Source organism: Rana temporaria, chromosome 7, assembly GCF_905171775.1.
Source record: "Rana temporaria chromosome 7, aRanTem1.1, whole genome shotgun sequence".
Taxonomy (NCBI): domain Eukaryota; kingdom Metazoa; phylum Chordata; class Amphibia; order Anura; family Ranidae; genus Rana; species Rana temporaria.
Genome location: NC_053495.1, coordinates 181,963,007 through 182,539,722, shown reverse-complemented (window position 1 = coordinate 182,539,722; position 576,716 = coordinate 181,963,007). Strand labels below are relative to the sequence as shown.

At 44.5% G+C, this 576,716-nt stretch overlaps 3 protein-coding genes and 1 non-coding gene across 7 annotated transcripts; 2 read left to right on the top strand and 2 right to left on the bottom strand.

The window, feature by feature from the left end:
- Positions 1 to 189,511: 189,511 nt before the first annotated feature.
- On the bottom strand, positions 189,512 to 434,983 carry TTLL7 (tubulin tyrosine ligase like 7). 2 transcript variants are annotated; one of them, XM_040360594.1, is made up of 21 exons: positions 434,762 to 434,983; positions 396,788 to 396,942; positions 389,147 to 389,284; positions 386,371 to 386,492; positions 384,879 to 384,946; positions 380,635 to 380,793; positions 376,857 to 377,073; positions 353,067 to 353,231; positions 350,398 to 350,556; positions 340,991 to 341,085; positions 336,474 to 336,621; positions 332,130 to 332,203; positions 310,372 to 310,507; positions 301,807 to 301,893; positions 277,058 to 277,232; positions 272,116 to 272,390; positions 266,577 to 266,714; positions 259,586 to 259,666; positions 248,874 to 249,034; positions 215,955 to 216,128; positions 189,512 to 190,924 (listed from the first exon to the last, which is right to left on the bottom strand). In XM_040360594.1, the coding sequence occupies exons 2-21, from the start codon at positions 396,810 to 396,812 to the stop codon at positions 190,813 to 190,815; spliced, it is 2,709 nt and encodes a 902-aa protein (XP_040216528.1). In that variant the 5' UTR covers positions 396,813 to 396,942; positions 434,762 to 434,983; the 3' UTR covers positions 189,512 to 190,812. The 2 variants fall into 2 exon arrangements, with proteins under 2 accessions (XP_040216528.1, XP_040216529.1); XM_040360595.1 differs by having other exon boundaries at positions 396,867 to 396,942.
- A 9,161-nt stretch (positions 434,984 to 444,144) lies between these two features.
- LOC120946240 (extensin-3-like) lies at positions 444,145 to 445,680 on the bottom strand. Its single transcript, XM_040361070.1, has one exon. It carries the CDS (start codon positions 445,678 to 445,680, stop codon positions 444,145 to 444,147), a length of 1,536 nt encoding a protein of 511 aa, XP_040217004.1.
- Positions 445,681 to 450,629: 4,949 nt separating this feature from the next.
- PRKACB (protein kinase cAMP-activated catalytic subunit beta) lies at positions 450,630 to 574,511 on the top strand. Of its 3 annotated transcripts, none has more exons than XM_040360590.1 (10): positions 450,630 to 450,807; positions 530,294 to 530,355; positions 545,748 to 545,876; positions 549,134 to 549,232; positions 551,813 to 551,895; positions 554,225 to 554,351; positions 555,776 to 555,871; positions 565,192 to 565,314; positions 566,549 to 566,713; positions 572,505 to 574,511. In XM_040360590.1, the coding sequence occupies exons 1-10, from the start codon at positions 450,762 to 450,764 to the stop codon at positions 572,628 to 572,630; spliced, it is 1,056 nt and encodes a 351-aa protein (XP_040216524.1). In that variant the 5' UTR covers positions 450,630 to 450,761; the 3' UTR covers positions 572,631 to 574,511. The 3 variants fall into 3 exon arrangements, with proteins under 3 accessions (XP_040216524.1, XP_040216527.1, XP_040216525.1); XM_040360593.1 differs by lacking the exon at positions 450,630 to 450,807 and adding an exon at positions 494,176 to 494,676; XM_040360591.1 differs by lacking the exon at positions 450,630 to 450,807 and adding an exon at positions 508,661 to 508,918.
- LOC120946406 lies at positions 468,884 to 469,014 on the top strand. Its single transcript, XR_005750729.1, has one exon.
- Positions 574,512 to 576,716: the final 2,205 nt, after the last annotated feature.

Below are 576,716 nucleotides of genomic sequence, written 5' to 3'. Positions count from 1 at the left end.
CAGTTAAAGCGGCGCAGTGCCGAATCGCAAAAAGTGCTCTGGTCTTTGACCAGCAATATGGTTCGGGGGTTAAGTGGTTAAACTCCCCCTACCTACTGAATGTGAGATAATACAATAATGTTCCAATATATTCTAAATGTGGCCATCTGACCACAAATCTTTGAAGATATCCATATCACTGATATACCATGTCCAACCTGTGTGGTTATTTGAGGTTGTCAATCAAGTTGTGTTCATGCATTGATTAAATGCATACATGAATGCTTACACGTTGGCAAGCCTACTTCCACAGAACTAGTCAGCCTCATTCTATCTGTTTATAGCAGGCCACACATCCTTAGTGAGATATACTGAATAAATATCATTGGGACATACAGATTTGGGGGCAGATTCACCTACAGCCGCGCAAAATTGTGCAGGCGTAACGTATCTGATTTACGTTACGCCTCCGCAACTTACACGGGCAAGTGCTGTATTCTCAAGCGTAAATCACCCGGCGGAATTCAAATTCGGCGGGTAGGGGGCGTGTATCATTTAAATCAAGCACGTCCCCGCGCCGAACGAACTGCGCATGCGCCGTCCGTAAAATATCCCAGTGTGCATTGCTCCAAATGACGTCGCAAGGACGTCATTGTTTTCGACGTGAACGTAAATGACGTCCAGCCCCATTCACGGACGACTTACGCAAACGACGTAACTTTTTCAAATTTCGATGCGGGAACAACGGCCATACTTAACATTGTTGCACCGCACTTATGCCACCATATAGCAGGGGCAACATTACGCCAGGAAAAGCATAACGTAAACGCCGTAACTTTACTGCGTCGGCCGCGCGTACGTTCGGGAATTCGCGTATCTAGCTAATTTGCATACTCAACGCGGAATTCGACGGAAGCGCCACCTAGCGGGCAAACAAAAAAAATTGCAGTTTAGATCCGACGGCGTAAGAGACTTACACCTGTCGGATCTAATGGATATCTATGCGTAACTGATTCTAATGCCGCGTACACACCATCACTTTATGTGATGAAAAAAAATGACGTTTTTAAAAACGTCACTTTAATTGACCGTGTGTGGGGGAAAACGTCGTTTTATGTCTTCTAAAAAACGACCAAAAAAAATTGAAGCATGCTTCAATTTTATGTGTCGTTTTTCAAAACGTCAACTTTTACTTCACAGAAATTGACCGTGTGTAGTAAAAAACGTCGTTTAAAACGACGTTTTTTCACCCGCGCATGCCCAGAAGCTACTTATGAAGCGAGCTTCAATGGAAAAAGTGGTGAGAACGTAACCTCGCTTTGCTAGAACATTGTGAGAAAAACGATGGTGTGTAGGCAACTTCGTCTTTGAAAATTGAAGTTTCAAAAACGTCATTTTTTACTTCACAGAAAATGTCGTTTTTTGTCATCACATAAAGTGATGGTGTGTACAGGGGCATTAGAATCAGTCGCATAGATTCGACGGGTCAGATTAGGACTTACGACGGCGTACATGGCGCTGCGCCGCCGTAAGTCCTTTGAGAATCTGGGCCCTAGATTTGTAGGGATATTGGCTAATTCTGTGTAATATTGCTGGGACATCTGTTGAATATGGCTGGATTTGAGGAAACTGCTTGGATCAGCAGTAAAATGATTGGGATATTGCAGGGATATAAATGGAATGCTTCATAAACAAAAACGTTATATCCAGAGCTATATATAAAGTGCTCTGGCTATCTTTAAATCACCTATTACATGCTCCCCCCTACCTATTGAATGTGTGATTAAAAGATAATGTCCCAATATATTTTCAACATGGTCACCTGACCACAAGCCTTTGGAGATATACATATCAATAATAACCCATGTCAGACCTGTCTGGTTATTTGAGGTTGTCAATCATGTTGTGTACATACATTGATTAAATGCTTACATGACGGGCACATTGATCTTGTATTATGGACTTATTACTGTGTGACAGGCCTCAAGTCATTCACTACATCAATTCATTTGTCACCTATTGTAATAGGTTTAAGATTTAAAAACAAACAAAATGGCTTTAGATTCAGCTAATCTTCTTTACTGATAGTTACGTTTCAGGTAACTTAAAGGGGAAATATGGTGTTTTAGGTAAGTATTCATTTTGTGTTGTAATGGCAACATTGTTATTTTCTATGGGACTTACCCATTTCTTTTGCTTATCAGCAAAGGCGGCTCTTTGATTAGGCAAATTAGGTGGTCACCTAAGGCCTCATACTCACAGGGGTCTAGCAGCCACCTAATTTCTCTCTGCTCAATCACTGTGTGATAGATCCGTGCAACTTTCTGCAGCCATTTTTATTTGCTTGAATTTTTTTACCCATTATGGGCATGGTGGGCCCCCGTGTCTAAGTTTTACTTAAGGCTTCACAAAGCCTAGAGCCGCCTCTGTTTATTAAGGAAAGTGATCAGCATTTTCAGATTAAACTGGTGCCACAACACTGTAAGCCCTCACAGTTACTCTTGGTGGGCGCAGTGAAAATACTTAATAATCAGCCACTGCTTGTGGTATTAATATTAGAACACCAGCAAATCTATTGACGTAGCTTTAGGGGCACACTGTGCAATGGACACAGTACACCACGTGAAAATACGTGCAGATTCCCTGCCTGTGGTATTAATATGAGCAGATCCCTGCCTGTAGGAATTAATATGAGAACACCAGCAAATCTACTGACGTAGCTTTAGGTGCACACTGTGCAGAGGACACAAACAGTACACCACGTGAAAATACTTGTAGAATGATCCCCTGTCTGTGGTATTAATATGAGAAGATTCCTGCCTGTAGGAATTAATATGAGAACACCAGCAAATCTATTGACATAGCTTTAGGTGCACACTGTGCAGAGGACACAGACAGTACACCAAGTGAAAATACTGCAGCTAGTACAATCACCTGCCTGCCTGTCAGTATATTAGGAAGAGCGGATCTAGCTAAACTCAATACAGTGTATAAATATATATATACAACACCTGGGATGCATATATATCCTCTACACACTGTAACTCTAACTGACTAGCCTGCCTGCCTGCCTGCTCTATCTAACTCCAAAAAATGACACTCTCTCTCTGTCTCTCTCTGTAAACCACTGCAACACACTACACAAGGCCGACTTCCAGGCAGCCTTATATAGTGTGGGGCGTGTACTAAACCCCCTGAGCCATAATTGGGCAAAGCCACCCTGGCTTTGGCCAATTATGGCTCTCCGTTTTTTGCAAGCTGTGATTGGCCAAGCATGCGGGTCATAGTGCATACTTGGCCAATCATCAGCCAGCAATGCACTGTGATGCCGCAGTGAATTATGGGCCGTGACACGCCACTAGAATTTGGCGCGAACAGCCCATAACGTTCGTAATTCGACGAACGATCGAACATACGATGTTCGAGACGAATGTGAGTTTGACTCGAACACGAAGCTCATCCCTACATGCAGGTAGTGCCATTGTTGGGACTTTGAAAAAATGACTCTAGTGCTGCTAGATGAGAGTGCTAACCACTTAGCCACTGTTCTAACTTTATCATAATTGTGATCTTTGAGGAAATTTTAAGAATGAATTATTTAACATTACATACAACTAGAGAGGTAAATAATGGCTTGTTTTAAAACTGTTAGAAATACATACATTTGTGCCTATAGTCTGTAGGATCATATGCCTGCTTCGTGACACAACAGCAAGGTTATTTTGAGCTTAGATAAGGTGTATAAAAAAATGGAACAAGAAACAATGGTTGTACTTTCATCTCATCACCTGTGCCTCTTTCATCTCCTTCCATTCGCCAACAAGAAACCTGTATTTTGTGACACTTAAACTGTGCCCCTGTAGATTGTTGCATCAGTGGCCATTTAAAAAAAAGTCACATAATGGCAAAGTGAACTTTGGTGACATCAGAAGTGCAGTCACAAAACATTGCTAGAGGATGACAGCAATTTATTACATATAAAGCTACTTTAACAAAAGAAAAACAATTTTTATACTCTAGGAACTTGAGTTAGAAGGACACAATTAAAGGGTGTTCTGTGGTGTCTCTTTTCATTTACCGATGGCTGGAGAGAAGGAGGCCGCGTATGTCATAAGGACCCTGATAAAGAAGTCTCTTTGTCTTCCATCATCAGCCTGGCGGGCTTCGAGGTCTGTCAGCCTGGCCTTGACGTTTCAGAACACTCCCAATATACAGACGACAGTTAAAGGAACAATGGCATGGCCTCTAAGCAGCACTGAATGATACTTCAAATTGGTCTTTCACTTACATTTTTCTTTATGCTATAGAAAATATTATTTTCAAAATGTTTTAATGGCCACAGACAATCTATAGTTGGTTCTGTCGATTTTCTGCATGCACTATTGTCGGTTGTGGCCATGAGTAATGGCACCATTTTTTGTGAGCCTGATGGTATTCTGGTCTGTATCCTGGTTGTTGGTATATCCTGGAGCAGTATTTGCTGCACATTTACCTTCTACTCTGCCTACAATATGGAACTGTATCTGCTAGGGATGGATAAAGGTCTGCGGAGGTCCCTGAACAAAACATTGTGTAGACCCCTGTTATGTCAAGTCATGATCCAGGAAGAAGCACGTCCAATCAGGGCTGGTGTCTTTGTATAAAACTTAACAGTTGGCATTTTCAGAGTCATCAGAGAGTGGCCTGACTCTTGTAATGCAGTGATTGTGTAGGCCTCTCTCACCCCTTTAGAGGATGGGAAAATGGAGACTTATTTTGGAGGTTATTAATTGTAACGGAATGACCCAGACAAACAGAGACTTTGTAAGGATGAGGGGTACTCCTGTACCGGCGTCACCAAGGAGTCTTATGTCTACGCTCACCTTATAGTGTGACTGAGAAATTATATCCTAAATTACAGGACAGGGGACATCACTGATAGTTCATATTGCAGGATATTGAGACATTGCAAGTTGTTGGTTAATTGTGACCCAACCAGTCAATAGTGACTCATTTCTATGATTAGCCCTGGCTAGTGAGTTGTTAATTGGGTCAGGCTTCTGGAAGAATTTTCATTGTGTGATAACACTGTTTAAAGCCTATTGATGCTCAGAGGTGTGAATACCTTTCTGTCAAGCTGTATGCAGAGACAGAACATCTATCTAACGATGTGGATTGAGAAGAAATCATTGTGTGATGGTGTTTGGTTTGAATCCTGTTAATGAAGGAATGTGACTGCTCAGATGGAGTGATTAGATCATGATAATTATAGGCCGGCGCCGACATGTCTAGAATGGTTAGCAATTAGCCATCTGAAGGTGTATTGAAACCCCCCAATCCAAGGTGTGAGGTGTGGGTGGAGAGTTTGATTGTTCCTTTCATGTTTAAACTGTATATAAGACTGAAAGCTAACCATTAAAGTTGTCTTCATTTTGAAACCAGAAAGCACAGAGCTGTGTCTCGTCTTATTCTGGGAAATGGGATGGATCGGGTCCTGTTGGTTGGAGTGTCGATAAGCTGTCGTGGGGTGATGGAAGGTCGTAAACGGTGGGGACCGTTACATTAATCATTGCCAGCATAGAATTTTTTTTGTATTTTACCAGCATTATTGCCTTCCGATTTCTTTTTTAAATGCTCCACACATCAGGGCCTCTCTGAATTTTTCAGGTTAGTGATTGTAACGGTCAGGGGTTAACGCCGTTACGATAGTCCATTCCACCAACCCAGACAGCTTCCGACACTCCACAATCCAGCAGACAGGACCCATTGGATTTTCCCCCAGAATAACGAGACACAGCTCTGTTCTCTGGTTCCAAACAGATCGACTTTAATGGTAAACTTAGGTTTCTTATATACAGTTAGAAAGCATGCTGCAGTAATTAACGGGACAATGACACACTCCACCCACAACATCACACAATGGGTGCTAACGAGTCCCCCTCAATCCACATCTTAGACAGACTTTCTGACTCCGCGATAAGCTATTCTCACCTGCAACACAATACACATTCCTTTAGTGAACATAAGTCAGACGTCTGACCTTTAGAGTGTGTTAACCTACAAGACATATTAGCATCAATAGAACTTTCACACAATACAGGGTTAGTTAGCATAGCACCATGAAATGGCTTAATTAACACAATAGACAATAGAATGCAATCACTGCTAGCTTTCATCACTACAGCCAGGTAGCTGGAGGTGATTAACATCAATTAACATCTCAACAGTCTATGTTCCACATTGAAGGAGACACTCTATTGACCTGTTGTGTTCGGAATGAACAACTTGCAATATTTCAAGATATCCTGCAATACATGAATTATCATTACTGTCCCATCTCATGTAATCCATGATATCAGTTCTCAGTCATCCTATGCCCCTAGTGGACGTAGGATGACCCTAGACACAAGAGTCATTGGTGAAGCTGATACAGGAGTACCCCACATCCTTCAAGAGCCTCTGGGTCCCACGGGCCATACCATTACAGTGATAAAATCACTAAAGTGTAATATTATGAAAATATAAATTGCAGAACAATGCAGAACAATTGCAGAACAGTTGCAGAACAATATAGTGGAACCTTGGTTTACAAGTCAAGCCCTGTGCACACGATAAGAATTACCGGTGGTAAAAAGTCCAACGGGAATCCAGGGGGGAAAACTGAGAATCTGCTCGGTAACTTTCCCCCTGTACACACCAGAGGCTTTCCTGTCGGGAAAACTGCGGTGAGAGCTTTGGCCGGAAATCCCGGCCGTGTGTGTGCTCCACCGCAGTGTTTCCCATAGGGAAACTGCAGGGAAAAAGACCGCCGGGAATCTCGGCAGGAAAAAGAGAACATGTTCTAATTTTTCCTGCCAAGATTCCCGTAGGTTTTCCTGTCTGGAAAACTGCCATGGAGCATACACACGGTCAGTTTTCCCGGCCAAAAGCTGTCATGGCAGTTTTCCCGATGGGAAAACTAGTCGTGTACACAGAGCATAACGCGTTTAACGAGCATTTTGAAAGACACGCAACTTTTTCAAAAACATTCTGAGTGTTGTCTCGCAAAACAAGCAGAATTCAAGCTAATGGGGTGTGCAGTACCGCATTTGGCCAGAGATGTGGGGGCGTCGATGACACTCGGAACAGTTCGGAACGGTTCTGAGCCGTTCAGAAATACTAGGAAATACTCTGTTCCCGGGTGTTTCCGAGCCTTTCCGAGGCTTTCCGAGGTCAGCCGAGCTGTCCCGAGCATTTCTGAGGCTCTCCGGCACCTCCCACTTCTGGTCACATGCGGTATTGCATGCCTTTGAAGTCAATGCGGAACAAATTATTTTCGTTTCCATTGACTTCTATGGGGAAACTTGCTTTGATATGTTAGTGCTTTGGATAATGAGCATTCTCTTTAAACGGATTATGCTTGTAATCCAAGGTTCCACTGTACCTGGGCATAGTCCCTGGTGTCTTACCTTTTCAAAGTTTAAGTATACTTTAAGAAAATGTATATTAACCTATCTGCCCATCCTACTGTCCTAAATTAACCCAACAAAATACAGTACAGACCAAAAGTTTGGACACACCTTCTCATTCAAAGAGTTTTCTTTATTTTCATGACTATGAAAATTGTAGATTCACACTGAAGGCTTCAAAACTATGAATTAACACATGTGGAATTATACATAACAAAAAAGTGTGAAACAACTGAAAATATATTTCATATTCTAGGTTCTTCAAAGTAGCCACCTTTTGCTTTGATTGCTGCTTGGCACACTCTTGGCATTCTCTTGATGAGCTTCAAGAGGTAGTTACCTGGCACAGCACCCCATCACTCTCCTTCTAGGCCCTTACACAGCCTGGAGGTGTGTTTGGGGTCATTGTCCTGTTGAAAAATAAATGATGGTCCAACTAAACGCAAACCGGATGGAATAGCATGCCGCTGCAAGATGCTGTGGTAGCCATGCTGGTTCAGTATGCCTTCAATTTTGAATAAATCCCCAACAGTGTCACCAGCAAAGCACCCCCACACCATCACACCTCCTCCTCCATGCTTCACGGTGGGAACCAGGCATGTAGAGTCCATCCGTTCACCTTTTCTGCGTCGCACAAAGACACGGGGGTTGGAACCAAAGATCTCAAGTTTGGACTCATCAGACCAAAGCACAGATTTCCACTGGTCTAATGTCCATCCCTTGTGTTCTTTAGCCCAAACAAGTCTCTTCTGCTTGTTGCCTTTCTTTAGCAGTGGTTTCCTAGCAGATATTCTACCATGAAGGCCTGATTCACACAGTCTCCTCTTACCAGTTCTAGAGATGTGTCTGCTGCAAAAGGTGGAAGAACCTAGAATATGAAATATATTTTCAGTTGTTTCACACTTCTTGTTATGTATAATTCCAGATGTGTTAATTCATAGTTTTGATGCCTTCAGTGTGAATCTACAATTTTCATAGTCATGAAAATAAAGAAAACTCTTTGAATGAGAAGGTGTGTCCAAACTTTTGGTCTGTACTGTACCTGAATTACGTGGCATTGGCCAGCCAAGCTGTTTACATCTTTGGGGCCAAATCTCCTTTAGACTGAAGACAATGGGGGTTATTTACGAAAGACAAATCCACTTTGCACTACAAGTGCAAAGTGCACTTGAACTTGCACTTGGAAGTGCAGGCACTGTAGATCCGAGGAAAATAAAAAACAGTTGTTAAGCTTGCACAAGATTAGATGATAAAATCAACAGCGTTTTTATCCTCATTTCAGAAATACCCCTCAGTTTTACAGTGACTGCACTTCCAAGTCCACTTTCAGTGGCGCAGGCGTACTGTGAATGCTGGTTTTCTCAATGGCTAATGCCTGCTTTGACAGCTCCTGTGCGCATTCACAAAGTGACGTCTTTGCCAATCCGGCCAATAACAGGATCGGCGATACCCGGAAGTAACCTTCCCGAGAGATGTCTGAAGCCGGAGGGGGAGACGAGGACGGTTTCAGGGGCTTCGATCTAAGGTAAGTAATTCATAATGAGCTAGTAGGCTAGTCATACTAGCTCATTATGTCTTTGTCTGGCAGGTTTTTATTTTTAAAACATTGTTTTAAAGCGGGGGTTCGGCGGGAATACGTTTTTTTTGTTATATGCATCTTCCGCTCATCCCACAGTTATTCTTGTACTCACGTGTCCTTATTTCGTAGGCCCCCGCAATGTCTTTCTGATGTCCCAGCATTCACCGCTCTATCCCGCGCACGTGCAGTGTTGACGGCGCGGCGCCGTCAACACTGGACAGTTGCCATCACAAAGGCCGGCCATTTCACCTGCTTGCCATCACTTAAAATGGCGTAATTGTATCCGCCCTCGTCACATGACCGGCTGCACGAGTCATGTGACGTAGGAAATCACGCAAGAGTTCCTCTGTTCAGCTAAGGAATCGTCTCCTGGGCAGCGTCACGCTGTGCTCCCAGGAGATATCGCAGCTACAGCGACACGCCCACTCCCGCGGGAGCCGAACCAGGAAGTGCTTGGTTCACAAAGGAGAAAAGAAGGTATGGATTTGTTTTTACATTTTTTGGACAGCGAACGCAAAATGTACACACTGATCCCATGTGATTAAGGTGGACTTTAATTTAGGGTGAACCTCCGCTTTAAACTCTCCATCATGTTATCCTGTGTCTGTGCACACATAGGCTGTTATCAGCATTTTTGAGCAGTAAAAAAACAAAAAACAAATCTAGTGGGTTCTGAGAGACGTTTTTCAGTTGTAAAAATGCTCTAATGCTGATAAATGCTGATAAACGCCGATAAATGCTTAAAAATGCATCTCACCAGCTTTTTTGGACGCTTTTGATTTATTGAAAGAAAACGATTAAAACCGCTAAAAAACCCTAAAAAAGCGCTATTGCAAAAGCGTTGAATAACTCACTGCAAAGCTACCAGCGTTATAACTTTTTTTTAACATGCAGTGTGCATGAGGCCTAATTTGTACTGCTGTTATTATTGTTTTTGTGTGTGTGTTTTACTCATTTATTCAATCTGGCAATGTCCTGATATTTTGTTGTTTTTTATTTTTATCTGGAAGCATATTTCCCAACTGTAATTAATTATACACACATGATTCATGAGCTGTTGGCATCAATTTTAAGTCTTCCAATAACCCGGCCCCCATTTCCTTGTTGCCCCACATTCTAATTATTGTTACGCTTGCGGTAAAAGTAAAGGAGATAAGAAATCAACAAGGAGTTTATGAATTTTATGATTAAGGCAGTGTTTTGTCTTAATCATATTTCCCAGTTATCTGAGGCAACTATAGATATTGTCATAACAAGTGAGAATCACTGTTCCATCTTCATTAGCTATTGTTTTACAGGTACTTATTTTCTGAATTCTAGAAACAAGAAATTGAGTTACCACAGAAGGATTATTGTGCCACTAATGACAGCCGGCATCTAATACTAGCTGGAGGAATGGGATAGATTGCATCTGTTGGGTGGAATTAGGGTTAAAGTACAATACTCTTAAAAACATATACTTAACCACTTCCATACCCAGCCTTTTCTGGCACTCCTCTCCTAAATGTAAAAATCATAATTTTTTTGCAAAAAAAATACTCAGAACCCCTAAACACTATGGGCCAGATTCCCAGAAGAGATACGACGGCGTATCTCCTGATACGCCGTCGTATCTCTGTGATCCGCCCGTCCTAACTATGCGGCTGATTCATAGAATCAGTTCCGCATAGATAGCCCTAAGATCCGACAGGTGTAATTGACTTACACCGTCGGATGGATCTTAGGATGCAATTCTAGGCCGGCCGCTAGGTGGCGATTCCATTGCGGTCGGCGTAGAATATGCAAATGACTAGTTGCGGCGATCCACGAAGATCCACATGTTCGTCGCAATCTCGTACGTCGTCGCTAGTCGGTTTTTCCCGTCGCAAAGTTACACCTGCTTTAACATGGCTTATCTTTAGAACAGCCATGTTAAAGTATGGCCGTCGTTCCTGCGTCGAATTTCAAATTTTTTTTTTTTTGCGGAAGTCGTACGGGAATAGGAAAGGACGTAACGCACGTCGCCGTTCAAAAAAATTACGTCGGTGCGATGTCATTTCGCGCAAAGCACGGCGGGAAATTACAAAACGGAGCATGCGCAGTACGTTCGGCATGGGAACGCGCCTAATTTAAATGATACAAAAAGATACTTGGTGGGCACACCCTAAAATTGCTATACAAAACAGATTATAGCGCACACATGCAAAAATGACATTTATCCTGCAAGGCTAGTTAAAAACACCTGAACATATTCAAAAATACGGGGGTTTGGTCACACTATATAGTCATATAGTGCTAAGCCCACTTACTGCGACAAAGTACCCCGAATTAGTGGGTCCTACCCTAGTAATAGAATGAAAGAACCTGGGTCTCAACCATGGGAGATATACTCCTCTATGTGGGAGAACTGAAGGGATTCTTCCTATACAATGGTGGCCACTAATGTGAGGTAATGAAGAGGGGGAGGGGTGCTCCAGCCAAGAGACCTGGTCAGGGTCTATACAAAATACAAAAAGATACTTGGTGGGCACACCCTAAAAATGCTATACATCTAAGCTGGTGCTGCTATAAGACCAAATACAGTACAAAACAGATTATAGCGCACACATGCAAAAATGACATTTATCCTGCAAGGCTAGTTAAAAACACCTGAACATATTCAAAAATACGGGGGTTTGGTCACACTATATAGTCATATAGTGCTAAGCCCACTTACTGCGACAAAGTACCCCGAATTAGTGGGTCCTACCCTAGTAATAGAATGAAAGAACCTGGGTCTCAACCATGGGAGATATACTCCTCTATGTGGGAGAACTGAAGGGATTCTTCCTATACAATGGTGGCCACTAATGTGAGGTAATGAAGAGGGGGAGGGGTGCTCCAGCCAAGAGACCTGGTCAGGGTCTATACAAAATACAAAAAGATACTTGGTGGGCACACCCTAAAAATGCTATACATCTAAGCTGGTGCTGCTATAAGACCAAATACAGTACAAAACAGATTATAGCGCACACATGCAAAAATGACATTTATCCTGCAAGGCTAGTTAAAAACACCTGAACATATTCAAAAATACGGGGGTTTGGTCACACTATATAGTCATATAGTGCTAAGCCCACTTACTGCGACAAAGTACCCCGAATTAGTGGGTCCTACCCTAGTAATAGAATGAAAGAACCTGGGTCTCAACCATGGGAGATATACTCCTCTATGTGGGAGAACTGAAGGGATTCTTCCTATACAATGGTGGCCACTAATGTGAGGTAATGAAGAGGGGGAGGGGTGCTCCAGCCAAGAGACCTGGTCAGGGTCTATACAAAATACAAAAAGATACTTGGTGGGCACACCCTAAAAATGCTATACAAATGCTATAGCAGCACCAGCTTAGATGTATAGCATTTTTAGGGTGTGCCCACCAAGTATCTTTTTGTATTTTGTATAGACCCTGACCAGGTCTCTTGGCTGGAGCACCCCTCCCCCTCTTCATTACCTCACATTAGTGGCCACCATTGTATAGGAAGAATCCCTTCAGTTCTCCCACATAGAGGAGTATATCTCCCATGGTTGAGACCCAGGTTCTTTCATTCTATTACTAGGGTAGGACCCACTAATTCGGGGTACTTTGTCGCAGTAAGTGGGCTTAGCACTATATGACTATATAGTGTGACCAAACCCCCGTATTTTTGAATATGTTCAGGTGTTTTTAACTAGCCTTGCAGGATAAATGTCATTTTTGCATGTGTGCGCTATAATCTGTTTTGTAATTTAAATGATACACGCCCCATTTGAATTAGGCGGGCTTGCGCCAGACGGATTTACGTTACGCCGCCGCAAGTTTACAGGCAAGTGCTTTGTGAATCAAGCACTTGCGCAGAAAACTTGCGGCGGTGTAACGAAAATGGGATACATTACGCCGCCGGAATTCTGCGTGAATCTGGCCCTATATGTTTTTTTTTAGCAGACACCATAGGGAATAAAATGGCAGTTGTTGCAACTTTTTATATCACACAGTATTTGCGCAACAATTTTTCAAACGCTTTTTTTTGGGGGGGGGGATACAGTTTTATGAATTAAAAAATTACAAAACACTTAAGTTAGCCCAATTTTTTTGAATAATATGAAAGATGACATTACGCTGAGTAAATAGATACCCAACGTGTCATGCTTGTTGAATGGCGGCAAAATTTGATACTTAAAAATCTCCATAGGCGACGCTTTAATTTTTTTTACAGGTTATCAGTGTAGAGTTACAGAGGAGTTCTACTACAAGAGTTGTTGCTCTCACTCTAAGGCCCCATACACACGAGAGGATTTATCCGCGAATACGGTCCAGCGGACCGTTTCAGCGGATAAATCCTCTCGAGGATTTGTGCGGATTTCCATGCGATGGAGTGTACTCACCATCGCATTGAAATCTGCGCCGAAATCCTCTGGCGATGATGTGTCGCGCCGCCGCCGCGATTATGACGCGGCGACGTGCGTGACGCTGTCATATAAGGAATTCCACGCATGCGTCGAATCATTACGACGCATGCGGGGGATCCCTTCGGACGGATGGATCCGGTGAGTCTATACAGACCAGCGGATCCATCCGTTGGGATGGATTCCAGCGGATAGATTTGTTTAGCATGTCAGCAAATATTTATCTGCTGGAATCCATCCCAGGGGAGAAATATCCGCGGAAACAGATCCGCCGGAGTGTACACACCATAGGATCTATCCGCTGAAACCCATTCGCTGGGATTTTTCAGCGGATGGATTCTATCGTGTGTATGGGGCCTTAGGGAGTTCTGTTGGAGATCCGGTGACATCACGGACACCAGCAGGGCTTGCTGTGTCCATCTGAAGGGCTCCATAGCCATATAGCCATAGCCCCATATCATTTAGTTAATTGGTTACTTGGAGGTTTATGGGATTTTTAAGGTGCATATTAAATCAAATAGTAAAAATATAAAAACATTTTCTTTATTAATACATAAAAACAATGCAATTACATTAAAGAAGACTCATACAGTACAGTCCTTTAAGGTAAAGCTCGGTCGTGTGGTTCCTAACATGTTTCGCCCTATAATGGGGCTTCCTCAGGGGTGCTGTCCAATGAATATAAACCTTCTAACAAAAATCATAGTATATACATTATCACAGTTTGATAGTTAAAATATATGTTTTATTAAAGGGTTGTAGAGGTTCGTCTTTTATTTTCTAAATTGGTTCCTTTAAGCTAGTGCATTGTTGGTTCACTTACCTTTTCCTCTGATTTCCCTTCTAACTGTTTTTTTTCTTTGTTTGAATTTCTCACTTCCTGTTTCTCCTCAGTAAGCTTTCCACCATCATCCGAGTGGTGGAAAGTCATTTAGAACAGCTTACTGAGGAGGAACAGGAAGTGAGAAACTCAGACAAAGAAAACAAAGAAAAAAAACATTTAGAAGGGAAATCGAAGGAAAAGGTAAATGCACTAGCTTAAAGTAACCTATTTAGAAAACAAAAAACAAACCTTTACAACCCCTTTAAATATATATAATGTGTGTGCATATAATTATCAAAAATTCTCCCACTTACCCCAGAATATATTGCAAAAGGTAATGGTTCATTGAGTCAAGTAGACACCATAAGACAAAACATCGGACTGCAGGCAGTCATAGGAGGCATGTAAGGACCTGCTACAAGAATAGTGTGTATTCAGTCAAAGGAGTAAATATATCATAACAGATATTGCAAAAGTGCCTCAAAATAGAATTTGCACCTACAGAGTCTAATCTGTAGAAAGGGTGAACACGAGGATGAGAAAACTCCTATTGGGGACACTCAGCACATAATCTAAAAAAGATTATATATTGTTCATATAGGCTGGTTATAAGACCAGCAGAACAAAAAATAGAGATATTAGAAAAGGATGCCTTACAGGGGATTCCATAGTCCCATGCTATAATAATAGCCACTGGGTAACATTTTATAATAGAAGATAGGAAGATATTGGTGCTAAATACTTGCGTTTCCATAGGGAGTGTATCTCTCCTCGTGGTTTCAAGCTAGTGTGATTCCAAGGAGGAGTGGCCATGAATGGCCCCCATCCGGCCGATGCCAAACACGGCCGGGTGCGGATGAAAGGTCGCGTTGCGGAGACGTCGCCATGTCATCACCCTGTCCGTCCACCCCGGGTCCCAGAACCCTAGTGTCCTGGTGAGCCTACATAACAGAAACTGAAAGGAAATCTCCCTAAAGAGACATAGATGGTAAAAAATTGACAGCACTTTTAACCCTATGTCAGGGTTGGGCCCCTGCTATTTACTAGCAGCTCTTTCTGTCAGTGCACAGAGGCTGCTCAGCTGTCAGTTAATTGCCACCCACTCGTTGTTTCCACAGTGACTCACCTGGTTACCATGTCCTGCCTTATTAGTCCAGCCTACAGACAGCCCCTTTGACTATTAAAATAGCTTTGCTCATTCCCTCCATGCCCTTGCGTGGTCAACATTTCCAGTGTGTTACTGTGTATATTGTTTATAGTGCAAAAAAAAAACAGCAGCGATCATATACTACCAAAAGAAGGCTCTATTTGTGGGAAAGGGGCATAAATTATATTTGGGTACAGTGTCTCACGACCGTGCAAATGTCAGTTAAAGTAACGCAGTGCCGCATCGCAAAAAAAATGGCCTGGTCATAAAGCAGGGTAAAACTTCCTGGGCTGAAGTGGTTAAAGAATTTTAGGGGGCAAGTAGGATAGTCCTGATATCTTGTTATTTCAATTGTGTATTTACCTATTTGCCTATATTTACAGTGTATTTCCACTTTTGCAGCCAAATTGGGACAACACCCAATTTATATTTGTTACACACACATAGCAAAGCTTAAAACAAATATTTAAAAATTGCAGCTTACATTTCTTTTTAAGATGCTCTCTTCTGGACCCTCCAGCCAGGAAAAATCCTACTTAGTTTTCTTTGTTTGTGAGGGGACTGGGCAGCTTTGCCATAATTAACCATGTCTGTACTGTGCAGGCAGATCTTCATTACCAATTGTAACTAGATTGGAACACTGTTTGTCCTATCCAAGGGTTAAAGGTGTAGGGATTCTTGCATTATATGGTATTGAGGATAGACTTATGCCGCTTACACACGATCATTTTTCGGCATTAAAAAAACGTTGTTTTAAAAAAATGTCATTTAAAATGATCGTGTGTGGGCTTCACATCATTGTTCGGGTTCTAAAAAACGACAAAAAAAATTCGAGCATGCTGCATTTTTTAACGACGTTTTAAACAATGACGTTTTTCGGGTTGTAAAAATGATCGCGTGTGGGCTAAAACGACGTTAAAAACCTGCGCATGCTCAGAAGCAAGTTATGAGACGGGAGCGCTTGTTCTGGTAAAACTACCATTCATAATAGAGTAAGCACATTCATCACGCTGTAACAGACAGAAAAGCGCGAATCATCTTTTACTAACACAGAATCAGCTAAAGCAGCCCCAAGGGTGGCGTCATTCGCATGGAACTTCCCATTTATAGTGCCGTTGTACGTGTTGTACGTCACCGCGCTTTGCTAGAGCATTTAAAAAAAATGATGGTGTGTGGGCAACGTCGTTTTAATGATGAAGTTGGAAAAACATTTTTTTCGGCGTTAAAAACGTCTTTTTTTTTCATGCCGAAAAATGATTGTGTGTACGCGGCATGAGGACAGACTCACTCTAACATTGTTCTAAAAGGTAAGAAATATAAAAAACAATTAAAAAAAAATGATGTATGTTGTGAGAATAGGAAAATCTAACAAACATATGGCGGGGTTTTATCACCTTTGGGGTAGATTCAGGTAGGGGCGCGCACTACTACGGAGGCGCAGCGTACCGTTTTTACGCTACGCCTCCGTAAATTACGTGCGCTACGCTTCATTCACGAAGCAGTAGCTCCGTAATTTGCGGGGGCGTTCCGTAAAAGTGGCCGGCGTAAGTGCGCGTAATTTAAATGATCCCGTAGGGGGCGTGGATAATTTAAATTAGGCGCGTTCCCGCGCCGAACGTAGTGCGCATGCTCCGTCGGGAAACTTTTCCCGACGTGCATTGCGGTAAATGACGTCGCAAGGACGTCATTTGCTTCAACGTGAACGTAAATGGCGTCCAGCGCCATTCACGATTCACTTATGCAAACAACGTAATTTTCAAAAATCGCGACGCGGGAACGACGGGTATACTTAGCATTGGCTGCGCCTGCTAATAGCAGGAGCAGCCTTACGCAGAAACCGACGAACGCAAACGATGTAAAATTCAAACGCCGGGCGCGCGTACGGTTGTGAATCGGTGTGAGTATGCAATTTGCATACTCTACGCTGACCACTACGGGAACGCTACCTAGCGGCCAGCGTAAGAATGCAGCCTACGATACGACGGCATAAGAGCCTTATGCCAGTCATATCTTAGGCTGCAGTCGGCGTATCAAGCTTTCTGAATACAGAAAGTCGATACGCCGGTGCTACTTAGCAATTACGCTGCGTATCTATGGATACGCAGGCGTAATTGCTACCTGAATCTACCCCTTTGACTGCAAAAGTGGAAATTCACTTTAAACTTTAAAATAAAACTGCTACAGAATCACCTATGAAAAAAATAATTCTTGCCAGGCAGCAGAGAACGTGTTAAGAATTATCAGTCGATGAATAAAACAGAAAAATCATTTTACAAAATTCCTTCTTGAAACGAATATAGATTGAGAAAAGATCAAATCCTCGCCTTACATAAATCAAGTCTTGTATTCACCGCAGGACGAAACCTCTGAGGAATAAACGATTAATATTAATGAGGACACCGGCGATTATTTGGGAATTTAAACAATTAAGTTTGACTTTTGTCTCAATCCCAAAGTAAATGAGAAGGGTGGGAGGTTTGAGCTGCAGAACTCCGAGCCGTCTCTGAATTTACTGGAAGGGGCCCGAAAGTAAATTTCAAATCCTTTCCGTTTGACAAGTTACTGTGCTATATTCCCAGCCCAACGACAAGGCGGTTATTGGGTGGACTGACACTGGCGTTTATTGTGGGACTGGGACTTTACACTTGAGCGAACAAAGTGAATTTATCAGGGAGCGGAGATCGCGAAAAGCAGCATTGGGACCTGACAAGAGATGAAAGCAAAGAGAGAGGGAGCGCAGAGTGAAGGGAGAGAAGCAATATGCGAAAATGGATTTCAGCATGCAGAAAATATAGGCGTCTTGGGCTATTTCGGCTTTTACAATAATATAAATTTGATTCATCTGAAATATTAAAGGGGATTTCCTGTGCAAAGGTTTGCTTCCGATCCCTTTTTGTAGTAACGCAGAGTAGGCTCTATTTCACTGTTTCCGTGTTGAACTGCACCACCTGCTGGTGAAATCTGGTAGTCCAGCGCAACTATGTATACAATGGCCCAGATTCAGGTAGATCGGAGCAATATTTGCGTGGGCAAAGAGCAAAGATTTTTCTCTGCGCCCACGCAAATATTTTGATTTGCCCGCGATTCACGGAGCAGTAGCTCCGTAAATTGCGCGGGCGCTATGCTAATTAGCCCTGCGTAAGGGCGCCTAATGTAAATGATCCCGCCGGGGGCGGGAATCATTTAAATTAGGCGCGCTCCCGCGCCGAGCGAACAGCGCATGCTCCGTCGGGAAACTTTCCCGACGTGCATTGCGGCAAATGACGTCGCAAGGACGTCATTTGCTTCTAAGTGAACGTGAATGGCGTCCAGCGCCATTCACGAATCACTTACGTAAACGACGTGAAATTTAAATTTCACGAGCGGGAAGTGCAGCTATACTTTAGCATTGGTTGCCCCTGCTATTAGCAGGAGCAACCTTGCGCTAAAGTTGCCGTACGGAAACTCCGTACCTTGCGTGCGCAGGGCCCGCGCAACTTTTGTGAATCGGTGGTAGTATGCAATTTGCATACTATACGCCGATCACAATGACCGCGCCCCCTAGCGGCCAACGCAAGAATGCAGCCTAGGATATGAAGGCATAAGGAGGCTTATGTCTGTCATATCCTAGGCTGCAGTCGGTGTAACGAGGTTCCTGAATCAGGAACAAATTTGGCGGGTAGGGGGCGTGTATCATTTAAATCAAGCGCGTCTCCGTGCCTAACGAACTGCGCATGCGCCGTCCGTAAAATATCCCAGTGTGCATTGCTCCAAATGATGTCGCAAGGACGTCATTGGTTTCGAAGTGAACGTAAATGACGTCCAGCCCCATTCACGGACGACTTACGCAAGCAACGTAACTTTTTAAAATTTCGACGCGGGAACGACGGCCATACTTAACATTGGCTGCGCCTCATATAGCAGGGGCAACTTTACGCTGGGAAAAGCCTGACGTAAACATCGTAACTTTACTGCGTCGGCCGCGCGTACGTTCGGGAATTCGCGTATCTAGCTAATTTGCATACTCGACGCGGAATTCGACGGAAGCGCCACCTAGCGGTCAAAAAAATGCAGTTTAGATCCGACGGTGTAAGAGACTTACGCCTGTCGGATCTAATGGATATTTATGCGTAACTGATTCTAAGAATCTGGAGATACGCCGTCGTATCTCGGTTGTGAATCTGGGCCTATGTGTCAGCAAAAATCCTGCAACAAAAACACTAAGCACTAATCTGTAAGCTTACCTCTTAGACTATTCACACCTGAGCGACAGCCGCGTTCGGCGGTAGCGGTGCATTTTGCCGCGAGTGTGAAACTTTCAATTTATTTATTTTTTTTCAAAGTCTTCCCATTGCTGTCAATGGGCAAACGCCAATGTCGCCTGAAAAAAAGGGTCCGGGACTTTTTTTCAGGCGACAGGCGTTCGGCGTCTATGAGATGTGAACCATCTCCATAGACAGCAATGGGGATTCTCCCCTCTAGCGGCAGAAGCGTCCGGCTTCGGGTGTTTTGTCGCTCAGGTGTGAATGCAGCCTAAAGCAGGAATCCTCCCAGCACAAATCCGCCTCTCTGCTGAAATCCCCCCTCTCAGCACATATCTTTGCCCCCCCCCAAAAAAAATCATTCCTCATAGTATACATCTCCCCCCCACACTTCAAATTCCCCCTTATAGCACAAATCTTCCCCCACCCTCCCTCCCAACACAAATCCTCCTAAATCACCACTCTAAGAGCCCCCCGAATTTCCTCTTTTAGAACAATGCTTACCCCTTTCAAACATAAACCCCCTTCAATCTACTTGTGGTGCCCCCCCATCTCACATAATACCACAGTGCCCAGGGCAGCCGCCCGTCCTGCCCACCCCTTGTCCCGGCCAAGAACACAGCCAACCTTATAGTTCATGAGTGATTTACCATGCTCACCCGTATATTCTGAGATTTAGGGCTCATTCACACTACCTGCACGCCAGAACGGTTTGGTGTGTGGGCAGCTCTCAGTTTCACCTGCAGTGAGTCATGCTTCGTACACACGATCGGTTTTCCCGGCGGTCAAAAGTCCGCCGGGAAAACCGAGGGGAAAACCAAGAAACCTGGTCGGTTGCTTTTCCCTGTGTACACACGGACGGTTTTCCCGACAGGAAAACTGCCATGACAGCTTTGGTCTGGAAAACCGGCCGTGTGTATGCTTCACTGCAGTGTTTCCCATAGGAAAACCGCAGAGCAAAAAAAACGCAGAGAATCGCGGCGAGAAAACAGAGAACAAGTTCTCATTTTTTAGCTCGCAGTTTTCCTGTCGGGAAAACTGCTATGGAGCATACACACGGCCGGTTTTCCCAACCAAAAGCAAACATGGCAGTTTTCCCGTCGGGAAAACCGTTCACGTGTACGAGGCATCACATTGAGGGGGTGGTGGAATGTGAGTTCACAGTTCCCTTTTTTTTTTGTTACCTTTATTTAAAGTGCACAGAGTGACACTTCATTCATGTTGGCGCACAGCAGACAACACACCACCATGCAGTGCCTACCTATGCACTGTGATAAAATGCAGCTCACTGCACCACACTTCCACACTGTGTTGCAGTGTGAATGGGGCACATAGAGAACAATTGTTCCAGTGTGGAAAATTGCCAGTGACCACTAGTCTGAACAGGACCTTAAGGTGCACGAAGCTTCCACGGGACAGTCTTTTACTCTTTTTATAACCCAGAACAACAGCAGAATCTTCAACTCTCTGCCTGACACGCTGAGGGCCACAGGAAAGTTATCTGCCCACACTGTACAAAGGGCACCACAAGGGCATTGAGACCCCTTCACGTCATACCCCACACCACAAAAATTACAGCACTGTCACTCTCAGTTTAACCAACAATCCCAAACAGATGTACACTATGGGCCAGATTTAGAAAGACTTACGCCGACGTATCTACTGATACGCCGTCGTAAGTCCAAATCTGCGCCGTCGTATCTATGCACTGATTCTCTGAATCAGATACGCCTGAATTGTGGCAAGATACGACCGACGTAAGTCTCCTATGCCGTCGTATCTTGGGTGCATATTTACGCTGACCGCAAGGGGCGCTTCCGTTGATTTACGCATCGAATATGTAAATGACCTAGATACGCCGATTCACAAACGTACTTGCGCTCGTCGCAGTAAGCTACGCCGTTTACGTAAGGCGTACGTTCGGCGTAAAGATAAACCACCAAATTGCTGGTCTAAGTCGTGTAGGGTATGGACATGGGAACTGCCGTCTGATTTAACGTCGTTTGCGTAAGTCGTACGTGAATGGGGCTGGGCGTAGGTTACGTTCACGTCGTACGCATTGAGCCGCCGTTTCTTAGGGAGTATATGCGGCATGATTCTGAGCATGCGCGCGCATATTAGATGCGCTACGCCGGCTCAAAGATGCGCCGATGTACCTGAATCTGGCCCTATATTGCTAAAAGTATTGGGATGCCTGCCTTTACAAGCACATGAACTTAAATAGCATCCCGGTCTTAGTCCGTAGTGTTCAATATTGAGTTGGCCCACCCTTTGCAGCTATAACAGCTTCAGCTCTTCTGGGAAGGCTGTTCACAAGGTTTAGGAGTGTGTCTATGGGAATGTTTGACCATTCTTCCAGAAGCGCATTTGTGAGGTCGGGCACTGATGTTGGGCAAGAAGGCCTGTCTCACAGTCTCTGCTCTAATTGATCCCAAAGATGTTCTATCGGGTTAAGGTCAGGACTCTGTGCAGGCCAGTCAAGTTCCTCCACCACAAACTCACTCGTCCATGTCTTTATGGACCTTGCTTTGTGCACTGGTGCGCAGCCATGTTGGAACAGGAAGGGGACATCCTCAAACTGTTCCCACAAAGTTGGGAGCATGAAATGTCCAAAATGTCTTGAGATGCTGACGCCTTAAGAGTTCCCTTCACTGGAACTAAGGGGCCAAGCTCAACCCCTGAAAAACAACCCCACACCATAATCCCCCCTCCACCAAATGATTTGGAGGGGTGGCCCAATACCTTTGCTAATATAGTGTGGATGAGCAAGTTTGGGGTGGAGGAACTTGACTGGCCTGCACAGAGCCCTGACCTCAACCCGATAGAACACCTTTGGGTTTATAGACACATTCCTAAGCCTTTTGGACAGCCTTCCCTGAAGAGTTGAAGCTGTTATAGCTGTAAAGGGTGGGCCAACTCAATATTGAACCCTACGGACTAAGACTGGGATGCCATTAAAGTTCATGTACGTGTAAAGGCAGGCGTCCCAATACTTTTGGCAGTATAGTGTATATGGCCACCAGTGATCCCCTCTGTTCTCCCATAGGCTACACTATCAGCTATCCTGTCATATGCTGATTTGGTTCAGCTCAAAGCAGGGGACCTGCAGACAGGAAACATGTGGGCTGCTTTCCACTATCTACTGGAACTCTCCATGGTCCTCACTGTTCCCAGCAACCATTTAACGGCTCCATCCCTAATTTATATACCCTAGCAAGGAAATGGAAGCCCTGTCCAGAATGACTGTAAACAACGGGACAACCCACACTAAAAGGGGAGCTAACCCTCCTTTACAAACCAATATATTTTTCCCATTACAGGTTTCCATTAAACTGGAGGTACAACAATCTCTGTTAAACATATGGGGCCAGATTCAGAGAGATCGGCGCATCTTTAGATAGGCGTAGCGCATCTCATATGCGCTACGCCGACTTAACATTGAGAGGCAAGCTGAGTATTCACAAAGCACTTGCTCCCATATTTACGCCGGCGTACCGTAAATGGGCCGGCGTAAGCCCGCCTAATTCAAAGTAGCAAGGCAGAGGGCGTGTAGTATTATAATGAAGCTTGACCCCATGTGAATGCATGGCCGAACGAACGGCGCATGTGCGCGCATGCTTAGAATCACGTCGCAAATACTCCCTAAGATACGTCGGCTCAATGCTATCGACATGAACGTAACCTACGCCCAGCCCCATTCTTGTACGACTTACGCAAACGACGTAAAATCCGACGGCAGTTCCGACGTCCATACCCTAAACGACTTATACCAGCTTTTGGGTGGTTTAACTTTACGCCGGAAAAACGATTTACGTAAACGACGTAGATTACCGCGACGGGCGCAAGTACGTTCGTGAATCGGTGTATCTTGCTCATTTACATATTTGATGCGTAAATCAACGGAAGCGCCCCTAGCGGCCAGCGTAAATATGCACCCAAGAAACGACGGCGTAGGAGACTTACGTTGGTCGTATCTTGACAAAATTCAGGCGTATCTCAGTTAAAGAATCAGCGCATAGATACGACGGCGCTCATTTGGACTTACGACGGCGTATCAGTAGATACGTCGGCGTAAGTCTCTGTGAATCCGGGCCATGTTATATAAAAAAACATTATTTTTAATAAGATTTAATTAACTGAAAATTTTATTCCGTCAATTAGGAGGAATGTTTTGTTGCATCTACTTCCCTTTAGGAAAAAAAGCATGAAATATCTGCAGACGGGTGCTCTTTGTCTTGCACCCTCTCTTTTCAGTTCAGAAGGTTGCTCTCCATTGCAATGCAGGACAAGAAAACCAAAACTGGAGTTTGTTTTCTATGGTGTTATTATTTAGTGTTTCTAAAACACATTTTTTTATTTTTACTAGAGTTTGGAAAGATTAGAGCCTCTATCAGGTTTCTTATTGCTGTTTGTGTTCCCTCTGGGGAGATCCACTCTATTTCTCCTGGTGATCATTGTCACCTAGACTGAAAGAGAAGGAAACTCTAAAAAGGGAAAAGAGGGCAAATCTGTCTATGAGGACACTTATTTGGATGACAACTGTCTTGGTGAGATTTCTTTATGTCCTGTTATATCAATGGGACAAGAGGTGAAAAAAAACTCCCCAATAGGATACACAAAAAAGAAATAGCAAGACTGCAAAAAACTCCACTTGTATGACTACTCTCCATCCCCAGGGCCGGCCTTTGGGGTGTGCGAGCTGTGCGGCCGCACAGGGCACCATGGGCAACAGGGGCGCTGTGCGGCTATCCAGAGGCGTACTAAAGGGGGGGCGGGCCGCCCCCAGGTACCGCACACTGGGGGGGTGTCAGACCGGCACCCCCCTCTGCGATTGTATTACACCCGCGGGTTTAGGCAGTGGCACACTGGCACAGGCAGGAGAGGCGAGCTAGCTACAGTGGCGAGGGGGAGGGGCGCTACAGTGGCGCTGGCTCTGATAGGCACTTCCGCACAGCCAACCAGCTGCCGTTATTCAGTGAGACTGAAAATGGGTAGTGAGGCTGCAGATGGGCACAGTGAGGCTGCATATAGGCATTGTTGACCCTCTTTTCCACTTACAGTAGCTGCTGCATTTCCCACCCTAGGCTTATACTCGAGTATATACGTTTTCCCAGTTTTTTTGTGGTAAAACGAGGTGCCCCGACTTATATTCGGGTCGGCTTCTTCTCGAGTATATACGGTATTCCCTAATTTGGGAAATTAATTTCTTTTTATAGCTGTCAAAACTCTTTTAATTATACTGTAGCTAAAACACATAATTATTTAATAAAGTTGGGAAAACATTTTAAGAAACGTTGCTAAGATTACCCTGCAGCTTCTCGGGCCAGTGATTCCATTATTAAATCTGGAATGAAATCCGGGAGACAGTTTTTTAACCTGATATTAAATCGGGGACATTTGTCACTACATGTCAGCATATTTCTTTTTTTTCCTTTTTGATTTAATTCCTCTTTAAGGTAAAATGGCGAGCCTCGTAGCTTTTGAAAACACATTTATTTTCACTCTCTCTCTCTAATTCCTCATCATATTCACCATCATTTCCTTTCTCTAAAAACATACAATTTGTATGTATCCAATAACTGTGCAATGCTGCCCATTAGTGCATAGAGAACCCTGAAAAGATAAAAACCTATAATGTGTGCATAAACCTAAACCTAAATGCATGCATTTGTGTATGGAAATGAAATGTTACTAGGGTAACGCAGTGAGGATTTAGCCAAGCATGTTCATTCAACAATAGCAGTTGATAAATGTATGCAAATAATTTGTTTTAGCATGCAATGCTTTCTGGATCTATACATTTCTACAAGAGAGCCGAATATTTCAATCAATACATTTTATATTGCTTGAGTCTTGAGTTTTTTTCAGCCTCTTTCCCCCATGTCAATATGGAAATCTAAATACATTACCAGATTACCACCCTTTATAAAAGTATGCATTTTTCTTCCTTTTTTTCCTTAATAGTTTCAGACCATTAATTGTTTGAGCAGTGTTGATGAATTTCGTACCTCCATAACATCACATTTATGTTCCAATATAAGCAGATACCTGTTTGGTCTCAGTATGACTAATGCCGCGTATACAAGATCGGAAAACCGTGGATTTTTTTCAGACGGAATTTTTGGCTCAAACTTGTCTTGCATACACACGGTCACACAAAATTCCGACCGGCAAGAACGCGGTGACATACAACACTACGATTAAGTTCAGTGCTTCCGAGCATGTGTCGACTTGATTCCGATCATGCGTTTTTTTTTTGTGCTTCGGAATTGCATACAGACGTTCGGAATTTCCGACCAAAACTTGTCGGAAAAATTCAGAACCAGCTCTCAAATTTTTGTTTTTGTTGGTGTGAAAAAGACCCGGGGCTTGAGCCCGAAGTCCAAGCCTGGAAGTGGGGGGGGGGGGATTGACTGCTTGGCGGGGGGCTAGGCTCACTTGCAGGTTGCTGCCTGGCTCACCGGTGCCCATCCATGCCGACCATTACACTGCCTGCCCCCTACACTGACCTATCAGACCCCTACACTGACCCCCCTGACACCTACACTGACCCCCCTGACACATACACTGACCCCCTGACACCTATATTGATTGCCCTGACACGTACACTGACTCCCCTGACACCTCATTGATCGCCTTGACGCATACACTAACCCCCCTGACACATATACTGACCCCCCTGACACATACACTGACCCCCCTGACACCTACATTGATCGCACTGACACATACACTGACCCCCTTGACACCTACATTGATCGCACTGACACATACACTGACCCCCCTGACACATACACTGACCCCCCTGACACCTATATTGATTGCCCTGACACATGCACTGACCTACACTGACCCACTTTACACATACACTGACCCCCCTGTAACAGGTGCCCTCCTGCAGCTCAGCTTTACCTGTGTAGTATAGCTCATCTCATTTATGACCACTGCGAGACAGCAGGCTGCACGCACCAGGGAGAAAGAGCCAGGATAGGAGAGCCGCTCCGCTGCCCACCAATTTACACAGAGCAAGCGGGGATCTCCCAGTGCCTAGTGTGGCCACAGTGTCATTCCCGCCTTATCCTGGTCCCGACATCGCCTATGATAGACGTCATAAGTCCCGCGGTCTCGGCATTGGACCAATGGGATGTCCAACATAGGAGCTGGGTCCAGGAGGCGGAACTTTTTGTACGTCACTTGGCGGCGCAGGATAAGCAGGAAATTGTTCCCTGTTGCCTGTGTAAACATCTCGGGGCTAATATAATGCATTTAGGAATATCAAAACCCGGGGCTTTTTGGGGGCACACTCAGGGCTCCAGCCCCCATCAGCCTCCCTCCTCCCGATGCCACTGGCATGCAGACAGGAGGTGGCTGCAAAGAGGCCCCAAGATAAGGTGACCAGATTTTTAAAATGAAATCCGGGGACATATTTTTTCTTTACTAGTAATGGCAACAATCAGCCACTCTGCCCATCTCCGCCCGCCTCACAGCCTCATAAGTCTTACTCTTCAGGCCCTGGCTACTACTGGATGGGGAGTGGAGGAAGATCAATCCGCCAGGGAAGGCAAGGAGATAGGCAGGTGGCTGGCCAGGATTTGAGCCAAGGCAGAAGAACATGCGAGCGGAGCTGAATGGGCATGCGCCCGAAACTGAAGAAATATTCCCTCCGCTCCGACCAGCACATGATCATCAGAAAGGGACCCAGATAATGGGAAAAATATAACCCCCCTATGGTAGTAGGCACGGCGGTGTAATTAATTTTTTTTTATTTTAATTCTGCACTGATTGTCTTTGAAATTGCCCCTGCCCCCTATTAAATCCAATCTGGGGACAAAACCAGAGAAAGACTTGGTCCGGGGACAGTGTCCTCAATCAGGGGACTGTCCCCTGAAACTGGGGATGTCTGGTCACCCTACCCCAAGAGATCATGCAACAATGGATAACATAAATGTTGAAAACAAATATTTTATTCCAACAAAGGCAACTGTTTTTCATACGCAGTGATCTGGCAAACAATTCAGTTAAGGTTTCCATCTACTTTACATACCAGTCTGTTGTTCAGTGTAAAATATAAAGCTGTCTTTTCCCTGGCCATACACACGTGGCCTTGACAATTCTTGATCAGGCTAGTGGGATAAACAAAAAATAACATTTGAAAGTCCTAAAAAAGAATTATTTTGTCCGATGCTTCATAATAGCAGATAACACAAAATCAGACTACCAATGCGAACCTATAAATATCTCGTCGATGATCGCCTGGCACATCACCCTCTATCACCAATCCATACATTACGCTAGACGATGACAGGCGAGAGCGGAAATACTGTGAAATGTGGAACAATGTTTCTTACAAACAAGGATTTATTAACAGATGGTTGGGTTTAGGGGCACGGCTTGTCTCTGCTGTTTCTCATTTCTTTAAATAAAGATAGTATTACCAGGATATTTTGCTGCGATTGGACAACACAAATCATTATTTAACAGTAACCATCTCCGGAGAGAATAGAACCCTGGAACATCTCTATTAGAGGATGTGGTCAGGATTAATTCAGACGTCTCCAAGTGGAAGAGAACAATGAATTATTAGGATTCTGCTTTTCATTTAGTCCTTATAGCAGCTGTATTTAACCCTTTCATACACAGTTGCTGACGCCAGGGACTCTGAAGCGCTGTATTTAACTAACGTATATAAGCTAAGGGTACTATCTCAAATTCAAATAAAGAACGAAAATAATTTAAGAGGTCTTGACAGCCTGACCCCTAGAGAATAACAGAAATTCCGACAAGAAAACCGTGGATTTTTTTCCAGCGGAATTTTGGCTCAAACTTGTGTTGCATACACCCGGTCACACAAAATTCCGACCGTCAAGAACGCGGTGATGTACAACACTACAACGAGCAGAGAAAAATTAAGTTCAATGATTTCGAGTATATGTGGAATTGATTCCGAGCATGCCTGTTTTTTTGCGCGTTGGAAATGCATACAGACGATCGAAATTTCCGACAAGAACTTTTCCCATCGGAAAATTTGAGAACCAGCTCTCAAATTCTCGCTGTCGGAAATTCGGACAGAAAAAGTCAGATGGGGCCTACACACGGTCGAAAATTCCGACAAGAAAACTGTGGATTTTTTTCCCACGGAATTTTGGCTCAAACTTGTGTTGCATACACATGGTCACACAAAATTCCGACTGTCAAGAATGCGGTGGTGTACAACACTACAACGAACAGAGAAAAATTAAGTTCAATGATTCCGGGCATGCGTCTAATTGATTCCGAGCATGCCTGATTTTTTGCATGCAGATGATTGGAATTTCCGACAAGAACTTTTCCCATCGGAAAATTTGAGAACCAGCTCTCAAATTCTCGCTGTCGAAAATTCGGATAGAAAAAGTCAGATGGGGCCTACACACGGCATACCACTTTGCTAACTACCCACATATGACCACATATCAGGTGTCTCAACTATGTATGCCTGCCATGGTTGGTAAGTCCTGCTCTCAAGAGGTCAAGCTGGAGAAGTGATTACTAGACAGACATTTAGAAAGAAATGTATCTTCTGACTTTGGACTGTGAATTTTTGTTAAAGCATGTAGGGGGTAGGGGGGTGAACGGTTGACACTTCATCCATGTTCCCCTCCTATGTTAGACACCAAGTGTGGGTCACATAGGAGGCCTAACCCAGGGTAGGTTCTTCTTGGCTATGCTAGGCACCTTGGATAGGGTCACCACCTTACACATTGGACAGACGCCTGAGCTCTAGTTGACTCCCTCGATGTTAATGTACCCCATCATGGTGACTGATGCAATTAGGAGGGACAATCTGAGCCATAGCCCTCTCCACCTGTCCAGCGTATTTCTGCTACCTCACTCACAGTAACGGAATGGGGCCCAGCCATGCACACACTCACTTAACTCTTTCTCTTCCATACCTGTGTACAAGCTATGACTAAGCACTAGATATTAGTGTGAAACGCCTCAGCTGTGTGTCCCATTTTTGCTGTGACTTGTAGTGTTTTATCCTGCTTTACCAATAAAGGCAACTAAGGCCTTGTGCACACGATCAGTCCAAACTGATGAAAATGGACTGAAGTCCAGTTTCATCAGTCCAAACCTACCATGTGTATGCCCCATCGGACTTTTGTCCTTCAGACCAAAGTTTTAGAACTTGCTTTAAAATCGGACTGATGGACGCCTGACCGTCGGTCAAAACCGATGGTTAGTACACAAAAGCATCGGTTCAAAACCTGCGCATGCTCAGAATCTAGTCGACGCATGCTTGGAAGCATTGAACTTAGTTTTTTTAAGCACGTCGTGTGTTTTACGTCACCGCGTTCTGACCCGATCAGTTTCTGAACTGATGGTGTGTACGCACATCAGACCATCAGTCTGCTTCATCGGTGAACCGATGAAACTGAACTTCAGTCCGTTTTCATCAGTTTGGACTGATCGTGTGTACAGGGCCTAAGAGTTTTTTCGGAGTGCGGCTGTCCAAGATATTTCCATATTTTTTGCTATACGCATTGTCAGCACCCGTGGTTTCTGAGAGGAGGCTAATCACCAAGCAGATCCACCTGGAGCGGTAACTCCCCTTCCCTACAATCTGAGGACCTCTGCGGTGCTGATCTGCTCCCACTGTTATGGGAGTTGGACCGTTCATGGAGAGAGTGCCAACAGCAACTCCTCCTGCAATAGGCTATTCCACCTATCACATGTACACACTTAAGACAGTCTGCTTGTGAAACCTTTGTTACTCTTCGTAACCATGTTTGTCTTTACACCGTATTAACTCTTGTACTGCTGTCTTTATACCCCAATGTATTTAACTAACCCAACTGTGAACTATGTGTGTCGGTTACTTGCATTACACCTCTTTAGTAACTTCAGACCAGGCAAGGACAAAGTTTAAAAAAAAAACTTTACAGCAGCATACGTAACTAATTTTTAAATTTGCAGCATACATAACAAATTTCACAGTCTTTTCCCAACATCCCTAACTCAGGCTTGTTAGCTACCGCAGCATACCTGCACAGGATAGAGATTATGTGGCAGAGCTCCCATATCTGGTGTCTTCAGGCAATTTTTGGATCTCATTTGTCCCCTACTCTGTAGAAGAATCTATAGGTGCTCCTGGTAGGGGGGCAGCATCACAGATTAGAGGCAGTGTCACAACAGGTGGGGGGCAGCAGAACAGGTGGGAGGCAGTGTCACAGGTGGTGAGCAGCGGGACAACTGGCCTCACCCACCCCGCACAGCCTGGCGCACATTGGTACCGGAGCGGAGCAGAGCCTGCCTGACTGTGACATCGGGCCCCGACCTGCATACACAAAAGAGCAGGGGGGCTCCTCCACCATGATGTCCTCCTCCATGGGGCCCTCCGACCTGGCAACTGACCGCCCGACAGCGGGCCCAGACCCGCACACGCATGGCATGGGATCTGCCCACCTCTCCACCCTCCCCTGCATCCTGGCAGCCAATACACTCTAACGGTAGCTGCCTCCTGTTTAAGATGGCCCAGGTTGTGACCCGTGGAAACGGGCCCCTCGGATGCCCGGGCTCCTTAATTGTGTACCGGCTGTACATCCTTGATGGCGGCCCTGGTTCCACCACAACCTTGATTGAGAAAAGTTGCTATAGACATTGGATGGAAGCTTCCCACTTAGGTGACAATGGAATGAAGCAACCAGCCAGTACAGACAGCAACATTATTACTTAGCCAATCACTGTTGTGTCCTCTAGAATGACATAGAGGTTGGATTGTCTGCATTTCTACCTCATCAATTGCCAAAACAGGAATGCCCATGCAAACAAATTTTGCCCCCTTCATCAGAAATTTGGCATGCAGACCTCATGAGGCAGATGGTACACACAGCTAACCATCCACCCATGTTTCTGGCCTTCTTAGGGACTTAACAGGCACATAAAAATGCGTGAGAACGATGGAACAGACTTTTTCAGAAAATCGTTGTAATGTGTTTTTAATATTGATGGTAAATGATAGGTGCCAGCTGTAGAGTCAGTTCATCAGATCTCCATTATTAATGAGAGATATGTATGTCTATTCCCTTAGGGCAAGTTTACAAAACTCATCAATTGTTGACAAAATAGCAAGTTTCTGGTTTCCAGATTTAATATGCTCCTTTAACTCTTTTTGGTCCCTTCCTCCCATAATGATAAAATACAGGCAAAACAAAAAAAAAAATACTAATCCTAACTGTTGCTTTTGTCTGCATTCTTTTTCATATTGTTGTTTTATGTCTGATATTAGCAAGCAATAGTGCCAATGATGAGTGTTTTGTCTTATATTCACTACCAAACTTCATGATCTGAGCCAAAAGTAGACTCACCAGAACTCAGTGCTAATAATCAGTATAGCAGCTGTGTATTTTAAGGTGCTGAAGAATTAAAGGAATACGCCCACTTTCTAACATCTGCTGGCTTACTATGGGTTAACTCCAACTAGCTGCATGCCAAATAATTGACTGATCTCTTAAGCCTGGTACACACTAATAGTTGACAGCTGCTGTACTAAGGATCCAACGTTAAAATTGTGTCCAATGTTGGAGATATTTAACGATAGATATTCTCTTGATGCTCAGTGAAAACAAAATTTGTAAATCAGAGATAAGTCCATCAAGTAATCTAGAACATTTTAGAAAGTGGTTGAATTCATGGACTTCAGCTTTAAACTTGGAGGGATCGAGGGGGGTTGCTAAGGCTGCCATCTAAAGAAAATCTGTAACTATGGCCAATTAGGGCAAAGAGACAGGTTCTTCTGAAAGCTACCACCCACACATTGATACTTGCTGCACCTTCCTTTTTTTACCTATCCTCTGTTGAAGACTTTGTAAGTACCTTGTACTTCAATGTATGAGAGTATGGCCTGGATTCACAAAGCACTTGCGCCAACGTATCTCGAGATACGCCGCGTAAGTGCAAATATGCGCTGTCGTATCTATGCGCCGTGCCCACAAACTGAGATACGCCTAAAAATAGGCTTCATTAGACCGGCGTAACTTGCCTACGCCGGCGTATCGCGGGCGCATATTTATGCTGGATGCATGTGGCGCTCCCATTGATTTCCTATTCAAATATGGAAATGAGGGAGATACGTCGAATCAACGAACGTTCTTGAGCCCGGCGCATAATATACGCGATTTGCGTAAGTCGTACGTCTGGCGTTAAGTTATTCCCCATATATGAGGCGCAACCCATGCAAAGGTATGGACCAGGGAACACAAGCCGTCGTATCTTTTGTCGTTTACGTTGTACGTAAATATGACTAGGTGTAGGTTACGTTTGCGTCGTAGGCAGTGAACGTATTTTAGGGAGTAGTTCCGACGTGATTCTGAGCATGCGCACAGGATGCGTCCACGGAACGGCGCATGCGCCGTTCGTTATTTGTATCTTTATGGCGCTCGGCCCATCATTTGCATGGAGTCACGCCTCATTTGCATGGCTCACGCCCACTTCCACTTACGACGACTTACGCATAAGAAACCCAGCGCAGATTTGGTGACAAGTGCTTTGTGAATTCGGTGCTTGCCTCTCTGCGCTGCGTCGGCGTAGCGTAAAGAAGATACGCTACGGCGGCATAAATATGCGCCAATGTATGTGAATCCAGGCCTATGTGCACGGTCTCCTACCAGGTGGTTCAATTCGCTGCTCCCTACATACAAGACACAATAGTGATATAGGGGTCATCAGATGGAACCACAGGTCGGTGCAGTAGGCAGGTCGGTGCAGTAGGCATTTGACACTCCCAGAAGTGTCGGATGTAACGATTCTGCCAGAGGCCACAGCTCTTGGGTGATGGGACTGATGAAAATAAAAGTTTTTTTTATTTTTTTGAGGTCTTTCTTTTCAGAATGGTGACACTGTTGCTTTAAATTCACTGGGACTTCACTATCACTGCTAGTTTTCTTTTATATTCACTTTTAAATCTAATTAATGTAATAATCTGCAGGACGGATGAACATTTTAGTGCAATATAAATTATTTTGGCAGTTAAAAAGTACATTTACTTATTCGGATCTGTACACCACAGCAAATAAAGATATTTGGTTCCACATGAGAGACGGATGGAAAGTATGCTGCGCCTGCCCTGAAAGCAGACTCGTGCCCTAATAAAAGCTTCCTACTGAAGGTGGATACTTTTTACGAAAGACACCTCTATACATCTTTTCTTTAAAAGACTTTCTAAAACAGCACCCGATGCATTAAGTTTCCATATTTATCTGAAATTGCAGGGAAAAGGACTGAAAAAGACAGAAAGAGGAAAGCCAAAGATTTCAATTATTATGCCTTATCTTTCAGTATGCCATTATTGACGTATACTTAGAAGTCATCTGCAGGAGACTGAAGTATACATTATTTTCTCTACAGTCTCAATAATCAGAGGGAAGCTTGGTGAAGTTTGCTTTCCTGATAAATTTACCCAGCCTGGATCTAAAAGTGCCCGCAGACATTTAACTGGCTGCTGGATTGTGCAACAGGCTGGGTGGTTCATTTTACAAGAATGCCATACATTTTTTTTTTTTGAAAAGCCTATGGCGTGTGAACACACCCAAAAACTCCACCTGGTGCAGAAAAAATGTGCACACACATAAAGGGCCAGATTCACAAAGAGATACGACGGTGTATCTCCAGATACACCGTCGTATTTCTGACTTACACTGCCTGAAATTGGTCCTATCTATGCGTCTGATTCATAGAATCAGATACGCATAGATATGGCTAAGATCCGACAGTGTTACACTGTGTTACACTGTCTGATCTTATTTTCAATTTAAAAATGGCGCCCGGTGATTTACACTGAATAATATGTAAATCAGCGAGATACGCAAATTCACGAACGTACGCGGACCCGACGCAGTCTTCTTACGACGTTTCCGTAGCGGCTTTCCCGGCGTATACTTACCCCTGCTTCTATGAGGCGCAGCCAATGGTAAGTATAGCCGTCGTTCCCGCGTCGAGTTTGATTTTTCTTACGTCGTTTGCGTACGCCGATTCACAAACACGCGCGTCGCAAGTCACGCTCACGTCGAAATCACTGACGTCCTAGCGACGTCAGTGGGAGCAATGCACGCTGGGAAATTCGGACGGCACATGCGCATTTAAATCGGCGCGGGAACGCGCCTGATTTAAATAGTACACTCCCCCTAGCCGCGGAATTTGAATTCCGCCGGGGGTTTTACGATCCGCCGCCGCAAGTTTGGAGGTAAGTGGTTTGTGAATTACCCACTTGCCTCCCAAACTTGCGGGAGCGGATCTTAAATCACGTAGATCGAGCGGATCTATAGATCCGCTGATCTACGTGAATCTGGCCCAAAGAGTGTTCACAAAAACGTGCAGACGGGTGCAACGTCAAGTGGTCCTCCTGTGAAGAGGGACCCAAACCCTGATCCCCCGGGACGTTAGGCTCCAGACGGGGACTGAGGTACTGTGGTCCGAGCAACCGAAGCCGACAAGGACCCAACTTCCTCGAAGGGACTGCCGAAACAGAACCCTCAGACCCCATGAGAGCAAGTGAACTAAGCCAGAAGGCCATGTCCACCCACTCCCAAGACGTTCAGGGCTGGCCCGAGGACCGGCACCCTAATAATCTCACAGTGAACAAAACGTGCACAAACAAAAATAAGACAAAAACGTGACAAACATAGGCTTAAATAAAAGAAAGTGGGGGAAAGGGATAGTGAAGAGGAGAGTGAAAGAAATGGTCATTGTGATTAACAATGACCAGGCCCTCCGGCCAGGAATAAAAAATTCCTCCGGTCCTAGCCAAAAGGCCCGGCCCAGGAGGCAGGTGCTAAAAAAAAGCGTGTATCTGGTGCAGTGACCGTGGTATCTTAAATCAATGTGTCCCTCACACACAGTGATCTTCAGATACCCCTGGACTGCCACTCCAGGGGCACATGCACCATAGGCTGAAAATTAGTTAATACATACAGTTGACATTGTAGCAGAGATTGACATGAAACATAATCTGAGAAACCATGTCTGTTGACATAATATATACACAGGGCCAGATTCACAGAAGAAGTACGCCGGAGTATCTACTGATACTCCGGCGTACTTTAAAATTTGCTGCATCGTATCTTTAGTTTGAATCCTCAAACCAAGATACGACGGCTTCTGGCTTCGATCCGACAGGCGTACGGCTTCGTACGCCTTCGGATCGTAGGTGCAATACTTCGGCGCCCGCTGGGTGGAGTTTGCGTCGTTTTCCGCGTCGGGTATGCTAATTAGCTTTTTCCGGCGATTCACAAAGGTACGCGCGACCATCGCTTTCTCTTACGTCATCGCTAGCCGGCTTTTCCCGGTGTATAGTTAAAGCTGCTATTTTGTGGCCCAAAGTTAGACTTGCCATGTTAAAGTATGGCCGTCGATCCCGCGGCAAATTGAATTTTTTTTTTTTTTTTTGCGTAAGTCGTCCGTGAATAGGAAAGGACAGGGCTGGACTGGGACACAAATTTGGCCCTGGACTTCATCCAGACTGGCCCACTTTGACAGGTCTCTCCCATGGCGGCCGGACAACTCCCGCACCCCCCCCCCCCCGGCCAACCAAGCCCCCTCTCCCCCCTCACTAGCCGTTCTACCTTATTAGAGTAGAATGGCTGGTACTGGTACTCTTATAGGCAGTACCAGTGGGGAAGCTAGACATTATTTCACCCAGGGCAAAGAATCAGTTTAGTGCCCGCCCTTATGGGACAAGATTAGGCAGAAGTGAGAAGCTCCCAGGCCATAGCTGTTGAGTCAGCTATCTGTCCCCTCCCACATACTCCTCTGTCACCCCCCCCCTGCTCCTCTGGTCCTCCCCCTGCTTCTTTGTCCCCCCAGGTGAGCGCTGCGGGAAGGGTGAGACAGAGGAGCGCGGCGGTCCGCTGTCACTGAAGCCGGCCCACTGAGCCATCGGCCCACCGGGAAACTCCCTGTAGTCCCAATGGCCAGTCCATCCCTGGGAAAGGATGTAACTCACGTCTACGGGAACGCGCCTAATTTAAATGATCCACGCCCCATTTGAATTAGGCGGGCTTGCGCCGGAGGGATTTACGCTACGCCGCCGCAACTTTACAGGCAAGTGCTTTGTGACTCAAGCACTTGCCCGTAAAACTTGCGGCGGTGTAACGTAAATGCGATACGTTACGCCGCCGCAGATGTCTCTGAATCTGGCCCACAGTTTTTAATTCACTAAATGTCATTCAGTTGGTGTTACTTGAATAAATGACAAAGGGTTTCCAGAGAGCTGTGGGTTAGCTATCAAGACAGCACAGCAGAACAGCTTGCTTTGTAGCTCCCTTTATCTGACTCAAATCTGTGGAACCATTTGGTAATAGATTTGTCACTGATCCTTCATTGACTTCTGGGGCTTCTTTCAATAAAGTGCCAATAAGGTGAAAAGGACTCTAGAGCTCCCCATACAGGATGGATAGCGAAATAAACAATATTACTATGCAATATTTCATAGTTACCTATATAAAAAATGAAAAACTATAAAATATTATTTATCTTTAGTCTTGACCATAATAAACAAAGAAGGAAAACAAATACAAAGCACCGTCCACTCCTATTAAAATTGCAGTCACGTATCAATTCAATCTATTTAGCTATAGCAGAAATAGTAACAGAAAGCTGCATTCTCAGAAGTCCAGTGGGATATCGACCTCACAGATATCCTAAATCAGTTCCATAATAATCTGCATTTTTCAATGTTACCCCATTAAGCCTGTAGACAAAAAGCTCACCAGACATAAAAACATTGATAGAAAACAACTGGAGGACATAATACAAGCCGTACTAATGAACAGCAGGACAATTACATACCAATTAGTTAACGGGAAATGTCATTAGCAAGACTACAATGCAGGTCTCAGGTCGGCTTCATGAGCAAATGATGTTGAAGGGGCTTAATAGGGCGCCTGAAATTAAACAAACATGATGTATCGTTCCAGAGAAACTTTTATTATTAGGCAAAACGCAAACTGAGAGCTTGCCAAACCAGCTTCAACTATACAAAGTTTACCTGCTGATAAATCATTCTGGAGGAAGCCATTTTGTACAGTAGGCATCTACTTTCCACCTGGAGAAAATATTTTCTGCTAGCACAAATGGATGATCGTTTTCTAAAATCTAAAAGAATATGGGGAAGATTCAAATAGCCCGGCGTAAATTTCTGCGGGCGTAGCGTATCTCAGATACGCTACGCCGCCGTAACTTAGTGAGGCAGGTTCTGTATTCAGAAAGAACCTGCGCCCTAAGTTAAGGCGGTGTAGTGTATGTGGTCCGGCGTAAGCCCACGGAATTCAAATTATCCATGTAGTGGGCGTGTTGTATGGTAATGAAGGCTGACCCCACGTAATTGACGTTTTTGACTAACGGCGCATGCACCGTCCGTGAACGTAACCCAGTGCGCATGCTCCAAATTAACCCGCAAAAAGCCAATGCTTTCGATGTGAACGTAAATTACGCACAGCCCTATTCGCGAACGACTTACGCAAACTACGTAATCGACAGAAAATTCGACGCTGGCCCGACGTCCATACTTAACATAGGATACGCCTCATATAGCAGGGGTAACTTTACGCCGAAAAAGCCTAACGTAAACTACGTAAAAAATGCGCCGGGCGGACGTACGTTTCTGAATCGGCGTATCTACCTAACTTGCATAATCCTCGCGGAAATCGACGGAAGCTTAAATATGCAACTAAGATACGACGGCGTAAGAGACTTACGCCAGTCGGATCTTAGCCAAATTCCGGCGTATCTTGTTTTCTGAATACAGAAAAAAGATACGCCGGAGCATCCTAGAAGTTACGCGGCGTATCAATAGATACGCCAGCGTAACTTCTTTCTGAATCTACCCCTATCAGTTTTTGGGGGGAATATGCACAATATAACCATCCTATACTCATCTACCAGAAAGACATAGACGACTCCTATGTAAGTAGAAGAGGTTGGTTCATTCTTGGCACAGCAAAGATTGTCTTGCATGGTCTGCAGAGAAACACCTTCTTTTTTATTTTTATTAAAGTTTTATGAACATACAGAACACACATACTCCAGTGCTTACAGTATATCGTGGAGAGAAGGTTGAATACAGTACATTTTGCAATGCAAACATAAGTGTGACAAAATCAACAGAGCCAGGGTACACCAATTCTTGCCCATATACCACCGAAAGACATACACATGGAGCCCTAGCTGGAACCCCCCACAGCCCCCCCACAACCACCCACAGCCCCTCTCATATCTAATGCCACCAGGAACTCGGCCACCTATCAGCAAAAGTTCAGCAATTACAGACTAATGCACACAATCATTTTCCGGGTTGTAAAAAACAACGTTTTTCAGGCTCTAGAGAATACAAAGGGCCAGATCCATAGACCGAGTACGCCGGCGTATCTACTGATACGCCGGCGTACTTTCAAATTTCCCGCGTCGTATCTTTAGTCTGAATCCTCAAACCAAGATTCGACGGCATCTGGGTTCGATCCGACAGGCGTACGGCTTCGTACGCCTTCGGATCGTAGATGCAATACTTCGGCGTCCGCTGGGTGGAGTTCGCGTCGTTTTCCGCATCGGGTATGCAAATTAGCTTTTTCCGACGATCCACGAACGTACGCGCGGCTGTCGCATTTTCTTACGTCGTCTCTAGTCAGCTTTTTCCAGCGTATAGTTAAAGCTGGTATTTTGCGGCGTATAGTTAGATTTGCCATGTTAAATCTAAATTTTAAATTTTTTTTTTTTTGCGTAAGTCGTCTGTGAATAGGGATGGACGTAATTCACGTCTAAGTTAAAAAAAAATGACGTTGTTGCGACATCATTTAGCGCAATGCACGGCGGGAAATTTAGGGACGGCGCATGCGCAGTTCATTCAGCGCGGGGACGCGCTTCATTTAAATGAAACACGCCCCCTACTCGCCGATTTGAATTACGCGCCGAGAGATACACTACGCCGCCGTAACTTACGGCGCAAATTCTTTGTGGATTCGAAGAATTCAAAAGTAAGTTACAGCGGCGTAGCGTATCTCACATACGCTGTGCCTATCTAAATGTATGTGGATCTGGCCCAAAGTTTTTTTCAACTTGATCATTAAAACGGCCTTGTCTACACACGATCGTGAAAAAAAATGCTCTAGCATAGCGCGGTGACGTACAACACGTACCACGACACTATAATGGGGAAGTTTCATTCGGATGGCGCCACCCTTGGGGCTGCTTTAGCTGATTTTGTGTTAGTAAAAGACGATTCGCGTTTTTTTGTCTGTTACAGCGTGATGAATGTGCTTACTCCATTACGAACGGTAGTTTTACCAGAACAAGCTCTCATGTCTCATAACTTGCGTCTGAGCATGCACGGATTTTTCACGTCGTTAAGGCTCCATTCACATCTAGGCAGACAAATTTGCGGCGTTTTGTCCCGCGAATTGCGGCGACAAATAGCGGCATTTTGTACCGCGATTTGCGGCGACAAAACACCGCGATTGTCCGCCTAGATGTGCCCCTAGATTGTCTCTCTATGGAGATGGTTCCCATCTCCTATGCCGAACTCCGAAAGCCGCCTGAAAAAAAGGTCCGGGACCTTTTTTCAGGCGGCAGGCGGCAGGCGTTCGGCGTGGAGATGTGAACCATCTCCATAGAGGGCAATGTTAAATCATCCCTCTGGCGGCAGCGGCGTCACACTACAGGCGACAAAATGCCTAGGTGTGAATGGGGGCTAAAGCCCACACACGGCCATTTTTTACAACCCGAAAAACTACAACGTTAAAAACGTTGTTAAAAAATACAGCATGTCACTGGATGCTGCCCGGGATAATCCTTAAAAGATGTCCTCGTTAATGGCGAATAAGACATAAAATAGATATTGTAGAGAGTAGACTCTGCAGTGCCTTATTAGGTTCATGCTCGCACTTATGGAAAAAATTCTTTACTTATTTTTTTTTATTTTTTTTTTGGGGGGGTGAATTGGCTGTATCGGACCCGATTACAAAGGGAAATAAAATGAAGATGACTAGAGAGTTTTACAGAAATAAGGGATAATGATCCACCAGTAAAACCCAGAAAGGAATGTTTTTCCTTTTTTCTTTGTCTATTTAATGGAAATACATACCAGTTTATGTAAGTCATATCCATTATAGTATTTTGGTGCAAGGGTCTGTGTGGCCTAGTCCTACTTACTTTGAATAAATAAAGAATTAAGGGATACTAGCAATTTGAACAGTCAGGAGGTCGGGCTCTTTAATTTTGTTTTGTTTATTTGTTTATTTTTTCTTATTTTATTTATATATATATATATATAATTTGGGATGTTTTATGTTTATGTAGTTCTTTATGATATTATGAAAAACATATGTTTTTGTACTTCATTCGACTGCTATGGTGAATCTCAATAAAAATGAAAAAAAAATAAAAAATAGGAGCATGTTCGAATTTTTTTTGGCTGTTTTTCAGAACCTGAATAATGCTCATAGGCCCCATACACACGAGAGGATTTATCCGCGGATACGGTTCAGCGGACCGTATCCGCGGATAAATCCTCTTGAGGATTTCAGCAGATTTCTATGCGATGGCGTGTACACACCATCGCATTGAAATCCGCGCCGAAATCCTCTGGCGATGACGTGTCGCGCCGTCGCCGCGATTATGACGCGGCGACGGGCGCGACGCTGTCATATAAGGAATTCCACGCATGCGTCAAATCATTACGACGCGTGCGGGGAATCCCTTTGGACGGATGGATCCGGTGAGTCTGTACAGACGAGCGGATCCATCCTTTGGGATGGACTTCAGCAGATGGATTTGTTGAGCTTTTTAGCAAATATTCATCTGAAAAATGATCGCGTGTACGCGGTATTAGAGTGAAATCAATTGATCCTCAACAATTAGCCAAGGCAGCGATACCTGGCAGCTACATTTAGGAGCAACTCTGCCTAAACACCAGGGACCAGATTCACATAGAGATATGATGGTGTATCTCCTGATACTCCGTCGTATCTCTGACTTAGGCCGGTCGTATCTATGCGACTGATTCATAGAATCAGTTACGCATAGATATGCCTAAGATCCGACAGGTGTAACTGTGTTACACCGTCGGATCTTAACTGCAATTTAAAAATGGCTGCGGGGGGCGTTCTCGCTGATTTACGGTGAGGAATATGTAAATCAGCGAGATACACCAATTCACGAACGTACGCGGGCCCGACGCAGTGTTGTTACGACGTTTACGTAGCGGTTTTCCTGGTGTATACTTACCCCTGATTCTATGAGGCGCAGCCAATGTTAAGTATAGCCGTCGTTCCCGCGTCAAATTTTTTTTTTTTACGTCGTTTGCGTACGCCGATTCTCAAACGCGCTGGACGCGAGTTACGCTCACGCTGAAACCAATGACGTCCTAGCGACGTCATTGGGAGCAATGCACGCCAGGAAAATTTGCGGACGGCGCATGCGCATTTAAATCGCCTGATTTAAATGCTACACTCCCCCTACCCGTGGAATTTGAATTCTGCCGGGGGATTTACGATCCGCCGCCGCAAGTTTGGAGGTAAGTGTTTTGTGAATTACCCACTTGCCTCTCAAACTTGCGGCGGCGGATCTTAAATCACATAGGTCACGCGGATCTAAAGATCCGCTGATCTATGTGAATCTAGCCCCAGGGTGCTACACTATCAAGAAGTCAGCATATGTCTAGCTTAACTGCTATAGGTACCCACTGATATTACCATGATTTTCCTTCAGACAAGGGAATCCTGCAACAAAACTCAAAAACAGTCTCTAGTATAAAACACTGGGAACATTCATAAATGTAGGGCCGAAACAACTAATCGATTAATCAACAACTAATCGATTATGAAATTAATCGATTACAATTTTCATAATCGATTAATCGGCCAGTAACATGATGGGGTTTAAAAAAAAACTAAAATTAGCCCTTTATAGTACAAAAAAGCAAATCGCTGCTGTAAATATTACTTTCACTGTCCCACAGTAAAAAAATTAACCCCTTACAGTAGGGATTATTTGCTCTTTTTGTACTTATTTTTGTTTTTTTAACACCATTATGTTACTAAACATCTCAGGCCGCGTTCACACCTCTGTTTTTTGGTGCTTTTTGCAGAAACACACTACTATGATTTTTTTCAGCTGCTGCGTATTTGGAAAGGGCAAGGACTTTTTAACGCAAAACGGTGCTATTTTGTTTTTTTTGGTTCAATATACTTCAAATCGAGAAGCTGCAGAAAAGCATGTAATGTGTTTTTGTGGCAATTTGTGTTTTGTAATCTGCCCAACAACAAATTGGCACAAAAAAAAAAAATATGCATTTTTTTTTTTAAGGCTATTATCCGATTAGTCGATTAATCGAAACAATAATCGGCCAACTAATCGATTATGAAAATAATCGTTAGTTGCAGCCCTACATAAATGTAAAAACTTAGGGCCAGATTCTCAAAGGCGTTACGACGGTGCAACACCATTTGCGCCGTCGTAAGTCCTAATCTGGCCCCGGGTATCTATGCGACTGATTCTTAGGCCCCGTACACACGAGAGGATCGATCCGCTGAAATTGATCCGCGGATCGGTTTCAGCGGATAGATCCGCTGGTGTGTACGATCCAGCGGATATTTATCCGCGGATATATTTCGGGCCGACCGATTTCCAGCGGATAAAAATTTCTTAGCATGCTAAGAAATCTATCCGCTGGAATCGGCTCCAGCGGATCGATCCGGTGGTCTGTACAGACTCACCGGATCGATCCGTCCGAACCCATCCCTCGCATGCGTCGTAATGATTTGACGCATGCGTGGAATTCCTTATATGACAGCGTCGCGCACGTCGCCGCGTCATCATCGCGGCGACGGCGCGACACGTCATCGCGATGGGAATTCGGCGCGGATTTCGATCCGATGGTGTGTACACTCCATCGGATCAAAATCCTCAGAGGATTTATCCGCGGAAACGGTCCGGAGGACCGTATCCGCGGATAAATCCTATCGTGTGTACTAGGCATTAAAATCAGTTATGCATAGATACCCATTAGATCTGACAGGCGTAAGGCTCTTACGCTGTCAGATCTTAAATGCATTTTTTTTCCCGCCGCTAGGTGTCGCCGACGTCGTTTTCCCAGTCATTTATGTAAATTAGCAAATTACGACGATTCCCGAACGTACGCGCGCTCGACGCAGAGAATTTACGTAGTTTCCGTAGCTTTTGCAACGCGTAAAGTTGCCCCTGGGTCTATGGAGGCGCAGCCAATGTTAAGTATGGCCGTCGTTCCCGCGTCAAAATTTAAAAAATCTACGTAAATGGCGCTGGACGCCATTTACGCTAACGTCTAAGCAAATGACGACGGTGCGACGTCATTTAGCGCAATGCACGTCGGGTAATTTACCCGACGGAGCATGCGCAGTACGCTCGGCTCGGGAACGCGCCCAATTTAAATGGTGCCCGCCCCATTTGAATTGGGCGGGCTTGCGCCGAGCGCTTTTACGATACACCGCCGCAAGTTTACAGGTAAGTGTTCTGAGAATCAGGCACTAACGCTGTAAACCTGCGGCGGTGTAACGTAAATCACATACGTTACGCTGCCCAGGAGCAACATAATTGTATGTGAATCTGGGCCTTTGTTTAACAGAAATAAAGACGACATTGTATTTAACCTTGTTATCCTGCCGTTGTCCTCTAACTTGCCTCTGTAGGCATTGAAATACTTCCCGCTGTGCATTGTATGTGCTTATTGACAGGGAGTCTGATGTGTACAAGGTCTTATCCATGGTCAAACCATTATCTGAAGTTCCAGAAAGTTTTGCATATATAATTGTCAGTATTAGTTGCATTGTGATTATATGAAAGGTGAATTCATGAAAGGTCTACCAATTCGTTTACCAGTCTTGAAAATCCTGTATATTACCAAGCGCAATGAAAAAAATGCTATATTGACACTGTGAATTGCATTTCCACTAATCCTGGGCAACAAGAAGGGCATACATTCTATACATTTTACGTATACATACATACAGTATCTCACAAAAGTGAGTACACCTCTCACATTTTTTGTAAATATTTTATTATACCTTTTCATGTGACAACACTGAAGAAATGACACTTTGCTACAATGTAGCAACACGCAGCCATTAATGTCTAAACCGCTAGCAACAAAAGTGAGTACACCCCTAAGTGAAAATTTCCAAATTGGGACCAAAGTGTCAATACTTTGTGTGGCCAGCATTATTTTCCAGCACTGCCTTAACCCTCTTGGGCATGGAGTTCACCAGTGCGCTCATCTATCTTTTGTTTGAGGATGCCCCACAGATGCTCAATAGGGTTTAGGTCTGAAGACATGCTTGGCCAGTCCATCACCTTTACCCTCAGCTTCTTTAGCAAGGCAGTGGTCGTCTTGGAATTCTTCCCTGCGGCCCAGTCTCTGAAGGGAGGGGATCATGCTCTGCTTCAGTATGTCACAGTACATGTTGGCATTCATGGTTCCCTCAATGAACTGTAGCTCCCCAGTGCTGGCAGCACTCATGCAGCCCCAGACCATGACACTCCCACCACCATGGTTGACTGTAGGCAAGACACACTTGTCTTTGTACTCCTCATCTGGTTACCGCCACACCATCTGAACCAAATACGTTTATCTTGGTCTCATCAGACCACAGGACATGGTTATAGTAATCCACGTCCTTTTTTTTAAATTGACGGCGGGGTTCCCCTTAATATCCATACCAGACCTAAAGGGTCTGGTTATTGAATTTGCAGGGACCTCCGCGCATTTTTTTTCCCGAACTTTTTCCAATTATTCGGGTTCGGGTCCGGGTTCGGGAAAAACCCAAAGTCCGTACCGAACCCGAACTTTACAGTTCGGGTTCGCTCAACCCTATTTGCAGGCTTTCTTGTGCATCATCTTTAGAAGAGGCTTCCTTCTGTGACGACAGCCATGCAGAACAATTCCATGCACTGTGCAGCATATGGTTTGAGCCAGTGACGGCTGGTGCTCAAAATATTTGGGGGGTGCAAACAAAGTGAAAAATTCTGAAAAAAAGCCCCCATCAATTGCAGCCTCACCATGCCCATCAAACGCAGCCACTGCGCCCATCAATCGCCGCCACTGTGCCCATAAGACGCAGGCACTGTGCCATCCAACACAGGCACACGGTATAATAGCTTATAGATAATATACAGTATATACTGATTTGGGTTATTTCTAGCAGTAAATGTAGCAGTAACTAAGAAAAATGCATTTTTCTTCAAAATTGTATTTGTAGCACAAAAAAAAAACCCCCAGTGGTGTAAACACCCACCTCCCGGTCCTGTCAGGGGGAGAAATTACTGTTCGTCTGTTCATACAATGTATGAACAGCGATCAGTCATTTCCCCTAGTCAGTCCCACCCCCCCCTTCAGTTAGAACACACCTAGGGAACATAATTAACCCCTTCCTCGCCCCCTAGTGTTAACCCCTTCCCTGCCAGTGGCATTTTTACAGTAATCAATTCATTTTTATAGCACTGATCGCTATAAAAATGCCAACGGTCCCAAAAATGTGTCAAAAGGTCGCAGTACCGATAAAAATCGCTGATCGCCGCCATTACTAGTAAAAAAAATATATTAATAAAAATGCCATAAAACTATCCCCTATAACTTTTGAGCAAACCAATCAATAAACGCTTATTGTGATTTTTTTACGAAAAATATGTAGAAGAATACGTATCGGCCTAAACTGAGGAAAAAAAATATTTTTTATATATTTTTGGGGGATATTTATTACAGCAAAAAGTAAAAAATATTATTTTTTTTTCAAAATTGTCGCTCTATTTTTGTTAATAGCGCAAAAAATAAAAACCGCAGAGGTGATAAAATACCACCAAAAGAAAGCTCTCTTTGTGGGAAAAAAAGGACGACAATTTTGTTTGGGAGCCACGTCGCACGACCGCGCAATTGTCAGTTAAAGCGACGCAGTGCCGAATCGCAAAAAGTGGCCCGGTCATTGACCAGCAAACTGGTTTGGGGCTGAAGTGGTTAATGAAATGCTGCTGTGTGACATTTAAAAAAAAAAAAAAGGTAAACAGTGTGATGTGTTAGTATTGTCTTATCAACGCTGATGTTCTGACGCTAGTGTGAACCATCCCTAAAACTAGCCATCTGACGTCAATCACTGACCTGGAACAAGCATGCAGAATAGAAAGTCAGGCCCCATACACACGACCGAGTTTCTCGGCAGAATTCAGCCAGAAACTCGGTCGGAGCTGGATTCTGGCGAGAAACTCGGTCGTGTGTACACTTTTCAGCGAGGAACCCGTCGAGGAACTCGTCGGGCCGAAAAGAGAACATGTTCTCTATTTCCTCGTTGTTCAATGAGGAAAGTCGGCCCGCCGAGCTCCTCGGCGGCTTCCACACTGAACTCGACGAGGAACTCGATGTGTTTGGCACGTCGAGTTCCTCGGTCGTGTGTACGGGGCCTCAGAGTAAAATCAGAACTCCAGAAATGCGTATTTGTCCTGGTCAGTGGCTCAGTTTCAAAGCCATTGTACATACCCCCCAACCGTCCCTGATTCCGCGGGATCCTCCCGGAATTCTAAGTGTGTCCCGGGGTCCCGCAGACTAGACTAGATTCCTGGAAAACAGGGCCCCGGGCGCGACATTACGGGGGGCGACATTCCGTGCCTCCATGTTTTATTTTTCCCGCCATGTTTGGTGTCCGGTGCCTGGCCTGTGATTGGGCGTCTTGACGTCATGTGCGTCGTGGGGCTGGCCTGTCTGCGAACGTCTCGAAGTCCCGCCTCCGCACATGACCGCTATACGCCCAATCACAGTGCGGAAAATACGGACCATGGTGGATGATGGTGGTGCAGGTGGAAGGGGGTGCTGCAGGTGATCCCCTGCCCCCCCCGCTCAACAACTCCGATCCCCCCCCCCCCCCGCTCAACAACTCTGATCCCCTCCCCGGCCCCGCTCAACAACTCTAGCCCCCCCCGGTTAACAACTTTGATCCCTGGCCCCCCCCCCGCATTGGATTTATTAAATGTAATGTTGGGAGGTATGATTGTATGAGCATAAAAGCCAGGCAGCTAGCATTTTCAGAAGGAAAGCCCATCAATGGCAACATTTGTGTTTTCATAGCACAGGTTTGCCTTAACAATAGAAAACACTGGCTTGGTGTAACTTCTGCTCCAGTATCAAGGACGGGGCACCTGAATCATCCACTTTTGACAAGTGACAAGTTTCTTCCTGATGAAATGGACAGTCAGGAGTTAGGAGATTGATCGCCACCTCTGGGGAGAAAGCTAATACTATACTAGCGATACAAAGCTGAATGCTGAAAGAGATACGGCCGGGGGCCTAAACTATATTGATGAGCAAATCAAAATGTCCATCATTGAAGTGTAAATAAGAAGCCCCTGCCGGGCACGAAACAGTCACAATGGTGCAGGGAGATGGAGCCCACCATAATCCCTATCCCGTATTAGAAATAAGTGTATTTTACATGCCATCCCCACCATGAGGGATCATTCACACGTGTCTGTTTTCCTGCAACAAATTACAGTGCAAGGGGAAATTCCATTCATTCCTAGGTGAACTCCGGAATAACGCATTTAAAGAGGCGCTGGAAACTTTCAACCTTGCAGGTGTAGTTAGATAAAGGAAAACTTTAGGCAGGCGACGAGGCACGAGGCAGCTTACTTGCGACGAGGCAGCTCACGCACAACAAGGTTGACAGTAGCTTAAACCATAGAAATGCAGAAGAAAGTGCCAGACCAAAAATATATGCAAGAGCCCAAGATCAATTTTGTTCTTAGAATTGGTCATATAAAAAATCCAAAGCATTTTTGGGGCAACACCCAGGGCTCAAGTCCTGCGGGAACGCGTGGGAACGAAGTTCCTGCACTTTTTTCACAGCAGGAACTCGGTCCCCTTTGCAGGACTAGAGCAGCCGAGCCGCCCGAGCCAATCCTTTACTAAGCGGCGATGCCCAGCTCGAGTCACTGTCAGGGGCAGGCGAACCTTAGTAATTCTTTATGTTACTGGCCGCTTCCTGTATATAGATTCATCAGGTAGTGTGCGGGTATTCCGTCACTTCCTCGATGCCGCAATGTCTCCTGGGAGGTTTTGTCATTGTTCCCAGGAGACATTGTGGAGGTTTGCCGCGAGTTATCGCAGGATTTAGAAAGAAGCAAGTTCTTTCTAAACCCCTTGATAACTCGCGGCAGACCTCTGAAATGTCTCCTGGGAACAATGACAAAAGCTCCCAGGAGACATTGCGGCATCGAGGAAGTGACGGAATACCCGCACACTCCCTGATGAATCCATATACAGGAAGCGGCCAGTAACATAAAGGATTACTAAGGTACAGTGGATCGGAAAAAAAAAAAAACATGCGGTTTAGTAATTATGAATATGAGCATATAAGTTTTGTGGATCTTGGGTGGGAGTTCCCACACTTTTTTCCCCAGGACTTGACCCCTGGCAACACCACTCCCCCTTCATCACGGCTCAATATAAAGCTTGGATGGGCTTAACAAACATTGATGTCTATATTAGGACCAGTATTAAAAGCATACTGGGCCATATTCTCAAACAAGTTACGTAGGCGTATCAACAGATACGCCTACGTAAGTCCGTTTCCTATGTTTAAGTGTATTCTCAAACTGAGATACACTTAAACATGCCTAAGATACGACAGCCTGCGCCGTTGTATCTTAGGCTGCAATATTTACGCTGACCGCTAGGTGGCGGTCAGCGTAGAATATGCAAATGACTAGTCACGCCGATTCTCGAACGTACGCTTGCCCGCCGTAGTGTTTTAACGTCGTTTCCGTAAGCGATACGCGGCGTAAAGATAAAGATGCCCCCTAGGTGGCGTACTCAATGTTAAGTATGGCCGTCGATCCCGCGTCGAAATTTCAAAATTGAACGTCGTTTACGTAAGTCGTCCGTGAATGGCGCTGGACGCCATTTACGTTACAGTCAAAACAAATGACGTCCGTGAGACGTCATTTAGCGCAATGCAAGTCGGGTAATTTACCCGACGGAGCATGCGCATTACGATCGGCGCGGGAGCGCGCCTAATTTAAATGATCCACGCCCCCTGCCTGGATCATTTGAATTAGGATGGCTTACACGGGTGGACTTTACGCGATGCCGCCGCAAGTTCACAGGTAAGTGGTTTGGGAATCCGGCACTTGCCACTTAAACTTGCGGCGGCGTAACGTAAAGTACATACGTTCCGCCGCCTGAAATGTATGAGAATATGGCCCACTATGTTTTACTATGGTACTATGGTACAATACAAAAATACTAGTTTATGGACTCAACCAGACATGGACTGTACTGTATAGTATACAATGATGTACAGTGCCCAAAAAGTAAACATATACAGACAGTAGACATTTAGAGTAACATTTTAGTCATCAAATCCTTCAAAGGGTGATAGTGCTTCAGGGTCATCAGTGTCATAATTGTAATTTAAATCACCATTAGGGTCATCAGTGTCATCATTGGAGTTACCAGCAGGGTAACTCCAGGGTAGCTCGGTTTAGGCCGATATGTATTCTTCAACATATTGGTAAAAAAAATTGCAATAAGCGTGGATTGATTGGTCTGCGCAAAAGTTATAGCGTCTACAAAATAGGGAATAGATTTATGTCATTTTTATTAATATCTTTTTTTTACTAGTAATGGCGGCGATCTGCGATTTTTATCGTGACTGCGACATTATGGCGGACACATCAGACACTTTTTTGACGCTATTTTGGGACCTTTGTCATTTATACAGCGATCAGTGCTATAAAAATGCACTGATTAATGTGTAAATGACACTGGCAGGGAAGGGGTTTAACACTAGGGGCGAAAAAGGGATTAAACGAACATTAAAGGCAAAAATGTTTTTTTTTTTAAATAACAAACATGTTATACTTGCCTCCACTGTGCAGCTCGTTTTGCACAGAGTGGCCCGAATCCGTGTCTTCTGGGGTCCCTCGGCGGCTGTCTCGGCTCCTCCTCGCAAAAGCTTTCCACCTTCATGCGAGCGAGCTCACATGGTGGAAAGATTTGGCGGGCGTGCTCCCGTGATACAGCGGCGGGCACGCTGCATCATCGGATGTGATTGACAGCAGCGCCAGCCAATGGCTGCTCTGCTATTCATCCGTCCAGCCTAGCCAATCAACAGCCAGGCTGGGAACCGAAGAGGATCACGAGGACGCGTGCAGGACTTTCGAGGGGTGGGGTAAGTAAAACGGGGGTTCGGGGGGGGGGCTGGTACCGTCGGATGTTTTTTTACCTTAAAGCGGAGGTTCACCCAAAAACACAACTATGTACCATCCAAACGAGCATACTAGCGTCAGCTATAGTATGCCTTTTTTTTTTTGCGCTGTACTTACGGTTTAATCAGTAGCTTTCGTTTCAGACTCCGGCGGGGAAAGGCGTTCCTATGAAGAGGGGAACATGATTGACGGCCGGCTATGGCGCGTCACACGTTCTGAAAATGGCCGGAGTAGGACTCGGCTCTTCACGGCGCTATACGGCGCCTGCGCACAGACTAGGAGCTGACTGCGCAGGCGCCGTATATGTCCGCGTCCTATTTTGGCTTTTTTCGGAACGTGTCAATCATGTTCCCCTCTTTATAGGAACGCCCATTTCCCCGCCGGAGTCTGAAATGAAATTTACGGATTAAACCGTAAGTACAGCGCAAAAAAAAAAGGCATACTGTAGCTGACGCTAGTATGCTCGTTTGGATGGTAGATAAAGAAACATTTTTTTTTAGGATGCATTAAGGTGAAAAAACATTTATCTTTACAACCCCTTTAAGTGTGTCCTAGGGAGTGAGTCTAACTGTGTGGGGGCTGGGCTACAAGTGACACAATGTACAGGTACGTCCCTTTGCGCAGCCGTGCCATTCTGACGATGTAAATATACAGACGGCCGTTGTCAAGTGGTTAAACATGTGACTTAGGCCCCGTACACACGACCAAACATGTATGCTGAAACTGGTCCGCGGGCCAGTTTTAGCATACATGTTCGGTCGTGTGTAGGCGCGAGCGGGCCGAATTCCAGCAAACATTTGCCCGCCGGGCCTTTTCCCAGCGGGCAAATATTCCTGGACGTGTTTTAAAACCGTCCGCTGGAATCCTGCCCGCTCGGACATGTACTGTCGTCAGTACAGACCTACCGTACATGTCCAGGCGCCCGCCGTCCCTCGCATGCGTCGAATGACTTTGACGCATGCGTGGAAGCCTTTAAATGGCAGGCCCGCCCACGTCTCCGCGTCATCGCCGCGTCATCGTCGCGGCGACGACGTGGACACGCCCCGCGTATTGTTTACGCGCGGACTTCTGTACGATGGTGTGTACAACCATCGTACAGAAGCCCTCTGGCAGGCATGTACGGTGAAAACGGTCCGACGGACCGGTTTCACCGTACATGTTTGTTCGTGTGTACCCGGCCTTACCTAAACGAGGAGTATCTGTATATAGTATTTTATAAATGTTTGTACTCCCCATAGCAACATGTTGGCAACTGTGCTTTTTTACTGAGCTTGTATAACAATTTTCAAAACAGAATCAAGCTTGAATAATGATAAAACCAGTATGCGTCGGGATTCAAGCATTTCAATTTTATTTCTACAATTGTGTTCCCCATAATGATACCCTAACAAGCATAAACACCCACACGTCATGTACACGGCACAACTACAAAAGACTTTCCAATCGTTGGCCAACAGCCAACACACACCAGACTGCCATCCTGCCCATCAACTTGTGTCATCATAGTTCTTTAATTCCAATTCTAACCCATAAAAGGATTCAGCAGTGAGAATTTACACAGACGTTATTTAATAGGATTAGAGATGAGTCTATGAAGTGTATTCTCGAGAAAAAAAAATGAACTAAATAAAAAAAAGAAGAAAAAATTCACCATTATGTCTTTGATGGCACAACACAAGATTTTCAGCTTTTATAAGCCATTTATCAACCTGGAAGTTGTTGATGAGTCGCTAAGTTTCCCAAAGATGTAAGAAGTGGCAGTTTTCAAGTCGCTAATCCAATAATAGTTGTTTCCTTCGCTTAAGATTTGTCAGAGGATTCTGATATTGTAAAGGAAGTTGTCACTTGCTGAGATGAACAATAGCTAGGATGAAACAATGGAGAAAGTGTGATTAAATAGATACTCGAGTCAAGAAAAAGAAACATATATTTTCCAGCAATCATTATTATAACGTCCTTTGCCTATCTGTAAATGTAATGTAATGTCTGTGCAGGTAGACTTCAGATCTTTTCCCATTACTTCCTCTGTATGGCTGTTTTAATCTACAGAAGAGTTGGAGAGCAGCCTTGCTGAAGCACTAAAATGAACAAGGTAGAGAGGGACTTCTAATTCCATAGGAAATTGATAAGGCAGGTAATATAAAAAAAAAAAGAATCTTGGTTGGGTTGTTGGTTATTACTCAGAAACAGTGCATCTGGAAAGTATTCAGAGCGCTTCGCTTTTCCACATTTTGTTATGTTACAGCCTTTTTTCCCAAAATGGATTAAAGGGCTTGTAAAGGAAAAAAAATGTTTTTTTTATAATAAGCATCCTTTACCTGCAGACATTCCTCTTTTCACTTCCTCATTGTTCGTTTTTGCTCAGAAGTTGCTCTATTTCTTCTCTGTTCTGTTCACTTCCTGCTTGTCTGATTTTACTGACCATGTGAAGGGAGGCTTTACTGCGGTGGTCAGTGACGTGCTCACCCCCTCCTGGGAACTACATGTGTGCGGCAGGACGCTCTCTACGGGTTAGGCTGCATTCACACCTGAGCGTTTTGTCGCCTGAAGCGCGACGCTCAAAAACGCTAGAGGGGAAAAAATACATTATTCCCTATGGAGATGGTTCACATCTCCACTCCAATACGCCTGACGCTGAACGCTTGAAGCTCAAACATGTTCCGGACCCGGGCGGTTTGGTCATTTTTGAGCATTTCCATTTCCCATAGAAAGTAATGGAAACGCTCGATTCAAGCGACTAGCGCGACAACGAGCGTTTGCTACGGCGTTTCGTCGCTTTAATCAATAGAACATTTCACCCAGGCAGAAGATTAAAAAAATCTACCAACATAGCAACAAGTGATGAAAAGATGATAATTTTTCCTATTGGCTAAAATAAAAACGCAGAAGTACAAAAACGTTGGACGATGCTGTATGCAAAGGCGCAAATAAGCATGAATACGTGCGACAAAACGCCGGGAAAAAACGCAGGAAAAAAACGCAGGAAAAAAACGCTGGAAAAAGCGACCGAACGACCGACACTCAGGTGTGAATGCAGCCTTATGCCCCGTACACACGGTCGCTTTATGTGATGTAAAAAAACGACGTTTTTAAAAACGTCATTTTAAATGACCGCGTGTGGGGAAAACGTTGTTTTATGTCTTCTGAAAAACGACAAAAAAATGCTTAAATTTTTGGTGTCGTTTTTCAAATCGTCGTTTTTTTGTGTCATAAAAAATGACCGTGTGTAGGCTAAAACGACATTTAAAACAAAGTTTTTAAACCCGCGCATGCTCAGAAGCAAGTTAGGACGCGAGTTTGAATGGAACAGAGTGCCGTCGTACGTGCTGAACGTAACCGCGCTTTGCTAGAGCTTTTGGAAAAAATTATGGTGTGTATGCTACATCGTTTTTGAAAAACGTCGTTTTTTTCTATCACAAAAAAACGACCGTCTGTACTATAGAGTAGATTTTGGCCAAAATGAGAATCACAATTTTTTTGCTTAAAATGAAGATCACGATTCTCTCACGATTCTCACGGCATAAAATCTTTTACATTTATACAAAAAAAAATGGGCTAACTTTACTGGCTATTTTTTTTATACTTTTTCCAAAAAAATTGCATTTAAAAAGACTGCTGCGCAAATACAGTGCAACATTTAGGCTCCATTTCCCATAGAAAGTAATGGAAACGCTCGATTCAAGCGACTTGCGCGACAATGGGCGTTTGCTACGGGCGTTTCGTCGCTTTAATCAATAGAACTTGTCGCCCATGCAGAAGATTAAAAAAATCTACCAACATAGCAACAAGTGATGAAAAGATGATCATTTTTCCTATTGGCTAAAATAAAAAACGTCGAAGTACAAAAATGTCGGACAACGCTGTATGCAAACGCGCAAATAAGCATTAATACGCGCGAAAAAAACGCCGGAAAAAAACGACCGACACTCAGGTGTGAATGCAGCCTGAGGCCTCGTACACACGGCCGAGGAACTCGACGTGCCAAACACATCGAGTTCCTCGGCCAGTTCAGCCCTGAAGCCGCCGAGGACCTCGGCGGGGCGAGAGCTCCCATAGAACAACGAGGAAATAGAGAACATGTTCTCTATTTCCTCGCCGAGCTCCTCGTCGGCTTCCTCGGCCGAAAGTGTACACACGGCCGGGTTTCTCGGCAGAATTCAGCCAGAAACTCGGTCGGAAGCAGAATTCTGCCGAGGAAACTGGTCGTGTGTACGGGGCCTTACAGTAGAGCTGCACGATTCTGGCCAAAATGAGAATCACAATTTTTTTGCTTAGAATGAAGATCACGGTTCTCTCATGATTCTCACGACGTAAAATCTTTTACATTTATACAAAAAAAAAAGATGGGCTAACTTTACTGGCTATTTTTTTTTTAAATTCATTAAGGTAATTTTTTCCAAAAAAATTGCATTTAAAAAGACAGTGCAACATAAAATATTGCAACAACCGCCATTTTATTCTCTAGGGTCTCTACTAAAAAATGATATAGTTTTCTAGCTAAAAAAAATAATGGGCTAGATTCAGGTACATTTGCGCAGTTCTTACGGAGGCGCAGCGCACCGATTTGCCGCTGCGCCTCCGTAAATTACCTGCGCTACGCTTGATTCACGGAGCAGTAGCTCCGTAAATTGCGTGGGCGCTCCTGAAAAATGCCCGGCGTAAGAGCGCGCAATTTAAATGATCCCATAGGGGGCGTGGATCATTTAAATTAGGCGCGTTCCCGCGCCAAACGTAGTGCGCATGCTCCCCCGTCGGGAAACTTTCCAGAAGTGCATTGCGGTAAATGACGTCGCAAGGACGTCATTCTCTTCAAAGTGAACGTGAATGGCGTCCAGCGCCATTCACGATTCACTTACGCAAACAACGTAATTTTTCAAAAACGTGACTCGGGAACGACGGGTATACGTAGCATTGGCTGCCCCTGCTAATAGCTGACCACTACAGGAACGCCCCCTAGCGGCCATCGTAAGAATGCAGCCTACGATATGACTGGCATAAGAGCCTTATGCTAGTCATATCTTAGGCTGCAGTCGGCGTAACGAGGTTCCTGAATCAGGAGCATTCGAAACGCCGGCGCAAGTAAGCAATTGCGCTGCGTAACTATGGTTACGCAGACGCAATTGCTACCTGAAACTACCCCAATGATTTTAACTTGAAAAGAGCTGTCAGAAAAAGGTTTGGTGTTTAAGTGGTTAAACGTTCCTAATTTACATACATAAGTCTATTCCTTTGATGTGATACAATATTTAGACTTAACTTTCCACTGATAAAGAATGTTTTCAAAACTTGGCAGATTGCCCAGACTTTGACTTTTGGCTGAGAGCAGAGAAGAAATTATTTGCATACCAAAGTGCAGAGAGAAAATTATTTTCATGTCAAAGATCGTGATTGTGCTTTTGCTGATTTTGTGTTAGTAAAAGTTTGGTGAGAGACGATTCACGCTTTTCAGTCAGTTACAGCGTGATGAATGTGCCATCTCCATTACAAATGCTAGTTTTACCAGAACGAGCGCTCCCGTCTCATAACTTGCTTCTGAGCATGCGCGTTTTTTTCCCTGCTGTAGCAAATTGGATCATGCTCTGCTGGGGTTTTGGGAGCAGTACATTGGGTTTTCGTACCAGGCACCCCACCGTCTCCAAATAGATTTGAAAACGTAAGGATTAACAGGCACTTTCCTGATTTCTATTATGGAAAAAACACATATAGGAGAGAAGCTGCACACCCCGAAGCATAACAATGTGATATGGGAAAGTTCCCCCCAAGGTTTTTTTTTAGCAGCAATGGTATCAAAATCAAAGGACAGTATCTATTATAAAAGTTCTTTATTCATCAAAAAGTAAAACTCCATGTCATGTTCCAATGAAAATATGAGCTCTGGTTGTGCAGAATAATAAGTATTCCATAACAGCGATGTAAACACAATCCAGCAAAACATTACATTACAGAATATCAGCCATGTATAAACCATGCCGCGTTTCGACCTGTGCAGAAGTGGTCGTCTTCAGGGGGGATAGATAATTCTATGGGAATACATCAAACAGCTCAGAATTCAAATTAATTTCATTATGTACAAGCTTCAATATATGTACACAAGAAGCATATTTACCACTGGAAAATGGAAATGGAAGAAACGATCCTGCAACCAGACATATAAAAAAACTGTTGAGTTGTCCCAAAAGTTCGACGACCTGTCCCCGCCCCTCCAAGGGAAGGAGTCCAGCCCAAAGGGGCTGGCAAAGAGCCACACTTCTTTTTTCCGTACCAGGCACTCCATTGTCTCCAAATAGATTTGAAGCTGAAAGGATTAACAGGCACCTTCCTGATCTCTAACCTATTCCTAAAGCCTGGTACACACCACTATTTCTGGTCAGAGCCGCTGTACTAACATTTGGTTGTTAGTACAGCGATCTTTCCGGCTGAGCTATTGTGTTCTGACAGTGGGACGGCCTCCACACTAGAACACTCCGGTAAGCGCTATCAGCCATTGGTTACCAACCTATCCCTTTCACGTTTATCCAAGATTAAAAAAATTAAATCTCAATATATTCTCTTTAAAAATAAGCTCATCATTTTTTTATTTAAAATGTACGTGTACTTAATGGAGATCTGTAAAATTGCCTGGAGCTCCTAAGAAGCCAGACCAGGGGACGTCTGTGTCTCTGAAAGTGCATTCCGTCAGAAGATGAGAAATGTATTGTACAGAGCAGACTTACGGATTTTGGACTCATGAAAACTCATGTTTTAATTATAGAGAGATTATTTCATTGGCTTCAATGGATCAATAGTACAATTACCAGGAGGAATGTAGACGACGATCTGACACTTTAATGGATGTTTGAGAGATACAGTAAGAGAATTATCTATATTACATGTTTATGTATTCCTGTGTATGAATATAGCATTATTAGGGGGTGTGTTTGAAATGCTATTTTCAATCAAAAGGGTTTCTCCTTAGCAACCTGAAAAAAAAATCAACTCTTAGGCCCCGTACACACGGTCGAACAAAACCGATGAGAATGGACCGAGGTTCAGTTTCATTGGTCCAAACCGACCGTGTGTATAGCCCATCGGTCTGTTTTCCTTCGGTCCAAAATTTTAAAACATGCTTCAAAATCGAACCAATGGCCCGCTGCCCGATCGGTCCAAACCGATGGTTAGTACAGAAAGCATCGGTTCAAAACCCGCGCATGCTCAGAATCAAGTCGACGCATGCTTTGAAGCATTGAACTTCGTTTTATTCAGCACGTCGTGTGTTTGACGTCACCGCGTTCTGACCCGATCGGTTTTTGGAACTTCAGTGGTGAACCGATGGAAATGGCCCGTCGGACCATTCTCATCTGTTTGGAACGACCATGTGTACACGGCCTTACAAGCCTCGTACACACGATCGGACTTCCAGCGGTCTTTTCCATGGATTTTGGCCTTAAGGTTATTGGCCGTGAACTTGTTCTGCATACACACAGCACAATTTTTCAGTCAACATTCACCAAATCCATGTGATTTTTCAGCTCTTTACCGCCACCCTTTGGGCAACTTCTGCTATTGTTGTCTGATGTTTAGCATTGGTTCCGAGCATGCTTGTTTGTACTTTGGATTTTAGTTGGATGGACATGATCGGATAAACTGACGTAACAGATTTATTGCCCAACAGTTGGTGAGCATGAACAGCCAACTTTTGTTGTCGTTAATTCAGCCACTAATTGTCTGATGGAGCATACACGCGGTCGAATTGTCTCATTATTATTAGACAATTACGGCCATAAAATTGGATCGTGTGTACGGACTTTTACATCCCAAGAATAAAGTCAATTCCTACTATGTGTATTTTGTATAAAACAAATATATAAAGAGCTTAGCTTAGATCCAGCTTGAGTGAAAAAGAATCAGTTGGGTCCTCCACCATTGCCTTAATATAAGAAAAACTGCTCCAAGCTGCTTTACTCTCCTGACCTCCAGGGCTGTCTACCAAGGACTCATCAATCAAGCATTGCATGGTTAAATTACACCCAATGTTATTCAACCCATTTTCTCTGAACTAGTGAGCCAGAGCTTGGACCCACCTCTTTACCACTAGGTCATAATTAATGTCACCAGTAGTAAGGTCCTGAAGAAGGTAAGAACAGGCCAGAGCTTAAAGCGGTTGTATACCCGCTGACACATATTTTTTTTTAACCCTGTAAGGCAAAAGGCATAATGAGCTAGTATGCACCACATACTAGCTCATTATGAAATACTTACCTTAGAACGAGGCGTCGGACACTCACCTGGTCCAAACCGAGGTAACTGACATGTTGCCTTGGCGTGTCTTCCGGGTATCGCGGCTCCAGCGCTGTAAGTGGCATGAGCCGCGATGTCGTCACTCCCGCGCATGCGTGGGAGACTTCTTCCTGGCAAGGTCCGGTGTCTGCCAGACCTTAAGCCGAGAATCCCCTATGCGCATGCGCCACTGCAGTCAATGCAAGGGGAATATCTCCTAAACCGTAAAGGTTTAGGAGATTTTTTTTTACCTACATGTAAGCCTTACTGTAGGTAAAAGTAAAAAAAGAGGGCCAGATTCTCAAAAGAATTACGCCGGTGTATCTACAGATACACCGGCGTAATTCGAAATTCCCGCCGGCGTATCATTGTTTTGTATTCTCAAAACAAGATACGCCGGAATTAGGCTAGGATCCGACTGGTGTAAGTCACTTACACCGTCGGATCCTAAATGCAATACTACGCTGGCCGCTAGGTGGCTTTTACGTCGATTTCAGCGTTGCATATGCAAATGAGCCGATATGCCGATTCCCGAACGTTTTTGCACCGCTTCGCCGCAGTTTACGTCGTTTCCGTAAGCGTAAGGTTACCCCTGCTATATGAGGGGTAACCTTACGTCGGCCCGCTGCATGCCATGTTAAGTATGGCCGTCGGGACAGCGTCGGGTTTTTCCGTTGTTTACGTTGTTTACGTAACTCGTCGCGAATAGGGCTGTGCATTAATTACGTTCACGTCACAACCAATGTATTTGCGGCGTACTACGGAGCATGCGCAGTGGCCTACGTTTAAGGCCGGCGCATGCGCAGATCGTTCGGCACGGGGGCGCGCTTAAATTAAATACAAGCCGCCCCCTTTGATTTACGCTGGGATACGCCAGGCCATTTAGACTACGCCGCCACAAATTACGGAGCAAGTGCTTGGAGAATACGGCACTTGCTCCAGTAAGTTGCGGCGGCGTAGTGTTAATGGCATACGCTACGCCCCGCTCGTAGATACGCGGATCTACGAGAATCTGGCCCAAAGACTATACAAACGCTTTAACCCTGGTCTTTTCACGCTAATCCTAGGCAATGCAGGAGCAATTTAAAACCAAGTTAAAGTAACACAATAACATGTTGCATTTTACTTGATTCTGAGCCTGATACCTGTGCACTTTAACCTCTGTAGTGACATATAATGAATCAGCACATCTGTGCCAATTGGCTCCAGTTAATTATTTTTATTTGATGGATTTCCCAAAAACTCTTTTGTCCATTTATCTTTTTTTTTTTCTTTCTTTTTTTTTTTTACTCCCCAGCCTCCAAAATAGGTGACACATTTTATTTGGCTGCTCCTTTACAAACAGACCTACATGTCTGCCCTTATGCCGCGTACACACGACCGTTTTTCATGACGTGAAAAATTAAGTTTTTTTTTAATGTCATTAAAAACGATCGTGTGTGGGCTCATGACGTGAAAAAATGGGCATTAAAAATTTAGTACATGCTCTGTTTTTTAGCGTAGTTTTTCACGGTCGTGTGTAGGCTTTAACGACGTGAAAAAAACGCGCATGCTCAGAAGCAAGTTATGAGACGAGAGCGCTCGTTCTGGTAAAAGTAGCGTTCGTAATGGAGATAGCACATTCATCACGCTGTAACAGACTGAAAAGCACGAAGACTGAAAAGAGCGAATCGTCTCTCACCAAACTTTTACTAACACAAAATCAGCAAAAGCAGCCCCAAGGGTGGCGCCATCCGCATGGAACTTCCCCTTTATAGTGCTGTCGTACGTGTAGTACGTCAACGCTCTTTGCTTTTTTTTTTTTACGATTGTGTGTAGGCAAGGCAGGCTTAACAAGAATCGGGTTGAAAAAAAGTTTTTTTCTAGACCATTAACCACTTAATCCCCCGGACCATATTGCTGGTGAAAGACCAGAGCACTTTTTGCGATTCGGCACTGCGACGCTTTAACTGACAATTGCGCGGTTGTGCGACGTGGCTCCCAAACAAAATTGGTGTCCTTTTTTTCCCCACAAATAGAGCTTTCCTTTGATGGTATTTGATCACCTCTGCGGTTTTTAGTTTTTGCGCTATAAACAAAAATACAGCGACAATTTTGAAAAAATATATTTTTTACTTTTTGCTATAATAAATATCCCCCAAAAATATATATATAAAAAAAAAATTTCCTCAGTTTAGGCCGATACGTATTCTTCTACATATTTTTCATTAAAAAAAAATCGCAATAAACTTTTATTGATTGGTTTGCGCAAAAGTTATAGGGGCAGATCCACAGAGCGAGTAAGCCGGCGTATCTACTGATACGCCGGCGTACTTTCAAATTTCCTGCGTCGTATCTTTGTTTTGATTCCTCAAAACAAGATACGACGGCATCTGGGTTAGATCCGACAGGCTTACGTTTTCGTACACCTTCGAAACTAAGATGCAATTCTTCGGCGTCCGCTGGGTGGCGTTCACGTAGTTTTCCGCGTCGAGTATGCAAATTAGCTATTTTCGGCTTTTTCCGGCGTATAGTTAAAGCTGGTATTTCGTGGTGTATAGTTAAGACCTGCCATGTTAAGTATGGCCGTCGTTCCCGCGTTTATTTTGAATTTTTTTTTTTTTTGCGTAAGTCGTCCGTGAATCGGGATGGACGTAATTCATGTCTATGTTAAAAAAAATGACGTCCTTGCGACGTCATTTAGCGCAATGCACGGCGGGAAATTTAGGGACGGCGCATGCGCAGTTCATTCGGTGCGGGGACGCGTTTCATTTAAATGAAACACGCCCCCTAATCGCCGATTTGAATTCCGCGCCGTTACGGCGCTTGAGATACACTACGCCGCCGTAACTTACGGCGCAAATTCTTTATGGATTCGATTTAAAGCCAGGTAAGGTACGGCGGCGTATCGTATCTCGGATACGATGCGCTGGGGCAGATCTTTGTGGATCTGCCCCATAGTGTTTACAAAATAGGGGGTAGTTTTATGGCATTTTTATTAATATTTTTTTTTTACTAGTAATGGCGGCAATCAGCGATTTTTTTCGGTACTGCGACATTATGGCGGACACTTCGGACACTTTTGACACATTTTTGGGACCATTGGCATTTTTATAGCGATCAGTGCTACAAAAATGCATTGGATTACTATAAAAATGCCACTGGCACGGGAGTCAGGGACGAGCGCCCCTAGTGGCTGCTTCGAGAGCCGATGTATAGCTACGGGCTCTCGCGCAGGGGAGCCGACCTGCTGTCGTATAACTGCGGCGGCTGGTCCGCAAGTAGTTAAAAATGGTCGTGTGCACGCAGCATTAGAACATCACATTCAGTTGAACAAAGGGGATGAGTTAATTTAAAATATTGTTTCTTTTTTTTTTTTCAGAGTTGAGTATAGTTTTTGAACATTTTACAAAGTGCAAGAATACATCTCCGGTATGAATTTGAGGTCAACATAAAAATGATTGCATATGTATGTGTTCATTGATCTAGGCTTCAAAAATTAGGAACGTATAATATATGCTTATAATGTTGTGCCAAGGAAAAGGAGGGAGAAAATTCCCAAGTTGAATACAAAATTATTAGATTTCTATAACAATCGTGAATTAAAAGCATCCCTAGCACTAAAGCACATGTCAACTCCTAACCTTCCCTTTGCCCTTACCATTGAAGCAACTCATAAAAAAATAAAAAAAAGCCTGTAAAAGTACAATACTTACAAGTCCCACCACCAGTGTCTATTTTGTTTAATTGTCCATTGCTCTTCTTTTTGTCAAGTAAATATGAAATATTCATATTATGTGGTCTTCTATTCAGGTACTAGGTGGCGCTGGAGACTCCTTTCAACAGTGGAAAAAATAGTGCGCTAATCCAATTTAGGCCCCTTTCACACTTATACGACTTGTCCCACGATTTGGGACTGCAAAGTACCATGACAAGTCGTTTCCCTATGATTTCCAATGACAACCATCCGTTTGCCTACTTCAAAGTAGTCCCTGCAATACTTTAGTCCGACGTTGATGCGCATTACACAGGCATTCACTGAAATCACGTAAAAAAAATGCAAAATCGTGGCAAAAACACGCGACTTTGAAATAGTGTGAAAGGGGCCTTATACATATATTCAAAATCAGTAACAAAATCTGCCACTAAGGCCGTGTACACACGATCGGTTTGTCCGATGAAAAAAGACAGATGGACTGTTTTCATCGGAAAAACCGATCGTGTGTGAGCCCCATCGGTCTTTTTTCCATCAGTGTAAAAAAATAGAACATGTTTTAAATTTTTCCTATGGATAAAAAACCCATAGGAAATTCCGATCGTCTGTGTGGAACTCCATTGGAGAAAAATCCACGCAGGCTCAGAATCAAGTCGACGCATGCTCGGAAGCATTGAACTTAATTTTTTTGGCTCGTCGTAGTGTTTTACATCACTGCGATTTGGCACGGTCGGAATTTAGTCTGATAGGGCCAGTTTCACAGATGAAATACGCCGGCGTATCTACTGATACGCCAGCGTATTTTCAAATTTCCCGCGTCGTATCTTTCGTTTGAATCCTCAAACCAATATATGACGGCATTTGGGTAAGATCCGACAGGCGTACGGCTTAGATATCAACAGAAGTAAATGGAAATTAATAGTTTGAGATGAAGCAATCAAAATCAACATTCATGTCAAATGAATAAAAAGTATTTAATTAAAAAAAAACATCTTGACTCGCTCTTACTTAAAGTGATTGTAAAGGCTTGTTTGTTTTTGTTTTTTAAATAATAAACATGTTATACTTACCTCCTCTGTGCAGTTTGGTTTTGCACAAAGCAGCCTTGATCCTTCTCTTCTCATGTCCCTCTTCGCTGCTCCTAGCCCCTCCCTCCTTTGAGTGCCCCTCGGCCAGCAGCTTGCTACAAGGGGCACCCAAGCCGAGTCAAAGCTCAAGTGTATCTATTCAGACACGGAGCCCCGACCTGGCTCCGCTTCCTCTCTCCCCTGATTGACTTTGACAGCCGCGGGAGCCAATGGCACCACTGCTCTGTCTCAACCAATCAGGAGAAGTGTCCTGGATGGTTGAGGCAGGGCTGATCCTAGGGTCACAGACACCTGGGTGCAGAAATATTTCTGGCACCCCCCACATGGTCAGAGACTGCAGACATAGTACAGGAGATGGTCAGAGACTGCAGATATAATACAGGAGATGGTCAGAGACTGCAGACATACTACAAGAGATGGTTTAGAGAATGCAGATATTATACAGGAGATGGTCAGAGACTGCTGCTATGGTCTCTGGCTGCTTCGCTCTCCTCTGACAGGAGGAGGGAGAGAGGGAGGATGGACTTGGGCAGGAAACACAGCGGCGGCACAGTCTCTCCTCCTCTAATCCACTCCTGTCAGTTTCCGGCGGACAGAGCTGCCTCTGGACATAGACAAGAAGAAGAGGAGGAGGAGGCGGAAGAGGAGCACTCTGGCACTTCAGCGCCCCCACCTCTGTGGCGCCTGGGTGCGCTGCACCCCGTGCACCTGCCCAGGATCGGCCCTGGGCTGAGGAGATCGTGGACATCTCTGGAGAGAGATGGGGCTCAGGTAGGTAATTAGGGGGTGCTAGGGGGACTGCTACACACAGAAGGTTTTTTATCTTAATGCATAGAATGCATTAAGATAAAAAATACTTCTGCCTTTACGACTCCTTTAATTCTCTGATTTTGTTACTTCCCCTCCAATGTGATTTATATTTTTCAATAGCCCCAAATTTAAGCACAGAGGGATCTGTACTGTGACATTGTGCAAAGACGCTGTGTTGGGGAAAACCTTTGCAGATCTTTTAAATGTGTTGCTTTTAGACATGTGCAATTTGTTTGGGTGCGAATTAGTTTTTTTAACGAATTTTGACAAATTCATTAATTCCGAAAAATTCGGAAATTTCAAAATGTGAAAATGTGAAAATTGGAAAATTCGAAAATTCAGAATTTGAAAATTCAAAAATTCAAAAATTCGGAATTCGAAATTTCTGAATTTGAAAATTCGAAAATTCAAAAATAGTAAATAAAAAAAATCTGAATTTGAACATTGGAGATTCAAAAATTCGAAAATCGTAAATTCGAAAATCGTAAATTTGAGAAATTCGAAAATGGTAAGTTCGGGGAAATTCAGAATTCGGAAATTTTCGATTTTACGTATTCCGAATTTACGAATTTTTGAATTTACGAATTCCAAATTTTCCAATTTACAAATTCAGAATTTTAGAATTTTCCGAATTACGAAAATTACGAATGAAACGAAAATTAACTAATTTTTCAGCAGTGCACATGTCTAGTTGCCTTATCCTTTTCCACATTGGGCTTTGGTTCTGCCTACATATTGTAGCTTGCAGGGGCATTCCAGAATGTAAGAAAATAAAATAAAAAATAAATCTGCGCTATCAAAGTAATTGAGCAGCTACATACAATCCAGTGAAAAAAAGGAAAGCAATACAAACAGAAAACAAAAAATGCAGCGCTGAAAAATAAAAAATAAACAATAATGTCTATATAAAACACTTATATGTGTGAACGTAAAGTGTATAAGTCCATAAATTAGTGGAAATAATCTTAAGTTGAAAAATGTCGATCAGTATGTATAAAACACTGTAGACGTATATTTCAATTCCATAAATTAAAAAAGTCCACAAAAATAAACGTGAAAGTAAAGGTGAGATGATCAATCAAATGACAGTGACACGACACCCACGGTGATCCAGAATGAACTGAAATATAAGTGATAACGCCCGCCACCAATGGAGGCTTACCGGATGCGATGGACCCAAATGAGCTTATGCCCAAAGGATCAATAAAGCTTATAAATCGGTTGAATATGGAAATAAACCGAACCACACCAAACGTTCGACCAGCAGACAACGATGAAGTTTTCACTTAATAACAGGTGGACAGGGTGGCTCCAGTTGGAAGATGACTCATAGAAGTGGAAGAGCTTGCACAGAGTATGTGGAGGAAAATAAAAGGCACATAGCGTAACTCCGCAAAAAAGGGGAAGTTTAATAATGGTTAAAAACACTTACAATTATGTAGGCATTAAAGGACGTCAATGTAGAATAGTGCATGGCAGCAGTAGAGTTCCGACGCGTTTCGCTACAACTAGCATCGTCTGGGGTAAGACTCTACTGTTGCTACCATGCTTAAATGTAAAATATGACCTGTTTGGGAACACTCCCCTGGGGGATCACCCAATGAGAGTGCACTTCCGGGTCAACACAGTGTCTCATACAATGCTGAGTATATAGGACCTGTATTGTGCAGAGTCTATGATAATGTAGTTTAAAAATAGAATATGGCCAGTTAAATGTTTAAAATCGACTAACCTGGTTTATATGTGATGTGTGTCTGATGGCGCCTGGTACACGAGTTAGATGGAAACACATACCATGATCACGTGTACATCTGGGGCTAGTGACCAGGACCAATAGAAAGGATCCACGTCACTGCACGGCACCACAGTATGGACGGACAGCGAATGAACGTTGCCGAGGTCCCGGTCACATGACCGTATCTAGAGGGCGCATAAACAAATCGTCACCCGGCGCGCCATTGGTCACATGGATCCGGCGTGACGTCGCATAGTGACGATCATGGTGGGCGTGTTCACAATGTTTCAGAACGTCAATGCGTGCGTGCGTGTATACGCATACACACGTTGCCTTCCAGAATGGTTAAACGTGGAACGCTGCGCTCCACTGTGCGTTCCGGAAGGTCAAAAAATGACAAACAGCATAGACGCCAAAAATAATAGATGTTTGTAATGGAACACCTAAAAAAAGAGAGTGGATTCAGATATTAACTGCCACAGCGTGTTAATATTGTATTTAAAATATTAAAAATGTATAAGATCATGTCTGCTATATTATAACTATAGCGCCAACAGGGGGACAACAAGTCTTTGTAAAGAAATGTTATATATCAGAGTACCTGGGTATTAAACATTGCGATTCCAATAAAAATGTAGTAAACATAAAAAGGGGATAGAAATTAAAAAAGGGAAATATATTTCTATCAATTAATAATTGATACTGTGTTGACCCGGAAGTGCACTCTCATTGGGTGATCGCCCAGGGGAGTGTTCCCAAACAGGTCATATTTTACATTTAAGCATGGTAGCAACAGTAGAGTCTTACCCCAGACGATGCTAGTTGTAGCGAAACGCGTCGGGACTCTACTGCTGCCATGCACTATTCTACATTGACGTCCTTTAATGCCTACATAATTGTAAGTGTTTTTAACCATTATTAAACTTCCCCTTTTTTGCGGAGTTACGCTATGTGCCTTTTATTTTCCTCCACATACTCTGTGCAAGCTCTTCCACTTCTATGAGTCATCTTCCAACTGGAGCCACCCTGTCCACCTGTTATTAAGTGAAAACTTCATCGTTGTCTGCTGGTCGAACGTTTGGTGTGGTTCGGTTTATTTCCATATTCAACCGATTTATAAGCTTTATTGATCCTTTGGGCATAAGCTCATTTGGGTCCATCGCATCCGGTAAGCCTCCATTGGTGGCGGGCGTTATCACTTATATTTCAGTTCATTCTGGATCACCGTGGGTGTCGTGTCACTGTCATTTGATTGATCATCTCACCTTTACTTTCACGTTTATTTTTGTGGACTTTTTTAATCTATGGAATTGAAATATACGTCTACAGTGTTTTATACATACTGATCGACATTTTTCAACTTAAGATTATTTCCACTAATTTATGGACTTATACACTTTACGTTCACACATATAAGTGTTTTATATAGACATTATTGTTTATTTTTTATTTTTCAGCGCTGCATTTTTTGTTTTCCGCATTCCAGAATGTAAACCACACCTTCTGTTCTACATGATATCAACGCTTTGATCAAATATTCTTTATTTTTGGTATTAGAAATACATTTCTCACATTTACGATCGTTCATATTAGTGTTTTACGGATGGCATAGCACTTCCTGCAGGGAAAGAATCCTGAAAGAAAGTGTATTGACCAGACTTATTTGGCGTGTCTGGTATATTTTTTGAAATCATCTCACGTTGGTGCTCTTCTGTAGATAAATCTTGTTTTTTCTTGAAGGATTGTATAAAGTTGTCTATCAGCTCTAAGAATTGACCAGTGCTTTCTAAACAATGTTTCTCCTTGTGAACTGTATATTATCATTTAAAATAATGGCTAGATCATATTTCTTTTCTTCGCTCCTTGGTTTATCCTTGATCAGGTCTTCTCGTTTTAGTTTAGTTACCTCCTCTATTTAGTCATGTGCAGAATGAAAATAGTTGTTTAGTTTTGTTTCGATTTGTTATTTACATAAAATTTGTTTAGTTCAAATAGTTTCATTCGTTCAATTTGCTTTTGGAATTCATTTTGTTTATTCGTTTTCAAATCTATTAAATTTTTTCTCATTTGAATTTCGGATCAATTCGAAAAGCTTTCAAATCAATTTCGAATAGTTTTCAAATATTTTTTAAATTCAAAAAGTTTTTGAATTCAAATAATTTTCCAATTTTCAACGAGAATAAAATAGAATAGAGAATAAAGGAATATAATAGAAAAATTGAATAAAATAGAAATATAACATAATACAAGAATGTAATATATTAGAGTAAAACCAAACAAAATAGGATAGGAAATAAAAGAACAGAACAGAATAGAATAGAATAAAAAAGTAATAGAATAAAGCAGAGACATTATAACTATTTTCTGAAATTCGAATAGAATAGAAACTAATAGAATTAAAAAAAAAATAGAATAGAAATAATGTAACCATTTTCCAAAATTCAAATAGACTCAATTCAAATTTGAGTAGAATAGAATAGATAATAACACAATAGTATAGAAAAAAACAACAGAATAGAATGAATTCCTATTCTAATCTATTCTATTCTATTCAAATTGATTATATTTGCATTTTGGCAAATGGTTATATTCTTTCTATTCTAAGCTATTCTATTCTATGTTTTTTTAATTACACTCTTTTTTTATTTGTTTAATCTATTCTATTATTTTAATTATTTTATATTCAATATTAATTGTTTTTGAAATTAGAATTTCGGAAGATGGTTATATTTTTTCTATTCTATTCTATCCTGTTATTTTTTACTCTATTCTAATCTATTATTTTCTATTATATTCAAATTCGAATTGATTTTATTTGAATTTTGGGAAATGGTTATATTCTTTCTATTTTATTCTATTGTATTTTTTTTTATTCTGTTTTTTTTTTTCTATTTTATTCCATTATTTTCTATTCTATTATTTTCTTATGTATTCGAATTCAAATTGATTCTATTTGAAATTTAATGGCTGCGTTTGATGGGCACAGTCAGTGCCGATCCTGACCTCCCTGGGGCCCTAAGCAAAATGGCATGGCACATTAAAAATGAGAAGCGGGGGCGCTGACGTTGTCACCTTAAAGAAAGTTGAGAAGCGGGGGGAGTTCTGCTGTCGGAAATGACTCAGCCAGCGAGTTTAGAAGCGGGGTGAGGGGGCGAAAATGACTTCTTACCAGGCGGGGCCTCTAGTAATTTGGGGGGCCCTTCGCAGCTTTGCGGGGCCCTAAGCGGCTTGCATAGTGAGCCTATAGGGAGGATCGGCCCTGGGTACAGTGGCTGCGTTTGATGGCACAGTGGCTGCGTTTGATGGCACAGTGGCTGCGTTTGATGGGCACAGTGGCTGTGTTTGATGGGCACAGCAGGGCTGTCTTTTCCATTGGGCACGCTGGGAAGTTGCCCAGGGGCCCCACTTGCCTGGGGGGCCCCCATCGGCTGCCCAGCAACCCCAGTTAAAAATGGTGGAGAGCAGCGGGTCAGAACTGTAGAACTGTATCATGTCTACAGTCTCTGAGGGAGAGTCTGAAGAGGAGTCAAGAGTGGGAGCGCCTCCGGGATGGGGGTCACGGGAGAAGTCAGACATGAGGAGACAGTAGGATAAAACCAGAGCAGCCATGCTGGAGCCATCTGACTGAGCCGTGCATGTTGCACCTGAGAGGAGGTCAGTGATAGCGCCGCCAGGCCAGTCTAAGGGGCGGGTGGTTGCTGATGTAAGGGGGGAGTGAATACAAAAATATTAGTGACCCCCCCTTACCTTAATGTATTTACTCTAAGGAAGGTGGTCTCTGGTCACCAGAGTGCCCCACACATCAGAGTTCCTGGTGTTCCCCTTTACATCAGAGTCTGCAGGATTCCCCCTTACAGTGCAAGGGCCCTGATGTAAGTGGGAACTCTGATGTAAAGAGAAAGCAGTGAACTCTGATATAAGGTAGTCTCTGGTCACCAGAGCCCCCCTCCACATCAGAGTTCCCCCCTTACATCATGATCTGCAGCGTTCCCCTTTACATAAGAGTTCCCTTTCACTGTAAGGGGGAATCCTGCAGACTCTGATGTAAGAGGAAACTCTGAGAAGGCTGGGTTATAGTAACCTAACCTTTATGTCAATGAAGAAATTTGTAAAACTGTAATTTTAGGTACTTTTTTTGCAGTGCCAGTAAAAAAATGTGGTTCTGCCAGTAAATTTCATGATTTTTGTCAGTAAATGCACGATTGTGTAGACAGGGCCCCAGTGCACTGTATTGCCCGTGGGCCTATAATGCTCTTAAGATGCCACTGGGGCACAGTGACTGCGTTTGATGGCATAGTGGCTGCAATTGATTTTTTATTTTATTTTTTCAGTTTGTTTGCCCCCTTTTAAAATTTGGAGCACCAGCCGCCACTGATAACAACCCTCTTAGTGCCCATTCACACCTAGGCGTATATACGCCTGTAGCGCGACGCCGCAGCAGCCCCTGATACGCTGGAGGGGTGAGTTTACATTGTCGGCTATGGAGATGGTTCACATCTCCACGCCGAACGCCGAACGCTGTACGCCTGCCGCCTGAAAACAAGTCCCGGACCTTTTGTTCAGGCGGCTTTCGGCGTTCGGCCATAGCTGACAATGTTCTCACCTCTCCTGTGTATGTTACCGCGGCGTATTTTACTGCGTTTTGTCGCGGCAAATCGCGGGACAAAACGCCGCAATTTGTCGCGGCAACATGCGTCTAGGTGTGCTGTTCAAACTATTAGAGAAATAGGTTATTAAGCAATAAAGAATGTGATTCAAGGGGAAGACTCACAGAGACACAATGTCGGTCCGCTCTGAGCCTTTACACGGCATGAAATATCTTTGAGGTTAAAAAGTCATAAACGTTTTCCTTTGATCTGATTCTTAAAATCCAACATGTTCACATTTTTCTGTATTATTATTATACAAAAGTCAAACAGCAACAATTTGCACAGCACTTCTATATTGTTCTGATATCTCCAGCCTAGACAAAAGTAAACCACGATGTTGGTTAAGAAATAAAAAACATTTTCCTTGACTTGAATCTTAAAATCCAACCTGCTCACATTTTTCTACATTGTTCCCGACTTGTTGAAAACATTTTCTTTCTTTCTTTTTTTCCCTTTGTCGTCTGAATTCTTTCTGAACTGGTAGGTGTAGCTGTGACATCTAGTTCAAGGTAGAGCAAGAGGTTTTATGTAATGCAGGAAAATCTGAATAAAAGACCAACATGTTTCCCCATCTGGACCCGCATTCCAGTGATCAGCCGACTTTACTGGCTTTGGGGATTAAGTACGATGACACATCTGTCAGATCATTATGTAAAAAGGACTACCGTGCTCTGCAGACCCGATGCAAGCCTATGTGCCGTTATTTAAACATCATTTTATGACATTGCATCAAAATGTCTTTATATCAGTGTTGCGAGAGTCGTTAATCGTGCTTTTTAAGTCCGATTACTGCTAGCCCCTTCTTGGCCGCCAGACTGATTTAAATGTCAGCCCCAGTAGAGTGAGGGAAAACTGTATTCGTACCGATAAAACAGCCTCTGTATACCTATAAAATCGTCTTTTTTCCCTGCGCTCCCTACAGCCAGTCATTGGCCCGGATTCACAGACAGCGGCGCACATTTATGCCCCCGTAGCGTATCTCCTGTACGCTACGCCGACGCAGCGCAGAGAGGCAAGTAGGGAATTCACAAAGCCATTGCTGGCAAATCTGCGCTGGGTTTCCTAGGCGTAAGCCGGCATAGGTGGAAGTGGGCGTAAGCCATGCAAATGAGGCGTGACCCCATGCAAATGATGGGCTGAGTCTCAGACAGATACTTAAAACGGACGCTTCCCCGTGCGCATGCTCAGAATCACGCCGGAACTACTCCCTAAGATACGTCGGATCACTGCCTACGGCGTGAACGTAACCTACGCTCAGCCATATTCACGTCCAACGTAAACTACGTAAAATACGCCGGCTTGTGTTCCCTGGTGCAGCCCTTTGCATGGATGCTGCTGAGTTACACCTCCTTTATGGGGCATAACTTTACGACGTACGTATAACTTACGCGCACTTGCGTCGGGCGCACGTACGTTCGTGAATCGCAGTATCTCCTTCATTTGCATATTTGAATAGAAAATCAATGGGAGTGCCAAATGCGTCCAGCATAAATGTGCACCCACGCCGGCGTAGGCAAGTTACGTCGGTGGGATGAAGCCTGTTTTTAGGCGTATCTTAGTTTGTTGGTCCGGCGCATAGATACGACGGCGCATATTTGCACTTACTGGAGATACGTCGGCGCAAGTGCTTTGTGAATCCGGGCCATTGCTTCAAACAGCAACTCCGGTGCTATAGTGTTACTTGTATCTGACATGTGTTATAATATTTTCTAAACCTACTGTTAAAGGAGCAGTATAGCCATAGCTTTTATAGCTGCAGACTGTCCATTAGGGGCGCAGGGGCACTGCCCCCCCTAATCCATGTGCCCAGCCCCTAATTTCCATGCAGGGTCCCAGACACATTGATTTCAATGTGTGTGTGTGTGTGTTTTTTTTTTAAGCACATGATTAGATCCGGAGGCTCTATTTGGTTTAAAAAAGGATGGGCTCAGGGGGCAGAGCACTGCGCCCCCGAGCCCACCTACTTTTGTGACATTAGCAAATTAATATTCGCTAATGACTTCCTGCTTCTCCTCCCGGCCAATCAGAAAGCGGCTCCTGAGACACGGTAATTGGGTCTCAGGACCCACTTCCTGTTCGGCCGGGAGGAGAAGCAACAGCCCCGGCAGCAACAGCCTCTTTCAGGAGCCCTAACCCTGATTCAGCAGTGCACCACCACCTCATACTCCTCCGTCGCAACTGTACCACAGCATAAGGTAAGGCAATGGATCTTGCAGGGGGGGCAGCGATAGTGCGAGTGGATCGCCGCCTATCGAACACCGGGTGATGTAGTGCAAGTGGATCGTCACTTTGATTGATCAAGAACCTCGGGGGGTAGTGCGAGTGAGGGGGCCTCAAGCATCACCCCTAGCTAGCTCCCTGGCTTGGCACTCACTGATACTCCTTAAGCATCACCCCTGCTGACCCGCTAGGTCCCTGGCTTGGCACTCACTGATGCTCCTCAAGCGTCACCCCTGCTGACCCGCTAGGTCCCTGGCTTGGCACTCACTGATGCTCCTCAAGCGTCACCCCTGCTGACCTGCTAGGTCCCTGGCTTGGCACTCACTGATGGTCCTCAAGCGTCACCCCTGCTGACCCACTGGGTCCCTGGCTTGGCACTTGCTGAAGTTTTCCCACTTCTTCACCGCCTTGGCTGGTGAGAACACTGCTCTGGTACTGACTCCAGCTTACTCACAGTGGTCTCCAGTAACAAGGTGGATGGTAACAAATGGAAAAAGAAAATATGGACAGCCGCACTCCAAAAAACCTTGATGGTTGTCTTTATTTAAAAAAGGAAAAATGCACTACAAGTCACAGCACAGAACACAGGAGTAAAACAGCTGACGAGTTTCGCACGATAAATTAGTGCTTAATCATAGCTAAGGTGGATGGTCCCTTAGTGGCAACAACTTCCCCTCTGCCTCCGACCACAACTGGTTCCCTGCTGAACCGTTACTTTCAGTTGGACTCCAATCCTGCAGTCCCAACCCTGCACTGCTTCTCCTGTTTCTGGATAAGCCCCAGACAGCCTAGCAGCCAGATGTCCCCATGATAGGAATCAGGCATCCAGCAGCATAACACACGTCCACCCAGACATCCATCCGGGTGGCACAGAACCCCGATCACCTGACTCCACCCAAATAAATAGGCTCTCCCAACAGGCCAAGGGACTAAAGAAACCCAATTGGCTGAGACACTCCATCCATTCATAACCTGACCTTGCTAAGCTTTTGTCTATCTAATGTCACAAGCATAATGCCACCTAGCGACAGAAGAGAGAGAAGGTGCAGCAAATCCAGAGCTAGAGAGGAATCAGTGTGTTCTACCAACAATTAACCAGGGCCACTACAGTTAGTAATCCCGTGATAGTGGTAATGATAGTTTCATGGTAGTTAAAAAAAAAGCATGAAAAAAGCATTTATGTAGTGGAGTGTGAATGCCAGGACATATGAGACACAATAATCTGAGCTAGATATGAATAAATAAGGAAAAGTGGGGGATTTTCCTGTCAGCAGGTCTAGTAAGGAAAGTAACCCCTTCGCTTTTGCGTCATTACCAAAAGAATCAAGCCTGAACGGCGAGCAGCGAAGAGACGTGAGGTCCACAGGGCTGTAATAGAGAACAAAGATCTCTTAATAGGTTCCAGATTTCTCAAGAATAACAGCTCATGTGTAATAGCAAGCAGACAAATCCCAATAAATGTATTATACAGTGTGCTGCATAAACCTTTCTTAAGGAGAGAAGGAATGGAATAAAGTGAAAAGGAATCAGTGAAGCGCTCAGTAGGGATCTCGCTAGATATACGAAACATCATTATTCACACAGATGAAAGATCCTAAATAATCAGGATTTAAGCCAGCGTGCACACACAGCTTCCAGGCTGTAAACCTGAATTATAACAAATCTGTCCACCCTTTGGGCTGCTGTACAACCCCAGTACAAAATACTAGAGCTTGTAGTTTGGGGACGCAGATCAGATGTCGGCTATCAGGCTTTTAATTTAAAGCCCTGAAGTTTGATCAAATAAATAAATCTAAGGTGCAGTAAAACAAAAGGTGTGTAAATACACAGTAATACTGTTTATTCTCTCTGGAAAATAGCCACAGCCTGTGTAGAAAAGCCTGTCTTCTGCCAGCATAGTTTACAGAAGAACTCTTGCTCTATATAGGGAAGTAGTAGTGTGACACACCCCCTGCTTAGTCAGAGCTAGAGCTGTCCAATCAGCTGTCCAATCAGTGCAGAGCTATTAGTCCAACTCAACAGAGAGTGTGTCGGAGCTCTGTGTCATGGATATGCAATAGTCTGGCAGCTTACCTGTTTCCATCCGATCATTAGAGGCCTGACTCTGTTCTGGTTACCTTCTTATTTCCTCTCGATCCTGTATGGCCCCACCCAGGCCATCCCAGGAAGTCTATATTAACTGTTGCACTACAGGCCTGCAGTGCTGTTCAACAGTGTTGTTTGCTTAAGTTCCTGTCTGCAGTGTGCTACGATTACCTACCTATGTACCGTTTTTGGCTCGTCTCTGACTTCTCCTGTTTGCCTGTGCCCTTGACCTTTTGCCTGTGCCTCGGGAACCCTAGTCTGCCTGTTGCCCTGATCTCGGCTTACCCATCACTACCGTTTGTCCTGCTTGCTGCTTCCCCTCTCTCTCTCTCTGCGGAGCCTGACCTAGGGGATCCCAGGGGTCGCGACCTGAATCCAGCTGCGGTGAAGGCCATCCTCACCACTAGAGGCTCTGGTGAACACAAAATTGGGTCTTAGACTCGGCGCCCTGGGCGATCTTGAGTTCACGCTTCCTCTCTGATAGCAGCAGTCGGCTATAGGGTTCACTACCTTGTGGTGCATCCCTGACCCCAACAGGGTGCACTTGTCACCTGGCAACAGGTGACCTGACACTCTGAAGTATGCTGGCAAGAGACAGGCTTGTACTCCTTTACATACTGTCACTTTCACTATCACTTTTTCTGGTATAGTATTTGCACAGTGTGTGTAAATATGTCTGCTCAGTCCAGTAGGCACTAGAGCAGTGGTTCTCATCCATTCTAGTTCCATGAACCCTTGATAAAAATTACCCAAGTTGTGGGGACCCCTAGGCTTCAGGAACAGCCCAGGATTTGGTGACACCTGACACATCGTCATTCGACCCCCAGGTTGAGAACCACTGCACTAGAGATTGACCACTCTTGACAGTGCACTTTGTAATCTTATAGACCTGGTCAAACATACCCCCTCTCTTCCTTCTCGCTATAAATTTGCATAAGGATTGCAGAGCTATACGTTTGAGTCAGCAGGACACTGGACCTGTTCAGAGAGGCCACTGCTTCCATACAGAAAGCAAGGGTCTTTCTCTATAGCATGCTTACAGGGGACAGGCTTTCATTCTCAGGCTGTGGGTATTTTGTTAAAGTGGTTGTAAACCCACTATTTGGACTTTTACCTACAGGTAAGCCTACAACAAGGCTTACCTGTAGGTAAGGAGAATATCTCCTAAACCTGCACGGTTTAGGAGATATTACCCCCGCAATGCGGGCGGCGCATGCGCAGGGGGGACTCCACGGCTGAAGGACCGGCATCGCCGGACCCTGACGATTTTAAATCTCCCGCGCGCACGCGCGGGAGTGACATCATCGCCGCTCCAGCCAATCACAGCGCTGGAGCGGCGATACCCTGAAGACACGCCGGAGCAAGATGACATCCTGCTCGGCGTGGACCAGGTAAGTGGTACACACCTCGTTCCGAGGTAAGTATTTCATAATAGGCTAGTATGCGATGCATACTAGCCTATTATGCCTTTTGCATTGCAGGTTTGGGGAAAAAAAAAAAAAGTTTATGCGGTTTACAACCGCTTTAATAGAAAACCAACTGGTACACACCTTTTGTTCTGATACAATTAGAATATTTTAAACTGGTTGAAAATGAAACATCAATTTGACGTTAAACATTTTTGTGATTACAGTGTATGTATAGCCTTATATTTTTTTTCAGTGTAGGGATCTACTGTCCTCTACTGTCAGCTGCTAGTATCACATTGTAATGTATAATTATGTATGTTACTTCCTGACCCTGGAGGGTTTGGAAAAGATCCTGGAAGGAGGAAGTGGAGAGAGAGAAGGTCTCAGCTACATTCTATACAGGCTACTCATACCAGGTCAGAAGAGAAGATTATTGCCAGATAACTAGGACTGCATTCCGGGCTGGTTGGGTAATGGCTGGAGGGTCTTCTTATCACCACAGATCTTATCTTCGGGTCTCAGACACAACAACAGGTTGTGCATCATTCTCAGGGGGCCCCTACAACTGGACTTTGCTGCAACATTTATCTGGAAGTATTTCTATTAATAACTATATACACCGGGTTTCCACCAGGACTCCCATCAAGCCCTTCGCTGATAGTATCTGTTTGTACATTGAACGTATGTACTGTTATTAAACTCTTCTTATGTAAAGCTTGTATTATTTCTATACTGGTGTACATTTATAATACCTTATGGTTAATGGTATGTGCTTGCTGCAGTAGTTCTTCTGCTTCCAATTACTTTGATTAGATTACTGGTTATTTCCCAGGAAGGGAACCCCCTCTTCTCACAAAGGCCCTGTCCTGGGTAGAGGCACTGACAACATCATTTTCTATTCCAAGCTTCCACTTAGCGAAGGTTCATGTTTAGGTTTAGTGCAATATCCAGTTTGGGGAGGGAATTTCTCATAACCCCTCCAAAATTTTTGAATTAACATCATCTTTCGTCTTTCGACAAATAGAGAGGGTTAATCTCTCCAGTGGACACAGACAGGGGTCCTAGCCCTTCTCTAATTCATTAAAAAGAAAAGTGCTATGAATACACTTTTAAATTCAGGAACTGTTGTAAGCCCAGTCTGGTTTCTGTGCTTTACCATACCTGAAACTAAATAAACTAGCATGCATGGGTCCCAGTCTACAGAGGTCCCTTGTTGTGGCAGGGTGAATTCACATATATTTGTGTAGGGTAGGGGCACAAAAGTACCTGGTGTAGTTCCCCAAATTGGTCACCAGTTGTTATTCTAGTTTGGGTTGGAAACCCTTTAGTGAAGAGTAGGCAGTGTGGGTGCCTAGAAAGCCACTGGGAGTCCCAAGAGTAGTGAGTGGGGTGTACCGTAGAGAGTCCGGTAGTGCCGGTCCTATCATTGTCAGTATGGGGCATCTTGGGTAAAAGGCTCTGTATATATTGTATGTCACGAGTCCAACTGGTAGTTGGTCATGGGAAAAATGGCAAGGACTAAGGCATGGCAAAGATGTAATTTTTTGAGGCTCCAGGTTCTTGGAGTTTCCCCTTATAAGGAGGGAAGCAATGAAGGAGGAGTGCAGGATTTACTGTATAGGACTACTCACATCTCACTGGCTTGCTATAGACTACCTCTTGGCTCAGCTTTCATCTCTCATGTTCTCTACCTATTTGCAACTAAGGTATGTGCCATCACCATTGGGATGACTAAAAGGATATACAGTATATGTAAATCAACAGTAAAGAATTAAAAGTCTATTTGTATTGTGTTGTTTTGATCAAGCTATTGGGTGGCGCTAGTTAGGCCAGGGTTTCCCAAGGTGCTTCTGATTGGTACTCAGCGGCGAATACTGTGCCCATTTCTCATAGAGTCTAAGAGGACCAATGCTAGGCAGGAATGAGTTAAAGAGTACAGGTAGCCCACCACATGGATGTACACATGGACAGGGCTTTTTTTCAGCTGGAACTTCAGTTCCACCACATTTGGCTTAGGCCTTCATCTCTCTACTCACCACTGTCACATGTCCGGCTTCTGTGTTTACAAGTGACAGCTCATCTCCCAACAATTTGTTCCCCTGAGCAGCTCTCATGAAGTGCAGGATGGGGAAAAGGGAGATGCAGGTGTCCAGGGTGCAGTATGGATGTCTACACCCCTACTGGTCTGGATAATCTCACTGCAAGTGAGAGAGCCGGAGCCACCTACAGTGTGCGAGAGGTACTACTAGAGCTGGCTGGGTGCTTCAGCCTAATACAGCAACAAAGGTATATTGAAGATGGTGGTGCTCTTAAGGAGGGGAGAATATGGGGCATTAGAGGGAGTTGCACATAGAGGTCTGAGCTGAAGGGGGGATGAACGTGAGATGTGGAAGAAGGCTGAACTCTGTACTCTGTATGCAGAGCACCCCTGAACTCTGCACTATGTGCATAGCGCACTCCCAAACTCTGCACTCAGTACCTACTTGTAATGCACTCCTGGTATTTATTGCCCCTTTAAGATCCTCCTACTGTTAGTAAAATTTGGTAAAATTTGGTACAGTTTGGAGGGTGTGGGGGGGGGGGTTTGGGAAGTTGTGGTCGAGTTCCTGCACCTATTTTCTGAGAAAAGAAAAGAAGGACATGCAGCCCAGCATGCAGCTAAGTCACCGCACAGCATTTGCATCTTGATTCACAACTTGTTTCACAACTGCTTGCCATCAGATCGCATGTTTAAGAATGCATGCAGAAACATTACTAATGCTGCCACATCCAATTAATACCCTCTGAATTTCAATATATTTACAGTATAGAAGCCCAGAGATTTATCTTCATGCAACATGCCTCTAAAATTGCCATAATCCAGGCCCTCCACCAATTGCTGTGATTCCATCCAACGGCTCCTGCATCACTGCAGGACATAGTAGTGAGTGACGTAAGTGCCAGTAAATGGAACCAATAGCACTAATAGGGGGACTAGGAATCCCACACAACTGGAAGTATGTGGTATGATAAGGATTCTCAGAGAACTGTAACTCTTGAAGATAATGAAGATCACTTCCGTTGTTGGCAGGACAGGAGTCTGCATCCATGGTCAATTTCCTGTAGACTTTGAATATCTGTTAGGGTCCTTTCACACTAGCGGACCGTTCGTCCGCTCATTACAAGTCCGTTAACGGACTTGTAATGAAGCCCTATGGGGACGCGTCCCTTAGCGGATGGAGCATCCGCTAGCGTCCGCGTCAGTCGGGATCCGCTTTTCCGAACGGAAGAAACCCTATTTTTCTTCCGTTCGGCGGAGCGGAACTGATGCAGACGGACAGACGGTCCGTCTGCATCAGGTTCCCCATAGGGCAGAGCGGAGCAGAGACAGGGCGGTCCCTGCACTATCCGCCGCCAGCTGAGCGGGGATCCCCGCTGAGCTGACGGAGACACACGGAGGGGACCCGGAAACAGTCCGCTCCGTGTAAAAGAGCCCTTAGGGTACATTCACACAGGTGATGTAGGCCGGTGCAAGTTGCAGTGGCAGGAATCTTCCTGATTCCTACCGCATCTGTGCAGCCACTGGCCCTCTTCACTATAATGACAGCTCACCAGTGGCGGCTCTCTGCACAGCCAGTGATTAATATCGGTGCACAAAATGCATCCAGCTTTCACCACAGGTAGTCGCTGACTGTGCAGACAGCTGCAAATAGCTGTAGCTGCCAGCTATGTAGATAGATGGATAGATAGATAGATAGATAGATAGATAGATAGATAGATAGATAGATAGATAGATAGATAGATAGATAGATAGATAGATAATAGATAGATAGATAGATAGATAGATAGATAGATAATAGATAGATAGATAGATAGATAGATAGATAGATAGATAGATAGATAGATAGATAGATAGATAGAATGCCCAGAGGGAACCAGCCAAGATTCAAACCATGTATGTGCAGGCTGAATGTACCTAAACTGATCGATCAATCAACTTAGCCTGTCAGATTGTTCAACCGATTATTTCCAGTGGCTATAATTGTGGCTATAATAGGTTGATTTACTAAAACTGGACAGCGCAAAATCTGTTGCCGTTTGGCATATAAACCAAAAAAAATTGAACAAGCTGAAATTAAATGGTTGGCTACCATGCACAGCTGCACCAGATTTTGCTGTTTTTTTGTAAATCAACCCCTGTGAGTTTTGTGGCTCCCCGCACAAGACAGGACACAGTGGTAAGGTATGGACTGGTGGGAGGAACCACAGCATCATGAACATTTGTTACAGGACAGATAGATAGATAGATAGATAGATAGATAGATAGATAGATAGATAGATAGATAGATAGATAGATAGATAGATAGATAGATAGATAGATAGACAGTGACCAGAGAATCGTCTTCATCCGATATACTTCTAGGAGTGTCATATTCCTGGTCCCCCACTAATGGCTGTGGTTCCATCCATAAATAGACAGATACATACATAGTCAGTGGTGGCCTGTCCATTAGGGGCGCACAGGCGCTGCCCCCCATCCATGCGACCGGCCCCCAAATCTACATTTGGAGCACCGAATGCATGGATTCTAATGGGGGGTTTCGAAGCATGTGATTAGAGCCAGAGGCTTTAATAGGTTTTAAAATAGGGTGAGCTCAGGGCGCTGAGCACTGTGCTCCGAGCATGAGCGTCCGCTCCTTTGGGCAAGGGGGGTCGTTTGCCCCGCCCTGGAATCGCCAGGGAGAGCCAGGAGCAGGGCCGAACTGGCCCTGGGGCCGCTTTAAGCGGCGACTGCTGCGCTCTCCTCCTTCTGTCCTCCGGCACTCGTATCGTATGTCATGGAGCTGGGTCTGTGTGCAAGGTCCCGCCCCCCTAGTTCGGCTCGTCTGATAGTCTTCTAGTATTCCGCCTATTACACGAGCCGAACTAGGGGGGGCGGGACCTTGCACACAGACCTAGCTCTGTGACATACGATACAAGTACCAGAGGACAGAGGGAGGGGAGCGCCGTTTTATATCGTTTACCAGGGCTGTGCTTTGTTTGTGCCAACATCTGTTGCCACAGGTAACACTAGACTATTTTCTGATGTGTTTTTAGCAAGTCTGGAAACGCAGAGAAAACACAACACAGAGTTGTAGCCTACGGCATCGTTTCTAGTTGTCCCTTATTTAGAGTGCCTGTCCCTCGTCTGGAATCAAATCCATTTGTCCCTCATTCCAAAAGGTTCCTCTTTTAGACCTGAAATAAATATACTGTCAATATAGTGTAGTGTTTCAGTCAAGGGAAAGGGGTGCTATGTAATGTAAAGGGGTCCAGTAATGCAGGGTGCTGTGTAATGTAAAGGGGTCCAGTGATGCAGGGTGCTGTGTAATATAAAGGGGGCCAGTGATGCAGGGTGCTGTGTTATGTAAAGAGGTCCAGAGCTGTGGGGTGCTGTGTAATGTAAAGGGGTCCAGAGCTGTGGGGTGCTGTGTAATGTAAAGGGGTCCAGTGATGCAGGGTGCTGTGTAATGTAAAGGTGTCCAGAGCTGTGGGGTGCTGTGTTATGTAAAGGGGTCCAATGATGCAGGGGGCTGTGTAATGTAAATGGGTCCAGTGGTGCAGGGTGCTGTGTAATGTAAAGGGGTCCAGTGATGCAGGGTGCTGTGTATTGTAAAGGGGGCCAGTGATGCAGGGTGCTGTGTATTGTAAAGGGGGCCAGTGATGCAGGGTGCTGTGTAATGTAAAGAGGTCCAGAGCTGTGGGGTGCTTTGTAATGTAAAGGGGTCCAGAGCTATGGGGTGCTGTGTAATGTAAAGGGGTCAAGAGCTGTGAGGTGCTGTGTAATGTAAAGGGGTACAGAGGTGCAGTTGTGGAGAGGGGGTACACAGTAGTGACAAAGAGATATTTAAGATGCAGGGGGCACAGTGGGGTGTTTTTACATTTTAACGTGGGGGGCACTTTTAACCCCCGCTAGCGGTTGAAGAAAGGGTAACATGTGTATTGCCGATGCCGAAGCGCACCCCCCCCCCCCTGAAAAAATTTCAGCGGACGCCCATGGCTCTGAGCACCTAGTAGTGTGACACTATTCGCTATTGTCACACTAATTATCCTCCCAGGAAGCAAGTCTGAGACCCGTTTACCGATTGGCCGAAAGGAGAAGCTACGCTGACCGCCGGGACGAGGAAGGAGATGCAGGGAGAGGAGACGAGACACAGGGGAAGCTATCCGGCCGCCCGCCTGGGGTTAGTGTTGCGGCCGGGTGGTCAACCGACCGGGGAGGAGGGGAAGGTGCGGGTGGCTGGCTGTGCACTGTTTGCCACCCCCCCAAAAAAAAAATACCACTGGCCGCCACTCTACATAGTATATCTTGTCTTCCATTTTAGCAGAGACATAGTTAGGAAGGTTTGCAACATGAATGCTTTTCTTTGTGCTGCATAAGAACTCTTGGAACTGATATTTTTGTGACACCGGTGGAAACATTACTTTTGTTAGGAGCCCCTGGATTCTTCTCTTGACTTCTCGTTTGCCTTTGACAACTAAGATAATAAATAAAGCACTGGGGCTCAATGGCAGACCAGTGGGGTTCAGAATTTTTTTTCGCCCTCCTTGAACCCCAGTCTCCAGCATACTTGTCCTTATTATCATTCATGTTAAAGTGAATGTGACACTCGAAGAAAAAGGGGGAGAGTGGGAGCAAGGGAATAGTAGCTGAAGCTAAAACCCAACGTTACCCACTCAGTTGGTTTGAGGGGGACTATCTCGGTACTGATAGAATACAATAAACATAATAGTATAAAGGATTTATTGAAATATAAAATTGCAAAACAGAACAATTGTACAGATCCATGATTGGTCGAGGTCGACTAGTTTCGCGGGGTTGCTGCTTCGTCAGGACAGCCAATCTTTGCAGTATATAATACAATTAAAAACATGTAATATACATCAGCAAGGAATATATAATTCAAGGTAATTAATAATATAGGCTTACCCGATGGGTCAATTGTTAGTGTATGGAACCAAGCGACCCAGGGGGGTTCCCCTCGCGGCGAACAGGGGGATAATAGATCGTGGAATGTGACACTCATTGCTAATGTATTGAGTCCTGCCCAGCAAGTCAATAATGTGGGATTAATAATGGTGTATCAGGTCGCTCAGTGAAAAAGCTGTCAGCTCAGAGAGATCATTCTCATACCGGTACAGACGGCTCGGAACAAACACGAGCCAGAGGTGCTTCACCATTCCAGCTACATTTTAAGATCTGAGTTCTCATTCCAAAGCAATAGAATATTGTGTCTTATTCTAGTGCGTTCTGTGCTGTTCCCAGGAGGAAATCAATGATGGCGCCTCTTGCTGGATTACCAAAGATAGAATCTCACACCGGTGCGTTAGGGAATCCATACAAATATGCAGGGAAATAAATAAATATATAAATAGATATAAATGTATGTGTTTCATAGTCCCTGCCAGACACAAGTATAACCCTAAATGATAAGTATATTCAATTCATCAAGCACAAGACAGGCCAGAGAAAACACAGTGATCAGCAGGCCCAACGAACGCCAGTAATTTGGGAAAGACGCTATTCACTTTCTACGCGGGCTTATGTTGCCCCCTGTTGTCAAGAAGCCGTGATAACAGTTTTGTATCCAAGTCATTGCACACAGCAACCCCTGCAAGAATGTAACCACATAATTAACACATCTAAGGTTTACATGGAAACAGCTCCCTATCACACACTGTGCACATTAAGAGATGATGTGGGGAGGTTAATGGAACAAATAGATACACAGAGAGATAGTAGCGAGATAAATAGAGAGAGAAAGATAGATAGGTAGAGATAGATAGATAGATAGATAGATAGATAGATAGATAGATAGATAGATAGAAGGCTAGCAAAGCAGTAAGAGAGATAAATATGAAATAGAGAGATAAATATACAATAGAAATAGATACAAAAGTCTGTGAGTCAGAAGTCAGTTTTACTGACATTCTTTGTCTCCACAGTAAAAAAGATACCAGAGAAAAAGTGAACTATGATAGATAGATAGATAGATAGATAGATAGATAGATAGATAGATAGATAGATAGATAGATAGATAGATAGATAGATAGATAGATAGATAGATAGTTGGATGGATAGATAGCAAGGCAGTAGATTGGATGGATAATAGATAGACAGACAGATAGATAGATAGATAGATAGATAGATAGATAGATAGATAGATAGCAAGGCAGTAGATTGGCTGGATAATAGATAGATAGATAGATAGATAGATAGATAGATAGATAGATAGATGGATGGATAGATAGCAAGGCAGTAGATTGGATGGATAATAGATAGATAGATAGCAAGGCAGTAGATTGGATGGATAATAGATAGATAGCAAGGCAGTAGATTGGATGGATAATAGATACATAGATAGATAGATAGATAGATAGATAGATAGATAGATAGATAGATAGATAGATAGATAGCAAGGCAGTAAGAGGGATAAATATACAATAGAGAGATAGATACTAAAGTCAGTCCATCAGAAGTCAGAGATATTGGCATTATTTGTCCCTACAGTAAAAAATATACCAGAGAAAATGAAAACTATATAAGATAGATAGATAGATAGATAGATAGATAGATAGATAGATAGATAGATAGATAGATAGATAGACAGATAGATAGATAGATAGCAAGGCAGTAGATTGGATGGATAATAGATAGATAGATAGATAGATAGATAGATAGATAGATAGATAGATAGTTGGATGGATAGATAGCAAGGCAGTAGATTGGATGGATAATAGATAGATAGATAGATAGCAATGCAGTAGATTGGATGGATAATAGATAGATGGATAGATAGATAGATAGATAGATAGATAGATAGATAGATAGATAGATAGATAGATAGATGGATAGATAGCAAGGCAGTAGATTGGATGGATAATAGATAGATAGATAGATAGATAGATAGATAGATAGATAGATAGATAGATAGATAGGCAGTAGATTGGATGGATAATAGATAGATAGATAGATAGATAGATAGATAGATAGATAGATAGATAGATAGATAGATAGCAAGGCAGTAAGAGGGATAAATATACAATAGAGAGATAGATACTAAAGTCAGTCCATCAGAAGTCAGAGATATTGACATTCTTTGTCCCTACAGTAAAAAATATACCAGAGAAAATGAAAACTATATAAGATAGATAGATAGATAGATAGATAGATAGATAGATAGATAGATAGATAGATAGATAGATAGATAGATAGATAGATAGATAGATAGATAGATACTGTATCTACACCGCTCATTTGGTAGGAAGAAAAAGATTGAAATAGTTAATTCCTGAATGTATTTCTGTGTATTTGGTAAGTACAATGGTTGTTTGTCATGTACCTTTATTAGATCATGTCACACACACACATGTACATTTCTGTCACTCGAAGTGAAGCTGTCACATATGAAGGAAGATCCCAGCTTTCCAGAGCCGGCTGACCCACTATGGAAATTCCGTTTAGTTTTTTTACATGTGTTCTGTCATTGCCAAGTGACTTTGACATTCTTTGTCTCTACAGTAAAAAAGATACAGGAGAAAAAGAGAGCTATGTAAGATAGACAGATAGATAGATAGATAGATAGATAGATAGATAGATAGATAGATAGATAGATAGATAGATAGATAGATAGATAGATAGGTATAGCAATCTCCCCCATCCATGTCTTCATGCTTTATTTTTCTGAGCAATAATTGTAACCACTTGCCAACCAGCGCACGCCGATATACGTCGGCAGAATTGCTCTCACAGGGAAGGAGACACATATCGTCTGTTCCTACTGAGTAGGAACAACAATCTGGCTCATCCTCTAGTCAGTCCCATCCCACCACAGTTAGAAACACCTCCCAGGGAATACATTTAACCCCTTGATCGGCCCCTGGTGTTAACCCCTTCCCTGCCAGTGTCATTTGCACAGTAATCAGTGGCATTTGTATAGCACTGATCGCTGTATAAATATCAATGGTCCCCAAAAAAGTGTCAAACGTGTTCGATCTGTCCGCCATAATGTCGTAGTTCCGATAAAAATCACTGATCACCGCCATTACTAGTAAAAAATGACATAAATCTTGTCCCTATTTTATAGACGCTATAACTTTTGCACAACCCAATCAATATACACGTATTGTGATTGGTGTTAGGTTTAGGGTTAGGGTTAGGGATTGGAATAGGGACCTCCCTCAAAGGTGAAAGGTCAGGAGGCAGGTCAAGAGGCGTGGCTGACGCACCCCCACCAAAGTGTACCGCCTACCCCAACTAAGTCGGGGATTGAACAAGTCGGGGAAAGCACTTAGCGTTCATTGGGGTTAGGGTTAGTGTAAATTTTAGGATTAGGGTTCGGGTTAGGGTTGGGGTTATGGTTGGGTTAGGGTTAGTGTTAGGTTTAGGGTTGGGGTTAGGGTTTTCCCTTAGGCCTCATTCACACAGACGGACCGTTCAGGTCCGCCTGTCAGTTTTGACGGCGGACCTGAACGGCCGCTCCATGCATCCCTATGGAGCATCAGATGTCAGCGGAGACATGTCCGCTGACATCCTACCAGATCCGATCCGCTAAAAACAGACTTATGGGGACACGTCCCCATCCATCCATGGTGGATCTGATCGGGTAAGATCTGATGAAAACGGACATGCTGTCCGTTTTCATGAGATCGCTCCATAGGAGACAGCGGTGCCCGACAAGCCCCTCCCCGCTCAGTGAGCAGAGAGGAGCTTGTCATCCGTCGGCTCAGCGGAGATCTGCGGACAGATCTCCCACTGAGCTGGTGGGAGCAGGCGGAGTCCGCCTGTGTGAATGAGGCCTTAAAAAAAAAAGGCTAGGACTCAGGGATTGGAATAGGAACCTCCCCCAAAGGTGAAAGGTCAGGTGGCGGGTCCCCAAAGGTCGATGGTCAAGAGGCGTGGCTGATCCACCACCCACCAAAGTGTACCGTCTACCCCAACTAAGTCGGGGAATGAACAAGTCGGGAAAAGCACTTAGCGTGCTTTAGGGTTAGGGTTGGGGTTAGGGTTGGGTTAGGGTTAGTGTTAGGTTTAGGGTTATGGTTAGGGTTAGTGTTAGGTTTAGGGTTAGGGTTGGGGTTAGGGTTGGGGTTAGGGTTTTCCCTTAAAGAACAAGGCTAGGACTCAGGGTTTGGAATAGGAACCTCCCCCAAAGGTGAAAGGTCAGGAGGCGGGTGCCCAGAGGTCGATGGTCAAAAGGCGTGGCTGCCCCCCCCCCCACCAAAGTGTACCGCCTACCCCAACTAAGTCAGGGAATAAACAAGTCGGAGAATGAACAAGTCGGGGAAAGCACTTAGCTATAAGGCAGAAGGAGCCAGGAGCACAGGCAGGGAACCCAAGAAGGGGAGGATCAGGGTTGCAGGTAAGTATAACATGCTTGTTATTTTTTTAATTAAAAAACAGACTTTAAAATTCCTTTAAGTGCCATTTCTGTTCCTAAAGTGGTATTAATGATAAGCAGTTTAATATATAAATGCCTCAGTTCCATTTTGTGCTACCTGTCCCCAAACAGTTACCTGAGGTTTATGTTCATCTCTGCTGGGATCTCCCTGATCTGCTCAACTTCTCCAACGTTCCAGGTTGCAGAGAGGGTACTGAGAACAGGGAAGTAATAGGTTCCTACTGTTGTCAAATTAGTGGGAGAAGAAAATGGGGAGATGATGGTGGGCCAGATCCACATAGAAATGGATCGGCGCAGCGTATCAGAGATACGCTACGCCGCCGTACCTTACCTGGCGTTCTTTCAAATCTTCAAAGATTTTGCGCCGTAAGTTACAGCGGCGTAGTGTATTTCTGGCGGCGGATTTCAAATTGGGCGGGTAGGGGGCATGTTTCATTTAAATGAAGCGCGTCCCCGTGCCGAATGAACTATGCATGCATTTTTTAACTTAGATGGGACTTACGTACATTCTGATTCACTGTCGACTTACGCAAAAAAAAAATTCAAATTTTGACGCGGGAACGACGGCCTCACTTAACATGGCAAATCTAACTATATGCCGCAAAATACCAGCTTTAACTATACGCCGGAAAAAGCCAACTAGAGACGACGTAAGAGAATGCGATGGCCGCGAGTACGTTCGTGGATCGACGGAAAAAGCTAATTTGCATACCCGACGCGGAAAACGACGAGAACTCCACCCAGCGGACGCCAAAGTATTGCATCTACGATCCGAAGGCATACGAAGCCGTACGCCTGTCAGATCGAACCCAGATGCCGTCGTATCTTGGTTTGAGGATTCAAACTAAAGATACGATGTGGGAAATTTGAAAGTACGCTGGCGTATCAGTAGATACGCTGGCGTACTCTCACTGTGGATCTGGCCCTGTGTGTCTATGGATATACACAGCAATGGTTAGGAGCACACCCACATGGGTGTTTCCTTAGCAGCCAGCTATCTAAGGAGGCAACCGCAAACAGGTAGTGACTTGGGGACAGGACAGAGGAGAAATAAAGGGACAGTTTAAAAAAAGAGGGACATTTAAAGCATAACTATAGGCATACCTCGTTTGTCTATCTACACGAGCCCCACGGCTTCCAGTGCTATTTCCAGAAAGGTTTCCCCACCATAAATTTTCCAGGAGCTGCTTAGATTGTGTGAAGTGTGGGGAGAACCCAGGGCCATGATGGGAGCTGCAAGAGGCAACGGGCTAATCCTATATGCCTTCTGCAATGCAGCAGCCATAGAAACAGGGAGGTGACACTGGTTGCTGCCATGTTGGTCTAAGCTGTGAAGTTCTGTTCTTATTGAAGTTCCCGAAGGGTGACAAACTGTTCAAATAAGTGAAGTAGCAATTCAGACTGTGAGAAACATTTATAGAAGTGATACTGCTCAAATCCTTTGAACAAGACCTATTATTCTGTGATAGCAGCAGACCAACTGCAGAGGCACCCAAATCCCGCCGTCTCTACATTGTAGTAGAAAAGCTGACTGTGATGAAGCCAGTGCAGTCTTTCAGTATTCTAAAAAAATGGGGTCATATTAATTGTGGAGGCATCTGCTAAATAAAGGATTGACTCAAATTGTGGTCATGCGGCAGTACCATTTGTAAAGCAATTAGCTGAAATATAGCTGGTTGACCGAGGAAATTTTTAATCTATATGTCATGTTCTAAAGGGATAAGGTATCCAATTATGATACAAACTGGTTGGACAACTTTGTAAATTTATATTCCACAATTTACTGGAAAATCCTAATCACATACATGTATGCTACGCTGTATATAAATATCAGGATTATTCTACCCTGAGGAAGAAATACATTTATCACATAAAAAAAAGCTAATTTTAACATGTTTCGTGGCTGGCTCCACTTCTTCAGGACAGAGCCAAGGCACAGTGTGGTGCAAAGTAATTTAAGGGTTGATTCCTAGGGTTGTTCAGACATTTGGTGCTCTCTGTTGGGCCCCCATTTAGATCACTCTTCAGAGAGCATTCAAACCCTACCCCAGCACACTGAATCACGTGCATTGCAGGGCAGTTGTTGGGCACCCCCATTCAGTTAAATGGGTTGCGCTCGACTGTTCCTAGCCCTAGCCCTGACTGTCCTTAGCCTTCCCTTTCATTTACTTGATTCCATTTCTTTCAATCATGGAAGCTCAGCATAGCATGTGGGCATTCGACAAAACCTGCATAGGAATGCCCAATCCTCCTAACTGACACCCACCTATCAGGGCTTTTTGAAATGTACATAACTCCTTCCAGGATCCAGTCCAATTCTTTCAACAGGGACGAGGGCTCCTGAGACAGGGTGCTGTGAAGTTTTCAGAAAGCTATGTACAGCACCCTGCCAGCCCTTCCCACCAACCACAACCTCCCTGCATTGTGTAGAGTAGCACATAGACCCAGTGGCGATGTCACTGGGTTTTAAAGAAGGTACAGTAAAACCTTGGATTGCAAGCATAATTTGTTTTCCGGAAGCATGCTTGTAATCCAAAGCACTTGTATATCAAAGCAAATGTTCCCATAAGAAATAATGGAAACTCAAATGATTCGTTCCACAACCAATCATTCATAAGTCCTTCAGTCTATAGTCCATATAAAAAGGTTATAGCAATGTGATAGATTGTGTAACGATAAAATGTCCATCCACAAATGGCAGCCTCCCCAAGGGGATTAGAAGCAAAATCCAGCAAGAGCTACAAAGTATAAAAGAGAAGAGAGGTGGCTCTAATGCCCTGTACACACAAACGTTTTTTCCATCTGAATAAACTTGGATGTTTTTTCCGACGGAATTCCAATGGAATTCCGCTCAAGCTGTCTTGCATAGACATGGTCACACCAAATTCCGACCGTCAAGAACGCGATGACGAGCTGAGGAAAATGAAGTTTAATGCTTCCGAGCATGCGTCGACTTGATTCTGAGCATGCATGGTTTTTAGTGCGTCGGAATTCCATATAGACGAACGGATTTTCAGATAGGAATTCTCTATCTAAATCCGTTGGAACTTCGGACGGAAATAGTCAGATTGGGCATACACACGGCCGGAATATCCTATGAAAAGTTCCCATCGGTTGATGATTAAAAGAGGCACATCTAAGTATGCAGGGATCTGGGGTAATGCTGTCCACATAGACCGTCCTCCTCACTGCCTGATCTCAACACTGTCAGTCTGCAATTGTGACCGAGAAGACTACCCTGCAATAGAGCGATCTGAAAGCGAGGCTTGAACCGCTCGTGGAAGGGAGGACATCAGTGGTGGTGCAGAGGACGGTCTATGTGGACAGCTTTACATCGGATGTCTGCATACTTAGATGTGCCTGTTTTAACCACTTAAGACCCGGACCTTTAGGCAGCTAAAGGACCTGGCCAGTTTTTGCGATTCGGCTTTAACTGACAATTGCGCGGTCATGCGACGTGGCTCCCAAACAAAATTGGCGTCCTTTTTTTCCCACAAATAGAGCTTTCTTTTGGTGGTATTTGATCACCTCTGCGTTTTTTATTTTTTGCGCTATAAACAAAAATAAAATATCCCCCAAAAATATATAAAACTTTTTTTTTTTCCTCAGTTTAGACCGATACGTATTCTTCTACCTATTTTTGGTAAGAAAAATTGCAATAAGCGTTTATCGATTGGTTTGAGCAAATTCTTTTTTACTACTAATGGCGGCGATCAGCGATTTTTTTCCTGACTGAGACATTATAGCGGACATTTCGGACAATTTTGACACATTTTTGGGACCATTGTCATTTTCACAGCAAAAAATGCATTAAAAATGCATTATTTACTGTGAAAATGACAATTGCAGTTTTTTGGAGTAAACCACAAGGGGGCGCTGAAGGGGTTAAGTGTGATCTCATCTGTGTTTCTAACTGTAGGGGGGTGTGGCTGTAGGTGTGACGTCATTGATTGTGTTTCCCTATATAAGGGAACACACAATCAATGACGGCGCCACAGTGAAGAACGGGGAAGCTGTTAGCTCCGGGGACCGATCGCGGGACTCCAGTGGCGATCGGGTCCGCGGGTCCCACGGCCGCGGTCACGGATCTTTGGACCGGGCCGCGTGCACAGGCCGTCGGCGCGCACACGACCCCACCGACGTATATCGGCGTGAAGGGGTCCTTAAGTGGTTAATCATCAACCATGTGAGTTTCTAAATGTTGTACCTTCATTAAATGTAACCATATTGCTACACTTAGGCCCCGTACACACGAGGAGACATGTCCGATGAAAACGGTCCGCGGACCGTTTTCATCGGACATGTCTCCTGGGAGCTTTTGGTCTGATGTGTGTACACACCATCAGACCAAAATCCCCGCGGACAGAGAACGCGGTGACGTAGAAGACACCGACATTCTCAAACACGGAAGTGCAATGCTTCCATGCATGCGTCGAATCAAGTTTCTTGCTAAGAAACTTTTGTCTGCTGGAAACCTGTCCGCTAGGCCGTACACACGGTCGGACATGTCCGCGGAAACTGGTCCGCGGACCAGTTTCAGCGGACATGTTCAACCGTGTGTACGCGGCCTTAGAGGCGCCTCTCTTCTCTTCTCTAGTTGTGACATGACGCTACTCTTATATTAAGATGTCGCTTGTATATCAAGTCAAAATGTATTAAAATATTTTGCTTGTCTTTCAAAACGCTCTCAAACCAAGTTACTCTCAAACCAAGGTTTTACTGTAATTAATAAAAATGTATTGGTTTTATTTTTTTTAAATGTTTTGGCGTGCTGAGTGAAAGGGGTGCAAGGAAAGCAGATTATAAACAGATTCGATTTCAGCTTTAAATCCACTGTGCATCTTGCAGTGAGCGAGTGTAAGAAAAATCATTTGTCCGCTCTACCCATCTCAAAGGATTTTACATCTGGGGATCTTCTTAACTAATTTAAATGAAATTTATGTAGAGCGTAAACAAAGTGGTAGGAGAGCTGTAACTGTGGTTAAACTTGGCAGCAGAAACTAAACAATCCCAGCATCGAATCTTCAATTTCTAGGCCCCCGATGGAGGAACCTTTCAGGCTGTGGAGGTACTTTGAACACTAAGATATACATCTACATATCATAGCTTGTTTTACAACACAAATGATACAACATGATACTGTAAACAGAGTCGCGTATTTAAACTAAATGGTCTGTAACGAAACCTCTTGTTCCGTGAATCATTTTCTATAAGAACAAAGACGTGAGTCCGGAACGGCTGCCATAATCCAAGTTTTATGTTACCAGCCCTTTCCCCGGCAAACACCATAGCATAACAATAAGGCATTCAATCAGAAATTGCAGCTTTGGAAACACAACCAAATTACAGTACGGAGGATGAGTGGCGTTTTGGGCCTTCCCCACAAGCTATGATTTTAAATTAGAGCAAATATGTGCTCTGAAATGTCTTATGACGGGATGGAATGTTCAAGGTCAAATCGGCAGATCAGAAAGGTAATATTACTGAGCTCTGCTCTATGGCATCATTATTTGTCATTTCACTGAAATTTGGGGGGATGGAAATTGGGACGTAATGCTATCCTGTACAGGGTCCAGAAACAAAAGTGAAGCTTGAAGATTAAATATTTTTTTTTCCACTGTTAAAAAAATAATAAATACACCCATCCTGAAAAAAAGAAACAATATACATTAAAGCGGAAGTTAGGTATGGCAATTTTAATATACACTATTTTGTCAAAAGTATTGGGACACCTGCCTTTACATGAACGTTCATGGCATCCCAGTCTAAGTCCGTAGGGTTCAATATTGAGAGTTGTCCCACCTTTTGAAGCTATAACAGCTTCAACTGCTCTGAGAAGGCTGTCCACAAGGTTTAAGAGTGTGTCGATGGTGAGTATAATTTAGGGGTCTAATAATGTTGAGATAGATATAGATATATAAATATAGATGTTCACTTTAAGGATTGATAATGCACCCTTGTTTGCTTTTTCACAGATGTTCACAGCTTCTTTGTTTTGTCCTTGGGAATCAGACACAGAATGCTGATAAGGCCTGTTTGGAATAGACTTTCTACTAAACCAGTTTGAACTGGCCAGAGACTCCTGAAAAAGTTTTTTTTTGCCAGTCACGTGATGTAACCCCCCATTTTACTGTTCCCATGCTATAAAGAAGAAATGGACTTTTGTGGTGGCAAAATTAGGCCGTACGCAGAGCACAGCGCCATTTTGCCCTGTGCTATAAAGCACAGCATCCAGTCTTAATGAAATAATCCATAATTAAACTAAATATATTCACTCACCATCATTCTCTGCCATTCATACAAAGAGACACCATCACCAGCCTGTTCTCATATCATTCTGCCAGCATGACTGCCCAAAGGCTCAGCCAAGCCCCCTTTATTTACCCAAAACAGGAAGTGCTCAATGCACCCATTAAACACCTCCCTCATGGGAGTGGTTAACACAGGATCTTCCACTGACACAGCTAACACCATATAAGGACGTTCCTTCTAACAGGAAGTCCCATAGAATACATGAATAGAATATAATACAATGGATACAATACAATGCATAGAAGTACATACAATGCTGCTAAAGGCTTATGGGCGTGGCAGGGAGTGCCCCCCCCTGCCTCTAACCGATCATAAGCTCTCATATTAATCGCCTGATAGAATACTAATCTGCGCCATTCCATAGAATAATGCATATCCAGATTATACCCTTATTAAGGTGGAAAGGAAGCTATCTACAGGCGTACGCTACGAATCGCAAGCCCTGCTGATCAGACAAGACCCAGATAAGAGCGCACATCTGTCCATAACCACTAGTGTGCCCGCGGAGTGAGCGCACCCCCTCCTCAACGATCGTCTGTGCTAAATGCACAGAGGGCCCCTCGCCGGCGGACATATGCCCACGCCGCAAACATCACACTCCAACCTCAAGACATTTTCTACTACCAGACGAGATTCAACCAGCCTCAGACTGCCCCAGTCAGTTCTATTTAGAGCGGGCTGGGGCAGTACTAAGACTGGGTGCCATTATGACAATACATATTAAATACATCTTCAAATTTCCACAACACTTTGATTGGACTATAACTATACGATCACACCTTTATCACACCTAGAATACACTTGATACACACCCATGTCTTATGAATATTCATACGTATAAATTGTTTTCCCCTGTAGTTGTAAGCTCAGAAACACTTTCACTTTTACTCACTTATATGCCGAGATCTGTGTTGTATTTCTCCATTGCAATGTTTGTATAATTAAAGCACCTTCTTATCTGGATCTACCATCTTATATGATCGTCTTAATTAAGACCCCCAAATCAGATTTAACAATGGGAAGGATTGACCATTCTTCCAGAAGCGAATTTGTCCCTGGCTCGCAGTCTCCTCTCTAATTCATCCCAAAGGTGTCCTATTGGGTTGAAGACTCTGTACAGGTCAGTCAAGTTCTTCCACCCAAAACTCGCTCATCCATGTCTTTATGGACCTTGCTTTGTGCACTGTTCCAAATCATTTGGTTGAGGGGGTTATGTTGTGGGGTTGTTTCTCAGGCATTTGGCTTGGCCCCGTAGTTCCAGTGAAGAGAACTCTTAAGGGTCAGCATACCAAGACATTTGGCTTGAGGTAGAGGAGCTTCAGGGCTTTTTTTCAGCTGGAACTTGGTGGAACTCAGTCCCACCAACTTTGGCTCAGGCCCTTTGCTCCCTGCTCACCACTATCACTTGTAAACACAGAAGTCCGGCTTCTGTGTTTACAAGTGACAGCTTGTCTTCCAATGGCTCCCACAGATCGGATCTCATGAGCGGCTCCCACTGAGTGTAGTATGGGGACCTGGGAGATGTAGGTGCCTGGGGTGCAGTGTGGATGCTGACACACCCACTGGAAGATCTCCCTGCAAATGACAGAGGTGGAGCCACCTACAGTGTGTGGGAAAGGGGGTAGGGAAAAAGAGGGGTAAAGGTGAGATGTGGATGGAGTATTCAGAGGTAAGCAGCTGTGGAAGAAGGCTCTGCACTCTGTGTTCAGCACACTCCTGAACTCTGCATTATGTGTATAGCACAACCCTAAACTCTGCACTCTGTGTGTAACCCTACCGAACTCTGCACCCTATACATAATGCAATCCTGGTATTTAATGCCCCTTTAAAACCTCCAACTATTAGTAGGATTTCACCATACCCACTAGCATTAAAATCGTGGTAAAATAGCGGTGTTTTACCGTGATTTTAACAATCCGCTATAGGTGTATCCAGTGTGAAAGGGGTCTAATGAAGAAACATCAGTGGCTGTCCTAGCTTCATTCGGCAAGAGCCCACATTGAACACATTTTATAAGTGGTCAGAAACTTGTAAATAACTCATTAAAGAATAAAGTTATGGTAAAACCAAGCACACCATTGTTTTTCTTGTGAAATTCCCAATAAGTTTGATGTGTCATATGACCCTCTTCCTATTGAAAAAACAAAAGTTGGATTCAAAATGGCCGACTTCAAAATGGCCGCCATGGTCACCACCCATCTTGAAAAGTTTCCCCCCTCACATATACTAATGTGCCACAAACAGGAAGTTAATATCACCAACCATTCCCATTTTATTAAGGTGTATCCATATAAATGGCCCACCCTGTAGATCAATGATATCAACAAGCACCCCTGCTCCTTTGTGTAAAAGCAGCTGCAGGACTGGGAAACCGCCAAGTGCAGTTCATGACCCTGACACTTAGGCCGCGTACACACGGTCGTTCCAAACCAATGAGAATGGTCCGATGGGCCATTTCCATCTGTTCACCGCTGAAGTGGCCTGATGGTCTGATGTACGTACACACCATCGTTCCAAAAACTGATCGGGTCAGAACGCGGTGACGTAAAACACAACGACGTGCTGAATAAAACGAAGTTCAATGCTTCCAAGCATGCGTCGACTTGATTCTGAGCATGTGCGGGTTTTGAACCGATGCTTTCTGTACTAACTATCAGTTTGGACCGATCGGGCATGTTTTAAAATTTTGGACCAAAGGACAACGGACCGATGGGCCGTACACACGGTCGGTTTTGACCGATGGAACTGGACTTAAGGCCGTTTTCATCGGTTTGGACCGACCGTGTGTACAAGGCCTAACAGTTTCCTTCCAGTTGCGAACCAAACCCAAGCCCATTCCTAGTGCTTAGTAGAACTGCGTAAGCAGTGTGCTTTCCTAATTATTTATTAGTTCAGATCTATGGATTGGGTCTAACTTGATGGGAAACCTCTGTGGTTCAATCTGCTCCCGTTGTTACGGGAGGCAGACCGCGGGCAGAAAGAGTGCAGACAACATCTTCCTTGCTGCTAGAGGCCGTTCCACCTATAACAGGTCCATGCTACTGTCAGGCTGCTGCTTACACTTCTGCTACTCCTGGAAACCACTTATGTCTTCATATTACTCAACTCTACACTGATGTCTTCATACCCCACAGTGTTAAGACCCACTTGTTACCTATATGAATGCCGGTTACTTGCGATACACCTCTTTAGTAATTTTAGACCAGGCAGGGACAATGTTTCAATGCTTTACTTAGAAAAATTTAAAAATAGACATTTCACGGTCCAACAGGCTACCATTGGTGCTCAACCTGTGGCTCTCCAGCTGTTGCGAAACTACAATTCCCATCATGCATCTGCCTTTGGGAGTCAAGCATGGTATACATATGAATGCTGCCTTTATTTACATATGAATGCCGCCAACATCAGCTATTTCCATATGAATGTTGCCGCTATTTACATATGAATGCTCCCAGTATTTAAATATGAATGACGGTTATTTACATGTAAACATAGGGTCTGCAGGTGAGTCATCAATAGGGCAGAGCTGGGCAGCATTACTAGCAGCACTTCACACTGAGATATCAGGACACAGCAAAGGACTAAAACTTCAAGGGACAAGGGAATTTCAACTGGGATAGTTGGCAATATGAGGCAGCTGCTTTGGGCCCCATAACAATGACAGGGAAATGTTGCAAGCAATGTAATCAATGATAGAAGTTTTCTCAATGGGGGAGGACGAAGGAGAGGGCGTATCCCCGTTGGACCATCCCTACAACTGTTCTGCCTAAAAATGCAGCTGCTAACCATTGCAGCACTAGAAGTTTAGGGACAGACACTCCTGTATTCAGGGCTGGACTGGGACAAAAATCTGGCCCTGGACCTCATCCAGACTGGCCCACTTTGACAGGTCTCTCCCATGGTGGCCGGACAACTCCTGCACTCCCCCAGCCACCCAAGCCCCCTCTCCCCCTTCACTGGCCACTAGTAGAACAGCTGGTACTGGTATGCATATAGGCAGTACCAGTGGGGAAGCTAGACATTATTTCAACCGGGGCAAAGAATTCGTTTGGTGCCCCCCCTTATGGGACAGGATTAGGCAGAAGTGAGAAGCTCCCAGGCCATAGCTGTTGAGTCAGCTGTCTGTCCCCTCCCCCATGCTCCTCTGTCGTCCCCCCTGCTCCTCTGGTCCCCCATCTGCTTCTTTGTTCACCCTAGGTGAGCGCTGCGGGAAGGGAGAGACAGAGGAGCGGAGGGGGGGGGGCGGCGGTCCGCTGTCACTGAAGCCGGCCCACTGAGCCATCGGCCCACCGGGAAACTCCCTGTAGTCCCAATGGCCAGTCCATCCCTGCCTGCATTGAATATTTCTCTAGAATCCAGTTGCCTTCACAACATGGAACACAATTCACTACAGATAAGTGATGTGAATAAATCAGATTTTTTTTTATAGCTAAACATCAGATTTAAACAACATGCTGATAGGAAGAACGGATAGTGAGATGACCTCATCCGTCTGTCACTGCATCTTCACTATGCAGTCACAGTCTGACCAAATGATATCACTCAACTGCAGCACGGAAAAGTTAGTTACCAGGCTGGTTGTATTGTCTGGTGTTGAGTAGGCAGTAAAGACAACTCCTATATCTGCATCTCACCTCCTTATTAAGCTCCTTCAAAATTATTTTCAAGTAAATGTTCCAAAAATAATTCAAAAATTGTAACCACAAAAAATACAACAACACAAAGCAAAATACGGATTTTTAACTCAGGTGGTCAATAGACAAAAGTGTCCAAAAGAAACCTTCAATGCCTAGGGTTGTCTCTAATTATGATAAGACCAGGCCTCTTAGAGGTTTGACCAGGTACCACTATAAATAAATAATGGTGGAGACTGTTGTTATAGAAGCAGCCTCTGGAGTTTGTACCTTCCACTGACATCCTGGATCTAATACAGAGCTTCCTGTCAAGAAGTTGAGGGGAAGGTTACAATAATTAACACAGGAAATGATGGATGATAGCAATTTAGAATATTACAGGATTTCTTTGGACTTTCTCACATCTGGTGTAAAAATTGAAGGAAAAAGAAAATAGCTAAAATGTTGGATTCATTTTTGGAAAATAAACAAATTCTTATCCCACGTACACACGGTTGGAATTTCCGACAAGAGAAGTTCGATGTGAGCTTTTGGTCGGAAATTCATACTGTGTGTAGGCTCCATCTGACTTTTTCTGTCGGAATTTCCGACAGAAAAAATTTGAGAGTTGGTTCTCAATTTTTCCGAAAAGTTCTTGTCGGAAATTCCAATCGTCTGTATGCAATTCCGCTGCACAAAAAACATGCATGCTCGGAATAAATTTGACGCATGCTTGGAATCATTGAACTTAATTTTGCTCGACTCGTTGTAGTGTTGTGACGGTAAGTAACTTAGACGTTACTTACGTCCATCCCTATTCACGGTCGACTTACGCAAAAAAAAAAAATTGAAATTTCAACGCGGGAACGATGGCCATACTTAACATGGCAAGTCTATCTATACGCCGCAAAATACCAGCTTTAACTATACGCCGAAAAAGCCGACTAGAGACGTCGTAAGAGAATGCGACGGCCGCGCGTACGTTCGTGGATCGTCGTAAAAAGCTAATTTGCATACCCGACGCGGAAAATGACGCAAACTCCACCCAGCGGGCGCCGAAGTATTACACCTACGATCCGAAGGCGTACAAAGCCGTACGCCTGTCGGATCGAACCCAGAAGCCGTCGTATCTTGGTTTGAGGATTCAAATTCAAGATACGACACGGGTAATTTGAAAGTAAGCCGGCGTATCAGTAGATACGCCGGCGTACTCGCTATGTGGATCTGGCCCTTTATATCTGTTTATAGTAACAAATATCTTTAAAACAGCAAAGACTACTTGACACCATAAGCTGCCTGTCTGTAGGGAAAGAGAGGGGAAAGCGCCACCTGGGTGCAGAGATTAAAAAGCTATTTAATAGCACAAGGTAATGACACTTACGCCGCGTATACACGATCAGTCCATCCGATGAGAACGGACCGATGGACCGCTTTCATCGGTTAAAAATCCGATCGTGTCCAACGCGGTGACGTAAAACACAACGACGTGCTGAGAAAAATGAAGTTCATGCGTCGACTTGATTCTGAGCATGCGTGGATTTTTAAACAATGGTTGTGCCTACTAACGATCTTTTTTTACCATCGGTTAGGAATCCATCAGTTAAATTTAAAACAAGTTGGCGCCCACACACGATCGGTTTGGACCGATAAAAACGGTCCATCAGACCATTCTCATCTGTTTAACCGATCGTGTGTACGCGGCATTACAGGATGGAAATGATTGCAGGCTCATAAGTCCAAGGGTAGGAAAGATATAGGCCTTCTGCATCCATGTGGACCCCAGCGGACCCTTTTGGGTTAACCTAGTCTACCTGTCCACAGTAATATACCATCATCTATAGTGAGAATATTGGTTACAATCTAAAGGTATGTATATATATATTTCCTAATATTTTTCCTAAAGACATGTACATAGGCAGTCATATTAATTTTAGTATAATTTTTAAGTATGAATTATTATAATGATTTGTTGCTTTTTTTTTCTATTATTTACTTATTTTACAGGAGAAAAAGAAAAAAACATAGTACAACATCTCACAATAAATCACTTCTTATGCATGACATACTCAGGATGGAGTCCTTTGTTGCTCCCCCCCCTTTTTTTTATTCCATTTTATTCCATACATTAATGTTTGTATTTTACAATGTATAATCCATATTAATTGTTACAAATTTATTTACTCCATTATCATGTTGACCATGTTTAATTTTACTTACTGTGCATGGACCTATTGTTTAAGCCTTCTTTGATCCTTTGAGCTGAAATTTGTTGTTTTATAAGAACTGTCCAAACATGGGCATGCTGGCCTCCTTAGTTCCATGGCTCCCGGTCATTTACTGTATAACCAGCCTTGGATGTCCATTTCCTCTCTAGGCCTGTAGAAGGCGCTGGAGCTCCGTAGCCTATGATCTCCACATTGGCCCAGATTCACAAAGCACTTACGCCGACGTATAACACGTTACGCCGACGTAAGTGCAAATGTGCGCCGGCGTATGTGTGCGGCAGACCCACGAACCAATATGCGCCTAAAAACAGGCTACACCCCGCCGACGTAGCTTGCACACGCCGGCGTAGGGTGGGCGCACATATGGGCTGGGCGCATGGTGCTACTCCCATTGTTTAGCCATTCAAACATGCAAATGAGGGAAATACGCCGATTCACGAACGTGCGTGCGCTAGACGCATGCTACGCGAGATGCGCGTAAGTTGTACGTCCGGCGTAAAGTTATTCTCCATAAAGGAGGTGCAACCCGGCAACAGACATGCACAGGTCTGCAACAGGGAACACAAGCCGGCGTATTGTGCGTTGGACGTGTGTCTGGCTGGGCGTACGTTATGTTTACGGTGAACGCGGTGATCCTGCGTAGCTTAGGCAGTTGTGCCGGCGTGGTTGTGAGCAGGCGCAGGGGGTGCTGTGCATGCGTCCACGTCACAGCGCATGCGCAGTTCGTAATACATACCTGTCTGGCGCTCGGCCCATCATTTGCATGGGGTCACGCCTCATTTGCATGAGTTCACGCCCACTTCCACCTACGCCGGCGTGCGCCTTCGAAACCCACGCCACGCTGGCGCAGCGTTGGGAGCACTGGCTTGCTGAATGCAATGCTTGCCTCTCCGCGCTACGTTGACGTGGCGTACAGTGTTTGCTCTACGGCAGCGTAATGTGCGCCTTGCTCTCCGTGAATCTGGGCCATAGCCTTTCCCATTCAGCCTGCTCCTCTCTCGTTCTAGTGACATCACTTTCGGCCGCTCTGGCCATGTTCCAAGCTGCTTGCTGGTTTCTGTTTCCAGATGGCCACAGGTTGCTGAATACATCCAACACCCATCCACCGGCACAGCATGGAGAGCGACATCTACACCTCCATGGACGCAGATTGAAGCCCTATATTTTTCCTACCCTTGGACTTATGAGCTTGCAATCACTTCCATCCTGTAAGTGTCATTTACCTTGCGCTATTAAATAGCTTTTTAATCTCTGTACCCTGGTGGCGCTTCCTCCTTTCTTTCACGCTTTCCTGTTTGTACAGAGCTGGCTATTACTCTGATGACAGTTGCCGCCTACCCCCTGTAATGCACACATCAACGTGTGCATTCACTCACCCTACAAACTACGAATGTACAATGGACTCATTCTTTTTTTTGGACTTTTTTCGGAATTTCTGTCAGAAAAAAGTTGGATGGTTTTTCCGATGGAATTCTGCTCAAACTTGGCTTGCATACACACGGTCACACAAAAGTTCTCTGAACTTTCGAGTGTTAAGAACGTGGTGACGTACAACACTACGACGAGGCGAGAAAAATAAGTTCGATGCTTCCGAGCATGAGTCTAATTGTTTCCGAGCATGCATGTTTTTTTCCCCGTCGGAATTGCATGAAGACAAACGGAATTTCCGATGAAAAGCTCACATCTGACTTTTGCTGTCGGAAATTCCGCTCGTGTATACAGGGCATTATATTTGTTTTTTAATGCTTTAATCATTACAACTATTTTGGATCCAGCTGTTTTTTTTTGCGCCAGATACAATTGTATATTTAAATTTTGTAGCTGCTGGCCACAGAAGTTCCTATGCAAATTCTACTTTTTTTGCGAATATTAGTATTTATATAGGCTTAGGCACCTCCCTTGCTTTTACAGTGGTAACTGTATTGTGGTACGGGACAGAGGAAGTTCCATTCCTTTGTGGTGTTTGCCACACCTGGCATATCTGGCATTGGAATTTGTATTATATGAGTGGTACAGTCATGCAGGCCATGGTGCCAATCTCTCATGCCGCGTACACACGATCATTTTTCGGCATTTAAAAAACAAAGTTTTTCAGCATGTAGAAAATGAAGTTTTTTCCAACTTCATCATTAAAACGATGTTGCCCACACACTGTCGTTTGAAAAAAAAATGCTCTAGCAAAGCGCGCGCGGTGATGTACAACACGTACGACGGCACTATAAAGGGGAAGTTCCATTCGGATGACGTCACCCTTTAGCTGATTTCGTGTTAGTAAAAGACGATTCGAGCTTTTCTGTCTGTTACAGCGTGATGAATGTGCTTACTCCATTATGAACGGTAGTTTTACCAGAACGAGCGCTCCCATCGCATAACTTGCTTCTGAGCATGCGCGGGTTTTTAACGTCGTTTTAGCCTACACACGATCATTTTTTACAACCCGAAAAACGACATTGTCGTTTTTCAGAACCTGAAAAATGATGTGAAGCCCACACACGATCATTTTAAATAAAAAAAAATTTAATTTTTTTACATGCCGAAAAATGATTGTGTGTATGCGGCATCAGTTCCATGGTTATCTTGAAATATTTGTCAGTAAGTAGTAGTTATTTAAGATTAAGGTGGCATTCTACTTACCACTGACCAATGTAGGAAGACATTCTTTCTTTCACTGACCACGAATGCAAGTGGATATTGTTCTTTCCGTTGGTTACTAATGTAAGGGGTATGTTTCTTCCTATCAACCAACAATATAAAGGGACATTTTTTCCCTCCAGCCACCAATGTAGGGAGTTATTATTCCTTTCGTAATTCACCAATGTAAGGGGGGGAAACTTCTTTCCAATGACCACCAATGAAAGGAGACATTCTTCTCCCAACTGACAACCAATGAATGAGTATCTTCTCTTCTCCGATTGACTACCAGTGTAAAGGGAAATCGTTCTTCCCTCTGACCACCAATGTTAGGCCTCGTACACACGATAGGATGGCCAGAGGACAACTATCTGAAGGACCGTTTTCATCAGTCCAAACCGATCGTGTGTAGGCCCCATAGGTTATTTAACCTTCGGTCCAAAAAATGAGAACTTGCTTTAAAATTTAACAGATGGACGCCTAACTGATAGGTCAAAACCGATGGTTAGTATGCAAAAGCATCGGTTAAAAACCCGCGCATTCTCAGAATCAAGTTGACGCATGCTTGGAAGCATTGAACTTCGTTTTTTTCAGCACGACGTTGTGTTTTTTACGTCACCGCGTTCTGACACGATCGTTTTTTTAACTAATGGTGTGTACGCACGACGGACCATCATTCAGCTTCATCGGTTAACCGATGACAACAGTCCTTCGGACCGCTCTCATCGGATGGACTGATCGTGTGTACGAGGCTTTAGAGGATATTCTTGCTCCAATGGACCACCGGTGAAGGAGAGTATTGTTCTTTCCACTGACCATCAATGTAAGGTGGTGATCTTCCCTCTTACCATTTTCAAAAAAGGGCATTATTTCTCCTACTAACCACCAATATTAAAGATTACCAGATCTTAGTTGTGGAATTTTTTCTTTTTTTCTCTGGCCTTTTCCTTTTTTTCGCCTGGTAAACCTATATGTAAAAAAATATCCTGTCCTAGGTGACAACGCTTACTCACCGCACTGTTGTGTTACCCTGGGCTGCTTCCTTCTGATTTTGACTACAGAACAACTCCCTCTCTCCTCATTCCCATAACATAGTGGAGAGATGTTCTGTCACCCAGGCCTGATAATACTGGGGTAGATTCAGAAAGCAATTACGCCTGCGTATCCATAGATACGCAGCGTAATTGCTAAGTAGCGCCGGCGTATCTACTTTCTGTATTCAGAAAGCTTGATACGCCGACTGTAGCCTAAGAGACGACTGGCATAAGTCTCTTATGCCGTCGTATCTTAGGGTGCAATCTGACGCTGGCCGCTAGGTGGCGCACCCGTAGTTGTCAGCGTAGAGTATGCAAATTGCATACTAACGCCGATTCACAAACGGCCGGCGCTCGTTTTTGACGTCGTTTGCGTACGTCGTTTTCGCCGTAAGGCTGCTCCTGCTATTAGGAGGCGCAGCCAATGGTAAGTATGGACGTCTTTCCCGCGTCGCGATTTTCAAATTTTGCGTCGTTTGCGTAACTCGTTTGTGAATGTCGCTGGACACCATTTTACGTTCACGTCGAAGCCAATGACGTCCTTGCGACGTCATTTACCGCAATGCACGTCGGGAAATTTTCCCGACGGAGCATGCGCAGTACGTTCGGCGCGGGAACGCGCCTAATTTAAATGATCCACGCCCCCTACGGGATCATTTAAATTACGCACGCTTACGCTGGCCCCTTTTACGAGACGCCGGTGCAAATTACGGAGCAAATGCTTTCTTGAATGCAGCGTAGCTCCAGTAATTTACGGAGGCGTAGCGTAAAAACGATACGCTGCGACCGCCGTATCAGTGCGCGCCCCTACCTGAATCTGGGCCACTGTTTGATTATTCAGTGCAGCAGAGCAGATTGCACAGGAAGTTTAGATCTCATTGTTTTTTTGACAGGACCAACAGTCATTATTCTTCAAGTCTATAAACAGATGTGGTCAAATGTACATGTTAAGAAGACATGTATTGAATATGTTTTTTTTTTTTTTTTGCCAAGACATGGCTTTCATTTAGTAAATAAGAAGTGATGTAAGAGAGATGTTACTGAATGTACAATCTGTTTTCTATTACACCTTTCTGACTTTGTATACATTGCATTCGCTATGGCTTTACTTGTTCCCAACAAGTGACCGTGTCATTGGAATCAGCCAGTAATACGAAGTCTTGTTTATGTCAGGGCACTAATTAGAAATAATAAGGGCATATGGAACACTAAAATGAAAAAACCACGGTCGGCATTTGTTTTCAAACAAGTGACCAGCGAGGCCTTTGATAATATACCTTGGCTGTCAATGTAAATGGCCTGAACACTATAATGTACAGTACATTAGTGAGATGGAATGCTCACCCAGTACAGCTACCATTAACACTGACCTTTGAGTCTCCATGCAGCCTCCTGCCCATTATATAATTCATTTTATTAGAGGCGTACTAATAATAGGGTGTTATTAAACCTGCTGTATTAATTGCCCTATCAAGGGCCCGCTCTTGTATGCGGCTATAACATTACTTAGGGAAATTATGAGTTTATTGAATGTAGGAAAGCAGCACTTGGTAAAAGGAATCACTTATATTGCAAACACAATGTTTCCTGGCTGGAGATTAAAGTGGAAGTATAGTTCATTTCTAGGGAGCATTTTTTCATTACTGTAGTGTTTTATGTGAATTCACATATTTAAAGCAGTGGTCTCCAAACTGCGGCCCGAGGGCCGGATGTGGCCCTTTGCTTGCCCTTATCCGGCCCTTGGGGCACTATCCCTCCTACTGATACGAGACACTTTTCTGCCATCTGACACCGACAATGGAGCACCATTTCTCCCACTGACACAACTAATAGAGCACTATTCCTCCCTATGATACCAGCAATGCGGGACTATTCCTCCCCCTAATACCAGATGTTTACTAACAATGATGCCAGGAAAATTTCCACTCCCGCTGGCCAAAGTCCGGCCCTCCAAGAGTCTGAAGGACAATAAACCGGCCCTTTGTTTAGAATGTTTGGAGACCCCTGATTTAAAGGATCAGTTCACAACAACTCATCAGAGTTTTGGTTAAAGCTGATTTGCAATAAAAACAATAAATAAATAAATAAAAAAAGATGTTCTTCAAAAAACACGGTTTAAATTTTTATCTGTTGCTATCTCCTTCCTTACCTACTGTACGCAGTTATTCCATGAATTATTCTTTACTAGATTCAGCATACTGAATTGTTCTTTCTGTTATTACAGCTTGCACTGTACTTCTGGCCCCCTACTGACACCAGCCGGGCATCAATGATTGACACCCACACTAATGATGTTGTATCTCAATTTCTGTGTTTACTTTCCCATTAACAAAAGATAAAAAAAATAATAATAATAGGTATACCTCCCTACTTTTGGGACCAAAACCCATTCCCCCGATCCCATTCCAGCTCCATCCATTCCCCTGATCCCTTTCTGGCTCCACCCATTCTCCCAATCCAATCACAACTCTGTCCATCCTCCGATCCCACCCCGGCTCCATCCTTCCCCCTGATCCCATCCTGGCTCCATCCTTCCCACTGATTTTATCCCAGCTCTATCCTTACCCCTAATCCATCCTCCCCCCCCACCCTCTTCCCCATGCCTCCCAACTCTACAAGTTTAGTGTACATGTAGCACCTATGTACCTTATAGTACTGGTGCTAGTTAAATTTAAGGGTAGATCAGAGTGTAGTTAAACTCTGATCCAGATTGTTAAATGCAAAACAGGGTCTCTGTCTCAGCTTGGCTGTGCTGTGGGTAGGGATGAGCTTCGAGTTCGACTCGAACATTGCCTGTTTGCCTGTTCGGCGAACAACGAATAATTAGGGGTGTTCGCGGCAAATTCGAAAAGCCGCGGAACACCCTGTTAAAGTCTATGGGAGAAATCTAAAGTGTTAATTTTAAAGGCTAATATGCAAGTTATTGTCCTAAAAAGTGTTTGGGGACCTGGGTCCTGTCCCAGGAAACATGTATCAATGCAAAAAAAAGTTTTAAAAACGGCTGTTTTTTCAGGAGCAGTGAATTTAATAATGCTAAATGTGAAACAATAAAAGTGTAATATTACTTTAAATTTCATACCTGGGGGGGGGGGTGTAAAGTCAGCATGTGAAAAAGCGCATGTTTCCCGTACATAGAACTGTCCCTGCACAAAGTGTCATTTCTGAAAGAAAAAAAGGCATTGAAAACCGGCTTTGCGGCTCTAATGAATTGTCGGCTCTGGCAATTCAGAGATGATTCATTCATAAAAAATAAAAAAATAAAGCGTGGGGGTCCCCCTAAATTCCATTAACAGGACCTTCAGGTCTGATATGGATATTAAGGGGAACCCCGCCGTCAATTTAAAAAAAAAATGACATGGGGTTCCCCCAAATATCCATACCAGACCCTTCAGGTCTGGTGTGGATTTTAAGGGGAACTCCACCCCAAATTTAAAAAAAAATGGCGTGGAGTTCCCCCAAAAATCCACACCAGACCCTTATCCAAGCACGTTAACCTGGCCGGCCGCAGAAAAGAGGGGGGGACAGAGTGCGGCCCCCCCCCCTCTCCTGAACCGCACCATGCCACATGCCCTCAACATGGGGAGGATGTCCCCATGTTGATGGGGACAAGGGCCTCATCCCCACAACCCTTGCCCGGTGGTTGTGGGGGTCTGCGGGTGGGGGGCTTATCAGAATCTGGAAGACCCCTTTAACAAAGGGGACCCCCAGATCCTGCCCCCCCCCCCTATGTGAATTGGTAATGGGGAACACTGTAATTATGCCTACAGCTATGATGGAAAGGGCCACAAGATCCCTGAGATGATATCAGGTACGTTTTTGCAACTGTTTATGTACCGATCGTGCTTTATTAATATGTTTTAATGAAAATTCATAATAATGTAATTGAGATTGCAAAAAATAAATAAAAAATGAATGCCCGGAACCCCACTTTGAGTTTTTCTATGAAGTTACCTGACTGCAAAGCTGCAGCTCTATCCCCTTTGTGTGGATGGTGGATGTGAAATCTCTCCTGGCTGACAACATTGTAGGGCTATGGACACATGGCAACAGTGCTCTATGGGATTCAAAAGTGTTGTTGGCTGTTCACAGACACACAGACTAAACGGAGCATTGTGGAAACGCAACTCCAGATACTGTACATGAAAAAAGAATCAACATTACAGGTACCTCCTCAGAGTTTAACAACACATGGTCAGGCCCGGATTTACTCCCTTTGCCGCCCCAAGGCCAGGTCCTTCTGCGCAGTACAGGGGGGACATTATCCACCGGGGGACTTTTTCGGCAGGACACTCAGAAGAGTGTTGCTGCCAAAAATGACATTGAGCATTGGGGGGTGCTGCTGCCGAAAATGACAAAATGACATTGAGAACCAGGAGGGGGGTTGCTGCTGCCAAGAACTATCTCACCTCCTCTTCCCTCTGTTTTTTCTCCTCTCACCATCCGCATGACAGGGGGGAACTCCCGATATGAAAGTAAAAGTGTCCTCTCCTCTCAGCCGCAGTGCCGCCCCTGCACCCACTGCCCCCCCGAGGCCTGGCCTTGTTGGCCTTGTCTGGTACCAATGGGTTACGAATCTCTATAAGAGGCTTCAGCTAGAAAACGGTGAAAAAAATGGTTGCTGTTGGCCGATTTTGTCCTATTTTCTTTATTTTAAAAAAAAGCAGCAACATACAAGGAGAACTTTTGCATATGCTTAAATGCTACCCTTTGGTGGTTAAATTGTATGTTTATTTATACAAATCCGTAAATCAAACCCAAGAGGGACAGTTATGGAGAAAAGGAGTGACAGAGGGCACTTGCCAGCTTTGAGTTTTTATATTGCAGGAACATCGCCTGAATTAATGCATATGAAATGCAGCCATAATCTAGCATGTCCTATACAAGACAGTGGCAGAAACATTTTTCTAGCCTTTCTTCGCTTCAGAAAATTTATTTCTGCTCTCCTTTATTCCATTTCAGCCACCCTACAGCACTGTGCAGTGATGTGATTGAATTTAGGGAGCTTAACCCCCTCCTACCAGTGCTTTATAACCCAGGTGCCAGGTTGATTCACAAATTGTTCTAAGCAAGCTCCTATTGTGCCAATTGATAAGATTGTGGCATCAGTGGATGTCTCCTGAGCCAGTCATACCATATACACAGAGCGGAGTCTGATCTAAAGCTGCTAGCCTAGGCACAGTGCAGCGGTATGAATATTTCAAGGAAAATGTAAATATGTTCTGCCGTGACATACTATATGAAATATGTGTCTTGTGATGAATATTAAACAGGCCTGCACTCACATCTGTACTCGAGGTATATGTTCCCTGCCGCCAATCCATATTGCTGCTTTATTTAATAGCATGCTTTGTTTTCCTGCTTCTGATAAGTAAATTATAATGCAAAATGCAAAGGGGGCCACAGCGCAACGAGGGATGAGGAACAATCAGCTTCAACTTGGCAGCAAGCGCAATAAAGTATCGGGGGCTTTGTGTTTACGCTTCCAGTGACCGCTAATACGTCATGCGGAAAATGTTGCAGGCTGGGTTGATAAAATTTTGTTTTCGTTAGAGGTACAACTGAAAAAAGGATTATTTCTCAGCAGTGTCCGATTTTATCTCTTGAGGGCCTTAAGCACATTGTCGCTAGCACTATCAAGCAGTCATGGTGTGCCCTTGCACTCTTTCCCCCTTCCTACATTCTATCCACCCAAATGGACCAGGAGGAATAGTCAATCATGCCCCCCCCCCCAAACTGTACAAGATATTATACAATTTTCCAGTACCACCACCATCTTGAACCACACAAGCCATCAAATATTGCTCCAGTACCACAACCACCCCAAACCACACAAGCCATTAAAACTTTCTTCAGCAAAACCATATCCCCAAACCACAAAAGTCATCAACTGTTTGTCCAGTTCCCCCTCCACCTTGATCCACACAAGCCATTAAACATCTCTCTAGTACCACTAATATCCTAAGGACAGATGATATATCAACCATTTCTCCTGAAACACCAATACCCCTGAACCACACAGGCCATTAACTATTTCTCCAGTACCACCACCACCTTAGGAACACACAAGCCATCAACTATTTCTTCAGAGCCACCACCACCCCAAACCACACAAGGCATCCAACATTTCTCCCATTCTACCATCCCAGGGACAGACAAGTTATCGAACATTTCTCCAGTACTATCACCACCCGGATCTACACAAGTCATCAACCATTTCTCCTGAACCATCAACACCCTGAACCACACAAACCATCAACTATTTCTACAGTATCACCATCCAGAACGACACAAGCCATTAACTATTTCTCCAGTACTACCACCACCGCAGAACCACACAAGCCATTAACTATTTCTCCAGTACCACCACCACCATAGGAACACACAAGCCATCAACTATCTCTTCAGAGGCACCACCACCCCAAACCACACAAGGCATCCAACATTTCTCCCATTCTACCATCCCAGGGACAGACAAGTTATCGAACATTTCTCCAGTACTATCACCACCCGGATCTACACAAGTCATCAACCATTTCTCCTGAACCATCAACACCCTGAACCACACAAACCATCAACTATTTCTACAGTATCACCATCCAGAACGACACAAGTCATTAACTATTTCTCCAGTACTACCACCACCGAAGAACCACACAAGCCATTAACTATTTCTCCAGTACCACCACCACCATAGGAACACACAAGCCATCAACTATCTCTTCAGAGGCACCACCACCCCAAACCACACAAGGCATCCAAACAGTTCTCCATTTCTGCCATCTTAGGGACAGAGAAGTTGTCAAACATTTCTCCAGTACTATCACCACCCTGATCTACACAAGCCATCAACAATTTCTCCTGAACCATCAACACCCTGAACCACACAAACCATCAACTATTTCTACAGTATCACCATCCAGAACGACACAAGCCATTAACTATTTCTCCAGTACTACCACCACCGCAGAACCACACAAGCCATTAACTATTTCTCCAGTACCACCGCCACCTTAGGAACACACAAGCCATCAACTATCTCTTCAGAGGCACCACTACCCCAAACCACACAAGGCATCCAAACAGTTCTCCATTTCTACAATCTTAGGCCTCGTACACACGGACGGACTGTCCGCTGAAAACGGTCCGCCGGACCATTTTCAGCGGACATGTCAGCCCGGAGATTTCTGTCTGATGGTTGTACATGCCATCAAACAGAAATCCGCGCGGACACGATACGCGGTGACGTGGCCGCGCCGTCGCCGCGACGATGACGCGGCAACGTGCGCGCCCCTGGAAGTTCAATGCTTCCACGCATGCGTCGAATCATTTCGACGCATGCGAGGGCTTTCGGCCGAACGGACATGTCCGGTGAGTCTGTACAGACGACCGAACATGTCTGACGGACAGGCTTCCAGCGGACATGTTTCAACGGACATGTTCGGTCGTGTGTACGAGGTCTTAGGGACAGAGAAGTTATCAAACATTTCTCCAGTACTATCACCACCCTGATCTACACAAGCCATTAACTCTTTCTCCTGAACCATCACCACCCTGAACCACACAAACCATCAACTATACAACATTAATATGGCAGCCCGTAGCTGGTACTCAGAAGTCCATCTAATGAGGGATATCTTGTTGGAACGGTGACAGGTGAGTTACTATGCTGGAATTGGGATAACACTGAAGAAGGTGAACCTACCATATCAATGCAATTTATGTGTCAAAAAAACAAAGAGACTGACAGAGGTTGCAGTGATGCAATAGAGGAAAGATAGGACACCTGGGCACCAAAGAGGTGAGCACATTACCTTTTCTATTGAAGGATAGTGCTGTTTTTATGTTTAGCTTTATCTTTTAAAGCATTTTTACAAGCCAAGCGTATGCAGGGATGAATAAATAAATACTGCAACTCTCACTCATATGACTAAGCATTCGTTTTAGTGCGAAATGCTTCAATTTTTGTTCCTGTTTCGACGTTTGATGTTAGAGTTTTTACTGCTCAAAAATGCCTCTCAGAACCCACTAGTTTTGGGGGTTTTTTTACAGCAAAAAAACAGTTGATAACAGCCTATGTGTGCATGGACACATAGGATAACATACTGGAGAGTTTATTGACTGTAGAAAAAAACATCTATAGCCAAAAACAGCAGCTGTAAAAACGTCTTAGATTGGAGGGGAGAAGTTTAAAGCTCAACTCTGGGATCAGCAAAAATTGTCTAAATACAAGAGCCATGTATACAGTGCCTTGAAAAAGTATTCATACCCTTTGAAATTTTTCACATTTTGTCATGTTACAACCAAAAACGTAAATTTATTTTATTGGGATTTCATGTGATAGACCAACACAAAGTGTCACATAATTGTGAAATGGAAGGAAAATGATAAATGGTTTTCAATTTTTTTCCAAATAAATATCTGAAAAGTGTGGAGTGTATTTGTATTCAGCCCCCCTGAGCCAATACTTTGTCGAACCGCCTTTCACTGCAATTACATCTGCGAGTCTTTTTGGGGATGTCTCTACCAGCTTTGTACATCTAGAGAGGGACATTTTTGCCCATTCTTCTTTGCAAAATAGCTCAAGCTCTGTCAGATTGGATACAAAGAGTCTGTAAAAAGCAATTTTCAAGTCTTACAACAGATTTTCCCTTTGATTTAGGTCTGGACTTTGACTGGGCCATTCTAACACATGAATATGCTTTGATCTAAACCATTCCATTGTAGCTCTGGCTGTATGTTTAGGGTCCTTGTCTCAAGTCTTTTGCAGACTCTAACAGGTGTTCTTCTAAGATTGTCCTGTACTTGGCTCCATCCATCTTCCCATCAACTCTGGCCAGCTTCCCTATACCTGCTGAAGAAAAGCATTCCCACAACATGATGCTGCCACCACCATGTTTCACAGTGGGGATGATGTGTTCAGGGTGATGTGCAGTGTTAGTTTTCCGCCACACCTAGTGTTTACTTTTAAAACAAAAAGTTTCATTTTGGTCTAATCTGACCAGAGCACCTTCTTCCACATGTTTGATGTGTCCCCTATATGGGACTTCTTCTGTCTTTCTTTCAACAATGGCTTTCTTCTCGCCACTCTTCCATAAAGGCCAGATTTGTAGATTGCACAACTAATAGTTGTCCCGTGGACAGATTCTCCCACCTGAGCTGTGGATCTCTGCAGATCCTCCAGCATTACCTCTTGGCTGCTTCTCTGATTAGGACAACAGATGTTAAGAATACAGAAAAAATGGACTTTATAGGCACAAATTATGAAAATACGAATACGTTTATTAACATATAACACGTGAAGGTTTGATAAAGAAAAACACATACAGTACATAAAATAAAATATTAAAAAGAGAGAACTGCAGTAGCAACTGCAGAGACCATATATTGATCCAATAAAGGTCAGTCAACACATCTCACAAGGGACGTGAAGAATAACTGCAATGCATGATACGACAACTGTTGCTTCTCTGATGAATGCTCTCCTTGCCCGGCCTGTCAGTTTAGGTGGACAGCCATGTCTTTGTAGGTTTGCAGTTGTCCCATACACTTTCTATTTTAAATCATGTATTGAACAGTGCTCTGTGAGGTGTTCAAAGCTTTGAAGAGTGGTGGTGCGTCCATAGAGGGCGCTGGAGTGCCGCCCCCTCTCGCTCTCGCACCGCCACTGATTACAATACATAGATTCATGCATTGCATGAATCTATGTATTGTTGCCGCTGCCGCCGACTATTCAGATGGCCGCCTGGATGGTAAGCGCCGGCCATCTGAATAACGGCAGCTGGTTGGCTGTGTGGAAGTGCCTATCAGAGTCAGCGGCTCTGATAGGCTTTCCGAGTAGAGCCCTCGGGCTGTATTCGGCTTCCAGATACTTATCTAAGGAATGTACGGGGGGTGCGTTCCTTGGATGAGACTGACAGGCGTCTCAGCCAATCTCAGCCAATCCGGTTCACCGGTTCTGGTTACCGGTAACCTGATTGGCTGAAGCGCCATCGAGGGCAGGAGAAGACATCGAGGGACGTGGAAGGAGGATGGTCGACCCCAGAAAGGTAAGTGCCGGGCGGGGGAGGGGCATTTTACAGGGCACAGCGGCGACAATTGGCACAGTGACAGTGGCAACAATGGGCACAGTGGCGACAATGGGCACAGTGGCAGTGGCATCAATTGGCACAGTGGCGACAATGGGCACAGTGGCGACATTTGGCACAGTGACAGTGGCATTAATTGGCACAGTATCGACTATGGGCACAGTGGTGACAATTAAAGGGCACAGTGGCATCAATTGGCACAGTGGTGACAATTGATGGGCACAGTGGCTGTGTTTCATGGCATGGCACAGTGACTGCGTTTCATGGCATGGCACAGTGGTGACAATTGATGGCACAGTGGCTGCGTTTGATGGCATGACACAGTGGTGACAATTGATGGCACAGTGGCTGCATTTGATGGGCACAGTGGCTGCATTTGATGGGCACAGTGGCTGCATTTGTAGGGCACAGTGAGGCTGCAATTTTTTTTTTTTCGTTTGCGCCCCCCCCCCAAAAAAAAATGTTGAGCACAAGCCGCCACTGGCTTTGGATATTATTTTATAACCTAACCCTGCTTTAAACTTTTCCACAGCTTTATCCCTGACCTGTCTGATGTGTTCCTTGGCCTTCATGATGCTGTTTGCTCACTAAGGTTCTCTAAAAAAAACCTTTGAGGGCTTCAAAGAACAGCTGTATTTATACTGCGTTTAAGTTACACACAGGTGAATTCTATTTTTAAATTAGGTGACTTCTGAAGGCAATTGGTTCCACTAGATTTTAGTTAGGGGTATCAGAGTAAAAGGGGGCTGAATACAAATGCCCCCCACACTTTTCAGATATTTATTTGTAAAAAAGGTTGAAAACCATGTATCATTTTCCTTCCACTTCACAATTATGTGCCACTTTGTGTTGGTCTATCACATAAAATCCCAATAAAATACATTTAAGTTTTTGGTTGCAACATGACAAAATGTGGAAAATGTCAAGGGGTATGAATACTTTTTCAAGGCGCTGAATACTCAGGGTTTTTTTTTCTCAGAGAATAGGTGCAGGTACTCCTTGCTGCTGAGTCACCCATTGTCTCTGTCCCCTACCCACCTCCAAGCACAATCCTCCACCGCCAACAATAATAGACCCCCCCCCCCAGCAACAATAGATGCCCCACAGGAACAATAGATTACCCCAAAGCAGCAATAGACCACCCACAACAATAGACCCCCCATGTAACAATACAGTAGATCTCCCTGGAGCTAGCATCAAAGGACCCTCCAGTAGCCAGCAACAATATACCCCTCCCTCAACAGTAGATCCCTTCGAGCAAAAATGTACCCCTATCAATATAAGATCCCCCCAACAAAAATAAATCTCCCACCAACAATAGACCTCCCTAGCAACAAGTGATCCCCTCCCCCAGTGATAATAGATCCCCCCACCACCCAGTATAAATAGCCCCTCCATCATACCCCATCACCTCATTCAGCGCTGGAGGTGCCGGAACTGTGTTCACCAACATTGCAGAGGAAAAAAAGCCCTGTACATACTTAAAGTGGAGGTTCACCCTATAAAAAAAATTTAACAATACATCCAGCCCAGTCCTGCCTATAAAATGACACTGACCTTTTTTTTTCCCCCCGTAGATAGCGTTTAGCTGTGGAATTCACCGCGGCTTCCGGGTAGGGAATCCCGCGGGAGTGGGTGTTCCTATTGTCATGCCAATTGATTGACATGCTAAACGACGGCGCACACATTGTGGGATGTGTAGTCTGTTTCTCCTAAGAGTCAATGGAGTCCATAGCTCCAGCTACTTGCAATCCCACAATGCATAACTCCTTAAAGTTAACTCACATATTTACAAGCGTGAATAAAGTTCCAGCGAGGATGGCCTGTCATTAGCCTCTGACAGGATGACCCTGCTACACGACAAAGACATCGGGATCTACCCGCATATCAGAACCGATACCCGACTCAGCCTCTCGGCAAGCTGCTGGGAGCGTGAGCCGGCCGCTCGCACCCCCTCCACAGCCCAATGCTCCAGTGAGAGCTGGGGGCAGAGGGCTGCTGACTGCAACCTGAAGGTTTTTACCTTTGTGCATAGAATGCATGAAGGGAAAAAACCTTTAGCGTTTACAACCACTTTGAGTAGTCTTCCCTGCAGGCACAGCCATAGAAACCTGGCAGAGCTTGAAATCCCTCTTCTTCCACTATAAAATATGTTTTTTTATTTTATTTGTGATGGTGACTCCCTGTGATAGGAATAGGAAGACATAGCAGACATAGGAAGGAGTGGAGTGTGGTCATAGAAACCAATCAACCCAACTTGCCAATCAACTGGTCCAGTAAATGGGACTGGGATTGGTCACTATGGGTTACTGCACATTGCACTCCCTTTTTACACAGTGAACGTACTCATTCATCATGAGGAAGTCATATGGAGCTGTAACTTATCCAACAGATGGTAAACAAGCTTCGCCTGTTTAAACTGTCTACATACATTATAATTATCTTTAATACTTCCTCCTCTGCAGCCAGCGCCTTGACAAATTTTATGGTGGGTTATTTTCCATATTAGTAGTTTCTTCTTTTATTTTTCCATGCGATCTCACAAATCATTTAGCACAGGGCTTGTGAAATAATCCCCATCTGTTTTTTCTTTAGAAGGAATCCTTCTAATGACAGGACGGACAGCAATTCTTAAGACACGCATGAAAACATTAATAGAGAAGGCCGGGAGCTGGAGGACAGCAAGTGTGTGGCCTCCCAATAATGCAATTGTTGGTAACTTGGCCACCAACAGAGCCTGAAGAAAGTCCAAATCATCTGGTACATAAAATTATACTGAACAGATTGTAAAGAGAACCTGTCATTGACACAAAATTGAGTCAGCCATTTTGTTACCCGAAAGCTTATCTATTTGCTTGGAATCAAATAGCTGGATTCAGAGAGAGTTAGGCCGGCGTATCAGTAGATACGCCGACCTAACTCGGAATCTGCGCCGTCCTAAGTTTAAGTGTATTCTCATACTGAGATACACTTAAAACTATGTAAGATACGACAGCCTGCGCCGTCGTATCTTAGGGTGCAATATTTAGGCTGGTCGCTAGGTGGCGCTTCCATTGAGTTCGGCGTAGAATATGTAAATGACTATATACGCCTATTCACAAACGTACGTGCGCCCGTCGCAGTAAAGATACGCCGTTTACGTAAGGCGTTTTCAGGCGTAGCTGGACTAGTCAATGTTAAGTATGGCGGTCGTTCCCGTGTCGTAATTTGCAAATTTTACGTCGTTTGCGTAAGTCGTCCGTGAATAGGGCTGGACGTAATTTACGTTCACGTCGAAACCAATACGTCCTTGCGGCGTACTTTGGAGCAATGCACACTGGGATGCGCCGTCCGTAAAAACCGTCAATCACGTCAGGTCACCCACCATTAACATAAAACACGCCCCCTCATCCTAATTTGAATTAGGCGCGCTTACGCCGGCCCTATTTACGCTACGCCGCCGTAAGTTAGGAGGCAAGTACTTTGTGAATACAATACTTGCCTCTCTGACTTAATGCGGCGTAGCGTAAATACGATACGCTACGCCGCCTTAAAGTTGCGGCGGCGTCTCTGAATACAGCTAAGTGACTTTACTTTAGCTTTATTATCCATATCAGGGGTTCTAAATAACCTGGCAAGCTCAGTAGCTCATAAAATTGCAGTCACCACTGTGATTTATAGGTTGACATAAAATCCCTTTAAAGAGGGAGAAATCTGTTTAAAATGTTTTGTTTCTAGTTTTGGATATAATGGGGATTGGTTAGAATTTCAACTCTCCATAGGATTGAGAAAAGACGTATGGCAGGCCATACAGCAAAGATCTCATGACCTGAATCTGACTTTACACCAGCCTCCTATTATCCCAGGAAAGATGGATTTACCGCCTGTGATGCAGCATGATCATCTCCACTTTTGTTACACTTATGTTAGTAGCTCAACCCCTTGCGGGTAAAATGGGTGAACATATTAACCCAGTTTGTAATTGTTAAGTAACACTTAGAGGTATTGTTCCTTCCCCAGCCTTACTTACAGTTCTTGGCCTTCCTCTAGCTTAACTTACAAGTTTTGACCCTCCTCCAACCTCACTTACAGGTCTTGACTCTCCCCTAGCCTCACATACAGGTCCTGATCCTCCCCAGCCTCACTTACAAATATTGACACTCACCCCCATCCTCTATTACAGGTCTCAATTCTCCCTTAGATTCACTTACAGGTCTCGACCCTCCTCCAGCCTCACTTACAGGTCTCGACCCTCCTCCAGCCTCACTTACAGGTTTTGACCCTCCTCCAGCCTCACTTACAGGTCTCGACCCTCCTCCAACCTCACTTACAGGTCTTGACTCTCCCCTAGCCTCACATACAGGTCCTGACCTTCCTCAGCCTCACTTACAGGTCTCAATTCTCCCCTAGACTCACTTACAGGTCTTGACTCTCCCCCAGACTCACATACAGGTCCTAACCCTCCCCAGCCTCACTTACAAATATTGACACTCAACCCCATCCTTTATTACAGCTCTCAATTCTTCCTTAGATTCACTTACAGGTCTCGACCCTCCTCCAGCCTCACTTACAGGTCTTGACTCTCCCCTAGCCTACCGTACAGGTCCTGACCTTCCTCAGCCTCACTTACAGGTCTCAATTCTCCCCTAGACTCACTTACAGGTCTTGACTCTCGCCTAGCCACACATACAGGTCCTAACCCTCCCCAGCCTCACTTACAGGTCTCAATTCTCCCCTAGACTCACTTACAGGTCTTGACTCTCGCCTAGCCTCACGTACAGGTCCTAACCCTCCCCAGCCTCACTTACAAATATTGACACTCACCCCCATCCTTTATTACAGCTCTCAATTCTTCCTTAGATTCACTTACAGGTCTCGACCCTCCTCCAGTCTCACTTACAGGTCTTGACTCTCCCCTAGCCTCACGTACAGGTCCTAACCCTCCCCAGCCTCACTTACAAATATTGACTCTCCCCCATCCTCCATTACAGGTCTCAATTCTCCCCTACGTACAGGTCCTGATCCTCCCTAGCCTTACGTACAGGTCCTGAACCTCCCCGGGCCTTACTTACAAATATTGACTCTCCCCCATCCTCTATTACAGGTCTCAATTTCCCCCTAGACTCACTTACCGGTCTTGATCCTTCCCCCAGCCTCCCTTACAGATCCTGACCCTCCCCAGCCTCACTTACAAATATTGACTCTCCCTCATCCTCTATTACAGGTCTCAATTTCCCCTCAGACTCACTTACAGGTTTTGACCCTTCCCCCAGCCTCACTTATAGGTCCTGACCCTCCCCAGTCTCACTTACAAATATTGACCCCCTCATCTTCCATTACATATCTCAATTCTCATGTACAAGTATTGATTATTTCCTTGTCTCACTTGCAGGTTTTGACCCTTCCCCCAGCCTCGCTTACAGGTCTTGACCCTATCTTAGCCTCGCTTACAGGAATTGACCCTATCTTAGCCTAGCTTACAGGTCTTGACCCTACCTTAGCCTCACTTACAGGTATTGACCCACTCCAGCCTCATTTACAGGTATTGACCCTCCGCTAGTCTCACTTAAGACCTTTCCCCCAGCCTGACTTATAGGCCTTTACCCTCCCATGGCCTCATTTACAGGTCTTGACCCCACCCAAGCCTGTGATTGGACAGTGATGGTGGAAGCAACAGACTGATAAGCTCGCCTTCCTGTCACTCTGCTCTCTCCCCTCGTTAGCATGTTCCTAACAACTTACTGGCTTCTTGCTCTGCTTTTCCCTCTCTCAATTTGAACTCGGCTGATACCAGGGCAAATTCTGATACCTTCCCTGCTTGCAATGAGAAAACATTTTTTGATTACAGAGCTGCATTACAACCCAACTCCAATTAGACAACGTGTACCCTTAAATCAGGGCCCCAACACATGGGTTAACTGTCCGTTCAACCTAGGGGTGCAGAAATTAGGAGTAATACTGAACTTACTCTTTGCTCCAGAGTCCCTCAAAACAGTATGGCCATTCCTGTTAAGTTCCTCTGAAAGGCCCTCCTGGCCATTGTGGCACACCTGCCTCCAGGGCCGGACTGGGAGTAAAAACCAGCCCTGGAAAACATTTCATACCAGCCCCATAGCATTATTATACCAGCCCAACATCATAACGTCATTATTTTCTTGTTTATAAAAGAGAAAATCATACATTTTAAAGAAACATTTAAAGAGCGTATTATATAAAGATAAGACAGATATGAAAGCAGGGGGCTGGGTGACAGCAGGGGACTGGGTGACAGCAGGGGACTGGGTGACACAGGGGACTGGGTGACACAGGGGACTGGGTGACACAGGGCTGGGTGACACAGGGCTGGGTGACACAGGGGACTGGACTCTCTCTCTCTCACCATTCCATGGTCAACCCCCCCCCCCTCCCCTCTCTCTGAGATTATTAGACAGACAGTTTACATTTTCCAGGGGCAGCAAAGGTAGGTAGGTGACAGAGAGAGGAGGGGGGTGCACCGTTATATGGTGAGAGAGAGTCGAGAGATACAGACAGTATACAGGATTTGTTCTTCACCTTGTGCTCCAAGGGTGGCCGGGCGTTCACTTATTCTCCTCTGCGGCTGAAGACACGTGACTCTGTACTGGGCGGTGCTGGCGCCGCACGGGACGATGGAACAAGATCTGACGTTCGGTTCTTCTCCTGCTCGGCTCCCCCCCTCCCACTTAGACACGTGACAGATCGCTCCAGTCCACACAGCGCGTGAAGGAAAGTGCAGCGGCGAGCATGGCGGCCGCAAACTGCCGGCGGCCGGCCGCCGCTGCTTTTATTAACATACATAATGTGATGTGACATGTGAGTGAGACATTAACATGACACTGGAGAGGGCAGGCGCATAATTGAAAAGTGCGGCCGTCGTGGCCCACAGGCAGCCGAGCTGATTAATTTTTGACTGACAGCAGGCGGCCTACCGGGAATTTTCCCGGTATCCCGGTAGGCCAGTCCGGCCCTGCCTGCCTCTTGCATGACCAGGTAATAACCCTGCATTTTATGTAATGACTCAGAGGGACTGTCCACAGACTGGAGCAACAGAGAGAGATAAGGAGGGCACTGGAGCCGGCAGGAGCAGGGGTATAGTAAGCAATGCAGCCTCTTCATCTACCCCTAGGCCTAATGAGCATTTAACCCTTGCAGATCGGGGGGGGGGGGCGCACTACAAGGATACATTTGGTCTAGTTCCTGGAGTCAGGCATTAAAATGTGTCTTTTATATGTGCCTGGAGTTCAACCTTAAAACAATACCCTGCTTTTCAATAAGACCAGTGTTCATCTATAGAGCTTAAATGGTTTTTGCATTTTTAAGCCAGTTGGCAAAAAGAAACCACAACTAATACACAAGTTGGATAATGCCTGGCTCACTCGGCCAAGCTTTCCGTCCAAGACAATAAACATGGAGTACAGAGGTTAATATCCAGTGGAAATATATATGTATTTTACGAATTGTTACATTCATCGCCGATGCTTCCAGGTTCCATAGCAGCTTAATTGGTCAATGGGGATTCATCAAACAGTCAGATAATAGCCAAGTGCAGAGTGTATGTGTGGGTGGCCCTTAAAATCCCCATGCAAAACAAAACACTTCTTAGCAATGTTTTACAATCGCCTATGTGTAAATACTAAGAAACTCCAAGCCTCTGCTATATATTTTCTATTTGTGGTGGTAACAGCACAAATACTACTTAAGCTTCTGTTCACTTCATATATAAATTCACAGCAAAAACGATATTTTGTAAAGGGGAACATAGAGCATGCATGACACGGACAGCCAATTGCTGGCAAATAAAATAAATAGAGCAGGCAGTGTTCCGTAAAGAGAATCCATCAAATGCAAAACAAGACGTATAGGAATAGAAAAAGAAACATTCATACAGTGGAACCTTGGATTATGAGCACAATCTGTTCCAGGAGAATGCTCGTAACACAAAGCACTTGCATATCAAAGCAAGTTTCCCCATAGAAGTCAATGGAAACTAAAATAATTTGTTCCGCATTGACTTCAATGGCATGCAATACCGCATATGGCCAGAGGTGAGGGGGCGCCAGAGAGCCTCGTAAATGCTTGGGGACAGCTTGGCTGACCTCAGAAACCCTTGGAAAGGCTCAGAACCATTCAGAGGGTCACCGGCGCCCCCGCACCTCTGGCCAAATGCGGTACTGCACACCCCATTAGCTTGAATTTTGCTTGTTTCGTAAGACAACACTCACAAACCGAGTCAGAATTTTAATAAAAAGTTGCTCGTCTTTCAAAATGCTCGTTAACCGCGTTACTCGTAAACCGAGGTTCCACTGTACTCACCCAGGGCCGTTTGAAGGAGTTTGGGGGCCCCAAGCAAAATGGGGGCCCCCAAGCACCCCCCCCCCTGCATGCTAAGCCTACGTTAATGCTACACAATTTTTTTTTCTATTCTTACCTCCCCTTCTTCCCTGTAGGCTGCCGCTGTAGCGTGGCCAAGATCCTCTTCCCCTTGCCTCTTCCCCAGTCCCCTATCAGATAGTGCCCGGGCCGGGTACCGTGGGGTACAGGAGATTCAGTTTCCTGTCTTCCCGGCTGGACTGAAAGGAAGTGAGCACCCAGTGTGCACTTCCTGTCAGTCCGGCCGGGAACAGGAAACTGAATCTTCTGTACCACGTGCGGTACCCGGCCGGACTGACAGGACTCCAGGTGGAGGGAAGAGGAGCTCGGCCACGCTACATCCTGGGAAGGGGAAGTTGGGGGCCCCAGGCCAGCTCGGGGCCCCAAGCAATTGTTTGTTTTGCCTGTCCTGTAGCGACGGGCCTGTACTCACCTCCATGCCATCAGCTCTAAGCCCAAGAACTGAGCAATCGCATGACCGCTAACAGTACCGGGACAAGGTCACCTAGAGCCCAGGGCAAACATGCCAAACTGTCCCCCTCCCAAGATGTATGAGCATTATGTGTAAGCAAAAATCCCCCCACAAAAACACTAAGCACTAATTTGCATGCTTATCTAAGCATAAATCCCCCCTCCTCCCAGAGTACAAATCGGCCCCCCCTGCTAAAATACCCCCTCTCAGCACAAATATTTGACCTCCCATCCCCCAAATCCCCCCCACTCAAATCCTCTACCCATATAATTTCCCCTTCTAGTACACCCCCCCACACTTCAAATCTCCCACTCCTAGCATAAATCCCCCCCCCCCCATCCCTCCTTCCAGCACAAATCCCCCTAAATAATCACTATGAGCACACGCCCCAAATTTCCCCTCCTAGAACAACCCTGCCACCCCCTAAATTTCCCCTTCCAACACAAATACCCCCCAATCTTCTTGTGGTGCCCCCCACAAACTTGCATAGTGCACAGGGCAGCTGTCCATCCTGCCCACCCCTTGTCCCAGCACTGACTGCTGATCACTCAGGCTGAGAACCTGAGCCAGTCGCTCCTGCCCCCTCTCCTGCCTGACAGTGCAGTTCTCAGTCTGATCTGAGCAGAGAGCGGTGACTGTCAGCCACCGCTCTCTGCTCTGCCCCTCTAGTGCTCCCTGGAGCACCAGGCCCGGAGAGGGGGGCGGCGGGAGCGACTGTTTCAGGCTCTCGGCAGACTCTGCCTTCTTGAATGATCCTCATGTCCATAAACAGACCAGCATCTAAACTGCATGCAGCCTCTATGCAGCTGTAAAGCTGCTCTAAGCAAAAGTGTTAGCGATTTACATAAAAGGTGTGAATAAAATTGCTGATTACATGGCAATGGCAGATTGATTTTACAAAGTAAAAGTCATTTTTGCAGTGCCTTGCTCTGTTCTACAAAGCTACAATCTTGACAAACATGTGGAAGATTCCTTTCAATAGATTTTGCTGGCAAGGATAAAAAAAAAAAAAAAATCCTTTTAAATGACTAAGGAATATTATCCTGACTGCCTACAAACAATAGACTGTGATTGCTGGGTCTATCAAACAACAGATCTTTCTACAAATATACAAATTTGCATCAGGCAAATATGTACATTTGTAGTTAGGGAGAAGGGAGATCGGCTATCTTCCAGCAAACAATTGTGATCAGTCGTGAATAATCTATCTTGGCCAATCAACTTTTCTCTGCGCAAGCTCAGCCAAGAAGAAAGTGTTCCCTATTCCGACTGTAAATGGCTTGCCCGGTCAAATGTTCTGTATTAAACCTGCCTTTTCTTTGTGCCAATGATGCCCAACGCACGGTAGGCAGGTGACGCTCATAAGGATGAGCTCCGGCGTGTTCGCATAGAACACGTGCAGAGCCCGCCAGGAAGTCGGCACCCGCGCTGCGCTAATCACAGCCAGGCAGACATTGTCCGATGCTCGGCTGCAGAGATCGGGAAATGTCTGCCTGGCTGTGATTAGCGCAGCGCGGGTGCCGACTTCCTGGCGGGCTCTGCACGTGTTCTATGCGAACACGCCGGAGCTCATCCTTAATCCACTGCAAATGGATGCAAATGGGCACAGTAAGGCATGCAGATGGGCACAGTGAGGCTGCAAATGGGCACAGTGAGGCTGCAAATGGGCAAGGTGAGGCTGCAAATGGGCACGGTGACGCTGCAGATGGGCATTGTTGACCCTCTTTTCCACTTACAGTGGCTGCTGCATTTCCCACCCTAGGCTTATACTCGAGTCAATAAGTTTTCAAATTTTTTTGTGGTAAAATTAGGTGCCTTGGCTTATATTCAGGTTGGCTTCTACTCGAGTAAATACGCTACTTTAAAGGCCAATTACACCTTTCACAACATGTTTCATGTTACACCCATATTAAGGATGTAACATATAACATCCTCCCACCCCAAACCACCCACTCAGACACTTTTACCTGAATCACATGGTTATTTTTCCAGCAGGCTTCTGTTTCATTTTGAATTTTGCACAGCGGCCTGCATCGCATACTAGCACATTATGCCTTTACAGGGAAGGGGGAAACTTTTTTTCTCCCCGCAGAGTTTACTTCCTCTTTAAAGGTTTTAATCGTCGATAACAAAAATTCCTATCTCAGAACATTGGGAGATACAGTGATGTTTGCAATCTCACTAAACTAAGATCTATAGTGTTAAATGTCTTTCCGAGGTGCACTTTATTTAAAACCTAAGAAGTAAAATAGGTGCTAAGGGTTGCATTTCTTTCTTACAGCTGTCCTCGGCTCTTCGCTTTAGCCCCGTCTTTGTTTGTCGCACACAGGCCGCACACTATCATCGCTATTTACTCACAGCCCACAGTCTGGAGTAACCTTGCATGAGGGAGCCCTGCTGTGTTAACCAATAAAGGTTATGTCCAATGATTAAAGCTGCACAGAACAGCAGTTTACACCAATGAGAGAAGGAGCTTTTCAATAACCGTCCAACTTTCTTCCCTACCGAGTCTCATTGTTGCCCATAGAATGTTGTCAATCATCCCAGTTATCTGAGGCTGCCAGTTCTTCATGGGTCTAATGTATTTGGTTGAATTAATAGCGGGAAAGCTGTACTCTCCCGGAATAAGTTATTCTCCACCAGAGAAAATTGAAATCAACCAAACCGGAGTTACTAAGAGTGTTTCACTCGATTAATGGACAAAAACATTTCAGTTGTCTTCATGTCTTTCAGACTCGGCTCTTGAGTATTTTTCATTATTCCCAAAGCAAGCTATGAGCAGACTGAAAATACAAATATATTCACTTGTTGGAGGTGTTCAGGTATATTGCCTGATTTTCATTCAAAGTCTTCCCTATAAAGAAACATTCACATTTACAGCGGGATGCCTAATGTATAGTATGCAAAATAAATTTTCTATAAAGTCGCAAACATTTTGTTTATGCGAAACATAACTTGCATGCTACATACTACTACATATAGAGCCATGTACCTCCTTCAGTAAGAAATTGGTGTATTAGATGCGTACAAAGAAGAAGTTGTGGTTATAAAGTTTATTATAGCCACATGAGTGCGCCTGGGCATTACAAATCACACTTATCATACTATTTATTGTGGTGGTGTTTCAAATAACTGATTATTTCAAAGCAGGGGTCTCCAAACTTTCTAAACAAAGAGCCAGTTTACTGAAGGTCTCTTGAGCCCCTTTGGGGAAAGAGAGCATTGACTGATGGAGGCATGGCCAGGTGCAGGGCAAGGGGACTGAGTGGTCACCAAGGATTGGTTGTTTATGGGCAGGGCCCCAAGCAAAATGGACATGGAGGCCCCCAAACCCCAGCCAACCTATGGTGGTGGGGGGTGGAATGAGTGCCAGTGGTGGGGGATGAGTGTTAGTGGTGGGGGGGTAGGGATGAGTGGCAGTGGTGGGGGGTAGGAATGAGTGGCAGTGGTGGGGGGGTAGGAATGAGTGGCAGTGGTGGGGGGTAGGAATGAGTGGCTGTGCTGGTGGTTGGTAGGGATGAGTGGCTGTGCTGGTGGGATGAGTGTCAGTGGTGGGGGGTAGGAATGAGTGGCTGTGCTGGTGGTTGGTAGGAATGAGTGGCTGCGCTGGTGGGATGAGTGTCTGTGGTGGGGGGGACTGACTGAATGGAATCAGCGGTGGTGGTGGTGGGGACTGACTGGGTACATTGGCAGCGCTGGGCGCCGGAATCAGAGACACTTACTTTCTGTCAGTGTCCTCTTGGTTTCCTATGCATGGCTTCATGTCTCTCTCGGCTCCCTCTGCTCCATGTGTCTCTGAAGCTCCTCCCCCACGACCTTCTCTCACTTGGTGTCAGCAGTGTCTGCCCCGCCTCCCTACATTCTCTATGTTCCTGGATAGGCGAGGGCGGGGCAGTCCACAGTCTCAGGCTGCCTCTGCCTTCTCTCTCTCTCCCCTCAGCAAACGAAAGCCCCCATCCCCGCGGCGGAACGAATGGGCTCCTGCTTGGGGGCCCCAGGCCAGCTCGGGGCCCCAAGCAGTTGCTTGTTTTGCCTGTCTTGTTCCGACGGGCCTGTTTATGGGGGATGAAAAAAGACAAAAGAGGTAGCCCTGGGACTTTAAATGAGGTGAGAGAGGTTTAGCCAATGTTCACAGCGAACAATGAGACAAAATCAATTTATTTGTTTCAAAAGGTTATGTAACGAAGCGGCAACAACAATGATTGTGAATTCGGCATAATAGCCAATGTACACAGCACAGATGAAAGTAAATATATAAAGATTTATTACAAATGTTATACATCAATGAGCAACAATAAAACTTGAAAGTTGCTGGGCCAGTGGATACACATATACAATAAGAAAATAAAATGTGCATACATATAAACAGGGAAATATGTGAACACAATGCAGACATCAATAATATCCAGCATGTACCGGCATAAAACAAGCATCAATAAAGTCCTACGCGTTTCGCGAGACCCTGCTCGCTTCTTCAGGGGCGGATGCCGAATGTTGTATCTGCAATGTAAGTGATAAAATCAATAGATGTATGTTGTTAATAAATGGGGGCAGGCGGAATGATTGGCAAGAGAGGTCTAATGAGGGACCTCATACTTACCGACGGGCTGAAATAAATTGCCAAACGCTGAATATCAAGATGGCAGCCTTGTAGTGCATCCAGCTCGGGAGCTGAGCAAACAAAAGCCACAACAGGGGAACATCCAGAGGATCAGCATGTTCTGGATATGTGTATTTCTCACTGCAGTCTCCACTTAGTCCCTTAAAATCATGTCTAGAAAATGTCTGCAAGGATGTACATGTATCAGAAGGCATTATAATTGCAAAATGAGCTTAATGTGTAAGGTTCTACTAGATAAAATTTCATTTATATATAAAGATGTAAATAAATGAAAGGTTGACAATAACATCATAATTAAAATAGCAACGTTTCAGGGCCATACAAGAAACCTCCATCAGGCATGTGGCATGGTCACCATGCATGTAACAATATGACAGTACAATTTTTTTTGTGTCTTCTGCCTACAATACCCATGTGATCACTGAGAGCCGAATTGATTTACTATTTTATTTTGGGATCAAGGTCTAGATTATTATGTCTGGTGGGCTACAAATGAGCTGCTCAGTCTTAAATGCCCAGGCCTGTTTTTTTGTCCCAGTCCAAGCTTGGTTTTAATGTACAGAGAGGAAGAGGTGGAGCTCTAAGAGGAAAAGGTGGAGCCTAAAGAGGAAGAGTTGTGATTTACAGATGACAGGGCGGGTCTTAAACAGGAAGGGATGTGGCCTTCACAGGAAGTGGCGGATCATATTTAAATTGGGGGGTGCACAAGTTTAGTGCACAAAACCTAAATACACCACTGTTGTGGATGTCATTCTGGAGTAGTGGGCATTCCAAAACAGTGTATTTGCATGCAGACTGCCCTACATAACACCCACGTGTCATGTTGACCTTCTGTAATTAAAATCCAATGACTGAAATGACCAGGGACAGTAAAGTTGAGAAGGAAAGTTGTAGTCGAGGATGGATTTCCTCCACCTAGGAAATGAGTTGGGCTCTTTCTGAGGTTCTGCAGCTTCTAATACACACTGTGAGATACTCACAGTGTACAGTGAAATCAGGCTAAGCATTTTCAGTACAGGAGAGGAACCTGCACAACTGTCCAAGACTGAACAGAATGCCAGTGCAGCTTTAAGATAGCAGTACAACACGGATTATGACATGCAGGGTTTCAGGTGTTTTCCTTTTAAGCATTTTTCTGGAGCACTCAGAAGGCGCACATTCCGTCCCGTTGACTCTACGCCATCTTTCAGTGAAAATAAAACAGGCTGCTGGTCTATCGATTGCCTCTCATACATTTTTCATATGGAAACAAAGTTCTCTCGGATGATCGTCAGCGAAGAGTTTAAGGACATAGCTGCTGATTTTCTGCATGGACGAAATTAAGCGGATTGAGAAGGAATTAAACTGCTAATAAAGAACCTCGGATCAGTGAAATGGATATTGTATGAGTGGCCGACTACGGAGCGGAGAGGGATGTTTTCATATTGATTGTTGCTAAGGTATATTTAAAGTGTCGGGGCGCGCGGCGTGTGTTTGGCTCTGCCTTCTGCATGCGGATTTCAGACACTGAGCCAGAAAATGTGAAAGCAATTTATTCTTAATTTTTGCTTCAGTGTTTTTCTTAAAATTTTGGGTCTTGTAAAGCCTTGGAAGCCAATGGGACCGATGCTCATAGAAACCAGCTTCCAGCTGTTATCTGTCTAGCACAGGCAAGAAAAAAAAGCCAGATTGGTTGCAATAGGCAACACAGAGACCTTTTTTTTCTATTATGCCGCGTACACACAACCGTTTTTCTGGTTCTAAAAAATTAGGTTTTTAAGGGTCTAGAAAAAACGAATTTTTTTCAACCCGATCATTAAAACAGCCTTGCCTACACACGATCGTGAAAAAAAAAATGCTCTACCAAAGCGCGGTGACGTACAACACGTACAACACAGCACTATAAAGGGGAAGTTCCATTCGGATGTCGCTACCATTGGGGCTGCTTTTGCTGATTTCGTGTGAGTAAAAGACGATTTGCACTTTTCAGTCTGTTACAGCGTGATGAATGTGCTTACTCCATTACGAACACTGGGGTGGATTCAGCAAGCAATTACGCCTGCGTATCCATAGATACGCAGCGTAATTGCTAAGTAGCGCCGGCGTATCGACTTTCTCTATTCAGAAAGCTCGATACGCCGACTGTAGCCTAAGATATGACTGGCATAAGGCTCTTATGCCGTCGTATCTTAGGCTGCATTCTTACGATGGCCGCTAGGTGGCGTTCCCGTAGTGGTCAGCGTAGAGTATGCAAATTGCATACTCACGCCGATTCACAAACGTACGCAGGCCCGGCGTTCAAGTTTTACACCGTTTGCGTTCGTTGATTTCTGCGTAAGGCTGCTCCTGCTATTAGGAGGCGCAGCCAATGCGAAGTATACACGTCGTTCCCGCGTCGCGATTTTCGAAATGTACGTCGTTTGCGTAAGTGAATAGTGAATGGCGCTGGATGCCATTTACGTTCACGTCGAAGCGACGTCATTTACCGCAATGCACGTCGGGAAATTTTACCGACGGAGCATGCACAGTACGTTCGGCGCGGGAACGCGCCTAATTTAAATGATCCACGCCCCCTACGGGATCATTTAAATTACGCGCGCTTACGCCGGGCACTTTTACGAAACGCCCCCGCAAATTACGGAGCAAATGCTTTGTGAATGAAGCGTAGCTCAAGTAATTTACGGAGGCGTAGCGTAAAAACGGTACGCTGCGCCTCCGTAGTAGTGCGCGCCCCTACCTGAATCTACCCCACTACTTTTACCAGAACGAGCGCTCCCGTCTCATAACTTGCTTTTGAGCATGCGCTGTTTTTTCATGTCGTTAAAGCCCACACACGACCATTTTTTACAACCTTAAAAACGACAACATGAAAAACGTTGTGAAAAAATAGAGCATGTTCGAAATTTTTAATGCCCATTTTTTAGATCGTGAAAAATGCTCTGGAGCCCACACACGGTCGTGTGTACGCGGCATTGGTGTCTGAACTGTTGCTATTGGTTACAAGAACACTTTCCTATAATATGGCTATACCCCCACTTCTTTAAGTGACTCTACACAATACACTCTAAAAAAAAATATATATAAAAAATATAAATATATATATATATTTAAGTATGTATTCTTATAACTCAAAAGAGTTCTATTGTTCTCGGCCTCCTCCACATTTCCAAATTCCTTTTTTTTTTATGCTGCTGTGATCTGACTTCCTGTTAGAGGGTGATTACATTCATTCTCCAATGTCCCACGGTATGTAGCAAGGTAGTCACCCTCTCTTGCTTGCTCCTGTGATGGATTATAGAGGGATACACAGAGCAATAAAAAAAATCCACTTTTGCAGCCAAAGTTGAAAACCCCTCACTACATGTTTGTTTTGTGTTCCCTATCACACGACATACCTAAAAAAGTAAAAAAAATATATTTTCTCCATTTCTAGTTGTTGCTTTTGGCTAGATCATACTTAGAACTCTACAGCTAGTTTCTGTTGTTTAGAATAGCTTGCAATAAGGGGCAAAATAGAAGATCATTTTTTTCTTTCTCAATTTAGGCCGATATGTATTCTTCTACATATAATAAGCGTATATTGATTGGTTTGCGCAAAAGTTATAGCATCTACAAAATAGGGGATAGATTTATGGCATTTTTATTCAAATTTTTTCTTTATTAGTAATGATGGCGTCTGCGATTTTTATCATGACTGCGACATTATGGCGGACACATCGGACACTTTGACACTATTTTGGGACCATTGTGATTTATACAGCGATCACTGCTATAAAATTGCACTGATTACTGTGTAAATTACACTGGCAGGGAAGGGGTTAAACACTGGGGGCGATCAAGGGGCTATGTGTGTCCTAGGGAGTGATTCTAACTGTAAGGCAGATGGTCTCGCTAGAACATGACAGAGATTACTGCTCTCCGTCGTCTTGTTTTCTTCCGATGTTGACACAACGCTCCCTCCCACTGTAATGCCGGGTGCGCGATGCGCAACGATTTATATAGGCATGGGGCGTGGTCACTGGGTGATGTCACCCGGTGACCCTGCCTCTTATGTCGTCACCACCCGGAGCATGATGGGACTGTGACGTCATAAGAGGCCTATATAAATCGTTGCGCACGCGGCATTACAGCGGGAGAGAGCGTTGTGTCAACATCGGAAGAAAAGAAGAGGGAAGAAGACGACGGAGAAGACCGGGCCACCGCTAGTAAAAGAGCTGGAAGTAGATCGTGGAGAAGCCCAGCAGAAGGAAGAAGGCGTCAGAGAGCGGGGAGAAGACACCGTAGAGCAGAAGAAGAGAGCGGAGAAGTCAGAAGAAGACCCCCAAAGTCAGAAGAAGACCCCCGAAGCTGCCTAATAAATGACTTTAAAAACCTGTGTAGTGTGTTTTTTTTCTTGACACTTATTTCCTCCAGGTCAATGGATAGGGGTACGATGTACTCATTCACCTAGGGTGGGGGGTCGGGATCTGGGGGCCCCCTTATTAAAGGGGGCTCCTGGTTTCCGATAAGCTCCCCTCCTGCAGACCCCGACAACCAACGGCCAGGGTTGTCGGGAAGAGGCCCTTGTTCTTGGCCTGGTATGGTTCAGGAGGGGGGCGCTCGCTCGTCCCCACCCCCCTTCCTGACCGGCGGGGCTGCGTGCTTGGATAAGGGTCTGGTATGGATTTTGGGGAAACCCACACGCCGTTTTTTTCGGCGTAGGGGGTTCCCCTTAACATCCATACCAGACCTAAGGGCCTGGTATGCCCCTGGAGGGGAACCCATGCCGTTATTTTATTTAAAATTTGGCGTGGAGTTCTCCCTCATGATTCATACCAAACACAGTGCCTGGTATTGGCGGGAATCCAAGTCGGATCCCCATCGCTTCTTTTTCGCGCTTGCGAGATGTACAGTACCTTGTCCCCGAGAACCAGCGCGATGCGATCGCGCTGGAAACACATTCTCGCAGGCAGGTACTGTACAACACTAAGCCTAGAAAAATAAAGTTCAATGCTTCCGAGCATGCGTCAAATTGTTTCCGAGCATGCATGATTTTTTCTCTGTCGGAATTCCATACAGACGAATGGAATTTCCATCGGGAAAAAAGAGAACATGTTCGAAAAGTCCGATTGGGCATACACACGGTCGGAATATCCGATAAAAAAATTCCGTCTGACCTTTTTCATCGCAAATTCTGACCATGTGTACCCAGCATAAGACTTGCAGGTTTTTTTTTTCTGAGGGTTTAATTCAATCAGTAGATGTTGATTGTCCAAAAACAAGATGGGAGGTTGGAAAATTTGTAGAACTACCCTGTTCTAGTTATATAATTCAATGCTTGGTGCCAGGAAGTGTTATTTAGATACATACATAGTCCATGGTGATTGGTTGAGGTCTGCATGGTTATAAATGCTTGAGTATCTTCATGACACACATTGGAACTGAAGAAATTGTAGTAGCTAGAAAACATCTACTTCTATACTGTATAATGACCTAAATAAATAAAGACCGTTTATAGCCATCTATCTCCCCATCTGTTCCCCAAGTCTTTGCTCTGTTCAAGAAGTATGGCTTCCACATCCAACATTTCAATGATGATGAACGCTTCAATGACATCAACCTAAACAAAACATTGTTTTTCTAGAATACAGACGATTCATCCCCTACCAAGCTTCACTCTGATATGTTTTACCCAAAAAGGGCTTGGTCTGGGCAGATACAATAGATGTCATTGCAGTGCGGCCACCTTGTTTGCTCCTCTGACCAAAAGTGTTATTAGTAGAGATTCGGCTGGAGGCCGTAGCTCCTGAACAGAGTTATTTTTGGGTCAAACATGTCAGAGTGAGATTTGGTTTGGGCAGGATCTTCTGTGTTCTGGTCCTGAAGTAATAAAACTTTGTGAAGACTGATGTCAATGTTTAGGCAGGTGCAGTCTACTTTCTCCACAGCAGGTGGCGCTTTTCTGCAGCTGTAGAGGAAGTTAAGGGAAACACAGTTCTTCTATGGTTTCCTGGGTCACTGGGGAAGTATCTGATTGGATGCTGCTACTGCCCTAGCAACCATCTTGGGTCAGGCAAAACCTACTTAAGACTCTGGCTCTCAGGCTTGGCGCACTTTCTTGAGATGGTAGGGTGGGGACAGGTTCCTTAGCCTGTTAGGGACAGTACTAACGGTAATGTAAGGCTCCTGACAAAGAGGGAAAGCATAGGGTCGCAACTCATATGGACATTTACCCGCTTGGGCATTGGACAGCCAGGCTGAATTTCCCCTCTCTTAACAGACCTGTCAATCCGGCTGATACCTGTCATCTTCACATCGTTGAAATTCATGAGTGTACCCGATTGGGCAGGCATACCTCCAGGTAGTTGTTGTTATGGGTTTTGGCGAAGATAATAATAATATATTCAATATTATTCAGCAAAAATATGAAAATGCCATTAGGCCTCAAATTTGATCGTAACTATTATATATGGAAGTCATTCAGTCAGTGAAGAAGGAACATTTGGCTCAGATGACCAAGTTCCCAATACATTAGCTATCTCTAACTTTTACAAGTTTGGGTGAAAGTCTGAACAATGGAAGCTCTCATCACAGAACAATGAAATGGCTTTCTCACCAAACAAGATGTTTAAACTAATTTCAAGTGGGAAGATATCCCCATTGTGGAGTAGCTTTCCTGGACAAGAACGTTGACTTTAGCCATCCTAACACAATGGACCATGTTGACCAGCGAAGAGTCTCTAAGGAGAGGATATTTACACAGCTGAGCTACTAAACTGTCTTCATTAAGTCCAAGCTTCACCAACATATGATACAAGTCCGAGATATTTTAAGATACACATGATATTAAAAGAATACATCGACATGAATTAAATAATAAGTAATGTTTAGATGATCAATGACATCTTTGGACCAAGGGAAATATATCCGTTAATTTAGAACTTTGTTAGAAGAAAGAATTATATGAGAAATTTGTTTTATAATTAGAAGTGCATTGAAGAAGCTAATCAATATTATGAAAGATATCACATTGTGATTATAAAAATGTGAATTAACCTGTAACACATATCCATCAAACACATATCAAAATAATTCATGTATCCACATTAATAATTATTTCGCATTGATTGAAATATAAGCCTATGCATGATTGGGGAGAATGTTGTTGGGAAATATGCGGTTATACAGGAATATAAATAAGCATATTATATCGATGCAAAGGTATACTAATTGTATTTTATGAAATATAAAGATACCAGAGTTGTATGTAGATGTGTATGGATATACATAGATGCATATAGATTATATATATATATATATATATATAGATTGTAAACTTTGGGGGTCTTTAAGCTCCGCGAGACAAGTGCGTAAAACCGTGTCAGTAAAGCAAAGGGTCTTTATTGGTGACCAAACAAAACAAAATAAAGCTTTTCTTCAGCACCCAAAACGTCACAACAAAAGTCCTGCTTGTTTCCAGCATAAATTAGGAAAAAGTCTTTCTTCAGAAAAACAACCAAAAGAAAGGCACATACGTTTTTAGTAAGAAGTTCTCCAGACCTTCCCTGCAGACACAGCTTCACTTCCAAACTACTCAAAAGTCCTCTCTGAGCAGCTAGCAGACTTCCATCTTGTCCTCACAGGTGCACTCTCCCAACTCACTCACTCCCTCCAGCATCACTTCCTGCTTTAATGGGTGGTTGTCTGTGAGATTTTAACCCCTTGTGCGCTGGCTTCCAGGGTTTAGGAGTGGAGGCTCCATCCCACCCAAATAACACTTTGGAGCCTCCAAAATTCCAGGCCCCAAACTACTTTATTAAGATAGAGAAGACTGCGAGCCAGTCCTCTCTGAATTAGCGCCTGCCTGGAACTTTTTACCCACTTTTGGGTGACCCCCTGAACCTTCTACCTCTATTTAAATGGACCATAGTCCAAACAGTGGTGCCGTATAGCACCCGTCCAGGACCCACCCCCGGTGTCCTGTACAAGATGTATATAGATTTTTTATATATATATATATATATATATATATATATATATATATAATGTCGATAGTTTACCCAAAAATATAAATATCCAACGTATAGATTATCTCACAATAAAGGTGAGACACCTAGTGGCTGGAAGTGATATTACTTGAGGTTCTCCAAGCCCAGAGAACAAGTCAATTATTAAGCTGTCAGCCAATAGAAACCAGGCACGTCTTGACAGGAACGCCCATATGTGCCACAGGCCTATGAGTGAAGGACAGTTGTCAGAGGGGCAGAACTGAGTATGATCTTTATGGTCCAATTGTTTTGATCGATATAAAGTTAGAGAGTGAGAGAGCGAAAAGGATCTTAAAAAAGGAAGAAAGGGGAAAATGAAAGAGGACCCCAAGGAAGACCCCATCAATAGGAGCGCTCCATGAGAGCAGGAATGAAGCAATGACTGAAATATGATACAGGGAGGACTGACTCCGATGGGGAGGGGGCGCATTTGCACTATGCATGAAGACTGCAACGATTTTAGCTCTGGTCACTTGCCAATAGGAAATAGCCATCTTGGGAATTTTTGTTAACTATGTCATTTTGATGTTATCTCAAATCTATTGTTGTTCCCTAGAAATGTTGAAATATTGAAGTATTGAATATCCTGCAGTGATGGTTTGTTCTCATAATCAATAACTGGTAATTTTTCCTTAAAGAGTACAATTTTAATTATATTTTAATTTTTGCGTAGTTCCAATTTTATTGACAAAACAAACGTCCAATATATTTCACATTGTTAATCACTTACTTACCTGCAGTATAGTAACGGTTGGGCATGTGAAATAGACACTTTTGTTTCATTGTCATTTACATAAAGTTATCTTGAGAAATTACCATGACACAAATCAAAGGTCCATTTTGGGGGTATTTTATTGATTTTCAAGTCGTTAATGTAACGCAACTGGTATTTTAATTTCATGTAAATATTCATAATTTGTCTACCAATAAATTAGTTATTTTGTATGATCATACGTCTCCGTGAATAAGTTTCATATTACAGACTATATCATATAGATTGTCTTGTATGTAAAAACATCTTCGTTATAAAAGAATTCAAAGTAAATTACTGTGCGGGTAAATATGACCTTAAAAAAGCACAACATTGTGAACCATTGTTGCTTTACTTCAATACACGTTTTCTATTGTACCGATTCGCATTGCAGCCGATTTGTTTGTCCATTCCATGTGATGAGCATCAATGAGGTCCATCAGATGGCACCCGATACCACAGAGATAGGCGGATTGTGAACTTTAAAGCCTCGTACACACGATTAGTCCATCCGATGAGAACGGTCCGAAGGACCGTTGTCATCGGTTAACCGATGAAGCTGACTGATGGTATGATGTGCCTACACACCATAGGTTAAATAACCGATCGTGTCAGAACGCGGTGACGTAAAACACAACGAAGTGCTGAAAAAAATGAAGTTCAATGCTTCCAAGCATGCGTCGACTTGATTCTGAGCATGCGTGGATTTTTAACCGATGGTCGTGCGTACTAACGATCGGTTTTGACCTATCGGTTAGGTGTCCATCGGTTACATTTTAAAGCAAGTTCCTATTTTTTGGACCGAAGGTTAACTAACCGATGGGGCCCACACACGATCGGTTTGGACCGATGAGAACAGTCCATCAGACCATTCTCATCGGATGGACCGATCGTGTGTACGTGGCCTTAGTGGCAGTTCTCTTTGGTACTTCCGATCAGATGCCTGCATCCCCTGCCACGCACTGTGGTTCCATCCACTGGCCCCTACAACACTACCGTGTCCAATTGTAGGAGCCAATGGGTGGAACCACAGCACGAGCCAAGGTACCAGGCTTGAAAATATGTCAGAGATATGGATTCTACCTGAGGCTGTAGCTTTTGAAAAGTGGAGGAACCTCATGAATGGGCAACGGACAGGTTAGCATAAAAGTTCTTTCTCTGTTTTTTTTTTTTGTAATTTCTAAAATGCAACAGGGTTGCTTTAAACATCAGGTAAATACCCGTACAGTAAACAAACCCTCAAACAAAAAGACGAATTCCATTTCCAGATGCACACACCTTGTTTTCCCCTTCAATTTGTTCATATTTCTGCCCTGTCCAAAGCAGTAATAAGATATATTCTTTTTTCTCATGTTCCTGTCATGTTCACAATAGCGAACTTCACTCCCATTCCTCACAGGCTGGGAATGATATTGACATTTCAATGTCTACAGGCTTCTCAGTCTGAGATATAATCTTTTTTTTTTTTTTTCTAATATTAGTAAGTCCTCATCCTTCAGAATAGAATTGCGGCCTAATGTGAGCTGCCTAGGCTTGATCTGAGATGTGTGATAGATGTGTAGTGGCAGCTTTCTTCACATCGCCTATCAACTCGGTGCTGTCTGCATTAAACCCATTCACACCTCTCTTTCTCTCTCTCTCTCCCTCTCTCCATGGCTTAGCCAGCCGGAGCTTTTCAAGCCCAGCAAAGCTCTTGAAGACGTGACATCATGGAGTGACAGTTTAGCTTCCTATACGTGTGAAGGCTCCGGGGACTTGGAAGTAAGAGACGGCCTGTCCTCTGGGAGCAAGTTATCAGTGGCGGCTTTGAAAAGAAACCTTTAAGCTTGAAAGCTGAACCGTTATGTATTACTTTTCATCCTGATAAATAAATTACTCCCCTATGCTGTATGGAATTCAGTTCTCCCCAGAGGCGAGAGGAGATAAAATATGAAAAAGACATGTGGCTACTTAAAGGGGCACCTTGGTCTGGTTATAATAGAGGAAATTGATTTGAAAGGTGGGATAAATATTACCAAGTAAAGGTAAATGAGTCTTTTCCATGTTGCTTGAAAATATGATCAGCCTCAAAAAGACAAATAGACTCCTACGTTTCAATGTGGCTAAACGCCAAATCTGGACACAGCAACAATCTGTACTATAAGGTGACCAGATGTCAGGGATCAGATGGTAGACTGATTTGATGAGGTCGGCCTCTCTTATATCTCCTGTCCTGGCTCCGCTGAAGGTGAGACAGAGGAAGCCGAAGGACAAGAGGGACACGAGTGCCTGGAGCCGGGGGTCCCGGGAGAACAGCTTGGCAGGGTTCAGCGGCCTGGAGCAGACTGTGATGAGTTGAGCAGGAACAGGTGATAGCCAGGCAGGTAACCACGGGTTAAAGCGGATGTCCGCTCAAAAAAAAATATTAAAAGCCAGCAGCTACAAATACTGCAGCTGCTGACTTTTAATATTAGGACACTTACCTGCCCAGGAGTCCAGCGGCGTCCACAGCAGAGGACGAGCGATCTCTCATCACCCTGCTGCTCCCCCCTCCATCCACGGTGAGGGAACAAGGAAGTGAAGCGCTCCGGCTTCACTGCCCGGTTCCCTACGGCGCATGCGTGAGTCACGCTGCGCCCGCCGATTGGCTCCCGCTGTGTGCTGGGAGCCGAGTGTTCCCAGCACACAACGGGGGACAGACAGGATGTCAGAAAAAACCCGTCTTTTGCCCGTGACGTGTGGCCGGAAGTGGGTGCAAATACCTGTCTTTAGACAGGTATCTGCACCCCCCTCCCCCCTGAAAGGTGTCAAATGTGACACCGGAGGGGTGGCGGGAGCTGATCAGCGCGACTTCACTTTAGGGTGGAGAGCCGCTTTAACAGCAACCAGGAAAATAGACAGGAGCAAGGTCTCAGGGATAGCCAGGTTCGTCAGCAAGCGGGCAGTGAGGTACCGAATCATAGACAGAGCCAGAGTCAGGAACGGAGCCGGGTCAGGGATGGACATCAGTACAGACAGGGACAGAACACAGAGCCAAGGTCAAGAGCAAGCCGGGTCAGAATACTGGGAAGACATACAGGATCAGAGCAGGATTCAGGAACAAGCTGAAGATCAGTCAGCAAGGCACAAGTCCAGACACCCTTTAAAAAGGCTGTCTGGCGCCAAACTGAATTAGGCTCGTACGTGTGCCCGCGTGCTCGTATCTGTGCGCATGCGTGCCCGCAACTACGAGCTATGAACCATTCTATGGCAAAGGCTATGCGCTTGCGCACGTCTATGTGCAAAACGTCTTACAGGAATTCCCTGACACCAGATTTTTAAAATGAAATCCAGGGACATACATTTTTTTTTTACTAGTAATGGCGGGAATCAGCGACTCTCTGCCCATTTCCCGCCGCCGCCCACCTCACAGCCTGTCTTACTCTCTGGGCCCCAGCTACTACTGAGTGGGAGCGGAGAACGATCACTCCGCCAAGGAAGGCAAGGATATAAGCAGGCAGGCGGCTGGCCAGGACTTGAACCAAGGCAGAAGAACATGCAAGCACAGCTACTAGCTCCTACTAGCTTAGGGGGTGTATTTTTTTTTCATTATCTGTGCCCCTTTCTAATGATCATGTACTGGTCGGAGCGGAGGGAATATTTCTTTATTTTCGGGAATTCAAAATTTGTTTTTTTAAATTCTGCACTGACTGTCTTTGAAATTGCCCCAGACCCTGTTCAAATCCAAACCAAGGACAAAACCGGGGACAGACTTGGTCCGGGGACAGTGTCCCCAATCCGGGGACTGTCCCCAGCAACCGGGGTTGACTGGTCAGTCACCCTACTGTACTATGGCCCCATTAACACATGAGGATCAGCTGTGTCGTGTTTGTATGTGGTCAGAAAACACTAGACCTAGCCAGCTCAGATGCCCTAATCAGTGCCATTGGTTTGTACAGGATATAATTCTGTTTGCACACAAAGCAGTCATTGTTTAAAAGTGGCAGGATCATTATGTATGAAGGATCCTGCACTCTCAGCCCGACCGGACAATATGAGTATACAATGGCCTCAGACAACTCTGCTCCACAAACCATGCCTCTGTGTGGTTTGTGGAGCAGAGCTATCTGAGGCAATCCTATACTGATATATATACTCCGGTCGGACCGGGAGTGTGTCTTTCTTCAAACATAATGATTCTGTAAGCTCATATTCCGGCACCTCCATCTCTGAGGACCAGGGGGATTGGATTCTCCCTTTGCTACGAGCAACGCTTCAAATTTCTTCCATGGTCACAATTGTTTAAAAGTAGCAGAGAAGAAAAATTGGGATTATAACGGTGCTAGAAATAATTAGTACATGAAAGGAATATATGTAAAACTTTTTTGTTTCTTTATTCATACAAAAGAGAGACACAGGGTTCAGTTAAAATTGGTTATATAAGCATATATTGCAATTGGTGGGTCACTGGTGTCCCAACAGAAAAGAAGGTGGTCGCAGAAGGATGTTCTATCCCTACATGTTTCGCCAAAAGTAGCTTCCTCAGGGGACCACCAAAATACAACCCAGCTCTTCAAACATCCCAGAGCAGAGGACAAAAAAATGAGATGCCCCCCAGGGAGATGAACATTTTTTACCTGATCCTTGGCTGTGATTTTCCTCTCCCTGGGGGGCAATCTCATTTGTTTATCCTCTGCTCTGGGATTGTTGAAGAGCTGGGTTGTATTTTGGTAGTCCCAGACAAATTCCCTGAGGAAGCCACCGTGGGCGAAACATGTAGGGATAGAACATTCTTCTGCGACCACCTTCTTTTCTGTTGGGACACCAGAATCCCAATTTATCTTCTCTGGTATTTTCAATAACCGGGATGAGGTGCATAACACATTAGAGTCACTCAGATCGTTCCTATTTGTCTAAATTGTTTAAAAGTGGTTGAAATGACACTCATCTTTTACATATTTTTAATTGTGAAAATCTCTATTGTAAAGGCTTGGAAGTCATCTTTGGTTGATATTGCCACAACAAAAAAAAAATTCTTAGATGATGCTTGGCGAAAAAAAAATATGTTTTTGAAAGTGTATGGAACCAATGGATAACAGTCTACCACTCAACCACCTCCAATCCGAGCCTTTCTGGCACTTTTTGTTCATATGTAACAATCAGTATTTTTTGTTAGAAAATTACTTAGAACCCCAAACATTATATATTTTTAAGGCAGCGGCCCTAGAGAATAAATTACTGGGTTTTGCAATTTTTTAATTTCACACAGTATTTACGTGGCGGTTTTTAAAATGTAATTTTTGGGGAAAGAATACACTTTTTTTAATTCTAATGCAAAAAAAAATCCAATGCATAACCCAATGTTTTTGTAAAATATAAAAGATGATGTTATGCGGAGTAAATAGATACCAAACATGTCACGCATTAAAATTCCGCACACCTTTGCAACTGCTACTGACAAACCTAAATTTTACTATCCATAGGCAACACTTTAACCACCTCAATAAAGGGCACTTAAACCCCCTTCCTGCCCAAGCCATTTTTCAGCTTTCAGCGCTGTTGCACTTTGAACAACATTTACCTCCTTTTTCCCCCACAAATAGAGCTTTCTTTTGGTGGTATTTGATCACCTCTGCATTTAAAATTTTCTGCTCTATAAACAAAAGAAGAGTGACAAGTTTGAAAAAAACACAATATTTTTTACTTTTTGCTATAATAAATATCATTTTTTTTCAGTTTAGGGCGATATATACTCTTCTACATATTTTTGGTAAATAATAAGCGTATATTGATTGGTTTGCGCAAAAGTTATAGCGTCTACAAAATAGGGGATAGAATTATGGAATTTTTCTTATTTTCTTTTTTCACTAGTAATGGCGGCGATCTGTGATTTTTATCGTGACTGTGATATTGTGGCGGACACATCCGACACTATTTTAGGACCATTCAGATTTATACAGCGATCAGTGCTATAAAAATGCACTGATTACTGTGTAAATGTGACTGTCAGGGAAGGGGTTAACACTAGGGGGCGATCAAGGGGTTAAATGTGTTACCTAGGGAGTGATTCTAACTGCAGGGGGATGGGACTCACAAGAGGAGGAGATCGACCTGTGTTCCTCTGTACTGGGAACACACCATCGGTCTCCTCTCACCTGACAGGTCGTGGATCTGTGTGTTTACACACACAGATCCATGGTCCTGCTGTGTTAACGGGCAATCGCGGGTGCCCGGCGGACATCGCGGACATCAGGCACGCGCATCTGTATCTGAGTGACACGCCCCCTAGAGAGCTGAGAAGCCGAGGACATTATATGACGCCCGGCCAGAACAAGAGCCGCACCCCCCAGCCGTCATTTGACAGGCAGCAGGTGGCAAGCGGTTAAGAGCCTTTACAGGTTACCACTTCAGACTGGCAGAGGAGGTCTGGTGCTAGAATTACCGTATTTATCGGGGTATAGCGCGCTCCCGCGTATAGCGCGCACCCCTAAAGTTGCCCCGAATTCCTGTGGAAAAGTTTTTTTGTACTTACAGTTTTGGTGTCTTGCGCGGCGGCCTCGTCGGGTCCGGCGTCCATCTGCGGCTTCGGGTGTCCTCTTCGTCGGGTCCGGCGTCCTTCTGCGGCGTCCTCCCCGCTCGTTTCCCGCACCGAGTTTGAATACTGCGCCGACTTATACAGAGCGCAGTACACTCGTGTATCGTCGGGCAGGCTCGGCAACTCTCGCGCTGACTTCCAGGACGTCAGCGCGAGTGGACCGGAGACTGCCCGACAATACACGAGTGTACTGCGCTCTGTATATGTCGGCACAGTATTCAAACTCGGCGCGGGAAAGCGGGTATCGGCGTATACCGCGCACCCACGATTTTGCCCTGATTTTCAGGGCAAAAAAGTGCGCGGTATACGCCAATAAATACGGTACTGCCCATGATCTGATGCTACTATTTTTTTATAAATACACCTTTAATGATTTAAAACATTTTCTGTGTTACCGCAGTACAACAGGGTGAACCATTCTCAGTCTAATGTATGCAAATACGAAGAGCAGTTTTTTTATTTTTTATATTTACAAAAACCACATACGAAAATTCAATGTGAGTCAGACACATTTTTTTTATTTCTAAGTGCTCAGATACTTTAGCTCTTAAGGCTCAAAAGAAAGTTTACAGCTGTTTTTAATAACACAAGTTCACTTGTAGATTCAATTATTTTGCTTTCAATGTGCTTTACTTTCTCTCCCAGAAAATTAGCTGACAATAATAGAAATGCATGAGCTCACAGTGTTTGGAAACAGTAGGGAGCTAGCAAGGGAAGGCAGACTGTCCGGCTGGATCAGGTCTAATAGAAGATGACAACAGGGTTGTAGTACTTGTACTGATACTCAGTGTGGATAAAGAAGATGCCACACAAGAACTTTAAAGGGGAAGGATCGTGTATATTCGGTGCATCAATCGTTTGAGACATTATTGTAGTGTCTTCAGGGCTGGATCTAGCTACTGTATCTATCAGATCTGGGGGTGCAGTAAAAAAAAGTCAGGGGGCACAGTGTCATCATTGTGTGTGAATCACTAACAGTCTGTCATGGCCTGGGAAACACAAGTATGTATTAGGCTGTCATTAGAATAGGGTGATTAAATAGAACCTGTGCCCCCTATAGGTGACCCTATCAGAGCCCCCCTTACATCAGAAATGCTCATTAGAGTCTCTTTACAACATGAGTACTCATCAGAGTCCCCCTTTACATCAGGTTCCCATCAGAGTGCCCCCTTACATTAGGTTTCCCCATCAGAGTGCCCCCTTACATCAGGGTCTCCATGAGAGTGCCCCTTTACCACAGGTTCCCATCAGAGTGCCACCTTACATCAGAGTCTCCATGATAGTGTCTCTTTACATCAGGGTACCCGTCAGAGTGTCTCATTGCATTAGGTTTCCCCATCAGAGTGCACCCTTACATCAAGGTCTCCATCAGAGTGCCCCTTTACATCAGGTTCTCATCAGAGTGCCCCCTTACATCAGAGTCTCCATCAGAGTGCCTCCTTACCACATGTTCCCATCAGAGTGTCTCATTACATAGTTACATAGTCAGGTTGAAAAAAGACACAAGTCCATCCAGTTCAACCACAAAAAAATACAATAAAAAAATAAACAAACAAAATAAAAAACACAATACAATCCCATACACCCAACTCCATACCCACAGTTGATCCAGAGGAAGGCAAAAAACCCCAGCAGAGCATGAGATCCAATTTGCTACAGCAGGGGAAAAAAATTCCTTCCTGATCCCCCGAGAGGCAATCGGATATTCCCTGGATCAACTTTACCTACAAATCTTAGTACTCAGTTATATTCTGTACATTTAGGAAAGAATCCAGGCCTTTCTTAAAGCAATCTACTGAGCTGGCCAGATCCACTTCTGAAGGGAGTCTGTTCCACATTTTCACAGCTCTTATTGTGAAGAAACCTTTCCGTATTTGGAGATGAAATCTCTTTTCCTCTAGATGTAAAGAGTGCCCCCTTGTCTTTTGTGTTGACCGTAAAGTGAATAACTCAACACCAAGTTCACTATATATTTGTACATGTTGGGCAGACACTGCTGGTCTTTCAGCAGAAAACAATAGTCTTTTTGATTTTCTTATCACACAGCAAAGATATCAACAACCACTTCACCTTCAGAAGTCTTCCTCCGCTCACTGCTCTCCTTAACTCAACAAGCCTCAGGATGCAGCATTCAGTAGTAATCCTCTGGAAAACTTATAGAGGCCTTAATTTTCTCATTCTGAACAGCTGAAGCTATCCAACGTCCTTAAACCTTTCTGGCTACCTCTGAAGCCGACACCTGATAGTAATTGGTGAATTTTCTAAACAAGGCAGAAATGTATCTCCCGTCTGTGACAACACCCCCAGATTTACCTGACTTCCTGTCACAAGAGACAAATGTTAAGTCGCCAAACAACAAAGGGTAGACATCTTTTGTGGGAGAGCATCCTGTTACTGTTGTGGCAAATTGGCATCCTGTTACTGTTGTGGCAAATTGTTCTACTTGGTCCCAGAAGGATGCGATGTGAGGGCATTGCCAGAGCCTGTGGAGTAGCGATGGCTTGGCCGCACAGTGGGCATAGGCGTTTAAGTGGTTATTGCGGAGAGGGGTGGGATGTACACAAGTACGTGCCGATTATCTGCCAAGAAGGGTCATCCTTGACTTGTATTGCCGCTAGCCTGACCAAGACTTGAGACCAAGAGGTATCGGCTGAGAAACTGAAGAGCTGAGATGAAAGGCGCATCCATTCAAGGACTGCACCAGTCAGGTATGCAGCTCTTGAACAGTCATTAGTGGGAATGCTTTAATAAGCATTCCCAGTATTGATATTCGTTTTTTATTATTTTTCTCCTTTATTATTATTATTCCGTATGTTTTTTGGCTCTGCGTAACTTCTGCATACTTTCAGCTATTGAGACCATTCAACTTTTAAAATGTTCATCTCGTTCAGCTAACGATGGGACTTCTTCAAGTTTTTTTGTACTATTTATACTTTTTAAAATATTAAGCTTTTAGACACTTTTTTTTTAACATTGAAGTCAATGAGAACATCCTTTTTACCGCTTAAAATGTGCTGCCAAAAGTTTCAGCTCCTTCATACTTTCACTTACAGACACCAAACAAACTTTAAAACGGTCACAAAATATTCAGCTATCCGGCTATGACTTTTCAGATTGATATCTTTTATAGTTTTTGTGAAAAAGCAATTTACGTTTAGTGATTTTTTCAGAAAATGTTATCGATTATAATGTGTTTCTATGGAGCTGCTTTAGAGTGGGTCATGTGATCATTAGAGTGCAGATCGTTGAAAAAAAATGTTATCTATAAAGAAAGGGGGAACAAATTGCTCTCACGCCCACAAGATCTACTTGTCATACACAATTTATTTATCAAAACGTAGGTATTTTTGTCTGGTTTCAGGCAATGTGGTCAGTTTTGTGATAGGCATTTTACTTTTAGTTCCTGGAGCTTCTAAAGGACAAGAGTCCCAAATTTTCTCTCATTGACTGTCATGTTAAAAAGTCTTTAAAATGTTCCAAAACGCACAAAGACGCTCTTTTCTAAATCGCTGACATGGCCACATTTTTAAGTTTATCAACTTAAATTTCATATCGATGCGTTCACAAGGGCCGTGTCTTTCAAACGGTGAAGTCGCTGTATCGATCGCATGTACAGTTGTGGATTTATTAAGGTTTGTTTGAAGGCTTATTTCATGTATTTGGTCTGTGAATTAAAAGCGTTTGTAATGTTATTTCTTTCCATAAATATCTTTCTTTACCTCAGTGCAATATTCCTCCTCACTGACCTGGGGGGGAGGGGAAACCTCTTGAGGGGGAGGGGTGACCAGGAAGTCAGGACAGATAGAGAAAGGAGCTGTGTGTCCTAAAGATAGTGTAGTGGTTATGCTGAATGGCTTTGGTGTGGGCTCAGCAATTCAGCTATTTAGCATTCCCACGCATTTTCCTCAGGAAATGCATTTTCTAGTTCTTATCGTACCCCAAGCAATAATCTGGACAGCACCCTCCCCGACTGACTGTCACATTGGTCCATCCCCATGAATCTACTACAAGTTGGGCAACCAAAGAATAAAGAAGCCGCAAGCAACTTGATCTGGATGTCTATGAACAATTTTATTATTTTTCTCTAAACTATTCAATGTTGTCATGGCATAGGAGTTTCATATTGCAGACGTTAGTTTCGCAAGGATGATATATTATTTTTTTCCCCCGGAACAAGTGTTCAGATGCATGATCCCTGGATCTGTATGCAGAGAATACCATTCCTGTGAAAACAATCTAATCCAATTGTACTGTTTTCCAACAATGGGAACTTAATCAATAACACATTGTACAGTTCAGCAGATGTCCAGAATTTCGAGTCAACGGCTAGCCACCAAGGCAGTAAATGAATGTCATAGGCTATTCATCATCAGCGAGTACAAATGAACCATGTCAGCGTTTTCCAACCTAATGATTGTTTTAAACTATGCTTTGAAGAGCGGATTAAATACCGAAATGGTGAGTCAGTTACTCGGCGAAGATTTCAATGATTCACTGTCAATTGCTGTGTTGCCCTTTTCTATTTACCATCAAATCTTGGAGAGAAATCACGAGATCAAGTGCCTTGTGCAGATCAGGATAATAATGAAGCGAATTGCAGTTCACTTAGGTGAACCGTGTTCCCAGCATGCCCCAGCTCCACGCGTCTCCATATGTTCCCCTAGACAGTGCCGCTGAAATCATTAACTTGGAATGTGAAATTTCAACTTCCAGATGCAAATTGAAGGGAGTTGCCCTAAAGGGATTTTATGGCCGATGAAGCAGATTTAAACTGGAAAAAATGAAACATCTGATTTTGTTTTTAAATGTAGCTAAATGCAAGTTTAATGTGTTTTGGATTGAGCTATGTAAGCCACTACATGCTGGAAGTTTTTCTTTGGGAGCTGTTGATCTACGATGGTGGTGGTCAACTTACTTGATAAAGGGGGCCTTAAGTGTGGCTCCTGACATCACCAAAGGGCTGCACATAATGTTCAGTGTGTGTAATGCAGGGGTGTCCAAACTTTTTTCAAAGAGGGCCAGATTTGATGAAGTGAACATGCGTGAGGGCCGACTATTTTGCCTGACATTCTTTTAACCAGGGGTTGACAAATTTGCTTGGAATCTAGGAGCCAGCTAAAAAAGTTAGGAGCCATAAAACGCTCCCCGTCGCGACGAGCTTGCGCGCAGAAGCGAACGCATACGTGAGCAGCGCCCGCATATGTAAACGGCGTTCAAACTACACATGTGAGGTATCACCGCGATTGGTAGAGCGAGAGCAATAATTCTAGCCCTAGACCTCCTCTGTAACTCAAAACATGCAACCTGTAGATTTTTTTTGAACATCGCCTATGAAGATTTTAAAAGGCTAAAAGTTTGTTGGCATTCCACGAGCGGACGTAATTTTGAAGCATGACATGTTGGGTATGAATTTACTCGGCGTAACATTATCTTTCATAATATTAAAAAAAATGGGGATAACTTTTCAGTTGTCTTATTTTTTAATTTAAAAAAGTGTAATTTTTTCCCCAAAAAGTGCGCTTGTAAGACCACTGCGCAAATACGGCATGACAGAAAGTATTGCAACGATCGCCATTTTATTCTCTAGGGTGTTAGGATAAAAAATATATATAATGTTTGGGGGTTCTAATTAGAGGGAAGAAGATGGCAGTGAAAATAGTGAAAAATGACATTAGAATTGCTGTTTAACTTGTAATGCTTAACTTGTAATACCAACGGCCACCACCAGATGGCGCCAGCTTACACATCTGGTGGTAATAACTTGTAATACCAACGGCTCACCACCAGATGGCCCCCCTTCCAAGCCAAGTCGCCAGGACCCTATTTCTAGTCGCCATGGCGACCTGGCGCCCGGGATTTGTCGAGCCGTGCTTTTAACCATTAAAATTTGGTCTAAGTGTGTTCGTTCGAGCACTAATACACTTCCCAACAAGAATTCTCTTGCCTTTGTGGCTGTGTGTGGTGAAGAGATGAGCTCGGGCGTGTTATTTGGATATACTGTATATATTTCTTTTGTGGCCCCAATGAATCCCAGAGCGCTGCTTAGGACTTAAGGATGAGCTTGGGCGTGTTATTTGGATATACCATTTTTATCGGCGTATAACACGCACAGGCTTACCATTACCATGAATGCAGCCATACCATTGCCATGAATGCAGCCTCACCATTGCCACCAATGCAGCCTTACCATTGCAACCAATGCAGCTTTACATGTGCCATAAATGCAGCCTAACACGTGCCATGAATGCAGCTTTACATGTGCCATAAGTGCAGCCTGATCGATGCCTCGGAGGGCAGAAGGAGGGGGGCGGGACGAGTGCCGACAGATTACAAACAGGAGAATCTCTTGTTTACTTTTTGGCCTCTTTAATTCAAAGTCCTGCCTCCTATGATAGACAGAATAGTTGTCCATGGCATCCCAGGAGACGGGACTTCCAATACAGACACTGCTGTAATCTGACGGCGCTCGTCCTTTCCCCTCCCTGTCCCCTCCAAGGCAGCTCCGATAAATACGGTATATATCTATATTTTGAAGCAAGTTGGCTTTTTTTTAACCAAAGGTTAACCACTTCCATACAGGGCACGTATACACCTTCCCGCCCAGACCAATTTTTAGCTTTCAGCGCTGTTGCACTTTGAATGACAATTGCCCGGTCATGCTACACTGTACCCAAACTAAATTTTTATCATTTTGTACCCACAAATAGAGCTTTCTTTTGGTGGCATTTGATCACCTCTGGGATATTTATTTTCTGCAAAAAAAAATGACCGAAAATTTAGAAAAAAAAAGTATTTTTTTGTTTCTGTTATAAAACATTGTAAATAAGTATGTCTTCTCCTCCACTGATGGGCACTGATGGTACTGCACTGACGTGCACTGATAAGGCGGCACTGATGGGCACCGATGAGGTGGCACTGATGTGGTGCCATTGATGGGCACTAATATGCGGCACTGATGGGCGGCACGGATGGGCACTGATAGGCGGCACGGATAGGCGGCATGGATGGGCTTGGATAGGCGGCACAGATGGGCACGGATAGGTGACACAGACGGGCACGGATAGGCGGCACGGACGGGCATGGATAGGCGGCACGGACAGGCACGGATAGGTGGCACAGACGGGCACGGATAGGCGGCATGGATGGGCACTGATAGGCGGCATGGATGGGCACTGATAGGTGGCACAGATGGGCATATATGGGCACTATTGTATGTGTTGTACTAATGGATGCCAATCAGTGCCAAACAATGCCTGCCAATCAGTGATGCCCATTGTGGGCACTGATTGGCATCCATTGCGGCACTGATTGGCATACATTGTGTGTCCTCCTCATCCCTGGTGGTCTAGGGTGGCATCCTTTTTTTTTTTACACTGGTGGTCTATATGGCCATCCCTGGTGGTCCAGTGGGCATCCCTGGTGGTCCAGTGGGCATCCTCGGGGGGGCTGTGCTGATGATCGATCAGCACAAACCCCCCCCCCTGTCACAAGAGCAGCCGATCGGCTCTCCTCTACTCGCGTCTGACAGACGCGAGTAAGGAAAAGCCGATTACCGGATTTTCCTATTTACATCGTGATCAGCCGTGATTGGACATGGCTGATCACGTGGTAAAGAGTCTCCGTGAGAGACTCTTTACCTTGATCGGTGTTGCAGGGTGTCAGACTGACACCCTGCAACAACGATCGCCGCGATGCGCGCCCCCGGGGGCGCGCAGCGGCTCAGAATCCTGAGGACGTCATATGACGTCCAGTCAGGATTCTACAACCACTTTGCCGACGTCAATCTGTCATTGGCGGGCAGCAAGTGGTTAAATAACCTATGGGGCCTACACACAATCGGTTTGGACCGATGAAAACGGTCCATCAGACCGTTGTCCTCTGTTTAACCAATCGTGTGTACGAGGCCTAAATGTGACCTATTGTTTCCCTAGGACTTTGGTAAGGTAGACACGGCACGCTCCCTTGTGGGTAGATGAGTTGTGGGAACTATATTAAAGAATTATAAATAAATAATACAATTGGACAAGCTAATCAGATCCTGCCACCGAAATGTAAGTTTAGCTTTTAAAGGCATTTTGTGAGCAGGCAAAAGTAATAGTATGGAATACTTTTGCAGTTCAATATTACATAGTGTCTTTTCCATTTGTACTCATTATTCATATCAAGATATCAAATCTACATTGACACTGTTCTCATTGCGACGACAGCTGAGGAAAGAGAAATTACATTAAACTGCAGCTCTGTTCATAATTTTGCCGATGAAATTCTATTGTTCTCCTGGATGCTTCATGTATAATAATTGAGAGCCATTGTACTATGCATTTAAAATGCAACACAGTTCGATTTGCGCTTAATGTGTTATTCACTGAAAACATTCTTGAATAAAATCTATGTAATCACAAAACAATGATGGATAATGTTGCCGCTTTTCCTCAAAAGAGACGATTGCAGCAATGGGAACGCGAGAAAAGGCTGTAAACTGTCATATTTTTTGAGAGGTCTATTAAGATATTAAATAATCCGTTTAAATGTGTACCCAGAGTATTAAAGGATATCTAAACCTATGAACAAAAAAAAATGTGATATATTGCAGATTACCAGGCCTTAGATGTCAGCTGCATTTGTTTTTTGTTTTTTTTCAGGCTAAGTACATTTTATGTAAGTACAGAAAAATACTTGTTGAAGAATTCTGCTGTCCATGTAATTTAATGTGCACTTGACTGACAGCTCAAACAAGGGTATCAAAGCAGGAACAAAGATTGTCTCTGGACAGCCGCACTCTGAACAAATTGTAGCCTTTTATTAACCACTTAACGCCCGCCGCACGCCTATTTACGTCCACAGAATGGCACGTACAGGCATATGGGCGTACATGTACGTCTCTGCCTTCTAGCGGGTCGGGGGTCTGATCGGGGCCCCCCCGCTGCGTGCGGCGGGCGGATTACCTCGGGGAGCGATCCGGGACGAGGGCACGGCTATTCGTTTCTTGCCGCCCCGTCGCGATCGCTCCCCGGAGCTGAAGAATGGGGAGAGCCGTATGTAAACACGGCTTCCCCGTGCTTCACTGTGGCGGCGTATCGATCGAGTGATCCCTTTTATAGGCAGACTCGATCGATGACGTCAGTCCTACAGCCACACCCCCCTACAGTTGTAAACACACACTAGGTGAACCCTAACTCCTACAGCGCCCCCTGTGGTTAACTCCCAAACTGCAACTGTCATTTTCACAATAAACAATGCAATTTAAATGCATTTTTTGCTGTGAAAATGACAATGGTCCCAAAAATGTGTCAAAATTGTCCGAAGAGTCCACCATAATGTCGCAGTCATGAAAAAAAATTTGCGCAAACCAATCGATAAACACTTATTGCTATTTTTTTTACCAAAAATAGGTAGAAGAATACGTATCGGCCTAAACTGAGGGAAAAAAAATGTTTATATATGTTTTTGGGGGATATTTATTATAGCAAAAAGTAAAAAATATTGCATTTTTTTAAAAATTGTCGCACTATTTTTGTTTATAGCGCAAAAAATAAAAACCGCAGAGGTGATCAATCACCACCAAAAGAAAGCTCTATTTGTGGGGAAAAAAGGACGCCAATTTTGTTTGGGAGCCACGTCGCACAACCGCGCAATTGTCTGTTAAAGCGACGCAGTGCCGAATCGCAAAACCTGGCCTGGGCATTTAGCAACAAAATGGTCCGGTGCTTAAGTGGTTAAAAGAAGGACAGCACTACAAGTCACAGCAAAATAAAATAAAACCTGACTCTGACGCGTTTCGCACTGAAACTAGTGCTTAGTCATATGACTAAGCACTAGTTTCAGTCAGAAGCGCGTCAGCAGTCAGGTTTTATTTTATTTTGCTGTGACTTGTAGTGCTGTCCTTCTTTTAATAAAAGGCTACAATTTGTTCAAGGTGCGGCTGTCCAGAGACAATCTTTGTTCCTGCTTTGCTAAGTGTATTGCCTGCACCTGAGTTTTCTGCAACGGAGGATATTCATCTGGGTTCCCACCTGGAGAGGGTGAGAGAGAGGGGAATGCGAGTGAGAGAGATGGAGGGTTCGAGGGAAGTGAGTGTAAAAGACAGGGGGTGAGTGTAAGACCCCTTTCACACTGAAGCGTTTTTTAGGCACTTTTGGGCTAAAAATAGCGCCTGTAAAGCGACTGAAAAACGCCTCCGCTGCAGTCCCAGTGTGAAAGCCTGAGTACTTTCACACTGGGGCGCTACCTGGGCGTTAAAAAAAGTCCTCCAAGCAGCATCTTTGGGGCGGTGGAGGAGCGGTGTACAAACTGCTCCTGCCCATTGAAATTAGTGGCCACCGCAGCTGAAGCGCCTATAAAGCACTTTGGCAGCAGCGCTACATGGGCGCATTTAACCTTGAATTCGGCTGCTAGTGGGGGTTAAAAGCGCCTGCTAGATGCCGAATAGTGCAGCTAAAACTAGATTAAAGTGCTGCTAAAACTAGCAGTGTTTTACCGTCAATGCCCGTCCCCAGTGTGAAAGCAGCCTAAGGCCGGGTACTAACGAGCAAACATGTACGGTGAAACCGGTCCGTCGGACCGTTTTCACCGTACATGCCTGCCAGAGGGCTTCTGTACGATGGTTGTACACACCATCGTACAGAAGTCCGCGCGTAAACATTACGCGGGGCGTGTCCGCGTCGTCGCCCCGATGATGACGCGGCGATGACGCGGCGACGTGGGCGGGCCTTCCATTTAAAGGCTTCCACGCATGCGTCGAAGTCATTCGACGCATGTGAGGGACGGCGGGCGCTCGGACATGTACGGTAGGTCTGTACTGACGACCGTACATGTCCGAGCGGGCAGGATTCCAGCGGACGGTTTTAAAACACGTCCAGGAATATTTGTCTGCTGGGAAAAGGCCCGGCGGGCAAATGTTTGCTGGAATTCGGGCCGCTCGCGCCTACACACGACCGAACATGTATGCTGAAACTGGCCCGCGGACCAGTTTCAGCATACATGTTTGGTCATGTGTACGGGGCCTAAGAGTCAGGGAGTGAATGAGACAGAAGAGAGAGCTGAGAGACAGAGGGGGGGAGCTGAGAGACAGAGGGGGGGAGCTGAGAGACAGAGGGGGGGGTCTGAGAGATAGAGGGGGCTGAGAGACAGAGGAGGGGGCTAAAAGAGGGGGGGACTGAGAGACAGAGGGGGGGGACTGAGAGACAGAGGGGGGGGGACTAAGAGACAGGGGGGTCTAAGAGAGTCTCCATTTTAAAAAACGGCCCACCGGGAAACTCCCTGTAGTCCCTATGGCCAGTCCATCCCTGTGCACCGCGGCTATACCGTCGGCAAAGTGCCTCTGCAGAGGCGCTTTGCGGTGGTTTTTAACCCTTTCTAGGCCACTAGCGTGGGACAAAACCGCGTCGCTAGCAGCCAAATAGTGCTGCGGAATTGACGGTAAAGCGAAATGACTTACTTTGGTCCATGTATGTGCATTGGGTCAGCACAAAACAATGGGTGCGCAAAGTGTAAATGGGCCCTAAAACAAACTGGAACAGAATGAGCGTTTCCCTTTAAATACAATCAGAGCCTTTACAAAATGTATAGTGCATGCGATGTATGACAGTGAGGGGATATTATGGATTAGACAGGCACAGCCCTTGAAGTACTTTTATCCGAAGTCTCAACTACCAGGTGAGCACATAAAATTGAACATAAATTTATGAGGGTATAAATGTATAATTAAGTTTTCACAGCATGCTTGTAGTAGCCAGATGTCCCGGGGAGATGATTTTAAATGGACTCACATATAAAATAAATCATAGATACCTTGCATACCTGACTCCCTGAGGACAAAAAAACGTGTTGCAACCAAATCAGTGATTCATATTCTTAATTTTATATTCTATATGTAGCTTTAAAGATATACTTAAGATGTTATGGAAAAGCCACGGGGGTCGTATATTCCTGCTTTACCTTTTAATATTTAAAGGAAACGTAAAGACTTAACTTTTTTTAGGTAAACCCAATACAAATAAAACCAGGGGCTTAAGAAGGCCCCATATGAGAGCTTACAATCTAAGCCCCCTTTCACACTGGGGCAGTGGCGGCGGCGGTGATAAAGTGCCGTTTTTTTAGCGCGCTTTACCGTAAATTTTGTGGCGCTATTCGGCTGCTAGCGGGGCGGTTTTGTCCCCTGCTAGCGGCCGAGAAAGGGTTAAAAACCACCGCAAAGCGCCTATGCAGAGGTGCTTTGTCGGCGGTATAGCCGCGGTGCCCATTGATTTCAATGAGCAGGAAAGGTATACACACCGCTCCTTCACTGCTCCAAAGATGCTGCTAGCAGGACTTTTTTTACATAGTTTGTAGACACAATAACTTTTGCACAAACCAATCAATATACGCTTATTAGGATTTTCTTTATCAAAAATATGTAGCGAAATACAAATTGGCCTAAAAACTGATAAAGAAATTAGATTTTTTTTTTTTTTTTATGTATTACATATGTTTTATGTCAGAAAGTAAAAAATATCGTTGTTGTTTTTTTTTCAAAAATTGTCAATCATTTTTGTTTTTATAGTGCAAAAAAAAACAACAGGAGAAACGTATAAATAAAAAAGAAAATGACATTATAATTGTAATATTACATATTGTAAACGTGTCTCATGATCTGTATCTCTACTATCTAGTGTGAAATAGAACTTGGAAATCTCCCCGTCTTGCTGGTTTCTACATTCGTTTCTAATCAGAATTGATGGTAATGAACATCCTTCCTGCCCTATTTAGGACAATAATTAGGCCAGCCACGCACCGCTTAAATTTCAGCAGATTCAGCATGAAATTCAAGATGTGGGTGGCCTATTCAGCCCCGATTTAAAAATCAACCAAGTCAGGTGGAAAATGATTGGCTGAACAGTGACTGCAGCCAATCAGATGTAGTCACCGTTCAGGTATTCAGGTAGTTGCAAGCAGTGCCGGCCCGAGACATTGTGCTGCCTGGGACCAAGATTGAAATGCTGCCCCCCCCCCCAGAAAAAAAATCACGCCAACCAAAAGGCCCCCACATTCATTATTATATATCGTGATAACTAAAGGGGACCCGTCATGGCTCTATACATGTATAAAGGAGTATAAAGAGGACCTGTCATTACTCTTTACATGTAAAGGAATATCAAGAGGACCTGTCATGGCTCTATAAATGTATATAGGACTATAAATTGTACTTGACATGGCTCTATACATGTATAAAGGAGTATAACGAGGGCCTGTCATGGCTCTATAGATGTATAAAGAGAACCTGTCATGGCTCTATACATGTATAAAGAAGTATGAAGAGGACCTGTCATTGCTCTATACATGTATATAGAGGACCTGTCGAGAATCTTTACATGTAAAGGAATATAAAGAGGACCTGGCATGGCTCTATAAATGTATAAAGGAGTATCACGAGGGCCTGTCATGGCTCTATAGATGTATAAAGAGAGCCTGTCATGGCTCTGTACATGCATATAGGCGTATAAAAGGACCTGCCATGGCTCTATACATGTATCCAGGAGTATAAAGGGACCTGTGAATTGCCGGCGGCCACAATGGCCCAGATTCAAGAAGCACTTGCGCCCGTGCAACCATAGGTTGCGCGGCGCAAGTGCTTACTTGCTCCGGTGTAACGAGTGCTCCTGATTCAGGAACCTCGTTACACCGACTGCAGCCTAGGATATGACAGACATAAGCCTCCTTATGCCTTCATATCTTTGGCTGCATTCTTGCGTTGGCCGCTAGGGGGCGCGGCCATTGTGATCGGCGTATAGTATGCAAATTGCATACTACCACCGATTCACAAAAGTTGCGCGGGCCCTGCGCACGCAAGGTACGAAGTTTCCGTACGGCGACTTTAGCGCAAGGTTGCTCCTGCTGTAGCAGGGGCAGCCAATGCTAAAGTATAGCCGCCCTTCCTGCTCGTGAAATTTAAATTTCACGTCGTTTACGTAAGTGATTCGTGAATGGCGCTGGACGCCATTCACGTTCACTTAGAAGCAAATGACGTCCTTGCGACGTCATTTGCCGCAATGCACGTCGGGAAAGTTTCCCGACGGAGCATGCGCTGTTCGCTCAGCGCGGGAGCGCGCCTAATTTAAATGATTCCCGCCCCCGGCGGGATCATTTACATTAGGCGCCCTTACTGCGGGCTATTTAGCATATCGCCCGCGCAATTTACGGAGCTACTGCTCCGTGAATCGCGGGCATTTCGAAATATTTACGTGGGCGCAGAGCAAACATCGTTGCCCTTTGCCCACGCAAATATTGCACGGATCTACCTGAATCTGGGCCAATGTCTTTTGCGCAAACTAATCAATGTACGCTAATTGTGTTTTTTTTTTTTGTACCAAAAATATGTAGAAGAATACATATTGGCCTAAACTGAAGAAAATAGTTTATTTTTCTAAATTTCGGGGATATTTATTATAGCAAAAAGTTAAAAAATATATATATTTATAGCAAAAAAAAATAAAAACCGCAGAGGTGATCAAATATCACCAAAAGAAAGCTCTATTTGTGGGGAAAAAAGGACATCAATTTTATTTGGGTTTCGGAGCTGGCGGACATCAGTATGCTGCCCCCCTAAAAGTGCTGCCTGGTACCCATGGTACCACCCAGTCCCATCATAGGGCCGGCCCTGGTTGCAAGTGTCTGAATGTATTAGCCAGCAGTGCAGGTTTCTTATGATTTTCTCCCATCCAGTCGGCAGGAATTGGTCAAAATTGAGCCTGTATGGCCCGAGGCTGCGTGGAGCGGGGCAATTATTAATCATTCCTTACAGGCAAGGATTTTCCTGTTCTTCTATTCAGATGACAACACAATACTTTGCTTAGCATATCAATATCTCACAAATTGAAGTCAAAGTGAAGCAACATTTTAAAGACTTCTATTTTTTTCTGAACCCATAAAAACCTCTTTCATAACCTTGCATATGGCTTCGTTCTGTTTAACCACTTAACCCCCGGACCATATTGCTGGTCAAAGACCAGAGCACTTTTTGCGATTCGGCACTGCGCCGCTTTAACTGACAATTGCGCGGTCGTGCGACGTGGCTCCCAAAAAATATTGGTATCCTTTTTTCCCCACAAATAGAGCTTTCTTTTGGTGGTATTTGATCACCTCTGCGTTTTTTAGTTTTTGCGCTATAAACAAAATTAGAGTGTCAATTTTGAAAAAAATGAATATTTTTTACTTTTTGCTATAATAAATATCCCCCAAAAATATATATATATATATATAAAAAAAAAATTTCCTCAGTTTAGGCCAATACGTATTCTTCTACATATTTTTAGTAAAAAAAATCGCAATAAGCGTTTATTGATTGGTTTGCGCAAAAGTTATAGCGTTTACAAAATAGGGGTTATTTTTTATGGCATTTTTATTAATATTTTTTTTTTACTTGTAATGGCGGCGATCAGCGATTTTTTTTCGGTACTGCGACATTATGGCGGACACTTCGGACACTTTTGACACATTTTTGGGACCATTGGCATTTTTATAGCAATCAGTGCTATAAAAATGCATTGGATTACTATAAAAATGCCACTGGCAGGGAAGGGGTTAACACTAGGGGGTGGGGAAGGGGTTAAGTATGTTCTCTGGGTGTGTTCTAACTGTAGGGGGGGGTGGCCTCACTAGGGGAAATGACTGATCTTCTGTTCATACATTGTATGAACAGAAGATCAGCATTTTTCTCCCTGACAGGACCGGGAGCTATGTGTTTACACACACAGCTCCCAGTCCCCGCTCTGTAACGAGCGATCGCGTGTTCCCGGCGGCGATCGCGCCTGCCGGGCACGCGCACGGGAGTCGGGGGTGAGCGGGGGGCGCACACGCGCCACTAGTGGCCGCTTCTAGAGCCGACGTATAGCTATGGGCTCTCCCGCAGGGGAGCCGACCTGCCGCCGTATAACTGCGGCGGCTGGTCGGCAAGCAGTTAATGTGTTCCCTTTCCTTTTTCCACTCTCCTTTTTCCCATTCCCCCTCTCCTTTCTTTTATTTTATTTTCCTTTCTTTTCACTTCTTTATTTTTTTCTTATTCCTTTTCTTCCCTTTTTTTTCTTTCTCCTTTTCTTCCCTTCCCTTAAGTGCCGGTTCACACTACAGCGACATAAAAGTCGGCACGACATTGCAAAGGCAACTTGAGGCAACTTCAAGTTGCCTCCAGGACAGGCAACTTTGCCAGTGGCCAATCAAACAATAATCAGCTCTGTGGGAGGGAGGGGTTTGCCTGAGAAAACAATTTCCTCTTCCTGTAAAGTTGCTTCAGTTAAGACACTGATCCGACTTTGGAGGCGACTTCCGTTGAAATCAATGGGTACAAGTCGCCTTGAAGTAGTACAGGAACCGTTTCTGAAGTCGGAGCGACTTCAGTAGTGTGTATTAAGACGGCTCTCATTCACTTTAATGTAATTTCTCATGTTGCGCTACTTGGGGTGACACAGTGTGAACGGGCACTTACCGACACAGCACCGCATTGTGACACTGTGCTGTGATATGGAGTATCACACAATATTCTGTGAAAAAACTGAGCCCTTAGTCATGTCAATGACCAAAAATAAATTTTCATTCCATTTAAAATTCATCCTTAAAAGAGAAGTATTTTTTTTTTTACTTAAAGGGGTTGTAAAGGTTCATGTTTTTTAAGGTGTTTAAGGTGAAAAAACATCTGATTACCGACCCCCAGCCCCCCGCCCAACCTGGTCTACTTAACTGAGCCCTCGAAAGTCCAGCGTCGAGAACGCGCTTGATCTCGGCCCGGTCTTCTTGGCTCTTCATTGGATAGATTGATAGCAGCGCAGTCATTGGCTCGCGCTGCTGTCAATCCACTCCAATGAAATTACGCGAGGGACGGGGGGCAGGGCCGGGTCCTGTTGCTATGGACACCGAATGCAGGACTCGGGAGAACGCCTGCAAGGTAACCCCCTTGGGAGTGCGCTTTCCAGAGGGGGTTATCAGAAGCGGGTAGAAGCCGAGACAGCTGCCAAGGGATCCCAGAAGACGTGGATCGGGCCACTTTGTGCAAAACGAGCTGCACAGTGGAGGTAAGTATGACATGTTTGTGAAGCTTTAGTATCACTTTAAAGATTCATACTTACCTAGGTCTGGTGCTGCATCTGTCCCCTGCCATCTCTGCACTGGGAACCAAGCCACCAAAACCGCTGATGGCTCGGTTTTCACAGATAGCCGAGAGGAGAGCAGCTGACTGTCAGTCAGCATCTCTCCTGCTCTGCTCCATCACGCTCATTGGAGCGCTGAGCTGTTGAGGGGTGGGTAACGACTGTCTCAGTGGCTCGCTGAGATTGCCATCAATCAAGGCAGTTGGCCAGGGCTGGACTGGGACAAAAATTTAGCCCTGGACTTCATCCAGACTGGCCCACTTTGACAGGTCTCTCCCATGGTGGCCGGACAACTCCCACACCCCCTGGCCACCCACTGCCACCCAAGCCCCCTCTCCCCCTTCACTAGCCACTAGCCGTTCTACTTTATTAGAGTAGAACGGCTGGTACTGGTACTGTTATAGGCAGTACCGTTGGGGAAGCTAGACATTATTTCACCCGGGGAAAATAATCAGTTTGGTGCCCCCCTTTATGGGACAAGATTAGGCAGAAGTGAGAAACTCCCAGGCCATAGCTGTTGAGTCAGCTGTCTGTCCCCTTCCCCATGCTCCTGTCGTCCCCCCTGCTCCTCTGGTCCTCCCCCTGCTTCTCTGTTCCCCCCAGGTGAGTGCTGCGGGGAGGGAGAGGAGGTGAGCGCTGCGGGAAGGGAGAGACAAAGGAGCGGAGGGGGGTGGCGGTCTGCTGTCACTGAAGCCGGCCCACTGAGCCATCGCCCCACCGGGAAACTCCCTGTAGTCCCAATGGCCAGTCCATCCCTGCAGTTGGCGGATCCAGACTTGAAAGTCGGGATGACACGGACCCTGGAGCGGAGAGCAGACTTCAGACCGCTCTCCGCTAAAAATGGGTCACAGGAGTGCAAAACGAATTGAACTCCTGTGACCCAAAGCACCCAAAGATACTCAACTCAAGAAATTTCCCTTGAAATGTAGTCAGGTTTGATGAAAAATGTATTTAAATTTGGTAATGGCTTGGTCACAGCAGAGTGTATTGGTGTCCCTGCACTGTTCTATGGAAGTGCATGTACAGAAGCAACCTCCGCTATCTAATATCCAGAAAGCCACGGCACAGGCTCTGACCCATTACTAGCAGCAGTTAAATTGGTTGAGTATAGGCATTGTCGGTGAATTTTTGCTGAGAATTCAAACATTTTCAAGCCTCCACCAGACGGTGGACTTCGTCTTCCAGTAATGGCTGGTCTTCCCAAAGAAAAGCAATTTCCTTGTTTGTATTACCTTCTCCGCCAATCAGTAAAAAAAATAGACCTACGGTCTTTTTAAAAAAATAATTAAAGTTGCCCTACTGCAATTACATTGGAGGGGGGTCCTGCAAATATGAATAAGCTAGTTAATGGCTTTGACATTCCCAGAAAGGAATAGTAAAGCAAACAGCTTTAGGGCACGCGGTGTAGTAAACTGTAAATGATTGATAACGCAAACACAACACAAGTCAAAGGGTCCGATTAATCATTTTTGGCTAAACCGGCAACGAGATCTGAGTGGTGGCCAGCCGGTCACTAAATGGCCCATGTAAACACGCTGTCAATCAGTCAGTAAATTGGTTAGGGAGGTATGAAAAATATTTTGCTAGACCATGTTGTATGTTTTGTTCATGTTTTCCCCTTTAAAACTAAAGGTTTTCATCAAGTTTCATTTTCTTTCTTCTTTCTGACCACCATGCCAACATGTCCAAAGTTTGCTGGTTGCTGTAACTGATCTTTACATATACACAGCCTTCTGCATACAAAAAATGTGCTTTGGAAATCCCTAAGCTGATTGTAACTGTCAGTATATAAATGCAAGGACATTTTATTCTTCAGTAAAGGCTTAGCTCACCTTTTGCAGAAAATAGTAAATGCAGCAACTTTGATGACCAAAGGTCATTGTCTACTATCAGTGCATTGTGGGTGCGATCAGGGCCACTATTAGAGATCATGGCACCCTACAACCTACCTAGCAGGGCTCCACATCCTTTTTCCTCACCCCCCCCCAATTAATTTTTACTAAAGGGTTTCTACCTATTTTATACATTTTGTAACTAGTTTCTCTGATCAATTATGAGGCCTCGTACACACGACTGAGGAACTCGTCGTAAATGGAACATCGTTTTCCTCGACGAGTTTCTTGTTTGGCTTGTCGAGGAACTCAACAAGCTTTCTTTGCGTACACACTGTCAAGACCAAATCTCCTCGTTCTCAAACGCGGTGACGTACAACACATACAACGGCAGGGGAAGTTCGATTCCACTGGCACAGACCTTGGGGCTGCTTTTGCTAATTTCATGTTACTGCGTGTTAAGTAAAAGTTTGGTAAGAGACAATTTGCACTTTTTAGACTGTTACAGCTTGACAAATGTGTTATCTCCATTACAAATGCTACTTTTACCGAAGGTGCGCTCCCGTCTCATACTTTATTCTGAGCATGCGCGGGTTTCTTGGCATACACACAAACGTGTTTCTCGTCGAAAACCAGCCCGTCGAGGAACACGACGAGGAAATTGAGACTCCCGTCGAGGAAAAAGAGAACTTGTTCTCTTTTTTTCTCGTCGAGTTCCTCGACAGTTTCCTCGATGAAAAACATACACACAACCGTTTTCCTTGGCAAAAAAGCTCTGCCACCAAGTTTCTTGATGTATTCTGTCGAGGAAAACGGTCGTGTGTACAAGGCCTCACTCCTTTTTTTCCTGGTTTCTCTGTATTTCCATTACTTCTTAAAGTGGTTGTAAACCCTTATGCCGCGTACACACGATCGGAAATTCCGACAAGAAAAGTTCAATGTGAGCTTCTGATCGGAAATTCCGACCGTGTGTAGACTCCATCTGACTTTTTCTGTCGGAATTTCCGACAGCAAAAAATTGAGATCTGGTTCTCAATTTTTCCGACGGGAAATGTTCTTGTATACAATTCCGACGCACCAAAAAACACGCAAGCTCTGAATCAATTCGACGCATGCTCAGAATCATTGAACTTCATTTTTCTCAGCTCATCGTAGTGTTGTACGTCACTGCATTCTTGACTTTCGGAATTTCCGTCAAAATTTGTGTGACCGTGTGTATGCAAGACAAGTTTGAGCCAACATTCCGTCTGAAAAAAATCCACGGTTTTGTTGTCGGAATGTCTGATCGTGTGTACGTGGAATTAGCTTGCACACACATGTACTCTCTCTGGATGAACCTTGAGCCTGCCTGGGAAGCAAGCCCCACCCCACTCCAATCTCCATGCGCAGTTCCAAGCCGAACCGATCTCGGCTATTTTTACTGGCACATTCCCGCAACCAATGACTTTTACGAACGGGGGGAAAAGTGCCAGTTTTTACAAACTGTCCGTAAAAATACGGACAGTTGGCAACACTGCTTCCCCCTCCTTTTACCCCCTCTCTCTTCCTTTCCCTCATTTTCTCCTTTGGCTTCTCTTATCTTGGTGTTATACTCATTGCCCTAAAAATCTTTAAAACTGGTGGGGTTGATCCTTTTTTGACACACCCCCCCCCCCCCCCACAGGCAACTTCCTTATATACAGATACTCCTCGTTGTATTGTACTGTACAGAATTTTTGTACTTATGCAAATTAAAACAACTTTGTTGAGCTGGAGTTTTGTGTTTAGACCTTTTTTTCACAATACAGTAGTTAAGAATGCCTAAGTATTGATTACTTGTGGCTCCTCATTTAACGACCTGGTCGTTAAGTGAGGAGAGCGTGTATTTGTATTTTTATCAGCAGAGCTATTGTCTTTGGGCATCTTAATGATATAGCTAACTAAAACGGAATTAGAGTTTTTGGTCAAACTGATGCCGCGTACACATGATCATTTTTCAGGTTGTAAAAAATGACGTTTTTTTTTTTAATGTTGTTAAAAACGATCGTGTGTGGGCTTCAGAACATTTTTTCGGGTTCTGAAAAACGGACAAAAAAAAATTCGAACATGCTCTAATTTGTTACATTCTTTTTAACTTTGTCGCTTTTCGGGTTGTAAAAAATGATCGTGTGTGCGCTAAAACGACGTTAAAAACCCGCGCATGCTCAAAAGCAAGTTATGAGACGGGAGCGCTCGTTCTGGTAAAACTGCCATTTGTAATGGAGTAAGCACATTCATCACGCTGTAACAGACAGAAAAGCGCAAATCGTCTTTTACTAACACAAAATCAGCTAAAGCAGCCTCAAGGGTGGCGCCATCCGCATGGAACTTCCCCTTTATAGTGCCGTTGTACGTGTTGTACGCCACCGCGCTTTGCTAGAGCATTTTTAAAAACGATAGTGTGTGGGCAACGTCGTTTTTTCTACATGGCGAAAAACATCGTTTTTTTTCATGCCGAAAAACTATCGTGTGTACGCGGCATTAGGCTGTTCTACAACCTTCTCTCCCCTTCCTCCCCAGAAGAAAAACATTAAAATGGGAAAAGGACTTTTCACAAACCTTTAATGGGAACAATGGCATAAAGCCCTATTGATCACAAGTAAAGCATGCTCATGTATAGAACATTGGGATAATTCACAAAAAAATCTTAACAGATGATACCTGATACCTTATAGGTTGTCCAAAATATTCACTTCCACCTCTCCCATCTGCTGGAGGTGTGAGGAATTCGTGGGAAACCTATACCATATTCTTTGGTCATGCAAGAACCTTTCAAGTTTTTGGAACTGTTTCTTCCTTTATTGCAGACCTCACAGGTAATTTGACAGAACTGACACTGGCAACAGCAATATTAGGATTAAATCTAGATATATACCCACATTGCTATAGAACAATAGTATCACACAGGGCTTTTTATTCAGCGGGAACGCGGGGGAACGCAGTTCCGGCATCTTCTGAACTGACTGTATGTAATAGCAAGGGATGCTGGGGTGTGCTGCAGGGTATTGATGCTCACTGCTGTGGATCTATTTTTGCAGGGGGGGTCTATTGTTGCTGGTGGGGGACCTGTTGTTTCTAGGGGGTCTTATGTTGCTGGGGGGGTCAGTTGTTTCTGAAAGAGATTTACTGTTGGGGGAGGGGTCTATTGTTGATGGCAGCCAGAGAGTCTATTAATGCTGGCTGTATGGAGATCTGTTGATGCTGCCGTGAGTCTATTGTTGCTGGTGGGGAAATTTTGTTGTGGGTGGTCCATTGTTGTTAGGGGGATCTATTGTTGCTGACTGCAGGGGATCTATTTTACTGCTTTTCTTGATATCATTACCAAATTCCATATAAATTACTTAGCACCACAAAATGATACTTGGTTCTATATTGTCTAAAAGGGGCGGTACTGGGAGGTGGGTAGGGGCGGAGACAAGGGGTGACTCGGAAAGGGGGAGTTCCTGCACCTATTGTCTGAGAAAAAAAGCCCTGGTATCACATATCCTAATAGCAGCAAGACTTACGATTGCCAACATATGGAAATGCACAGAAGCTCCTAACTTGTCAAATGTCATTATAAGACTAAACACTCAGGCCCAATACAAATTTATGTTAGCATTTAAAAATGTCTCTATCACTATTTAAAAAAAAAAAGGCAAGTTTGGATAAACAACCCGAGAGCCTCCAATTACTTAAAGAATAGCGATATATGATACACCAAGATAATGAATTTTTTAAAGACCCCTCTTCTTTTTTTTTATTCTTAAAAATGTGAGTATTTGACGACCAGCTTCCGCCTATAGTATGATCCCACTTGGGGTGGGTGGTAGCAGAATATCAAACTTCAGACATACTTCGGCAGAGTGGCACGGCTGGGCATATTCACATACCTGTACGTCTCCTTTAAGATGCTCAGCCGTGGGTCGTGCACGCGCCTCTGGCGGCGCGCTCGCAACCCGGTCCTGAGCTCTGTGACCGCGCCCGCATGACCCGCGGAACCGATCGCCGCCGGTGTCCCGTGATCGGGTCACAGAGCGGAAGAACGGGGAGAGGTAAGTGTAAATAAACCTTTCCCCCGTTCTTCCTAGTGGCGGTGTCAGTGATCGTCTGTTCCCTGTCAGCGGAACAGACGATCAGTGATATGTCCTGCCAGGCCACGCCCCCACACAGTAAGAATCACTTCCTATGGAACACTTAACCCCTTCAGTGCCCCCTAGTGATTAACCCCTTCACTGCCAGTGTCATTTTCACAGCAATCAGTGCATTTTTATAGCACTAATTACTGTGAAAATAACAATGGTGCCAAAATGGTGACAAAAGTGTCGCAGTCACAATAAAAATCGCGGATCACCTCCATTACTAGTAAAAAAATATATATTAATAAAAATGCCATAAAACTATCCCCTATTTTGTAGATGCTATAACTTGTGCGCAAACCGATCAATAAACGCTTATTGCGATTTTTTTTTTTTTTTTTTACCAAAAATATGTAGAAGAATACGTATGGGCCTAAACTGAGGAAAAAACTTTTTTTTAATATATATTTTTTGGGGATATTTATTATAGCAAAAATTTAAAAAATGCATTTTTTTTTTATATGTCGCTCTATTTTTGTTTATAGTGCAAGAAAATGAAAACCAAAGCTCTATTTGTGGGAAAAAAAGGACATCAATTTTGTTTGGTAGCCACGTCACACGACCGCGCAATTGTCAGTTAAAGTGACGCAGTGCCGAATCGCAAAAAGTGGCCCGGTCCTTTAGCTGCATAATGGTCCGGGGCTGAAGTGGTTAAAGTTATTATTACTTCTGATTATTCATTCCTCAATTTTTGTTATTATCTTTTCTATGCAATATGATAAGCAATACCAATTAATTGTATTCATCTATATTGGAATGTATTTTGTCAAAAATAATAAAAATTTAAAGTTTAAAAAAAAAAAACACCCAAATTGTCATGTTCCAGCAACAGGTCTGAACAGGCACTATTTACATTTTTTTCATGTTTAGCTTCAAACTACTAAATGTTCAGGTGTGAATGCTGCCTACATCCCAAAATGTGAATTTTTAGGGGGATTTAAGATTTAATACATACAGTGAAATGACCCCTTTCCTTCTTTACTTTGAGAAAAGTCTTATGCCGCGTACACACAACCGTTTTTTATGTCATGGAAAAAAACAAAGTTTTTCTCAACGTGATTCTTGTCAAGCCTTGCCGATCGTGGAAAAAAAAATGCTCGGTGACGTACAACACATAAGACGGCACTATAAAGTTCCATTCGAATGGCTCCACCCTTTGGGCTGATTATGCAAAATTCCTTTAACCTTGCTTCTGAGCATGTGCGTTTTTTCCCAGTCGTTAAAGCGTACACACGACCATTTTTCACAACGAGAAAAACGATGACGTGAAAAACTACGAGCAAAAATAAATCAGGTTCTAAATTTTTAATGCCCATTTTTCACATCGAGAAAAATGCTCATGAGCCCACACACGATCGTTTTTAATGATGAATTAAAAAAATGGCATTTTTCTCGTCATGAAAAACGGTCGCGTGTACGCGGAATCAGTCTTTCTTTTTAGAAATAAACACATTTCTAGACAAACATCAAGTAGCACTAACAGTTTATTCTGAAGTTCAAAATAATTATCTGTTTCTGTACTGAATACAGTGGTTATGTCTCATGTTATAAAAGTTCAGCGTTTATATCCTGAGGATGTTCGGTCTACTCCTAGAATGGCGTCTTCTTCATTCAGAATCATTTTGGCAAGGATGATCATCAGGACATTTCGGTGGAATACAATCATTAGAGTCCCATAAAGTGTAATATAGATTATGGCAGACAGTCAGCTCTTCCAGCAGTTCAGTCGCATCTGTAAAAAAAAAGGTGATTCCTGATTGGCTGCAATGGGTAGCTGCATTTTGCACATTGCTGATTTACAGGGGTAATACAGCTTTCCCTCTCCTGACAACATGAAACAGCAAAACACTGATATGTGTTTTGATTTTGTGCGCATTGACTTGTACAAAAAAAATGTATGGCTGGTCCACATGTATAAATGGCTATAATGTGCATTTAAAAAAAAAAAATGTGTGCGTCTGTATAAAAGGTAACATTAATTGTGTAAAAGCTGTAAAGCATGATTTCTCACATCATAATATATCTAAAACCAATGATTTTTTTTTTTGGGGGGGGGGGGGTTTTTTTTTGGATAGAGTGTAAAAGGATTTGAACCACAGTCAGGTTTTTGCTATCAATAGAGGCTCTATGAAGACAGTTTCCCTCATCATTCTTTGGACATGAAAGTATAGCAATAGAGATCCGCTACAAATGAAAACTGGGATAGAAATTGAAAGTTATGCCGCATACACACGATCGGTTCGTCTGATGGACTGTTTTCATCAGACGAAACGGTTGGAGGTGGGCCCCATCGGTTTTTTCTCCATCAGTGAAAAAACTAGGAACTTGTTTTAAAATTATCTGATGGTTAAAAAACCGATAGAAAAAAACGATCGTCTGTGGGCATGTCCATCGGTTAAAAATCCACGCATGCTCAGAATCAAGTCGACGCATGCTCGGAAGCACTGAACTTAATTTTTCTCAGCTCGTCGTTTTACGTCACCGCGTTGGACACGATCGTTTTCTTAACTGATGGAGTGTAGGCAAGACTGATGAAAGTCAGCTTCATTGGATATCTGATTAAAAAATCCATCAGACCGTTTTCATCGGATGAACCGATCGTGTGAACAGGGCATTATAGTTTCATCCTATTTAGAGTACAACGCATGCATCAGACTCCTGATGAGTGGCGGAAGGCAATGAAACGCGTAGAGTGTCCATCTAGTGATGCCCAATCATGTTTTTTTCTAATAAATCTTACTAATCATGTTCTTTGCTTGAACTCATTTTATGAATTTGTATATATTATTTATGTCTGAATTGTAAATTATCTGGTGTCATGAATTTTACTGCCTGCCGTTAATTATGCCCTAGTGATCAAATTTTTACTATTATTAAATTTATATGATTATATCAACTTGTGTTGAATTTGTGCAACTGTATTTTTACATCACGAATGCTTTATTATTATATAGCCTAAATATGTTTTCTAATTGTACTATTATGTACTGTTCCTAGGGATCTTTGGCAATTAGTTTCCTTTCATGCGACATATCCACATCATCACACATTTAAAGTCCCAATCCCACCCCTTCTGGTCTTTACACACATATATGGGAACCCTGACATAGGAGGAACTGTGGCGGGGACCCTGATGTAAGAGGGATTCTGATGGGGACTTTGATTTTAAAAAGGACTCTGAGTACCATGATGTAAGGGGGCTCTATAATATATATGATGTGATTTGTTGACCCCTGCTCTAGACTATACAAATATCTGACAATAAAGCAGCACTTTAGAGAACTGTGCTCAGTGCTATAGGGCTGGTGTCAGAGTCTGTAGGGAGGGGAGAAATGCAGCCTGGCCATTTTGTGCCCAACCTCCAAAGAGGTTGCAAACCCTACGCTTTCACTCCTCATCAGGAACCTTTCCCTACCACAAGTGCTGTCCCTACTCTACCAACATGCAAATGTGCGCCAAACCTGGGAGCCAGGACCTTAAATAGGTTCTTCCTGACCCAAGATGGCTGCCAGAATCACATGGGGCAGAAGCAATTAATTGCATGCTTCCCCAGTGACCCAGGAAACCTCTTGACTTCCTCTCCACCTGTAGTGCTGCTGCGAAGAGCCCCACCTACATTGGAGAAAGTAGACTGCACCTGCCTACAGGCACTCAGTCCTCTGATGTCACCAAGCACAACTTAGTCTATTGCTCTAGATAGGCATCCTATATTCTGTATAATACTATTTTCAGCATTCACCCAAGGAGGTGAAAACATGGAGCATTGTGCTCATAAGTGGTGTTTTCCGTGTAAGTTTGGCTATTTCTATATGACAAATACTCTGATGTGTGTATGATGTATGCTATTTTCTGTCATTTGAAATGAATATCCACACAAGCAATAAATATTCTTTGCTGTTTGGAACAATCATTTAGAAATATTTTGATACTCGCTATTGGAAACTATTCAGCAGCCTAACTACATATGAGGCAATTTACCATCTCAGAGTTTACAATTTGTGGTTTCTGAACACTGAAAATCTGGTCTTTGGAGAGAAATTTTTCAACAAATACTTCATTACAACTACCTGCATGGTGACATCTGAGAACTTAAACATTTTAAAGCACAAAGCGCTGTGCTTTATACTTAGATTTGTAGGTTAAGCTTAAAAAAACGTGCATTTTTCTTTTCTAGAGAGCTTGCAGAACATTGGACCCACAACCAGGAGATTGTCGGTGCAATCTCAGGCTCCTGCAGAAGCAGGAAAGTCAATGAACTACATGCACTGTTTAGGAGATATTGGCCCAGATTCACAAAGCACAAAGGCCTCGTACACACGAGAGGATTTATCCACAGATACGGTCCACCGGACCGTTTCCGCGGATAAATCCTCTCGAGGATTTGCGAGGATTTTGATCCGATGGAGTGTACTCACCATCGGATCGAAATCCGCGCCAAAATATCATCGCGATGACGTGTCGCGCCGTCGCCGCGATGATGACGCGGCGACGTGCGCAATGCTGTCATATAAGGAATTCCACGCATGCGTCTAATCATTACGACGCATGCGGGGGATTCATTTGGACGGATTTATCCGGTGAGTCTGTACAGACCAGCGGATCAATCCGTTGGGATGGATTCAAGCGGATAGATTTGAAAGCATGTCTTCAAATTTTTATCCGCTGGAAATCCATCCCAGGGGATAAAAATCCGCGGAAACAGATCCGCTGGATTGTACACACCAGGGGATCTATCCGCTGGAGCCGGTCCGCTGATCAATTCCAGCGGATGGATCCTCTCGTGTGTACGGGGCCTTACGCCGACGTATAACACGTTATGCCGACGTAAGTGCCAATGTGCGCCAGCGTATGTGTGTGGCAGACCCACGAACCAATATGCGCCTAAAAACAGGCTACACCCCGCCGACGTAGCTTGCAGACGCCGCCGTAGGGTGGGCGCACATATGGGCTGGGCGCATGGTGCTACTCCCATTGATTAGCCATTCAAACATGCAAATGAGGGAAATACGCCGATTCACGAATGTGCGTGTGCCCGGCGCATGCTATGCGAGATGCGCGTAAGTTGTACGTCCGCCGTAAAGTTATTCCCCATAAATGAGGTGCAACCCGGCAACAGACATGCACAGGTCTGCACCAGGGAACACAAGCCAGCGTATTGTGCGTTGGACGTGTGTCTGGCTGGGCGTACGTTATGTTCACGGCGTACACAGTACGGCGTAGCTTAGGCAATTGTGCCGGCGTGGTTGTGAGCAGGCGCAGGGGGGTGCTGTGCATGCGTCCACGGTGCATGCGCAGATACGTACCTGTCTGGCGCTCGGCCCATCATTTGCATGGGGTCACGCCCACTTCCACCTACGCCGGCGTGCGCTTTCGAAGCCAACACCACGCTGGCGCAGCGTTGGGAGCACTGGCTTGCTGAATGCAATGCTTGCCTCTCCGCGCTACGTTGGCATGGTGTACAGTGTTTGCTCTACGGCGGCGTAATGTGCGCCTTGCTCTCTGTGAATCTGGGCCATCAACTTTAGCAGTGTCGGGGATGTCACCAGCGCATGCACACTCCTCTCCTCTTTCGGCGTGCTGTCCATAGAGAGAGCGCTGTGCCGCCGCCGTGACTCCTGCGTGCATGCGTGTCATCACAGCTCAGCCAATAGAACGGTGGCTGCCTGCGAACCCAGAAGGAAGACCGGGTGAAGATGGAAGCCCTGTCAGCGGTGATGCTGTGCAGCTGGAGGGCTTCATTTAGGTAAGTCTTTCATAATGCGATGCATACTAGTACATGACATTAATTTGCAAGCGGAAGATTTTGTTGTTGTTTTTTTCAGCGATTTACTACCTCTAAATTTTAACAATGAACTTCCTTATTTGGTCCCTTTTGGTCTGTTAAATAGATCATTGAATTAAAAACGTGTTGATCTTGACAAAAATGTCCTGTTCTGACTGTTAAGCCGTGTACACACGATCGGTTTGTCCGATGAAAACAGACCGAACTCCATTTATAACATTTGTATCATGTGTTTTTTCTGTATAATGTTGAGGTTTCTGTATTACCGTATGCCTTATCCAAATAAATAATTGAAAAAAAGTAAATCAATTAAAGACCCTTTATTTCTTTGTACGTGGGCAAACTTACAAAATCTGCAGGGGATCAACTAATTATTTTCCCCACTGTAAATACCTTATTTTCCGGCGTATAAGACGACCCTTTGTGCTTAAAAACTTCCCTCAAAACTCGGGGGTCGTCTTATACGCCGGTACCTGTCTCGGCATCCATTATTCAAAAGCCGTGCCTCTTCCTTGTGCTGTTCCGTGATAGGCGGAACACTCGGTTTCCCAGCAGAGCCTCTGTTCGGTGTTCCGCCTATCACGGATGTCTTCTAATCCTCGGCTTCGGACGAGAGGACCTCCGTGATAGGTGGAACACCAAACACTGGCGCTGCTGGGAAACTGAGTGTTCCGCCTATAACGGAACAGCATGAGGAGGTGGCGCGGCTTTTTGAATAATGGACGCCCGCAGTACAGGGATAAGGTATGGCACAGTGAGGCATGTTGATGGCACAGTGAGGCATGTTGATTGCACAGTGAGGCATGGAATGGCACAGTGAGGCATGTTGATGGCATAGTGAGGCATGTTGATGGCACAGTGAGGCATGGAATGGCACAGTGAGGCATGTTGATGGCACAGTGAGGCATGGAATGGCACAGTGAGGCATGTTGATGGCATAGTGAGGCATGTTGATGGCACAGTGAGGCATGTTGATGGCACAGTGAGGCATGTTGATGGCACAGTGAGGCATGGAATGGCACAGTGAGGCATGATGATGGCACATTGAGGCATAGGATGGCACAGTGAGGCATGTTAATGGCACAGTGAGGCATGTAATGGGCACAGTGAGATTTGAAAAAAAGCTGAATAAAGCATGTTCCTGTCAGCGGTTTTTCCCATCAGCGGTTGTTCTGGCTACCCCGTTAGCTTCCAGACAGGCTAGTAGGAAGGGGGTCGTCTTATACGGGGAGTATATTCCAAAACCAAAATTTTAGCTGGAAAATTAAGGGGTCGTCTTATATGCCGCCAAATACGGTACTGATATCTGCAGGAGCACTGGAGACACCCCATGTCCTTCACTGTTATGACAGAAAGTAGGGTTTTTGTGCTGACCGTAAAATCCCTTTCTTGGTGTCCATTGAGGGAAACATGAAGGCTTTAAATACTGCCATCTGAAGGAGGATTGGAGACTTTCTGGGTCCCTCAAAGAACGAGAAAGAAAAGTAGATTTTTGCATTCGCCATAAAAACCTTTTCTTCGGAGTCCAATGAGAGACACAGAAAGTCTTTAAAAACTCGTCTACTTGAGGATTAGAGATGTCCTGTGACCCTCAATAAGAAAGAATGGAAGATTTTTCAACTCGCTGTAAAATCCTCTCCTTGGAGTACATTGAGGGTGTCCCCAATCCTCCTGTAGGCAGTGGTAAAACCCAAAGGTTAAAGACTTCCTGTGAACTTCAATGAACAAGAAAGAAATGGCATTTGTGTTTTTGGGTTTAGATATACTTTAATGTTTTTTTTTTTAACAAATACATAATTGGATTAATGTGTTTGCCTAGAGTTCAGCTGTAATATCACTACAAATATTCATTGTCTATATAGCCTTTGACTTTCATGTTTGCCCAGGCCATTATGTGCTTCTATTATTCTGTGCAAAATGCAGCCATGATCTCTACAACATGAGAACTCCTTCCCTCACTAAGGTACCAAATGTTACAATTTACATTTCAATGTTACAACAGGAAAATGGTTACAGCAATTACCACACTTCTCAATTAAAAATGCCTTAAGAAACAAATACAAAATGCAAATGAGACATTAGGCGCATTAACTCATCTACAGACAAGAAAACGCATCGTACAAAATTAAACTGAATTACAAACGTAAACAAACGAGAAAGGTTTGTGATTTCTACAGCGCCTGCAGATATTGCTAAAGTGACTTCATAATGGCACATTGTCGTAGTTTGCCACTGAACAAATGGGAAAATCAGTTAAAAACAAACATATATCCGGAGTATGTGATTTTAATAAATAAAGAACATTGAAAGGAAAAGACGTTTGGTGGATAAGATGTATGTATCAAAGTCAAACTCCAGGTACTTTTCCCAGCTTCGAATCCACAAAGAATTTGCGCCGTAAGTTACGGCGGCGTAGTGTATCTCTTGCGGCGTAATGGCGCGCAATTCAAATGCGGCGAGTAGGGGGCATGTTTCATTTAAACGAATGAACTGCGCATGTGCCGTCCCTAAAATTTCCCGACGTGCATTGCGCTAAATGACGTTGCAAGGACGTCATTGTTTTTGACGTGAACGTAAATGGCGTCCAGCCCCATTCACGGACGACGTAAAATTTAGACGCGGGAACGACGGCCATACTTAACATTGAGTACGCCACCAGATAGAAGCTTTAACTATACGCCGAAAAAAGCCGACTAGAGACGACGTAAAAGAATGCGACGGCCGCTCGTACGTTTGTGGATCGTCGGAAATAGCTAATTTGCATACTCGACGCGGAAAACGACAGGAACGCCACCCAGCGGACGCCAAAGAATTGCATCTAAGATCCGAAAGCGTACGAAGACGTACGCCTGTCGGATCTAACCCAGATGCCGTCGTATCTTGTTTTGTGGATCTGCCCCCAGGTATGGATATTTTTACACAGTTACATTGGTCTAGCTCAGCCTTTCTCAACCAGGATGCCTTGAGGTTTCTTCAGGGGTGCTTTGGCATAATGCCTAAAAATTGCCCAAAAATTGGATACAAGCCGGTGGCTGAATGAAATCTGCCTTTTTAGTTACACTAAAGCCTTGTACACACGATTGGATTTCCATCGGACATATCCGTTGATTTTTGTCTGAAGGGCGTTGGCCGTGAACTTGTTCTGCATACAGAGGGCAGAACATTTTCAGCCAACATACACCAAACTACGTGTCTTTTCAGCTCTTTAGCGCCACCCTTTGGGCAACTTCTGCTAATGTTGTCTGATGGTTAGCATTGGTTTGGAGCATGCGTGTTTTTACTTTGGATTTTCGTCCAACGAACCACATGGGATCATTTTACTATTTTTAAATGTATTATGCTGTAACAATCATTACATGTATATGGTTATCATGTGATATATGGATTAATCTGCCTGACATTTTATTATACTATTACCATGTATTGTAATGCTTTTACGCTATAATGTATTATATGTATATATATTAAATAAATGTTATTATTATGTATTACTGTCCTGTGTACTGGGTATAGAGATTCAGCTAGTACAGTTGCAATATTCATCTTACTAGTCAGACACCCATTGTCCGTTATCACTCCTTTAGTTGCATGTTTCATTCAAAGTCCCAACCTTCCTTCCAGCTTACATGGGCATCCTTGTTTGACCCTCCCCTTTCCCTCAGCATTGGGGTCACGTTAGCTGAGTGATGGAGAAAAACTGAGGGAGAAGAGAAACATTGGCTACTAGTCAGAACCAATTTGCAAAAATGTATTGGCTTTGGAAGAATAAATCACCTCTAATGTTGGGTGCCCTACTCGGACTTGTGGATGTTTCTGCATGATGTAAAAACATTTATTAGAATAGCTTTTACATTTTAAAAAGGGGTGCTTTGAGACTGTCCATAATTTTTAAACGGTGCCTCGAGACTGTCCATCATTTTTAAAGGGTGCCTTGAGATTGTCTATATATTTTAACTAGTAGCCGACCAGCCACCGTCATTATACGGCGGCAGGTCGGCTCTCCTGGGCGAGAGCCCGTAGCTATACGTCCTATCGTATAGCCGCCACTAGGGGGCGCGTGCGCGCCGCCGGAGGCGCGCGCGCGCGCTCCCCGCTCGCCCCCGACTCCCGTGCGTGTGCCCGGCGGGCGCGATCGCCGCCGGGCACACGCGATCGCTCGGTACAGAGCGGGGAACGGGAGCTGTGTGTGTAAACACACAGCTCTCGTTCCTGTCAGCAGGGGAAATGCTGATTTTCTGTTCATACAATGTATGAACAGAAAATCAGTGTTTCCCCTAGTGAGGCCACCCCCCCCCCCCACAGTAAGAACACACCCAGGCATACTTAACCCCTTCCCCGCCCCCTAGTGTTAACCCCTTCACTGCCAGTGGCATTTTTATAGTAATCTAATGCATTTTTATAGCACTGATCGCTATAAAAATGCCAATGGTCCCAAAAATGTGTCAAAAATGTCCGAAGTGTCCGCCATAATGTCGCAATACCGAAAAAAAAAATCGCTGATCGCCGCCATTACTAGTAAAAAAAATATTAATAAAAATGCCATAAAAATACCCCCTATTTTGTAAACACTATAACTTTTGCGCAAACCAATCAATAAACACTTATTGCGATTTTTTTTACGAAAAATATGTAGAAGAATACGTATCGGCCTAAACTGAGGAAAAAAAATGTTTTTTTATATATTTTTGGGGGATATTTATTACAGCAAAAAGTAAAAAATATTCATTTTTTTCAAAATTGTCGCTCTATTTTTGTTTATAGCGCAAAAAATAAAAAACGCAGAGGTGATCAAATACCACCAAAAGAAAGCTCTATTTGTGGGAAAAAAAGGACGCCAATTTTGTTTGGGAGCCACGTCGCACGACCGCGCAATTGTCTGTTAAAGCGACGCAGTCCCGAATCGCAAAAAGTACTCTGGTCTTTAGGCAGCAATATGTTCCGGGGGGTAAGTGGTTAAAGGGTGCCTTGACTGAAAAAAAGTCGAGAAACACTGGTCTAGCTACAACCAATGCAGCTATGCGTATAGCATACCTATGGTATCCCTCTAGAAGAAGGGTTCTTAACCTGGAGTCCACGAACCCCAAAGAGATCCATGGATGAGTTTCATGTCATTTACATCACTGTACAGCCTTCCCCCTTGTCCCAATCAATGGTTTTCAATTGAAAGAAAATAAACCCTGCCACTGCTTATAGTGCCGACCGCTTAGTGTCACTTGGCTCCTTGTTGGCCTATGCTTACGATTTAAATTTGTATTATCATGGGGGTATGTAGCTTTCATCATATTCTTAAAGGGGTCTGTGACTCAAAAAAGATTAAGAACCACTGCTCTAGAAGCTGGAAATTACTGTAGTAGAGACTACTACTACAGTGATCTCCACTAGCTACCGGGTCTCAAGCCAAATGGCCGCCCTGCTACTTAGAACACAGAAGGTTACCAGTTTGGTAGTCAGAGAATGCTTTACATTTTCTCAATAAATGCAAAGCACTAATTGGATGAGGTGGAGATTGTGACATCACTGCCCCACCTCTCCACCTGGTTCAATCAGCAAATACATTGCATTTATTGAGCAGTCTTTTCTCGTGGTGCCTGGATCTGGAAGCAAGTGCAGATCACTGGAGAAGTGGTGCCTACTACAGTGATTTCCAGTTTCCAGGGGAATAGGCCAGGTATGGTATATGCATAGTTACACTCATCCAAGCTGGACCAATGTAACTGTGTAAAATATCCATACCTGGAATTCTTCTTTCAAGCCCAATGGAACCCTTGTTAATTATTTATGCATGTACTGTTAATAATCAATATGGGACTCTTTTACTTTGCTGTAACTGCTACGTGCTGCCGCAAGGGGTAAAATACTCTGTACTGTCAGCACATAGGAGAGTCAGACCACCTCTGTCTCACGAAAAGCAGCAGCTAATATGGGGTTAGATGTTCAGCATGTAGTAGCAATACGTTTTCAATTCTGGTTTCCTATGAAATACTACATCTCATTACCCCTTAGATGTTCTTAATCTGAACAAGTATGTTATCTGAGATTAATTTCTTAGTGCAATAAGATGTTCTAAGCAACACAGCTATCCAATGAAGACATAACAGGGTTACCATTAGACTTATGGGCTTACTATCAGCCACATTTAATTTTAAAAAGTGTTTAAAGTGGTCTTGACAGAGCTCTAGCACTTTGCAATGGTCACTCATATCAGCAGATGGTGCTCTATGTGTGAACCTTGTGGTTAGTGAACACACTACACACAACAATGACATAATAACCACAGAGACACAGCTAACCATGATTTAAAGCTGAACTCTGGGCTGGTTCCAAAAACATTCTATCACATAGCCTATGGTGTTTTATTTTATTTTTTTACAGAGTTTCACAGGGCAGGTGGACCCTGCACCTTGGGGACCTGCTAGAGCCTGTCCTCCAAGTATTTGGTGGAAGGTTCTCCCAAAGGCCTCGTACAGACGGACGGACAGTCCGCTGAATACGGTCCGCCGGACCGTTTTCAGCGGACATGTCCACCCGGAGATTTCGGTCTGATGGTTGTACACACCATCAGACATAAATCCGCGCATACACGATACGCGGTGACGTGGCCACGCCGTCGCGGCGACGTGTGCGGCCCTGGAAGTTCAAAGCTTCCACGCATGCGTCAAATCACTTTGACGCATGCGAGGGATGGCGGCCGATCGGACATGTACGGTGAGTCTGTACAGACGACCGAACATGTCCGATGGACAGGCTTCCAGCGGCCATGTTTCTTAGCATGCTAAGAAACATTTGTCCGCCGGAAAACGGTCGGCTGGACAAATGTCCGCTGGAAACCTGTCCGGTCGGCCCTACACACGACCGAACATGTCTGCTGAAACTGGTCCGCGGACCAGTTTCAGCAGACATGTTCGGTCGTGTGTACGGGGCCTTTACTCCCCAGGTTGGAAAGAGAAAAAAGTCCTAAAGGCCACAGATCTTCTCCCTGACATCAGAGCAGACCCAGATATCCTGCAACCTCCATCTCTGTGAGAGAAAACAAAAAAACACACATGCAGAGCTAGTACCCATGATAAAAAGTGATTTTTTTTTTTACAAAAAGTGCCAAGTGCAGAAAAACGTGGCAGACCTTTTGGTCAATATAAAAATTTCCCCTGGGCTAGTCATAAGGCCTACCCAAGAGGTGTGTTAAAGAAAAGCAATAAGTGCTGTGACCAAGTGCCAGTGAAATTCTGTGGAGTCCCAAACCCAAAGTGTTTTTCTGGCGTCCCTGGGACACCACCTCCAGGGGGCATATTACCAGGAGCTCCTTGTGCCTCCCAGCCCCTGGCCAGACAAATGCAATCACATTTCTACCAGAAAGCCATTTGCATTTAGGTAGAGTTCTGGCTACAACCGGGGACAAGCCTGGAGAATCAGCCTAGATCCAACTTGGGAGGAAAAGGATCCCTCTCACTGTACCCACTCACCTGCATTGTATGTGAGAATGTCAGTGAGAGGGGCCCCAACACGACCAGAGAAGAATCGTGGCTTCGGTGTACTAGTCATTGCCCTGAAACGGATAGGGAGGAAGGCTGCAGGATCATGGATTAGGGTAAGTATTACTCTGTATTGGATTCCCTCTAGACAAACTAAATAACCGTACCATACCATGGGGGGGGGGGGGGTATTATTTTTAGTTATTACAGGTATTTATAAAGCACTGTCAATTTTAAGCAGTTCTTTACATATATTTTTTCAATCACATTACTCCCAGCCCTAAAGGAGCTTACAATCTAAGGTCCCTCACTCACAAACTAAGGTCAATTTAAAAAGGAGACAATTAACCTACCAGCATGTCTTTGGAGTATGGGAGGAAACCCTTGCAGACACAGAGAGAACATTCAGACTCTGCACACGTAATGCTGGGGTTGGGATTCAAACCAATGACCTAGTGCTGCTAGGCAGAATTGCCAACCTACGTAGCCACCCTGCTTCCCCTATATGCATTGAAAGATGACAGATTTTATAATTTGGTCCAAGCCAGAGTTGGGATTTAAAGCCTAATGGCAGTAAAAAGTAAACACCGAAATTCATACAAGTAAACTTTGCCATCTACCAAAGCTGTTCAATTGGTCCTTTTGAATCAGACATCCCTATCAGACAGCCTTGCCAGGTCCCTCTTTGCCCTCAATATAGGCTGACCTAGAACTCAGCCCAGCCTGTGACTGGACAATAAAGGAGAAGCAGGGTACTAATGAGGTTACTTCTCTTCTTTCTTTCCTGTCTAGAAGCATGCAGTGTTAAGGCCCGTACACACGATCGGATATTCTGACAATAATTGTCTGATGGACGTGTTTTGTCGAATAATCCGTCTGTATGCTCCATCGGACAATTGTTGTCGGAATTTCCAACAACAAATGTTGGATAGCCATGCTCTCAAATTGTCCGACAACTAATGTGTTCCGTCGGGCGAAAATCCAAAGTACAAACACGCATGCTCAGAACCAATGCTAACCATCAGACAACATTAGCAGAAATTGCCCAAAGGGTGGCGCTAAAGATCTGAAAAACCATGTAGTTTGGTGCATGTTGAATGAAAAAGTTCTGCCGTCTGTATGCAGAACAAGTTCACGAATAACGCCCTTCGGACAAAAATCCACAAATTTGTCTGATGGAAGTCCAATCGTGTGTACGAGGCTTAGGATGGACAGAGCAGAACAGCAGACTCTGTTGCATTCAATTACAGTAGGCTAATACATGGAGTAAAACATGGAGTAGCAGCTGTTCGCAAAAGTACATTTAATTATGTTTTATTGAATCTACAACTTGAGCATGTGGAAGTGTTTATATAAGCCTGGCAGCATTTAACATAAATTCCTCCATGTAAAGTCTTTACCACTTTTGGTTACAGTACATTAACTCATAGCAACCATTCCACTTCCAGATTTCCAGATTAAATCAATCTTATTGCACAGAGTTTCTTCATTTTGTGCAAACCACTTTGTACTATATTAAAGCGGAACTAAACCTTCCTATTCTTTACAGCTAATGAAGCTGCCATCTTAGCATCTGTTTAATCTACAGTTGCCATAGTGCTGCACATGTGATCCGTTTATCACCAGCCATTTTATGGTTTGACGGTTCAGTTAACAGCATAAGCAACTATGAAAAGTATTCAAAGTATGCCTTGAACGTAACTGTTTTGGAAACAAGTACATTGATGGGTTTAGTTCCCCTTTAATAAATGTGCTTGCTGTCAGTTCCTTGGAAATCTTTATAATATTGGCACCATCAATTCCTAATCCCATCTAGGAGGGTGCTAGAAATACCATATTACATACAATGGTCTGCATGTAATATGATGGCAGGGTTCATAGGACGTAAATCAGTTACAACAGCAAGTGATGAGAATTCTGATATCTTGACTACAACTGATGTCTGCTGCCCAGGGGCGGACTGACCATTTGGGCACTGCCCGAGGGCCCCATGCCACTAGGGGGCCCCATCAGGGTTGCCAGCCTCAGTAAAACCAGGGACAGTATGTAAAGATCTGTGTTTTAAAAAAAATCCCTAGAGTATGGCCCGGATTCTTAAAGCACTTATGCCGACGTATCTTTATATACGCCGCGTAAGTGCACTGATGCGCCGTCGTATCTATGCGCCTTATTCTTAATACTAGATACGCCTGAAATGTGGCTTCATCCGACCGATGTAAGTTTCCTACGCCATCGGAGCCTGGGCACATATTTACGCTGGCCACAAGGGGCGCTTACATTGATTTACGCGTCAAATATGCAAATGACCGGGATACGCCGATTCACGAACGTACTTGCGCCCGTCGCTGTAATCTACGCCGTTTACGTAAGGCGTACGTCCGGCGTAAAGTTATTCCACATAAAGCAGGTGTAAGTCATGTTAGGGTATGGACCAGGGAACAGCCGTTGTATTTTACGCCGTTTACGTAAGTCGTACGTGAATGGGGCTGGGCGTAGGTTATGTTCACGTCGTAGGCATTGAGCTGTCGTATCTTAGGGAGTATATGCAACGTGATTCTGATCATGCGCGCGCATGCGCCGTTCGTTCGGCCCTTCATTTACATGGGGTCATGCTTCATTTTAATAGATCACGCCCACTACCTTCCTACTTTGAATTAGGCGGGCTTACGCCGGCCAATTTACATTACGCCGGCGCAACAAAGGGAGCAAGTGCTTTGTGAATACTGTTCTTGCCTCTCTGTGTTACGTCGGCGTAGCGCATATGAGATGCGATACGCCCGCACAAATATATGCCGCTCTACGTGAATCCGGGCCTATGTGTATACTGTGTGTATGTATACTGTGTGTGTATATTGTGTGTCTGTGTGTGTGTATACTGTGTGGCCCCATAATCTATTGCCTGGGGGCCCCATAATCTCCTATTGCCCAGGGGCCCCATAATCTCCCATTGCCTGGGGGCCCCATAATCTCTTATTGCCCAGGGGCCCCATAATCTCCTATTGCGGAAAATACATTGAAGCACTGCTTGCACAGCTCCCATATGCAGTATATTATTTAAAAACAAATCTGGAGTTAGGGCCGAATCACACCAGGATTCGCACTGGAACATGCTCAATTTGAGTGAAGTGCATTTTCAGCCCTATTAATTTGAATACTCTGAAATCGCACTGCGCTGCACCAAAAGTAGTGCATGCCTTACTTTAAAAAACGCAATGCAACTGGATTGCATGGTACTTCTGTAGCATGCCATAAGGTACATGTAAATGCACTGTGTTTTTGACTTGCATTTGGAGTGCCATTGGTATTTGCATTGACCTCCGCTGCAGATCACAGGTGCAGTTCGTTTTGAACACAGTGGCCCAGATTCAAGGAGCACTTGCGCCCGCGCAACCATAGTTGCGCGGCGCAAGTGCTTACTTGCTCCGGTGTAACAAGTGCTCCTGATTCAGGAACCTCGTTACACCGAATGCAGCCTAGGATGTGACAAACATAAGCCTCCTTATGCCTTCACATCCCAGGCTGCATTCTTGCGTTGGCCGCTAGGGGGCGCGGCCTTTGTGATCGGCGTGTAGTATGCAAATTGCATACTACCACCGATTCACAAAAGTTGCGCGGGCCCTGCGTACGCAAGGTACGGAGTTTCCGTACGGCGCCTTTAGCATAAGGTTGCTCCTGCTAATAGCAGGCGCAGCCAATGCTAAAGTATAGCTGCGCCTCCCGCTCGCGACGTTCAAATTTCACGTCGTTTACGTAAGTGAACCGTGAATGGCGCTGGACGCCATTCACGTTCACTTACAAGCAAATGACGTCCTTGCGACGTCATTTGCCGCAATGCACGTCGGGAAAGTTTCCCGACGGAGCATGCGCTGTTCGCTCGGCGCGGGAGCGCGCCTAATTTAAATGATTCCCGCCCCCGGCGGGATCATTTACATTAGGCAGCCTTGCGCCCGGCTGCTTAGCATATTGCCCGCGCAATTTACGGAGCAACTGCTCCGTGAATCGCGGGCAAAGCGCAATATTTGCGTGGGCGCAGAGAAAAAAATTTGCTCTTTGCCCACGCAAATATTGCGCGATTCTACTTGAATCTGGGCCAGTGCGGAAAATGAGCACAGAATGCGGGTTTGCCACACCATGTTCTGCTGGGAACAAACCCAAACGCCGCGTACACATGATCGGAATTTCCAACAAGAAAAGTTTGATGTGAACTTTTGGTCGGAAACTCCGACTGTGTGTAGGCCCCATCGGACATTTTCTGTCTGAATTTCCGACAGCAAAAATTTGAGAGCTGGTTGTCAAATTTTCTGACGGGAAAGGTTCTTGTAGGAAATTCCGATCCCGATCGTCTGTATGCAATTCCAATGCACAAAAATCCTACGCATGCTCGGAATAATTGAACTTCATTTTTCTCGGCTCGTCGTAGTGTTGTACGTGACCGTGTTCTTGACGTTCGGAATTTCCGACAACATTTGTGTGACCGTGTGTTGCCAAGTTTGAGCCAAAAATCCGTCGGAAAAACATCCACGGTTTTCTTGTCGGAAAGTCCGATCGTGTGTACGTGGCATAACACTTTAAAGTAGAACTAAAGGCAAAAAATGTTTTTCCCTTTTTGAATAGAGTAAGGAAGGGTTATAACCCGTCAGTTTTGCTTTGTCATCTGTTTCCCCCTGGGAAGATTTCCCTTCACTTCCTTTCCTAAAGCCAAACAAAGTAAGAAGAAATTCCTCCAAAGTGACAGAATCCCTGACTAGTGTCTCCATTGGAGGATTTCCCCTTTAAAGGGGTTGTATGTTTTGTTTTTTTAAAATAAAATGTTATACTTGCCTCCACTGTGCAATTCGTTTTGCACAGAGTGGTCTTCTGGGGTCCCTCGGCAGCTGTCTCGGCTCCCCGCAAGAGCTAACCCCCTTCATGGGAAGCGCTGTCCCATGGGGGTTAAATTGCAGGCGTGCTCCTGTGATACAGTTGGCAGCTATAGCCACTGGCTGTATCACTCGGCCCTGCCCCCCATCGTGCCGCGTCATTAGATGTGATTGACAGCAGAGCGAGACAATGGCTGCGCTGTTATCAATCTATACAAACTAGCCAATGAATGGTCAGACTCCATGGAGAAGAGGAAGCCAAGGGACCCGCACAGCAGGTGAATGGGCTCAGGTAAGTAAAACGGGGGGGGGGGGCTGAGGGGGCTTAATGCATAGGGTGCATTTAGGTGAAAAAACACAAGCCTTTACAACCCCTTTAATCCTAGAAAAAAACTGAAATTATGGGATTTTTAAAGACAATTGGAAAAAGAGATAATACATTGTTTAAAAAAACATATATCATGAAATTACAAATTGAATTAGATAAAAATTCCGAAAATGGAAGCAAAAAGACAAGATAATGTAAATGTATATGTGCATGTCCATAAACGGTCAAAAATCACCTTTATATTTACGGGGGGGATCTTGTTCTGATCCGGGGCAATAGTTGGTGGTGGATTGTGGATTGAATGAGGAGCCGGGTAAGCATAATTTTCTTGGATGGCTTTAGCAGTACCCATGACCATTTAGTGGACTAATTTTCTATTTTTATTGTACTGTTTAATTTGTGTGTTGTTGCACCTTTACAGTTGTAAATATTAGCATGAACTGCCTTCGCATACCCCTGAAGAAGCTTTGTTAGCGAAACATGTCGGGATCATGTGATTTCTTCCATCTTGGCTTGACTACAACCTGCTAATTGTGATCACCATCCACTTTTCTGTGATATGCCAGTTTATGTATAGACTTATTCAGGATCAGTTTTTAAACGGTCTATATGTAAATAAAATATTTTTATACTTTTGGATTAAAACAATCTCTTTCTCATCACTACATGATTATTTCTTGCACCGTAAAAATCCCTTTTCCCTTCCCTTCCCTTTTCAAATATTTTTGCATGGTATTGTGGTGCCTAACTATTTGGGTGTTTTGCCTCTAAATGGACTTAACCATTATGACCTTTATATTTGTTTTTCTTAATATAATTATTTTTTTTCAGAAGTGGTATTAATCCCTGAAGAAGATTTTGCCTATACTTGCACATTTCGAAACACGTTGGATGTCCCCATCTACTATCTCATCAGAATCCACCGATGAAGGAACAGCAAGTAGCTTGGGAGTACCACGATATGATCATATCAATGTTTATGTAATGTGATATTATCACTTGTTGTCTTGTCTTTTTGCTTCCATTTTTGGATCCAATTCCATTTGTAATAAAATTATATATGTTTTTTAAACAATATATTATTTGTTTTTCAATTGCCTTTAACCAAATCCCATAATTTGAGGTTTATTCTTGTATTCTATTTCAAGGGATGATGGCAATTACATATATAGCCATATAAGTCTCTAATTCTTCCCCTTTAATCCTGTTTCAGTGACAATCTAAAATTACAGATTCTTTCAATTTCACTTTTCGATGATAGCAGTAAATGGGACACATAGAGAGGGTGAATCTCCCTAATGGGGCACAGACAGAAATACAAACTGACAGGTGTTCAGAGCTTTGTCTTTATATATACTTTAAAGCGGAGTTCCACCTAAAAATGGAACTTCCTCTTAACCCACTCCTCTCCCTCTTACATGCCACATTTGGCATGTAATTTTTTTGGGGGGGGGGGGTGGGGGCTTCAGGAGAAGAGGACTTCCTGTCCCACTTCCTCCTTCCGCCGAGGGGCTGGAAAGGCGATTATCTTAATCGCCTTTTCACAGCCCATCCCTGTAGGCGAGCGCCTGTCCAATCGGACGGTGCCGCGCCGCTCGCGCATGCGCAGTGGGTGCCCGGCCGTGAAGCCGAAAGCCGTCACTGCCGGGTGCCCACACTAAGAATGAAGACGCCGGCCGGCGAGGGGGGGCGAGGAGCGGAGCCCCGACCGGCGCGTCGCTGGAGCCGTGGAGCAGGTAAGTGTCTGTTTATTAAAAGCCAGCAGCTACACTTTTTGTAGCTGCTGACTTTTAATAAACTTAAAAAAAAAGGTGGAAAACCCCTTTAACTGGCTTATTCATAGAGCACTGCAATGAGCAATAAGATTTTGTGACGTGTACTAACCCATAATAATCAATCAGATTTTAGTCTAGAATGGATTGCATGGTTTATTGTGCTTAGCGTATTCCCTTTGCACTACCTTAGGCCTTTTTCAAAAGGGCATACTACTGTGTACATCCATGCAAAGGGCAGTATTTTCTGCCATGCGATGTACAGATATTCCATGTATCTGCATACAGGGCAGTCCCATTAATTAAAATTTGTCGTATTTTTTCAATTCATCCAAGAACACACTGATTTTGTCCCAATTTGACATTCGTCATGGTGCCCGGACCCGAACGCAGATAGTAAGCATTCAAAGTTGTGCAACTGCGCCCTACGTTCTGTTACACATGACATGAATTGGATGGCCTGCACATAGATGCACAGAACACCTGTACATCCCATGCAGGTAAAACATGACCCTTGTATGGGTGTATGCTGTAGTACACCCATGTCAACGATGCCTTACTGTACAAGTTCATGAGTCTATTAGGTATATGGACACAACAGCAGTTATTTTGGTGGTTGGTAAAATGGGCAGAAAATGGTATTTGGACAAGCATCTAATTTACCCAAATACTGACTGAGAGTGGTGGCATTTTTGGCACTCAGGGCCAAAGGCCTAAACCCGTAAACACCAAGCCAGTCAACAACATGAGCCGGACTGGGCATCATTTGGCCTTTTCTAAGTGAAACTGCCTGTGTTGCCCAGAACAACCTAACAGATTTATCCCTTATCACTTATAGGTAGTATGTCAAGCATGATAAAAAATTCCAGCATGTCAAACTGGTGTTTTTGTGTTTTGTGAGCAGTCCTTGGTATCTCTTCTTTGCAGTCATCAAGTAAAATGGTATTGCCAAGGAATGAGCGATAAATAGTGACTGTTCCAAACAACCTAAGATGATCAGTTTTGGTGGAAAATTATTGATCATACAGGGTCGATCATTGCCATGTTTTTGTACCCTTAGGCCTCATTTACATAGGGTGTACAATACACAATTATTCAAGAACACAGCAATTGAAATGAAAGCTGTGATGTTCCTCAGTTCTCTCATCATTCGGCCAGAAATTCCTCTCCCCCTGCACAGGTAGGCTGCACTGGGTGGACACATGCTGCACTGGGTGGATACAGGCTGCATTGGTGGACACGGGCAAGCTGCACTGGTGGACACGGACAGGCTGCATTGTTGGGCACCGGTGAGGCTGCATTGTTGGGCACAGGTGAGGCTGCATGGATAAAGTTGTTATTAATATAAATTTTTTAACTTAATTCTTCATAAAACACTTAAGTGTAATTTCATGAGATAATTTATGAGGGCGTGTTTCGGGCAGAATTACGGGCAGGGCAGGGTAGGGGTTGGGTGAGGCTACTGGCAAGTAACCCTTGAGGCCTGGCTAGTAGCTCAGGACTTTAAAATTTTGAGCCCTGCCCTATGTGAACTATGCCTTAGGCCCCGTACACACGAGGAGACATGTCCGATGAAAACCGTTTTCATCGGACATGTCTCCTGGGAGCTTTTGGTCTGATGTGTGTACACACCATCAGACCAAAATCCCCGCGGACAGAGAACGCGGTGACGTAGAAGACACCGACGTTCTCAAACACAGAAGTGCAATGCTTCCACTCATGCGTCGAATCAATTTGACGCATGCGCGGGATTTTGGGACGCTGGTTACACGTCATAACCAGCGGACATGTCCGATTAGGTGTACTAACCATCGGACATGTCCGACGGACATGTTTCCAGCGGACAAGTTTCTTAGCTTGCTAAGAAACTTTTGTCCGCTAGGCCTTACACACGGTCGGACATGTCCGCGGAAACTGGTCCGCGGACCAGTTTCAGCGGACATGTTCGACCGTGTGTACGCGGCCTAACATGTAGATTGATCATGAATCACAAAGACATAAAACACCATTGAGTGACTCTGTACCCTTTTTTCCAACACAACCGATCGATTTGGGTCAATCGAAATCATCATTATCTGTCGCTCAATGCTCAGCTGTGATATTTTGGTCTCATTCGATTGATGTCTAATTTGATTGTATTGTTGAATTGGACATCAATTGTTCAATGTCATCACACCATGTATGGTCACCACTAAATAGCTTGGATTGATACATGCGTCAAATCAATTAAACGATCGTGAACAGCTGACTGGATGAAACTGGAAGGTTTTGTTTCCCTGTCGCCATATCCTGACTGGTCACCCAAATTTTCCCAATTCAGCCAAGAACACACTGATTTTGTTAAAACGTTCAACATTTTTCATTTATAAAAAATAAACGTAACAGTTTGTGACAGCTAGGGCAATTTTTGGCAGACACAAGGCTATACACTGAAAGAATAAAATGGCAACATTTGAAATAATAAAGACACAACTGGAAATGCTGACAATCAATCAATAACAATGTTTGTGAGGTAAAACAATAATAAAAAAGGATGATATTGGGTAGGAAATTAGGTAAAATAAGAACAGAACCGAAAATGTGTCTGTTTGTTATTTTGGTATGTTTTGAAGTAGATGTTATGGAGCCAGCAAGGTCGGAGGTCATTCACAAGCAAACACGAAACAGCATCCCTCCACCATCTTCATTCTTAAATAAATGCAATATGTTCAAATAATGGATTACGTTTTGTCAAGATTTTGGCTGATAATATGTTTTTTTTTCCAAACACTGCTGCATTTTCATTATTAAGTTCCTATTGTTTTTCTACTTATCTAATTTTTTGTGCATTTCAGCTTGCTAAAGTAGCCATCAAAAACAGTGGAGATGGATATTTTGTAGGGAAGCCAAGAAAACAAAGCCTATCAATATACCATATTCTAGCGTCAAGACAAAGTGAAATGATAAACTTCAGTCACTGAGCAAAAAAAAATGGCTTCCCTTCTCGGCACACGTGTTGCCCTTATGTGTTCTATCACACAACATGGCTGTCTTCAAGCATTCCCTTGTACAAAATGGCTGGCTTTGTGTGTTCCATCACACAAAATGGCTGCCTTCAAGCATTCCCTTGTACAAAATGGCTGTGTTAGTGTGTTTCATCACACATAATGGCTGCCTTCAAGCATTCCCTTGTACAAAATTGCTGCCTTTGTGTGTTCCATCACACAAAATGGCTGCCTTCAAGCATTCCTTTTTGCACAAAATGGCTGTATGTGTTCTATGACACAAAATGGTTGCCCTTGTGTGCCTGAGAACATAAAATATCCATCTTCAATGTGTATAGATGATGTGGCACACTTTAGCATACATATTAATAAATATCACATCATTCCTTATGCAAGCAAAATAAGTTAGTATTCTATTAATTATACATTGTATACTGTGCCGAAAATTAACAAAACAAAGAGGCTTTGCCTGAATCTAGACATTCTGGGATCCTGTAAACAAATTAGCATAGTTCAAACATCTACAGTATCAGTGGATCTGTATCGGTGCAGTAGGACAGCTGTGCTTAGCACCATCAGAAAGTAGACAGGAAATTAAAATGCTATTATTTACAAGGCCCAAAAGGAAAAAAAAAAACATTCTATTCCCTCATTAATGATGAAGTCTTGAGGTAAACACATAGTTGGAACGAGGCAATCCAGACAAACCAGTGCTGGAAGATGACATTTTAATGCTGAATTGTGGGACCACCGGCAGTAAATACCTGCAACAAAAACACAGATAAAATCAACAAAATGACAAAAGCACGAATGATTAATCATATTTAGTGCCAAAATGTAAGGTAAATACTGGTTTGGCCCATACGAATATTTCCTCTGTTCTGTACTTAGTAACAGGTATGCTTTAAATCATTTCTAGGACGGCTTTGCAAAGGGATTTCATTTCCAGCTAATTATAAAACAGAAGTAAAGTTCTTCTTCTCCCTTTCACATTGTATAATTAAAAGAACTTCTCTCTTTACTGCAGCTGCGGCAGCCAATCACATAGCAGTAGGAATTCTGGCCCATATTCTTAAAGAAAGTAGGCGGGCGGCGCGTAAGCCATTTACACTCCGCCGCCCCAACCTACAGGAGCAAGTGCTGTATTCCCCAAACACTTGCTCCGTAGTTTGGGGTGGCGGAGTGTAATTGGCCCAGCGTATCCCCGCGTATATCCAAGGGGGCGGCTTCTATTTAAATTAAGCGCGCCCCGGATTCTAACGAACTGCGCATGCGCCGGGCTTAAAATAGCCCAGTGCGCATGCTCCAGTTCTCGGCGTAAAACGTCAATGACGCCGACGTGTGCGTGATTGACGTAAAGTCGTATTCAAGAACGACTTAGTAAAACGACGTACCCGGCGGGAAAACACGACGCGGACCCGACGCCATACTTATCATGGCCTACGTGGGACTGGTGTAAGGTTACCCCTCATATAGCAGGGGTAACCTTACGCCTACGCAAACGACGGTTACGCGACGCAAATTCGTTCGGGAATCGGCGTATCAGGCTCATTTGCATAAACAAATGAGACCTGAACGTAAACGCCACCTAGCGGCCGGCGGAGTAATTACATTTAAGATCCGACAGTGTAAGTGACTTACACATGTCGGATCTTCAGCGTATCTATGCGAAAATGATTCGAAGAATCACTCGCATAGATACACTGGCCAAAAAAGAGAGATACGATGGAGTATCCTGAGATACTCCATCGTAACTTTACTCAGAATATGGCCCTCTGTCAACAAATTGACAATAAAGAGTTATGTTTCATGGAGCCGATTGTCAAGAGGCAACTTATTTGTGCTTTATGATGCAACTTATCCACAAATAAAAAGAAATGAAGGGGTAGTTGTGTCAACTTCATCCAGATTCAGGGGTTCATTTACACTTACGAGTGGGGGGTGATAAAACCCCAATGTCCGGATGCATTTTTACCACCCCTCACCCCCCCCCCCCTTTAGCTAAAGGGTGTAATATGAAATATAGTGACATTCTACTACCCTCACCAAATTGCCTCTATCTACCAAAATCGCAAGGTGCTCCTGCTTATTTAGGAACTTGGTGCAGCTTTTCATGGCTCCGCCCTCACAGCGACATCATTTATTCACACAGATCTGTGAACTGAAAACTAAACATCTCATCTACCGCCATGGCAGAAAGACTTGCAGTTCTCACGAGGGCAGTGATGTCCCCATATTTGTTGTCCATTGTATACGTCCTCTTGCTCCATAACTGAAGGTCCATACCTCAGTACGGAACTGGGGCTAAAGGAAGAGTCTGCAATCCGTGCATTGCACTCCCAATCTGATTCTTTTCGGCCAAGAATTTTCCTCACGGTTCATTTAAAGCGGGAGTTCACCCTAAAAAATTTTGTTAAGATTAGATTCATGCTCATTTTGTCAAGGGGAATCAGGTAGTTTTTTTAAAAACGAAGCAGTACTTACCGTTTTAGAGAGCGATCTTCTCCGCCGTTTCCGGGTATGGTCTTCGGGACTGGGCGTTCCTTCTTGATTGACAGGCTTCCGATGGTCGCATCTATCGCGTCACGAGTAGCTGAAAGAAGCCGAACGTCAGTGCGGCTCTATTCGGAGCCTGCGCACCGATGTTCGGCTACTTTCGGAAAATCGTGACGCGAGAGATGCGTCCGTCGGAAGCCTGTCGGAAGACTGTCAATCAAGAAGGAACGCCCAGTCCCGCAGCCCATACCCGGAAGCGGCTGAGAAGATATATCTCTAAAACGGTAAGTACGGCTTTGATTTAAAAAAAACTACCCGATTCCCCTGGACAAAATGAGCATGAATCTAATCTTAAAAATTGTAATTTCCGGGTGAACCTCCACTTTAACAAAGGTCGATTGAAAAATTTACCAAATTAGATGGTGCCAACAGGGCCACCTACAGAACATTCTCGCCAGTTTAGCAGTAAGTGGCTGAAATTTGATCTGTGTATGGCCAGCTTTAGATTAGGTAAGGGGTCTAGGGAGCTAGGGAGAGGAGATGGAGAGATCTTTTTTTTTTTTAGCTCTGGCAAGGTTGCTAGGGAGAGTAGATGGAGGGTTTTTATTAAAGATTAGGTGAGGGGGTTAGGGAAAGGGGATGGAGGGTTCTTTTTTTAGATTAGGTAAGGGGTCTAGGGAGAAGGGATGGAGGTGTTTTTTTTTTTTTTAGATTAGGTAAGGGGGCTAGGGAGATTAGATGGAGGGGTCTTATTTTAGATTAGGTACGGGGGCAAGGGAGATTAGATGGAGGGGTCTTATTTTAGATTAGGTACAAGGGAGAAGGTGACGGAGAGTTCTTATTTAAGATTAGATAAGGGGGCTAGGGAGAGCGAACGGAGGGCTTTTTTTTTTTAGATTAGTTAACGGGCCTAGGGTGAGGAGATTGACGGTTCTTTTTTAGATTAGGTAAGAGTGCTAGGGACAGGGGATGGAGGGTTCTTTTTGTAGATTAGGTATAAGGGCTAGGGAGAGGAGATTAAGGGTTCTTTTTTTAGGTTAGATAAGGGGACTAGGGACGGAGGGTTATTTTTGTAGATTAGGTAAGAGGGATAGGAAGAGCAGATGGAGGGTTCTTTTTTAGGACTAGGTAAGAGGGCTAGGGACAGGGGATGGAGGGTTATTTTTGCAGATTAGGTAAGAAAGCTTGGGAGAGGAGATTAAGGGTTCTTTTTTTAGGTTGGGTAAGGGGACTAGGGACGGGGGATGGAGGGTTATTTTTGTAGATTAGGTTAGAGGGATAGGAAGAGGAGATGGAGGGTTCTTTTTTTTAGGACTAGGTAAGAGGGCTAGGGACAGGGGATGGAGGGTTCTTTTTGCAGATTAGGCAAGAGGGCTTGGGAGAGAAGATGGATGGTTCCTTTTTTAGGTTAGGTAAGGGGGCTAAGGACAGGGAATGGAAGGTCCTTTTTGTAGATTAGGTATAAGGGCTAGGGAGAGGAGATTACAGATTCTTTTTAGGTTAGGTAAGGGGACTAGGGACAGAGGATGGACGGTTATTTTTGTAGATTAGGTAAGAGGGATAGGAAGAGGAGATGGAGGGTTCTTTTTTAGGAGTGGGGGTGGCTAGGAGGGGCGGCTGCCCTGGGCGCAATGGTATACTGTAGGGGCGGAGGCACCTTCCTTCTGTTACAAGACTTAACCACTTAAAGTGGAGGTTCACCCTAAAAACGATTTTTTTACATTAATAGTACAATAGTAAGGACATTTCATTTCGGCAGGTTTTTTTTTTTTTTCTCTCTCTGTACTTACCTGTATATCCGGATTTTGTCCAGGGCTTCCGCATTCTGATGACTCCGGGACTGGGCGTTTCTATCCCAGCCTCAGGGTTCCAATGACTGCGGGACTGGGCGTTCCTATCCTTCCGTTCGATGATTGACGTCTTGTGAAACTGGTGACCTGTCGCAAAACAACGCGCGTCACCAGATTTCCGGAAATAGCCGAGCTGCGAGTCGGCACTATACGGCGCCTGCGCCCACCGTGTAGAGCTGACTGCGCAGGCGCCGTATAGTGCCGACTCGCAGCTCAGCTATTTCCAGCAATCTGGTGACGCGCGTTGTGCGACAGGTCACCTGTTTCACAAGACGTCAATCATCGAACGGAAGGATAGGAACGCCCAATCATCGGAAACCGGAAGCCCTGGACAACATCAGGATATAAAGGTATGTACCGAGAAAAAAAAAATGACCTGCCAAAATGTAATGTCCTTAGTATGCTGGCTCTGCTAGATGCAAATTAAAATTTCTTTTTTTGGGTGAACCCCTGCTTTAACCTCCCTGGCGGTATGATTCTTTCAGAAAAAACATGCTAAAAGCGGTACCATTATTTGCAAGGAAATTTGGCGTTTTATATTGTAGGTCTGTAATTTTTAGAAATAACTCACTTAAATCTGACCAAACAAGATTCTAATAGGCATCCCGTGTATTACATTTTTTTAAAAACAAAATTATAAATTATAATATATTAAATAATTATAAATAATTATAACAAATAATAATATAATTATAATAAAAATTATTCAATAATGTAATCAAATCAAAATCACTGAAATTTGCTCAGTTGCAGAATTGTCGCTGTCATTACTTTTATTTTTTTATGACGAATTTCCCCACAAATCGCTATCGCACAATTCTGCAAGTGATTATAATTTATTATCGCTGTTTTTTAGCTGATCTAAAACTATTTTTGACATAAAGGGACACTTTTGGTTGCTATGGACAATCTACAGTTTGCAGGGAGAAAAAAAGGTTTTTATTATATAAAATGACATGCAGGACACTGGGCAGACCACTAGGGACAGGGGGGGTGTGTTTTTTTTACATACAGTACTGTAATCTATAAGATTACAGTATACTGTGTGTATAGTGTTTGTTTACGTTTTTGAATTTGGCGCCGTTCTCCGTCCCCGTGCGTCGTAACGTCGCAGGGAACGGAGATCGGCGTCACACGGAGGCACTATGTGAATCGAGCGAGGTCCCGCTCGCTCACACAGCACGGTGGCATCGCTGGATCCAGGGACAAGGTAAGTAAAAAGTGCCTGTGGATCTAGCGAGGCAAGCCCGAGACTGACACGGGGTTACCGATAGTAGCAAGAAAATCTAACCCCGTGTCAGTCTCGGGAAGACCGCCAGGGAGGTTAAGGACCCGCTCACATATATATACGTCATTATTCTAAAGATGTATATCTCGGTAACGGCAGCAGCCGCTGCCACAACCGAGATATCATCTTTCCTGTGAGCGATCCTTTAAACGATAACGGTGGTCTCCGCGGCAGATTCGCCGCAAGATCACTGTTATCGGCGGCGGGACAGGGGCCCCCCTACCGCGCCTTCCACTGCTTACCGGAACCGTCGGCAGCGGCGGAGGTGATCAGGTCCTCTCTCCTGCTTGGCTGGGATACAAGTGAGGGCAAGATGGCCCCCATCCGTCTCCATAGCATAACAGGGCGGAAGCGACGTCAAAACTTCACTTTCGCCCATGCTTCTTAAAGGCATATTTTCTTGTTGTCATTTCTTCAAATGACAATTTTTTTTTTTTGCATTTTAGTCTAAATATGAGATCTGAGGTCTTTTTGACCCCAGATCTCATATTTAAGAGGACCTGTCATGCTTTTTTCTATTACAAGGGATGTTTACATCCCTTGTAATAGGAATAAAAGTGACCCATTTTTTTTTTAGTGTAAAAATTTATAAAATAAAAAGACATAAGAAAACCCCCCAATTTTTTTTTTAAAGCGCCCCGTCCCAATGAGCTTGCGCGCAGAAGCGTACGTGAGTAGCGCCCGCATATGAAAATGGTGTTCAAACCACACAAGTGAGGTATCACAGCGATCGTTAGAGCGAGAGCAATAATTCTAGTCCTAGACCTCCTCTGTAACTCAAAAGATGCAACCTATAGAATTTTTTAAACATCGCCTATGGGGATTTTTAAGGGTAAAAGTTTGACGCCATTCCACGAGCGGGCACAATTTTAAAGTGTGACATGTTGGGTATCATTTTACTCGACGTAACATTATCTTTCACAGTATAAAGAAAAATTGGGCTAACTTTACTGTTGTCTTATTTTTTAATTAAAAAAAGTGCATTTTTTACAAAAAAAAGTGCGCTTGTAAGACTGCTGCGCAAATACGGTGTGACAAAAAGTATTGCAATGACCGCCATTTTATTCTCTAGGCTGTTAGAAAAAAATATGTAATGTTTGGGGGTTTTAAGTAATTTTCTAGAAATCTTGTAAACACCAAGTCTGAAAAACAGGCAAGGTCCTTAAGTGGTTAAAGAAGTAGTGACAGCAGCAGGGATTTTGAAAAGCGAGTGATTGCTCAGCATAGGATCCCCTTAAGCTTGTACATCGTGAACGGGGGGAGGTGGCGCAAATTGGCTCTGGATGACCTGGTCACGGCACTAGGACTAGGAACAGGCGATTGCGGGTTCTTTTTGTAGTTTAGGTAAGAGGGCTAATGAGAGAGGATGGAGGGTTATGTTTTTTAGATTAGGTAAAAGGACTAGGGGAAAGGGACAGAGGGATTTTTTTTAATTAGATAAGAGGGCAAGAAAGGGGGGATGGAGGGTTCTCTTTTTGGATTAGGTAAGGGGGCTAGGCAGAGGAAATAGAGGGTTCTTTCTTAGATTGGGTAAGGGGACTATAGAGAAGGAAAGGAGGGATCTTTTTTACATTAGGTAAGAGGGCCAGGGAGAGAAGATGGTGGGTTCTATTTAAAGACCCGCTGACATTAAGAAAATATTAGAAACAGGTATACCTGTTGTACAGGACTCCATGGCTGGGTCCTGGAAGGACGTTATATTTCCCCTCTGTTTGGACTGTGGTGCCTTTAAGGGAATGGAAAGGGTTAACGCACCTGTGTAAGGAAGTAGTTTAAAGCAGACAGGAAGTGCAGGTGAGAGTGAAGGAGTGTAGGAGAGTCCAATGCATGGTGAATGGTGGACAAGGAAAGCTGTGGAAGCTATGAAAAGCTATGAAAAGCTGTGAAAGGACTTGGCAGTGTCCTGCCTAAAAACCTGCTACTGAAGGACTTACCTGGAAGGACTGTTTAACTGCGATAGCAGTTCTGAGCTGTACAAGTCGGTGAGACTGTTATTTCTTTTGTTTTTGCTGCTGCTAAGCCATTTAAGTTTAATAAACCATAGTTTTGATTTAAGAAGCCTGTGTCCTGCGATCAAGCTGGTCCCCCAAACATTACACTGGTGCTCGAATGCGGGCAGGACTGAATAACAGGCATAAGAAGAGGAAAAAAAAAAAAAAAACGTTTTTTTTTCTGTTGCATTGGACTTTATATTGAACTAACATTTAAAGAGACAGTACATTGAATTTATGTCCTGGGTTAAAGCTGCACAAACATTGAAAGTTGAAGCAATGGAGGAGCTAATTAAACAGCTGACCCTGGCTAACATACAAGCGCAAACTTACCACAAAGAGGCGCTGGCTCTGCAGCAAGAAAATACTCGCCTGTTGGTGGCCCAGTTAGCAGCCCAGCAAGCAGCCCAGCAAGGGGTTATGCAGGCTCAGGTGACTGCCTTAAAGGAAGCGGTGCAACAGCTGTCTCAGGTTCAGGAGCCAGCGGCTGTTGCCCCTGGCAACCAGGTGACTGTGAGGGCAAGCCATTTTCTACAGAAGTTGTCCCTGAGTGATGATGTAGAGGCATTTCTTGCTACGTTTGAGAGGACAGCGGAGAGAGAAGGATGGTCTCAGGACCAATGGGCCGGCCTCATTGCTCCTTTTCTCACTGGAGATCCTCAAAAAGCCTACTTTGACCTGCCACCAGATGATGCTAAAGACTATCAAAAGCTAAAGGCAGAAATTCTGGCTCGTCTGGGGGTGACTACGGCCGTTCGGGCCCAACGTGTACACCAATGGAAATATCGTCCAGATCGGCCACCCCGGTCTCAAATGCATGACCTGGTGCAACTAGTAAAAAAATGGCTGCAGCCTGAGGTGTTGTCTGGCCCCCAAATTGTGGAGCGGGTCGTGCTGGACCGATACCTGAGGTCCCTGCCAGATGACCTCCAACGGTGGGTCAGCCATGGAGACCCCAAAACAGCAAACCTCCTTGTTGAGATGGTGGAACGATATACAGTGGTGGAGGACCTGCTCGGACCTACCAAGCGCATAGGGCCTGGTCTGCCACGGCCTGTTCGACCAACTGCTGCCCTTCGAAAGGATGTTCCAAGGAGCCCTGGGACAAACACCCCGGAAGGCCAAGAGACACTCCCGGTACCTTCGCAGCGTTCTGTTCCTGTTCGGAGAGGAGGGGATGTACAATGTTGGCGATGTCATTCCTGGGGTCATACCCGGGCACACTGCCCACTGCAAGAGGAGCCCATGGAATGCGGGGTTCTTCGGAGGGGGTCTTTTTGTGCCCACAAAGTGTGCACCACACACCTCGACCTGGATGAGGAAAAGTTTGAGTGTGAAGTCCAAGTGAACCACCTCCCTGCCCGGGCTTTGTTGGACTCTGGAAGCATGGTAACCCTGGTTCATCCTAGAGTGATTGGGAAGATCGGTCCGGTAAGAAAAACTTTACGGGTGGTATGCATTCACGGGGACACTAGAGAGTACCCGCTCATCACGTTGTCTATCTCCTCAGCATGTGGCACTGTTACTCAAGAGGTGGGGGTGATAAAGAACTTGGTGCATGATGTTATAATAGGACGAGACTGTCCATTGTTTACAAAACTGTGGGAACAAGGAGAACAGTTCAGAGACTGGGGAGAAACTAGCCCCCCTGTTCCTGCTGCTGAGAGGGATAACCCTGAACTGCCAAACGTTAATGTGGACCTAGATGGGGAAAATGCTAATGATTGGGTTAATGGTGATGAAAGTAGTGTTGATACTATTGAGGATGTCAAGATATGTGGTCCACAGACCTACCAAAACACTAAGGGGGAGGAGCCTTTCCCACTTCAGGTAATGCTGGGGGAAGAGGATGAGGAAGTGGCCTCTACCCCTGCGCTGCCAGATTTGGGTGTTCCCCATGGGGCATTTGGGACTGCTCAGATGCAGGACCCCACTTTGGCCCATGCACGGGAACAAGTGGTAGTAGTAAATGGGGTTCCCCAAGAGCCAGGTGCGAATGAGAGGTGGCCACACTTTGCAATATATAATGAGTTGCTGTATCGGGTTACCAAGGAGAGAGAAAATGTGGTAGAGCAATTGTTGGTACCCCAACAATATAGACGAAAGGTTCTGGACCTGGCCCATAACGATGTGTTGGGGGGACACCTGGGAGTTGAAAAAACGGAGGCACGGATCACCGACCGGTTTTACTGGCCAGGTCTGAAAGCAGAGGTAAAGAGATACTGTACCTCTTGTCCGACCTGTCAGTTGACCGCTCCGGTGACTCATTTTCGGAGCCCTTTGGTCCCTCTGCCCATAATTGAGGTCCCATTCGAGAGGATAGCCATGGATATAGTGGGTCCCTTGGTAAAGTCAGCTCGAGGTCACTCCTACATATTGGTGATTCTTGACTATGCCACCCGATATCCTGAGGCGCTACCCCTGCGGAATACCTCCTCAAAGGCCATTGCCCGGGAATTATTCCAGATGTTTACACGGACTGGTTTCCCCAAGGAAATACTCACAGACCAGGGTACCCCGTTTATGTCAAGGGTTATGGCCGATGTGTGTAAGCTGTTCCGGATTAAACAGCTACGCACATCGGTCTACCATCCCCAAACGGACGGGTTGGTGGAACGCTTTAATAAGACCCTTAAATCTATGCTCAAGAAAGTGGTACAAAGGGATGGGAAAGATTGGGACTGCCTGTTACCAGCTCTCCTGTTTGCTATCCGGGAAGTGCCCCAGGCCTCCACGGGTTTTTCGCCCTTTGAGTTGGTATATGGGCGGAGACCTCGCGGACTTCTTGACGTGGTTAAAGAGGAGTGGGAAAGTGAACCTGTTCAGCATAAGAGTGTCCTGGAATATGTCTCCCAAATGCAGGAAAGGATCCAAACCGTGATGCCGCTAGTCAAAGAGCATTTGCAAAAAGCCCAGGAGGCTCAACGACGGGTCTATAACAGGGCTGCTAAAATAAGGCACTTCCAAGTGGGGGATCGAGTAGCGGTGCTAATTCCCACTGTGGAAAGTAAGTTCTTAGCCAGGTGGCAAGGACCCTTTGAAGTTGTGGAAAAAGTGGGAGAGGTCAATTATAGAGTCCACCAGCCAGGCAAGAGGAAACCGTATCAAATATATCATGTCAACTTGTTAAAGCCCTGGACAGACAGGGAACCGGTGACCTCCCTGGCTAGTGCAAGGCTTGAGCCACAGGTTGGGGTGGAGAGTGTCCAAGTAGCAAATACCCTATCTAAATACCAAAGTCAGCAGGCAAAGGAGTTCTTGCAGAGAAATAAGGAGAAGTTTTCAGACTTGCCGGGGTTAACTAGTATCATAGAGCATGATATTATCACGGAACCTGGAGTCAAAGTTTTTGTCAGGCCCTACCGCATCCCAGAGGCTCAAAGGAAGGCCGTTTCAGAGGAAGTAAAGAAGATGCTGGACCTGGAGATCATTGAGGAATCGCAGAGTGAGTGGTCGAGCCCGATTGTGTTGGTACCAAAGCCCAACGGGACTCTGCGATTCTGCAATGATTTCCGGAAGCTTAATGAAGTTTCACGGTTTGATGCCTACCCCATGCCCCGGGTAGATGAACTTATTGAGAGACTAGGTCCAGCTAGGTATATCACAACATTAGACCTTACCAAGGGGTATTGGCAAATCCCATTAACTAAGGCTGCTAAAAAGAAAACTGCTTTTTCTACTCCAGAGGGGAGTTTTCAGTACAAAAGAATGCCTTTTGGACTGCAAACTGCTCCAGCCACGTTCCAGCGAGCAATGGATAGGATTTTACGACCTCATCGGGAGTATGCCTCAGTGTACTTGGACGACATAGTCATTTTTAGCAGAGACTGGGAGTCACACTTGCCCAAGGTCCAGGCAGTACTGGACTCTCTCTGGAAAGAGGGGTTTACAATAAACCCTGAAAAATGTGCTTTGGGAATGGAGGAGGTGAAATACCTGGGCTATATTGTGGGTAGAGGGGTGGTGAAACCTCAGGTCAGCAAGGTAGAGGCTATAAAGAGTTGGCCCCGCCCCCTCACAAAAAAGCAGGTACGTGCATTCCTGGGCATGGTGGGATACTACAGGAGGTTCGTACCCAACTTTGCCACATTGGCGGCTCCATTGACCGATCTGACTAAGGGTCGGAAATCGGTCATGGTGGAGTGGAATGCAGACGCTGAGAAGGCTTTTTTGGTGCTCAAGTCAGCACTGTGCCAACACCCTGTCTTGATAGCGCCCAATTTTTCAGAAGAGTTTGTTGTCCAAACTGATGCTTCCGATGTAGGATTGGGAGCTGTGTTGTCACAGGTTGTTTGTGGTGAGGAACACCCAGTAGTCTTCCTCAGTAGAAAGTTGACACCAGCGGAGAAAAACTACGCTATTATTGAAAGAGAGTGTCTGGCCATTAAGTGGGCTCTGGATTCCCTCAGGTATTACCTCTTGGGGAGGAAGTTTAGGCTCATTTCTGATCATGCCCCTTTAACATGGATGAGGCAGGGTAAAGGGACTAATGCCAGGATTACACGTTGGTTCCTGGCGCTCCAAGAATTTAAGTTTGTAGTGGAGCATAGGCCCGGGAGACTGCATCAAAATGCAGATGCCCTCTCCCGAGTCCATTGTTTGAGCTCCACTGTTGCCTCCACCTCCTTGGCGTTGGGGCACAGGGGGGGGATATGTACAGGACGCCATGGCTGGGTCCTGGAAGGACGTTATATTTCCCCTCTGTTTGGACTGTGGTGCCTTTAAGGGAATGGAAAGGGTTAACGCACCTGTGTAAGGAAGTAGTTTAAAGCAGACAGGAAGTGCAGGTGAGAGTGAAGGAGTGTAGGAGAGTCCAATGCATGGTGAATGGTGGACAAGGAAAGCTGTGGAAGCTATGAAAAGCTATGAAAAGCTGTGAAAGGACTTGGCAGTGTCCTGCCTAAAAACCTGCTACTGAAGGACTTACCTGGAAGGACTGTTTAACTGCGATAGCAGTTCTGAGCTGTACAAGTCGGTGAGACTGTTATTTCTTTTGTTTTTGCTGCTGCTAAGCCATTTAAGTTTAATAAACCATAGTTTTGATTTAAGAAGCCTGTGTCCTGCGATCAAGCTGGTCCCCCAAACATTACACTGTATATGAAAAATGTAAATGCCCTCCATCTGCCCAAAACGGTGCTTCATTCACGTCAAATCCTTGGCTAAAGCCCACTGGGAACCCAACAATTTTGGGAGTGTCAGTCTTCTCAGTCTCCCCCTTTCAATTACTTGTGCCGTCAACTCAAGCAAGGAAAGGTCCATCTTACCGCCATGTTTGTTTGCTTGTTTTCACAGACTTCTAAAAGAAATAAACACTAACAGGCTACATACCGTGCTGCCTCAGACATAAGAGCATAAAAGAGATCAGAAAACTCACAGAAAAAGTGTTAGTTCCTTCTCCAATGGATTGTGATTTCTTTATGCGGACCATGGCCCTACACTAAACACTTCACACTCAATTGGAGTATTACACACACAATTGGCTTTAATGCTGACACGCCACTGGCTCCAATTACTGTTGAAATGTTTTGCAGTCCTTCATCTAGCTTGTGAGAGCCCGGTCAGAAATGACCATTTTCTCATTCCTTTGAAATGAGATATTTATTTATTAACGGAAAAGATAAGAGAGGTAGAATGACAGCATGAATTATGGCTTCTGCGCAGGTATGCTCAGATTGCAACTCTGCTAATTGTCTTGAATGAGACACTTAATAGCAATGTGCACAGTTCATGGAGCTTCTTGTTAATTGTTGGACTAATACGACAGAAAACAAAACTGCGAACCACAGGTAAAGCAAGGAAAGGGCCCTGGGGTGGAATGTTGAGTAGCTGCAATACATGTTATGGCGGCTTAAATCTGTTGCTGCTTAACCCCTTACTGCCCACCATCCCTTTAAGTCAGTCTATATCAGTCTCAACTTGGGGGTCAAATGATGATTTGCCAGGGGTCACCGAATCCTGGGCTGTTCCTGGAGCCCGCGGCCACCCACTGAGCCGCTCATTCAGTTCACGACATGGCTAGGGGGCAGAGACTAGAGGTCAGCTGACTGGTGAGGAATGTGAAGTGGGAGGGGCTGGAGGAGACCCTATCTTCTGATTTCGGCATAGGTGTCACTCCTGCGAGACACCACAAAGTCGGAGACACAGAAAATCCGAAGACACAGTGAGTAACACTACTTCTGATTAGAGTTGCCATTAAACGTCCTCACTACAGTTCTCAGATCAGCAGATGACCTTGATCAAGAGCACCTAAGTTGACTGATCCCAACTCCCCACCAGCACTGCCACTATTCCCATTAACCCCCCCCCCCCCACCACCACCACCACCACCACCAAGGAGTAAGAGAAGGAATAAAAGTAGAGAATACATGGAAGGGAGAGAAAAAGAGTGGGAGGAACAAAGAAAAAGGGAGTGAAAGGCTAGAGAGAGGGATGGGGGAAAAAAAGGGAAAGAAAGGAGCACAAAGAGAAAGAGGGGGTACATCCTCAAATGTTCCATAAGGGTTTTAATACTGTACGAGTGGAAGAGACTCGGGGGGGCGCTAAATGTCCTTGGGTTAGGGGTACAAATTACTTGTCTTGCCTCGGGTGCTGACAACCCACGCTACGAAAATAATTTTACTGTTAGGGGTCTCCACAACTTGGGAAATTTTATCAAGGGGTCACGGCACTAGAAAGGTTGAGAACCACTGGTCTATATGGATGGACGGATGGACAGACTTCCCAATCATGACTACTGTGACTGGCAGTCAGTTCTCCCGATTATAACGAGAGACCAAGGCTGTCCTGGTCACTGTGCAGCAAACATGCTATTAACACAGAAACCTCGGTCATCCATGGACACATATATGTGGCATGTGGGTGTTAAAGCAGACCCCTCTTGCTTTGTTGAAGTTTTGCTTTGGTGAAGAGTTAAGCCTCGTACACATGGCTGAGTTTTTCCCGACGAGATTCCTGGCAAGCTTTTCTTGCAAACCGAGTGTACACACGGCACATTCAAAAGAACCAGCGTTCTTTTGAATGGCAAGAACGCTGTGACGTCATCGACACGACGAGCATGCGCTCGTCACATTCGATGCCGTCGCCGCCATCTTGCTTCACCCTACAATACCCTTGTAAGCTACCGCGCATGCGTCAAAGTCCCATCGAGCATGCGCGGGCTTACAGGAGGACAGGTAAGCTTGTAGCCGCATACACACACGCGGTTTTCTCGCCGGGAAACAGGCCAACGAGAATCCAGACGAGAAAAGAGAGAGCAGATTCTCTATTTTTCTTGTCGAGATTCCAGGCAGTTTTCTCAACGAGAAAACATACACACGACTGGTTTTCTCAGCAAAAAGCTCTGCCGGCAGTTTTCTTGCCGAGAAAACCGGCCGTGTGTACGAGGCTTTACTCTTGCTAAAAAATCTTCTGCATCTGATCCATTCGGGTTGTGTTGGATGCCTGTTGGTGGTTCTATCAGCTGGCTGCTACATCACCACTGTGTTCTGCAGTGATGAAGGTTCAGATTCATAAAACCACAGCACCCAGAGAGGGACCAGGCATCCAAAGCTCTTGAAAATGTTGGATGCTGAAGTATTAGGATTGACCTTTCATAACAACAAAACTGCATTAAAGGGAACCTGTGATTTGCCCATGTAGGACAAAGCAATAGGTTTATCGAAAAGCAACCCCCCCTCTACTTGCATTATTCAGCTGCCAAGAGCAAAAAGAAAATTCAGGGATTTAAAGGGGTTGTAAAGTTTTATTTTTTTTATTTTTAAGTAACAAACATATCATTCTTACCTCCACTGTACAGCTCGTTTTGCACAGAGTGGCCCCGATCCTCGTCTTCTGGGGTACCTCGTGGCTATCTCGGCTCCTCCCCGCAAGAGCTAACCCCACTCTGGGAAGCGCTCTCCCAAGGGGGGCAGCTTGCGGAAGGGTGCTCCCATGATACAGTCGGCGGCCAAAGACACCGACTGTATCACTCGCGCCGGCCCCCTGGCGCGCAGCGTCATTGATTTGATTGACAACCATCGGAAGCCAATGGCTGCGCTGCTATCAATCATCCAATGAAGAGTTGAGAAGAGCCGAGAAGCCCAGGCCGAGAAGCCATTGTGTTCACAATGCAGGGATTTCGAGAACTCAGGTAAGTAAACGGGGGGCTGGGGGGGCTGTAAGCATCGGATGTTTTTCCACCTTCATGCATAGGATGCATGAAGGTGAAAAAACCTGAAGCTTTACAACCCCTTTAACAAAAAAGTGTCAGAAATGGCGTTTACTAATTAGATAGACCTGTTTCAGGTTTATTTGTGCCACCTGCACCAGTTTCCATTTCGGAGTGAAATAGAAACTAGTGCAAGTCCGCCCTCCATAACCGAGGGAATATGTCAGTTTTCCATATAGATTCCATATAGAATACTGCTGCAGATTCTTACTAGGTGCGACTACTAGTAGATTCCTACTAGGATGGGCCTAGAAGCAGGGCCAGAGTTACATCTCAGAAGCCTACAGGCCTAGATTTCTGAAGCCAACCGAAAAATTATCACAAACTAAAGTGAATTTTAGGGCAAACAAAAGCAATAAACTACCCACATTTTGGTAAAATATAAATATGAGGCTGCACTGAGTAAATAGATACTCAACATGTCAAACCTTAAATATGTGCGCGTCCGTGAAATGGAGACATACTTCAGTACCCTATGTTTTCCAGCAATGCTTCAAAGGCCTTATAGGTCATCAGTTTAGTGTTACGGAGAAAGTTTTGTGCTAGAATTATTTATCTCACTCTGGCGTGCGTAGCAATATGTAGCATGTGTATCGCAATCAACGTTTTCACGTGTAGGCATCCCCGACACGTGCATTTATGTCTGTACAGGCTTATATGTGGGGTGGGGCCTCAAAAAAGTAAATTGGGGGGGGGGGATTTTTTGTGCTTGGGTGTAACTTAACTTTTTCTTTCCATCACAAAAAATACATTATGTTATGGTTTTAGGGGACAGGTTCTCTTTAATGACACGTCCAGGGTCTAAAAGAGGCTTGCACCTTGGACCCTTGGTAATTAGGAGCAGCATCTGCTTCATTTTTATGTTTGGAAGAGGAATGCTTGCAGAGATCTTAATTCCCCTCTATGTGCGGTAACTGGTGGGTTCTTTTTGCACTCATTCAATGCCAGTCACTGGAAGAGTACATAGAAAACAATTGTTTACTATGTGCCCTGTTCATAAGTAGGTTGCAGTGCTCTGCAGAAAAGTGCAGGCACAGTGGCAGCATTTGATGGGCACAGTGGCAGCATTTGATGGGCGCAATGGATGGCACAGTGGCTGCATTTGATGGGCACAGTGGCGGCATTTGATGGGCACAGTGGCGGCATTTGATGGGCACAGTGGCGGCATTTGATGGCACAGTGGCGGCATTTGATGGCACAGTGGCTGCAATTGATGGGCACATTGGCTGCAATTGATGGGCACATTGGCTGCAATTAATGGCACAGTGGTTGCATTTGATGGGCACAGTGGCTGCAATTGATGGCACAGTGGCAGCATTTGATGGGCACAGTGGCTACATTTGATGGGCACAGTGGCAGCATTTGATGGGCACAGTGGCAGCATTTTATGGGCACAGTGGCTGCAATTAATGGCACAGTGGCTGCATTTGATGGGCACAGTGGCAGCATTTGATGGGCACAATGGCTGCATTTGATGGCACAGTGAGGCTGCAATTGATGGGGATTTCTTTCCAGTACTTTTCGAATTTTTCAGTTTGTTTGCGCCCCCCCAAAAAAATGTAGGCACTAGTCGCCACTGGTAAAGCTATATTTGAAAGCACATTCTGACTTCAGGAAAACAGACAGTGTTAAAAATCTATTCTATGATGCTGCCTGTTGCCTGCAGTGGATGCTGTTTCAGCAATCTATGCAACAGTGCCCCCTAGTGAGCAGTCCAGCCATGGGAGATATCCAGCTGCTCTAGGCCATCAAGATCCTCCTGGAGTGCAGATCGGAGCAGGTATCTGTTTCCCATTAGTGGTGCATGACATACGGCTCTGGCCCAGACAGGTCCCTGATGCTTGTAAATTTACAGAAAAGTAAAATGTAGTTTATTAGAGAGGAAACATCCTTGCTGCTCATCTTGCATTGTTCTGCACTTTGGGGAGGAAAAAGCAATATGTTTCCAGGCGGTGGTTTTCACCAGCAGTTTGTCAGCTTCTCTGCAAATATCTAGGATTATATAAACATATGTTCAAAGAAGGCTAAGAAGTGATTCTGGAAACACCTAATTCATTCTGGTGAACATCCAGTGTCAGCATACCTGGCATAAGAGTTGCTTATTCACAGTATAAACAGACCGCAACAGAATTTAAAGTAAAACTGTACTGTGTTCTAACACTTTAAAAGGAAAAGTTCTCTTACCTTTATTAGCAAGAAAAGTATATTATATGCACCTCCATGATTTAGTTACCCTGATTTACTGATTTATAGCTGTATTCAGGTAGGGCGGCGTATTTTTAACCCGGCGTAGCGTATCGTATCTACGCTACGCCGCCGTAAGTCAGAGAGGCAACTGCTGTATTCACAAAGCACTTGCCTCCTAAGTTACGGCGGCGTAGCGTAAATGGGCCGGCGTAAGCACACCTAATTTAAATTGTGAAGAGGTTGGCGTGTTTAATGTAAATAAACCATGACCCGACGTGATGGACGTTTTTAACGAACGGCGCATGCGCCGTCCGTGGACATATTCCAGTGTGCATTGCTCCAAAGTACGCCGCAAGGACTTATTGGTTTCGACGTTAACGTAAATTACGTCCAGCCCCATTCACGGACGACTTACGCAAACGACGTAAAATTTTCAAAATTCGACGCGGGAACGACGTCCATACTTAACATTGGCTAGGCCAGCTATTTGTTCGACTAACTTTACGCCTGAAAACGCCTTACGTAAACGGCGTATCTTTACTGCGACGGGCAAGCGTATCTAGACGTAAATCAGCGTTCACTCCCCTAGTGGCCGGCTGAACTAGACAGCTAAGATACGACGGCGCAGGCCGTCGTATCTTAGCTACATTTAAAGGGTCACTAAAGGAAAAAACATTTTTTGCTGAAATGACCGTTTACAGGGTATAGAGACATAAAAGTTAACTGATTCCTTTTAAAAATGATGAAAAATAGATTAAATTCTATCTTATAATGTGCATTTAGTTTCACTTTCGGTTTTAAACTGATTTCATGTTTATGTGAAGTAAAGAGACACACAGAACAAAAACAAACAAATCCAGGGCAGTGTTTTGTTTTTAAAATGAATCTGATTGGTTCTGAGGAGTTTTAGACACACAGCTTAGACCACAGTGAGAAGCTCCCATGAGAAATTTACTATGGAGCCAGAGAACCAGGAAGTGAGGATTTCAGCAAAGGATTACAGCTGCTTCAAAGCAAAAACGGACAATGAGGACATGAAATCAAGACTGCTATAAGGTAAAGCAAGCTATTTAGCCCAAAAAAATTTTTTGCTTAGTGATCCTTTAAGTGTATCTCAATTTGAGAATACACTTATATGTACGATGGCGCAGATTCAGAGTTACGACGGCGTATCTACTGATACGCCGGCTTAACTCTTTGTGAATCTAGCTATTAGCCATGTACACACGATCGTTTTTTCTGATGAAAACAGACCGTTGGACCGGCGGTATAGCGTAAGTGGGCAAACTTACAAAATCTGCAGGGGATCAAATAATTATTTTCCCCATTGTATGTGCTGTGAAAGGTACTGCAAGCATGGAGATGGCTACATTGATAGCTGGCACTTGTCTTGGGCTCCAATCACTTTTTCGACAAGCACCAGCAACAGGAATGCAGAGGGAAGGGAGGTTAACCCCTCCCCTCCCTCCTCTGCTTTCCCCTTGCCGGCACTTATCTAAGGAAGTGTTTGATCCCAAGCGCCCAGCTAATAATGGTCTCTTTGCTAGCTGCTTTGTCGGATGTCACATGTAAAAATGTCCAACAAATATGCTTAGGTCTTGAAGAAGTGGGCACACCCCAAAAGCTTGTCCTGAAAATTTGGATGTTAGTACAAATAAAGAAAAATGATCACAGACAGTATCAACTGTTCTTGTTGCATGCACACTAATACGGGGGAGGGCTTCTTCCACCTGTGTCAGAGTCTTTTGCCATGGAGGATTGACAGCTTTACTGCCTACAGGAGCTGGGAGAACACTCAGAAATGTGTCTTCCTTTAATGTCACAGGCTGACTATACTGTCCTACAGAAATCCCATGTATCAGCAAGAGTAGCAAGTGGGCTGACAAAGCGGCCACAGTTGTCGCACCTTGTGGTTAGTGTTGTCACCCACATAACGGAAGTTGGACATGCTGGCCTCTTTAACAGGTATTTGTATGAACTTTGTAGGTGAACAAATATGAAAAGGATATACAAATGAACTGAGTATTTAAACTGAAATAATTTGTAGAGCTCATTTAAGGCTAATGTCGCTTACACACGATAATTTTTCGGGTTCTAAAAAATTACGTTTTTTTTTATGTCATTAAAAACGATCGTGTGTGGGCTTCAGAGCATTTTTCGGCTTCTAAAAAATGTCCAAAAAAAAATTCGAACATGCTCTATTTTTTAACAACGTTTTTTACATTGTCGTTTTTTCGGGTTGTAAAAAATGGTCGTGTGTGGGCTTTAACAACGTGAAAAATCTGCGCATGCTCAGAAGCAAGTTATGAGACGGGAGCGCTCGTTCTGGTAAAACTACCGTTCGTAATGAAGTAAGCACATTCATCACGCTGTAACAGACAGAAAGGCGCGAATCGTCTTTTACTAACACAAAATCAGCTAAAGCAGCCCCAAGGGTGGCGTCATCCGCATGGAACTTCCCCTTTATGGTGCCGTCGTACGTGTTGTACGTCACCGCGCTTTACTAGAGCATTTTTTTTCACGATCGTGTGTAGGCAAGGCCGTTTTAATGATCAAGTTGAAAGAAACTTTGGAGTAGATTCAAATAGCCCGGCGTAAATTTCTGCGGGCGTAACGTATCTCAGATACATTACGGCGCCGTAACTTAGGGCGCAAGTTCCATATTCATAAAGAACTTGCGCCCTAAGTTACGGCGGCGTAGCGTATGTGGTCCGGCGTAAGCCCGCCTAATTTAAATGTGGATGATGTGGGCGTGTTTTATTTAAATTACTTGTGACCCCACGTATTTGACGTTTTTTACAAACGGCGCATGTGCCATCCGTGAAAGAATCCCAGTGCGCATGCTCGAAATTACGCCGCAAATCGTCAATGCTTTAGACGTGAACGTAACTTACGTACAGCCCTATTCGCGAACGACTTACGCAAACGACGTAATCGACGGCAAATTCTACGCTGGCCCGATGTCCATACTTAACATAGGATACCCCTCATATAGCAGGGGTAACTTTACGCCGGAAAAAGCCCAACGTAAACAAATGCGTCGGGCGTACGTACGTTTCTGAATCGGCGTATCTACCTAATTTGCATATTCCTTGCGTAAATCGACGGAAGCGCCACCTAGCGGCCAGCGTAAATATGCAACTAAGATACGACGGCGTAAGAGACTTACGCCAGTCAGATCTTAGCCAAATTCCGGCGTATCTTGTTTTCTGAATACAGAAAAAAGATACGCCGGAGCACCCTAGAAGTTACGCGGCGTATCAATAGATACGTCAGCGTAACTTCTTTCCGAATCTACCCCTTTGTTTTTTCTAGAGCCTGAAAAATTTAATTTTTTAGAACCCGAAAAATGATCGCGTGTACGTGGCATAAGACCTGGCAGGTGCCTTTTCCTCTGTCCAATAAGGTCTTATTCGGAAGAGCGAATAAGGGAGCTTAGACTGCTGTGTTCAGATACAGCTAAACATCAACTCAGTTTGTATACAGCCAGAAATGCCAGGGCTGGTCAAGTTCCTAATCACATGTAACCACACAGATCAGATGAGTGGTTACAAGAGAATAGCTGTGACGCCAGTAATTGCTTTGTACAGGTTACAAATCATTTCATGCCAATGGTGGCTGTTCGCACACACTGTGGGCATGACTTATGCCCTGTACACACGATCGGTCAATCCGATGAGAACAGTCTGATGGATTTTTCCATCAGTTAACCGATGAAGCTGACTGATGGTCAGTCGTGTCTACACACCACCAGTTAAAAAAAAGTTTGTGTCAGAACGCGGTGATGTAAAACACAACGACGTGCTGAAAAAAAAACGAAGTTCAATGCTTCCAAGCATGCGTCGACTTGATTCTGAGCATGCGTGGATTTTTAACCGATGGACGGGTCTACTAACGATCGTTTCTTTTTCTATCGGTTAGGTATCCATCGGTTAAATTTAAAACAAGTTTCACATTTTTTAACCGATGGATAAATAACCGATGGGGCCCACACACCATCGGTTTGGTCATCAGACCGTTCTCATCGGATTGACCGATCGTGTGTACGCGGCATAAATTTCCCACCGGGAAGAATCACTGATAAGAAGAGTCCAGTAGGGGAACTCTCACTGGACAGGGGTAAATGTGTTTTGCTCGTCGAGTTTCTCGGCCGCGTGTACGGGGCCTTAAATAATGGCAGCCAGAGTCATCAAGGGGCCCTTGTGTGAAACCAATTGTTCGTCGCCCCCCATACTGATCAAGTAAAGACTTGTTTGTCGAATGACAGCTACAGTAGATAAGGATGGGCCGTGCCTTGTGTCGCGTACACATGGTCGGAAATTCCGACAAGAAAAGCACGATGTGAGCTTTTGGTCGGAAATTCCGACCGTGTGTATGCTCCATCGGACTTTTTCTGTCGGAATTTTCCAACAACAAAAATTTGAGAGCTGGTTCTAAATTTTTCTGTCAAGAAAAGATCGAAAATTCCAATCGTCTGAATGCAATTCTGACGCACAGAAAAAACATGCATGCTCGGAATCAAGTCGACACATGCTTGGAAGCATTGAACTTAAAGCGGAGGTTCACCCAAATAAAATCTATATCAGACCAACTTCTTTATACTTCTAACCTGTACAGTCCGCATTTTTTTTTTTTTACTCTGTACATACCGTAAAATCTATATTTGCAATCTGGCTTCTGGGTACTTCTCCCCGCGGGAGTAGGCGTTTCTATGCTGAGGAGGAATGTCCTCTGGGAGGTCGCCCAGATGATTGACGTCCTTTCAGAAAAAGTTCCACCCGGCGGATAAGGCCCCGCCCCCCGTATTGCGTAGGCACGTCACGAGTCACGGCGTTTCCGAAAGAAGCCGAACATGAAGAAGCTCTATACGGCACCTGTGCAGTCAGCTCTACACGGCTCCTAGTCGGTGCACAGGCGCCGTATAGAGCCAACTCGCAGCTCTGCATGTTCGGGTTCTTTTGGAAACGCCGTGACTCGTGACGCGCCTACGCAATACGGGGGATGGGGCCTTATGTGCCGGGTGGAACTTTTTCTGAAAGGACGTCAATCATCTGGGCGACCTCCCAGAGGACATTCCTCCTCAGCAAAAAAAAAAATGCGGACTGTACATGTTAGAAGTATAAAGAAGTTGGTCTGATATAGATGTTATTTGGGTGAACCTCCGCTTTAATTTTTCTCGACTCATCGTAGTGTTGTACGTCACCACGTTCTTGACGTCGGAATTTTGTGTGACTGTGTATATGCAACACAAGTTTGAGCCAACATTCCTTCGGGAAAAAAAAATCAAATTTCCATTTCTTGTCGGAATTTCAGATCGTGTGTACACAGCATAAGTCTACATGGCAGTGGGAATAGTCCCTGAACCCATCTGACCCACCTCTAGTAAAATCGGACATAAATGTACTGAGGGCCCTTGTGCAGCTGCACAGTTTTCACAAATGGAATGTATGTCCCTGAACCTAATCCTTCCTCCCACACCCTGCTTGACCTCTGAGGGAGTTTTGTTACTTTCCAGGACAGCACTATAAGAACTCATCACCTTGTTTTTCCGGCTCTTCAGCTACAACATTTTCTGAACAGCACAAAAATGCAAAATGAGCATCACTGTATCCCTCTGTGTCTATACTATACTATACTATACTATACTATACTATACTATACTATACAAAACTTTACAACTTATAAAATATGCGTTTGGGAAAATCCTTCTCTTTTCTGACTGAGAAGATTGAATAAAGAAACCGATCAAGTATGTGCAGCTTATGTCTGTCCGCGAAGTGAAAGGACACATAGTGGAGGATCTGAGTGAGAGCGAAGACAGATGTCTCCCCTCCTGTCATTCTCAAGGAGATGTGTGCTTGTCTCTGACCACCCAAACTCATTGTCTTGTTTCATTGCAATTACAGAGTTTGCTAAACAATGTGACAAGACTTGGGTAAACGAGCAAATGCAGCCCCCTTGCAGGTGCATTCAGCGTACATTTGAGATCATTATGAGCTATTGGTAGGAGCTTCATAAATTCTTCTGAGCTGCTTCAAGCTTCATTGAGGTGCTTTTGCATTTCCATTGAATGTATGGTGAGAAAAAAAAGTCTTTGTACACAAACCTGGCCTTTTTCAGCTAAGGCATGTGGTAGCACTGAATCTGTGGGAACCCCCTAACCTCTACAGACTGCCATTGTCTAGGGCACAGTTGTCTCCAAACTGGGGCCTGTGGGCCAGATGCGACCCTTTGCTTGACTTTATCCAGCCCTTGGGGCACTATTCCTCCCACTAATACGAGGTGTTATTTCTCCCCACGGATGCCATTGATGAGTAGACATGTGCAATTCGTTTAGTTTCTAATTCATTTTTTAACGAAAATTCGGAAATTCGTTCATTCCGAATTTTCATATTTCCAAATTTTTCAATTTCCGAATTTTCGGACTTCCGAAATGTCAAATTTCCAATTTTTTTAATTTCTGAAATTCCGAATTTTGAATTTCCAAATTTTCGTATTTCGTTTTTTTTTTTTAATTCTCAATTTTTTTGATTTTTCTAATTTTCTAATATTTAAAATTTCTCATTTGCAAATTTTTTATTTTTTCCGAATTTTTCAATTTTTCATTTTCGAATTTTCGAATTTTTCATTTTCGAATTTCGAATTTTTTAATTTTCGAATTTTCAAATTTTTTATTTTTCGAATTTTTCATTTTCGAATTCCGAATTTTCTAATAAAAAAATAGAAAATTCGAAAATTCAAAATTCGAATATTCAAAAATGACAAGTTCGAAAATTCGAAAAATAAAAAATTCGAAAATTTGAAATTTCAAAAATTGAAAAAATCGAAAATTCGGAATTTTGAAAATTGAAAAATTCGAAAATTATAAAAACCTGAATTTTTGAAATTCGGAATTTAAGAAATTCGAAAATTAAAAGATTTGAAAATTCAAAAATCTAAAGTTCGAAAATCTAAAATTCGAAAATTGGAAATTTCCAAAGATGGGGCACTATTCCTTCCACTGATGCCAAAGATGGGGAACTATTCCTTCCACTGACACTAATGATGGAGTACTATTCCTTCCACAAATGCCAAAGATGGGGCACCTCTCTCTGTAGCTATAAGACCCGTCAGCAGAATTTTTTATGTGCGTAAAAAGTGATTTTCATTGTAAGTACCTGCTGGGCAATAAGACCCCACATCTCTCCTCCAGGCTCACAAGCATTAGATCGTGAAAAAAATTCACCGATCTAATGCCGACAGCCGTGATTGCGGCTTTGTTTACTTCCGGGTACCGGGCGTGACGTCATAACGTCGCGCCCGGACCTCCGATGGTCATAGAGATGACTGGTGACCAGATAGTCACCAGTCATCTCTATGCTTTCCCAGCTAGCGCTGGCCGATTCGCTCTCCGGGCCCCCGATGGCACGGGAGAGCCTGGAGAAGCACTGGATGTCGACGGGAGGGGGGGACATCCCCTCCCGCTGCCTATACGAATGATCAAGCGGCAGAACTGTGCACAGAATCGGTGGTTAATAAAAAAAAAGTCTAATAATTTTTACAATTATTTTAAAATAATATCTCAGCAGTGGTTCAGGAAGAATGTTAATTGCACTCTTTGACCAGACAGATCAGTACACACAAAAGAATCTATAGTTCTTCGTAAAAAAAAAAGTATGGTAGAGCAACCAAGCAAAATGTGAAATTCACATTAAAATGCCTTTCAGGTATGCTTTCAACAAGAGCTAAAAATGTGGACTGCTTTATAAACAGAAGGATTAAGAAGATAATAAATACCTTGTGTCGCTCCAGTCTGGACTCACACCCGCCAACGAGTTCCGGGAATCTGTTGCATATTTGTAAACCACGAGCAAGCAGTCCTTGCAGAGCTGGACTAATCGATGGCAGCACTGGAGCTGGTCAGGTGTCACAACCTCGGTGCTCTTGCTGAATATCGTCTCCCACGACGTACTGTTGGCAGAGGACACACAAATGACCTCATGTTTACAACCGCCAATGCCAAAATAAGAGCATTACACAAAACAGAAGGTTTAGCCATCCTGGAGTAAGAGATACAACATGCGACCTTTCCATGCTTTGTTGGAAATGTCCGGAGTATTTTAAGCCAAATGCCGACAGATGGAGAATGAATGGAGAAAAAAAAAAAAAGTTAATCTCCAAGTTTAAAACCACCCAAAACTTGTTGTTTACATGGCCCTCAAAAGATATGGCAGCTGGGATTGTGTACATGAATCAAATTGAGAGGCATTTTTGGCTGTTTGATTTAGAACTTGGGTTTAGTTCTGCAGAGTAGCAAAGGGTTACAAGGAGTTTCTATGAGTTTCTTTTTTCTCTTTGCATCCCCATCGGGAGATTTTTTCTCATTTCCTGATCCGATGACACAACAGGAAATGAAGGAGGATCCCCCAACAGGAAAACAACAATAACACATGAGAGGAGCTAAACCTTCTTTATTGTAGCCAAGAGTTTCTCTTGGCTTTACACTTTAAGGCCTCGTACACACGTCCGAGAATCTCGTCAGGAAAAACCCGTTGTTTTCCTTGATGAGATTCTTGGCAAGAAACTTATGCCGCCGGAGTGTACTGACTTTCATTTCAAAAGAACCGCGGTTCTCTTAAAAGGAAAGAACGCGGTGACGTCATCGCGTATGACGAGCATGCGCCCGTCACATTCGATGCCGTCGCCACCATCTTGCTTCACTCTACCTATGCCGTGGAAGCTACCGCGCATGCGTCAAAGTCATTTCGAGCATGTGCAGGTTTCCACGGCGACAGGTAAGTATACACACTCTCGGGTTTCTCGTCGGGAAACAGGCCGACAAGAATCTCGACGAGAAAAAAGAGAGCAGGTTCTCTTTTTTTCTCGTTGAGATTCTGGCCAGATTTCCAGACGAGAAACCTGAATGCCTCGTACACACCAACGGGAATCTCAGCAAGAAGCAGTTTTCTTGCTGGTTTTTGCCGAGAAAATCGGTCGTGTGTACGAGGCCTAAGGGTTAGGTAAAAAAAAACCTGTTAAAATTACTATAGACGTGTGTAAAGTAGTGAGTGTGGAAGGGTTAGACAAGCAGTAAGGATTTTATTTTTTCCACAGGGATCAAAACACTCTTCATCATTGCAAGAAGAAGAAAAATTGAGTGTAAATAGTATCAAATAACCAAGTCAAGAATTTTGAACAGTATTACAATACTTATACCAAAGGAAAAGGAAAATAATGTCTATGATGCTGTCGAAACCCACTACATATTGTATTCTGCATAGATTGTCGCTAATACTTTATTCACTCATTATGTTTAAAGATGTATGTGTATAAGCAAAGGCAAAATGAAAAATCCAAAAATGATTTTCAGGATCTTATATGCATATGAAAGGTTGCTGCTTTGCAGAGTGAATCTTTATGTAAAAGAAGTCGGCTCCAATTATGATGCAATATTTATTTAGTACACTTGTTGTGAGAATTGTGTCCAACCAACCTTGAACTAACCAAACTTAAGGTTTGGAGGAAAATACATGTACAACTTTTAAAAAAGCATTTTTTTTTATTATAACATTAACCCCTTTTTTTTATTGTTTTACAAATGATAACCACTTAGACTATACAAATCTTATGAATATGAACATTGCTATATTATTCTCCTTACCATTTTTAACCTAGTTTCTACAAAATGTAAAGTAATAGATTTTTTATTTTTTCCCCTTTGCTTGTATATATACAGTATATATATATATATATATATATATATATATATATATATATATATATATATATATATATATATATATATATATATAGTTGCAAGAAAAAAGTATGTGAACCCTTTTGGAATGATATGGATTTCTGCACAAATTGGTCATAAAATGTGATCTGATCTTCATCTAAGTCACAACAATAGACAATCACAGTCAGCTTAAACTAATAACACACAAAGAATTAAATGTTACCATGTTTTTATTGAACACACCATGTAAACATTCACAGTGCAAGTGGAAAAAGTATGTGAACCCATATACTAATGACAACTCCAAGAGCTAATTAGAGTGAGGTGTCAGCCAACTGGAGTCCAATCGATGAGATGAGATTGGAGGTGTTTGTTACAGCTGCCCTGTCCTATAAAAAACACACACCAGTTCTGTGTTTGCTTTTCACCTGATGTGAATGATGCCTCGCACAAAAGAGCTCTCAGAAGACCTACGATTAAGAATTGTTGACTTGCATAAAGCTGGAAAGGGTTATAAAAGTATCTCCAAAAGCCTTGCTGTTCATCAGTCCATGGTAAGAAAGTTCAGCACTGCTGCTACTCTCCCTAGGAGTGGCCATCCTGTAAAGATGACTGCAAGAGCACAGCACAGACTGCTCAATGAGGTGAAGAAGAATCCTAGAGTGTCAGCTAAAGACTTACAAAAGTCTCTGGCATATGCTAACATCCCTGTTAGCGAATCTACGATACGTAAAACACTAAACAAGAATGAATGTCTATTGCTGTGACTTAGATGAAGATCAGATGACATTTTATGACCAATTTGTGCAGAAATCCATATCATTCCAAAAGGGTTCACATACTTTTTCTTGCAACTGTATATATGAGTGAGTTTTGTCTGTGACCCTTTTCAGGCGAACCATAATAACCACATTTTTTTTTTCCAAATTTTAATGAAATGTTTTTTTTGCTATGTCCATGTTGGAGAGACATTCCTACAACCTTCTGCCTTGTACACACGACCAGTTTTCCCATCGGGAAAACTGCCATGACAGCTTTTGGCTGGGAAAACTGGTCGTGTGTATGCTCCATGGCAGTTTTCCCGACAGGAAAACCTGGCAGGAAAAATGAGAATATGTTCTATTTTTTCCTGCCACGATTCCCGGTGGTCTTTTTCCCGACAGTTTCCCTATGGGAAACACTGTGGTGAAGCAAACACACGGCCGGGATTCACAGCCAAAGCTCTGACCGCAGTTTTCCTGGCAGGAAAACATCTGGTGTGTACAGGGGGTAAGTTACCGAACAGGTTCTTGGTTTTCCCCCCGGGATTCCCAGCGGAATTTTTACCGTTGGGAATCCTGGTCATGTGTACAGGGCTTTACAGTTCTATCCCTTCCCCATTCTGTCTGAAACAGAAAAAATTAAGTTTTGGGTGCCCATGTTAGTGCTGTCAGCCCTTGGAGTGCAGTATAATCAGTGTATACTAAACCGCTGGGGAGTGGGGTGGGGCTTTCTTCCCAGGCAGGCTCAAGGTTCATACCAGAGAGAGTGCATGTGTGTGCAAGCCTAGAGTCTGCTTACTACCTTACAGAACTGCTGCCTGCTGAGCTGAAGCTGAAGGCCTTCTTGCCGAAATCAGTGCCTGACCTCACAAATGCGCTTCTGGAAGAATGGTCAAACATTCCCATAGACACACTCCTAAACCTAAGCTCTCTTGCTTCCCGGGGGTTCAGTAAGTAAACACCCCTCTGCTGCTGTGCGAGAGGACTGCGGCCTACTATGCAGCAAATCGGCGATTTCAGCTCCGACACAGGTACACGTTGATTGCTACACAGGGGGCATCACCGCAGCAACAATGTCACCAGCCAGGTTCCCCAGCCAATCAGGCCTCCCTGCCTGTTCTACAGCAGGAGGCACCAACTTGGATCGCTCTTCGGAAGACTCCTATGCTGTTCTTTAGTTTGGTGAGAGGGCATCCGGCCGCCAATACAATCTCTACCTTATCCTAGTTCATAGAACACTGTCTATAGACACCTCACACAGGGAATTGCCTTACCTTATCTCACAGAACACTGTGTACAGACACCTTACACCTGAAATTACCCCAAGGATTACAATTAGCCAGGCACAACTGCTTGCTTTGATTGTACCTCACTGTACCACACTCAGGATTCTTGTTCTATGAGCTCTAACTTGCCGGTGAGGCCTTGCATCCTGGACACTGTTATCTTATTGCTATTTAAAGGGACATACTCCTAATATCTATAATACCCAGACTCTCATTAGGATTAAAGGACCACATAGGGGTCCTCTTTTAATAGTGATAGTGTATACAGCCATTAGTAGCTTTCCCTTGGATAGTCCTTCATTTATTGCCTGTTTCTATGTACATTGCTATTTTATATCTGTGATCCCAAGCTGTTATTTACCGTATTTATCGGCGTATACCGTGCACTATTTTGCCCCGAAAATCAGGGCAAAATCGTGGGTGCGCGGTATACGCCGATACCCGCTTTCCCGCGCCGAGTTTGAATACTGCGCCGGCATATACCGAGCGCAGTACACTCGTGTATCTTCGGGCAGTCTCGGTGCCTCTCGCGCTGACGTCCTGGACGTACAGGACGTCAGCGCGAGAGTAGCCGAGACTGCCCGACGATACACGAGTGTACTGCGCTGGGTATATGTCGGCGCAGTATTCAAACTCGGCGCGGGAAACGAGCGGGGAGGACGAGAGGACGCCGAAGAAGGACGTCTGACCCGACGAAGAGGACACCGGAAGCCGCAGACGGACGCCGGACCCGACGAGGCCGCCGATGGACGCCGCGCAAGACACCAAAACTGTATGTACAAAAAAACTGTTTTCCACAGGAATTCGGGGCAACTTTAGGGGTGCACGCTATACGCGGGAGCGCGCTATACCCCGATAAATACGGTAATTGCCTCAGGCTACATTTTCAAATGATTTTTGGCTGCTTACCCAGGACTTCGCTGACTAATATCCTGTCTCAAGACAGTCCTTTTGAACAAGTAAAATCAGAGTGAGCTAATCAATATGCATTGTGTCGGTGTATTATTTAAAAGGTACATACAACATGTCTAAACCTAGAGTGTCAGGAGCGCTGGAACGTTTACAGGGTCAAAGTGGCGCAGATGAACATGCAATTCTAAGGAGGCAGTGCTACAGAGACAAAACGTGGGGAATTTTGCAAGTATTGTAGCGATATAGATGTTTTTTTTTTTGTTGTTGTCAGATTTACACTTTAATGGAATCTGATAAATCACCAGGTAAATCAGACTTGAATTAAATATGAAAGATGAGACCAAGTTAGTTGTCTGAAATGGCTTCTTATTTGCTTGAGCTTTTGTAATTCAGCCCTGCTCCCTAGCAAGTATTAACAGTCTTGATATGTTGCTGCTGTGAGGTTCTGCACTGTCTGCTGAGCCACGGATAACCAGGCACAGATCAGATGCCGCCCAAGCAGCTTGCTGTGATGTGACCTTGTCCATGCAGAAAGAGCCGCAGGCTGGCACACTGACAGCCCAAGTAGCAGGAAAGACAGATGGTGCTGTTCGGGGTTGGAGTTCAGCGCAATGATCGGCAATGAGATAAAGACAGGCCTAATGCAGGGAATATTAAACACCCCCCCCACACCCACCCAAGCTGCTTGACAAATAGAAGGTCAATATGTTAAACTCAATATAAACACAGATTTACTGGTGGCACAAGGGTCTGACAATAAGACTCTGACTTTCACATTGCCAAGATCATCTGGGGTAACAGATCTTTCTACTTTCTTACTGACTGTAAATGGCTATAGCAATGATATTATTTAAAGGAGGGCTCCGCTAAGCAGTATTTTTATCAAAATTAGCCATATAACATAATCCTAGTTCAGTTCCAGAAGCAAAACCCTTTTTTTTTATAATAAAAGCACTCTTATTTAACTGGTTAAGACCCGGACCAATATGCAGGTTAATGACCTTGCCCCTTTTTGTGCCGGTTGTGCGACGTGGCTCCCAAATAAAATTGGCGTCCTTTTTTTCCCACAAATAGAGCTTTCTTTTGGTGGTATTTGATCACCTCTGCGGTTTTTATTTTTTGCGCTATAAACAAAAATGAGTGACAATTTTGAAAAAAAATCAATATTTTTTACTTTTTGCTACAATAAATATCCCCCAAAAAAGATATACATTTTTTTCCCTCAGTTTAGGCCGATACGTATTCTTCTACCTATTTTTGGTAAAAAAAAATTGCAATAAGCGTTTATCGATTGGTTTGCGCAAAATTTATAGCGTTTTCAAAATAGGGGATAGTTTTATGGCATTTTTATTAAAAATGTTACTACTAATGCAGGCGATCAGCGATTTTTTTTCATGACTGCAACATTATGGCGGACACATCGGACACTTTTGACACATTTTTGGGACCATTGTCATTTTCACAGCAAAAAGTGCTATAAAAATGCACTGATTACTGTGAAAATGACAATGGCAGTGAAGGGGTTAACCACTAGGGGGCGCTGTAGAGGTTAAGTGTGACCTTATGTGTGTTTCTAACTGTAGGGGGGCGGGGCTGGACACGTGACATCAGTGATCGTTGTTACCTATATCAGTCAACAGACGATCACTGACATTGCCACAGAGAAGAATGGGGAAGGTTTGTTTACACTCATCTCTCCCCGTTCTTCAGCTCCTGTGACCTGATCGCGGGACACCCGTGGCGATCGGGTCCGCGGTTCCCACGGACGCGGTCCCCGCGGTCACGGAGCTTCGGACCGACTGGCGGCGCGCTCGCGACCCACGGCTGGGCTCTTAAAGGGGACATATATATACGTCCATGTGCCCAGCCGTGCCATTCTGCTGACGTATATCGTCGTGCGGCGGTCCTTAAGTGGTTAATAAAACAGTACAAGGAGCAAAGAGGTAGAGCTGGTGACAAAAAGTCAGATTTTGACACACACACGGGTACAGTGAAACCTCAGATTGCGAGTAACACGGTTGATGAGTTTTCCGCAATACGAACACTTTTATTTTTTAAATCCTGACTCGGTTTGTGAGTGTTGTCTCGCCAATGCGGTGTGCAGTACCGCATTTGGCCTGAGATGCGGGGCGCTGGAGCCAATTGGAACCGAGCAGAGCCGTTCGGAAATACTGAGTTTCCGAGTACAGCCGAGCTGTCCCGAGTATTTCCGAGGCTCTCCACCTCTCTCACCTCAAAAGTGTTGTGAAAAAAACAAAAAACTAAAACAAAACTAAACTAAAACAAAAAAATTATATAAATTAAAAAAAATAGTAAATAAAAAAAAAAAAAAATAAAAAAAAAAAAAAATACTGACACAGTCCACACCTCATCAATGCCACCCATCAGTGCTGCATATTAGTGCCACTGTCACATGACATTAAAAAAAGGTATCAGTAATCGGTATTGGCAAGTACTTGAAAAAAAAGTATTGGTGCTTGTACTTGGTCTTAAAAAAGACCAAGAGAAAGGGACTGGGGAATCTGTGCGCCGTCCCTAAATTTCCCGCCGTGCATTGCGCTAAATGACGTCGCAAGGACGTCATTGTTTTGACGTGGACGTAAATTACGTCCAGCCCGATTCACGGACAACTTACGCAATCGAAATTTTTTTTTTTTAATTATACGCGGGAACGACGGCCATACTTAACATTGCGTACGCCACCAAACAGCAGCTTTAACTATACGCCGAAAAAAGCCGACTAGAGACGACGTAAAAGAATGCGACGGCTGCTTGTACGTTCGTGGATTGTCGGAAATAGCTAATTTGCATACTCGACGCAGAAAACGACGGGAACGCCACCCAGCGGACACTGAAAAATTGCATCTTAGATCCGAAAGCCGTACGCCTGTCGGATCTAACCCAGATGCCGTCGTATCTTGTTTTGAGGATTCAAAACAAAGATACGACGCAGGAAATTTGAAAGTACGCCGGCGTATCAGTAGATGGAAATCCACCCTGAGAAATACCATGCAGACATTGCTGGAGTGCATGTTAACAAGAATTGGCTTCAAGACCAGCAGCACTCAGATGCAACAATTTCAATGGCCAGAATAAATTATTTTAACGTCCACAATAAATTATTTTAATGGCTAGAATAAATTATTTTAATGGCTAGGATAAATTATTTCAATGGCCAGAATAAATTATTACTATGGGCAATTAAATGGATTAACATAAAAGTGCTTGACGCTTCTAAACGAGCCTAAAAGCGTTATATCTGTTTAGGTGTCAGTAAAGACGTCCAGGGTGCATAGGGCCATTTGATAAAGGAGATCACTGCTCTGAGAACTTATTCCAGTTCTGTAAACAAAGCTGAAAACTAACAATGTGCACGATGTGAAAAGGAGACTAAAGCACCATCTGCTGGATGGAGAGAAAACTTGTTTTTTTTCCCCTCATCCCCCTCTCTAGCCTTCTTTCTTGTTCTCTTATTCTTTCTCTCCCTTTTTCTTTGTTCATTCTACTCTTTTCCTCTCCCTTCCATGTATTTTCTATTTTTATTCCTACTCTTACTCTTTGGCAGGGGGGTTGGGGGGAATGGAATGAGTGGCCGTTCTGGCAGGGAGTTGTGTGGTGGGGTGTGTGATCTGTGGCAGTGCTGGGAGGGGCCCCATAATTCCTGATGGAGGCCCTGGGGGCATCAGATTGGCCCGGGGGGGGGGGGGTAGCTGTGTCAGTTTTATTCCGGGACACTGTATTGTCCTGGAATTAAGGTGCCCGGGACAGACCTGCAAAATATGGGACTGTCCCGGGCAATCCGGGACACGTGGCCACCCTACTGTAGCTGTAGTGACGTCCTCAGTGGAGAAGTGGTTAAAAATGAAAATTTATGGTATTCCTAGCTATAGAAAGTGTGTAAAAAAAATTATACATTCCGTTGAAACTGTACCCAGTCTGATATACAGTACATAGGCGTGCGTACAGGGTGTGCCAGGGCACACCCTAATCATCCTGTGCTGCGCAGATTCCCCCTGCTGCTTGGCTACAGAGAAAGAGACTGGGGAATCACTGTCCTTTCTCAAAAGTGAGACATCAGGGGTCTGTTTAGACCCCTGATATTTCACCAAAGCCCTCCAAAGGGGCTCCTAAAAATTTGTTAAAAAATATATAAAATAAAATAAACTGGTAAAAGAGCAAAATAAAAAAAATATATAAAATAAAATACTGACACCAATCTCTGCCCTACTGACATCGTCCACTGCTTTACTGGCACTGTCCATTGCTATATATATATATATATACACACACACGCATATGTGTTTGAGCTTTGGGGTGCACACCTATGATACAGTATATCTAAAAATTAAAAAAAATATATAGGGCTAGATTCACAGAAGAGATACGACAGCGTTTCTCTAAAACACCGTCGTATCTCTCAGAGTATCTATGCGACTGATTCATAGAATCAGTTACGCATAGATAGCCCTTAGATCCGACAGGTGAAATTGTCTTACACCGTCGGATCTTAGGATGCAATACCGCGGCCGCCGCTGGGTGGAGTTTGCGTCGTTTTCCAGCATCGGGTATGCAAATTAGCAGTTATGGCGATCAACAACGGTTTTCGCGTTCGTTACGTCGGCGCAAGTCTTAGTTTCCCGTCGCAAAGTTAAGCAATCTTTTTCATTGCTTAACTTTACACCAGCCATGTTAAAGTATGGCCGTCGTTCCCGCGTCGATTTTGAATTTTTTTTTTCGGCGTAAGTACGTTACGCACGTGGCGATTCACAAACACGTCGCACCGCCGTAATTTCGCGCAAAGCACGTCGGGAAAATTGCGAACGGAGCATGCGCAGAACGTCCGGCGCTAATTTAAATGGTACACGCCCCATTTGAATTGGGCGGGCTTGCGCCGGACGTGTTTATGATACACCGCCTAAGTTTACAGGTAAGTGCTTTGTGGATCAGGCACTAACACTGAAAACTTGCGGCGGTGTAACGTAAACGGGTTACGTTGCGCGGCCGCAATTGTACATGAATCTGGCCCATAGTTTCCCTTTAAAAAAAGGTCAGACAAAAAGAAAAATAATTGTTTAGACCAGTTCTTATTTATATCAAGGACTTATTTCAATAAAGATGCTTACAATTTGATTGGCATCCTCCTCTTTGGATTACTTTATCAGCTTAAGAATAGTTTTTTTTTTTTCAGTTTATAGTCTGTTATATTTTGAAGTTTCCTTTAGAAAAAAAAAAAAAAAAAACCTTCCTAATCCAATCAAAACTTTAAAAAATAGACCTGTCTTTTCCATCAGCCACTTTTGTCAGGAAATATTTCTCTCTTAACCAAGCTGGCTGTTTGTATTTTCCATTGGCTGATAATTTTAAACAAGCTGCTCTTTTATAAGATGTATTCCTCTACTTCAATAGCCCAGGGTACATTTCTGATTTTAAGTTTTCCTACTGCAGCCAAAAAAAAAGAGATGAAGTTATCTGTTTCAGAAAATGGACTTCAGGTTTTAGAATCTGCATATAGCTCATCGGAGTATTTCTGCCTCCTGATAAAGAAAAAAAAAAAAAAGCCAATCCTTTAATATTCCAGGAATAAAGTCTTTGGTCTATTTGCCAAATCACTATACAAAGAGAGTCATTGAAAAGAGAATTCACATCAAAAAGCTGTGTATTATGCAGCTTGATATAAGGAAGGTAATTTTCTGGGCAACTTCCAGTGCCTTCTAATGAAAAAATGTCATGACAGCCAAGATGGGAGCTCGGAAAATGTTCCTGTTTTTGGCTATGCATTCAGCATCACAAACAAGGAAAAAAAAAAAAAAAAAGATTCTTAAAGTAAATAGTTTTCTCTTAAAAAAAAAAAAAAAAAAAATCAAAGCGCCTGGAGGTTTAGAGCTGCAGCAATACCGGCTCTGAAAACAACACAACGGAACATTACAGATGCTAAAACTTTCTCCCAGGTCTCAAATAAAAAAAAAAAAAAAATCCTCTTAACTTTCTTAATAGAATAATATGGAATAATAAGAGAATTTCATGCTGGTCGTGCTGCTGGTATTTTGTAAAAAAAAAAAATGTTGAAGGGGAATTCAACAAATTAGAAGCTACACAGAGATTACAACAAAATTCCAAGTATGTATGAATATATGGAGAATGAAGATCCAGAGGGAGGAATGAGATAAAAAGGAGGCTGGAAGTTTGCCAAAAAGCCCAAAGATGTTATTTGGAGCTCATAAAGCGTTTTTTTGGCTCGATGGGTCACCCACCTAAAATTCATGGGGGGCTGCGGCTCGACAGCTTTCGGGAAGACAATGATCAAGCAAGTTAGAAAACAATTTTCTAGTCCTCCAATCCTCCTCTACTACGTTAACCACTTCCTGCCCGGTCAATAGTAAATTGACGTCTGGGAAGTGGTTGTGAAATCCTGACTAGACGTCTATTGACGTCCTGCAGGATTACATGCCGCCCGTGGGGGCGCGGCGATCGGTGATGCGGGGTGTCACTCTGACACCCTGCATCTCCGATCTCGCTAAAGAGCCTCCGGCGGAGGCTCTTTACCATGTGATCAGCCCTGTCCAACCACAGCTGATCACGATGTAAACAGGAAGAGACGTTGATTGGCTCTTCCTCACTCGCGCCTGACACACGCGAGTAGAGGAGAGCTGATCGGCGGCCCCCCCTCGGATGCCAACACTGGACCACCAGGGAGTGCCCCCCCGGTGCTCAATAGAGCAAAGATAGGCAAAAAACAATAAAAAAAATTAACACAAATCGATGCCAATCAGTGCCCACAAATGGGCACTGACTGGCAACATGGGCACTGACTGAAATGATGCCCAGCAATGCCATCAGTGCCACCCCTCAGTGTCCATCAGTGCCACCCAGTGTCCATCAGTGCCACCTCTTAGTGCCCATCTATGCCCAGTGCCCACCTATCAGTGCCCATCTGTGCCACCAAAAAGTACCCATCAGTGCCACCCATAAGTGTCACCCATGAGTGCCCATTAGTGCCGCCAAAGAGTGCCCATCAGTGCCGCTTATGAGTGCCCATCAGTGCCGCCTATGAATGCTCATCAGTGCAGCATACCAGCGCGACGCCTATCAGTGCCCATCAGTGCCGCCTATCGGTGCCCATCAGTGCCACATCAGTGCCGCCATATCGGTGCCCATAATTGAAGAAGAAAATTTACTTATTTACAAAAAAAATTACCGAAAAAAATAAAAGCTTAATTTTTTTCAAAAATTTCGTTTTTTTTTTAGTTGGTGCGCAAAAAATAAAAATCGCAGAGGTGATCAAATACCACCATAAGAAATCTCTATTTGTGGGAACAAAATGATAAAAATTTCATTTGGGTACAGTGTAGCATGACTGCGCAATTGTCATTCAAATTGCGACAGCGCTGAAAGCTGAAAATTGGCTTGGGCAGGAAGGTGCGTAAGTGCCTGGTATGGAAGTGGTTAAAATAAACATGTCCAAGTCCAATACCCATCTCCCTGACAACGTCTATTGAGACAAAACATACAGTGCCTTGAAAAAGTATTCATACCCCTTGAAATTTTCCACGTTTTGTCATGTTACACCCAAAAATGTAAATGTATTTTATTGGGATTGTATGTGATAGACCAACACAAAGTGGCACATCATTTTAACGTGAAAGGAAAATAATAAATGTGTAGCGCCCTGCTCCCGATGACCAGGCGTCATGAGCTGATAATTAGCTCAGACTTTGTTAATTAAGGCTAAATCAGCCTCTGTTCCGGCTATGGCTGTGCTTGGAGGGATTTCCCTTTGTTTGCCTGTGGGTGGCGATACCACCACAGGCCAATGTTGGAACCAAGGCAAGCCATGGTGTATTGGGTGTCTTTCCCCGGGAACAGCCCAGTGGGAGTGGTCTCCCCGCTGGGCATGCTGGGGAAGCATACTTAAGAGGCAGACGCCATTTTTTGGGGTCCTTTTTGGCCTTGTGGCCCTCCTGGCACAAGGCATGTGTTGTGTGATTTTTAGCCTCGGGACCATGTTTGCCCGAGGCTGCATTCCTGCCTTGTAGCCACTCAATGGAGGAAACCAGGGGAGGACCTGTCCCGGACTGAGCGGAAGGCTGGTACTGTGGGAGAGGCCTGGTAACTTATTGAAGGATGCACCGTAGCCTACAATACCCAGGGCTGGACTGGGACAGAAATTTGGCCCTGGAATTCATCCAGACTGGCCCACTTTGACAGGTCTCTCCCATGGCGGCCGGACAACTCCCGCTGAAGCCGGCCCACTGAGCCATCAGCCCACCGGGAAACTTCCTGTAGTCTCAAAGGGTGAGTCCATCCCTGACAATACCTTACAGTGTGCCGGGTTGGCTTAAAGGCTCTAGAACTGCAAGTCTGGATCTCCGGGTACCAAATCCTGTGGCAGAGGATTCCGGAATCCCTCATCTGAACTTGCAACCAGTCTGTGGCAGAGACTGAGATTATTCTCGTCCGTGCATCATCCCGGCTGCTAGGGCCTATGCAGGTGAGAAGGGCCTATCCAAGTGAGAAGGGCCTATCCAGGTGAGAAGGGCCTATCCGGGTGAGAAGGGCCTATCCGGGTGAGAAGGGCCTATCCAGGTGAGAAGGGCCTATCCAGGTGAGAAGGGCCTATCCGGGTGAGAAGGGCCTATGCGGGTGAGAAGGGTCTATCCGGGTGAGAAGGGCCTATCCGGGTGAGAAGGGCCTATGCGGGTGAGAAGGGCCTATCCGGGTGAGAAGGGCCTATCCGGGTGAGAAGGGCCTATCTGGGTGAGAAGGGCCTATCCGGGTGAGAAGGGCCTATCCAGGTGAGAAGGGCCTATCCGGGTGAGAAGGGCCTATCCGGGTGAGAAGGGCCTATCCGGGTGAGAAGGGCCTATCCGGGTGAGAAGGGCCTATCCGGGTGAGAAGGGCCTATCCGGGTGAGAAGGGCCTATCCGGGTGAGCAATACCTACTCGAGAGAAAGTGGTGAGTGTGACTTTGAAGTTTAGCAATTCCCCAGTGATCTGCCTTGTGCGCCTGAACCTTCGCCTGATCCTTCATTCCTCTACTTCTACAAGTTGTTTGGAAAATAAAAGCGAAAGAAAAGGGATTTATAACTTGTGGACATTTTTACAGACTTTTTACAGACTTTCAACCCCTAGACAACGAGAAACGAGGTAACATGCAGACCCAAATCTAAACGAGCATCTCCTACAAATGTGTTTTTTTTTTTTTACAAATAAATACTAGAGTGTCGTGAATTTGTATTCAGCCCCCCTGTGGTAATGACTAAGCGTTAACATTTGTGCAAAATGCGTCTACCTCTTTGTCCCCTGCTCCATCTGCCAACCACTTGTCATATGAAGCTTCAATAAAAGGATTTTTGGAAGTGCAGCAGTTCGGAATTATTTCCTTAAGCAATTTTCAAGTCTTGCCACAGATTCTCAATTGGATTTAGGTCTGGACTTTGACTGAGCCATTCTAACACATGAATATGCTTTGATCTAAACCATTCCATTGTAGCTCTGGCTGTATGTTTGGGGTCGTTGTCCTGCTGGAAAGCAGAATACATATTGGCCTACATTGATGAAGACATTTTTAATTTTTTATTGAATATGTGTTAAAGCAGAAAGTAAAAAACATTTATTTTTTTCAAAATTGACAGTCATTTTGTTTTGTAGAGCAAAAAATACAAACCGCAGAGGTGATCAAATACCACCAAACGAAAGCTCCATTTGTGAGGAATAAAAAAAACATACATTGTATTTGGGTACAGCGTCATACGACCGCACAATTGTCAGTTAACCATTTCCTGACTGGCTAATGCCATTATACGTCAGCAAAATGGCACCGCTGTGCAAAGCAACATACCTGTACGTCGCTTTAAATTTGACGCTGTGCGGGTGCACACACGCCGCCCGCAGCACGCCCACCGCAAGCTCCGTGCCCGTGGGACCTGCGGACTCCACCGGTGTCCCGTGATCGTGTCACGGAGCTGCAGAACGGGGAGATGCCTATGTAAACAAAGCATTTCCCTGTTCTGCCTTGTGACAGGACAGTGATCTACTGCTCCCTGTCATCGTGTCACTTGTAGCCCAGCCCCCACACAGTTAGAATCACTCCCAAGGATACACTTAACCCCTTCCTTGTCCCCTAGTGTTTAACCCCTTCCCTGCCAGTGTCATTTACACAGTAATCAGTGCATTTTTATAGCACTGATCGCTGTATAAATTACAATGGTCCCAAAATAGTGTCAAAAGTGTCCAATGTGTCCGCCATGTCGCAGTCACAATAAAAAACGCTGATCGCCGCCATTACTAAAAAAAAATTATAATAAAAATGCCATAAAACTATCCCCTATTTTGTAGACGCTATGGCCCAGATTCACAAAGGATTTACGACGGCGTATCTCCAGATACGCCGTCGTAAGTCCGAATGTGAGGCGTCGTATCTGTGCGCCTGATTTAAAGAATCAGATACGCTAGAATTTGTCCAAGATACGACTGACGTAAGTCTCTTAGGCCGTCGTATCTTGGGTGCATATTTACGCTGGCCGCTAGGGGCCTTCCGTAGTTTCACACGTAGAATATGCAAATGAGCTAGATACGCTGATTCAGAAACGTGCGCCCGTCGGATTTAGCTACGCCATTTACGTAAGACGTCGATCCGGCGTAACTTTACCCCTCATAAAGCAGGGGTAAGTCATGTTAAGGTATGGACGTCGGAAACGTCGGAACAGCGTCGTATTTTACGTCGTTTGCGTAAGTCGTACGTGAATAGGGCTGGGCGTAGGTTACGTTCATGTCGACAAAGCATTGAGCCGACGTATCTTGGGGAGTATTTGCGACGTGACTCTGAGCATGCGCCGTTCGATCGGCGACTCATTTACATGGGGTCACGGCTCATTGTAATAAAACATGCCCACAGCCTTGATAATTTGAATTAGGCGGGCTTACGCCGGCCCATTTACACTACGCCGCCGTAACTTAGAGCGCAAGTTCTTTCTGAATACGGTACTCGCCTCTCTAAGTTACGGCGGCATAGCGTATATGAGATACGCTATGCCAGCAGAAACTAAGGCCATTCTTTCTGAATCCGGGCCACTAACTTTTGCGAAAACCAATCAATAAACGCTTATTGTGATTTTTTTTACCAAAAATATGTAGAAAAATATGTATCGGCCTAAACTGAGAAAGACATTTTCTTTATATATATATATATATATATATATATATATATATATATATATTTGGGGGATATTTATTATAGCAAAAAGTAAAAAATATTGCTTTTTTTTCAAAATGGTCGCCACCAATACCACCAAAAGAAAGCTCTATTTGTGTGAAAAAAAAATAACGTCAATTTTGTTTGGGTACCACGTCGCACGACCGCGCAATTGTCAGTTAAAGCAACGCAGTGCCGAATCACAAAAAGTGCTCTGGTCGGGAAGTGGGTAAATTCTTCCGGGGCTGAAGTGGTTAAAGTAACGCAATGCCTTATCGCAAGAAATGGCGTGGTCAGAAAGGGGGTAAATCTTCAGGAGGTCAAGTGGTTAAAGAAAAAAAATGGAGTTAAACATCGCTTTAATTCCACTCGTATAACTGCAGGATTATCAGCCTCCCAGTCACACATGGAAAGTACAGAATGTTACAATCCAGGCCATATTATTTGCATCATGAAAAAATAAATTAAACTTTGATTATAATCTGAAATATTTCCATCCGCCACATGACCTAATTAGAACATATGCCGATGTGATCTCATCTGCCATTTTGTCAAATGCATTACATATGAGAAGCCTGTTCACAAAGATGGACCAGACCAAGACAACATGTTTTAAGAATTTCAGAGAGGAAAATAAATTTAGAACGCTTTCATATTATCATGCAACATATGAAGGGATAAACAGTCATGTCTGTGAGCGGTTATTTCGGGATAATTATTTACATTTGTCATTTGTAGAGACAAGACACTTGTACCATGGGAAACATGGCTTATATCATAAGAAACATGTGTCAGGAGGGGGAGCTATGTGATTCACCCTCAGCAGTGGCGGCTGGTGCTCACAATTTTCAAGGGGGAGCAAACAAACTGAAAAATTCTGGGGAAAAAACATCAATTGCAGCCTCACTGTGCCCATCAATTGCAGCCACTGTGCCATCAAATGCCGCCACTGTGCCCATCAAATGCCACCACTGTGCCCATCAAATGCCACCACTGTGCCCATCAAACGCAGCCACTGTGCCATCAAATGCAGCCACTGTGCCTATCAAATGCCACCACTGTGCCCATCAAATGTCACCACTGTGCCCATCAAATGTCACCACTGTGCCCATCAAATGCCGCCATTGTGCCCATCAAACGCAGCTACTGTGCCATCAAACGCAGCCACTGTGCCCATCAAATGCCGTCACTGTGTCCATCAAATGCCGTCACTGTGCCCATCAAATGCTGTCACTGTGCCCATCAAATGCCACCACTGTGCCCATAAAATTCCGCCACTGTGCCCATCAAATGCCGCCACTGTGCCCAAACGCAGCCACTGTGCCCAAACGCAGCCACTGTGCCCATCAAATGCCACCACTGCGCCCATCAAACGCCACCACTGCGCCCATCAAATGTCACCACTATGCCCATCAAATGCCACCACTGTGCCCATCAAATGCCACCACTGCGCCCATCAAATGTCACCACTATGCCCATCAAATGCCGCCACTGTGCCCATCAAATGCTGCCACTGTTCCCCATAAAATGCAGCCACTGTGCCCATCAAATGCAGCCACTGTGCCCATCAAACGCCACCACTGTGCCCATCAAATTCAGCCACTGTGCCATCAAATTATGCAACTGTGACCAATGGCCGCTCTCCGTCTGCCCAGCATTTACCCTATATTAGTGGGAGGTCAGGCGGCGAGCTGGGGGACCTTGCAGGGGTCAGGCAGCAGCTCCTGTGTCCTTCATTCATCTCCTCCCCTCCTCCTGATAGGTGTCCAATCGCAGCGCATGTCCTTTCAGCCAATCAGGTGATGGGTATCAGACCCACACTACCTGATTGGTTGAGAGGCAGTGTCATTCGCTTTTCTAATACACCTGGGTGGACTGCAAGCACAATTCTTTTGGCACAGGTGAGGCCGCATTGCTGCATTGATGAGCACAGGTGAGACTGCATTGATGGGCACTGGTGAAGCAGCATTGATGGGCACAGGTAAAGCTGCATTGATGGGCACTGAACACGGACCAAAATCCACAGAAAAGTCCCATGGAAATCCGATCGTGTGTACGAGGCTTAACAATAATAATAATAATACTTGCTCTATGCATATATTGTACGAGTCACAAGCTCCCAGGAACATCTGATCTCCATGTGATTCTCCATGGATTGTCTCAAACCCCTGTGTATCCCATGTTTGGATCATCTAAGTAGATATTTACTGATTTGTCGGCCATGGCATCAATTGGTCACAAACAGAATGTGGTTTACCGTGTGTAATAGGCCTGCTTTGTTTATTCCTCCCAGTTCAGCTCTGAGAAGAATACATCTAAGTCCAGACTATTTCCAGCAGATTCATGTAGCTGCGCTTCTTCTTACGGCGGCGCAGCGTATCGTTTTTACGCTACGCCGCAGTAACTTACAGGAGCAAGTGCAGTATTCACAAAGCACTTGCTCCGTAAGTTGCGGCGGCGTAGTGTAAATGGGGGCGGCGTAAGCCCGCGTAATTCAAATGTGGAAGGGGGGCGTGTTTTATGCTAATGTGTGATGACCTGACGTGATTGACGTGTTTTACAAACGGCGCATGCGCCGTCCATGTACATATACCAGTGTGCATTGCTCCCAAGTACGCCGCAACGACGTATTGGTTTCCACGTGAACGTAAATTACGTCCAGCCCTATTCGCGAACAACTTACGCAAACGATGTAAAAATTTCACATTTCGAAGCGGGAACGACGTCCATACTTAACGTTGGCTGCGCTTCCTAAGAGCAGGAGCAACCTTACGCCGAAAAAGCCTAACGTAAACAACGTAAATAAATTGCGACGGCCATACGTACGTTTGTGAATCGGCGTATCTAGGAAATTTGCATATTCTACACCGAAAACAACGGAAGCGCCCCTAGCGGCCAATGTAATATTGCACACAATTCTATGCCGCCGCATTCAAGTTACGTTGGCGGAGGAAGCCTATTTTTTTTAGGGTATCTGCCTTTGAGAATCGGCGTAACGATACGCCGGCGCAGATTTGAAATTACGGCGGCGTATCTGGAGATACGCCGCCATAAAAGCTACATGAATCTACCCCTACGTATTCCATTCCATCCGGCACAACAGCAGCCTATAATACGGCATCTCATACCAGAGAGCTCCAAGGCAGCTACATTCAGGTACGGCTTATCCCACAATACATTACTGCTGCCGAAATTAGATTTCTGAGCGAACTGCGGCAATTTCGAGAGATACTTTTCATTTAGATCAGTGAAGGAAACGATCCTGAAATGAAGCCAGTCACTCTACAACTCAATATGGTTTTGTATACGGAGTGGAAAGCGTCCGTCAGATGATATTTAAGATCTCCGGGGATTCGGCATGTCGGCGCGGCATACGTTTGTTCCGCATATCATCATGCTTATTCATTAAGGCAGCGAAAGAACAATCTGTAGGTGCAAATTGCAGCAACCTAATGAATACCTGAAACCTGAATAAATCAAACCCATTTTTTTTTTCATTGTAGAGAGTTACGGTTAGAATCTGATAATGTAGAACTGATTGGCTGTGGCGGGTTATTGCAATCGGGACACTTTAATGAGATTGTCACTTAGATCACCAACGTCAACTAAAGGCAGCCTGTAAAAGAAGACATTATATTACCAAAAGTATTGGGACGCCTGCCTTTGCATGGGGCCAGATCCACATATAATTGGATAGGCGAAGCGTATCAGAGATACGCTACGCCGCCGTATCTTACCTGGCTTTAAGTCTAATCCAGGAAGATTTCACGCCGTAAGTTACGGCGGCGTAGTGTATTTCTGACGGCGGAATTCAAATCGGCTGGTAGGGGGTGTGATTCATTTAAATGAAGCGCGTCCCCGCGCCGATTGAACTGCGCATGCTCCATTTTGAAATTTCCCGCCGTGCTTTGCGCGAAATGACGTCACAACAACGTAATTTTTTTAACTTAGACGTAACTTACGTCCATCCCTATTCCCGGACGACTTACGCAAAAAAAAAAATAATTCAAATTTCGACGCGGGAACGATGGCCATACTTTAACATGGCAAGTCTATCTATACGCCGCAAAATAGCAGCTTTAACTATACGCCGGAAAAAGCCGACTAGAGACGACGTAAGAGAATGCGACAGCCGCGCGCGCGTTCGTGGATCGTCGGAAAAAGCTAATTTGCATACCCGACGCAGAAAACGACGCAAACTCCACCCAGCGGGCGCCGAAGTATTGCACCTACGATCCGAAGGCGTACGAAGCCGTACGCCTGTCGGATCGAACCCAGAAGCCGTTGTATCTTGGTTTGAGGATTCAAACTAAAGATACGACGCGGGTAATTTGAAAGTAAGCCGGCGTATCAGTAGATACGCCGGCGTACTCGCTATGTGGATCTGGCCCTAAGACTTTAGTATCACTTTTACATCTCCCTTATAGGATCCCCCTCTTGCCCCAGGCCCCATAGCAACTGATTGGACCGTTATGGCTATTGTTCTACTGCTTAGCATGACATGTAATGTAAGCTGAATTGTCCACTATAAACTTTCTCAGAAATTGGGTTTCCTAAAGTTACCCTTATTAAGTCAATTCATTAGAAAGCTCTTTTTCTATAACTCTGATGGGATACCTGAGCAGAATACTAATGGCTAAAGCGGTAGAGGATTTTCATGCAGAGCCTAATATATTTCAGCAGCTGCGCTCAATAGTCAAAGTTTAATATCTACACGGCCACAGAATTTGTAATAAAGTTTACTAATCATATTATTAATTTGTAGGGTCAGGACGGAGTGTGTGCATTTTAAAGAGTAAAACTGAAAGTCTTACTTTAAAGTATACCTGTAATTTGTTCAGGCAGGACATAGGAAACGGGTTCCTATTAAAGGGGTTGTAAAGCTTCACGTTTTTTCACCTTAAGGCCGCGTACAGACGAGCAAACATGTACAATGAAACCGGTCCGCCGGACCGTTTTCACCGTACATGTCTGCCCGGGGATTTCTGTATAATGGCTGTACTCACCATCATACAGAAATCCGCGCGTAAACAATATGCAGGGCGTGGCCGCGCCGTCGCCGCGACGATGACGCAGCGACGTGGGCGGCCCTGCCAGTTCAATGCTTCCACGCATGCATCAAAGTCATTCGACGCATGCGAGGGATGGCGGGCGCTCGGACATGTACGGTAGGTCTGTACAGACGACCGAACATGTCCGAGCGGACAGGATTCCAGCGGGCTGTTTCTAAACAAGTTTGGAAATATTTGCCCGCTGGAAAAAGGCCCGGCGGGCAAATGTACGCTGGAATCCTGTCCGCTCGGGCCTACACACGACCGAACATGTCTGCTGAAACTGGTCCGCGGACCAGTTTCAGCAGACATGTTTGGTCGTGTGTACGGGGCCTAATGCATCAAGGTAAAAAAACACCCTGCACACTCTGCCCCCCCGAGCCCCTATTTTACTTACCTGAGTCCCGAATCTCTGTGGGCGCAATCCCGTGTCGTTCTCTCCATGGCTGATCGGCTCCTCATTGGATAGATTGATAGCAGCGGAGCCATTGGCTCCCGCTGCTGTCAATCAAATCCAGTGACGCGGGCGTCGGGGGGCGGCGCCGAGTCATGCACTCGACGGCTATGCTCGCTGAGTGAGTAAAATGGGAGCGCGCCCGCAAGGTAACCGCCCTCGGGAGAGAGCTTCCCAGAGGGGGTTAGCTCTTGCGGGGAGGAGCCAAGACAGCCACCATGGGACCCCAGAAGAGGATGTTTGGGGCCACTCTGTGGAGGCAAGTATGACATGTTTGTTATTTAAAAAAAAAAATGTCAGCAGCTACAGTATTTGTAGGTGCTGACTTTTAATGCATTTTTTTTTTAGTCGGAACTCCACTTTAAGGGGGCAAAACCTTCCGGAGCTGAGAGAACCTGTTGCTCTGAAGTGCATTGGGCAAAGCACATGTTTAAAATAATGTAGAAAATGTGCGCTAGGTTAATAAATATATAAAGCAGCTTGCTAAAAGAAAATTATGATACCAATTGCTATTATAAACATAAATCAAAGCAGCGCTATAAATGTAACAAGTAAAGCGCTAAAATGCAATATGAAACATCAAACCATCAAGCGTGCAAAAGTGCAAAATTGTATTAAAATAATTATAAAATTATGAACTACAAACTGTAACAACAGCAAACTAATAAAAGTGCAACGAAAAAGTAAAGTGCATATGAGTGTCCAAACATCATACATGACATAAAAGTGCAGATGTATAGTCCATTGTGAATAGAAAAAATCACTCCATAATTGTTAAAACCCCGGACCATTTGGGTGGTCAAAGACCAGGCCACTTTTTGCGATTCGGCACTGTGTCGCTTTAACTGACAATTGCGCGGCCGTGTGATTTGGCTCCCAAACAAAATTGATGTCCTTTTTTTCCCACAAATAGAGCGTTCTTTTGGTGGTATTTGATCACCTCTGCGTTTTTTTTTTTTTTTTTGCGCTATAAACAAAAATAGACAAATTTGAAAAAAATTCAATATTTTTTACTGTTTACTATAGTAAATCACTCTCTTCAATCTGAATGCTAATCCAGCCCTCCACCGCTGTGATCAGATGATACAGGCACTCACAGACAGGGATTGCATGAAAGAAAAGAGAAAAAATCTCATTGCGCAATATTCGATGACAGATCAAAAAATGTAATCAGAGCATTGACATATGCACTCACGAATCCCGGCTTTCAGTAAAGCATGAAAACGCCACTCAGTATGTTGTTTCCTCAGCTCGATCCGATGCACTCGGATTCGATCGCAGGCTCCTCCCTACGCGTTACGTCACAGGCACGCGACTTACTCATGGGTTCATACGTTATGAGAATGGCTTGGGGTTTAGATAGCCTTCTCATTGACAGCGTTTACATTAGTGTGAGCAACCAAAGGGAAAGACAAACATCATTGCGGCAAAACTTTACTCACATAGCTGAATTCTAGTGAGATCAAATGTCGATGCATAGACACACATAATTTTAATAAACAAATTTAAAAAAATGTAATTGATATAAAACTTTAAAAACATTCTATGTTGTTTGCTATGCGAATGGTGCATTTGCATTTGCATTTGCATATGCAATCTACTGCCCTCTTGTGGCCAGATATACAACAAGCATAGAATAAGTAGATGAACATTTAAAAATACAATTAAATAGATGCATCAACACTATTCAATATTATCAATAAAACATATAAAACCATCAAAAATATGTAATAAAAATTGTACTAAAGAGTTAAAAGATTATTACTATAATAACAGTAATAAAAACCATCATAATGAATAAAAATCAATATATATTAATAAAATTAATTATTAATACAAAACCAAGAGTATGTTTACGAATTGGAAATGAAGCAATTTAAATCAAATTCGATATTAAGGCCATTGGGAGATAGAGTCTGCATCTCATGTATCCAGCGAGACTCAGTTTTACTTAATTCCCTTACTTTATGACTGCCCCTCCAGTGTGGAGTGTATTTGGCAATGGCCCAAAATTTCATTTCCTTGGGATTGTTGTGGTGGCATAGATCAAAGTGCCGAGACACATTGTGTTTGGGGAAGGCTTTTTGGATATTTTGGACATGTTCTCTGATGCGCTTCCACATTGGGCGCTTCGTGCGTCCAACATATTGGAGTGAGCAAGAGCACTCCAATACATATACTACCCCTTCAGTCCTACACGTGATCAGATCCTTTATGTTGTATTCCTTCTGAGTCACTGTAGATTTGAATTTAGAACATTTTTGTCCATTGAAATTGGTTTGCCTACACGCAAAACATCGTTTACATGGAAAAAAACCTTTTCCTTGGTAAAAAGTGAGTAAATTGTTTCTCACTGGTGGGTCAGGAATATTTTTTGCCACCAAATCCCTTAAAGTTGGTGCTCTTCTGTACACCACCCGTGGGTAACTCGGTAAAATTCCCTGTAGCTGTCTGTCTGCTTTCAAAATTGGCCAGTGTTTCTTTATAATAGCTTCAAGTTGCTTGTGTTGGGTGTTATAATTTAGAATTATGGGTAATTCAGTTTCCAGCCTTTTTGTCTTGATTTTGTCTTGTGTTAGAGAGGTACGTGGAGTTTCATACACCTTTTGTATTTGTTCCATTATAAAGTCCTTGTTATACCCTTTATCAATAAATTTTTTTCCGATCGTTTTAGCTTGATCCAAAAATACCTCAGGGTCTGAGCAATTCCTGCGAATCCTTAGCATTTGACCCTTTGGTATATTGATTAGCCACGGGTCATGGTGGCAGCTATCCACAGGGATATAGCTGTTCCTCTGGACCGGCTTAAAGTGTGTTCTAGTTTTTAGTTGTTGATTGTCTATAGTAATCTCTAAATCAAGGAACTGAATAGTAGTGTTGCTCAAAGTGTAGGTGAGTTTTATGTTCTTCTGGTTATCATTTAATTTCTCAAAAAACTGAGTTAGGGTATTCTCATCCCCCTTCCAAATGATGATACAGTCGTCTATAAATCTTCTGTAGAGTATGAGCTGCTCCGGCATACCTTCATATATGGACGACTCCTCCCACTCAGACATGTACACGTTGGCTACACTCGGTGCATATTTAGCACCCATTCCTATACCATTCAGTTGCCGGTAATACTCTGATTTATGCCAGAAGTAGTTGTGCTGTAGCCCATATGCAAGACATCTCAAAATAAACCTTTTTTGTTTCGATATGAGATGACCAAAACTGTTCAATGCCCATTTTGTGGCCCCAATGGCTTCTTCATGGTTTATCACAGTATACAATGAGGCCACATCAGCTGTGGCCAACAAGTAACCACAATTAGGTTCCAGTACTGTGCTCTCAAGGATCTGTATTAAATGCTTTGTGTCCCTGAGGTAAGCCCTAGTTTGGGGCACTAACGGCTGAATAAATCTATCCACATACTCCCCTAGGCGTGAGTTGATGGATTGAATCCCATTGATAATGGGACGTCCAGGGGGTTTCTCAGGATCCTTGTGGACTTTGGGAACAGTATATATAATGGGTACTCGGCACACCTCAGGTATTAGGTATTTAGCTTCTCTTTTGTTCAGCACTCCTTTTTCTTTTCCTCTATAGATCAAGTCAACTAGCTCCTCCTTGTATTCTCCTGTCGGATTGGAGCGTAATTTGATATAGGTATTGGTGTCCTCGAGTTGCTTGGCCAATTCTTCATAGTAATAGTCTTTGGCGAGGACCACAATGGCTCCACCCTTATCGGCTGGTCTTATTATAACCTCTTTGTTTTCTTCCAACATCTTAATACCCTTATGTATGGCCATGGGGTTCGGTAACTTCTTCACTTTAAGTTGGTCCAAATCTTTCAGTACCATCTTTGAAAAGACCTCAATATGTTGATTATTTACAACTTGCGGGTTGAACAGTGATTTGTTTCTCAACTGACTATGTTCAACCCTTCCTGGCATATTAGGTACAGCCTGATACGTTATTGGCTGTGTTAGCATGTATTTCTTGATGTTTAGTTTGCGTGTAAACTTTTTGATGTCTACATAAGTATCAAATTTGCTCAAATTCCGCTTAGGGGCAAACTTGAGACCCTTATCAAGTGTTATCAATTCTGTTGGGCTTAGGTCTATCCCACTTAGATTGATAATGCCTTCTCCTATTCTAGTTTTCTTCTTTTTGTGTCCCCCTCTGCATCCCCTCTTCGATTTGGGCTTCGGCACTCCCTTTGACGCGTGGGTGAGGACCTCTCCTCCCGGCGATACTCTAAAAAAGATGAGGAACGAGGATCCACATCCTCTCTATAACTAGATAGAGGCTCATATTGGTTGTGAGTCGGTACTGGACTTCTTCTCACATCATATTGGTGATGTTCATAATTTGGTGGTCCCCTTTGATAGTAGGCATGCGGCTGTCCCCCTGTATGATGGTATTGTGGGGGTGCATGATAATCTCTTGGATCTCTTCTATCCTGATTGTGATAGTAAGGATCATGGTGGTATCCTTGTGTGTTCCCACCCTGAGATTCCTGTTGATTTTTAGGGGGGTTAGATGGTTTTTGGTTCCCCTTATTCTTCCAATTAGGCTTTCTTGGAGATTTTGATCGGGGTTTACCATTGTTTTTATTTTTCCACCATTGTTTTGGTGTTCTTGGTTCATTATGTTCATCTCTTGGTGGTCTTGGTGGGTTAATGTGGTGATCCCTTGGATGTCTACTATGGTCATCCTCATACGATCTCCCAGGTTCAGGTGTTCTATATCTCAAATCCCTCTCAGGTGAGATAATCCGTACTTCCCTATCAGGTGAAGAGGATACTGAACCATCCCCACCTTGTTTTAAATTAAATTGCCATTTAAATGTTTGATGTAGACGATAGTCATTAGTATCTCTAAGGTATTTCCTCCTTTTTCGTTGCTTTATTTCAAGGTCTTTTTGTTCCAAGACCTTATTAAGTTGGCTCGTAAGTGTTGCAAAGGATGGAGTGTCTTTATGACTCTCCAAAGAAGTTTTGCACTCTGCTATTAATTTGTTCATATTAGCAATTTTCCGTTGTTTCCTTTTAATGAGGAATTGCAAAGCTTCCAGCCCTTTTTCATTGAAGAATTTATACCATTCCTCAATGGAATCATTATCCATTAACCCATCATTAATAGGAATATCCCATCTCAGTCTTCTTGGGACTATTCCTTCTTTAATATATTGCTCATGTGTTGTGAGATCCCACCAAGCACTAACTTTCTTCTCCATCAGGTGCCCGAATTTCCTAAAATTAGTATCCAGGTCACCCGTTTGAGAGATAGTTTTGGTGGTAAAAACTTCTTTCAGATCAATAGTACGATTTTCCATGAAATTAAAAATATCCATAATTGCTGCTAATAGTGATTGTAGGTGAAATAAACAAGTAATGTGAAAAATATACTACAGCGCTAATTAAATAATCAATTCCACGTGCACCTAAATAAAAAAACAAATATAGCTGCTATCTTGAGTGATACCAAATCCAAACAGTGAAACATATAAAATATAGATGCGCTAATATTAACTTAAAAGGTGATAAAACGTACAAAGAAAAACTAATCAGGGAGAATACTCCATAAACTGTGAATTACTAATATGTCCTTAATTAGTGCACAGTGATTAGCAGGATTCCATGCAGGGAAAAAATCACTCTCTTCAATCTGAATGCTAATCCAGCCCTCCACCGCTGTGATCAGATGATACAGGCACTCACAGACAGGGATTGCATGAAAGAAAAGAGAAAAAATCTCATTGCGCAATATTCGATGACAGATCAAAAAATGTAATCAGAGCATTGACATATGCACTCACGAATCCCGGCTTTCAGTAAAGCATGAAAACGCCACTCAGTATGTTGTTTCCTCAGCTCGATCCGATGCACTCGGATTCGATCGCAGGCTCCTCCCTACGCGTTACGTCACAGGCACGCGACTTACTCATGGGTTCATACGTTATGAGAATGGCTTGGGGTTTAGATAGCCTTCTCATTGACAGCGTTTACATTAGTGTGAGCAACCAAAGGGAAAGACAAACATCATTGCGGCAAAACTTTACTCACATAGCTGAATTCTAGTGAGATCAAATGTCGATGCATAGACACACATAATTTTAATAAACAAATTTAAAAAAATGTAATTGATATAAAACTTTAAAAACATTCTATGTTGTTTGCTATGCGAATGGTGCATTTGCATTTGCATTTGCATATGCAATCTACTGCCCTCTTGTGGCCAGATATACAACAAGCATAGAATAAGTAGATGAACATTTAAAAATACAATTAAATAGATGCATCAACACTATTCAATATTATCAATAAAACATATAAAACCATCAAAAATATGTAATAAAAATTGTACTAAAGAGTTAAAAGATTATTACTATAATAACAGTAATAAAAACCATCATAATGAATAAAAATCAATATATATTAATAAAATTAATTATTAATACAAAACCAAGAGTATGTTTACGAATTGGAAATGAAGCAATTTAAATCAAATTCGATATTAAGGCCATTGGGAGATAGAGTCTGCATCTCATGTATCAAGCGAGACTCAGTTTTACTTAATTCCCTTACTTTATGACTGCCCCTCCAGTGTGGAGTGTATTTGGCAATGGCCCAAAATTTCATTTCCTTGGGATTGTTGTGGTGGCATAGATCAAAGTGCCGAGACACATTGTGTTTGGGGAAGGCTTTTTGGATATTTTGGACATGTTCTCTGATGCGCTTCCACATTGGGCGCTTCGTGCGTCCAACATATTGGAGTGAGCAAGAGCACTCCAATACATATACTACCCCTTCAGTCCTACACGTGATCAGATCCTTTATGTTGTATTCCTTCTGAGTCACTGTAGATTTGAATTTAGAACATTTTTGTCCATTGAAATTGGTTTGCCTACACGCAAAACATCGTTTACATGGAAAAAAAGATGAGGAACGAGGATCCACATCCTCTCTATAACTAGATAGAGGCTCATATTGGTTGTGAGTCGGTACTGGACTTCTTCTCACATCATATTGGTGATGTTCATAATTTGGTGGTCCCCTTTGATAGTAGGCATGCGGCTGTCCCCCTGTATGATGGTATTGGTGGCAAAAAATATTCCTGACCCACCAGTGAGAAACAATTTACTCACTTTTTACCAAGGAAAAGGTTTTTTTCCATGTAAACGATGTTGGCCTTAATATCGAATTTGATTTAAATTGCTTCATTTCCAATTCGTAAACATACTCTTGGTTTTGTATTAATAATTAATTTTATTAATATATATTGATTTTTATTCATTATGATGGTTTTTATTACTGTTATTATAGTAATAATCTTTTAACTCTTTAGTACAATTTTTATTACATATTTTTGATGGTTTTATATGTTTTATTGATAATATTGAATAGTGTTGATGCATCTATTTAATTGTATTTTTAAATGTTCATCTACTTATTCTATGCTTGTTGTATATCTGGCCACAAGAGGGCAGTAGATTGCATATGCAAATGCAAATGCAAATGCACCATTCGCATAGCAAACAACATAGAATGTTTTTAAAGTTTTATATCAATTACATTTTTTTAAATTTGTTTATTAAAATTATGTGTGTCTATGCATCGACATTTGATCTCACTAGAATTCAGCTATGTGAGTAAAGTTTTGCCGCAATGATGTTTGTCTTTCCCTTTGGTTGCTCACACTAATGTAAACGCTGTCAATGAGAAGGCTATCTAAACCCCAAGCCATTCTCATAACGTATGAACCCATGAGTAAGTCGCGTGCCTGTGACGTAACGCGTAGGGAGGAGCCTGCGATCGAATCCGAGTGCATCGGATCGAGCTGAGGAAACAACATACTGAGTGGCGTTTTCATGCTTTACTGAAAGCCGGGATTCGTGAGTGCATATGTCAATGCTCTGATTACATTTTTTGATCTGTCATCGAATATTGCGCAATGAGATTTTTTCTCTTTTCTTTCATGCAATCCCTGTCTGTGAGTGCCTGTATCATCTGATCACAGCGGTGGAGGGCTGGATTAGCATTCAGATTGAAGAGAGTGATTTTTTCCCTGCATGGAATCCTGCTAATCACTGTGCACTAATTAAGGACATATTAGTAATTCACAGTTTATGGAGTATTCTCCCTGATTAGTTTTTCTTTGTACGTTTTATCACCTTTTAAGTTAATATTAGCGCATCTATATTTTATATGTTTCACTGTTTGGATTTGGTATCACTCAAGATAGCAGCTATATTATTTGTTTTTTTATTTAGGTGCACGTGGAATTGATTATTTAATTAGCGCTGTAGTATATTTTTCACATTACTATAGTAAATATCCCCAAAAAATCTTTAAAAACATTTTTTTCCTCAGTTTAGGCCGATACGTATTCTTCTACATATTTTTGGTAAAAAAAAAAAAAATCGCAATAAACGTTATTAAGTTATAGCATCTACAAAATAGGGGATAGTTTTATGGCATTTTTATTAATAATTATTTTTTTACTAGAAATGGCGGCGATCATTTTTATCGTGACTGTGACATTATGGCGGACACATCTGGCACATTTTTGGGACCATTGTCATTTTTACAGCGATCAGTGCTATAAAAATGCACTGGTTACAGTGAAAAAGACACTGGCAGTGAAGGGGTTAACCACTAGGTGGCGCTGTAGGGGTTAAGTGTTCCCTGCATAGTGTTTCTTACTGTGGGCTCTGTGTCACATGACACTGATCTCTGCTCCGAGTACACAGAGCCGAGATCAGTGTCATTCTCACTAGTCAGAGTGGGGAGATTCTTGTTTACACAAGCATCTCCCCGTTCTATACCTCCGTGAGACGATCGCGGGGATCCCCGCGGAGGTCGAGTTGGCGGGACCCACGGTCCGACTCACGGGGAAGGCGGCAGGGTCGGGATTTTAATACATGAATATTACACCTATGGTTTATTTCATTATTTTGTCCCCATTTAGCCCACTGTTTCATCTAAAAGTCCCAAACTGCCTTCGTTCTACTTTTCCGCATATGGGATGGAGATTGTGAAGGACTTTTATGCAATTGCCTATATGCTTCAGTTTAATTCTCTCCCTGCTATTTTAATGTCTGTGTGTGAAGAAGACCTGTGTTTACCCTTAAGAGATGTGTATTGTATCGTCAGGCTAAATGATTAGATAATTGGCTCATGTTAATTATTCTGATTGCTTCATTGTAGTAATTAACTTCACTGATGTCATTATCTAAAGAAATGTGCCTTGTCAGGGTCGGCACCAGAGTGTCTACCTATAATCTGTATGGGAGCCCCAGTGTGTGAAAAGGGGGTGGAGATTTCATTGTTCTTTGATTGATGATTAGCTTGTAAACTGTATATAACTAGCAGAATGCTGCCATTAAAGAGAGTCTTGTTCCAGCATTAAGCTTTGGCTCATGTGTGGATTATTCGGCGATTCCAGGGAGTTCTACTCGTGGAATATTGGGTGATTTTCTTTTATGGGAAGAAGGGAATGCTTGACGGGGATATGTTCTACTACCGTCACAGAGATATAGTATGGATGTAATCTCATATAAAGTCCCCACAGTGGGATGGAGATACATCACAGAGGTATTCTCATTTAAAGTCCCAAACACCTTCAGGTGTCCCCCCTTTTTTCTTATTGTACCCGGGATGGAAACAGTGGTCGTTAGCTGGTAGTGTTCCCCTGCCAGTTTTATATGGGGCTGTCCGTGCAAAGTGTGCATAATCTATCCACACAAACGGCATACTCTAATAATGGTTCATCTTGCCATTCAGGTGCTGAACACACCACTTAGTTGTTTGCAAACATTGCGCACTGTTTAGACCGGTTTCTGTCTGTATCCCGGGACCGCAATGCACTCACTGTGCTTCCCTTTCTCCCCTGTGGGGGTACGGGCGGTGACCGTCAGTGCATCGGCGTCACGTTCCGCCCATCCGGATGACGTCCTTGATGGGCGTCACCCTGTTGAGTGGTTAGCATCCATCACAGCTGATCGAGTGAGTGTGTGCAGTGTTTCTCCAGGACAGGCATTCGTGCCGTCTGATTGAGGGCCCCGCCCCCCACACTGTCCAGCTGACGTGACGTTGGGGGCAGTCTAGTGCACTTGCTGGACGCATTATTTAAGCACCTTCCCAGCCATTCAGCTAGTGGCCATTCCTTATGCAGGCCTCACAGCCGTCACTAGCTGTAGCCATCCAACTTACATACCAGGTACTCCTTGTTATTCCTCATGCATTTTTTACGCCCTTACTCCCTCACTATGTGGGTCACTGTTTGATGGACCTATTCATTCATTCATTACAGATACCTACCTGCACCATGAGGATACATTTAAATTAATTTACCTATGGTCGCCTGCTGTCTGGGAAGGATGCTTTATGCGCTCTGTTGTTTGTCTGCTTGTCTGCCACCTCTGTCCCGGGACGGGCATGTGTTTGGTCCTAGTCGCATTTACATTACAACCATGGCATACTCTGTAAGTAACCAGAATCGATTTCCTATCTTTTCTGGTGGATTTAATTTTAATACCTTGATCATTAATTTAAATCTGTATTCCAGATATCCCACTACATCCGCCCCTAAAGGGGTGTTTTCATATACACGAAATGCCGCGTCGGGCTTACAAAGATGTAGCTATACGCGTTTATGGGACTTATTCTGTTCAACCAGTACCTTTATGATCCATTTACATTTTATACTTAACTTATTGCTGTGTACTGCCCAGCCCCTATGTGGTTTTATATGTTTTTCATTGACTGGTATTTATTCAATGTATTTTTATATCAACTATTGTATCATGGATGAAATGTACCGGTATGTTCTGTACTTTTGTACAAGCTACTTGTTTTTACCATATATTCTACTCTCTCAATACATGAATATTACACCTGTGGTTTATTTCATTATTTTGTCCCCAATTAGCCCACTGTTTCATCTAAAAGTCCCAAACTCCCTTCGTTCTACAGGTCGGGATTTAAAGGGCCACATACAGGTACGTGATTACGCCTGTCCGTGCCATTCTGCCAACGTTTTATTGGGTCGGTCCACAAGTGGTTAAAAGCTTACAGATTCCAACTGACAAGATTGTTCTTACAACAGGTTGATGGTTCCAAAACATGAAGCACTAGCAGTGCCTGATAACTATTGCAGACGGACGCCATGAGTGACCACTCCCCTACACGTTTTGTCAGCAATGACCTTATAGCAATACTAAACTCTTTTATCCATGATAGCCAAGGAAGCTGCCATCTTAGCCCATTTGATCTGTAGTTGCCATGGTGCCACACATATGATGAGAACATGGACCACAAATGAGTTCAAGCTTACCTAGAATCGCAGAAACAGCTCCATAGCCCTTGCCCATGACTCCAAAGGAGACGGTTAAACACTCGGTTAAAACTTCGGTACAAGTGTAAACACTCTACATCAGACACCTTCCAAATTCGCTGAAGGACCGAGCGGACGTTTGTTCTCACTATATCTAATATCTAAGGAAATAAGAAAGTACATTTAAACCAAGATTTATACATAGTAACTTTATGAGTAGACTTACAAACAGACTAAAGTACAACATATTTACTGTTTATACTGTTAATCTATACTATAACGGGGGGGGGGGGTCAGGAACCAGTATTTTCCCCATTGATTGTGGCCATGCAACTCCATGGATCTCCCCTCTGTGCTGCTGCTGCCACTTTTCAGACCTCAGATCAGAGTGCCAATGTGAATGCAGAGCCAAAGGAAGTCCTAGGCTCCGCCTCAGCTATGACGTGACAATTGACACAGCCCAGGGAAGACCTAGGAGGATCCCCCACGCTCTGCTGGAGCTACTGCAGCTATTATAGTCTGGTGAGTGACTTCGAGAGGGAATTTGTACTTACTACTGACCTCTGCACTCTGCCTTACTACTGATCTCTGCACTCTGCCTTACTACTGATCTCTGCACTCTGCCTTACTACTGATCTCTGCACTCTGCCTTACTACTGATCTCTGCACGCTGCCTTACTACTGATCTCTGCACGCTGCCTTACTACTGATCTCTGCACGCTGCCTTACTACTGATCTCTGCACGCTGCCTTACTACTGATCTCTGCACTCTGCCTTACTACTGATCTCTGCACTCTGCATTACTTGCTACTGACCTCTGCGTTACTTACTACTGATCTCTGCACTCTGCGTTACTTACTACTGATCTCTGTACTCTGCGTTACTTACTACTGATCTCTGCAATCTGCATTACTTGCTACTGACCTCTGCGTTACTACTGATCTCTGCACTCTGCCTTACTTGCTACTGACCTCTGCGTTACTTACTACTGATCTCTGCACTTTGCAATACTTGCTACTGATCTCTGCACACTGCGTTACTTGTTACTGACCTCTGTGTTACTTATTACTGATCTGCACTCTGTGTTACTATTGATCTCTGCACTCTACGTTACTTACTACTGATCTCTTCATTCTGCATTACTTACTACTAATCTCTGCACTCTGCGTTACTTACTACCGATTTCTGCACTCTGCGTTACTACTGAACTCTGCACTTTGCGTTACTTACTACTGATCTCTGCACTCTGCCTTACTTACTACTGATCTCTGCACTTTGCGTTACTTACTGCTGATCTCTGCACTCTGCCTTACTTACTACTGATCTATGCACTTTGCGTTACTTACTGCTGATCTCTGCACTCTGCCTTACTTACTACTGATCTCTGCACTCTGCCTTACTTACTACTGATCTCTGCACTTTGCGTTACTACTGATCTCTGCACTCTGCCTTACTTACTGCTGATCTCTGCACTCTGCCTTACTTACTGCTGATCTCTGCACTCTGCCTTACTTACTGCTGATCTCTGCACTTTGCGTTACTACTGATCTCTGCACTCTGCCTTACTTACTGCTGATCTCTGCACTCTGCCTTACTTACTACTGATCTCTGAATTCTACAATACTGAACTCTTCAAACCTCCCTTCTGTTTAATGTGATACCTTTAATGTGAACCATGATAGGTTATCTCCTTGGAAAAAAAAAATGGTGCTGCATCCTGGTGATCTTTGATCTTTTCCATGTTGTTCAGGAAGATCTCAACCTCTTAAGCCCTGTACACACGATCGGATATCTGATGGAATCTAAGCCGATGGATTTTTTCGTCGGATATCCGATGAAGCTGACTTTCATCAGTCTTGCCTACACACTATCAGTCAAAAATCAGATCGTGGCAAAACGCGGTGACGTACAACACTACGACAAGTCGAAAAAAATGAAGTTCAATACTTCCGAGCATGCGTCGACTTGATTCTGAGCATGTGTAGATTTTTGTCCGATGGAGTTCCACACAGACGATCAGATTTTTCTATCAATTTTTTATCCATAGGAAAAATGTAAAACATGTTCTATTTTTTTTTTCACCGATGGAAAAAAGACCAATGGGGCCCACACACGATCGGTTTGTCCGATGAAAACGGTCCATCGGTCTGTTTTCATCGGACAAACCGATCGTGTGTACGCGGCTATAGGTTTGCCATCCCCCAATATGCAAGAATCACAAACTAAAGCTGGCCATACACTGATCGAATTCTTGGCATGTAGGCAGGTTTGCCTACTATAGTTAGTTAGCTGTTCAGCTGCCCAGGTCAGGGGGAAGGGATAAATGCTTTTGGCGCCTTTCCTCATCAAGTTTGCAGGCTCTCTGGGGTCTGGCCTCCCTTTCCTTGATACGTAAAAAGGGAAAGATTTGGGTCCTGGGGAAGCGGGCAAAAGCATGGGATTTTTGCAGAAGCTTGCTGGGACCTGCAGTCAACCTCAGGAGCACCGACTCATTGGGACCCCCTTGGCAATGGACACTCCATTTGAGATTCTCCAACTATGGACTTCATCCAAAAGGACTTTACCTGTATTAGGTACGCTGGGAAAGCCGCAGCTAGAGTTAGGGAAGGGACGTTTTATCTTGTTGCACTAGTTATGCTGAGTTTTCAGTAAAAGTTGGTCTGAAATTATTCAAAGGGGTGCATGTTGGGTTCTGGATTATCCCAAAGAACCTGGGTCAGTAATAGCACTATGGGGTACGTGCAACACCACTACAAAAGGGCAACTTGAAAAAGAAGAGGATGTTGTTGCCATGGGTAACCAAAATAAGGAACAGCTCTTGACCCAATTAATGAATGTCACCAGTGGCGGTTCGTCTATAGAGGGCGCTGAAGCGCCGCCCCCTCTGGCTCTCACCGCCACGGAGTCCAATAACATAGATTCATGCATTGCACGAATCTATGTTATTGTCGCCGCTGCGCTGTCCTATTCAGATGGCCGGACATGAGGCGCCGACCATCTGAATAACGGCAGCTGGTTGGCTGTACGGAAGAGCCTATGAGAGCCAGCGGCTCTGATAGGCTTTCCGAGTATAGCCCTCGGGTCCCCGGAAGCGTATCCTCGGAACGCACGGGGGGTGCGATCCTTGGATAAGACTGACAGGCGTCTCAGCCAATCAGGTTGGCCGGTTCTGGCTAACGGTAACCTGATTGGCTGAAGCGTCATCGAGGGCGGGAGAAGACATCGAGGGTCGAGGACGTGTAGGCTGACTCCAGTAAAGGTAAGTGCCGGGCGGGGGGAAAAAGGGGGACAGCGGCGACGAAGGGCACAGTGACATTAATGGGCACAGTGGCGACAATAGGCACAGTGGGGACAATTGGCACAGCGGCATGAATGGGCACAGTGGCGACAATTAAAGGGCACAGTGACATCAATGGGCACAGTGGCGACAATAGGCACAGTGGGGACAATGGGCACAGTGGGGACAATGGGCACAGTGGCATGAATGGGCACAGTGGCGACAATTAAAGGGCACAGTGACATCAATGGGCACAGTGGTGACAATGGACACGGTGGTGACAATGGACACAGTGGCGACAATTAAAGGGCACAGTGGTGACAATTGGCACAGTGGCTATAATTGATGGCATGGCACAGTGGTGACAATTGATCCATGGAATGTACATGACATCCAGTGGCGGCTGGTGCTCAAAATTTTTTGGGGGGCGCAAACGGAAAAAAAAAATTGCAGCCTCACTGTGCCCATCAAATGCAGCCACTGTGCCAGTGGCTGCATTTGATGGGCACAGTGAGGCTGCAATTTTTTTTTTCGTTTGCGCCCCCCCAAAAAAATTTGAGCACCAGCCGCCACTGGATGTCACGTACATTCCATGGATAAATCAATCGGCTTATTACATTCAGCGCTCACTTTATGAAGCGACCACATATTACCCCTGCATGATTTCAGAGAAGCCAAAATTCTTTCTGGCATGGATTCAATAAAGTGCTGGGAAACTTCACTAAGGATTTCTGGTCTGTGATGACTTGACAGCATGGCACAGTTCCTGTGGATTTGTTGACTGCCTGTTCATGATAAGAATCTCCCGTTCCGCCTCATTCTATACAGTTCATGCTGTGTATGCCAGTTCTGAACCTTCTGTCTGTATGTCTCAAGATTAAGATTAGTCAGAGCAGGCAACGTTTTCCCGATTTTCAGTTGTCCTGGTTTGGTGATCCTGTGCCCCCTTGTACCCTCATTCTCCTGTTCTTCTGGCTTTCTGCTGATGTATAATATTCAACAGACTTTGCATTCAGAGACCAATTATAGAGAAAGTTCTGTGTATTTTTAAGGATAGAAGTTGAGCTATTAGAAGATTTCTTACCTTTAAGTCATTTTTAATGTGACCATCAAAATTTATGGTCCACCAATTGTAAACGTAGACAGGGTAGAATATCCTGGGTCCGCAATTTCTTAGATGCTACAGACGCCTTGCCTGGTAAGAGTCCTAAAGGGCTAATAAATCATGTGATGTAAACATGACACAGGGGGGGCGCGCTTGCCCCGGCCGACTGGAAAGGGGGGGGGTGGTTGTTCACCTCCCCAAAGAAAAAAAACACCAGCCGCTGCCCTGCCTGCACGCAACCTAGATGGGGTAAGCACGGGCTGGATGACCCCCTGGGGGGGGAACGGGTGATCCGACCCACAGCGGAGAAGGGGGGGTGGGTGCCTCAGGCTAACTGTGGGGGCATTGGTGGTTGTTTGCCACCCCCCCCCCCCCCCCCAAAAAAAAAAAAAAAAACACCAGCTACGTACTGGCTTATCTAAGAAGAGAAGCACGATTTTGAAGAAGCAGCATCAGTAGCGCATGCACACCAGGTAGGTATTGAGGTAAGCTGCTGTAATTGCTTTTAATATTTTTGCGTTTAATACTACTTTAGAAGAGACACCAAAAGTATATTTACATTCTCTTTCCTATTTCTTCCTATTTCAGACGCATAGGCAAGATGTCGCCAGGACAAAAAGTGAGACGTTGTAAAAACTTCTACCAACAGGGACATGGACAGCAAAAACAACAGAAGCTTTAGCCTTTCCCTGCCCCATCAAAATAAAAAATGGTTGGCTGGAGTGGACTTTGAATTTTTACCATATATACTCAAGTATAAATTTTCAGGAATTTTTTTGGTGCTGAAAATGCCCCCCTCGGCTTACACTGGAGTCACCTTTTTGCGCCTGATCTCCAGGACTTTGGGGACCCGGTACCGGCCGGCCGTAGGTCTCCTGGACACACATGTAGCCCCACTCTTCCTCTACAAGTGTGCAAAGTTTGTTGTCTTGGGAACCTACGGCTAGGGAGCACCGATTTTTCAAAGCTGGGCACCCCTTCCATAGACTCCCATGTTAAATGTCTGTCTAGTCATGGACACAGCGAGGCATGGACACAGTGAGGCATGGGCACAGTGAGGCATGGGCACAGTCAGTGAGGCATGGTCACAGTGAGTCATGGGCACAGTGAGGCATGGTCACAGTGAGTCATGGGCACAGTGAGTCATGGGCACAGTGAGTCATGGGCACAGTAAGGGATGGGCACTTTGAGGCATGGGCACATTGAGGCATGGGCACAGTGAGGCATGGGCACAGTCAGTGAGGCATGGACACAGTCAGTGAAGCATGGACACAGTGAGGCATGGGCACAGTGAGGCATGGACACAGTGAGGCATGCACATGGACACAATGAGGCAAAGTGAGGCACAGTGAAGCATGCAGATGGACACCTTAGGCTTACACTCGAGTCAATAGGTTTTCCCATTTTTTTGTGGTAAAATTAGGTGCCTCGGCTTATATTCGGGTCGGCTTATACTCGAGTATATACGGTAGTTTGTATTTTGGAACAAAGTGCATTTACTGTATCTACTCCCATGCATGCTCTGCTCCATGACTTAGGTGTGGATCCTCGGTGTGCTGCCCACACTTGCACAATAGACTGCTATATGTCCATCTCCAAAGTGATATGTCCCTCTGAACCCTATGAGAATTTTCTGTAGAGGGAGGATGGGAGGGTCTTAACTAGCCTACTGGAGAGGAAGGGTGGTAAGTGCACCTAGTTTGAAGGTGTTCTTATCCTTTATGCATAGATTAAATGTTTGCTGGGCTGCATTCACAGTTCAGGGATTTTTTTATTTATTTTTTTGCATTGGCTCCAATTGCTCTTCTAAGCAGGTTTCAAATTGATTTAAAAACTAGTACGGCACGCTCTTGTGTAACACCCAAGACCACAATCTATTCCAATAATATGGAAAAATTGTTCCGTTTACTAAACAGTTACGGATGGATGAAAAATTAGATGACAGTTCTGGTCCTTCTGGATACATTCAATCATCCCAAATTAATTGCATGTGGCTTGTCTGCCAAACAGAGATGGCAATGGAGCAGGCTGGGATACGACGTCTCGTGTGGCACTGAGTGAGGTTGTGTTACACTTCAAATTAAACTGGAATCCATCCCGAGTTCCTGGTGGAAGGCTTTATCCTTCTTCACCACTGACTCATCCGGAGAAAAAAATATTTTCAGCTATAACTATTAGGACCATAGACATACGAAGAGGAACACTGCCTGACCAAGCTGCTTCTTGGTCAGGCAATAAGCGTATATTGATTGATTTACGCAAAAAAAATTGCATCTACAAAATAGGGGATAGATTTATGGCATTTGGCATTTATGGCCACTTGCATCGGTGTCGCGTTGCGGGCGCCCCCTAGTGGCTGACGATGTACAATGACGTTGATTCGTCCAGGGGAGCCAACCTGCCGCAGTATAACTGCGTAGCTGGTCTTTAATACTGTACCAGAACAAACATGCAGTCAGTGATATAAAAAAAATTATACTTGCTGCGCTGCTTAAAGCAGAGATAGGAATGTAACCCTGGATCCCAGAAGACAAGGTGCCGGCATGTCCTAATACCATAGGCGTGCACACAGGGTGTGCCAGGTGTGCCCAGGCACACCCTAATCACCCTGTGCAGAACAGATTCCCCCTACTGACCTGGCTTTCCCACCACAGCACTGCCAGCTTCAGCCACAGAAGCCTACAGTTTATAAACTTTAACCGCTGTTTGTGAAAAACGTCAATCACGTCGGGTCACGATTCATTAACATAAAACACGCCCCCCTGTTCCTCATTTGAATTAGGCGTGCTTACGCCGGCCCATTTACGCTACGCCAATGTAACTTAGGAGGCAAGTGCTTTGTGAATACAGTACTTGCCTCACTATCTTACGTCGGTGTAGTGCAAATGGGATGCGCTACGCCACCAGAAGGATACACCGCCGTACGTGAATCTACCCCTAAATGTAAACAAACCATCTGTCTGTTTATACTCGACTGCCATCTGATCCCATGGATCCTCAGCTGTCTGTTTTTGAAGGATCGGATTGGATGTCCGTTTACACCTGCCTCTCCATAGAGAAAAATGGAGGTTCTGATCAGGTCTGTCTGAAAAACTGACAGGCGGACCCGATCGGAACGTCCGTGTGAAAGGGGCCTATCACCTGGGGCAAGTCACTTCAGTGGGTGTATATAAGGGTTTACAACAATTTGAATATTGATGTAAATATGTACAGTTATAAATTGTGTCATGTAAGGCAATCTGACTGCTCAGTATTTATTTTTTGAGACATATAGCTCTGTGAAGACTCATAAAACTGTTAACACTGATTTACTTCCATGAGAACTGGATGGAATTAAATTAATATTACAGTGTGCGTATAATGTGACCTGACCTGGGTTATTTAGGATCGCGGTGATCTCATCAAAACTAGCAATCGCTTGGCTTCCCAAACCACCAGGAGACAGAGATACAAATATAACCCATTAAAATACAGACATGAACATGCATACAATTAATTGTTCTATCTATTATAGAAAGTTAGCACTGGCAATAAAATGATAGCTGTACTCCAGTATGGTTTTATATATATATATGATAAAACATGTCACACTGTTCTTCTGAATATTCCCTCTTGCTGTTGTACCAAGGCTAATCCTCCTGTGATCGATGGGTGCCAGGATATTTGCATATGCCCGGGCACACTGGGCCAGATCCACATAGCGAGTACGCCGGCGTATCTACTGATACGCCGGCGTACTTTTAAATTACCCGCGTCGTATCTTTAGTTTGAATCCTCAAACCAAGATACGACGGCTTCTGGGTTCGATCCGACAGGCGTACGCCTTCGTACGCCTTTGGATCGTAGGAGCAATACTTCGGCGCCCGCTGGGTGGAGTTCGCGTTGTTTTCTGTGTCGGGTATGCAAATTAGCTTTTTCCGACGATCCACGAACGTACGCGCGGCCATCGCATTCTCTTACGTCGTCTCTAGTTGGCTTTTTCCGGCGTATAGTTAAAGCTGGTATGGCCGTCGTTCCCGCGTCGAAATTCGTTTTTTTTTTTTTTTTGCGCAAGTCGTCCGTGAATAGGGATGGATGTAAGTCACGTCTAAGTTCAAAAAATGAGGTCGTTGCGACGTCATTTCGCGCAAAGCACAGCGGGATATTTCGAAACGGAGCATGCGCAGTTCAATCGGCGTGGGGACGCGCTTCATTTAAATAAATCACGCCCCCTACCCGCCAATTTGAATTCCGACACCAGAAATACACTACGCCGCTGTAACTTACGGCGCAAAATCTTTGAGGATTTGAAAGTACGCCAGGTAAGGTACGGCGGCGTAGCGTATCTCTGATACGCGGCGCAAGTGTAAATGTATGTGGATCTGGCCCACTGTGTCCAACCCCCTGGCTCCATTGCTTTCATAGCATTATAGCAGAATGATTTAGGACTCGCTCACACTAGGTCCCTTGTGCTAAGTTAATCAGCTTTGGTCAAAGCTGGCTCAATGTAAGGACACGGAAAAAACAATTAATCATTTTTAGTTGCGTTCATTCGTTTTGTCTGTTTCTTTTGTCAGTGTTGCATAGTAAGAAAATGTGAAAAATGTACCCACTTGCCTACTGGCCACATTCACCCCCTTCCTGCCCAGGACAATTTTCAGCTTTCAGCGCTGTCGCACTTTAAATGACATATGCGCGGTCATGCAACGCTGTACCCAAATTACAATCTGTTTAGTTTGGGTACAGTGTAGCATGAAGTGCAATTGTCATTCAAAGTGCAATAGCGCTGAAAGCGCGAGGGTGTATAAGTGCCCTGTATGAAAGTGGTTAATGGTTTAGCGCAGTGGTCTCCACACTGTGGCCCAGGGGCTGAATGCGGACCTTTGCTTGCTTTTATCCCACCCTTGGGGGAACTTTTCCTGCCACTGATGTAAGACACGATCATTTTTCAGCATGAAAAAAACGTTCTTTTAAAAAAACGTCATTTAAAATGATCGTGTGTGGGCTTCACATCATTTTTCGGGTTCTGAAAAACGAAAAAAAAAAAATTCCGAACATGCTGCATTTTTTAACAACGTTTTAAACGATGTCGTTTTTCGGGTTGTAAAAAAGGGTCGTGTGTGGGCTAAAACAATGTTAAAAACCAGCGCATGCTTAGAAGTAAGTCATGAGACGAGAGCGCTCGTTCTGGTAAAACTACCATTCGTAATGGAGTAAGCACATTCATCACGCTGTAACAGACAGAAAAGCGCGAATCGTCTTTTACTAACACAAAATCAGCTAAAGCAGCCCCAAGGGTGGCGTCATCCGCATGGAACTTCCCCTTTATAGTGCCGTTGTACGTGTTGTACGTCACCGCGCTTTGCTAGAGCATTTTTTAAAAACGATGGTGTGTGGGCAACGTCGTTTTAATGATGAAGTTAGAAAAACGTTGTTTTTTCTACATGCCGAAAAATGATCGTGTGTACGCGGCATAATACTCCCACTAATACCAGCAAAGGGGCATTATTACTGTTACTGATATCAACAACAGGGCACTATTCCTCCCACTGACATCAACAAGGAGGAACTATTCCTCCCACTGACACCAACGATGGGGTACTATTCCTCCCACTGACACCAACCTTGGGGGGTACTATTCCTCCCACTGACACAAACAAGGAGGTGCTATTTCTCCCACTGAGGCCAAACATGGTGCACTATTCCTCCCCCTAATGCCAAAGACGCCGCTCCCCTAAAGTCTGAGGGACAGTAAACTGGCCTTTTGGTTAGAAAGTTTGGAGACCCCTGATTTAGCAGGTACTAAAAAACATCAACAATTTATCTATAGAATATTCTTTTAGGATATTTGTCTTTCTGTTGCGCTTTCTCTTGAAAACAAGGCAGTCATTCATCCTTTCCCAGTATGAAGCTAAAAGCCTAATGCCGCGTACACACCATCACTTCATGTGATGAAAAAAACGTCATTTTTTGTGAAGTAAAAAAACAAAGTTTTTGAAACTTCAATTTTCAAAAACGACGTTGCCTACACACCATCGTTTTTTCAAAATGCTCTAGCAAAGCGCGGTTACGTTCAGCACTCTTTTCCATTGAAGATTGCTTCATAACTTGCTTCTGAGCATGCGCAGGTTTAAAAACGTTGTTTTAAAACGCCGTTTTAGCCTACACACAGTGATTTTTTGTGACACAAAAAACGACGTTTTGAAAAACGACACAAAAAATTAAAGCATGCTTCAATTTTTTTTTGTCGTTTTTCACAAGACGGTCATTCTAATTGATGTTTTTCAAAACGTAGTTTTTTTTGATGGTGTGTACGCGGCATAACAAAACAATCATACCCACGGGTCTTACCTTTTTCTGCTTCACAGAGTCAAGTTTTATCAGCCAGTAAGAAGCCACTTTGGGCTTGTGATATCGCCAATTTTCCATTATCTGTAATAGGCAGAAAATAAACGATAAAATTAAACTCTTTATAGGCCCAAATATCTTTAAATACACTTTGTGAGCATTATACAGCATTGCAAAACCCAGATATCACCTTGTACAATATCACTGCACTGCACATGTGGGAGGGATTCAGCAGCTCCACCCACTACAGGCTGCCTTAGCTATGAATAAGCACTGAAGCACAGTGCCAAACGCGTTAGCCTTTTTCCTGATTGTTTGCTGTGGCGTGTGATGTTCTGTGACCAGTTTTAATAAAAAGGAACGTTTTTGGAGTGCGGCTGTCCCAGCTTCTTCTCTTCAATTTTGCACTACAGGCTGCCTGCAGAAAACTACAGGATCCCTAAACCAGCCCAGGGAAGTAAGGCCCCTTCACAGAAAAGACAGCTGGTGGTACCTAAGAAATACCAGCTGGAGATTCTGCGAATCAGCCATGATGTACCACTAGCAGGACATCTAGGGTCCCGTCGCACAGCCCATAGGATTACACAGAATTTCTTTTGGCCCAATATTAACTAAGGATGTGCGACAATACTGCAAAACGTGTGACACATGCCAACGGGTAGGTAACAGGGGGGACCACCCTAAGGCTAGACTTATGTCTATGCCTATTAACGGGGAGCCCTTTTACCGCATAGCCGTTGACATTGTGGGCCCCTTGGCCAGACCTAGTCCATCCGGGAAGAAGTATATTCTCACCGTAGTGGACTATACCACCCGTTACCCAGAGGCAACAGCTATGTCCAACATTGAAGCACAGACAGTAGCTGATGCCCTGGTTAAGATATTCACTAGAGTGGGGTTCCCTCAGGAGATTCTCTCTGACCAAGGGAACCCAGTTTACTGCGGTGCTCACCCAGCAGTTGTGGAAGGTGTGCAATATTAAGCCCCTGCTTAGCTCACCTTACCACCCCCAGACTAATGGTCTCTGCGAGCGCTTTAACGGGACCCTCAAGCAAATGCTGAGGACCTTTTCGGATGCTTGCAGAGACTGGGAGAGATTTCTGCCGCATCTGCTATTTGCGTACAGAGAGGTACCCCAGGAATCTACTGGTTTCTCTCCGTTCGAGCTGCTCTATGGAAGAAGGGTCCGCGGACCCCTCGATCTCATTAGAGGACACTGGGAGGGAGAGACAGAACGGGAGGGGACCCCCATAGTGCCCTATGTTCTGGAACTCAGGGACCGCATGGAGCAACTGTCTCTGATGGTAAGGGAGAATCTCCAGGCGGCCCAGGGGAGACAGAAGAGATGGTATGATCGGGGGGCCCGACAGCGTATCTTCCAGGTTGGGCAGAAGGTCTTAGTGCTCAATCCGGTGAAGACAGACAAGATGCAGGCATCCTGGCAAGGCCCATATAAAGTAGTAGCCCAGGTATGTGATACTACCTATGTTATTGCCAGCTGTGCCGATGAAAGAATCCAGCGTACCTTTCATGTGAACATGCTGAAGGAGTATCAGGAACGGCAGGAGGATGTCGTATGTGCCCCTGCTGCGGACGACTCAGAAAATGTACCCCTCCCGTATTTACTAGAGAGAGACCCCCAGACTGATCTCATTAGCCTTGTACAGCTAGGGGACCGGTTAAGTCCCACAAAGAAGGAGCAGGCTAAGCGGCTTCTGTGGGAGAAACAAGCAACTTTCTCCCAAAAACCGGGCTATACGACTCTGGCGGTGCATAAGGTCGAGACCCTGGGACAAGCACCCCTTCGACAAGCCCCCTACCGTATCCCTGAATCAGTCCAAGAAGGAATGCGGAAGGAGATACAGGAGATTATTCAATTAGGAGTCATTGAGCCCTCTGACAGTCCTTGGGCCTCGCCTGTAGTCCTAGTGCCTAAGAAAGACGGGACTACCCGGTTCTGCGTGGACTACAGGCACCTCAATGAGAAGACCACCACTGACGCCTACCCGATGCCCCGGGTAGACGAACTGCTAGATCGTATAGCCAGGGGACGTTATTTATATACAATCGACCTGTGTAAAGGTTATTGGCAGATTCCCCTGGCCGAAGACGCTATCCCCAAGTCAGCATTTGTTACCCCATTCGGCCTGTACCAGTCTAAGGTCATACTATTCGGGATGAAAAACGCCCCGGCGACCTTCCAACGTATGGTGGATAGGCTCCTCGACGGCTTCCAGGATTTTGCTTGTGCATACCTGGATGACATTGCGATCTACAGTGAGTCTTGGGAGGAGCACCTGGTTCACGTAGGGGTGGTTTTTGACAAGATTCAGACCGCCGGCCTGACCCTGAAACCAGACAAGTGCCATCTTGGTATGGCAGAGGTGCAGTACCTGGGACACCGAGTAGGGTGTGGGAACCAGAGACCAGAGCCAGCCAAGGTAGAGGCAGTAGCTAACTGGCCCACACCCCGCACTAAGACCCAGGTACTGGCCTTCTTGGGGACTGCAGGGTACTACCGGCGTTTTGTCCCCGACTATAGTGCCATCGCCAAACCCCTGACTGACCTGACGAAAAAGAATTTACCTAGGCAGGTCCTGTGGTCTCCAGCTTGTGAAGCCGCGTTTCTAGCCCTCAAGCAAGCACTGGTAAATGCCCCTGTCCTGGCTGCTCCAGAACCTAACAGACATTTCCTTGCTCACACAGATGCGTCCATGTTTGGACTGGGGGCGGTGCTGAGCCAAATCGGAGAAGATGGAGGAGAACACCCTGTCGCATACTTGAGCAGAAAACTACTCCCCCGGGAAGTGAGCTATGTGGCAGTGGAGAAGGAGTATTTGGCCTTGGATTGGGCCCTTAAGAAGTTGAACCCTTACCTGTATGGACAGGAATTTTCATTAGTCACCGACCACAACCCATTGGTGTGGCTTAACCGGGTCTCAGGAGACAATGGCAGGTTGCTGCGGTGGAGCTTAGCCCTACAACCTTATAACTTCACCATCAGCTACCGACCCGGTAAGCAAAATAGCAATGCTGATGATTTATCCCGGGAAACAGACGTCATCCCGGCCTCCTAGTTCCAGACATCCCCAAGTTAACCCGAAAAGGATCAAGCCGGGTCTGCTGGAGTGTTCCACAAGGAGGGAGCCATGTAACATGAGTGACTTTTGGGCACAGATTGAGCCAGGAGATGGGGGACACATGTTGGATTGTTTTGGCGTGGACAGTGATCTACATTATATTCCTTAATGCCTGCAAAGAATATTCTATGACTCATCTCTCTGTGTAGACTGTTAACATGTTAAATAAGGCTGGCTCTTGAAAAGCCTTTAATTGTGTGATAACACTGTTTAAAGCCTATTGATGCTCAGAGGTGTGAATACCTTTCTGTCAAGCTGTATGCGGAGACAGAACGTCTGTCTAGGGATGTGGATTGAGAAGAGATCATTGTGTGATGGTGTTTTGTTTGAGTTCTGTTAATGAAGGAACGTGCAGTGATTAGGTCATGATAATTATAGCCCGGCGCCGAGATGTCTAGAATGTTTAGCAATTAGCCATCTGAAGGTGTATTGAAGCCCCCCAGGGTGTGGGTGGAGAGTTTGATTGTTCCTGTGCCTTGTATAAAAGCTGAGAGTGAACCATTAAAGTTTTTTTACATTTGAAACCAGAGAACACGGAGCAAGTCTCGTTATTCTGGGAAATGGGATGCCTGCTGGTTTGTCTGTGTGTCAGATGAGCTGTCGTAGTTGATGGAAGGTCGTAAACGGTGGTGACCGTTACATATATCAAGAAGCCCTTGCTGGATTATGGAGATTCTTAAATATTGGACTGTGTTAATTTTATATCCTAAAATGGTTGCAGTATGCCAAGCTGTGGGCCAGGAGAAGAGGTGCGTGGGATTCCATGGAACCAGATTATATCTGGTGATAGGGAAAATAGGAGACTAAGGAAATGCTTCCTCCTGCCTGCAGAAGAGTGATGGCATCTCAGCCAGGCAAGGTCACTTAACTAGGGTTTAGAGATGTCTTTCTAATGATAAAACTTACATCTTTCTTGGAAAATTATACTGCTGCTGTATATTGTGATTGTTTTTCCTACCTTTTAATCATATGCCCAGCAGGCATCTGCTGATATGAATCTACTCCAATCTACGTGACCGACTCATTTACTGCATCAGTCCTTTTTGGACATCAATCAGTTGATTTTCCAGATGTCTACTCAGTTGTTTTTTGAGTTCCGTCTGTTTCCCCTTCTTTTTCCTCTTCCACATTTATTTATTTATTCATTTACTCATATATTTATATATATTTACTTAGGTATATGTCCTTATACGTTTTACAATTATGTGTCTATTTTAAGGTTTACTGTACATGCAGTCGTCCCTTTTAAATTAGCACAATTGACACTGTCTGCCGTTTAACTTCGGCAGTACTGAATACAATGTTCTTACAGCTAAACAGCTCCTTGTAAAAGAAGGTTCTTTTTTACACAATGTCATCAGTTAGTATGAAGTAATTATGTAAACATGCATGATTGGGACATGTAATTGCTGTTTGAATCATATGTGCAGTTTTTGGAAATTTTGAACTATTATGAATTATCCCGGAGACTTGACACGGCTGACGTCCAGCCTGATTTCCGCTCCCTAATGCACCAATAGGAGCGGGCGGGCAGTGGCGTCTGATCCAAGGGCCGTGGAGGAGGGATGTTAAATAGACTGTAATCACGCTGAGTAGCCACGCCCACAGTTGAGGTCGGAAGTGACGAAACGCGTCAGGGCGTGGCTACTACGGCGTAATCAGGAAGTAACAGAAGTGTGGTGAAGATTGGGAGTTGGTGTAGGGTGCACTACTATTTCACCCCTAGAAGCACTTACCACTGTATGAACTTTGATCCACGCAACTACTTTGGGACTCTCCATCATTTATCCATTTTTTATTTACACATGTGATTTTGGACTTTATCCATTTTTAGCGCTGTTTTATCATTTTATGATCCAGTTTTGGTTATATGTGTTGAAACAATTTTTTAATTTGTATATTGTGATTTTTTTTTGCATGCAGACTTGTAAAGTTACTTGAGAGGTCCACTTTAATAAACTGCCAAAAGTAAAACAGCCTAAGAACACTGTGTATTTGGCCCACAAAGTTGTACTGAACTGGCAACGATGCCAATAAATAAACAAAATGGTTTCATGGGGCTTAGCAAACTTCGGTCATACACACAAATGCGGCTTGGTAAGTTCTGCGCGCCAACGACTCTTACTCTTGGACGGGCAGTAAAATAGACGTTCGCCAAGCTTTTGGACAAGTCCAGTTCTTGACTGATTGCAGTTGCAATTTTACGAGCCACTTTTTCCAAAAGGCAAACTCCTGAGGTGTTAAAACGTTAAGCGCCCCAGGCAGCGAGCAACGCATTACTGGTCCCCGCAGCCGCTAAAGCGTTTTCGCTCACGGCGGCTTACGGAGTACGCAGCCAATGATTTCTCAAGCAGTAACGGCTGCCTGGGAAATATTCATATTGAGTAAACGTTACCTAGAATGTAAATGGTCTCCGAGGTCCATTTCCACTGGCGTTGTAAACTATGAAAATAGTTTCCTCATATCCGTATGGTAAGTTATTTGATCACAGCAGTAGAAGCATCTCATTGCCTGCTGAGAGCTTTTCTTGAAGAACATCCAGAGGTTGTAAAAAATAGAACATAAATCTTTTCTCCTTTACTTTTTTGTGAAACGTCAGGCCCTTAACAATGTGGGCAATATAGTATATGCACAGGGTTATATCCAAGAGAAAAGATTCAGCTGTATTTTAATTGTACAAGGTCCCATGTTCCTTGTGAACGTTCTCAAAAACAAAAGAGCCACTCGGAAGGAATACAGACATTAGTAACAAAAGTGTAATTAAAATGGTTTTGTTTGGGGAGAGCATTCATTTGGTTAATCTGAACTTAATTATAGAGGTCGCAGAATGTTTAAGTGGAAAAGAATGAAAAAAAAGAAGCCCGGGTGAATCACACAATTCAGCATTTTACAGGAGGCACAATTCCCCCAGACAACAGAACGATACTTCTGTATATGTCGTATGCAACCCCTCTGAACACACGGCATGCTACGGCGATAGCGGGGTGTAATGTGTATTCCCATAATCATTTTATAATCACTACACACAGGGCCGAAACTCCTGACTGTGTCTATTAAACCCAAATTAGCTCTCTTTCATTTTTTCAAGTTCACGTTTTCCCTTTACATATTAAAAATACAAAAGATGAAAAGCTGTAAAGGAAGCAGATAGTAAAGAAAGCATTGAACCTGCTTTTTTTTTTACTTTTAAAGCCCAATTTCACCTTCCTGCCCCCTCTTTCCGAATTCCTTTCCCCATCCCCTTGGAGCACTTTCCACCATCTTTATTTCATTTTTTTTAAAGGGGTTGTAAAGGTACAAACATTTTTTTTTCCATAAATAGCTTCCTTTACCTTAGTGCAGTCGTCCTTCACTTACCTCATCCTTCCATTTTGCTTTTAAATGTCCTTATTTCTTCTGAGAAATCCTCTAGGCTCTGTTCCTGACAAAAGGGGAACCCTGGCCACTACACTAACATCACGCATAACGCGTGCCAAGTCCAGGGGCTTAAATAAGCTCTGCTCTCACCTAAGATGGCTGCAGAGATCAAACGGGGCCCCAGCGTCCAACCAGACAGCTGTTCTCCTGGTGACCACAGGAAGTCATGAAGGAACTAAATTCCTAACAACTTCCTTACCCTTCTGTATTGCCGCTTTGGATCAGCGCCAGCTACAGTGGGGAGTACAGACTGCACCTACCTACAAGTGTGGTGCCTTTTTGCAAGTTCCATATATTACCATTCATCCCTACAAAGGTGAGTTTTGCTTGACTCTGCATCAAATATGTAGAAGGCAGGCATTTATTTTTTCATCACAAGCTTTAAATAATATACTGTAGCTCTGGGTCACAATATTCAGCAAAGACAAAATACTCACTTCATCTATAATAGAGCAAGTTTCATCCTCATCCATCTTCCCTGGGAACCTGATTCTCATGTCTCTGAGAACAAGTAGGGTCTGTCGAGTTAATTCCTCCTCCTGGTCTTTTGTTAAGTGATGCAACCCGGTCTCATTCTGAAGAAAAGAATTTGCAGCAAGCCATTATTACACACGGTGACTGTAAATGACTAGAGTTAAACATTCTCAAAGTAGATCTAATTCCCCGGTACCCAACCTGTGGCCCAAAGGCGGTCCATTGTGCAGCCCTCAGGGCTTCTGCAGGATATGGCCCGGATTCACGTAGGAGATACGACGGCGTACCTCCAGATACGCCGTCGTATCTCTGAGTCTGAGGTGTCGTATCTTGGCGCCTGATTTAAAGAATCAGATACGCCAAAATTTCTCTAAGATTCGACCAGCGTAAGTCTCCTACGCCGTCGTATCTTAACTGCATATTTACGCTGGCCGCTAGGGGCGTGTACGCTGATTTACGCCTAGAAATATGTAAATCAGCTAGATACGCCTATTCACGAACGTACGCCTGGCCGACGCAGTACAGATACGCCGTTTACGTTAGGCTTTTTCCATCGTAAAGTTACCCCTGCTCTATGAGGCCTAGATGAGGCGTACCAATGTTACGTATGGACGTCGGAACAGCGTCACATTTTTCACGTTTTACGTCGTTTGCGTAAGTCGTTCGCGAATAGGGCTGCGCGTCATTTAGGTTCACGTCGAAAGCATTGGCTTTTTGCGGGTTAATTTGGAGCATGCGCACTGGGATACTTTCACGGACGGCGCATGCACCGTTCGGAGAAAGCGTCATTTACGTGGGGTCACAATACATTTACATAATACACGCCCACATCTTCCACATTTGAATTAGGCGGGCTTACGCCCTCCTATTTACGCTACGCCGCCGCAACTTTGTTTCGAGAATACTGCACTTGCCTGTCGAAGTTGCAGAGGCGTAACGTAAATAGGATACATTACGCCCGCACAAAGACGCGCTCTCCTACGTGAATCCGGGCCTTTGGCCCCATACTCACGAGCAAACATGTCTGCTGAAACTGGCCCGCAGGCCAGTTTCAGCAGACATGTTTGGTCGTGTGTGGGCGCGAGCGGGCCGAATTCCAGCAAACATTTGCCCGCCGGGCCTTTTCCCAGCAGACAAATATTCCTGGACTTGTTTTAAAACAGTCCGCTGGAATTCTGCCCGCTCGGACATGTACGGTCGTCAGTACAGACCTACCGTACATGTCCAGGCGCCCGCCGTCCCTCGCATGCGTCGAATGACTTCGACGCATGCGTGGAAGCATTTTAAAGGCGGGCCGCCCACGTCGCCGCGTCATTGTCGCGGCGACACCGCGTCATCGACGCGGCGACACCGCGGACACGCCCCGCGTATTGTTTACGCGCGGACTTCTGTACGATGGTGTGTACAACCATCGTACAGAAGCCCTCTGGCAGACATGTATGGTGAAAACGGTCCGACGGACCGCTTTCACCATACATGTTTGGTCGTGAGTACCCGGCCTTAGTCTATGTTCTTTCTCAGGCCAGTAAAGGAAAATATTCTGACTTCAAGTAGTTAAATTGCTTGGTTTATTTCCTTCACACTATCTCACTCCTTCTGTGCTGTCCATCCATTCTCACTTCTTATTTATTTTTTTATTTTTATCTTTTATAATAGATCTTGCTGAGAGAAATATTAAATGTGGCACAAGTAATTTCTAAGGGCGCTGTAGGGTGCACAAATGTGGAAACATTGATTTGTAAAGGGTCAGTAATGGCTGTAAATTGTAGCAGGATCTTGTACTGTGTCTCCAAATATATGATTGTCTCCTGAAACATATCCCCAGTCTTCAACAACTACAATAGCATGTTTGCATCAACTGACCATCACCTGAAGAATACAGCATTTCCTCAGTCTCTGACCATCACCTGAAGAATACAGCATTTCCTCAGTCTCTGACCATCTTTTTATGGAATGCCTGCAACCTTTGACCACCTCACAGAGCTCTGAGAACCGAGCAACCAGCAGTGTTAGGCCTGACTAAACTTGCGAACCCCCTAATTTATATATGACCCACCCAGGGCCGGACTGGCCTACCGGGATACCGGGAAAATTCCCGGTAGGCCGCCTGCTGTCAGTCAAAAATTAATCAGCTCAGCTGCCTGTGGGCCACGGCGGCGGCCGCCATCGCGGCCGTGGCCACACTTTTCAATTATGCGCCTGCCTCTCCAGTGTCATGTTCATGTCGCCAATTCCTCTGTCACCGAGTCCCCTGCTGTCACCAAGTCCTCTGTCACCCAGTCCCCTGCTGTCGCTCAGTCCTCTGTCACCCAGTCCCCTGCTGTCATGACATGCTGAATCTGGTGACAAGGGACAAGTGGCAAGTGACATTTCCGAGTGTCTCCGATGCTCTCCGGTGCCCCCCACCTCTGGCCACATGCGGTATTGCATGCAATTGAAGTCAATGCGGAACAAATTATTTTCGTTTCCATTAACTTCAATGGGGAAACTCACTTTGATATGTGAGTACTTTGGATTACGAGCATTCTCCTGGAACGGATTATGCTTGTAATCGGAGGTTTCACTGTAATATATATATATATATATATATATATATATATATATATATATCTCCCTAGCCCTATGTGCTTTCATATCGGTCTTATCTTTATATAATACGCTCTTTAAATGTTTCTTTAAAATGTATGAAAATAATGACGTTATGATGTTGGGCTGGTGTAATAATGCTATGGGGCTGGTATGAAATGTTTTCCAGGGCTGGTTTTTACTCCCAGTCCGGCCCTGCACCCACCCCTTCCTGTTAAGACCCACCCTGTCATCTTCCTGGGAGCAGGACAGAGGGACACCGTGGGAAGAGGACAGAGGGATACCGTGGGAAGGGGACAGAGGGACACCGTGGGATGAGGACAGATGGGTGCCGTGGGGCAGATGTCCCGGGTGCGCACGCTAGCGCATCCTTGTCTGACCAATTACCGGAGCTCAGTACCAAAACATGTTGTGGCACTGAGCACCGGGATTCAGCCCTCTGTGCGCAAGGAGAGGGGGTTCGTGCGGGGGGGGGCGTTTTTTTTGTCACCCCCCACAAAGTTCTGCCCTAGGCCTGAGCCTTGTCGCCTAGGCCATAATACAGCACTGAGGTAGACACATTCTGATTCACGCTCTGCATCATTGAAGATGTTTTTCAGCTTACCCAAGCAGCTTTCTCAGTAGGAACATACCCCAATATACAGTGCAGGAACAAAAATTGTCTCTGGACAGCCGCACTCTGAACAAATTGTAGCCTTTATTAAAAGAAGGACAGCACTACAAGTCAAAGCAAAATAAAAACCTGACCGCTGACGCATTTCGCACTGAAACTAGTGCTTAGTCATAGCGGCTGTCCAGAGACAATTTTTGTTCCTGCTTTGCTAAGTGCATTGCCTGCACCTGAGTTGTCTGCAATGGAGGATATTCATCTGGGTTCCCACCTGGAGCGGCTATTCCCTTTTCCCAATATACAGTGCACCTGGAAAGTATTTACAGTGCTTCACTTTTTGCACATTTTGTTATGTTACAACCTTATTCCAAAATGGATTAAATTCATTATTTTCCTCAATATTCTACAAGCAATACCCCATAATGACAACGTGAAAGAAGTTCGTTTTAAATCTTTCCATATTTATTAAAAATAGAAAATGGAATGTACATAAGTATTCACAGCCTTGCTCAATACTTTCTTAAAGCACCTTTGGCACCAATTGCAGCCTTGAGTCTTTTTGAGTATGATGCTACAAGTTTGGCACACCCATTTTTGGGCAGTTTCAGATGGGGAGCGTCGGTGCACATTCATTTTCAGATCTCTCCAGAGATGTTCAATCGGTTCCAAGTCTGGGCTCTGGCTGGGCCACTCAAGGACATTCACAGAGTTGTCCCATAAACCACCATTTTGTTATCTTGCTGTGTGCTTAGGGTCAATGTCCTGTTGGAAGATGACACTTTGCCCTAATCTGAGGTAAAGAGCACTCTGAAGCAGGTTTTCATCAAGGATGTCTCTGTACATTGCTGCATTCATCTTTCTCTCGATCCTGACTTGTTTCCCAGTTCCTGCTACTGAAAAACATCCCCACAGCATGATGCTGCCACCGCCATGCTTCACTGTAGGGATGATATTGGCCAGGTGATTAGCAGTGCCTGGTTTCCTTCAGGCCATTCAGGCCAAAGTGTTCAATCTTTATTTCATCAGACCAGAGAGTTTTGTTTCTCATGGTCTGAGAGTTCTTCAGGTGCCTTTTGGCAAAGTCCAGGCGGGCTGTTATGTGCCTTTTACTGAGGAGTGGCTTCTGTCTGGCCACTCTACCATACAGGCCTGATTGTTGGAGTGCTGCAGAGATGGTTGTTCTTCTGGAAGGTTCTCTTATCTCCACAGAGAAATGCTGGACCTCTGTCAGAGTGACCATCAGGTTCTTGGCCACCTCCCTAACTAAGGCCCTTCTCCTCTGTTCCAGGCGGCCCACTCTAGGAAGAGTCCTCGTGGTTTCAAAGGTCTTCCATTTACAGATGATGGAGGCCACTGCGCTCGATGGGACCTTCAATGTTGCACAAAATTTTCTGTACCCGTCCCCAGATCTGTGCCACAACGCAATCCTGTCTCAGAGGTCTACAGACAATTCCTTGGACTTCATGGCTTGGTTTGTGCTCCGACATGCACTGTTAACTTTGGGACCTTATATAGACAGGTGTGTGCCTTTCCAAATCATGTCCAATCAACTGAATTTACCACAGGTGGACGCCAATAACATTTTAGAAACATCTCAAGGATTATCAGTTGAAACAGGATGCAATTTTGAGTGTCATGGCAAAGACTGTGAATACTTATGCCGCGTACACACGATTATTTTTCGGGTTGTAAAAAACGTTGTGGGCCGGCTTCGAACCAGTTTTCTGTCTATCATAGAAGCCGATCTAGGAGGCGGGACTTTGTATTAAAGAGGCCACTGAGTAAACAGGAGATTCTCGCTGTATGTAATCTGAAGGCGCTCATCCCGCCCCCCTCCCTGAGAAGGGCATTGATCAAGCTGCATTCATGGCAATGGGGAGGCTGCAGATGGGCATTAATCAAGCTGAATTGATGGGCAATTGTGAGGCTGCAGATGGGCATTGATTAAGCTGCATTGATGGGCAATTGTGAGGCGGCAGATGGGCATTGATCAAACTGCATTGATGGCCAATTGTGAGGATGCTGATGGGCATTGATCAAGCTGCATTAATGGGCAATTGTGAAGCTGCAGATGGGCATTGATCAGGCTGCATTGATGGGCACTGACCTTTATTTGGCTTCAAAGTTCTTTATTTAAAAATGTATTTTTTTTCCTGAAACTTCCCTCTTAAAATGAAGGTGCGTGTTATACGCCTGTGTGTGTTACATGCCGATAAATACGTTACTTTTCTAGCCATGTAGTAAATACATTAACACAATATAGGTTCTCTTTATGGTAAACTCAGCCCTCTGTTTTAGTCACTCACCAGTGTTGGGTACATACTGGCACAAGTACCGGTGTGCGGAACTCTATGTGATGATGAACTGCGATTAAGAGAGTTGGTCCGGTTTCCAGAAGAGGGTCTTGAAACCTGTGCGGAGACTTTTGATGAAAGGGGTCTTTGCTCTACATGTGGCGATTGTGCATTGAGTGCAGTAATGGAACGGGGACAGCTGACAGAGCGACGAATAGGATTAGATGATGACGGAGAAGAATAAATAAAGGGTCGAGTTTTGATGGGAGGTTTGCAATGTATTCTACCTGCACAAAACATATATAAAAAAAAACATTGTTATTGCATTGGAGTAATGTTCATCATCACAGCTTTCTTCCTGTTTGGGATGATATTGTACAATACGATACTTTGGCATTTCGTTTTGCTTTTGTCAGAGTCCTTGAGATTTCAAGATCTACCCAACTCAACATTTTGAATCCAAAGACATGATTCTCCAAACCGGGTTGCCTCCGACAATAAAATATATATATTTTTTTAATGTGTTTTTTTAAGTTTTTAAAAATAGATCAAAATCCTAATGCCGCGTACACACGACCGTTTTTCGGGTTGTAAAAAATGACGTATTTTTTTTTAATGTCATTAAAAAACTATTGTGTGTGGGCTCCAGAGCATTTTTCACAATGTAAAAAATGGGTATTAAACATTTCGAACATGCTCTAATTTTTCACTACGTTTTTAATGTTGACGTTTATAGGTAACATTTATAGGTAAAGTTGATCCGGGGAATATCTGATTCCCTCTCGGGGGATCAGGAAGGATTTTTTTTCCCCTGCTGTAGCAAATTGGATCATGCTCTGCTGGGGTTTTTCGCCTTCCTCTGGATCAACTGTGGGTATAGAATTGGGTATATGGGATTGTATGATATTATTATTATTATTATTATTATTATTATTTTATTTTTTATGGTTGAACTGGATGGACTTGTGTCTTTTTTCAACCTGACTAAGATTGTAATGTCTATCTTGATTGCAATTAATAAACTATTGTCTTGTTTTAATATTGTTTCTATATTGTTTTGTAATTTGCTTGGCACCGTTATAATCCCCTCAAATTTTCCCTATCTTGTAACTGCTATATGGGATGAGGTGCCGTATCCAATAGAGGACACACCAAACACTTCCACTTTACTCTGTAATGTATGGCCTTTTAACCAGGGGTCAAGTCCTGGGGAAAAAAGTGTGGGAACTCCCACCCAAGATCCACTCCCCCACCAAAAAAAAAAAAAAATGATACGCTAATATGCATAATTACTAAACCGAATGTTTTTTTTTTTTTTGATCCACTGTACCTTAGTAATCCTTTATGTTACTGCCTGCTTCCTGTATTTGGATTCATTGGGTAGTGTGCGGGTATTCCGTCACTTCCTCGTTGCCGCAATGTCTCCTGGGAGCTTTTGTCATTGTTCCCAGGAGACATTGCGGAGGTCTGCCGCGAGTTATCGCGGAATGTAGAAAGCCGCAATGTCTCCTGGGAACAATGGCAAAAGCTCCCAGGAGACATTGCGGCATCAAGGAAGTGACGGAATACCCACACACTACCCGATGAATCCATATACAGGAAGCGGCCAGTAACATAAAGGATTACTAAGGTTCGCCTGCCCCTGACAGTGACTCGAGCTGGGCATCGCCGCTTAGTGAAGGATTGGCTCGGGTGGCTCGGCTGCTCTAGTCCTGCAAAGGGAACTGAGTTTCTGCTGTGAAAAAAGTGCAGGAACTCCGTTCCCACGCGTTCCCGCAGGACTTGAGCCCCTGCTTTTAACCATATGTTTGTGTACTTGCCTGTGAAGTCCCATGAGTGTTTTCTTTTGAAACTATTTCTGTAACACAATGCATGACGTAGCATACCTAAAACACATTGCAGCAGATCACTCTGGTGTAAATAGACTGCCAGATCAGTTGACAGTGGTTACCAGAGAGGGCAACTCGCCCCAGTGGACCCTCACAGCTATAAAAACCTGACAGGGATACAAACACATCCACACCATCCAAAACAAAAAAAGGTTTTGACTTTAGCTACAATAAGAGTCACAGATAGAATGGGAAAACCATTATGAAGTACAGCTAGCAGTCGGTACAAGAGCTTCTGACAGTCAGCCAAAAATGAAAATGAAGAAAACATGGAGGATTTCATTGTAGAAAATGAAGTGGTAATACGGTTCATGCCCGGCTGTATGACAGCTACTGTTTAGATTTACATTTCATAGGCCGGACACACAGGTTATATCATTAAAGCTAAATGAGATGTGGCGTTCCTAAACTAAGCACAAGTGCATTTGCTGTTATGATCAAAGATATCCCAGAAGCCTGATATAAAATCCAGATTGTAATCACAGGAGAGTGCGGGGAGGTTTTTTGGGATGCCAGGCGTCTCCAGTGCTGGATAAATAAATGGTCCTGACTGTGTTTGTGTAAACAGACACGCTACATTTCGCCTGCTAAGGGTTGTGGTTGATTAATGGACATGGGGATGCTGGCTGTAAGAGGGATGGCGGTTGAAACGCGAGTCTGAAGAATGCGATTAAATGGGAAACTCTTTTCAGTTAAACATGACAGATGCAGCGAATCCTGCAAGACCTCCCTTTCCATTATCTCAATTTCATTGGCCTTAAATGGCTGGCAGAGTATAAATAAAAAAATATACAGGGAAAACTGTGGTGCCGTTAACTGGCTTTAAAAAAGAATCCTTAGGGTAGCTCATGATATTTGTGAGATGCGTAAAAGGGATTATCAGTGTTGTTGAATATGGCACACATACCATATCTGGCCGATGCCCATGGAAGCTAGAAATCACTGTAGGAAATGCCAAACCCCAGTGATCTCTACTTGATTCTAGGTTCCATGCTGAGCAGCTGGCCTGATGTATTCTGAATGCAGGAAGTCAACCACTAAGCATGGGTGCAATTCAGAGAATGCAAAGCATTCTCTCATTAGACAAGGTGGGGAGATGGAGCAGTGGCATCTGTCAGAGAACTCACGCAGCAAGCGCCCATCTTCATGCAGCAGCTGCTAATTCCTGTTCCGCCAACGCCAATGTGCGGAGTCTTAGAGACTAATAAGATTCAGAACAGGCATGCGCAGTGGCGCATCCATGCGAACGCGTGCTAGTGCGCATGTGCTCGCACATACGCTCCCACAAATCCTGGCGCACGGCGCCCTATATAAACAGAGAGTCTGCCTAGAACCAGTGCTGGATCGTCTTCAGCTTCTCCCTGTGTTCCTGTTTATTACTTGCCTGACTGACCTTGCTCCTGAACACCCGGCTTACCCTGACTACTCTCTTGGATTCTCCTTGCCTGCTTACCTGCCTCTGCCACTTAACTGACCTTGGCTTGGACTTATGACTACGGCTTTGCCTTCTGATTGTGTACTTCTCTGCCAGCCTGTTGCCGACTTCCGCCTGTTCCTGATTCTGCCATTGATGCTAGTCTGGTACCTGCTGAACGAATCTTGTGACTAGTTCCTACACCTGCTCTGCGGAAGTTCCTGTGTCTTCAAGCTTCAGCCTTTGACCTGCAGGCACCTGCACCCTTTCATTGCTCCTGCACTCCCTGTATCCACCACCAGGGATGCTTGGACCGGACCCGTGCAAGAGGCCACCCTCATCCTCTCGGGCTACACTGTAAGATACGTGACAGCGTCACTTACCACAGTGGTCATCAACCTCAGGGCCCACTAACAGTATTACCTTGGGGAGATGCAGACTAGAATACTTCAATCACTGAGCAGCAAATTATATCACCTGTGATGTATTTCAGTTATCTTGCAAACCTGGCCTGTTAGTGGGCCCTGAGGACAGGGTTGTTGACCACTGACTTACCAAACCTGGAAATCACCTTTAAAAATGTCAGCAGTTGTTGTCAATGGAGCTAGCTTTTATAAAAATCTACTGGCTCCTGGTATGAACACACTTACTCCTGAATTCCATATCAGTATGTATACCCCTGTTTTATACTCATCTCTTGGACAGCCCTTGTCTCCTACCTTCCCTCAATTCCAGCACTGCAGCCTATGGCAAAGTCTTTAGCATTCAACACTTCTGCTAGTTTGGATGCTTGTGTCCTCCACCAGGCAGAGTATTTAATCCTCTCACCCATATGTTGTATAGTGATAGAGCTAGAAGAGCTTATATGGCAGCGGCTGGCTGTGCTGTTGGAGGAGCGATTAGAACACCATCTCAACATAGTGCCCTACATACTGCAGGCATCAGACCCGAGCCAAAAACAGGGTGCAAGAGTCACAGGTGACGGAGTCAGTGCTTTCCTGTGGGAATACGAGATAGAATGGTAATAAATAGGAATAAGTCTGACATTTTTGAGACTTAAGTTGGTCCTTTACCTCCCCACCCACTTTTCATCATTACATTACCCCTCTCATCTTATTCAAGCATAATTTGTTTTTTCTATTACCTTTTTAAGCAACACATACCACACTTCCTGGATTATTGCCTAGGTGAGAATGTCATATTCAGCTTCCTTCAGTCTCTTGGGATACTTACGTCATACATTCCAGGAGGCCTCAGGTACTCCACAGTGTGTGTGCCAAGGTGCATCATCAGGGGGCCAGCTGTCTCTTACTTGCTCTTGCAGCCAGCCCCCCAATGGTCATGGTTCATGTGCATTTTCAGGGGCAGTTGCAAGAACCCAGAGGAGACAGCCCTCTCTAAATGATACTGGTGGCACAGAACCATATGACAGCAGAGTGACAGATTCTTACATAACACCACAGGGTTTCCTGGGCATAAATAACCCAGCAAAAAAGGCAAGTGGAGGGAAAAAAAACATGGCGGGGGGAGAGTGAAGCTCCACTTTAAACTGATGTGTAAAGTTCTGCTTTAAACATTTCCAGATTAAATGACTTTACAGCAGCCATACTCGTTCATATCCTATTATAAAGTAACAGTAAAATGTACGTACTGGACCTTTCCAGGGATTTATATTTCTGTTCCTCCAGCTCATAGGAAACCTTCTTCTCCTTCACCAGTGGTTCTTCCTCGCTGTCTGTGCTGCTGCCTGAGCCGGAGCTGCTGCTGTTGCTGCTGTAGTTTTTCTTTTTTGAGGTCGGGGTGCATTCTGGCATGGAGGACAATGTCTGCAAGAAGAATGGCTCTGTTAACAGGACACATTGTAACTCACACAATAATAACAGCGCTAAACCAACCAATGACATATCAGATCCTGACAATGATAATTTTAGAGGGTGTTATCAGCACTAAGCTCAGGCCGGAGACAGCACAGCTTTACGGCCTATACACACGACCTGAAAATCGTACAAAAAATACAGATTTTGGCGCGATCTTTCGAGAGCCGATCACGACAGTTCATCCGATATTATTTGATTGGACATGCACAGAAATTTTCCTTGTACGATACCAGATCGTACGATTTTCGTTTAGTCAGTACAGTTGTCGTCTGAAAATACAATACAAATACACTACATAACACATGACATCACTTCCTATTTTTTTTTTTCTGTCTTACGAGAATTTTCGTGACCTTAGTAACCTATTCAATTTCTACTTGCGACTAGTAAGTGAAAAAAGTCAGATGATCTGTCGTCCAATTTTCGGATCGTGTGTATGGGGCATTACAATCTGGCATGTCTGCTTTGGCAGGGAGAGAATAAAAGTAAATAATTACACAATTAATCCATGAGAGGAGAAGCCACTTAATGCAAGAGTAGAAATGCCCATTGGTCACTGGTTTTCTTTAAGATGGCAGATTTATTTATGAGGCTAGCAATAATAATGAAGGTAAACATGTTTTGCACTATACATTTATCTCAAAGTTGGGAATTTTTTTTTTGGACAGATTTTTATCTCTTAATTAGTCACGGCTCAGACTAAACCTTGCACAGTATGTTGTTTTATTTTTTTATGTGCAGATCAATAAAGTTTATTAACGGCTGTTTCTTCATATCCGTTAAATGTGTTAATTAACGGACTGTCCTTCAAGCTTCTATTGATAACTTTTACTCAAGAAACTTTTTCCATATTATTATCTTGCAAAAGAATATTGACACGTAGAGTTCATACTAGTCAAGATGGAAGCTGCCAGTTCAGGGCCGTGAGAATTAAACAAAAATTCTGTTCAAAAATAATAATAAAAAAGTTATTATGGTCATTACCCATGTAGGTGTAAAACTTTTCTTTTTTATTTAAGAAGACAGTCCTTGGTTCTATTATAGTACTGCATGCTATAAAGCCCTTGATACTTAGGCTTAAAAGGCAAAAAAAAAAATAATGTTCTGGATTGAGTAGGGTTAAAGGGGTTGTAAAGATTCGTGTTTTTTCACCTTGCACTCTCCGGCCCCCCTGAGCCCCCGTTTTACTTACCCGAGCCCCGAATCTTCGTGGGCATGATCCGTAGTCGTTCTCTCTATGGCTGATCGCCTCCTCATTGGATAGATTGATAGCAGCGCAGCCATTTGCTCCCGCTGCTGTCAATCAAATCCAGTGACGCAGCTGCCGGGGGGCGGGGCCGAGTCATACACTCGGCGCCTATGCATACCGAGTGTATAACACGGGAGCGCACCTGCAAGGTAACCCCCTCGGGAGAGAGCTTCCCAGAGGGGGTCAGCTCTTGCGGGGAGGAGCCGAGACCTCCGCCAGTAGAGGAGGATCGGAGTCACTCTGTGCAAAACAATCTGCACAGTGGAGTTAAGTATGATATGTTTGTTATTTTTTTTGCGCTGAGCCTTTAGTGTCCCTTTAAAGGAAATCTGCCACATGTGAGGGGAATTCCCTTTTTAGACAGTTTTTAAAGCAAGTGTCCCCATTCAATAATTCTAGCTGGGTACACATGAACGTTGGCCAGTTCAGCAGGGACAAGCCACATTTTTATGTGTGTGTGTGCGTGTTTCTCCTTCAACAAAAGTCAATCAGATCACCTTCTGTTGAACAGAATTGTTGTAAATTTTTATTTCAATCAGCTTCTGCAACCATTTGGCTGCAGCACTGACCAGTATATTCTGACGACGGAGGAGTCCCTGCTGTTAGAGCGCCCCCCCCCATATGTTGTGGTATAGATCTAGAGGGGGCAATCGCCCCCACTATTATTCAGGTGATATGGATTAGAATTACTCCCCTTGCGTGTACCTATACCCGTTACTTACTATCATGTATCCCTTACATTCACTAGGGTTCCATATTGGGACTATGGACACTACTCTTGGGAGATGTCACACTGGAATACTCCATATGAGGAGGATCGAGCGGCCCTTGTAACTTGTACTATTATATCAGCACATTTGCATTGAATTGTGAATATACATAACTACAGATGCCTGAGTTAGCACCCTTGTGTTGGGGGTTTACATGTCTCATTCAATCTGGTACTATATCATGATTTATTTACCTTCCAGTATACTGACATCAGGATTTTGTCTACTAATTAATGGGCAATTAACATTCTACTCATAAGGATTGTATTCTTATGGGATCTGTTACCTACATTTGACCACACAATAATTATTCAGTATACACACTGTTATGTCCCTTCCTGGGATACAGGTTTACCACTGGTGTGTAATTATATAAAATATATTCATTTATTTTAGTGTTTGAGCCGTCATTCTGGTTATCCATTACCACTTTGATGCCTTTCCTTCCTCCCGTTCGGGGAGGGCTCTTGGTCTAGTGTGCCCCTCAGACCGCCCCGGGTGGCTAATGGGTGGATCTCCCAAACCATATGTGATTGCTGGTACTGGAACTTGCCAATAGGTCCAACATATACATTTATCACTTGTGTCTTATTTAATCATATAATACTATTTGATGCAACTAATGTCATTTTAGGCTATTTTTCACCTTGCTGTCTGGATCCTGAGGAAGGCAAGCGTTTGGCGAAACGTTGACCTTACAGAAATCTTCCATACATTACGTATGCTGGAGATCATGTTCATGCTATGAGCATACATGTTTTTATTGTACTTTGGATCACAATTTGATACCCCCGGTTTCTTGGGGCTATAGTGTCTAATATTATGTACCTTGTATTTAAAGCATTGTATAATAAAGTTAATCCTTTTATTTTAACTGTGTCTCCATCACGCTGCCGCTATAGTCCGCCATTATAAGGACTATTTCAGAAAGACTTCTATTTTTTTCTTTGTGTTTGGATGAGGCATTATCTATCCCGTTTTTAGTATATACAGTATGCGGTGCTGTGTTCCGCAATACGGGGGACTTCCCATCTGCTGTCAAGACAAAACTTAGTCAGCCTGAACACTTCTAAGCCATTCAGGGAGAGCAATGATATTTAGTTTTTTATCAATAAATACAATGCTTCTTCTGACTAGCTGAGGTGGAGAGGTGGGCGGATGACGTCACAATTTTTACCTCATAAATTATACTTTAAAGGGTCACTAAAGGAATTTTTTTTTTTAGCTAAATAGCTTCCTTTACCTTACTGCAGTACTGGTTTCATGTCCTCATTGTTCGTTTTTGCTTTCGTGTTGCTGTAAATCCTCTCTGTTCTGGACACTTCCTGGTTGCCTGTTTCCTGATAACCACAGTACTGGGAGATTTCTCACGGTGGTCACTAATCAAGGAGGTGTGATTACTGTGTGTAAAACTAAACTGGATTGGTGCTGAGGAGTTTTAGACAAAGTATCACTGCTCTCTATTGGCTGACTGCCCTCTAGTGGCTCTCTGTACATCAGAGAACCAGCAAACAACAGCAAAAACGAAACTACACTGCAGGCACATTATATGATTGTTTTTTTTATCTATTTTTAATCATTTTTAAAAGGAATCAGTTAACTATTATGTCTCTATGCCCTGTAAACAGTCATTTCAGCTAAAAAAATTTTTTCCTTTAGTGACCCTTTAAGTATGTAATAATATGTCTACCCCCATGTACATAAATTCTTACAAATTCTACATACAAATCAAGCTTTTAAAACACTAACCCATACTGATAAGCTAATCTTTTACATGAACGTGTATAAAAACATTAAATCACATATATATTCCCTTTAAAATGTCTTCCTTCTTACTTCTTAAAGCTTCAAGTGTTTTGGCTTTGAAAAGTCTGTCTGAAAGGAAGCCTCATTATTATTCTGGTCAGACATGAGGGGGGGTGAGGAAAGTATGGCTTATACATGATTAGCACCATTTCACATCCATTTAATAACCATTAAATAACTAAAGTGTTCTCAGCAGGTTACTAAAACCTGCTCCAGTCATGGATGAACTTCCAGTGAATAGACTGAATTGTGGAAACATCAGAAAAACAGTGACTAGCATGTCAGTGTCTCCTCAGAATGATCGCAGGACTTGATTGATGGCTGCTGCTTCTATTCCTGGATCAGCCGTCTGCTGAACAGGAGCCTTCAGGTGAAAGCGGTTTAATTGACCAAAGTCAACATTTCCGCACTAAAAATATACCTTAGCTCTGTCAATGTTACATTTCATCCGAGCTAGATACTGACTTCTATAGAATTGTAGTATAGAAGACGCAGGATCGTTTGTTCTAGTAACTGTTCCAATTCAATTGAAGGTCTGGTATAGAAGAAGGTTTTCTTTTAGGCAGCTCTCCAGGGAAAAATGGTTGTAGGTCGGCTTGTGTCTTGGATTGACTGGTGCACAAGGAAGAAAAAGACCCATACATGTGTATGCAAAGTCAATACACTGTTTGTATTAAAAGAGACATTCAGTTAAATCCAGCTATTTTTTTATTTTTATTTGGGGGGGGGGGGGTTCACTTCATGAGGACTTGGCAGATGCTGAAGAAAGGAAACATATTCTAGACCAGCCTTTTTCAAGCAGGGTGTCCATGCACCCTGGGTTGCCTTCAGGTTTCTTCAGGGGTGCCTTAGCAAACTGCATAAAAATTGCCCAATAATTGTATACAAGTCAGCAGGTAGATCATGTTTACCTTTTAGGTGCCAGGGATGGGCTCAGCCCTTCCTTCTCTGAGCTGGCCACTCAGCTGCAGCTAATTGACAGCTCCTATCTCTCCCCAGTGACTCACCTGTTGATGATCCTGCTCGTCCATCCTACCTACTTAAGCCTTCCAGTTGAGTTGCTCTCTGCCTTCGCCTTGGTCAACATCACAGAGACTATCTCCTGCATTCCTGTAGAAGACTTGCTTGGCTGACATCCCTTCTGGCTCCTGACATTGCTGTTCTACACATTCTTCTCTGGCTCTATGACATTTGGCTTGGCTGACTATGCGAGTTGATGCATTAAGTAAAACTATTTTGTTTTTACATTTTACAGTGTGGTGCCTTAAGATTGTGCATCATTTTAAAAGGCGCCTTGCCTGAAAAAAAAGGTTGAGAAGCACTGATCCAGACTGATATATACAGAGTGATCCTGGAGAGTAATTTCTGCAATGTTAGGTTTAAGAATCTGCTCCAGAAGCTCGTTTAGGGGCCAATGACTTGGAACTAGCTTGGAACTTTAAATCAGTGTATGGTTCGATTTGAAATCATTGTGGGATATCTTGGGTGAAGTGGGGACCACACTCTGTTGCCATGGATTTTTAACGCATACATGATACAATACCATAGGCTTTGCTTTATCAAACCATGCACTGATTCAGAGTTCAAGGCATCAAAGTAGATACCTAGCACCAAAACTCAGTAGCAAGTTTTGTATACATTTTCAAATAAGATTTTTCACAATTGTAAGGTTTTCAAGACCATCCTTCATGGTGCTCCTCACATCCATAACACCTTAAAGGGACTAATTGTCCTAGGAATCCTCCTCCTTGGGTGGAGCAGCCACAGAGAACCTGCACTACCTCACACATCCACGCACATCGGGGACAGGCAGTGATGAGAAATCTCTCCAGTCGAGACAAAGACTGCAGTAAAATACTTTTCCAGTACTTACACCCCCTGAAGCCTGACTGACCTTACTGGGCATTTTACCTTACGAATACTCAAGAGGATCTATGGGTTCGGTCACCTGGTTGCAAGAGAGGGTAATTCTGCTCCTCGTTAGATATCATCTCAGCATCGTAAAGTTTGCTCCATTATATTTTTGAGATGGAAGATAGGTTAGGCATACTGATGAAACATTTTGGATCACTTTTAAACCTATGGAGGTGACTGTAGCCATATCTTTGACTTTAATGATGTGACAATACTTTTTATATTACTTTGTCTTTTCCCTCTCATGGTCAGGTCACAGGGTTATGTCTACCTTTGTGATGCCTTTGTCTAACTTGGCTGTTTATTGTATTTTTGTAAAACAAAAAATAAAGAATTTATATTTTAAAAAAATATTCCAGTAAAACAGAGTACACACAAGCGGAATTCTCATCGAAAAAGTTGAATGGTTTTTCCAACAGAATTCCACTCAAGCATGCCTTGCATACACACGGTCACACAAAAGTTCAGTGAACTTTTGACTGCCAATAACGCGGTGGTGTAAAAGACTATGATGAGCCAAGAAAATTAAGTTCTATGCTTCTGAGCATGCGTCGATTTGTTTCCGAGCATGCGTCGGAATTTTGCGTGTCGGAATTTGTACACACCATAGTAAATTCCAAACAGATTTTTTCCTGACGGGAAAATAGAGAACCTGCTCTCTATCTTTTTCCAGCAGTTTTTCCATTGGAAAAAGTCTGATGGAGCAAACACGGTCGGGATTCCCGAACAAAAGCTCTCATCTGACTTTTTTCAACAGGAAAACCGATCATGTGTAAGGGGCATTAGACCCTCCTTTAGGGTATTATTACTGTCTGTGTCTTCTAGGCCTAGTGACATCCACTCCCCTCATGTCTTCTCCAGGAACAGGAAGTAGTCTCAATGGGTCAGGGACAGCAATAAAAAGTTGACAGAAAGATTTACTCTTCCCAAATCTATCAAAAATTTTTGGCTGCAGTTGGGCATTAATTCTCACTTACTGGTTTGCCATGTAGGGCAAAGTGGAATTGTCTCAAAAAGTCAACACCACCGCCTGGACCTCTTATACTGTACACACATTACCAATAATCCCCTGCCACTCCTTCCTCCTTTGCAGCTGTCCACAATACCCGGCACATTCATATATAGAAGTATGTAGCATCCATTCCTGTGACAATGCTCAGGTCTAGCAGCCTATCACTAGGTCTGAGCACTGTCACATCACAGAGGGAGTAAAGTCACTGCTCTGTTGGGGCACCTGTACCGGCCATTTTAAAACTGGCTAAGGGAAGGAAGATTTGGCAAGGAGTCACTGGTAAGGTGACTATAGGTGGTATGGAAGAGGGCCTTTCCAGAGCCCCATATGGACAAGGTGGGGGAAGTTTAGCAAAATCTGATGCAGCTCTGCACAGAAACCATTCAGCTTCCAGGTTTTATTGGCAAAGCTCAATTGAACAAGCTGAAGTAAGACTGGCCATACACCTATAGATTATCTGCAGATTTTCTATGGTCAGATGGAAAAAGTGGAAGAATCCTCCATCTACGCTGAATTGTGTGGATAGAAGAATCTCCCACTGGCCCAAGCTTCCATATCTTGCTAGTTGGCCCCGCTGGTTCTCACAATACCTGAACATTCAGATTGGGTGCAGGCAGCCAGCGGGACTGACTAGCAAGATACTGAAGCTTGGCCCAGTGGGAGATTCCTCCATCCACACAATTTAGTGTACATGGAGAAATCTGTAGCACTTTTTCCATCTAACCATAGGAAATCTGCAGATAATCTATAGGTGTATGGCCAGCTTTAGTAGCTGATTGGCTACCATGCACAGCTGCACCAGATTTTGTATCTCTCTGATGCTACCGATTATTTCTTGAGACCAGATGTGGACATACTGGCCCGGATTCAGATAGAGATACGACGGCGTATCTCCTGATACACCGTCGTATCTCTGAGTTCCGACGGTCGGATCTATGCGGCTGATTCATAGAATCAGGTTCCGCATAGATCTCCCTAAGATCCGACAGGTGTAAGTGACTTACACCGTCGGATCTTAGGCTGCAATCTTCCGCTGGCCGCTAGGTGGCGTTTTGTTTCTTGTACACAACGAATATGCAAATGAGGAGTTCCGCCGATTCAGAAACGAACGCCCGCCCGTCGCTTTTTTTTTTACGTCGCTTGCGTTCGGCTTTTTCCGGCATATAGTTACCCCTGCTATGTGAGGGGTATCCTATGTTAAGTATGGCCGTCGTTCCCGCGCCGAGTTTTGAATTTTTACGTCGTTTGCGCAAGTCGTTTCAGAATACGGCCGGACGCAAGTTACGCTCATGCCGAAACCAATGACGTCCTAGCGACGTCATTTGGAGCAATGCACGCTGGACGGACGACGCATGCGCTGTTGGATCGGTGCGGGGACGCGCCTGATTTAAATTGTAGATGCCCCCTAGCTGCGGAATTTGAATTCCGCCGGGGGATTTACGATACGCCGCTGCAAGTTTTGAGGTAAGTGCTTTCTGAATACAGCACTAGCCTCAAAAACTTGCGCCGGCGGATCATAAATCAGATAGATTACGCGTATCTAAAGATCCGCTAATCTATCTGAATCTACCCCAATGTCTGTTCTTCTGCACAAGAGGCCAAAAGGACAAGGGAGTTCACTGGGTTCACCGTGAAATATTTTTCTATGGTTATGGAAAATGGAAACTATTATGCCTCCTATTCAACAGTCTCTCCAAAGTCTATTTCTGAAAAAAAAGAGTATTAAGACTTGTCTTGCATCAGCAGAGATGTGAGCCCCAGCATGAGATGCCACACTGTAGCGTGTGCTCGTTAATGGATCTCGCGGCAGGCTTAGCGAGAGATGCCTAACATGCCATATTTTAAGCAGCCATATTATAATTACTGACCGATTTTCCCAGTAGATGGTTTATGGGTATTACTCGCCTTTTGTCAGGGCATTAATAACTGGAACACAGATGCTGCAGCCATATTGCAGCCGCTTCATCTTCCAATGTGTGTTGTATTTTAAATGAAGCATAAAATACGAAAATGAGCTGCCTAAATTAGTTTGTCTGTATAAGAAAGAGCAGAACATTATTGTGAATATTTTCTGTGAGTCTGGTTCCTTTATCGCAGTAGTAAATTGGAGGGAGCCTTCGGGCGCAACTACGCAACAGCAGTTCCTGTGCCATTCTTGATGCACCTGACTTTAATGTAATGTTTCTAAAATACTTCTGTTTAAAAGTACGTACACGATAAACCTGAAAATATCCAACCTGTTTTCAATGCACTGCTTTTTATTAAATTATTTTTCTAAGATATGGCTAAACCCATTCCTGAGCAGTACCTGCAGTATATAAGATCTAACAGAAAAGGGTCGGTCTACTCAAAAGTAATATTTTAGTTATGAACCCTTCATGAAATAAAAGAGAAAAGGAGAGCAATACTCAGTTATGGGGCCAGGGAAAATCTGTTCAATCTGTCTGTGAAGTTTCTCATTTATTCAGGTCATGCTATACTATATTACCAAAAGAATTGGGACGTCTGCCTTTACGCGCAAATGATCTTTAATGGCATTCCAGTCTTAGTCCGTAGGGTCCAATACTGAGTTGGCCCACCTTTTGCAGCTATAACACTTTTGGTATGAATTAGAGCAGAAACTGCGAGCCAGTCCACATCAGTGCTTGACCTCAAAAATGTGCTTCTGGAAGAATGGTCAAACATTCCAAATAGACACACTCCTACAACTTGTGGACGGCCTTTCCTAAAAGAGTTGAAGCTGTTATAGCTGCAAAGGCTGCGCCAACTCAATATTGAACCTTACGGACTAAGACTGGGATGCCATTAAAGTTCATGTGTGTGTAAAAGCAGGCGTCCCAATATTTTTGGTAATATAGTGTATATCTGGTATTAGTTAGTCACATTGAACTGGACTTATTCTGTAGATCAGGGATATGCAATTAGCGGACCTCCAGCTGTTGCAAAACTACAAGTCCCATCATGCCTCTGACTCTGGGTGTCATGCTTGTGGCTGTCAGAGTCTTGATATGCCTCATGGGAATCGTAGTTCTGCAACAGCTGGAGGTCCGCTAATTGCATATCCCCGCTGTAGATGTTGAAGATGTTTCGTAGATTAGAAGTAGAAGCCAATTTTTCAGTTTCAATGAGTGTCATGCCCCGTACACACCATCACTTTAGGTGATGAAAAAAAATGACGTTTTTAAAAACGTCACTTTAATTGACCGTGTGTGGGGGAAAACGTTGTTTTATGTGTTCTAAAAAACGACCAAAAAAAATTGAAGCATGCTTCAATTTTATGTGTCGTTTTTCAAAACGTCAACTTTTACTTCACAGAAATTGACCGTGTGTAGTAAAAAACGTCGTTTAAAACGACGTTTTTTCACCCGCGCATGCCCAGAAGCTAGTTATGAAGCGAGCTTCAATGGAAAAAAGTGGTGAGAACGTAACCTCGCTTTGCTAGAACATTGTGAGAAAAACGATGGTGTGTAGGCAACTTCGTCTTTGAAAATTGAAGTTTCAAAAACGTCATTTTTTACTTCACAGAAAATGTCGTTTCTTTTCATCACATAAAGTGATGGTGTGTACAGGGCATCAGAGTTCCATTAAACCTTTAATTTTTCTGACACTGGTTAGAGCTGAAGAAGTGGTTTGGAGATGCTATGAAATGGCTTTAATGCCAAAAAGTCGATATTTCTGAGCATGTTTCATGTTACAGAGTCCCATCTGCCACTGTGGCAGAGGAACTCATAGTTTTCAATGAAGCACAAGTGCAGTAATGTCACTCTGTAGTGCACTGACACTTTCTCCAGCCCTATAACTGAAGGGCGGCCCATACCTCGGTAAGGACCAGAGGACCAGTGGAGGCAGAAAGAGTCCACAGATGCCAGAGCATTGCACCAAGATTGCGGTGGTAATGCTTTCCAGGTTCCTAAGCAAAATAAGGCAAATGCATGGACTTTTTAGGTTTTAACTATACAAAAGAAGTCCAGTCAATGGGACCAACTACTTGATAACAGAATTCAATGAACAGGTTATCTTCAGGATCACCATGTGGGGTTGTGGGCTCCCAATAAAAAGCTCATTGCTACCAACCAGGAAACTACTAAAGGAAAATGGGATGTTCACTTTGCAAGGGAAGTTACAGTTGGCAAGGCAATTTTTCAAAAATTGTGGACAAAAAACAGTGTGGGGTCCCCCCCCCCCAGGTCCATACCAGGCCCTTGGGTCTAGTATGGATTCGGAGGGGATCCCATGCCAAAATAAAAAAAAATGGCATGGGGGTCCCCCCCCCAAAATCCATACCAGACCCTTATCCGAGCATGCAGCCCGGCAGGTCAGGAAAGGGAGGGGACGAGCGAGCGACCCCCCCCCCAAACCATACCAGGCCGCATGCTTTGGGGCGGGCTCTGCACCCCCCACCCCAAACCATGTTGATGGGGACAAGGGCCTCTTCCCGACAGCCCTTGCCCGGTGGTTGTCGGGGTCTGCAGGCGGGGGGTTTATCGGAATCTGTAAGCCCCCTTTAACAAGGGGGCCCGCAGTTCCCGCTCCCCCCTATGTGAATGAGTATGGGGTACATTGTACTCCTACTTATTCACAAAAAAAAGTAGCGTAGTGTTAAAAAATACAGTAGACAGTTTTTGACAAGTCTTTTATTAAAAATATCTTCTTCTTCGCTTCTTCCTCTGGTCTTCCACCCATCTTCTCCCACATCTTCATCCTCCGGTCTTCTCCTTCTCCCCCTGCTTCTTCTTCCGCTCTTCTTCTTTTTTCTGTCTTCTTTGTCCAGTGTTCTTCTTCTTCTCCCGGAAGAACGCATGTAAAAACGTATGTCCAAAAACGCGACAAGCACCGCAAAAAGCACTGCAGAAACGCTTAAAGCAACATGCATAGATGTGAATCGAGCCTTAGAAGTGTACAAGGCATTGTATTTATTTCACCGATTTCCCCTGGGATCAGGACATGTTCATTGGCAAGCCTTCATCCCCATGGAAAAAATTCATTGGTGAAGTCACGTTGAAGATTTCTGTAATAAAATTCTCAGTTCTTAATTACTCATCTACCTCACTCTTAACATCTTGAAAACACAAGCCTTTGAATGAGGCACTCGTATTTGTGTCCTGCCATTTACAAGGATCATACATCTTCTGAAGAACCTTCATTTTTTAATTTCACTTTCTCACAGTTTTGTGGGAGTGAGATGTTCTGAGAAGTTGGACGGGATCCGAAGTGTTGCTGAAAGGGAACATCGTTTTCAGATGCCACAAATCCTTTCAATGCGGCGTCCTCAGAGTTCCATTAAACCTTTCATTAGCGCAGATTGAGACGTGCACTACTCCAAAACACTTCGACTTACTAATAAATAACAGGTTGCGTCTCCCATGAAATAAAGACAGCATAATAACGAAGACTCAAAGCAGCAAACAGTGTTATGAATCTTCATTTTGAAATTAATTTGACATATAATTAGATTTTTATTTTTTGCCTAACTTTTAGAAGAAAAAAAAAAAACATACTGCAGTAGTTGTTAATGCAGGGACATGTAAAAATGTAAAAAGATGTAAAGGAGACTTGGAAAAATTCACTTTTTAACTAATGTAGGCACTTTAGTCAGTTATAGTACATAGTACCGGCACAGCATGCAGTGCCTTAGATTGGTCTAGAGGTCTTAGGCCACTTTCACACTGAAGCGGCGGCCGCGGTAGCGGTAAAGCGCCGCTAGTTTTAGACACGATTTACAGTTGTTTTAGCAGGGCTTTTCGGCCACTATGCGGGTGCTTTTAACCTCCGCTAGCGTCCAAAAAAGCGTTAAAATCGCCTGCAAATCGTTGCTGCCAAAGCGATTTGCAGGTGCTTTGTCAGCGCTGGCCATTGATTCCAATGGCAGGGGCGTTTTGGGCTTCCCAGTAAATGGCGGTGCAGGGGTGTGTGTCAGGACAAGCCTGATCATTGGAGGAGAGCAAGCTGAGTTCCCAGCACAGCTATAGGACTGACCACGCTGTGTTATCATGCCTATGCTATCAATAGAAAAGCAGAGGGACTGGCAGGAACACCAGGGATTAGACACAAAGGAAGCAATACAAAGAGAACAGGATATGTTTTCATACAAGTACTGCAGGCGCATATCCGGAATATAAAATCGAGGGTTTACATATTTTTTAAAGGACAAGTACACATATTTAGGGCCCCCGCACCCCCTGATCCCCCAGTTTGTTAGCAATCGGGGGATCCTCTCCCCTCACTCACTGCCACAATCTACAGAAAATGTGGGGCTCCGCAGTGTTCTGTGAATGAATGGACTACAAATACCAACAGCCATTGCGGCTGTCGGCTTGTAGTTCTCAATGCAATATCACAATGCTGTTGAGTGCTGTGGTAGTTCATTGATCCTTACTGTCACTGTGAAACTGCCTAAACGTCTGCATGAGACATGCATGGCATTAGTGATCTGCTAATCACAGGTTCAATGCTAAAAATGCAAGAAATGTAAATGCAAAAATAGTAAATGTACATTTATTTACCTGCATTTATTTTTTTATCCTGAATTTATCTTATCCTTAGAGATGCAACATTTCCTTTTCAGATATAAAGGTTTTTCAAAGATTTTTCAGATATATGCATAAAGGAGATTGTCTCATATTAATTATTGTCTGTTTTAAAAAAAAATATATTTTTTAAAATTATATTTACTTAAAGTATATGTACTTAAAGGGGTTGGAAAACCTTTGTGTTTTTTCACCTTAATGCATCTTATGCATTAAGGTGAAAAAACTTCTGACACTGACCGGCAACCTAGCCCCCCATTTTACTCACCTGAGCCCATTAGTTCCCTCGGCAGAGATGCGCTATACCTCTCTGGCCGTGGGGTTCTCGGCTCTTGATTGGATAGACTGATAGCAATGCAGCCATTGGATCCCGCTGCTGTCAATCAAATCCAATGACGCAGGCGCCAGGGGGGCGGGGCCAAGTCCGCCATTCTACGGACACAAATGCTGGACTAGGGAGCGCGCCCGCAAGGTAATCCTGAGGAGGAGGAGCCACGAGTGCCATTGGAGGACCCCCGAAGACGATGATCGGGGCCACACTGTGCAATACAAACTGCACAGTGGAGGTAAGTATGACATGTTTGTTATCTTATTTAAAAAAAAAAAAAAAAGGGGTTTACAACCCCTTTAAGGGAAGCCATGTTAGCTCAATAAATACAGTAAATCCTTGGACTGCGAGCATAATTTGTTCCAGAAACATGCTTGTAATCCAAAGCACTTGAATATCAAAGCAAATTTCCCCAAATAATGGAAACTTAAATGATTCATGCCACAACCCTTTATTTATAGCTCCTTCAGTTTATAGTCAATATAAAAACATTATAGCAGTGTGACCAGGTTGTGTAACCATAAAATGTCCTTCAACAAATGGAAGCCTCCACAAGGGGATTAGAAGCAAAATCCAACAGGAGCTACAGAGTATAAAAGAGAAGAGAGGAGCCTCTAAGTGTAGCAATATGTTGCTAAATGTTGTACCTTCATTAAATGTAACCATATTGCTACACTTAGAGGCTCCTCTCTTCTCTTTTATACTCAGAAATGGCATGACGTTACTTGTTTATCAAGACATCGCTTGTATATCAAGTCAAAATGTATTTAAAAATGTTGCTCGTCTTGCAAAACGCTCTCAAACCAAGTTACTCTCAAACCAAGGTTTTACTGTATTATTTCTTTCTTTGTGCTTTGAATGATACAAAATGGTTCTGCTTTACTGCTCTTTTCTACATTGCAAGTGTATAAGTCAGGCGTGCTGACCAAACCCAGCTAGAAGACCCTCTTGAAATGCACTGGTGGGTCTTCTTGCAAGAATTGGCCTGCTCTGCATTCCCCAGGAATGTGAAATCACACCCAGCGATATATAAAAGACGGAGGGTAAGCCAAGTACCAATTGAACCTTTTTCTTTACAGGTACCTTTTGCACACACTAAAGGGGTAGGGGGTTGGACATAGCAAGCAGATCATGCATTGTACGGAAGGTCCACTTAAACTCATTTACACCAAGCAAACACATATATGTGGCATTGCAGAAGTGAGCCTTCTTCCAGGGTGGCACATATATGTGTTCAGCGTTTGTGCTGGAAGGGTGTTCTATAGTGAGTTCCCCCAGCACACAGACCGGGCTGTCACCAACAACTCCAGGTTTTGTATTAACGACAGGGTTCCAGGAGGACCGTCTCTTGATCATATGAAAGATCAGGTTGGGAAGGAGAAGTTGAAGAGGACGGCAGGCAGGTTGAATGTTCACAAGTCAAAAAGTGATCTTTCTATGATAGTTACTCTACATTTTTTTTATATTTCACTAAATAAAAATACCACGCATGAGTGTTTAAAAATGTGAAAGTCACATAAAAGAATTTTAGAATAAAGCATGCAATAATAGCGCTCATTTAAAATACGCTTTTGGAGTTGATCTTGACGGACATTTTTCCCTTCTAAACAACTCTGAACCTATGAAACTATTATGCATGATAGCAAAGTCAACTGACGCATCCCATCTCCAGAAGTAATCCAATGTCATTATTAAAAAAACTCTGAACAAGGTCAATATTAGCTCAAAGTGTGTGTTTTTGAGTACATTATTTTTTTCCCAAATAAGCTCTTTACACTTGAAAAGCCACTCATTAGTATAATTAGCAGCGACACCCTCCTGTTCATTTCTTTTTAATTACTTTCCTAAATAGCTGCAGCTTTACTTATAGCCAATTTGTCACAAGTAGTCATGAATTGTATTAGCTATAGTTTTTAAGAATCCTGGCAAAAAAAAATGCCATGGTGGGCTGCCAGCACTACAATGGTTAATTAACACTAGCTGATTGCCATAGTCAAGTTTGATGATAAAGAATGACTTTGGTCACCCTTTGTCTGTAAACTTCTCCGAGCTCCAGTAGTTGTAGATGGGATAGGCAGGCAGAGTGAAAGGATTTCAGACAAAAAATAAAATAAAAATGGACGAAGAGGGTGCCAATAGCAACAGCACGAGGAATCGAGGATGCATGGGCTAGGCAAGCCAATAGATTGAACTTTTTTTTACAATTAGCCAGGAGGCTGATCAAAAATAAATGAATGGATTCCCCTATTCACATAAGCAAATGCATGGAGGAATCCTCTCCGCTGTGTTCTCCTGCAGCATGGACTCCTCTGCTGTCAGAATACACTAATCAGTGCTGCAGCCACTGATCAACCCCCAGGTTGAGAACCACTGCTCTAGAAAATGTCACCAGAACCCTCAAAGAGAATACAAATCTAACAAAGGTTCTAACCCTTCACAAATTTTGTATGGAGTTTCACCATACTGTTGTCATCCTAGATGTCAGTAGCTTAGTGAAGACCAACAGTCCTCCTTGGTCCCACTAACTCACCCAACACATATGTACCGCCATGTTAGTGAGTATTTGAGCTCAAAGTCCTCATTTGCATATGGCGGTATTTGGCCTTTTCACATTGGGGCAGCAAGATTCTCTAGCTCCCAGGAATAGGGTGGATAGATGCGAGCAAATGAAGTTGAATCCAAGTTCAAGAATGTGTCAGGGTTCAACATTTTATATATAAATATACCCCTAAAACCACGTACACACGATCGGTCCATCCGATGAGAACGGACTGATGGACCGTTTTCATCGGTTAACCGATGAAGCTGACTGATGGTCCGTCGCGCCTACACACCATTGGTTAAAAAAACGATCGTGTCAGAACGCGGTGACGTAAAACACAGCGACGTGCTGAAAAAAAACGAAGTTCAATGCTTCCAAGCATGCGTCGACTTGATTCTGAGCATGCTTGGATTTTTAACCGATGGTCGTGCCTACTAACGATCGGTTTTGTCCTATCTGGTAGGAATCCATCGGTTAAATTTAAAACAAGTTGGCTTTTTTTAACCAATGGTTAAATAACCTATGGGGCCTACACATGATCGGTTTTGACCGATGAAAACGGTCCATCAGAACCTTTGTCCTCTGTTTAACCTATCGTGTGTACGAGGCCTAGGTGTTAAAAAACATACTCTAGGCTGTGTGATAGCTTCTGTGCGAAAAAATAAAACAGAATCAAAATCCCATCAGCACAGAAAGTGTGTAATAAGCACTGAGAGCTCCCCCGGAGTCACATAAATAACATTCCGTATTATCCGCTCTGTACGCAAACTATTAAAAAAATACTCGATGTCACCACAGCAGGTCCTACTGTCGCTGAGATAATGACGCTGACCTTTCATGAGCCCGCTCTGGAAGACTCATCTGCCTGATTAAAGTGGTATATTTATATGGCGAGGAGAGGGGGGATTAACACATGAAAAGAGAGGCTTAATGGTCCAGACGCTGCAATGGACTGCTGGTGGGGTCCTCGTGATCTTGCAATAGGCAAAAGTTAAATTACAACCTTCAATGTTTAAAAGGACACTTTTGTTTAAAGTGTAAATGTTCCTAAAACTAAGGGGTGTAGATAATCGCATAAACTTTTAGAGCATAATGCACACTTACCAAACGTTTCCTTTTCTCCAACCAAAGTCAGAGAGCTTTATAAGATGCCCTGCAGCCTTCAGGTCTAATGTGACGTTCAGCTTCGATCAAATTCAAAAGGTAAATCAATTCCCTCTGGTAATTTATTCAGGAAAGGGAAAGGATGGGACTATAGCGGTACTTAATCACATAATGATGGAAACCCAACAACAGTAGGTAAAAGGTATATATGATTTATCTTTAACTAGCTGAATACCCGGCGTTGCCCGGTCTTCCTATCTTAACCTTTTGGGGAGAAAAATCATAGTAATATAAATATACCCATCTTTTATATAAGGGTGTAGGTAAGGGTTAATTTAACTGTCATATATTTTTATTTGGCATATAAGTAATATGTGTAGCAGGTATTATTGAAATATCTCCAGGCGTACAGAAGTTATGTGGGAACATACATTTCCCATTGATTTGCATGGGACTTTAAACAAAAACCCCGACCCTCACAAATGGGGGTAGTTAAGGGATAAATGAACTATCCTATAGTTTAAGTGGACATATAAGTAACATGTGACCAAGTGTTATCGAAATATCTACAGCCGTTTGGAAGTTATGAAGTAACATGTATTTCCCATAGAGTTGAATGGGACTTTAAAGGAAAACCCCGACCATGGCAAATGGGGGTGGTTAAGGGTTAAACCACCTATCCTATGTTTGTTGCTGACATATAAGTAACATGTGTGCCAAGTTTCATGTTAATATCTTTAGCCGTTTGGACGTGATGCTGGAACATACATACACACACACTTTGAGTTTTATATATATAGATTATACAAAAAGCAAAAATGAGTAGCAAATCACAAAAGGTCGTTTATTATGAAATAAATCCAAGGTGGTGGTTATACGTGGAGGTTTTCTGAAGGTTGAGTGATCATACGTTATCCCGACATGTTTTGCCTCTAGGCTTCATCAGGGGATGTATGTGTCAACCATAGATGGACAAAACAGCTATACAAACGTAGGGAATAGAAACAAAGGCAAAAAAATCAACAAATATATATATATATATATATATATATAATCGGGAATACAATATATATATATATAGCGGGAATTGACAAATCCACCAAGAAGCAGGGGGACTTACCACCAGGAACCCTATTCCCCCACATATATAAGTTTAAACTTGGGGGGGTAAAGAGGAGAGGGGGAGACAACCAAAGCAAGAAAGCGCCACAAGCCAAGGGCACTTAAGTGGTCATAGTGAGTACAGGGGGTTCCCGACTTATGAACGCCTGACTTACGAACCTCTCCTACTTACAGACCGGGTCTGCGGGGACCCTCTGCCGTTCTGCACGGACCACCTGCTGTTCTGCGCATGCGCGGCCAGACGGAGCCTCGGAAAATTTAAAAAATGTACGTAATTGGCCAGGCATGCGCAGAACGGCATTCGACGGAACATCGGAAAACATCGGAAATGTCCGTAATTGTCGTTCTGCGCATGCGCGGCTGACTTACGAACATTTCCGGATTACAAACAGGAGGAAGGTTCCTAATGTGTTCATAACCTGGGACCCCCTGTACGTAAACAACGGCTTAAGTGCCCTTGGCTTGTGGCGCTTTCTTTGTTTCTACCCTTTATGATTGTATAGCTGTTTTGTCCATCGATGGTTGATGCATACATCCCCTGATGAAGCCTAGAGGCGAAACATGTCGGGATAACGTAGGATCACTCTACCTTCAGAAAACCTCCACGTATAACCACCACCTTGCTACTCATTTTTAACTTTTTGTATAATTAAAGATAAATCATATATACCTTTTACCTACTGTTGTTGGGTTTCCATTATTATATGATTAAGCACCGCTATAGTCCCATGCTTTTCCTTTCCTTTTTTTAATAAATTAACTTTCAGGGGGAAAAAAACAATAAATTCCCTCTGATAATTTTGCAGATACCTACACCCTTCCTACCAAAGAGATCCCGTGCAATTGATTCCCCATAGACATGATACCAATAAGGTACAAGGGCATATAAAATCTATTAGGGACTTAAAATGTACCTATAACCAAAACGTAAAGTGTTACTAAACCCAGGACTCTGCATTCACTATATCCGGTCTTCCACATTACACAAAACATGGAAATACAATTATTTTAGTAAGTATAAACTGCTAAATACCTTTTCTCATCAGCAGTACAGTATATAGCATTCTTGTGACTTCTATGTGTCTGGTTAAAGCTAGTAGGAGGAGTTTTCATTCTCCTCTGACTGTCCTTTGAGGCTGCAGGAGCCCTCTGTCTGGACAGTGCTGATTGGCCCTGCGCTAATCACATGCACTCTGCCAAGAAAAAAAAACACAACTCTCTTGTGATACACACCAAACTGAACATGGGCAGCTTGTCCTCAAGGCTCTACTCTATCAGGAGATAGTTTGGAGACTATGGAAGAAGGGGAGGATCAGAGAAGACAGGATCAAACAGCCTTTTTACACAAGAGGATTGACCCCTTAGGTCCCACAGTGAGTATAACAGGCATACTATACTGCATATTGTTGGAAGAATAACAACGTGTAATAAGAAGTTGCTTATATAAACTGAACAGTATACACTGTATGCATTAAACCTATCTATGCAGCAGGTGGTGCTGTAGTATTATAGCGTATAGTACATGTTTTCTATGATATGACAGGATGCTTGTCTATCCTCTCGCTATGTACTTGGATTCTCCTGTGTCATGTTTCCTAATGCTGTAAGACATGCATTGCTAATCCTCCATGAAAGTAAAGTACTGTATTTATCGGCATATAGCGCGCACTATTTTCCACCTAAAATCAGGGGAAAATCGTGGGTGTGCGTTATACGCCGATTCCCGCTTTCTGAGCGTCGCTGCAGACATATACTGAGTGCAGTACACTCGGATACCCTCGGCTGGGCTCGGCCACGCTCGGCTCCGCTCGCGGTCACGACCTGTGCCGCCTCCTAGCCTTTATGCTAGAGGAGCCGAGCCTAGCCGAGTGTACTGCACTCGGTATATGTCGGCGTTCAAAAACAGCGTGGGAGAAGCGGGAAGAAGCAGGGAGGACACCACGAATGCCGCAGACAGACGCCGGACCACACAAGGCCGCCGATGGACGCCAGGCAACTGTAAGTAACTGTAAATTGTCAGTATTTCTTTTTTTTCCTTAGGATTCCCCTCTAGGTTAGGGGTGCGCACTATACGCTGGTGCCCGCTATAGGGCGATAAATACGGTATTCTCTGCATACAACAAGATTCCTGCTCATGATTTCAATACTCTGCTAATACATACAGGTGTGCTCAAAAGTTTGCATAACCTGGCAGAAATAGTGAAATTTTGGCATTTATATTGAAAATATGACTAATCATGACAAAAAAATATTTATATTTTATTCAAAGATAGTGATCACATGAAGCCATCTATTATCACATTGTTTTTTGGCTCCTTTTAAAATCATAATGATAACAGAAATCACCCAAATGGCCCTGATCAAAAGTTGACATACCCTGGAATGTTTGGCCTTGGTACAGACACAGAAGGTGGCATACACAGGTTAAAATGGCTACAAAAGGTTAATTTCCCCACAATTGTGGCTTTTTAAATTCGCAATTAGTGTCTGTGTAAAAAATAGTCAATGAGTTTGTTAGCTTTCACATGGATGCACTAAGCCATGTGGAGTAGAAAAGAACAGTCAAAAGACCTGCATAACAATGGAAAAGGATATCCAAAGCCTTGAATATGCCAGTCAATACTGTTCAATCATTTAAAAAGAAGTGGAAAATTTGGGGATCTATTGATACCAAGTCAAGTTTAGGTAGATCAAGAAAGATTTCACAACTGCCACTGTAATTTAAAAAGCCACAAATGTGAGAAATTAACCTTTAATTGCCGTTTTAACCTGTGTGTGCCAAGGCCAAACATTCCAGGGTATGTAAACTTTTGATCAGGGCCATTTGGGTGATTTCTGTTATCATTATGATTTTAAAAGGAGCCAAAAAACGATGTGATTATAAATGGCTTCATGTGATCACTATCCTTGAATAAAATATATATTTTTGGCATGATTAGTCATATTTTCAATATAAATGCCAACATTTCACAATTTCTGCCAGGGTATTCAAACTTTTGAGCACAACGGTATACAGACTGATTTTACTGTTGTGGGTTTAGCAACACTTTCAAATACTGCTAGTCCAAACAAGCAAATTAAAAAAAAAAGTGTGCGGCGCGCTGAATCCCGCACCATTCTGCCCCCTAGCCAGCTGGCAACACAGAGTGGGCGGCGTGCTGAATTGCTCTGGCTGCTCTGCAATTTCTCTGACAAGCCGTGTGAATTTGCCCTCAAACACAGGGGAAAAATAATGAGCATTATGCAGGAACACCTTTCAGGGAAAACACATGTGTAATAACATCGGGAACATTTTTACAGCTGTGTGAATAAGACTTGACAGGTGACAGAGAGCACCAAATGAAAAGTCCAAAGTCTTTATTGTTCAACTGGTTACATCAAGCAGGGCAAAGCACAGCCAACGGGTTTCGTGGACCACACAATCCCCATTCATCAGGACTGGAAGAAAAGTTTAAAATAACAGAATTCCTACATTTGAAATATCTAAAATAACAGAATTAAAATAGCAGAATTGCTACTAAAAATACACATGTATAAAAGAAAAACAATAATGACATTTCCACTGAGGGGGGAAAACATATTTTCAGAAGTGCAACACAACTAGATTATATAAAAAAAAAAAGAACAAAGGGAGTCCACATTCCACTCTATATAGCAGAGGTCCCCACCCCCGGGCTGCATACCTTTGCCACTCCGTGGACTGGTGCACCCTAGGCTCCACCTTTTGTCAGTGGCAGGGGTCTGCTGTGGGCTATCCTTGTATGTGTGTAGTGCACTGCCAACCTCCCACCACCCAGGGGCGCCTTCTCCCTTTCTCCCAGGTATACCACTCCCTTAGGTTCCACAGGGAGTATAACAAGCATGTTTTACTGCATATACTGTACAGACTGATTTTACTGTTGTACTTTACTTTAAAGTGTTTGTTATCCTACAAAAAAAAAATCCTGTACCCTTAAAACATGTTATACAGCACAGTGCTTGTGCTGTGTAATTTGGCCCCTGTATAACCTAAACTTCCTGGCTGATCCTTCCTGGTTCTGCCCTTCCCCCTGTAAACTGACCATGGTTTATCATGGCTGCTTAGCCCTGACACCGCTCAGTTTACATGCCTCTCATCCGCTTTGTCTTCCTCTGCTCTCCTCTATCCTCTGCCCCCTCCCTACCTGTCAGCTCCAGACACTGCCCACCCCCCCCCTCCTGCTGCTATAAAAAATCTATATCATCTGTATATCATCTGTTATATAATGCTATGTGTCCCAGTGCCTGTGCTATATAAAGAAAATGCAGATTATTACCTTATCTTAGAGTGTCTCCCGGCGCTCACATGACTCCTCGGCTCTCTGTTCCTCTTCCCCCCTCCTCCTGGCCGATGTCACTAGGGGATTCTCGGCCCCGCCCACTATAGCTGTCAGCTGGGGAGAGTGTAGAGCAGAGAGCCGAGGAGTCATGTGAGCGCCGGGAGACGCTTTAAGGTAAGGTAATAATCTGTATTTTTTTTTTATACAGCACAGACACTGGGACACATAGCATTATATAACAGATGGGATCATGCACAGATAATATAGTGGCTTAACAACCACTTTAACCACTTGGGATCCGCGCTATGGACGAAAGACGTCCACAGCGCGGCTCTCAAGTGCTGAGTGGACGTCTTTGGGGGCGTGCAGTGGGGAAACAACGTGCCCGGCGCATCAATATACTTTTCCCCCATGTCATTCCATTTTATTACACATAACTTAAATTCTGAACGTATTTGCTTTGGTGTCTTTATGTAAAGATTGCATGGGTTGTTACTCACATGTGGTGAAATATATTTATTTGATCCGCTGTGTATATATATATATATATATATCTATATCTATATCTATATATCTATATCTATATCTATATATATATATATGTATATATATATATATATATATATATATACACAGTATACATATAAATATATAGATATATATAGATAGATATCTATCTATCTATATATATATCTATAAATAAATAAATGAGATGGCAGCAATAAAAACTACGGGCCAAATCCTCAGAAATCTTGCCTAACTTAACTTTTCCAATTAAAGTTACACTGACTTAAAATTTCTACCTAAGTGCCCGATCCACAAAGCACTTACCTAGAAATTTCAGGCCGTGTAACTTAAATCTCTCCGGCGCAAGGCGGTCCTCTTCTGCAGGGGGCGACGACAATTTAAATGAGGCGCGCTCCCGCGCCTGCCGTACTGCGCATGCTCGTGACGTCATTTTCCCGACGGGCAGCGCGCGAAATTACGTTACGTCGGGCTTTGTGGATTGCGACGGGACAATAAAGTTGCGTCGGGTAAAAAAAAAGTTACGCGCCGAAAAAAAAAAATCAAAATTTAAAAAAAATCGCGGCGATCGAAAAAAAGATCTGTTTTCACAAGGTGTTACTAGTTTACACTTTGTAAAAGCAGAACTAATTTTACGTATGCAAACGTAAACTTACGCAGAAAACACAAAGCTGAAAAGCTTTGTGGATCTCCGTAAGTCCTCATTTGCATACGCAAAGCGGCATTTTAATGAGAAATGCCCCCAGCGGCGGATGCGGTACTGCATCCCAAGATCCGACAGTGTAAGTCTCTTACAGATGTCGGATCTTCTGCCTATCTTTGGAAAACTGCTTCTGAGGATCAGTTCCATAGATAGGCACAGGGATACGCAGGCTGAACAGCAGTTCCGCCTGCGTATCCCTTTTGAGGATTTGGCCCTACGTATGTATCTCAGTACAGGTTTCCTTTTTCAATTCTTACGAAAAAGCCATCTACTAGTCCACAGTGACAAAAATTATGGGCAAAATATTAAGGTATATTAAGGTATTACGCTGACATAGCTTCTATACAATAAAGGTAGTGCCATGAAACAATGAGACAAGGCTGTGATACCATACAATAGAAAACCGCCACTCAAGGACATTTAAAAAGTCATCATTACAAAAATATTAAAAACCTGCAAAACACACTACTTCTACCTTCTACGCATTAAAAAGAACTTTGGTACAGCAAAATGATAAGACTAAGAGCTGTTCTATGATGGAAAGGTTCAAACAATGCATTTTACCCTTATAATGATGGACCATGTCATGACCTCAAGGGCTGGCTTTCCGCTATTCTACATACCCGTGGCTCTTTGTGCCGAGTAGATTTCCCAGACAGCTTTTCATCATCTATTTCACACTGTTCAAGGAGATCCAAAATGTCTTCCTCCTGAAAATAATAATTAGAAAACAATAATGTTCTGGTGTATAATGTTATATGAACAAACACTTATGCCGCATACACACCATCACTTTATGTGATGAAAAAAAACGACACTTTCTGTGAAGTAAAAAATTACGTTTTTGAAACTTCAATTTTCAAAGACAAAGTTGCCTACACACCATCGTTTTCTCACAATGTTCTAGCAAAGTGAGGTTACGTTTCACCACGTTTTACCATTGAAGCTCGCTTCATAAGTAGCTTCTGGGCATGCGTGGATGAAAAAACGTCTTACAAAACGACGTTTTTTGCTACACACGGTCAATTTCTGTAAAGTAAAAAGTGCACTTTTGAAAAACGACACATAAAATTGAAGCATGCTTCAATTTTTTTTGGTCGTTTTTTACAAGACATAAAACGACGTTTTCCCCCACACACAGTCAATTAACCACTTGCTTACTGGGCACATATACCCCCCTCCTGCCCAGGTGAAATTTCAGCTTTCGGCACTGCATCGCTTTAACTAACAATTGCGCGGTCGTGCGACGTGGCTCCCAAACAAAATTGACGTCCTTTTTTCCCCACAAGTAGAGCTTTCTTTTGGTGGTATTTAATCGCCTGTGCGGTTTTTATTTTTTGCGCTATAAACAAAAAAGTGAGACAATTTTGAAAAAAATACAATATTTTTTACTTCTTGCTATAATAAATATCCCAATTTAAAAAAAAAATAACATTTTTTTTTCTCAGTTTAGGCCGATACGTATTCTTCTACATATTTTTGGTAAACAAAAAAAAAAAAATCGCAATAAGCGACTGGTTTGCGCAAAAGTTATAGCGCTTACAAAATAGGGGACAGAATTATTTTTTTTTAATTATTTTTTTTACTAGAAATGGCGGCGATCTGCGATTTTTAATGGACTGCGACGTTATGGCGGACACATCGGACACATTTTTGGCGCCATTCACATTTATACTGCGATCAGTGCTATAAATATGCACTAATTACAGTATAAATGTGACTGGCATTGAAGGGGTTAACACTAGGGGGTGAGGAAGGGGTTAAATGTATCCCTGCTTAGTGTTCTAACTGTAGGTGGAGGGGGGGGTGACTGGGGGGGTGACCGATCTATGTCTCTATGTACAAGAGACACAGATCGGTCTCCTCTCCAGAGACAGCACCGCTGTCTCTGTGTAAAACGGCAATGAGAGATGATCTCATATGTTTACATATGAGATCCTCTCTCATTGGCCGCACAGATCGCCTCGCGAACGGCCACTCTGATTGGCCGTTCGCGGCGATCTGTAATTGGCTGTGTCCGAGGGACACGGCCAACACAGATTTTCCCCGCAGCGCGCTCTGGAGCGCGCGCGGGGAACGCCCAAAGGGGCGGCCGTCAATTGACGGCGGTTTGGCTTTTGGGATCCGCACTGTAGCCGTCAATTGACGGCAGGCGGATCCCAAGTGGTTAAAGTGACGTTTTTAAAAACGTCATTTTTTTTCATCACATAAAGTGATGGTGTGTACGCGGCATTACACATCTATATAAAAGGCATTCATACATCAATGACTTGCAAAAAAATAAACTCGGGGGCCTATAGCTTCACTCACTGCATGTTGTTGCTAGTCAGCGGCTCACTGAGTTTTGAAGCCAGGGGATGAGCTTGAAAGCCAGGGAATACACGATCTCAGAAGGGGGCCAGCAACGGAAGCATATGTATTTCTCTCATAAAAATGTATTTTACGATGCTCAGTTATGAATGGACAGAGTCGGTGTGCATTCGGAAAAGGAAGGAGCCGGTAAATGACAGATTCTACCAAATCCTTCCTCCACTCCCCATCCTGATAGATCTTGGACGGGGGGGGGCGGAGGTGGAACACACGGAGGGGGAACGGAGGAGGACATGAGGGGGGGTGGAGGAGCACACAGAGGGGGGGACCAAAGGAGCACAAGGAGGGGGACCGGAGGAGGACAGGGGGGACCGGAGGAGCACAGAGGATACGGGGGACACTCAGGGATGATCGGTGCGGCGGCGGGGCAAGTTATAATCACCGATCTCTCTGTGTGGCTTTCAATAAAGCAGCTGACAGCCGCGGAGGGGAGAGGAGGAGAAGCGGCTGTCCAGGTATCCATGTGTTCAGGTATCGGGACAACCCTATATCCCAATAAAGGCTGCATGCAGAAAACTACAGAAGGGGGTGGAGACAAGACCGGTCACCCTGCTCAATGAGAGAGAGCAGCAGTGACCAGTCTTTATTACAGGAAGCTCCTGCAGAGAGGTAAAGTTTCATACTGGATTAGCACACCAAGATATAAGTAAAATTACACATGGCTCTTATAATTAGATGATATTTGCCTATCCCGGAGTTAAGCTTTAAAGTGATAGTCAGCACTCCCATTAAGACCTGTGTTTCACAATATGCAAAAAAATTGGGCTAACTTTACCGTTTTAGGGCTGGATTCACAAAGAGTAACTCGGAATCTAAGCCCGTCGTAAGTTTAAGTGTATGCTCAAACTGAGATAAAATTAAACCTATCTAAGATACGACAGCCTACGCCGTAAAAACATGTAAAAAACATATATAGAGTTTGGGGGTTCTATGTAATTTTCTAGCAAAAAAAATATGATTTTTACATGTAGGAGCGAAGTGTCAGAATTGGCCATGGACACCAAGTGGTTAAAAAGGAATGAGGGACAGAGGGATCTGGTTCCAAAAGCGGGAACGTCCCTTTATAATGACTGAAGCCTCGTACACACGCTCGGTTTTCTCAGCAAGAGCCAGCAAGAAAACTGCTGGCAGAGCTTTCTTGCCGAGTAAACCGAGCGTGTGTACGAGGCTTTCAGGTTTCTTGTCTGGAAATCTGGCCAGAATCTGGCCAAAAAAATCAGAGATCCTGCTCTCAATTTTCTCGTCGGCATTCTTTTCGGCCTGTTTCCCCGACGAGAAACCTGAGAGTGTGTATACTTATCTGTCGCCATGGAAACCCGCACATGCTCAAAATGACTTTGACACATGCGCGGTAGCTTCCACGGCATAGGTAGGGTGATTGGGGCGATGGCATCGAATGTGACGAGCGCATGTTCATCGTACGCGATGACGTCACTGCGACTGTGTGTACACTCGGCGGCAAAAGATTCTTGCCAAGAATCTCGTCAGGAAAAACAAAGGGCTAGATTCAGAAAAAATTTACGCCGGCGTATCTATTGATACGCCGCGTAAATTCAAATCTGCGCCGGCGTATCTTCTTTCTGTATTCAGAAAGCAAGATACGCCGAAATTAGGCTAAGATCCGACTGGCGTAAGTCTCTTACGCCGTCGTATCTTAGGGTGCATATTTACGCTGGCCGCTAGGTGGCGCTGCCGGTCGATTTCAGCGTAGAATATGCAAATGAGCAGGATACGCCGATTCAGAAACGTACGTGAGCCCACCGGATTTTTTTACGTTGTTTGCGTAAGGCTTTTTCCGGCGTAACGTTACTCCTGCTATATGAGGCATAGCCAATGTGAAGTATAGACGTCGTTCCCGCGTCGAATTAAATTTTTTTTACGTCGTTTGCCTAAGTTGTTCGCGAATAGGGCTTTGCGTAAATTACGTTCACGTCGAAAGCATTGACTATTTGCGACGTGATTAGGAGCATGCACACTGGGATACTTTCAGGGCCGGCGCATGCGCCGTTCATGAGAAACGTCATTTACATAAAACACGCCCACCTCTTGACAATTTGAATTTGGCGCGCATACGCCGGCAGATCTACGCTACGCCGCCGCAACTTACGGAGCAAGTGCTTTATGAATACTGCACTTGCCTGTCTAAGTTGCGGAGGCGTAGCGTAAATAGGATACGCTACGCCCGCACAAACTTACATCCCCCTACCTGAATCTAGCCCAAAGTTTTTTCCTGACGAGATTCTGGCGCATGTGTACGAGGCCTGACAGTTGGGAGGTATGGACTAGGTACCTAGACAGTAATGAAAATACTGACCAAGGTTCTATCCCTTTCTACTCCGCTCAGAAACGTATTTTATTGCTGTCTGTACCCGAGAATTTTCCTCACTTTTTGTCCTCGTAGTCATAATGAAAGTGGGTAAAATCGCCTTAACGAGGATACAAACGGCAACAAAAAGCGTGACGTTCTACGTTTCCCATTCCATCCATAACTAAATAAAAAAATCTTGCCTGGAGTTCCCTCTATTCCATTTGACATATCTGTTAGAGAGAATGTTGGAGATAAACTGACACACCACCAGGAGCTAAATAGTAAACTTCTTCAGCTATACAGAACTACATACCACACTAATAGTGAGAAACACAGAATGAGATCTAACTTTGTAGAAGTTGTTTGATGTACATAGACTATAACAAGCACAGTTCCATAAGTAACAACGCACAGTACATTCTCCCGCTACCGCGCATTTCTAATCTGCTGTCAAACCAGGCCATTCTACTCTGGGATCTCCACAAAGCTAAGGGGCATCTCAACTCCCTGGTAATATTATATATTCTCTGATCCTATAGCATGTCTGCCTCTGTGACTCCTGGGAAAGACATGAGACTTCTATGCTTAAATAAAATATATATATATAAAAAAAAGTCAAGCCTCATCGTTAAAGATTTCTCAGTGTCAGCCTCAGGTAAGTGTTCACAGTGCCGGTAAGGAATATCAAGCTTTTATGGTGAACAAAAACACGCTGGACAGAGGCTTTCAAAGACTTTCTGCAACAAGACAGCACAAGGAGTCAGTTATGAAAATATATCATTAACTTTACTTTAGGAAACTTTTTCACCAAGCGGAGAGGTTTTTTAGACCAGATAATCTTTGCTATTGCATATGAACAGGGCTTTTTTTTCTCAGAGAATAGGTGCAGGAACTCCCTCCTTCTGTCACCTCTTGTGTCCACCCCCTACCCACCTCCAAGCACCATTCCTTGGTTCCGCTCCCTACCCATCTCTGAGTACAGTTCCTTGGTTCCACCCCCTACCCACCTCCAAGCACCATTCCTTGGTTCCACTCCCTACCCATCTCTGAGTACAGTTCCTTGGTTCCACCCCCTACCCACCTCTGAGTACAGTTCCTTGGTTCCAATCCCTACCCACCTCCGAGCACTATTCCTTGGTTCCACCCCCTACCCACCTCCCAGCACTATTCCTAGGTTCCACTCCCTACCCACCTCTGAGTACAGTTCCTTGGTTCCACCCCCTACCCACCTCCGAGCACTATTCCTTGGTTCCACCCCCTACCCACCTCCCAGCACTATTCCTAGGTTCCACTCCCTACCCACCTCTGAGTACAGTTTCTTGGTTCCACCCCCTACCCACCTCTGAGCACTATACCTTGGTTCCACCCCCTACCCACCTCCCAGCACTATTCCTTGGTTCCACCCCCTACCCACCTCTGAGCAACATTCATTGGTTTCACCCCTACCCACCTCTGAGCACAATTTCTTGGTTCCACCCCCTACCCACCTCCGAGCACCATTCTTTGGTTCCAGCCCTCCCCACCTCCGAGCACCATTCATTTTCTCCGCCCCTACCCACCTCCGAACACCATTCCTTGGTTCCACTGACTACCCATCTCCGAGCACCGTTCCTTGGTTCCACACCCTACCCACCTCCGAGCACTATTCCTTGGTTCCACCCCCTACCCACCTCCAAGCACCATTCATTGGTTTCACCCCTACCCACCTCTGAGCACCATTCCTTGCTTCCACTCCGAACCCACCTCCGAGCACAGTTCCTTGGTTCCACCCCCTACCCACCTCCGAACACCATTCCTTGGTTCCACTGACTACCCATCTCCGAACACCATTCCTTGGTTCCACCCCCTACCCACCTCCAAGCACCATTCATTGGTTTCACCCTCTACCCACCTCTGAGCACCATTCCTTGCTTCCACTCCTAACCCACCTCCGAGCACAGTTCCTTGGTTCCACCCCCTACCCACCTCTGAGCACTATTCCTTGGTTCCACCCCCTACCCACCTCCCAGCACTATTCCTTGGTTCCACCCCCTACCCACCTCCCAGCAACATTCATTGGTTCCAGCCCTCCCCACCTCCGAGCACTATTCCTTTTCTCCGCCCCTACCCATCTCCGAACACCATTCCTTGGTTCCACTGACTACCCATCTCCGAGCACCGTTCCTTGGTTCCACACCCTACCCACCTCCAAGCACCATTCATTGGTTTCACCCCCTACCCACCTCTGAGCACCATTCCTTGGTTCCACTCCTTACCCACCTCCAAGCACCGTTCCTTGGTTCCACCCTCTACCCACCTCCGAGCACCATTACATACAAAAATAACTTTCTGATGCCGCGTACAGACAATCTGACATTCCGACAACAAAATCGTGGATTTGGCGATCGGAAATTCCGATCGCCAAGAAAGCGGTGACGTACAACACTACGATGAGCCGAGAAAAATGAAGTTCAATGATTCTGAGCATGCGTAGGATTTTTGTGTGTCGGAATTGCATACAGACGATCGGAATTTGAGAACCAGCTCTCAAACATTTGTTGTCGGAAATTCCGACAGCAAATGTCCAATGGAGCGTACACACGGTCGGAATATCCGACCAAAAGCTCACATCGAACATTTGTTGTCGGAAATTCTGATCGTGTTTACGCGGCATAAGTGTCTTATTTCTTATCCCCATAATGTTTTACTTTAAAGTGATTGTTAAAGCGGGGGTTCACCCAAAAAAAATTTTTTTAACATTACATTCAGCCGAGTTGTCATAACGACAATCGGCTGTTTTTTTTTTTATTTTATCCCCGTACATACTGTATTTTCACCGCCGCTTCCGGGTATGTCTTCTGCAGGACTGGGCGTTCCTAATTGATTGACAGGCTTCCGACCGTCGCATACTGTGCGTCACAAGTTGCCGAAAGAAGCTGAACGTGGGTGCGCAGGCGCCGTATAGAGCCGACTCGCAGTCCGGCTTCTTTCGGCAACTCGTGACGCGCTGTATGCGACGGTCGGAAGCCTGTCAATCAATTAGGAATGCCCAGTCCCGCAGAAGACATACCCGGAAGAAAATACGGTATGTATAAAATTTAACAAAACAGCCGATTGTCATTATGACAACTGACAGCTGAATGTAATGTTAAAAAAAATTTGGGGGGTGAACCCCCTCAGGCTTTTTTTGACAACATGTGTCATGCTCGCCCCCTCGCTTGGACTACAGGAGAGTCAGGATGCTCTCTATGTTGCAGATAGAGGAAGGAGCTGTGTGTTAGTGGGCGTCCTGACTCTCCTGTAGTCCAAGGGAGGGGGCGAGCACGACACTCCACACCAGGGAGAAAGCCTTGCAATTACTGTGTGTAGTTACAGACAGAAGAACAGGAAGTGAGGATTTCTCAGAAGAAATAAGGACATTTAAAAGCAAAATGGAAGGATGAGGTAAGTGAAGGAGGACTGCACTGAGGTAAAGGAAGCTATTTAGGAAAAACATTTTTTTTTACCTTTACAACCCCTTTAATCTTTTGTGCACTATGAGAATATGCCACTAACCTTAGTTGCAATCCTTTTGGGCCTTGTTTGGCTCGCAGGCCATAGTTTTGTGACCCCTGTTCAAGCAGGAATACCTTATGCCCCTTTAGGTAGGTGGTCATAATACTGTTCCTGACCAGGCCGATCTGGGGGTTAAGTGAAGTCACTTCAGCAGAGAAGTCACAGAACTGTAACTACCGTATTTATCGGCGTATATCGTGCACTTTTTTCCCCTTAAAATAAGGGTAAAATCGTGGGTGCGCGATATACGCCGATAGCCGCTTCCCACGCTCAGTTTGAATGGAGCGCCGACATATACCGAGTGCAGTACACTCGGGTACATTCGGCTTTGCTCGTGCTCACGCATAAACGTCACAGAGCGTGAGCACGAGCGAAGCCGAGCCTTGCCGAATGTACCCGAGTGTACTCGGTATATGTCGACGGAGGCGTTCGAACTGAGCACGGGAAGCGGGGACTCGACTTGAGGCGCGCGCTGGAGAAGCCGGGAGGACACCACCGAGGCCGCAGACGGACGCCGGACCGGACGATGGACGCTGGGCAAGACACCAAAACTGTAAGTAATACAATCTTATAACATTTTTTTTTACAGGAATTTCGGGGCAACTTTAGAGGTGCACACTATACGCGGGAGCGCGCTATACCCCAATAAATACAGTAGTTTATTTCTCTTGCTGGCTTTATTATCAGGAATGAAGTTCTATGAAGCTCCCCGTTGACTTTGGTGAACGTGACACTAATCCTCTCCATGCTGCACTGCGGACTCCCTCTCCTCCTCCCACCCCGATTATCTTATTTACTTATTCAACTTCCCCAGAGGACACATCCCTGCCACCAGACCACTTGAATTAATTGAATAACGGTTTAATTGTCTCGGTCGGAGGATGCGAGGTGTGACTAGTCTAAGCCCTGCAGAGGACACAACACACGGAGGACTAGAATACGCTCCAGCCTGTCAACTCTTCCACACTGGATGCACCTTCATCCTTTTCAGCGGATTATTCATCTCACGCTGCAGCGAGGCGGCCCTGCCAGCAAGGAACGTCTGGAAGGCTGTGCTCAGAAGACCCTCGTACTTTTCTAACAGCAGTTTATCCTCCGGTGGGTAGATACGCCTGAGAGAAAAGGGTAAACAAAAAAAAAAAGACACAAATACCAGGCCGTGAATAAACTTGCCATTGTCTTTGATAAAGATAACAGTCAGAATAGCATTAAAAGCAAAGTGAGGAGCAGCAGAGACATGAACAATCTTCTATGCAATGGGTACAGACGTACCGCCACAGACACGCAGGGGAGACATCTTTTATTTAGTTTTCTCCTAACAGAAAGTAAGAGATCCTGAGAAAATTAAAGGGAAATTTTCTGGATTGAAATATCGGAGCTCCTGGGTTCTGGGGCCAGATTCACAAAAGGGATACGACGGCGTATCTGCTGATACTCCGTCGTATCCCTGTTTCTTTCTATGCGACTGATTCATAGAACCAGTTACGCATAGATATCCATAAGATCCGACAGGTGTAATAGTTTTACACTGTCGGATCTTAGGATGCAGTACCGCGGCCGCCGCTGGGGGGAGTTTGCGTCGTAAACCAGCGTCGGGTATGCAAATTAGCAGTTAAGGCGATTCACAAAACTTTTTCCCATCGTTACGTCGCCGCAAGTGTTAGTTTGCCATCGCAAAGATAGGGCACCCTTTACAAAGTGTAAAATTACTACACCATGTAAAAGTATACCCGTCTTTCCCGCGTCGCTTTTGAATTTTTTTTAAAAAAAAATTTTCCCCGGCGCAAGTCTTTTTTTCACGTCGCGATTCACAAAACGTCGGCGCGTCGTAATTTCGCGCAAAGCACGTCAGGAAATTTGCGTCGGGAGCATGCGCAGTACGTCCGGCGCGGGAGCGTGCCTAATTTAAATGGTACCCGCCCCATTTGAATTGGCCCGCCTTGCGCCGGACGGATACACCGCCGCAAATTTCCAGGTAAGTGCTTTGTGGATCGGGCACTTAGACAGAAAATTTGCGGCGGTGTAACTTAAATCGGTTACGTTACGCTGCGCCCGGGCTACGTGAATCTGGCCCCTTATCCTTATCCTGGACTGGAGAAAGAAAGAAAAAATCTAGGAGCAAAACCAACGATCGTTATGGCCTGTACGGTATAGGTTGTTTACATGCACAAGACGTGAGGGCCTGAAGGGGTCCTAGGTATAGTGCCAATCAAAATATGGTACAGCAAAAAGTGAGTGATCTCCTCCAATCAGGAGGAGCAAATGTTCGATGGGAGCTTGTTGTCAGAAATTCCGACCATGTGTAGGCTCCATCGAACAATTGCTGTCGGAATTTACTACACCAAAAATTTAAGAGATGGGGGCCAGATCCACGTAGCGCGGCGCTTCTTCACATCCGGCGTAGTGTATCTCAGATACACTACGCCGCCGTAACTTACATCGTATTTCCCGTATCCACAAAGAATTTGCGCCGTAAGTTACGGCGGCGTAGTGTAACTGTGTCGGCGTAAGGGCGCGCAATTCAAATGGATGAGATGGGGGCGTGTTTTATGTTAATACGTCTTGACCCGACGTAAATGACGTTTTTTCTGAACGGCGCATGCGCCGTTCGTGGGGGTATCCCAGTGCGCATGCTCCAAATTAACCCGCAACAAGCCAATGCTTTCGACGTGAACGTCATTCTACGCAAAGCCCTATTCGCGAACGACGTACACAACGGAAAATTTGACGCTGGCCCGACGTCCATACTTAACATTGGCTACGCCTCATATACAGTAGCAGGGGTAACATTACGCCGAAAAAAGCCTTACGGAAACTACGTAAAAAAATGCGCCGGCCGGACGTACGTTTGTGGATTTGCGTATCTAGCTAATTTGCATACTCGACGCGGAAATCGACAGAAGCGCCACCTAGCGGCCAGCATGAATATGCACCTTAGATCCGACGGCGTACTAAGGCCTTGTACACACGACCGAACATGTCTGCTGAAACTGGTCCACAGACCAGTTTCAGCGGACAGATCCGACCGTGTGTACAGCCTAGCAGACAGGTTTCCAGTAGACAAAAGTTTTAACGCATGCTTTAAAACTTATCTGCTGGAAACCCGTCCGTCCGACATGCAGGTATTCTGGGAGTGTTGAATGATTAAGACTTTTCCAGAGGCTGTACTGCTTAAAGAGAGGGATTTAAAATGTTCTGCCTTCCAGAGGGGTAAGACTCCTTTTACACAGTGAAAGATATAATCCCTTGCGCTACTAAGTGAACAAAAAAACTAAAATAATTTAAATATAATAAAAACTGCCGCTAGACCTAAAAGTGTACACAGTGTACAAAAAATGGATATAAATAAAAAGTGATCAGAGCAACTTTCTTAACCTCAATATTAAAAATAAATATAGACAAATGTGGTAAATATTCAAAGTCCACAATTTCCAAGTGTGTAAAGACAATTCTTCTAAACAATGTGAAAAACAATTCTTCCGTGTTCAATCTTCATAACTATCACAATAGATTAATGCTCACAGAACTCTTACCTCAGTAAGAAGAATAATCATCCTTATCGATCTCCTAAAATGAGGGCAGATGTATGGCTCTAGATCTCCAGAAAAGTTGTCCCCTGACGAAGTCACGTGACGTGACGTAACGCGTAGGGCATGGCCGGATATACAGCATGGACGGAAGTGATGTAAGAGGCGTCTACAATGCTGTGTTTGCACTTTATCTGCTTTTATTATTGCTTTTAAATGTAATGCTCTGTACACACGATCGATCCATCTGATGAAAACGGTCTGATGGATTTTTTCCATCAGTTATCCGATGAAGCTGACTGATGATCAGTCGTGCCTACACACCATCAGTTAAAAAACCGATCGTGTCAGAACGCGGTGACGTAAAACACAACGACGTGCTGAAAAAAACGAAGTTCAATGCTTCCAAGCATGCGTCAACTTGATTCTGAGCATGCGTGGATTTTTAACCGATGGTTGTGCCTACAGACGATCGTTTTTTTCTATCGGTTTTATATCCATCAGATAATTTTAAAACAAGTTCCTAATTTTTTAACCGATGGATAAATAACCGATGGGGCCCACACACGATCGGTTTAGTCTGATGAAAACGAAAACAAACCGATCGTGTGTACACGGCATAAGAGTCCATTTGACTTTTCAAATAAATCCACTTTGTTTATACGTTTTACACTATGGGAGGCTTTTTCTTTGTCCTTATATAAAATATGAAATCTCAAGACCATTACATGATTGTGAGTCCGGAAGGCTGTCACCCACCATTGGAAGTCTTTAACCTGGTCCAACACCATCTGGTACCGGAACTTTTCTGGAGCTCTGGAGCCTGATCTGCCCTCATTTTAGGAGATCGATGAGGCCGATTATACTTCTTACTGAGGTAAGAGTTCTGTGAGCATTAAGCTATTGTGATAGTCATGAAGATTGAACACAGAAGAATTGTTTTTCACATCGTTTAGAAGAATTGTCTTTACACATTTGGAAATTGTGGACTAATCTATAAATTTTTTAATATTGAGATTAAGAAAGTTGCACTGATCACTTTTTACTTATACCCCTTTCACACGGGCTGTTTGATCAGGTCCATCTGTCAGTTTTTCAGGCGGACTTGATCAGACCCTCCTCTCCTATGGAGTGGTGAATGTCAACAGGTACATGTCTGCTGACACCCGTCACCATCCGATCTGATCCGTCATAAAACAGACGGATGGTGGTCCTATTCCCATCCATCTGGCGGATCGGATCAGATGGAAACGGACTGGCGCTTTGGAAGCGCTGCCCATTCATTGCAATGGGCAGGGCGTTTTGGGAGCGCTAAATACAGTGCTCCCAACCCGACCCAAAAAATTCTGCTTGCCGGACTTTTCGAAATGTCCCGCAAGCTCACCGCCCCAGTGTGAAAAGACACACTGCAATGAATGTTTGGCGGTTTTCAGGCGCTTTGCAGAGGCTATTTCTAGCGCTAAAGCACCTGAAAACCGCCACAGTGTGAAAGGGGTCTTACAAGGTGGCATGGCCTCTAACACTACATGAGAAAGTAAGTGGAGCGTTGCCAATGTAAAATTTTTATTCATTTGATATTTTATTCATAATCTGTAAAGATCTAAAACAGAAACAGTTATATGGCTAGAGCTGCACGATTAATCGCGGAGAGAATCGCAATCTCGATTCTCCCTGCCCACGATCTCCACACGGGATTACCAGCGATTCTTTTGTGTTACTGCCGGTTCCACGTAACCAGCGTGGAATGCAAATGGCGCCGATATCGGAACCGACGTCAGCAGCCTGCGCCGCTGGATGGATGCCTGGGCTTCTCTCACAGTTCTGTACAACTGTAGCGTGTATCCATGCGCCACCCAGTGGTTGCCGGCGGTACTGCTTCTGATGTATTAATCTTTCTCACAGTTTTGTACAACTGCGTGTATCCATGCACCACCCAGTGATTGCTGGCGGTACTGCTTCTGATGTATAAAAAAATAGACCAGTGATATGTCTATAATGTTAAAGACCATATAACTCCTATGAAAAAAGCAGAATCAAAGTTTGATTCTGCTTTTTTCATAGGAGTTATATGGGGCCAGATTCACAGCAGAAATATGCCGGCGTATCTACTGATACGCCGGCATATTTTCAAATTTGCCGCGTCGTATCTTGATTTGGAATCCTCAAACCAAGATACGACGGCTTTTGGCATAGATCCGACAGGCGTACGGCTTCCTACGACTTCGGATCGTAGGTGTAATTTTCCGGCGGCCGCTGGGTGGAGTTTGCGTCGTTTTCCAGTGTTGGGTATGCAAATTAGCTGTTTACGGCGATCCACGAAGGTATGCGCGTTCGTCGCATTCTCTTACGTCGGTTTTTCCCGTCGTAAAGTTAAGAGTGCTATTTAGATGGTGTAAAATTACACCATCCATGTTAAAGTATGGCCGTCGTTCCCGCGTCAAATTTCAATTTTAAATTTTTTTTTGCGTAAGATGTCCGGGAATACGAAAGTACGTTACGCACGTCGCTGTTCAAAAAACACGTTGGGGCGCCGTAATTTCGCGCAAAGCACGGCGGGAAATTTCCTAACGGAGCATGCGCAGAACGTTCGGTGCGGGAACGCGCCTAATTTAAATGGTACACGCCCCATTTGAATTAGGCGGGCTTGCGCCGGACAGCTTTACGCTACGACGCTGCAAGTTTACAGGCAACTGCTTTGTGAATCAAGCACTTGCGCCGAAAACTTGCGGCAGCATAACGTAAACGGGATACGTTACTCTGCCGTAAATCTACATGAATCTGGCCCGTGGTCTTTAACATTATAGACATATCACTGGTCTCTTTTTTATATATTCATATTTTCAGATAAATCACAGGTTTATTTATTTGGGGGGGTTCTGGCATCCAGTTTTTGAAAATCATGAGAGAATCGTGATCTTTAGTCTAAGCAAAAGAATCACGATTCTCATTTTGACCAGAATTGTGCAGCTCTATATATGGCTATGCCATCTTCAATAACCATCGAATGCTATTTTTAATAAAACTGACAACTTGTTGATATGGCTGCCTCTGCCTACATCCCCAACTCTACCCACCGAGGGGGCAAAGCCAATAAATCCATAATTGTTTGCAAGTATAATAGAGATAATAATGATTCTTTGCACACCGGAGATTTCTCATAGCCTTCAATGGTTTCAACACGTACTACAATACAGAGGGGGCAGCTCTGACCCGTCCTCCGTTAAGTGAAGTTATGTTTTACTATTTACAACCGCTTTCCTTTAAAATACTGACAGCAAAAAAAAAATTGGCCGCTGTTTTTAAAATGATTTACCCTCTCTTGCAGAAAAAGCCTTCTGGCAAGTTGAAGCAGTGTTGTAAGATGAAAAAAAAAGAAAAAGATGAATATTTGCCGAGAACTTGTAAGGTATATGAAAGTTTTGTCATTTTCCAAGTTTTACTCTATTTTAAAATATATGTCCTTGATAAGGTTCAATCAAGAAAGATGAGAAGCATGGGAACATTAAGAAGGAATTACTAGCTAGCAGTTCATCTGGAATCCTCAGACTTGATGGAAAGTGAACAAGGTGGGGGCTCACGTACCAAACTCATTTCCAACAAAATCTAAGAGGAGAAATACAAAGACAAGATGGTTGCCGTGTCGCTATTAATGAACGGTGCGAGCAAGACTAATGACGTAAAGATACATAGCCGCCGGCGGTCTATTAACAGTCTTTTAAAAAAGGAGATGGGAAGTTATTTGCTTCTAGGTGGCTAATTACGAAAAGCTTCAACTCAAAATCCCAATCATGCTTTATCTTCTGTTACGTTCCTCACTGGTGGTCGGCCCAGTCTAGTGTGCTATATAGGTTGGATTCCCAAACAGGAAAAAAGGCCAAGTATGTATTAGGCACACGACCGACAATCTCTTCGTAAAAGAAACGTTCTTTTCCTCGACGAGGTTCTTGTCAGGCTTTCTTTGCATACACACTGGGCCAGATTCGCGAACAATTACGGTGGCGTAACGTATCCCCTTTACGTTACTCCGCCGCAAGTGCTTGATTCACAAAGCACTTGCGTGTAAACTTGCGGCGGCGTAGCGTAAAGCCGTCTGGCGCAAGCCCGCCTAATTCAAATGGGGCGTGTACCATTTAAATTAGGCGCGTTCCGAACGTTCTGCGCATGCTCCGTTAGGAAATTTCCCGCCGTGCTTTGTACGAAATTACGGCGCCCCGACGTATTTTTTGAACGGCGACGTCGTTTCGTATTCTCGGACGTCGTAGGCAAAAAAAAATGTAAAATTCGACGTGGGAACGACAGCCATACTTTAACATGGATGGTGTAATTTTACACCACCTAAAGAGGACTCGTAACTTTGCGACGGGGAAAAGCCGACTAGCGACGACGTAAGCGAATGCGACGAACGCACGTACCTTCGTGGATCGCCGTAAACATCTAATTTGCATACCCGACGCAGGAAAACGTCGCAAACTCCACCCAGCGGGCGCCGGAGAATTACACCTACGATCCGAAGGCGTACGAAGCCGTACGCCTGTCGGATCGAAGCCTAAAGCCGTCGTAACTTGTTTTGAGGATTCAAAACAACGCTACGATGCGGCAAAATTGAAAATATGCCGGCGTATCAGTAGATACGCCGGCGTATTTCAACTGTGAATCTGGCCCACTGTCGAGACAAAATCTTGTCGTTCTCAAACGCGGTGACGTACAATACGTACGACGGCATTATAAAGGGGAAGTTTGATTCCACTGGCGCCACCCTTGGGGCTGCTTTTGCTAATCTCATGTTACTGCGTGTTAGGTAAAAGTTTGGTGAGAGACGATTCGCGCTTTTCCGTCTGTTACAGCGTGACAAATGTGCTATCTCCATTACAACTGCTACTTTTACCGAAGGTGCGCTCCCGTCTCATACTTTATTCTGAGCATGCGCGGGTTTCTAAGCATCTCGTCGTAAATCAGCCCGACGAGAAACACGACGAGGAAATTGAGACTCCAGACGAGAAAAAAGAGAGCATGTTCTCTTTTTTTCTCGTCGAGATTCACAACAGTTTTCTCGACGAAAAACATACACACGACCGGTTTTTTTGGGCAAAAAGGCTCTTAGCTGGATTCAGGTAGGGTTACGCCGGCGTATCAGTAGATACGCCGTTGTAACTCTGAATCTACGCCGGCGTAAATTTAAGCGTATTCTGGAAACCAGATACGCTTAAATTAGGCCAAGATACGAGCGGCGTAAGTCTCCTACGCCGTCATATCTTAGGGTGCAATTTTTCCGCTGGCCGCTAGGTGGCGCTTCCGCTGAGTTCGGCGTAGAATATGTAAATGACTAGATTCACGAACGTACGTGCGCCCGTCGCAGTAAAGATACGCCGTTTCCGTAAGAGGTACGCCGGCGTAAAGATAAAGCTGCCCCCTAGGTGGCCTAGCCAATGTTAAGTATGGCCGCCGTTCCCGCGTCGAAATTTGAAAATGTTATGTCGTTTGCGTAAGTCGTCCGTGAATGGGGCTGGACGTAATTTACGTTCACGTCGAAACCAATACGTCCTTGCGGCGTACTTTGGAGCAATGCACACTGGGATATGTACACGGACGGTGCATGCGCCGTTCGTAAAAAACGTCAATCACGTCGGGTCACCACCCATTTGCATAAAACACTCCCCCTCATCCTCATTTGAATTAGGCGCGCTTACGCCAGCCCCATTTACGCTACGCCGCCGTAACTTAGGAGGCAAGTGCTTTGTGAATACAGCACTTGCCTCTCTAACTTACGGCGGCGTAGCGTATATGCCATACGCTACGCCTGCCTAACGTTGCGCCCGCCTACGTGAATCTGGCTATCTGCCAGCATTTTTCTTGATGTTTTTTGCCGAGAAAAACGGTCGTGTGTACGAGGCATTACAGGAAAAGCTCCATCTGTGAACAGTCAGACTTTCATGAAAAATATAAAACCAGGCCAACATTTGAAGGTGGATCAAAGCTGAAATGAGAAATACCTTCGCAGAGCTAAATTAGAGATGTGCTGTACTCTTTTTACTAACACAGAAGGTTTTTACCTCCTTCAACGCTAATGCCGCGTGCACACGACCGTTATTCATGTCATGCAAAAAAACTACGTTTTTCTCGACGTGATTTGTCGTTATTCCTCTCAAGCCTGCCTTGCATACACACGTTCGTGAAAAAAAATCTCGAGCAAAGCGCGGTGACGTACGTGTTGTACGTCACCTCGCTTTGCTCAAGAATTTTTTTTCACGACGGCACTATAAAGGGAAAGTTCCATTCGAATGGCGCCACCCTTTGGGCTGCTTTTGCTAATTTCGTGTTACCGTGTGTTAGTAAAAGTTTGGCGAGAGACGATTCGCGCTTTTCAGTATTCATGCTTTTCAGTCTGTTACAGCGTGATGAATGTGCTATCTCCATTACGAATGCTAGTTTTACCAGAAAGAGCGCTCCCGTCTCATAACTGCGGTTTTTCCCCCTCGTAAAAGTGTACACGACCGTTTTTTACGACGTGAAAAACGACGAGAAAAAATAGAGCAGGTTCTAAAAAAAAAAATCAGGCATTTTTCTCGTCTAGGAAAATGCTCTGGAGCCTACACACGACCGTTTTTCACGACCAATTTAAAAAAAATTATTTTTCTCGTCATGAAAAACGGTCGTGTGTATGCGGCATGATATAAACACAAAGAAGTCTATTTATAAAAATTTGTTGGACGAATTAGACATGTGCACTGCCAACAAATTCGTTTTTTTCGTTTATGTTATTTTTTTTCGGAAATTCTGGGAATTAAAAAAAAAAAAAAATCCATTTTTGTTTCATTAGTTTTTTGTTTTTTTTCGGAAATTCGTAAAATTTCCCATTTTCGAATTTTAGATTTTCAAACTTTAGATTTTTGAATGTTACAATTTCGAAATTCCAATTTTTTTAATTTTTGATTTTTCGATTTTTTAATTTTCTAATTTTTTATTGTTCGAATTTTCACATTTTTCATTTCCGAAAATTCGAAAGTGAAAAATTCGTAAATTCGAAAAAAAAAATTTGAATATTCGAAATTTCGAAAATGAAAAATTTGAAAATTTCGAAATTCGAAAATTTTAAATTTCGAAATTCGAAAATTTTAAATTTCGAAATTCGAAAATTTTAAATTTCGAAATTCGAAAATTTTAAATTTCGAAATTCGAAAATTTTAAATTTCGAAATTCTAAAGTTAAAAATAAGAAAATGAAAAATTCGGAATTTCGAAAATAAAAAATTCGAAATTCCGAAAAACTTCGTAAATTCGAAAATGAAAAGGTTTGAAAATTTGAATATTCGAAATTTCGAAAAATAAAAAATTTGAAAATTCGAATATTTTAAATTTGAAAATTTTAAATTTGAAAATTCGAAATTTGAAAATTCGAAAAATAAAAAATTCGAAATTCGAAAATAAAAATTTGAAAATAAAAAAAAAGAAAAATGTTCGTATTTCCGAATTTCGGAAATACGAAAATTCGGAAATGAAAAAATCTGGAAATACGAAAATTCGGAAATTAAAAAATTCGGAAATTCGACATTTCGGAAGTCCGAAAATTCGGAAATAGAAAAATTCGGAAATACAAACATTTCGGAAATACGAAAATTGGAATTTTCGGAAATCCGAAAATTCTGATATTCGGAAATTCGAAATTTTCGGAAGTCCTAAAATTCGGAAATAACAAATTTGTTAATACGAAAATTCGGAATTAACGAATTTCTGGATTTTCGTTAAAAAACGAATTAGAAACTAAACGAATTGCACAAGTCTAGGACCAATGTCAAACACGTTGTTGCATGCCGCACAATTTTTGGCTTTAATTTCTCTAACAGAGTAATCCTTCTGATGGTAAGCTTCACCTAGTTGGCCAATTTTTTTGGTTGAGATATTTCAGAAAATTTTACCTCATTTTGGCCACTAAATGGAGCCGACGATCACAGGGATTAATCAATTAGAGAAGTTATGGTCAAAATTCCTACAGTACTGTAATGTGTTTGACATTTCTCCAACAAATGTTTTATTAATAGGCCCCGAAGAGTTACTTCAGATGTAACTCCCATCCTACTGGTGTTTTCAGAGCTTGGATGACTGATGGACGACCACAAAAAATATAAAGGCTCCCAGAATCACTGCATTTCAGATAATACCAGATTTTCTCAACAGGGGGTGCTGCTGGCAAACTAGAAAAATTTGAGGTTGCCTGGTGCCGCTAGGGCACAGGTATCAAACAGAAGGCCCTCGGCCGAATCTGGCCCTCCAGGCCATTCCATGTGGCCTTCGCACCTCTCCTGCAGCTGCAGGAGAGCTCCAGCCCTCCTCTGGTCCTCCTCCAGACCCTTACTTTCTGCATTCAAGCAATGCATCCCAGCAGCAGCATAAGGAAAGGGGGAGCACTGTGATGTAAGGGAGAGTGGGGGACTCAACTTCTGATGGTGGGGTGGCTCTTAACATCTAATGTAAGGGGAGTGGATGTGCTGGACATCTAATCTTACAGATACAACCGGCCCTTTAGAGGACAATCATAATGCTGATGTATTTTATTAACCACTTCCGGACCGCCGCATGTACATTTACATCGGCAGAATGGCAGGGACAGGCACATTGGCGTACCTGTACGTCCCTGCCTAGACGTGGGTCGGGGGTCCAATCGGGACCCCCCCCCCGTACATGCGGCGGTTTCCGTGGCTTCAGGAGCGATCCGGGACGACGGCGCGGCTATTCGTTTCTAGCCGCCCCCTCGCGATCGCTCCCCGGAGCTGAAGAACGGGGAGAGCCGTATGTTTCCCCGTGCTTCACTGTGCCGGCTGCATCGATCGAGTGATCCCTTTTATAGGGAGACTCGATCGATGACGTCAGACCTACAGCCACACCCCCCTACAGTTGTAAACACCTACTAGGTGCACCCTAACTCCTTCAGCGCCCCCTGTGGTTAACTCCCAAACTGCAACTGTCATTTTCACAATAAACAATGCAATTTAAATGCATGCTTTGCTGTGAAAATTACAATGGTCCCAAAAATGTGTCAAAATTGTCCGAAGTGTCCGCCATAATGTCACAGTCACGAAAAAAATCGCTGATCGCCGCCATTAGTAGTAAAAAAAAAAAAAAAAAAACTATCCCCTATTTTGTAAACGCTATAAATTTTGCGCAAACCAATCGATAAACGCTTATTGCGATTTTTTTCCCCAAAAATAGGTAGAAGAATATGTATCGGCCTAAACTGAGGAAAAAAAATATTTTTATATATGTTTTTGGGGGATATTTATTATAGCAAAAAGTAAAAAATATTGAATTTTTTTCAAAATTGTCGCTCTATTTTTGTTTATAGCGCAAAAAATAAAAACCGCAGAGGTGATCAAATACCACCAAAAGAAAGCTCTATTTGTGAGGAAAAAAGGACGCCAATTTTGTTTGGGAGCCACGTCGCACGACCGCGCAATTGTCTGTTAAAGCGACGCAGTGCCGAATTGTAAAAACCCCTTGGGTCATTTAGCAGCATATTGGTCCGGTCCTTAAAGCGGATGTGCCATGGGAACAAAATATTAAAAGTCAGCAGCTACAAATACTGCAGCTGCTGACTTTTAATATTAGGACACTTACCTGTCCTGGAGTCCAGCGCCGATCGCAGCAGAGCACGAGCGATCGCTCGTCACTCTGCTGCTCCCCCCGCCATCCACGCTGAGGGAACCAGGAAGTGAAGCGCTGCGGCTTCACTGCCCGGTTCCCTACGGCGCATGCGCGAGTCGCGCTGCGCCCGCCGATTGGCTCACACGCTGTGTGCTGGGAGCCGAGTGTTCCCAGCACACAACGGGCGACAGACGGGATGTGACGGAATGCCCGTCTTTCGCCCGTATCGTGTGGCCGGAAGTGGGTGCAAATACCTGTCTTTAGACAGGTGTCTGCACCCCCCTCCCCCCTGAAAGGTGTCAAATGTGACACCGGAGGGGGGGAGGGTTCCGATCAGCGGGACTCCACTTTAGGGTGGAGGACCGCTTTAAGTGGTTAAACAGTGTAGCTGTTTTGAACAGACAAACAACCATTTCAAGCCAGGAGCTTACAGAAGGCTTTATACCAAGACTATATATCAAAAAGACGAGAGAAGGAGAAATGACCCTTGGCCGTGCCACAAAGTAAGGGAACATTTTCATTCTTTTTAGTTGAAAATAGATATAAATTTGTCAGGATTTCTAAAGACTGGCTGTGACAAATATCCTATTTCCAGGCATTTGCGCTGTCTGGACAGGCGTGTACCCTGACAACTCCTCTAATCACTTCTTTCTCCATAAAGAACACACTTGGATTCAATTAATGCTTCTAATTCCTGGGATTCCGCCAAGAGAAGTTTGAGACTGTCTCGCACCCAGCTCTGCGCCAAGCTTTCTCCACTCCAGCCTAATCATCTTCATGCTTCTCTTGCTATTTATTTCACCGTATTTATTTGACGTTTAGAAGAGATTCTAAGGCTTCTTTTTTTTTTTTCATTTTGCGTTTAACTTCTGTCATCTAGCTTTAGTTCAATGTGTAAAAAAATATCATGCGTGAGAGCCTGGAGCAGGGTCTCTAAACTCTACAAGGATTGTATTTAGGATGCAGCTAGGGTCAGTGGAATGCACAGATTCAGAATAAGGGTGAGAAGAGGCTGCCTATGGTCTTCACTGCACCCTCCATCCCAAACCTGCCCCTGGGTTCTGTAAGGGGGTACTCTGATGGGAACCCTGACGTAGGGGGGACTATAATGGGGACTGTGATGTAAGGGGGTAATCTAATGGGAACCCTGATGTAAGGGGGACTATAATGGGGACTGTCATGTAAGGGCATACTCTAATGGGACCCTGATGTAAGGGGGACTATAATGGGGACTGTCATGTAAGGGCATACTCTAATGGGACCCTGATGTAAGGGGGACTATAATGGGAACGGTCATGTTAGGGGGTACTCTAATGGGACCCTGATGTAAAGGGGGACTATAATGGGGACTGTGATGTAAGGGGGTAATCTAATGGGGACTGTGATGTAAGGGGGTAATCTAATGGGACCCTGATGTAAGGGGGACTATAATGGGGACTTTCATGTAAGGGGGTACTCTAATGGGACCCTGATGTAAGGGGGACTATAATGGGAACGGTCATGTTAGGGGGTACTCTAATGGGACCCTGATGTAAAGGGGGACTATAATGGGGACTGTGATGTAAGGGGGACTATAATGGGGACTGTGATGTAAGGGGGTACTCTAATGGGACCCTGATGTAAGGGGGACTATAATGGGGACTGTGATGTAAGGGGGTACTCTAATGGGACCCTGATGTAAGGGGGACTATAATGGGGACTGTGATGTAAGGGGGTACTCTAATGGAAACCCTGATGTAAGGGGGACTATAATGGGAACTGTCATGTAAGGGGGTACTCTAATGGGACCCTGATGTAAGGGGGTACTCTAATGGGACCCTGATGTAAGGGGGACTATAATGGGGACTGTCATGTAAGGGGGTACTCTAATGGGACCCTGACGTAAGGGGTGACTCTAAATCAGAGTACCCATCAGAATCCCCCCTACATCAGGGTCCCCATTAGAGTCCCCCCTAAAGGAGAAGTATAGCCAAAGCTTTTTTGGCCCTACTTCTTCTTTGGATCACATGAGTGCACTTCATTCTGCACCCGTGACCAGGAAAAATCCAGAGGCGCAGAGAGCTTGAGCCAGCCCCTTTCGCCGCCTCCTCAACCTGGTCCTCCAGTGAGCACTGGAGGGTCACAGCAGAGAGCCATTGACTGAGTCATGCTCAGTAAAGACTGAAAACTGAGCGATCAGCAGTCTTTGATTGCTCAGTTTTCACTCTGAGGCCCCGTACACAGATTTTGTAAACGCTATAAATTTTGCGCAAACCAATCGATAAACGCTTATTGCGATTTTTTTTTACCAAAAATAGGTAGAAGAATACTGTAACGGAATGGCCTGTGGGACCCAGAGGCTCTTGAAGGGTGTGGGGTACTCCCGTTTCAGCTTCACCGATGACTCTTGTGTCTAAAGTCATCCTATGTCCATTAGGGGCATAGGATGACTGAGAAATGATATCTTGGACTACATGAGATGGGGCAGTAATGATAATTCACAATGTATTTCAGGATATCTTGAAATATTACTGTTTGTTGATTCTGAACCCAACAGGTCAATTAAAAGAGTGACTCATTCCATGTGGGAACACAGACTGTTAAGGTGTTAATATCGTCTGCTACTGTAATGTAAATTAACCTTAGTATGGCTCTTAAGAACCTTTCATGGTGTCATGCTAATTGACACTGTATTGTGTGAAAGTTCTATTGATGATAGATGTATGTTGTGAGTTAGCACAGTCTAAAGGTCAGACGCCTGACTTGTCAGCTTAGCTCCTGTAAATTATGTCTACTAAAGGAATGTGTATTGTATAGCAGGTGAGAGAAGCCAGAGTCATGATGTGTATTGGAGGCTCGTTAGTAACCATTGTATGATGTTGTGGGTGGAGTGTGTCATTGTCCCTTTGATTACTGCAGCATGCTTTTTGGTGTATATAAGAGCCTGCCTTTTCAATAAAGATTGTCTATTCGTTTTGAACCAGAGAACAGAGCTGTGTGTCTCGTTTCTGGGGGGGAAATCCGTATGGGTCCTGTTCGCCGGATTGTGGAGTCTCGATAAGTTGTCTTGGGCTTCAGAATGGAATATCTTAAACGGCGTTAACCCCTGTCCCATTTGGAGTTCCGTTACAAATACATATCTGCCTAAACTGAGGAATAAAAAGTTATTTTTTTATATATTTTTGGGGGATATTTATTACAGCAAAAAGTAAAAAATATTGCATTTTTTTCAAAATTGTCGCTCTATTTTTGTTTATAGCGCAAAAAATAAAAACTGCAGAGGTGATCAAATACCACCAAAAGAAAGCTCTATTTGTGGGAAAAAAAGGACGCCAATTTTGTTTGGGAGCCACGTCGCACGACCGCACAATTGTCATTTAAAGCGACGCAGTGCCGGATCGCAAAAAGGGGCCTGGTCCTTTACCTGCATATTGGTCCGGGTCTTAAGTGGGTAATGAACAAGCTGAAGTTAGAAAGCTGATTGGCCACCATGCAGAGCTGCACCAGATTTTGCACCCTCCAGTTTTAGTAAATCAACCCCTCTGTGTAGTCTCCCTTTTAGACTTCTGTGTCCCACCCTGTTGAAGTATGTGAATTTTTAGTGGTATACGTTTCACAGAACAGGAAACACGGCTATAAAACATCCTCCTGTTTAAAATCATCTGCTGCTTTTTCATATCAAGGTGGAATTTCTGGCAAAGCATCTAAACCGGGACTTGGGCCTTTTACCAAATACCTACTTGTCACCTAATGATTAATAACAACATTTGGAGAAGGGTCTTATTTATGGGTGCCCTTGGCTGTCTTGGTTCATCACTGTCTGCATTGTATACAGCATTATACATTTCATTTATACAATGTAGCAGTGCAAAGCCAGAATAAAATGGACATTTATCTGTGTATATGAGAAATATGATCGGTCTGATGCTCTTTAATCATTATTATTATTGTTATATTTATATATGAGGCCAAGATATTCTTCAGGGCTGGGCAATAAGCGGGTAAACATGTAGCTGTTCAAATATACAACATACAGCTGCATGTAAAAAGGCAATAAACAGTCCTTAACCTGAAACATATGGAAGTTCATAAGAGTTCACAGATTTTAAGTGTTGTGTATAATGGTGGACCTACATGGGGTAACAATGATCACAAAGGCAAAACGAGTGGATAAGATTCAATTAGCTAGATTCAGAGAGACTTAGGCTGGCGTATCAGTAGATACGCCAGCCTAAGTCTGAATTTGCGTTGGCGCTAATTTAAGCGTATTCTGGTAACCAGATACGCTTAAATTAGGCTCAGATACGAGCGGCGTAAGTGTCTTACACTGTCGTATCCTAAAGTGGAATTTTTAGGCTGACCACTAGGTGGCGCTTCCATTGCGGTCAGCGTAGAATATGTAAATGAGTAGATACGCCTATTCACGAACGTACGCCCGGCCGATGCAGTACAGATACGCAGTTTACGTAACGCATTATCAGGCCTAAAGGTATTCCATCAAATAGCTGGAATAGTAATGTTAAGTATGGCCGCCGTTCCCGCGTCGAAATTTGAAAATTTTACGTTGTTTGCGTAAGTCGTCCGTGAATAGGGTTTTACGCAATTTACATCCATGTCGAAATCAATAGGACCATGCAGCGTACTTTGCCGCATTGTACACTGTGATACGCCGTTCGTAAAATACGTCAATCACGTCAGGTCAAGCCCCATTAACATAAAACACGCCCCCTCAGTCTATTTTAAATTAGGCGCCCTTACGCCCGCTCGCTTTAGGCTACGCCGCCGTAACTTAGCAGGCAGGTACTTTGTGAATCATGTACTTGCCTCGCTAACTTACGGCGGCGTAGTGTAAACACGATACGCTACGCCGCCGCAAAGTTAGGACGCCCCTTCTGAATCTAGCTAAATGTCTGTGGATTATGAGAATGATCATAAATACAGACACAATAGTAAAATATAATGTGTGATCGTTATGAGCAAATTGTACAAATTTTAAGGCTGAACTCCAGGCAGAAAAAAAAAAAATACAATGAATTCAGCTCTACAGTAGGTAACCACTTAACCCCCGGACCATATTGCTGGTCAAAGACCAGAGCACTTTTTGCGATTCGGCACTGCGTCGCTTTAACTGACAATTGCGCGGTCGTGCGACGTGGCTCCCAAACAAAATTGGCATTTTTGTTTCCCCACAAATAGAGCTTTCTTTTGGTGGTATTTGATCACCTCTGCGGTTTTTAGTTTTACTAGTAAAAAAAAAATATTAATAAAAATGCCATAAAACTATCCCCTATTTTGTAGACGCTATAACTTTTGCGCCAACCAATCAATAAACGCTTATTGCGATTAATATGTAGAAGAATACGTATCGGCCTACACTCAGGGAAAAAAAATGTTTTATACATTTTTTGGGGGATATTTATTATAGCAAAAATTCAAAATTGTCGCTCTATTTTTGTTTATAGCGCAAAAAATAAAAACCGCAGAGGTGATCAAATACCACCAAAAGAAAGCTCTATTTGTGGGAAAAAAAGGACGCCAATTTTGTTTGGGAGTCACGCCGCACGACCACGCAATTGTCAGTTAAAGCGACGCAGTGCCGAATCGCGAAAGTGGCCCGGTCTTTGACCAGCAAAATGGTCCGGGCTGAAGTGGATAAAATGGAAGCAATGTAAGTACAAACTTTGGCTTGGTATCAGCCTCTTCCAGTCCCTGTACAGCAGCACTCAGACTTAGAGAGGCTGGGACAACAGGACCGGAAACCAATCAGGTCTCCTGCACGCAAATGTATTGACAAGGGACAAAGAGAAGAAGGAGCAGAGGAATGACCTTATCAGCCAGCTGCTGCTTTATCACTGTCCAGTCAACTGGTTGGGGGGTAAAGAAATGACACTGCTGTATTCCTTAACTGAAAGAGGTTTCATCCACCACGCTGTGTAAATCTCAGGAGTGGATAGACAGAAATATAAATCCCTGGCAAGTAAAACAACTCCCATATTCATATTTTCTCTGTATTTTTAGCTGTTTGCCTGGAGCTCAGTTTTAAAGTTAGCAGTCATTATTTTAGAAGCAGATATAATTTAGTCTGTCATTTCATTGTACCGTGACTGTTCATATTAACCACTTCAATACCGGGCACTCTCGCAACTTCCTGCCCAGGACAATTTTCAGCTTTCAGCGCTGTCGCATTTTGAATGACAATTGCGTGGTCATGCAACACTGTACCCAAACTACATTTTTATAATTTTCTTCCCACAAATAGAACTTTCTTTTGGTGGTATTTGATCACCTCTGGGGTTTTTATTTTTTGCTAAACAAACTAAAAAAGACCCTCATGTGCTAGTATCATGGAACCCAGCTGAAGGATTTGACATTTTTGCCCTAGGCACTGGATGACCCTATATAGACACTGGTTGGTAGTATTCCAATCTAGGTGTACAAGAGCCCCAGAGAGCTACAATCTAGGTGTAGTACGAGAGCCACAGAGAGCTCCAATCTAGGTGTATGAGAGCCCCAGAGAGCTCCAATCTAGGTGTACGAGAGCCCCAGAGAGCTCCAATCTAGGTGTAGTACGAGAGCCACAGAGAGCTCCAATCTAGGTGTATGAGAGCCCCAGAGAGCTCCAATCTAGGTGTACAAGAGCCCCAGAGAGCTCCAATCTAGGTGTACGAGAGCCCCAGAGAGCTCCAATCTAAGTGTACGAGAGCCCCAGAGAGCTCCAATCTAGGTGTAGTACGAGAGCCCCAGAGAGCTCCAATCTAGGTGTAGTACGAGAGCCCCAGAGAGCTCCAATCTAGGTGTACAAGAGCCCCAGAGAGCTCCAATCTAGGTGTACGAGAGCCCCAGAGAGCTCCAATCTTTGTGTACAAGAGCCCCAGAGAGCTCCAATCTTTGTGTACAAGAGCCCCAGAGAGCTCCAATCTAGGTGTATGAGAGCCCCAGAGAGCTCCAATTTAGGTGTACGAGAGCCCCAGAGAGCTCCAATCTAGGTGTACGAGAGCCACAGAGAGTTCCAATCTAGGTGTACAAGAGCCCCAGAGAGCTCCAATCTTTGTGTACAAGAGCCCCAGAGAGCTCCAATCTAGGTGTATGAGAGCCCCAGAGAGCTCCAATTTAGGTGTACGGGAGCCCCAGAGAGCTCCCATATAGGTGTACGAGAGCCCCAGAGAGCTCCAATCTAGGTGTACGAGAGCCCCAGAGAGCCACAATCTAGGTGTACGAGAGCCACAGAGAGTTCCAATCTAGGTGTACGAGAGCCACAGAGAGCTACAATCTGGGTGTACGAGAGCCCCAGAGAGCTACAATCTAGGTTTTTACGAGAGCCCCAGAGAGCTCCAATCTAGGTGTACAAGGGCCCCAGAGAGCTCCAATTTAGGTGTACGAGGGCCCCAGAGAGCTCCAATCTAGGTGTACAAGAGCCCCAGAGAGCTCCAAACTAGGTGTAAGAGAGCCCCAGAGAGCTCCAATCTAGGTGTACGAGAGCCCCAGAGAGCTCCAATCTAGGTGTACAAGGGCCCCAGAGAGCTCCAATCTAGGTGTACGAGGGCCCCAGAGAGCTACAATCTAGGTGTACAAGAGCCCCAGAGAGCTCCAAACTAGGTGTAAGAGAGCCCCAGAGAGCTCCAATCTAGGTGTACGAGAGCCCCAGAGAGCTCCAATCTAGGTGTAAGAGAGCCCCAGAGAGCTTCAATCTAGGTGTACAAGAGCCCCAGAGATCTCCAATCTAGGTGTACAAGAGCCCCAGAGAGCTCCAATCTAGGTGTACAAGAGCCCCAAAGAGCTCCAATCTAGGTGTACGAGAGCCCCAGAGAGCTCCAATCTAGGTGTACGAGAGCCCCAGTTAGCTCCAATCTAGGTGTACGAGAGCCCCAGAGAGCTCCAATCTAGGTGTACGAGAGCCCCAGAGAGCTCCAATCTAGGTGTACGAGAGCCCCAGAGAGCTCCAATCTAGGTGTACGAGAGCCCCAGAGAGCTCCAATCTATGTGTACGAGAGCCCCAGAGAGCTCCAATCTAGGTGTACGAAAGCCCCAGAGAGCTCCAATCTAGGTGTACGGGAGCCCCAGAGAGCTCCAATCTATGTGTACGAGAGCCCCAGAGAGCTCCAATCTAGGTGTACGAAAGCCCCAGAGAGCTCCAATCTAGGTGTACAAGAGCCCCAGAGAGCTACAATCTAGGTGTACAAGAGCCCCAGAGAGCTCCAATCTAGGTGTATGAGAGCCCCAGAGAGCTCCAATTTAGGTGTACGGGAGCCCCAGAGAGCTCCCATATAGGTGTACAAGAGCCCCAGAGAGCTACAATCTAGGTGTACGAGAGCCCCAAAGAGCTACAATCTAGGTGTACGAGAGCCACAGAGAGTTCCAATCTGGGTGTACGAGAGCCCCAGAGAGCTACAATCTAGGTTTTTACGAGAGCCCCAGAGAGCTCCAATCTAGGTGTACAAGGGCCCCAGAGAGCTCCAATCTAGGTGTACGAGGGCCCCAGAGAGCTCCAATCTAGGTGTACGAGAGCCCCAGAGAGCTCCAATCTAGGTGTACGAGGGCCCCAGAGAGCTCCAATCTAGGTGAACGAAAGCCGCAGAGAGCTTCAATCTAGGTGTACGAGAGCCCCAGAGAGCTCCAATCTATGTGTACGAGAGCTGCAGAGAGCTCCAATCTAGGTGTACGAGAGCCCCAGAGAGCTACAATCTAGGTGTACGAGAGCCCCAGAGAGCTCCAATCTAGGTGTACGAGAGCCCCAGAGAGCTCCAATCTAGGTGTACGAGAGCCCCAGAGAGCTCCAATCTAGGTGTACGAGAGCCCCAGAGAGCTCCAATCTAGGTGTACGAGAGCCCCAGAGAGCTACAATCTAGGTGTACGAGAGCCCCAGAGAGCTACAATCTAGGTGTACGAGAGCCCCAGAGAGCTCCAATCTAGGTGTACGAGAGCCCCAGAGAGCTCCAATCTAGGTGTACGAGAGCCCCAGAACATAAATATGGAGAGTGTTAGATCTCTCATGTTGTAGCAATCAAGTCACAAGTCCAGTTGACCAAAGACAGGTAGAAAATGCTTAACCAGAAATAATGGGTCTGCGTCATATAAAACTGTATGACCCGAGGAAGCCTATTACCTCTGATTTTACATCTGGCCTTGACACACGAATGGAGAAATTAATTACGGAAACATATTTATTGGTCACTGGGTTTCTCAGATATTCTTAAAAAGCTCTGTGAGTAATAAGGAATTCCAATGCTAACACATACCTATGATGGCTTCCATATGAACCTGTACACTGGTTTACTACGGGAAGTGATGTTCAGATTGGTCGTGTTATCACAAATGTCAGGCGTAGCATAGGTGGCTTAAGATGTTGGGATTCTGAAGCAGCTGCTTTCTGACCACACACGGAGTGCTTTGGACGATAGGGGGATTAGAGAAAGCGATAAGCTTTCCTGAACAGATGGATTTTCTGGGACAGCTTAAGTGTGGTTGGATAGTCCAAATGCAATAAGGAACGTATTTCACATGACAGGTACAACACAGAATAAATCCTGGAGATGGAACTAAGACGTGTAAATGGGTAAAAAACTGAGAAGAGTGTCTTATAAAAGTGCTGATACCTGTAGTTCCCCAGGTGTCTGTTTTCATACTCTTCCTTGGATATCTGTTTACGGACCTGAACAAGTCGTTCTTTCTAGAAAATAGAAAAGAAAAGAGATTCTCATAGCAAGATACATTATATATAATAATCAGAAAATGCTAACAATACAGCTTTCAGGAGCGAGCATTCCGCACACAACTCAAGGTGAAGAGAGTGATGTCCTGACCTAAGACTCCACTGTTACTTATGCCTTATACACACAATCGAAATTTCCAATGGAAAAAGTCAGACGCAATTCTTTCATCGGATATTCCGACTGTGTGTGTGCCCCATCTGAGTTTTTCCATCGGAAATTCCAACGGACTTAGAAAGAGAACATGTTCTCTTTTTTCCGATGAAAAAAAAATTCTATCGGAAATTCTCTTCTCCGACGGAGAAAAAAAACACGCATGCTCAGAATCAAGTTGACGCATGCTCAGAAGCATTGAACTTCATTTTTCTCGGCTCGTCGTAGTGTTGTTTGTCACCGCGTTTTGAACGGTCGGAATTTGGTGTGTATGCAAGACAGCTTGAATGGAATTCTGTCAAAAAAATCTGTGGGAGTTTATCCAGGCGGAAATTCTGATCGTGTGTACGGGGCATAACCCTCCTTGTAGCCCCAACATCAACCCTAATACTTACTCTCCCAGTAACCCTAACAGTAAGACTTAAGCCTCGTACACACGCATGGTTTTCTCGGCAAAAAAACAGCAAGAAAACTGCTGGCAGAGCTTTCTTACCGATTAAACCGTGTGTGTGTACGAGGCTTTGAGGTTTCTCGTCAAGAAAACTGCCCAGAATCTCGACGAGAAAAATAGAGAACCTACTCTCTATTTTCTCGCCGTGAGATTCTCGGCAGTGTTTACCTGCCGAGAAACCCGAGCGTGTGTATACTTACCTCTCCATGGAAACCTGCGCATGCTCAAAATGACTTTGACGGCTGTGTGGTAGCTTCTAAGGAATAGGTAGGGTGAAGCAAGATGGCGGCAACGGCGGCATTGAATCTGTAGAGCATTCGTGCCATTTAAAAGAACGGCAGTTCTTTTGAATGGTGTGTGTGTACACTCGGCCAGCAAGAGAATCTTGTCAGACATGACTCATGCAGATGGCAGAGGAACGAAAGCAGTAGACAGAAAAAACACTTAGTGCTCTTAACTGAAACACAAGCACACACTATAGATCACCTGTGGGTGTCATGCTTGTAACTGTCAGCCTTGCCATGTCTCATGGGATTTGTAGTTTTTCAACAGCTGGAGGGCCACCAGTTTGAGACCCCTGCTACAGAAGGATATGCTTTGATCATATTTCATGTCTGAGGTTTACAACCACTTTAACCTGGTCATAGATGGTGCTATGGACAGTGGGACTGTCGGAATACACTGATCAGCTGCTGAGGTCAATTAGCTGCAATCACTGATCAACAACAGTTTTCTAGCTTGTCTGTTCAACAGAAGTCGATCTAATGATCGACTTCTATTGAACAGGGATGGCCACACACAGATCAAAATTTGGCTAAACCACAATGAACCGGCCAAATTCTGATCTGCCAGCTTGGCCAGCTATGGCCAGCTTACTTACTGTAACTCTTACACCAAGAATCCCTATAACCCTAACACTAAGGCCTCGAACACACGATCAGTCCAAACCGATGAAAACGGACTGAAGTTCAGTTTCATCGGTCCAAACCAACCGTGTGTGGGCCCCATCGGTCTGTAGTCCTTCAGTCCAGAAACAGAGAACTTGCTTTAAAATTGGACCGATGGACGCCTGACCGATAGGTCAAAACCAATGGTTAGTACGCAAAAGCATCGGTTCCAAACCCGGACATGCTCAGAATCAAGTCGACGCATGCTTGGAAGCATTAAACTTCATTTTTTTCAGCACGACATTGTGTTTTACGTCACCGCGTTGGACTCGATCGGTTTTTGAACTGATGGTGTGTAGGCACATCAGACCATCAGTCTGCTTCATCGGTGAACCGATGAAACTGAACTTCAGTCCGTTTTCATCGGTTTGGACTGATCGTGTGTACAGGGCCTTAAGCTGGCCACGGAGGGATTGAAATCCGGCTGGTTCAGCAGAGATCAGCTGAATTTCGATCCATGTATGGCTTTCCCCATTTGACAGAAGCCGATTGTTAGACTGACTTCTGTTGAACGGCAATGTTGAAAAACATTTCTCAATCAGCAGTTGCAGCCGCTGATCAGCGTATTCTGACTTTCAAAATACATAGGGGTTGATTTACTAAAACTGGAGAGTGCAACATTTGGTGCAGCTGTGCATGGTAGCCAATCAGCTTCTAACTTCAGGTTGTTCAACTAAAGAGTAACTCCACTTTTGTTGAGAAAAAAAACATTCCCCGCTGGGTGATCTCTGTACATTGCAAGGATTTTAACAAACTTTGTTGCAGATTCCTTCCTTTTATTATTCTGAAGAAATCCCTATGGGCCATATTCTGAGTAAAGTTACGATGGAGTATCTCAGGATACTCCATCGTATCTCTCTTTTTTGGCCCGCGTATCTATGCGAGTGATTCTTAGAATCATTTTCGCATAGATACGCTTAAGATCCGACATGTGTAAGTCACTTACACTGTCGGATCTTAAATGTAATTACCCAGCCGGCCGCTAGGTGGCGTTTACGTTCAGGTCTCATTTGTTTATGCAAATGAGCCTGATACGCCGATTCCCGAACGAATTTGCGTCGCGTAACCGTCGCTAACGTCGTTTGCGTAAGCGTAAGGTTACCCCTGCTATATGAGGGGTAACCTTACGCCAGTCCCACGTACGCCATGTTAAGTATGGCGTCGGGTCCGCGTCGTCTTTTCCCGTCGGGTACGTCGTTTCCCTAAGTCGTCGGCGTCATTGACGTTTTACGCCGAGAACTGGAGCATGCGCACTGGGCTATTTTAAGCCCGGCGCATGCGCAGTTCGTTCGAATCGGGGGCGCGCTTAATTTAAATACAAGCCGCCCCCTTGGATTTACGCGGGGATACGCCGGGCCAATTACACTACACTGCCCCAAACTACGGAGCAAGTGTTTGGGGAATACAGCACTTGCTCCTGTAGGTTGGGGCGGCGTAGTGTAAATGGCTTACACGCCGCCCGCCGAAAATGTACAAGAATATGGCCCTGTGTGTTTGTCTGTGTCCATGTGTACAATGAGTCTGTATGAGAGTGGTTTCATAATTATCAATCAGCTGCTGCACTTGCAGGGCTCTAATAAGGAAAAATTGCAGGATCTGCATCCCTTTAGACATGATTTCCTATTGGGAGTATCTCACAAAAAAATGTTGCTGCAAGGGATGCTTGAAATCTGAATTATATCTTAGTGCCGACTTCTGGGAAAGTCAGTGAGCCAATTCACACAAGCAGGAAACTATGGCCCAGATTCACAGAGAGCAAGGTGCACATTACGCCGCCGTAGAGCAAACACCGTACGCCACGCCAACGTAGCGTGGAGAGGCAAGCATTGCATTCAGCAAGCCAGTGCTCCCAACGCTGCGCCAGCGTGGCGTGGGTTTCGAAGGCGCACGCCGGCGTAGGTGGAAGTGGGCGTGACCCCATGCAAATGAGGCGTGACCCCATGCAAATGATGGGCCGAGCGCCAGACAGGTACGTATCACGAACTGCGCATGCGCCGTGACGTGGACGCATGCACAGCACCCCCCTGCGCCTGCTCACAACCACGCCGGCACAACTGCCTAAGCTACGCCGGATCACTGCATACGCCGTGAACATAACGTACGCCCAGCCAGACACACGTCCAACGCACAATACGCCGGCTTGTGTTCCCTGGTGCAGACCTGTGCATGTCTGTTGCTGGGTTGCACCTCATTTATGGGGAATAACTTTACGCGCATCTCGCGCCGGGCACACGCAAGTTCGTGAATCGGCGTATTTCCCTCATTTGCATGTTTGAATGGCTAATCAATGGGAGCAGCACCATGCGCCCAGCCCATATGTGCGCCCACCCTACGCCGGCGTGTGCAAGCTACGTCAGCGGGGTGTAGCCTGTTTTTAGGCGCATGTTGGTTTGTGGGTCTGCCGCACACATACGCCGGCGCACATTTGCACTTATGTCGACGTAACGTGTTATACATCGGCGTAAGTGCTTTGTGAATCTGGGCCCATGTTTCTGGGGGCCGTTCTGTACAGAACAACTCCAGATAGCCATATTGCATTGCATTTTCAGAAAATCACTGCACTGCAAATTGAAAAGGAAAACTTTTTTTTAATAACAAGGCCTCATATGTATTTCACTTGCGTATTTAGCAATCCACCTGGTATTCAGTACTGGTGATCTTAGGTTAAAAAACGCTTACCAGTTCCTCCTTCCTCCTCTCCAGCGTGTGGCGCTGTTTTTCCCAATCAGACGACCCCGGCGACAGCCGTTTCATGGATCCCTGACCATAGAGTCTTTTTTGAGCCTCTGCCTTCTGTTTGGCCAAATTTTTCTTTTTATCGCTCGCTCTACAGAAAAAAAAAAAAAAAGGACAAATTGAAACTCAGTAATGAAATATTAAAACGCTTGCTCATCTAACTTTATTACCAAAAAGTGCCTGCTGAGAAAAAGTCCCATGTGTGTTTACTTTCAAGGATAAAACAATTAGCATGTTTCTGTAACAGGTTTACAAATTACCTGCAGAACAACCAACAGATGATGCTTCTCTTTGTGCAACAAGCAAATCGGAATACTAAATAATACAATACAACAAAAGGCTAATGAACCATTACTACCCCATGTGCCAATTATCTAGACGGATTTCATGAAAGGATGGCTGCGGGGAAAATGGCTGCTGATACAAATGACGAAAATCGCAGTTTCAAATGTCTTTGTGTATTAATTCATTCCTTTATTGCTGTATCTTTTCTATATTCAAAGTGTAAACTTAACTCTGCAACTCAAAAAAACTAACACACATACTGATGCTGATACAATTTTTTTTTTTAAATAAATTCTTAAAGGGGTTGTAAAGGTAATTTTCTTTCCCTTAATAGCTTCCTTTACCTTAGTGCAGTCCTCCTTCACTTACCTCATTCTTCCATTTTGCTTTTAAATGTCCTTATTTTTTCTGAGAAATCCTCACTTCCTGTTCTTCTGTCTGTAACTCCACACAGTAATGCAAGACTTTCTCCCTGGTGTGGAGTGTCGTGCTCGCCCCCCTCCCTTGGACTACAGGAGAGTCAGCGACTGCTGTGCTCTGATGAAGAGGCCTCTGTAGCCTTGAAACGAGTCAGCCGGCAGTGACGCACCTCGTTTCCCCCCCCTTCTGGGATTGTGGCTCGAGGGGTATTCATCACCATACCGTTGTTGACAAGCTTTTTACACTATCTCGTTTGTGAGTAGTTTTATGTTTTCTTATTCATTTATTAAACTGTCAAACGGTAATGCACGAGGCTGGTGCGCCTTTCTTTCTCTTCTCTTTGTTCTCTGCTAGTGGAAAAAGTGAAGCGAATTCTAGGATGCATCACTAGAGGGATCACCAGCAGGAGGGAGGAGATCCTGATTCCCCTATATAGATCTTTAGTGATCAATGATAGGATCACCAGTAGGAGGAAGGAAGTCCTGATTCCCCTATATAGATCTTTAGTGATCAATGATAGGATCACTAGTAGGAGGAAGCAAGTCCAGATTCCCCTATATAGAACTGTAGTTATCAGTAGAGGAATCACCAGCAGGGGGAAAGAGTTCCTGAATCCTCTATATGTATTTTCAGTGATCACAAGAGGGATTACCAGCAGGAGGATTGAGGTCCTGATTTCCCTATATACTGTAGATTTTCAGTTACCACTAATAGGGTCACCAGCAGAAGCAAGGGGTTCCTGATTCCCTTATATACAGTAGATCTTCGGTAATCAATAATATGATCACCAGTAGGAGGAAGGAAGTCATGATTCCTCTATATAGATCTTTAGTTATCATTAGAGGGATCACCAGTAGTAGGAAGGAGGTCATGATTCCTCTATATAGAACTTTACATTAAAGTGGAGTTCCACCCATAAATATAACATTACATCAGTAGTTTTAAAAAAATGTCATTAGTCCTTTAAGAAAAAAAAAACATTTTTTAGATGCCTTCAAAGTGTTGTTTCTAGGCAGAATAGTTAATCTTCCCTCTTCCTGCACCTAGGTGCTTAAGCTTCACCGCACAGACTCCTGGGAATGTAGTGGGTGTAACTTTCCAGGAGTCTGTGCACTCCCCAGTCTCGAAGAATCATGTGACTTGCACAGTACAGGTGCTGAAACCTGATCTGAAAACTATTACATTGCTTGTGCAGCACTGAGCATGTGCGAGATCTGCAAGGCTGAAATCCAGGAAGTCATACAGTCTGGCTTCATGATGCCCACACTTAAGATGGCCCCAGTCAATTTCTATTTTATAAAGTGTCTAAATGCTGTAACAACCTAACAAAACGGACCTTAGTTTACAGACTAACTTTACTAGAATACATTAAGCTTGTGTATTACAGGGGTATGTATATTTAAAAAGTGAAATTGTGGCCGGAACTCCGCTTTAAGGGAACCAGCAGAAGGTAGGAAGTCCTGATTCTCCTTTATTGATCTTCAGTTATGGCTAGGAAATAACCATCAGGAGGAATGAGACCTTTTATAGATTATTAGTTATCACTAGAGGGATCACCAGCAGCAGGATGAACTTCCTTATTCCTCTATATAGAACTTTATATGGAGGAATCACCAGCAGGAGGAAGGAGGTCCCGATTCCTCTATATAGATCTTTAGTTACTACTAGAGAAATCACTATAAATAGGGTGGACTTCCTTATTCGTTTACATAAAACTTTATATCGAGAGATCACCGGCAGGAGGAAGGAGGTCCTGCTTCCTCTGTATAGATCTTAAGATATGTCTAGAGGGATCACCAGCAGGAAGAAGAAGATCCTGATTTCCCTACATAGATTTTTATTTACCACTAGATAAATCACAAGCAGGAGGAAAGGAAATCTTCGATATAGATCATTGATTATGACTAGAGGGATCACCAGCTGGAGGAAGGAGGTCCCGAGTTCTAGAACTTTAGTCAGAGGTCATTTTGAATACCGTATCTAGGTTCAGAGATGGGCAACAAAAATGGTAAAAGGTCTGAGCGATAAAACATACCAATATGTACATTACTGAGGAAAGAAAGGGAAATGGGGGGGGGGGGCAAAATTAACACCTTTAAGTACAATAGGGTGTAAATCAGGTTTAAGAGGGGAGTATATTTCGATATTAAGCTAAGATCAAGAACATGTGGATACAAACTCAAACTAAAATGAGTACAGTTCAAAATAAATCTTAATGTTAATATTAATTTTACCAAATGAGTAGTTAATGCTTGGAATAGACTGCCATTAGAGATAGTGTGTGAGAAGGTGCATCGTGATGTGGTGGCAGAAAGCACAGGGAATTTAGATGTAAAAACAAGAATATATTGTAACCGAAGTCTCGCAATACAAACAGACTCAGTGAGGGAAGGCAACCATACCGGGAACACTCACCAGTTGTAAGAGCAAAGCAGCAGTACAGTGGTGGGCCAGAGGTGCCGACAGAATCTCAAGGAGCAGAATGTGGCCTGGCAGGTCTGCACCCAATTGGGAAGGCTTTAAGGAAGGATGGCGTGTCCCTGCACTTTTCCTACTTTCCTACTTTTCAGACTCTTCCAAAACCATTCACTGACAGACGGGAGACCTGTCCCTAATCTAGCCACTCACAAAATGAACACCGAACCTGGGAGCTAGGGTCATAATAATTCATTTATTGTTTGGACACATCACCATAGCGCGGGTTTGTTAAATTGTTCTTAATACTAAATAGACTCTACCTGACCCAAGAAGGCCACCAAAGTCACATGGGGCTTCAAGAAAGGATGGCATGTTCCCCCTTTCCTCCCAAACCTTTCCCTGATGCTAAGCACTCTCTCTGACAGATGGAAGACCTGTTTGTTCTCTAGCCAGTCACAAAATGCCCACCAAGCATGGGAGCCAGGGTCTTAAATAGACTTAGCCTGACCCAAGAGGGCTACCAAAGTCGCTTGGGGTGCCAGCATCCAATCGGATAGTAGCCTCCCTGTGACAGAGGAAACCGAGAGGAATTAGGTTCCTTTTAACTTCCTCCTCCACCCATATTGCCACCGCGGGCAAGGGCCAGCTGTAGGGGAGAAAATAGACTGCACCAGCAAGTGAGTCAGTCAACAGTAAGTGGATTCAAATATGCTTGAGACAAACAGATCTACAAGATGTGGGCAGACTTAATGGAACACTTGGTTTTTGTTTTGTGCTATCACCCCTTCTATGTTTCCAAACAGGTATGGCAATTGTTTTATGGTACACAGTATTTTGACAAACTAAATGCCATATCTATCTATATTAATATATATATATATATATATATATATATATATATATATATATATACACACACACACACACATACATATATATATATATATATATATATATATATATATATATATATACACACATATAAATTGTACATATACAATACATATACATTGTGTATATATCTATCTAGCTAGCTATATCTATATATAGATCTATATATACCGGTATATAGATCTATATAGATATATAGATTTATATATATATATATATATATATATATATATAAAAATAAATACGACTGTAGACTCGCTTTAATATCAGATGCCTCTTCATGGTCCAGAAACCAGTTTTCTACCCATATACAACTGCTGATGTCCAATCAGCCTCTGTAGGTAAGAAGAAAGTCAGGACAGAAATAGTTCCCTGCGTATCGCCATCTCCTGCAGCCTCCTCTCCAGACACGCTCTTTACAGAAACGAAAGGTTGAAACCAGTTACCTTATGTTCAAAAGTTTTAACGCATTTAGCAAAACTCCTTTCTTCACATCATAGTCAATCTTCTGATCGGTTCCAAAGCTTGGAGCACGATTGATCTGGAGAGATATAAATAGATATAAAAAATTTCAATTAAAAAAAGGGGAAGTGGTATTTCCAATAAGACAATTGTAGAAAGGAAACAAAGGGTCATGTTTCGAACACAGGGTTAACTAAAAAGAGGAACTACAACGATTTTTGGTCCATTTTAGTTGAAACATTTTTAGGCTGATGTGTTAGATCTTTTGTTATTACTCAAACATACAATACACTATCTTTGTATCACAATTAAACATTTTATTTATGACAAAGGATTCCCAGAGCACTATGTAAAGGAAAAGAACAGCAGTGGTTTTCTACAGTGAAGTAGTCTGTCTTTGATTGAACCCTTGCTCAGAGTCATAAAAAGAGAAGGGAGGAAGAGGGTTTAGTCACTGTCCTGTCTTTCTTTTGTGTATGTAAATGGTAAATGTCAACTTGAGCGGCTGAAATTAGTTGAAATTTACTTTTTTATAACAGAATGTAGGAAAAAGGGAGCCTAACGCTCCACTTGCTTGCTACGGTAGCTAGAAGAATACACAATTTTCTTATACAAAATTTCACATTTTCCTGATTAACCCCTTCCGGCCCCCAAACTGTTCCACATTCAAGCTGCAGTGTTTATCTGCAGTGCCATCTATATAACAGTGTAACTGTCAGATACAGTTGTACTATTTAAAATAATAATAAATTCAATAAAAAGCAAAAAGTAAAAAAATAAATTTAATGTCAGGAGCCAAAAGGAAATTCCCAGTACCCAGTATGGAGGCACACGTGACACATTCCATTTGATAGCACTGAGCCAATCAGTGCTGTCAAATGGAGAGTCTATAGTCCTATGTGAGCTACATGACACAGCAGGAACGAACCAAACTGCAGGAGGAACTACAGCATACAGTGAAGATGGATGTAGGGGAATGCTAGGGTGGGCTAGGCCCCCCAGACTTTAGTGGTGCCCTCGGCCAGGATGTTCTGGAGGTTGCGTGGGATTAAGAGATCCTAACCATCTTACTGCAGCATCATCTGTCTGAAGAGCTTCCCTGAGTCTCTGTCCTGCCGAGGGGGGAGCCATTGCTAGGTGCAGAGTGGTGAGAATCCTTGATCGGGGGGGGGGGGGCTGTACTAGGTGCAGAGGGGTGAGAGCTGTGGATGAGAGGGGGAAGGCTGTGCTAGGGTCAGAGTGGTGAGAGCTGTGGACTGGGGGGGGGGACCTGTGCTAGGTGCAGAGTGGTGAGCACCCTGGATGGGGAGGGGGGGTAGCCTTTGCTAGGTGCCTTGATGGGGGGGGGTTGTATTGGTGCAGAGGGGTGAGAGCTGTGGATGAGAGGGTGAAGGCTGTGCTAGGGTCAGAGTGGTGAGAGCTGTGGAATAGAGGGGAAGCCTGTGCTAGGTGCAGAGTGCTAAGAGCCCTGGATGAGGGGGGCTGTACTAGGTGCAGAGTTGATAGCTGTGGATGGGGGTGGTCTTACTAGATGCAGAGTGGTGAGAGCCCTAGATAGGGGGGTTGTGCTAGGTGCAGAGTTGAGAGCTGTGGGTGGGGGAGGTGGTGCTGGATGCAGAGGGTTGAGAACTGTGGATGAAAGGGGGGGTGCTATGTTCAGAGGTGAGACTGTGTATTTGTGGGGGCTAGGTGACCAGGTAAGAGCTGTAGATGTAGCTGAGGTGCCAAGCTGAGAGCTGTGGATGGAGCCAGGGTGCAAAGGTAAAATCTGTGGACGGGAAGGAGTTATGGATAGGGGGTGCAGAATTGAGATGTAGAAGTGGGCAGAGACAAGATGTGGAGGGGGGTGATGAGGTGAGCTATGCACAGGAGATGCAAAGGTGAGCTGGTGATAGAAAGTTACTAAGCTCTGGAGCAAATACCCTTACAGAGTGCATGGTCTATTTGCCTTTAGTAAATCAACTCTAATGCCTCATACACACGACCTGTTTTCCCAAAGGGAAAACTGCCATGTTTGCTTTTGGTCAGGAAAAGCGGGCGTGTGTATGCTCCAAAGCAGTTTTCCCACCGCGATCCTCAGCGTTTTTTTGCACGGCAGTTTTCCTATGGGAAACACTTCAGTGGAGCATACACACGGCTGGTTTTCCCGACCAAAGCTGTCATGGCAGTTTTCCTGTCGGGAAAACCGACCATGTGTACACAGGGAAAAGCAACCCAGCAGGTTTTCGGTTTTCCCCTTGGTATTCCCGGCAGACTTTTGACCGCCGGGAAAACCGGTCGTGTGTACGAGGCATAACATATCTTTCACACTGCACTATGGGTCTTTTGCACGTTAAACTGCAACCCCATAAAATCTCATTGCTTAAACAGTCTTAATACAGATCAGGCAAATGCTATTATAATGAAAGGGTGAATTTCAGCCGCACACCAGGAAGCCTTACGGGCAGTTCCTAGTGATAGCTGATCCATCCCAAAACTGGCTCCTCCCCCTGACTCCGTTCACCCCCTAAGTGGCTCAGCTATGAAGTCAACCTGCCTAAAAGCTTAACGTCAGCAAAAACAGGTGCAGATTGGGAGCAGCGAGCACAAGCTTCCCATAGGTAATATCCACCCCTGCTTGGCATCATTCAGTAATGAGATGTGTGTCTGTTAATGAAGCAGACTCACAAGTGCCATTCAATAACCCAATTTCTGTCCTTTTCTTAGGCTTTAATTAACATCACAAAGCAAGCTCGTACAACACAGACACGGGTAACAGATTTAACTGTAAAACCAAACAATGCCGCCTGAGCGAAAATCTATTTTTAATCATTATGTCAACATGCATAATTAAAAGTACTCATAGAAGCTGATACAAATGTACCCAGCATGTGCTGCCTCTAATTATGGCATTTAAATTCGCAAATGATTACAGTATTAGACTGGTAAAACTGGCAGCTAACAAGGGGAGGAAGAGATCCAAGAATGTAATGTTCTCCCCATAGTCTTCCTACAGGAATCCAGGACATTAAGCCTTTCCATTAATGCGTTAAAGGGACAAAATCACCCAAATGGATGGTCATTATTCCACATTGAAGAATGCTTTCTGCATAGTGCTATTTCCTGTAAGACCAGGGGTTAGCGCATGTAGACGCAGATAGCCATTATTGCTAGTTATAGTAACCTCATACATGTCACAGAAGGCAATGGTATTTCACGATCACCATTGCAAATTTCCTAAGATCAAGATTCCCTTTTAACAATAATTATGTAAAGCTTACAGGAAAACCAAAGCAAAGTAAAAATAGCAACCAGTTGGATAAATGTATAACTAGCGAACAAAAGAAAGATGTACGTGGATAAGCCACTAAGCATTATTGCATTAGCAATAGAATGCAATATAGATAGAATACAAAAAAATCCCCAGCACCCTTACCAGCTAGACCAGCCTTTCTAAGCCAGGGTTATAAAGAGCCCTACAGTTCCTCCTGAGGTTTCTATGGGTTCCCTTAAGCATTAAACAGATTGTTCTCCAACCAACCCTGACCACCAATAGGGGTTTTCCATTCCATCTCCCACGTATACTGACCACCAACGTAAAGCGTCGCTTCTACATTGACTAGTAAGTGTTCGGACTATCTGTGTTTCTTTTGTGTTGTTATTATTCATTTCATTTTAAGATTGTTACTGAAAATGATTTAGGCTCCATTCACATCTAGGCAGACAAATTCGCGGCGTTTTGTCCCGCGAATTGCGGCGGCAAATAGCGGCGTTTTGTACCGCGATTTGCGGCGACAAAACGCAGCGATTGTCCGCCTAGATGTGCCCCTCTATGGAGATGGTTCCCGAACGCCGAAAGCCACCTGAAAAAAAGGTCCGGGACCTTTTTTCAGGCAGCAGGCGACAGGCGGCAGGCGGCAGGCGTGGAGATGTGAACCATCTCCATAGAGGGCAATGTCTTTTCATCCCTCTGGCGGCAGCGGCGTCGCACTACAGGCGACAAAACGCCTAGATGTGAATGGGGACTTAGGCTCCATTCACATCTAGGCAGACAAATTCGCGGCGTTTTGTCCCGCGAATTGCGGCGGCAAATAGCAGCGTTTTGTTTTTCGTTTTTCGTTTTTGTGGAGATGGTTCCCGAACGCCGAAAGCCGCCTGAAAAAAAGGTCCATAGAGGACCATGTGTGAACCATAGAGGGCAATGTCTTTTCATCCCTCTTGCGGCAGCGGCGTCGCACTACAGGCGACAAAACGCCTAGATGTGAATGGGGACTTAGTCATATAAAATAAAGGGGTGTTAAATGATTTGCCCTGGGTCTCACATACCCTAGTTAAGCTACCCTAGTTAAGCCAAATGCTTTATTATTTTGTTTAAACCTTTTTAAAACGTATTGTTTATGCCGATGTTCCAGGAGCTGCACGTATCCTTTTTAGAAGGGTTCCTCAAGACCTGAAAGTTATTTCAATGAATCCTTCAAGGTAGAAAGGTTGTGAAAAGATGAGCTAGACCTGGGACCTCCAAACTTTCTAAGCATAGAACCAGTTTAATGTCCTTTAAAATTTAGGTGGGACAGACTGTGGCTAGTTAAAGTCAAAAAATTACATAGCACCTGTGGTTAGTAGGAGGAGAATTAGTGTCCCATCATTGGTACAAGTGGGAAGAATAGTGCCCCCTTGCTGGTATCACGGGGAGGAATATTGTCTCAACCTTGGAAACAGTGGGAGGGATTATCCCCCATCATGGTGTCAGTGGAAGAGTTTTGTTGTTTATTATTGTAGATACATGTGAAGTTACAATGGCGTGCCATGGAACCTCTACAGCAGGCATGTCCAAAGTCAGGCCCGGGGGCCAAATGTGGCCCCCCTGTTGATTTAATATGGCCCCCCTGGGGATTTGGATATATATATTGTTTGTGGCCCCCAGGGCCACAAAAGATATATACTGTATTTATTGGCGCTGCCTTGGAGGGGACAGGGAGGGGGCAGGACGAGCGCCGTCAGATTACATGAAGAGAATCTCCTGTTTACTCAGCAGCATCTCTATTGGAAGTCCCGTCTCCTGGGATGCCATTGGACGACTGTTCTGTCTATCATAGGAGGCAGGACTTTGTATTAAAGAGGCCACAGGGTAAACAAGGCATTCTCCTGTTTGTAATCTGTTGACACTCGTCCTGCCCCCTCCCTCTGCCCTCCGAGGCTGCAGATGGGCATCGTTCAGGCTGCACTGATGGCAATGGTAAGGCTGCATTTATGGCACATGTGAGGCTGCATTTATGGCACATGTGAGGCTGCATTGGTTGCAATGGGGAGGTTGCAATAGTAAGGCTGCATTGGTTGCAATGGTAAGGCTGCATTCATGGCAATTGTAAGGCTGCATTCATGGCAATGGTAAGCCTGTGCGTGTTATGCGCCGATAAATACAGTATATCCAAATACGCCCAAGCTCATCCTTAGTCCTAAGCAGCGCTCTGGGATTCGTTGGGGCCACAAATAAAATATATACAGTATATCCAAATAACATGCCCAAGCTCATCTCTTCACCACACACAGCCACAAAGGCAAGAGAATTCTTGTTGGGCCGTGTATTAGTTGCTCAAACGAACACACTTAGGCAGAATTTTAATGGTTCACAGAATGTCAGGCAAAATAGTCGGCCCTCACGCATGTTCACTTAATCAAATCTGGCCCTCTTTGAAAAAAGTTTGGACACCCCTGCTCTACAGAGTGTGGTCCCTAAAAGGACTGTCTTCATTGGCATTAAAATTATACATTTTTAGGCTTTTTCAACTTTTTTTTTTTTTTTACACTATGTGTCAACTCCATTTGGTTGGGCACCTTTTAAGACAAAGGACTAAGTGATTTACTGTACTGACATTCTTATAGAGATCTTCACTCTTGCTTTGGTCTCTAAAGAGAGATCAGCATGCGGATACCATACTGCAGTTGTACAAGGTGGTTATTGGGCATTTTAAGGGTGGAGAAGATGTTTGACAATTACCCATTTTGCCACCAGTAAAGAATGATCCTAACTCTAGACTATGTCACAGAAAAGGTAACGAATCACTACACTTCAGGCTGTAGCATCTTTTCTTATTGAATAGTAGTAAGGGCTATGGAAAACTGCATAGTAATATGACACAGCACATAATGTAGAAAACTGGTGATATGAAAGTTAACTCAATGGATACAATTTCTTAAAACCACTGTACAAGATGTGTTTGTCTGCAAGTCACCAGACTCTTTGAAAAAAAAAAAAATTCAGAGGGGAGCACCGATGCTAAGTGAAGAAAGGAGGGGAAGTGATGGGTCAAACAGACAGCAATTGGACACTCCCAGAAGAGGAGAGGGCTATGATGTGCAAGGTAGGAGGGAACTGAATAGTCAAATTTTTTAAGTTCAAAGGTACATTACAAATGGATATAAAATAATTTATGGAAAGGGAAAACACTGCAAGTAAGAATTTAAATACTTATTGCTTGCTGTTAGTTGGCACAATACAGGGAAGCAAATACAAGGTAAGGTATCGGTAATTAAAGAGTATCTAAAACAAAAACTTTTTTGTTTTACCTAGAGTAGGAAATATCACCTACTGTTGGGTTTTACTTTAGACTTTCTATTGACTTCTGCCACTGGGACTGAAAGTAAAGAGAAAACATAATGCAAAATACTGAATTCTGACCGCAATAAGGCTAAAAGTGATACCTTCCAATGTGGACACTTGTGTGGTGACAATTACTGTATCTAAGAGTAGATTTCCATGACTTTCTTATGTCTCTGCAGCACAGGAATTTGATGGAAATCTACCCAATGTAAAAATAATCTGTTGGTTTTTAACCCTTCCCTCTATCAAAAAAAGGAAAACTTTTTGGTTTTAGCCGTATTTTAAAGTGGAACTAAAGGCAAAAAAAATGTAATTTGTATTTCACCGTAAAATCATTTTCTCTGTCGTCCATGGACGGACACAGCTCCTTAAATCTTGACAAGTGGGTTATGTTCCTGTTCACATTAGGTCCTCTCCTGTGAACAGGAACATAACCCACTTGTCAAGATTTAAGGAGCTGTGTCCGTCCATGGACGATAAGAGAAAACTGAACAGGCAGGCTAAAGAAGGCAGGCCTTAATATGCTGCTAAAATCCCTAGTGATTGATCGCAAGGTGCAAATCAGTCAGCAGGTGGAACAAATGGCTCCCTATGGAGAAAGCAGCACAAGCAGCAAGTAGTAGCATATCATAGTGGTTCAATTTTGCAAGCCGTACATCCTACCTGTGTGGCATAGTCCATAATAATATATCTGTGCAGCAATCAATTGTCTACAGCTTGCAAAAACCTCCTATGTACCTCCAGCCTAATGAGGTGACTGCCAGCAATTAGTTAAATCTCTCAACAGCGAAAGTAATTAAGCCCTCAAAGTTATTATTAAAGTAGACCTTCAGTAATTTTTTCATCTTTCCATCTATTAACCACTTAAGCCCCGGACCTTTAGGCAGCTAAATGCCCAGGCCAGGTTTTGCGATTCGGCACTGCGTCGCTTTAACAGACAATTGCGCGGTCGTGCGACGTGGCTCCCAAACAAAATTGGCGTCCTTTTTCCCCCCACAAATAGAGCTTTCTTTTGGTGGTATTTGATCACCTCTGCGGTTTTTATTTTTTGCGCTATAAACAAAAATAGAGCGACAATTTTGAAAAAAATGCAATATTTTTTACTTTTTGCTATAATAAATATCCCCCAAAAACATATATAAACATTTTTTTTTCTTCGGTTTAGGCCAATACGTATTCTTCTACCTATTTTTGGTTAAAAAAAGATCGCAATAAGCGTTTATCGATTGGTTTGCGCAAAATTTATAGCGTTTACAAAATAGGGGATAGTTTTATTATTTATTAATTTTTTTACTACTAATGGCGGCGATCAGCGATTTTTTTCGTGACTGCGACATTATGGCGGACTCTTCGGACAATTTTGACACATTTTTGGGATCATTCTAATTTTCACAGCAAAAAATGCATTTACATTGCATTGTTTATTGTGAAAATGACAGTTGCAGTTTGGGAGTTAACCACAGGGGGCGCTGTAGGAGTTGGGGTTCACCTAGTGTGTGTTTACAACTGTAGGGGGGGTGTGGCTGTAGGACTGACGTCATCGATCGAGTCTCCCTATATAAGGGATCACTCGATCGATGCAGCGCCATAGTGAAGCACGGGGAAGCCGTGTTTACATACGGCTCTCTCCGTTCTTCAGCTCCGGGGAGCGATCGCGACGGAGTGGCTATAAACGAATAGCCGTGCCGTCGTCCCGGATCGCTCCCCGCGGGAATCCGACCGCCGCATGTAGCGGGGGGGTCCCGATCGGACCCCCCACCCGCTAGAAGGCAAGGATGTACATGTACGCCCATCTGCCTGTACGTTCCATTCTGTGGACGTACATATACATGCGGCGGTCGGGAAGTGGTTAAAGATGTGTTTCTTACAAATTATGTGAGCAGACTGCAGTTCTTCTTTAAGGTGAAGGGTTAGGATTAGGGTTAGCTAGAAAGGTAAGGTGAGGGTTGAGATTAGGGATAGCTGGAAAGTTAAGAAGAGGGTTGAGATTAGAGTTAGCTGGAAAGTTAAGAAGTTAAAGTGAGAGTTTAAAAAAGGGTTGGCTGCAAAGCTAAGAAAAGGGTTAAGATTAGGGTTAGCTAGAAAGTTAAGGTGAGGGTTGAGATTAGGGATACTCAGAAAGTTAAGAAAAGAGTTGAGATTAGAGTTATCTGGAAAGTTAAGAAGAACGTTGAGATTAGGATTAGCTGGAAAATTAGAAAGAGGGTTAAGATTAGGGTTAGTTGGAACATTAAGGTGTTAAGGTTAGGGTTGAGATTAGAGTTAGCTGGAAAGTTAAGAAGAACGTTGAAATTAGGATTAGCTGGAAAATTAGAAAGAGGGTTAAGATTAGGGTTAGTTGGAACATTAAGGTGTTAAGGTGAGGGTTGAGATTAGAGTTAGCTGGAAAGTTAAGGAGAGGGCTGAGATTAGGGATAGCTGGAAAGTTAGGATGAGGGTTGAGATTATAATTAGCTGGAAAATGAATGAGGAGGCTTAGATTAGGATTAGCTGGAAAATTAGGTTAAGGTTTGAGATTAGGGTTAGCTGCAAAGGTAAAAATAGGGTTGAGATAAGCATTAGCTGGAAAGCTAAGAAGAGGGCTGAGATTAGTTCCAGCAGAAAAACTAAAATGAGGGTTTAGATTAGGATTAGCTGGAAAGTTAAGAACATTTTTGAGATTAGGGTTAGCTGGAAAGTTTAAGTGAGTGTGGCCTTTGGTTAAGAGAAGCCCCCACACCGCACCACACCACAAGTTAACAGCTTTAGACTCCCAATGCCATAAAAATGTTCTGATATTACTGCATGGAAAACAGACAAAGTGGATCATACCTCAAGCAGCCAGGGCTTCAGCTTTCTGTCCAAAATAATGTCAAAGCCCAAAACTTCAAAACAGACACTGTTGCTGCCCGGTTGTTGGCCAGGCCGACACATGCGGTAAGCATGGAGCACATGAGGTTCCCCTACTATTATCGTCTTCACCACCAGTTCCTAGTGAAAGAAGGTAAACAGAGTTAAATCACATTACTTGTGTGCAATGAATTCTAAGCTCCCTATGAGGGACTCTAGTTGTAAGGTCTTCAAATCATATTTACAGGTGTTTCCTCACCTTTCCTCTGCCCGCCTACACTTGATGGTACAACAGAGCTAGAACTGGGAACGGGACAGGTAGCACAAGGAGCCCATAAGTTGTTTTGCAGTGCTCATGAGACATGCTGATAGGAAAAGAGAGCAGAAGGACAGAGAAATTAACTCATCAGTCTTCTGCTTCTCCTTTCACTGTCCAGTCACAGACTGGGGGAGAAACAAGACCTGTGTTACGTAAAGGAGACCCCCCTCCCCCACATCACTTCTGCCACTTCACATCTATATTTGTGTATATATATATATATATATATATATATATATATATATATATATATATATATATATATATATATATATATACAGGGCTTTTTTTCAGGGGGAACTTGGGGGAACTCAGTTCCACCACCTCTGGCTCAGACCCTTTGGTGCCTACTTACCACAATCACTTGTAAACACAGAAGTCCGGTTTCTGTGTTTACAAGTGACAGCTCTGCACTCTGTGTGTAACCCCCCTGAACTCTGTACTCTGTATGTAATGAAATCCTGGTGTTTAATGCCCCTTAAAGACCCTTTTACTGTTTGTGAATTCTGAACGGGTCATGGTTGAGTTCCTGCACCTATTTTCTGAGAAAAAAGCTCTGTATATATATATATATATATATATATATATATATATATATATAGTCCAGAAGATTGCTGCACAAAAGTCCTTATGGGTGTAATCATTTTTGTTGCCAGCAGTTTAGACATTAATGGGAACCTTCAGCTGTTCACATTTGATTTATTGAGACTGTTATTTAACCATCATTATAGACACTTATTGGCGCTACACTTAATGTATATGGGATAATTTAATATCATTATGCAGAGCTGTATGCAGAAGTGAATTTTTGTGAAAGTGGGCCTAAAATCCATTTGAACTACAGGAGAGAATAATCAGGTTTTCTTCCACATCAGGCAAGGTTCCCAAAAAAGGTGGAAAAAAGATCCGACTAACATTTTAAGGTCTTGTCCAGCGGCGCTTTGCCTATGTACAACATGATCCTATCACATACACAAATAAACCCACGGTAATACAACCCTCTTCTATGACACACAATGTCATATTGGATTAGCTTGTTGACTTTTAACCACTTGCTTACTGGGCACATATACCCCCCTCCTGCTTAGGTGAAATTTCAGCTTCCGGCACTGCGGACACGTCGGACACTTTTGACACATTTTTGGCACCATTCACATTTATACAGCGATTAGTGCTATAAATATGCACTAATTACTGTATAAATGTGACTGGCAGGGAAGGGGTTAACACTAGGGGGCAAGGAAGGGGTTAAATGTGTAGCCTAGTGAATGTTCTAACTGTAGGGGGAGGGGGGTGACTGGGGGAGGTGACCGATCTGTGTCCCTATGTACAAGGGACACAGCATCGGTCTCCTCTCTCCCTGACAGGACGTGGATCTGTGTGTTTACACACACAGATCCACGTCCTTGTCTGTGTAACCGCCGATCGCGGGTGCCTGGCGGACATTGCGGCCGCCAGGCACGCGCATCGGCATCTCAGTGATGCGGCAGGCACGCGCCCCCTAGTGGTTGGAGGCCGAGGGCTGTATATGCACAGCCTCCCGGCAATTGGGATCCACACTGTGGCCGTATAAAGTCGTACGGCCGGCAGGAAGTGGTTAATCAACACACAAGATTATTGTCTGTAAACCAGAGGACACTGTTACCGATTCCCATGCATTCCAGATTCACTTTAAAGCAGAGCTCCACCCTAAAGTGGAACTCATCGGATTCCTCCCCCCCTCTGGTGCCACAATTGGCACCTTTCAGGGAGGAGGGGGGACAGGATACATGTCAAAGACAGGTATCCTTTCCCACTTCCGTGAGTCCGGCCACGGCCGTGACGTCACAACAGGGCTCCTTCCTCCTCCTCCCCTAGCCATCTGGCTAATAGGAGAGAGGAGCGGGGCCTAGCGCATGCACAGTAGGGTTCCCGGCGTGAAGCCGAAGTGCTACACTGCCGGGTTCTCTTACCCGCAATGGCGGCGGCAGTGTAGTCTTTCGGCTTTAGGCCGGGAACCTTAGTGCCGACATCGCTGGTCTCCAGGACAGGTAAGTGTCCATTTATTAAAAGCCAGCAGCTGCAGTATGTGTAGCTGCTGGCTTTTAATATTTTTTTTTTCCCGGACCTCCTCTTTAATCTTTATATTGATCTGGACAGATTTTTTTCGCTGTGCATATTTCCATGTTACGTGTTCAGCTGAATTCCTATAAGATTCATACAATTCTATTCTAACTTTGTTTGGAGCATCTATTAATCTACTCAGTATACGCTAGATAGAACCAACTTTTGTATGAGCCATACTATTTATTTATTTTTTAATAAAGTTTTGGTACAAGAAAGTACAACTCACAGAAATGTCATTCCAAAATTTGGCCACATCATGGTCATTGGCACGTAGGAATTCGGTAAACCACCGGATGGATCGCTTGCTACCTCGGTCCTCCGTCTCGTCCCGCTCGAAGTTCTCATTGTGTTTGTTCACAGAGTAGTTGGTCAGGTGCATGTACAACTGGTTCTGAAAAAGACGAAGACAGTCCTAAGGCTAAACCGCGTCTATTTCCCCAACTGCCATGGACGCTTAGCGGAATCAGAAGACTGAATTCAAACAAATATACAATCTGACAATTTATTTTCCGAATGTTTCCCAGAAACGCAGCCAATGGCACAGCACCCTCATCATCATTTCAAAGCACAATATTTTGATTCATTTATCAAAACGCTACGTTGCGGCGAGTTGTAAATTTCACCTAAGCAATAATTACAGGAAAATAAGAATTAGTGCTGCATATTAGCATATTCCCAGCGATATGACATCCAACTGTCATCATCAGAAGCGTTTCATGTGCCAGAGAAAATGTTTTTACACAATTACACCTCTCCATCTGTCCAATCTTGGACGTGTCCGCTCGCTCCCGTCTTTTTAATCTGCGCTTGTGCGTGATTACCACAGTCATTGATGGAGTCTAAATAGGAATTACTCCAGTGTATGAAATGATTAGAGGGGGTTCAAGGGTGACACTATTGATGGTGCAAATGGTGCACCTGCTCTACAGTCTCAGACAAAGGAACCAATAAACATTGTTGACATTTTTTTTGCAGGACGAGGCAAAGATGTCATCTATGAGCAACAAGTCATGCCGCAAGCTGCGTGCCCACGCATAGAACTTATTGCAATGATTCTTCTGTGCCTACAAGCAGGCCCCAACCACCTGCAATCGTCTCCTCCAAGTCAGAGATATGGCCCGTTCCTCCCAGCATAGGCATGCGCAGTCTACTGCATTAGGGGGTGCACACCAAAGCACAAACACACATGCGCGTGTATGTTTGTGTACATGTAAATTACAAACACTCTTTAGACCGAGCCGATGCAGTGAAAGAGGTATGGTAGCACTCAGGCCTGAACTGGCCATAGGGCATACCGGACATATTCCCGGTGGGCCCACAATGGCCCGCATGTCACGTCTCCTCCCAGTGTAACATGCAGGGGATCCAGAACTGTTAGGGGGGTGTCTGTGTAACAAACTGTGGGGGGCTGTGTAATGTAAAGGGGTCCAGAGGTGCGGTGCTATGTAATGTAAAGGGGTCCAGTGGTGCAGGGTGCTGTGTAATGTAAAAGGGTCCAGAGGTGCGAGGTGCTGTGTAATGTAAAGGGGTCCAGAGGTGCAGGGGGCTGTGTAATGTAAAGGGGTCCAGAGGTTCAGGGTGCTGTGTAATGTAAAGGTGTCCAGAGGTGCAGGGTGCTGTGTAATGTAAAGGGGCCCAGAGGTGCAGGGTGCTGTGTAATGTAAAGGGGCCCAGAGGTGCAGGGTGCTGTGTAATGTAAAGGGGCCCAGAGGTGCAGGGTACTGTGTAATGTAAAGGGGTCCAGAGGTGCAGGGTGCTGTGTAATGTAAAGGGGTCCAGGGGTGCAGGGTACTGTGTAATGTAAAGGAGTCCAGAGGTGCAGGGTGCTGTATAATGTGAAAGGGTCCAGAGGTGCGGTGCTATGTAATGTAAAGGGGTCCAGGGTGCTGTGTAATGTAAAGGGGTCAGAGGTGCAGGGTGCTGTGTAATGTAAAGGGGTCCAGAGGTGCAGGGTGCTGTGTAATGTAAAGGGGTCCAGAGGTGCAGGGTGCTGTGTAATGTAAAGGGGTCCAGAGGTGCAGGGTGCTGTGTAATGTAAAGGGGTCCAGAGGTGCAGGGTGCTGTGTAATGTAAAGGGGCCCAGAGGTGCAGAGTGTTGTGTAATGTAAAGGGGCCCAGAGGTGCAGGGTGATGTGTAATGTAAAGAGGCCCAGAGGTGCAGAGTGCTGTGTAATGTAAAGGGGCTCAGAGGTGCAGGGTGCTGTGTAATGTAAAGGGGCTCAGAGGTGCAGGGTGCTGTGTAATGTAAAGGGGTCCAGAGGTGCAGGGTGCTGTGTAATGTGAAGGGGTCCAGAGGTGCGGTGTAATGTACTCTTTGGGTCCAGAGGTGCAAGGTGCTGTGTAATGTAAAGGGGTCCAGAGGTACAAGGTGCTGGAACCCCACATCCAATCATTAATCGCCGCCGCGAAGCACAGCCGCCGCGCCCCCCCCTCCGGACTGCTCAGTCTAAAATTTGTCAGAGAGAGATATTTCTCCCTGCCGTCACACAGAGTGGTAATGCTAATGCACTTGGGGGTGATTAGGGTGTGCCCAGGCACACTCCCTGCGCATGCCTATGCCTCCCAGTATTGCACAATGCAGTGCAGAAACTCTCCAGCCAGTAGATAGGCTCCTGGGTTGAGTAATGACAGGGGGGGGGGGCTATATATGTATTCAGCCAATGTGTGTCTTAAAGGCCCGTACACACGATCAGATATTCCGACAACAACTGTGTGATGGACGTGTTTTGTTGGATAATCCGCCCCTTCTGTATGCTCCATCGGACAATTGTTGTCGGAATTTCCGACAACAAATGTTGGATGGTCATGCTCTCAAATTGTCTGACAACAAATGTGTTCTATCGGAATATCCGATCGTGTGTAAACAAGTCCGTCAGACTAAAATCCAAAGTACAAACACACATGCGAACCAATGCTAACCATCAGACAAGAAAAGCAGGAGTTGCCCAAAGGGTGGCACTAAAGGGCTGAAAAACCACGTAGTTTGGTGTATGTTGGCTGAAAATGTTGTGCCGTCTGTATACAGAACAAGTTCACGGACATCGTCCTTCAGACAAAAATCTACGTATTTCTCCGATGGAAGTCCCATCGTGTGTACGAGGCTTTAGTTTGGTGGTCTGGCTGGATGTTCAGAGGAGGCTTTGCAAGTAATTAAAATCCAGCTCAAGGAAATGGGGATAAAAAATGATTCTTGTAGTGGATCCTCATGCCACCATCCCCCCCACTCCATCCACCACCACCCCCTCCCCACCCCCTGCACTGCAATGTTAAAGTTACTAAACCCACAACAGTAAAATCAATAGGTGAATGGTGAAAAAAAACAACAGACTTGCTAGCAGGATCACCAGTTGAAATTAAAGTGGACCTTCAGTAATTTTTTCAACTTTCCATTTTTTTAAATCTTCTGCCCTTCTTGTTTTAACTTTGGATAATGTGAGGGGTTAGCTCGGTAGCGGGGTGTGTGACTCCTTGGATGGGTTCACCACACACTAAATTTATACAGACAGGCAGTCGAAGACGGTTGAAAACAAAGTTTCTCGTTTATTTTTCCATCTTGCTGGAAAACAATTGCAAGCATCCAAACAGCATAGACAAAATCAAACATAAAATAACTCCTAGCCACTTTGGGCGTCTACCTTCCACACATGAACCTATCTATGAAGTCTAACACAGCCTACTGCTGGGTAGACATTGCTGGTCATACAGCACAAAACAATAGTCTTTTGATTTTTATCACACAGAAAAATCAATCCTCTCCTCACCTTCACAGAAGACCTTCTGGCACTGCTCTCCTACTCACACAGCCTTAGGAGTGATGCAGCCAATTAGTGGTAATCCTTTGTACTACTTATAGAGGCCTTAATTGCCTCACTCTGAACAGCTGGAGTCTTTCAACGCCCTTAGACTGGCTATTTCTTGCAGCCGACGCCTAACAATGATTAGTGTATTGTCTAAGCAAGGCAGAAATGTATGTCCCATTTGTGACAACACCCACAGATTTACCTGACTTCCTGTCACAATAGTAAAACATTTTTTTTCTGCCAGTAAATACCTTATACAGCCCACTTCCTTTTTCTTGTCTGGGAAAAAAAGCCTAGGCTTATGACATAATGTACAGCTCTCTTTCTCTCTCCTGAGAGTTTGCCAGGAAGGGAGGGGGGATGAGTCACAAGAGGGCCAATAAGAGTTGCAGAGCTGGAGGTGTGCCTCTGTGTAAATCCAGAAAGTGAACAGGCAGCAGCTTCAGCTGCCCACAGTTAAAATGGATGCAGCCAAACTCAGTGGAGGGAGATTTCTGCAGCATATTTGGCAAGTACAGAATCCCAGTATATATAAAATAATATGCAAAGTGGTTGGAGGGAAGCTTCAGAATGGCAAAGATGTTTTTATTACAAATTATGTGAGCGGACTGCAGTTCCTCTTTAACCACATCAATACCAGCCCATTGTAAAATGACGTCCACAAAGGACCTCTACCGATCCGGGTGGACATCCTCCCCCTCCTGCCGCCATCCGGTGCTTCTCCGGGCTCTCCCGTGCCATCGGGGGCCCGGAGAACGAATCGTCCGGCGCTGGCAGGAAGCATAGAGATGACTGGTGACCAGATGGCCACCAGTCATCTCTATGACTGTCGGAGGACCCGGGCACGATGTGATGACGTCACGCCCGGGTCCCCGTAAGTAAACAAAGCCGCAATTGCGGCTGCTAAGCAACAGTAAACATGAGATCGGTGAATTTTTTTTCACCGATTTCATGCTTTCCAGCCTGGAGGAGAGATGTGGGGTCTTATTGACCCCGCATCTCTCCATAAAGAGGACCTGTCACACACATTCCTATTACAAGGGATGTTTACATTCCTTGTAATAGGAATAAAAGTGATAATAAAAAAAAGAAAAAAATTATGTGGCAGTGATGTGGCGGCCTTTTTTGGGGGCATCAAATTGGCCCGGGGGGTGGTTGTGTCATTTTCATTCCGGGACACTGTATTGTGCTGGAATGAATGTGCCCGGGACAGACCTGCAAAATGCGGGACTGTCCTGGGCAATCCAGGACACGTGGTAACCCTAGATGGGACGTCCCCCTCCCTCCCGCCGCCCTCTGGTGCTTCTACCGACTCACTGCTGCAATCGGTGAGTCGGAGAACGAAGCCGCCGGCCCCGGATGTTGACGTTAGAGATTTCCGGTGGACCAGATGTTCGCCGGAGTCTCTATGATCGTCGGAGGCCCGGGCGCAATGACGTCACGCCCAACCTCTGCATTAAAAAAAAAAAACTGCGCTGTCTCGGCTGTGAAGCGGTGGTCGTTTTATTAAAAAATTTTAATTTTAGGCTTCTCAGCCTAGAGGTGAGATGTGGGGTCTTATTGACCCCACATCTCACTGTAAAGAGGACCTGTCATGCCATATTCCTATTACAAGGGATGTTTACATTTCTTGTAATAGGAATAAAAGTGAAAAAGTGTCAAATTAGAAAATTTTAAGTAAAATTAACAATAAAACTTTTTTTTTTTTAAAGTGCCCCTGTCACAGTGTGCACGCAGAAGCGAACGCACATGTAAATCCCGCCCACATATGAAAACGGTGTTCAAACCACACAAGTGAGGTGTCGCCACGAACTTTAGACCGAGAGCAATAATTCTAGCCCTAGTCCCCCTCTGTAACTCAAAACATGTAACCAGTAAAAAAAATGTAAAGCGCCACCTATGGGGATTTTTAACCACTTAAGCCCGGACCATATTGCTGGTCAAAGACCAGAGCACTTTTTGCGATTCGGCACTGTGTCGCTTTAACTGACAATTGCGCGGTCGTGCGACGTGGCTCCCAAACAAAATTGGCGTCCTTTTTTCCCCACAAATAGAGCTTTTTTTTTGGTGGTATTTGATCACCTCTGCAGTTTGAATTTTTTGCGCTATAAACAAAAATAGAGCGACAATTTTGAAAAAAAATTATATTTTTTACTTTTTGCTGTAATAAATATCCCCCAAAAATATATAAAAAAAAAGTTTTTTTCCCTCAGTTTAGGCCGCTACGTATTCTTCTACATATTTTTCGTAAAAAAAAATCGCAATAAACGTTTGATTGGTTTGCGCAAAAGTTATAGCGTTTACAAAATAGGGGATAGTTTTATGGCATTTTTATAAATATTTTTTTTTTACTACTTATGGCGGCGATCAGCGATTTTTTTTCAGTACTGTGACATTATGGCGGACACTTCGGACACTTTTGACACATTTTTGGGACCATTGGCATTTTTTGGGATCAGTGCTATAAAAATGCATTGGATTACTATAAAAATGCCACTGGCAGGGAGGGGGTTAACACTAGAGGCGGGGAAGGGGTTAAGTATGTTCCCTGGGTGTGTTCTAACTGTAGGGGGGGTGGACTCACTAGGGGAAATGACTGATCGCTGTTCATACATTGTATCAACAGACGGTCAGGCATTTCTCCCCTGACAGGACCGGGAGCTGTGTGTTTACACACACAGCTCCCGTTCCTCGCTCTGTAACGAGCAATCACGGGTGCCCGGCGGAGATTGCGCCCGCTGGGAACGCGCGTCAGGGACAAGCGGGGGGCGCACGTGTCCCTAGTGGGCGCTTAAAGAGCCAACTTTATTGTACGGGCTCTCACGCAGGGGAGCCGACCTGCCGCCGTAGAACTGCGGCGGCTGGTCAGCAAGTAGTTAAGTACCGAAGTTTTGCGCCATTCCACGGGTGTGTGCAATTTTTAAGCGTGACATGTTAGGTATTTATTTACTCAGTGCAACTTCATCTTTCATATACATTATGCAAAAAAATTGGGCTAACTTTACTGTTTTTTTTTTTTTAAAGCATTTGAATAATTGCTGCGCAAATATCATGCAAGATAAAAAGTTGCAATGACCGCCATTGTATTCTCTAGTGTCTCTGCTGAAAAAACACACATATATATATATATATATATATATATATATATATATATATATATATATATATATGTATATATATATATATAATGTTTGGGGGTTCTATGTAATTTTCTAGCAAAAAAAATATGATTTTTACATGTAGGAGAGAAATGTCAGAATTGGCCATAATAAAAGTTTGCTTTTGGGTTGAATAGCGCTTTAACCCTTGCAGTAGGACCAGGAATTAAACATAAAATACCCCTGCAGTCCTGGTCCCCTGATAACCCATTGTCTGGAGTTTCTCTTTAAATTGGTCAGGCTGTCGCAGCAGTTGACGTAACCTTTAAATGATCGCAAATATAATTGCAAATATAATTTCACATCACAGAAAAAAAAAAAAAAAACAGGGAAAAAACCCAAAAACAAAGCTTTCACTTTGTTCATGGAAATAGTTAAAACAAACAGTTTTTAAATAAATGACTCCATAAAATGGAGACACACTGTCATGAAGATCTTATAAGGACTTCTAATTACGTTACAGCTGTGTGATTATCCAAACGCGGTATGGACAGCGTCTTTGTCCATTTTCTGACACTGTGTTTATATACATAATGGAAACACACTTGTTAATTGGTGACTTGTGTAAGCGAGATCCATTCTGACAGAGAATGAGAAACGCACAACAGCATTTTGCCAGATATTTGGAGGCAAGCAATCCGTCAAACGCAGCCAGAGATTCCAACATCTGACTCCCTTCTGTGTGACTAGACTGCCACCTAGTGTTCAGTTATAGATTTACACCCCATGTGTTGGATGCAGCCGTGCATTTCAAACTTAAATGGAGGGATTTACTAAATCGGAAATGTGCAAAATCTAGTGCAGCCCTACATAGAAACCAATCGGCTTCCAGGATTTATTGCCAAAGCCTAGATGAACAAGCTGACGTTAGAAGCTTAAATAAGTAAAAAGTGCGCCAATAGAAAAAAACAGCAACCAGGTACTAGTATTAACCACTTAAGCCCCGGACCAATATGCAGCCTAAAGACCCAAGGTGTTTTTACAGTTCGGGACTGCGTCGCTTTAACAGACAATTGCGCGGTCGTGCGACGTGACTCCCAAACAAAATTGGCGTCCTTTTTTCCCCACAAATAGAGCTTTCTTTTGGTGGTATTTGATCACATCTGCGGTTTTTAGTTTTTGCGCTATAAACAAAAATAGAGCGACAATTTTGAAAAAAAAGCAATATTTTTTACTTTTTGCTGTAATAAATATCCCCCAAAAACATATATAAAAACATTTTTTTTCCTCAGTTTAGGCCGATACGTATTCTTCTACCTATTTTTAGTAAAAAAAATTGCAATAAGCGTTTATCGATTGGTTTGCGCAAAATTTATAGTGTTTACAAAATAGGGGATAGTTTTATTGCATTTTTATTATTTTTTTTTTTTTTACTACTAATGGCGGCGATCAGCAATTTTTTTCGTGACTGCGACATTATGGCGGACACTTCGGACAATTTTGACACATTTTTGGGACCATTGTCATTTTCACAGCAAAAAATGCATTTAAATTGCATTCTTTATTGTGAAAATGACAATTGCAGTTTGGGAGTTAACCACAGGTGGCGCTGTAGGAGTTAGGGTGCACCTAGTATGTGTTTACAACTGTTTGGGGGTGTGGCTGTAGGAATGACGTCATCGATCGTGTCTTCCCTATAAAGGGAGTTGACGCGATCGATGCGCCGCCATAGTGAAGGACGGGGAAGCCGTGTTTACACACGGCTCACCCCGTTCTTCAGCTCCGGGGAGCGATCGCGACGGAGCGGCTATAAACAAATAGCCGCGCCGTGGTCCCGGATCGCTCCCCGAGCGGACCCGACCTCCGCATGTAGCGGGGGGGGTCCCGATCGGACCCCCCCACCCGCTAATAGGCGAGGACGTACGTGTACGCCCATGTGCCTGTACGTGCCATATTGTGGACGTACATGTACATGCGGGGGTCGGGAACTGGTTAAATGCCAAGAGAATAAATGGCCAGATTCACGTACGGCGGCTAAAGATGTGCGGGCGTAGCGTATGTAATTTACGTTACGCTGCCGCAAGTTAGAGAGGCAAGTGCTGTATTCACAAAGCACTTGCGTCCCAAGTTACGGCGGCGTAGCGTAAATGTGCCGGCGTAAGCGCGCCTAATTCAAATTGTGAAGAGGTGGGCGTGTTTTATGCAAACAAAACATGACCCCACGTAAATTATGTTTTGAACGAACGGCGCATGCGCCGTCCGCGGTCGTATCCCAGTGCGCATGCTCCAAATCACGTCGCAAATAGTCAACGTAACCTACGCCCAGCCCTATTCTGAATCGACTTACGCAAACGACTTGAAATTCGACGGCGGTTCCGACGTCCATACTTAACATTGGCTGCGCCATCTTTTTGGTGGTTTATCTTTACGCCTGAAAACGCCTTACGTAAACGGCGTATCTTTACTGCGATAGGCGAGCGTACGTTCGTGAATAGGCGTATCTCGCGGATTTACATATTCTAGGCGTAAATCAGCGTACACGCCCCTAGCGGCCAGCGTAAATAGACAGCCAAGATATGACGGCATAGGAAGACTTATGCCACTCGTATCTTAGCAACATTTAAGCGTATCTCAGTTTGAGCATACGCTTAAATGTAGGACGACGCAGATTCAGAGTTACGACGGTGTATCTACTGATACGCCGGCGTAACTATACCTGAATCTGGCTAAAAGTCTTTAACTCCCAAATCTAAATGAATAGTTAGGGATGCGAATGAGAAAAAGGCCCAAATGTGTAGAATGGATCACATCAGAGCCCACAGACAGGACAAACAGCGCCACCGTGAAATTGGACTTCTGTGAGAAAACCTCCACCGTATGGAAAGCCGCTTACCGGAATCACCAGGCTTATAAGCATTAAGCATAAACTCTATCCATCGGTTGAGACGCGGATTGCAGGGATTCCAATGAGCAGATATCCAATGGTGAGCTTAGAAGCTCGTAGGTAAAAGGTCCCGATTCATGAATGTAGAAAAGAAACGGACCATAGCATAATTCCGTATAAAATTTTATAAAATCAAAAAAAGAACCGTACTTACAAACATAAGTAGTTTAAAAGCGTGTAAACAAATTCCGGCCGGCACTATAGGAGCCCTTCCTCCTTCTGTTGACTGCGGTGACGTCAGTGTACGGCGTCGAAGACACGTTTCGTCATCAACAGACGTTCTCAATGTTTTCCATACGGTGGTGGTTTTCTCACAGAAGTCCAATTTCACGGTGGTGCTGTTTGTCCTGTCTGTGGGCTCTGATGTGATCCATTCTACACATTTGGGACTTTTTCTCATTCGCATCCCTAACTATTCATTTAGATTTGGGAGTTTAATACTAGTACCTGGTTGCTGTTTTTTTCTATTGGCGCAGTTTTTACTTATTTAATGTTTTTTGGGTTTATCTCATCTAATTGCTGCCTTTGGTCTTTATTGATGTAATTTTTTATTGTTTAGCGTAGTTTTTCCTCTTGCATGAAGTTTTAGTAAATCTCCCTCATACCTCCTAACTTTTTGAGATGGGAATGAGGGACACCTACTAGCAAAGGTATGTAGGCATATGACGCATGCCCCACCACGCCCCCTTAACCCCTTCAGCCCTGAAAGAATTTACCCCATTCCTGACCAGAGAACTTTTGCGATTCGGCACTGCATCACTTTAACTGACAAATGCGCATTAATGCGATGTTGCACCCATACAAAATTGATGTCCTTTTTTCCCCACAAATAGAGCTTTCCTTTGGTGGTATTTGATCACCTCTGCGGTTTTTATTATTTGCTCTATAAACAAAAAAAAGAGCGACAATTTGGAAAAAAAATCAATATTTTTTACTTGTTGCTGTAATAAATATCCCAATTTTTCATTTATTTTTTAAAAAACATTTTTAAAAAAAAAAGCTATATTTTGTACTTTTTGCTATAATAAATATCCCCAAAAAATACATAAAAAAAAGAATTTCTTTCTCAGTTTAGGCCGATATATATATATATACATATACATACACACATATATATATATATACATACACACACATTTTATTTATATATATATATATATATATATATATATATATATATATATATATATATATATATATAGAGAGAGAGAGAGAGAGAGAGAGAGAGAGAGAGAGAGAGAGAGAGAGAGAGAGAGAGAGAGAGAGAGAGAGAGAGAGAGAGAGAGAGAGAGAGATATATATATTCTTATACATATTTTTTAAAAAAAATCGCAATAAGAGTATATTGATTGGTTTGTGCAAAAGTTATACGTTCACAAAATAAGGGATAGTTTTATGGCATTTTTATTATTATTAGTTTTTATTAGTAACGGCGGCGATCTGTGATTTTTATCGTGACTGCGACATTATGGCAGAAACATCAGACACTTAATTAACCCCCAAAAAAAGATTAGTTAAACCCACAAGTACTTTTTTTTTACCACTACTATTCCTTTATATTGGCTTTTCAGATTTACAAATGCAGCAATTTAGGATTTGGATCAAAGATTTAGCACTGGGAAACACTTTTTTAAAGATAAAAAGTGCATTTTATATACAAATCCATAGATCAGACCAAAACAAAGGACAAATGAGGAGGAAAGAGGGACAGAGGGGCTCTAAATCAGGGATAGTCCTTTGAAATCAGGGACAATTGGGAGCTCCTCCAAAGCGTATGTCAAGGTGAAATAAGATAAAAATATGAATTGCATTTCTACAATACCTGCACATTCCCTCATGTTTTATCTCCTTAACTTTTTGCCATCCACATAACACATATATGCGACAGGAAGAAATGTGGGAATATAAGGCCACTTTTCACGCTAAGGCGGGTTTCAGGCATTTTAGCGTTTGAAAAAAGCGCCTGAAAAGTGCCTCCCATGCTGCCCGCATGTGAAAGCCTGAGTGCTTTTTACACTGGGGCAGAGCGCTTGTGGGACATTAGAAAAAGTCCTGCAAGCAGCATCTTTAGGCACAATGAATGGGCAGCGCTTCTGAAGCACCGCAACACAGGTGTTTTTAACCCCTTCTTTGGCCGCTAGCTGGGGTTAAAAGCGCCCCACTAGTGGCCTGAAAAGCACTGCTTAACCACTTAAGCCCCGGACCATATTGCTGGTCAAAGACCAAAGCACTTTTTGCGATTCGGCACTGCGTCACTTTAACTGACAATTGCGCGGTCGTGCGACGTGGCTTCCAAACAAAATTGTCATCCTTTTTTCCCCATAAATAGAGCTTTCTTTTGGTGGTATTTGATCACCTCTGCGGTTTTTAGTTTTTGCACTATAAACAAAAATAGAGCGACAATTTAAAAAAAAAATGAATATTTTTTTACTTTTTACCATAAGAAATATCCCCCAAAGATATATAAAAAAAAAAAAAATCGCAATAAGCGTTTATTGATTGGTTTGCACAAAAGTTATAGCATTTACAAAATAGGGGGTAGTTTTATGGCATTTTTATTAATATTTTTGTTTTACTAGTAATGGCGGCGATCAGCGATTTTTTTTCAGTACTGCCACCTTATGGCGGACACTTCGGACACTTTTGACAAATTTTTGGGACCATTGGCATTTTTATAGCGATCAGTACTATAAAAATGCATTGATTACTATAAAAATGCCACTGGCAGTGAAGGGGTTAACACTAGGGGGCGGGGAAGGGGTTAAGTATGTTCCCTGGGTGTGTTCTAACTGTAGGGGGGGTGGCCTCACTAGGGGAAATGACTGATCGCTGTTCATACATTGTATGAACAGACGAGCAGGCATTTCTCCCCCTGCCTGGACCGGGAGCTGTGTGTTTACACACACAGCTTCCTGTCCTCGCTCTGTAACAAGCAATCGCGGGGGCCCGGCGGCGATCGCGACCGCCGGGCACGTGCACGGGAGTCAGGGACGAGCGGCCGGTGTGTTGTCATATTCTGCTCCCTATTTTTTGATTTTTCCTCTGAAGGCCAAGTGATTCACCTCCAACCGGATGCTGGCTGGTAGAGCGTTCCATAGTCTGGGTCCTTGGACTGCAAATCTTCGTTCTCCTTTGGACTTGTATCTGGCTTTGGGTATCTGGAGTAGATTTTGGTTGGTGGATCGCAAAATGCGATTGGTGTTGTGAGCTTTTAGTTTTTCGCATAGATATTGTGGGGCATTTCCTTGAAAGCACTTATGTGTTAGACAGAGTGCCTTGAAGGTGATTCTTTTTTTTTTTTATTGGCAACCAATGAAGCGATCTCAGAGAAGGTGAGATTGATTCCCATGGTTTTTTTCCAGTTACCAGTCGAGCGGCCGTATTTGGTATTAGTGCTCCATCATTGGTATTACTGGGAGTAATAGTGCCGCATCATTGGTATTAGTGGGAGGATTAGTGCGCCATCATTTGTATTAGGGGAAGGAATAATGCCCCATTGTTGGTGTCAGTGGAAGGAATAGTGCCCCATTGTTGGTGTCAGTGGAAGGAATAGTGCCCCATTGTTGGTGTCAGTGGAAGGAATAGTGCCCCTTCATTTTATCAAACAGGATGAATGCAAGCAAAGGGCAACACTGGTGTAAGCAATAAAAACCAGGCAGATATTCAGACACTTTTTCAATTTAACAAAAAAAAAGGCTGAAGTTTAAGCTCTAAATGGTCAGTCCACCAAATACTTCAGTTTCTGATAGATGCTGAAGAGTTAACCGACTGACAATATCAGATATTTCTTGGAAAATCTACTAGTGAGATCTCTGCGCTGAGTCGGCAAGTCTGCACACCTGCTGTAGTCATTATGAGCAGTTTCCACTCTCCCGGACATTTTTACATTTTATAATATGAAGAATGTAGCAGGAGGAACATGGGACACGATGTTCTTCTTCAGTTTTTGGCAATAAAACCTGAAAACTGATTGGTTTCTATCATAGGTGTGCGCAGCCTATTGCATTAGGGTGTGCACCCCAAAGCCCAAGCACACACTACCGATCGCTCACGGTGTTCATTCAGAAAGGGAAGGGACGGGTAAATTACATATTTACTGGCCCCTTCCCCACTCCTAAAACATCCCAGCAGCAACAGTCAATAGGAGAGGAGGGAAGCTGGCAGCGCTTCATGGGGAAAGATGGGAGCCAGGGCAGTAGAGGGAATCTGTGCTGCACAGGGTAATTAGGGTGTGCCTGGGCACACCTGGCACACCCTGTGCGCACGCCTATGGTTTCTATGCAGAGTTGCACCACATTTTGCACTCTCCAGCTTTAGTAAATAACCCCCAATGCTGGAAGGGGGAACACTTAAAACTTTCAGGTGGACATGAACATAAGCAGGGATACAGGGGCGGACTGAACATTTGGGCCCCCGGGCACTGCCCGGGGGCCCCATCAGGGTTGCCAGCCTCAGTAAAACCAGGGACAGTATGTAAAAATATGTGTTTTTTTTACATCTGTCCCTGAAATGTCCCTTACTGACATCCTTTTGGTTTAAAAATCCCAAGATTATAGCTGCCCCGCCTCTCCAGTACCTTTTCAGTGTGTGTGTGTGTATGTGTATTTTGTGTGTCTGTACACTGTGTGTGTATACTGTGTATGCATACTATATGTGTGTGTGTATACTGTGTGGCCCCATAATCTCCTATTTCCCGGGGCACCCATAATCTCCTATTGCCCGGGGGCCCCATAATCTCCTATTGCCCGGGGGCCCCATGAGTTGTCAGTATGTCCCTGCAGGGATAATGACATCTTGCTATAGGGGTATCCAAGACTAGGGATGAGCCGAACACCGTCCCCCCCCCCCCCCGTTCGGTTCGCACCAGAACCTTCGAACGGACCGAACGTTCACGCGAACATTTAGAACCCCATTGACATCTATGGGACTCGAACGTTCGAATTCAAAAGTGCTCATTTTAAAGCCTAATATGCAAGTTATTGTCGTAAAACGTCTTTGAGAACCCGGGTCTTGCCCCAGGGAACATGTATCAATGGAAAAAAAGTTTTAAAAAACGGTAGTTTTTTTCAGGACTCCTGAAAAAACAACTGTTTTTAAAACTTTTTTTCCATTGATACATGTTCCCTGGGCAAGACCCGGGTTCTCAAAGACGTTTTCACAGGCATACTATAGACACTCAGCAGGTACAATATTCAATCACTTAACATCCGCCCGCCGTCATTTGACGGCGGGCGGAATGCTCTATTTTTCCGACAGGACGTCATATGACGTCCTGTCATTTAAAGCTTCCAGGGCGCGCGCGCGCACCCGTCGCGTCACTGGGAACACAGTGCCATCGCGGCCGCCGGGCACCCGCGATTGCCCAGTAACTGAGCAGGGACGTGGAGCTCTGTGTGTAAACACAGAGCTCCACGTCCTGTCAGGGAGAGGAGACCGATCTGTGTCCCTTGTACATAGGGACATAGATCGGTCACCTCCCCCAGTCACCCCCCTCCCCCCACATTTAGAACACACCCAGGATACACATTTAAACCGCCCCCTAGTGGTTAACCCCTTCCCTGCCAGTCACATTTATACAGTAATCAATGCATATTTATAGCACTGTTCACTGTATAAATGTGAAAGGTCCCAAAAATGTGTCAAAAGTGTCCGATGTGTCCGCTATAATGTCGAAGTCCCGAAAAAAACGCAGATCGCCGCCATTCCTAGTAAAAAAAAAAAATTTAAAAAAAAATCATTATGTCCCCTATTTTGTAGGCAATATAACTTTTGCGCAAACCAGGTTATTGCGATTTTTTTTTTTTACCAAAAATATGTAGAAGAATACGTATCGGCCTAAACTAAGAAAAAAATATGTATTTTTTTCCAAAAAATTGGATATTTATTATAGCAAAAAGTAAAAAATATTGTGTTTTTTTTTTTTTAAATTGGCGCTCTTTTTTTGTTCATAGCCCAAAAAATAAAAACCGCACAGGCGATCAAATACCACCAAAAGAAAAAAAGGACGTAAATTTTGTTTGGGAGCCACGTCGCATGACCGCACAATTGTCAGTTAAAGCGACGCAGTGCCGGAAGCTAAAATCTCGTATGTGCACAGTAGGCAAGTGGTTAAAGTAATTTTTCATTTTTTTTTTTTCTTTTTAATTTAAGCATCGTTAAAATCACTGCTCCTGAATCTTTAGGTGCAAACTACACAGCACATGGCCAGTACACACCAAGTAGCTTTAGGTGCAAACTACAGAGGACACAGGCAATAAACCACATAAGAATACTGCAGCTAGCACAATCACCTGCCTGCCAGTAAATTAGGAAGAGCTGATCTAGCTAAACTATACAGTGTATAAATATATGAACAACACCTGGGATGTATATATATCCTCTACACACTGTAACATTGACTGACTAAAATGACACTCTCTCTGTCCTCTCTAAACCACCGCAACACACTACACAAGGCCGACCTGCAGGCGGCCTTTTATAGTGTGGGGCGTGTACTAAACCCCCTGAGCCATAATTCGCCAAAGCCACCCTGGCTTTGGCCAATTATGGCTCTCCGTTTTTTGCAAGCTGTGATTGGCCAAGCATGCGGGTCATAGTGCATGCTTGGCCAATCATCAGCCAGTGATGCCGCAGTGAATTATGGTCTGTGAAACGTAACTCGAATTTGGCGCGAACAACCCGTTTTGCTCGTATTTCGACGAACGATCGAACATACGATGTTCGAGTCGAACATGAGTTTGACTCGAATACGAAGCTCATCCCTATCCAAGACATATTGGAGGTTGACTCAGACCACCAGTTGCTACCTGTAATTAAAATACCACTTTTGGCTGAACTACATTTTTAATACTGAATAATTTGTTTCCCGCATGACCCAATCATGATTCTCACTAGCTTTATCCAGACTGGAGCTCTATTGTAACCAGTATTTGTCACCAAGCACAGATGACATGGATGGCGCCCTTATAATGTATAATACTCCATGCATCACTGGTATAGTACCTTTGATCATAACGGTTACCTTCCAACATTTCACCCTCATTAAAGTCAGATAAATGTAAGGCAGCTTCTCCCAGCCATGACAACCATCAATTTTATATTCTAGAAATGTAAATACAGATACGCACGCCATTCTGCCATATTGACTTTAAAGCATCTCAGGTTAATGAATTGATCCCGGGGGAAAACCTTCCACCTTGACTAATCTCCAGATGTTTCTACTTTAGACTTTACAGAACTTCCCCAAGACGGATCAAACTTGAGAGAACTTCATCTTCACCGTCACTCTGATGTTTCATCATTTTTCATAATTAGATTGTTTATCTAGAAAATTCAGCCAAGGCCACGGTTCCTGATTAAAATGTATCCATTTATAATGTTTGATTACAATGGATGATATGGCACGTTTCAGTGTTTACTGTGTATGAGGTTTACACTGCGACGGCTTCGCTGATTGTGTATATTCTGTCAGGGTGGGATGGGTGGTCTCAGCAGGCAAGTGTTAATGAGGCGTAATATTGGAATATATACCTATACAATTAGGTAGATTCAGTAAGATTTAGGCCGACTTATCAGTAGATAAGCCGGCCTAACTCAGAATCTACGCCGACCTATGTTTAAGCGTATGCTCAAACAGAGATACGCTTAAACATATCTAAGATACGACGGCTTGCTCCGTCGTATCTTAGATTGCAATTTTTCGGATGGCCGCTAGGTGGCGCTTCCATTGCAGTCGGCGTAGATTATGTAAATGAGTTTGTACGCTGATTCACGAACGTACGCCCGGCCGCCGCAGTCGAATTACGCCGTTTCCGTAAGGCCTTAGGAGGCCTAAAGTTATTCCACCTATTAGGTGGAATAACAATGTTAAAGTATGGCCGCCGTTCCCGCCGCGAGGTTCGAATTTTTAACGTCATTTGCGTAAGTCGTCCGCGAATCGGGAGTTACGTCGTTTACGTCCACGTCGAAATCAATAGGCCCGTACGGCGTACTTAGCCGCAATGCGCACTGGGAAATGTAGGCGCCCGGCGCATGGGCAGTAGCCAAAAAACGTCAAAAACGTGAGGTCAAGCCTCATTGCCATTAAACACGCCCCCATCCAACCCATTTGAATTAGGCGCCCTTACGCCCGCCGCGTTTACACTACGCCGCCCCAAGTAAGGAGGCAAGTGCTTTGAGAATCATGTACTTGCCTCTCTTACTTAAGGCGGCGTAGTGTAAACACGCTAGGCTACGCCGACCTAAAATTGCGCGCCCCTACCTGAATCTACCCGAAGGTGAGTATATATATCCTTATAGTCAAATATCTTAAAGAGTTAGTTCACCTTTACATCACCTTTCCAAAAATTACCTGTGTATTCCAGCTTCTCTAGTATATTAAAAAAAACTGTCTAGAGCAGTGGTTCTTAACCTTGTTGAAGGTACTGAACCCCACCAGTTTCATATGCGCATTCACCGAACCCTTCTTAATTGGAAAAATAAAATATGATTTTGCGTGTGATGGGAACAGTGGCTGCGTGTGATGGGAACAGTGGCTGCGTTTGATGGGCACAGTGGCTGCGTTTGATGGGCACAGTGGCTGCGTGTGATGGGCACAGTGGCTGCGTTTGATGGGCACAGTGGCTGCGTGTGATGGGCACAGTGGCTGCGTTTGATGGGCACAGTGGCTGCGTGTGATGGGAACAGTGGCTGCGTGTGATGGGAACAGTGGCTGCGTTTGATGGGCACAGTGGCTGCGTGTGATGGGCACAGTGGCTGCGTTTGATGGGCACAGTGGCTGCGTTTGATGGGCACAGTGGCTGCGTGTGATGGGAACAGTGGCTGCGTGTGATGGGAACAGTGGCTGCGTGTGATGAGCACAGTGGCTGCGTGTGATGAGCACAGTGGCTGCGTTTGATGGGCACAGTGGCTGCGTGTGATGGGCACAGTGGCTGCGTTTGATGGGCACAGTGGCTGCGTTTGATGGGCACAGTGGCTGCGTGTGATGGGCACAGTGGCTGCGTTTGATGGGCACAGTGGCTGCGTGTGATGGGCACAGTGGCTGCATGTGATGGGCACAGTGGCGACAATTGATGGCACAGAGGCTACATGTGATGGCATAGTGAGGCTGCAATTTATATATATATATATATTTTTTTCTAGTCAGAGAAGGCTCATTTAAAATAACACAAAAACATTTTTTTTTATCTGCCATTTTATATTAACCACTTGCCCACCGGGCCTATTCTGGCACTTCTCTCCTTCATGTGAAAATCAAAATTTTTTTGCTAGAAAATTAATCAGAACCCCCAAACATTATATATTTTTTTTTAGCAGACATCCTAGGGAATAAAATGGCAGTCATTGCAATACTTTTTGTCACACCGTATTTGCGCAGCGGTCTTACAAGCGCACTTTTTTTGGGAAAAAATCACTTTTTTTAATTAAAAAATAAGACAACAATAATTTTTGCCCAATTTTTTTATATATTGTGATAGATAATGTTACGCTAAGTAAAATGATACCCAACATGACACGCTTAAAAATTGCGCCCGCTCGTGGCATGGCGTCAAACTTTTACCCTTAAAAATCTCGATAGGCGACGTTTAAAAAATTCTACAGGTTGCTTTTTTTGAGCTACAGAGTAGGTCTAGAATTATTGCTCTTGCTCTAACGATCGCGGCGATACCTCACTTGTGTGGTTTGAACACCGTTTTCATATGCGGGTGCTACTCGCGTATGCGTTCGCTTCTGCGTGCAAGCTCGTCGGGACGGGGCGTTTTTAAAAAAAAAATTTTTGTTTTCTTATTTATTTTTATTTATTTTTATAATTTTTTACACTGAAATAAAAAAATAAAAATTATCACTTTTATTCCTATTACAAGGAATGTAAACATCCCTTGTAATAGAAAAAAGCATGACAGGTCCTCTTAAATATGAGATCTGGGGTCAAAAAGACCTCAGATCTCATATTTAGGCTTAAATGCAAAAAAAGAAAAAAAAAATTAAACTGTCATTTTTTTAAATGACAGAAAAAAAAAATGTTGCTTTAAGAGGCTGGGCGGGACTGACGTTTTGACGTCACTTCCGCCCAGCAGAGCTATGGGGGACGGGCGAAGGAGATTTTTCCTTCAGTCTCGTCCCCAGTCACTTGCCGAACGGACCCGATCGCCTCCGCCGCTACCCACGGCTACGGTAAGCGGCGGAGGTCGCGGGAGAGCGGCGGGAGCCCCTCTCCCGCCACCGATAACGGCGATCTCGCGGCAAATCCGCCGCGGAGACCGCCGTTATCGTTTACAGGACCGTCGGCACTAAAGATGTATACCTCGGTTGTGGCAGCAGCTGCTGCCGTTACCTAGATATACATCTTTAAAAACAGGACGTCTTTTAGACATGGGGCGGTGGGCAAGTGGTTAATAAAGTGCTGGTCACCTCACCTCAGTCAGCCTCCTCCCCTCCCCCCCAATCCAGCCATTTAATTACAGTATATGCTCTTAACAGGTTCTACTTACTTTTAAACAAGTTCAGTAGTCTTTTTTAGCACACTGTCTGCTAGGTTCAAATTCCACTAGTCAGGCAGGCTCCTCGAGACTAGTCCTTGCCTCTCTAGCTCGTCACAGGCAGCGCCGACACATAGCTCTCTGCGCAGCGCTCCGAGTCCCCCCCCCTTCCGGCCGTGAGTGGAGTGATGTCACGCCGCTGGAAGGGACCAAGAGACTCCTTCATAGGGGGAGTAAACAGGCTGCAGCAGACAGGAAAGGGAGCCGGAAGGTGACGGTCCCGGATGCAGGAGTGCACTCGGCACACAATTTGTACAGTGCCGCTGGCCGCGGCCGCGGCAGAGCTTCACCTGCGGCTGCGCCCCCCCTCCTATACGAAATGGTATCGCCCAGGGCACCCGTCCGCCCCTGCATTGTACCGGCGGCCCTGTGTGACCTCTGCCGAACCCGATCGAACCCGATCGCCGCTGGAGTCCCGCGATCGGTCCCCGGAGCTGAAGAACGGGGAGAGCTGTGTGTAAACACAGCTTCCCTGTTCTTCACTGTGGCGCCGTCATTGATCGTGTGTTCCCTTTTATAGGGGGACACAATCAATGACGTCACACCTACAGCTACACCCCCCCTACAGTTAGAAACACATATGAGGTCACACTTAACCCCTTCAGCGCCCCCTTGTGGTTAACTCCCAAACTGCAATTGTCATTTTCACAGTAAACAATGCATTTTTAATGCATTTTTTTCTGTGAAAATGACAATGGTCCCAAAAATGTGTCAAAATTGTCCGAAGTGTCCGCCATAATGTCGCAGTCATGAAAAAAATCGCTGGTCGCCGCCATTAGTAGTAAAAAAAAAAAATTAATACAAATTCAATAAAACTATCCCCTATTTTGTAAACGCTATAAATTTTGCGCAAACCAATAGATAAACGCTTATTGCAATTTTTTTTAATCAAAAATATGTAGAAGAATACGTATCGGCCTAAACTGAGGAAAAAAAAAATTTAGATATATTTTTGGGGGCTATTTATTACAGCAAAAAGTCAAAAATATTGAATTTTTTCAAAATTGTCGCTCTATTTTTGGTTATAGCGCAAAAAAATAAAAACCGCAGAGGTCATCATATACCACCAAAGGAAAGCTCTATTTGTGGGGGAAAAAGGACGCCAATTTTGTTTGGGAGCCACGTCGCACGACCGCGCAATTGTCAGTTAAAGCGACGCAGTGCCGAATCGCAAAAACTGGCCAGATCCTTTAGCTGCCTAAAGGTCCGGGTCTTAAGTGGTTAAAGTGGCACTCAATGTGGCAATAAAAAAGTAGAAAATCACAAGGATCCTACCGCAAGCCTTTGGATGGAATCAATAAGCACACGTATTACATACATTAAGCAGCCAACATGTGGATATCATTTCACCGACATAATCATTTCTTTCTTTCTCCTCGGCTTAAATGTCCGCGGCTGTGTCTGCCCGGGGGGGACGCGCTTATTTGACAATCCCCATCACAAAGTGAAGATCGAGGAGATTTAGCAGGTTAGGTTAACGCTTTTTTTTTTTTTTTTACAGTGTTACCCTAGATATTGTAGCGCTGCTGGTCCATGATTATGTGGTAGAAAAAAGTAAACTTATATCTATATATTTATCTATATTAAAAACACAAATGAATAAAAACAAAACAATGTAGATCGTACGTAGATTATCCGCAATATGGCTTCTGTGTAATGTCAGAAACAGTAGAATGTGGTCACTTTGCCATGTTTCACCAGAATGACTTACGCCACATACACACGATTGGATTTTCCGTTGGAGAAAAATCAGATGTTTTTTCCGACAGAATTCCGCTCAAGCTTGTCTTGTGTACACACGGTCACACCAAATTCTGACCGCCGAGAATGCGGTGACGTACAACACTACGTCGAGCCGAGAAAAATTAAGTTCAATGCTTTCGAGCATGCGTCCCAGTACAGCCCTTCAGCTCCCGGATGTCTTATCATCTGAACGTAGTGGGCTACGTCCCTTGGATAAGACTGACGGCCGTCTCAGCCAATCAGGTTCACTGATTCTGGTTATCAGTAACTTGATTGGCTGAAGCGTCATCGAGGACGGCAGAAGACATCGAGGGACCGTGGAAGGAGGATGGTGAACCCCAAAAAGGTAAGTGCCGGGCGGGGGGGGGGGGCAATCTGACTGGCAGCATTTTACAGGGCACAGTGGGGACAATTGATGTGGGCAAAGTGGGGACAATTGATGTGGGCACAGTGGGGGACAATTGATGTGGGCACAGAGGGGACAATTGATGTGGGCACAGTGGCGACAACTGATGTGGGCACAGTGGGGACAACTGATGTGGGCACAGTGGGGACAACTGATGTGGGCACAGTGGGGACAATTGATGTGGGCACAGTGGCGACAATTGATGTGGGCACAGTGGCGACAATTGATGTGGGCACAGTGGCGACAATTGATGTGGGCACAGTGGGGACAATTGATGTGGGCACAGTGGGGACAATTGATGTGGGCACAGTGGGGACAATTGTTGTGGGCACAGTGGGGACAATTGTTGTGGGCACAGTGGCGACAATTGATGTGGGCACAGTGGCGACAATTGATGGCATGGCACAGTGGCTGCGTTTGATGGCACAGTGGCTGCGTTTGGCATGGCACAGTGGTGACAATTGATGGGCACAGTGGTGACAATTGATGTGGGCACAGTGGGGACAATTGATGTGGGCACAGTGGGGACAATTGATGTGGGCACAGTGGCGACAATTGATGTGGGCACAGTGGTAAAAATTGATGGCATTGCACAGTGGCTGCGTTTGATGGCACAGAGGCTGCGTTTGGCATGGCACAGTGGTGACAATTGATGGGCACAGTGGTGACAATTGATGGCACAGTGGTGACAATTGATGGCACAGTGGCGACACTGCCATCAATTGCTTGCTCTGCCACTCCAGTGCTTGCTTCTGGGTCCTGAGCCAAGCGGCTGTACTGCTGTATTCTGAACACAGGAGGTTGAAAAATGCTTGCCATTTTCTGAATAAATGCAAAGCATTCCCTGATTGGATGTTATGTTAATGCCAATCTTGCCACCTCATCCAATCAGATTCCAAAGCAATCTCTGAATGGCACCCATGCAAAGCAGCCAACCTCCTGTGTTCATAATACAGTAGGGCAGCCACTTGGCATGGGACCCAGAAGCAAGTAGAGATCACTAGGGTAACAGTGTCTACTTCAGTGGTCTCCATCTTCCAGGGGCATCATCCAGGGATGCCTGTGGTTTTTTTGTACCTTGTAAGTGCAATTTTACTTTTAATAAAAGGGATAATATTCAGTAGACAGAGAGAACAGGAGAGTCAGGACGCCCTCTACATTGCAGATAGAGAAATGAGCTGCTTGTTAGTGGGCGTCCTGACTCTCCCATAGTCCAAGGGAGGGGGCGAGCACGACACTCCACACCAGGGAGAAAGCTTCGCATTACTGGGTGGAGTTACAGACAGAGGAACAGGAAGTGAGGATTTCTCAGAAGAAATAAGGACATTTAAAAGCAAAATGGAAGGATGAGGTAAGTGAAGGAGGACTTTACTAAGGTAAAGGAAGCTATTTAGGGAAAATAATTACCTTTACAACCCCTTTAATCTAAAATACAATTAAAATGAATTAAAAATGTATATAAATATGTAGGAAGACAATCAACCCACCAGATTGGACTCAGATGGCTGATGATACTTCTCTGTCCCCATCCTGACCAGACCATCATTGTATAGAAATATCCTTAGCGGATCGCAGGAAGTGACCAGGATGTAAATCCGCAAGTCAAACTTGTATCCTTCCAGCAAGAACGGTTTGTCGAGATATTCTTGAACAATCAGATGATCTTGCGCCTGGAGCTTCTCTCCATTTCGTATCAGAGAAATGCTGGAAATAAAAGACAAGAAATGTAATTACGTGATATTTCTCTATTGCATTTCACAATCTGAAGAAAGACTTTAAGGGGTTGATTTACTAAAGGTAAACAGTCTGTGCACTGCAAGTGCAGTCGCTGTAGATCCAAAGGGGAACATGCAACAAAAGAAAAAACAGCATTTTAGCTTGCACATGATTGGATGATAGAAATCAGCAGAGCTTCCTCTCATTTCAGATCCCCCCCCCCCCCCCCAGATCTAGAGCAACTGCACTTCCAGGTGCACTTGTAGTGTGCAGTATATTTGCCTTTAGTACCTTGTGTCAGATGAAAATACAGTAAAACCTTGGTTTGAGAGTAACTTGGTTTTGAGAGCGTTTTGCAAGACAAGCAAAATGGGAAAAAAAATGTACTTGATATACAAGCGATGTCTTGATATAAGAGTAACGTCATGTCACAACAGAGTATAAAAGAGCAGAGAAGCACCTCTAAGGCCCCATACACACGATAGAATCCATCCGCAGATAAATCCCAGCAAATGGGTTTCTGCGGATAGATCCTATGGTGTGTACACGCCAGCGGATCTGTTTCCGCGGAGAAATCTCCTCTGGGATGGATTCCAGCAGATCGGATATTTGCTGACATGCACAACAAATCCATCTGCTGGAGTCCATCCCAACGGATGGATCCGCTCGTCTGTACAGACTTACCGGATCCATCCGTCCAAAGGGATTCCCCGCACGCGTCGTAATGATTTGACGCATGCGTGGAATTCCTTATATGACAGCGTCGCGCCGTCGCCGCGTCATAATCGCGGCGACGGCGCGACACGTCATCGCCAGAGGATTTCCGCGCGGATTTCAATGCGATGGTGTGTACACTCCATCGCATCGAAATCTGCGGAAATCTTTGAGAGGATTTATCCGTGGAAACGGTCCGCTGGACCGTATCCGCGGATAAATTCTCTCGTGTGTATGGGGCCTAAGTGTAGCAATATGGTTAAATTTAATGAAGGTACAACATTTAGCAACTCACATGGTTGATGATTAACCACTTAGGCCCCGTACTCACGACCAAACATGTCTGCTGAAACTGGTCCGCGGACCAGTTTCAGCAGACATGTTTGGCCGTGTGTAGGCCCGAGCGGACCATTTTCGGGCGGATCGGACAGGTTTCCAGCGGACAACTGTTTCCTGGACTTGCTTTAAAACAGTCCACTGGAAACCTGTCCGCCCGGACATGTACGGTCATCTGTACAGACCTACCGTACATGTCCTGCCGCCCGCCATCCCTCGCATGCGTCGAATGACTTCGACGCATGCGTGGAAGCCTTTTAAAGGCAGGCCGCCCACGTCGCCGCGTCATTGTCGCGGCCACACCACGTCATGGACGCGGCGACACCGCGGACACGCCCCGCGTATTGTTTACGCGCGGACCTCTGTTCGATGGTGTGTACGGCCATCGAACAGAAGTCCCCGGGCAGTCCCCGGCCAGACATGTCCGATGAAAACGGTCCGCGGACCGGTTTCATCGGACATGTCTGCTCGTGAGTACTCGGCCTTAAGGACCGCCTCCTGCACATTTACGTTGGCAGAATGCCATGGCTGGGCACATGCACGTACAGGTATGTCCTGTGCTAGTACCCAGCCCTGGGTTGCCTGAAGCTCCGGGACCGCGGGACCCGCGGACCCGATCGCCGCTGGAGTCCCGCCATCGGTCCCCGGAGCTGAAGAACGGGGGGAGGTGTGTGTAAACACTGCTTCCCCGTTCTTCACTGTGGCGGCTGCATCGATCGTGTGATCCCTTTTTGTAGGGATACACAATCTATGATGCCACACCTACAGCCACACCCCCCTACAGTTGTAAACACACATGAGGTCACACATAACCCCATCAGCGCCCCCTTGTGGTTAACTCCCAAACTGCAACTGTCATTTTCACAATAAACAATGCATTTTAAATGCATTTTTTGCTGTGAAAATGACAATGGTCCCAAAAATGTGTCAAAATTGTCCGAAGTGTCCGCCATAATGTCGCAGTCACGAAAAAAATCGCTGATTGCCGCCATTAGTAGTAAAACATTTTTTTTTTACAAAAATGCAATAAAACTATCCCCTATTTTGTAAATGCTATACATTTTGCGCAAACCAACCGATAAACGCTCATTGCGATTTTTTTTTTACCAAAAATAGGTAGAAGAATACGTATCGGCCTAAACTGAGGAAAAAATTTTTTTTTTTATATATATATATTTTTGGGGGATATTTATTATAGCAAAAAGTAAAAAATATTGCATTTTTTTTTCAAAATTGTCGCTCTATTTTTGTTTCTAGCGCAAAAAATAAAAACTGCAGAGGTGATCAAATACCACCAAAAGAAAGCTCTATTTGTGGGGAAAAAAGGACGCCAATTCTGTTTGGAAGCCACGTCGCACGACCAAGCAATTGTCAGTTAAAGCGACGCAGTGCCGAATCACAAAAACTGGCCGGGTCCTTTAGCTGCCTAAAGGTCCGGGGGCCAGATTCATGTAGATCAGCGGATCTTTAGATCCGCTCGATCTACGTGTTTTACGATCCGCCGGTGCAATTTAGCGAGGCTAGTGCAGTATTCATCAAGCACTTACCTCGAAAATTGCATCGTCGGATTGTAACTCCCCCAGCGGAATGCAAATTCCGCGGCTAGGGGGAGTGAACAATTTAAATCAGGCGCGTTCCCGCGCCGATTTAACTGCGCATGCGCCGCCGGCGAAATTTCCCCGTGCGCATGCTCCAAATGACGTCGCTAGGACGTCATTGTTTGCGGCGGCTACGTCAATTGCGGCCATCCGTATTCACGATCGACTTACGCAAACGACGTAAAAATTGTAATCTCGGCGCGGGAACGACGGCCATACATAACATTAGCTACCCCTCATATAGCAGGGGTAGCTATCCGCCGGAAAAAGCCGAACGCAAACGACGTTAAAAAAAAGCGACGGGCGGGCGTACGGACTTGAATCGGCGGTTCTCCTCATTTGCATATCCGACGCGGAAAAAAAAGCGACGACACCTAGCGGCCGGCGGGAGATTGCAGCCTAAGATTCGACTGGTGTAAGTCACTTACACCAGTCGGATCTAAGGGAGATCTATGAGGAATCTGATTCTATGAAGGAGATCAGGAGATCCGCCGTCGTATCTCTTTGATGAATCTGCCCCACGGTCTTAAGTGGTTAAATGTCCTTATTAAAAGTCAGCAGCTGCAGTATTTAAAGTAGGGTATTTAGAGTACACATGATCGGATAATCCAAATTTTTTAAAGCATGCTATCCAACATTTGTTGCCAGAAAATCCGACAACAATTGTCCGATGGAGCATACAAACGGTCGGATTTTCTGACAACAGCCTGCCATCACACATTTGTTGTCGGAAAATCAGATTGTGTGTACGGGCCTTAAAGCTAGCCACGTGAATATTAACTTGCTCATTAATTAAGCACTTATTTTTTTATACAGAGTGATACTGGTTGTGACCTATGATAAGACAGAATGCATTGTGCGCCAATATCCCGTCATAAAAACCAAAGTAATGGGAGATTACCCGTGACCCATTGCCCCATTGGCAGGTTTGATAATAAAGGTTTTCTGTTTCCGCTTCTTCTTTAATTCTTTCACATAGTTTTGGTACTGAGTGTATTCAGCTGGGAATATCCAGGTGCGTGGAATAAAGCTGTATTCATGAGGCTGACACTTGATCATTCTGAAAGACACAACCCACATAGCCGATCTAATACAACTCAACATAGTCACATGGAAGAGAAAAATATGCTATAGAGGGATTTGTGAAAGCTGTACTGTCAGCAGTCTAAGGACCCTTTCACACTTGTGCGACTTGTCCTGCGACTTGGGAGTGCATGACGGTAAAAAGTCAATCGGCCACAACTCAAGACCCAGCCTGTCACCCAGTCGGCTGTTGATAGAAGAATCACAGGATTCAAAAATGCAGGAACAAAATAATAAAAAGCGAGAAAAATCGCAAGAAAAAAATCTCCAGAGTACAGGACTCCAGAGTGCCTGACCTCTCCTGTCATTAGGCAGGAAAAAACTAAGGCTGCTAGAGCAGGGTGTGGGTTATACTCGGGGGGCCACGCCCCCTGGGAGGAGCTGCGCTGAGGAATGTGTTGTTAACACTTAAAGTGCTTTTTTTCTGCCTATACTCTCCTAAAGGGAAGCGGATATAACCCTACTGTCAAAGGATGCTGTGTCTGTCTATGAACGGAAGAGAAATCTAGTTGATTTGATGAGTTTCCTCCACCCCAATCCTTTATTTTCTATGAACAATTATTCACTGAATGATAGGAAAACACGTTACACTCTGATAGTAAAACCTATTTTAGATCTACCAACAAGTACAGTTCCTTGACAAAGTATTCACACCTCTTGAAATTTTCCATATTTTGTCATGTTACAGCCCCAACCTAAAAAGTAAGGCCTCGTACACACGATAGGTAAACCAGAGGACAACGGTCTGAAGGACCGTTTTCATCGGTCAAAACCGATCGTGTGTGGGCCCCATAGGTTATTTAACCATAGGTTAAAAAAAAAGCCAACGTGCTTTAAAATTAACCTATGGATTCCTAACCGATTGTTAACAAATCCACGCATGCTCAGAATCAAGTCGACGCATGCTTGGAAGCATTAAACTTTGTTTTTTTCAGCACGTCCTTGTGTTTTACGTCACCGTGTTCTGACACGATCGGTTATTTAACCTATGGTGTGTAGGCGTGATGGACCATCAGTGAGCTTCATCGGTTAACCTATGACAACGGTCCTTCAGACCATTGTCCTCTGGTTAACTATCCTGTGTACGAGGCTTTAATGTTATTTATTGGGATTTTATGTGATAGGCCAACACAGAATGGCACATAATTGTAAATAAAAGTGGAAGGAAAATGATAAATGGTTTTCAATTTATTTTACAAATAAACATCTGAAAAGTGTGGCATACATTTGTATTCAGCCCCCTTTACTCTGATACCCCTAACTAAAGTAGTGAAACCAATTGAACAAAGAAGTGGCGGCACACTGAAACTCCAAAATCGCTTGATGAGGCTTTATTGTCAGAAATGTCAGATGAACACAGGAACAGCAGTTACAGCAGTTGATGCATTTCACAAGCGATGGTTTGCTTGTTTGGAAGTGACGCGGTAACTCCGTGGAAAAGCACAGGCCCTAGTCCTAGAGCGGTGCCAATCAAATAACAGAGGCATAACAACAATATGGATAAATGAGACTCGTGAAAGCAATATGGTGCAATCGATTGCGCCACAGGGCAGACCTAAACAGGGCAAATTAAGTGTCACGTCTGCAGTCATGGGATTGCACAGGCGTCACGGTTCCCATGGTGCGCTGTGTCCGGCGCCCGAATACAGTGCACATAGTGCAAAGGACCTTTTTTTTTGGCCCATTTTTTTTAAAGGGCCCACCCTGAACACACCATCCCCACCTCGAAAAATGGTGGTGGCAGCATCATGTTGTGGGGATGATTTTTTTCAGCAGGGACAGGGGAGCTGGTCAGAGTTGATGGGAAGATGGATGGAGCCAAATACAGGGCAATCTTAGAAGAAAACCTGCTAGAGTCTGCAAAAGACTTGAGACTGGGGCAGAGGTTCACCTTCCAGCAGGACAATGACCCTAAACATACAGCCAGAACTACAATGGAATGGTTTAGATCAAAGCATGTTCATGTGTTAGAATGGCCCAGTCAAAGTCCAGACCTAAATCCATTTGAAAATTTGTAGCAAGTCTTGAAAATTGCTGTTCACAGACGCTCTCCATCCAATATGACATAACTTGAGCTATTTTGCAACGAAGAATGGGCAAAAATGCCCCTCTCTAGATGTGCAAAGCTGGTAGAGACATCCCCAAAAAGACTTGCAGCTGTAATTGCAGAGAAAGGAGGTTCTACAAAGTATTGACTCCGGGGGGCTGAATACAAATGTACCCCCCACACTTTGTAAAACATGTTGAAAACCATTTATCATTTTCCTTCCACTTCACAATTATGTGCCACTTTGTGTTGGTCTATCACATGAAATCCCAATAAAATACATTTACCTTTTTGGTTGTAACATTACAAAATGTGAAAATTTCAAGGGGTATGAATACTTTTTCAAGGCACTGTATGTAGTGCAAGGGGCCCCTGATTGGAAAAATAATGAATAGTTTAGGTAGGTCCTCATATTACACAGTTTTGATAAAACCAAGGTCATTTTTATGTATTTTTTAAAACTGTTTCGTAAATTAAAAAAAAAAACACTATAGTTAGCCCAATTTTTTGGCATAATGTAAAAAATGGTTACACTGAGTAAATAGATAACCAACATGTCACGCTTTAAAATTGCGCACACTCGTGGAATGGCGCCAAACTTCGGTACTTAAAAATCTTCGTCGCTTACATTTTTTTTTACACGTTACTTGTTTAGAGTTACAGAGGAGGTCTTGGGCTAGAATTGTTGCTCGAGATTGTTTTTTTTTTTTTGTTTTGTTTTTATCACTTTTACTCCTATTACAAGGAAGGAATGTAAACATTCCTTGTAATAGGAATAGGGCATGGCAGGTTCTCTTTACAGACAGATCCGGGGTCTATAAGTCCCCACATCTCACCTCTAACCTGGAAAGACTGGAAAGACTCAGATCAAAAAAAGTGATCTCAGCCTTTCCTGTTAGAAAAACCATCAGTGTTTAAACCTGCCGAGGCCAAACGTGACATCATAACGTCGCGCCCGGCCTCCGAAGTCATAGAGACTGCCAGGGACCATCTGGTCCTCGGTCAGCTCTATGGTAAACTTCTGTTGCCGGCTGATTCATTCTCTGGCTCGCTGATCGCACGGGCGAGCTGGTAGAAGCCCAGGAGGGTGGCGCCCCCTGCCACACCGCCTGTAAAAACAATCAAGCAGCTGAATAGCCACTATGAATGTTTTTAGGGTAGGCAGAAAAAAATAAAAAAGATATCTGAATGATGCCTGCAGCTGCAAGTATCATTCAGATATCCCCACTCAAAGCCCAGAATGTCGTATGACGTAAAGAGGGCGGGAAGTGGTTAAGAAAACATTATTGTAATTTTCTTTTAAAGTGGTTGTAAACCCTTTACAACCACTTTTACCTACAGGTAAGCCTAAATTAAGGCTTACCTGTAGGTGCTCGAAATATCTCCTAAACCTCCACGGTTTAGGAGATATTTACAAAAGAGACAGGCGCCGATGTCTAAGGCGCATGCGCCGTAGACAACGACGCAGGCGCACTTTAGAAACAGCGATCGTGCTGTTAGTAAAGGAGATCGTGCTGTGACTGGCGGCTCCCAAGTGACGTCATCTCGGCTCTGTGATTGGCCGGAGCCGCGATACCAGGAAGGAAGAGGGTGAAAGATAGACGCTTCATGGAACAGGGGACAGCATTGACATTGCAAGCTTCGGTTTCAGGTAAGTGACACATAATGGCCTACTATACAATGCATAGTAGCCCATTATGCTTTACCTTTGCAGGGAAACAACGAGGAAGTAAAACCCATCAGGGTTTACTTCCTCTTTAAGATCAAGTCAATCTTATTTTTATCCGTTATCTGGGCCTTCTAACGACATGGGGCCCATAGGCCGGGTGCCTATTCTGTCTTTTCAGTAATCCGCCACTGGCTTTAATAATGTAACCATACACTTATAATCGATTGAATCTGGGGTGTTATATTGGGTGGGGGCTGCAAAGCAGTGGTAAGAAAACACCAGTTTGTCATGGCCGCCTACACACTCATCCTACTCAACTGACATGACATCAGCATAGGAGACTCACTTGGTCATGTTTCTTGAAAGGCAGTCCTTCCGGCAGATCTCTCCCATCCCTGGGAAATGGTTAATCCTCTGAAATGATAAGGAGAAGAAAACACTGGTGAATAATATATGAGCAGCCTTCTTCAACAAGGTGTGTAGTAAACCTTAGTGCCCACTCAGAAATCCACTTCCACCGACCTTTTTACAATTTCCCTATCATCATTGCTTTGTAGTAATGTGTATCTAACCAAAGAACAACACATTTAATATATTGCAACTTACCATTATTTAGGTCAGGTGGCTTTTTTTTTTACTTTATTTTCACCTGGTGCTCCTGCCAGTAACACATTTCCTGTCCTCGGGTGACAACACTCACCCTAGGACACCTTATATCTATGGAGGAGAAGTGTTGTCACCTTATGCTTGATTTGGACTAGAGAACACAGGGCCAGATTCACATAGAACTGAGGCAGCGTAACGTATCGTAGATACGTTACACCGCCGCAAGTTTTAATCGCAAGTGCCTGATTCACAAAGCACTTGCGATGAAAACTACGCTGGCGGCCTCCGGCGCAAGGCGGGCCAATTCAAATGGGCGTGTGCCATTTAAATTAGGCGCGCTCCCGCGCCGGACCTACTGCGCATGCTCCGTTTCCTAACTCCCGCCGTGACGTCATTTTTTCGAGCGGCGACGTGCGTAGCGTACTTCCGTATTCCCGGACGTCTTACGCAAACGACGTTGATTTTTAAATTTCGACGCGGGAACGACAGCCATACTTTAGACAGCAATACGTTTGCTGACTAAAGTTAGGGCACCAAAAAAAAATGGTGTCCGTCGTGGATCGCCGTAACTCCTAATTTGCATACCCGACGTTGGTTTACGACGCAAAATCACCCCATCGGCGGCCGCGGTACTGCATCCTAAGATCCGACAGTGTAAAACTATTACACCTGTCGGATCTTATGGCTATCTATGAGTAACTGATTCTATGAATCAGTCGCATAGATAGAAACAGAGATACGACGGCGTATCAGGAGATACGCCGTCGTATCTCTTTTGTGAATCTGGCCCACAGTTCTTACAGTAGTTCACAGACGAGAACTGGGACAGCTTATAACATTGCTTGAGTTTTTAGTTTAGTGCACAGAAAAAAAAAAATGGCCTAATATGGCCACCACTTCCAAGATCCTCGTGATTAAGTCCTGTACACTTGGGTGCCTCAGAAATGAGTTCACACTTGTGGGAGACGCGGTGCACCTCTACTGTAAAGCCAACCAAACAATAGATTTCTGCACATTCCCTGAGCTGCAGAGAGCCTTAGGGCTTCCCTTAGGTCTCCCTGCTCCTCCTCACCCTTTTAATTCTTTTGTTGGATTCATCCTCAAGTGCCAGAAGTGACAATACGAGGATAAAATAAAATAAATATATATGTTCAGTCCCCCTTCTTACCCTGGGGATAAATGCATGAGTTACTTTTGGCACATGCAGTAAATGCTTGCTGTCCTTTCCATACCTGATAATTCCTGAGCTCTGCAATCTTCTCATGTTGTACGGCACAATCACTCCAGATGAGATACGCCGTTTCGTCATCATCCCGACTTTTCACAAAATGCATCTCTTCAGTTATCTGACGGACTGTGAGAAGCAGGGAACAATATGGAAAGGCCTTAAAACAATCTTAACCACTTAAGACCCGGACCAAAATGCAGGTAAAGGACCCGGACAGTTTTTGCGATTTGGCACTGCGTTGATTAACTGACAATTGCGCGGTCGTGCGACGTAGCTCCCAAACAAAATTGGCGTCTTTTTTTTCCCCCATAAATAGAGCTTTCCTTTGGTGGTATTTTATCACCTCTGCGGTTTTTATTTTTTGCACTATAAACAAAAATAGAGCGACAATTTTGAAAAAAATGCAATATTTTATCCTTTTTGCTATAATAAATATCCCCCAAAATATATTAAAAAAACGTTTTTTTTTCCTCAGTTTAGGCCGATACATATTCTTCTACATATTTTTCGTAAAAAAAAAAATCGCAATAAGCGTTTATCGATTGGTTTGCACAAAATGTATAGTGTTTACAAAATAGGGGATAGTTTTATTGCATTTTTATTAATATTTTTTTTTTTACTACTAATGGCGGCGATCAGCGATTTTTTTTCTTTTCGTGACTGCGACATTATGGCGGACACTTCGGACATTTTTGACACATTTTTGGGACAATTGTCATTTTCACAGCAAAAAATTCTATAAAAATGGATTGTTTACTGTGAAAATGACAATTGCAGTTTGGGAGTTAACCACTAGAGGGCGCTGAAGGGGTTAAGTGTGACCTCATATGTGTTTCTAACTGTAGGGGGGTGGGGCTGGAAGTGTGACATCATTGATCGTGTTTCCCTATATCAGGGAACAGACGATCAATGACAGCGCCACAGTGAAGAACGGGGAAGCTGTGTTTACACACAGCTCTCCTCGTTCTTCAGCTCTGGGGAACGATCGCGGGGCTCCGGCGGCGATCGGGTTCGCGGAACTTCAGACCGGGTCGCAGGCGCGTGCCCGCGACCCACAGCTGTGCACTTAAAGAGGACGTACAGGTACGTGTTTTTTCCCAGTCATGCCATTCTGCCGACGTATATGTGCAGGAGGCGGTCCTTAAGTGGTTAAAGTCAACTCTAGGGTCAAAGCTAAACTCCGGGAATTAACTTTTTTTGGTATGATCCAGCCTGGCACAGATAGACGAGGTGGAGAGGACAGCAGCTGACATCCTGATATCCACCTCATCCAATCAGAGAATGTCTTGTAGTCATTGAAAATAGTACAAAGCGTTCCATAAATGGCAGCAGTGCCGTGTGGGCAACCTCTGAGGTATATGTATGTGTGCGCCATAATCTATTTTGTTCTGTTTGCGGTCTTATAGCAGCACCTTGAATGTAAACGCATTTTTAGGGTGTGCCCCCCAAGTCTGTTGTTTCTATATTGTAAAGTTTGTCTCCCATGGTTGAGATGCAGGACCTTTCATTCTATGAATAGCACCGCTGCGTGAAACCCCGTACAGGTACAGGATTCCTTTAAGAGCCGATGCACGGTGTGGGACCCGATGCGTGTGGGCGGCGGTCACAATCGTGTGCATGAGCGCCAGCACCGGGATTTGTGTGTGTACACACAAATCCTTGTGCTGTCAGAGGACAGGAGACATGTCGTTTGTTCCTAGTAAGTAGGAACAGCAAAATGTCTCCTCTCCTACTCAGTCCTATCCCCCCACAGTTAGAACACACTGAGGGAACACACATTTAACCCCTTGATTGCCCCTAGTGTTAACTCCTTCCCCACCAGTGTCATTTACACAGTAATCAGTGCATTTTTATAGCACTAATCCCTGTATAAATGTCAATGGTCCCAAAAATGTGTCAAAAGTGTTTTGACCTGTTCCGCCGCAATACCGCTAAAAATCGCAGATCACTGCCATTACTAGTAAAAATATTGGGTATATTAGGTGAGAGACTATGGGCCAGATTCACAGAGTAAGTACGACGGCGTATCTACTGAAACGCCGGCGTACTTTCAAATTTCCCGCGTCGTATCTTTAGTTTGAATCCCCAAACCAAGATACAACGGCATTTGGGTAAGATCCGACAGGCGTAAGGCTTCGTACGCCTTCGGATCTTAGATGCAATACTTCCGCGCCCGCTGGGTGGAGTTTGCGTCGTTTTCCACGTCGGGTATGCAAATTAGCGATTTACGACAATCCACGAACGTATGCGCGGCCGTCGCATTTTCTAACGTCGTCTGTAGTCGGCTTTTTCCGGCGTATAGTTAAAGCTGGTATTTTGCGGCGTATAGATAGAATTGCCATGTTAAGTATGGCCGTCGTTCCCGCGTCAAAATTTGAATTTTTTATTTTTTTTCGTAAGTCGTCCGTGAATAGGGATGGACGTAACTCACGTCTAAGTTCAAAAAATGACGTTGTTGCGACGACATTTCGCGCAAAGCACGGCGGGAAATTTCTGGACGACGCATGCGCAGTTCATTCGGCGTGGGGACGCGCTTCATTTAAATGAAACCCGCCCCCTGATCGCCGATTTGAATTCCGCCGCCAGAAATACACTACGCCGCCGTAACTTACGGCGCAAAATCGCTGAGGATTCGAAATTCCGCCAGGTAAGGTACGGCGGCGTAGCGTATCTCTGATACGCTGCGCGGATCCAATTCTCTCTGGATCTGGCCCTATGTCCAACTACCAGTCATTTCTACAGCCGAATTGAAAAAAAAAGGGACACCCACATGCCCTTACCGATCTCATATTTAGTTCCAGAAACGTTTGCTGTGATGATTCCATTTTTCCTCTTCTTTCTGATCTTTCTCCTGTTGGAGCCATTGGACTGATAAGGCAAAGCTGAACCTAAGGACAAGCTGGATGACGCATGGCGATCTTACAAAAATAAATAAAATATAGTTAGTGTTCAATTTTTCAACCATTATGTCAATTACCTGGTACTTGCCCACTGACAGGTGCAAGTTAAAGGGAACATGGATCAGATATGGGAGCTACCATTGCTTAATTCTTTTTAAAACGGACCTTGCAGTAGGGTTTACACCTTCTAATTGATTCACTAAAACTGTAGAGTGAAAATCTGGTGCAGCTCTGTATAGAAACCAATCAGCTTCCAGGTTCTACTATCAACGCTTAAAGCGGGATTTTACCCAAAAGGGGAAGTTCCACTTATTTACTTCCTTCCCCCTCCTCTGCCACATTTGGCACTTTTTGGTGGGGAGCGGGTACCTGGCTTTGATAGGTACCCACTTTTACTTCCTGTCCTCCCCCGCCTTTCCCTGCAATCTTCTGGGACACATCACAGGTCCCAGAAGACTACGGGACTATTTAGAAGGGGCAGTGCAGCTCGTGCATGCGCAGTAGGAAACTGTCTGTGAAGCTGCACGGCTTTCCTTCCTGTTTCCCTTGCTTGAGATGCCTGCGCCTGCTCCCGAAGCCAATTGAAGAATCGGCTCTGGTGAGGACATCACTGGATCCCTGTACAGGTAAGTGTCCTTATATTAAAAGTCAGCAGCTACAGTATTTGTAGCTGCTGGCTTCTACATTTCAGGGGAGGGGGGGGGGGGAGCCTGCAGCTCCTCTTTAGGTGAAAAAGCTGAAGTTAAAAGCGGATTGGCAAACATGCACAGCAGCCCCAGATTTTGACCCAGATTTAGCAAATCAACCCTATACTGTAATGTCCAGGACCCATCTGCACTTCAAAATTGCCTAATGTATAAAGTCTAAGTAAAATGTAAAAGGAAAAAAAAAAATCAGCAGAAGGGACAGAACTGTACTTAAATGTAATGAGAAGTGTCCCTTGTGCTGGTGCCAGCTGTCTTAGGTGAAATGTGAAGCCCTCTGCCCCAATGCCTCTGTAGCGGTAACCTTTAGGTACTGCAGATGGTAATACGAGCACTGGACCTGTCACAGGCACTCCCCCTTCTCCAATCATAGAAGATGTACTATAGCTTCTATGAATGAAAAGTGATCTATGAATTGAGGAGGGGGACCCTTCATTCATCCGCCCATCCTCCATTCATAGATCACTTTTCTTTCCTGCAAGCTATAGTAATGGTGGAGGTGGGCAGAATTTTAACTATGACAGCTGGCACCAGTACAAAGGAGACATTAAAAGTAGATATTGTCCCTTGTGCTGATTTTTTATTTACCTAAACTTATGCCGCATACACACCATCACTTTATGTGATGAAAAAAAGACATTTTCTGTGAAGTAAAAAACGACGTTTTTGAAACTTCAATTTTCAAAGACGAAGTTGCCTACACACCATCGTTTTTTCACAATGCTCTAGCAAAGCGCGGTTACGTTCACCACTTTTTTCCATTGAAGCTAGCTTCATAACTAGCTTCTGGGCATGCGCGGGTGTAAAAATGTCGTTTTAAACATCATTTTTTGCTACACACGGTCAATTTCTGTGAAGTAAAAAACAACGTTTTGAAAAACGACACATAAAATTGAAGCATGCTTCAATTTTTTTTTGTCGTTTTTCACAAGATATAAAACAAAGTTTTCCCCCACACACGATCATTTAAAGAGACGTTTTTAAAAACGTAATTTTTTTTCATCACATAAAGTGATGGTGTGTAGGCTTTAATATGTAGTTACAAAATTAACCCTTAAAGAAAAAAGTTGGTTTTTCTTTTCTTTACAGGCTTCACAAATGAAGTAAATAAATACAGGCATAAACATCACACATAGGCCCTATGGGCCAGATTCACATACATTTCCACTATGCAGCGGCGGCGTAACGTAATCCATTTACGTTACACCGCCGCAAGTTTGCAGCGTAAGTGCCTGATTCACAAAGCACTTACCTGTAAACTTGCGGCGGTGTAACGTAAATGCGCTCGGCGCAAGCCCGCCCAATTCAAATGGGGCGGGCACCATTTAAATTAGGCGCGTTCCCGCGCCGAGCATACTGCGCATGCTCCGTTGGGTAAATTACCCGACGTGCATTGCGATAAATGACGTCGCAAGGACATCATTGGTTTCGGCGTTAACGTAAATGGCATCCAGCGCCATTCACGGACGACTTACGCAAACAACGCAATGTTTTAAATTTCGATGCGGGAACGACGGCCATACTTAACATGGCTTAGAACACCTAGGGCTCAGCCCTAATTTTACGACGCGTATCTCGACGGAAACAATGCAAAGTTAGAGCGACGGGTAACGCGGACGTTCAGGGATTGCCGTAACTAGTCATTTGCATATTCTACGCCGACCGCAATGGCCTCGCCACCTAGCAGCCGGCATAGAATTGCATCCTAAGATCCGACAGTGTAATTCAATTATACCTGTCGGATCTTAGGGCTAGCTATGCGGCTGATTCTATGAATCAGCCGCATAGTTAGGACGGGCGGATCACAGAGATACGACGGCGTATCAGGAGATACGCCGTAGTATCTCTTCTGTGAATCTGGCCCAATGTTTCCTAATGGATACCCAAAGACACTTCTTTTTGGGATGATATCTGGGGAATGTAGGGAAGGCAAAATCTCACACTCTGCTCTGTTTAAATAGCCTCTTCTGGTGAGACTCCAGCTGCTTTATATTCTCCAAGATCTACCAGGAAGGAGCGTGACTTCACTATTGTCTAGGCGCCACGGGGAGAAAACAGGGGTAAAGTAAGTATAAATCAAACTTTTTTTTTACCTACAGGTACATTTTGGAACTACTAACATAAGATGTTTTTTTTAAAAGGGGCCCTGAAAAAATAAGCGGACCAATAGGTAGATTCGCGTAGGGGCGCCTAACTTTAGGGCGGCCTAGCCTTTTTAGGTTACACCGCCATAAATTAGTTAGGCTAGTAGTGATTCTCAAACCACTTACCTGCTAATTTTTGGCGGTGTAGCCTAAAACGAGCGGGCGTAAGGGCGCCTAATTCAAATGACTTGGAGGGGGGCGTGTTGTATGGAAATGAGGCTTGACCTCACGTTTTTTGATGTTTTTTGACACTGCGCATGCGCCGGGCGACTACAATTCCCAGTGCGCATTGCGGCTAAGTAGGCCGTACGGGCCTATTGATTTTGACGTGTACGTAAACGACGTAAATCCCGATTCGCGGACGACTTGCGCAAACGACGTAAAAAATTCGAACCTCGCGACGGGAACGGCGGCCATACTTTAACATTGTTATTCCACCTCATAGGTGGAATAACTTTAGGCGGCCTATCCCTTACGGAAAAGACGTAATGCGACGGTGTAGGCCTGGCGTACGTTCGTGAATCGGCGTATCCCCTCATTTACATAATCTACGCCGGCCGCAATGGAAGCGCCATCTAGCGGACAACAGAAACATTGCAAGCTAAGATAGAACGGCGCAAGCCGGCCTGTCTTAGCTTTGTTTAAGTGTATCTCTGTTTGAGAATACACTTAAACAAACGCCGGCGTAGATTCAGAGTTAGGTCGGCTTATCTACTGACCTTCTGATTTCTCTGGCAGAACTGTTGTGGGCCCCTCAGCAACCAATTGTCACATTGATACTCCATGAGGAAACGTCAATACTAATATAGATGTTGGGCCCCGATGAAGGGGTAGAAGTGTTGCCCATTAAATGCATTGGTTGTTTTTATATGACTTATTTACCAACAATTAAAAATATATTGGACTTGTTTTGTTCTGATCCTCCTTTCTGTTGTGGGCCAAATCCTCAAAAATCCTGCCTAACTTATCTTTTCCCATTTAAGTTACACTGACTTAAAATTTCTACCTAAGTGCCCGATCCACAAAGCACTTACCTAGAAATTTAAGGCCGTGTAACTTAAATGTCTCCGGCGCAAGGCGGTCCTCTTCTGCAGGGGGCGATGACAATTTAAATGAGGCGCGCTCCCGCGCCGGCCGTACTGCGCATGCTCGTGACGTCATTTTCCCGACGGGCAGAGCGCGAAATTACGTTACGTCGGGCTTTGTGGATTGCGACGGGACAATAAAGTTGCGTCGGGTAAAAAAAAAGTTACGCGCCGGGAAAAAAAATTAAAAATTTTAAAAAAAACGCGGCGATCGAAAAAAAGATCTGTTTTTACAAGGTGTTACTAGTTTACACTTTGTAAAAGCAGAACTAATTTTACGTATGCAAACGTAAACTTACGCAGAAAAAACAAAGCTGAAAAGCTTTGTGGATCTCCGTAAGTCCTCATTTGCATACGCAAAGCGGCATTTCAATGAGAAATGCCCCCAGCAGCGGATGCGGTACTGCATCCTAAGATCTGACAGTGTAAGTGTCTTACAGATGTCAGATCTTGGGCCAGATTCACGTAGCTCAGCGGATCTATAGATCCGCTCGATCTACGTGAATTAAGATCCGCTCCCGCAAGTTTAGGAGGCAAGTGGCTAATTCACAAACCACTTACCTCCAAACTTGCGACGGCGGATCCTAAATCCCCCGGCGGAATTCAAATTCCGCGGCTAGGGGAGTGTACTATTTAAATCAGGCGCGTTCCCGCGCCGATTTAAATGCGCATGCGCCGTCCGGAGAATTTCCCGGCGTGCATTGCTCCCACTGACGTCACTAGGACGTCAGTGGTTGCGACGTGAGCGGGACTTGCAACGCGCGTGTTCGTGAATCGGCGTACGCAAACGACGTAGGAAAATTCAAATTCGACGCGGGAACGCCGGCTATACTTAACATTGGCTGCGCCTGATAAAAGAAAGGGGTAAGTATACGACGGAAAACCGCTACGGAAACGACGTAAGAACACTGCGACGGGTCCGCGTACGTTCGTGAATTTGCGTATCTCGCTGATTTACATATTATTTATCGTAAATCAGCGGGAACACCCCCGGCGCCATTTTTAAATTGAAAAAAAGATCCGACAGTGTAACACATTGTAACACTGTCGGATCTAGCCCTATCTATGCGTAACTGATTCTATGAATCAGGCGCATAGATAGGACCAGTGTAAGTCAGAGATACGATGGTGTATCTGTAGATACACCGTCGTATCTCTTTGTGAATCTGGCCCCTTCTGCCTATCTTTGGAAAACTGCTTTTGAGGATCAGTTCCAAAGATAGGCACAGGGATACGCAGGCTGAACAGCAGTTCCGCCTGCGTATCCCTTTTGAGGATTTGGCCCTGTATTTTTATGGTTTCAAATAAAGTCAAGTTTGCTACCGTGTTTCCCCGAAACTAAGACCTACCCCGAAAATAAGACCTAGCGTTATTTTCCAGGAGGGCTACACCGAAAATAAGCCCTAGTTTAAAAAGCTTGTAAAATATTATAATCCACTATATTACAGTATTATATAATGTACAATGTGTGTGTTTCTGTAATTAAATTGCAGGAAAGAGAGCCCTGGCAGGTCACAAAAGTGCAGAGCGGCGCTATAACGAAGGTATTTGGCACAATTATATTACAGAAACACTCATTTTACATTATATAATACTGTAATAGAGTGGATTATAGGATTTTACAAGCATTTTAACTCAGTTCACACTGGAGATTCCTGTCAAGCAGGGAGAGAGAAGACAGCACATTTCATGGTAAGACCTACCCCCAAAATAAGCCCTACTGTGTCTTTTGTTGCCAAAATTAATATAAGTCTCTGGCTTATTTTCGGGGAAACACGGTATGCAGATTGTACAAACCAGGCACACTTTATAGCAATTAAATCACCAGCAATGATACCAACCACATAAATCAAAACCAAACAGATAGCAACCCTATGCCTACCTACTATACAGTATGTCTGTCTACTTTTGCCAATATGGCTGCTAACCATCAGTTGTTTTAAAGTGGATGTAAAGCCACTCTCATCCTTTCTAAACTACTGCCATAGTGCTGATCTATAAGGATATAGATGCCTCCTGCATGTATCCTTACCTGTCAAATGTCTCCCCTCTGTCTGTTATAAGAACTGAAAAACTGCAGATTCTGTGGGTGGATCTGTTGTCTGGAGCTTGGTGGGTGGAGTTTTGATGTCAGTAGTCTCCCCGCCCACCTTTACACTCCCCTTGTCAACATGCATTTTGTCCTGTGTATTTCTTACACTAAATTCTGCTATGATCACTAACATCTAGTCAAAATCCAGAAAAGTAACCACATGACTTCAGAAAAGGAGTGGGGGTGGGAATTAAAAAATAATTCCTGTCTCCAGGCTAGTGCATAAGATATGTAAATAACCTGTCACTCACAGCATGGGGGCGGAACGGACAAAAGTTTTCTCCCATGTGTCCGTTTATTTCACTGGAAAAAAAGGATTGCTCAGAGCTGGATTAAGTTTCTGTGGCAAGACTGGGCACAGATGATAGGAAATCGTTAACTCTACATTGTGACAGCAAAAAAAATAATAATTCGGGTTTACATCCACTTTAAGACAACTAAAGTTCAGTACTTGCTACTGATATGTGTCTGCATGATGGTGATGGATAAATTAGGTTGTAAGCTCCCCAGGTTAGGCACCACATAAGTTGCTGAATGAAGTAAATACATACAAGCATAAACATTACACATAGGCCTTAGATTTTTAAATAGATACCTAAAGGAGGGCTGCATGTCCATAGGAACCAGTGCAGCAAAGGACAACCTGGGCCCGGATTCAGAAAGGACTTACGACAGCGTATCTCCAGCTACGCCATCGTAAGTCCGAATGTGTGCCATCGTATCTCGGCGCCTGATTCAAAGAATCAGATACGCCGAAATTTGGCCAAGATCCGACCAACGTAAGTCTCTTACGTCGTCGTATCTTGGGTGTATATTTACGCGGGCCGCTAGGGGCGCTTCCATAGATTTACGCGTAGAATATGCAAATAAGCTAAATACGCCGATTCACAAACGTACTTGCGCTCGCCGCCTTGATATACGTTGTTTGCGTAAGGTGTTTTGTAGGCGTAAAGTTACCCCTGCTATATGAGGCGCAGCCAATGTTAAGTATGGACGTCGGAACAGCGTCGAATTTCACGTGGTTTACATCGTTTGCGTAAGTCGTACGTGAATGGGGCTGGGCGTAGGTTACGTTCACGTCGAAAGCATTGAGTATTTGCGACGTGATTCTGAGCATGCGCACTGGGATACGTCCACGGACGGCGCATGCGCCGTTCGTTCGGCCCCTCATTTGCATGGGGTCACGGCTCATTTCAATACAACACGCCCACTGCCTTGTTCATTTGAATTACGCGGGCTTACGCCGGCCCATTTACGCTACGCCGCCGTAACTTAGGGCGCAAGCTCTTTCTGAATACGGTACTCACCTCTCTAAGTTACGGCGGCGTAGCGTATACGAGATGCGCTACGCCCGCCTAAAGATACGCGATTCTTTCTGAATCCGGGCCCTGGTTTCTATGGAAAAGTCGATCCCCTTGCATGCTATAATAAACAAGGCAAGAGTATTGAGTGAATTTTAATGAGATGAGTGAAATGCAAAAACACAGATGTCGTACCAGACTCATTAGGCAAGGATGGCATGATGACCAGGGAAGCGGCAATGTAGAGTCAGAGGGACACAGTGGACATCCGTACCCAGCTCACATGAACCGCTCGTCATATCATCTCTGGAGATTTCCCAAATGGCATCACAAGATTACTCAGGTGAACCCTAAACAAAAAAACATGCGTTAGTGGCTCCAATCAATCAGTGGCAAACCTGTAGCTGGTGGCTCCCATGGAGGCCACATGTTCCAGTCTCTCAATTAGAAGTAAATCATAACTGCATGACTTTTAATTTGCTATAGAGTCTATTTAGGGCCCTGGTTCCAAGGCTTGATGCGCATTTCGCATGTGGGAAGTGTAGGCATAGGTCACCCGGCTGTCAGGGACAGTAATTGGTGGCAGGGAGAGGTTCCAGATAAGTATGGAATGAGCAGGGGCATGCCAACCTTCCTGGAAGCCTCCCCATTTGGGTACAAACCGGCCAGGCTGGATTCCACCCCCTCAAGTCAGATGCTGTTGGTCCCTTCGGAGCTTACTCTTCGCTACACCATTCTATAAGTGCGCCCGGTTGGGTTGTCTTGCCACCAGGTAGTTATGCTTCACTAGACTCTAACCTCATTACAGTTCTGTTACTGCAACTGGACTCTCAGGCCCAGATTCTCAAAGGAGTTACGCCGGCGTATCTCCAGATACGCAGTCGTAACTCTAAGTGTGAAGCGTCGTGTCTATGCGCCTGATTCTTAGAATCAGTTACGCATAGATTTGTCTTAGATCCGACCGGCGTAAGTCTCTTACACCGTCGTATCCTAGTTGCATATTTACGCTGGCCGCTAGGTGGCGCTTCCGTCGATTTACGCGTCAAATATGGTAATGAGCTAGATATGCCGATTCTCAAACGTACGTGCGCCCGGCGCATTTTTTTACGTCGTTTACGTATGGCTTTTTTGGGCGTAAAGTTACCCCTGCTCTATGAGGCGTACCAATGTTAGGTATGGACGTCGGAACAGCGTAAAATTGTTCACGTTTTACGTCGTTTGCGTAAGTCGTCCATGAATGGGGCTGTGCGTAAGTTGCGTTCACGTCGAAAGCATTGAGTCTTTGCGGCGTAATTTGGAGCATGCGCACTGGGATACGTCCACGGACGGCGCATGCGTCGTTCGTTAAAAGCGACGATTACGCGAGGTCACAATTAATTTCCATAAAACACGCCCACCACTTCCACATTTGAATTAGGCGGGCTTACGCCGGCCCAGTTACACTACGCCGGCGTAACTTAAAGCGCTTTGAGAATACGGGACCTGCCGCTCTAAGTTACGGCGGCGTAGTGTATCTGAGATGCGCTACGCCCGCCTAAAGATAGGCGAATCTACGTGAATCTGGGCCTCAATGTTTACTACCGCCGCACCAAGCAGCACCTCCCCACAATCAGTTCCCCGTTTTCCAGACAAACTGTACTCCCCTATGCTCCAGAGGTGGACTGTTCCTCCTAGAGGACCTATGGGCCCTCATTTGTCTTGATGATGTCAGCAGAATGTGACCACCAGAGAATAGAGAAGAAACGGCTGCAGGGATTGGTCTTGCAGCACAGAGGAGCCTGCATGAAGTGTAGGATTGGGTAGGTAAAACCGATTTTCCCAGTCCTCTAGATGTAGACTTGCATACAGCTCAGTTCTGCTTTAAGCTGCCAGGCCTCAGAACTAGACCAGAATGGACTTCTCCTTTCAGGGCCTAATCACACTGGTGTTTTGTTTCCTTCCACGGTTCCATTAAACTGCTCTCCTCCGTGCAAAGCTGTAGATGGGAAGTAAGGAAACTGTAAGCTAATGGTATAAATACACCTTAATTGTTCTCTGCAGCCTTTCAAAGTGATTCCGGAAGAATGCGCTTCCTCTTCTATCACCATAAAATAAAATCAATTCTACCTTAAAGAAACAAAGACGCTACTCCGATACAAGACGAGTTTCCTTCTCCCACCCATAAACCTCCTCTGTAATTGACTAGGTTCGGTCATAAATCCAGAGCGGGCAGAAGGCCACTGCACTCTATTCCATTGGACGGAGCAGGACTGCAGTGCAGTACAAACATCGATACCTTAGTAAGTCCTGTCCAAGAGAGTCCGGGGGCTCTGAGATCATTCTTCATAACAATGTCCATCTTAAGTGCCCATACACAACTTTCATTTTATTTTATATCATAGCAACATATTCCACCGCACTTTAGGGAGGACACCAAGCCGCTGAAATCACAGTTTGTCTGTTTAACTAATTTCTATAACACTAACACTAAGGTCAATTCTGGTTCAACAAAAGCAAGCAATTACATCAGGGGTCTCCAAACTGCGGCCCAGGGGCCAAAGGCGGCCCTTTGTTTGCTTTTATCTGGCCCTTGGGGTGCTACTCCTCCCACTGAAAAGAGACACTATTTCTTCCACTGACACGAAAAATGGGACACTGTTCCTACCACTAATACCAGAAATGGGGCACTATTCCTCCCTTATTATCAAATATGGGCAGGGCCGTCTTTAAGGCAGGGCAAAAGGGGAAGCTGCCCTGGGCCCTGTCCTTGTTGTGGGGCCCAAAGTAGCTGCCTCAGACTTTCCAACTATCCCAGTTAAATTCCCTTGTCCCTTGAAGTTTTAGACCTTTGTTGTGTCCTGATATCTCAGTGTGAAGTGCTGCTACTAATGCTGCCCAGCTCTGCCCTATTGTTGTGTACAGATGACTCACCTGCAGACCCTGGCCCAGATTCACAAAGACTTACGACGGCGTATCTCAAGATACGCCGTCGTAAGTCCGAATGGCCGCTGTCGTATCTATGCGCCTTATTCATAGAATCAGTTAAGCATAGATTTGGCCAAGATACGAGCGGCGTAAGTCTCCTACGCCGTCGTATCTTGGGTTGCAATAATTACGCTGGCCGCTAGTTGGCACTTCCTTGATTTCCAAGTTGAATATGTAAATGAGCAAGATACGCCGATTCACGAATGTACGTACGCCCGTCGCAATTAGTTACGCTGTTTACGTAAGACATATGCCGGCGTAAAGATAAAGCTGGTCTTTAGGTGGCGCAGCCCATGCAAAGTATGGACGTCGGAACAAGCGTATCTTTTTACGTCATTTGCGTAAGTCGTACGCGAATAGGGCAGTGCGTAAATTACGTTCACGTCACAGGCATTGAGCCGACGTATCTTTGGGCGTAAATTCGACGTGATACTGTGCATGCGCGCACATGCGCCATTCGTTCGGCCATGCATCTACATGGGGTCAAGCCTCATTTAAATACAACACGCCCCCTACCAGCCTACTTTGAATTACGCCCGCTTGCGCCGGCCCATTTACGCTACGCCGCTGTAACTTAGGACGCAAGGGCTTTGTGAATACAGTACTTGCCTCTCTAAGTTGCGGCGGCGTAGCGTAAATACGATACGCTATGCCCACACAACGTAGAGCGGCCGTACGTGAATCTAGGCCCCTGTGTTTACATGTAAATTACAGTCATTCATATGTAAATAACGTGAGCATTCATATGTAAATAGCAGCAACATTCATATGTAAATAGCTGAGGCCGGCAGCATTCATATGTATATCATGCCCCTCTGCTGTAAATAGATGATGTACAGTAATCTCTAGCAACCAATCAACAAGAAAAAATCATGTGCTGTAACCTCTAGCAACTAATCAGTAAGTAATAATGATATGCTGTAACCTCTGGTAACCAATCACAATTACTGCCTAATCCGATACAGTAAACTGATTTTAAAGCGGTGGTTCACCCTTAGAGGGCACTTTTCCCCCTTAGATTCATGCTCGTTTTCTCTAGGGGAATCGGCTATTTATTTTAAAATATGTGCAGTACTTACCCGTTTACGAGATGCATCCTCTCCGTCGCTTCCGGGTATGGGCTTCGGGAATGGGCGTTCCTTCTTGATTGACAGTCTTCCGAGAGGCTTCCGACGGTCGCATCCATCGCGTCACGATTTTCCGAAAGAAACCGAACGTCGGTGCGCAGGCGCAGTATAGAGCCGCACCGACGTTCGGCTTCTTTCGGCTACGAGTGACGCGATGGATGCGACCGTCGGAAGCCTCTCGGAAGACTGTCAATCAAGAAGGAACGCCCGCTCCCGAAGACCCATACCCGGAAGCGGCGGAGAAGATGCAGCTCGAAAACGGGTAAGTACTGCTCATATTTTAATACAAATAGCCGATTCCCCTAGACAAAACGAGCAGGAAGCTAAGGGGAGAAAATTTTTTTTTTTACAAATGGGTGAACTCCCGCTTTAAGTCTAGCTGATATTTATTGTATGTCTCGGAGCAGGTGGAGAGCAAAATTGCATGGGGGGGCCCCCCCAAGAATTTTTTTGCCCAGGGTCCAATCAACATTAAAGACGGCCCTGAAGATGGGGCACTGTTTGCTGCCACTGACGCCAAGACAATTTCTACTCCCACTGGTTACAGTCCAGCCCCAATAAAGTCTGAAGGACAGTCAACTGTCCCTTTGTTTATAATTCCGCTACTGCCCAAACTAGATCCAGTATAGGGTAGGAGCTGGGCCAGCCTGAAGCAAAACTAAACTTTACAGCCAAGGAAGCTGCCATCTTAGCCTTGGTTTGATCTGCAGTTGCATTACTGCTGCACACGTGATGGCCTAACAGTTCAGTTGAGAGCCCAAGCAACTGTGACAGTGACTGTATCATTGTGACCAGTACATACAATTGGAAGCGCCACTCAAAGTGCTAAATCTATTGCTCGGGTGATCCACTATCTGAGTATCTGAATTGCTCATTCCAGGAAGCATAATGACTATATGATGTGAAAGCGCCACACATCCGACAACCCAATGGGTGATAATAGTGGCAGGCAGCCTCAGTTTTGGCTCCTCCTTGGCCACGCCTATAACGTGTTTTGCCCTGTTTCTGGGGAAAAACACGTTATATCACCCATTGGACTGTTAGGGCCAGATTCACAGAAGAAATACGCCGGAGTAGCTACTGATACTCCGGTGTATTTTCAAATTTGCCGCGACGTATCTTTAGTTTGAATCCTCAAACCAAGATACGGCGGCTTTTGGCTTCGATCCGACAGGCGATCGTAGGTGTAATACTTTGGCGCCCGCTGGGTGGAGTTTGCGTCGTTTTCCGCGTCGGGTATGCTAATTAGATTTTAGATTCACGAAGGTACGCGCGGCCATCGCATTCTCTTACGTCGTCGCTAGTCGGCTTTTCCCGGCGTATAGTTAAAGCTGCTGTTTCGTGGCGTATAGATAGACGTCCCATGTTAAAGTATGGCCGTCGTTCCCGCCGAATTTTTTTTTTTTTTGCGTAAGTCGTCCGTGAATAGGAAAGGACGTAACTCACGTCTACGTTCAAAAAATGACGTCGGTGCGACGTCATTTCTCGCAAAGCACGGCGGGAAATTTCAAAACAGAGCATGCGCAGTACGTTCGGCACGGGAACGCGCCTAATTTAAATGATCCACGCCCCATTTGAATAAGGTGGGCTTGCGCCGGAGGGATTTACGCTACGCCGCCGCAACTTTACAGGCAAGTGCTTTGTGAATCAAGCACTTGCCCGTAAAACTTGCGGCGGTGTAATGTAAATGCGATATGTTACGTCGCCGCAAATGTATGCGAATCTGGCCCTTAGAGTCTAAAAGACCTCTAATGTCTCATTAAACTGTCATAAAAAAAGCAAAAGGGATTTTTAGTCGGTTTTCAGAAAATAAATGTTTTGGGGGGTTTAAGTAATCTTCAGGCCTAAAAAGATTATTTTAAATAAGTGCGTTATTTGTTATGATAATATTCATCATTTGTAATAGAGAAACACTGGAAATTTTCATTTTGCTCGTTATATTTATTTTTTACCATTAGTGGGTGCTTAAAGCGGAGGTCCACACAAAAATGGAACCTCCGCTGTCCAGATTCCTCCTCGCCTCCGGTGTCACATTTGGCACCTTTCATGGGGGAGCAGATACCTGTCTAAGACACCCACTTCCGGGCATAGATCCCAGCATTATCTGCGGGAATCTACGCCACGTCCGGCGCCCCCTACTGTCTTCTGGGAAACACATGGGTCCCAGAAGACAGCAGGGACCGTGGCATTGCGCAGCGCGAGTCGTGCATGCGCAGTAGGGAACCAGAGGCGATTCAGTTTGCATGTGTTGCGCTATATAAGTTTCATGACGTCACTGTGCATGCATGCTTTGGTACTTGTAATTTTATAGGATATGTAGTTTGTTACCGCGGTGTACACTACTACTTATGTGTTTTTAACTGTTTTAAATAAACTTTTATGGCTGGGATTTACACAATTGTTTTTTTTTTTCTTTGCTTAATGTGTTTAGGATCCCTGGAGACAAATTAGAGATAAAAGTGAGGGAACTGACAGGGAAGGCTCACACAAAATGGTGTAAACCGAGCTGCTGCACTGATTCCGTGCTGTCTGGTTTACAGCATATTCAGTGCTACCTGGAACCTGTTCTTGTGCTTGACTATCCGTTGCTGACCTGGCCTGCCTCTGACTACCCCTGAACTCTGATTGCACCGACCCAGGCTCGTCTCGGGTATCCATTTCCACCTTCCACCGTGTTTTGTTGGATAATCCGACCGTCTGTATGCTCCATTTACGACAACAAATTTTGGATGGTCATGCTCTCAAATTTTTCGACAACAAATGTGTTCTGTCGGATTATCCGATCGTGTGTACACAAATCCGTCCAACTAAAATCCAAAAGTACAAACACACATGCTCCAAACCAATGCTAACCAAAAGGCCGCGTACAAACGGCCGAGAAACTCGACGGGCAAAACACATCGTTTTGCTCGTCGAGTTCCTTGTTCGGCTGTCAAAAAACTTATCGAGCCAAATGTTCCCATTGCCCAACGAGGAAATAGAGAACATGCTCTCTATTTGGCTCGACGAGTTTCCCGACGAGTTTCTCGGCGAAAAGTGTACACACGACCGGTTTTCTCGGCAGAATACGTCTCCCATCGAGTTTCTTGCTGAATTCTGCTGAGAAAACCGGTCGTGTGTACGGGGCCTAAGACAACATTAGCAGAAGTTGCCCAAAGGGTGGCGCTAAAGAGCAGAAAAACCACATCGTTTTGTGAATGTTGGCTGTATGCAGAACAAGTTCACAGCCAATGCCCTTCGGACAAAAATCTACAGATTTATCCGATGGAAGTCCGATCGTGTATACGAGGCTTTGCTTATCCTACTGCTGTTGACACTGGCCTGAACCTGACTACTCTCCTGTCTCCTACTTGTACCTGATCCATCCATTAGTTACCGATCCGGCTAGTACGACCTTGATTACCTGCTATTACCTGAAAACCCGGTGCTTACTGAGCAGCCATCTGCCAGCTTTGTACCTGCTGATCATCCACCTGCAAGCCTAGTGCCCACTGTTGTTCATTGGCTCCCAGCCAGTAATCACCAAGGGCCAGATTCATATTGAACTGCGGCGGCGTAACGTATCGTAGATACGTTACACCGCCGCAAGTTTTCATCGCAAGTGCCTGATTCACAAAGCACTTGCGATGAAAACTACGCTGGCGGCCTCCGGCGCAAGGCGGCCCAATTCAAATGGGCGTGTGCCATTTAAATTAGGCGCGCTCCCGCGCCGGACCTACTGCGCATGCTCCGTTTCCTAACTCCCGCCGTGTGCGCCGTGACATCATTTTTTCGAACGGCGACGCGCGTAGCGTACTTCTGTATTCCCGGACGTGTTACGCAAACGACGTTAAATTTTAAATTTCGACGCGGGAACGACGGCCATACTTTAGACAGCAATACGATTGCTGACTAAAGTTAGTGCAGGTCAAATAACGACTAAAATTGCGATGGGAAACTTGACTATGGACGACGTAGCGAACGCGAAAATCTGTCGGGGATCCGCCGTAACTGCTAATTTGCATACCCGACGCTGGTTTACGACGCAAACTCCACCCAGCGGCGGCCGCGGTATTGCATCCTAAGATCCGACAGTGTAAAACAATTACACCTGTCGGATCTTATGGATATCTATGCGTAACTGGTTCTATGAATCAGTCGCATAGATAGAAACAGAGATACGACGGCGTATCAGGAGAAACGCCGTCGTATCTCTTTGGTGAATCTGGCCCCAAGTTCCTTCTGGCCATCTTGCCAAATCCTGTCGAGTACCAGCGTGAGCAACTTCTCCTGTAATCCTACTTGACTCCATTGGACACATTGGCCACTTACTTGCACCAGTTTCTGGAAGAACCACTCATGCTACTCCGCGCCCTTGAGCCTCCTGTTACATTACCAGGAGATGTAAGAGAGGCCTTCCTCATTGCATCAGACTGCACCACCAGGTACGTAACAGGAACCTTGTCTGGCAGTGATTGCAGCCTTTATGTGTAGCACAGCGGAGTGGAGATATAGCGGAAGCCCCCATTAAGGTGCCACTGGTCACTGTCTAAGTACTTGATTTGTTATTTACATGGGGGTTGATTTACTATAACTGGAGAGTGCAAAACCTAGTGCAGCTTTGCAGTGGCGTTACCAGGGGGGGACAGGGGGTGCGGCCCGCACCCGGGTGACACCCTTAGAGCGATGACATCATCCCGAGCGTGGCAGAGGGTCCTGGAGGCAGGGCTCTTCAGCTGCAGTGTACCGGTGCCACGCTATCCCTGTCTGAATGAGACTTCTCACTCTCACTGCCGTTGCAGCTCCCTCCTGTCCCTATACACAGGCGCGCTGCCCGGAGAGCGACAGTCTGAGCAAGCAACTCTCCGGGCGGCTGCACACGGAAGCCTTCTCTGCCTGCCGAAGGTGCATGAGGGGGGTCTGCCCATATTGGGGGGTTAACCTGAGGGGGGTCTGCACTTATTGGGGGATTTATCTTGAAGGGGGTTTGCACTGATGGAGGGGGTGGTTTATCCTGGGGGGGCCTGCACTTATTGGGGGGTTATCCTGAGGGGGGTCTGCACTGATGGAGGGAGTGGTTTATCCTGGGGGGGTCTGCACTTATTAGGGGGTTATCCTGAGTGGGGTCTGCACTGATGGGAGGTACTTTATCCTGAGAAGGGATCTGCACTTATTTGGGGGGGTTTTTATCCTGAGGGGGGTCTGCACTTATTGGGGGGTTATCCTGAGGGAGGTCTGCACTGATGGAGGGGGTGGTTTATCCCTGGGGGGGGTCTGCTCTGATGGAGGGGGTGGTTTATCGTGAGGGGGGTCTGTACTGAGGGGCGACTATAGTTGGTGGGTAGGTGGGTGACATCATGTTTTACCGCACCAGGTGACACCAACCCTAGTGACACCACTGCAGCTTTGCATGGTAGCCAATCGGCTTCTAACTTTAGCTTGTTCAATTAAGCTTTGACAAAAACACCTGGAATCTGATTGGTTTCCCTGCAGAGCTGCACCAGATTTTGCATCTCCAGTTTTAGTAAATCAACCCAGTAGACTTTACTTTTTGAATAGCACTTGCACATTAACAACCCCTTCCCGTCGATTCTACACATATATGCGGCCTGACGGAAGTTGGTCTTTTTCCGGGGGGCGCATATATGCGTATGTCTTTTTGTGCTGGGAGCCCGACGTTCCCAGCCTCAAGTCTTGTACTAATGATCGGGACCCTGGAATCCCAGTTGGTGGTCACCTGATCGCCTTTGATTGGTTATCACAGTGATCCCCTTATTTTAAGGGTGAAAAAGTGCGCTGTATACGCCGATAAATACGGTATATAAAATAATATGCAAAGTGGTTGGAGGGAAGCTTCAGAATGGCAAAGATGTTTTTATTACAAATTATGTGAGCAGACTGCAGTTCCTCTTCTATAGAGAAGCAACCAGCGTTTTTAGAAGGGTCAGCGATGGTAGCCGTCATTCTCTCGCCAGGCACCAGGACATCCCTTGGGCAGGAAGTGGGTGTTTATCATATTATTGAAGGTTGTGTTTCCCCATATAGGACGACTGAGGAGAACCTCTTATCAGTGATCCAGCTGCTGGATAAGAAATGTACGAGGCTTGAGGATTCTGTGCGACTCGCTGCTGCCCCAGGGAGGTGGTCATGTGATTGGACCCGTCACCGCAGCAGAAGCGATTTCTAATTACCTCACACAGAACCCTCCATTGTCCCGCCATACATAGATTTGTGAGAGGCTCTTATGTGCTGTTCCTCAGTGCCCGACGCCACAAACATTTGCGTCACCTTCGCTGAGAACCATTCATCTAATTATCCCGCGGAGGATAATGCAGATTTGTGGTGTCAGCCTCCTTCTCCGGCACTGGAAGAGACAGCTGTGGGCAAGGAGCGAGCAACATACAGGCCGGTAATCTACTGCCAACCTGACCGCCTGCATCCATTGAAGCTGAGTGTGTCACATGTGAGGACTGACTGCAGCTTTGTAGGACAGACTAAAAGAACTTGGTCTTTAAAGCTGAACTCCGGGCACACAAAAAAAAAAAAAATTTAATATTTTCCTTAATAAACACAAAGGATATAAATCTACTTTGTGTGCTCTAAATGCCTTTCAAAACTCAGATATTACCTTGTAAAAGTAGCAGTGATATCATGCTGTACATAGTCTGTGCAGGGAGCAGAGCTGTAGAGATGGTCAGGGACTGCAGACATGACACTGGAGATGGTCAGAGACTGCAGACATAATACTAGAGATGTCAGAGACTGCAGACCTGATACAAGAGAGGGTCAGAGACTGCAGACCTGATACAAGAGAGGGTCAGAGACTGCACACATGATACAAGAGATGTCAGACTGTGGACATGATACAGGAAATTGCCATAAACTGCAGACATGATACAAAAGATGGTCAGAGACTGCAGACATGATACAAAAGATGGTCAGAGACTGCAGACATGATACAAGAGATGTCAGAGACTGCACACATGATACAGGAAATTGCCATAAACTGCGGACATGATACAAAAGATGGTCAGAGACTGCGGACATGATACAAGAGATGGTCAGAGACTGCGGACATGATACAAGAGATGGTCAGAGACTGCACACATGATACAAGAGATGGTCAGAGACTGCACACATGATACAAAAGATGGTCAGAGACTGCAGACATGATACAGGAAATTGCCATAAACTGCGGACATGATACAAAAGATGGTCAGAGACTGCGGACATGATACAAAAGATGGTCAGAGACTGCGGACATGATACAAGAGATGGTCAGAGACTGCACACATGATACAAGAGATGGTCAGAGACTGCACACATGATACAAGAGATGTCAGAGACTGTGGACATGGTACAAGAGATGTCAGAGACTGTGGACACGATACAGGAAATTGCCATAAACTGCAGACATGATACAAAAGATGGTCAGAGACTGCGAACATGATAGAAGAGATGGTCAGAGATTGCACACATGATACAAGAGATGTCAGAGACTGTGGACATGGTACAAGAGATGTCAGAGACTGTGGACATGATACAGGAAATTGCCATAAACTGCACACATGATACAAGAGATGGTCAGAGACTGCAGACATGATACAAGAGATGGTCAGAGACTGCACACATGATACAAGAGATGGTCAGGGACTGCAGACATGATACAAGAGATGGTCAGAGACTGCACACATGATACAAGAGATGGTCAGGGACTGCTGACATGATACAAGAGATGGTCAGAGACTGCACACATGATACAAGAGATGGTCAGAGACTGCACACATGATACAAGAGATGGTCAGGGACTGCTGACATGCTGCAGGAGACTGTCAGAGACTGCACACATGATACAAGAGATGGTCAGGGACTGCACACATGATACAAGAGTTGGTCAGAGACTGCACACATGATACAAGAGATGGTCAGGGACTGCAGACATGATACAAGAGATGGTCAGGGACTGCAGACATGATACAAGAGATGGTCAGGGACTGCTGACATGATACAAGAGATGGTCAGGGACTGCAGACATGATACAAGAGATGGTCAGGGACTGCTGACATGATACAAGAGATGGTCAGGGACTGCACACATGATACAAGAGTTGGTCAGAGACTGCACACATGATACAAGAGATGGTCAGAGACTGGAGACATGATACAAGAGATGGTCAGGGACTGCAGACATGATACAAGAGATGGTCAGAGACTGCAGACATGATACAAGAGTTGGTCAGGGACTGCAGACATGATACAGGAGACTGTCAGAGACACAGATTACGGTCTGTAGCACAAAAAGTGCCAAAGAGCCGCATGTGGGCCCCAGGGATTTAGAAAGTATAATGAAGGCCAATCTCATATCTACAGCTTCTAGATCAGAGATGCAGGTGCAATCTACGGTAGTTTGACAATAAATTCCCATAAGCATGCCACTAGCTTACTATAATTACAGATTACCTAATCACTGAACTGGAAGAGAAAATTAAATTACATATACAAAACAGATTCATTGAAAGTGGATAAAAGAAAATGAGCACAATGTGTGTGGCTGTGTTAAAAAAAAATATATATATATATATTTTTTTATATTTATGGTGTAATAATAGATGTACAGGCCGGTCGGCACAGTGATTCAGTATATTAGCAGGCTATGTGCTTCCTAACTGATACTAATGAAGTTGAACAGTCATTGTAGCCAAAGGGTGTCCTATAGGCTATGATGGATCCCAGAGGTTTTTTTTTTTTTTTGTGGCAAAACACTTCTTAGGCCTCGTACACACGATAGGTTACCCAGAGGACAACGGTCTGATGGACCGTTTTCATCAGTCAAAACCGATCGTGTGTGGGCCCCATAGGTTATTTATCCATCGGTTAAAAAAAAGCCAACTTGCTTTAAATTTAACCGATGGATTGCTAACCGATGGGAAAAAAAGGATCATTAGTAGGCACAACCATTGGTTAAAAATCCACGCATGCTCAGAATCAAGTCGACGCATGCCTGGAAGCATTGAACTTCGTTTTTTTCAGCACGTCGTTGTGTTTTACGGCACCGCGTTCCGATGGTGTGTGGGCGCGACGGACCATCAGTCAGCTTCATCTGTTAACCGATGACAACGGTCCTTCAGACTGTTCTCATCGGATGGACTGATCGTGTGTACGAGGCTTTAAAGTGGTTGTAAAACCTCCTGGGTGAGTTGCCCCTACAGATAAGCCTAGATTAAGGCTTACCTGTAGGTGTTTGTAATATCTCCTAAACCTACACGTGTCCCAATACTTTTGGTAATATAGTGTACTGTGACAGGAAGTCAGGAAAATCTGTGGGTGTTGTCACAGACGGGACATGCATTTCTGCCTTGTTTAGACAATACACAAATTGTTATTGGGCGTCGGGTGCAAAAATAGCCAGACAAGGTCTAAGGGCATTGAAAGACTCCAGCTGTTCAGAATGAGGCAATTAAGGCCTCTATAAGTAGTCCAAAGGATTATCACTGAATTGCTGCATCATTCCTAAGGCTTTGTGAGTAGGAGAGCAGCACTGAAAGTCTTCTGAGGAGGTGAGGAGAGGAGTGATTTTTCTGTGTGATAAAAATCAAAAGACTATTGTTTTGTGCTGTACGGCCAGCACTGTCTGCCCAGCGCTAGGTTGAGTCAGACTCCAGATAGGTTCCTGTGTGGAAGGTAGACGCCCAGAGTGGCTAGGGTTTATTTTATGTTTGATTTTGTTTATGCTGTTTGGATGCTTGCAATTGTTTTCCAGCAAGATGGAAAAATAAATCCCAAACTTTGTTGTCAACCGTCTTTGACTGCCAGTCTGTATAAATTTAGTGTGTGGTGAACCCATCCAAGGGGTCACACACCCCGCTACCGAGCTAACCCCTTACATATGGTGAAGTGCCGCGGGCAATTAAAGTAAACCCAAAATGGAGGAGATACTGAATTTATACAGACTGGCAGTCCAAGACGGTTGAAAACAACGTTTTGGGTTTATTTTTCCATCTTGCTGGAAAACAATTGCAAGCATCCAAACAGCATAAACAAAATCAAACATAAAATAAACCCTGGCCACTCTGGGCATCTACCTTCTACCTTCTACCTTCCACACAGGAACCTATCTATGGAGTCTGACTCAACCTAGCGCTGGGCAGACAGTGCTGGTCATACAGCACAAAACAATAGTCTTTTGATTTTTATCACACAGAAAAAAACTCCTCTCCTCACCTCCTCAGAAGACTTTCAGTGCTGCTCTCCTACTCACAAAGCCTTAGGAATGATGCAGCAATTCAGTGGTAATCCTTTGGACTACTTATAGAGGCCTTAATTGCCTCATTCTGAAAAGCTGGAGTTTTTCAACGCCCTTAGACCTTGTCTGGCTATTTTTGCAGCCGACGCCCAATAACAATTTGTGTATTGTCTAAACAAGGCAGAAATGCATGTCCCGTCTGTGACAACACCCACAGATTTACCTGACTTCCTGTCACAGTACATGGAATCAAAAAGTGGCTAAAAATAATCTTAAAAAAATAAAGTATCCATGCTAAAGATTTCGATCTTATAGCACTTTTCGCTTTTTGCGATCTTCCGTCAGTTCTCCTTTAAATGAAACCTTTCTAGCAGTAAGCTGCGAGATGCCGTAAAAAGCATTGTTCAGAAGTAGGTCTCGGTCTACTCGGAAAAGCTTGGGCATGTGATTGCTCTCAGCATTAATCAATAATGCATTTCTGTGTCTATCCAAATGGAGGCAGGAAAGATAAAACGTGGGATGCTGATTATACTATTTGCACATCTAAACTTAGCTAAATTTCTCCAAACGCAGAACATGACACATCAAAGCATCGGTATCCAACCGTGAGAGATACTAAATGGAGAGGATGAAAAAAAAAAGAAAAGCAGCAGCTTGTGAAATGGAAGAAACTGTGAAATACAGAGGATCGGTGGTGAAACTAACACAATGCAAATACCAGAAAATGGTGCTGTTGCTTCGGGGGGTGAGTGTGGAATTGAGGCGCCGGTTGGCCAGGAGGAGGGAGACAACTGTATGGAGTCGGGGAACATGTGCTGCTATTGACAGCAAGAGAAAATACTCAAATAGCTGGCTGTTGGCAACCTGGCTCCTGGGACTTGACCAGCTGTGCCATTGTCTGCTTGCAGGCGGTCCTTTACTTCTACAGAACAATGTTTTGTCATACGCGGCAAAATGAGGGATAAGCATATTCTGCCTACAGCTATAAAGCACACCTATGTGACCCAACATCGGATGTATTTATAGAAGGTGAAGACAACCTGTCACCAGCTTAAAAAATGGGTAAAGGCGCAGAAATATCAAATATCAAATATTTGAAATGCCTACTTGCAGCATCTTCCTTTACTTTAAAGTGTAATTAAGCCCAGACGATAAAAAAAACTCTTATTACATGCTATATAACAGAGTGTGCATACTCACAAAGCCACTAAAGCATTTGTTTTGTGTAGAGTGAAATATACCTGGTTGATCCTGCCTTCAGCTGTCCCTCCCATAGTCTCTTTGGCCCTACTGCAGCCTGAGATTGTGTAGACCAGCTGTTGTCATCTACTGAGCATGCTTCAGTTTCCTTCTAAGCTGTCCATTTCCTCCTTTTTCTTCTTATCTCTGATTAGTATAACTTAACCACTTCCAGACCTTAGGTGTTTTTCAGATTTGGTGTTTGCAAGACTAAAACAGTTTTTTATGCTAGAAAATTACTTAAAACCCCCAAACATTATATATATTTTTTTTCTAACACCCTAGAGAATAAAATAGTGGTCATTGCAATACTTTTTGTCACACCGTATTTGCGCAGCGGTCTTACAAGCGCACTTTTTTTGGAAAAAAAACACTTTTTTGAATTAAAAAATAAGACAACAATAAATTTGGCCCAATTTTTTTATATATTGTGAAAGATAATGTTACCCTGAGTAATATGATACCCAACATGTCACGCTTAAAAATTTCGCCCGCTCGTGGCATGGCGTCAAACTTTTACCCTTAAAAATCTCAATAGGCGATGTTTAAAAAATTCTAGAGGTTGCATTTTTTGAGCTACAAAGTAGCTCTAGGGCTAGAATTATTGCTCTCTCTCTAACAATCGCGGCGATACCTCACTTGTGTGATTTGAACACCGTTTTCATATGCGGGCGCTACTCGCGTATGCGTTCGCTTCTGCGCGCGAGCTCGTCGGGACGGGGCGCTTTAAAAAAAAATTTTTGGGGTTTTATTATTTATTTTTATTTATTTTATTACTTTTTACACTGAAAAAAAAAATTGATCACTTTTATTCCTATTACAAGGAATGTAAACATCCCTTGTAATAGAAAAAAGCATGACAGGTCCTCTTAAATATGAGATCTGGGGTCAAAAAGACCTCAGATCTCATATTTAGACTAAAATGCAAAAAAAGAAAAAAAATTTGGAAATGTAATTTTTTCAAATGACAAAAAAAAATAATTGTCTCTTTAAGAGGCTGGGCGGGACTGACGTTTTGACGTCACTTCCGCCCAGCAGAGCTATGGGGATGGGCGAAGGAGATTTTTCCTTCAGTCTCGTCCCCGCTCAGCTGCCGAACAGTCCCGATCTCCTCCGCCGTTACTGACGGCTCCGGTAAGCGGCGGAGGGCGCGGGAGAGCGGCGGGAGGGGGGGCCCCTCTCCCGCCACCGATAACGGCGATCTCGCGGCGAATCCGCCACGGAGACCGCTGTTATCGTTTACCAGACCGCGCACACTAAAGATTGATACCTCGGTTGTGGCAGCAGCTGCTGCCGTTACCGAGATATCAATCTTTAAAAAATGGACGTACATCGTCGTGCGCAGGTCTGGAAGTGGTTAAAGTGGTTGTAAAGGTTCCCGTTTAAAAAAATAAAATAACATGTCATACTTACCTCCACTGTACAGTTCGTTTTGCAAAGAGTGGCCCCGATCCTCCTGTTCTGGGGTCCCACGGCGGCTCTTTCCGCTCCTCCCCGCAAAAGATAACGCCCTCTGGTAAGCTCTATTCTGAGGGGGTTACCTTGCGAGTGCGCTCCTGTGTCATACATTCAGCGTCCATAGACGCTGAGTGTATTTCGTGTGCACGCAGCATATGTGTCCACGCACACATGGACATTTTTTTTATCAGTAGGGGAGTTTATGGGCTATTGTCTGAACGCCCGAAAATCACGTTCAAGAGCAGTTCTTCTAATAGCTTCTACAAAATAGGGGGTAGTTTTATGGCATTTTTATTAATATTTTTTTTTTACTAGTAACGGCGGCGATCAGAGATTTGTATCGGTACTGCGACCTTATGGCGGACACTTTGGACACTTTTGACACATTTTTGAGACCATGTGTCAAAAATGGGCATTGATTACTGTAAAAATGTCACTGGCAGGGAAGGGGTTAACACTAGGGGCGAGGAAGGGGTTAATTATGTTCCCTGTGTGTGTTCTAACTGAAGGGGGGGTGGGACTGACTAGGGGAAATGACAGATTGCTGTTCATACATTGTATGAACATACGATCAGTCATTTCTCCCCCTGAAAGGGCCGGGTGCTGTGTGTTTACACACACAGCTCCCGATTCTCGCTCTGTAGCGAGTGATCGCGGGTGCCCGGCGGGCACGCTCTTCGGCACCAGGGGCGAGCAGGGGGCGCTCGCGCGCCCCTAGTGGCTGAAATGCAAAATCACGTAATATTACGTGATTTTGCACAGCCGAGCCGACCTGCCGCCGTAAAACTGCGGCGGCTGGTCGGCAACTGGTTAAAACCAAACACATATTAATTACACAGGTTCTGTGGCTGATTAAGGTGGAAATTAAACTCACTTGATGCTTTATCTGTATTAAATCAGCCTCAGACCCAGTGGCGGCCCGTCCATAGGGGGCTCCCGGGCGCCGCCCCCTAAGTAGTCTTAAAAAAAAAAAGAAAAGCAAAAAAAAAAAAAACGGGTCCTTTAAGGCTTTTAAAAATTCATTTTTCAGCGCCGCGCAAATAACATACACTCATGCATTGCATGAGTGTATGTTATTGTGGCCAGCCTATTCAGATAACCGGACATGGGGCGCCGATTATCTGAATAAGGACAGCTGGTTGGCTGTGCGGAAGTGCCTATCAGAGCCAGCGATAGGCTTTCCCAGTACAGCCCTTCAGCTCCCGGATGCTTATCCAGGGAACGTAGTGGGCTACGTCCCTTGGATAAGACTGACGGCCGTCTCAGCCAATCAGGTACACTGATTCTGGTTATCAGTAACCTGATTGGCTGAAGCGTCATCGAGGGCGACAGAAGACATCGAGGGACTGTGGAAGGAGGATGGCGAACCCCAGAAAGATAAGGGGGGGGGCGGGGGGCAATCTGACTGGCAGCATTTTACAGGGCACAGTGGGGACAATTGATGTGGGGACAATTGATGTGGGCACAGTGGGGACAATTGATGTGGGGACAATTGATGTGGGCACAGTGGGGACAATTGATGTGGGCACAGTGGGGGACAATTGATGTGGGCACAGTGGGGGACAATTGATGTGGGCACAGTGGGGGACAATTGATGTGGGCACAGTGGCGACAATTGATGTGGGCACAGTGGCGACAATTGATGTGGGCACAGTGGCGACAATTGATGTGGGGACAATTGATGTGGGCACAGTGGCGACAATTGATGTGGGGACAATTGATGTGGGCACAGTGGCGACAATTGATGTGGGCACAGTGGGGACAATTGATGTGGGCACAGTGGGGACAATTGATGTGGGCACAGTGGGGACAACTGATGTGGGCACAGTGGGGACAATTAATGTGGACACAGTGGGGACAATTGATGTGGGCACAGTGGTAACAATTGATGGCATGGCACAGTGGCTGTGTTTGATGGCAGTGGCTGCATTTTGACATGGCACAGTGGTGACAATTGATGGGCACAGTGGCGACAATTGATGGCACAGTGGCGACAATTGATGGCATTGCACAGTGGCTGCATTTGATGGGCACAGTGGCTGCCTTTGATGGGCACAGTGAGGCTGCAATTGTCTTTTTTTTTTTTTTTTCATTTGTTTGCGCCCCCCCAAAATTTTTGAGCACCAGCCGCCACTGCTCAGAACCTGTGTAATTCATATGTGTTGGGGTTTAAAGGGATGAGGTGGCAACCTTCACTTCATGTCCCGTCACCCATCAAGCAGACAAAGAACAAGAACAAATCTCCCCAATGGATTCATAGATAAAAATGTATCGCAATTCTAACCCTGCGATTGACCCCAAAGGTTAAAGCCAGCCAAAGAGTAATAGGGAAGGGGAACTTGAATAGAGAAGTGTCTGAAGATAATGACTCGATTAGATGGACGTGATTTCTATTCTGACACGAGCTAATAACCTAAGAGCGCCGCTGAACTTCACACTTATAATGGGTTATTTTAACACATTTCCTCTGGCTGTTCTCAAGCATATTAAATGAGTTTGATGGCGCCAATTGCCTGTCACTACCCAGAATTCCCAGAGCTTTCCTTTCCTTCGTTTTTAATAAACTCCAACTGGTTTATATATTAAGACAGTGAGATAAGCAATGATAATACAGAAAGTGTAGTATCCTTGGTCTTTAATTACAGAGCATGAAGCTCTAACAACATGGCAATCTCTCTCCGATGTAGTAGTTTCTCTCATTTCATAGACTTATCTATGGAAACCAATGTAAGGAGCATTCTTCCCAAAGACCACCAATGTAAGGAGCATTCTTTCCAATAACCACCAATGTAAGGAGCATTATTCCCAATGACCACCAATGTAAGGAGCATTCTTCCCGCTGACCATGCCAATGTAAGGAGCATTCTTCCCAATGACCACTAATGTAAGGAGCATTCTTCCCATAACCACCAATGTAAGGAGCATTCTTCCCAATGACCACCAATGTAAGGAGCTTTCTTCCCATAACCACCAATGTAAGGAACATTCTTCCCACTGACCACCAATGTAAGGAGCATTCTTCCCACTGACCACCAATGTAAGGAGCATTCTTCCCATAACCACCAATGTAAGGAGCATTCTTCCCAATGACCACCAATGTAAGGAGCATTCTTCCCAATGACCACCAATGTAAGGAGCATTCTTCCCAATGACCACTAATGTAAGGAGCATTCTTCCCATAACCACCAATGTAAGGAGCATTCTTCCCAATGGCCACTAATGTAAGGAGCATTCTTCCCAATGACCACCAATGTAAGGAGCATTCTTCCCACTGACCACCAATGTAAGGAGCATTCTTCCCAATGGCCACCAATGTAAGGAGCATTCTTCCCACTGACCACCAATGTAAGGAGCATTCTTCCCACTGACCACCAATGTAAGGAGCATTCTTCCCAATGACCAAGCCAATGTAAGGAGCATTCTTCCCACTGACCACCAATGTAAGGAGTATTCTTCCCACTGACCACGCCAATGTAAGGAGCATTCTTCCCATAACCACCAATGTAAGGAGCATTCTTCCCACTGATCACCAATGTAAGGAGCATTCTTCCCAATGACCACCAATGTAAGGAGCATTCTTCCCAATGACCACCAATGTAAGGAGCATTCTTCCCAGTGACCATGGGCCAGATTCACAGAAGAAATACGCCGGAGTATCTACTGATACTCCGGCGTATTTTCAAATTTGCCGCGTCGTATCTTAGTTTGTGATTCACAAACAAGACACAACGGCATTTGGCTAAGATCCGACAGGCTTACGGCTTCGTACGCCTTCGGATCTTAAGCTGCAATACTTTGGCCGCCGCTGGGTGGAGTTCGCGTCGTTTTCCAGCGTCGGGTATGCAAATTAGCTTTTACGGCGATCCACGAAGGTACTCGCGTGCGTTACATCGTCGCAAATCGTTTTTTCCCGTCGCAAAGTTAGGCCTGCTTTTTCATGCCTTAACTTTAGACCAGCCATGTTAAAGTATGGCCGTCGCTCCCGTGTCGAATTTTTAAAAAAAAAAAAATTCTGCGTAAGTACGTTACGCACGTCGCCATTCACAAACACGTCGGGGCGCCGTAATTTTCGCGCAAAGCACGGCGGGAAATTTCCAAACGGAGCATGCGCAGAGCGTTTGGCGCGGGAGCGCGCCTAATTTAAATGGTACACGCCCCATTTGAATTAGGCGGGCTTGCGCCGGACGTCTTTACGACACACCGCCGTAAGTTTACACACGAGTGCTTGGTGAATCAGGCACTTGTGCTGAAAACTTGCGGCGGTGTAACGTAAAGACGATACGTTACGCCGCCGCTGTTTTTGCTGAATCTGGCCCCATAACACTAACGTTCCATGAGATGTATTATATCTTTAGAAGTGTTCCCTGAGAGCAGCAAGTCAGTTGATGGTTTCCTCCATGTGAATAAGGTTGGGGAGGTTTGTTCTCGGTACAATTACTCGGCATTGTTATAGGAAGCCACGTTTCAATGTAGTGACTTCAATCTCTGGAACAATCCACCAGGAAGTCGCACGTTGATCCCTATGTACTTAGTGCTAGTAAACTGTTTGTTTAGTAACCGTAACTAAGCTGGTAACCAGAAATGACCAGACGTGTGGCTTTACGATAACCGGATTCAATGGAACTCACAATCCCTCCTATAGCGGACCTGTTACCAACACAAAAGGTTAAACCCGTCGCTGAAATGAGACGGTATAAATAAAGTGCGATTACACTGCGAGCGACTCGCCACTAATCCCTCAATATATAATACGTATGACAAATGAAGGCAGAATGAGGCCCCAGGGGAAGTAGCAGCTTTGACTCACCCACCTCCACACTTGCATTGTACTAACAGCAGGGATGGACTGGCCATTGGTACTACAGGGAGTTTCCCGGTGGGCCAATGACTCAGTGGGCCGGCTTCAGTGACAGCAGACTGCTGCCCCCTCCGCTCCTCTGTCTCTCCCTCCCCGCAGCGCTCACCTGGGGGGAACAAAGAAGCAGGGGGAGGACCAGAGGAGCAGGGGGGACGACAGAGGAGCATGGGGGGAGGGGACAGACAGCTAACTCAACAGCTATGGCCTGGGAGTTTCTCACTTCTGCCTAATCTTGTCCCATAAGGGGGCACCGAACTGATTCTTTGCCCCGGGTAAAATAATGTCTAGCTCAGGGTTTGACAAATTTGCTTGGAATCTAGGAGCCAGCTAAAAAAGTTAGGAGCCAGAAAACGCACCCCGTCCCGACGAGCTTGCGCACAGAAGCGAACACATATGCGAGCAGCGCCCGCATATGTAAACGGTGTTCAAACCACACATGTGAGGTATCGCCGCGATTGGTAGAGCGAGAGCAATAATTCTAGCCCTAGAACTCCTCTGTAACTCAAAACATGCAACCTGTAGATTTTTTTAAACGTCGCCTATGGAAATTTTAAAGGGTAAAAGTTTGTCGGCATTCCACGAGCGGACGCAATTTTGAAGCGTGACATGTTGGGTATGAATTTACTCCACATAACATTATCTTTCATAATATTAAAAAAAATGGGGATAACTTTACTGTTGTCTTATTTTTTAATTTAAAAAAGTGTAATTTTTTCCCAAAAAAGTGCGCTTTTAAGACCGCTGCGCAAATACGGCGTGACAGAAAGTATTGCAACGATCGCCATTTTATTGTCTAGGGTGTTAGGATAAAAAATATATATAATGTTTGGGGGTTCTAATTAGAGGGAAGGAGATGGCAGTGAAAATAGTGAAAAATGGCATTAGAATTGCTGTTTAACTTGTAATGCTTAACTTGTAATACCAACGGCCACCACCAGATGGCGCCAGCTCACACATCTGGTGGTAATAACTTGTAATACCAACGGCCACCACCAGATGGCGCCAGCTCACACAAGGAAGAGCTGGGGACGTCACAAAAAAATAAAAATAAACAATTTTGAGAGGCACAGTGGCAGCATTTGAGGGGCACAGTGGCTGCGTTTGATGGGCACAGTGGCAGCATTTGATGGGCACAGTGGCAGCATTTGATGGGCACAGTGGGGCTGCAATTGATGGGCACAGTGGGGCTGCAATTGATGGGCACAGTGGGGCTGCAATTGATGGGCACAGTGGGGCTGCAATTGATGGGATTTTTTTCAGAATTTTTCAGTTTGTTTGCACCCCCCCAAAAATTTTGAGCACCAGCTGTCATTGCGTTAGAGGCAGGCTGCTGCAGCCAGGAGGGTTGGCGGAGTCTGCACAGGACTGACTGGGACCAGTAGTCCACCAAAATACAGCTAGCACAAAAGACTCTTTTTCTTCAATGCTATTGGTTGCTACACCTAAGGGGTCTGCAGTCCCCGCCAGCAAATAGCTCATTCTTAACTGTTAGGCCTTATTCAGACTGGGGCCTAACCATGTGCTGGCTGCGTCAGAACTGAGTAACGCAGAGTAGAAGAAGTAACAGGTCATTAAGAAGCGTTGTGTTGGAGGAGTCTGAAGCTAGAGGTTCCAACCAATTACTTATCTATTTCTGCTAATAATCTGGGCATCCCATGTTCCCTTTACCCCTCAATAAAACAATAAAAACAAGTCGATGATTCATTGTTCAGTAAAGCCTCGTACACACGATCGGATATCTGATCCGATGGATTTTTTCATCAGTCTTGCCTACACACCACCAGTCAAAAATCTGACTGTGCCAAAACGTGGTGATGTAAAACACTACGACACGCTGAGAAAATGAAGTTCAATGCTTCCGAGCATGCGTCGACTTGATTCTGAGCATGCGTGGATTTTTGACCCATAGACTTCAACACAGACGATCGTTTTTTTCTATCGGTTTTTTTTTAATCATAGGAAAAATTTAAAACATGTTCTATTTTTTTTTTTCACAATGGAAAACAATCCAACAATGGGGCCACACAATTGGTTTGTCCAATGAAAACAGTCCATCTGTCTGTTTTCATCGGACAAACCGATCGTTTGTACAGGGCTTGAGAGTGACTGAAAGTAAATGCCGGGCTGGGCAGGGTGACAGGTGGAACTACTACACTCAGCGACCCCACTGGGGCATCGTTACATAGGTACATAGGTACTGCACTACATTTGCTGATTGCAGCACAGAAGTCTTTCAAGTAGCACCTGAAATCAAGTGAAGTAGCACGATTTCAAAGTAGCATCAGCGTCTACCAGGGATTTTATTCCTGCATTGTAGCAGTAGGTTTTATTAACTACTTTAGACCCGGGCCATAGTCAAAAGACGGCCTCCAGGTGGCTCTATAAATCCGGGAGGCCGTCTTTTGACGTCCTTGCATCCTCCGGCCACTAGGGGGCGCGCACGCACCCGGCCTGTCCGCCACGTACCCGCGATCGGCAATGACCAAGCAGGGACGTGGAGCTCTGTGTGTAAACACAGAGCTCCACGTCCTGTCAGGGAGAGGAAACAGATGCTGTGTCCCTTGTACATAGGGACACAGCATCGGTCACCTCCCCCAGTCAATCCCCTCCCCCCACAGTAAGAATCACTCCCAGGATACACATTTAACCCCTTCCACACCCCCTAGTGTTAACCCCTTCCCTGCCAGTCACATTTATATAGTAATCAATGCATTTGTATAGTACTGTTCGCTGTATTAATGTGAATGGTGCCAAAAATGTGTCAATAGTGTCCGATGTGTCCGCCGCAATATCGCAGTCCTGACAAAATTCGCAGGTCACCGTATTACTAGTAAAAAAAAAAAAAAATTCAGAATTCTATCCCCTATTTTGTAGCCACTATAACTTTTGCGCAAACCAATCACTATACGCTTATTGCGTTGTTTTTTTTTTTACCAAAAATATGTAGAATACGTATCGGCCTAAACTGAGAATTTTTTATTTTTTTTAAAAAATGGGATATTTATTATAGCAAAAAGTTAAAAATATATAGGTAGATTCGGGTACGTTCGCGTAACTTTGCGGTGGCGTAGCTTAAGGAATTTAAGCTACGCCAAAATGTATAAGAAAGAACCGGGACGGCCGCACTCCAAAAATAAAAATTTGTTCCTTTTAATAAAAACTGGTCACAACATGGATGTCACAGCAAAAAATCAGGAAAAAGGGCTAACGCGTTTCACACAGTGCTTATTCATATTTAAGCTACGCCGCCGTAAGTTAGCGAGGCAAGTGCATGATTCACAATGTACTTGCCTGCTAAGTTACGTCGGCGTAGCCTAAATCGGCGGGCGTAAGGGCGCCTAATTCAAATGTGTTTGAGAGGGGCGTGATTTATGTTAATGGCGCTTGACCTCACGTTTTTTACGTAATTTTTTACTGCGCATGCGCCGGGCGCCTACATATCGCAGTGTGCATTGCGGCTAAGTACGCCGCACGGGCCTATTGATTTTGACGTGGACGTAAACAACGTAAATCCCGATTCACGGACGACTTACGCAAACGACGTAAAAAAATAGAATTTCGATGCGGGAACGGCGGCCATACTTGACATTACTATTCCAATAGAGCCTAGCTCTAACTTTACGCGGCCTATCTCTTACGTAAACGGCGTAAAAGTACTGCGTCGGCCAGGCGTACGTTCGTGAATCGGCATATCCCCTCATTTACATATTCTACGCCGACCGCAATGGAAGCGCCACCTAGCGGCCATCCAAAATATTGCAATCTAAGATAGGACGGCGCAAGCCGTCGTATCTTAGATATGTTTAAGCGTATCTCTGTTTGAGCATACGCTTAAACATAGGTCGGCGTGGATTCTGAGTTAGGCCGGCTTATCTACTGATAAGCCGGCCTAACTCTTACTGAATCTACCTATCTGTGTGTTGTTTTTTTTTTTAAATTGTCGCTCTTTTTTTTGTTTACAGCGCAAAAAATAAAAACCGCAGAGGTGATCAAATACCACCAAAAGAAAGCTCTATTTGTGGGAAAAAAAGGACGTAAATTTTGTTTGGGAGGCACGACCGCGCAATTTTAATTTAAAGCGACGCAGTGCTGAAAGCTGAAATTTCGCCTGGGCAGGAAGGGGGTATATGTGCCCAGTGAGCAAGTGGTTAAAATAGTTGTGAGATCCAAAAGGCGGAGCCCTTTGAATCATCCTTCATGTGTGCCTAGGGCAGCAAGATACCCAAGTACGGCCTGGATAAGATACAGAATAAAACACAAGTAGATTTCAGAATGAAAATGGATGTTTTTAGAACTTTCATTTGGTGTTGTAATTGGCAGTTGGGTGAAATCGATGTTCATTTTCGACTGCAGTTACGGGAAAATTTGAAGGAGCAGGATGGAAATCAGTACATTTCTAATGGAGTATGTTGTTTTCGTGCCAAGAAGTCCATTCACTACAAAATCAAATCTTAGTTCTCATGCACACTGGACATTTTTGCTATCTTTTCTCGATGCTTTTCCTCCCGACATCGGTGTTTTGGCAGAAAAAAAATGCATGTAATGCAATGCATTTAGGCGCGACAAGAGCTTGGGTGTTCATTTAATTGGCTGGAATAATAATTTATTCGGCCATTGAAATGAAATAACCACTTGCCTACTGGGCACTAAAAGAAAATTTAATTTTAAAGTACTTTTGAATGACATTTATCAAGCAATTGTATGTTGAATCATACATTTTTTAACTGCGCTCTCAATTGAACAAGTGAACTAGAAAAAAAAAAAACTCATAAAGTCCAGTAAAATTTAATGAAACACAGTGTCCACATCAGGACTCCTGATGACGTCAGATGTTGCTGACGAAACGTGCGCAGGGTGGAATCAACGTGACACGTCACTTCCGCCATCTTGGTGAAGCGAAAACTGGTGTTCCTGGGTTGTTTTGAATGCTGGGATTCATCTTACTTATTGTAAGTGTGTTTTTAAGTTTATTTTAACTGCTTGCCGACCAGCCGTCGCAGTTTTACGGCGGCAGGTCGGCTCTGCTGGGCGAGAGCACATAGCTATACGTCACCTCGCCCAGCAGCCAATAGGGGCGCGCGCCCCCCGCTCGTCCCTGACTCCCGTGCGCGTGCCCCCACGATTGCTCGTTACAGAGCGAGGACCGGGAGCTGTGTGTGTAAACACACAGCTCCCGGTCCTGTCAGGGGAGAAATGCCTGACCGTCTGTTCATACAATGTATGAACAGCGATCAGTCATTTTGCCTAGTGAGGCCACCCCCCCTATAGTTAGAACACACCCAGGGAACATACTTAACCCCTTCCCCGCCCCCTAGTGTTAACCCCTTCCCTGCCAGTGGCATTTTTATAGTAATCAATGCATTTTTATAGCACTGATCGCTATAAAAATGCAAATGATCGCAAAAATGTGTCAAAAGTGTCCGAAGTGTCCGCCATAATGTCGCAGTACCGGGGAAAAAAATGCTGATCCCCGCCATCACTAGTAAAAAAAAAATATTAATAAAAATCCCATAAAACTACCCCCTATTTTGTAAACGCTATAACCTTTGCGCAAACCAATCAATAAACGCTTATTGCGATTTTTTTTTACGAAAAATATGTAGAAGAATACGAATCGGCCTAAACTGGGGAAAAAATCATTTTTTTAAATATTTTTGGGGGATATTTATTATGGTAAAAAAGTAAAAATCATTTTTTTCAAAATTGTCGCTCTATTTTTGTTTATAGCGCAAAAACTAAAAACCGCAGAGGTGATCAAATACCACCAAAAGAAAGCTCTATTTGTGGGGGAAAAAGGATGCCAATTTTGTTTGGGAATCACGTCGCACGACCGCGCAATTGTCAGTTAAAGCGATGCAGTGCCGAATCGCAAAAAGTGCTCTGGTCTTTGACCAGCAATATGGTCCGGGCTGAAGTTGTTAAATAACCTTGGATTGACTGCTCTATGAGAGGCTTCTCTTTTACCTCCCCTTTTGCTCTGGCATGAGAGTTTAAAGGTGCGTGAGCGCCACTACTGACAGCTTACCTTGAGATGTTCCTTTTGTGACAGCAAGTGGAATCATCAGATACCCGCTGCTGTTTTTGATTACCTGTAATAGGGGTCAAAAGGTTCTGGGGAGTGGGCTGTGTGCTTGCATGCTGGTGAAGAGGAGACACTAATGCCGCGTACACACGATCGGAAATTCCAACAAGAAAAGTTTGATGGGAGCTTTTGGTCGGAAATTCCGACGGTGTGCAGACTCCATTGGACTTTTTCTGTTGGAACTTCCGACAGCAAAAATTTGAGAGCTGGTTCTCAACTTTTCTGACAAGAAAAGTTCTTGTCGGAAATAACGTGCACAAAAAAACACGCATGCTCGGAATCAATTTGACGCAAGCTCGGAATCATTGAACTTCATTTTTCTTGGCTCGTTGTAGTGTTGTACATCACCGCGTTCTTGGCGGCCGAAATTTTGTGTGACCGTGTGTTTGCAACACAAGTTTAAGCCAACATTCTGTCGGAAAAAAATCCACGTTTTTCTTGTCGGAATTTTCGATCGTGTGTATGCGGCACTGAGGCGCTTTAGAGCTAAAAATAGCGCCTGCAAAGCTCCCTGAAAGAGCCGCTCCTTTCACCCCAATGTAAAAGCCAGAGGGCTTTCACACTGGAGTGGTGCGCTGGCAGGAAGGTAAACAAAAGTCCTGCTAGCTGCATGTTTGAGGTGCTGTAGGAGCGGTGATCACACCACTCCTAAAGCGACCCTGCCAATTGAAATCAATGGGCAGCGCCACCAAAGCACCTGAAAAGCGCCTCAGCAGCAGCGCTTTGCGGGCGCTTTTAACCCTTTATTCGGTGCCCGTAATTGAAAAAGAAAACGTATTTACAAAAAAAATAACAGAAAAAAAAAAACTTTGGGGTAGATCCACAAAGCGAGTACGCCGGCGTATCTACTGATACGCCGGCGTACTTTCAAATTTCCCGCGTCGTATCTTTAGTTTGAATCCTCAAACCAACATACGACGGCATCTGGGTTCGATCCGACAGGCGTACGGCTTCGTACACCTTCGGATCTTAGATGCAATACTTAGGCGTCCGCTGGGTGGCGTTCTCATCGTTTTCCGCGTCAGGTATGCAAATTAGCTATTTCCGACGATCCACGAACGTACGCGCGGCCGACGCATTCTCTTACGTCGTCTCTAGTCGGCTTTTTCCGGCGTATAGTTAAAGCTGGTATTTTGCGGCGTATAGATAGACTTGCCATGTTAAGTATGGCCGTCGTTCCCGCGTCGAAATTTGAAAATTTTTTTTTGTGTAAGTCGTCCGTGAATCGGGATGGACGTCTAAGTTAAAAAAATTACGTCCTAGCGACGTCATTTAGCGCAATGCACGGCGGGAAATTTCGGGATGACGCATGCGCAGTTCAATCGGCGCGGGGACGCGCTTCATTTAAATGAAACCCGCCCCCTAATCGCCGATTTGAATTCCGCCACCAGAAATACACTACGCCGCTGTAACTTACGGCGCAAAATCTCTGAGGATTCGAAAGAACGCCAGGTAAGTTACGGCGGCGTAGCGTATCTCTGATACGCTGCGCAGATCCAATTCTCTGTGGATCTACCCCTTTATTTTTTTCAAAATTTTCAGTCTTTTTTTAGTTGTTGCGCAAAAAATAAAAACCCCAGAGGTGATCAAATACCACCAAAAGAAAGCTCTATTTGTGGGAACAAAATGATAAAAAAATTGTTTGGGTACAGTGTAGCATGACCGCGCAATTGTCATTCAAAGTGCGACAGCGCTGAAAGCTGAAAATTGGCTTGGGCAGGAAGGTGGGTAAGTGCCGGTATGGAAGGGGTTAAACAAAAAAATTGGGCCGACTTTACTGTTTAGTTTTTCTTTATTTCATGAATTCGTTTTTTTTCCCCCCAAAAAATGCGTTTGAAAAATTGCTGCGCCTCTCTTCTTTTTTATACTCCGTTGTGACGCTGCTTGTATATCAAGACATCGCTTGTTTATCAAGTCAAATTTTATTTAAAATTTTAGCTTGTCTTGCAAAACGCTCTCAAACCAAGTTACTCTCAAAGCAAGGTTTTCCTTTGTATGGTTCCTGATCAGCAAGCCCTGAACACGGCACAACCACTTCAATCTCTTACAGACAATTATTTCTTTGTGAATAATTTATTACAGAAGCAAATTGAAAAAGCAACAGCCTCATCACCTTTCAAGTGTATCATGACAAAAGGATTATAAGCTTAGACAATGGAAGTAACACCCAAACAAACAAAACGCGTACTGAAGGGACACGGAGGGTGTCATTGCTGAAAATGCCAGTTGCCTGGCTCTCATACCGATCCAATGGCTGGAAGGAAGCACCAATTTGCTGAAAAAGGCAGAGGACAAAGGACTAGTCACCAGTATTGTCTGTGATCTTTCCTGTAGCCATTCTTTCTCTATTACTGACTTATTATTTCTAGTTGTACTCTGTGTAGAGGCGGCCATCTTGGGAGAGGCAGAGTTTGCTTACTGATGTTAGAGCCTCCAGCAACCCGGGGTGGATATAACTCAATGATTAACCCCTTCCATACAGGGCATTTTCACCTCCTTCCTGCCCAGACCAATTTTTAGTTTTCAGCTCTGTTGCACTTTGAATGACAATTGCGTGGTCATGCAACACTGTACCCAAACTAAATCTTTATGTCCCCCCCCCCCCCACAAATAGAGCTTTCGTTTAGTGGTATTTGATCATCTCTGCGGTTTTTATTTTTTGCGCTATAAACAAAAGAAGTGCGACAATTTAAAAAAATAAAAATATTTTTTACTTTTTTATTTAATAAATATCACAATTTTTTTAAAAAAAACATTTTTTTTCCTCAGTTTAGGCCGATGCCAATTTTTTTTACCAATTTTTTTTTTACCAAAAATATGTAGAAGAATACCTTCTACATATTTTTGGTAAAAAAAAAATTGGTAAAAAAAAAAAAATCGCAATAATCGTATATTGATTGGTTTGCGCAAAAGTTATAGCGTCTACAAAATAGATGATAGATTTATGGCATTTTTATTTTATTAATTTTTTTACAAGTATTGGCGGCGATTTGCCATTTTTTACTGTGACCGTGACATTGCGGCGAACACATCGGACACTTTTGACAAGTTTTTGGGACCATTCACATTTATACAGCGATTAGTGCTATAAATATGCATTGAATACTGTGTAAATGTGACTGGCAGGGAAGGGGTTAACCACTAGAGGGCGCTGAAGGGGTTAATATGTTCCCTAAGGTGTGTTCTAACTGTAGGGGGGAGGGGACTCTCAAGGGGAGGAGACCAATGTGTGTTCCTCTGTACTGGGAACACACATTGGTCTCCTCACCGCTGACAGGAGGTGGATCTGTGTGTTTACACACACAGATCTACACTCCTGCCGTGATCACCGGCAATCGCGGCCGCCAGGCACCCGCGCCGGGTCACGAGCACTGCCGCGATCGCGCGCCGGAGCACGCGCGTGCCCTAGATCGCCGGGAACACATATGATGTCCACCCGGATCGGTGAGGGGTTCCTGCCGCCGTCATTTCCCTATGGAAGTGGTTAAAAAAATTGTTTGTTTTTTTTAAATCGATTTTTTTATTTTATCAAATTTATTTTAATAAAATGCTTTTGGAGTAAAAATCTTTCTAAAGATAGTTTTCTATTTAAGATACATTAATAATTTAGTTTATTCAGCATGAAATGGAGCTCAGTCATGTAGCATATTTTGCAATATTTAAATGTTTGATAAACTCATTCAATGAATCCAAGCTGAGATAACATGCACGGCATTGATGCATTCACACAATTTCACAGTAACCGAGATAAAACAAAGTTTAGGAATATTCCTTTATACCATTTTGCAAATATATGTACACTACAAACTGTATGATTGAATCGATTCTGATATCCTCCCTTCAGAATGTAAGCTCTACGAACAGGGTCCTCCTTTATTGAACTGTACTGTAATTGTGTTGTCCCCCTCTACATTGCAAAGCGCTGCGTAACCAGGGGTTGACAAATTTGCTTGGAATCTAGGAGCCAGCTAAAAAAGTTAGGAGCCAGAGAACGCGCCCTGTCCCAACGAGCTTGCGCGCAGAAGTGAACACATACGTGAGTAGCACCCGCATATGTAAACGGTGTTCAAACCACACATGTGAGGTATCGCCGCGATTGGTAGAGCGAGAGCAATAATTCTAGCCCTAGACCTCCTCTGTAACTCAAAACATGCAACCTGTAGATTTTTTTAAACGTCACCTATGGAGATTTTAAAGGGTAAAAGTTTGTCGGCATTCCACAAGCGGACGCAATTTTGAAGCGTGACATGTTGGGTATGAATTTACTCGGCGTAACATTATCTTTCATAATATTAAAAATAATGGGGATAATTTTACTGTTGTCTTATTTTTTAATTTAAAAAAGTGTAATTTTTTCCCCAAAAAGTGCGCTTGTAAGACCGCTGCGCAAATACGGCGTGACAGAAAGTATTGCAACGATCGCCATTTTATTCTCTAGGGTGTTTCGGATAAAAAATATATATAATGTTTGGGGGTTCTAATTAGATGGCAGTGAAAATAGTGAAAAATGACATTAGAATTGCTGTTTAACTTGTAATGCTTAACTTGTAATACCAACGGCCACCACCAGATGGCGCCAGCTCACCAAAAAAAAAAAAAAATATATATATTTTTTTTTTTTTGCCCACCTTCCAAGCCAAGTCGCCAGGACACTATTTCTAGTCGCCATGGCAACCTGGCGCCCGGGATTTGTCGATCCCTGCACTACGCCACCGTAACTTACGGCGCAAATTCTTTCTGGATTCAAAGCTTTGAAAAGTAAGTTACAGCGGTGTACAGTATCTCACATACGCTGCGCCCATGCAATTGTACGTGAATCTGCCCCTGAGACTGTAGACACAAAACGTAGGCGTGCCTAGGCACACTAACATACCAGTAAATGCACTCCATATAAAACTACGGTATGAGACTGTAGACACTGAAGACAAAAAGGTAGGAGTGCCTAGGCACACTTAGATACCAGGAAATGCACTCCATATAAAGCTATGTGACTATAGACACTGAAGACAAAAAAACGTAGGAGTGCCTAGGCACACTAACATTCCAGTAAATGCACTCCATATAAAACTATGAGACTGTAGACACTGAAGACAAAAAGGTAGGAGTGCCTAGGCACACTAACATGCCAGGAAGTGCACTCCATATAAAGCTATGAGACGGTAGACACAGGAGACACAAAACGTAGGAGTGCCTAGGCACACGACATACAGTATGAGGAAGTGCACTCCATATAAGGGAGGATAATTGACCCCGCCAAGCTTCTTTTGCTATCTGTGTCTTATTGGGGAGATTTCCTTTCACTTCCTGTCCCATTGCCAAAAAAGGAAGTGAGAGGAAATCCCTCCATAGTAAAATAATCCCTGGTTGTCACCAGAACTCGTGTCCCCAATGGAAGATTTTCCCTCTATTCCTGTTCTAGGGACAACCCAACGTTTGGGATTCTCTTTCATTTTTTCTTTTCAGTGATAATGATCACCAAGACAAAGAGAGAGAGAGACTCAACCCCCTGCTTTTACCGCCCCCTGGCCGCCCGTGCTGAACCTGAAGTCGGGTGTTCCCATCTATATTCTCAGTGCAGTGATGGCAGTACACATTGGGCAGGATTCAAGAAGCAATTGCACCTGTGTAACCATAGGTTACACAGCGCAATTGCTTACTTGCCCCGGTGTAACGAGTGCTCCTGATTCAGGAACCTCGTTACACCGACTGCAGCCTAAGATCTGCGCGGCATAAGGCTCTTATGCCCGCATATCTTAGGCTGCATTCTTGCGGTGGACGCTAGGTGGCGTTCACGTTGTGCTCAGTGTATAGTATGCAAATTGCATACTAACACCGATTCACAACGTTGCGCGAGCCCTGCGTTTACCTACGGCGGTTTTCCGCGCAAGGCTGCCCCTGCTACGTATACCCGTCGTTCCCGCGTCACGAAATTCGAATTTTACGTACTTTGCGTAAGTGAATCGTGAATGGCGCTGGACGCCATTCATGTTCACTTTGAAGCAAATGATGTCCTTGCAACGTCATTTGCCGCAATGCACATCGGGAAAGTTTCCCGACGGAGCATGCGCGCTACGATCGGCGCGGGAACGTGCCTAGTTTAAATGATTCCCGCCCCCTACGGGATCATTTAAATTGCATGCTCTAGCGCCGGGCATTTTGCCGGCACGCCCGCGCAATTCACGGAGCTTCTGCTCCGTGAATCAAGGGCAGCAGAGCAAATTTGCAGGGGCGCAGGGCAAAAACGTTGCCCTGCGCCTCCGTAAATAATGGGCAATTCTACCTGAATCCGGCCCAGTATTTATAAATACAAAGACACAATAACATCCAATATTACTAATAATAATCGTCACTGTTTATAAACAAGAACACAAATCATCCCAATACATCACAATGTCAGGGTTGGGACAATCCCACACATGAATAATAAAATGCTGATCAAATTCTCGGGCTTCTCTGATTCTCTTGGAATTAGAAAGTTTGTATTAATATAAAAATACAGCAATATAATAATAGTCACAGAACTTATACAAAGACACAAGTCAGATCATCCCAATACATCTGGATTAGAGCCGAATTCCAGGCAAAAATAAGAGGGTAAAAAGTAATATCTCAATAAAAAAACAAAATGACAAAACCAGCTTTTTCTGCAATATTCACTTTCAATACAGATATTTCCCCATTGCAGTATTTTCTTCTGCCCCTAGATGTCCTCAGTCTGATGGCCAGCATCAGTCAGCCCACTTTCTTTGAGCACAGGTCATCCTAGAACCTGCCCAGCCTGTGATTGGATAGTGAACAGTGGCGGGTGGTGCTCAAAATTTTTGGGGGTGCAAACGAAAACAATTTTTGCCTCACTGTGCCCATCAAATGCAGCCACTGTGCCATCAATTCGCACCACTGTGCCATGCCATTAAACGCAGCCACTGTGCCATGCCATCAAACGCAGCCACTGTGCCATCAATTGTCACCACTATGCCCTTTAATTGTCACCACTATGCCCTTTAATTGTCACCGCTGTGCCCTTTAATTGTCCCCACTGTGCCTATTGTCACCACTGTTGATGTCACTGTGCCCTTTAATTGTCGCCACTGTGCCCATTAATGCCGCTGTGCCAATTGTCCCCATTGTCGCCACTGTGCCCATTGATGTCACTGACTGTGCCCATTCATGCCGCTGTGCCAATTGTCCCCACTGTGCCTATTGTCGCCACTATGCCCATTGATGTCACTGACTGTGCCCATTCATGCCGCTGTGCCAATTGTCCCCACTGTGCCTATTGTCGCCACTGTGCCCATTGATGTCACTGACTGTGTCCTTCGTCGCAGCTGTGCCCTGTAAAGTGCCCCTTTCCCCCCTGCCCGGCACTTACCTTTACTGGAGTCAGCCATACACGTCCCTTGATGTCTTCTACCGCCCTCGATGACTGACAGGCGTCTCAGCTAATCAGGTTACCGGTAGCCAGAATCGGCCAACCTGATTGGCTGAGACGCCTGTCAGTCTTATCCAAGGAGCGCATCCCTAGTGCGTTCCTTGTATAAGCTTCCAGGACCCGAGGGCTGTACACAGAAAAGCCTATCAGAGCCGTTGGCTCTTATAGGCACTTCCGTACAGCCAACCAGCTGCCGTTATTCAGATGGCCGGACATGAGCGCCGACCATCTGAATAGAACAGCGGCAGCGGCGATAATAACATAGATTCGTGCAATGCATGAATCTATGTTATTAGACTCAGTGGCGGTAAGAGCCAGAGGGGGGTGGCGCTCCAGCGCCCTCTATGGACGAACCGCCACCGATAGTGAAAGGAGAAGCAGTACAGTGATGAGCTCATCACTCTGTTAGTCTGCTCTCTCCCCCTATGAGCATGCTCCTTGTCAGCGCATGAACCGATTGGCTCCTTGTGCTGCTTCTTCCTCTCACATTCCAACTTTACTCTACAGAGACTGAAAGAGGGCGAACCATAACCACTTTATGCTACAGGTGAGCCTATAATAATATAATAAGCCCATAATAAGGCTTACCTGTAGCTACCAAGGATATCTCCTGAACCTGCACAGTTTAGAAGATATCCCCTGTCATTGGCAAATGCGCACTGGGGCAAACTGAAGCAATGGCACCTATGTGCCGTTGCTCCAGTGACCATGCCGTTAGCGGCGGCTCCCGCGCGCATGCACGGGAGCGACGTCATCACGGCTCCGGCCAATCATGGCACCTGAGCCGCGATACCCAGAAGTAAGCTTCCGGGAGAGATGTTGCTGCCGGAGGGGGGGACGAGGACTGCTGCAGGGGCTTCGATCTCAGGTAAGTAATTCATAATGAGCTAGTATGCTATGCATACTAGCTCATTATGCCTTTCTCTTTCAGGTTTTTTTTTGTGAGGGTTTACAACCACTTTAAATGGATGGCCTTAGTTCTGCTTTAAACTGTTTGACAATCGTGGCAACTGGCAAAACCACACCGCGTTTGGGTGCCATTAAAAATAAATAGCACGCGACCACGTGTGCTGCGTCTTGCCAGCATTGTAGTGCGATTTGGAATCGCAGCGATCCCAAATTGCTAGAACGGGGTCTAATGGCGCTGCAAGTGCAACGCATTTTATGCGCGTTTTTCGGAAATGCGAGCAGAATTGTGTGCGTTCACAAAACGAGTGCAGCCAGAAGTGGTAGTAGTATATATATATATATGTACGGCTCTTCTCACACTCTGCATCCCGGCCCCAAGCACACCTATAGTGGAGGGTTGGGGGAAGACACACAAGGACCTACCTACCAAGAACTTTCTATGGAAGAGGCTTTCTGGCGCCCAGATTAGTGGTTAGCATGTCTGACCTGCATCCCCGGGGTCCCCACATTGTATCCTGGTCAGTCTGGTCAGGACATGATCTGCATGGAGTTTGCATGTTCTCCCTCTGCTTGCTGCGCTCACACTCCAGAAGATATGCTAGCAGGTGAGGTAGGGACATTAGATTGTAAGCTCCTGGGGGCAGGGATGAGTATGTACAGCTCCGTGTATAGATAGTCTCTCTGGGGTAGATCCTCAGAGCGAGTACGCCGGCGTATCTACTGATACGCCGGCGTACTTTCAAATTTCCCGCGTCGTATCTTTAGTTTGAATTCTCAAACCAAGATACGACGGCATCTGGGTTCGATCCGACAGGCGTACGGCTTTGTACGCCTTCGTATCTTAGATGCAATACTTCGGCGTCCGCCGGGTGGAGTTTGCGTCATTTTCCGCGTCAGGTATGCAAATTAGCGATTTACGACGATCCACGAACGTACGAGCAGCCGTCGCATTCTCTTACGTCGTCTCTAGTCGTTTTTTTCCGGCGTATAGTTAAAGCTGGTATTTTGCGGCGTATAGTTAGATTTGCCATGTTAAGTATGGCCGTCGTTCCCGCGTCGAAATTTGAATTTTTTCTTTTTTTTGCGTAACTCGTCCGTGAATCGGGATGGACGTAAGTCACGTCTAAGTTTAAAAAATGACGTCCTTGCGACGTCATTTCGCGCAATGCACGGCAGGAAATTTCAAGACGGAGCATGCGCAGTTCATTCGGCGCGGGGACGCGCTTCATTTAAATGAAACACGCACCCTAATCGCCGATTTGAATAAAGCCGCCAGAAATACACTACGCCGCCGTAACTTACGGCGCAAAATCGTTGAGGATTCGAAATTCCGCCAGGTAAGGTACGGCGGCGTAGCGTATCTCTGATACGCTGCGCGGATGTAATTCTCTCTGGATCTGGCCCTCAGTCTATAGATAGTGTCTCTCTATAGGGTCTCTCTGTGTATATTTATAAATAGTCTTGCTATGTGTGTGTATATATATATATATTCTCTTTCTCTGTATATAAATAAATATATATATATACACATGTATACATTTTTATAGATATATATATATATATGTATACATTTTTATAGATATATATATATATATATATATATATATATATATATATATATATATATATATATATATATATATATATATAAAAATGTATACATATATATACACATATATATAGTCAGCTCCTTGTATCTGATGCCCCCCATGAATATTGGGGTGAGGAGGGCGGCCTGTCTATAGGATGACACCAGCATTGTTCTGCCGGTCCCGGGGCTCTGTGGCCGGGATGTGATGGATGCTCCCCTCCTCCTCCTCTCCGGTGCTGATTCATCCTGATTCCCCTCTAGTGATGTGATGACTATAGAAGGTGCACTTACCGTCCCCCCGGTCGGTCTCCGCTCTGATCGCTCTTCTCTCTGCGATCCCCGGACAGTGGAGGTTACTGCAAAGCGCGACCGTACCACTGCGTGCTGAGAAGGGGGGGGGGCACCCGGCGCCGGTCACGTGGGCACACCTCCGGGGATTGGCATTGTTTGGCGGAGACGGTCTCCAGGGAAGGTCGATGTCACCCCGAGGGATCCGTATGAAAGCTGCGAGATTGTCTGCCGGTGACTTGTCACCACCCCCCTCCCTCCGAGGGACGAATGGATCGGTCCGTGATTCACAGTTTGGAACGCAAACAGATCGCCTAGCAACAACAAGGGGCGGGGCTTACCTGGAGACAGGTGGGGGCGGGACATGCCCAGGTAAGGGTGGGAGGTGTTGCCCATAGCAATACTAGACTGCCTGGCTGTCACTACCAATACCAGTCTGCCTGGCTGTCACTACCAACAATACCAGTCTGCCTGGCTGTCACTACTAACAATACCAGTCTGCCTGGCTCACTACCAATACCAGTCTGCCTGGCTGTCACTACCAATACCAGTCTGCCTGGCTGTCATTACCAACAATACCAGTCTGCCTGGCTGTCACTACTAACAATACCAGTCTGCCTGGCTGTCACTACTAACAATACCAGTCTGCCTGGCTGTCATTACCAACAATACCAGTCTGTCTGGCTGTCATTACCAATACCAGTCTGCCTGGCTGTCATTACCAACAATACCAGTCTGCCTGGCTGTCACTACTAACAATACCAGTCTGCCTGGCTGTCACTACCAATACCAGTCTGCCTGGCTGTCACTACCAATACCAGTCTGCCTGGCTGTCACTACTAACAATACCAGTCTGCCTGGCTGTCACTATCAATACCAGTCTGCCTGGCTGTCACTACCAATACCAGTCTGCCTGGCTGTCATTACCAACAATACCAGTCTGTCTGGCTGTCATTACCAATACCAGTCTGCCTGGCTGTCACTACTAACAATACCAGTCTGCCTGGCTGTCATTACCAACAATACCAGTCTGTCTGGCTGTCATTACCAATACCAGTCTGCCTGGCTGTCATTACCAACAATACCAGTCTGCCTGGCTGTCACTACTAACAATACCAGTCTGCCTGGCTGTCACTACCAATACCAGTCTGCCTGGCTGTCACTACCAATACCAGTCTGCCTGGCTGTCACTACCAATACCAGTCTGCCTGGCTGTCATTACCAACAATACCAGTCTGCCTGCATGCTTTACACCCGCCTGACTCCCTTCCACCTGGAACCCGGCTGAACAGACTCACACTGCCAGGTGCTATAGTAGGCACGAGTGTGATTACCACCCATTCCCCTGTGTATAAAGGGCTGTGGTAGAGAAGGGGTTAAAGTGCCGCCTATGACGCTCTCTTCTCTCTCTGACATCACACTGCGACGTTCACTTCCTCCGAGTCCCTCCCCTGTCGCAGTTTTATCACCTGTTGGTCCTGCCAGTACAGCCCTTATTTTTCCACTTCCTGTAGGAGGGTGACAACGCCCCTCGCTCTGCAATGATATCACACGGCGGCGGTGTCACCCTGTAGGCGGGATAGTCTTGGATGGACATGTTGTGTTAATGGACTTTAAAGTCAAACTAAACCCTCCTGTCTATTACAGCCAAGGAAGCGTCTGTTTGCAGTTGTATGGTGCTGAACATGTGATCAGTTATGACTCCAACTATTTGTGCCTCTTCATCAGTGCCACCTGTTAGTACCCACCAGTGCCTCCTCATCAGTGCCACCTGTTAGTGCCCATCATTGCTGCCCATCAGTGCCCATCATTGCTGCCCATCAGTGCCTCCTCATCAGTGCTAATCAGTGCCACCTATTAGTACCATCAGTGTCTCCTCATCAGTGCCACCTATTAGTACCTATCAGTGTCTCCTCATCAGTGACACCTATTAGTACCCATCAGTGCCTCCTCATCAGTGACACCTATTAGTACCCATCAGTGCCTCCTCATCAGTGACACCTATTAGTACCCATCAGTGCCTCCTCATCAGTGACACCTATTAGTACCTATCAGTTCCTCCTCATCAGTGCCACCTATTAGTACCCATCAGTGCCTCCTCATCAGTGACACCTATTAGTACCCATCAGTGTCTCCTCATCAGTGCCACCTATTAGTACCCATCAGTTCCTCCTCATCAGTGCCACCTATTAGTACCCATCGGTGCCTCCTCATCAGTGACACCTATTAGTACCCACCAGTGCCTCCTCATCAGTGCCACCTATTAGTACCCACCAGTGCCTCCTCATCAGTGCCACCTATTAGTACCCACCAGTGCCTCCTCATCAGTGCCACCTGTTAGTACCCACCAGTGCCCATCATTGCTGCCCATCAGTGCCTCCTCATCAGTGCCCATCATTGCCTCATTATCAGTGCTAATCAGTGCCACCTATTAGTACCCATCAGTGCCACCTATTAGTACCTATCAGTGTCTCCTCATCAGTGCCACCTATTAGTACCCACCAGTGCCTCCTCATCAGTGCCACCTATTAGTACCCATCAGTTCCTCCTCATCAGTGCCTCCTCATCAGTGCCACCTATTAGTACCCACCAGTGCCTCCTCATCAGTTACACCTATTAGTATCCATCAGTGCCTCCTCGTCAGTACCTGCTCATCAGTGCCCATCAGTGCCTTCTCATCAGTGCCCTCTCGTCAGTGCCTATCGGTGTTGCCTTTCAGTGCCCATCAGTGCCTCCTCATCAGTGCCCACCCATGCCTTCTTATCAGCGCCTCTTAGTGCCGCCTATCAGTGCCCATCAGTGAAGCCTATTATTGCCCATCAGTGCCATTTATTAGAGCCCATCGGTGCCGCCTATCAGTGCCCATCAGTGCAGCCTCATCTGCGCACATTAACGACTTATTTGCAAAATGTAACAACTGAAAATAGGGAAAAAAATGCAAAATTTTCAAATAACAAAAACCCCCAGTGGTGAGTAGAGCAGAGCTCCATCCAAAAGGGGAAGCTCCGCTTGTATGCCTCCTCTGCCCTCCAGCGCCACATTTGGCACCCTGTGGGGGGTGGGGAGCGGGTACCCACTCCCACTTCCTGCTGAGTTTGCAGTGGGAAACTCAGCAGGAAGTTGGACCCTCTCCACAGCCAGCCCATCGGGGAAGGGCATGCGCAGTAGAAAACGGGCTGTGAAGCCACAAGGTTCCCTTAACCAAGATGGCGGCGCCAGCACCCAAGAGCCGATTCTAGAAATGGCTTGGATGAGGACACTGCGGGATCCCCGGACAGGTAAGTGCCCTAATAATATTCCTGAAATGGGCCTGGAGCGTGAGGGAGTAGTAGGCCACACATGAGGAGAGCTCCGTCTGCACCGTATCCTTTAGGCTACTTTCACACTGAGGCGCGTTGCAGAAGCTATAATGCTAAAGATAACGCCTGCAAAGCGCCCTGAAGCGCTTTCATGCTGGAACGGTGCGCTGGCAGGACGCTCAAAAAGTCCTGCCACCCGCATCTTTGAGGCGCTGTAGGAGCGGTGTATAGTGGGGTATGACTGTACTCCAGGGTTTGACAAATTTGCTTGGAATCTAGGAGCCAGCTAAAAAAGTTAGGAGCCAGGAACGCGCCCCGTCCCGACGAGCTCATGCGCAGAAGCCAATTTGCCAATTTGTGGCGGAATTTCGAGCATGCGCACTGGGATTCTTTCACGAACGGTGCATGCGCCGTTCGTTAAAGCCGCCATTTACGTGGGGTCATGTTTTATTTGCATAAAACACGCCCACCTCTTGCAAATTTAAATTTGGCGCGCTTACGCCGGCTGATTTACGCTACGCCGCCGCAACTTACGGAGCAAGTGCTCTGTGAATACTGCACTTGCCCGTCTAAGTTGCGGCGGCGTAGCGTAAATAACATACGCTACGCCGGAACAAAGATACGGCGGGCTACTTGAATCCAGCCCTATTTGTCTTTAGTAAATTCACCTCAGGGGACCATTTGGTCTTTTTTTTTCCTACGGTTACTCTTCTTTGGCCCAGATTCTCATACATTCGCGCTGCTCCTGGGCAGCGTAATGTATGTGCTGTACGCTACACCGCCGCAGGTTTACATCCTGATTCTCAGAACACTTACCTGTAAACTTGCGGCGGTGTATCGTTAATTCGCTCGGCGCAAGCCCGCCCAATTCAAATGGGGCGGGCACCATTTAAATTAGGCGCGCTCCCGCGCCAAGCGTACTGCGCATGGTCCGTCGGGTAAATTACCCGACGTGCATTGCGCTAAATGACGTCGCCCCGACGTCATTTGCTTAGACGTTTACGTAAATGGCGTCCAGCGCCATTCACGGACGTCTTACGCAAACGACGTATTTTTTTTAAACTTCGACGCGGGAACGACGGCCATAGTTAACATTGGTTGCCCCTGCTAATAGCAGGGGCAACCTTACGCGTCGCGTACGCTACGGAAACAACGTAAATTCTCAGCGTCGGACGCGCGTAGGTTCGGGAATCTCGCGTACTTGCCTCATTTGCATAGACGACGGGGAAAACGATGATGCGACACCTAGCGGCGGGAAAAAAAAATTACTTTTAAGATCTGACAGCGTAACAGCCTTACGCATGTCAGATCTAATGGGTATCTATGCGCAACTGATTCTAAGAATCAGTCGCATAGATACCCGGGGCCAGATGAGGAGTTACGACGGCGCAAATGGTGTTGCGCCGTCGTAACGCCTTTGAGAATCTGGCCCTATGTTTCTAAGTGCAAATATAATTGTTGATCTTTTTGGAACTCTTGTTAGCTGATTACTTCCTGTGCTGTACTCCTATCATTTACACTGTTTTCAGCTGTCTCCAGGAACTGTAGAACACCTCCCTTTTATATCATGAAAATGAGGGGGAGGTTATTGTAGTCCTGTCCAGGGGTGACAATGCTGCTTCTGCATACAGTCCAGTGCAGGGATCCTCAAACTACAGCCCAGCAGCTGTTGTAGAACTACACATCCCATGAGGCATTGTAACACACAGACATGACTAGGCATGATGGGAATTGTAGTTCCTGAACAACCGGAGGGTCGTAGTTTGAAGACCCCTGGTCCAATGAGTGAGCATTTTCACCCTTGGATTTCCCAAGTGAAAAATAAAGAAGATAAATAGGTAGATTCAGGTACAATAGTTGCAAAGTTACGGCGGCGTAGCTTAGCGTGTTTAGGCTACTCCGCCGTAAATTAGCTAGGCTAGTAATGATTCTCAATATACTTGCCTGCTAAGTTACGGCGGTGTAGCCTAAAGCGTGCGGGCGTAAGGGCGCCGAATTCAAATGACTTGGAGGGGGGCGTGTTTGATGGTAATGAGGCTTGACCTCACGTTTTTTTTTTCACTGCGCATGCGCCAGGCACCTACATTTCCCAGTGTGCATTGCGGTTACGTACGCCGCACGGGCCTATTGATTGCGACGTGGACGTAAACTACGTAAATCCCGATTCGCGGACGACTTCCGCAAACGACGTAAAAAATTCGAATCTCGCGGCGGGAACGGCGGCCATACTTTAACATTGTAATTCCACCTAATAGATGGAATAACTTTAGGCCTGTAATGCGTTACGGAAACGGCGTAAGTCGACTGCGGCGGCCGGGCGTATGTTCGTGAATCGGCGTATTAACTCATTTACATATTCTACGCCGGCCGCAATGGAAGCGCCACCTAGCGGCCATCCAAAATATTGCAACCTAAGATAGGACGGCGCAAGCCGTCGTATCTTAGATATGTTTAAGCGTATCTCTGTTTGAGCATACACTTAAACATAGGTCGGCGTAGATTCTACTGATAAGCCGGCCTAACTCTTACTGAATCTACCTAAAAGCCTGAAAAAATAAGTCTAATTAACCGCTTGCGGACCAGGCGCCGCAGTTGTTCTGCGGCAGGTTGGCTCCGCTGGGCGAACCGTCGTAGCTGTACGTCGTCGCATCGCGGGAGTGCCGATGCTCGTGACCAGCGGACGTGATGATAGCCGGCCGTGAGCAATCTCTGGGCATGAGAGGCAGAACAGAGACGTGTGTGTGTGTGTAAGTACACAAATCCCTGTTCTGTGAGCTGAGGAAAGACAGATCATGAGATCCCAATAGCTAGGAACCACAATCTGTAATTTCAGTCCCCTCCCCCTACAGTTAGAACACACATTAGGAAACACAATTAACCCCTTGATCGCCCCCTAGTGTTAATCCCTTTCCTGCCAGTGACATTTTTACAGTAATCAGTGCAATTTTATAGCACTGATCGCTGTATAAATGACAACGGTCCCCAAAATTGGTCAAAAGTGTCCCGATAGAAATCGCAGATCGATCACTAGTAAACAAAAAAATTATTATAATAAAAATGCCATAAAACTATGCCCTATTTTGTAGACAACGCTATAACTTTTGCGCAAACCATTTAATATTACTCAAAATATGTATAAGAATACATATTGGCCTAAACTGAGAAAAAAAATGCTTTTTTTTAAAAAAAGAGCAAAAAGTACAAAATATTGTGTTTTTTTCTAAATTGTCACACTTTTTTTGTTTATAGCGCAAAAAATTAAAACAGCAGAATACAACCAAAATAAATGAAACGTGAATTTTGTTTGGGTACACCGTCACACGATCGCGCAATTATCACAGTGACGCAGTGCCAAATCGCAAAAAAATGGCCCCGTCATTGGGCAGCCAAGTCTTCCGGGGCTAAAGTGGTTAAACTTTAGACTAATAGCTAGATTCAGAGAGACTTAGGCTGGCGTATCAGTAGATACGCCAGCCTAAGTCTGAATTTGCGCCGGCGCTAATTTAAGCGTATTCTGGTAACCAGATACGCTTAAATTAGGCTCAGATACGAGAGGCGTAAGTGTCTTACACCGTCGTATCCTAAAGTGTAATTTTTAGGCTGACCGCTAGGTGGCGCTTCCATTGCGGTCGGCGTAGAATATGTAAATCACTAGATACGCCTATTCACGAACGTACGCCCGGCCGACGCAGTACAGATACGCCGTTTACGTAACGCATTATCAGGCCTAAAGTTATTCCATCAAATAGCTGGAATAGTAATGTTAAGTATGGCTGCCGTTCCTGCGTCGAAATTCAAAAATGTTACGTTGTTTGCGTAAGTCGTCCGTGAATAGGGATTTACATAATTTACATCCACGTCAAAACCAATAGGACCGTGCGGCGTACTTTGCCGCAATGCACACTGGCATATGTACACGGACGGCGCATGCGCCGTTCGCAAAATACGTCAATCACGTCAGGTCAACCTCCATTAACATAAAACACGCCCCCTTAGCCTAATTTGAATTAGGCGCCCTTACGCCGCCGTAACTTAGCAGGCAAGTACTTTGTGAATCATGTACTTGCCTCGCTAACTTACGGCGTTGTAGTGTAAATGCCATACGCTACGCCGCCGCAACTATGCGCTCGCCATCCTGAATCTAGCTATAAATGTATAATAGAAAATGAAATGCGGAAATGTAAGGTGCAGGTCATAGAATTCTGAGTCCAGCTGTTATTTTAGAAGTAGAACAAAAGGAAAAACATTTGTATTTGTTTTAAAAATAGTAAAGGAGGGTTATAACCCCTGTCAGTTTTCTTTTGCTATTTGTTTACTGGGGAGATTTCCCTTCACTTCCTGCCAAACAGGAAGTGAGAGGAAATCCCTCCTAAGGAAGGGAGTCACCAGAACTAGTGTCCCCACTGCAAGACTTCCTCTCTATTAGTGTTCTGGGGACAGCTTAAAATTTGGGATTCTCTTTTGCTTTCACTTTTGATGATAATGGTAAACGGGACAATTAGAGAGGGAGTGCCAGATTCTCAAAGAGATACAACGGCGTGTCTCTGAGTTCTGCCGGTCGTATCTATGCGACTGATTCATAGAATCGGTTACGCATAGATATTCCTAAGATCCGACAGGTGTAATTGCGTTACACCGTAGGATCTTAGGCTGCAATTCCAGGCCGGCCGCTAGGTGGCGTTTCAGGTTTTTTACGCGACGAATATGCAAATGAGGAGTTACGCCGATTCAGAAACGAATGATCGCCCGGCGTTTTTTCTTTACGTCGTTTGCGTTCGGCTTTTTCCGGCATATAGTTACCCCTGGGTCTATGAGGTGCAGCCAATGTTAAGTATTGCCGTCGTTCCCGCGACAAAATTTGAATTTTTTACGTTGTTTGCGTAAGTCGTTCGCGCATACGGATGGACGTAATTTACGTAAACGTCGAAACCAATGACGTCCTTGCGGCATTATTTGGAGCAATGCACGCTGGGAAAATTTCTGGACGGCGCATGAATTCCGCCGGGGGATTTACGATACGCCGCCACAAGTTTTGAGGTAAGTGCTTTGTCAATTAACCACTTGCCTCAAAAACTTGGGGCGGCGGATCTTAAATCAGATAGGTTAACGGATCTTTAGATCCGCGTAACCTATGTGAATCTGGCCCGGAGAGTCTCCCCAATGACAGCAATAAAAACTGACAGGGGGTCCAATCCCTCTCCACCCTATCCAAAACTAACAAAATCGTCTTCCTTAAGTTGTACTTTGGACCCCTTTCACACTTGTGCGACTTGGGACTGCAAAGTCACATGACAAGTCGTACCCCATGGATAATATTCATATCTGTGCGACTTCAAGTCACAGCAACATCAAAGTAGTCCCTGCACTACTTTGGTCCGACTTTGATGTGACTTGAGGTTCATGGAACTCAAGATTACACAGGCATTGCTTCAAGTCGTGTAAAATGGCGTGACTTTCAGGTCGCACAACTGTGAAAGGGGACTTGATCAGAGTCCCTACACTGGAAGGAAAAAGTCTGTAAATATCACAGGCCTGCAGAAAATCCAAGAACTAGGTTTAAAAAAATAATATACTAACCATGCAAAGGGAAATACCAACCAATCAGATTGCTTCCATAATTCATGTATTAGTTTAGGTCGCAGCACAGAGAGAGACGCAAACGCTTTACCAGACGCTGTATTGAGTCATTTAGCTCAGTAAAAACCATCAACCAAAAGAATATACTGAATGCTGTATTCTAAAATATGTAAAGCGCTGTATAAATGGTCGGTCCTAGACAAGTACCGACAATAAATAAGGTTAGGCAGAATAAAAACGAAAGTGTTCCAGGGTAGATATAGATGATGATGCAATTATCTAAATTGTCCACTAGGTGGTGGCAGATCACTTCCTATATTACAATGGTGAGCATGTGAGGACAAACAGAACAGAGAGAGAAGACTTTCCATTCTTTTATTTTACTTCTTCATTTTTGTATCTGCAGCCCCTCACTGATCACAGGAGTCCCCTCCCCTGAGGAGCTCACTATCCTCCCTCCCATTGTCATACAAACATTATACCCAAATGTACAGCTAGGCAGTTATTATCTCAGTCTGATAAGTTGGAAGAGGAGTCCGGGGCTCCCACAGACGAGGGAAGTGTCCTCAGATAAGTCCTGTGCTCTGACCAACTCTCCAACTTCAGGGAAGAATCAAGGTCTTGTTGGGGGCTGGGGACAGCGTAGTGGAGGTCTTGTTGGGGGCTGGGGACAGCGTGGCGGAGGTCTTGTTGGGGGCTGGGGACAGCGTGGCGGAGGTCTTGTTGGGGGCTGGGGACAGCGTAGCAGAGGTCTTGTTGGGGGCTGGAGACAGCGTGGCGGAGGTCTTGTTGGGGGCTGGGGACAGCGTGGCGGAGGTCTTGTTGGGGGCTGGGGACAGCGTGGCGGAGGTCTTGTTGGGGGCTGGGGACAGCGTGGCGGAGGTCTTGTTGGGGGCTGGAGACAGCGTAGCAGAGGTCTTGTTGGGGGCTGGGGACAGCGTGGCGGAGGTCTTGTTGGGGGCTGGGGACAGCGTGGCGGAGGTCTTGTTGGGGGCTGGAGACAGCGTAGCAGAGGTCTTGTTGGGGGCTGGGGACAGCGTGGCGGAGGTCTTGTTGGGGGCTGGGGACAGCGTGGCGGAGGTCTTGTTGGGGGCTGGGGACAGCGTGGCGGAGGTCTTGTTGGGGGCTGGGGACAGCATAGCGGAGGTCATGTTGGGGGCTGGGGACAGCGTGGCGGAGGTCTTGTTGGGGGCTGGAGACAGCGTAGCAGAGGTCTTGTTGGGGGCTGGGGACAGCGTGGCGGAGGTCTTGTTGGGGGCTGGGGACAGCGTAGTGGAGGTCTTGTTGGGGGCTGGGGACAGCGTAGCGGAGGTCTTGTTGGGGGCTGGGGACAGCGTAGCGGAGGTCTTGTTGGGGGCTGGGGACAGCGTGGCGGAGGTCTTGTTGGGGGCTGGGGACAGCGTGGCGGAGGTCTTGTTGGGGGCTGGAGACAGCGTAGCAGAGGTCTTGTTGGGGGCTGGGGACAGCGTGGCGGAGGTCTTGTTGGGGGCTGGGGACAGCGTGGCGGAGGTCTTGTTGGGGGCTGGAGACAGCGTAGCAGAGGTCTTGTTGGGGGCTGGGGACAGCGTGGCGGAGGTCTTGTTGGGGGCTGGGGACAGCGTAGCGGAGGTCTTGTTGGGGGCTGGGGACAGCGTGGCGGAGGTCTTGTTGGGGGCTGGGGACAGCGTGGCGGAGGTCTTGTTGGGGGCTGGGGACAGCGCGTAGCGGAGGTCTTGTTGGGGGCTGAGGACAGCGTGGCGGAGGTCTTGTTGGGGGCTGGGGACAATGTAGCGGAGGTCTTGTTGGGGGCTGGGGACAATGTAGCCGAGGTCTTGTTGGGGGCTGGGGACAGCGTGGCGGAGGTCTTGTTGGGGGCTGGGGACAGCGTGGCGGAGGTCTTGTTGGGGGCTGGGGACAGCGTGGCGGAGTTCTTGTTGGAGGCTGGGGACAGCGTGTAGCGGAGGTCATGTTGGGGGCTGGGGACAGCGTGGCGGAGGTCTTGTTGGGGGCTGGGGACAGCGTGGCGGAGGTCATGTTGGGGGCTGAGGACAGCGTGGCGGAGGTCATGTTGGGGGCTGGGGACAGCGTAGCGGAGGTCTTGTTGGGGGCTGGGGACAGCGTGGCGGAGGTCTTGTTGGGGGCTGGGGACAGCGTAGCAGAGGTCTTGTTGGGGGCTGGGGACAGCGTGGCGGAGTTCTTGTTGGAGGCTGGGGACAGCGTGTAGCGGAGGTCATGTTGGGGGCTGAGGACAGCGTGGCGGAGGTCATGTTGGGGGCTGGGGACAGCGTAGCGGAGGTCATGTTGGGGGCTGAGGACAGCGTGGCGGAGGTCATGTTGGGGGCTGGGGACAGCGTAGCGGAGGTCTTGTTGGGGGCTGAGGACAGCGTGGCGGAGGTCATGTTGGGGGCTGGGGACAGCGTAGCGGAGGTCTTGTTGGGGGCTGAGGACAGCGTGGCGGAGGTCTTGTTGGGGGCTGAGGACAGCGTGGCGGAGTTCATGTTGGGGGCTGGGGACAGCGTAGCGGAGGTCTTGTTGGGGGCTGAGGACAGCGTGGCGGAGGTCTTGTTGGGGGCTGGGGACAGCGTAGCGGAGGTCTTGTTGGGGGCTGAGGACAGCGTGGCGGAGGTCTTGTTGGGGGCTGAGGACAGCGTGGCGGAGGTCATGTTGGGGGCTGGGGACAGCGTGGCGGAGGTTTGGTTAAAGGTTGAGGGCAGTGTAGATCAGGCCTGGTTGGAGGTTGGGGATAGTAAAAGAGCAGTTTTCTTGGAGGCTGGACACAACATGGAGGTCTTATTTGAGGTAGTATAGCAGAGGTCTGGTTAGAGGCTGAAGAAATTGTAGAGGAGGTCTGGTTGGAGGCTGGGGACAACGTTTAGAAGGTTCGGTTGGGGGCTGAGGAAAGTGCAGAGGTCGTTTTTGGAGACCAGAGACAACATACAGCACAGTGTGGAGAAGATCTGAGTGGAGGTCGGTGATGGCTTGAGGGAGATCTGGTTAGAGGCTGGGGACAGAATGGAGTAGTGCCAGTTAGAGGCCAGGGATAGTGAGGAGGAGGTTGTGGTTGGAGGAGAAAGTGGACGAGATCATTTTGGAGGTCAGTGTTAAGATCTTGTTGGGGGATGGGGAGTGAATAGCGATCTGCTTGAAGGAAAGCTGGTTGGAGGCCGAAAAGTGAATGGAGGAGATGTGGCTGGAGGCCGGGAAGTGAATGAAGGAGATGTGGCTGGAGGCCGGGAAGTGAATAGAGGAGATGTGGCTGGAGGCCGGGAAGTGAATGGAGGAGATGTGGCTGGAGGCTGGGAAGTGAATGGAGGAGATGTGGCTGGAGGCCGGGAAGTGAATGGAGATGATGTGGCTGGAGGCCGGGAAGTGAATGGAGATGATGTGGCTGGAGGCCGGGAAGTGAAAGGAGGAGATGTGGCTGGAGGCCGGGAAGTGAATGGAGGAGATGTGGCTGGAGGCCGGGACGTGAATGGAGATGATGTTGCTGGAGGCCGGGAAGTGAATGGAGATGATGTGGCTGGAGGCCGGGAAGTAAATGAAGGAGATGTGGCTGGAGGCCGGGAAGTGAAGAGGAGATGTGGCTGGAGGCCGGGAAGTGAATGGGGGAGATGTGGCTGGAGGCCGGGAAGTGAATGGAGGAGATGTGGCTGGAGGCCGAGAAGTGAATGGAGGAGATGTGGCTGGAGGCCGGGAAGTGAATGGAGACGATGTGGCTGGAGGCCGGGAAGTGAATGGAGATGATGTGGCTGGAGGCCGGGAAGTGAATGGAGATGATGTGGCTGGAGGCCGGGAAGTGAATGGAGATGATGTGGCTGGAGGCCAGGACGTGAATGGAGGAGATGTGGCTGGAGGCCGAGAAGTGAATGGAGGAGATGTGGCTGGAGGCCGAGAAGTGAATGGAGGAGATGTGGCTGGAGGCCGGGAAGTGAATGGAGGAGATGTGGCTGGAGGCCGGGAAGTGAATGGAGGAGATGTGGCTGGAGGCCGGGAAGTGAATGGAGGAGATGTGGCTGGAGGCCGGGAAGTGAATGGAGGAGATGTGGCTGGAGGCCGGGAAGTGAATGGAGATAATGTGGCTGGAGGCCGGGAAGTGAATGGAGGAGATGTGGCTGGAGGCCGAGAAGTGAATGGAGGAGATGTGGCTGGAGGCCGGGAAGTGAATGGAGATTATGTGGCTGGAGGCCGGGAAGTGAATGGAGGAGATGTGGCTGGAGGCCGAGAAGTGAATGAAGGAGATGTGGCTGGAGGCCGGGAAGTGAATGGAGGAGATGTGGCTGGAGGCCGGGAAGTGAATGGAGGAGATGTGGCTGGAGGCCGGGAAGTGAATGGAGGAGATGTGGCTGGAGGCCGGGAAGTGAATGGAGGAGATGTGGCTGGAGGCCGGGAAGTGAATGGAGGAGATTTGGCTGGAGGCCGGGAAGTGAATGGAGGAGATGTGGCTGGAGGCCGGGAAGTGAATGGAGATGATGTGGCTGGAGGCTGGGAAGTGAATGGAGGAGATGTGGCTGGAGGCCGGGAAGTGAATGGAGATGTGGCTGGAGGCCGGGAAGTGAATGGAGGAGATGTGGCTGGAGGCCGGGAAGTGAATGGAGATAATGTGGCTGGAGGCCGGGAAGTGAATGGAGATGATGTGGCTGGAGGCCGGGAAGTGAATGGAGATGTGGCTGGAGGCCGGGAAGTGAATGGAGGAGATGTCGCTGGAGGCCGGGAAGTGAATGGAGGAGATGTTGCTGGAGGCCGGGAAGTGAATAGAGGAGATGTGGCTGGAGGCCGGGAAGTGAATAGAGGAGATGTGGCTGGAGGCCGGGAAGTGAATGAAGGAGATGTGGCTGGAGGCCGGGAAGTGAATAGAGGAGATGTGGCTGGAGGCCGGGAAGTGAATGAAGGAGATGTGGCTGGAGGCCGGGAAGTGAATGGAGGAGATGTGGCTGGAGGCCAGGACGTGAATGGAGGAGATGTGGCTGGAGGCCGGGAAGTGAATAGAGGAGATGTGGCTGGAGGCCGGGAAGTGAAGAGGAGATGTGGCTGGAGGCCGGGAAGTGAATAGAGGAGATGTGGCTGGAGGCCGGGAAGTGAATAGAGGAGATGTGGCTGGAGGCCGGGAAGTGAATGAAGGAGATGTGGCTGGAGGCCGGGAAGTAAATGAAGGAGATGTGGCTGGAGGCCGGGAAGTGAAGAGGAGATGTGGCTGGAGGCCGGGAAGTGAATGGAGGAGATGTGGCTGGAGGCCGGGAAGTGAATGGAGGAGATGTGGCTGGAGGCCGGGAAGTGAATGGAGATTATGTGGCTGGAGGCCGGGAAGTGAATGGAGATTATGTGGCTGGAGGCCGGGAAGTGAATGGAGATTATGTGGCTGGGGGCCGGGAAGTGAATGGAGGAGATGTGGCTGGAGGCCGGGAAGTGAATAGAGGAGATGTGGCTGGAGGCCGGGAAGTGAATGAAGGAGATGTGGCTGGAGGCCGGGAAGTGAATAGAGGAGATGTGGCTGGAGGCCGGGAAGTGAATGAAGGAGATGTGGCTGGAGGCCGGGAAGTGAATGGAGGAGATGTGGCTGGAGGCCAGGACGTGAATGGAGGAGATGTGGCTGGAGGCCGGGAAGTGAATAGAGGAGATGTGGCTGGAGGCCGGGAAGTGAAGAGGAGATGTGGCTGGAGGCCGGGAAGTGAATAGAGGAGATGTGGCTGGAGGCCGGGAAGTGAATAGAGGAGATGTGGCTGGAGGCCGGGAAGTGAATGAAGGAGATGTGGCTGGAGGCCGGGAAGTAAATGAAGGAGATGTGGCTGGAGGCCGGGAAGTGAAGAGGAGATGTGGCTGGAGGCCGGGAAGTGAATGGAGGAGATGTGGCTGGAGGCCGGGAAGTGAATGGAGGAGATGTGGCTGGAGGCCGGGAAGTGAATGGAGGAGATGTGGCTGGAGGCCGGGAAGTGAATAGAGGAGATGTGGCTGGAGGCCGGGAAGTGAATAGAGGAGATGTGGCTGGAGGCCGGGAAGTGAATGAAGGAGATGTGGCTGGAGGCCGGGAAGTAAATGAAGGAGATGTGGCTGGAGGCCGGGAAGTGAAGAGGAGATGTGGCTGGAGGCCGGGAAGTGAATGGAGGAGATGTGGCTGGAGGCCGGGAAGTGAATGGAGGAGATGTGGCTGGAGGCCGGGAAGTGAATGGAGGAGATGTGGCTGGAGGCCGGGAAGTGAATGGAGATTATGTGGCTGGAGGCCGGGAAGTGAATGGAGATTATGTGGCTGGAGGCCGGGAAGTGAATGGAGATTATGTGGCTGGGGGCCGGGAAGTGAATGGAGGAGATGTGGCTGGGGGCCGGGAAGTGAATGGAGGAGATGTCGCTGGAGGCTGAGAAGTGAATGGAGGAGATGTCGCTGGAGGCCGGGAAGTGAATGGAGATGTGGCTGGAGGCCGAAAAGCGAGAGGAGATGTGGCTGGAGGCCGGGACGTGAATGGAGGAGATGTCGCTAGAGGCCGGGAAGTGAATGGAGGAGATGTTGCTGGAGACCGGGTCAGTGTGGTTGGAGGCTATTGCATAGAAAGGAGGCTGGGGTCAGTGTGTTTGAAGGCTGAGGGGAGGCCGGGGGCAGCAGGTTGGAGGTTGTAGAGGACGGAGGGGAGGCCGGGCTCGATGTGGTTAGAGGCTGAAGAGGACAGAGGGGAGACAGGTTGGAGAGGACTGAGTGGAGGCCGGGGTCAGCAGGTTGGAGGCTGAGGAGGGAGGGGAGGACGGGTTCGGTGTGGTTGGAGGTTAAGGACAGAGGGGAGGCCGGGCTCAGTGTGGTTGGAGGCTGAGGAAGGAGGGGAGGCCGGGGTCAGCAGGTTGGAGGCTGGGAAGGACGGGGTCAGTGAGGTTGAGGACAGAGGGGAGGCCGGGCTCGGTGTGGTTGGAGGCTGAGGAAGAAGGGGAGGCCGGGGTCACGCAGGCCGTCGGCAGTGTACCAGAAGGAGGGGTCACGCTCGGCGTCTCCCGTAACAACGCCCCGCCCCTTTGTCCGTGCAGTCGGGCCGCTGGGACGTCACTTCCGGTGGAGCGCTTCTAGACGTGTGGCGGAGGCGGCGGCTGGAGCGGAGAGTAGAGACGGACAGAGCCGGGAAGCGGCCTCCCCCCAGCACACAGCGCCACCCCCCGCCCCGAGTCCCCCAGCCATGGGCAACGCCGCCACCGCCAAGAAAGGGAACGAAATCGAGAGCGGTGAGTTCGGCCTGAGAGGCCCAGAGAGTCGGTGGGGGGACGGCTAGGAAACACCGAGGCTCCAGGGACACAAGCAGGCCGGAGGAGGGGGGTCAGCTGCCTGTGAGAGGAGCAGAGCATTCTGGGAGCAGCAGTTGCCCATAGAAACCAGTCACAGCTCTCTTATACTGAGGAAGCTGATTGGTTACCATGAGCAACATCCTCTCCCTCTATACGCCATCCTCAGAGGGGAGTGTTGCCCATAGCAACCAGTCTGATTTCAGTGACATTGGTGGTCTTGGTGACTCCTGATTGTGTCTCTGAGGGGCCCTTCGTTTACAGCCGACCCCCCCAGACCAGATTGTAGTGTCTGTGTGTCAGAAACAAAACCATTTCTTCAGACGTTTTGTTAAGCGCTGTGCAAACTGTTGGCGCGTTCTCTCTCTCTCTCTATATAATAATTATAATAATGTGGTCTCACTACTGCGGCGTCACTTTTTAGTCAGCCTTTGGATACTTTAATAGTGATACCGATCAAATGTCACAATCCGATTGTATGATCTCTCTGCAGACCGTATAATGCGATTGTATGATCTCTCTGCACCCCGTATAATGCGATTGTATGATCTCTCTGCACCCTGTATGATGTGATTGTATGATCTCTCTGCAGACCGTATAATGCGATTGTATGATCTCTCTGCACCCCGTATAATGCGATTGTATGATCTCTCTGCACCCTGTATAATGCGATTGTATGATCTCTCTGCAGACCGTATAATGCGATTGTATGATCTCTCTGCAGACCGTATAATGCGATTGTATGATCTCTCTGCAGACCGTATAATGCGATTGTATGATCTCTCTGCAGACCGTATAATGCGATTGTATGATCTCTCTGCACCCCGTATAATGCGATTGTATGATCTCTCTGCACCCTGTATAATGCGATTGTATGATCTCTCTGCAGACCGTATAATGCGATTGTATGATCTCTCTGCACCCCGTATAATGCGATTGTATGATCTCTCTGCACCCTGTATAATGCGATTGTATGATCTCTCTGCAGACCGTATAATGCGATTGTATGATCTCTCTGCAGACCGTATAATGCGATTGTATGATCTCTCTGCAGACCGTATAATGCGATTGTATGATCTCTCTGCAGACCGTATAATGCGATTGTATGATCTCTCTGCAGCCTGTATGATGCGATTGTATGATCTCTCTGCAGCCTGTATGATGCGATTGTATGATCTCTCTGCAGACCGTATAATGCGATTGTATGATCTCTCTGCACCCCGTATGATGCGATTGTATGATCTCTCTGCACCCTGTATGATGCGATTGTATGATCTCTCTGCAGCCTGTATAATGCGATTGTATGATCTCTCTGCAGCCCGTATAATGCGATTGTATGATCTCTCTGCAGCCTGTATAATGCGATTGTATGATCTCTCTGCAGCCTGTATAATGCGATTGTATGATCTCTCTGCAGCCTGTATAATGCGATTGTATGATCTCTCTGCCCCCTGTATAATGCGATTGTATGATCTCTCTGCCCCCTGTATAATGCGATTGTATGATCTCTCTGCACCCTGTATGATGCGATTGTATGATCTCTCTGCCCCCTGTATAATGCGATTGTATGATCTCTCTGCCCCCTGTATAATGCGATTGTATGATCTCTCTGCAGCCTGTATGATGCGATTGTATGATCTCTCTGCAGCCTGTATGATGCGATTGTATGATCTCTCTGCAGCCTGTATAATGCGATTGTATGATCTCTCTGCAGCCTGTATGATGCGATTGTATGATCTCTCTGCAGCCTGTATGATGCGATTGTATGATCTCTCTGCACCCTGTATAATGCGATTGTATGATCTCTCTGCCCCCTGTATAATGCGATTGTATGATCTCTCTGCACCCTGTATGATGCGATTGTATGATCTCTCTGCAGCCCGTATGATGCGATTGTATGATCTCTCTGCAGCCCGTATGATGCGATTGTATGATCTCTCTGCAGACCGTATAATGCGATTGTATGATCTCTCTGCAGACCGTATAATGCGATTGTATGATCTCTCTGCACCCTGTATGATGCGATTGTATGATCTCTCTGCCCCCTGTATGATGCGATTGTATGATCTCTCTGCAGACTGTATAATGCGATTGTATGATCTCTCTGCAGCCTGTATGATGCGATTGTATGATCTCTCTGCAGACCGTATAATGCGATTGTATGATCTCTCTGCAGCCCGTATGATCCGATTGTATGATCTCTCTGCAATCTTCAGTGCTGTCGTACTTTGAATGACAATTGCGCGGTCATGTCTCACTGTACCCATGTGACAGTTTTATTGGTTGTATTAGAGCTTTTGGTGCTGTTAATTCCCAGCTGGACTGATTCTTCCCCCCCATTTTTTGGGGGGGGGGGCATAATAATAAAAAAAAAAAAAAAAAAAAACGTTTTTTTTCCTTAGTTTTTGTTAATCATTTTTTGTAAATAAGTAATTTTTTTTTCTTTTGCTGACTGGCACCTTTGCTGGGCACTGTTGGCGCTGCACTGATTATCTGTACAGGTCTCCTCTGTGGAAGAAATGCCGCTGATTGGCTTTCCTCTCTCGCTGTCAGTGTGCGGAGAACCAATAACGGGCATTTCTTTGTTTACATGTAAACAGCTGTGATTGGACACAGCTGATCACATGGGTAAAGAGCCGCGTCATCAACTTTACCAAGATCGTGGATCTGCCGTGCCCCCAATCGTGGCGAGAGTGCGATGAAGTCATATGATGTCGTCCCAGAACAAGAGGGCCACCCTGCCGCCGTCGTGTATCTATCTGGCAGGCAGGAGGTGGTTAAAGGGTCACTAAAGGAATTTTCTTTTTCTTTTTTTAGCTAAATAGCTTCCTTTACCTTACTGCAGTACTGGTTTCATGTCCTCATTTTTGCTTTGAAGTTGCTGTAATTCTGCTGTGATCTCCACACTTCCTGGTTGCCTGTTTCCTTATAACCATGGTACTGGGAGCTTTCTCACGGTGGTCTAAGCTGTCATTACTGTGTGTCTAAAACTCCTCAGAACCAATCAGATTCATTTTAAAAACAAAACACTGCCCTGGATTTGTTTGTTTTTTGTTCTGTGTGTCTTCCCGACTCACCTCTCACCCGGAACTTCATGTATGTACCTTTAAAGCCAAAAGTGAGACTAGAGGCACATTATATGATAGATTAAATTAAATTTTTAATCATTTTTAAAATGAATCAGTTAACTTTTATGTCTCTATACCCTGTAAACAGTCATTTTTGCAAAAAAAAAAAAAAAAAAAAAAAAAAATCCTTTAGTGACCCTTTAAGATTATCATTCAATATAAAATGTGATGGTATGAGCTTTGTGCAACCCTAGTATCTCCATACACTATACAATTTGTATGATCTCTGCGCAACCTTAACTGACCATTAGAGCTGCACGATTCTGGCTAAAATGAGAATCAAAATTATTTTGCTTGGAATAAAAATCACGATTCACATTGTACAAATAAATTGGGCTAACTTTGCTGTTTTGTTTTATTTTTTTATATTCATTAAAGTGTAACATTGCATTTGAAAAACTGCTGTGCAAATACAGTGTGACCTAAAATATTTCAACAACCGCTATTTTATTCTCTAGGGCAGGGGTGCCCAACCTTTTGAAGAGTGAGGGCCATTTAAGCAACTTGGTAGCCAGTCGTGGGCCACAATGAGAGGAGCAGGCGGATTGGCAGGTCACGGCTACTCCTATAGGCCCTCCGATCCGCCCAGATGGAAGGGGACGAATTTCCTTCTGTTTGGATTGGAGGTAGTCAGGCGTAAACAGACATCTGTCGCTATTGAGGGTCCCATTTGGTCGGGCTGATCGTGCGAAAAGGGCCCAAGTCTGCTTTCACACTGATGTGCTGTGGTTTACCCACATTGTGGGTGCAGTGTAGTGCACCGGTGTCTATCCTGCGGGTTAGCTGAACTTTGCCACAGACTCCACTTGTGGCAAAAGCCAGTGCTGTAGAGGACGCATCGGCTTATGGGGCTCTGCTCTGCAGCTGCGTTCTTCCTCTGCCACCAGCTTCATTCACAACACTGATGCTGTGGTATGGTGGGTCGGCAACCTGCAATCTGGGCTTGCCAACCCACCAGTCCAGAGCAGGAGGTCCCGGGCCACATCAGAGGGCTCCGCGGGCCACATGTGGCCCCCGGGCCACTGGTTGGCCACCCCTGCTCTAGGGTCTCTGCTAAAAAAAATATATGTTTGGGCGTTCCAAGTAATTTTCTAGCAGAAAAAGATTTTTTACTTGTAAGCAACAAATGTTAGAAAAGGTTTGGTCTTTAAATAGATAAAATTCATTCATTTACCCGCCAGAGTTCTTTCCTTTTGATAAAAGAATGAAAAGATACTTTGTTTCCACTTATTCTCTGTTGTATTAAAACTTGTCAGGCTGCCTGGATTTTGTTTTTTCCAGCTGTGAGAACTCTGTACTTGTTGGAAAGATCCTGACATGCTGCTTTGAAGATCGGGAAGGGAAAAAGATCACGATTTTGATTCTTCATGATGAATCGTGCAGCTCTACTGGCCATATGATATATGATCTGATGGTACAATTTCCTTTGGGTGGCCATACACTATACAGTGCCTTGCGAACGTATTCGGGCCCCCTTGAACTTTGCGACCTTTTGCCACATTTCAGGCTTCAAACATAAAGATATAAAACTGTAATTTTTTTTGAAGAATCAACAAGTGGGACAGAATCATGAAGTGGAACGAAATTTTATTGGATTTTTTAACAAATAAAAAACTGAAAAATTGGGCGTGCAAAATGATTCAGCCCCTTTACTTTCAGTGCAGCAAACTCTCTCCAGAAGTTCAGTGAGGATCTCTGAATGATCCAATATTGACCTAAATGACTAATGATGATAAATAGAATCCACCTGTGTGTAATCAAGTCTCCGTATAAATGCACCTGCACTGTGATAGTCTCAGAGGTCCGTTTAAAGCGCAGAGACAATCATGAAGAACAAGGAACACACCAGGCAGGTCCGAGATACTGTTGTGGAGAAGTTTAAAGCCGGATTTGGATACAAAAAGATTTCCCAAGCTTTAAACCTCCCAAGGAGCACTGTGCAAGCGATAATATTGAAATGGAAGGAGTATCAGACCACTGCAAATCTACGAAGACCTGGCCGTCCCTCTAAACTTTCAGCTCATACAAGGAGAAGACTGATCAGAGATGCAGCCAAGAGGCCCATGATCACTCTGGATGAACTGCAGAGATCTACAGCTGAGGTGGGAGACTCTGTCCATAGGACAACAATCAGTCATATACTACACAAATCTGCCCTTTATGGAAGAGTGGCAAGAAGAAAGCCATTTCTTAAAGATATCCATAAAAAGTGTTGTTTAAAGTTTGCCACAAGCCACCTGGGAGACACACCAAACATGTGGAAGAAGGTGCTCTGGTCAGATGAAACCAAAATCTAACTTTTTGGCAACAATGCAAAATGTTATGTTTGGCGTAAAAGCAACACAGCTCATTACCCTGAACACACCATCCCCACTGTGAAACATAGTGGTGGCAGCATCATGGTTTGGGCCTGCTTTTCTTCAGCAGGGACAGGGAAGATGGTTAAAATTGATGGGAAGATGGATGGAGCCAAATACAGGACCATTCTGGAAGAAAACCTGATGGAGTCTGCAAAAGACCTGAGACTGGGACGAAGATTTGTCTTTCAACAAGACAATGATCCAAAACATAAAGCAAAATCTACAATGGAATGGTTCACAAATAAACATATCCAGGTGTTAGAATGGCCAAGTCAAAGTCCAGACCTGAATCCAATCGAGAATCTGTGGAAAGAACGGAAAACTGCTGTTCACAAACGCTCTCCATCCAACCTCACTGAGCTCGAGCTGTTTTGCAAGGAGGAATGGGCAAAAATGTCAGCCTCTCGATGTGCAAAACTGATAGAGACATACCCCAAGCGACTTACAGCTGTAATCGCAGCAAAAGGTGACACTACAAAGTATTAACTTAAGGGGGCTGAATAATTTTGCGCGCCCAATTTTTCAGTTTTATTTGTTTGAAATATCCAATAAATTTTGTTCCACTTCATGATTGTGTCCCACTTGTTGTTGTTTCTTCAAAAAAAATAGTTTTATATCTTTGTTTGAAGCCTGAAATGTGGCAAAAGGTCGCAAAGTTCAAGGGGGCCGAATACTTTCGCAAGACACTACCAGTGATGGGGAACCTTGGTACCCCAGATGTTTTGGAACTTCGTTTCCCATGATGCTCATCTACCCTGCAGAATGCACGAGCATCATGGGAAATGTAGTTCCAAAACATCTGGGGTACCAAGGTTCACCATCACTGCTCTATACAGTCTGATTGCATAATCTGTTGGATTTACCAAAGCCCTCAAATCTAAACAATCCATTCAAATTGTATCCAATTGGGCAGGTCCTTGCGCTACCTAGATGATATACATGTTACAATCTAATCATTTAGCTTTTGTACAATCAACTTTTATAGATATGCGAGTAGAGGAGGTCAACCGATCTTTGCCCATTTTGTAGAAATCGCAATCGTCCGATATTTAACACTGGCCGCACCTGTGCCAGCAGAGTGTGGAGGAGGAACGTGGGGTTCCTCCTCCCTTCTCCACACTCTGTCTGCAGAGCAGCGCCGCGGAGAGGGAGAGGCCATTATTGAGGTTGGATGTCGGGGTGGGCGGGACCCAGCTATCCAACACCAGCCAATGGGATGCAATCTGGGTGGGCCGCTACATGTATGTGGCCCTGCCCCTTCCTTTAACAGCCCGATCATTGACTGGATAGCTGCCTGGGTCCTGCCCACCTCCGATATCACGCTGAATTTGTGAGCTCCTCTCTCTCCATACAGTTTCTGCAGAGAGCAGTTTCACACAGTTACATTATCGGCTGTGAAACCTGCCAGTGTCACCTGTTAGTGCTAACCAGTGGCACTTGCCTTTGTCACCTGTTAACCCTTTCATGCCTACGCCTATGTATGACATTTGGTGTTTACAAGTTAAAATCCATATTTTTGGCTAGAAAATTACTTAGAACCCCCAAATATTATATATATTTTTTAGCAGAGAATCTAGAGAATAAAATGGCGATTTTTGCAATATTTTATGTCATACGGTATTTGTGCAGCGGTGTTTTAAACACAACTTTTTGAGAAAAATTAACTTTCATGAATTTTAAAAAAATGAAAGTAAAATTAGCCCATTTTTTTTGCATAATGTGAAAGATGATATTACGCCGAGTAAATAGATACCAAGCATGTCACGCTTTATAATTGCACGCACTCGTGGAATTGCGACAAACTTAGGTTCCTAAAAATCTCCATAGGCGACACTTTAAACTTTTTTTACGGTTACCAGGTTAGAGTTACAGTAGGTCTAGTGCTAGAATTATTGCTCTCGCTCTGACGATACCTCACATGTGTGATTTGAACACCGTTTTCATATGCGGGCGCGACTTCCGTATGCGTTTTCTTTGCTGCGCAAGCTCGCGGGGAGGGGGGCGCTTTAAAAAAAATTTTTTTTTTTTGTTTTCTTATTTATTTTATTTTTTATAATAAATTGTTTTTTTTTTTTTTTTTTTTCATTTTGATCACTTTTATTGCTGTCACAAGGAATGTAAACATCCCTTGTGACAGCAATAGGTGGTGACAGGTACTCTTTATGGAGGGATCGGGGGTCTAAAAGACCTCCTAGCCCTCCTTTGCACTTCAAAGTATTCAGATCGCCGAAAACGGCGATTCTGAATACTGTGTACTTTTTTTAAATCCGGCGCCATTGACAGCCGAGAAACCCGGAAGTGACGTCATGACGCCGCTTCCGTGGTTTCAATGCGGAGACTGAATCAAAGCCGCTTACGGCTTAGTGTCAGTCTCCGCCTGGACACAGAAGGCGCCGGATGGATGATCGGGTCTCCCGGTGGGACGGGAGGCCCGGTCAGAGCGGCGAAAGGCGGCGGGAGGGGGGGGGATGTCCCCTCCCGCTCCTCCGGCATAACAACCGAGCGGCTTTTAGCCGCATCGGTTGTTATGTTTGGATAGCCGATCGCCGGCTCTAAACAACAGTACCGGGATGATGCCTGCGGCTGCAGGCATCAACCCGGTATAACCCCCGAAAGCCGAGGACGCATATATGCGTTGCGTCGGCGTGAAAGGGTTAAAGCCACGTGCCAGTGTCACCTGTTAAAAAAAAAAAAAAAATCGGCCTATAATATCGGCTGCAAAAATCTGCATCATATATCGGCCGCCCTGATTTCTAAATATCGCCATCGGCCAGAGAAAAACCCATATCGGTCGACCTCTATATGTGAGGACATAACGCCTCTATCCAGTCAGTTTGTATCCAATCAGATGGGCCCTTATATTATCTAGTCAATAATGGATAAAAAGCAGATTGCACGGTTAAATTGTATAATGTGTGAGTCTGAAAGTAATTCCAGTCAAAGCCAAACCAAGCTCAAATCTACCCCCACCCCATTCTCAGCCTATTGTCTACACTGTAGGGTAGGGGTGTCAAACTCTATTTAGTTGCCGGCTGCTTCAGAATTATGGTTGCTCTCAAAGGGCTGGTTGTATCTGTACACACGATCAGATTTTCCGACGGGAATTGTGTGATGACATGCTGTTGTCGGAAAATCCGCCCGTTTGTACGCTCCATTGGACAATTGTCAGATTTCCCCGCTAACAAATGTGGGATAGCACGCTTTAAAAAAAATCGGATAAAAAATGTGTGTTGTCGGATTTTTCGATCGTGTGACATTCCGCTCAGATTGCTGCAGTAACCCCGGTGGAAGTAGGAGCGAGTATCTGTCAAAACCAGATACCGGCTACCCCCCCCCCCCCCCCAACTGTGTAGTACAGGGGCCTTCCTGATTGGATACTAACTGACTGGACAGATTAGTTGGGTCCTATTGTATAAAGTCTGTGTGGTCAGATGGTAATGTGTATGCTGGTATATATGGTTTGAAATTTGGTTGGTTCAGCAGGGACTGGCTGAATTTTTTTTATCTGTGTAGAGCTGCACGATTAATCGAAATCGCAATCTTTTTCCATTCCCGATCTTCAGCATGTCAGGATCTTTCTAACAAGTGCAGAGAGTTTTCACAGCTGGAAAAATCAAAATCCAGGAAGCCTGCCAAGTTTTAATACAACAGGGAATAAGTGGAAACAAAGTATCTCTTTTTTTTTTTCTTTTATTAAAGGAAAGAACTGTGTAGATGAAAGAAGGTAACCATTTAAAGACCAAACCTTTTCTTGTTGTTGCTTAAAAGTAAAAAATCATTATTTTCTGCTAGAAAATTACGTGATATATATATATATATATATATATATATATATATATATATATATATATATATATATATATATATATATATATATATATATATATATATATATATATATATATATATATATATATATATATATATATATATATATATATATATATATATATATATATAATTTTTTTTTTTAATTATTATTATTTATTTTTTTTAAGCAGAGACCCTAGAGAATAAAATGGTGGTTGTTGCAATATTTTATGTCGCACTGTATTTGCACAACGATTTTTCGAACGCATTTTGTTTTGGGAAAAAAATACACTTTAATGAAGGGGAAAAAAAAAACTAAACAGCAAGGTTAGCCCAATTTTTTTTTTGTATGATGTAAAAGAAGATGTTACACCGCGAGAATCCTGATCTTCTAAGCAAAAAAAAAATGTATATTCTCATTTTAGCCAGAATCGTGCAGCTCTAGTGTATGGACATGGTTATTTGTACAAACATTGATCTACTGGTTTCCATACTCGATCTAGGGCCGAAACAACTAATCGATTATGAAATTAATCGATTACAATTTCCATAATCGATTAATCGGCCAGTAACATAATGGGTTTAAAAAAACAAAAATTTGCCCTTTATAGAACAAAAAAACAAATCGCTACTGTAATTATTACTTTCACTGTCCCACAGTAAAAAAATGATCCCCATACAGTAGCAATTTATTTGCTCTTTTTGTACTTATTTTTGTTTTTTTAACCCCATTATGTTACTAAACATCTCAGGTCTGGGTCACACCTCTGTTTTTTTGGTGCTTTTTGCAGAAACACACTACAGTTCAGTTACATGTTTCCCTATGGGACACGTTCACATCCATGATTTTTTTTTTTTCAGCTGCTGCGTATTTGGAAAGGACGAGGACTTTTTAACGCAAACGGTGCTATTTAGGTTTTTTTTGGTTTAATATACTTCAATGGAGAAGCTGCAGAAAAGCATGAAATGTGTTTTTGCTGCAATTTGTGTTTTGTAATCTGCCCAAATGTTTTTTGTTTTTTTTCTTTAAGCCTATTATGCGATTAATCGAAACAATAATCGGCCAACTAATCGATTATTAAAATAATCGTTAGTTGCAGCCCTAACTCGATCCAAGCCACAGGCTTTAGAGTTTCGCACTGATCAGTGTATTCTGATGGCGGGGAAGTCACCCCATGGTCAGAACACAATAGCTCAGCCAGGAGGATTCCTCCATCATCAAGTGTCTGGGGGAATCGGGTCAGTTTTTTTTTCCATTCAACAAAAAATTTGACTTGTTTGAGCTACCTTTTAGGTTTAAGCAATCAATGTATGTCCAGTGTGGCCGTCCGTCATGCTACATAGGTTGGGAAATCATAAGCCGGTCATGGAGTGACTTACTTTCCTGCAACCAGTCACTCAACTGCCCCTTCAAGTGTTGATAAGGGAATCCCTCCCATGCAGCCGTGTGTTCTCGTGGCTGGGGGACCCATCCAAGCCCGGGAGAGCACACTGTGATTATTGCTAGCGGCTATAGCTGCTGGCAATAATCACATGAAAAATACAGCAAGCTGGTTGTACCCAAAAGCATTTCATTCTACTTCCTGTGTGTGACAGGAAGTGAATCTCCTGTATAGGAGACGCATGTGACACATAAAACCTGGCGAGGGGTTTACCCCTGCCTCCCAATACATACTTGGAATCTTGGCCGGTCCCTGCTGCACCAGCTGAGATTGGACCAGTCTAGGGTTGGCTTTAGGGAAATGATACAATCAGATTGGAACTTAAGCGGCGAACCTAAATTTGTTCCTAAAGCCATTTATTTTTTATTTTTTTACATTTGGATAGAGTAGGGGGAGGTTAAGCCCCTTGCCAGGTTTTATGTGTCATCTGTGTCTGCTATTCAGGAGATTCACTTCCTGTCTTATACACACAACAGGAAGTGGGATGAACCCCTTTTTATTTTGTTGGATTTTTACCTGTATATTCACCCCCCCTCCAACCATAAGATGGGGACGGGTGGGACTCCAACTTGGTGGAAGTGCTTCAAAACGCAGGTCAGCGCACGTTGATGTGCATAATGTGAGACTGAGGCGTTGCATTGAATGTCGATGTGTGTTAAGGTGGGTTACTTTGTTCACTGGCCCAAATTCCTGGGTGGAGGGGGGATTATGGTGTGGGGTTGTTATTCAGGTGGTTGGACTTGACCCTTTGGTTCCAGTAAAGGGAACTGTTCATGCTCCAGTTTGGCGGTGGTCCCTGTGATGGGCATCATATAGGACAATGATGACATTGCTGGAAACATTTTTGTACATATGTTATTGGGATATATGCCGGTGTATAGGATGACCCTTTAACCTTAAAAACATCCCCCAAAAATGGAGGGAGGGTCGTCTTCTACGCGGAGTATAAAATTTGAACCTTAAAGGGGTTGTAAAGGAAATTTTTTTTTTTTTTTTTTTTTCCCTTTTAAATGGCTTCCTTTACAGTAATGCAAGGCTTTCTTCCTGGTGTGGAGAAAGCCTCTTGAGGGGGCGAGCAGGAGTGTCACGACGCCCACTAACACACACGGCTCCTTTCTCTATCTGCAAAGTAGACTGTGTCCTGACTTGCCTGCTTGCCCCCTCCCCCCTCAAGAGGCTTTCTCCACACCAGGGAGAAAGCCTTGCATTACTGTGTGGAGTTACAGACCGAAGAACAGGAAGTGAGGATTTCTCAGAAGAAATAAGGACATTTTAAAAGCAAAATGGAAGGATGAGGTAAATGAAGGAGTATTGCACTAAGGTAAAGGAAGCTATTAAAGCGGGAGTTCACCCAATTCTTTTTTTTTTTTATTTTTTTTTTTTTTTTCTCTTCTCCCCTTAGCTTCATGCTCGTTCGGTCTAGGGGAATCGGCTATTTGTTTTAAAATATGATCCGTACTTACCCGTTTTCGAGATGCATCGTCTCCGTCGCTTCCGGGTATGGGTCTTCGGGAGCGGGCGTTCCTTCTTGATTGACAGTCTTCCGAGAGGCTTCCGACGGTCGCATCTATCGCGTCACTCGTAGCCGAAAGAAGCCGAACGTCGGTGCAGCTCTATACTGCGCCTGCGCACCGACGTTCGGCTTCTTTCGGAAAATCGTGACGCGATGGATGTGACCGTCGGAAGCCTCTCGGAAGACTGTCAATCAAGAAGGAACGCCCAGTCCCGCAGCCCATACCCGGAAGCGGCGGAGAAGATGCATCTCGAAAACGGGTAAGTACGGATCATATTTTAAAACAAATAGCCGATTTCCCTAGACAAAACGAGCATAAAGCTAAGGGGAAAAGGTGGCTATGGGTGAACCTCCGCTTTAAGGGAAAAACATGTTTTTCCTTTACAACCCCTTTAAGAGAACACCAGGTTTAGGACTGCTTTACACAGTTCGTTTGGACCAAAACAAACATCCCTTATCTGTCAGCCCGCTGGATGTGCGGTAATACTGTATGTACGGTAGCTTTGGCTACATACAGTATGCTGCGCCAATCGCACCGAGCAATGTATTCAATTAATGGATACAAAGCCTGCTTGGATTGGCTAAGTCAGAGAGACGAGCTGATGTTACAACCTCTGCCAATCTGAGCAGGCATGGTATCCAATAAGAGAATACATCGCTTGGTGTGATTGGCTCAGTATGGTATATGTAGCCGAAGCTACCATACATATAGTATTGCCGCACATCCAGCGGGCTGACAGTGGGGGTAAACAAAACGGCTGCTAGACAAGGCCCCATCGTGGCTCCACCAGCAAGGAAGAAGGAAATATGAAGCACGTTTCTAGCTGAAACGGGAGTGAAATCATGCGCGTTTAGCTCTTCATTCCCATAGCCCAGTGTGAACCTGGCCTAAAAAGGGGCACCCGACATTGACCAAAACTCACATCATGTAGCAGACATGGTGCCTGAGCATCGTCACAATGGTTATGTAGTGATACCAAACATACGTATGTTTGCACCCAGATTGCAGCAAAGGATTTAAGGCCAATGTATCTGGTGTACTAGGTTCTTGGAAAGGCAAAATCTGGTACTGAGGCAAAATCTGGTACTGAGGCAAAATACCAAAATTGCACAAAAATAACCTGCAGATCTCAATGGCAAAGTAAACAATTTCCATCGATATGTAATACAACGGCGCAAGGAACACGGCTATGCGATAAGTAATATGGAAATATGCATGAAACTCCTATGAATTTTTATATGGCTGGAAATAACTGTCAATTCAAAAAGTGCAAAAACCGTTAATTAAAACGTCAGGACATGAGAAGTCCAGTTTTACATTGGTACTAGCATGTACAGCTGATGGCGCCAAACCTAAGGCCAATGATTATTTCTAAAAGGAAAAACAATGCCGACAATCGAGTTCCTGTTGGAGTTTTTGTACATGTGAATTAAAAAGGCTGGATGTATAATGAAGGGGTAAAGCTTTGGCTTGATGATGTATGGAGTTGGCGATGAGGTGGCCTTCATTGAGAACGTAGCCTATCGGTGTGGGATATGTTCAGTGCTCATTTACTACCGGCACAAAGAAAACGCGGGCAAGACTAAACCCAGATACAGCTGTTATTCCTGCAGGATTGCCATCGCTGGCACAGCCACTGGATGAGTGTCTGAACAAGACCTTTGAAGATCGCATTCAAGAACCGTGGAATTGGTGGATGGTTAGCGGCAAAAAGTAATTTACAAAAGGAGGAAACGTGCGCGCCACAGTTGGATGTTTTGTGTAACTTTGTCATAAACGCCTGGAATGATATTGATGCAGAAACGGTAATCAAGTCTTTAAAGAAGTGTGGCATATCAAATTAATCGCATGGTATGGAGGGCGACTACTTGTGGCAAGATGAAGGGAAGCTGAAGCCACATGATCTGATTCGGAATGAGATTCATATGATGACTGTCTTACAAATGTATCACAAGATGTCATTTGATGAACTTATAATGAACATGAGGATTTTAAGTACCGGTAAGTCATGACCATTTTGATTAAAAAAACATCAGATTTGATTTAAATCATTTTAAACAGTTGCCTTGGAAGGAAGGTAGTCTTATATGGCAATTATATATGGTATATCTGGAAAATTAGGGGGGTCGCCATTAGGGGTGCAACGGATCAAAAAACGCATGGTTCGTATCGTTCCTCGAATCAGGAGTCACGGATCGGATCATTTTTCAGGTCGGCAAACAAAAAATTCTCCCCCACTGTAATATGCACATCCCCCCCCCCCCCTGTTCCCCCCCCCCCCCCCCCACCAACTATAGTACCCCCCTTGGTGCAGACCCCCCCCCCCCTCCTCTCAGGGCAAGAGACCCTCCTCCTCCGGCAAGAGACTCGGCAAGAGACCCCCCCTCCTCTCAGGGCAAGAGACCCCCCCAGGGCAGTACAGACACTCCCCAGCGTGTGTCCCACGAGTGCGGGTTCCTCCTCTGTGGGTGTAAATAGAGGAGGGCTGCCGCCGTGTGTACCAAGATGGCCGCGGCTCCGGAGCTAGGCCGAAGCCGCGGCCTTTCCTAATGTTATTCCTGCGGCTCCGAAGCCGCGGTCATAACGTTAGGAAAGGCCGCGGCTTCGGCCTAGCTCCGGAGCCGCGGCCAAAACATTAGGAAAGGCTGTGGCTTCGGCCTAGCTCTGGAGCCGCGGCGATCCGAAGGGGGTGACCCGTTCGGATCACGGATCAACTGTGATCCGTTGCACCCCTAGTTGCCATATATGCCGGTATATGTATGGCCAGAGTTACTTGAACTGTGCTGATCTGAGCAGTGGTTTGAGAAATAAGTAATCTAGGAGACGTGTTGCCGTCCTTTAGTGTTTGTCATGGCCGTGTCCTCAGGAGGTGTCCATACAGTATCATTGTTGTCAGTGTGACTTTTAAGGAAGCCTAAAGCTTTCTAATGTCATGCAGCCTCGTGCACACAGGGCATTGAGATCCTGGTGTTTAGGTGCAGGCAGAAGGCAAAATCGCACCGTCCCGCTGCCAGCAGCCTAGTAAACTCTGAGATCCTGAAACCTGCTATGGTTGGACTATGTACTGTGGTGTTTCACATGGCAGTGCACTCAAGGATTAATTCCCAGAATGCAGATTGCTTGTGTTCCAGGCATTCGTCCTTGGGTGCATACTGTCCTAAATGTTAGTACTAAATGCACTGTTCAGCTTCAGCAGCTTTCTGTCTCTCATAAAGTTTAACTGGCTGCCAGCAATGAGGCTGTGCATGCACCTAAACCCCAGGATATCGTGCATCTGGGGCCTTTATACATTCCAGGTCTAAACTTGTATCAAGGAATCTGACTATATGCTGCAGTATCCTGGGCTCCGCTTGCCCACCTGTGGTACAGGCATAGTGGTTGCCGCCAGGTAGAGGGGAGTGAGGAGAGACACTTGTCCGCTCTCCTCCCCTTCTAGTTGTTGATGCAGAAGTGACATGTGACATCCCTTTCGGGTCCCCCGTTTCCCTGGCCATCAAGGCTGGACAACGATGTGCATTAAATTCACTGGAGCACAAAGGGCAGAGCCATCCAGGGTCTTATAGACTCTGAATGTCATTAAAGAGTACCTGTCACACACAAAAAAATCCTCACTTAGGATACTTTATTATTTTTATATTTTATTATAAAAAAATGTTATCCCCCCAATAAGAGCAATAATTCTAGCACCAGACGACCTTCATAATGCTAAACGGATGACCTATAGAGTGCTTTAGTCAATAGAAAATATAGGGTATTGACATGTTTAAGGTTTGACATGTTGGGTATCTATTTACTCGGTGCAACCTCGGCTTTTATATTTTACCAAAAATCTGGGTCGTTTATTGCGTTTTTGTGCCCCCTAAAAAAATTTTTTTTTACCTTTTTGCGGTTATATTGCATGACCTAAAAAATTGTAACTGCCATTATTTATTCTCGAGGGTGTCTGCTTTCAGAAAATATATTATGTAATCTTCAGGCCTAAAATTAATATATATAAATATATAAATATATATATATATATATATATATATTTGTATTATTAATAATAATAATAATAATAACGTGTGCAAAAACAAAGCTCTGGCTGTGAAAGGGTTTAAAAGAAAAGTTCACCTTCAGGAACACACTATACATGTTGCACCCATAAGATTGGTTTAATAAAAAAAAAACTGACTCCTAACTTTTTTTAAGCTGGCTCCTGGGTTCAAAGCAAATTTGCCAAGCCCTGGTATAAGCAGTGCATAACTAGCTCATTATCAATTACTTACCTGAGATCGAAGCGACTCTCGTTCCTCACCTCCGCCGCTATTGTTACCGAGTTACTTCCGGGTATCGCGGCTCCGGTGCTGTGATTGGCCGGAGCCATCAGTGACAGCACGATCGCCCTCACTAACGGCATGCTCAGTGTGCCTGCCCCGTTGTCTACGGCGCGCACGCGCTGTAGACATCGGTGCAGTCTTTTCTGCAAATATCTCTAAACCGTGTAGGTTAGGAGATATTTGTTGCACCTACAGGTAAGCCTTAATCTAGGCTTACCTGTAGGTTAAAGTGGTCTGTAAGGGTTTACAACCACTTTAATGGCAAAGATGTATTGCATATTCTGTACAAAGACATTGAATGCTAATAATCTCAGAGGAAACCACATTTGCAGATATAGTCTTTCCATATGTGATCTAATTCGGTGATCGTTTCCTTTCCTGTATAACAAATCGGAGGATCGCCATCTTCAGCTTTTGGAATGCGTAGTTTGCTAAAGGAGTGACTTTGTGTCAATGTTGATGATGGGTAGTTCTTGTCTCATCTCCAGATGTGATGAACAGATCCTCTGCCTGTGGATTGCCTGGGTCAGCCATACATGTGAGATGCTGAGTGATTGCCTGGGTCCGCCATACATGTGAGATGCTGAGTGATTGCCTGGGTCTGCCATACATGTGAGATGCTGAGTGATTGCCTGGGTCAGCCATACATGTGAGATGCTGAGTGATTGCCTGGGTCCGCCATACATGTGAGATGCTGAGTGATTGCCTGGGTCTGCCATACATGTGAGATGCTGAGTGATTGCCTGGGTCAGCCATACATGTGAGATGCTGAGTGATTGCCTGGGTCCGCCATACATGTGAGATGCTGAGTGATTGCCTGGGTCAGCCATACATGTGAGATGCTGAGTGATTGCCTGGGTCAGCCATACATGTGAGATGCTGAGTGATTGCCTGGGTCAGCCATACATGTGAGATGCTGAGTGATTGCCTGGGTCAGCCATACATGTGAGATGCTGAGTGATTGCCTGGGTCAGTCATACATGTGAGATGCTGAGTGATTGCCTGGGTCAGTCATACATGTGAGATGCTGAGTGATTGCCTGGGTCAGCCATACATGTGAGATGCTGAGTGATTGCCTGGGTCAGCCATACATGTGAGATGCTGAGTGATTGCCTGGGTCAGCCATACATGTGAGATGCTGAGTGATTGCCTGGGTCAGCCATACATGTGAGATGCTGAGTGATTGCCTGGGTCAGCCATACATGTGAGATGCTGAGTGATTGCCTGGGTCAGTCATACATGTGAGATGCTGAGTGATTGCCTGGGTCAGCCATACATGCGAGATGCTGAGTGATTGCCTGGGTCCGCCATACATGTGAGATGCTGAGTGATTGCCTGGGTCAGCCATACATGTGAGATGCTGAGTGATTGCCTGGGTCCGCCATACATGTGAGATGCTGAGTGAAATTGGCTACTGAAGGATTTGTATAAAAATGTAACTGATTTTGGGAGACTGATACACAGATGGGGATACATTCTGCTCTGTTTGTCACCAAATCTCCCTAGAATAATAATGCTTTCTGATGACCGGGGCGACGTGAGAGAAATCGTCACGGACAGATACGGAGCAAACGCATAGAAAAAAAAAACAATTTATCTGACGCTGGCCTTCTGGGGTAATAAAACCGACCATAGATGGGTGGAAAACTGGACAAAATATGTTGTTGAATCGTTTTTTTGTTTTTTTTTTGTTTGTTTTTTTTTTTTACATCAGGCTGGGTTCACACTTGTGGCATGACAGACATTGCATGTAATTTGCAGCGCATTGCTGTGCAGATCACATGCAATGTCTGTGCGATGCATATTCAGCCATAGAAACTGGATGAAATCGCATTCGCACCAAAATAGTGCAGGATCCTTTTTTTGCTCCACACTGGAATCGGATCGCATAGGCGTTCACACCTATGCGATCCGATTGACAGTTTGCAGCGCGAACCGATCTGGGGGTGTCAGTAACTTTACACATTCAGCTGGTTTCTTCACACGTCCGTATTAACTTTACGAGTAACTTTACTGGGGGTGTCAGTAACTTTACATTGACACCCGCATCGGTTCGCAGAGGTCAGTGTGAACCGACTGAGCGTGACATTCGATGCGGGACCCCGCACTGGAATCCGCATCACATATGTGTGAACTTCATGTGACACCTGCGACACTTTTTGTGCCGCAGTTGAAAATGTCTGATCCGACATGCTGGATTTTGTTTAAAAAAGAAATGATGGCACAATCCTATTCGCTAATTAACAGAACTTTCAGTTTTAGATTTCTCTATGGCCGGATTAAAAGCAGTCGCCCAAAGGGAGCTCAGAAATGACCTTCTATGGACCACAATAGGAATGACGTTGAAAAGCTATATTATGTTTTTTATTATATTATAGGCTTGCCTATTCTGTTTTAGTGCTTGTTTTTTGCTTTGTTGGTCCTCCTTTTGTATATATTTTCTTCAGTGTGTTTTGTAAACATTCCATAAGCCGGTTTGTGCTTTGAGTTTCTGTCTCAAACACTTAGGCTGCATTCACACCTAGGCGTAGGCAATAGCGTCGTTTTCCGGCGTTTTTTTTAGGCGTTTTTTTCGCGCGTATTCATGCTAATATGCGCGTTTGCATACAGCGTTGTCCGACGTTTTTGTACTTAGACGTTTTTTTTTTAGCCAATAGGAAAAACTATCATCTTTTCATCACTTGTTGCTATGTTGGTAGATTTTTTTAATCTTCTGCATGGGCGACAAGTTCTATTGACAAAACGCCCGTAGCAAACGCTTGTTGTCGCGCAATACACGCGTATCTGGCGTTTTACATTGATTTCAATGGAAAACCAAAAACGCTCAAATACGCGCATATCGCGCGTATTGCGCGACAAAAAAGGGTCCGGAACTTCTTTTGACTACAGGCGATGCGCGTTAGGCGCATCAGCGTGCAGATGTGAACCATCCCCATTGACTAACATTGTATTTTGTCCCTCTGGCGTTTGTTCGCGTCGCGCTACATGCGACAAAACGCGAAGGTGTGAATGGGGTCTTATGTGGACAGGCTGTTGGTGCTTGGCATACAGTAGCGCTATAAATGCTTGGCATTGCTCTGCTACTTTGTTCTTTATTGCAGCCGTTGATGGTTTTGGCACAGTGTTGTGTTGTGCATCGATCTCGTCAGCCTGTGCAGACTGTGAAATTCACTCATTGGAATTCTGCACCAATTTTACAAATGTTTCCTCTATGGATTTAAAGCAGGACTCTGCAAGAAAAATATTGGCATCTGTTCAATTAAATATAAGAACCCTAATGCAATTTTCTGCCCACCCTCTGCCAAAAGCAAAGCATCGCAGCATGTGTACAAACCCCAATGGGGTGGAGTCGGATGCCCTGCTCGTTGGAGCTTACACTCTTGCAACCACTTTAATGGTACCGCCATACGTCTGCTATAGGGCAGCGTGTTTCAGGTAAGCACAGACATGTGTGTGCGTGTTCCTGACATGCAGAGTGTGAATGTAGCCTTGGTGATTGGACAGCACTGCGTTTGGCTTCATGCTGCTCATATGCTTTTCTTCTTGCAGATTGTAATTTCTTTGCCCAGTACTTGTATCAGTGTTGAGATTGTACACACTCCTGTCCTTTTTACTCATGAATATGTAGTAGTACCTGAAGCTTGTTGGCTCAGAAGCGATCTGACTGAAGGTGGTATATGGAGGGTGTGGGTATTTTTTACAAAGGGACTTCCTTTTTTTATTTTTTTCTGTAATCGCTTAGGCAAAAGAAGGAACCAAATTTGACAGCTGGTAGGAGGTTGTGTGAGCCGTCAGGGCAATTCCCATTCCAACACACACACCTGGTGAAAGGACCAGCGGTATCCATAGTAGTGACAGTGTTGTGACCTTTCTGCAGCTAGGTGTGCCCCAGGGATTGGCACCATTTTGGGCTATCCCAGGAATTCTACACTCAGCCCTTTTAATAAACAGACACTTACCTGCTCCATGGTCCAGTGATGTGGCCGCCCCTCTCCCTCCACTTCTACTGAAAAAAAATGAAATGCCAAATGTGGCATGTAAGGAGTGCTTAAAGCGAAAGTTCCACTTTTGGGTGGAACTCCGCTTTAACTGGTAGTGGCACACTACCCAAATTATTGAATTTTTTTTCCACACAAATGGAGCTCTATTTTGATGGTATTTGAAAAATGTTGAAACTTAAAAAAAAAAAAAAAAACGTTCTACTTTTAACCGCTTGCCGACCAGCGCACAATGATGTATGTCGGCACAATGGCACGGCTGCTCAAATGGGTGTACAGGTACGTCCCCATTAAATCGCGGCTTACCGGGCGTGCATACTCCGTGACTGTGGGACTCGCGGACTCTTGTGTCCACCGGTGTCCCGCAATCGGGACACAAAGCTGCAGAACAGGGAGATGTAAACAATGCATTTCCCTGTTCTGCCTAGTGACAGGAAAGTGATCTTCTGCTCCCTGTCATCGGGAGCAGTGATCATTGTCATGTCAGTGGTAGCCCAGCCCCCCCACAGTTAGAATCACTCCCTAGGACACACTTAACCTCTTGATCGCCCCCTAGTGTTTAACCCATTCCCTGCCAGTGTCATCTACACAGTAATCGGTGCATTTTTATAGCACTGATCGCTGTATAAATGAAACTAGTCCCAAAATAGTGTCAAGTGTCCGCCATAATGTCGCAGTCACAATAAAAATCGCAGATCGCCGCCATTACTAACAAAACGAGATGCTATAAATCTATCCCCTATTTGGTTTGCGCAAAAAGCGTCTACAAATCAATATACACTTCTTGTGATTTTTTTTTTTTTTTTTTTTTAGTAAAGTAAAAAATATTGTTTTTCAAACTTGTCGCTCTTCTTTTTTTTTTTTTTTGTTTTTTTTTTTTTTGTTTATAGCGCAACAAATAAAAATCGCAGAGGTGATCAAATACCACCAAAAAGCTCTAATTGTGGGGGAAAAAAGAACGTCCATTTTGTTTTGGGTGCCACGACGCACAACCGCGATATGGTCAGTTAAAGCGCCGCAGTGCAAAAAGTGTGCTGGTCAGGAAGGGGGTAAATTCTTCTGCGGCTGAAGTGGTTAAAGCATATCCAATAAAAAAATTAAAAAGTTCAAATTTCTTCATAGAATTTAAATGTATTCTGTTAATGTCTTTTTGTAAAAAAAAAAAAAAAATCCAGATAAAGTATTAGTTGGTTTTCATTAGATTTATCGTGTCTACAAGCTATGGTATGTGTGCTGGAAGTTTTATTTGTTTTATAATAGTAATGGCAGCGATCATCGCCCTTCTAGTGGGGCGGACAATCTGACACTAACGTGACACTTTGTGGGAACTGACTAACTGCCACTGACTTCACCTGTGACACTAATACAGTGATTAGTGCTAAAAATGTACACTCGCTGTACAAATGGCACTGGCTGGGTAGGCGTTATCATGTAGGGGCAATCAAGGGGTTAATTGTGTGCCTTAATTGTGTGCCTATCGAGTTTTAATGTCTACTGCTTTTTAATAGGCATCAATTTTTTATTTAATTTTTTCCCTGCTTTTCAGGGGGAAAGAAAGAAAGCGATTGTTTGTATACAGAGGTATAGTGCCCTGTGTTTATCACAAAGCTCTAGGCTGTGATTGGATGCAGTCAGTCAGCAGGTCCCAGCCCTGAATCATTGGCCAGGATTTGTTAACAAACTCCTGTGTCAGATCACATGGGGGTAGGTGGGTGGGGGCGTGAAGCAAAGAAACAGTCAGCGACATACCAGCATGCTGCTCTGCCCGCGTTTGTCACCCATAGCACATATACTGTGGTGGGTCGGCAAGCGGTAATGACAGTGCTGCTGGTCTCCCTTCACTAATAACTTAACAGCTATCTTCTTTTAGATCATGTAATTTGTAGGAGCCACAAATAAGTTATTAGTGAAGGGAGACTTCCTGTGCCAGGAGCCGATTGCTTCCATATTTGGTGATCACCAAGGTTAGAAGAGATCAGCAGCACTGCCGCTGAGGCTGGGTTCATACTATGTGTGGCACAGCAGGGGGTCTGGTGCATCTTTGTTCACCGTTTCCGGTCCAAATCTTTGCCTGAATTCAGACCTGACACTAAGCCAAAGACGCATGGGACCCTTCTGTTGTGCACTCCGGTTGCTCCGTAGATGTGTGAACTGGCTCCATTGAGAGCCGGTCAGTCTCCTGTCATGTGAATTGGATGCGGAGGATAAGCCGCATTCAATTTGCATAAGTGTGAACCCAGCCTAAGGCCGGGTCCAGATCCTGCTTCTGCACATGTGCAGTAGAACCCTGAACACTTCTGAGGGTTTGGGAGTCGGGTCAGTCCCCTGGGTGACATTAAATCAAATTCAAAAACTATCAAGGCAAGAGAGCTGACCAATTAGCTACCAAGTATGTCTGTCAGGGTGGATTTGTTTTAAATCAAGTTGATTTTAAATCATCATTTTAAAGAGCAAATGTCATCTCTGTCCCGCAGCGGCTTCTCCTCTGACCCACTAGTGACTCGCCGACAGTCCCATTCACTTTAATGGGACAGCTGGTGACGCGGCAGTGATGCAACCAGGTGAGGGACGTGGCAACAGGTGAGTGGATAACCGCTAACAGGCCCTCACATGATGGTCCTGAAATGACAGGTGCTCTTTAAATGCAAGGATTCTTGCTGGTAGTTTGCAAATAATAAAGATTCTATTTGAATAATAAGCTGTCAGGTTAGTAAAACGGCAATATTCAATCATACAGTTTGTAGTGTATATAGATTTGCAAGACAATGGAATAAAGGAATATTCCTGAATTATTTTTTATTTTTTATCTGTGAATGCATCAATGCAGTGCATGTTATCTCAGCTTGCAGAGCTTGGATTGAATAAATTAGTTTACCAAAACTGTAAATATTGCAGAATATACAGCCTCATGCTACATAACTAAGCTCCATTCCATGCTGAATAAAATAAATTATTAATGACGCCAGTACGGTGAAACGTACATCGGAGCAGGGATTCACCAAATGTGACATCCAACTTACCAGCATATCCAGAACAAGGCATGGATCGCACGCCACCATTGGCCTGATTTACCCATCTGCACATGCTGTAGACACCTTAGTGTCGGGATTGGCAGATGTGAGTGCAACTTTTGATACAATTTTTAACCTTTTTTAATAAACGTACTACACCATAAGAGCTTTTTTCTGTGTCCCTGGGGAAATCTGTCCCCACATCCTCAGCCTTTGTCTGAGGGGGTCCCACAATGGAGAGATGTTTACCCAGGATCTATCTGGTTCATTCAAATAAAGCGCAATTTCACCTACTGTAAAAAGTGGTCAGATTAGGGGTGCGCCGAATGGTAATTTTGGTGCCGAAACCGAAAATTAAGAATAGGCCGAAAACTGATACCCAAAATTAAATTAAAATTTTTTTATTTTTATATATAATTTGTATTAACTTTTTAATTGATATCAATTGAATTTAATATGAATTTATTGTTGGCCATTATTGGTACATTTTAGTGCAAGAATGCTGTCTGCAGTCTCTGACCATCTCCTGTATCATATCTTCAGTCTCTTGCTTAAACACATTGCCAATAATAGTAGCAACATTTCCATGATATGATACAGGAGATGGTCAGAGACTGCAGACCTAGTATAGGAGATATATACACCCATGCTAGTTCCCGTGATATGCAGCCTCGCCAGTGCCCGTGTCAGCTCGGTGTGTCACAGGGCTGGATTTGAATTGCCCAGGCTGCAGTTACACTGTCCCGCCTCCTGTGATTACATCACACTGATGTCCTGCCATTGGATCAGTGTGCCGTCTATCACAGGAGGCGGGACACTGTTACTACGGCCTGGGCAATTCACCTCCGTGACACATGGAGATCGCAGAGGGAGGGGTGGAGGACTGGGCGCGGCAGGATGACACTCCAGTAATTGGTGGCACCTGGGGAAAACCACGCCCCCTTTCGATAACGGCTTTTTTTCCCTTTCGGCCAAATGAAAAAAACAGTTTTTGGACTAAATTTCAGTGCACCTCCTAGGTCAAACACCTCTGGTGAGTTGTCATCTACCTCATCGTGGGGAAGCATCATTTTTTTTGTTTTTTTGTTTTTTTGAAGATGAATCAAACCAGAAGAATTTTATGTTTTTATTGTGTTGGGATTGTCACTTAGTTTGCACTGATTCACTTGCACCATTATTTATGTTGAACAATTTCATGTATGATGATTTGTAGCTCCAACACCTTTACCTTTGTTTATCCACTAAATTTATTAATGTATCTTACATGGAAAACTATCTTTAGATAGATTTTTACTCGAAAAACATTTTAATTAAAATACATTTTGATAAAAAAAATTCTGTGTTTAAATAAATCATTGGTTTTTCTCCACCCTGATGTCTGCTTATTTGTAAGTCTTACGACTCTAGTTGTAGTTTCTCTAGTGTTGGTGTTTTTGTGTATAAAGAGGCACAGTAGCGATGAGGGAAGGGTGCCGGCCCTTTTAAAAGAAGAACCCATGTAAGCTTTGATTCTTGCTGTCGTCGCTGGTCTCACTACTCTGAGTTTCAGTGTGTGAATGGTGCCGAGAGACAGAATGGAGCAATAAATCCACAGCATACAGTTTAAACTGTAACTAGGAATTGCGTCTGAGGAACGGTATGCGTGAATTTATAATCCCACTATATGGGAATATGCCGTCATGTCAAACATACCATACTCTTCTGTGAGGTTATTCTATGTTTTACAGACACTAATGCTGTCAAATCATTTTTCAAATAATCAGCTTAAACCGGGGGTTCACCCTAAATTACAAGTTTGGCTGTCTAAAACCAGCAGCCATTGTTAGCTATGTATCTGTTTATTTATTTTTTTATCGGCCTCCTTACCTTAGTACTCGGGCCTTTTGTGAGCTGTCGCTCACTTTTCCCCGCGGGAGTGGGCGTGGATGCCAAATTTCCCCGATCAGCGCTATGTCTCCTGGGAGTGAGTCCTGAGAATCCCAGGAGACGCGCTGTGTTGAAATCACGCGGGTCACGTGACTAATCAGGCGGGTCATGTGACTAATCAGGCGGGTCATGTGACTTGCTGGGACGTCAGCATTCGCCGCATCCAGGAAGCGCAAGGAGCTGGGCTTCACAGTGCCCACAGTAAAGATGGAAACATTCATCTTGGAATTTTAAAAGATATTCTTTTCTCGCGATTTACAATGCAGCGGCTAAAAGACTGGGACAGATGAGCGATTACCTTCACAAGGTAAGAGCGGAAGAAGCCTTTAAAAAAAAAACGAAAACCCACGGAACCCCCGCTTTAAAGGATACCGAAACCTATGTTTGTTATTTAAAAAAAAAAATGTCATACTTACCTTTGCTGTGCAGTTGGTCTTGCACAGAGTGGCCCGATCCTTCTCCTTCTGGGGTCCCTCAGCGGCGCTCCTGGCTGCTCCTCTTCTCGAGTGCCCCGTTGGAGAAGTACTCTCCCTCGGGGCACTTGTCCGCGCACGCATCCGTGTCCTGCTGCTGCATCTATTGACACAGACGGCACCACACCCACTTGCTCAGGCATCATTGGATTTGATTGACAGCAGTGGCAGCCAATGGCTGCTCTGCTCTTGATCTATCCAATCAGGGCTGAGACACCGGCTGGAGCTGGTGTGGTAGTTCTCTACGCTGGAAAGACTGAAAGGGAGAGGTGGGCGGGGGGACTGTACTATAGAAGGTTTTTCATCTTCATGCATAGAATGCATTAAGGTAAACTACGAGGGTTAACAACGCCTTTAACCACTTAAGGACCACCGCATGTACATATACGTCCACAATATGGCACGTACAGGCACATGGGCGTATAGGTACGTCCTCGCCTATTAGCGGGTGGGGGGTCCGATCGGGACCTCCCCCGCTACATGCGGAGGTCGGGTCCGCTCGGGGAGCGATCCGGGACCACGGCGCGGCTATTTGTTTATAGCCGCTCCGTCGCGATCGCTCCCCGGAGCTGAAGAACGAGGAGAGCCGTGTGTAAACACGGCTTCCCCGTCCTTCACTATGGCGGCGCATCGATCGCGTCATTCCCTTTATAGGGAAGACACGATCGATGACGTCATTCCTACAGCCACACCCCCAAACAGTTGTAAACACATACTAGGTGCACCCTAACTCCTACAGCGCCACCTGTGGTTAACTCCCAAACTGCAACTGTCATTTTCACAATAAAGAATGCAATTTAAATGCATTTTTTGCTGTGAAAATGACAATGGTCCCAAAAATGTGTCAAAATTGTCCGAAGTGTCCGCCATAATGTCGCAGTCACGAAAAAAATTGCTGATCGCCGCCATTAGTAGTAAAAAAAAAATAAAAAATAAAAATGCAATAAAACTATCCCCTATTTTGTAAACACTATAAATTTTGCGCAAACCAATCGATAAACGCTTATTGCGATTTTTTTTACTAAAAATAGGTAGAAGAATACGTATCGGCCTAAACTGAGGAAAAAAAATGTTTTTATATATGTTTTTGGGGGATATTTATTACAGCAAAAAGTAAAAAATATTGCTTTTTTTTCAAAATTGTCGCTCTATTTTTGTTTATAGCGCAAAAACTAAAAACCGCAGATGTGATCAAATACCACCAAAAGAAAGCTCTATTTGTGGGGAAAAAAGGACGCCAATTTTGTTTGGTAGCCACGTCGCACGACCGCGCAATTGTCTGTTAAAGCGACGCAGTCCCGAACTGTAAAAACACCTTGGGTCTTTAGGCTGCATATTGGTCCGGGGCTTAAGTGGTTAAAGCGATTCTAAAGTCTTGTTATTTTTTTTGTAAAAATAACAAACCTGTTATACTTGCCTGCTCTGTGCAGTGGTTTTGCACAGAGCAGCCCGAATCCTCCTCTTCTCAGGTCCCTCTTCGGTACTCCTGGCCCCTCCTGTTAAAGAGGAGGTCCGGGGAAAAAAAAATATTAAAAGCCAGCACCTACACATACTGCAGCTGCTGGCTTTTAATAAATGGACACTTACCTGCCTGCTGTCCCTTGATGTCGGCAGTAGGGTTCCCGGCATGAAGCCAAAAGGCTACACTGCCGCCGCCATTGCGGGTAAGGGAATCCAGCAGTGTAGCCTTTTGGCTTCACGCCGGGAACCCTACTGCGCACGGGCGAGGCCCCGCTCCTCTCTCCTATTAGCCCGGCGGCCAGGGGAGGAGGAGGAGGGAGCCCCATGGTGACGCCGCGGCCGGAAGTGGGAAAGGATACCTGTCAAAAGTATCCTGTCCCCCCTCCCCCCCCCGAAAGATGCTAATTGTCACCGGAGGGGGCGGGGGGAATCCGATTAAGCGGAAGTTCCACTTTAGGGCGGAGCTCCGCTTTAAGTGCCCCCACAGCAAGCCGCTAGCAGAGAAATGGTAACGTCATCTCTCTCTGCAAATCAATTTATAACTTTTTTGAGTTGTGTTTTTCTCCGTCGTTGTTGTTCTGTCTCTCACTGTTTTTAAAATTAATGGACCATTAAAATTATAATAAAATTACATTTCTTGTCAGTGGGCAAATATACAAAATCAGCAGGGGATCAAATACTTTTTCCATCACTGTAAATGCGCAAATTTTGTGTCTTCGCAGTAACATGATCACTAAAAGACCGCTTACTTTTTCCAGTGGCGTTGCTTCTTTGCGAGTTGTTAGTCCCTCGCTTGTAAATCCAATTTTTGCAGTGAAGAAGAGACTATTTTATTTTAAATGGCTGCCTTCCCCCCCCCCCCACGGCTCTAATAAGTTGATATAAAATAATGTGCCGTTATCGTAAAAACACGCCACAATTTTATTTTGAAGCAGATAAGCTGAAGTGATGTCAGCCAACGTTTGGTTCAGGTTCGATGTTCTGAATTCCAGAAATGGGGCGGAGGATCTTTTGTTGGGTGTTTTTAGTGAAGCGAAGTGATTCACGTGTTTTGGTGCTGTGTAGTAATAATAAGGTGCCATTGTCTGGCGTATGTGTAAATAAAGCGGCTCCTGCTCTAGTTTAGAGATCACGTGCTCCATTGAGCAGGCAGCTCCCCTCCATGCACAGTGTAAAAAAATTCGCAAACATTTTTGTTATATACGTGCTGCTGTGAGACTCTTTACAATGTATGTGAAATGGGAAGACTCGGCCTTGTAGCCTGGGGGGGGGGGGGGGGCGTGTTTGGAGGCATTATTAATAGTCACTCTGTTATTTTCTATACATCGAACAACCTTGTGGCTGCCAGGACAGATTGGGGCTGTAATAAGGAATATATTTGTAGTTCACTATCCGTGTCGTGGGTTTTTAGATTGGGTATCATTAATTCATGATGCGGCTGCAGAAGCCTTTTGTTCTTTTATCCACTTCACCCCCGGAAGAATTTACCCCCTTCCTGACTAGGCCATTTTTTTATGATTTGGCACTGCGTCACTTTAACTGACGCACACTCTTGTGTGGCGCTGTACCCAAACAAAATTTACCGTATTTATCGCGGTATAACGCGCTCCCGCGTATACCGCGCACCCCCAAAGTGGCCCGAATTCCTGTGGAAAAAAAGTTTTTTTGTACTTAGTTTTGGTGTCTTGCGCGCGGCGTTCATCGGCGGCCTCGTCGGGTCCGGCGTCCATCTGCGGCTTCGGGTGTCCGTCTTCGGCGGGTCGGGCGTCCGTCTTCGGCGGGTCGGGCGTCCTCCCCGCTCGTTTCCCGCCACGAGTTTTAAATACTGCGCCGGCATATACAGAGCGCAGTACACTCGTGTAACGTCGGGCAGGCTCGGCAACTGTCGCGCTGACGTCCTGTACGCTCAGGACGTCAGTGCGAGAGGCGCCGAGACTGCCCGAAGTTACACGAGTGTACTGCGCTCGGTATATGCCGGCGCAGTATTAAAAACTTGTGGCGGGAAAGCGGGTATCGGCGTATATCGCGCACCCACGATTTTGCCCTAATTTTCAGGGCAAAATAGTGCGCGGTATACGCCGATAAATACGGTACTTTTTATTTTTATTTTTTTACCCCACATAAGGAGCTTTCTTTTGGTGGTATTTGATCACCTCTGCAGTTTTTTTATTTTTTGCGCTATAAACCAAAAAGTGTGACAATTTTGGGAATTGGTTTTTACTCTTTGTTATGATATCCCCAAAAATGTTTTTAAAAATTTGAAGTTCTTCTACAAAATATGGGCTAGATTTATGTGGGGTGTGTGTGTGTTGTTGTGTTTTTTTTTTTTTTTTTTTCAGAACTGCGACATTGTGGCAAACAGATCGGACATTTTTGGGGCCATTAACATTTATACAGTGATCAATTCTATAAAATGGCAGTGAAGGGGTTAACTGTGTTCCCCGTGTGTGTGTGTGTTCTAAAGCCTCATACGCACAATCAAATTTTCTGCTAACAAAGCGTAGGACTTTTTGTCCGACGGGTGTTGGCCAGGAACTTGTATTGCATACAAACTGCAAAGAATTGTCTGCCAAAAAACACGAAACTACATGTTTTTTTAGCTCTTTAGTGCCACCCTTTGAGCAACTTCTGCTAATGTTGTGTTATAGTGAGCATTGCTTCCGAGCATGCGTGTTTGTACTTTGCAGTTTTGTTCGGACTTGTGTACACACTATCGGAAAATCTGACGACACACAATTGTTGGCGGACAATTTTAAAGCATGCTATCCCACATTTTGTCGGTGGAAAATCCGACAACAATTGTCCATTGGAGCATACAAACTGTCAGATTTTCCGACAACGGCCTGTCATCACACAATTCCCGTCGGATAATCCGATTTGTGTATACGAGGCTTAACTGTAGGGGGAAGGAACTGACTAGAGGAGGAGACAGATCGTTGTTCCTAGCTAGTAGGAACACTCAATATGTCTCTCTCCTCACATTACAGGGATTTGCGTGTTTATACACGCACACACACACACACGTCCTTGTTCTGGCTCTCGTGTCCGGCGGTCATCACGACCGCCAGCCACGCGCATTGGTTCCCTCGCCTGCTATCCCTTAAAGGACCAACTTACAGCTACTGCTTATGGGAGCATGCCGACCTGCCGCCGTTTAATGACGGCCGCTGGTTGGCAAGCTGTTAAATTGATTGTAAAGATGTTCCCCGGCAATCTCTGACTGAGGCCCAGGCGCGCCATTATGTCACATCTGGGCTGACGGAAGTAAACAATGCCGGGGACTCGGCAGGAAAACCTGGGATAGTTTAAAAAAAAACGCATCTCTCCATAAAAAGGACCCGTCGCACACTATTCCTATTATAAGGGATGTTTACATTCCTTGTAATAGGAATAAAAGTAATCAAATATACATTTTTGAAAGGGAAAGGTGTAAAGTTTTAATAAAATTAAACAATAAAAACAAATTAAAGTGCCCGCATGCTTGCACTCAGAAGAAAACGCATACACATATGTTGTGCCCGCATATGTAAACGACAAATTTTAAATCAGGGTTTGACAAATTTGCTTGGAATCTAGGAGCCAGCTAAAAAAGTTAGGAGCCAGAAAACGCGCCCCGTCCCACCGAGCTCGCGCGCAGAAGCAAACGCATACGTGAGTAGCGCCCGCATATGTAAACGGTATTTAAATCACACAAGTGAGGTATCGCCGCAATCGTTGGAGCGAGAGCAATAATTCTAGCACTTGACCTCCTCTGTAATTTAAAACATGCAACCTGTAGAATGAATGAATGAATGACTGAATGACTTGTATAGCGCAACGCATGCGAACTGAATCGCCTCTGCTCATTATGCATTACTTGCCTTAGAACCCACTGAAGCCATCCTCCCCCTCCGGCCACAGACATCTCTCCGGAAGGTTACTTCCAGGTATCGCCACTCCGGCGTTGTGATTGGCGCATCTGAGTTTTAACTGGGTAATATTTCCAATAAACCACGTTGGTATTATCTGAGTATATACTATGTCAAGGGAGAGTCTAATGCCGCGTACACACAACCGTTTTTGGGGTTCTAAAAAATGACGTTTTAAGGGTCTAGGAAAAAATGACGTTTTTTTCAACCCGATCATTAAAACGTCCTTGCCTACACACGATCGTGGGGGAAAAAATCGCTCTAGCAAAGCGCGGTGATGTACAACATGTACGACGGCACTATAAAGGGGAAGTTCCATTCGGATGGCGCCACCCTTGTGGCTGATTTCCTGTTAGTAAAAGACGATTCGCACTTTTCTGTCTGTTACAGTGCGATGAATGTGCTTACTCCATTACAAACGCTACTTTTACCAGAACGAGCGCTCCCGTCTCATAACTTGCTTCTGAGCATGCATGGATTTTTCACGTCGTTAAAGCCCGCACATGACCATTTTTTACAACGTTAAAAACGACAACGTTAAAAACATAGTGAAAAAATAGAGCATGTTCGGAAAAAAAAATGCGGCCATTTTTTTAGTTCGTGAAAAATGCTCTGAAGCCCACACGATCGTTTTTAATGACATTAAAAAAAAACGTAATTTTTTTAGAACCCAAAAAACGTTTTTTTTGTACGCGGCATTGGCCTCATCCTATAAAAATATTTTTGAGAGCACGCACGGCAAACTTTTGTTGGAAATTCCGACAAGGATTGTCTGGAGCATACAGATGGTCGGATTGTCCGATAAAACACGTCCGTCGGACCATTGTTGTCGGAAAGTCGCGTGTATGGGTCTTTACACACAATGAGATTTTCAAATGTGTTTTTGTTGCATGCTAGTCTATCGAAAGTGACGAGGTAACTCAACTTATGAAAATTCTCGTGCGTCAGAATATAACTTCGGAAGTGACGTAATGTGTTTGAATAGTTTTGTAGGTATTCTTTCATTTCTAAACATGCGTATTCTTCTTGCTCTTACAATTATTTTTTATTTTTATTTTTTTTCAGACAAACTGTACTAAATAAACGAAAACCAGACGTTGTGTTCAGATATGATTTTACAAATGTTATTGCACGCATCTTCAGTTTTTTTTTTTTTATCCGAAAAGTCGGATTCTTCTGTTAAAAGCACTGTGATATTGATCTGATAATCGGCTGATTGCCTGTTGTAAAAAACGTTTACGTCAGATTTTCTTATGGTGTATTACGGGCCTTTAGGCAGATGGTGCAGCATGGATGTGTGCATGTAGGGTTGTGTTTTTTTTTTTTTTTATAACTCCAAACTTCTCCTTTTTATTATTTATAAGCAGCATTGCATAATTGCTGAGTTATTGTGTAACTTCAGATCTGACATTGATTGGACGGCAGTCATTTCCTATCTAGTGATGGCTTTATTATCTGCTTTTTTCCGTCATGCTTTTTCCAGACACGTCAAAGGCTTGTCATAGATGGATTAAAATTTGACCTCTTTCAGCAGGGCCTGGTCGAATTTTGATCCATGTATGACCAGTACTGCTAGAAAAAGCAGCCAGTCTAACAATTCTACTTGAGCGGGAAAGTTGTAAAACCATATTGCAATCAGCTGCAGCGCTGATCACTGTAGTCTGACAGTGGAAGAGACCCTGCTACCAGAATACAATCGCACAGCAGTCCACCTTAATCAAAAAAATCCATCTCTGGCCAGCTATATGGATGTCCTTAGACAGGAACCCTAAAAGGTAACTGGTGCCTTTACCGTCTTGAATCGGCAACCAACATGACATTTATGAAGAAAACGCGCATCCTCAAGGAAGCCCATACCACTTCCACCTAAAAACTGATCGAATTCTTCCATCATTTTATCTTTCACAGTTCTTACCGTTTTTTCTACCACTTGCTTCACCCTATTAGATTGTAAGCTTATATGAGCAGGGACCTCTTAAAGTGGAACACAACCCAAAAGGGGAAGTTCTGCTTCAAGTCATCGACTAATACCGTATATATAGGGCCGAAACAACTAATCGATTATGAAATCGATTACAATTTTCATAATCTATTAATTGGCCAGTAACATAATGGGGTTAAAAAAACTAAAATGAACCCTTTATAGTAGGGTTGTACCGATACTAGTATCTGTATCGGGACCGATACAGAGCATTTCCGCGAGTACTTGTACTTGCACAAATGCTCCCGATGCCTGATCCGATACTTGGTCAGCGGGCGGAGGTTTTGAGCAGAGAGGGCAGGCAGAGTTTGCGAGCGGATAGGGTGGGTGGAGTTTGTGAGCTACGAGGGCGGATGTATACTGCTCCCCCCCCTCTGCGCGCCGCGTCCTCCTTGCCGTTTCCCGTGTCTCTTTCCATAATGCTGCTTTCCCCCCAAGTGATGCTGCTGTCCGCGCTCTGACCGTGTTCCCCTCCGTGCTCCTGCTGTCCTCCTCCATGCTCTGTCCCGTGTGCCCTTCCGTGATGCTCTCCCCCGAGTGATTCTGCTGTCGGCGCTCCGCATCCCCCTCTGTTTTCCTGCTGTGATGCTGCTCTCTCCCCCTCCATGCTCCGTGTCCCCCTCTGCTCCTTGTCCCCCTCTGCTACGTTTCCCCTCCATGTCTTCCTCCACTCCCTCTGTGCTCGTCAGGATGGAGAGCGGAGGTAGGAGCCACTAAATCCGGCTCCTACCTGTTGTGAATGAACAGAATCAGTGATCACTGACTCTGTCCATTCACATAACTGAGCATCTTAACCTGTGTTTACGATGCTTCAGTTTATGAATGGAGAGGAGCCTCTCCTGTCCATTCATTTTAGCTGAGGTTGCAGAGAAAGGGACTGGGGAATCTGTGTCCCTAGTCCCTTTCTCTGTCTCAAAGGTGAGATGTCAGGGGTCTGTTAAGACCCCTGACATCTCACCCAAGCCCCCCCACAGTGCTAAAAAAATTGCAATAAGTATAAAAAAAATTATTGTAAAAAATAATAAAAAAAACTCACCGACACCATGCACCCCCCCCTAAAAAAAAAGAGGAAAGCATCAGAAAAATAAATAAATAAATAAATACTGACACATGTGCCACTGTCACATGACATAAAAAAAAAAAAGTATCGGTATCGGCGAGGACTTGGGGGGGGGGGGGGGAATATCGGTACTTGTACTCGGTCCTAAAAAAGTGGTATCGGGACAACCCTACTTTATTGTACAAAAAAGCAAATCGCTACTGTAAATATTACTTTCACTGTCCCACAGTAAAAAATGATCCCCTTACAGTAGTGATTATTTGCTCTTTTTGTACTTTATTTTTGTTTTTTTAACCCCATTATGTTATTAAACATCTCAGGCCGGGGTTCACACCTCTGTTTTTTTTTGGTGCTTTTTGCAGAAACATACTACAGTTCATTTACATGTTTTCCTATGGGACACATTCACATCAATGATTTTTTTCAGCTGCTGCGATTTTGGAAAGGGCGAGGACTTTTTAACGCAAAACGGTGCTATTTTTTTTTTTTTTTGGGGGGGTTCAATATACTTCAATGGAGAAGCTGCAGAAAAGCATGTAATGTGTTTTTTATATATAATATATATACCTGCTTCCACTTGGATCGCCTAGGCAATCCTAGCGGAAGTTCTCCTCTCTTCCACCCTCCCTCCCTGCAGTTTTTTGGGACGCATCGCAGGTCTCAAGACTGCCAGAACATTCGCAAAGCGCAGCATGTGGGGTGTATTTTATTTTTTTGACAGGTACCTGCTCCCACTTTTGTTCCAATCACGCTTACCCCTCCTCCTCCTGCAGTCTCTTGGGACACATCACATATTCACTGGACGCAGTGTGGCTGAAACCTGCGTAGTCGGCTGCCCACAGTTATGATACTGGTGCTGTGAACCACAAGGCTAGTGAAGAACTAGCCCAGTTGAGGTCAGTGCTGGATCCCTGGATAGTCCGCAGCGACAAACACTGTAGCTTAAAGGGTTTGTAAAGGAATTTTTTTTTTTTTTTTTTTTTTTTATCTTAATAGCTTCCTTTACTTTAATGCAGTGCTGTTTTCATGTCCTCATTGTTCATTTTTGCTCTCAAGTTGCTGTAATTCTTCTCTGATCTCCACACTTCCTGGTTGTCTGTTTCCTGATAACCACAGTACTGGGAGCTTTCTCTCTCTGTAGTCACTAATCAAGGTGGTGTGATTACTGTGTGTCTAAAACCCCACAGCACCAATCCGTTTCATTTTTCAAACCATCACTGCCCTGTATTGGCTCTGAGTCTCTGTACATCACAGAAGCAGGAAACATGCAAAAAACGAAACTAGAAACTACAGGTACATTATATGATTGATTTTTATCTATTTTCAATCCTTTTTAAAAGGAATCCGTCAACTATTATGTCTCTATACCCTGTAAATTGTCATTTTCATCTTTCCTTTAAGACAAAGTTCTAAAAGTGGGCGTCACTCCACTTTAAGGTATATGTAAACCACTGTGTAAAATATATAATCCATTCAGTTTTAAAATGAAAATGAAAAGCAAAACATTTTTTGTATAGAGCTGGGGGAGGAGAAACTGCAGCACATTGAACTTCCTAGTAAATGGCTGTGCAGGGGGGTGTCAGGACAAGTCTGATCATTGGCTCCCAGTATAGCCAGAACACTGACTACACTATGCTCTCCTGCCTAGTGTGGTCAGATCTTAATGGGAAAGCGGAGGGACTGTCAGGAACACGAAGGAAGCAATAAGAGTACAGGATACTTTTTCATACAATAAAAAAGGTACAACAGGTAAATATCAGGAATATGGAATTCTGGGTCTATGTATTCTGTGCTGTATGATAATAATAATGGGACTAGTTTCTTTGACAGCTGTTGACTACTGCAATTCTACAAATACCCTGAAAGTGAGGGATAACACTTTGTGTGTCTGCTGGATTGTTGATAAGACGTGAGTCTTTCCATCACATATCGGGAGGTCCTCTTGCTCAGACTTTTTGGCACACATGGACAGTTGACCAGCAGCTGGCCTCTTGTCCGAGGTCACCACTCTCGCGTTTTGTCATTTTCCCCGATGTGTCCTTCTATATTAGTTTTATACCGTTTATAAATAGACTACTAAGAAGGTAATCTGACTACTTTCTAAAGTTAAATTGTTGGATGTCCAGTAGCGCTATGCAGGAAAACTTTCTTTTGAAGTCGATCTGTATTTATTGCTAGACTGCAGGGTCATACACACTCTCCAGCCGACATCAAACAACTCAACTATTTTTATTTCCCCCACCCTGAAAGACTGGCAGTGGCCCGGGATCACAACAGTTAGACCGCGTTACAAGTGTTGCGGCAGAATAGAAAAGGGTTGGGGCGTGGTCTGAGGTAATGAAGTTGAGCTGCAAGAACCCTGCAATCGCATTAAAGTGGTAATAAACACAAAAACAAACCTTTATTATATTGCAGCTTACCAGTTCTTAGATGTGATGGCTGCATTGGTTTTCTTTTTTTTTGGCTTTCTTTTATTTTCATCTGGTGATCCATCCAGTAGGTCTGTGTGGTGTGTTTTTTTTTTTTTCCTAAAGAACAAAGGCCCAGATTCACAAAGGAGATCGACGGAGTATCTCAGATATTCCGTCGTTTCTCTGAGTATCTATGCGACGGATTCATAGAATCAGTTACGCATAGATAGCCCTAAGATCCGACAGGTGTAATTGTTTTACACTGTCGGATCTTAGGATGCAGTACCGCGGCCGCTGCTGGGGGGAGTTTGCGTCGCAAACCAGCGTCGGCTATGCAAATTAGGAGTTACGGCGATCCACGACGGTTTTTCGTGTTCGCTACGTCGCCGCTAGTCTAGTTTCCTGTCGCAAAGTTGGTCGTCGTTTTGGGTGCCTTAACTTTAGACAGCAAACGTATTGCTGTCTAAAGTGTGGCCGTCGTTCGCGCGTCGAAATTTAAAATTTCACGTCGTTTGCGTAACACGTCTGGAAATACAGAAGTACACTACGCACGTCGCCGATCGCAAAAATGACGTCAGTTCGCGCAAAGCACGGCGGGAATTTCGAAACAGAGCATGCACAGTAGGTCCGGCGCGGGAGCACGCCCAATTTAAATTGTACCCGCCTATTCGATTTGGACCGCCTTGCGCCGGACGTATTTACGATACACCGCCGCAAGTTTCCAGGTAAGTGCTTTGTGGATCGGGCACTAAAACTGAAAACTTGCGGCGGTGTAGCGTAAACGGCTTACGTTACACGGGCGCAATTGTACCTGAATCTGGCCCAAAGTCTTCCAGATGTATCTGTTTACAGGGAAAGGGCTAACTGTTGAACGCTGGCAGGGGTGCTTAGATGAGCTTTTTTTTATTTTTTATGTAAAACCTTTATCCCAAAAGGAAAGTGCTTTGACGTATAATAAAGTAATAGCTGGAGTTTGGTTGCAATTTGTTTAAATCGGCTAGTACGGGATTGTGTTTAAATGGTTATCTCTGGGTCATGGCTGTCGGCCATAACTCTGTATTAAAATTTTCAACCGGTGATTCCCTTTCTGCTAAAAGCAATCCGGGAGGCTGATTAGCTGCTGGATCTCTTTTAGAAGCGGCGGGAGGGGTCTTGGCACACCACAGATTTCCCTTGGCTTGCCCATCTCAATAGGGAGCCCTGAGTCTGATCAGTTGCAACCCATTTCATAGAGAGGATCGGAATGTCCCTGATCATCTCTATGCTCTAAGACCGTGGTTCTCAACCCTGTCCTCAAGTACCCCCAACAGGCCATGTTTGCAGGTTTTCCTTTCATCTTGCAAAGGTGCTATAAATCAGTCAATAGCTTGGTATTTTGGACAGCTATTTCCCAAAACATAGGGGTGCTTGAGAACCATTGGTGTAAGACTGGAAGCAACGAGAATTTCATCCCTTTAGGTTAGGGAGAATGTAAACAAGGCCATTTCCATTTTTTTAAAAGAATGGTTTGTCCTGTGTGTCTGTTGCTTTCAAGGGTAGAGGAGAGAGGGAACCTGTCATGCTTTATTGGGATCGAGGGATATTTGCATATCTTGTGACAGCAATAAAGGTGATATTAAAAAATGTAACGCGCCCCAGTGCGCTCATGCAGAGGCGAACGCATATCTAGTTTGCAAGCAGTGTTTACACGACACACATTTTTAGCGAGAGCAAGAATGAAAATAAGGGTTATATATTGTATTTTTTCCACATAAATTGTGTGTTTGTGAAAACAATGTGACATAAGATATTGCAACAACCACCAACATTTTATTCCCCAGGGCCATGGCCTTTAATGTTTGGGGGTTCTAAACAATTTTCTAACAAATACGGATTTTTAAATGTAAACAAAAAGTGTCTTCAAGCAGTTAAAGCCCCATTTCATTATCCTGCATGTAACGCAGAGCCGTGTTTTCTAAAAATTCCCGGCATTGTTTATTTCCCAGTTCAAGATTCTTCACTTTGCAGCGTGCTGACTACTTTGTTTGCCATACAAGTTCTACTATGTATAGAACAGAATCACTGAGTAAATCCCTCTAATCCGCTTGTAAACACCAGAGCTGTGATTTTTTGATTTTTTTGCAATTAACATGTAATGCCACCTACTGTTGATATTTGGTATTGTAGCTCACCAGATTCTATAGACAAGCCTTTTTCAACTGGGGTGCCTTGAGGTTTCTTTCAGGTTTGGCAAAATGCCTAAAAATTGCCCAACATTGTATACCAGCCGGCGTGTGGATAAAGGCTGATTTTTAATTACACCAAGTCACAGGTTGTCATGTGCACCATAACAACCTTCTAGCTGTCGGAGTCCTAACGACCAATGGTGTCATCAATTTAATAAGGAGGACATCAATCGTCTGCATAGCATCCTTGTTTGACCCTCCCCTGCCCCCTCCATCAGTGGTGGGGTCACATTAGCTGAGTGATAGAGAAATATTAGTCAGTACCAGTTTACAAAAGTGTATTTGCTTTGCACGTCGGGTGTCCTACTTGGACTTGTGGATGTTGCAGCATTATGTAAAACTATTACAATCGTTTTTAAATGTTAGAATGGGGCGCCTCGACTGAAAAAAGGTTGAGAAACACTGCTATAGACACATTTTGTACATTTACACTGCAAATCCATTTACACCAGTCTCTACTAAGGCATTCATGAATTAAACAAATTTTTTTTTTTTTTTTTTAAGTCATCGGTCTGAACGATGTATAGACACACAGCACAGCCTGGGATTGAGCCCACCCGTGTGTCACCATAGGAATTGGCTTCCTCTGGTGACACACAGAGCAGTCAGGGGCTCCGGCGTGGGACCCAAAAATAAGAGGACTGGGGCTACTCTGTCCAAAACCATATCACAAAGCAAGCATGTATAAAGTGTTTGGTATTTAAAAAAGAACTTTACAATAACTTTAACATGCAGTAATGAACCTAGTCTCAAAGGTCCGGAGCAGGCAGGTGTGAATGGGCTGCCCCCAAAATCCAGTGCACTCGACAGCCTCACAGGTGATTAACGTGGCAGTGGGGGCAGTTGAAAGCACCAATATTTCTCTGTATAGCTTTTCTGACAGCCGCTTCTCCTCCCTCCCGTGGCTGTCGGGTGCTTTATTGAAAGCTATACAGTGAGATCAGTGCTTTTAATGGCCCCCACCACCGCACCAATCACTCCGACATCCCCCCCCACCCCCATGTCCTCCGGGTCCTCCTTCCTCTCTCCGGGTCTCTGGCTCCTCCTCTTTTTCTTAGGTGTCCTCTCTCCGGGTCCCCAGCTCCCCGAGTCCTCCTCTGGTCCCCCTCCCCTCATCCCAGACCTGTCGGGGTGTAGAGCAGAGGAAGGAGCTGGTAATTCTGTAATTTACCGGTTCCTTCCTTTTCTGAACGGACAGAGTCCGTGACTGTCCATTCATAACAAAAAAAGGGGTTTTTGGGACTTTAAATGAGATGCTTTTTTAAACAAACAGTAGTATAAGTAAAATAGTAAACGTTTATAACCAGGCTCTTACTTACCACCCAAACAGCAAGCCAAATTCAACTGTCTATGTTAAAAGCAGAGGATTGGTTGCACGCATTTGCAAGTACATGAGTAAGCTGCAGAGCCAGCGACAAGGCTCTCTGCGATCTGCAGTCCTAACTAAACTTTTGAAGTTTTTTTGTATCCAATAGGGATGGAGGTGTGTGTTTTTCATACGCCTCATTTAAAGTCCCAACCCCAGTTTTCTTTGTCCATTCATAACTGAGCATAGTAAACTGTTTACAATGTTTCCGTTTATAATTGGGGAGGAGCCTCTGTCTTCTGTCCATTCATCTTCAGTGCACCTGAGGCTGCAGAGAAATGGACTGGCAAATCTTCCCTCCGTCCTTTTCCCTGTCTTAAAGGGAGATCTAGGGCCATGGCTTAGATATAATCTGTGAATGGAAGAGGGCATTGCCTCCTGGTATACAAATGTTTCATTTATAGAACTATATGTTAACAGACGCGGTGCCAGATCTGTCTTGTGCATGCAAGAGAATTGACCCTGCCCCCGTTTCCTTTGTTTACCTGACATATGCGATGTTTGTATCCCAAGAGGCAGCAGGATGAGAGTAAAAGTGCCATCTATCTATCTATGTGTGTGTAATATATATATATATATATATATATATATATATATATATATTATATATAATGTAAAGGAGAATTAGAAAGTTTAAAGTTTTTGAGTGAAGGTCTCCTTTATAGTCACTGGACATAACGTACTGGAGACTTATTTTTGGATGTACTTTAGGATATTCACTAGTGCTTTCAGTGTCATTCTGTATGTAACAATATATCCAGTTAAAACAAGCCTACTTTCCAAAAAAGTTCTCCCATACTATGTAATGTATCAAGTAGTAGCTGTAAGTTGCATGTTTGCGTGTATTCTGCCATTTGAGCGCTAGGTGGCAGCAGAGCTCCTCGCTGTGGATGAAGATTAGTTGGATGTCACTCCCTCCCGCTTGTCATATGCGTTCTATTTATAGTCGCTGCTTCCACTCTGTCCAGTGGGATCCTCTCTAATCCTCCCTGCAGAACCTGTTCAGGGAGACAAGCAAGGTTCAGGCTTTTTACTTATGCTTTGTCTCCATTATTGCTGTCCGTGTGCACTACACAAATTCCCCCCCCCCCCCCCCCCCCCATACTTTATATAAAAAAATTCTACCATTATCTTCATTTGAAAGCATAGCTGGTATAAATCACCCTTCATATGGAGAGATGAAAAGGCTCCATGTTGTCAATCTGCCTTGTGATGATGTTCCTGTGTAGAGGGAATTCTGCTGTAAGTGGAAGCTCCGTAGCCTTCAAGCTCTGAAGAAAAACTAGAGCAGGAAATGTCTCGTGTAAACAGGCGGAAATCTCCATGGGAACATTCACAGCCAGCGGTGAGCTATAATTAGAATGAAAATGAACCAAAAATGGTGGCTGGAGAGAATGCAGGAAGCGAGAATTCTACCAGCAAAGTGCAGGATTTTTCTATGCTGCTTATTGCAGGCCTGATGTAATTGAAGATTCCATTCAGTCAGCCATTACATTTCTGGAGGTGTATGGCCTAAGCTGCCGCGTGTCTCCAGTAATCCTGCGATTCATATTGCACAGCTGACTGTCCCGTTAGTAAATCTTTATGGTTGCCGGTATCCTCCGACATCGATTGGCCTTGCTAAGTTTGTAAAAATGGAAAACGGTGTTCAGTGGTTCCAAGCTCCGCCCTCTTCTGCCATCCCATAGCAAACCTGGCCATACACACTGGAGCATGAGGGGCATCCCATTGTAAACGTGGAAAGCTCTTTAAAGCCAGGGAATCCAAGATCCACAGAAGTAAAGGGGGTGCCATCGTGCTCATCCAAAAAGCGAGCTGTGCAGTAAATTTAAAATGGACGCCAGTGTCTCGACAAGCCAGTGTGACACAGAAATGTGGAGCAGCCTACAGGAAACCATTCGCACTAATGTGTTTCTCACCCCCAGGGCTTGGTCATAGGTGGATAGGGCAAAACATGGGCGGAGTTTAGTCATAGGTGGGGAAAACATTGGCAGGGCTTAGTCATAGGTGGGTGGGGTAAAACATGGGCAGGGCTTAGTCGTGGGTGGGGTAAAACATGGGCAGGGTTTAGTCATAGGTGGGGAAAACATTGGCAGGGCTTAGTCATAGGTGGGTGGGGTAAAACATGGGCAGGGCTTAGTCGTGGGTGGGGTAAAACATGGGCAGGGCTTAGTCGTGGGTGGGGTAAAACATGGGCAGGGCTTAGTCGTGGGTGGGATAAAACATGGGCAGGGCTTAGTCGTGGGTGGGGTAAAACATGGGCAGGGCTTAGTCGTGGGTGGGGTAAAACATGGGCAGGGTTTAGTCGTGGGTGGGGTAAATGTTACAGCTAGCATTTCCAGCATGCCGGGAATGTAAACTGTTTTTTGAAACTATAAAAAAAGAAGGGTTTACTTCCGCTTTAAGTATTAGACATTAAAAGACAACTCTGCCTTTTGGTACAAGTTGACCTTAAAGGTGTCACCCATCCCCCCTGAGTTCAGCCCATACATACTGTATATTGGTTCTCAGTCCTGCAGGCCTTGGTCAGTAAAGATCGTTGGATGTAGGTTGAAGTTGAATATTTATTTCTCCAGGTGGGCTGCATTCAGGGGAATATGTTTTAATGAACACCTTGTACCAAAAACAATTCTATATACAGTAAGAATAGAAGTAATATGATTGGGTTTCTCACTTGTCAAACAGAGCACCACCTAGTGTCCAAAATAAGCATTTTCTTTCTTTCAAAGGTGTAGTCAGGTCATTATGTGACTTTCTCTCTTTGAACTCATCCCTTTGTCACCGATATGTGGCTAGGATACCTAATAACATAACTACAGATTCATAAGCCCCGAGGGCACGGGTGACCTATGGGAGAGCCTGCAGCTTTGTCATTAGAACATTTTTCTCTTTGCAGAGCTGCAAGTAAGAGCTTAATTATTTTAGCCTCGCTTTGCAGGGGAGACTCTTCTAAAGGCAGGTAACACATTGAGCACTTGTCATTTTTGTAAGAAAACCACTTCAAAACTAGGCAGATAAATGCAGCTCAAGCAAAGCTGAAATAAGCCTGCAGCCAGAAAGTCTTGTAGAGGAACCAGCAGCAGCCGCCGTGGTTTTGTGCACACAGTCAAACAGGAAGTAAGAGACGCTTCTTGCTCTGCAGGGTTTTTTTTTTGTTTTGTTTTTTTTTCTTCCACCCCCTAGTCTTAAGTTTTTATAGAGCTGTTTGTAGCCGCTTTCTCCAAAAATACCTGTATGTATGGCATCGTATAACGAAAGTCTTCAGGCCGCCAGCACCTCGACAGCCTTGCAGAAGTTGGAGGGCTTTGCTAACCGATTGTTCCATCGAAATGGGAAGCATGGCACACAAGAACAGAGGACGGGTCTGGAACAAGAGGGCCAGCTGGTTTCTGAGAACACCTTGCAGTGGGACAGAGAAAGTAAGTTTTCTGTTAAATAGCAGCTGGGAGCTATGTGTGCGACTGAGCACGTTGCTGCAATTGAAGTTTCTAGTTCAAGGGGGAGGAAAGCGCTTTTTTTTTTTTTTTTTTTTTTTTTTTTTTTTTTTGTTAGAGATAGATAGAGATATATATATATATATATATATCTCTATCTATCTTACTATAATGTGCTGATTTGAAATGACTGAAGGGGTTATACATACCTTGAAAAAAATATTGTATTGTAGCTGTATGGGCTTTATACCTGCAACGGTAGCATTATAGTTTATTACTGTATATACTCAGGTATAAAAAATATGGGAAAACGTATTGACTCGAGTATAAGCCTAGGGTGGGAAATGCAGCAGCTACTGTAAGTGGAAAAGGGGGTTAACTGTGCACATCTTCAGCCTCATTGTGCCCACGTGTCTTATCAGTGCCCATCTGCATCCTTATGTACCTTGTTGCATGCAACTGCAGTCGGCGGTGTTCTGTCAAAATTTCCAACTTATCAAATTATCCAACCAGGTGTACTGTGCACGCGTGAACGTATTTCTGCTGCACGTTGTCAACCCATCAAATACACCAACTTCACTAGGCGCCGCAGCGCACCTGTGCGGCCTTCGTATAACACACGATAATCCCCCATCACACACACAAGAAAGACGTTGTCGTGGACGCACTCGCGCAGTACACCCAGCAACGGCTGCCGACTACAGTTAAGACCGCATGACAGTGGGAGACTCGAGTGGTGAGCATAGGATGCATTAAGGTGAAAAAACACAAGGGTTTACAACCACTTTAATGTAGAACTATTGGCAAATCTTCTTTTTTTTTTTTCTTTTTTTTTCATGTGTGTTCCATTTGGAAGATTTTCCCTTCACAATCTGCCCCATAGCCAAACAGTAAGTGAGAGCAAATCCCTGGAAATGAAGGAATCACCAGAACTAGTGTCCCCATTTCCCCTTCGCTGGGGACAACCCAAAATGTGGTATTTTTTATTTTACTTTGACAATGGTTAACGGGACAAATAGGGTGATTTTCCTCAATGGGACAAATAAAATAAAAAAATCAGAGTTTATAACTCTCCCTTTACTTTATAAAAATGTTTTTTGCCTTTTTAGATTTTCTTTAAGTTTGTACAAAAAGAAAAGCTGTGTGATGCGCTGAATCGCATATCACAATGTCCTCTACCACAGCTCTCCGTTGTTGTGCAGTTCCCTCAGTTCTTCTAATAAAAAATGTAAAGTTGAGCTATTTGTGCATAGCAGATTCCACCATATCTGATTGCCACGAGAAGCAGTGGATGGAGACCCTCGGAGAGATGGCAATTTATAACCAGATATCTGAAATGAGAAGTCCGGACCCATTCACCTGTTTCAGGGGATGTGCAGAGCAAGGCCATATGAAATAGATTTGGATTTGGATGTCCGCGCTGGTCAATGGGATCCTCTTCCTTAATTTTGGGAAAAACCCATGGAAAGCATTCCTTCATCAACCAATCCCAGACATCACACGTCTGTATCTTTATGAATACTAAAGAGGCCGTGGAAAACCCCAGTGCTTAGCTTTGATGAGGTCAAAAATGGGATATGAGATGCATTGATGAAAAGCTGACTGCAATTCTTAATTCCATTGGTTGGATGACTTTGCACCTTTTTCAACAAAGACCCGCTTCTTGGATATTTGATCGCTGACATCGAGCCTAAAGTATACTCGATGGTCCTCGCAGAAGTTGGAGGCTCTTCTCTGTCTACCAATTTCCTATCTTCCCTTACACTCTCTCCCTCTTTCTCCTCTTTCACTCCCTTTTCTCTTTATCATCTTAAAGTGATACAAAAGTTTCTATAACTAAAAAACAAACAAAAAATAATAATGTTATACTTGCCTGCTCTGTGCAGTTGGTTTTGCACAGAGGAGCCCGGATCCTTCTCTTCTCGGGTCCCTCTTTGGTGCTCCTAGCCTCTCCCTTTTGTTAAGTGCCCCCACAGCAAGTAGTTTGCTGTGGGGCACCCGGGCCAATCTACAGCTCCTTGTGTCCAATCGGAGATAGATGAGGATATTTGCCAGCACACCATGGATCCACCAAGTAGCGTCCAAACTATTTATTTTTTTAGTTGAAGCATGATTACATCACAGAGCAGGTAGCGTTTTTTTTTGAGCCACGCAGGACCGCTTCGTCAGACATGGATCCCCCGCCCCTCTCTCTCCTGATTGGCTGGCTGACTTTGACAGCAGCGTCAGCCAATGACGCCACTGCTGTGTCATAGCCAGTCAGGAGGGAGACTCTTGGACAACTGAGACACTCGTGGACATTGCTAGACAGAGAGGGACCTCAGGTAAGTGTGGGGGGCTGCTGCACACAGAAGGCCTTTTTTATCTTAATGCATAGAATGCATTAATAGGGTTGTAAAGGTTAAAAAAAATCCCCTAAATAGCTTCCTTTACCTTAGTGCAGTCCTCCTTTACCTAATCCTTCGATTTTGCTTTTAAATGTCCTTATTTCTTCTGAGAAATCCTCACTTCCTGTTCTTCTGTCTGTAACTCCACACAGTAATGCAACACTTTCTCCCTGGTGTGGAGTGTCGTGCTCATCCCCTCCGTTCGGCTTGAGGAGAGTCAGGATGCTCTCGTTGCAGATAAAGGAGCTGTGTGATGGTGGGCGTCCTAACTCTGCTGCTCGCCTCCTCAAGGGGCGAGCACGACACTCCACACCAGGAAGAAAGCCTCACATTACTGTGTGGAGTTGCAACAGAAGAAAGGACTGCACTGAGGTAAAGGAAGCTATTTAGGGGAAACATGTTTTACCTTTACAACGCTTTTAAGATAAAAACCTTCTGCCTTTACAATCCCTTTAACTCCAGTTTTTCTATTCAGTTGGCTTTTTCTTCTCTGAGCTCTCTTGTTCAGTCGGCTGCTTACTTTTTAATTTATTTCTTCCCACTTCCCCTCTTAATTTTTAAGTTCACTTTCATTGGACTTTTAATGTCCTGGTTTGCTGGGTCTATCTGATCTTTAGTGACTGATTTGAACGCCTTCAGTTGTAACTAGTTTTGTAAGAGCGCGGTATTGGATACTGTTTATTGCTCTTTGGAAAACTAGACAACTATGGATTTAAGTTGCGTTGGGCTGTATGCTTTGTATCCATACTGTTTTCTTAAATACAAAGTAAAATAAATTGAGAAGTACTGGAACATCATCCTATCTTCTTAGAATTTGTGTAGCCCCAGAGATGACACAACTCTTTTTCCATGGCTAGTCCAATGTTCGGCAGAGAGAGCTTCCCTTTTCTGATAAGAAAAGGAAATGATCGTTGAGCAACCCGAGAGATCTACAAACTACTGCATATTACATTCGCTTCAGTTGAAGATTGCATCCAAAATTGTTCCTGAAATTTGTCCATATGTCTGCAGAAGTGATACTATAGGTCGGATCTGCAATTAACAGACCTCCAGCTGGTGCAAAACTACAAGTACCATCATGCCTCTGGGTGTCATGCTTGTGGCTGTCAGAGTCTTGCTGTGCCTCATGGGATTTGTAGTTCTGCAACAGCTGGAGATCCGCTAATTGCATATCCCTGCTATAGGTTCACCATTGTTTAAAAAAAAAAAAGTCATACTTTCCTCCACTGTGCAGTTTGTTTTGCACAGCGTGGCCCTGATTGTCCTCTCAGATAAGTAAAACGGGCTCAGGGGGGAACGGACACTGCAAGGTGTTTTTTCACCTTAATGCATAGGATGCATTAAGGTGATAAAATACGAGATTTTACAATCCCTTTAAGGAAATTGTGTTTTTAAAGGCTCCTACCTGCTGAATGCTCCCATATAAAGCAGCTTGCTGTGGGGGCACCCGAGCAGGCTCGCTTCCGAGCCTCTGCTTTGTGTCTATTCACACACACACACACACACACACACACACACACAGCGCAGCTCGACCCTGCCCCTACTATTTCCTCATTGGCTCACTCTGTGATCGACAGTAGTGGGAGTCAATGGTTTTAGCCAATGAGGAGGGAGAGATCCAGAGGAGTCCAGTCTCTCATGAACATCGCTAGAGGAAGATCGAGCACAGGTGAGTATAGGGGGGGGGGGGGGCTGCTGCACAGAAGGTTTTTTACCTTAATGCAAAGAATGCATGAAAATAAAATGGCCTTTACAACCACTTTAAATCTTATGTTTAGTCAAAAGAAAAAAAACACAAGGAACATTGCTTGCTATCAATGCAATGTCTCCCTTGTGCTGCTGGCTCTTGCTTTAGTTAAAATCTTCTTTTGCCAATTCTCCCTCCTACCACTGCCAACCTAATCTTCCCGGTTCAGCAGGACTTGCTGTTTGTTACCCTAAAAATAAAAAATAAAGCATGTTATGAGGCACAGTGCTTGTGCTGTGTCATTTGGCCCACTGTATCACCTGAAATACCAGGCTGGTTCTGCCCTCCCCTTTGGGAGCTGACCACAGTTTATCATGGCTGCTGGGCCCTAACACCGTGGTCAGTTTTACATGCCACTGTCATCCGCAGCCCTCCTCTGTCCCATCTATCTATCTATCTATCTATCTTTTCGGAACGCCTCCTGCCGCTCACTTGACTCTTCGCCCCTCTCCTCCCGGCTGACGCCAGAGGGAGTTCTCGACTCCTCCCACTGCAGGTCGCCAGGCAAGGAGTTGCATGGGCGACACTCTGAAAATAGGTAGAAAAATCGCCATCTTTTTTATAAAACGCATACTTTGGGGCACATCTCTTATTTAACAGAGGGGATTGTATTATCGTATGATCGTGGCTTTACAACCACTGAGAGATCTGTCCTACGTACTCATGAAAGGCACCAATCTATGCCTCCCCTTTCCGCCCCACTCCTCCATACATAGAATTTATATTCTAGGCCTTTCATTCCTCTGCCTGTCCTCCATTCATAGATCCGTTCAACGAGTGAACAAAGTAATGACTTCTCTATTATCAGATAGCTTTGTCTGAGGTTGCAATCCAACAAACAGGAAAGAAAGCTTTATCTGCGATGCTGCCAACACATAGTGCACCTGGCATCCATTGTCATGTACTAAATGTTTGTAAAGCAGAGATTGGGTGCATATGTGTGCATGTATAAAATATAAACACTTGACGGTAAAAAGAATAGGTTTGATTTTTAGATCTGATTTGAGGTTTTTGTCCCGACAAAGTTTTCATTTGCATAGAATGTTGTATATTTTAATTTGTTTTTACTGCTCTGCCCAGTTATCATTGGAGATTTCTTATCTAGCTGACATTTACCAGACCGGAAGAGATGAGCTCTTCAGCAGAATATTATTTATCTTTTTTGATCTGAGTACAGGAAAGCTAGAACAATCTCGCTAAAAGACATCAAGATGGCAGTAAAAGCCAGACAGGGATTCCTTTTTTTTTTTTTTTTTTTTTTCTTCATCCAGTAAGAAAAATTAGCTTTAAAGTTGAATTCCTGCCCAACACCAACTAGTCCTTAAAGTATGTCCCCCCTCCCCCTTCCTTCTCCTGCTACCTATCCTGCCTAACCTGTGTAAAAAAAAAACTGTTTTGTTTTTGTATATTTTCCTTTTAGCCCGGTCATGTGATCATGTAGGTTCGGCTAGTATCCCGATGATATAGTGTGTGTGTGTGTGTTGTTTTTTTTTTTTTCCTCTCATGCTAGTCTCCATATCAAAAACAAAGCGGTTACTAAAGTAAAGGTCTCGTATCACAGAATAAAAATTCGGAAGTGATGTTACATATTTTCGGATGAAAATTGTACTGATTAAACAAAGTCTTCATTTTTGTCCCTTCGAATAATTTTGGACAAAAGCTGTCCAGTGTACTAACAATCAGATTATTGTACGATCGCTTCAAAAAAATGTTTTTTTTTTTGTGCAATTTTCTGATTGTGTTTGATACTTGGGTCCCTTTCACACTGAGGAGTTTTTTTAGGTGGTTTAGCGCTAAGAATGGCGCCTTAATGCCGCCTGAAAAACTCCTTCCGTGCAGTCTCAAGGCGATGTGCTGTCAGGACTGCTCCAAAAGTCCTGCCAGCAGCATCTTTGGAGCGGTGTGTTTACCGCTCCTTCACCGCCTTTTCCCATTGAAAGCAATGGGCACCGCGGTAATACTGCCGGCAATGCGCATATGCAGAGGCGCATTGCCGGCGGTATTGACCCTTTTTCGGCTGTTTGCGGGGGTTAATAACCCCCCCGCTAGCGGCCGAATACCGCGGCAATTGCGATGGTATAGCGATGCTAAAAATATCGGCGCTATACCGCCACTGCACATCGAGCCCCAGTGTGAAAGGGGCCTTAAGGAATCACTTTAACGGCTAGGAATTCTAAGAGCTGTAACGTCACCCATAAGCTCTCATAGCCCAGCTTTTGTCAGAGCTTCCTCCTCTCTTGCAGCAGCCGCTCGCTGACACTGGAGCTGCAGGATCACATGACCGGACCAGAGAAGACTAATATTGGAGGTGGTAAATCCAGAAAAGAAACCCTGTAAGACAAAAGCATAATGAGCTAGTATGCATTGCTAGCTCATTATAAAATGCTGCCTGCACACCACTGACATTTTCTCGCCGGTGCTGTGATTGGCTGGAGCTGCAATGACGTCGCTCCCTCGCGTGCGTACAGGAGCTACCGTTTACGGCACGGAGTTTAGAAAGAATGGTGTCCATTTCTTCAGAGCGCATGCACCAGGGATGTCACTGGCTGAATTTAATGTAAATATCTCTTAAACGGTATTTTCACTACCTATGAGTAAATGTCGGCAGAGGTAGTATACAGATTTTTTTTTTTTTTGTGGGCACAGGTTAAGCATGATGGGTGGGAAGAGACATTCTGAATAGCAAGTGATTGGCACAAATTATCCCTTCGCTGCTTTGGTCTTTTTATCACCCCAATAAAAAGTAAACAATATAAACAACCTCCTGTGCTCAGGTGTGGTGTTTAAAGTGGGACTTTACCCTAAGGGGCAGTTCTGCTTTATGCCCGCCCTCCCCTCTTCTCTTCCTGCAACTTTTTCTTTGTGGGCGTGTGGGTACCTGGTTTTGACAGGTACCCACTTCCACAGCGATCCACTGAAAGTTCACCCCCACTATTGCAGCCGTCTGGGACACATCACAGGTGTCATAGGGCTCCAGGACCATCCACAAAGCGCGGCTCGTGCATGAGACACCCAATCTCAGAATCTACAAGACAATCAGACGGCTGCCCTCAGTAAACATGTCGGAACAAGGGACCCAAAGACCAGCAAAGAAGCGGTTAGTTTGGGTGAGCATGGCACTGGACCCCTGGACAGCAGATATAATATTTTAATAGAAGGCGAAGAATCGCTTTAAAGCCCAGTTATTTTTCCTGCTGTCCTTATTTAAGGCTATAGGATGCCACCACGCTTTGCTCTTATTATGGTATATTAGAAAGATATGCAAGTCTCGCTACAGGTACCACAGCTTTTAGCTCCGATCTAAGAGGGGTTACCTCTTGAAACGCGTCAGCCATATTTGACCTTGGCTTATGCTGATGAATGAATGCTGCAGATGTGGCATCTATCTTTGCATACATTGATGGGCGTGTTAAACCCATTTGAGTATAATACTATTTAAGATTGATAAAGTGTTGTAAGGTAATAGGCCGGTTTGCCCTCTTTTTGTTGCTTTTTACCACCCCCCCACTCCCTTTGCTGCCTTTGCTCAGTTCCCTTCACAGGTTCAAGAGGAGTTTTGTGTAGGGTTGTCCCGATACCGATACTAGTATCGGTATCTGGACCGATACCGAGTATTTGCGGGAGTACTTGTACTCCCGCAAATACCCCCGATGCCTGGCCGAATACTCAAAGCCCCCCCCGCCGCCGATACGCCGCATCCCGCCGCCGCTTAGTTAATATGGGCGGGGAACATTACAGCTTTCATTTGAATAGCTGTAGTGTTTCCCGCCGCGTATAGGCACTCCCCCTTGCTCGGGTGATCTGTCCAAACCCGAGCAAGGGGGAGTGTCAATGCGCGGCAGGCAACACTGCAGCTATTCAAATGAAAGCTGTAATGTTCCCCGCCCATATTAACTAAGCGGCGCGGCAGCATGTAGGTAAGGGGGACATGGCTGCTTATAAGGGGGACATGGTTGCTTATAAGGGGGACATGGCTGCATGTGTGGGGGGGGACATGGCTGCATGTGTGGGGGGGGGGGCATGGCTGCATGGGTGGGGGGGGGACATGGCTGCATGTGTGGGGGGGGGGACATGGCTGCATGTGTGGGGGGGGGGGGACATGGCTGCATGTGGGGGGGGGGGGGACATGGCTGCATGTGTGGGGGGGGGGGGGACATGGCTGCATGTGTGGGGGGGGGGGGACATGGCTACATGTGTGGGGGGGGGGGACATGGCTACATGTGTGGGGGGGGGGACATGGCTGCATGTGTGGGGGGGGGACATGGCTGCATGTGTGGGGGGGGGGGACATGGCTGCATGTGTGGGGGGGGGGACATGGCTGCATGTGTGGGGGGGGGGACATGGCTGCATGTGTGGGGGGGGGGGACATGGCTGCATGTGTGGGGGGGGGGGACATGGCTACATGTGTGGGGGGGGGGGGACATGGCTGCATGTGTGGGGGGGGGGACATGGCTGCATGTGTGGGGGGGGGACATGGCTGCATGTGTGGGGGGGGGGGGGACATGGCTGCATGTGTGGGGGGGGGGGGGACATGGCTGCATTTGGGGACACATTTAAAAAAAGTATCGGTATTCGGTATCGGCGAGTACTTGGGGGAAAAAAAGTATCGGTACTTGTACTCAGTCCTAAAAAAGTGGTATCGGGACAACCCTAGTTTTGTGAGATGCAGACACAGGATTCCAATAGATCCTGTCTAGGGACCAACCTCTAGAAGTCAGTAGATGGTAGCGGAGTCTTTTACTTGGTGTCTTTGAAGGACAGAGTTTTGCTTTACATGTTCCAGACTAGGAAAGCCTCCCTCCCTGGGCATATGTGGGATTGAGCTGGCTGTGTCAGCCCCGAGTGTGAGGACAGTTTTGGACATGCAGAACTTGCTGGACAGGGTTGTTTTGGTAAAGGTGATGTAAATGAGTCAAGCATTAGCAAGAGACGGCAACAAGTGACGAGTTTAATGAGAGGTCCTGGGAGGGCTGGATCACCAGTTACTATGGGGACCATGCGCTTCTCTTCCCGAGTTGCAGTTTACCTCCCAGTCCTGTGTGCGTCAGCTGTTCTGTGCATCCTTTGACAGCCTCTGTGTCCCACATAGTGGCTCCCATGTACTGTGTAGGCTTCAGGCACAAAGCACTTGACAAACACTGCATTGTCCCCAGTATTAACGCATAGTAGGATCTGCGTCAGCTAACGCCGCACAGAAGGCTTAGATTTTGTTTAAAAACTTCAAATTTTATTGTTACAATTAAGGAAAATAAAACGTTGAAGCTTCAATCGCTGCTTGTTAAAGAGCAACTCTAAGCGGCAAGTGGCACCGGTCTGGGAACAGCCAACGTCAACCAAGAAACATTGCAGTGCCGGCATGTATACACCCCTTCATTGCCTTTTTCACATTTTAGTGCTGTGAAAACATCATGGAATTGTGTACCCAAAATAATTGTGGTTTTGAGACATATACAACTTCCTTAAAGTCGAGGTTCACCCTATAAAAAAATTCTAACACTACATCCAGCCCAGTTCTGCATATAAAATGACACTGACCTTTTTTTTCCCCTGCAGATAGCGTTTAGCCGTGGAATTCACCGCGGCTTCCGGGTAGGGAATCCCGCGGGAGTGGGCGTTCCTATTGACATGCCAATTGATTGACATGCTAAACGACGGCGCACACAGCGCGTCACGACTTCCCGAAAGAAGGTCGGCTCGGCTAATAGAGCCGAGCCAACCCGAGCTCCCCCCCCCCCCCCGCTACATGCGGCGGTCGGTAAGCCTCGGGGAGCGATCCGGGACGACGGCGCAGCTATTTGTTTTTAGCCGCTCCGACGCAAACGCTCCCCGGAGCTGAAGAACGGGGACAGCCGTGTGTAAGCCGCTGTGAAAATGACAATGGTCCCAAAAATGTGTCAAAATTGTCAAGTGTCCGCCATAATGTCGCAGTCACGAAAAAAATCGATGATCGCCGCCATTAGTAGTAAAAAAATAAAAATGCAATAAAACTATCCCCTATTTTTGTAAACGCTATAAATTTTGCGCAAACCAACCGATAAACGATTATTGCGATTTTTTTTATTTTTTTTTTTTTTTATTTTTTTACCAAAAATAGGTAGAAGTATACGTATCGGCCTAAACTGAGGGTAAAAAAAAATTATATATGTTTTTGGGGGATATTTATTATAGCAAAAAGTAAAATATTGAATTTTTTTCAAAATTGTCGCTCTATTTTTGTTTATAGCGCAAAAAATAAAAACCGCAGAGGTCATCAAATACCACCAAGAGAAAGCTCTATTTGTGTTGAAAAAGGACTCCAATTTTGTTTGGGAGCCACGTCGCACGACCGCGCAATTGTCTGTTAAAGCGACGCAGTCCCGAACTGTAAAAAACCCTTGGGTCTTTAGGCAGCATATTGGTCCGGGCCTTAAGTGGTTAAAGCGGTTTTACAAAACAGCAGTTAAATATATTGCTGCTGCTGGCTTTTAATAAATGGACACTTGCCTGTCCTGGAGTCCAGTGATGTTGGCACCCGTAGCTGATGTTTCCTTCAGCTGTCGGATGATGCCGCCGCCATTGCAGGTAAGGGTACCTGGCAGTGTAGCATTTTGGCTTCACACCGGGAACCCTACTGCGCATGCGCAAGGCCCGCTCCTCTGTCCTACTGGCCCGGAGGAAGGAGTCCCGCACTGACGTCCCAGGCTGTGGCCCAGACTCACGGAAGTGGGAAAGGATACTCGTCAATTGTTCTACATAGGCTAGGTCAGAGTCGTCGAGTTTAATGAACATCAAATTTCTTGATTTCACAAAGTGCGTTTCTTGCCTTTTTCAAATTACCACTTCAGTTCAGAATGATAATTTATGGGTGTAGCACGATGTCATCAGGTCCAGTTTCCTATAGCAGTGGTCATCAACCCTGTCCTCAGGGCCCACTAGCAGGCCAGATTTTATGTATTATCTTGGGGAGATGCAGACTATAATACTGCAATCACTGAGCAGCAAATGATATCACCTGTGATGTATTTCAGTTATTTTGCAAACCTGGGTTGATGACCACTGGCCTATAGGACCTGATGACTCTAGAGAAGAAGAGAAATCTGAAAACGCTAAACCTTAGCCAAGAATGTTTGTGATGTCCACTTATCTTACCTTGGAGTCCAACTACAAGTTCACTCCTAAGACCAAACCCCTGTCTCCCCTTCATCTTTTTTTTGTTTTCCCCTATGGTCATGGGGGGGCCCAAGTATTATATCCTGTGTAAACCCCCCAGGTAACAACAAAGGAAGATCCTCCTTGGACCAAGTGCAGAGTAGAAGATCTGAGTTCTGAGGCTCTATTTATGTCATCAGAGGGTCTTTGGGCTACTTTACAGTCGTTTTTGTGTAGAAGGAAGCATGCACATGTATTGACTGCATGTTGGGTGCTAAATGTATACTACAATTTAGTTCGAAATGGATGTCCGTCTATCTGTCCAATATAACCCATAGTTCCTGCAGCTCTTGTCGGTGAGGTTGGCATTAACTTTAGTCAAGTGGTCTGTAGCCTTGATGGTTTGTCCTATGGCAGTCGGGTAACTTTTGTGGTCACTCTCGTACCCTTCCCTAATTCTTCATAATAAACCTAAACTTTGAGTTTAGATCTACTGATTGGCTTCCATCATATACTGGTTTCATCTATATCTTTTTAGCAGGGACCATGAACTCCCTTTGGGAGTGCTGCTGGTGAATTCTGTGCATTCTGAATAAAGTTGTGAGGAAGAAAAACATTTGCAGTATTGCAGTAAAACAGGGTTTGACAAATTTGCTTGGAATCTAGGAGCCAGCTAAAAAAGTTAGGAGCCAGAAAACGCGCCCCGTCCCGACGAGCTTGTGCGCAGAAGTGAACACATACGTGAGCAGCGCCCGCATATGTAAACGGTGTTCAAACCACACGTGAGATATCGCCGCGATTGGTAGAGCGAGAGCAATAATTCTAGCCCTAGACCTCCTCTGTAACTCAAAACATGCAACCTGTAGATTTTTTTTAAACGTCGCCTATGAAGATTTTAAAGGGTAAACGTTTGTCGGCATTCCACGAGCGGACGCAATTTTGAAGCGTGACATGTTGGGTATGAATTTACTCGGCGTAACATTATCTTTCATAATATTAAAAAAAAAATGGGGATAACTTTACTGTTTATTTTTTTAATTAAAAAAAAGTGTAATTTTTTATCCAAAAAAGTGCGCTTGTAAGACCGCTGTGCAAATACGGCGTGACAAAGTATTGCAACGGTCGCCATTTTATTGTCTAGGGTGTTAGGATAAAAAAATATATATAATGTTTGGGGGTTCTAATTAGAGGGAAGAAGATGACAGTGAAAATGGTAAAAAATTACATTAGAATTGCTGTTTAACTTGTAATGCTTAACTTGTAATACCAACGGCCACCACCAGATGGCGCCAGCTTACACATCTAATGGTAATAACTTGTAATACCAACGGCTCACCACCAGATGGCGCCATCTCACAAGCCAAGTCGCCAGGACCCTATTTCTAGTCGCCCTGGCGACCGGGATTTGTCGAGCCCTGCAGTAAATAATGGCAGCAACCCTTGAACTGCAGTTACAGTAAAACCTTGGTTTGCGAGCATACTTCGTTCCAGAAACATGCTTGTAATTCAAAGCACTTGTATATCAAAGCATTTTTTTTGTTGCAGGAGAAGAGAGGCACCTCTAAGGGCCCTTTCACGCGGGTGGATCAGTAATGATCCGCTCCGTGTGTCCGCAAAGCTCAGCGGGGATCCTCCGTAAAATCCCCGCTGAGCTGGCAGCTGACAGGGCGGTCCCCGCACACTGTGTAGGGACCGCCCTGTGTTTCCTCCGCTCTCCCCTATGGGGGGATCGGATGAAAACTGACCGTATGTCCGTGTTCATCCGATCCGGCAGACGGAAGAAAATAAGATTTCTTCCGTCTGCAAATGCGGATCTTTGCGGAGGCGGACAAATTACGGGTGTCAGCGGATGTTCATCCGCTGACACCCGTAATCACATAGGGACCCATGTATGTCCCGTTTTTCATACGCAAACGGACGGATGAAAATGCGGACATAGGGTCCGTATGTGTGAAAGGGCCCTTAGTGTAGCAATAAGTTGCTAAATGTTGTACTTTCATTAAATGTAACCATATTGCTACACTTAGAGGCTCCTCTTCCTTTTTTTTTTTATACTCAGTTGTGGCATGACGCTACTCTTATATCAAGACATCGCTTGTATATCAAGGCAAAATGTATTAAAACATTTTGCTTGTCTTGCAAAACGCTCTCAAACCAAGGTTTTACTGTATTTCTTTGGCACAAAGATGCTGAATAATTTAGTTAAGAGAAGGAAAAAATTAGTCATCTCCTAATGGCTTTTTAATTTACCATTTTCTAGTAATATTCACCATTATTTATTCTTTACTAGGCTTCTGCATCAATGACGTATAACAATGCCTCATTACAGCTTGTTTAACCCCTGGCTTCCCGTGACTATCGCCATGACTAGTGTCCTGGCATTTTTTTTATTAGATACCCTGAATACTTCATGGGGGGGGGGGGGGGTACAGCTTGTAACTACCATAGCAATTATCATGTTATGTCACACTAGTCATGGCCGCAGGGGCAGATTTAAAGATTTGTGGGGATAATTCAGAAGGGTACAAATAAACTGATCATTCAGAGCTTACGTTGCCATAGAAACAAACGGGGCCGATTTAATAAAGGCAGCTTAACTGTTTCATGGTTAAGTTCCCCCTGATTCTGTCTTGCATTCCTCTCCCATGCAGATGATGATTTTCCAGGTGGAGGAGCTGGTGCTTTTAACCCTGTGCCCAGAGGATGCAACGTTTGCACGGTGCCTGGTGTGAAGCCTGGAGCACGTGGGGTTAAATAGGGGAGTGCACAGCGGGCTCTGCAGGGTGGCGTGTAGCATGAATAAGCCTAGCGCTCCTCAAGAACACCAGCGTTGGCTGCTCAGAGCTCTGTGAACCGAGAGGGGATCTTATTCTATCTGCTGGGATTAAAAAACACTCCCCGCTATGTTATTTTGTTTGCTGCACTGAGCAATATGGTGCTGCGGGCAAGCTTGTCAGCATGAACGGTGAGTAGCACGGCACGAGAGCCGGCCGCTTGGCAGCTTTCACTGATTACTATTGTATGCATGTATCGCTGTGTCTTCATCTGCTGCTGTTTCCAAGGATGGACTGAGGTGGGGTCTCTCTATACTGGGTAGGCGACCAGCATTCTACAATTGGTGATTATTTTATTTTTTGGCATTGGAATATATTTGCATGCCAAAGGAACTTTGCCTTTATGCAAATACCCTTCTGGTTTCTGTAGTGAACAGATGTTTCAGTTAGTTTTCTGTTACATGACAACAAGCTCGAATCTAGAATTGGAACATATGTATTATTCAAATTCATTTTTTTTAGCTGGAAAACTATAGCGCATATATTTTTATTTTTTTTATTTCACCTATTTATTTAAAAAGCGTTTTTTTCCCATATATCTATGCTTAAATGTAGAAAAATGGTCTGTTGGATATGCAATTAATTCAGTATGTATTTAATTTTTTTTTTTCAATTTTATTTTATCATTTCAATTCATGTGCGCACAGGTTTTGCCATGAGTTTTTTTTTTTTTTTTTTTTTTTCTCTCTCTCTCTGGACAGGGGCTGGCTTTAACACTGAATGAGATGAATTAAAATAGCTGGATTGTAGTCACCAGTACACACTAGTTGTGTTCTATTGGCTCTCTGCATCCATCTTAGTGCATGCAGCGCCTGGGAAGCATTTGGCGGTTACACTGCAACCACTGTGTGCTTCTGGTGTCTCACCCAGCTTGAAAACCTGATGGCATCTCAACACAAGCATGTGTGCCTTATGTCAGCCCTCAAAAATTCCACTCACCTGTTCGCATTTTGCGAGTAAATTTTGAGGGCTGGCGAGCTATGACTGCCTGGGATCAGGGAGGGGAGCACCGCCGGCATGCAGGTTGTATGGGAGCCGTTCTCACAGCGATCAGAGGGAAAGAGGAGAGCCGCCGCGCTGCGTGCCTTCACATAAGCCCCCTTCTTTGTCCGGGCACTTTGATAGACTATCCCATGGGTGCTCAACCTGGGGCCCTCCAGCTGTCACTGAACTACAAGTCCCATCATGCCTCTGCCTTTGGTGAGTCGTGCTTGTAACTGTCAGCCTTGCAATGCCTCATGGGACTTGTAGTTCCGCAACAGCTGGAGGGCCACATGTTGAGCACCCCATGGCCTAGGCCAGTGATGGCGGACCTCGGCACCCCAGATGTTTTGGAACTACATTTTTCATGATGCTCATACACTCTGCAGTGTAGCTGAGCATCATGGGAAATGTAGTTCCAAAACATCTGGGGTGCCGAGGTTCCCCCTCACTGGACTATCCCATTGATAGACGGGTGATCTGTCTATCAAAGTTCCCCGGACAAGGGGGAGGGGCTTTATTTGATGGCACGTGGCGGGAAACTGTCATTTCATGAGATGATTTTATGAGGGCGTGTTTAGGGGTGGAAATAGGGGCGGGGCAACTGGTGGCGAGTAACCCTTGAGGGATAGCTAGTAGCTCAGAACTTGAAAATTTGAGCCCTGCCTTGTGTTTTATCTCCACAAAATATTTTTATTTTTATTTTTTTCTATCTTGATTTTCAACAATTTACTTGATAAATTGATAGTATTGCAAGAAAAATCCTTGAGATTCGAAACTTGGGTAAGACATTTGTCAACCTGGGTGGACATGTTCAGCTTTTCCCCCATTGTTGGTACTGAAGAGTCTGATGTCATGATCCGGGTTACATTACAGAGCAATATACAAGCTCTAATGAGCAGGGCCCTCTGATTCCTTTTTAACCATATTGTAATGTCTGCCAAGCGCTGTGCAAACTGTTGGCGCTGTATAAGAATAATATACCTTCAAGGAAACCTGTTGTAAGAAAGATGAGGGCTACCATTGCCATCTTCCTTCTGTAAGCCCTGGTTCACACTGGTGCGATTTGACATGTGATTTGACACTGGTCAAATCGGCAACTGCCGTCAATGGCACCGTCCTAATCGGTGCAACGCCGCATGTGGGATTTCGGCTCGCGATTTACATTTACACTGTGCAGAAACCCGCACAAATGTCTCTGAAATTGCGGCTGAAATCGGGACTGACCAGTGGGATTAAAATCGTTCAGCTGAACTCGCACAGATTCACTCCCGCAGCTCAGTGTGAACCTGGGCTAAAAGCTAGTTGTCATGCTGTATCTCTTGCCTCTAGTGTCACTGGCCTAAAGATGTATATGTATGCATTTTCAGATGTAAAGGCAGCTTTGGCAACCCACATGTTTCTAAGTTTACAGGATTTTTCCAGAAAAACACAGGATCGTTTGGTCCGTTTCAGGTCTGAATCCAGCCCAAAATTCGGGCTCAAATCGGACCTGAAACGGTGAACCAGGACGCACCGGACCCCTGCCGTGAGCCGCATTCAGTTCATATGTGAACCGAGTCTTAGGCCCCTTTCACACAGGGCGGATCAGTAATGATCCGCCCCGTGAACCTCCGCTTGCTCAGCGGGGATCGATCCGTTGATCCCCGCTGAGCCGTCGGATGACAGGGCGGTCCCCGCACACTGTGTAGGGACCGCCCTGTCTTTTCTCCGCTCTCCCCTATGGACCGTCGGTCCGTGTTCATCCGATCCGCCAGACGGATGGAAAAGTAGGTTTTTCCTCCGTCACACTTTGGCGGATCGGAGCGCGTCGGATGTCAGCGGGCATGTCACCGCTGACATCCGCGGCTCCGTTCAGGTCCGCCTAAAAAACTGGCAGGCGGACCTGTGAAAGAGCCCTAAAGCGGATCTCCAGGCAGACTGCTAAATACACAGATGAAATTAATAAATATATAGACACATGCCCAATGCTGTTGTGGTTAATAGTACTTCGCTCACCTGTGTGGATTCGTTTTAATGATATAATTTGGCGTCGTTCACATGTTTAGGGCTCATGCACACTGCAGCTAAAAAAAAAAGCTTCTTTTACCAGCATTTGAGCTTTTATCTTAACTTTGAAGAAGCTTGTGCTTTTTTGTGCTCTTGTGCATGTTTTTATTGAACTTCTTCAAGCTCCTTTGAGCTTTTTTGAGCATAAGGCCCCTTGCACACGATAAGCCCACTCGGATCCGCCTGTCCGTTTTTGAGGTGGATGTGAGTGGGCCACCCATTGATGCTTATGGGCAGGCGGGTGTCAGCTGAGATGTGTCCGCTGACACCTGTCTGCCATCCGATCCGCTAAAAACAGACGTATGGTGGATCGGATGAGATCTGCTGAAAATGGACATGCTGTCCGTTTTAGTCCGATCTCCCAATAGGAATCAGCGGGGCTCTGAGAGGTCCCTCCCCGCTCAGTGAATGGAGACCGACCTGTAATACGCCGGCTCAGCGGAGATCAACAGAGCGAACCCCCTGCTGAGCGGATCGTCCTCGTATGAAAGGGCCCTAAGTGTTGTGTGTCCCCGTCTTCCCCTCCCCCCCCCCCACAAACCCTTCTAGAAAGTATTCTCTTAACCACTATATAAAAAACACATAAAGCCGGAAAAAAACGTTTTTGCGGATTATCAAGATTCTTTGAGCTGTTTTAAGCACTTTGGGGCACAAGCTCCTCTCAAAAACATTTCTGCCTGTTGGAGCATATGCATGAAAAGGCCATAGTGTGCATAGACACATTGGCTGATATATATATATATATATATAATTTTTTATTTATTTTTCGCGTGACAACACTGAAGAAATGACACTTTGCTACAATGTAAAGTAGTGAGTGTACAGCTTGTATAACAGTGTCAATTTGCTGTCCCCATCAAAATAACTCAACACACAGCCATTAATGTCTAAACTGCTGGCAACAAAAGTGAGTTCACCCCTAAGTGAAAATAAGTGAAAATGTCCAAGTTGGGCCCAAAGTGTCAATATTTTGTGTGGCCACCATTATTTTCCAGCACTGCCTTAACCCTCTAGGGCAGTGGTTCTCAACCTTCCTAGTGCCGTGACCCCTTAATAAAATTTCCCAGGTTGTGGGGACCCCTAACAGTAAAAAAAAAATCGTAGCATGGGTTGTGAGCACCCAAGACAAGACAAGTAATTTGCGCCCCTAACCCATTAACGTTTAGAGCTCCCTGAGTTCCTTCCACTTGTAAAATATTAAAACCCTTTTGTGGTGTCTCGTAGCAGTGACACCTAAAGCGAAATCAGGAGATAGGGTCTCCTCCAGCCCCTCCCACTTCACACTCATCACCCCCCAGCCATGCCATGAACTTAATGGGCGCCTGCGAAGAGGCTGAGTTGGCAAAAAAGGCTGGGAGAGCAGTGCAGGCTTTTGGAACAGCCCAGGATTCGTGACCCCTGCCAAATCATCATTCGACCCCCGAGGGGGTCCCGACCCCCAGGTTGAGAACCACTGCTCTTGGGCATGGAGTTCACCAGAGCTTCACAGGTTGCCATTGGAGTCCTCTTCCACTCCTCCATGTCGAATTTCCCTCACCAATATAGCAGTCCCATTACAAGTAGTTGATGGCTGCCATTACTACTAATGTTGCTGAGGGGAACTGAGTAACTGCCACTGACCTCACCAGTGCCAATAATGGTGATTAGTGCTAAAAATTTACGCTGTCATGGTACTACTGACACTGGCTCAGAAAGGGTTAACACTCAAGGGGAATGACAATTCCCATCATGCTTTGTCATGTCTGTGAATGTCCATTTTACAATGCCTCATGTGATGTGTAGTTCTGCAACAGCTGGAGGGCCGTAATTTGGAGATCCCTGATCTAGGGTTATCAGGTGGTTCAATATGTGCCTAGCTCCGTGTAATGTGTGCTGCTCTTTACGAATTATCTTGGTTTCTCATCCCTGCTTTGCAGGGATGAGAAACTGACAGATCTCTCCCTGTGTACAGCGCTCTGTGTTTAATGTCAGCACAGAGCTCTCGGCTGTGAATGTACATTGTCCAGGGCTTGCTCCCAATTGCGCACAATCTAACCTGGAAGTAGGCAGCGATGTACGGGTACATTGTTTTGCCTACAGTCGCCACTCACATGCAGTATATTGCGGGCGGCAAGTGGTTAAGAAAACTCGTCCACTTTTTTGCTATTGGAGGAAACGGGTTATATGAAAGTTCCTATAAAACATCCTTACAGCTGATGTATTAAAGCAGAATATAGGTCGCATTGACATTCAGATGTACTTCCGCATTGTGAAAGTAGACGTGGAATCTGTTGGACAATAACTGCATTCATAAACATGTGGTTGCCAGCCAGTGGAATTCTCCGTTCTGCTGTTTAATACCTGTATAGATTTCATTCAGGTGAGGGGGAAGGGGGTTGCCATTTGCCAATATTGTTGGCAAATTAACATTTAAAATGAGCGAATCTGTCTGATCAAGACAAAGGCTTTGCAGGTAGCACTGTAGCCTTGAAGCATCGGGGTCATAACAAATGTTTTTTTTCATACATTGCCACCATATTCCACCGTCTTGCCAGTTTTCCCCAATTTCTTCATTTATATGCACAAATCGCGTATCCCCCCCCACAGCTTTAGGAACACACAGGAAGGTTCACATCAGGCCCTGTGTCCAGTGTATTGGCCCCCTCTTCAGTCGTACAACACCCCACTGCCTATTTTATTGGAAGCCCCCTAAGGTGGACCTAGTATCAGGAAAATGTTTGCTAATAATTTGTACAACAGATTGCAGGTATTAAAAACCCAACACAAAGATCAGTGGTCTCCCCCTAATAGTGATTTGGGGGGTGGGGGGGGGGATGTAAAGGCTTCATTGATTTTTTTTCTAGAGCGCTAGCTACCGTATTTATCGCGGTATAACACGCTCCCGCGTATACCACGCAGCCCTAAAGTTGCCCCCGAAATTCCTGTAAAAAAAAATGTTATATGATTTCATTACTTACAGTTTTGGTGTCTTCCCAGCGTCCATCGTCCGGTCCGGCGTCCGTCTGCGGCCCCGTTGGTGTCCTCCCGGCTTCTCCAGCGTGCGCCTCAAGTCGAGTCCCCGCTTCCCGCACTCAGTTCGAACGCCTCCACCGACATATACCGAGTGCAGTACATTCGGCCAGGCTCGGCGTCGCTCGCGCTCTGTGACGTTTATGCGTGAGCACGAGCGAAGCCGAGCCTGGCCGAATGTACCCGAGTGTACTGCACTCGGTATATGTCGGCGCAGGATTTCAAACTGAGCGAGGGAAGCGGCTATCTGCGTATATCGCGCACCCACGATTTTCCCCTTATTTTAAGGGGAAAATAGTGCGCGATATACGCCGATAAATACAGTGTGTGTGTGTGTGTGTTATATATAGGGCTGAATGAGAGGAATCCATTGAATCCTCCATCCATGCTAAATGGCAATGGTGAAGGAATCTCCTTGGCTATTACATTATGACAGCAGGCACCCGCAGCTTCCTGATTACCCAAACATTGACTCCATATTATAGGACGCCGATCATTTTCCACCCTGCTCGGGTGATTTTTTTATTTTTTTTTTTTTCCATCAACTTCAAGTGGAGCCTACAGGGTCACCCAGCTTAAAATGTGTTGGGTTTAGCAGGAATCGTGTATGGATGCCTAAATGAAGTTCCAGGACATTACCCAGGGTAAGTGTTTCTCCTTTCTGGACTGAGATTCTGCCTGAGACGTTGGTAATGTATATCAGGTGCCTGTGCAGTTCTTGGCTGTGTTCACAAATGTCTGACCAATCCCTCTCTGTAGTCTTGTGAATCTGTACAGTGTGACTATGTACAGTCTCTGTGATCACTGGGGGGGGGGGGGACTTGGAATATGCTTCCTCCTGTCTGTAGCAAACAAATTACTTTTGTAACGGTCTAGTCCAGTGATGGTTTGCCATGATGCTCATGCACTCTGGTTGAGCATCATGGGAAATGTAGTTCCAAAACACCTGGGGTGCCAAGGTTGGCCATCACTGGTCTAGGCAAAGTCACATAAAGTGAAACTAAAGGTTCAAGTATTTTTTATTTATTTTTTAAATAACAAACATGACATACTTACCGCTACTGTGCAGTGCGTTTTTGGCCCCGAGCAGTGTTTTCTGGGGTCCCTCGGCGGCTCTCACGGCTCCTCCCCGCATCAGATAACCCACTAGAAGTGCTCTTCTGGGGGGGTTACCTTGCGGGCTCGCTCCCGAGTCCAGCGGTGTCCATAGCTGCCGCTTGCAGGACTCGGCCCCGCCTCTCGGCGACCACGTCATTGGATTTGATTGACAGCAGCGCAGCCATTGGCTCCCACTGCTATCAATCTATCCAATGAAGAGCTGAGAACCCTGTGCAGAAAGATGGCTCGTCCTCGCCGTGAGACATTCCAGGTAAGTAAAACGGGGGGGGGGGGGGGGGCAGTGACGGACATAGGATACATTAATGTGAAAATACATGAGGGTTTACAACCCCTTTAAAGCAGTAGTAAACTATGATACTTCATCCCTAAAGCCTGGTACACACTGAGGTTTTTTTTTTTTTTTTCATTCAACCCACTGGGTTAAACGGGGGGGGAAATACTGTCCGCTCCGGTCTGAGCACCTGTACTAACTATGCAAAGTTCGTTAGTACAGCGATCTCCCCTGCTGAGCTGTTGTGTTTTGAATCGGGGATGGCCCCCTCACCAGAACACCCTGGTCAGTGCTCACCGCCATTGGCTGAGAGCGTTTGATCGGGAGCCCTATTCTGACAGAGGAGGAGGGAAGTCTCTCCTGAGGGTAAAGATCTGCTGGAGTCTGCCATGGCTGATCTCTCCTAGTTTCCTTGCTGAAATGTTGATGCTCTGGCTTCAATACTTGTTCTAGTCAGCGATTCAGACAGGGTTGCACTATATACAAGTATAGAAAGTTTTCTGACATTTATTTTCAGCGTGCTTGTTCCAGCACTGGGACTGGAACTTACCAGAGTTGAACATGGCCAGGCATCTCTCATTTTCAGCAGCATACCTGCCATGACAGATCCTCATACCTCTCCCAAGACGGTCACTTTTTACTTGGTGCATTGAGGTACCCTTTAGTTGTGCACCCTTGTGAGGCCTGTGTTTGCCCACACTGGGAAGCGCAGGTGTTCCATACATCCCTCAACAGACAGTCCCATTCATTTGGGTTGGGACGCAGCACCTGCACGGACATAACTGCTGCTCCCAATTTGACAGCCGTGCAGGTTTGCGGTGCCAAACGCAGACGGTGTACGTTTTGGGATTGTGAACCCACACGGTTGTTTAAATTGGGAGCAGCAGCTGTGTATGTGCAGCCACTGCATCCCCATTGAAATGAATAGTACTGCCTGCACTGGGATGTAGAGCACCTGTGCATCCCTGTGTAGGGAAAACCTGACTCTCACAAGGGTATACCTGATAATACACCCGTGTGAACTCCCCAGCATCTTATATCCTATGTCCATGCACACATAGGCTGTTATCAGCGTTTTTTTGTCTGGCCTTTTCTGGCTGGAACGGATGGGTTTTAAAGGAGTTTTTCAGCTGTAAAAAGGCTCCAACTCGGATAAAAGCTTATAAACGCTGATGTTAGCATGTGTAAGCCATAAGCTTTTGTGGGAGTATACTTATAAAAGCTATGAGTTGCTATATAAAATCAGTGCAGCTGCCTGCACTTCCCACACTTCCTTGCATATGTGAAAACAATATTTTTACAAATTTAAGTGCAGGGTCACTAAAGGAAATATTTATTTTTTTGCTGAAATGACTGTTTACAGGGTATAAACATAAAAGTTAACTGATTCCTTTTAAAAATGATTACAAATAAATAAAAATCAATCATATAATGTGCCTGCAGGTTAGTTTCACTTTGAAACTGGTTTCATGTTCCTGTGAACTAGAGAGACCCACAGAACAAAAACAAACAAATCCAGGGCAGTGTTTTGTTTTTAAAATTAATCTGATTGGTTCTGTTAAGTTTTAGACACACAGTAATGACAGCTTAGACCTACAGTGAAAAGCTCCCAGTACTGTGGTTATAAGGAAACGGGCAACCAGGAAGTGTGGAGATCACGGCAGAATTACAGCAACTTCAAAGCAAAAACGAACAATAAGGACATGAAACCAGTACTGCATTAAGGTAAAGGAAGCTATTTAGCTAAAAAAAAAAATTCCTTTAGTGACCCTTTAACTAATATATACAAAAGAATATCATTCCAGGGGGAGAAATGGAAGGATGAGGTAAGTGAAGGACTGCCATTTAGGGGGGGAAAAAATTGTACCTTTACAACCCCTTTTTAAGAAGTGCACATATTTTGTCAAAATGTTGTGAGTATACTTTTGCTATATAAAAAAAAAAGCTGCCATACACATTCTACAGCCAATGCTACAGGCATTTTAAAAACGTCCAGTGTGAATGAGGCCTAAAAGTACAATCCATTGTTATTACCCGACTGTGACCTGGCACTCCACTGTACAGCAAAGCTCAGACTGGGAGAGAAAGAAGTACAAGGAGCCATCTGGTTCATGTGCGGATAAAAGTGACATTAGTTCTTCCGTCCCATGTGATTGCTTGTGCTCGGAGGATCTGGGTTTAATCACACTGACTGTTATTCAGCCTGGAAGACTGATGATATCTAGCGGGAGGAAAGAATTGCTGTAGGGGACAGCTCCAGATCTAATGAGTGTATTGCAATAAAAGCTGCTTATTTTATACTTTGTGTATTGTATTGGGCTAATGCAGTATTGTTTGTATTGTGGTGTTTGTGGTTTTTTTTTTTTCTTGTTAAAGATCAACCCCAGAATAAATATTTCTTCCTCTACTCTGTTATGTAAAAGTGGAGAGGCGCCCAGAAGATTAAAGCCGTAGAGATGGCTTATCGTGTGATTGGACAGACGATGGCATGAGCTTTTAGTGTAATGAGTTGTTTTAGAAATGTCTTTCTCTGATTATAAAAATCCTGCAAACATATTGGCTTGCCTATTAAATGAAGCTCCATTCTTACAACCCTTGACTGCTAGTCGTGCTTGTCTGCCCTGATCATCCATGTTGGGTGGGAGGTGGCGGAATTAAAGGGGTTGTGAAGACGGAAGGTTTTTATTCTTAAAGCGGGGGTTCACCCCCAAAAAAAATTTTAACATTACATTCAAGCGAGTTATGATAATGACATTAGGCTTTTTTTAAATCCTTGCCCGGCTTCCGGGTATAATCTGCGGCACTGGGCGTTTCTAATTGACGTGCTTCCGACCGGCGCATACAGCGCATTACGAGTTGCCGAAGGAAGCCGGACTGCGAGTCGGCTCTATACGGCGCCTGCGCACCGACGTTCGGCTTCTTTCGGCAACTCGTGACGTGCTGTATGCGCCGGTCGGAAGCACGTCAATCAATTGGGAACGCCCAGTCCCACAGATTATACCCGGAAGCCGCGATGAACATTTTTATATATATATATAAAAAACGGTATGTACGGCAAGGATTTGAAAAAAAACTGCCTAATGTCATTATAACTCGCCTGAATGTACTGTTAAAAAATTTTTTTTTGGGGTGAAGCCCCGCTTTAATGCATTCCATGCATCAAGATAAAGCCTTTTGTGTGTAGCAGCTTCCCCAGCACCCCCCTAATACTTACCTGAGCCCCATCTCTGTCCAGTGATGTCCACAAAATCCCTTGAGCGTTCGGGACTCTCCCTCCTGATTGACTGAGACACAGCAGCGGCGCCATTGGCTCCTGTGGCGATTTCGGCGCTCCGAGGGGCGGGGCCGAGTGATATAGTGAGCGGCTGTGGCAGCTCGCTGTATCACGGGAGCGCGCCTGCAAGGACTTATCACCATGCAAGCTCTCTCGCATGAATGTGATGAGTTCTTGCGGGGAGGACCAGAGACAGCTGCCGAGGGACCCCAGAAGACGTGGATCGGGGCCACTCTGTGCAAAACGAGCTGCACAGGTAGGCAAGTATAACATGTTGTTTTAAAGAACATTTTTTTTTTCCTCTTAGTAACCCTTTAAAGACCAGCTATCGGTGTTATACGTCAGTGCTTTGACGCTAAATACCGTTATGTCGGTAGCTAGCTGCCAAAACCCCCAATGTTTAAAAAAACAACGGGCAGCTGGCTTTCAGATAAGTGGTCTCAGCGGTGGATTCCAAAAAAGTGTATTTTATTTCCCTCCCAAAAATTGTGCTTTTAAGACCGCTGCGCAAATACAGTTTGCGACAAGCCCTCACATTTTCCAAGTGAAAAATGGGCTTGCTAGCGGGGGGAGGGGTGAGCACCGCCAGCATGCGGGGTTGATCGGCAGCCATTCTCCCAGCGATCGCCCCGGGTGGGGAAGCATGGAGGAAGAGGAGAGCAGCGGGATCACAGAGCAGGGAAGCCCGCTGTTACAGCTTGCATTACAATTGTCTCCGCTCTGCTCAAAACAGCCCCGCCTCCTCCTGACCTGCGCCTGTTATAGACAGAACGCTGGTCCAATGCTGGGATGTGTTCTATCTCGGGCATGGGGTCAGGAGGAGGCGGGAATGTGTCGAGAGGAGACAATTGTAAGCTGTAACGCCATGCTATCCTGCTCTGTGATCCTAGGGCTCTCCTCTTCTACCAGTCATGCATTCCTCTGCCCAGGCACCGTGGCTGCAATGGTGGGCACAGGTGAGGCTGCATTGATGGACACAGGTGAGGCTGCACTGATGATTATTTTTGTAACTTAATTCTGCATAAAACATTTAACAACTTTAAGGCCTCATTTCCACTGGCGTTTTTACAGCCACGTTTCTGAGCGTTTTTTACAGCTTAAAAACGCCTGTCCATGTTATTCTATGGCTTCATTCCCACATAGGCGTTTTTGAGCTGCAAGTGGCATAGACGTTCTGAAGCTCCAGAGTAGAGCTGTAAAAACGCCAGACGTTAAACGCTCAAAAACGCGCAGAAACGCTCAAAAACGCGACCGCGGCATTTTTAAAGCTGCAGCTCACAAAAAAATTTTTTTTTTTTTTTTTTTTTCTTTACAAAATAAACATGGACAGGCGTTTTTAAGCTGTAAAAAAGCCTAACAACAGTGGCTGTAAAAACGCCAGTGGAAATCAAGCCTAAGTGTCATTTCACGAGATAATTTATGGGGGCAGGGGTTGTGAGGGGCAACTGGTGACGGGTAACCCTGGCTACTAGCTCAGGACTTTACATTTTAATCCCTGGTATATGCTATTATTTTTATTTATTTCATGAAAGTGGAGTTACCCTTTAAAATCTGCCTTGAAGCCCCTCCTGTGCTTTTTAGCTTTTTTATTTTTATTCCTTTTAAATAGCAATAATTTTCCCTGTGCTTTGCAGATTACAAGACCGTGTATATCTGCCTTTTGCAAGCAACCTAATGTCCCTCCACAGTTGTAGACGCATGCTCGGTCCATTTGGGAGAGAACATAAAAATTCCATTAGATGAGGTCTCTAGTGACAACTGAATCTTGTGCTTCAGCAATGCAAAGCAAGAGTGCTAACCGCATGGAATGTTAAAGGAGTGTCCGTGTTGGAAGTGTTGCCTTCTGTAAAATGGTCTCCAACATCTGACTTACCTTCTGACTATATACAGTGGATGGAAGCGGACGATTTGTAGCCAAACTCATTTTCTAGAACCTCTTTCCTTTCTGAAAGATCAAAATCTGTTGGAAGGATGTGGAACTTTCTAATGCTGTTCGGAGAGCTATCGCTTTCTGGCCAGTGGTGGTCACTTAAGGCTCCATGCGCATTGGACGCTAAAATGATGTTCTAAAAACGCCAGTAGCTTTGCAGGGAGTCTTTCAACGATTTTTAACGTGTGTTTTTTTTTTTTTTTTTTTTTTTGTGGGGTGGTCTCTTTTTTCTCTTTTTTTTTTTTTTTTCATTGGATCAAAAACGCTGGTGTTTTTGAGCATTTAATGGCATTTTTTAAGGTAAAAAAAACGTCACTTTGAATTCGATTTTTCGGGCGTTCAGAAAAAAACCCATAAACTCTACTGCTCATTAAAGCTGAAAAACGTCCATGTACACATAGGCTAACATAGAGTGGAGTTTATGGGCTTTTGGGCCTCATGCACACTGGACGTTTTTTTTTGGACCTCCGCTTAACCCACTCCTCTCCCCCTTACATGCCACATTTGGCATGTAATTTTTTTGGGGGGGGAGTGGGGGCTTCAGGAGAAGGGGACTTCCTGTCCTCCTTCCGCCAAGGGGCTGGAAAGGCGATTAGCTTAATCGCCCTTTCACAGCCCCGCACTGCCGCTCGCGCATGCGCAGTGGGTGCCTGGCCGTGAAGCCGAAAGCTGTCACTGCTGGGTGCCCACACTAAGAATGAAGACGCCGGCCGGCGTTGGGGGGCGAGGAGCGGAGCCCCGGCCGGCGCGTCGCTGGAGCCGTGGAGCAGGTAAGTGTCAGTTTATTAAAAGCCAGCAGCTACACTTTTTGTAGCTGCTGACTTTTAATAAACTTAAAAAAAAGTGGAAAACCCTTTTAAACTCTCCATGTTATCCTATGTGTCCATGCACACATATAGGCTGTTATCAGCAGTTTTGGGCAGTGAAGTTTGAGCAGTAAAAAAAAAAATGAGTGGGTTCGGAGAGACGTTTTTACGCTATAACGTAGATAAACGCAGATAATTGCTCAAATTTCACTCTCCAGTGTTTTTTAAAGTTTTTGATCCGTTGGGGGGAGAAAAAATCTTGGGGAAAAAAACGCTACACGACAACGTGTAAAAACGATAATGAACGCTAAAAATGTTATTGGAAAAAGGTTGAAAAACTCACTGCAAAGCTATTGGCATTTTTATAACGTTATATTAACATCCAAACGCCCAAACTCCAATAAACCGTTTAACAGCTCCAGTGTGCATGGAGCCTTATGGCCCTGTACACACGATTCGAATATTGGACGAAAACGATCATCTGAGGAAGAATTGTACGTTTGTGTGTGTGTGTGTGTGTGTGTGTGTGTGTGTGTGTACACTTTCGAGAGCCGATCACGACAGTTCATCTGCTATTATTAGATCGGACAAGCACGAAAATTTTCCTCGTAAGATTTTTGTTTAGTCAGTATAGTTGCAATACAAATACAACACATGACTTCACTTCCGATTTTTATTTTTTATTTATTTTTTGTATGAGAATTTTCGTGACTTTAATAACTTTACTTGCGACTATTAAGCGAAAAGTTGTACGATATTCGGATTGTGTTTACGAGGCATAAAGCCGCTTTCCTATATGACGCACATCTTCATCTCTTAGTGAATTTCCTGACGTCAGATATGAGAATGGAGAGGATTCAAATTCACATTTATTATATTGCAGCTTACCAATTCGTAGATGTATTGGCTGCATTTGTTTTCTTAGGTTTTTTTTTGTTTTTTTTTCACCTGGTGATCTGGCCAGTAAGACTGTTTGTTTGTTTTGTTTGTCAACAGAACTGGTTGTCTTGCAGATACAGCAGTTAGAGATTTGAGACTAAGAGCCGGTTCACACTTCCGCGGCACGACTTCAGAGGCGACCTGCAAAACAACTTCTGTATAGAAGTCAATGCAGGTCGCCCCGAGCCGCCCCCAAAGTCGTGCAAGAACCTTTTTCTAAGTCTGAGCAACTTGCGTCGCTCCTATTAGAACGCTTCCATTGCATTGAATGGGACGCGACTCGTCATGCGGCTGAGTCGCCCCAGTGTGAACCAGCTCTTACCACTGACGGGTGTTTACAATGATCGACTTTTATGTTGAAGCTTTATCCCGAAAGGAACAAACCTGTTGCTATAACTGCTTAAAGAATAAGTTCACCTTTCATAACATGTTATGAATGCACCGGCCCCCTCATCTCCCTGATCTCTTGCTGTGCCAGCAAGCTGGGGATCTTTTTCAACTGCTAGCTGTCAATTTGTTTTTATTTTTTTTTTAAGTGGCCGCGTCACTCATTCACAGCACTCTGTGAATGGGAAAATTACAAGATCCCAGCCTTTGTGGCTGTCGGCTTGTAGTTTTCAATAAACTACCAAGGTGCTGTAAGCGTTGTGGTCGTTCGTTTATTCTTCCTGTCAGCATGTATCGGCTTCCTTTGTACGAGGTACGAGCAAGCCCACACACTGACAGGTCTGCAGGAGACCTGCATGGCATCAATGATCTGCTGATCGCTGGTGCAATGCTTTACAGGCTCCTGCAGCAAGAAGAAATGCACGTTTTTTTTTTACCTGCAACAAAAGTGTGCATTTATTTATTTTTCTGAAAAGGGGAATTTATCCTTTAAAAAAAATTTGAGCTGGAGTTTGGCTTCCAATTTTTTAGTGTATCTAAATCTGCTAGTGCATCTAACATGCCCCCCCGTAGTTTTGCAACAGCGGACCTCCAGCTGTTGCAAAACTACAAGTCCCATCATGCCTCTAAGTCTGGGTGTCATGCATGTGGCTGTCAGTCTTGCTATGCCTCATGGGAATTGTAGTAATGCAACAGCTGGAGGTCTGGTAATTGCATATCCCTGCTCTAGGGCCTTGTTTGGCGGTGCCAATTAACTTTTCTGGCAAACATTTTTTTTTTTTTACATGCGAACATCCCTCACCTGCTATCACAGTGGGGGATCATAGGGGCGCAGGCAGGTGCTCTTTGGTAACATGTTTCACCCTAAATACGGATGTAACCTGTTACGAAGGGTGAACGTATTGGCTGTCCATACAATATACTTTTTGAACAGTTGTCTGCATAAATATTAATACAAATTGTTACCGTATTTGTCGGCATATAAGACGACCCCCTAATATTCTGCTGAAAATGGTGGTTTTGTGGTCTACTCACCGTATTAGACGACCCCCTTGTGCGGTAGTAATGCCTTTTAAAACAAAGAGGCCGCCGACGGGTGCTTTGTAAGGCTGTATGTAGTCTGTATATGCACCGCTCAGCCAATCCCGATGCACTGTGTTGATGACAGAGCATGCTAAGCCTGCTCGGATTGGCAGAGGTTATTACTCCTATCTGAGCGGGCCTTGCATGCTCTGTCATCAACAGAGTGCATCGGGATTGGCTGAGCGGCGCAGAATACAGATCACATACAGCCTTACAGAGCACCCGGCGGGCTGATATCGAGCAGCTGCTTCACCCGCCGTATAAGACGACCCCCGGTTTTTGGCTGTGTAATTCCGGTGTAAAAGGTCTTCACCGGAAAATACAGTAGTTCTAAAAATTCTCAGTACATTCAATGGCTTGACAAAGGTAGTTTGAAAATATGTCTAAATTTCAATTCCCGTATATACTCGAGTATAGGCCGACCTGAATATAAGCTGAGGCACCTAAATTTTACCACAAAAAAATGGGGGAAAACGTATCGACTCGACTATAAGCCTAGGGTGTCCATGTGTATGCCTCACTGTGCCCATGACTAGACTGACGTTTAACATAGGAGTCTACGGAAGGGATGCCCGGCTTTGAAATATCGTTGCTCCCCAGCCGTTCCCCCGAACAACAAATTTTTCATTGCACATTTGTAGAGGAAGAGGGGGGCTACATGTGTGCCAAGTTTGGGAACCTTCGGCCGGCTGGTACCAGGTCCCCAAAGTCCGGGAGTTCGGGCGCAAAAAGGTGACTCGAGTATAAGCCGAGGGGGCATTTTCAGCACACAAAAAATGTGCTGAAAAACTCAGCTTATACTCGAGTATGAGGTACTTTTTTAAAGGGTTTGTAAAGGAATTTTTTTTTTTTTTTAATCTTAGCTTTCTTTTCCTTAATGCAGTGCTGTTTTCATGTCCTCATTGTTCATTTTTGCTTTGATGTTGCTGTAATTCTTCTCTGATCTCCACACTTCCTGGTTGTCTGTTTCCTGATAACCACAGTACTGGGAGCTTTCTCTCAAGGAGGTGTGATTACTGTGTGTCTAAAACCCCTCAGCACCAATCAGTTTCGTTTTCCAAACCATCACTGCCCTGTATTGGCTCTGTGGCTCTGTACAGCAGAGATGCAGGAAACAACATGCAAAAACGAAACTAGAAACTGCAGGTACATTATATGATTGATTTTTATCTATTTTTTATCATTTTTAAAAGAAATCCGTTAACTATTATGTCTATATACCCTGTAAACGGTAATTCCAGCATACATTTTTTTTTTTATTATTTACAACTCCTTTAACATTCGATTTTTGAATATATGTAATTTTCTTAACATAAAACCATATACACTGTTAGTTTATTATTTCATCAATTTGACCCCACGAATGGTTTAAAAAAAAAAAAAGCATACAAAAGGTGATCAGAGGTTTCTTTGGAAAGAAGTAGCTGTGATAATGACTATTTTGGGAATGTCCTGCCCATTGAAAAACACGTTGGAAGCGCCGCAACCCGGCCACTAGCAGGGGTTATAAGTGCCTCGCTAGTGGCTGAAGAGCGGCGGTTTAGCTTGAACGCTCGGGTGGCCCCAGTGGGAAAGTAGCCTTAATTAACCTGATGGATCACATTCTAAAAAGGTTCCCTTTCATCAATTTTGAACCTCGTTCTACAGTATACTTGTTTTATTTTTTTATTTATTTTTTTAGACAGCAACAGGTCCTCTGCAAAGCCTGTGTACAATCTGCAACGATCAGAACGACTCAGTATTTTTCACATGACCATATCTTCATTTCACCACTGAAGGGTTTCCTGTACCTTTTTCTCTCTGCGTTGTGTGTGGAAAATTGCTGCTTTCTTTTGTCTTCGACTGACTTAAAAAGAAAAAAGCTTTTACTGTATGAAGAGCTGCAAGTGTCGGTTAATAATTTATACAGGGCTGTGCTTGTGTGGGAGCTCTTGATATGAGGCTGAATGTGATGTGTGTGTGAAGCAAGATAACATGGAGCTTCCATCTCCCAAGATGTCTGAGCAGATGTGTTGCTGAATCTCCATGTTTGAGATGATCGTTATCTGTCGGCATAACCTGGCCGGAGTGGCTTTGTGTGTCCAAAAAAGGTGCACAGAATGGAAATTTTGGTAGCGAAACTGAAAATGACAGTTATTAAAAAAAAAAAAAAAAAAAATTTAAATATCCACTTTTTTTTTTTTTTGTACTATATTTGACTTTTTAATATCATGAATTAAAATTTGTTGGCCATTATAGCAAAAATGCTATGTACCGTATTTATTGGCGCACGCACTTTTTCTTCCTGAAAATGGGGGGGGGGGGAAATCACGGGTGCGTGTTGTACGCTGATAGCGTACCTCGGAGAAGGAGGGGGTCTAGCGCCGCTGGAATCACCAAGCTGTCATGTCCTGTTTACTTGGCTCTGACATCACACACACACGTCCCACCTCTGCCACTGACATTAGACCAGTGTTCTGTCAATCACAATAGCTGGTCTAATGGCGGAGGCAGGACTGTGAATGTGACTGCCGACGGAGAGCCGAGTACTGTAAACAGAAGATGACAGCCCGGTGATTTCGGCGGCGCTCGTCCCCCTCCTGATTTTCTGCACTGCATGAGATGGTAAGGCTGCAGATAGGCATCAGGCTGCATTAGATGGGGGCAGATCAGGCTGCAGATAGGCACAGAGGCTGCCGATGGGCATCAGGCTGCATTGAGGCTGCCGATGGGCATCAGGCTGCATTGATTGGCACTGACCATTATTTTGCTTCAAAGTGGTTTATTTGAAAAAAAACTAATTTTTTCCTGAAATTTTCCTCTTAAATTGGGATGCGTGTTATATGCCGGCGCGTGTTATACGCTGATAAATACGGTATGTCTTCACACTGGTCCATTGCGCTTTGCGCTGTGATGTTAGTTCTGCTTGCCAAATTTTAAGTTGGTTAAAAAAACACACCTCCTTGTTGAAATGCATTGAGAAAGCAACAACCCATCAGTGTTAACATTTTTGATGGCCTATGGAAAAACGCAAAAAAAGTACAGAAAATTGTGTTGGAATCGCACGCGTTTCTTGCGACGCTATTGGCATCTTTCTCTATTGGCAAAGTGCCAAAAAACACAATTTTTGCCTGATATGTTTCGGCCACGTCTCTAGTGCCCACTTCTTGTTTGTTCCTTTCGCATCTAAATGGGACAGACTTGGTCCAGGGACAGTGTCCTCAATCCGGGGACTGTCCCCAGAAGCTGGGGATGTCCGGTCACCCTAATCTATGGCCTCCCCCTTACTTTACTGACTTTAGATTTTCCATAGATACAAAGGACTAAAAAATTCCATGCTGAATGTTGTTTTTCCCATTAGTAAAGAGAAGTATCGCATATAATGTATATTAATTATTTTTCGAGCCGTAGGTGATGACTGGGTTTGGTAGGCCAGGTTTTCAGGTAGCTTCTTTACTAATGATTTTGTTATTACAGACCTGACTAGCAGGATCTCAAGTTTCACAAACATGAATGACCTTCACCCAGTTCTGAAGGTACAGAACTAGAAAGCTCAGTAGTAGGTATGTGTTGGTGGATCTCCAAATTTATAGAAATTGGGGATTAACAAACTAAAGCTGGCCATAGACAGCGCAATTTCTTCTTTCCTGCAATCATGGCAACCGCTGGCAATAATCTTATTAAAGGCCTACATTCTGATTGTACCAAGTTGATCGATCACTCAACTCGGGTGCAACCAGCCTGCCATACATGGTTTTATTTGCGGCCTGTTCCTGCTGAACCAGCTGAGATTGGAACCATCTGTTGCCACCTTTCAATTTTAAAGGCATTGTCTCTCAACCAGGGTATCCCCAAGTGGCCCAATAGAGCGTTAGAAGGATGGGACTGCCACAACGCTTCATTTAGTCCAGTAAGAATCGTTTTCTTTTGAAAAAAAAAAAAAACTATTCGAGAAACCAACACATTTCAGGCACTCGGAACACCCCCTTCATCAAGGCTGGTGTGTTGGCTGTAAATGTAGGTTTGTACTGTACAACATTTGCACATGAGATCTGGGTATCCAACTGACGGCACAAGAAGTTGTAGTTGGTCTCATGCCATCCCTAACTGTTTGCAGGGGGGAAAAAATGCTCAAAAGCTGCTGCATTTTTTTTTTAAGCTAGTGTGTATGAAACCTTGGTCTATTGTTTTTCAGAAGCACAAGCTCTCCAGAAGAATGTGTCGACAGGGATGAGACAAACTGTTGAACACTGACAGGGGTGTTTACATTTTATGTAAACCTTTATTCCAAAAAGTAAAAAAAAAAAATTGCTGTCACTGGCCCAGATTCAAAGAGCAATTGCGCCTGCGTAACCATAGTTACGCAGCGCAATTGCTTACTTGCCCCGGCGTAACGACTTCTCCTGATTCAGAGAGCTTGTTACACCGACTGCAGCCTAAGATATGCGTGGCATAAGGCTCTTATGCCCTCATATCTTAGGCTGCATTCTTGCGCAGGCCGCTATGTGGCGTTCCGGTAGTGGTCAGCGTATAGTATGCAAATTGCATACTAACGCCGATTCACTACCCTACGCGAGCCCTGCGTACGCAGTTTACGTCATTTGCGTACGCGTTTTTTTTTTGCGTAAGGCTGCCCCTTCTATAGCAGGGGCAGCCAATGCTAAAGTATACCCGTCCCCGCGAAATTTGAAATTTGCAGGAGGGCAGGGCAAAAACGGTGCCCTGCGCCTACGTAAAAAATGCGCAAATGTTACTGAATCTACCCCATTGCTTATAAAATATTAGGGAGAAAAAATGCACTGGACTGCATCAAAAATGCGCGTTCAGAAAAGCATCTGAAACGCATCCAGACTGCAGTTCTATGGTGTAAATTGGCCCTGAACGTGTGCCTTCTGGTGCGTTTGATACCTTTTTACCATGTTCCAGTACAGTCCAGTGCAGAAAAAAAATGCAGCATGTTCTAATTTTTTTACTGGAACGCACTTGAACTGACCACACTGAACTATGCCATTTAAAACCATGCAACTTATTGTCCATGTGTGTTTGATGGAGAAACTGGACTGCATGTGGTTTGAACTGGCCCTTCAGCCTGGGTTCACGCTATTGTGAACACAGACCTTACATGCGATTTGCAACACATTGCTGTGCCGATCACATGCGATGTCTGTGCAATGTGAATTTAGCCATACAGTTGTATGGCTGAACTCGCATTGGATTTGCAAAAAAAACAGCAGGAACCTTTTTTTCCCGCACTGGAATCTGATCTTCTTCACAGTTCGCACTGCGATTCAATCTGGGGGTGTCCATTAACTTTGTATTGACGCCCGCAGCAGTTCGCAGAAGGCAGGGTCGACTGACTGCCTGCGAGGGAGATGCGATGCAGGAACCGGCACTGGAATCGCACTGGTTCCCGCATTGCAATAGTGAGAACTGGGGCTAAAAGTTATCATCCTGTCTTATCTTCCTAATATGTAACAAATAAGAATGTAGCTAAGCCTGCATACATGTACAAATGTGCCTGAAGGAAGACTTGTGGCATTCAGTCAGATTTTACCCTTTTTATGATGGCAGTATAAGCAAAATTTGATTTTCTATGTTCAACATATGGTTCTTTTAAATATTTTTGTATTTCAGAGCAAGGCAATGTCTAATGCATTTTTTTTCTTTTTTTTTTTTTAGTGAAAGAGTTTCTAGCCAAAGCCAAAGAAGACTTTTTACGAAAATGGGAAAGTCCGCCCCAGGTGAGCATTTCTGATTTTGCATGAATTTTAGATGCTTAGAGCCAATGATGGCAACAATATAAAGTCACAACTTTCCATCCACTTTACCATTAAAAATAATAAAAAACATTGCCCAGTCCTCACAACTCGCTGAGCTCTCCAGAATTCTCTTGGCTTGAAGCTTGAAAGTTTGTTTGAAACTCCAGGCAGATATAAAAGACGCAGTGTAAGTACTTACATTTGGAGTTGGTTTCAGCCCCTTGCAATCCCTGGGCTGCAGAGCTCATACTGGAAGATGGAGAAGCTGTAAAAAGAGCCAGTCAGTTGTGATGTCTACGGTGCTGGTAGTAGGGGAGAGAAAAATGATGGCGGTGAGTTCATCCATGTGCTGCTTCTCCTTTCACTGTCCAGTCACAGGCTGGGAGAGGGACAAGACCTGTAAGTGTTACTTGGGCCTGATTCTTCAGCTTTTAGAGAAGTTTAAGTGGTTTGGACCAAGCAAGTCCATACTAACCATTTGTTTCACTAAGGGCTTGTTTACACTTGCTCAAAATACTGACGCTTATCAAAAGTGCCTATAGCATGAATGCACGTTAATAGGTGCGTTTGATCAGCATTTAATGAGCGTTAAAAATGCTCCCCCAAACACCCAATGCACGTTTGCAGTTTAGTTGACATGAGTTTTTGGCACGTTAAAACCGTACCACAAATGCCTTTTATTAACTCCTAATGTACTAACGTGGCGTAATCGCATTTGCCTGCGCAGTTGCGGATCGTTATTGAAGTCTTGAATGGAATTAGTTGACATGCTTCAAATCTTTCAGCCTAGGTTCACACTACTGCAAATTAGATCCATTTTTTTCTTTCTTTTGTCCCGTTGCCTTGCGTTTTTGAGGCGGACAGGTGTGATTTTTTTTTTTTTTTTTTTTTTTTTTTTACTGCAAATTTTAGGAGGCAGACAGTGAACAATTCGCAGAGATGTGAACTGTGTGTTTCAAGTTTACTGCAAGTTCAATTGAAGCCTTTGAAGATAAAAGTCGCACTGCACCATAGGAATTTGCATCGCACTCAACACGCACAGGACCCCCTTCTTTATTTCTTTTTTTTTCTTGTGCCAAATTCGCAACGCATAGATGTGAACCAAAGCTATGGAAAGCAAAGCTTTTTACATGACCTGAGAATCTGTTCCTAAACGCTGTAAATTCGCATCAGTTTGAACCCATTCTCAAACTTGACATGCGAACACTTCATATTTTTGATAATGTGAACACTGTGCCCTGTTCATATTATCAACTGCATAGGCGTTTGAGGGGCGTTAAAAAATCCCACTCGCATGCCTGCTTATCGTGCCAGTGTGAACTAGGTCTAAGGCAATGCCGTATTTTGTATTCTCTGAATGAAGACAAAGCTTCCTCTGAGTGGCTAAGGCAAAGAGGAGAGAAGATGGCGTCACAAATGTCGTCTCAGCCAGTCAGAGGAAGCTTTGTCTTTATTCAGAGATTACAAAGCTTCCTATGAATGGCTGTGTAGCGCTAAGCCCAACTCTGTTTTGTTCTGGCAGTGGGACAGGAAGTTTGTGTCCCACTACTGGAACACAGTAGGCTACATACAGGTCCTACAGAACTGAGAGATGCTGCATGGGTTAGTGAATAAAATTGTTTGGACCAGCTTGATCTAAACAAAGTTATTTAACTTCACCAAAGGCTGAAGATTATTTTAACTTCAGCCGAGAGAATCTGGTCATCTTCCCTGCCTGACAAGGCTGTGCTGTGTACATCTTGGCACTAGATGGACAGGAATACAAATCCTCTGGCAGGTAAGACGGTGCATTTTTATGTTGGTTTTTTTTTCCCCATCTGTGTATTTAGCTGTTTTTCCTGTTCAGCTTTAAATGCCGCTCTTCAAGGCTGCACATACTCGTCTTTCCTTCATCAACCTTTGTTTAGCAGGCAAGAGAAAAAAAAAATACCCACATTATTTAGGATGGAGGAGCAATGCGTCTCCTCCACCCCCCACTTTCCTTTCAGGGGACGGTGGTGAATGACCCAGTGCTGTCATGTGGGGTTCACGAGATAGTCCTTGGACCTGTGTATTCTCAGACTGACACACAAGTCACACAGGGGTTAATTTCCTCATTCCTTGTGGCCAGAAGACGGAGTGTGAGGTAGCAGAAGGAAGGCGGCAAAGTGGATTTGTTGCTCTTTTGACAAAGTACAGGTTTGCGGTATTATTTCAGAGGAACAAGCAGAGCAGTGACAGTGTTTTGCACTTTCCACTCAGCGGCACTAAGGTTACCAGTTTGAATTCCAATTACGGCGCTGCCTGCCTGGAGTTGGCATGTTCTTCCTGTGCCTGTGTGGGTTTCCTCTGGGTACTCGGGTTCCTGCCAAACTCCAAAGACACATGCTGGGTAGATTTGTTTGGCTCCTATTTAGTATGTGTGAATGTGAGTTAGGGACTTTAGATTGTGAACTCCTTGAGGGGTGGGATTGATGTGAATGTACAACATATACAGTGCCTTGAAAAAGTATTCATACCCCTTGACATTTTCCACATTTTGTCATGTTGCGAGCAAAAAAAACGTAAAAGTGTTTTATTGGGGTTCTATGCGATATAACACAAAGTGGCACATAATTGTGAAGTGTAAGGAAAATTATGGTTATCAACTTTTTTTTTTTTTTTTTAAATATCTGAAAAGTGTGACGTGTGTTTTGTATTTATCCTCCTTTACTCTGATGCCCCTAACTAAAATCTAGTGGAAACAATTGCCTTCAGACGTTAACCTTAGTAAATTAGGCGTGGCCACCTGTATAGTTTAATCTCTGGTTATAAAAAAAATATCCCAAGCTTTGATCATATAGCAGAGCTCTGTTCAATCCATCATCCAAAAATGGAGGATATGCAGAGATCCACAGCTCAGGTGGGAGAATCTGTCCACAGGACAACTATTAGTCGCGCTCTATACAAATCTGCCCTTTATGGAAGAGTGACAAGAAGAAAGCCATTGTTGAAAGAAAGCCATAAGAAGTCCTGTTTGCAGTTTGCGAGAAGCAATGTGGGGGACACAGCAAACATGTGAAAGAAGGTGCTCTGGTCAGAGGAGACCAAAATGTAGCTTTTTGGACTAAAAGCAAAACGCTATGTGTTGCAGAAAACAAACACTGCACATCACCCTGAACACACCATCCCCACCGTGAAACATGGTGGTGGCAGCATCATGTTGTGTGGATGCTTTTCTTCAGCAGGGACAGGGAAGCTGGTCAGAGTTGATGGGAAGATAGATGGAGCCAAATACAGGACAATCTTAGAAATCTGGTTAGTCTGCAAAAGATTTGAGTCTGGGGCAGAGGTTCACCTTCCAGCAGGACAACGACCCTAAACATACAGCCAGAGCTACAATGGAATGGTTTAGATCAGGGATATGCAATTAGCGGACCTCCAGCTGTTGCTGAACTACAAGTCCCATGAGGCATAGCAAGACTCTGACAGCCACAAGCATGACACCCAGAGGCAGAGGCATGATGGAACTTGTAGTTTTGCAACAGCTGGAGGTCCGCTAATTGCATATCCCTGGTTTAGATTAAAGCATAGTCATCATGTGTTAGAATGGCCTAATTAAAGTCTATACCTAAATCCAATTGAGAATCCGTGCAAAGACTTGAAAATTGCTGTTCAGACGCTCTCCATCCAATCTGACAGAGCTTGAGATATTTTACAATGAAGAATGGGCAAAAAATGTCCCTCTCTAGATGTACAAAGCTGGTAGAGAAATCCCCAAAAAGACTTACAGCTGTAATTGCAGAGAAAGGAGGTTCTACAAAGTATTGACTCCGGGGGGCTGAATACAAATGTACGCCACACTTTTCACATATTTATTTGTAAAAACTTTAAAAAACATTTATCATTTTCCTTCCACTTCACAATTATGTGCCACTTTGTGTTGGTCTATCGCATAAAATCCCAATAAAATACATTTACGTTTTTGGTTGCAAGATGACAAAATGTGGAACAGTTCAAAGGGTGTGAATACCTTTTCAAGGCACTGTCTGAAAAACATTGTTAAATTTATTCCAGGTATTTAAATAGCGCTGACATAGAGAATTTCTATAGTGGTAATTACCTAAAAATTAAAAGCCCTGTCTGTCCTTGTTTTCTTATTTTTTATGACAGACTCTAAGGCTGCATTCACACCTTAGCGTAGGCGACTTGCGCCGTTTTTTACCGCGATTTGCAGCGGCAAATTGCAGCGTTTTTTTTCTGAGATTTGCCGCGACAAAACGCATCGTTTTTTACCGCGGTTTTGTACAGGTCATTGGTACCAATGGAAAACACCCGATTCGCGCGTCAAAAAAGGGTCCGGGACGTGTTTGAAATTCAGGCGTTCGGCGTTTTGTGTTGGAGATGTGAACCATCTCCATAGAGAATGTTATTTTTCCCCTCTAGCGTCTTTGAGCGTCACGCTTCTGGCGACAAAATGCTCAGGTGTGAATGCTGCAGCCTAATGGTTTATTCTGTATATAAATGCTCCCCCCCCCCCCCTGTCAGCAGTAATTTTTCACTGAGACGCACATGCCCAGCTCAGACTACATTTAGGCACTGTGCATACAGGGTTTAAAAAATAAAAATAAAGCTTTTGCAGGCGTTTATTTTTCTCTGCCTGTAAAAGCACCTCTGTTAGTCTGTGCGTTCATACCCACATAAGTGTATATTCGAAGAGGAGCATTTGCAGGCTGAAAATCAATCACCAAAATGTTAAGGAGAGGATTTTTCTGTTAGAAAAATGCTTGAGGTGGGTAAATGTGCCTAAACGCTAGACACATTTTGGTGCTTAAGCGTTTATTTCAGTGGCCAGAATAAATGTATATTTTGGCCAGTGGAATACATAAACACGCCTAAACATTTGTCCTGCCAGGAGTAAGGCATTCAGAAGTGAAAAAGATGCCCTGTGTGTATGAGGCCTTATGACACCCACTCTGTGCCGCGATGAATTGCCTCTCATGCGCATGCACAGGACAGATGTAATTGTGGTACTGCCATTCAAGCAGCCAAACAGAGCGAACTTGGAAGGAAGACAGAGATCTCAAGCACTGACGGCCCATCCATCGCTGCAGGCCATCCGTTGACAGGAGTGCCTGTCATAAATGATAGTATGGAGTGCATAAACCTGCAGGGGCTGTTTTTTCTTCTTAACTAAATAAATTAAAATTGCAGATTTTAAAGTGGCAGTAAACTCCCAAATGTATTATTATAATTTTTTTTACCTGAAAGACAAAGGCATAATGAGCTAGTATGACTACCATACTAGCTCATTATAAATTGCTTACCTTAGATCGAAGCCCCCGCAGTGGTCCTCGTACCCTCCAGCGGCAACATCTCTCCTGGAGGTTACTTTGGGGTATCGCCGCTTTTCACGGCATGACCCCGGCTTGAAACGGCACAGAGTGCCCTTTCAAGACGGTGCATGCCCAGAAGGGGGCGGTGCTCGGGGAAATTGCAAATATCTCTGAGACCATGTAGGTCTCGGAGATATTGCGAGCACCTACAGGTAAGCCTTAATCTAAGACTGTTAAATATCTAATTTTCTTCAACCTCAGTATGAGAAAACCAGATACCCATCCCTGACGACCTTCACAGCATTGACAAACTTCAATGTGCCAGGCATTGATTTATTTGATCATGTTTGCGTGTAAAAATATGTTGTGTTATAAGCAGGTATGGCAGATAAAGAAATCACTTACATTCTGAACTGTATAGAGTAGCTTTTCAGGCAGCGTCAGTCAATACCCTAATAACATAAGCAAATCACAAAGTACTAACGAGTTAATAATAGTACCTCCCAGGATAGCTGCCTATTTTCTGCTCTTTATGTTTTGAGGGCTGGCAGATACTAGATTCAGAGGTTTCTAATGTGCTAAACAAACCCATCCTATAAATATCCAGAAAGTTCCCGAAAACAGATATCGCACCTTTCCATGACAACTGAAATTGCCATAGCATTCTCGTGAAGGAAAACGACCTGAGCTGGCTATACACTAGTACATTTTCAATAACACTTTATTTGAATATTCATACAAAATTCTTTCTACATTCAATTACTTCAAAGTTTTGCTTGCTTTTTCATTTCCATTTTGGAACGAATGTAATTTCCCAAACGAAAAACACATACACTGTTGGAAATTCACATGATCCGAAAATCGTACGAAAAATACAGCTTTCAAAGCGATCGTATAATAATCCGATTGTTGGTATAGAGCTTTCAATGGCCGATCACGACAGTTCATCCGATTTTTATTATCTGATCAAGCACAAAAATGTTCTCATACAATACCAGATTGTCAGTTTTTTTTTTTTTAAAGTGGTTGTAAAACATAATGTAGATTGAAGCTGTTGCAGCTGTCCCAGTACACCAGTGACATGTCTCCCAGAGTTCTTTCCAGGTTGGCAGCCTCTAGCGCTGTGATTGGCTGGAGCTGAAATTACGAATTTTGGGTGGTTTTCTTCCGTGCACATGCACTGATTTTGGCGTAACTGGTATATGGTAAATATCCCCTAAACCGTGAAGGTTTAGGAGATATTTAAGTACCTACAGGTAAGCCTTGTTATAAGCTTACTTGTAGGTAGAGGTTGTGTAACAGGGATTACAATCACTTTAATCAGTACAGCTGTCATCTGAAAATACGATGCAATACATTACAAAACTTCCCAATTTTTAGCCCTGGTTCACACTGGGTACGATTTGGAACGATTTGAGATGCGATTTGACATGTCAAATCGCATCTCAAATCGGCGGCAATTGTCGGCAATGGCACTGTCCTAATCAGTGCTACGCCGCATCTGCGATTTCAAAAAGTAGTTCCTGTACTACTTTTTGCGATTTCGGGCCGCGATTTACATTAAATTGCGGCCGAAATCGCGGTAAAATCGCGCATTTTACCGCGATTTTGAATTTGCAGCAGTGTGAACCTAGGCTAAGTCATAGAATTTTCATAACTTTAGTAACCGCTTCAATCCCTACTTGCGACCAGCAAGCGTAAAAAGTCCGATCTGACATCCGATTTTTGGATCGTGAATACTGGGTGAAAGCATTTCGTTTTTATATTTATTTTGGATCCCCCTTGGCGGAACAATGTATTATGACAGCCCCAATCAAGAAACCGTTTTCAGCAGGTACCTATAATAGACGTCGATCAAACTATTGACTTATGTTGGGCAGGGACAGCAGGCTACAGTTATGCCGCGTACACACGACAGTTTTTCATGACGTGAAAAATGAATTTTTTTAAATTGGTCATTAAAAACGATCATGTGTGGACTCCAGAGCATTTTTCATGACGTGAAAAATGGGCATTAAAAATTTAGAACATGCTCTAATTGTTTGCGCCATTTTTCACGTCGTGAAAAACAGTCGTGTGTCGGCTTTAACCAGAGGAAAAAAACACACATGCTCAGAAGCAAGTTATGAGACGGGAGCGCTCGTTCTGGTAAAACTAGCATTTGTAATGAAGATGGCACATTCATCACGCTGTAACAGACTGAATCGTGAATCGTCTCTCACCAAACTTTTACTAACACGAAATCGGCAAAAGCAGCCCAAAGGGTGGCGCCATCCGAATGGAATTTTCCCTTTATAGTGCCGTCGTACGTGTTGTACGTCACCGCGCTTTGCTAGAGCATCTTTTTTTTTTTTTTTTTTTTTTTTTTTTTTTTTTCCCACGATCGTGTGTAGGCAAGGCAGGCTTGACCAGAATCGCATCGAGGGAAAAACGTTTTTTTTTTTTTTCCATGACATTAACGGTCGTGTGTACGCGGCATTATTCTTTTGAACATTAAATTGAGAAAGTATCATCAGATTATCAAGTCATTACTACAAAGCTCAGCCTAGTTATCCCTAGATATATTTATTTTTGGACTGCTTGTACCTTCAAAGCCACTGACTGAATATGAAGTGCCATATGCCTCTGTTCTGTATATTTTCCAAGAGCAGGCATGTCTTACTTCCTACACACATTCTATATTTCAATAATTCATTCTATGCCATTTACTTGATGAACTCTGCGCTTGTAGATTCTCCACTTCTTACTTAATAAAGATTACTGTTTTTTTTTTTTTTCTCTTTCAATATTTTATTAAATTTTTCAAAAAAAATTATAACAAGCCATGGTTTGCCCACGCAGGGGCGACATAGAACACACAACAACAAAAAAATATAAGAAATAGCGCATGAACACATAATAGACACCAAGTTCAATTATAACCCAGGCCATGGAGGACCAGGTTGAAATATAGGCCTATGTCATAAACACAAATATCGTTCTGTACCTAGGAGTACAGCAGCTTACATTGTTGGCCCTTATATCGAAGAGCAATGACAGAAAAAGCAAACAGGAGAGAAAGAGAAAGCGAAAGAGTAGAGAGAAAGAGGAGCCCCAGAAGAGGGCAAGTATCACGGACGATTACTGTTTTTTTACATACACGCATACATACATTTTTTTTTTTTTTTTGCTTAATGGTTGGAAACTATTTACTTTACACAGACTAGTAATGCAGAATATAATTTCATTGTGTGCTCTTAAAATATTGAATTAAATATAGATGGTTTTAAATTGAGGGGGGGGGGGTCGCATCTAACGCCGGATTCACACTGGTACGACACGACTTTCATCCTACTTTGCCCTGCGACATCGGTCCTACATCCATCTGACTTGAATGAACAGGATACAATTCTGAGATGGTTCGACTTGTCCTTTTGTCCTAAATTCCTTTTTCCCGCTGCTGTAATCACCATGTCGGATGTCACAAGTCGGATGGTTAGGACGAGGGTCTGACTTTGATCCGACTTCAATGATATTGAATGGGCTGAAAATGGACCAAAGTAGTGCAGGAACCTTTTCTGAAGTCGGGCTGACTTGTGTCTGACCAGTTAAAACGGTTCTCATAGGGAACCAATGACTTGTACATGTCATGGGACGTGTGCTCTAAAAGTCGGAGCGTATGTCGCACAAGTGTGAACCGGGCCTTAAGGGATGCAGACTAGGGTTGTCCCGATACCACTTTTTTAGGACCGAGTACTGGTACCGATACTTTTTTCCATGTACTCGCCAATACCGATACTTTTTTTTTAAATGTCCCCCCACATATCCAGCCATGTCCCCCCCACATATCCAGCCATGTCCCCCCCACATATTGCAGCCATGTCCCCCCACATATTGCAGCCATGTCCCCCCACATATTGCAGCCATGTCCCCCCACATATTGCAGCCATGTCCCCCCACATATTGCAGCCATATCCCCCGACATATTGCAGCCATGTCCCCCGACATATTGCAGCCGTGGCCCCCCCCACGTATATCCAGCCATGTGCCCCCCCCCCACGTATATCCAGCCATGTGCCCCCCCCCCCACGTATATCCAGCCATGTGCCCCCCCCCCCACGTATATCCAGCCATGTGCCCCCCCCCCCCACGTATATCCAGCCATGTGCCCCCCCCCCACATATATCCAGCCATGTGCCCACATATATTGCAGCAATGTCCCCCATACCCAGTAGATGATGATGATGCTGCCGCGTTAATCAGCGTGCATTACAGCGCGCATTACAGGCAGCTTTCGTTTGAATAGTTGTAATCCCCGCCGCACCGTGTATAGACACTCCCCCTTTCTCGGGATTGGACAGATCCGTCCAATCCCGAGCAAGGGGGAGTGTCTATACACGGCGCGGCGGGGATTACAACTATTCAAACGAAAGCTGCCTGTAATGTTCCCCGCACGCTGATTAACGTGACGGCGGGGGGGGCAAGTATTCTATTCAGGCATCGGGGGCATTTGCGGGAGTACAAGTACTCCCGCAAATACTCGGTATCGGTACCGATACTGGTATAGGTATCGGGACAACCCTAATGCAGACCCTGCCAGTGTTTTTTTTAATTAGAGCCCTGCAGGTGCAGCGGCCGGTTGATTATGAAACCACTCCCATTGGACTCACTTGGCACAGAGGAACAAACCGTGATTTCTTCAGAAAAACACAAGGTAGGAATCTGCAACAAAGTTTGTTCAAATCCTTGCATTGTACATGATCAACAAAGGTGGAGTTGTGCTTCAATTTATATAATTCCTGACCATAGACCAGGGGTGTCCAACATTTTGCCTTTCCTGGGCCACATTGGAAGAAGAGGAATTGTCTTGGGCCGCACATAAAATGCATTAAACTAACCTTAAGGACAGTTGATGAGCAGAAAATTGGGCCGATCATGGGTTTATGATCACTGATATAGATAATGTACCTTTCTAAATAATAGAACTTCATTTTTTTATTTTACTTTTTTTATTATAAAAGTAAGCGGGCAACATGAAACCTAAAACCAACACATCAATATCTGGTTGGTTGGATGGAGTAGCAATTCTCAAGGTGCTCATCAGATTTTTTTGTTCTAAATTTTGCCCTTGATAATGGTTGCTCACAAATTTAGGTGATTGTGAAGAGTGGGATATGTTTTAGTGAGAAGATAAAGCTTCTAAAAGTCCAGTAAGGGCCCTTTCACATGCGCGGACCGTATGTCCGCTTTTTCATCCATCCGTTGAGGATGAAAATAGAACATACATTGGTCCCTATGTGATTACGGGTGTCAGCGGATGACCATCCGCTGACACCCGTAATCGTCCGCCTCCGCAAAGATCCTCATTTGCGGACGGAAGAAAATCCTATTTTTCTTCTGTCTATCGGATGAACACGGACATACGGTCCGTGTTCATCTGATCCCCCATAGGGGAGAGCGGAGGAAAGACGGGGCGGTCCCTGCACAGTGTGCGGGGACCGCCCTGTCAGCTGCCAGCTCAGCAGGGATTTTACGGAGGATCCCCGCTGAGCTTTGCGGACACACAGAGTGGATCATTACTGATCCGCCCGTGTGAAAGGGCCCTAAAGAGACGCTGTTGAATCTTTCTTCGGATCAATGTGTTCGTTAAGTGTAAACACATTTTTACAAAAATAAATCAACATCAGCTTATCCCGGAAGTAAACAGAAGCCAGTTACCAGCCGCCTTTCTTTTTCCCCCCATCTATCAGTGCTACATCTCCGTCCCCTTCTGTGAAGGAGATTTTTTTTTTTTTAAACCTAATATAAAGTTTTTCCTATTTTCGAAATGTTTTGTCTTTTCTTGCTAAAAAGTGGTGATTTAAGTACCACCAAAATAAAGCTCTATTTGTGTGAAAAAAATGATAAAAATTACTGTATTTATCGGCGTATACCGTGCACTTTTTTCCCCTGAAAATAAGGGGGAAATCACGGGTGCGCGTTATACGCCGATAGTGTACCTTGGGCTCGGAGGGGGACGAGTGCTGCCGAGCGCCGCTGGAATATACTCGGCTTTAACGTCACACACACACACAGTCCCGCTTCCGCATCCGGCATTGGACCCGTGTTCTATAAATCGCAGGAGCTGGTCCAATGGCGGAGGCGGGACTGTGTATCTTCCTGCGATCCCTACCCGGAAGCGACCACTGTGCTTCACGGAACGTTGTCACCCCTCTCCACAGCACCGGAGGAATACGATCTCCCACCGCTGCTGACAGAGGCAGGGACAACAGCGACCCCAGTCCACCACCATCTGGACCAACAGAGCACCCACAGTGAGTGACACTTTTGGATTACTGGAGATGGGCACATAGGCTGCATTTAGGCACAGATTAGGCTGCATTGAGGCTGCAGATGGACACTGACCACAAAATTATATGAGCATTATTTCCGTGGTTCAGCTCCAATTAGGTATGAGATGCTGTGGAGGAGTGGCAATACACAGAAACCAAACTTCTTCTATTCCCTCTTGTGCCAATGGCAGATAAGAGGCATATGGACAAGATAAAATTTCTCTTCTAGGAAATGTAGTGATGTTTTAGGTAGCTGTTATTTCAAGGCAAATATTGATGCATTTTCTGTTGGCCCACGTTTTTTAAGTTTACTTACTAATTACTGTTGGGTTTAAACTAGAGGTACACAAAAAAAATATTTTTTAATTGGGTCTATAGCAAAAATCAGCCGATACCGAAAGGGCTGCGGGTTCCGGCCCGGGTGCCACCCATTGCGGAAGTGTCACCCTGTTGAGCCCCAGTCCTCCACTCCCTCGTGGATTTAAAGGGGAAGTTCTGCTTTGTTCTCATTCTCTAACATTTTTGGGCAATTTCTTGGGGGAGTACCTAGTTTTGTTAGGTACCCGCTCCCACTTCTAGTAGGGTCGTCTACCAGCAACATCTTGGGACACATCGCAGGTCCCTGGACCACTCACACATGCGCTAGGAACCGGAAGAACCTATTCGGTTGAGGACCGCACTGGATCCTTGCACAGGTATGTGTCCTTTTTATTAAGTCTGCAGCGACCGTATTTGTAGTTTCTGACTCTTATTTTTTATTTTTTGCAAACAACCTGAAGATCCTCCTTTTTTAAAGAGGCGCTTCAGCCATGTTTCCAAAACGTAATTGTCAACAGCTTCAAATACTGTAACTGCTGACTTTTAATAAATCGACTCTCACCTGTCCAGGCATCCAGCGCTGTCCTCACCAGGGCTACTTCTTGCTGGTCTTTGGGTACCCGCCACTTGCATGTTCACTGTGGGAAGCTGGGTGTAACTCTTTGCGGCCTCACAGCCGACTCCCCATTGCACATGCTCAAACCCCGCTGAACCCTGTGAATGGACACGCAGCAGGGGAAGTGGCGAACATCTACTCTGATCACCTAGATCAGGGGTGCCCAACCAGTGGCTTGCGAAGTGCTCTGATGTGGCCCCACGACCTCCTGATCTGGGATGGCTGGTAGGCAAGCCCAGATCGTGGGTTGCCGACCCGCCATCCCAGAGCATCAGGGTTGTGAATGAGGTTGGCGGTAGAGGAAGCAAGCGACTGTGGAGCAGAGCCGCATAAGCCGATGCTTCCTGTATAGCGCTGCCTCCTGTCACTGGCGGAGTGATGCCAAATGCACTCTGGAAAAAACTGCACCATACTAAAATCATATTGTGTGTGTGTGTGTGTATATATATATATATATATATATATATATATATATATATATATATATATATATATATATATATATAGGCATATCTGTTCTGCAGTGGTTAGTGGGCTGATTACAAACTGATTCACAGGTAACGTGCAGTGCCATAGACTTCTGTTATCTGCGGGTTTGGTGCTCTTTCAGAAAGTGTACCCCACACCTGCATGATATAATAGAAGTCTATGGTGAAGTGCAGCTAACCTGCAGGAAAGCCACAGGTGCACTGCGCTGCACCTGCTGCTTCCCACTTTCGTCCTGAGCGTCGCGTATGCAGTGTAGACATGGACCTGTCATCAGGCCGCTCCGCTCATTGCGACCGGTTACCAAATCGCTTACATGGCCCTTGCTCTTCCAAAGATTTGGCACCCATGACCTAGATGGTCAGAGCACCATCTAGGTGCAAATCTGGGGGGTGAAGTTCTGCTTTAAGCAATATAAAAGACCTGTATGTGTATAGTGGTTGGTTCCGTTTCGTTGGCATCGTGGCAGTCCTTGTACATTTGTGTATCTGGTTTGCATACACTGTTCAGTCTTCTGCTGGCACTGTTCCAGATTTGTCACAAACCTGTTAGTCAGCCTGGCTTCAGTTAGATCTGAATGCACTTCATTTGTGCCAAGTGACATTTGTGTTTTTAAAGTGCAAGTTTCTTTTCACATTTTGTAAAACAAATCGAATGATTGTTTTTTTTATTTTATATGTATGTTTACAGAGACCCAGTGAGGATAGCAGTATGTGCTCTGCGAACGCTGACTTGTTTCTAGGTATTGGCATGGAGACTTGATCCTCATCTTTCAAAGTGCAAGGTCCTGTTTGCAAATCAACCATGAAAATAATATTAGATCACATGAATTTATTCTCAATTTAGATGTGTAGCTACAGAGACCCTGGAAGGATGGCATTGTGTGATGTGCAATTGGCTCGCTGACTGGGTTCTACTATTGGATCTTTTAAGAGACCGGCTCTGTCTGTCATCCAAAAGCACTTAATGAGGTTAATTTACTAAAGGCAAACAGACTGTGCACTCTACAATGTGCAGTTGCTCCAAAGCTTAGTAAATGAGAAGCTCTGTTGACTTCTAAGGATGAGCTCCGGCGTGTTCGCAAAGCCCACGTGCAGAGCCCGCCAGGAAGTCGGCGCTGCGCTAATCACAGGCAGTGAGACATTGTCATGATGCAGGACTGCAGAGATCGGGAAATGTCTCCCTACCTGTGATTAGCGCAGTGCCAACTTCCTGGCGGGCTCTGCACGTGGGCTTTGCGAACACGCCGGAGCTCATCCTTATTGACTTCCATCAAGTCAAGGACTCTGATTTCTATTTTATTATTGTGTGTGTGTGATGTGCTGCGGAAATTAACGATTAATTCCTCGATTAATCGTGAATTTTTTTTTTGATCGATCAAAATTATTTTGATCGGTACTCACCTCTCCGCCGGGTCTTCAGGGAGTTCCGTCAGAGATCCGGTGACGTCACGGACACCGGCCGGGCTTGCCGTGTCCATCTGAAGGGCTGTGCCTCCATATCTGCATGCCGGCGTGACCTTACTATCTGCCACACGCAAGGGCTGTTACACTTCCCTCTATCAACCTGGGATTCTACAGCCATCCACTGGGAGTTGTGATGGTTCCCTGATGTTAACCCCTCCTCATCTGGATTCAGCAGTGGTATCATTGTACACATTTTATACCAGTATCCTACTTGGCTACATGTTTTTATGACTGCTTTTGCTACCGTTTGGTATTACTCGCACCATTTTTACAGTTTATGTAGCTACATCGATTTTATCTCCAGTGCAATATTTATTTTGTTACCTACTTGAAGACTATAAAAGTTTTAATGCTATTCCCATCGAGCGCAGCCTTTGTGTGTTTTTTTGTATCCTGCTATTCATTTTTCCAGTTGTTGGTAGTTGCACTGGGAATCAGCCTGCAAGGAGATCAGCTAAAAGTAGTTGGATCTGTATGTGCGTTTTATAATCGAAATTAGTTGATTGATTGATTAAAAAAAAAAAATCGAACACGAAAATTTTAATCAGTAAAAGCCCTAATATATTAATTTTTTTTTTTTTTTTTATATCTTCGATTCATTTGCTATGCGGCTGCTATATAAATGCAAGGTTAGGCATTCCTAATTTGCACTGCTGAATTTCTGAGGCTGCTGTGAGCTGCACTGTACAGTTTAGGTCCCTAGCAGAATTTTATAGCAAGTCTCTGACATCTTGCAGCTTTCTATGTTCCAGACATTGCATCAGTTACAGGCACTGCAGTACATGCATAGCATAAAGTTCACATACCCTGACATGTATATTTACTGACATGTTTCATGCTGAGTGGAGTTCTTTAAAATGGTTTGACCATTTTTGTTTTTCAGAATACTGCCAGCCTAGATGACTTTGAAAGACAAAAAACGTTGGGAACTGGTTCATTTGGAAGAGTGATGCTAGTAAAGCACAAAGGAGCCGATCAGTATTATGCCATGAAGATCCTGGATAAACAGAAGGTGGGTCTATTGGCTGCATGGGACTTAGTCAATGCTTTGGGCAATGTGATGCTACATTTTCTGTAAGTGACTCGCAAACAAAAGATTTCCCAGCAAACTTAATGACCAGCCTGCAAAACAACCAAATTGCCCCTGTCTAACAGCCTCCACTTAACCACTTGACCACCAGGCACGAAAACCCCCTTAATGACCAGACCAATTTTCAGCTTTCGGTGCTCTTACATTTTGAATGACAATAACTCAGTCAGTCATACAACACTGTAACCAAATGACATTTTTGTCATTTTTTTTCCCCACAAATAGAGCTTTCTTTTGGTGGTATTTTATCACCTCTGCGGTTTTTATTTTTTCCGCTATAAATGAAAAAAACGAAAATTTTGTTAACTAATGAATTTTTCTTAATTTATATTATAACATTTTGCAAAAAAAAAATTTTTCTTCATAAATTTGGCCTAAAATGTATACTGCTACATATCTTTGGTAAAAAAAAAATGGTTATTTAGTCTGGGTGAAAGTTATAGGGTCTACAAGCTATGGTACCAATTACTGAAAATTGATCACACCTGAAGTACTGACAGCCTCTCATTTCTTGAGACCCTGACATGCCAGAAAAGTGCAAATGACCCCCAAATGACCCCTTTTTGGAAAGAAGACATTCCAAGGTATTTAGAAAGAGGCATGGTGAGTTTTTTGAAGTTGTCATTTTTTCCCACAATTCTTTGCAAAATCAAGATATATATTTTTTTTTTTCCACAAAATGTTCATATTAGCAGGTTATTTCTCACACACAGCATATGCATACCACAAATTCCACCCCAAAACACATTCTGCTATTCCTCCTGAGTATGGCGATACCACATGTGTGAGACTTTTACACAGCGTGGCCACACACAGAGGCCCGAAATGCAGGGAGCACCATCAGACGTTCTGGAACACCCAGACCAATTCTGACATTTCTCTCCTACATGTAAAAATCATCATTTATTTGCTAGAAAATTACATAGAACCCCAAAACATTATATATGCTTTTTTAGCAAAGACCCTAGAGAATACAATGGCGGTCGTTGAAACTTTTTATCGCACACTGTATTTTCGCAGCAATTTTTCTAACGCGTTTTTTTTGGAAATAAAACGGTTTTGTGCTTTTAAAAAAAAAAAACATTAAAGTTAGCCCAATGTTTTTGCATAATATGAAAGATGAAGTTACGCCGAGTCAATAGATACCCAACATGTCACCCTTCAAAATTGCACAAGCTTGTGGAGTGGCGCCAAACTTCGCTACTTAAAAATCCCCATAGGTGACGCTTTAAATATTTTTACTGGTTACATCTTTTTAGTTGGAGAAGGGCCAAAATTATTGCTCTCGCTCTAACGTTTGTAGCGATACCTCACATGTGTGGTTTGAACACCGTTTTCATATGTGGGCAAGACTCACGAGTGCGGTCGCTTCTGTATACGAGCACACGGAAACGGGCGCTTTAAATTTTTTTTTTTTTTTTTTATTCATTTTACCATTTTTTAGTTTGACATGTTTTTCCCCAAAAATAAATGTTTTGATCACTTTTATTCATATTACAAGGAATGTAAACATCCCTTGTAATAGGAATATAGCATGACAGGTCCTCTTTACAGTGAGATATGGGGTCAATAAGACCCCACATCTCACCTCTAGGCTGGGAAGCCTGAAAAAAAACAAAAAAAAAAACGATCCTGGCTTCGATCGCAGCGGTGAGTCGGAAGAAGCACCGGAGGGAAAAGGGAGGGGGGATGTCCCCTTTCGCCTCCCGTAAGAACAATCAAGAGGCGGAACAGCCAACATCGTTCTTATGGTGTAGAGAATCGCCGACTGAAAAAGAGGATATCTGAATAATGCCTGTAGCTGCAGGCATCATTCAGATATCCCTGCACAAAGTCAAGGACGTCATATGACGGTCGGCGGGCAGGAAGTGGTGAAAACGCATTTTTTTCCGGTTATTGCAGAGTATTGGTGCGGGGGGTATTGCAGAGTATTGGTGCGGTCACGGACACTCCCGTGTGCGCGATTAAGAGTTAAGCGACCGCCTTGTAGCCGTATTTCGGCTATGAGGCGGTGATTAAGTGGTTAAAACAGAGGGTTTTGTGTGCACATATTTGCAAATACATGCGTAAGCCACAGTGCCCATGCCATGGGACCTCCTGTATATACTGTGGTCCTAACTCTAAATTTCATTTTAAGTGAACTATATTGACTTTTCTTTGGACCTGTGTTTTTCATTTATTGAAGAATTCCAGTCAAAATGTATTTTCTGTATAGGATAGGGAAGGGTAGGACCGTCAGGGTGGTGTTGCGGTCCATGGCTGGAGTTCAATTTTTACCCCTTTTTTACTGGAGTACAGTTATCAATGGGGATCAGCCACCCTTTATTTACCCATTACTGTTTATAAACAACAAACGCATAATTGGCCATCAGGCAGCTGATCCACCCAGTGATCAGTGATCCGAGCTCAGCACACAAACACTGTGCCTAGGCAATCCAGGGGGCTGGGTACCATGTGATCGATGTGATTGGTCATCACAGCAATCACACAGTACTATTTGTTTACAGTGCTGATTGCTTTCCTTCCAACTGGGGAAGGAGAGAGAATGGAGTACTTGTCGATGGGGACAGAATGAATGGGTCAGCAGCTACACATTTCACAGTGAAGTGGGGAGGCAGAGGTGATCAAATACCACCATTAGTAGTAAAAAAAAAAATATTAAAAATGCCATAAAACTATCCCCTATTTTGTAAACGCTATATATATTGCGCAAACCAATTGTTAAACGCTTATTGCGTAATTTTTTACCAAAAATAGGTAGAATACGTATCGGCCTAAACTGAGGAAAAGACTTTATTTTATATTTTTGGGGGATCTTTATTATAGCAAAAAGTAAAAAAATATTGATTTTTTTTTTCAAAATCGCCGCACCTATTTTTGTTTATAGCGCAAAAAATAAAAACCGCAGAGGTGATCAGATGCCACCAAAAGAAAGCTCTATTTGTGGGGAAAAAAGGACGCCAATTTTATTTGGGAGCCACGTCGCACGACCACGCAATTGTCGGTTAAAGCGAGGCAGTGCCGAATCGCAAAAAGGGGCAAGGTCCTTAACCTGCATATTGGTCCGGGTCTTAAGTGGTTAAATATGTACTATAACGTATAATTTTTCCTATTTCTGCTCCAATGTTCTAATTCATTGTTTGCGATTTTTGATGCACACCTTCCTCTCTTGTTCCCAGGTGGTGAAGCTGAAGCAGATAGAGCACACGCTTAATGAGAAGAGGATATTACAAGCAGTCAACTTCCCTTTTCTGGTCAGGTTGGAGTATTCCTTCAAGGTAAAGCTCCTTATCAGTGAATATGTTTAATAAATGCCTGCTCAGTTAAAGCGGATATTCACTGCATCTGAGCACCAAAAACTGTTTAATTTTTAATATTTTAAGGCTCTGTTCACATCTTCGCATTCCGAATTGCGGGTGGAATCGCTGCAATTCTGCCCGTGATTCACAATAGCGGCAAATCGCAGGATGCCCGTGCGTTCCCGGAGCGTTGCCTATTGATTTTAATAGCACTCGAAACGGGGCATTCCTTGGCATTTAAAAGCTCTTAAAGGGCCAGAGGCAGCGGTGGTAAGGGGTTAAGAATTGTATGCAACTCATGAAGGCAGTCAGTTACTAATTCTAGGCAGGAAACTCTGCAGCTGTAATGTTTGCTCATTTTAATCTGGGTAATCTGCAGTGTCAAATAGTTGTGGAAATTCCAGTCTGTAAGAAAACCTGTTTGTAGTGTTGGACTTTCTTTTTAAATACCCAGCATGTTTTTAAAGCAAAGTGGTTGCATGGTTTATTTTGTAAAGTAACACACTGTCACATCACATGTGATTCAAACAGGAACCCTACCGCATTCCTGTGCAAATTAAATGCGATTCTGTGGGGTGCAATTTGAGCCATTCATTTTGAATGTCTCAAATCGCTCCGCATGAAATAGGTGCTGGCAGCTTTCTTTTTTGTTTGCCATGGAACCGGATCCCATGGGTGTTCATACCCATGTGATCCGGTTCGGGCAAACGCACTGTGCTGCACCACTTTAGGGTGTCAACTTTTAATTGACACCCACAGCAGATCACATGAACCGTGTGGGAAACGCAGAGGAATTACTGCATTTCCTGCATCACATCAGTTTGAAGTGGGGCTTAAAGTGGTTGTAAATTCCATTCATGACATTTTAAGCTAAGCACATATATCTGTAGTGGTTACACGTATCACTCCAAAGCTCTAAGTGTAGTTTCTCTCTGGTGCTTCATTCCTTTGTTATATCAGCATGACAAGTTCTCAGAGAAATGAGCTAAAGATTTGTGTGGGGATGGAGCTTAAGTACTGGGCTTGTCTATTCGGACCACTGCTCTGCATGTTCCTTCCTTCCTCTGCCTATAGTGTGGGGGGTGGGGTGCCTTTCCTCCAATCAGTTCTCACACAGTGTAAATGCAGCCTCTCCACCAGGGCTCAAGTCCTGCGGGAACGCGTGGGAACGGAGTTCCTGCACTTTTTTCACAGCAGGAACGCAGTTCCCTTTGCAGGACTAGAGCAGCCGAGCCGCCCGAGCCCATCCTTCACTAAGCGGCAATGCCCAGCTCGAGTCACTGTCAGGGGCAGGCGAACCTTAGTAATCCTTTATGTTACTGGCCGCTTCCTGTATATTGATTCATCGGGTAGTGTGCGGGTATTCCGTCACTTCCTTGATGCCGCAATGTCTCCTGGGAGCTTTTGTCATTGTTCCCAGGAGACATTGTGGAGGTCTGCCGCGAGTTATCGCGGGATTTAGAAAGAACTTGCTTAAAGTTGTGGTTTAGTAATTATGCATATGAGCGTATCATTTTTTTTTTTTTGGTGGGGTAGTGGATCTTGGGTGGGGGTTCCCACACTTTTTTCCCCAGGACTTGACCCCTGCTCTCCACCCTTCCCTATGTACTGCTGAAAGATGAAGAAAGAGATTTTTAACACAATTTGAACTTTTTATTGAAAGGGTGTGGAGTGGGGAAGACGGCGGATAAACAAGTAAAACCTATGTAGGAAGGTTTGTTTCATCTCTGTATCATCTGAGGCTTTACGTCCCTGGGTATATTTTGAGGGTTTACAACCACTTTAAGGTAATCTAAGTGGACTTGATAACTTGAACAAAGTGAAAAGTTTTCTGGATAACAAAACAAAATCTCTGGTGGTGCTGCTTGTTTTCCTTGTGTGACTGTCGTATCCCAAGTTGGGCATGTTTAGGGTATTCTCCGTGGCCCCTTCTGCATGTCAGAACGCAGAGTTACTGGGAATGATCTGCACAAGGCTTAAAGTGGTTGTAAACCTCAGAAATTAAGTATTAACAAAGTATATCCCTATTTAGTGTGTTCTTGTCTCAGTCCAGAGCATTGGGGATTTTTTTTACATCTTCTGCCTCACTCCACTGCTATCTGCACAAGTCGCTTCTGACAAGTTTTCCTGACACAAAGTGAAAAAAGGTGACAGGGGAGGGAGCTCCAGCACAGAGCCTGTGATTAAAAGCTTCAGCTATTTTCCTGTGTACTGTGCTCCAATCACACTCTGCAAAGCTCAGCGAGTGCTAATGTCTGCTCCCCACCCCCTGCTTTCTGAAAGCTCAGACAAGTAGTATAAATTCTGCAGTTTGAATGGATGTAGAGAAGAGAAGATATGCAGGTACAATTTACATGGGAGCATTTGTTTCATCTCTGTGTATCCCTTGAGGCCAGTAACTTCACTGGGTATATGTGAGGATTTACAACCACTTGAACTGGTAGGACCAGAGCACAGAGGTGATTAAACTCTTGCCATGTCTGAGAGGTTGGTAGACTGTGCTTCTTGATGATTGGTTCAACTTTTCAAGACCAACTAATGCTTGTTTATTTTGTCCAGGACAATTCAAATTTATACATGGTAATGGAATATGTGCCGGGGGGTGAAATGTTCTCACATCTAAGAAGAATCGGCAGGTTCAGGTCAGTACTATACCTTAGTATAAAAAGGTGCGCTTTGCCGGGGAGAAAAAAAACTGCTGCACTCAAAAATCCTTGAATAGTGAGGAATAATAAATAGAAATGTAATTGAATATTACAGTGTTAATTGAATATCACAAAAACTTAAAATAGTAAATGGGTATGACTAATAACACTATAAAGAGATAAACACTTTGAAACTATGAATAAAGCAAATGTTGAAAAACCACAATAAACCACAACAAATGGGTCTCTTAAAAATGCCCACAGCATGTGGGTTTAAATGCTAAAGACAGATGTGTCAATCTTGTGAATAATATACATAAAAAATGTTAACAATGTTTCACAGTATATTATGTTTACAAATATAAATTGAAAAAGGAAACCATGTGTAATAAAAAAGTCTGTGAATGCAGCTTCCCATGTGTTTCCATATGATTTATCATGCTGGGAATCCACGAATCCCACATCAAGGAGATATCACCACCGTACTGCGTATATGAGATGAGCTGCTTACCAGGGGTAGCTTTGTAGAAAGACCAAGAGATGGCATGAACCTGTGTGGATCCTCCCTGTAGGCCAATGAGCAGCCAGCTTCAAAGCATGGCATCAGGCTTGGATAGCTCCTTGCTTCCACATGTCACATCAGGCAATACGTAAAGCAATATAAGAGGCTCATAGTGCATTACTGTATTAAAAATTAGTTTATTAATTAAAAATGCACTTGCATCCAAAAAGATATGCTGGGGCAATGAATCCTAAAATAGTGTATTCGACCGCCTGCAGAACGATCGGCATGGGCCGGACGGATGGAGTTCTGCGGGGGGGGTGGTGTTTACAAAGCACATGTTTAGAGCTGGAGGCACTGAGCCCACCTACATGTGATAATAGCGAATCAACATTTACTATTATCTTCCAACTTCTCATCCCGGCCAATCGGGATAGGAAGTGGGTCCTGAGACCAGATTGGCCGGGAGGAGTTTTCAGGGAAGCCACACGGGACCTGGATGAAAAAAAATTGGCACGCCAGCCGCCACTGATGGAGAAGCATGTGAATCACGTTCCTATGTTATGTTCAGTTTCTGGGAGAAAATGAAAGCTAGGGTTACCTACCTCCCAAAGTAAAATTGTTTACCGACAGTTCAAAAATTTGACAAAATTACCTTTTGTGAAGGGGAATGCTGCAGACCCTGATGTAAAGGGGAACACTGATGTATACGGTCTCTGGTCACCAGAGCCCCCCTCCCTCTTGCATCAGTCTGCAGGATTTCCCCTTACAGTGCAAGGATGAACTCTGCAGACCCCGATGTAATGGGGAATGCCGTGGACCCAGATGTAAGGGGGAGCTCTAAAGTTTGGGGGGTCTCTGATCACCAGAGTCCCCCCCTCCTCCTCTTACACTAGAGTCCTCCTTACATCATTACATCCGAGTCTGCTGGGTTTCCCCTAACAGTGCAAGGGGGGAACTCTGTGAATCCTGATGCAAAGGGGAGTGCTGTGGACTTTGATGTATGGAGGTGTCTGGTCAACAGAATCACCTCCCCCCCCCCCCCCCCCTTTACATAACAAGAGCTGGGGTCTACAGAGTTCCCCCTTGCACTGTTAAGGGGAATCGTGTAGACTCTTATGTAAGGGGGACTCTGTAGAGTCTTGAGTAGGGGAGGGAGGCTCTGGTGATCAGAGACCCCCCCCCCCATACATCAGAGTTTCCCTTTACATCAGGGTCCACAGGGTTCCCCATTTAGTACTTCAGTACTGAGTCACTGATTCAGATCAAGTATACAGATAAGGATATGTTTATCTGAGTTTTTTTTTTTTTTCTGCTAGCATTTCTGCTTTTTAACTAGCATTTGCCAAATGAGACCACTGATGTCCAACCCCCCATGTTTCTCCTATTTCGGGTAGTTTAAATGCATTGGCTCAGCAAGTTGTATTGCAGTACACTTCAGTAGACAGTTGGCAGCTTGCCATATTTCCCTTTTGTCAGTGTACACTGAGCTAAGTGGTGCCATATGTCGGGGACAGTGCTGTACGAGAAGCTCGTGTTCAGGGCTGGTGTGAGCAGACTGGCTGTTTTCCATGCGTCTCCTGTGCTTGTCTTTGTCATGTGACCTGTCACATGGCCAGTAAAAAAATTACAGCTGGTTTTTCAGGCTTTTCTGTTGTCAATGGAGCTACATATGTCCCTAGATTTTGTAGCAGTTTGTCCACCTTGATGTATTGCCAGTGACAGACATTAGGATTTTATGACGTTTTAAAAAGGTTTACCATGAGTGCTGTTCACTGCATATGTTACCATTTCTATTAATTGAGCACTTTCATTTCTTTGCAGTGAGCCCCACGCACGGTTCTATGCAGCTCAGATAGTTTTAACATTCGAGTACCTCCATTCACTAGACCTCATCTACAGAGATCTCAAACCAGAAAATCTTTTAATCGACCAACAAGGATATATTCAGGTAAGGGAATGATTGCCTGTGTAGTTGACACCCAGCATTTTATTTCTGGTGGATCATTGCTCCAGCCAGGAAAAATAAAAATAGATTGTACTTTTGTGTGACCCGATCTACAATCTTGCAGATAGCAGAACTGACATGCAGATTTCAGTGTTTTGATGAAATTACAAAAGGTGGTGGTGAATAAAAGGACATGCATTATGCACAGTAGCCAACCATATGTAATCTCTATAGACAGATCAGCCATTTTACAAGTTCACCTTTTGGAACATGTTACATGTTTCGCCTGTATTTAAGGTGCAACATGTGCCCGCAGCTGCAGCCTCTCCCCCCTCCTTCCCAATGACAGCTGGCCGGCATCTTCTCCAGGCACCGTTTGAAAATCCATTAACAGTACTCTGTGAATGGGAAACTACAAGTCCTGACAACTTGTGTGGCTGTGGGCTTGTAGTTTCAATGAACTACCATGGTGCTGTTGAGCGTTCTGGTAGTTCATTGTCTCTGCCTGTTGGGACTCCTGCAGACTTGTCAAGAGTATCTGTCTGCTTTCCAGGCTGCAAGTAAAGTTTTTTTGTTTTGTTTTTTACTTTTTTTGTTTTGTTTTTTGATTTCTTTTTTTTTACCTTAAAATATATATACATATAGTGGAGGGTGTGCTCTTTGGGAGGCCCTCTCCATTAAACACCCCATACCCTTTCATCTCTATGCTCAACAGATTCAGCCTCTTAGTGCCACCCCTCTTTACTCCATACCCCCCTCACACATTTTGCATTCTATTCTTTTTCATATTTTTCTCTTCCCTCTCCACTCCCTTTTCTTCTCTTTCGCTCCACATTTAGACCACAGGTTAAGGGATGCAGGAAACTGTGAGAGCCATGGGTCCAGATACCAAACTGAAGTCACCTACTCAGCATTAACACTTCTGTAGACCCTCTGATGACGAGATGGGCTTGTGCCCATTATATTTAGAACTGTTTCTAAGGTTAAGAATCTCTCTGCCCATCAGGTGGGACCATTTACACACCTGATAAATGCTATAAAGCTGAATTGCAGCTATGGAAGTTTTGTTCATAATTACATTGGTCCAGCTTGAACCAGTGTATGTTTATATGTGCCATATCTGTGGGATCGATGTGGAACCTGCAACCACAATTGGTGAGCAGGCATCCTCCTCCTGTGTTACGTAGGAAGAAGGGCATGTGCTTGGCACAAGGCATGTCCTGGGATTCATACTGTAGCTGTACATTGCTATGTGTCAGGAATTTATTCAAAGACTTGCAAAATTACTGAAAGGTCCACATAATCGTGAGAAGCTCAGAGTGTTTGATTTATAAAATGTACAATTTTGTAGCTACCTGCAATTCTCCCATGATTCTCCTTACAGATTTCCCAGTTGCAGGAATAATAACATTTGTCCTCTTTTTCAGGTCACAGACTTTGGGTTTGCAAAGAGAGTAAAGGGAAGAACTTGGACGTTATGTGGGACCCCAGAGTACCTGGCACCAGAAATAATTTTGAGCAAGGTTAGTGAGCGCTGTACCAAGTTAGATTGCTTTTCTAGTGTGAACAGGTGTAAAATATCAATGTGACTTTATTGCGCTGCTGCACATCGTCTTTCAAATATCACACTGTTTGATTTCCATAGATGTGTGGTCTCTGATACAGAAGATACAATTAATACACAATGCACCCCATAGCTAATGCTTTATTCCCAATTTAATTTCAGCATTTAAAGCCCAACTGTAGGCCAAACCATTTTTATTTTTTTGATAGAGCCTGGAAGAGTTTAGAAATGTAGTACTCATGTAAGTGAGATTGATGTATCTTACTTCCTGTACTCACTGTATTGTAATGAGGGGGATTTTCCCCAATGGGGTCACAGATTCAGTGTTTGTGTCTCTGTTAAACAGAAGGTAATAGAAGTATTTCCAACGTTGTTCTAGTGACCGTTTACATTGTTGGCTTTACCCATGCTCTGTTTCAATGACGGTTGTCACTAGTACAATTTGGGTGAACCTACAGCCCCAATTCCAAGAAAATTTAGATGCTGTGTACAATCTACATAAAAACAGAATGGAAAACATATCCAGTGTTTAAAGGAGAAGTCCAGCCTAAGCTTGTTTGGCTAGGCTTCTTCTATGGGTCCACTCTCTGCTGAAGTCATCAAGATCAGTCCAGGCACCGTGCCGCTCCCCGCCCCTACACAGCTCTTTGCTCCAGTGAGTGTGGAGGAGCAGAGCAGGAGAGCTGCTGATTGATGGGCATCGGCTCTCTGCTTGGGGATCTGTGAGAACTGAGCCATCGCTGGTGTCCGATATCTCGGTTTTCGGTGAAGAGGTGGCGGGAGACAGATACAGCATCAGACCAATGCTGCATCCACCTAAGTATTAGGCTCAGTTCACACTGGATGCCGATGCAACTCCCAGCAGGGGTCCTGTGCATCCTGGTTCACTGTTTCAGGTCTGAATTCGTCCTGAAAACAGACCAAAAGCCACACAGGGCTCCTGTGCAAGTTTACTCTGGAGCCGCATTGGAGATATGTGAACCGGCTCCATAGAGAGCAGGTCACATTCTCCTGTTATTGCGAATTGTATGCAGATTCCCATACTTCTCCTTTTAAACCGAGAACATTTTTTGGTTTGGGGGAAAACATATGTTGATTTTGAAATTTGACAGCCACATGTCTCGAAAAACTTTGGACAGGGCAAAACAAAGCTGGCAAAGTGGTACTAACTAGAAAGAGATAGAAGAACATTTTGCATCTAATTAGGTTAAGTGGCAATGGATTAGTAACATGACTGGGTATAAAAAAAGCTTCTTAGAGCATCGGTGTCTGAAAAGTAAAGATGGGCCGAGGGTCAATAATCTGTGAAAAGCTGAACAATTTCAGAATGTTCCTCATGGTAAAATTGCAAAGACTTTAAACATGTCACCTACAGTATATGTCATCCCAACTTTTTGGACTAGGAGTAATAGAATTCTGATAGGGTATCTAACCCTTCCCCCTCTCCATGCGAAACCAAAACATACATTTTGTTTTGGAGCTGGGCATTCATTTTTCTACATGTTGCACATTATCCACATTCTACTTGGCGGCAGCTGAGGTCTCGGTGAAAATTGTAGTTGGTATTCGTGTTCAGTATTATGTAGTTGCATTAGTGTTAAAGTGGGGGTTCACCCAAAAAATCTATTTTTAACATTACATTCAGCCGAGTTGTTCTAATGACAATCGGCTGTTTTTTTTTTTGCTTTTTTTTTCGTACATACCTTATTTTCACCGCCGCTTCTGGGTATGTCTTCTGCGGGACTGGGCGTTCCTATCTGATTGACAGGCTTCCGACCGTCGCATACTACGCGTCACGCGTTGCCGAAAGAAGTCGAACGTCTGTGTGCAGGCGTCGTATAGAGCCGCACTGACGTTCGGCTTCTTTCGGCAACTCGTGACGCGTAGTATGCGACGGTCGGAAGCCTGTCAATCAGATAGGAACGCCCAGTCCCGGAGAAGACATACCCGGAAGCGGCGGTGAAAAAAGGTATGTACGGGGGGGGGGAACAGCCGATTGTCATTAGGACAGCTCGGCTGAATGTAATGTTAAAAATTTATTTTTGGGTGAACCCCCGCTTTAAGTAATATGGTACATGCTTAAAACCACTTGAAGATCGCAATACTTCAATTGCGGCTTTCAAGTGGTATACCAGGATGATGCCTGCAGCTACAAGCATCATCCCGCTATTGTTTTTTTCTGTAGGCGCCAAGCTTTTTTTTTGTAAAAGCCATCTTTATTATTAATAATAATATTATACAGGATTTATATAGCGCCAACTGTTTGCGCAGCGCTTTACAACATCGGGGGGAAATGCTAATTGGTCTCTGGATTGCTTTCACAGGCGGCAGGATAGGTCACCCCCTCCCGCCGATTTCTCTGCAGGTTCTCCCCCCCTCCGCCCGAGAACCTGGAACTGAAGCTGGCGGTTCCCCCTTGCCTCCAAAGATTTTTAAGGGCCAGAAGGTCTCCAATCAGCACTGTTATGTCACTTTAGTTTCCTCGGATGTAAACCGCGCCAGTTTTAAAACCGATCTTGGTGTCATCAGATGCTTTTAAGGGTAGAGGAGACCTCTGGGGTCTAATGGACCCCAGACCTCTCCATAAAGATTACCTGTTGCTGTCACAAGGGACGTTTCAGGGAGGATGAACATTGTCGATTTGAAGAGCTGTATCTCTAATTTGGAATGATTTAGGGGTGCTTGAGCTGCTGTAGTAAACAAACCAATAGTAACACTATTACACTTAAATAGCTTCCTCCATCTACACAAACAAGGTGGATGGAGAAATCCCCCCCCCTTCCCCCCGCTAGGACCTGCTGCTGTCAGAGAATACACCGATCAGTAGCTGCAGCAACTGATCAAGAAAAATTTACCTTTTGAAAGACGTCAAGCAGAGACAGCCGCTCACTGATTGAAATGTGGCTGGTCCCTACTGAACTGGCTGAATTTCGATTAGTGTGTGGCCAGCTTTGAAGCCTTTAACATTTTACTTGCACCCTAATTGTATTCATATCATAACAGGGTGGAGTAGACTCCCTCTGGAACTAGTTCTAGCCAGCTGAGTTGATTGTTTTACAAAAGCTGGATGCATGCCTAAATGCACAGAATATGCCTGACTATTACCATTTATAAGTAATAACACCAGACATTGTTAAAATCTCTGATCGCCTTAGGGGATCAGAAAGGATTTTATTTATTTTTCCCTGGTTGATCCATTTTCTCCATGTTCTGTGAGTTTTAGATCAACTCCAGGTATGGGGTTCTGTTTATGCAGGTTTTTAATTTGCCTACATTTTTTTATTCTTTTGTTATATTGGTTGAACTTGTTGCATTTGTTTTATTTATTTTTTTGTTTTTTTATTACAACCAGACTAACCATGTAACAATGTAATTTTCACTGAGATGTCAAGTGGGCTTTAACTACTAGCCGACCAGCCACCGTCATTATACGGCGGCAGGTCGGCTCTTCTGGGCGAGAGCCCGTAGCTATACGTCCGCTCCTCGAGCGGCCACTAGGGGCGCGTGCGCGCCGCCGGAGGCGCGCCCCCGACTCCCGTGCGTGTGCCCGGCGGGCTCGATCGCCGCCGGGCACCCGCGATTGCTCGTTACAGAGCGGGGACCGGGAGCTGTGTGTGTAAACACACAGCTCTCGGTCCTGTCAGCAGGGGAAATGCTGATCTTCTGTTCATACAATGTATGAACAGAGGATCAGTGTTTCCCCTAGTGAGGCCACTCCCCCCCCCCACAGTAAGAACACACCCAGGCATACTTAACCCCTTCCCCGCCCCCTAGTGTTAACCCCTTCACTGCCAGTGGCATTTTTTATAGTAATCCAATGCATTTTTATAGCACTGATCGCTATAAAAATGCCAATGGTCCCAAAAATGTGTCAAAAGTGTCCGCCATAATGTCGCAGTACCGAAAAAAAATCGCTGATCGCCGCCATTACTAGTAAAAAAAATATATTAATAAAAATGCCATAAAAATACCCCCTATTTTGTAAACGCTATAACTTTTGCGCAAACCAATCAATAAACGCTTATTGCGATTTTTTTTACGAAAAATAGGTAGAAGAATACGTATCGGCCTAAACTGAGGGGAAAAAATGTTTTTTTATATATTTTTGGGGGATATTTATTACAGCAAAAAGTAAAAAATATTATTTTTTTTCAAAATTGTCGCTCTATTTTTGTTTATAGCGCAAAAAATAAAAACCGCAGAGGTGATAAAATACCACCAAAAGAAAGCTCTATTTGTGGGGAAAAAAGGACGCCAATTTTGTTTGGGAGCCACGTCGCACGACCGCGCAATTGTCAGTTAAAGCGGCGCAGTCCCGAATCGCAAAAAGTGCTCTGGTCTTTGACCAGCAATATGGTCCGGGGGTTAAGTGGTTAAAATAGACCTTGCATGAAAAAGACATAAACCTTGTATCACATTTCCCACAGTAAAAACAAATTAAAGCAGATCACCCCCTCCACTTTGTATCAAATACTCAGCAACATGCGTCTTACCTTTTGTGTCCTCTTCCTTATTCCCCTGAAGGCACTAGGTGACAGCCCCGGCTGCACTAATGCCCCTGGAAAGTCAGCATCACTAAAGGCTTCAGGGACATCTTGTACCTAAGCTGTGAGAACTTGCTGTATTTTTTATACTGCGCATGAGCAAGATAAGGTGCATGGCATCACACGCTTCTTCTCACATGCTTTGTATGACATTTAAACTCATTTGTTAAAAAAAAAAAAAAAAGATCTCGAAGGAAGGCTTTTTTTTTAAATTTAATAAGGTGAATGTAATTAAAGAAAAGCAGTATGAACTAAGATAAGTGTACTTGTTTATGTACACAGTGTATTGATTTTCATGCCATTTTCTGTGGAAAATGTTTGAGGTTTCAAATCTGACTTTAAAAAATAAAAAACCTGTCATACTTGCCTCCGCTGTGCAGTTGGTTTTGCACAGAGTTGCTCCGATCCTCCTCTTCTGGGGTCCCTCTGCGGTGTTCCTTGCTCCTCCTCTTCTCCAGTGTCCTGTCAGAGAAGCGCTGTTACTCTGCTCTGCCCCCAGCGTCATTGGATTTGATTGACAACAGCGGGAGCCAATGGCAACGCTGCTATCAATCAGGACACGGTACACGGCTGGAGCTGGTGTGCTTATTCCCGTCATGGGAATTACAGTGCTCAGGAAAGTATAAGGAGATGCTGGGGGGGCTACTGCACTAAAGGTTTTCGCCTTAATGCATTAGGGGTAAAAACGCAGAGGGTTTACAACCCCTTTGTTTTTGCATCTGTCACGCAAGTTGAATAATGTTTTTATGGCCGTACACAAATCTATTTTGTGTGCTGGTCCTGTATTGTGTAAGGTCGGCAATGCCCCACCTCTGCAGAACTCTGTATCCTGTAAATGCCACTAGACCTCAGGTGATGAGGACCGTGTTAACCATTTTCCGTCTACGCTATAGTCGAATGACAGCTACAGCGTTGTAGTCCAGTTCTGGGAGGTTGTCTATTGGCGTCCTCCCAGAGCCATGCCCCCCCCCCCCCTGTGCTTCCACTGCGGCGCACAGCCATCATTGCTGTGTCCCTAGGATACCACTGATCACAGATCGGGGGAAAAGGGCCAATCACAGAGACCTTTACCATGTGAACAGCCGTGTCCAATCACAGCTGATGACACTGTAAACAAACTTGCTGGTTATCGGCATTCCTTTCCTCACACAATGTCGAAGCATGAGGAGAGCCGATAACCAGTCTGTGTCAGGGGACATTGATGATCAGTGCAGCCCCCATTAGTGCCACCTATTGCCCACCAGTGCAGCCTATCGGTTTTAGCAAAAAATAAAAAGCCCACTGGTGATTAAAAAAATAAAAATAACCTGCAAGACGGTGGCATGATGTGTTCGTATACATCACATACTAGCACATTATGAAATTCTTTCCTTAGAACAAATCCCCCACAGCGACGCTCAGTCGCTGCTGAGGGGGCTGACATGTTCCCATGGGGGTTTCTTCCAGGTTCCAGGTGTTGAGTGGCCGGAGCCACAATGACGCCACTCCCGCGCATGTGTGCTGGAACCCTCAGTTCCAGCAAGAATGCTGGACCTTTGGAGCGCATGCGCCGCTGACATCAGTGGCTGCTTGCAGGATGAATATCTCCTAAACCGTGCTGGATTAGAAGATATTCATTTTACCTACAGGTAAGCCGTATTATAGGTTTACCGGTCGGTAAAAATCGCTCAGCGGGGTATAAAACCATTTTAAATACCACCAAAAAAAAATTGTGTGGGGGGAAAAAAATGATAAAATTATCATTTGTCTCCAGTATAGCATGACCGCGCAATTATCATTCAAAATGCAACAGCGCTGAAATATTTAGCCGCTGGCTAAAAAAACTGCACCGAGCTTGTTTTAACCGTGTGGGTTCCGGGCTGCTTAGAAATGGCCTGTGGTCGGCAAGTGGTGAAGCAGCGATAGCGATGGTGTTTAAATGTGATGGTATATATATATACTCGCCAGCACACCAGGAATCATAACGTCCAAAGATTTAATGCATATCTATTATGTCAAAAAGAGCAACGTTTCGAGGCCACGCAGGACCTCTTCGTCAGGCAAAAAGATACAAATACAATAAAGCAAACAAATATATAAGAAGCTGTCACCAATGAAAATCTTTGAAAAATAAAACCCACCCACCCCAAACACCTCCTCCCTCTACCCACCCATCCAATCAGGAGTCTACATTAGGTATGTTATGCAAGCACCTATTAGTGATCAGTTAATCACAAACAGGCATGAGCAAAGAGTCACATGGGGTACATACCCCCAGCTGTGTTCACGATCAAAACAGTGATCGCATAGCTGCTCAGTTGTACATTGCCAGAAAAAATGTATAATGTGACAGCGCGACTTGTAAAACAAGCCGCTGTGATATGGTTCAATGGGAGGTACTAGAGAGGAAGCGTGCTATATTCACCCAGGATAAGATAATAAGTGAAGAAAAGAAGAAACTTTTTATAAAAAAAGGTAAAATGACTAATAATAAGCACCAATACAGAACCATACACCTACATAGATAGACAAAAAAGAAGAAAAAAAGGAGAAAAAGAATAAAGAAAAAAAGAAAAAAAGTAAAATTAAACAATAATAAACAACTAGAAAAAATGTAAGAAATAAAGAATATAAATAAAAATAAAAATAGATGTAAATTAACATAAATAGAAAAAAATCAAAATAAATATAAATAAATAAAAATAAAAATAAATATAAAAAATGAAAATAAATATAAAAAATAAAAATAAATAAATAAAAATAAAAATAAATAAATGCAAATAAAAATAAAAATAAAAATAGAAAAATACAAATAAAAATAAAGATAAATAAAAATAAATATAAAACAAAAATAAAACAAAACAAAGCAGAAATCAAAAAACAAAACAAAGTGAAATTACTGAAACAGAAGAAAAGAAAAAGCAAAAGAAAATACCAAAAAACAAAAAGGTAAGAAAGCACCAGGGTGAACAGACTGTTAAAAAAGTGTAAGATATGACATGTAGACACAATACAGAGGGCTAACGGTCCGGGTGAGAACACCAACAGACAAATGGTCACTCAAAAACGAGCCATATCGATGTACATCCTATGTCAAACCTGCCTAAAGGTCTAAGTTGATAGGGTCATCGTCCATACATAGTCAAATGTAAAAATGTCTACAATGTCAACCATGAAAAAAGAAAACAAAATACAGTTAAAAGAAGCCCACAGGGGGCTTGAAAAAAAACGATGGTATAAAAAATACCATATGGGATGTCATTTCTAATATACAATGGCAAGATAAGATCAGAGAATAACTTTAAATAAATACGATGGCGCAAGAATAATATGCGATTGAAGAAGAACACTAGATAGATAAGCCCAATCAAAGGCCATAAGGCATTGCATAGGGGAGCTTAATGGAAGTCACAGCGATCATCTATAAAGCACGTCAGTGACAAATTCGCGTTCAACCCACCAGGTTGCACTGTCCCTAATGTGTGTATCCAATAGGCCTCACGGCATGTGATGGTAATCTATTTAAAGAGACCATGCCACCAATGCAACAACATTGCAGGTAAAAAGCAGATATTTTAAATGCTTTCTCCTCTATGCTGGGCTAGCTCCTTCACTTGTCATTTTCCTACATAAGCTTTTCTGTAGCCACCGACAAGCAGTGAATGGTATAGAGTTTCACTTGAGTGACAACTATGAGTTTGCTGGGGCTGCTTACTTCACTTCCAAGATTGACACCCAGCACCAGTTTCAGGAATGTTGGATGTCTTCTACTCAAGGGAGGCTTTTCCCAGTAAATACCTTGCATTAAATGCATTAAATGCACATACACTCACCGGCCACTTTATTGGGTACACCTGTTCAATTGCTTGCTAACACAAATTGCTAATCGGCCAATTACATGGCAGCGACTTGGTGCATTTAGGCATCTAGTTGTGGTGAAGACTATTTGCTGAAGTTTAAATCGAGCATCAGAATGGGGAAGAAAGGGGATTTAGGTGACTTTGAATGTGGCATGATTGTTTCCTTGTATCAACGGTTCAGGCTGGTGGAGTAATGGTGTGGGGGATATTTTCTTGGCACACTTTGGACCCCTTAGTACCAATTGATAATCGTTTAAACACCACGGCCTACCTGAGTATTGTTGCTGACCATGTCCATCCCTTTATGACTGCAGTGTACCCATCTTCTGATGGTTCCTTCCTGTAGGACAGGGATATGCAATTAGCGGACCTCCAGCTGTTGCAGAACTACAAATCCCATGAGCCATTGCAAGACTCTGACAGCCACAAGCATGATACCCAGAGACAGAGGCATGATGGGACTTGTAGTTTTGCAACAGCTGGAGGTCCGCTAATTGCTTATCCCTGCTCTAGGATAATGCACCAGGTCACAAAGCTCCAATCATCTCACCACTGGTTTCCTGAACATGACAATGAGGTCTCTGTACTCAATCACCTCCACAGTCACCAGATCTCAATCCAATAGAGCAGCTTTGGGAGATGTGTTGGAACGGGAGATTGGCATCATGGATGTGCAGCCGACAAATCTGCAGCAACTGTGTGATGCTGTGATGTTTCCAACACCTTGTTGAATCTATGCCACAAAGAATTAAGGCAGTTCTGAAAGCAAAAAGGGGTCTAACCCGGTACTAGCAAGGTGAACCTAAAAAATGGCCGGGCAGTGTATATTTTGTTGACAACAATGAGTCGAGTGAATATTGCTTTATACTATATGATAATTATTTTTTTCTTTTTAGGGCTATAACAAAGCAGTCGATTGGTGGGCATTAGGTGTTTTAATCTATGAAATGGCAGCTGGTTATCCTCCATTTTTTGCCGATCAGCCCATACAAATATATGAAAAAATTGTTTCAGGAAAGGTAAGTCCACGTGTAGAAGACGGGTTGCGTTTTGTGTTTCCCCCGATGCTGCCACAGTATTCTGTTTTTTTTTTTATATATATATTCTCAACCAACACGCCACAAAAACACCATACCAAATCTTACACCCCTTTTTGTTTATTATTAAAAAAGTTAACATTGCGCTTTTAAGTGAGGAGACCTAATCGTGGTATTTCACCCGAGAATGGAATGCAAGGTCACATCAACAATTGTTCAAAACTCTCTCTAGGTAGGCAAAGAGTGAGATGTAAGCAACTTACTGGAAACTTTTGCGTTTGACATTGCAGGATCCATGGACCTGGTTCTTCCGAATTGAACACTGCAAAAAACATGGAGATGGTCTTTTTAAATTGGACACTGCAGGAACCATGGAGTAGTGATCCACTTTAGCAGAGCAGTAGTCTAAGCTTCCTGCAGTGTCCACTCCAGAAGTTTCCATCCTTGATGCATTCTTCCATTGCCGACCACCTAGCGGGAGAGTTTCACCCACCGTTCACGTTACCTAAAGGGATCCTTCCTGGAGATATGCACTGATCAAGTCCCTTCATTGGAAATTAATAAAAAAAAAAAATTATTTGTTTCATCTCCACTATCCAGAGTGATCTTGCAGGAGTGGCGTGCCCACTAGGCGACTGCAGAATCGCGTGTATATATATATATATATATATATATATATATATATATATATATATATATATATATATATATATATATATATATATATATATATATATATATATATGAGATTCTGCACAGAACGGCCCTCCTGTAGCAGTTAATCTCCTACAGGGCAATCATGAACTGGTTATGGAGAAGAAACAAAGCTGCTCCTCCATAGATAAATGACTGGTGAATGAGCGTTGTCCCCCGAGGACAAAGTACTGTGTTACTTGCAGAATCACCAGGTAAAAAAAAAAACACATGCAGCCACCTCATCCAATGACTAGTAAGCTGGAGTATATCTTAAATGTTGTTCTTGGTATTAGACACACTTTAGTGCCAAGTACATCAATTACAAAAGCTACACTAACAGCAGGAATAAATAAATTGACTGTACAGCGATTATTATATATTTTTTCTTTTGTTATTTATATTGTACATTTTTCAGAATTGTCTTAAAGCATGTGTTTCGTGGAAAAGTCGCACGTCCGTTGTATAACTTCACTTTTAGAGTTCTAACAGCTAACGCAGAATGTCTGTTGTCTCTGCCCAGGTACGGTTCCCATCCCATTTCAGTTCAGACCTTAAAGACTTACTAAGGAACTTGCTGCAGGTAGACCTGACTAAAAGATATGGCAATCTGAAGAACGGGGTTAACGATATTAAGAACCACAAGTGGTTTGCCACTACAGATTGGATCGCCATATACCAGAGAAAGGTAAATTACTGGTTAGATTGTGGCTTTTAATTGCCTGTTTGATTGTTTACAAGTTTTTTTATTTTTTTATTTTGTTTTTATATAATGGATGGCATGTAGTCACGTGCAACGGCCAATCAGAATAGATCTTTCACAGATATGTCAAACTGCTGCCAGTTTTGTTTTTCTCCCCACTTTGTTCCATTAGACACAACAGGAAGTAAGGGAAACCTCTCCAAAGTGAAGGTGTCTTCATTTCTTCACTCTTTCTGTTCTGGCGATAGCTCATTATTATTATTATTATTATTATTATTATTATTATTATTATTATCATTATTATTATTTAGGTACTTGTACAGCTCTGTCAATTTACGCAGCGCTTTACATATACAATGTACATTCACATCGGTCCCTACCCTCAAGAAGCTTACAATCTAAGGTCCCTAACTCGCATTCATATACTAGGGGCAATTTTTTTTTTTTAGACAGAAGCCAATTAACCTATCAGCATGTCTTTGGGGTTTTCCCCCATTATCGGTCCTGGAGACTGATCAGATAAAATCTCCCCAACAGAGACAGACAGATATTGTATCCCTGTACCACTCTTAAAACAACTAAACAAAATGGCTACATTTTAAATTTTTTAGTAGCAAGGATTTTGTTAGTCCTAAGAAAACACTTCCTGCTCTGAAAACTGGCGGGGGGGGGGGATGGGCGGGGTTTATGCAAACTGGTGTACACAGAATCTGGGTTTGCTGTGCTTGGTAACCAATCAGCTTCTATAATCAAATATATATAAAATTTGCTAGTCTCTCTAAGCTTTGTTTTTACATTTTCTGTCTATACCCACCTGCTCTGGCTCCCGGTAAAGAAGTAAGTGAGCGTTCATAGAAGAAATGTGGTTATGTAAGGGAAGTGTTTTTTTGTCTCTGTATATTGTCTCAGCGGTGGCTGTTTGAAATCTGTCTGGGGATCAATTAGAGAAGACATGCAGCATTTAATGGATCTCCCCATTCTTTACTCTGTGAACCTTCCTCACTGAACCCTAATTATCTCCTCCTAAAAGTGTGTGATCAGTGATTTCCTCTTACAAGGAGTAGAACGAAAATATACAAAATTTAGGGGTACCCCCATTTAGCAGATCCCCAGCTCATTGGGGTCCCTGTTCAGCAGATCCCCAGCTCATTGGGGTCCCTGTTCAGCAGATCCCCAGCTCATTGGGGTCCCTGTTCAGCAGATCCCCAGCTCATTGGGGTCCCTGTTCAGCAGATCCCCAGCTCATTGGGGTCCCTGTTCAGCAGATCCCCGGCTCATTGGGGTCCCTGTTCAGCAGATCCCCGGCTCATTGGGGTCCCTGTTCAGCAGATCCCCGGCTCATTGGGGTCCCTGTTCAGCAGATCCCCGGCTCATTGGGGTCCCTGTTCAGCAGATCCCCGGCTCATTGGGGTCCCTGTTCAGCAGATCCCCGGCTCATTGGGGTCCCTGTTCAGCAGATCCCCGGCTCATTGGGGTCCCTGTTCAGCAGATCCCTGGCTCATTGGGGTCCCTGTTCAGCAGATCCCTGGCTCATTGGGGTCCCTGTTCAGCAGATCCCCGGCTCATTGGGGTCCCTGTTCAGCAGATCCCCGGCTCATTGGGGTCCCCGTTCAGCAGATCCCCGGCTCATTGGGGTCCCCGTTCAGCAGATCCCCGGCTCATTGGGGTCCCCGTTCAGCAGATCCCCGGCTCATTGGGGTCCCCGTTCAGCAGATCCCCGGCTCATTGGTGTCCCCGTTCAGCAGGTCCCCGGCTCATTGGTGTCCCCGGCTCATTGGTGTCCCCGTTCAGCAGGTCCCCGGCTCATTGGTGTCCCCGTTCAGCAGGTCCCCGGCTCATTGGTGTCCCCGTTCAGCAGGTCCCCGGCTCATTTGTGTCCCCGTTCAGCAGATCCCCGGATCATTGGTGTCCCCGTTCAGCAGATCCCCATGATTATTGCTACCCTGCTGTGCCACGCTGCACACCAGATGTAATGTCTGCACCAGACACTCAGACACCAGAATATATACACATGAACTGAAAGTGACTGCTCATGATGTCTATCTGGTTCTCTTGTTTGTTTCCCAGTGCATTCTGGGATATATCATACAGCAATACCTCTAAAACAAAGTAAAACTAACTCTGAATAAAAGCCCCTCAAAAGCTCCAGGTACTGTTGGCGAGCTTTGTCATAGACTTCTATGGAAGGCTTTGGAGATGCTTTGAAGCACCAAGAAAACGACATTATGTATACCTTGAAGAAAAGTAAACGCCACAGTGTGAGCAGGACTGTAAGGTAACCATTTTAGCTAGTGAGAGGTGCTTTAATTGGCATTCAGAGCGCTTTAAAAAAAGGTGTGACGAATTCCACATTTTGAAGCAATTGTAAAGGGGCCCTTAGTGAGATTTTCTTTTTTCCTATACCTGCAACCACTGCTGTCCCCAAAATCACCAGCACAACATTGCCCCCTGGTGACCAGATAATGACACTTGCTGATACTGTGGAAATACAATACAAGGCAAATTGTTTAACACTTGTCTTTATGGCCCAAAGTATGTGGAATGATGGAGTTCAGGTGTTTCCAGAGAAGGTTTCTGCTAATGCTACAGCATTCAGAAACATTTTAGATGATTGTGTGTGTCCAACATTGTGGTAACAGTTTGGGGAAGGCCCTGTTCTGCTCCTGTGCCTATACAAAGCCAACCTGGTATATACATGGTCTAATAAGTTTGGTGTGGAGGAACTCAAGTGGCCTGGACAGAGTCCTGGCTTCAATTCTGCTGGACACCTTTTGGTTGTATTGGAACAAGATTGCAAACCAGGTCGCCTTGTCCACCATCAGTACCTGACCTCCCAAATCTTTTTTGGCTAAATGGACAATAGTTGCCACAGATACACTTATGGAAAGCCTTCCCAGAATAATGGAGGCTGTTATAGCTGTAAAGGGTGGGAGCCAAGTCTATATTATATTCCTTCATTTTTGAAAGGGTTGTCCATCAAGCTGATGTAGGTAGATCAGGTGTTCATAAATATTTGAGGCATATAGTGTACAGCACCGCACCAAAAATATATAATTTTACAATGTTTGTAGATTATTGCACGGTCTACAAATATGCATTGTTGGCATAAGCTCCAGATATTAAAATGTCGCTAAACCCACATCATAAACTCTCAAATGGTGTATTGCAGTGGTCTCCAAACTGCAGCCCTTTGCTTGCCTTTATCAGGCCCTTGGAGCACTATCCTTCCCCCGAAACGATACACTATTCTGACACCGACAATGGAGCACCATTTCTCCCACTGACACCACTAATGGGGCACTCATCCTCCCTATCATAACAGCAATGGGTCTGAAGGACAATAAACCGGCCCTTTGATTAAAATGTTTGGAGACCCCTGGTGTATTGCATGCCATTCATACTTGGACCCCATACGCACTATTAGATTTTCTGCAGATTTGTCTTCAGATTTACCCAAACCATGTATTATGAGGTCAAACCTTAAGAGTTTCAATTTGTGTGCAATCAGGCAGGCCCTTGCACTACATGCTTAGTAAATCTGAAGACAAAAATCTGCAGAAAATCTAATAGTGTGTATGGGGTCTAAGTCACTGAGATTTTTCTGTATTCTGCAAAAAACAAAACTGGTTGATCCTGCTGCTCTCCGTCTCCATCTCCTGTCTACTTCTACAATTTAGCTAGAGACTTTGCAACTGTGGTGGCAACTTTGCACATGCTCATTCTTCAGTGTCCATGCTGAGCATTTCGTCCCTATCACATCTGACTATAGTCACACATGTGAGTGTATACACAGTGATACATGACAGCCCACCCCCTCCTCCATACCCACTAACCAGTTACAAGAGGGGTGGGATATTAAATGTAGATTATTGGAGGATTCATCTCCCTCTTATTCTAAGGCACAGGCTGGAGGGGCGTGACACAGCCTGTGATTGGCAGAAATCTGCCCACACCATGTTATTGCCAAAAATAATAAAGATTTGGTTTCAAATAAATATTTGTATGACAATTTAAAAACGTTTATTTTTACTCCTGTATTCCAAAGGCTGTGTTTTTGTTTTGAACATGTGACCAGCAGCAGATGACTAGAAGCTCCTCCTGCTTATGTTTCCCTGCAGACAGGCTGGGAAAGAGCTGGGTCACGTGACGGTGCACTAGCTTAAAGGAACCTATTTGGAAAATAAAAATAAACCTTTACAACCCCTTTTAAAGAGGGGCTCCAGTCTGGGACCTGTGTTGTCCCAAAAGGAGGAGGGTCTGGAAATGGTCTTAGATTGCTGTGGCAAAAGGACCTGAAAGTGGAAGCGGGTACCTGTCAGAACTAGGTCCCAGCAACACCAGTGGAGCTTCACCTTAAATAATGTGTGTTTAGTATGACTTTAACCGGTTGCTGACCGCCGCATGTATATGTACATCCACAGAATGGCACGTACAGGCATATGGGTGTACATGTACATCCCCGCCTTTCCGCGGGTCGGGGGTCCGATCGGGGGACCCCCCCCCACCCCCCCCCGTAACATGCGGCGGTCGGATCCCCTCGGGGAGCGATCCGGGACGAGGGTGCGGCTATTCGTTTCTATCCGCCCCCTTGCGATCGCTCCCCGGAGCTGAAGAACGGAGAGAGCCGTATGTAAACACGGCTTCCCCGTGCTTCACTGTGGCGGCTGCATCGATCGAGTCATCCCTTTTTATAGGGAGACTCGATCGATGACGTCAGACCTACAGCCACACCCCCCTACAGTTGTAAACACACACTAGGTGAAACATAACTCCTACAGCGCCCCCTGTGGTTAACTCCCAAACTGCAACTGTCATTTTCACAATAAAGAATGCATTTTAAATGCATTTTTTGCTGTGAAAATGACAATGGTCCCAAAAATGTGTCAAAATTGTCCGAAGTGTCCGCCATAATGTCGCAGTCACGAAAAAAATCGCTGATCGCCGCCATTAGTAGTAAAAAAACAATAATTAATAAAAATGCAATAAAAATATCCCCTATTTTTGTAAACGCTATAAATTTTGCGCAAACCAATCGATAAACGCTTATTGCGATTTTTTTTTTTTTTTTTTTTTTCTTTACCAAAAATATGTAGAAGAATACGTATCAATTGAAGGGAGAGTATTTTATATGGAAGACCCTAAAGAGTTGCCAACACCCCTGGTTTAAGTGAGAAAAAGGAGAAGTTCCCCCAGGATGGGGCTTTAACGGCAACAATAATAAAGAGAGTATGAGGTATTATAATACCTCATTACTCTCTTTATTATTGTTGCCGTTAAAGCCCCATCCTGGGGGAACTTCTCCTTTTTCTCAAGAATACGTATCGGCCTAAACTGAGGGGGAAAAAAATGTTATATATGTTTTTGGGGGATATTTATTACAGCAAAAAGTAAAAAATATTGCATTTTTTTCAAAATTGTCGCTCTATTTTTGTTTATAGCGCAAAAAATAAAAACCGCAGAGGTGATCAAATACCACCAAAAGAAAGCTCTATTTGTGGGGAAAAAGGACGCCAATTTTGTTTGGGAGCCACGTCGCACGACCGCGCAATTGTCTGTTAAAGCGACGCAGTGCTGAATCGCAAAACCTGGCTTGGGCATTTAGCTGCCTAAAGGTCCGGGGCTTAACCGGTTAATTACATAGAGCGTTTCCTTCCAAATAAAATTGTAAATGCTTTGTCTCATAGGCCTGGGTCATCCTTCCACTGTGTCGGCTAATTTTGCAGAACTTTTCTCTTGCCTCGTTTACTAATGTCCCTCTGTCTGTCTTCCCCTTCAGGTTGAAGCTCCGTTCATACCAAAGTGCAGAGGGCCAGGCGACACCAGCAATTTTGACGACTACGAAGAGGAAGACATTCGCGTGTCCCTGACCGAAAAATGCGCAAAAGAGTTTACTGACTTTTAGGATGTGCATTTAGAACGACACGGCATCAGGGCTCACATTTTTGGGATCTTTGCACTCTGTTTTCAGATGGGGTGGAGCTGAGACCATCTTATGTCAAAACAGTTACCTAGTTCCTTCATTCCGCAAAGCTGACTGAAGTCTAGAGCGCCATCTTCCATGCGTGCGGTTTGCACCGACCCTAGTACCCCGGCACAACGACAAAAAAGCCTTGTTTGTGCCGTAACGCAGAATACTAGACCACTGATCTTGTGTTTCTTTTTCTTTCTTTTTATTCCTTTTTTTTTTTTTTTCTTTTTTTTTTTTCTCTCTCAATCCCGGTTCTGTTTTGCGTCTTGTATGTTTCCCGGCCACCTCGTCCTCCTCACCGTTTTTAAGTAGTATTTTACCCAACTTACACTCCCTTTTTATTTCTGATGTGTAATGAGTGTTTGTGTGTGACTGCGGGAGATGTTGCACTTAGTAAGGACTACAATTGATAATGTTGTTGCCTCCATTTTGTGCCACTTTGTAATGAATATATACATATATATATAATTTTCTTTCCTGTCCATCTTCGTCTGAAGTTCCAGGTTATCTTTCATCACAGCATTCAAATATATAACATATTTTTTTATTTTGTGAAGCTAAAATTTGCGAGGGCCACTCATCTACATACATGGTCCATATAAAGAATGGCATGTGTTGCATTGGCACCAATTGGCTTCTCTGTTTCCTATTTCTATGGCACATTAGAAATTTAAAGGAGAAGTTGATGGTCGAGGGCAGCACAGGTTGTTCTCTTTTCTGACACTTTTACTTGCGCTTTCAGATGTTTCACCTTGAATGAAACAGACCATGGTTGGTTAGAAGCTGACGTGGATTCTGACCTTCGGTTAGCTAGACCATTGCCCTGCCTCCCCCGCTGTATTTTGTCTATTGCCCACCTGTTTTTTGGGGGCAGGATCTGTTTGTTACATGACAAGGCGATGCACGAATCACTGAGCAGAGACATCTGGCTGGTCTTGTCCTACAAAGTGTTAAAGTGTTGACTCACATGACTTAAGTAAATAAGTATCGGCGTGTGGTAGCTCATAGCAACCAATCAGAAATCAGACTTTGTGCCCCTCCCGGACTTGGCTGCCAGAAGTCCTTTGTATCTTGCTGCGAGTTGCCTCACGCATTACTCTTCACACTGGTATTTAATAAGGCCACTTGTGTGAAAAGATGCGTTTTTAATATTGCTCTGCCTGCACTCTTAAATAAAAGCTACAGTCAGTATTTTTTTTTTTTTAAGGAAACATAACCACAGTTAATAAAATGTGACACTATTATGACTCCTTAACTTGTTCTGTTTTCAGAATTCATTTTTTATTTTATTTTTTCCGTAGGAAGGCTAATTCTAGCAAAAAAAAAAAAGAAAAACCTACAACAATAAATATAGGCTGCATTGTCATTTGCTATTGACCCCTCCTTAGACGTTGCTACTTTGGTTTGTTCCGGTTTACTATATTAGTAAACGGAGGATGCGGTGCTGGCTAAGATCATGTATCTGAATGAAGATTATCACGGTGGTGCCACCATTTTGAGCTGTAATTTTCAATCCCGTTATGGGTTCCTCGCACAAAATGCGCAGCACCGTGAGACAAGAGGCCGCACCGGTAGCATTTGGGCCTAACCTCCCCAATTGCAATCTGACAGAATAGCTTGCCATTAGCAGCAGCATTTTTTATTTTTTTTTTAACCCCCGTTTCGATTCCTTCTGCAGCCAATGTTTTGCTCTGTCCCCTCCACTTGGTTTTGTTGCTCGTTTGTACACATCATATATATATATTTATCAGTGAACTGTCTTAAAACAGCACACTTGAAGCAGTCTCCAATAAATGTTAGTAATTTTCTGATCCATCTACATGCACAGAATTTTATTCTTTTTATTATGGATCGATGTTGAGAATATATATATATATATATATATATATATATATATATATATATATATATATATATATATATATATATATATATATATATATATATATATATTCTCTCAATATCTCCATCCATCATATTGTGTGAATGCTGGGAGATTGAAGTCACTGGCGTTACTTCCTTTTAACCTATTTAAAAAGCGCCTGTAGACTACACACAGCTGTGGTGGCCATCTTGTGGGCTAACGTCGTTTGACGCCAAAGTGTCGTCATCCCCAAAAATGGAGACCTTTTATTTTTACCACAGGAAAGTTGGTAGTAAACTGTTTGTGAACATTTCAGTAAACAGGGGGTATCCTCAGATGTTCGTACAAGACAGGTCCATGTTCAGATGTTTTATTACCAACTTGGCGATGTAGAAGTCCACACTCTGTGTATGTCCTCAGGTTGGCAAGCGTTTTTTTATTTTTTCCTTTTTCCTTGTTTATTTTTATTTTTTTGCACAGCGGTGTAATAAGGAGGCCGAGGAGAACTTCAGTCTTTGTCCACACTTACTTACGTGTGTGCAAGAAAAGTTTAAGATACTTTGCTGTAGCAAATTTTATGTAACAAAAAAAATATATATATACGTCACAATAAATTTAAACAAATTCTTTGTATGAAAAAAATGTATGAAAAATCTTTTGTATTTCATTTAGACTGAGGACATGCTGTTGTATGCTGGTTGTATGCGATCAATTATACAGTAACTTTGTTGTCGTTTATGAACTTAAAAAAAAAAAAAAAAAATGAAAAAAAAAAGATTTTAATAAATGCTGGAGATCACAAGATTTTACTGCTCAGTACTGAAGGATGTAATTGTCCAATGTGGAGGAGAGCGGGGAGGGGTGTGTGTGTGTGTGTGTGTGTGTGTGTGTGTGTGTGTGTGTGTTTGTATTATTTTTTTTTTTTTTTTAGGAAAGTTTAGGACAATTTGATTTAACGTACACGTGTAATGAGGGAAGTATGAAAGAGGCCATTGGTGAACTCCTGTTGCTTGGTTGTGTTTGACTTAAAGGGCATGTCAAGGTTACAATTTTTTTCCTTAATTTGGCTAGAAAAATAGAAGTTAGAACCTGTGTTGGGTTTTTACAGGATCTCTTTATATTAGGAGTAGGGGGATGTGTAAAATTCCCTTTTTTTTTTTTTCTCTGCAGATTTTCATTGGTAAAAACACTAAATGAAAAGTAATGGTAGTGAAACCGTACCAGTGGCTCAAATTATTCCACACACTATTCTTAGCAATAAACAAAAATAAAAGTTTTTGGATTGACATACATTTTAATATTTTTGATGCTGTCAGTATTTCAAAATACATCAAGGCTAATTACTATAGGAGTTGACCATGTCTACCCAGAGTGGAGATTTACTCTCTGCATGATTGAATATTATAATATTTTTCCTCTAATGAACATTCTCAATTCAGCCTCCCTATCTCTCCTCCTGGTCAGGGGTCCTTTCTTGTTTCAGCTTGGTTACTCAGAAATAATTAAAGGCAAATCATCACCAATGATGGCAATGGCAGCCTGTATAATTCTGTCGTGACCGGTGTAACTTGATAACTGCTCTTATCCTCTGACTTAAAGGGGTTGTAAAGACAAAAATATTTTTCTCTTAAATTAAAGTCTGACAGTAGCTGATAAAGTAAAAAGCAATGTTTTCCATTATAACCAGTTTGATACCTGTTGAAATCGAGCTGTTTTATTCACCTCCGTCACTCCTGAATCCATTATTCTCACTGACTTCATGGTTTGCGGTGCGCATTCATTCTTGCTACGTCACGGCCTAATGGGAAATACAGTTCCCATTAGGCTTAGCCTCCATGCCTGTGAGGGATAAGAGAGCATCTTCACGCAGGGCTGTAGTCATAGGGAGGGGGTGAGCACATTCTGCTTTCCACCATGCAAAACGGCTCAGATGCTGGTGGAAAACAAGAAGAGGAGTGACAGGAAATGGCATTTTCAAACTTGGATTACTGTATTTTGGAGGTCAAAAGGAAAAACGAGGTAAGTGATACTTAATGCTCTTGCTTACAGCAATCAATTGATCTAATAAAAAAACAAACCTTTAGTGTTCCTTTAATGCTGAATACCCATTGCTGGTTGTAAGAGAGTTGGGGTTGACCGGCACAAGCTGGAATTGT

Coding starts and splice junctions, on each gene's coding strand:
- TTLL7 (XM_040360594.1), bottom strand. CDS start 396,812: ATGCCATCCTTGCCTAATGAGTCTG. Junction 332,204..336,473: donor AGAGGAGGAAGGAGGAACTG/GTAAGCGTTTTT, acceptor TCTATTTTCTAG/AAAGAACGACTTGTTCAGGT. Junction 249,035..259,585: donor ACTCTGTGAAGCAGAAAAAG/GTAAGACCCGTG, acceptor TTATTTCCTTAG/ATATTAGATATAGTGAGAAC.
- PRKACB (XM_040360593.1), top strand. CDS start 494,496: ATGGCATCGTATAACGAAAGTCTTCAGGCCGCCAGCACCTCGACAGCC. Junction 551,896..554,224: donor AGAAGAATCGGCAGGTTCAG/GTCAGTACTATA, acceptor ATTTCTTTGCAG/TGAGCCCCACGCACGGTTCT. Junction 566,714..572,504: donor TCGCCATATACCAGAGAAAG/GTAAATTACTGG, acceptor CTTCCCCTTCAG/GTTGAAGCTCCGTTCATACC.
- LOC120946240 (XM_040361070.1), bottom strand. CDS start 445,680: ATGACCTCCGCCACGCTGTCCTCAGCCCCCAACATGACCTCCGCCACG.